The sequence below is a fragment of the Carettochelys insculpta genome, chromosome 16 (genome assembly GCF_033958435.1).
Source record: "Carettochelys insculpta isolate YL-2023 chromosome 16, ASM3395843v1, whole genome shotgun sequence".
Taxonomy (NCBI): Eukaryota; Metazoa; Chordata; order Testudines; family Carettochelyidae; genus Carettochelys; species Carettochelys insculpta.
In genome coordinates, this window is record NC_134152.1 from 16,094,241 (window position 1) to 16,666,113 (window position 571,873).

Genomic DNA, 571,873 nt, shown 5'->3' on the forward strand with positions numbered 1-571,873 from the left:
CTCATGGAGGTAAGAGAACCCACGGGGGGAAGGCAGGGCAGGGGAGGGAGGCCCGGGCAGAGGAGGGCAGGGGAGCGGAGGGGAGGGGAGGGCAGAGGAGGGCAGGGGAGGGCAGGGCCGGGCCACGCACACCCTGCTCACCCCTCATTGGTGCTGTCCCATGTGCTTTCCCTGCAGGTTGTGCGTGCTATCAATGCCATGCTCCTGCACAGGCTCATGAGGCTGGGGGACCCAGATGCCACCATCGTGGCCTTTGCCACCCTGGGCTTCCCCAATTGCTTTGGGGCTCTGGATGGGACTCACATCCCCATCCGTGCCCCGCATCACAGTGGAGGATGCTACATCAATCGCAAGGGCTACCATTCTGTGGTCCTCCAGGCCTTGGTGGACAGCCGGGGCCATTTCCAGGACATTTATGTGGGCTGGCCTGGCAGCACCCACGACGCCTGGGTATTCCGGAACTCGGGCCTGTGCCGCCGGCTGGAGGCGGGGACCTACATCCCCCAGCGGGAGATCCCTGTGGGGGACACCACCATGCCACTCTGCATCATCGCAGATGCGGCATATCCCCTCCGGCCCTGGCTCATGCACCCGTACATGGGCCATCTCTCCGCTAGCCAGGAGCGCTTCAACCAGCGCCTGAACCATGCGCGCCAGGTGGTGGAGCGCTCATTTGGCCGCCTGAAAGGACGCTGGAGATGTCTCCTGACCCGCATGGATGCGGGCCCCAACAACATCCCCCTGATTGTGGGTGCCTGCTGCGCCCTGCACAATTTGGTGGAGAGCAAGGGGGAGGCCTTTTTCCAGGGCTGGACTGTGGAGGCCGGCAGGGCCGACGTGCAGCCACCCGCTGCCCTCAGTCGGCAGGTGGACCCTGAAGGGACCCGGGTCTGGGGGACCCTGTGGGCCCACTTCAATGATGAGGCCACGGGGTGAACTCTGCCAGGCCCCCCACTGCCCACCCCTTCCTCCACAACACTCCCTGCCCCAATGCCCACACCATGGAGCACCCAACCGTACCCGCCTCACACTTTTCCTGGACAAATGACAGCACGCACTTGTGGCTGAACTTAAACTGCTTTTTCTTTTAGAACTTTTTTTTTTAAACTATAAATAAAACAAGAACAAACTATATACAACGTGTGGAACAAAAGTAATGTGTACAAATAAAATAATAGTAATAAAAAAGTTTGTTCAGTAATAAAAAGAAAACCAGGGATGATAAAGGGGAGAACTATTTACATGGGGGGGGAACGGGGCAAATGGGGGGGCACAAATTAATAAGTCCCAACTATATACAAGGGGGGGGCCACGTCCCGGGCCCCTCGCCCCTAAAGTCCGGTACTGGGCGTGGGTGGCCGGGAGCCCCGCCGTGGCCGCAGCCCTGTCCGGGGCTGGCTGGGAGTGGGGCGGACCGGAAGATATGCCCAGCGAGTCTCAGGTGGCTCCGGGGGTCCCTCGGTGCTCCGGCCCTCGGTGATGGGTGGCGGGGTGACGGCGGACGGGACAGCGACGGGCGGAGCAGCTGGTGGTGCGGCGGGTGGAGCAGGCAGGGTGGGCGATGCGGCGGCCGGCGCAGCATGGGGGGGCCAGGTAGTCCACCAGGCGGTTGAAAGTCTCCATGTAGGCCCCCCATGCCTCTTGGCGCCAGGCCAGCACCTGCTCCTGCAGGTGCAGGTAGTGTTGCTCCACCCGCAGGTGCTGCTCCGCGACCTCCAGCTGCCGACGGTGGATGGCCAGCAGCTGGGGGTCCGTCGCCGTCGGCTGGTGGTGGCGCAGGGTCCGCCATCTAGCCCGCCGTGGGGCCAGTTGGTCCTCGGCTGAGGGCCTTGCCTGGAGCAATGGCCCCGGAGGGGTCTCCGGGACCACTGATGCCTCGCCGGCGCTCTCTTCCGGTCCTTCCGATGGTGCAGGTGCGGGACACAGGAGAGGAGGGGGGAAGAAGAACGGAGACAGGCGTTAGTGTGGGCCCCGAGCCGTGGCCTTTGTCCCCCCAGCCCTGTGCTGCAGGTTCCCCATCCCCGTCCCTGGGAGATGCTGCTGTGATGGATGGGGTTCAGGGGTCCCCCTGCACTGCACCCCGTCCCCTGGTGGGAGCGACTCTCACTTCACTCCGCAGGGTCTGACAGGAGAGGTTTCTTAGGCCACAGATGCCCAGTTTCTCCCAGGAGTGACAGCACCAGCTGTCAGAAGAGACAGTCCTTCCAACCCGTCCTGGGGAGAAGACCCCAAGGGGTGCCCCTCTGGGATGCAGCTTTCCCCCTCCTCAGGCTGGCTGCCTTCCAGCTCTCCCTTCCCCTAGCCTCTACCTGTGGCCCCCGCCCTCCCGCCCCCAATTCCAAGCCAGCTCGGCTCCTTCCTCCTCTTTGTTCAGGGCAGAGGTGTCACCTGCCAGCTGTAGCCCCAGGATCCTCCTTTGCCCCTGGGAGCTATTCGGCTCTTGTTGCTCATATCCAGCCTGAGTCTCCCTTTTGCACTCCCCCCACTCCATCACATGCTGCTGCTGCTGCTGTTGCTGCTGCTGCTGCTGCAGGGTGTCCCACCCCCTCCTCCCGGGGGCCCCTCAAGTTTCCGCTCCCCCCTGCCCCAGGGATGGGGCATGGCACTGTCGTGCGGGGCGGGGGGGGCAGGGGCTGATGCACTGCTGTGAGGGACATGGCCCTGCAGTCCTTGGGGCCATGGCCATGTGAGCATGTGGGGGGCCCTGGACACATATCTATTACCCCCCGCCCCTCAAGCCCAGGGGTGTACACCAGAGGGGAGTACATACCTGTCGGTCCACTCCCACGGTCCGGAGATCCCCGGGGGGGCGGAGGCCTGGCTGCTGCTCTGGGATGGCAGGAGGAGGATCTGCAGCCCAGATTCTGCAGAGGAGGAGCCCCCCCCCCCCTCCTCCTGCCGCGATGGCCCGGGGGGGAGCTCCGGGGGGGGGGCCCCCGGGGTGCGGGGCTTACCTACGGGGCGGACTCCGGCTGAAGGGCCTGCTGGGGCTCGTCGGCCAAAGTATCAAGGGTGGCCGGAGGGGAGGAGGTGTGCCGGGGGCCCAGGATGTCCCTGAGCTCCCTGTAAAAGGGGCAAGTGACGGGGGCGGCCCCAGATCGGCCGGCCGCATCCCGGGCCCGGGCGTAACCCTGCCGCAGCTCCTTCACCTTACTCCTGACGTGGTCAGGAGTGCAGGCAGGGTGACCCCGGGCAGCCAGGCCGTTGGCCAACCGAGCGAATCCATCCGCATTCTGCCTCTTGCTCCCCATTACCTGGAGCACCTCCTCCTCGCTCCAGAGCCCCAGCAGGTCCCACAGCTCGGCCTCCGTCCAGGAGGGGCCACACTGCTGCTTGCCCGCCTGGCTGGGCTGGCTGCCCTGGCTCCCCTTGGGGGGGGTCCCCTGGGGGCGCTGGGGCGGCTGCCGGGCGGCCATTGATGGTCCTGTGGCTGCTGAGGGACGTGCAGGCTGGCCGCGTGTCTGGGCTGCTGCCTGCACATTCCCTCAGCTTCCTGCACAGGAACGGAGGGGGAGGGGACCTTTAAGGGGCCGCTCCACGTGGCCACCATTGAGCTGAGGGGATGCAGAGAGTGTCTCTCAACCCCTCAGCTGATGGCCGCCATGGAGGACCCCGCAATTTCGATGTTGCGGGACACGCAATGACTACATGGTCCCTACTTCGACGTTGAACGTTGAAGTAGGGCGCTATTCCTATCCCCTCATGGGGTTAGCGACTTCGACGTCTCGCCGCCTAACGTCGAAGTTAACTTCGAAATAGCGCCCGACGCGTGTAGCCGTGACGGGCGCTATTTCGAAGTTAGTGCCGCTACTTCGAAGTAGCGTGCACGTGTAGACACGGCTTTGGGGCTCTGCAGGGGTCTGTTTTGGGACTGGTTCTGTTCAATATCTTCATCAACGATTTAGATATTGACATAGAAAGTATGCTTATTAAGTTTGCAGATGATACCAAGCTGGGAGGGGTTGCAACTGCTTTGGAGGATAGGGTCATAATTCAAAATGATCTGGACAAATTGGAGAAATGGTCTGAGGTAAACAGGAGGAAGTTTAATAAGGACAAATGCAAAGTGCTCCACTTAGGAAGGAACAATCAGTTTCACACATACAGAATGGGAAGCGACTATCTAGGAACGAGTATGGCAGAAAGGGATCTAGGGGTTATAGTGGACCACAAGCTAAATATGAGTCAACAGTGTGATGCTGTTGCAAAAAAAAGCAAACATGATTCTGGGATTCATTAACAGGTGTGGTGTGAGCAAGACACGAGAAGTCATTCTTCCACTCTACTCTGCACTGGTTAGGCCTCAGTTGGAGTATTGTGTCCAGTTTTGGGCACCGCCTTTCAAGAAAGATCTGGAGAAATTGGAGAGGGTCCAACAAAGAGCAACAAGAATGATCAAAGGACTCAAGAATATGACCTATGAAGAAAGGCTGAAAGAACTGGGCTTGTTTAGTTTGGAAAAGAGAAGATTGAGGAGGGGACATGGTAGCAGTTTTCAGGTATCTAAAAGGGGGTCCTAAGGAGGAGGAAGAAAACTTGTTCTTCTTGGCCTCTGAGGATAGAACAAGAAGCAATGGGCTTAAACTGCAGCAAGGTTAGACATTAGGAAAAAGTTCCTAACTGTCAGGGTGGTCAAACACAGGAATAAATTGCGTAGGGAGGTTGTGGAATCTCCATCTCTGGAGATATTCAAGAACAGGTTAGAAAAATGTCTATCAGAGATGGTCTAGACCCTACTTTCTCCTGCCATCAGTGCAGGGGGCGGGACTCGATGACCTCTCGAGGTCCCTTTCAGTCCTAGTATTCTATGATTCTATTACTCGGCTGGCTCTCCACCCTCTTCCCCCAGCCAATCCCATGGCTTGGGCTGCAGAGGTGCCGGTACTCAATATCAGCAAGTACTGGCACAAAAAAGACATATAAAAAATATATGGTATGTGGCTTTTTATACTCTATTCACGGATATTTTGTGTTTTCAACTCTAACTTTCTTACCACCCCTGCAATAGAGCTTATTTCAAAATAGATCCATTAGACACACTATGGTCTGTTTTGAAATAGGCCGTATTCCCTGTCTACACAGACCCTTTTTTAAAATACCTATTTTGTAACTGGCACTATTCGTCATGGAGGCTGTGTTTACACATGTCCCCTCCTTTTAGAGGGGCCATGTTAATGAGGCAGTTCAGATGATTCTAATGAGGCACTGACATGAACATGCAGGGCCTCATTAGCATAACGGTTGCCGTGCATGATTCAAAAGTGCTACTTTCAGAACACATGCCACCTGTGTAGATGGGGGCCTTTTGAAAGGATCCCCAAACTTAAAAAACTCCTTCTTCCTAAAACCAAATAGGAAGAAGGGGTTTTGAAGTCAGGGGGTCCTTTCAAAAGGCCCCTATCTACTTGGTGGCGTGCTTTCTGAAAGTGGCACTTTCGAACCTCACATGGCTGCCATTATGCTAATGAGGTGCTGCATATTCTTATCAGTGCCTCATTAGCATCTTCTGAACTACCTCATTAACATTCGCCCTACAAAAGTAGGGAGCATGTGTAGACACAGCGGAATGAGGTTTAGCTATTTCAAACTATGGTAACCGGTATTTACAAATTATTTCAAAATAGCGGTTGTATTGTGTAGATGCTCACAAAATAACAGCTGTTAGTTAAAAATAACTTTGCTGTGTATTCATAGCCTAAATGATCAAAAGTTGTGCACTATTCAGGATTCAGTACCTCACATCATGTGTCTGGTACCATCTCTAAAGCATTTTTAATGGACCCCTAGTTTAGTCTATACATTTTCATCCAAATTCTTTGAGGAAAAGAGTGCTTACAATAACAATACACCTTTTATATGTCATAGACATCCTGCTCTATGGTGTACTTCTGCTTTGTCCCCTGGGAAGCTAATATGAAGGGAAAAGGAGGTCAGGAGAACTGGCAGTATTTTAAAGAGGTCTTATTGAAGACACGTGAACAAACCAGCCCGATGTACAGTAAGAAAAGCAAATATGGCAGGCAGCCAGCTTGGCTTACAAGATAAATCCTTGGCAAGCTTAAAATCAAAAAGGATGCATATAAGAAGTGGAGATTTGGACAGATGACTAAGGAGGTATATAAATATATCGCAGGAGAATGCTGGGAGGTAATCAGGAAAGCAAAAGCACAATTGGAATTGCAGCTAGCAAAGAATGTAAAGGGCAACAAGAAAGGTTTCTAAAGGCACATCAACAATAAGAGGGCTATTCGGGAGGGTATGGGGACATTACTGGATGAGGGGGGTAGCCTGGTGACAGATGATACAGGAAAGGCTGAAGTATGCAATTTGTTATTGCCTCAATCTTTATGAACAAGGTCGGCTCCCTGACTACAGCACTAGGGAATGCAGTATGGGAAGGAGGTGGGCTGCTCTTGGTGGGGAAAGAATGGGTTAAGAGCTATTTAGAAAAGCCAGAAACACACAAATCCATGGATCCAGATTTAATGCATCCAAGGGTACTGAGGGAATTGGCAGATGTCATTGCAGAGCCTTTGATATTATCTTTGAAAACTTGTGGAGATTGGGAGAGGTCCTGGATGATTGGAAAAAGGCAAATATAGTGCCCATGTTTAAAAAAGGAAAGGACAATCTAGGGAATTATAGACCAGTCAGCCTTACCTCAAACCCCAGAAAAATCGTGGAGGGAATCCTCAAGGAAGCTGTTTTGGAGCACTTTGAAGAGGGGAAAGTGATCAAGAGTAATGAACATGGATTCACCAAGGGCAAATTGTGCCTGACCAATCTGATTAGCTTCTATGATGAGGTAACTGGCTCTGTGGACATGGAGAGGTCAATGGATGTGATATACCTCAACTTTATCAAAGCTTTTGATACAGTCTCCCACAACATTCTTGCCCGTAAGTTAAGGAAGTATGGACTGGATATGTGAACTGTAAAATGGATAGAAAGCTGACTTGATGGACAGGTCCAATGGGTAGTGATGAACGGCTCAATGTCTGGTTGGTGGTTGGTTTCAAGTGGGGTGCTCCAAAGATCAGTTCTAGGGCCAGTACTGTTCAACATTTTTATCAATGGCCAAGATGAGGGTATGGACTCCACCTTCAGCAAATTTGCAGGTGACATTGAACTAGGGGAATAGTAACAGAGTCTGTTACACTGTTCTCCATGTTAGTCTGTACTCCAACAAAACAAAGCAGCAGAAATGTAGCACCTTAAAGTGCTACTAAACTGGGGGTTCAGGTAGATATATTAGAGGGTAGGGATCGGGTCCAGAGTGACCTAGTGAAATTGGAGGATTAGGCCAAAAGAAAGTTGATGAGGTTCAACAAATAGCAGTGCAAAGTCCTGCACTTAGGGTGGAAGAATCCTAAGCACGGTTACAGGCTGGGGACTGACCACCTAAGTAGCAGTGCCCCAGAAAAGGACTTGGGGATTACAGCAGATGAGAGGCTGGATATGAGTCAACAGCGTGCCCTTATAGCCAAGAAGACTAACAGCATATTGGGTGCATTAGGAGAAGCATTTCCAGCAGATCTAGAGAAGTTATTATTCCCCTTTACTCTCCACTGGTGAGGTCACATTTGGAGTATTGCATCCAGTTCTGGGCCCCTCAGTATAGAAAGGATGTGGATGCATTGGAGAGGGTTCAGCACAGAGCAACAAAAATGATTAAGGGTCTGGAGCATGTGACCTATGAGGAGAGGCTGAGACATCTGGGCTTATTTAGTTTGCAGAAGAGAAGACTGAAGGGCGATTTGATAGCAGCCTTCAACTACCTGAAAGGGGGGCTCTAAAGAGGATTGAGAGAGACTGTTCTCAGTGGTGACAGATGGCAGAACAACGAGCAATGGTCTGAAGTTGCAAAGGAAGAGGTGTGGGTTGGATATTAGGAAAAACTATTTCACAAGGAGGGGGTGAAGCACTGGAATACATTACCGAGCGAAGTGGTGAAATCTGCATCTCTAGAAGTTTTTGGCCAAGTCTACACATACCTCTCCCTTTTGGAAGGGGCATGATAATGAGGCACTTTGGAACAGGTTGATGAGGTGCTAACATGCATATTCAGCAATTCATTAGCATAATGGTGGCCAGTCATGCTTTGAAAGCGCTGCTTTTGAAACATAGACTGGCTGTACAGATGCAGGCACTTCTAAATAAACCCCACACTTCGAAATTTCCCTTTTCCCAATTCATTTTGGGAATAAGGGAATTTCGAAGCATAGGGTTTATTTCAAAGTGCCCGTATCTATACAGTCAGTCTTGTTTCGCAAGCAGCACTTTAGAAATGGGACTGGCTGCCATTATGCTAATGAGGCACTGAATATGCTTCTCAGCACCTCATTAACCTGTTCCGAAGTGCCTCATTAACATGCCACTCCCTTTTGGAAGGGGCATGTATAGACATGGCCTTTAAGTCCTGGCTTGACATAGTCGTGGCTGGGATGATTTAGTTTGGGTTGATCCTGCTTTAGGCAGGGGGCTGGACTAGATGACCTCCTTAGGTCCCTTCCAGACCTATGATTCAATGCTGCTTTTTCATAATACTGCCTTTTTTATGTTTATAAACAGCCGAACTGCATTTGTAACACTCACAGGAGATTCTAGAGCCATAAGCACAGCTTGTGATTTGAATCTGTGGTAAGCATTATGAAAAGTGTGGGTGGGACGCAAGTAATACCAAGGTTCATGATATGACATTGTGTTCATGTTGAGGCAAGTTAAAACCACTGACACAGGCAATCAGAGTCTACTGAGGAGTTAGTTTTGGAATGCTTTGATTCTGTTTGTCATAAACTTAGATCCTGATTACCAAAATGTAGAAGCACTACAGAATGGGTAAGCAGAGGACAATTCAAGTGTTTTATTGCTTGTCATTGTTAATAAGTTTACTTAGAGTAGAATGCTGGAACGTAGGATTCAAGGAATAAGTTTTAGTTGTCCCTCTAGGTCAAAAATCAAATAAATCCAAAAACAAGTGACAAAATTCACACTTTTCCTGATGTGTGTAGAATGGGCTGGGTTGAGCTGGGCTGAGCAGCTCCATATATACATGCCATTTCAGTTCCAATTGTTTCATAGTCAATATAGTTAAATGTGCATTTAAACAAATCTATGCACTAGTAGTATCAAATATATTCTTATGCTCTACTAAAAGGTATTACAGGTTGGACCTTTCTGGTTTGGCACCTTGAGGACCTGAGCCTTCCTGACTGAGGGAGTTTGCCAGACCAGGAGACATCAGGCCACTCTGTGAAACCCACTCCAGCCAGCGGGGCTCTTTGTTTTCTGGGCCACAAAAATTGCTGGACCAGAATGTTCTGCACAAGAGAGGTTCAACTTGTATTTTAAAGTTGTGTATATGTACAAAAGGTTCTTCAACTGATGCATTCCTAATATCACATGCAGTAATACAGAAAGAAAACCAAAAGCATAGAGCAAAGCAAGTTTAAACTCTGTAGCCTTTAGATTTTAATTGATATGAAAAAACCCACAATCCATAGGTCTGAGAATTAAGAACATACAATGAATCTAGATTCATTAGGTAAACCAGAACTAACAGAGAAATTGTGTGGTCAATATGCAAAACTGACTTATAGGAAGTAGACTAAATTATTTTAAAATTTGCACAGTGCCCTGCAAGAGCTAGACAGGGTTATTGTCCTGGCCTTCATGATCAGGAATATATCCAGATGTTATGGAATCCTGTCTGGATGAATAACTATTACAGACTTCTAAGACCCAATCCTTGATGTTGCACAGTCTAGGCCAGCAATGGGCAACCTAGGCTAGTGAGTGGACTGTATGAGTGGCCTTCCTTCATCTCACTGGGCTGCAAGGTCATTGTAACCAAGACAGTCTCCCAGGACAGAGTAGTTTAGCTAACTACACATATGTACCTAGAATTTCAGGGTGTGCTGAATAAACTGTAACACTGCTTTGACTAGTATCGGAGGGGTAGCCATGTTAGTCTGGATCTGTAACAGCAACGAAGGGTCCTGTGGCACCTTAGAGACTAACAGAAAAGTTTTGAGCATGAGCTTTCGTGAGCACAGAATCACTTCATCAGATGCTTCATCGTTGCTGTTACTGCTTGGACGGGATGCAGAGGGAGCACATACTTTTTGCGATCAGTGTTTTGTGCATTCAGCACACAAACTTCACATGCCTTTGCTTAATGTGCATTTTACTTTAGTAATGCCGATAGGAAAAAAAACTAACCAGATGGAAACCGGAAGAATCTTGCAACTCTGCCTGCAGGCAGCAGTAAACATAGACCACACCTAGAACACCAATGGACTACATGAGACTTGCTTTGACAGTTGAGAATCATGTGGCAATTGCTCTGTGGAAGTTTGCAATGTCGGGCCTCCACTGGTCAGTGGGAAATCAATTTGGAGTGGGCAAATCTAGAGAAAGGGCTGTTGCCCTGCAGGTAGCCAAGATGATCAAAAAACTTCTCCTGTGAAACTTAGTGACTCTAGAGAATGTGCAGGACACAGTGGATGGATTTGCTGCCATGGGGTTCCCTAACTTTGGTGGGTCCATAGATGGAATGTAAATCCCCATCCTGGCATGAAGCATGAATCTTTAGGCATTCTGGTCTCCTAGAAGGCTCCAGAATGGTACATTCTTCCCAGAACAGAAACTCAACATTGGGGGTGTGGAACGCCCATAGTGATTCTCATTGACCCTAAGCAGGGTTTCCCTTGCTCCCTTGGTTCACGAAGCCAAACAGAGGCACCCTGAACCCAGTAAGCAGATCTTCAACTACAGGCTGAGCAAGTGCAGAATGGTGGTAGAATGCTTTTGGCCATTTAAAACCCAGGTTTAGGTGCCTTCTGACCCACTTACACCTCAGTGAAGAAAACGTTACCCTTGTCATTGGGGCCTGCTGTATTCTTTATAACATCTGTGGGGGCAAAAGGGGACAATTTCATGCCACTGTGGGGGCAGGGGCAGGGGCAGAGGCAGATCTCCTGGCCAAAAATCATCAGCAATCAAACACATGGGCAAATAGGAGAACACAGAAAGAGGCAATCAAAATCAGAGATGCCCTGAAAACCAAGCTTATGAATGAGTGTGAAGGGCATTAAATAGCTTTCCTGCCTCATGTCCATGCTATTTCCTTGCCCTTTATGATACTACCCCCAACTGCGTGACAACCCTCATCACCACACCCAACCCTAAAACATGGACTCCAAAGCATGTTAGGTAATAGATGAAACTTTCCCTCTCTAACCTACAATGTTTTTATTTAGGGGGCCCTGATGGCAGAGTGTAGGGAAAACAAAAGGATAATAAACTCATAGTTCATATGTCAGCCTGCTGCTGATGGGTCATTCCCTGGGGGTGTAGAGTGCGGGGTTCTCTGTGACCTTTTCCCCACTAGTTCTGGGTCCCCAGTGAGAGGAAGGGGTGGAATGTGTGGTGGGAGAAGGTATGTAAGCAGGGGTATAGATTGGACAGAGGGGGATGCAGAGCCCCAAGCAGGGGAGGGGATGGATTGTGTGGAGGGAGGTCGGGGGGGCCTGGAGTGGCCAGGGGATACTGGGCCCCAGCTTGGGGAGGAGAAAGAACGTGGAAAGGATGGCATGTAATGAGGGTGCCCTGACCAGGTGAGGGTAATGAGTATGGATAAGGTGGCATGTAATGAGGCATGTATTGGACAGGGGGTGCAGAGTTCATTGAGTTTGATATCTGAAGCATTGCTCCCATGAGCTCCATGTGCCTGGTCATTACTGACAGAACTGAAGCATGCATTTCTACTTAATTGTCCACTATGTTTTTCCTTTACTCTCTTAGCTCCTCTTTTTCCTTTCCTGCCACTTCAAAATAATCTGCTATCATATCTTGACATGATTTCTTCCTGCTCCACATTTGTGGCCCCCTCATTTCAGTGGGCACTGGGGCGTCTCCTCCGGGTTGCAAGGTCATTTTCTGAAAAGACAAAAGTTGAAATATTAAGGGCATTGTCAACAGCAACATTTTTATCTTTACTCGGAATAACGAGCTTACTGACAGAATAAATGGCTGTCTGTCTCCATGGAAGGACATATTGCAACTATAGGGTCACTCTGTGGACTCTTGAGGCTGAAGAATGCACGATTCCTAGAAGAATGATTTAACCTCTTCTGTAGCTGACGTTTACCTTCAACACAGTGGTAAACTATCTTCCATTCACAGTAAAAAACTTTGCCACGTGTCCAATCATCTGCTGGCTCAGGGAGAGAGAAGGGGTTCCTGTATATCTGATTGGCTGCTGGCACAGCCGGGGGGCATGCTGGGGGGGGAGAGGCCTGCTACATGGGCTTCTTAGAACAGTGCCTGGATTTTAAAGCAGACTGCTCAAGGAGTTTAAAAATCATTAAAAGTCACTGGAGGTGCATACATGAACCAGGGCAGGGTCTGACTGCCCACAGGCCCAAAGGAGGGGCAGCTACTGTGTGTCCAAGCAGATGCTGGCCCTGGGGGGAGGAGGTGGCTGCAGCGTGGGCTTCTTAAAGGAGCACCTTGATTTTAAAGCTGCTCCATGACTTAAAAGCCAGTCAGGCTGCAGGAGTTTTGGTCTGTGCTGGGTGGGTCGCTGACCAAAAATCACTAGTGACTCACAAAACTTCCCATGTGTTCAGGGTTGCCAAAGGAGACATCAGCCTCCTCAGAATAAGAGAAAGGGATAAGGAAAGACTGTTAGTTCTGTCTGGGTACAATCCTGAAAAATTTGCGAAAACACTCTGAGGGGCAATGATTCCAATGACAGTCAGCTGGTCTTTTAGCCCAAACAGTACAGGTGTCTGCACTAAGCTTCAGAGGTCCCAGGTTTGAGGACCCCTCCACCCTGTGGGCAGTTACACAGAGGGCCTCATCCATGATTTCAAATGACTTTCAGCTTAGGCTTCTTTTAAGAAACTTTATTAAGTCTGATTTTCAAAAGTGAGAAGGAGCCATAGCTCCTACTGATTTCAGTGGGGGCTACAAATGCCAAAGTGTGTCTGAAAACTACTTGTCGTATTCATAATATCCTCTAACAATCAGTGCCAAAGACTGACCATGTGTTGTGTGAAAAAGTATTTCCTTTTGTTGTTTTAAACCTGCTGCATAATAGTTTCATTATGTGACCCAGGCTCTGGTGTTATGCAAAAGGATAAATCACACTTTCTTATTCATGTTCTCCACACCATTTATGATTTCATAGGCCAGTATCATATGTCCCCTTTGCCTTTGGTGAGTGCAGGGACAGTCTTACCCCTCCCCATAGCAACTTAGCTGGAGGAACAAAGTGGAGCTAAGTTGCTCCACTTCCCCTCCCACTGCCGCTGAGTGCTGAATGGGAGAGGAGACAGACCACTGTGGAGGGCACCAGGTCACCTGGCTAGTCTCTTTGCCAGCTTCTGACCAGTCCCATGCTCCTTCTGCCCACAGCATTAAGGGGCTCATAAACCCTCATGCCCCCATGTGTTGCCCCTGCTCATCCCTCATCTGTCCAACTTTTCACTTCTTGCAAACTTCTGGTTTTTGTTGAAGCTTACTGAAGATTTCTGTGTTAGGCCAAGCTGGCTGCCTGCCATATTTACTATGCTTTCCGCAAACTGGAAGGTTTTTTCCTCTGCCTTCAATACAACTCTTTTAAAATACAACCAGGTCTCCTGGACTCCATTCCCCATCACATCAGCCTCCCATGGGATCCTGCCCATCAGTTTCCCAAGAGAGTCAAAATCTGCTCTTCTGAAGTCCGGGGTCCATTTTTTCCTGCTTTTCTTTCTTCCAGTAGGTGAGTGACACTGGAGCCAGAGAGGGGCTTGGTTGATGGTGGGTGGAAAACACCCTCTAATTTTTCCCCATGGATGCTCCAACCTTGGAACACCCATGGAGTCAGGGCCTATGATTGTGTTAAGTATCTCTTCACAATTTACCCATTCAGTAAAAAAAAACCTGAAGCAAAATAGCATTAAACTCCTCATTCTTATTCCTATTGTACATTATTAGTGCTTCTTCCCTGCTAAGTAAAGGACCAACTTTCCCTTGTTTTTCTCTTCCTCCTAATGTATTTATAGAATGTCTCCTTGTTGCCTTTTATGTCCCTAGTTAAATGTAACTCATTTTGTACTTTAGCATTTATGGTTTTATCCCAAAACACGTGTTATTCTTTTGTACACTTCCTAAGCCATTTTAATTTGATTTGACCATAGATCATCTCCTCAATGATGTTGACTTGTCAGGTTGCTTTTCATAGCATTGCAAACAAGGAGTTAATTCCTTGTCACACTCAGCTAGGCACCTTTTCAAATGCTACTGGGAATGTGGAGAGAGGCAGCCAGCTGAGGCACTGGCTATAACCCAGCAGCTAAATCTGAATGGCCAGCAGGAGCTCCCCTAGGCATTGCTGACAGGCTGACAGACAGCAAGCTCCTTATTACAAAGGCAGGGAGTGCAGGAAGTGAATGGCAGGGAAGTTTCAAGAGTTTATGGCCCAGAACGCTATTCCCCAGTTTTATTCCCTTCAATGAGCAGGGTGGGAAATCTCATCACTGTGTTGTCTGCAATATAAATTTCATCCATTTTTACTGGGGAGTTTGGATTAGTAAACAGTTTTATTTGGGGGACTCAGTTGTGGCATATACCAGACTAGAAACCCAGCCATACAGATGCCTTTATATCCCAGCTTTATGTCCCTTCAGCTGCCTCAACACACCCATATGTGCAGATCCAAATTCAATGTCATGAGCCAGCTGGTTGACTTTTGTTCTTTCTAATAAAGAAAACCCACTCACAGCTCACTTGAGAACTGTTAGCAACTCCTGTGCAGTAGGTGTAGAATTAGTATGTTCCTGATGAGTCAATTGGAAGTGCTTGGTTCTGTATTTTTCATCTTTCTGTTGTCAGCTCTGTTTTAGTTTCCTGCTTAGTTTCCCCATAGAAATGTTCCGTGTGGCAGGGAAGATAGTCCTAGAGAAAAATAAAGCAAAGCACCTGGGAATTTATTTAGTCTTCAAGGATACATTTTTAAAACTGTTTTCTAGGCCATCCCAAAATTAATAAAAATGTGTTAAAATATAGTTTCTATATAAGTGGAAAGGAAATTGGTAAGTAAAATGAAAAATTACTCAGACTTTAAAATGACTAGCCACAGAAATATATAAAATAACATCCCTTTCTAGTTCTACAAAGACTGCATTTAAAATGATGTTAGTCACCGTAACACAATATTCCTCCAAATCTCCACCCCACATCTTTGAAAATAAAATTCACTCAAGTGGCCTGCAGCTATCACAAGACGGTTTAAATAACACAGTTCAAATGAAGCCTGGCAGAGAGTCAATGATTTGAATCACCTTGTTAAATAGCAACGCAAGCAGCTCAGTCTTTTTGAATACAGCAATTACTTCTTCTTTTAAAGATGCTTTTTTGTGCTTATTCATGTATATATATTCACTTTAATTGCCATATCCGTTCAGTTTTCAAAATTTTCCCTGTAACCGATACACAGATGACATCCCATTAGCTAATGGAACATGCAGACCCACGTCTGCTGATGATGATTGTGTCTCATGTTGCTCTTGAACATCTGTAGGAATTAAATTATCCTACAGAGATTTTTTTGCATCTGCTTAAAACCAAGGCAAAATGTTAAAGGAACAGGAACATTAGCAGGGTTCAAATACTGTTCCAGGAAAAGGTTGTGCAGGGCATTTAGCTTAATAGAATCCTGCAAAAAATTCAGAAAAAAGGTTTTCTGAGTAGAGATCAGAAATAGCACAATTCTGAGCTGGTAGTTGCTAGTCCTTAGCTCTTGTTTTCTTTCATTTAAAACTAAAGCTGTTAGGAACTCCATCTAGGGTCCACAGATAGACCTGCTTGGAGCACTTCGGAGAAGCAGGGCCCAAAATAAGAAACTCGAGTGCTCTTTTGGCTTTAAATGGTTTGTTTGTTATGTGCAACCAATGCATTAAGGAAGAATGAAGTAGCTGCTCTGAGTAACATGGGATGCTCAATTTTCTTGCTTTCAGAGTGCAAATTTCTGAGACAGGCTGTTGAAGAACAGAACCTGTTCTGGAAAGAAGGTTTGACATTGCATTTTAAAATGATGGATTTTGTAACCGCTGTCTAGGCTTACAACAACTCTTGTGCCAAGTGAGGTGTCTAATGAAAGCTGGTGATTCACTGACTCTGTTCTGCTTATATGTGTAATTTTTGTTACTCTCCTCTGTCCACATCTTTCCCTAAAGTGTGATGCCCAGAACTGGACACAGTACTCCAGCTGAGGCCTCATCAATAGTGAGGAGAGCTAGACAATTACCTTCAATGTGGTATATAAAATGCTTCTGCCACTATACCCTAGAACAGGGGACAACAAATTTGGGGGAGTGAAATGTCATGAGAGGGGTGCACAGCACAACCCATTTTTGGGTCTCAGGCTTACCCAACTATGTTGAAATATTTTATTGTTTTATGTATGTATGTTCACATTTATATACCAATTAATAAAGGTTTAAAATTCTACACACTTATTTTTTCACACATGCTGAAAATGTTTTTATATGAAAATAACTATAATTTCCATCAGTTTGTATTACATTAGACAGGTTGGGAGCAGACCCTGCTAATTGCGGGAACAAAAAGTGGGGCCCAATGTAAAAAGTTTGCTCACCCCTGCTGTAGAATGACATTAACCTTTTCCAGAAAAGCCTCACACTGTTGACTTATAGTCCATTTGTGATCCATTGTGACTCCCAGATCCTTTTCAATGGTACTACGGCCAAGTCAGCTATTTCTTCTTGTAGTTGTACATTTGATTTTAAATGTAATACTCTGGATATTATTAAAAACAACAAGAAGTCCTGTAGCACCTTATACATTAATAGATATTTTGTAGCATAAGCTTTTGTGGGCAAAGACCTGCTTTGTCAGATGTGTGAGTGGGGGGTTTCAGAGGAGGATTTAAAGAGGGAGTCTCAATCAAGGGGAGGGCCAGAACTGACAAGGTCTAGTCAGTCGGGGTGGATGTGGCCCATTATCAGCAGTTAATGTGGAGCAGTTGTGAGCATCAAGAGAGGAGGAATCAAGTCAGTTCAGTCTTGCCCATTGTCAGTTGCTAATGTGGAGGTGTGAACATCAAGGCTATGTCTACATCAGCCCCAAACTTCAAAATGGCCATGTAAATTAGCATGCGGGCGGCCGCGGCACTTCGAAATTGACGCGGCTCGCCGCAGCGCGTCTCATCCTGACAGGGCTCCTTTTCGAAAGGACCCCGCCTACTTCGAAGTCCCCTTATTCCTATGAGCAGATGGGAATAAGGGGATTTCAAAGTAGCCGGGGTCCTTTTGAAAAGGAGCCCCGTTGGGACGAGCCGTGCAGTGGCAAGCCGCGTCAATTTCGAAGTGCCGCCCGCATGCTAATGAGGCGCTGAATATGTATTTCAGCACTTCATTAGTAAACTTCGAAATGGCCATTTACATGGCCATTTTGAAGTTTGGGCCTAGTGTAGACACGGCCCAAGAGTGGAAAAACTGCTTTTGTAATGGACCAACTACTTCCAGTCTCTGTTCAATCCTTGGTTCATGGAGTCAAATTTGCAAATGAATCGCAGCTCTGAATTTTCTCTTTGCATTTTATTTTTGAAATTTTTTTGTTGTAGGACTGCTACTTTTACGTCTGTCACTTAGCGTGCAGGGAGATGGAAATGTTCTCCTACAGGCTTTTGTATGGACGTCAGGAATGGTAACGTACAAAAATCTGTAGGAGAGCACTTCAATCTCCCTGGACACTCACTAACAGATTTAAAAGTAGCAGCCCTACAACAAAAAAATTTCAAAAATAAAATGCAAAGAGAAACTGAAGAACTGCAATTCATTTGCAAATTTAACTCTGTCAACCAAGGATTGAACAGAGACGGGGAGTGGTTCGCCCATTACAAAAGCAGTTTTTCCGCTCTTGATGTTCACACCTCCACATTAGCAACTGACAATGGGCCACATCCCCCCTGACTCAACTGACTTGATTTCTCCTCTCCTGATGTTCACATCTCCACATTAACTGTCAATAATGGGCCATATCCACCCTGGCTGAATAGACCTTGTGAGCTCTGGCCCTCCCCTTGACTGAGACTCCCTCTGTAAATCCTCCTCTGACATGCCCTTCCCCATGTATCTGATGAAGTGGGGTCTTTGTCCACGACAGTTTATGCTCCAAAATATGTTAGTCTATAAGGTGCTACAGGACTTCTTGTTGTTTTTGAAGATACAGACTAATCAGCCACCCCTCTGATACTTGGATATTATTGAATTTTATGTTGATTTCAGAGCAATTCTCCACTTTGTGAAGTTTGTTTTGAATTGTCATCCCAGCCTCCAGTTTTGCAGTGTTTTGCAGCGCCTCCCAGTCAGATGCCATCCGTATATTTTATAAGCATATACTTTGCTCATTATACAAATCATGAATTAAAATATAGGACTGACCCCCCTCGCAGGACTCCATTAGATACATACTCCCTGCTCAGAAGCAAGCCATTTAGAACTACTTTTTTGAGTGCAGGCTTTCAGCCAGCTGTGCACCCATTTTATGCTAATTTAATCTAGACCACATTCTTCTATGTTTCAAAAGCATTAAAATCAAGACATATCCCATCTACTGCAGCCCACCTATTCAGTAGCCTCATAACCAATGTTCCCTCTAATCTCTTCTATCCATGTGTGGAATTTTTCCATCCACATGTGGAATAATTTTTATGTACACTGAGGCATGTGTGAATGTGCACTGCCAATAGAAACAAAAATTTAGCTGTGGGATCTGTGCTAGTCATCTGGGTGGTGCCTGAATCTCTCCCAAGTGGCTGCACAAGCACCAAGTTTACAGGGAACACTGCTAATAATCCATAATAATATTAATGAATCCTCATATCAATAACCCCACTGAATGGAGCATAGTTAAGGTTAATTGGGAGAGTCTTCACAGCGAGTTTCTTTGTGCTCAAGAATTTGCTATAATGTTCCTTTAATGGAATTACTTGTACGTACCATTTGTTTCTCTCTCTCTCTCTCTCTCCATTTCTTAATAGAGCATTTTATCGTTGAATACACAATGGTACACAAAATATATACAGATCTCAGCAGCACCTTCATAAACATGGAGGTTCAGCTACTTTAGAACTTCATTTTCGCAAGGTTGTAGCCTTCACAAGGCAGAAGAGGAGCATCTCCTATAAAGCTGAACCAAGGACTGGGTTCACAGGCACCCTAAGCCATGAACAGTTGCAAAAGAACTTGGCTTCATACGTGACTTCAGGCTGTGCAACATATCACTTTTGGTAAACTGGTCAGAAAATTGGAGCTGCATTGTGCAGAGATTGGTTCAGAAACTACTGGAATTAAATGTGGACTTGGTCTAACATCACACTGCACTGTTACACAACAGTGAAGGACAAGCAGTGAAGAAGAACTCTGCATGTAACTATAATTAGAAGAGGGATTAGGGTACGCTGAATGTAATTATCCAAGATGGCATTTGCCCAGACTCCAGGGATAACAAAGCTACTTTTGAAAAAGTTGTCAGGGGATCATATGACCAGAACTGTTTAGAATTTAGAGTTTATGGCTCGTATCAGAAATGCAAATTTCAGAGCACACTGAAAGTCTGCATCAGAAGAAAGAGCTAAAGAATCTTGTCCACTTTCTATCATCAGCTCCTTGCACTCAGTCCTTCTGGGCCTCTTGAAGCTGTTGCAGGATGAGGTCCTGCTTTGTTCTTTTCTTGCAGCACATCACAGTGAGCCTGTCACTCCCACTTGCACTACCTGTTGAAGACAGTCAAGGTCAAAATTTAGATACAATTTTTGAGTGTGACACTAGGCACAGAGCCACACAATGAATGGGTGTCTGTTTTACTATCACTACAACTTTTGTTTTACAAGGCCACTTTTGACTTCTTAAGGCTGACAATGAATCAGTCTCTGCAGAATAGAAGTTGTAACTTCTCCGGACCATTTCATTGCTGGCATGATAACATCCTGCCAGCTAAGGGGACAGGGAGACAGAACTCAGCAGTCATGTGGCAGGTGAGAGGGACTAATACTACCATCCACATGGTGGGCTGCAGTGCAGGGAAAGCTCTGTAAAATGTAAAGTTCAGAAAACAACTTTTTTGGTGTCTCCTCCTAAATCCTGTGCCGGGAAGAAGCCATTTAAAGCACAGAAAGCCCATGCTGGACATGCCATTGTTCAAAAGCAGGGTCCACATAGCCCAGCTACTGCATGATGTGGGGAAGAGGGTGAGCCCAATGGTTCCATTCTGGGTCTCTTTTGCGACCCTGAGAACTGGAACCCTGAGAACTCTGAGAACTCATGGCCACATGCGATCACTCCTGAGGTCTGCTAGCCATGCTGGCCAGAAGGAAATGAATTCAAATTCTTCGGCTTCCTGTTACCTAGTTCCTGCACACCTGGGCTGTGTCTACACGTGCCCCAAACTTCGAAATGGCCATGCAAATGGCCATTTCGAAGTTTACTAATGAAGCGCTGAAATGCATATTCAGCGCTTCATTAGCATGCGGGTGGCAGCCGCGCTTCGAAATTGACACTCCTTGCCGCCGCGCGGCGCATCCAGATGGGGCTCCTTTTCGAAAGGACGCCGCCTACTTCCCATGAGCTCATGGGAATAAGGGGACTTCGAAGTAGGCGGTGTCCTTTCGAAAAGGAGCCCCGTCTGGACGCGCCACGCGGCGGCAAGGAGCGTCAATTTCGAAGCGCGGCTGCCGCCCGCATGCTAATGAAGCGCTGAATATGCATTTCAGCGCTTCATTAGTAAACTTCGAAATGGCCATTTGCATGGCCATTTCGAAGTTTGGGGCACGTGTAGACACAGCCCTGGAGAGCAGCAGAGGTGAAAGTGTTCAGAACGGACACATTAGGGGCATTGTGGGATACCTCTGGAGGCCAGTAAAATCAGTTTATAATAATGCTGTTTCCATACTAGCATTAATTCAACTTATTAAATTCGAACTTGCAGTTCCTTCTCCTGAGAAGGCTGGGGGCTAAAAAGTTGACTTTAATGTCCCTTAAAAGCAACCTAATGATTTTGCAGTGAAGACGGTCACATTATAAAATCGAGTTAAGTCCCTTAAAATTGACTTTGTGCTCTAGTGTAGATATAACCTAGGTGCCTAGGGAGAAATCAGGTAGTGAATAGGATGTAAGGTGTAGAGATAGATTATTACCTCCAGCAACAGTGAGGAAAGTTAACAGAAAAGGTGCGTGGAACCAACTTTAGACCCAGTTCAGCAAAGTACCTTAGCACATATCTAAACTTCAGTGCTTAGCATTATGCATGTATTCTGAAGGTTTGCTGAATCCAGATTAGATCAAGTGTGTACTTAAAATTGAAAACATAGTTAAATGATTTGCCAAATTGGGATTTTCATGGGCCATTCACGGGCCCATTGTCACCTGGGAAGCCCCTGACAGTCAGTCTCCAAATTTGATGGGGTAACTCAAGTGTTTAAAGTTAAGCATGTGGAGGCTTGATGCAGATTATCATGGTGCTTTTTTAATTCTTTGCTGGAAAGTCATTCTTTTGGCGGACTGTATTTCCAGTTGCATTTATTCTGAACTATTTTGCTTTATTCTTTTCAGTCAACTTTTATTGACATTGGGAAGACTTTATTCAAGATTAAGTTTGGGTTGCTCTTTTTCATCTTCTTTGTCTTCTTACGTGTTCCTTTTCTATGGTTTATGTACGGAAGGAAATAATCTCACAATGAGGAATGAAAGACGGGAGGTCAGATTTAGGTCTGGTCTACATCAGGTAACAAAGTTAATCCCACATACGCAATTCCAGCTATGTCATTAGTATAGCTCGAATTGACATATCAGGATTGACTTTATTCCCTGGTGTAGACTGTGGCTCTTTGGCTCTTGCCAACATCCATTACTCCATGAGATAGTGTAGAGTACTAGGGCTGATGGCTGAGCCTAAAGAGATTGATTTTGCCTTGTCCTCGATCTCCGGATGATCAATCACTGCATGCCAAACGTTCCGTAAGTATATTCAGACCCTAAATTATCACAATGATCACTTTTGGCCTTGGAATCTATGTGTGAATGAAATACAAGAACAAATTAAATATGATAATATGAAGTTATGAATTCTGTGTCTGTCTGGGACTTTGGTGATTTCTGTAGAGGCTTGTGCAGCTGCCCTAGGGGCCATCTAAGCAGCACTCTGTGGGATTTCTCCCTACCCCATCTCCCCACACCCTTGCTCCAAGATTTAGTCAGGGGTATTTAGTACAAGTCATGTATAGATCATGGGCTGTGAATTTTTGGTTACTAGTGACCTATCTATGACATTTATAAAAATACCAGTAACTAAAATATAGCCCTAATAATAATGCTTAACCTGATCATCTAGTGCATGTAACACTTTCTAAACATGGTGATAATGTGTGAGGCTCTGCAAATACTAGTCAGTTAGCTTCCTCATCTAAATAATGCCAATACCCTAGGGAAAGTTCATGAGATATGAAGGATCTAAGTAGCATGGCTCTCCAGTGGTAAATATGGGATTTTTTTCCCCAGAGATATTAGAGGAGATACAGAATGGAGATGTGTGGGCCTTCCTAGCAGACTACATTCTTTGATTTAGGAACTGATAATAGTGAGACAAAAGGCATTGTGAAATAACTGTTTTGGCAAACTGTCAGTGTTTTAATGGATGCGTAAATTGCAGTAGATGAAGTATTCCAAAGAAGTGAATCACTGAAATCACAAACAGCAGAAGATGAGAATTAGAACATTAATGTAAACTCTTTCATCTTCAACAGCCCTGTTATCATAGGAAGATTTTAGTCACTCTTTTACTATTCAGGAAATTGCACCTCCCAGTTTATTAATCACTCACAGACGGTAAAGGAATCTGTCTCTAAGGAAATGATAATGTAATCTGACAGACAGAACACAGGCTGGGAGTATTGACCTCCTCATTCTAACCCTAGTTCTAACAGTGACTGTGGTCTTGGCCAAATCACCTGGCTTCAGTTCCTCAGTTTCTTCATTTCTACAGTTGGAATAATTCTACATACTTCCCCACCAACCAGGAGTGTTGTGATGATTTATTAGCTAATTGACAGTTTGTGAGACCTGCCTTTAGAAATATCTATGATGGTTAGAAATGTATATGAGTGAGCTGTGGGAAATCAGACCCTAATCCAGAAAGTAGTTTTATGCACATGCTTAACTTTAAGCAGGAGTATAATTGATTTTCATATGGTTATAGCTAAATGTACAGCTGGTCATATAATTGGAGATGCCTCTCCTAGAGCTTGAAGGAACCTTGGGAGGTTATGTAGTCCAGTCCCCTACCCTCTTGGTAGGATGAAGCACCATCCCTGACATCTTTTTGCCCAATCCCTAAATAGTCTCCTTAAGGATTGAACTGACAACCCTAGGTTTAGCACACCACTGCTGAAGCCTCTGAGCTACCCCTCCCCCAATGGCTACTGCTAAGCATGTGCTAAAGTGCTTTGCTGGATCAGGGCCTGAGTATAAAGGCATCTGCATTAAAATAAGGGCTCCAGCTTTCAGCACCTAACAAATTATTCTGTGGCCCAGTCTACATTTGCACATGCAAAGATCTGCCACACCAGTGCTTTAAAGTGAAAGTATGGACACGGCAGGAGTTCTGGATGAACTCTATGGACTCCACCTAAATGAGGGAAATCACTCCGAGCACTGGGAGCTCATTTACACCCTCATTTTAAAACTCTGTAATTTGCTGTGCCAAAGGGTGTGTTTTTTCACACCCCTCAGCAAGTAAGTTTCAGCACAATAAAGTGGCAGTGTAGGCATGGCCTAAGTTATGCCTTGAGTACTTTGATCTGGTGGATTTTCTGGGGCTGGTCTGTGGAGAAGCTCCTTGAAATGTTCTGCCCATCGGTTCAGTTGCTGCTCTGTCCCTATTATAACCTGTCCATTGTTGTCTTTGACTGGTCATTCACGTCTGCTGCATTTTCCTGAGAGTTTCTCTGTAGTGTCATACAGCTATTTCATGTTTCCAGTTCTCACTGCAGCTTCTGCTTCTTCTGCCAGATTCTCTGTGAAACTCTGCTTGTCCGTCTTCACACTCATCTTCACCTCCCTGTTGACTTTTGTGTATTCTTCCTATGCTTGCTGCCTTTGCTGTTATGGTGTGGCTGGTGTTAACTGCCCCTTTTTTGCACTTCCTCTCTTGTATCTTACACATTGTTTCTGCTGAGATCCATTCCTTTTGTTGGGGTTTTTGTGATCCGACAACTTCTTGGCAAGTTGCTGTTATTGTTTCTTTCACTTGTTGCCACCAGGTGTATAGATCTGGGTCTTTATCATACAGATCTGATAGAATCTGGAACTTGCTGGTCAATGTAAGTCAATACCGTATCTTGTATCTTTCAAGAACCTGATGTTGTATCTCTATCTTCTGGTTACTGTTTCTGACATGTTCTTCAGCTTCAGTTTCAGTTTGGAAACCAGTAGATCATGGTCTGATGCTACATTGGCTCTCCTGTTTACTTGTGCAGCATGTAGTGATCATCTGAATTTTTTTGGTACACAAAAGTGGCCAACCTGGTTCTCTGTAAAGTGATCTGGAGAGACCCATGTTGCTTTGTGAACACTTTTGTGAAGGAACAGACTACCTCTGGTGACCAGGCTGTTAAGGGCACAGATGTCTGAAAACCTTACTTCATTTTTGTTCACCTCTCCCAATTATGGGGATCCATCACCTCTTCAGAACTGGTGTTGTCCACTCCAATTTTGGCACTGAAGTCTCCCATCATGATTTTCACTTCTCTGTCATGTAGCTTGTCAAGTACATCTTGTCGATTGTGGAAGTCATCTTTGCTTCGTCACTGTGATCATTTGGTGGTGTGGAGCATGGGATGACTACCTCATGGTCCATTCCCTCTCATGGTGAGGTGGATTGTATGTCTCAAGGACCCAGAGAGCTATGCTAGCGGGAGCTACAGCTCCTGGAAAGGTCACCCAAACTGGACATAACAAAAGGTAGAGACCAGACAAATTTGGATCAACTCTCCCTGAGGTAAAAGGGATTGGCTTAGGGCTAACAACACTATCCATAAAAAAAACCAAAATTTACAGAAACATCCACAAAGAAACCCACAACTACACAAGTCTTGGGGAGGAGTTAACTATATGCTCAGATTGAGTAAGAAGAATGGCAGGGAAAGCCAAAAGGAAGCTGTCCTGCAGATAATTCTTCTCTCACACGTGACAGCCATCCTGTTTGGTATGTGGAATGTTCGACCATGTATCAAGTGGGGGAAGACAGCATAGATGGAAGTGGAGATGAAACAGTACAAGCTTGCGGTTTTGGGCTTGAGTAAGACAAGATGGACACAATCTGGGCAGCTACTCCTGGCAATAGGTGAAACCCTCATCTATTCAGAACCAGAAGGTGTGGGCTTTATTGTATCAAGAGAGGCATGTGGTGCTTTAATGGAGTGGACTGCAGTATCCTCACAAACAGATTCTACACAAAAGTGTGAAAGGTACTAATTGTGCAATGTTATGAACCAATCAATGAAGCAGCTGAGGAATATATGGAGTATAAAATGGATTAGAAAGCTGGCTTGATGGTCGGGCCCTACAGGTACTGGTCAATGGCTCAGTATCTGGATGGCGGTTGGTTTCAAGAGGAGCGCTTCAAGGCTCCATTCTAGGGCCGATGTTATTCACCATCTTTATTAATGACCTGGATGAGGGACTGGATTGCATTCTCAGCAAGTTTGCAGGTGACACAAAACTAGGGGGAGAGGTAGATATGTTGGAGGGTAGGGAGAAAATCCAGAGGGACCTGGATAAATTGGAGGATTGGGCCAAAAGAAATCTGATGCGGTTCAACAAGGAAAAGTGTAGAGTCCTGCACCTGGGGCGGAAGAATCCCAAGCATGGTTACAGGCTGGGGACCGACTGGCTCAGCAGCAGTATGAAGGAAAGAGACCTAGGGGTTATGGTGGATGAAAGGCTGGATATGAGTAAACAGGGTGCCTTGTAGCCAAGAAGGCTAACAGCATATTGGGTGCATTAGGAGGAGCACTTCGAGTACATCTGGAGAAGCAGTTATTCCCCTCTATTTGGCACTGGTGAGGCCACATCTTGAATATTGTGTCCAGTTTTGGGCCCCCAGGTATAAAAAGAATGTGGATTTGCTGGGGCAGGTTCAGTGGAGGGTAACAAAAATGATTAAGGGTCTGGAGCACAAGACCTATGAGGAGAAGCTGAGGGATTTGGGCTTGTTTAGTTTACAGAACAGAAGACTTAGGGGTGATTTAATAGCAGCCTTCAACTTCCTGAAGGGGAGCTCTAAAGAGGAGGGTGGGAAACTGTTCTCAGAGGTGTCAGATGGCAGAACAAGGAGTAATGGTCTGAAGTTGAAGAGGGAGAGGTGTAGGCTAGATATTAGGAAAAACTACTTCACCAGGAGGGTGGGTAAGCATTGGAATGTGTTGCCTAGAGAGGTGGTGGATTCTCCATCCTTCAAGGTTTTTGAGTCCCAGCTGGACAAGGTCCTAGGATTCTATGAAAAACATCCGGAATTCTCAGCAGATCAGAACTCAGACTAAGACCAGGTTATTTAACTCCAATGTCAAATCAGTCCTACTGTATGGAGCAGAAACGTGGAGAACAACAAAGAGGACTGTGAAAAAATGCAGATGTTTACAAATAACTGGCTCCGGAGCGACTGTCCATATACCATCAACAACCGAGATCTGTGGCAACTGACCCATCAACTTCCTGTCCAAGAAGATATGAGGAAGAGAAGATGGCAATGGATTGGACATACCCTTAGAAAACCAACCACTAGCATCACAAGGCAAACCTTAAGTTGGAACCCACAAGGAAAAATGAAAAGAGGGCACCCAATAAACACCTGGCATAAAGACCTGAAGGAAGACACTAAAAAGAAGGGATAATGTGGTCAGAACTGGAAAAGATCACCCGGGACAGGGGATCCTGGCAAAGGGTTGTCTATGGCCTATGCTACAAGATGTAGGAGTGGAAGAGGCTTACTACTACTACCCTAACCTAATAGAACCTCTGAACAGTTGTTGATACACAGTAATATTACCATAGGGAATCTCTTGAGCCCAACAAATCAAACATTGTGACTTTGGCACTAATCACTTTTCATCTAATATTTTAAGGGTTTCAAAACCAAAAGACTTGTTTCTCTGTAAGGGTCTTCTGATTCTTCTTCTCATTATTTTCCTTTGTTTTCTGGTTATTATTGTTCTGATTGTTGCTTAATGTGACACTTCCATTTACATAACATCATTTCTTTCAATACTCCACTCTGTAGCTGTTTTTATAAATGCAAATATCCCCATTCTGCTGTGTTATTCAACTATATGTAAAAAATAACGCAATAAAAACTGTTCTGAGACTGAGACTGGGGGAAGATCTTAGTCAACTCTATTACATTAAAACTCGAAATGCATGATTTCGAGTTGCGCTCAACTCACATTAATGCAAGTTAAGTGCAATGCAAAATTCTGCTCCCCCTGGCCCTGGCTCAAACCCCCTGGCCCTGCAGTGCCCTGGCTCAGCCCCCTCCAGCCCTGCTCACCACCTGTGTGTGTCTTTGGCTCAACCCCCTACCCCAATCCAACCCCCTGTGCACCTCCCGTTCAGCACACCCCACCCCCACTCCGGTTCTAACCCCCTGGTCCCAGTTCAAACCCTTTGCTGGCTCACCCTCCACTCCCACACCTGGCTACAGCTCAGCCTCCCCCCCACCCTGGTTCAAATCCCTCATGCATGGCTCCAGTTCCATCCTCCAGCCCTGGTTCAAATCCCCCGTGCACGGCTCCAGCTCACATCTCCGCCCTGGTTCAAACCCCCATGCGTGGCTCTAGTTCAATGCTCCCTTGTCCCATTTCAGCCCTGCTCCCAAGTGCGGCTCCGGTTCAACTCCGGCAGGTTCAAACCCTTGCGTGCAGCTCTGGTTCCATCCTTCCTCCCCAGTTCAACTCCCCTGGCCCTGCTTCAACCCACCCATGGCCCAGCCCACAACCTGAGCAGGGCTCCACTCTCCTGTGCCCCTGCAGCCCTACCCCACCCCAGGCTTAATCCCTCTACCCCATTCCCATGGCCCCAACCCACCACCAGGCTTAACCCTCCCCAGATGCCCCCCCCCCAGTCCCAGGACTTACCTTTCAAAAGGAGCTTTGGGTGCTCCTGCTGCTTCCCCAACTGCAGAACCTGTGTTCTGCCAGGGAAAAAGCTGTCCCCCACTTGTGCAAAATTCGGGTTACGCAAGGGTGCATGGGAATGCAAAGAAGACCAAAGTTCTGGGTAATGATGAGAGGATGGCAGTTTCATCTCCTGATACTATTGACAAACTTTTTTTATAACAACAAGCAGTCGTGTGGCACCTTATAGACTGACAGATATTTTGGAGCATAAGCTTTTGTGGGCAAAGACCCGCTTCATCAGATGCATGAGTTGGGGGGGTGGGTTTCAGAGGGGTGTTTAAAGACTGGGGTCCCAGTAAGAGGGAGGGCCAGAGTTGACAAGATCTATTCAACAAGGTGGAAATGGCCTAGTATCAACAGCACTTATCAAAAGAGGAAAAAACAAGTCAGATCAGGAAAGCTTGGAAAAGTTCCTCTAACTACAATACCCACCTAAGAAAGTGAGGAAACAGATTGATAGAGCCAGATGGGTCCCCATTTCAAAATCCCCATTTCGAAGTTGCCAGGGTCCTTTCGAAAAGGAGCCCTGTCTGGATGAGCCGCATGGCGGCGAGCTGTGTCAATTTCGAAGTGCCGTGGCTGCCGGCATTCTAGTGAGGCTCTGAATATGTATTTCAGCGCTTCATTAGTAAATTTCAAAGTTTTGGGCTAGTGTAGACACAGCCAAGGTGTAGAAAAATCATTGGGTCCAAATTCTTAAATTGTTCTGCATATAGAACTCCTGTTGCAATATAATATTGGGAGTTCTTCATATGGAGATATGGATTGCTATAGAATCAAGCCCTAAACCCTAGCAAGCGTTTCCATTCCTGCACCATTTCTCCCTTTCTCTCTCATTCTAGCTCACTCTCTGACTGTGTCTACACTTGCATTCCTCTTTTGAAAGAGGCATGCAAATAAGCGAATTGGAAAATGCAAATGAGGTGCAGATTTACATATCTGGCACCTCATTTACATATTCTTCTTTCGAAAGAAGAAAAGCAGTGTAGGCACAGCTCTTTCGAAAGTATACCCGCTCTTCAAAGAAACTCTTCCTCCCATGAAAAAAGGGAAGAAGGATTCTTTCGAAGATGGGTTTACTTTTGAAAGAGCAGCATCTACACTGGCTTTCCTCTTTTTAAATAAGCTCTTTTGAACTTAGAATATGCAAATGAAGTACCACACATGCAAATTTATGCCTCATTTGCATTTTAATGTGACTCATTTGCATAACTCTTTCAAAAGAGGAATGCAAGTGTAGACACACCCTCTCTCTCTCTCTCTCTCTGACATATGAATCTGCTAAAGCTGAATATGCTCCTGCTAGCTGGGTCACTCCCTGAGATGCTGTTCACATGACGTCAGGAGTCATCAGAAGGGTGAGCAATTTATTTATTTATTTCTTCAACTCTGATGTGTTTTTCTTAATGTACTTCAGAAACCTGCTTAAAAAAAAAGGGTGGTGGTGGGAGAAAAGCGTTCGTAGATCAGTAGATCCAGGCTGGGGTATCCTGTATTAGGCAGGGTTAGAACATCCTTCACCTTAACATTTATCAGTAAGAGCAAGCCTGTTTGGAATAGCATGTCTGCTGCAGCTTCTCCATCCCAAGTCTTCTAATCAGGTTCGCGTGCATCTGCACTAAAAAGAGCAGTGCTTTAGTGCCACCCCAGTCTCCCAACGTTAGCTGCATTTCCTCTCAGGCGAGATGAGGCAGAAAGGGAATGACGCCTCAGGAGAGGGGTGGGCTTCAGAACCTGAGCCACAACTGCCGAAGACTAGAGTTAGTATGAGCCCATTAGCCAAGTCTGTGGACTGAGGCTGGGAGGCTCTCTCCTGCTCATTCCAAAATGTGGTGTAGAAATACCCAGGAGGGACTGCCAGCAGGCAGAAATATGATCAGTGTGTAATTTTGGTGAGCTTGCTTGTTTGTTTAAAACCACGCAGCCAAGTTCCTCACGATTCACAGGGAAGAAATATCTGGCATGTGCTTGTGTGTTTTGAAAAGTTTTATAGTGGGAGTGAGCACAAGAATTGCACGGATAGGCAAAAAAAGGCTGGCATGCCCCTGCCTGTGCAGCTGAGAAGGCTCTTGTACTGTACAGACAAATGCTAAGGGGAAGCTGGAGTAAGATCTCTTCATACCAGCATATTCAAGCCTGAAACTCATCACAAATAACAGCACATCTTTTGAATAATAATTTCAGTAGAGTTTTATTTGAGGAGATCTTCAACTGAAGTCACTTTTACAGAATGATTTGAAGGAAAACATTTCTCCCCTCCACACATTTCCCGCTCCATTGCACCATCTCAAGTTTACTTTCACACTCTATTCATATCTTGTTGGTAATCCTGCTGAGTTTCAGTGAGAAAAAAAATACTAATAATGAAAATATAAAGAGTGCACGTACTCCATACAGTAAGTCCCATCAGTGCTGCCAGAGCTTCTCTAAATGAGAGAGAAATTGACAGTTTTTATAACTCATTACATCTTAAGTCATCTGCTCTGACTTAATTTTTGTGGCATTTAGGGGAAGTGAGTAAGATTTTTTAGAAAATAGCAACTATGTGAATAAATATTAAACTTCAGATTTAATAACTGCAGATTTTTCTTGAATTTCAGTAGCGCAAGGTCCTTTGGCAACAACTGAAACTGACTCTTGCCTTCTGGCATTTCTTTTTGTGTCCACCTTGGCGTGAAGAGGTTGGTGAGCTGACTTAGGCCTCCCAAAATAAATCCTGCTGTGCTGGGACTGTGGCTGGGAATGGAGCCAGAGCACGCTGTGGCTTCTGACCAAACAAAATGGTCACTTAGTTATCTTTAGGGATTCTTCTGTCTGTAATCCCTAGTCAGTAGTTTAGACATTTCAATTTCTTAGGATCACGAACTATAAAAGCCGGAAAGCAACACAGACCTGGTAGGGACTCCAGAAATGTTCTTGGGTTCCTTAATCTTTTATGTTTTAACTAGTAGTCTTTAAGTACAGTGCAATCTGACAGTATTTCTTATGGGTGAGATTTTAAAAGGCAAAAAGGACAGAAACGAAACTATCACTGACAGTTAACAAGAGTCAATGGTTATTAGCCAAGATGGAGGAGAATGGTGTCTCTAGTCTTTGTCAAAAGAGGGAATGGGCAACAGAGGATGGATCATTTAATGATTATCTGTTCTGTTCATTCCCTCAAGGGCACCTGGCCTTCGACACTTTCAGAGGACAAAATGCAGGGGTAAGATACACCTTTGGTCTGACCGAGTATTGCCATTCTTAGGTTCCCATGTAACTTGGGTACCTATGTGCCTTTGCAAATCTCCTCTACCCAGCCAAATTTTGGTTAACACGTTTGCTAAATGTTTTGTGACTATCAAATAAATAACAAAAGAGTCATATACATTAATAAACAGAAAAGACCTATTCATTGTTACAGGCTGTTCCCTAGGCCAGTGCAAGATTGTTTCTTACAGTGTATTAAGGAAATGTTGTTTTAAAAGGTGACAAACGAGAAACCAGGCAATTTTTGGGACAAGAAGTAATAGGAAATACTGTTAAAAGATTAAAGTATAATCTGAAACAATATATTCTGGTTTGAACCTCTCCGATTTTCTGTACAGAAATATCAATGAGCATTTCATGTATAAATTGAAGGTTATTTTGTTTTAAATGTAGACATTTCCCAAAAAGAAATCATCTTTTAACCTAGGCACTTCCAATCCATATTCTATTGTTCATTAATTATGTTATAAAGCAGATCTGAGCTTTTTTAAAAAGCATACTACAATTGATCCTCTTTAATCCAGCAACCTAGGGAAGCAGTCTAAAATGGATTATGCAATTTTTCAGGCCATGCGTGTTCAACACAATTAAAGTAAACAAAGACTATTACTAAAGCTTTTACAAACCACCATAGAATACTACACATATATAACATCATAAGATAAATCCTTAATGCATTGTATGTAACTTAATTTTGTTTTTATTATCATATGTGGGTTACTAAGCAGAAAACTACTAATTCTACCGTACATTGCTCTGCCATTTCTCATGTTCACAAGTTAAATTTGTGCTAAACAGTAAAGCATATATTTTATATGTATGCTTTTAATTTTGTTGCACTATATTTAAACATATTTTGTTTGTATTCTCATTATGGCACTCCACCCATGTGAGGGGGGGTGTCCCCAAACTACCAGTGTTCCCAGATCATGGACATCTGGATTAAGGAGATTCATCTGGGTGTGTGTAGGCAGGGTGGTCCTTGCTAGCAGGTTCCAAGCCTGGCAGATGGGTCACCCATCTTCTCAATGTCCTCCTGGCCTTTTTCAGTTCTCCAGCACCAGGCTCCAGCCTTGGGGTTCCTTGCTCTGTAGTATCAGGATCTAAGGATCGACCAGTGATGGCAAATTATAGAAAAGCAGCAGAGGGTTTCCTCTGACTTCCACCATTTTCAGAGCTTTCAAACTCAATATCTAAAATCTGCTCTAAAATCTGAATAGTTACTCTGACTGCTTGGAAATCTGCCACCTGGGGATGCAGAGAGCACTAGTGATCCACACATCAGGTCATTTGACTAAGCCTCAGTTACAGACTACTCCCCAAAACAGTTTCCTTCTGGCCTGTTAAGAAGAGAATAAAGTATTAAGTATGTTTTAGATGAATTGCAGACCAATTTAATTTACACGAATGGTGTGAATTCACCTGACCATCAGTTAACATAACTAAGGACAAGCCAATCCCAACCCTGTTAGACAAAAGGAGTTTTGGAATAGGTGCCTATAAGGTGCAACAATTTGAGAGTTATGGGTGGCAGTTTGATTTTGATGAAACTGTAAGCAATTTGTGAGAAGGGCAGGCAGAAATAGGCATGTGAATGCTTCCAAGGCAGGGGTTCCTATTAGGAATCAGAGGAGTGGAGAAACTAAAGGAGACTGGTGTGGAGCAAGGGGATTGTGGGGAGGGGGCTAAGTGGGGATGGCTGGTAGGGGAGGGGAGAAAGACTGGAGGTTCAGGTGAGGAAGCCATAGTCCCATCCAGGTCTTCCAGTGCACCCCACTGCACTCCTCCAGGAAGGCAGATTTCAGAACATTAGCAGCATGACATGGATCATGATCAGGGAGGTTTTCTTGTTATGTGAGCTTCAATATAACTATAAAAGAGAATTACAATATAACATCATTATAATTATGCAAATGGGAGTTATCAGTATTTAACAAGCAGCCAGGAGCTGCCCTGGAAATTCACTGTAACCAGATGTCACCTATATTAAAAATGTAATGGGGGGGTGTCACACATGTGACTTTCCCCAGGCCCTGCACCACCCTAGGGATGGCCCTGAACAAAGATACTATATTTCACACTGAGTAACAACTGTGTCCAGTTCTGATGCCCAGAATACAAAAAGTGTTTGATAAAGTGGAGAGAGTTCAGAGAAGAGCCACAAGTCTGATTAAAAGATTAGAGATGTGCCTTATAGCCATAGACTCAAGAGCTCAATCTATTTCGCTCAACAAAGAGAAACTTAAGTGATGACTTCATTACATTTTATAAGTATCTACAGTGAAGAACAAATCTTTAATAATTGGCTGTGAAATCTAGCAGACAAAGGTATACCATGATCCAGTAGCTGAAAGCTGAATCTTGGCAAATTCTGATTGGAAGTATACTATACATTTTAAGTGAAGATAATTCAGTACTGGAACAAGTTACCAGAGCTCATAGTGTGGGTGCTCCAACTCTCCAAGTTTCGAAATCAAGATTGGATGTTTTGCCAAAAATTGACTCTATGAATTATTGGGGAAAAATGCTATGACCTGTATTATACAGGTGATGATCGTAAGAGTCCCTTCTGGCTTTGGAATCTATGAATCTATCACTGAATGGGATGTGCACAGTAAACTATTTATTAGTAGAAAGGGTGGAAAGGTACATATCGGGCTTGGGTCAGTGTCCTGTGAGAAAGCTTGCCCTGCTGTTGCCAGCACTGTAGCTACTCCATAGATATACAAAGAGATGACTGACTGGGCACCTCTCACTCATTTAGTATAACCTTCTCATCAATTTGTTTTAAAACTACTGAAGTTTGCAAGCTAGAATACAAACTCAAGGGTCTCTGTACAGAGCTCAAAAATAACATGGATGAGTGCCGTTTAAATTTATACATAGCCAGATCCATAGATCCACAGTAGTTGCTGTTGCTTCTCTTTTTGTGTGAAAATTAATATTCAGGCAAGTACTAGGGTGACATTTAGAGCCCTGCAAATCTGCAATCATGCTTCCACATGGAAGCAGATATCTGCGGCTCATTTTTGTGGATATGGATGTGGATTTTCCATCTAGAATCCACAAATGTATATATATTTGCTTTATATCCATGGGGATCTGCATCTGTGGGCGTGGATAGCCATGGATCATTTTTATGGACGCAGATAATTTTGTAGCTGCACAGGATTCTATTGATATAAGTGTAAAGTACAAACCAGAGTGCAAACAGACACTGATTAATCCCCGATGCAACTTGGCCAATGCATTTAGTACTGACTTACAAACTTTCAAACTATTCCAGCCACAGGAGTCATTTTAAAGAGAAAGAAAAACTCGGCTGAAATGGTCTAAACCAGTGTGGTGTTTTGCTGGTGGGCTGGAGTATGTTGCAACTTCCAAACTTTATTTTCTCTTAAGTCTGTGCTCTGTAAAAGGTAAATGCCATTAGCTGACTTGTGTTCAGTCACTTACCCTTTAGGAGAAGCAGTTTATTCCACTCCTTTAGAAGAGTCTATCAACGTGAGTGAGATGTTCGAGAAATTAAACTGAGGCAATGCAAAAACCCAGAGAGAACATGCCTCTGCTTCTTCTGAATTCTCTCCTACCTATCTTTTTAAAAAACACAGCACACACATGAGTATTCCAGCAGCCTTGTTATAAGACATAAAAAGACATGAAGACAGCAAAGTTGTGTACTTTCAAAGAGCGAATCTTGGTCCTGGATGATGCTAGATTGAACAGTGCTGTATCAGCTGAAGCAGCAGGCAAGCAAAGGTGTTTCCCATCCCCCAGATGTGCATCCAGAACAAACAAATGTGCAATATGATTGCAATCTGGTTTGGAAGCTAAGAAAGAAAACATTCCCAATGTTAATTTTAAATTAATGTTTTTACATTTGTGAAGCCACACAAGTAAACTATAAATATGCAAAGCTATTTCAAATGTGCTATCCATAGTTCCTTTACCTAATGTTTGTTAACGGGAAGATAATGGGATAGCCAGTACATGCGAAGAAGCTCATTCAGCACTTTTCAGCTAATTTGGTGCATCTCTTGATTTTTTCATACTAGAAATAGCACTACATTAATAAACATCAGCAAACTGTAACGACAGCTTCTTTTGCACTGAACATTATTTCATTACTATAGCCCTTATGACATTATGGCTGTGTCTACACGTGCCCCAACCTTCGAAATGGCCATGCAAATGGCCATTTCGAAGTCTACTAATGAAGCGCTGAAATGCATATTCAGCGCTTCATTAGCATGCGGGCGGCAGCCGCGCTTCGAAATTGACGCTCCTTGCCGCCGTGCGGCGCGTCCAGACGGGGCTCCTTTTCGAAAGGACGCCGCCTACTTCGAAGTCCCCTTATTCCCATGAGCTCATGGGAATAAGGGGACTTCGAAGTAGGCGGCGTCCTTTCGAAAAGGAGCCCCGTCTGGACACGCCACGCGGCGGCAAGGAGCGTCAATTTCGAAGCGCGGCTGCCGCCCGCATGCTAATGAAGCGCTGAATATGCATTTCAGCGCTTCATTAGTAGACTTCGAAATGGCCATTTGCATGGCCATTTCGAAGTTTGGGGCACGTGTAGACACAGCCTATGTGTGTATTTGCTACTAGATTTTACTTCTCATGCTTTCAACTCTATTATTAACTAATGGACTCTGACTTAGTAACTGAGAGTACCCCTTTAAGTCACAGTGAATTCAGGACCCCACTCCTGCACCAGACAGAGTAGATCCTACTATATTTGATCAGACTGAGTAACCGTTCTTAAGCTCATATATGAAAATCAGTCAGTGCTGGTAAAATGCCTGACAAATGTTAGTTTCTAGTGGATACTTAACCCCTCTTGTAATTTTAACCTGACACATGTGACATGGACATTCCTACTGGACATATACTACCTCAATTTTCTACATCATATTCAAATAATGCGTATTGATTGCATAATATTTTTACATTAATAAATCTGTTAAGCAAAGTTACCATCTAAGAATAATTTTGAAATGTTAGATATAACACATTTCTACTTCTGGTTTTACTCAACAGAAAAGAAATGTGAGCCGCCAATAAACCCCCAGTCTTGTAAGATGTTGCATGCCTGCCTTTTCCTGCATCTACATACAGCCCGCTAGACTTCATTGTATTCTGCGTGAGTGCAGGAGTATGTCCTTTTAGATTCAGTTACAAAATCAAGGGTACAATTTGCAGAAGAGAGAGAAATATGTTATATAAGTTAAAATATTCAGACTCCTGCCCTTAAAGCTTGCTACTCAAACTCAAATTTTAGATTCCACAGAGTAAACAAAACAAGGACTCTTCTGTATTTATACAAAAAGTTGACTCTGTGGGCGAAGTGCCCAGTGGGTATGGAGGTGATGAGTACAAGTTCACAAATTTAAAATACATAGTGAAAAGCTCGAGCTCTGACCACAGCGTCTGACATATCAGATATACAGAAAAGAGTGAGAAAACAATGCACAGAAATACAGTAAGCTAGAAAACTGCTTGGCTCTCTTTAGGAGCCAATATAATTTAAATTCGTGCTATGGGCTGGACCTGCAAGCAAGAAGCTATATATTGCTAGGACTAAGGCTTTGTCTACACTACACTAGGCCATCTCAATAAAAGTTGGGCAGCGTAAATGCTGTTTGCCATAACTGTAACATAACTTTAAATAGAGGTTTGGGGTTAAATGCATTAAGGATGATTAAATGCATTAAGATAATTGGTTTTCTTTAGGAAAAAATGGTAAATTTAGTGCATAACTTGACATTTATTAACATCTACATACAAAATCTCAACAGATGTAATGGATATTTCATTAAGTTTTCCAACACGCAAATAAATTATGTGCAGTATAACTAATGTTTAGCTTGTAATACAAATCAACAAAATCAAAGTATTTTAAGTTAAGGGCTGACTTCTTAAACAAAATTTTTCTATATAAGTCAGAAGAGCTACATGATGGATAAATTTGGTCCCTTGTCAACTTCCTTTATATATTCTCATTCTAAGTGCATAAGAGTTGTGATGTTACGTAAATATATGCTTATGTTTTGGGGTTTTAATCTTCTTCCATATACCTCCCAAGTCAATAGCTACATTTTTCAGCCATCTAATTGCTGCACCATTGAGGTAGAGAGAAGTTTCAGTACACCCTACAATCTTCCAATTGTGCACTTCTACACCACATGTTTGACCATCTGCATTTGATCTAAGTGGTGACCACATCTGCATGAATATAACAAGGCAGAATATGGTCCTTCAGTGGTCTGTTTCAGCCTACATCAGACTTTGTTTTTAGCTATATCAACATGAAATCAGGATTAAATGAGGAAATATTAACATATCTTTAACTGTCACTATTAGCTGGCATAGCTGTAACATACTACTTAAAATCAGATATATAATTAAAAATAAAGCCACTATCATATGATAGAGGTTTTCTGTTGTTAAATAAATGCAGAAAGATTTATCGAAAATAAACATCAAAATGGTGATTTTGTTTGTAAAGTGGGAGGCACTTATCCCATGGTATATTTTACACCCTGAGGCTTAATTCAGTCATGCAAAGTGAATGGTGGCGTGCCATTGTTGTCTTTTTAAAGTATTACTCTTTTATGTGATGATGAAATTGAGGCTATGTCTACACTAGAGAGTTTTGTCAACAAAACCCAGGGAGAGTCCAGATTCTCAAGTTGTTCTGTTAACATAAAATTGACAGAATGCAGCACTTTTGTCGGGTAGTCTTATCCCATGCCCCACACCTCTGCCAACAGAGATCTGTTGAAAGAAAGCCAGTCTGGATGTTCCAGAGGGCCTTCTTGCGCTAGACAGGGTTTCCAGGACACTAGGCAGCTGTCTACTGTGCTTCTGGTTGGCCATTGGCTCTTGCGATCTGCTTGGCAGTTTGGTTGCAATCTGTCAACAGAAGTTTTGTTGGAAGATATTGTCTGATAAAAACTTCTATCAACAAATCACTGTAATCTAGACATAACCTGAGGCTATGTCTACACTCTGAGATAAATTTGAATTTATTAACGTTGATTTTGTAATGCTGGATGTTATAAATTTGAATTTGACTATCCTCACCTCCCTACATGCTCCTCACATAGTCAACTTTTTTCTTCTACACTCAATCAGCAAACATCAACCATTGCAGCAGTGCATTGTGGGAACCTATCCCACAGTTCCCTCATTCCAGCAGCTTTCTGGTTATGTTCGCTGGTCTTTGACATTATCTTTGCACATGGCATGTACTCATTCCCCTTCTGTGGTAAGCAAACATCCATTTTTCCAGTTGGATGGAAGGAAAAGTAGGGCATTAACAAAGATTGCAAATTTAACAGAAATCTTCTTCTTCTGTAACTGAATTACCAAAGATTTCATAAAAATCAGCAAGTGTGTGTCTTCTCAACTGGCCAGCCACTGACTGTCTCCCCTGCCATATGTGCATCCGATCCCTGAAAATAACACAGGGACCCTGAAATGCATGGAGAAAGAGTTGATAATAAAGTTTTTAAAAAAAGAGAGTTGCTGAGGGAAGGGTATTTGGCTTCCCAGTTCACTATACAGCTTCTGTACACAGTCTGTGTTCTCATCTGTCCCTCCCCACCCACTCTCCCATGTGTGAAGGGGTCCAAAGTTAGAAGAAAGAGGATAGAAAAGGCTAGGAAAAAGGATTTTTGTCTTCCCTCTTCATTACACAGAAATTGCCATCACAAGTGACATCAGCAACACCCCGAAAATCTTAGCTGCCAGGAGAGACTTCCTCCTCCTGGCAGCTAGCCCCCCCGGTCCTTGATGGGGTGGAGGGCATAGGGAGGTTCAGTGGGGGGGACAGTTGAAGTAGTCCCCTCAGGCAGCAGAAAGGCCCTGAAAATCTTAGCCACCAAGGGAGACTGCAAGCCCCCAAAATTCTTTCCTGCCCTTGAAGCCCTAACCATGCTCAAGCCAGGACGTGGTGCTGCCTGGCAGAATGGTCAGCGCAGAACAGCAGGCATGTCCTTTTATTGGGTTGGGGGCTACCCACATGATGTGGGTGAGCATGAGAAAGACCCCGACTGCATGGTGCCTGTGGGGGAGGAAGGAGGTTCAAGCACAAATGTAGACCATTGAAAAGAAGTTTCTCAGCCTCTTATGCAAGCATAACCTCCACAACAGTGCATAAAACATACCAAGTATAGAGACAGAACCACAAACTCCATGCTGGGGCTATTTCTAATGGGTGGAAGTGCTCACAGCACTAACAGCAAAGAAAGAAAGACAATTCTCAGGCTCGCATACAAACATAAGCCCACAGCCACAGGCTTCCCGGTCCCAATTTGAAATTCACGGTCTTCTTGCTACCTAATTCCTGTGCCCCTGGAGAGCAGAGGCCAGAGCGGAGCACTGTGGGGCATTGTGGGTTACATACAGGGCACCTCTGAAGGCTAATAAATTTGAATTTAACACATGGCACTTTCACGCTGGCCTTTATTCAAACTTTTAAATTCAAACTTGATGCTACACCCAGCAGGTTCTGACTATATTATGATATTGATATTAGTGCTCACTAAATCGACCTAATGGTGTTTACAGTGAGGCAGTCATATGGTAATATTGAGCTAACTGCCTTAAATTTTGACTTATCTCGGAGTGTAGACACAGCCTGAGGGGTTAATACGATTCACTATAGTAAAATGTAGCAGAGGTGGGTTCTATGCAAGCTTTCCTCTTAGGCCTCCAGATGATCTCAAGTCCTGACATCCCATAGGATACATCTACCCAAGCATCATCTGTCAACAGAAGTGACTGTTGGAAGGGATTTCCTGGCAAACCTTCTGTTGACACGGAAAAGGAGATCAAAAGAACAATCTGCTCTGTCGACAGAGAGCAGCCAGGCTGCCCAGCCCGCTCTCGACAGAATGACTGACTGGAAGCTCTACAAACAGGGCTGCCCAGTGAACTGAAAGTCTTGGCTGCTGATAAAAGGGCCCCAGAGCATCTACGTGGCTGTTTTGTTGGCAGGAAACTGTCAAAAGCGGCGTTATACCTGAACCTGGAGAGGTATAATGCTGCCGGTGGATCTGTTGAGTTTTGTCAACAGACCGTCAAAAAAGTACATTTTGCATGTAGACGCTCCACAGTTTTTTCTGACAAAAAGCACAGTTTTGCTGGGAAAAACCCTGTTGTGTAGATGTAGCCAGAGAGTCTCTTTGTCCAGCCCTGATCCATACTAAGGATTCTGGCCTTGTAACTGGCAAGTTACAGAAGCAGTAAATCATCTTCCAGTCCTGTAATTCCTGATGTGCCCACACTGGCAAGGCATTTAGCGTGCACTAACTCCCCAGTTGCTGGTGCACCATACAGCAGGCAATCTCCTTCTTGTAGCAATGTTGAGGTGCTGGACCTCATCAGTGTTTGGGGGAAGAGGAGGTTGTTCATTCCCAGCTGTGCTCCAGCCATAGGAATACCAATTGGCTGAGGTCAAGATGGATGGCTGAAAGGACCAGTGACCAGGATGCCCTGCAGTGCAGCATCAAAGTGAAGGAGTGGTGTGGGAGGAACACTGCTGCACTGGTGCTGCATGCACAACCTGTTGGTTCTACAAAGAGCTCGATGATCCCACCTCTACTCTGAAGCCCCCCATGGACACCACAGGGGTCATCCTAGACTGAACTGCGCCAGGGGGAGGAGACTGTGGACAGAGGCTGAGGGAGATGGGTCCAAGAGACAGAGGATGACTCTGCATCCACAGACTCATACAGTCAGGAGCTATTTTCTACCCGGGATGAGGCTATCTAGGTACAGCAGTCCTGTCAAGTGGCTTTGATTTTTGGAAGCACAGAAGCGAGTTTTGGGGGTGGGACAAGCTGCATAAGGGCCAGGACAGAAGCTGCAATCTCACAGAAGACCCTCCCTTGCTTCCTTCTCGTCGTCAAGCAGCAAAATATCTTCCAGGAAGAACACGGCCTGTGGAGAATGCATGGACGTTATTGACTATAGGAATCCCTGTAGTGGTGGCTCTCCCAAAGACATACATGCCCAGGCTACAATAAGACTCAGCATCAATGAATTTCCCTGCCCCAGTGGTCAACTCGCCATTTTGTGGGTCTTATGTCTTATGTGCATTTGTCCTGAACAGCCAGTTTGTGACAGGTATATGAACAGAATTTGTCTTTAAACTGGGTCATGGCCGTGCTCTGTCTAGTGTTAACAATGGTCACTCTGTAAGATGTTGCATTTTGGTTTCACAGATTTACCCTGGGGTTCCCAGCCTCCCCAGCTTTCACCAGCTCAATGGCTGCACTGGGCAAAGAAGTGGCCTCGGACAAGTGGAGAGGACCATTGTGTGACATTGTGCTGCAGGCTGCAACTGAAAAGGAGGACCTGAAGGAGTGTTGGGAGCAGTGGAGGGAGTGGCAGGAGAATACTGTGCCGGAATGAAGCCACAGACTGGCTCTTGGACATTACAAAGCACCCAGCTGGCACTCTCCAGGCACTGCAAGGACTACAAACAGAGTAGCTCTGCGATGGCTCCCCCTGCAACTGGTGTTCCAAAACTGTTTTCCATGCACCTCATCATCACTGCATTTTGACCACGATCTGGTTCCATTGGCATCCACTGTGTTTCACACCTGCCCCATCACCACAGACTCCCAAAGGCACCCAATGCACCCATCCCCCATGCCAGCCAGTTTAGCCCTGCCGAACTGTAGCTTCCATTGCACTGCACACCCAACAGCAGGAACACATTCAAATCTGCAAACGTGCTGGGGCCTCATGTTTTTCCCCCTCGCCCCTCTTCCCCAGGATGCAGATGTGTCATGCTGTGTGGGTGTTCTGTATCTGTGGTTTTCTGGGTTTGAAAACAGTCCTTACTCCATCACATGCAAACAGGTAAATGCACCCAGCAATCAAAAGGCATTTTTCTACTAAGTGCATCTCACAGCGCAATCAGAGTCCCCCACTAGCAATGCAGCCATGGCACTCCTTTGCGTGGCAATAAATATTGCTGACTTTCAGCATTCAATTGCCGCCTCAAGGCATCCTAGATCCTTGTGGCCCTGCACTGTGCTCCTCTAACAGTCCTGGTCAATCTCAGCCTCCAGACACTGAGCCTCAGCGAACCTTTCACCTTTCCCATCACTAATGGTATGGAGGTTACAGCATACATCTCTAAGTATAGTGTTGTTATTGTCCAGGTCCACCTTCCCATACAAACTTCACCAGCCACCTTTTAAATGGCCAAAAACTCACTCCATAGTCATTCTGCACCTGCTCAGCCTGTTGCTGAACCACTTCTTGCCACTGTCAAGGCTCCCAGTGTACAGCTTCAAGAGCCACAGCATTCTGAGGTAGGTGGCATCTCCCATGATCACAATGGGCATTTTGACTTCCTCTACAGTGATCTTCTGGTCCTGGGAGAAAGTCTTCGCTTGCAGCTTCAAAGATAGGCCAGTGTTCTGAAAGGTGTGTGTCATGAACCCTTCCACGCTGGCCTGCATTAATATCCATGAAACACCCCGGTGATCCATAAGTGCTTTGAGAACCATGGAGAAATACCCTTTCCAATTAATATACTTTAAAGCTAAGTGGTGCGGTGCCAGAACCGGAACATGTACGACATCTCTATGGCCCCTCCGCAGGTGGGGAAGCCCATCGGTGGAAACCCATTCACAATTTCACAAATGTTGCCCAGACTCACAGGCTTTAAGAGCAGAAAATAATAATGGCCCTGCATGCTTCCATTAATACAAGTCCAACAGTCAACCTTCCCGGGCCACATTGATTGGTGGCCTACTGGTAATTATCTGGAGTAGTCAGTTTCCACAGTGCAATTGCCACGTGCTTCTCCACTGGCAGGGCAGCTTGAGCCCTTGCGTTGCAGAGTAGTGGGGTGAGCTCATTACACAGTCCCATGAAATTGGTTTTCCTCATCCAGAAGTTCTGCAGCCACAGTTCATCATCCCAGACTTACATGACAATTGATCCCATCGTTCACTGCTTGTGTCCCTAGCCCAGAAGTGGCCTTCAACTATGGTCAGCACCTCCGCGAATGCCACAAGACAGCTTGGGTTGTAACTAATCAAGATTAGCATCTGACTCCTCATTGTCACTGAAGGAATAATTCAGCTGCCACTCATGACGTGTTCCTGGGAGCTGTCAACATTTTCTTCAACAGATCAGGATCCATTTCTGCAAACCAAGGAGGCAGAGAACGGAGCACAAAAGCTGTTGGGAGATGGTGCCAAATGTGAAAGGAAGCACAGGCGTTGCTGGCATGCGAAGTGATGCACTGCTGGGCATTCTAGGCTGTTTAAAAGCCTACTGGCAATGTCTGTACAAGAAGCAGGACCTGGATGAGGCATCACAGGGGTTGTTGGGATGGAAAGTGGTGCACCACAGGAAGAAGACCCAAGATTCCCCCATGACACACCTTCCTCCTTCCCACAAGCCTCAGCAGCAGAAGAGGAAGAGGTGCTCTGGGGGGGGAGGGGGGGCTGTAGATTCGCAGAGCACACCGCTCTGAATAACGCTGTAAGTGCCACTAGTCTGGGCAGGCTGCTGCGCTGGCAGCTGACATGATGCACGCACAACAGCCGCGATCTGCTGGTCTAGGAAGAGCTCAACGAGCAGCACTGTAACTACCAGCACTTTGCATCTTCCCAGGAAGACAAAGCCACACTCGCCACTGAAATCAATGTCAGGAACAAATTCTCGAGCGGTTTTATCTATCACGTAAGTATGACAGTTTGGATCACGGGAATGCCCTTTGGGCTGTCCCCCAGTGTGCTCATTCAGCCATTGATACCCACTTCCCTGCCCTCTGGGGCATCCCCCATGCCCTGTTGTGCTGGGTTAGAAGCTGTGGTCGCCTACAGCTGAGGCACAAAGTCAGGGTTACTTCTCTCCCCACTGTGGAGCAACGCAGGGCTCAGCTATAAGGCTGCTGACAGAAATCCAACCCCCCAAAGGTACCAAAATTCCAAATAAATCCATCTTACCCCAGGTAAATGTTTGACCCAGAGAAATCTCATAAAGATGTCTGCCCCCTTTATTAATGAAAGGGAGAGATGCTCACTGGTTGCCCCAGCCTCAGACAACAATTATTTACATGGGGCTTCATGATATAAAAATAGAATAATATACTGATGAAATATAAAAAGTAGGAATTAAGGGTTTGAAAATGAAAACAGACAGACCAAATCAAGTTACTAAGTTAAAATAAACAAAAGATGCCAGCCATTCCTAATACACTAAGAAACTTGTTACATGCAAATTCTTACCCTATGCGGTTGTTCTTAGCTCAGGCCATAGTTGACCTGACCTAAGCTCAGCAGCTTTGTCTTCACACTTTAACTACAGATTTTTTGCTTCCATGTCTCTTTATGTGTATCCTGTTAGGCCTGGTCTACATCAGGGAGCAAAGTTGATCCCAGATACGCAATTCTAGCTATGCCATAAGCTTGTGCTGACTTCCCTTACACCATGCAGGATCAATGGCTGAGCTCAAAGAGATTGATTTTGCTGCTTTTTCACAGAGGATCTCCAGAGAATCGATCGTGGTATGTCAAATGTGCAGCAAGTATAGACATACCCTGAGGGTGGGGCAGCAATTTCAAAAGACATCTAAAGACAAGGACTTGATTGTTTTCCATTTGTTAAATAGATTTTCCCTCAGGGTGGGAACCCTTTTTTCAGCCGTACCATCCTCATGGAAAAGTACCAGATTCAAGATGGAGTCCAGCACCAAGTGGTATAGTCAAATGACTTTCTAGGACCAACCACAGTTTGGGCTTAGAGGAAGAAATAAAAAGCATTCACGGGTTGTTGTTTTGAGTACTGAGTCACTAAGTTCCTAAAGTATCACTAATGGACCTCATTAGCACATTTAGAATTAAACAGGTGCTCAATTAATATTCCAAACTTCACACACAAGAATGACACACAGCCTGGCTGTCAGAGGAGCAGGGAGGCAAAGGGACCAACTGTCCTGGGACCCTATGATTCAAAAGGGCCTAGGGCTTCTGGCCTCCACTGCCACTAGTGCAGCAGCAGTGGGTGCCCTGGGCCCTTTAAATGACCACTGAACACAGCACTGAGGGCTGCCTGGAAACTGGGAGGGGAATATGGTGTATCCGGATGGGGCTAAAGGCTAGCTGCCACCAGCCCCGCACCTTCTGCCTGAGGCCCCACCCCTTCCAGGAGCACAGAGCCTCCCATCCAGGAATCTGGCAAGACTATTGGCCTCCCTGATGATACGTGCACAAAAATAGGCTGTGCAGATTCAGCTGGTACTAACTTTAAAATATGTCACGTGACCTGTTTTGCATAAAGTAAGACATAGTCATAAACCTGTCTTCATAAAGGACAAGGGAGGTGACACTAATATTTCAATACTGGGTGACATTTCAAGCCTTTTAGGGTGAGATTTACAAAATATTTAGAAACCTACATGCAGACAGATGAGATTTAGGATCTAACTCGTAGAGGGGTGTAAATCCCACTTGGCATCTAGCTGCACCTTCAGATCTCAAACTAGCTTTGTAATTCTGGTCCCTAACTTTGTGTTCCTATTGGTACACTCTTTTTGCTGATGTTGGAAGCAATGTTCTAGTGATGTCAAGTCTAAATTCCTCACCTGGACTTGGGCATAGCAAAAGAAAACCTGCCTGAGAAAATCCATCAAAGAGTTTACACTGTGTTGAGTGTATGCTGCAGGAGCAGTTAGGGAGTTTAGTCAATGCAGCGTGCTTGGAAGTATTTCCTCTGAAGTGTGTGCATATGTAAATGCTTATTGTTTGAAGCAAGCTGACAAGGCTTTGCAGGAGAGCCTTAATCTGCCAAGTGAATTCCCCCGGCTGACCCTTTTTTGCTGACTAGTAAAAAAGAGTAACTATTTTTTCTGTTGTTAACTGACAGTAATTCACTTAAGTTAATGTTTAAAGTGGTTTGACTAAAAATGTCCCTACACTGTACACTTTAGTCAAGCAGCCCTTTAATCTGGTCCATCAGTTCAGCAGTATCTTCTATGTAAACATCCTGTGAAAAATTAAACCTCAACAGCAGAGCTCCATAGAGAAATTCCTGGGTGGCAGGAAAGTGTGGGGCTGTATTTTAATGGGGTGCTCTAGAGCAAAATATTTTCACAAGAGAGATTTCATGTCTCTGATGCACAGTGTTCAGTTAGTGCTTCAGTGTGTTAGAAATTGATGTAAATTTCAAGCAGCACTTACTTTGCTATGGAATATTTTGTTGACTGTTTTTTCAATTTCAAAATGTGCTGGAACTCAAACTACATAACTGAAATGTGTTTCTAGGCTAGTATATCAGAGGATCTCTAGATTCAGTTCACCCACAAGGGCTGAAGTAATACAGAAATAGCTCTCTAATGATCAGGAAACTGTTTTTTATACAGACAAGCATGCATTTCATAATGGACCTTTTGCTGTCTTAGGATATGTCTACACTTAGGGGAAGATTGACCTGCTGGTGGTCAATCTTCTGGGGTTTGATTTAGCATGCCTAGTGGGAAACGCGCAAAATCAAAATGTCATGATGCCGCTATCAACCACAGTTCTCCTGACAGTCACGAGGAGTAAGGGAAGTCAATATGAGATTTTCCCCCGACTCCAGCTATGCAATTCTTATAGCTGGATTTGCGTATCTAAAACCAATTTTATCCCCTAGTGTAGACCTGGCCAAAGTAACCACCATGCATTATAAACAGATTTAAGGTCCTTTACAGTTGGTTTTAGGATAATTCACCATGCATTCATGCAAGGCATGTGTGTATTAGCAAAGCAATACTAAATGCATCAAAGCATTTGTTAAAAAATATGTACTAAACTCATGGCTGTAGGTTTGCACCACCTTCCCCCAGAAAAAGAAGTGAAGCCTTCCAGTAAACATGAGCACAAAGGGCTCAGGTAGCAGTATTGTGGAAGGTCATCAGCCTTGTTTACTCATGGTGTGGATCAGCTATCAAAGTCTAGCTCTGTTTGGTAGAGATGCTCCTCCTGGAAGTGGGACTGCCCCTCTTTTATCACACACAATATTTATATTCTCTGTATTTAATCACTGGGCATTCATCAGAGGGAAAATCTCATGTGCTCCCTGCAGTAGAATGTCTTCTAGCTTCTGTGGGCAGTGCAAACACTTTTGGTGAGCCTAGCAATTTTGCCTGAGAAGGGTTAGCACAGATGTTTTCTTACTTTCATAACACATAGTTTCACACACCTTAGGGTTCAGAGAAAACCCCAAAACTCCAAAAGCTCTGAGTTTCACCCAGTTCCCGACACCAATCCTAATTTCTCATCATGCTAATGTGAAACCATAAATCAGCACGAATTCACTGGAATGTCTGTGAAGCTGGTCTGGATTTCCAGCTGACTTTAAAGAAAAACCTTGAAAGCAAGAGAGAGAAGAGAGAAAGAGTTGTCAGATTTTCTGCTGAGCAATCCTCACAAATCTACATGAGTCAGCAATTAGATAAGGAATTTTTATGGTGAAATGGAGATTTCTTAAAGCCCCTCAGCTAAATATTCCAAGAAGGGGAGATATGTTGGGGCACAGAGTTAAAGAAGAGAGCCACACATACAGAAACACTGAGAAAGAGCCAATCCTGCTCAAGAATAAAAAATTAGGATTTAAAGAAGGGAGAAATTGCTCAAGTCACACAAATTGAATGATCCATCATTTAGCAGTGTTTAAAGCCAGTATTGTTGGTTTCTTCCATTATAAACACAGGGCTGCTAACAAAGTTGAGGTCCAGCTTCATGTTTAGCTCAGATCACAGATACATATATGGAGCAGGATTCCATCTTTGTTTTTGTGTAAGGGCTTCTCCACACAAGAAAAGTTTACTGGCAGAATTACACTGTTGTAATTATATTTCTGTGTTTATACAGAGATCCCTATTTGGACACCCTTGTTTTGAGGTAAGACATGGGTGTTGGGGAGTTTGCACTGGTATGACTATTGCTGTATAATCATACCAATCTAATTTTGCTCATAAATGTTCCCATGGAGAGAAGCCATACACATAATTGTGCTTTAGGGAAGTCTGGGGTTTTAACCTCTCATTACTTTTCCATCTGTTATAGGCTTGTTTATGTGGTTTTTCATTTTTGTTGGTCTACTATTATTTACTAAAATAATTGTGCTTTGTAAATGTTCACTGTGTTCTTTTATACTTGTTTAGTTTTAAGTATTTATCATGTAAGGTGAACAGATGTAGGTTGCATAAATGTAACTGCATTGTTTATAAGGCAGTGTAATAGTAAGGACAGGCACCCATTGAGAAAATATGCAGGCCGCCCCTATTTTTGCTGTTTGTTCTTTCTGTCTTCCAGTGCAATAGTCAAAATGTCAAATGTTTGTGCATTTTTTACATCAAGTTAAGCAGTCACTTTACTCTTATTGATTTTTACTTAAACAAAGCCTGGGCTTCAGTCCTGCAGCATATGGTGTACAACGTCATTGCCAGGCCTACCCAGAACCTCACTGAAGTAAGAATTCTGTGCAGGGGCAGCATTTCACCAGACAAGATACTGCAGGATGAGGCAGTGCTGTCTCGGCGTAGCAGATCCCTGGATATTTAACGTGAAGGTCAGCAAGGCCTTTTCTTTGTTGTCATATGGAGGAAATTACACCTGCTAACACACTCCAAATGTCAATAACTTCTTATGCCTGTGTCTAAAAAGATATGATAGTTTCTTCCAATGTTTAAAAACTAAACCTATATTAAAGATATTGCAAATATTATTACAGTAGTTTCCAGTTAACTGGAAATGAATTTTTAAACTCCTTCCAAATTACCCATTTTTGTAGTTTTAGAACCATTGTCTTAATCCAGTTTGCAAACTGTGCACTGTGACCAGGTGCAATAGACCTGGTACTATCTAGCTCATATCACCATTGCAAACTCTGAGACAGCACAGAGCTGGCTTGCAGCAACAATCCAGGGCGCTGTGATAGAACCCATCCAACATCTCGGTGCTGAATTCATTCTACCAAACCAGGCTGCCATCTCTAGGGGGTGGGCTGGCAGTCCCATACTGCAGCTATGAAAAAATGGCTTCTATAATAAAGAATGTACTTCTTCTCCATCCGCTGAAGTGAAGCATAGGTTTATGTTGTACTCCTTATAAACAAGCTAGGGACATACAGTCTAACTCTAGTTGGAGCTACTGTAAGGAAAACCATTCCCAGAAAATAGTTATCAGTGGTTCACAGTCAGGCATAACAAGTTGGGTCCCTCAGGGATCAGTTCTGGGTCCAGTTCTTTTGAATATCATAGAATCACAGAATCATATAACAATAGAGCTGGAAGAGACCTAAAAAAGCCATCGAGTCCAACCCCCTGCCCTAGGCAGGACCAAACCCATCAGATCAGCCCAGCCAGGGCTTTGTCAAGGCGAGACTTAAACACCTCCAGGGATGGAGACTCCCCTATATCTTCATCAATGATTTAGGTAACAGCATAGAGAGAACCTGTATGAAGTTTGCAGATGATGCTAATTTGGCAGGGTTTGGAAGTTCTTTGAAAGTAGGATTATAAATCAAAATGACCTGGACAAATTGGAGAAATGGTCCAAAGTAGATGGGAAGAAATTCAAAAAGGACAATGGCTAAGTACTGCACGTAGGAAGGCACAATCAGCTGCAGACAGACTTCCCTGTAAGCTAAGTGCTTGGGTGAGCTGCCCAGGAGCAATTCAAATACCACTCACCTGATAAGCAGAGCTCCCACAGCTGGCAGCACCTGTTTCTGCTGCCAGTGCAGATCTGCAAATGCCTTGGTGCACATAGCAAAATATATTCCTCACAGGGAGGGCAAAAATTGAGGGAACATTGGTTGCAGACATACAAAGTTGGGGGAATGACTGCCTCGGAAATGGTACTGCAGAAGGGGATCTAGAGTTCAGAGTGGACCACATACTACATGTGATTCAACAGTGCAGCACTGTTACAAAAAAGAACCATACTGGGATGTATTAAAAGGAGTATTGTCAGCAAGAAATGAGAAGTAATTCTTCCTTTCTACTCTGAGCTGATTTGGTACTGTATCCATTTCTTGCAGGAGTGATAAAAATGTTCTTATTACCCTCTGAAGATAAGAGAGAAAGCAATGGCCTTAAATTGCAACACAGGTGGTTTAAGCTGCACATCGGGAAAAACTTCCTTTTGGGGTTTTTAAGCACTTAAATAAATTACCTAGGGTTGTTGTGGAATCTCCATCACTGGAGATTTTCAAGAGCAGTTTAGACAGAAAAAGTTGCAGGTATGGTCTATATTTAGTCCTGCCTTGAGAGAAGGGGATTGGACTAGAAGACCTCTCAAGATCCCTTCCAATTCTAGGTTTCTATGATTAGCAGCTCCTGCTTTTTAAGCTCTAACTGATTGTAATGTGGTAGAATCATGTTCAACCAGCTATATTTCCTGTGATTTGGAATATGTTCGTTGTTTTAGGCCCTTTTCTAAAATGCATCCCTGGAACAATGGGCAAATGTAAACAATTTAGATGTGGATCTGAAAATCCAGGAGGAAGTGGTGTTTCATATATGGAGAATAAAGTTTTGGCTATATCTTTCTACCTGGAATGAGTTACTGTTTGGATACAAGGTTAATTGGAAATCCTTCCACTCTTCTGACAAGCCCTGCTTTTTATTTTGCTTTCTGAAACTTTTAATAGAACAACACATAGTTGTTTTTCTGGATGTCCACAATACTTGTAAACTGAACGTAGATGTCACAATCATATAATTTTAAATACTGAGAAACTGAGCCATTTAATTATTTCTGATACATAAGGATTTGTTTCAAATGAAATCAGAGAAGTAGCTGTGTTAGTCTGTAGCTTCAAGAACAACAAGAAGGCTTGTGGCACCTTATAGACTAACAGATATCTAACTAACTGAAATACCTGTTAGTCTATAAGGTGCCACAAGACTTCCTGTTGTTCTCGAAACAATCCTGTAGTACGTTAAAGACTAACAAATTTATTTATGAGGTAATGGGAAAATCTGAAGAAGCAGGCCTTACCCACGAAAGCTCACTACCCAAATAAATTTGTTAGTCTTTAAGGTGCTACAGGGCTGCTTGTTTTTTCAAATGAACATTATACTCAAACTATTATGGAAAGGTCCTATAAGTTTTCATAGAGATTAAACAATAGGGGTGTATATAAGATTACCCTAGTCGATTTATATAATGTCTATAAATTTCTAAAGAAAGCACAGAATTCTCTGTTAAATGGCATAGTACTTTTCCATCGATATAGATGACTCTTACTTTCATTCTCCTCCTCTCTACATACCATTTGCGGCTTTACTAGGATTAACAAAGCATTCCAAATATTTTTATGGGGAAGTAATAAATTTGCAAATAAACCTCATAAAAATATTTATCTACAAATGACACCAGAAAACCTAAACTCCACAGTGCACTCTTTCAAATGATACAGCCTATTTACTGAGGCAGCCTGTACTTTACTGTGATACTGGTTCTGGTGCTGAGCTTGATTGCATGTGTTTAGAAAAAAAACTCTCACCTCACTGCCACTTTCTTGTGTCTCATTACTACAGAAATACATATCCTATTCTAGTCACACTGTCTAATGTGCCTCTGTCAGGGTGCAAATTATTTAAGGAAATCCCCTCTGTGCCCATAACAATGCCAATATGGAAATACCCTTCTTTAAAAATTAATAACTAAATAATATGTGGACTCCCATAGATTTAATAAAGCTGTAGACAATGTTAAGCAGCGCTTTTTAAACTAACTCTATTTCTTTGGAATGCTTAGCTATGGTACCAACTTAGCAAAAATCAGTTTGGGAGAACTCTTAATTTTTAACACAATTTAATCAAAACATCTATTTGCTATTCAGTAGATACTGTCTGTACCTAAATAATTACCATGGCTATTGGAACGCATGCATACTTGGCCAGACTGAACACCTATTTAAGCAGGGATCAGCAGTACAAATCAACAGGGCTAGACTGATATGTGCAGCACTCTCACCATGCACAGGGATTTACCTGGAGCAGTCTGAACTCCGTTCTGTACTGGCTTGCAAAGCTCCGTGGAAATACACACTCCTTACACTGTGCCCTGTAGACTCACCTATTTCACACCAGGACAGGCAGGGCTGTCCTGAAGGGGTGGCAGGGCCCAGAACAATCCCCACCATTGGCGACACCCTCCTCCCGCACCTCAGGCCCCACTTCTGCCACATTCCGTTCCCACCCTGTCCCTGACCTCTCCCACCAACCAGGCTGGGAATTAGCTGGGGAATAGCAGGAGCAGCAGCAGGTTTGCTTTCCCTCGCCCCTTTCCCTCAGCCACCACTGCATGGTGCAAGCTGCCGCCTGCTCTGCTCAGCTCTGCTGCGCCCTTCCAGCCTGCTGAGCCCTGCGTTTCCCTGGGTGTCAGGAAGCAGAGGCTGCTTCCTGGTGCCATGGAGAAGCAGGACTCAGTGGGCTGGGAGGCCACCTGGAACAGAACAGGCTGCTGCTCGTGCTGTGTGGTGAGCGTGGGGTGAGGGGAGGGGAGCAGACCCACTGCTGCTGCCACTGTCTACCCCTGCTGCCTGCTCCCTGCCCCAGGTGATCTTCCTCCCTTCCCATCCACAGGACAGCTGGGGTGGCTGCCATGGGGGTCCCCAAAGCGCTGGTCCTGGGGCAGCCACCCCACCTCATCTGACGGATGGGATGGGTCTGGGGGTAGGTTTCAAAGTTCCCTCCGAGAACCCCTGTCAGCCTTTTCTCTTTTAAAACAAGTGGCCTACAGCTCACTCACCTACGCACATCACAATTGCTGCAGGAGGGTTATGGTCGTCTACCAAGCCGTGGCGTAAATAGGACAGCAAAAATGGGTGAGGCCCAACTTTCAGGTGGGTGGTTAATGATGGGGGGTGGACAGGATGGGATGGAGAAGGACTTATTGGGTCAAGAAGGATCAGATGTGCAGGAGGGATCCAGTGCCATGGGAAGAGGCAGGAGGGATCAGGTGCAGGAGGAGGCTGGTTGGATGCGGACCTGTCTCCCCACACACACCCCTTACTGTTCAGCAGAAACCTGAGCACATAGTCTGTGGCATGCTCCTGGAGAAGATGGGACCCCACCAGGGCTTGAGCTCCATCTACTCCTCCCAACCCTACTTGATATTCACCAGCCCAGCTGCATCCCCCTTCTGCTGCTGCCATGTGATGATGCCCCAGTTTCCAACCCCAGCAATAGCACTGCCCAGGAGAACACCCCACACCACCTGTGGTGCTAGCAATGGCACTGGAGACATGGGCAGCAGTGTGCGTCATTGGCAGGAGAGCCATGTGGCCAGGCTGTTGGACATCCAACTGGGGTCAGGAGCCATAGCCTGTGGATTTGAGGGGCTCCGATTTGGGTGGACCTGGACACTAAGTGGGTGGATGTCAAGGTTGTTCCCCACTCTGACACTCTGAGTGCAGGACGGGTGGCGGGGGCTGCAAGAGAACTTAAAGGTACCTTGCCTCTATAGGCTTCCGCTTAAAACCTTCCCAAGGTCACAGATTCCCTGACCCTAGGAGGTAGCTGCCACCACCTGTGTGAGGAAAAGCTCCTCTTTAAAACCCAGGAAGACACACTTGGGATGTTTCCCTGTGGGCTAACCCCAAGCTCTTAATCCTACCTTAGGAGAGAGCTTGAAAACAGCTAACTAAGCTGCAATCTGATAAGAATCAGAAAGGTAGCCATGTTAGTCTGTATCTTCAAGAACAACAAGAAATCCTGTGGCACCTTATAGACTGACAGATATTTTGGAGCATAATTTTTCGTGGGCAAAGACCCACTTCATCAGATGCACAAGTGGGGGAGGGGAGGTTAGAGGTGTATTTAAAGAGGGATGAAGAAGGTCTTTGCCCATGAAAGCTTATGCTCCAAAATATCTCTTAGTCTATAATGTGCCACAGGACTTCCTGTTGTTCTGCAGTCTGATAGCTGAGCTTTCAGTCTTAGGCATGGATATACACAGACCCTTCTCTAGGACACAGGAATCAAACCATTGCCTTTAAAACAAAAAAGGTGATTTATTAGCAAAACAAAAGATTTATGTGATAAAGCATACTTGGTGGCTAAGTGTTAGAGAGCAGCTAACAAAAAAAAGGTAGGTTAAAGTGTAGAGAATTACTTCCCTGGGATTCAGTTTAAAAGTTACAGCGTACAGAGTGTACATCAGTCAGCCTGAGAAGCCCCTCACCAAACCCAAAATGAATAATAACCTGTTTGTACCTGATAAATATTCCCTTCCTACTCACATATCAGAATGCCCAGATTTCCTTGAGGCCTGGATTTTTACTGAATTCCTTAAGCTTGCATAGGCTTTAAAATTTCTGTCTCTCTCCTCTGGCCACACAAAAGAAAGACCCTTCAGCAGGTAACCGCTTCACCTCAAAAAAACCCCCCTCTCTCTTCCCACTGGCTCACCTGGCTGCTGTTCAATCCTTTACAGACTATATATGGGGGGGTGGATGAAATTCAGAGGCTTGCTGTGTGAAGGGGCTCACTCATACGAAAAGTTTGAAAACCACTGACGTAGACTGAACTGAGCTTCTCGTTTTTGAACACTCCCTCCACTTGCATGGCTTTCTGTGTGCAGAGCATCACCTCAACCCTTTCCTCATCAGTGTGGGGTTTATACACTCCATGACATAAACCTATAATCTCTGGCTGAGTTACTGAAGTCCTCAAATTATCAGGTAAAGACTTCATATTACAGAGAATCCATTATTTACTCCAGTTTAAACCTGCAAGTGATCCTGCTGCAGAAGCGTCTGCCAATCTGCCTCAGGGAAAAGCTCTTTTCCAACCTCAAATGGATGGTCAACTTACACTCAGCATGCCAGCAAGTCCCAACAGCCAGACACCTGGGAAGGAATTCTTGGTAGTAATTCAGAGTTCTGTCTGTTTAGTTTTCTATCCCCAGCCATTGGGGATATTTGTTACTAGCACTCTGAGAGGATTTAGAAATTAAATAGTATAGATCTTAAATGTTGCTGTTCTCCAAGTTTCATATTAATGCTTAAAGAAGTCAAAAAAATTACAAATGCACACTGTGTCTGTTTCCACACTACCCCTCCCTTTTGGAAGGGCCGTGAAAATTATGGCCATTCAAAAATGCAAATGAGGTGCTGCCATGCACATTTTTGTCTTTTTACAAGAAAATACTAATTTTCTTTTTAATATTTTTACATGGGGATGTATTTGCAATACACAATTCTATAGCAGGTGATGTATTGAGGGTGTAGTAAAATATGTTCAGTGTCCAAAAGTCCTTTTAATTAAAAGATAAATGCAAACCTCTTTCCAAATATCAGTAAACGTTATGTCCCTGATGAATACAAAATCATGTTGCAATATTCAGATTCTTTCAACACACCTGCCAGCCCAATATTTTAACAAACATGCGCGTGCACATAAAAATCCCCTACTTAAATGCCCCCAGAAAAGCAATCACACCAATTTAGCCAGAAATTGCTGTGATTGCTTTTCTGGGGGCATTTAAGTAGGGGATTTTTATGTGCACGTGCATGTTTGCTAAAATATTGGGCTGGCAGGTGTGTTGAAAGAATCTGAATATTGCAACATGATTTTGTATTCATCAGGGACATAACGTTTACTGATATTTGGAAAGAGGTTTGCATTTATCCTTTAATTAAAAGGACTTTTGGACACTGAGCGTATTTTACTACATCCTCAACATATCACCCGCTATAAAATTGTGTATAGCCATATGATATAATCAGACATATCTCAAAATGAAGACTCCGCCACTTTTGTACTTGCATTTTCCCATGTTTTGTTTTCACCATTATTGTGTAAAAACACAAAAGAGATAGATATACCCATCTTATAGAACTGGAAGGGACCTTGAGAGGTCATGGAATCTAGTCCTCTGCTCTCACAGCAGGAGCTACCACCATCCCTGACAGTTTTTTTTATTTTTTACCTATTTACCGCAGATCCCTAAATGACCCCCTCAAGGGCTGAGCTCACAGCCATGGGCTTAGGAAGCCAATGCTCAGACCACTGAGTTATCCTTCCCCCATAACTTGACTGCGCTTTAGAGTCAATGGAACTACACCTGAAAGTAAAGTTACATGCATGTTTAAGTGCTGGTGCCAACAGCATTGATTGTTCTCTGTTTCAATATTTAATAATTTTCAGATGGTGTGAGTGTTATGCATGGCTTTCAGACTGTTACCTAACTTCCATTTGGCTTCAGGATCTATTGTGAAACAAAAGCCAGAACAGTTTCTTGCAGAATTTAGAGTCACTGGAGTCAATTATCTACTCCTCTGAGTCCACCCTAGTCTTTTGTACCATTCTACCATTTTGATGTGGTGTCATTTCCACCATCTCACTTGATCACACAGTGAAATACAAATCAGCGACAGTTTGTAATGCATAGAGACATGACCTGCTTTTAAAAATTAAATATTAAATTGCAGCACAAGTAAAACTGAAATGCATAAATAGACCACGGCCTTTAATTTTTAAATTACGTATTAAAGCTGAGCAAAATCAAAATTGTTATATATCTTTTAGCCGACGGTCAGGTGAGATGCCACTGTGCCCTTGTATTAATATGAGATTTCAACTGCCAGGGCAGAGCTCACTAGTGACCAGGCTGAGAGCCGCTGAAAAGCAGCTAGGTTCTTTGTTTTGTGTTTGGTTTACACAGTAACAGGAGGAGTCAGGTTACCACATAATCAATTACTTTGTTCATTTATCTAACAAGTTAATCTCTTATTGTTACAATGTTGAAACAAAAAGCAGTCAAGTAGCACTTTAAAGACTAGCAAAATGGTTTATTAGGTGAGCTTTCGTGGAACAGACCCACTTCTTCAGACCAGAGCCAGACCAGAACAGACTCAATATTTAAGGCACAGAGAACCAAAAACAGTAAGCAAGGAGGACAAATCAGAAAAAGATAATCAAGGTGAGCAAATCTGAGAGTGGAGGGGTGGGGGGAAGGTCAAGAATTAGATTGAGCCAAGTATGCAGACGAGCCCCTATAGTGACTCAGAAAGTTCCCATCACGATTTAAACCATGTGTTAATGTGCCGAATTTGAATATAAAAGCCAGCTGGGCTGTTTCCCTTTCCAGAACGGTGCGGTGTTACAATGTTGCTTTGTTTGTTTACCTAGCAAGTTAAGCTCTTGTGGTTACAATTGTTACAAGGTTTATACTTTGATTACAAATAGCTAGCATACACTCTAATTCATAGATCTATGCTTGTTAAATTCATAGATCTATACTTGTTGAATGTGCGCAAAAGAAATGAAAAGTAAAATGCCTAGCAGGTCTTATTCTTACCTCTGCATCACCAATATTGCTTCGCCAATTTTTCTCCTCAATCCTTTGGGACGAAGTCCTTTGCCCTTTTTTTCCAGGAGTCGGGCGTCCCCAAGGACCTGGGGAGACCCCCACCCTCCTGTCCATCAGGAAAGATGATTGGAGCTCAAATAGGGGGTCTGCCGGACCCCTCTTTTATACCCATTGGGTCATGTAGGCTTCTTCCTTGGTTTTAAAAAAAATGCCAATTGAATTAGACTGTCTGATACTGGTTCTCACAGGGAATTCAAGGGCGTAGTTCACACCTGTGAGGTAGAGACAATTGAGGGCATTTGTGTCTTAATGGGCCGGAGATTTTTCCTAGTGTCTGGGACTAGTGTCCTGGCGAATCAACTGATGGTAATTAGCCAAGGGCAGTCTGAGGCCCAGCTGTTAATTAGCCCATTGTTCTTAGCTTTGCTCCGGAGCTTCAAAGGCCATGGCTAAGATAAGCCCATCTGTGCTCTCGGGCATTCCAGGACTGGGCTATTCCTTTTAACCCTTTCGTGCTCTGAAGCACCTAGGGAAGGCAAGATGAAGTAGAGCAAAAACGGGGAGGGGTTTCTGTCTGGCTACATTGTCATCCAGTTGTCTTTTTAAAAAAATCATTTTTAAAATCTTTTTGCATTTATTTCAGGTTGCCCCTCTCCTTGAAAAATGCTCAGGGAGATTAGGGAAGCTATCAAAATTAAAAAAAAAAAAAATAATGGGGGATTTCAACTATCCCCCTATAGACTGGGTACATGTCACCTCAGTACAGGAAGCAAGTAAAGTTTCTTGTCATTTTAAATGACTGCTTCTTGGAGCCACTAGTCCTGGAACCCACAAGAGGAGAGGCAATTCTTGATTTAGTCCTAAGTGGAGCACAGGAACTGATCCAGGAGGTGAATATTTCTGGACCGCTTGGTAATAGTGACCATAATATAATTAAATTTAACATTTCTGTGGCTGGGAAAATACTACAGAGGCCCAAGACAGTAGTATTTAATTTCAGAAAGGGGGAAGAAGTTAGTTAAATGGAAGTAAAAAGGTACAGTACCTAAAGTGAAATCCCTGCAAGCTGCATGGACACTTTCTAAAGACACCATAGTAGAGGCTCAACTTAAATGTATGCCCCAATTTAGGAAACATTGTAAGAGAACCAAGAAAGTGCCACCGTTGTTAAGCAATAAAGTAAAAGAGGCAGTGAGAGACGAAAAGGCATCCTTTAAAAAATGGAAGTTAAATCCTAGTGAGGAAAACAGAAAGGAACATCAACTCTGCCAAGTGAAGTGTAAAAATATAATTAGGAAGGCCAAAAAAGAATTTGAAGAACAGCTAGCCAGAGAATCAAAAAGTAATAGCAACACTTTTTTTAAGTACATCAGAAGCAGGAAGCCTGCTAAACAACCAGTAGGGCCACTGGATGATCAAGATGCTAAAGGAGCACTCAAGGATAATAAGGCCATTGCAGAGAAACTAAATGATTTCTTTGCATCGGTCTTCACAGCTGAGGATGTGAGGGACATTCCCAAACCTGAACAAATCTTTTCAGGTAACAAACCTGAAGAACTGACTCAAATTGAGGTGTCATTAGAGGAAGTATTGGAACAAATTGATAAACTAAATGGTAATAAGTCACCAGGACCAGATGGTATTCACCCAAGAGTTCTGAAGGAACTCAAAAGTGAAATTGCAGAACTACTAACTGTAGTTTGTAACCTGTCATTTATATCATTGTTGGTTCCAGATGACTGGAGGATAGCTAATGTGATGCCAATCTTTAAAAAGGGCTCCAGAAGTGATCCTGGCAACTACAGGCCAGTCAGTCTGACTTCAGTACTGGGAAAACTGGTTGAAATTCTAGTAAAGAACAGAATTGTCAGACACATTAATAAACATAATTTGTTGGGGAAGAGTCAACACGGCTTTTGTAAAAGGAAGTCGTGCCTCACCAAGCTATTAGAATTTTTTGAAAGGGTCAATAAGCATGTGGACAGGGGGATCCTGTGGATATATTATACTTATATTTTCAGAAAGCCTTTGACAAGGTGCCTCACTGAAGGCTCTTAGGCAAAGTTAATTGTCATGGGATAAGAGGGAAAGTTTTCTCTTGGACTGGTAGCTGGTTAAAAGATTGGAAACAGAGGGCAGGAATAAATGGTCGGTTTTCAGAATGGTGTCCCCCAGGGGTCTGTGCTGGGACCAGTCCTATTCAACATATTTATAAATGATCTGGAAAAAGGGATAAACAGTGAGGTGGCAAAGTTTGATGATACAAAACTACTCCAAATAGTTAAGTCCCCAGTAGACTGTGAAGAGCTTCAAAAGGATCTTAATAAATTGGGTGATTGGGCAATAAAATGGCAGATGAAATTCAATGTTGATAAATGCAAAGTAATGCACTTTGGAAAATATAATCCCAACTATACATATAAAATGATGGGGTCTGACTTAGCTGTTACCACTCAAGAAAGAGATCTTGGAGCCATTGTGGATAGTTCTCTGAAGACATCCACTCAGTGTGCAGCGGCAGTCAAAAAAGCTAACAGAATGTTGGGAATCATTAAGAAAGGAACAGATAATAAGACAGAAAAATGTCATATTACCTTTGTATAAATCCATGGTACGTCCACATCTTGAATACTGCGTACAGATGTGGTCGCCCCATCTCAAAAAATATATATTGGAATTGGAAAAGGTTCAGAAAAGGGTGACAAAAATGATTAGGGATATGGAGCGTCTGCCATATGAGGAGAGATTAATAAGGCTGGAACTTTTTAGCTTGGAAAACAGATGGTTAAGGGGGGATATGATAGAGGTATATAAAATCATGACTGGTGTGGAGAAAATAAATAAGGGATTTTAATTTACTCCTTCTCAACACAAGAACTAGGGGGTCACCAAATGAAATTAATAGGCAGCAGGTTTAAAACAAACAATAGGAAATATCTTTCACACAATGCACAGTTAACCTGTGGAACTCCTTTCCAGAGAATGTTGTGAAGACCAAGACTATAGGAGAGTTTAAAAAAGAACTAGATAAATTCATGGGGGATAGGTCTATCAATGACTATTAGCCTAGGATGGGCATGGATGGTGTCCCTAACCTCTGTTTACAAGAGGCTGGAAATGGGCAACAGGGAATTGATCACTTGATGATTACCTGTTCTGTTCATTCACTCTGGGGCACCTGGCATTGGCCACAGTCAGAAGACAGGATACTGGGCTTGATGGGCCTATGGTCTGACCCAGTATGGCTGTTCTTATGTTCTTATTCTATATGATGGAAAGATTTGTGTCTTCATACAAAATGTAGGCATAGAAAAAATACATCCCCATCTAAAAATATTTAAAAAGACAATGAGTATTTTCTTTAGAAAGACAAAAATAATAAAAATTACAAATTAATATCAACATTTATAACTAACTCAATACTTTAGAAAGTAAAGTATTTTAATAAGCATGCACTGATTTTATTTTCTTAATATTTTCTTAAAAATGAAATTTAGGGTTAAAATATCAAATGTAATTTATTCTGACCAACAAACACAAACGTTACTAGGCTCAACAACTATCCATCCACCTGCCTTATGTCTTGACAGTATAAGTGGGGGAGAAAAGATAGGGCTGTTTTCCTTCCCCAAACAACATAGTTTTCTGGCCAGGTCCTAAAAAGCTCAGGCTTATCTAGAGGAATTATCGGACTATCCATAAATGATTTTATGGTATTCATCTTCCAGAACAGTTTGGCTGTAAAAATCTTTGGCTGTAAACGTCTTTTAGATGCCCTTCTAGGATCTGGGACAATGTAAGACAGGTCTTCAGCTGAAGTAACTGATGTAGCTCCTTTGAAATCAGTTTTATCATGCTGATTTACATCAAGTGAAGAACTGAATCTTTGGGTTTTATGTTGGTTAAGTAGGGCCATGCTACAGAGCAAGCAGCTCCTCATCAAAAGGGATCTATGTCTTGTTTTCATTGCCCTCAATTAAAAGAGATATTTAATTTCCTTGAGGCCTAACTCAGTCCCTAAACAACTTTCCTTTTGCATGAAGGCCAGTGCTTTTTTTGGCTCTGGGACTTGCAGGTGCTGCCTACCAGCACGTTGACAGCCCCAGTTGTGGGATTGGTTGGGGCGGAGAGCAGGGAGGCAGATGAGTACCAGCGTCTAATTTTTAACAAAAGAGGCACTATGAATGACATTTCATACATTGGATCTCTCTGCTTGTTTCAGAAGAAATCATAACCAAAAACTGATCTGAAAAACACCTTTCTTAAATAAGCAGATCAGTTACTCTTTCCCAGTCTTTGTGCCAGCAGGGTTTGTATGATATCTGACCTCTGTTTTGTACCACACAATGTATCTACCTATCTATAAACCCATCAGAGAGTGTGAGACCAGTTTTCATCAGTCAATATACTTTTATACTGTCTAAAGAAGACAACAAATTATGTATGGTCTCTCCTAAAGCATTTAGGCTTTTGCACAAACCACAAAAAATATTCCTAGAGCTCACAATAGAAAGGTGAAAACAAAAAAGCAGTCAAGTAGCACTTTAAAGACTAACAAAATAATTTATTAGGTGAACTTTCGTGGGACAGACCCACTTCTTCAGACCATAGCCACACCAGAACAGACTCAATATTTAAGGCACAGAGAACCAAAAATATCAAAACAAAAAGCAGTCAAGTAGCACTTTAAAGACTAGCAAAATAGTTTATTAGGTGAGCTTTCGTGGGACAGACCCACAATATTTCTATTGTGAGCTCTAGGAATAGTTCACCTAATAAATTATTCTTCGAAGTGGGTCTGTCCCATGATAGTGTATAGTGTATAGACTAGTGCATAGACTAGCACGGCTTACTCTCTGTTGCTAGAACCAAAAATAGTAATCAAGGTGGACAAATCAGAAAAAAACATTGTCAAGGTGAGCAAATCAGAGTGTAGAGGGGCAGAAGCGGGGCGGGGGGAGAGTCAAGAATTAGATTAAGCCAAGTATGCAAATGAGCCCCTATAATGACCCAGAAAATTCCCATCCTGGTTCAAACCACGTGTTAATTTGTCAAATTTGAATGTAAAAGAGAGTTCAGCAGCCTCTCTTTCAAGAGCGTTGTGAAAATTCCTCCTCAGTAAGAGGCAAACTCTTAAGTCTTTAACAGAATGGCCCACTCCATTAAAATGCTGTCTGTCTGTTTTGTGCCCATTAACTCTTTGTTTAAGAGAGTTTGAAGTCTGTCCAATATACAAAGCATCTGGGCATTGCTGATACACGATGGCATATATGATAGTTGAGGAACATGAGAATGGGCCCAGGATTCTGTGACTAACCTGGTTAGGTCCAGTAATGGTATCTCCAGAACAGATATGTGGACAAAGCTGGCAGGGGGCTTTGTTGCAAGGAAAAGTTCCAGGACTGGTGTTCCTGCAGTATAGACTGTAGTTGTGGGTGAGAATCCTCATAAGGTTTGGAGGTCCTCTGTAGGAGAGAACAGGCCTGTCATCTAGGGCCTTCTGGAGTGTGACATCCTTATTTAGGATAGGTTGTAGGTCTTTAATAATGCGTTGCAGTGGTTTGAGTTGGGGGCTGTAGGTAATGACCAGTGGTGTTCTGTTCTTGGCTTTTTTGGGCCTATCTTGGAGTAGCTGGTCTCTGGGTATTCATCTGGCCCTGTAGATTTGTTTTTTTATTTCTCCTGGTGGGTAATTCAGGTTTATGAATATTTGGTAAAGATCTTGTAGTTTTTCGTCTCTGTCAGTAGGATCAGAGCAAATGCAATTGTACCCAACGGCTTGACTGTAAACAATGGATCTAATTATGTGTGCAGGATGGAAGCTAGCAGCATGTAGGTAAGTATAGCAATCAGTGGATTTCCGGTACAGTGTGGTACTGATCAGGCCATCTTTGATTTGTACTGTAGTGTCCAGGAAATGTATCTCTCGCGTGGAGTAATCGACGCATAAGTTGATGGTGGGGTGCAGATTGTTAAAGTCTCTGTGGAATTCTTCTAGAGTTTCTATACCATGGGTCCAAATCATAAAGATGTCATCAATGTACCTTAAGTAGAGTAGGGACAATAGGGGACGAGAGCTGAGGAATTGTTGTTCCAGGTCAGCCATAAATATATTAGCTTATTGTGGGGCCATGAGGGTGCCCATAGCAGTTCCACTAATCTGGAAGTATAAATTGTCCCCAAATCAGAAATAATTGTGGGTGAGAACAAAGTTACAGAGGTCAGACACCAGATTGGCTGTGTTGAGATCAGGAATGGTATTCCTGATTGCTTATAATCCGTCTTTGTCTGGAATATGAGCATACAGAGCCTCTACATCCATGGTGGCAAGGATGGCGTTGTCAGGAACTTTTCTGATGTTTTGTAATTTCCTCTGGAAGTCATTGGTATCTCGGCAATCGCTGGGAGTGTTGGTGGCATGGGGTTTGAGGAGGGACTCCACATAACTGGATAGTCGGTGGTAAAGGTGCCAATACCCGAAATGATATGGCTTGTGGGGTTTCCAGGTTTGTGGATTTTGGGAAGTAAATAGAATAATCCAGGCTGGGGTTCAGATGGTGTGTCTGAGTGAATAAGGTCCCAAATAGCAGCAGGGAGTTCCTTAAGTAGTTGTAATTTCCTTTGGAATTCCAGAGTGGGATCAGAGGAGAAAGGTTTGTAAAATGTGGTGTTGGAGAGTTGTCTGGCTGCCTCCTGTTCATAGTCTGACATTCATGATGACAACAGCACCCCCTTTGTCAGCTGGCTTGATTATAATGTCTGGGTTGTTTTTGAGACTCTGGACAGCATAGCGTTCAGCGTAGTTGAGATTGGGTCTCATCTGGCATTGTTTGCATATAAAGTGAGTGTGATAGATTTAACTCATTGTCATTACCTGCAACAAAACTGCAAGCATTTCAATGAATGTTAATTTATTCTTGAAATAGGGTGTTTCTCCTTCAGGCACACACCCAGCTAAATAGGCACATTTACATTTCGTATTTTTCTCCTCATAATTCATTATGCAGGTATATGTAAGTTCTGCTGCTCCACAGCAAGAAAATTTAAGGAAGGCTGGTGCATTAAAATCTATTTTTATCTGAAGTGGCTACATGCTGTACTGATTATAAGTAGAAAACTGATAGCATGAAATGATACACTTCAGAGCCAGGATGTCATGTATGTTTGTCTCATTGAGGAATAAGAAGCTATTGGGTCATAGAAGACTTAATAACTTGGCATAAACCTTCTAGGCCTCAGAGTCACAAGATATATTTTTACTCTGAACACTTTGAACCACAAAATACTTTTCTCCAGCTGAACTACCAAAAAATAGTATAGACATTCCATATCATACATAAAACAACTGGATTGCAATGTGCTTCTCTCTGATCCCATAAATCAAAATACATGGGCATCCCCACCACATTACTGGGACTTCACAAGGAGCCACACACATGGAATTTCTTGTAGGGTCACTATACTTTTCTGCTTAACCTTTAACATTCTGGAAATGACAGAAGACAGAAATGGCATAAATTGCCATTGATGGCATGAGTTATTTATTAAATTAGTTGAAAATACTGGAGTACAATGTGTCTTCACTGCCTTTTCTGTGCAGTCCTAAAAAATGATCACTACAGGGTGACTAGTGCTAATCTGAGCAGGGTCTATGCTATAGAGTTTTGTTGACAGAAGTTACTGTTGGGACATATTTCCTGACAGAGCCTCTGTCGACAGAACATATCCACACCTAACAGAGGCTCCCCCTGTCAACGCCCTTTGTCAACAGAGAGTAGCCAAACTGACCAGACTTCAGTTGACAGAACAGCCAACCAGAAGCTCTGCAAACAGGGCTGCCAGTGAAACAGAATCCCTCTTTGTTAGCAGAGGGTCCCCTGGGTTGTGTCTACACGTGCCCCAAACTTCGAAATGGCCATGCAAATGGCCATTTCGAAGTTTACTAATGAAGCGCTGAAATGCATATTCAGCGCTTCATTAGCATGCGGGCGGCAGCCGCGCTTCGAAATTAACGCTCCTTGCCGCCGCACGGCGCGTCCAGACGGGGCTCCTTTTCGAAAGGATGCCGCCTACTTCGAAGTCCCCTTATTCCCATGGGGAATTCCCATCCTTTCGAAAAGGAGCCCCGTCTGGACGCGCCGCGCGGCGGCAAGAGCGTCAATTTCGAAGCGCGGCTGCCGCCCGCATGCTAATGAAGCGCTGAATATGCATTTCAGCGCTTCATTAGTAAACTTCGAAATGGCCATGCAAATGGCCATTTCGAAGTTTGGGGCACGTGTAGACACAGCCCTGGAGTGTCTACACTATTTTGTTGACATAATCTGACATAATCTGTTGACAGTGGAGTTATGCTTTGTATGGGAGCAACTTAACTCTCTCAAGAAAACTGCTGCATTCTGTCAACAGTTTTGCGACAGAATGCATTTGCAGTGTGGATGCTCTGTGAGGTTTGTTGACAAAACCCCCATTTTGTTGACAAAACTCTGTAGTGTAGACATGGCTTTGATAAATATCTTGTGCTGTTACCATTAAAACTGCTTGTATGTTCAGGAAAGCCAACATAACTGCAAAAAACACAACTTAATTATTGCAACAGAATGCTATTCAGTGTCTCTGAGAATACATGGAAGATTTTGCTATTTCTCCTTCAGGACAGATACTGCTGGTATGTTTACTTTCATCAAGCCATCACATTTGTGTCATAGTCACTCATGAACATTCAGTTGTTGGAATAGTAACACTTTCTCATTCCTTTCAATAAACATCCTGTGTGTGTTTCTTCTCCTGTGGCTTGCAATGAATAAAGCAGAAGTCTTGAAAGTCCTCCAGTATATTCCCTCAGTAGGAATCCAAGGCAAAGGATACACTTTTTATATGAATAGTCAAAGGTATCCACATTCCACAGGGCCAAACAATCATCATATTTAAGGAGATTCATCAGTCCTCCTCTCTGTCCTTATCACAGGCTTCCAAAGGGGTCCTAGAATTCTTTGCAAAGAACTTAAAAATATTAGCCCTAATTATCTTATCTTAGTACAATTACACTTCATCCTACCTGTGTGTGTTTGCCTTTCATCCTGTTTCTAGAGACCAGGTGTGAAAATAACTTCAGAAACTCTTTGGGGAAAGATGTAACAATCTTTTTCAGACTAAGACTATCAAGTATGTGCACCGCGAGTATTTCTCAGGGTGAGGAAATAACATATGGGAAGCGGGCTAGACTCAATCAAATATCCCGGCTTTGCAGCTAGACTGAGGAGCTAGCACAGTTCAGTTGTTTTTATTGTTAGGTGTACTTCTAAATATGTGTGTGCTGCAAGCTTTTCTACCTTTTTGAGACCTTCATCTTCATCAGGCACACCAGGGACAAGGCTGGTCCTATGTGTCTTCATATCAGGTCTTCAGGAAAGGGCAAGAATATGCTAGGCTAAGTAATTCCTATTTTTTTATCTTAGTAATGTTACCAGAAGGAGTCCCAGAACTGTGCTATGTTCTGGTAACTTTATGCATTCTGGTGTTTGTTACTTTTTCATGTATTTCAATAAAGATTTTAATGAATTGGTATTGTCCTCAGTTCAAGTGCCTTTGCTGCATGCTCCGAACCTCCCTTTCCAAGATACAGCTCTCTGGTTTCTCTCTCGCCTTGTAATCTCAATTGGGACAAAAGCCAAACTATCTTCTTGTCAGATACAACCAGTGGTGAGCCATAGCTCATAGCACATAAAATCAGATCTGCAATATATGTTGAATGTATAGCATTCAATGTAGCATATACAGGTTGATGCAGTTACCACAATCAGAGAGATAGATTGGCAATGGTAATAAAAGCTCCAGTAAGAACAGCAAAAAATATTTTCCAGTAGGATATACTGGGCACTGCCCAATTATTTTTAATTTTTCAGCTATAGATCAAAACTCTTAAGCATATTTTCACCTTTTCTCAAATGACCTAATAAACACCAGATACAGCTCTAGTTAGTGCTTATCACTCTGCCACGCATGGTGGTATTCGTTAACTTGTAACAACAAATGTTTATCTTCTAGCTACACTGAAGACAAACAGCAGAAATGAAAGTTCTTGTGAAAAAAGCTGGCAAACGGCCTGCATCTTGAAGGGACTTTGTTTTGCTGTTTTATTTTTAATTCTTGTAGTTTTTCTCTCCAAGATTCTTTCCTCAGTGATATTTTTACTGCTCCAGTAACCAGTAACTACAGCCAGAAGTAGAAAAGGCATGACAAAATAAGAGAAGTATGTGGTACTCCACAGTAATGGTTCAAAAGTCTCTGGCTTACAATAGTGACACTGCAGTATTTTAGTGTTTTATCACAGAATATTTCAGTACCTTCTTTTCAGTGTCTTTGTTGGCAGTATTCAGTATTCCTCTATTCTGTGCTCTGATAAATGATTAAGTCTGGATGTACAAGTTGTTAATTTTGCATATTTCACATGCACTAAATTAATCCAAAATGGACAAATGCATAATCCTTTTTAGAGTCTAATTAATATTGGTACCTTAAATAAGGTATGTGTATGGGAGGGTGCTGGGGGGGAGCATTAACATGCTACAGAAGCTTCTCATGTTTTTAAGGTTTTTTTTTCTATGTATGTTATCTGTATTTATTTAGTAGGTTACCCATTGGGTTTTTTGTGTACGTTCTAGCTTGCTTTTGTGAAGCATTATTTCTTCTTTTTAAAAAACTACATGAAAAACATTTTAAGAACATTAGTGTGATGTACAAACACTAACAAAAAACTGGCAGGACCAAATGAAATGTAGTTTAAGGCTGATATTCTGATCTGTCATCATGCCCTTGATTGTCTTGTGCTCTCCAATCACTGTTATTTACCTTCAAAACGAGATCTTACCCTGCAGTCCTTCTTCAGACAAGACATCCCTGTGTAGACATACTCCCAATGGCATGCATGATCAGTACTCTGTCCCACCGTAGAGGCATCAGATAAGTGAGAAGGCGTCAGATTCAGGATTGAACGTGCCAGCTCTTGGTTCCCATCCCCACTGTACACTGTTTACAGTTAACCCATGTAAGCACTTTAAAGACTAACAAAATGATTTTTGTTGCAGTACAGACTAACGGGGCTACCTTACCACTCTGTTACTGTCAACCCATGTGTTATATCTCACTCAGCACCCAATTCTGCTATTTGACACAATGGCCATGTCTACAATAGCCCCAAACTTCGAAATGGCCACGCAAATGGCCATTTTGAAGTTTACTAATGAAGCGCTGAAATGCATATTGAGCGCTTCAGTAGCATGCGGGTGGCCGCGGCACTTCGAAATTGATGCGCCTCACCGCCGCGCGGCTCGTCCTGACAGGGCTCCTTTTCGAAAGGACCCCGCCTACTTCGAAGTCCCCTTATTCCCATCAGCTCATGGGAATAAGGGGACTTTGAAGTAGGCGGGATCCTTTCGAAAAGGAGCCGCGCGGCGGCGAGGCACGTCAATTTCAAAGTGCCGTGGCCACCTGCATGCTAATGAAGCGCTGAATACACATTTCAGTGCTTCATTAGTAAACTTCGAAATGGCCATTTGCGTGGCCATTTCGAAGTTTGGGGCTAGTGTAGACGTAGCCAATGTCAAATCACAATCTTTACTTCAATAGGTGCAGGATTTGGTTCTTGGAGCAAGGATCTGTCTTTGTTATATTTGGGTAAAACACCATTCACACATCCCTGCATAGATATTAATGTTCTTGCTTTGGTAGGTGTAAACCTATATTATGTGCTGCCCCACATAATGTAGTCAAGCACACGTGCAAACTGTTGGGACTGCCTGCAGACGCAGAAATCTGCATAGTGCAGGCTCAAAGCCTTAGGCTGCATCTATACTATTAGCAAAATTCAAATTTATTAATATTGATTTTGTAATTCTGGAATTTATAAGTTTAAATTTGACCATCCTCAGCTCCCCACGTGCTCCTCACAAAGTCAACATTGTTGCCACACTCAATTGGCAAACATTGACTCTTGCAGTAGTGCATGCTGGGAACCTATCCCACAGTTCCCTCATCCCTGTAGCATTCTGGGCACTCTACCTGGTCTGTGATATCATCTTCCCACATTGCATTTTCCTCATTCCCCTCCGATGGCAAGGATATGTCTGTTTTTCTTGCTGGAAGGAAGGAAAAGTAGGGCATCCACAGAGATGGCAAAAAGTTTACAGAAATGTCTTTCTTCTGTAGCTGAATTCTCAACTGGCCACCCACTGAGTGTCCCCGCTCCTGTGATTGCATCCGATACCTGAAACTAATGCAGGGACCTGCACTGTATTCTTGAAGTTAGAAGAAGGAGGATAGAAAAGTCTAGGAACAAAAAAATTTTTTGACTTCCCTGTTCACTACACAGACATTGCCAACACAAGTGATGGCAGTGAAATATCACACACTGAACTTAGAATGGAAACAGGAATCTAAACTGGCCCTCTCCCCGGTGTTTTTGGGGGTCAAAGCATGAAGACAGATAGGAAATGTTAGGGAAAAAATTATAACAGGAATATCAAACCAGCAGGTGTCTGCAATGGACAGCAAGCTCCAGAAAGTATTTTTGGTAGGTCGGGTGCTGTGGTCTGCGGCTCCAGAACCAATTAGAATGTTGACATAGCTGAAGTAGTCCCCCTGACTATCTTAGCCACCAGGGGACACTTCCCCCCAGTGGCTGCAAGTCCCCCTGAGTATCTTAGCTGCTGGGTAGACACTTCTTGGTGGCTGCAAGCACCACTGGTCCCCTGCTAGGAGCGTGGGGGCATTCAGTGGGGGGCTGGTTGAAATGTCCTCCCGAGTATCTTAGCCACCGGATAAAACTTCCCCCTGGCAGCTGCAAGCCCCCGAATACCTCAGTCACTGGGGAAGACTTTCCCCCCTGGCAGCAGCAAGTACCACTGGTCCCTTGCTAAGGGCATGGGGGGGTTCAGTGGGGGACCAATTGAAGTGGTATCTTCCACCCCCACTGGCTGCAAGCCCCTGAATATCTTAGTTGCCGGGGGAGACTTCCCCCCAGTGGCTGCAAGTCTCTGAAATTCTTTTCCGCCTTGGAGCCCTAAATGCATGCACACTAGGACATGGTGCTGCCTGGCAGCATGGTCAGCGCCAAACGGCAGGCACGTCCTTTTATTGGGTCGGAGGCTACCCACATGATGTGGCTGAGCACAGGAAAGACCCTGACTGAGTGGTGCCTGTGAGGGAGAAATGGGGCGGGGGCGGGTTGTATACAAATGAAGACATGTCTTGGCATTTTATGTAAACACAAACCCCACAACAGCCTTGTTGCCACATGGGGCGTTGGGGCACCAGCTGGCACCAGGCAGTGCAGAAAAAAATAACAAGTGTAGAGACAGAACCATGAACTCCCTGCAGGGCCTTATGGGTAGATGCACTCACAGTGCTAATAGCAAAGAAAGAAAGATATTTCTCAGGCTATCATACAAACTTGACCTCACAGCCACAAGCTTGCTGCTCCTGCTTCGAAATTCATGGTCTTCCAGCTACCTAATTCCAGCTCACCTGGAGAGCAGTGGTCAGAGCGGAGCACTGAGGGACATTGTGGATTACATACAGGACACCTCTGTAGGCTAATACATTAAGATATGGTGCTTCCACATGGGCCTTTAATTGAACTTTTGAATTCCAGCTTGATGCTATAGCCATCAGGTAACGACAATATTGCAATCTTGATATTAGTGCTCCCTAAATCGAGCTAATGGTATTTACAGTGAAGACAGTCACATGGCAATACTGAGCTAACTGCCTTGAAGTTGAATTTATCTTGTAGTGTAGACGTAGCTTTAGTCTGACATATCTGAGGTGTGTTTTGGGAAGAACTGAAGAATAATACAGCTTTAAAACTTATGAGTTAGCAGGATTCTCCTTGGCATGGAGCTCCACTATTTTTCCTGGGTCTTTGTTCCTCATGATTCCCTTTTATAATCAACTTAGCTGAGTTATACAGTAAACTCTTTCATATCCAGCAGCCTCAGGACTGGGAAGTTACTGGATTTTCAAATATTCTGGATGATAGAGAGGTAGACCTAGTAATGCATAACACTGAAAAAAAAAAGAGCTTGGATATCAAGAAACAAACAAAAATGTATTCAGAATACTTTGCTTACCAACAATAGTAGTATTGTACACAGGAAACTTATAAGTAACAGAGAGGGAGCTGTGTTAGTCTATATACTATCAAAACAAAAAGGAGTCAAGTAGCAGCACTTTAAAGACGAGCAAAATAATTTATTATACTGTATTTGCTATATTTATTTACTTTCACTATATAGTAAATATGGAAAAAGTAACAAAAATTTACTTATGGCTGAAATGCTGATTAGTTGAGAGTTCTGGATAATAGAATACTGGATATGAAAGATTTTACTGTATTTCAAAAGGAAAACTGAACTTTAGAGTACTGTAGTAATCGATTTTAAAATATGGGGGTGGGGGGGCAAATCATCATTTCTCTACACCAAGGGTTGGCAACCAAAATAGCAAGAAGAGCTAGTTCTTTCAGATTTGGTAAAAAACTCAGTAATTCAAGAGCTGCAATGTATGTGAATAAGACTTTATTAGCAACACAATCAAAACACAGATACAGTATCATATCCCACAATGCACTGAACATATTAAAGGGGGAGTTATCCAACATTTCGAGATCACAGATCGTTTGCTAGTTAGATATGAGTTGTTCATTGCTTTTAGTTGTTCAGCATTTATCAAAAATCATCAGGAGGATATTTGGTTTTTTTTAACTTGACAATCATAGCATTGGGAGCCGCCAAGAATTCCTTGAAGAGATGCAGTTAGCAGACCCCTGCCCTACACATTCTGAGCACGAAGTCTTTGAGTAAGTCAGGAAGAAAGGAAAAGTGTCCCCCCCACAATTTGCATCCATCATCTGCAGTCACAGCTCCAACCTCAAGGCTTCACTAACTCCGTTACAGTTTATACCTGACCCACTAACATGGGGGCACAGGCTGTTCAATGTGTAGAGGAACAGATCCACTATATGGGTCTCACTCTTCTGTGCCCTTCCCCAAAGCTTCTCTGAGGACTATTTTAAGAACCCACACACCTAGGTGCCGACGCACAGGGAGTTTGCACCTCTTGCCAGATTCGCAGCCTCCGCCAGGCTTTGTGTAGAGGAAGCCATTCTTGTTCTGCTGTGGACAGGCCACAGTCTTCATAGAGGAAGGAGAAGTGTTTGCACCTTTATAAACTTGTTACGTTTATTTGCCCACCAGTAAAGTTGTGCATAAGCCTAGTAAAAGAGAAAACAATGAACATACTTTGCTGCATTTCCATTTTAAAATGCAGGACTTATGTATTTTACCAAAAAGTGTTTCAGAAACTGGAATTTTACAGCAGAACTGTAACTAATATAAAATCACTATAGAATTAATGAAAGAAAAAAACCTGAAAAAGAATTGGCAGCAGAGTAATTATTGTGCATAGCATTTTATGATTATCTTTATAGCCGAGACAGGTAACACAGGCTTTCAAGAATTTTAGGAACAGATTAGGGGTACATATATTGATTTAAAATCTAAAGATAACTAACTGATGTTTTATAAGGGAATGATGTATTAGAGATGTACAGTAGGGAAGGGAGAATTAGAACATTCAACTTAGCTTTCTCCCCACAAGCCAATATACTTTTTTAATAAAGAGAGAAAAGAAACCATAGTCTTATCCTTTAAAATGTCTTCTTAATGCAACAGCATAATTTATAGGGGACAGGTCCTTATTTAAACTGTCTCACAGGCATCCTGACTTTTTTAAGAAAATGGGCAAATTGTCTTCTATTTTGCAGGGCTCCTGTTCCCTGGCGCACTGTGTCTTGGGGTAGCAGCCCTGTTCCCCATTGCTCTGCACCTTGTGGCAGCACCTCTTGCTGCAGGGAAGCTGCCCCATTCCCTGGCACCCCACAGTGGCAGCTCCTGCTGCCACCAAACTCCACAGTGGGGTGGCTGCCTCATTCTCTGATACCCTACACTTAGGGGAGGCAGGTCCCATTGCCAGGAAGCCCTTCCCTAGGTTGTCTGCCTTGTTCCCTGGCCTCCCACGCCTCAGGCAGGCAGCTCCTGCTTTAGTTCTTGGCTGTCCCCTGCCAGGAGGCTTTGGAACATCCTCACCCATCAGGAAGTTCTGAAGCCCCATTCTCCACTTCCCTTCCTTCTTGGTGCCTCCCCATTGAAGGCTGCAGAGCCCCCATCCCTGGTGCCTCACTCAGGAGTAGCAGCCCCCATCACCAAGGAGCCCTGATATGGGACAGCAGCCGCACCCCCATCCCCAGAGGCTGGTGTCCCATATTTGCCATAGGGCAGTGTGGTCACCCTAATAATTTATAAGATGGCTGTCTGAAATATGTCAGAAACCCATGCCACTAATATAATGCTGTTGTGTTTCTAGATTTTTATGCAATCTAAATCAACACTTGGGATAGTCAGTGGGCTAATAAAATACAGTGAGGTAGCATCTCTATGTAAATATTTTAAAAAGCATTCTTAAGAGCCTGTAGAGGATCTCTGCTCATTTCATGCATGTATTCAGGTATATTCTTTCCAAAACACCTTTTAAAACAAAGTATTAAAAAAATTACTATGCACTCTAAACAGATTCCCATTGTCGCAGCACAAACATCAGTCCTGTTTCTAGTAACCGTTAGATAAATTATTACTGTTCTTTCTTTAGGTGTGTAAAATTAACTCGTTTCCTTTTAAGAATAATATCACCACAAACAATTACAGTAAAAATCCATTAATTGAGAAATTGTGTGTCTTGCAACATTATACTGCAAGTAGAAGAATGAAAATAATACCAAACTAACAGGGATAAAAAAAACAAAACAAAAAACCCAACTCATCCATTTGGAGACAGCTAAATGACAAAACAGTTAGAACTCTGTAGCTGATCAACACCTTGCAATGCACCTATAAAGCAAATGTGATGCCTGTGCAGAGCATAGGTCTGAACTTCAGCCTGCCGGGGTACTTTAAAGGTAAAAAAGCCATGGATAATTGGGGCAAGTAAATTTGCAAATTTACCAAAAACTCAGAACATGGCCATTCTCTCCGGCTTCATTTACACCCAGTGGAAGCGAGGACTGATGACCTCTTAAAATGAAGTGGCCAAATGGAGCCAATTCACAGCAGTGGATAGAAAAACTGTATCTGACTTGGAGAAAAAATGTTGTGTGTACTGATGAGCATTCACTTTGGCTTTCTCATCAGATCAGGCACATCCCGAACAAGAGAGGAAAAGGGGGATTATTCTTATGGGGCTATGACTAAACAGAACGTGAATGAAAGAGCTCCAAATGGTGCACAACATTCATCTACAACTGAGCAGCTGGTGGAATTTTTCCATGTGCCCACCCAGTTTGTGGTGTTATCAGGAGGCAGAGCTATCAGGAAATTGCAGCCGTGGCTTAGTTTTTAATTTTTGGTATCCATGCATTTGAGGTCTTGGCAAGGAGCTACTGTTGGGTTTTAGACTTCTTAGAACTGCTTATTAACGGGACAATTTGCAAAGGAAAAGAGATGAACACAGCAGCTCCAGGAAGTCATTATGGTAAATGGCAGTCTACATGGAAGTGGATGTGGTGATCTTGCTTGTGAGTGAGAGTCAAATGAAGGGGTTTGTGCTGTCCTGTGAGTGGGCCCAATTTTATTTTATAGTCAAAGGTTCAATCCAAATAATGTTGAATTTCAGAATTCAGGCCTAGAGATCTTCCAAGGTACCTAACTCCCATCTGAGCTTCAGTTTCTAATCCCTGGATTTGAATCTGATCCTGTGCTTTTGGTTTGCAGGTCTGCTCTAAAACCAGAATGGGATTTATTTTCCTCTTTGTTCAGATGCAGCCAAAATCGTCAAGAACAAAACTGTAATTCGGATGGGATTTCGGTACAAATTAGAAAAAAACAATGTGAAAATAACTGATTTTACTAGGGTTCTCCAGTATTAGAGACCTGAACATAATCTAAATTCTACCCCAAAGTCAGCCTTTGACCCAAAGAACAGCCTGGATACATTCTAGATAAAGTCACCCCCTCTTCTACTGTCTCAAGTCTGTCTCAGGGGTCTGGAGTCACATATGGCTCCTTAAGGACTTCTTTGTGGCTCCCAACACTGTAATTGAAAGCAAAAAAACCAAAAACAATTGGAATGGTCTACCCAGGGAAGTAGTGGAGTCTCCATCCCTGGAGGAGTTTAAGTCTTGCCTTGACAAAGCCCTGGCTGGGCTGATCTGATGGGTTTGGTCCTGCCTAGGGCAGGGGGCTGGACTTGATGGCTTTTTTAGGTCTCTTCCAGGTCTATTGTTCTATGATTCTCTGAAAAACTAAAACAACCCTCCTGATTATTTTCAATAAACTGTGAACATCTATAAGCCCAACAATGAACAACTCATATCTAAATAGCAAATGATCTGTGATCTCGAAATGTTGCATAACTCCCCCTTTAATACGTGCAGTGCATTGTGGGATATGATACTGTACCTGCATTTTGATCGTGTTGCTAACAAAATCTTATCCACATGCATTGCGGCTCTTGAATTATTGATTTTCTTACCAAATTCAAAAAAATAAAAAAAATAGCTCTTGCTATTTTGGTTGCCCACCCCAGTCTAGCTATTTAGGTAGTTATATCACAGTAGAATCTGAAAATCAGAAAATAAACTTGTCAATGGAAATGGAAAGAAAAGGGTAAGAAGCTGCTGCTAGTCCCTGTTATGAATTTTATCTATAAAATTAACAAAACAGAAACCATTAACAAATCATATTGAGTAAAGATTTCAAGGATCCATTAAAGTATCTTTGCTATCTATCTGTCTTTGGTAATATTATCAACTACTAGATAAAGTCATCAGTTATGAATATCTGATTGCTGTTCTGTCTGTATCAAAGTAAAGTTTTGTCTGCAGCAATCATGCAGAATAATTTAATTCATATCATGAAATGATCTTAAATTTTAATTTATACCTTGTCTGTGGTACAGACTTAAACATCTACTATAAGTCACTGCATCTTCAGAAATGTTTGATTCTGAAATGCATATTTCCTTGAAATTGTCCGAGATATTTACAGGGACTCCAGATATTTCCTTAATTCTCACACATGCAAAAGTGGCAAAACTTCACCCAGCTATAATTAAGGTATTGCACCACTATTATTCATAATATTCATATTATGAATTATAATTATGAATTATATGATATTATGAATTATTATATTATTCATATAGTTTGCTGTAGTTTATAACATGACAGTAAAAATTCACTTCAGCAAGAATCTTGGCACTGAAGGCATAAGCCTGGGAATAAATTTGTTTATACACATTTACAATATAAACACAGCCTCTCCCCCTGCCCCACAACCTATTAACTGTTTTTAAAGTTCTGTGAGTGAAAAATAAATAAATACAGGAAGTCAGCAGCAGTTTGGTCCAATGACTGACCCTTTATTTATAGAAGCTTATTGATTTTGTTATGAATTTGTTTCCTTAACTGAGTAACAAATTCAGTTAAAGAAAAGAAGTCAGATTCTTCAGACTCACAGGACATCACAGTTAGGAAACCAACCTTTTCAGAAGTCAAAAGCAAGACATATGCGAGAGCCCTACCAGCCTCCGTGACATCTGCCCTGGCCTTCCTCTTCCACACAGGACTCTGCCTGTTGATCCGCCTCTTCTCCCCAGGACTCACCCCAATTCTCCTTTTCTCCACAAGGTCCCACCCCTGGCCAGAGGGGAAGCTGGAGCCGGACATGGCAAGAGCTGCCCAGGGAATCTTGGGGCACTATAGGGAGCCTCAGAGAAGTCACTTGCCCCGACCCATATCTATGTCTTCTGAGATGTGCCACCGAGGACAGATGGAAGGTCCAGGGCTCCCCACAGCAGCCCAGACTACCTGAGCAGCTTTTGTCAATTCCTGGCTATGGATTCTGGCCTGCCCAGGTGGCACAGCCTCAGTGGGAATAGAAGGAGCAAGGAGCAGGGCCACCTCAGGCCCCTCACCATTGGGAGGAGGCTGGCACCACCTGTGTGCCTTGGGCAGAAGTGGAGCAATGCCACAGGGAATCCCAACAAAATCTGTGCCAGAACCATGCAGCCTGGGACCAGGACTTGAATTTTTCATTTCAGGACTGTGCCACTCAGTTCCAGACAGGTGGTCACCCTATTCACAGAACGTACCCTGCTGCCCTTGCCCGTGGATATGTTTTGGTCCCCTGTGCAGAACACCAGTGCAGCCTCTCTGCACAATGTGCACACGTGGAGTGTGACAGTGTCCACTGTACCCAGGAGAATTTTGGCTACTGGATCCATACTGGTGCTGACCACTCCCTACCTCATGCTTCACTCTGCTATAGCATGTGTGGCTACGTAGCAGATAGTGGATCTAGAACCCTTCAGCACAGACACTTTGCAGGCCTGTGTTGCGCTGGGGGTGCCAGCCCTCCCGGATTGACCAGGAGCCTCCCAGAACTGGGCTTGATCTCCAGGACACTACTGAGGCCAATCAAGGAGATTTTAGGCTGCTAAAAGTCCAGTTGGCGTTGCAGTGTGGCTAAGCAGGCTCCCTGCCTGCCCTGACTCTATGTGGATCCAAGAAGCAACCAGTATATCCTGCTCCTAGGTACAGGGGCTGGGGTCTCTGCATGCTGCCCTCCACCATGAGCACTAGCTCTGGAACTGCCAGTGGCTATGAACTACATCCAGTGGGAGCTGTGGGGTTGTGCCTGCAGGTAGGGGCTGTCCCTGAGCTTAGCAGCCTGACGCTTGTGGGAGCTCCCCATGGTAAGTGCTCCCTGGTCAGAGCCCGAACCCCTCACCCCCGCTCTGAGCCCCCGTCCTGAAAACTAATTCCCACAGCCCACATCCTGGATCCTTCCTTCACCCCAACCTCCTGCCCCAGCCCTGAGACTACTCGTGCACACAAACTCTCTTCCAGATCCTGCACCCCAAAGCTCTTCCTGAACTCAAACCCCTGCCCCACCCCCGACCCCCTCCCACATTCCTACTCCATACCAGAGCCTGCACCGCAATAACCCCCTCCCTCAGCCTGCTGGGGCCAGCAAGTGGTGGAAGGCGGGGACTGGACTGAGAGGGCAGCACAGCTTTGGAGGAGGGGCAGGGCAGGGGCAAGGCCTTGGGAGAAGCACAAGGTTTATGTCACTAGGCAGTTGGCAACCCTAGTCCCCCATTGCCTTCTGCACTACTCTTCTGGTTCAAGTTCTACTGCTTTCAGGACCTTATGTTCAGCACAGTTCTGGTCAAGGGGTCTAGGATTTGGCTCACCTTCCTCAGGCAAAGCTAATACTGACTTCACTGAGTGAAGGACTGAACCCAATTAAACTCCAGTGCTGTAGATATGTAAAATAAATAGTGATTTTTAATTTGATGAGTCAAGTGTCACATAGGCAATAACATTTTAAATATCCAGATAGATGTAGATCCTCAGTCAGTGCTCATAATGGATCAAGTCAGTAATGCCTCTTGAAAAACCAAAGTGATATTTTTATTTAATTATATTTATAGGTTCCATTTTGTGGCTGATCTGTGTTGTTTGTTCACATATATAGTCAAAAACTTTGTAAATGAGAGGTATGTAATTTTGAACACTTCTCATATTTTGTAAAAGAATAGATATATATCTGTATTTCTTTTTTGTTGGGAAAATAATAACTTTTCCACAGTAGAAATTCAACTGAAAATGCTCAGTGGATTCTTTTTGGTTCTAGTTAGCCAACTAATTTTTGGACTAATCAGTGTCAAAGCAGATCAGTTAAATGCACAAAACTATTAAGCTCACCTTCAAATACTTATGGTGACTAAGGTAACTCCAAAAGACAATAGCCACAAACCCCCCTGCAAACAAAACCAAATTATTAGTTGAACTATTGTCTCCAATAGCAAAGAAATACACATCACCATGGCTCTAAGAAAACTTCTCTGATCTTTCTTTAATTAGTGCACTGCTCTCCAACAGCGTACGAATACACCCACCTTTAAATATATTCTCAGCTTGATGTCGGGTCTTTAATCAAGAGTCCTATTCAGCATTAGCAGGCTTGCTGAGCACAGCACACTCCAAAATGACAAACTTTATTAATAACATTAACAAGCTAATTAAAGCTCTAACAATCTATAAAAATCCTTACAGTTTTAAATTCTGTATGGGCCTCAGTCCAATCCCTAGTCATGTGTTTGTAGTTCATATCACAAGGTCCACAGCACTCTCATATGACCTATAGTACTGTGTCATGCCAGTTTTGCAATCCCTGTGCCTGATGGTGGGGAAATAATGGCCTTGTAGTTGTACTACAAGCCTGGTATTCAGGAGTGCTGTGCTGTGCTTTCCACCTTTGGATTTCTGCGTGAATTTGAGGAAATGATTCAGCTTTTTGTTATTCATTTCCTTATCTGTAAAATGGAGGTAATTATATTTCCCTACTACAACTGGCCAGAAAATTTCCTTTGCGGTGAAATTTTAGAGCAAATTTTTGGGAAAAAAAATATTAAAACTCTCTGCTCTTTCATCAGCTTTTTTTCTTATATCACAGGGACGTAGCGAGAATTAATTCATGATTTTTTAAAAAACTCGTTGACATCCTCAAATAAAAGGGATGTTATTCTTCCTAATCTGATGTCTGAATTAAAGAATACATTTACTATTAACCATTTACTGATGCACAAATGGGCACAGCAGCTGAATTTGCTGTCACTAGAGTTTCTCAAGGCAAGCTGATGATATACTATGCCGTAATAGCCAGACAAATTTAGATACATTTTAGGTTTTAGGCGGAAAACAGCTACTCCTTCAAAGAAATACATAAAGGTGCAGTTATTCAGAAAACTTTTCTCTCTAGCAGGAAGGTGTCAGTAGTCTGTAGACTGTGGGCTTCTCCCCACTATGGGGTAGATTGGTGCTGTGGCAATCCATCCACTGGGAGTCGATTTAGTAGGTCTAATGAAGACCCATTAAACTGACCACCAATCACTCTCCTGTTGAGCTGGTACTCCACCAGAATGAGATGAGAAAAGGAGATGTGATGAGTGTCTGTTCTGTTTACTCAGTGTAGTGCAGATCCACAATAATTAGATCTAAGACCTACTGTTATGCTACTAAAGTAACTCAAAACGCACAGCTTAGATGGGCCTGATCCCAGGGTACAGATCTGCCCTCAGTAAGAGATAAGGTCTCCCAATTCTGCAAATCCAGTTCACACAGATGGGCATATGCAGGGTTCATCCAGCATAGATCATGGCACTTCCAAGAGCCTCTGCTGTACACCCTGGCTACGTCTACACGTGAAGCCTACTTCGAAGTAGCTTATTTCGATGTAGCGACATTGAAATAGACTATTTTGATGAATAACGTCTACACGTCCTCCAGGGCTGGCAACGTCGATGTTCAACTTCGACGTTGCGCAGCACCACATCGAAATAGGCGCAGCGAGGGAACGTCTACACGCCAAAGTAGCACACATCGAAATAAGGGTGCCAGGCACAGCTGCAGACAGGGTCACAGGGCAGACTCAACAGCAAGCCGCTCCCTTAAAGGGCTCCTCCCAGACACAGTTGCACTAAACAACACAAGATCCACAGAGCCGACAACTGGTTGCAGACCCTGTGTATGCAGCATGGATCCCCAGCTGCGGCAGCAGCAGCCAGAAGCCCTGGGCTAAGGGCTGCTGCACACGATGACCATAGAGCCCTGCAGGGGCTGGAGAGAGAGCGTCTCTCAACCCCTCAGCTGATGGCCACCATGGCGGACCCCGCAATTTCAATGTTGCGGGACGCGCAACGACTACATGGTCCCTACTTCGACGTTGAACGTCGAAGTAGGGCGCTATTCCTATCCCCTCATGGGGTTAGCGGCTTCGACGTCTCACCTCCTAACGTCAATGTTAACTTCGAAATAGCGCCCGACACGTGCAGCCGTGACGGGCGCTATTTTGAAGTTAGTGCCGCTACTTCGAAGTAGTGTGCACGTGTAGACACGGCTCCTGTCTCAGAAGCAAAGCTCCAGCAGAAGTGCCTCGGTGCTGCCAAGGAATAATCTGCAGGATAAGGTGGTAATAGCAATACACAGATGTTACTTTTCCCTGGCGAAATTTCAACCATGTCATGGAGGTAGCACCTGGCTACATGATTAATGGGAGTTCTGCCCATGCAGTGTGCCCTTCCATGGTATAGGTGATGACCTGGGATGTAATTGCAGAGTTCAACCCTAAATTTCTTGGCTGATTTTGGCATTGTGTGAGGCCCTCAATTTTAAGTTCAGAATAGATTTTGATGGGTTTAATAGAGGAACCATGAGGGGGAAGGTCTGTTGGGTAAATTGCATCAAGTATACTCTTGTCAGCAAAAGATTAAAGCTTTTTGTGAGTGGGATCAAATATAGCAAAGTAATTCAAGAATGGACTTACTAAATTACAGAGAAATATCTGTGTCAGAGAGTTAATGATGCTAGAGTTATTCAAAACAAAAAGCAGTCAAATAGCACAGTGTGAGTTCTCATATTAAATGAATGTAAAATTAGCCTTGTCAAACAAGTTAAGCTTCTTTTTAAACCCCCTTCTAACGGTGAAATTTATTTTTCCTAAATACCACCTAAGTATCAGCATGTCCCTTGAATTTATGACATTATATTTGTTTATCAACAGGTCTTTGCACATCTTGCTATTTATATTTTAAGCATCAGTAAACACAATAAAAATAAAAATAAAATAAACAAATTAAAACTCAGTGTTTTTAAAGTGGTTAAACTAGGTCTTCAGGTAGTTCGCACCAGGCCCAGCAATATAGAAGAATGCTGCAAGAGTAATAAGGATTTTTAGGGGCATTATGATAGTGTAATGGAAACACATCTGCCCCCAAAAGTCCCTCATTTTCCCTGCGGTAATGAGCCATGCAGGAAGTGGTGAATGCTGACTGAAACTAAAAGGAAAAAAATTAAAAAGTTAGAACAAACATTTTTCCATCCACAGTTCATCCTTTCACAGTGTCTCGTTAGGCCACTCTGCAGGAAACTGATATGTATAAATTTCTAATGTGCCAAACATTTAATTCACATTCCTGTAATTCATACATTCAGTGGTTCTGTTCATTCAGAGAAGTGACTTCTAAATTGGGAAACCAAAACTAGGTAACATTTTTGGAGAAATGAAAATATGCTCTAAAAAGTGCAGCTATTCAAGACAATTTCTGATTATTCTTTCACGTATAACAAAGGTACAAAATAGAACAGAACAGTCCCCAATAACAACTCATCAACTACCCTGTTGTTTGAGAAGTGATATTAAATGCATCTTGATAGTGAAATAATAACGTGAGCTATACAGTATCAAGTAAATAATACACTACATTTATATCCTTTTTATGTTCAGAAGCCTTTTATGAACAACAGTCTGTATAATTCTGCAGCTCAGCATCTCTCCCCAATTCTAATGTGTCTGGGCTGCTCCTCTCCATTCTGCAGCTGCCAAAGACACCTTAAAGTTGCTGCATCACATATGCCGGCCACACCCCCTGCTCCTACTGCTCATCAGGGCTACGTCTACACGTGCACCCAACTTCGAAATAGCTTATTTCGATGTTGCGACATCGAAATAGGCTATTTCGATGAATAACGTCTACACGTCCTCCAGGGCTGGCAACGTCGATGTTCAACTTCGACGTTGCTCAGCCCAACATCGAAATAGGCACAGCGAGGGAACGTCTACACGCCAAAGTAGCACACATCGAAATAAGGGAGCCAGGCACAGCTGCAGACAGGGTCACGGGGCGGACTCAACAGCAAGTCGCTCCCTTAAAGGGCCCCTCCCAGACACACTTTCATTAAACAGTGCAAGATACACAGAGCCAACAACTAGTTGCAGACCCTGTATATGCAGCACAGACCCCCAGCTGCAGCAGCAGCAGCCAGAAGCCCTGGGCTAAGGGCTGCTGCCCACGGTGACCACAGAGCCCCGCAAGGGCTGGAGAGAGAGTATCTCTCAACCCCCCAGCTGATGGCCGCCATGGAGGACCCCGCTATTTCGATGTTGCGGGACGCGGATCGTCTACACGTCCCTACTTCGATGTTGAACGTCGAAGTAGGGCGCTATTCCCATCCCCTCATGGGGTTAGCGACTTCGACGTCTCGCCGCCTAACGTCGATTTCAACTTCGAAATAGCGCCCAACACGTGTAGACGTGACGGGCGCTATTTCGAAGTTACTGCCGCTACTTCGAAGTAGCGTGCACGTGTAGACGCAGCTCAGATGTTTTGCTTCTGAAGCCATGGTCAGTTATCAGCTTACGTAGCTCCTGTCTTATTGCCTCCTTTCTTGGTCCCTGAAGGCATCTCAGCAGTGTAACTAGTTTTGTGTCTGTTTCCCTGCTAACTCCTTTCCCTGTCTGTAAGCATGGTGTGGCAGCCATGGAAGCTCCAGGCAAAGTCCAAATGCTGCTCTGTTGGGCCAGCCTTGCCTCACAATTCATATGGTGAATTACGTCAAGCCAGCTCTCAGCTGGCTGAGCCTATCTCTGTTAGGACATGGGGCTTTGAGTTGGTCAGGCTTGTGGAGGCTCCCGATCAACCAAGTAGTCATGACTCCACAGAGGGAAAATCCAACCAGCAGACCCAATGCAGAGCCAGGACAGGCTCGAGAGCAGGAAGGACCCCATTCAGCTGGCCCAGGGGTAAGTGCAGAGGTAATCCTATATCGCAAAGGCAAGAGACTTGCAGTACTGCAGGTTCCCCTCACCCCAAGTCTCAAAGTGGCTCCTGTGTGCACTGGGTAATGACGCCCTTCCAATGTAAGCAGGAGAGCTCTGCCAGCAAGAGTCCATCATTCACCCCCATGCCGCAAACAGGCCACAACAGGGCACCCAGGCTCAAAAAACATGCTAAAAAATTATCAAGAAGGGGACAAAAGAGCAGCAAATGTACAAGGCATTCATCCTGACTTCCTTTCCTCACCCTCTTCTACCAAAGAAAGGCAAGTTTCTGACTCTGAATCCAAGCAGGACCAGGGGCAAGCACAACAAAGATTCCTCCTCTCACCACACCCCCCAGGAAGTTTGTGGCCACGTTCAAAAAGGGGGTGTACCTGTACAGCTCCAATTGGAACAGTCTGAGGAGGGCAAGTTTTAGAGTACATGTCACTGGTTAGAATCATCCCTCTAATTCACAATTTCCATTTAAAGAAGTGGGTCAGTCCCATGAAAGCTCATCACCTAATAAATTATTTTGTTCTTCTTTAAAGTTCTACATGGCTGGTTTTTTGTTTTGTGAAGATACAGACTAACATGACTACCTCCCTATGACTGTCCTTTGACCAAGTTATCAGGGAAGCCTCGCCTGATGAGGCCAAACACATTAACAAACTAATTTCAGCCTCTATGAACTGGAAGATTGCTGAAATCTCAAATGTTTCACAGATTCTAAGGCCAAGGGTGATGATTGTTATAGTAAAGTCTGACACCCAATCTAACACAGGCCATAGAACATCCCCAAGATAGTTCATAGAGCAGATCTCTTAGACCAACATCCAATTTTGATTTACTAATTGTTGGTGATGGAGAATCTGGTAAATTGTTTCAGTGGTTCATTATGCACACAGCTAAAAATGTCATTATTTACAGTTTGAATGGGTCTATCTTTAACTTCCAGCCATAGAATTATGTCCTACCTTCTGCTAGACTGAAGAGCTTCTTATTTATTCCCCACATAGATAGTTATGCTACATCTACGCTATTGCCTGGATCGACACTCTGAGATCAATCCACCAGCAGCCAATGTATCAAGTCTAGTAAAGACCCTGCCAAAATGACTGCAGATCGCTTTCCCATTTACCCTGTTACTCTACCCTGGAAGAGAAGAGTAAGGGAAGCTAACTCCTGTGGATCTCATATGTTGTAGAGCCCATTGTAACTCGATTTAAGGTATGTCAACTCCAGCTACATTACTCATGTAGCTGGAGTTGTGTAGCTTAAATAGACTTTCCACTGTAGTGTAGATGTAGCCTTACAGCTGGTAATCAAATTACCCTTTAACCTTGTTAAGATAAATAGATTGGAATCTTTGACTCTAACACTGTAAGGCATGTTATCTAATCATGTAAGCATTATCATGGCTCTTCTCTGAATCTTTCCAATTTATCAACAACCTTCTAGAGAGGGACCTAGCGTCAGTGCTAGTGAGACACCTAGCTTCAGAGCCAGCTTAAGAGCTAGCAGGAGACCTAGCTTCAAGTGCAAGTGAGAAACCTATCTCCAGAACTAGTGACACTAGATTTAGACCTAGTTTCCAAGTTATCTTCAGTGCTAGCAAGAGACCTGAGGATTAGGTCTTTGAGAACCTTTCTGCTGAGGAAACACTTTCTATTGGTCCTATATCCAGAAAATGAAAAATCTCATTCTGAACCAGCTTGTGCTTTATGGAATTGCTGGACATAGAGGAAGAAAAGATGGGTTGGTGCCTTAAGCTTGAGGGAGTATCTCTGTCTCATGGTCTACTTGTCTCAGTTATCTGTGGTCTGCGTATATCATCCTCTATGAAATGGGAAATTCTGCCATTCTGCCTAGATTCAATTCTAGACAGAAGTGGACTTGCTCATTGTCTAGAAGTGATTTTGCAGGTTGCAGAACCCCTGTGGGGCTTTCTGCCTGAACCTTAGTTCCAGGACTTTCCTTAGAAGACTCTCCTGCCCTTTCATTGATACTTCTGCGCAGAGAAGGGATGAAAGGAATATGTCTGGCTGAAAGTGGGTTTATATTCCCTCCTCAGAGCTCTTAGTGGACATGAAAGGGACTATTTGGATTTCATAGCACTATCCAATTCCTAGGGCTTAGCGTGAAACTTCTTGTGGGTTTGCAAGATCTTTTATCAGTGAAAAAGCCTTACACGGTAATACCCTTACTCTCTACTAACAGTTACCCAGGAAGCAGAATACACATGCTAAGCCTACAATGCCATGCTCGCCAATCCTGATCAAGGCAGCTGAACTTCCCCTGGTGGCTAGGAAAGATCATTCTTGTCTGAATTGTGCCCGCTGCACATCCAAGACATGCAGCGGATTCATGGAAGCTCTGATCTCAGGCGTGTCTTGGAGGTGAGTTCTCCTTCCACATCTTGCTTTCCTTCCTTTTCCTGTTGGTCTCTTTCTTGGACTCCAGTTTGTATAATGAAACTTGAGTCCCTCTTAGCTATACCTTAATCAATTTTTTTACTAAAAATTTACTAACCAGTCCTAACATATTGCAACTTAATTCCTTCATCAATTATATCTCACCACCTTAACTGATTTACAAACTAGCAAAATTAATTTTACAGCACACAGAAACAATTAAAAAACAGACAGACATCATATAGGTAAACAATAGGAAAGAGGGGAGCATAATAAGAGACTGGGGATTTCACAACCCCAACCACTGAGTTTCTTCCCAGATGAAATGCTACTGTGTTCTTTGACCATCTGGAGATCTGTTTCTTTATCTGGTGATATTGGTTGCCATTAGGACAGTGTCTCCTTCCTAACAGCTTGGTATTGCACTGTTTTAATGCACTTTAGATGGAATGTGACTTCCGGCTTTTCAGCAAATGGCTGCTGGTCTTTCAACTGGGCTGTAGATCAGAGCCTTAGGCCTTCCAATAAGGCCACAGGCTTTCCAATAGGGCTACAGAAAAAAGGCCTTATCCTTTCACCTGGGACTTTAGAGATATTGATGGTGTTCACAGCCAGATTCAGATCACCTACACCAGTGGTTTTCAAACTTTTTTCATTTTCACATCCCTATGCATTTTCAGCTGAGTTATGAACCCCTTCAGCAATCATAAACATCATTTGCATACCCCAAAGGTCCATGAGCCATAGGATGAAATCCTCTGTTCTATGACAATGACAACTTCTCATGGATGCCTTAGATACACTCTGTGGATACTCACAGGTCTGTGGACCACATATGCAAAAACCACTGACCTTGATAACTTCTTGAACAGAATCCTCTCCCCTGCTGCATCTCATGGCAGCATGACTTAGACTCAAGAGTTTGTGCAGACATACAGCTTTATCAACAACCTCAAGAAAAATTCTCTGATTCCATCATCAAGAATATCTCGCCTGGAAATGGACATACACAAGTTGATAGCAAAAATCTATCCATCACCTAATAGGTTCCAGAAGATCAAGGATCTTCTTTCTTTGCTATGCAGCTGCATGAGTCCTATCACTGTGCTGTGTCTTTTCCCTCTGGACCTTCTGGTGTTTTGTATAGGTATTACTACACAAGTAACATGACACTTCAGGGTCTCCGAGCTTTTTTCCCTAAGTCTGGGACCACTCTGATATGGAACAAGTGCAAGTCTCAAACTGGGTGTTCAGATTCCTGCATAGTTGGGCAGAGCCAAAGAATATCCACAAACACCTCCCTAGATGCCTCCCAAGCCCCAGAGTCTTCACAAACACCTCACTAAACAAACCTGGAGGAAAATGCCTACAATGTAAATCTTATGGAGCTTAGAGTGACCAAGATAACTCTGTACAGGTTCCCAACTCACTTTGAAGGAAGTCATATTCTAATTTAGTCAGGTAACAGAGCTATGATTGTATATATAACAAATAAGGGACAAGGAAGAAGCACGCAGATGCAAAGAAAATAATGCAATGGGAAGCGAAATCTCTCCTTTCCCTCAAACTGATTCCCACATGAGGGGCCTTTAACAAGAAGGCAGACTGGCTCAGCAGGTGCAATTTCAACAGCTTGAAGTGGTGCCTAAACAGGAGGTCTTTGGTCTGATCCCACAGTCTTACTGAAAGTTCTAACAAATCATTCCTTTGAACCTGACTTCACTTTCAACTTTCTTCCTGACCAACAAAACCTGTTTTCTGGTTGCCACTATGTCTTCATGGCAAGTCTCAGAGCTGGAAACCTTATTAATCTAGGCATCTTATTGTCTTCCATTCTGACTAAGTGGTGCTGACACCTCTGGAATTATTTCTCCATAAAGTAAGCTCAAGTGCACAGAATCTAGGGGAAAGTCAGGTGTCCTGTTCTGATCCTTCCATCCAAAATGCCAAGAGTGCAGGGTTTCTAAGCCATCCATCACTAGTGAGAGTACTCTATGCACTGCTGAGGCCTACAAGGCCTCAGATTTCCCTGGTCCATAAGAAATCAAGGTAAACACAACAAGATCCCTGGAAACCTCATGGGCAGAACAAATGACGTCCATGTCAGAAATCTCAATAGTTGATGACCACATTATCAGCCAACACCTTTATCAACTATTGTGAAACTGACTTTCTGTCATCTGCAGAATCCTTCTTTGGCAGAAAAGTGCTGCAATCGGTAACCCAGATATTTTCTTTCTTTTTTCGTTCTTTCTTTCTCATATTTTTTCTACAAGTTTACATAAATTTAGGATGTCTCATTTGGTAGTAAGAAAGAGTAGGCTGGATTTGGCCAATGTATGTGGTATGGCAACTTGGTAACTTTGAACAACTTCTAAGAGCTTCAAAGTGTGTGTGGAGACCCAGCCCAGATGTAGTAGAATTGTGCAAGATTCTGTTAACAAAATGGAATATTACCAGGTAAAAAATTACTGTAACATAACATAAATGGACAGAAAATAAAATTTTTGTGAGCACGTGATCTATCTTCTAATTTATAAATCTTGCCAAAAAAGCAGGCATTACTTTTGATGCAGTTAGTGCTGAATATTAAATAGATACCTCAGATACAAAGATTAAAAAGATAAAATAATCAATTACAAATACTACATAATAGGCAGATTTTTCTCTGGATTATTGTGCAGTAGCCTGTAAAGAATAGTCATTTTGCTGACTATGATAACTAAGGCCAGGTCCACATTAAAGAGGAAGGTCGAATTAGGATATGCAACCATGTTAAGTATGCTTGAGTTGATGTACTTTAATTTGAACTTCTGCACTGTCTCCACTGTGGGAGGCTGATATGAGTGAATGTGCCCATCAACCTCCCTTAGTCCTAGGGAAGGGAAGGAGTACCAGCACTGACGGGGCACCCTCTGTGTTCAATTTAGCAAATCCCTACAAGGTGCACTATATAAAACTCAGGAAGGTCGTCTGCAACGGTGTCAATCTTCCCAGTTGTGAAGACACACCCTAAGGTTGCAAGTCTGTCACATAGGTCATGGATTCCTTGACTTTCTGGGACATCCATGACTTCTGCACTGGCTGCTGATAGGGCAGTCTGGCCCTCTTGCAACAATGAGGGTTCCAGGCTGTTCACTACCATGCACCCCTGTCAAGCAGCAGCAGACATCCCAAGCCATGTGCCAATGCCTGCCTCTCCCCTTGCTGCAACCATGGTCCCAGACCACAGACCATCCCTACCCCACTCAGCAGCAATGGGGGTCCTGGGCTGAATGCTGCTCCTACTCGCAAACATCTGCAGAACATCCCCCCAAGGCTGCCTCCCTAGGACACCTGCAGTGCCCCACCCCAGACAACCCAAAATTTAGTCAGGGGTATATAGTACAAATCATGCACAAGTCATGGAACTATGAATTTTCATGTACTGCCCACAACCTGTCCATGACTTTTACTAAAAATACCCCTAATTAAAACATAGCCATAATGATAATGATCAGTTCATTCATTTCTTACTAAATGTAAGGTACTACACACTGCCTATGCTCTTCGCTTATTCCTATCTTAAAATATAATACATTCTAGAAAATAAGTCTAACCCTGCCCTAAGATACATGGGATTTTATTATGACCTGACACTGGTTTTATGCTAGTATAACCTCAGTTACTTCAGTGCAGTTACTCTTGATTTAAACTATCATAAACACAACAGGTGTCAGGCATACAGGCCTCTCTGGGATTTGTACCCAAGTGTCTGAGGGTGGCACTAAGCAGTGTGATGTTACAAAAGTTTAGCGAATAGAGAAGTTTAATTACTAAAGAAAGGGAAGTTTTGTAATACTAACAAAGAAAGCAAAAACCAAAACTAAACACTAAAAACCCAGCTACCGACCACAACCAACCCAAAATATTATGCTAACTTTTCAAGTAATATAAAGCAACAAGTTCAAATAATAACAGCAAGTATAAATAAAAAATATATCACCACTAGCAGCTGCAGTGTTTCTTTCTGTCATTCTTCCTGTATGACCCATGTGGGCCTACCATGAAACCTGCCAGAGATTTTATTCTCCCTGTGTTAAGCCTGTTTAAATTTGGCCTGTCATAGATGACAAGACATATTGTTTGTTTCTAAAATTCTCCTTCCTAACCTACAGAATGGAAAGAAAAATATTACCAGCAGAAGACAGATATCTGGCTGTTATTTTATACCAATACATTTAAACAGGCCCTGAATCCATTCGAGAGACTCTGACCTCCTGAGCCCAAGGAGATAGAAGCTCAAAGATAACTGACTTACTGAAGGTTAAATGCATAAATATTAAATTATACTGGTGAATTGTAACTTCTCCATTCCCTTGCTGACAGCCAAATTAAAATATACCAGTACTGATTTAAAACCTAGAAACAGATTTGTTTAACAGTAATAACATGTATAAATGATATAAGCTTTCAAATTATAAGGAAATCACATATGACTGCTACAACAATTTTAAGGCCTCTTTTTGAGCTCATCAGTTTCAAGCACAATAAGTAAAAATATACCCTTTTAAGAGGCTAGAGATTGTCTCCAGGGAGGTGTGAGTCCATTCTTGAATGCACATGATAACCAAAACGGGAGTACCTTAAGAAGGCTGAATTTTAAATCTGTTTTATCACAGAGATTCAGAAGTCACTGACAACCTTCTTAAATGCCACAATTCTTGATATGTTGTCATACTTGGCATGTACACAATGAAAGTTACCTAAACAATACAAGATAGGTTATTACCCTGTCTTTCTGGTCACAGCATGCTCCAGGAATGTCATGAAACCTCCCCCTTCTCTCAACCCAACAATGCGAGCATATGTACACACACCTCTGGCCTATGTAAACACTGCCCTTGCACCAAATCCTTAGTAAGCAGGACCTAGCTGGACATGCTGGCAATACACACACACACACAAACTGATTCCTTTTTTTTTTGCCATGACTGTGCTTTTTTCCACAATCCCTAACTATCTGCATTGTTTGACTGAGAAAAATATAAACACTGCACACAAGTGGTTTGCATAACTATTAATTGACCTGCACTCTCTATATGACAAATCATGACTTAAATAAGCTAAATTTGCTAGGACCTTTACATCCTCAGATGGCACAATCTGAAATGGAGTTGGTACCTGCCCAATGCAACTACTTGGGCAGGTCCACACTGCAAAAGAAATGCAACACAAGATACGCAACTATCTATGAGAATTACGTAGTTGGAGCTGACGTCCCCTACATTGAATTTCCAACATGGCTGCACAGTGGAAAGAAACTCTCCCATTGACTGTCCTTACTTCTCACGACAGCGAGAAGTACTGCAGTCGACAGGGACACCCTGAGTGTTCTATTTAATGCATTCCTACTAGGCGTGCTAAATCGAACCACAGATGATAAGACCATGGTAGCGTCGATCTTTTGCTTTGTGCAACAAACCCTTCTACATTATCTTCCACTGTGTGTGCAGGTTCCTGGTCAGATGGTCAGGTCAGCTCTTTTTTAAAATCTTCATAGAACACTGTAAAGGTCACCAACAAGCTCTGAGAATAAAAATGTTTCTCCTGGCATAACCTGCCAAAACATGGAAATAGATATAGTTTTATAAAGGCACCATAAAGATGACTGGTGTTTTCCATATATTCATAAATATTTTTCTGTACTCGAATGTAAAAAAGCTTTCGGCTATATTCATGAGAGTAGTTCAGCGGAAAGCAATTAATCTACTCACATGAGTATAATGAGCATATAAAAGATAACGTTTCCTTGACCTGAAAGACCACAATAGGTAGCAGCATAGGAAGATGCTCATCTTTCAGACTTTACTCAGGCAAGAATTCCATTTGCTCCAGGGTAGTCGTCCTCAAACTGTAGGCCAAACCTATTCCCCTTAATTACAACTAAATGGGAGGGGAATCCTGAAACTTTTCTGCTGTCAGGTGGGATCACAATATGTAAAAATGTGAAAATTAGTGCTCCAGAGACTTGGGGGTACCAAACAATTTGCAGGGTCAGGACTATGATGATAGAACAAGTCGTGTCATTGCATTCTGATGGTGGTCACAGGCCTGATCTATTTCCACTGACCTTGATGCGAGTTTCCACATTGATTCAATAAGAACAGGACTGGGCCTGTTCTCACCCTTTCACTGTTTCTCAAAGGTTTATATATTCTTTTAAAGTTTACTTCGAAAATGCTCAAGCCGTGCTTTTTTTTTTAATTGGCTATAACTTGGGGAGGGACAGCTCAGTGCTTAGGACATTAGCCTTGTAAATCTAAGGCTGTGAGTTTAGCCTTTGCAGGGGCCTTTCAAGGGTCTGGGGTAAGTTAGATTAAAAAAAAATGTGTCCGGGATGGTAATAGGTACTGCTGTTAAGTGTAGGGGACTGGACTCAATTAACTCTCAAGGTCCCTTCCATCTGTATAAGATATGTATATCTCCATGTTTCAAGTTATTAAAGTAAAATAAAGAATTTTTACTGGGACTGATGAATTTTTTAACTTCAACAATTCCAAACAGTTTTGATTTTATATCCATTATTTTTTATTACAAACTAATTTTGAAGCATATAAGATATATTTTATCTTCCATAAAATATATTTTCTCATTTTAAACAACAAAATAAATAAATAAATAAATAGTCCCTTGATCTATATATTTTAAAGCTAGGAGTACAAAATAAGTCCTAGGAAATTGAGACTGTAGATAGATATACCATCCTTCACTTGGTCTTTATAGGATAAAAAGTCAAAGTTGCATTTTACAACAAACATTATCATTGTGTCCATAACTGTATTACCTGCACCTCACTGGTTTGGGTACAAACTTTACATTAAAATAGAGATTTTCTGTTTAGTATATTTGTTTGACAATAGAATCTATCATTTTATACACACTGGAAACAAACAAGCTTTGAATCCTTAGTCCTTCCTAATGGAAAAAATTAAATCAATCAGAGTTTTGTATAAGGAATGCTTTCAGAATTAGTCTCATATTCTTTACACTTGTTGAAGTCTTAGAATTTAAGCATACTCATCAACACAACCTACTTTCACATTTATCTGAATGTTTCTAGGAAGATTATGCATGTAATCTGCATGCTATCATGAAAATCTAAATCTGTTTAAAAATTGCAAAAATGTAGGTGAATAACAAAATATTATGGATAAGAATGGAAACATTTTACTGAGTGCATTCAGCATTACAAAGCTAAATATCTTAATTTTCAGAGCTTTTAAACAAAAGCTGGATTGCCCAGTGTGGCAATAAATTACTGATAAATGTTATAAGAAAAGAGTTGGTTCTTAATGTTCTTTGGAGCACCTCTCTACATTTCGTTCTTGTTTCCCACTTTATAAGAGCAAGAGCCTCTAGTAGACTAACTTTCCCTCCCAACTTCATAATTCTCTAGTCCTCACTTCTTAAAGTATTTCCCAGGAAGCAATGGGAGGTCCATCAAGCACAGACACAGAAAGAATTTTGACTGTAATGTATTCGCTAGTATAATTTTAAATACTTTAATGGAAAACTACTTCAATACATTTATCTACAGTTACACATATGAGACATGAAAAATCAAGTGTTATCATAAATGCTACCATTAAACAGCAAAAGCTTTCATATTAAGTAACAGCTAAAAGGCATCCAATAATGAAAAATTCGGTCCTATGTCTTTTAATAATCCTTTCAGTCTTAAAATAAATTGATCCATTTATTATATATGGAGTGGGGATATCTTTTATAATTCACTTACACATATGTATGGAATATATAGCTATCCACTTCTCCACTTCATATTAGTGTAATTTTTCCATTTAGCATAATATTCTATTGACTGAGTATGCAGATCTTAGCTATAATTAAATAATATACACATATTAACAGCTTTATCTTAACGATATATCACTATGCAAATATTGGTTGAACAGGCCTTCTTGAAGGATTTTCAGCTTTTCTACTTGCAACTCATAAGTGGCAAATATAAAAGCAGCAGCTGAAATAAATAACTTGGACTACAGCATCTGACAACACATAAACACATAAATCTTTTATGTACAGTATGAGACAGATCCTCAGCTGACATAAAAATGAAGCTATGACTATTTATACCAGCTGAGGATTGTCCTCTGTGTGTGTTCTGTACATATATGGCATATATGTACAATCTTCCATAAACTTAGATCATTTAACACCCATTTCTTTGCATCTTGAATCTATGTGCTGTATATTTAAGGATTCAAAAAACACAACTTTTCTATTAATGAATCATAAAGGTTTATTTGACTCACCATTTAAAATTGCAAGTAGATACTTGTCTAGTAAAAACTATACTAATTTTTTAAAGGGTCTCCCTGTCAAAGTGTAAGTAGCAGAATGGATTTGGGAGTTTTTACAAATTGTAAATGTATAATATATTACCATTAAAATATGTATTACAGCTAATGTCATTTTATACTGAACCCTCTGTAAAGTTTTAGAAATACACAAAGCACATTTAGGCTGCTTCAAGATATAATTTGAGAGAGGTGCATAAAACCCCGAAGTATTCTGTGAGCAAGATAAAGACAGTGGAAACATTAATAACTGCTGTATTTTAAAACAGTTTTAACCTGGCATTGTTAGTTTTCAGTGAATAACTTTTCCTTTAGTCAAAATTCCCTAGTATTAAATTGTAATTTTTTGAGTCACATTAACTGAGTGACAACTTGGAATGTTTTTCTACAGGCTTTTACAAACCTCATCAACAACTGAACATTTCTGTCTAATTAGCAAAAAGAAGAAGCATTTTCTACTCACTTATTGCACAGATGACAATAATGAAGTTAAAATATTGTTATTTATTTACCATGTGTAGTATTCATGTCCTAAGTGCAGCAATAGTATAATAGTGTAGCATTAGTTTACTGTTCTTTGTAAGAGCCATAAAGCACAGGTTTCTTTTGCAGAACAAAGTGACCACCAAAAGCGGGACTTTGTGGGCCAGTTGGATAAAACATAAGCTCATCTTGCCCCCAAAACCCCGACTCTGGAACCACAACCTTCAGAAGGTCAATTTTTAAATAAATTCTCTTTGCAAGATATGCCCATTCTACTGAATCGTTATTCACTATAAATGACTAAGTTTTCTGACAGCTAAAACAGGACAGCATAACCAAGTTACAATCTTTGCTTAATGAAAAACAGAAAGGGCAACCATACTCTTTCTGTTTCATGACTGTTTTACTACACAGTAAAGCAGTATTTTCTAATTTCTTTTATAGTGCAGCTAAACAACTCTGAATCCACACAGAATAATATAGTACATTATTAGACCCAACCTAAATTATATCTATTAGCAAAGATGACTTCCTGAAGTGAATAAGTTTTGTGTGTGTACCATTTATTTCATGTAAAAGTTGAAATATTTTAGTTGTCTCCCATGACTGTCAGAATTTGCTAAATGCTTAATTTGGCAAAAATTATAATACCTTATTAAAATAATAGAAAAATTGGGTCTCTATCTGAGATGATAGTTCCTGAAACTTGAACTGTATTAATCCTGCAAAAGTTCTAGTAAACTCGGTTATTCAAACACATTACTGGTCACCATAGTTAGACTAATGAAGCAGCTCACTATGTACGCTATTTTAAAAGAGGTATTTTTGCTCATGCATATTAAAAGTGAAAATAATGTGCATGTCAAACACACTCTATTTGATATGTTGAAACATTAAAATTAACAACTTTTCTGCTCTTACAGAAAATAATTGTATTAAACTGCGCCCATTTTTATTTGTATTTGTTTTTAAAAAACTGGCTTTCTGATAGTATGCATCTTATTAACTACCGCAAGTAATACATCTGCAGTTCAGAATGTACCCATAGAATCACAGAATAATTTACACATTTATACATAACTTATTTGCCTTTATGGTATTTATATTTGTTAAGATCCTTCTGTGACAGTTTTCAAAAATGCCTGAAGCCAGGCACGGGAATCCACATTTGGATACCTGAATGGGTGGCGTGATGTTCCGACATACTAAGCTCAAGTAGGTCCTGCAGGGGCTCGGCAGCGCTTTTATTTACGACTCTAGAAATGGGTCTGGGCTGCAACCCTAGATACCCACGTGTGAGAATTTCGGCCTCCCCAGCCCAGACCAAACCCCAGATCCGCACTCGCAGGAGGGGTAATTGACTTCGCGACGCTCTAGCTCCACACCACTGAACGGAACAATCTCCCTGGAACAAGCCGCACAGGAGCAATCCCACCCGCCCGCCTGGCTGCCGGGACACAGCAGCACACCCCAGGGCGGGGGCCGGGGGATGCCTGGAGTCACAGTCTCCGAGGAGCCCCGCCAGCAGACGAGACATTTGCTGTTTACACTTCTGCATGTTGTGTCTGGGGGGGAACAAAGGCGCAGCCCGTGCGGCTGTGCGGTGTGCTATGGCAGGCGCCGCCGGACCGCCGGCACCCCGTGCGCACGGACGGGGACACACACCCACCGCCAGCGCGCAGCGGGCCACCACCTACCGCCTTCCCAGCGGATGGCTTAGGGCACAGTTCAGCGCGAGCTGGGGCGGAGGAGCCTGCAGCGGGCCGCCCAGGAGGGAGGCGAGTTCGGGGGAGGCAGCCGGGCTGCTGCCGCTGAATCTCAGACACTGTCTAGCGCGTGGTCCCCAGAGAGCTCTGTCTGGGGCGTCCCCCTCCTTCCCTGCCCCCCACGCCCCCGGGGCGGGTGATGGCCGCGTGGGCAAACGCAACGGCACAGACCCTCCCGTCTCCGAGCAGCAGCCCCCTCCCGCATCGAGACAGACACAACCTCCAGCAGCACCCCCCCACCGGCGGTGTGCTCCGGCGGACCCCCCACCTGCTGATCAGGGAACGGAGAGAGACGTGCATGAGCACACGCCGCTCGCCAGGCGTGGGAATCGCTGTCTGGTAGCGAGGTGGGGGCGGGGGGGTATGACAAGGCCAGGAGGTGGTCAAAAGAAAACACAACTTACCAGTTGTCATCCGGTAAGGGGGCGTGGGGGGGGGGGCAGGAAAAAGGATCCTGAGGAAAAGGTGCAGCTCGCCTGCCCGCTTTCCTCTCGGAAGGAGACGAACACTCAATCCTCACCCCCTGCTCCTTCCCTTGGCAAAATCCTGACTCATTACATAAAAAGATCACACTGCCAGGCTCCCAGGAACATTTCTTCATCGTGGTCACGCCATAAGCTAAACAAGAGGCCACATCAAGGGGGAGGGGTGGCAGGGTAAAAAGGAGAAAAAAACCAGGAGGGTTTAATAATAATTTTAAAACCATCGTCTTCCTGTCAATGAAAAAAAAAAGTGCAGGGGGAGAACCCAGCAGCCAGCCAGAGAAGATCCACTCATTGTTGCCACAGACACCTCTCTCTCCTTCCGTTCCCGCTCCACACTCACTTCTGCAACATTGCTACAAAGGCGTGCAGCGCTGTCACTGGAGTTGCTGGTCCCAGTCACCTGGTTTCTAAACTCCTTTGGGGCGCTTGTCAGAGAACCTTAGAAGTGGGTCCTTCTCCAGGTGTGGTGAGTCCAAGACTGTCTGAAAATTATTTTTTTCCTAGAAGCCACCTCCAAATGTAGTACAAGGAAGGGGCATTCCTAGAAATTCGGGAGACGTCAGAAAGGGAAGATTTGTGAAATTCAGCTTCACTTCCTGCAGAGGGCTCCTAGCCCAGAGTGGGGTGGGAATCAAGTGAGCAATAAAGTGCTTTTCATGCTTCTCTGATCAGATAATGGTTTTTTTAGAAAAAGAATTGCAAAGCACTTAACTCACATTTTTTAGATAAGATGTAGGAGTGTCATGTGTGAAGGAGAGCTAATCAGTAAACCTCTTTCCTCATTTTCTAATCATGTTTGTGGCTGTCTGTCTCTTGTGTTTACTCCTTCCCCCCAGGTGATCTTGCATCATTCCCAGATGCGCATATATGTGTGTGTGCATATATATATATATATATATATATATATATATATATATATATTTCTGATTTCAGTGCTTATAATATGTACTTACAGGATACAGTGGTGCATTTCTACCCTGCACTGTGTGTGACATCTTACAAACCCTTATTCACTTCAACACTGAAGCTACTGTTGTATATATGCAAAGCATTATTATTAATAATACTTATTATTCTCATGAAGAATAATTTGCATGATAAGGCCCAGTTATGCCAGGTTCTTACTTCCCATTGCCTTAAACAAAAGTTGAAGGTGCACAGTAATTCACAGGATCAGGCCGTAAGATCACTGTAAATCAATTCTCAGAACACCACTGCTTTTTGTGATGGAAACACATTTATAACATGCATTTCTCATAAATCTTTATCTTTACCTTGTATTTGCTTTGTGCATGTGTCTAATGTCTTTGAATCCAGTCCTTCAAAATTTGCACACATTAATCATCCCAATTTAGTATTAAAATATTTTGTCTACCTTTGTCTTAACAATAATAATAATAATAATAATGTAGAAATATGGTGGGCTTAATTTACATTTGAAAAGTATTTTATGTTTCTCACACATGAGGCATTAAAAAGATAAATGTATCATTACTATTATTTATTACTAATTAAATAAGGATTTCAGTGCATTCCTGGTTTGGAAAACAATCTGTATTCCAACAATAACAGAGACAGCTGTAGAAAACCATGATGATCAGCTTTTCGAGAAGGAAGATAATAGGTTTAAATGTGTTTAACTTTTGTTGAGCAATTGGATTATCATAATTAATTTCCACTTGGCAGTGTGAAATTCTTCCTTTTGTTCCAATGTTCATTATGATTCAGGAAATCTCCCTAACTCCACCCCCCTAAAGTAAACACAGAACATGGTGTATTTTATATGTTTTTATATGGTTTTGGGGATTTAATACATTTAATACAAACATAATTACAAATATTTTCCTCATCTGAAGTTCTAAAAGAAACAGAGTATGAATAAAATGTATCTGAGCTATAATTCCCTTGAAGTTCTGTGATTTGAATAAACAATGATGTAAAACTACAGAATGCGCAATTTACTAGTTCATCTACACCAGGGATAGGGAACCTTTTTCACATCAAGGGCCACTGTCCTCTCGACAAATCAGTCAGGTGCCACAGAAGTGAGAAGCAAAATACCCCACCTCACTGACTGTGTGAAGGCCAGGGCTACTGAGTCTGGGCAAGGGAGGGGGGTGCAGGAGTGTGCTGGGGGTGGGTGATCTGGGCCAGAGTGCGGTGCAGGAGCTGGCTGTGGGTAGTGGATCTGGGCAGGAGAGGGGTGTAGGAGAAGGGTGAGGGTCTGGGCAGAAGCAGGTGCAACAGCAGGCTGGGGGGCATGGGTCTAGGTGACAGGAAAGTGCAGGAGGGTTTGGGGTGCAGAGTCTGAATGGTCAGGATGGGGTGAAAGGTCTGGGAGGGAAGAGTCAGGAGCAGGGCCTGGGTGGGGAGTCAGGGTCAGTCTGGATCAGAGGGAGCACAGGAGCTGTATGGGAGAGTGGGGTCTGAGCAACAGGGGTGCACTTACCTCTGCAGCACCTCTGAACCCCCATGGGTCTGCACCCTCTGCTCCCAGGCACCTCTGGAATTCAGGTCAGTCAGAGCAGGAGGAGGAAGCCTCCAGGTATTCTGCCCAGGCCACAGCTGCACCCCCTCCATCTGGGACTTACAGCAGCAACTGCCTCTGGAGCCCCTTTGTGCCCGCCAGCCTCTGACCCACACCCTGGCTGAGCCCATGGTCTGGATCCAGACTGCGGCTTGCCTGATCTGGCCCACAAGGATCAGTTCAGTCCACCAAACCCTGCAAACCATCGCAGGCCAGATTCTATGGAGAGCAGCCCTGAGTCTCAGGATCCAGATCCATACAAACTGCAGTCCAGATCCAAGGGCTTCCCATCCCTGAAATACAATTTCATTCATAATAGCACCTGTTTAAAGGGCATTTTTAAAATCCAAAACAGCATTATTGCGAATGGCAAAATGGGCCTTTTGAGTTACTCACACAATCTGAGACAGGCAACTGTTATCACTCAAATTCATTTCCTCAGGGAAATGTGGATGACAGTTGGAAGTTTAGAATCATTTGATAATTAAAAAGAAGTATTTGCTGTCCTCTGTTGGTCATACTGGTTGTCACATGTAAAATTAACTAACTTTTTAAAGCAAAGAGGTAGCAAAGCTAACAAAAGAAAGGAAACTGAGTTTAAAAACTGCTGGGCAGTCAGTCCTCTTTCGCCCTTGGGATTGGGTACTACGTGGAGTTTCAGCACAGAATGTATTTTACTTTTATTAAATGGACCAGTCAGAGATGCTAAAAGATAAAAGAAAGGGATATATTAGGAACACAACTCCCATTAATATCAATGTGTTCTGCCCTTAGGCGTGCACATATTACTTTGATTCTTCACTCTCTTATGCCCTGTTTGCATCATAAAAGGGCCAAGAGAACCCTGAAGCCCTGGACTCCTGAATTAACCCTGATGGAGTGGGAATGCCTGGCAGCTGCCAGGTTAATTCTCACCAACAGGTGCTCCAGGACAGGAAGCACATAAGGGGCATGTCAGAGGCCCGTGTCTGTGGTATTTCTAGGTTATGGCTAGTTCTGCTGCCAGAACAATTCATAGAGGTATTTGATGGAGCACTCACTCCACACAAAGCTTGAAAGGGTAAATTAGGCTGTTTAATCTTAAGCTATAATTGGTGGATGCCTAGGGAGTGCCAGGACCTTACTGCTCATGAAATGTAGCTTGAGTGTAAGAGTTGGGAAGTACCTATAAAGAAAGGAAGTTGGCAGAGTAGGGGAGGAAATGAGCTGTTGTATCCTCCTGCACGGTCCTCCTTCCTCCCTGCCAGCCCCCCCCGCACCCCCGCTACAAGAGGGAAGAGCAGGAAACTGTAAAGAGAACGTAGGGAAGGAGTGGCAATGCTTGGGAGAGTAAAAAACAGGAACTCCTGCACTGTGGATCCCTGGACTGGAACCTGTGTAGAAGACGTAGAAGATGGGCCTGGTGTAGAAGATGGGTCTGGGTTCCCTTTTCAGCCACAAGCAGTGGGGAGTTGAATGACTGGGATAGTTTGCCACAAAACAATTGCAGTATCTCAAAAGGGGAGAGAACGCCAATGGGACATGGCCTGAAGGCTAAGCTATAGAGTAAAGCCCTGCAGGTCCAAGAGGATGAGAGGGCCTGGAGTGAAGGAGTGGACTGATGGACTCAGTAACCACAGGAAGGGTGTCCAAGCAGCTGGTAGAGCTAATGCCCTATGAGAGCGATAAGCAGGGGCTGCCCATTTCCAAGTGCCCTCTGTCACAGGGCCATTATGCCCAAGGCGCATTAGAGGCTAGCACACTACCTCCTGTTAACTGTACTGAAGACTGAACCATCACAAGCTTTCAGAAAAGGGAGAGCCATTACCTTCTACTTGATCCCTGTGCTGGCCACATTACCACCACAGAAATAAATTTCCCTACCTCTTCCCCTGCCCACAGACCGTGTCTACACAACAATGCCCTTCTGAAAGGATGACTTTAGAAAACAAATGTCAAAAGACGTCCTTTCATAAAGGAGCACCCACACAGGCAAACAGGGACCAAAGGCCCAACCCATTGCTTCGAAAGGCCTCACCAAACTTTCAGAATAGAGTGTCCACATGCCCCAGGGCACTTTTTCGAAAGTGCAGGCCCAGGAAACTCTGTGGGCAGGGATGCATGGCGGCCAAACCCTTTAGGGGCCATCACAAGCCGCTCCTTTAAAGGCCCCCCCCACCGCAGGAGCCTCGGCCTGCACACGCTGAGGGCTGGCTACCTGTCCTCAGGCAGGGAGATGGGGAGCAACTGCAGGAGGCACCCCAGGCTAGCCCATGGATCCCGAGCAGCTTCCCCCCATCAAGGTCATGGCTAGCGTTCTAGTGTTGCAGCAGCTCCAGGTGGCCACCCTGGTGGTCCTCAGGGTGCAATGCCCCCACCTGGTCCCCCAGGCCATCTGCTGCTTGTGGGGCTACCCCATAAGCAGTGACTGGTGGGACTGGCTGCTGCTGGAGAACTGGGGCAACAACTGGTGGCTGCAGAACTTTAGGATGAGCAAGGGGTCATTCCTGGAGCTGTGCCACTGGCTTGCCCCATCCCTCCAGCACATGACACCCACCTGAGGCCAGTGCTCCCACTACAGAAAAAGGTGGTAATCGCCCTGTGGAAACTGGCCACTCCAGACAGCCACCAATCCATCGGCCACCAGTTCAGGGTGGGCAGGGCCACTGTCAGGGCCATCCTGAATGAGATAATCCATGGCCGGGTCACACTCCTGCCACAGGCAGGGTAGAGTGGGTCCCTCAACAAGGGGCACCGTCAGGAACTGGGGGGAGACAGCGCCCACCAAGGACAGGGGAGGGGACAGGGATGGGTGGGCACTCAGGGGGCAGCAGGAAGTCGACCCATGTAGGCACGCCCTGTAGAGGATGGGGTCGAGGACAGGGCAGTGGGGAGGGCTGGGCACGCTGCTCCCCACTCCATACTCACAAGTGCGTTCTCTCTCCATGCCCTGCAGGTCGTCTGGGCCATCAACAAGGTCCTCCTTCGGCAGCTGATCTGCCTCAAGGACCTCAATGCCACCATCCAGGGCTTCGATGAGCTGGGCTTCCCGAACTGCTTCAGGGTACTGGATGGAACACATCTCACCATCTGGGCCCCGGAGCACAAATTGCAAGGGCTACTACTTCATGGTGTTACAGGTGTTCATCGACACCAAGGGATGGTTCCACAACATCTGTGTGGGCTGATCCAGCCACGCCCATGATGCCCCGGTCTTCCAGAACTTGGGGCTGGGCTTCCGGATGGCCGAGGGGACCTACACCCCCACAGAGGGAGCTCCGCATCAGGGAACACCACAATGCTGCCCTGCATCATGGCGGATGCAGCCTACCCCCTGCAGGCCTGGCTCATGAGGCCGTACACGGGCATGGTTTTAACGAGTGGCTCAACTGGGCCTGGAACACTGTCAAGCAGGCATTCAGCCACTTGTAGAGGCACTTCCAATGGCTCCTTACCAGGTTGCAGGTGGACCTCCCCAGTGTCCTGGTATGCTACACCCTGCACAACCTGGTGGAGGCTAAGCAGGAGCCGTTCATGCAGGGGTGGGTTGCTGAGGCAGGCCGTGGGTATGAGCAGCTGCCTGCCACCCTGTGCCGCAAGGTCCAGCAGGATGGGGTGCGGGTAAGGGAGACCCTTTGCCAGGTCTTCTCCCGGGATCTACACTGACTCCCACAACACTCCCCCCCTCCATGCACACACACCCCCAACCACCACTCCCACACATGCAGAAGGGACACAGGGTTAAACACCAATAAACCGTTTACTTAGCACATTAAAACAATCTGTGCTTCTCCATAACCATGGAAACTATTTACAGGAGGGTTGGGGGAACTACAAACTGTGGGCTGTGGGAAACCATTAACTGGGGGGAACCATGATCTGGCAGGGGGTGAGGGAACTGGGAACCAGAGGCCTGGGGGAACTATTTACAGGGGTGGTGCAGGCCAGGGCAGTTGCACTCCAATTCCCCAGGAGGGCCAAGGGTTGGGGCGGAGGGGACCTTACCTCTCAATGGGGATCAAGGGACAGGAGCCCCATCGTCTGCATCCGCCCAGCCCCGTATGTGGGGGCCCTGTTAGGCTGGGCTAGGAGCACAGGGAGTTAGGGACATGGCTGGGTTGCAGCCCCCGCAGCCTTGCTGGGGGGTCTGCACAGGGGGAGTGGGGGTCCTGCCTCCTCATGGCTGGCCCTGGTGAGGAGCATGTGGCCCAGCTGCATGAGGCTGACTGGGGAGAGGTGGGCTGGGACAAGGGCAGTGAGGTTGGGCTCGGGGGGGGGGCAGTGGGGGAGGGAAACTTGGTAGGGGGGCTGGAGCTGGGGAGAGGTCCTAGGGGAGAGGGGACTGGAATGTGGGAAGGTAGAAGGGGGGAGGGTGATGGGGGACTGGAGTGGGTGGGAGGTCGGAGCGGGAAGATTAGAGGGGAGCCAGGTAATAGGTGGGGTCGGGGCCAGTGGGGGAGGGGCAGGCACATGGGAGTGGCTAGCAAGTGGGCGGCGGCCGGGGCCAGGTGGGCTGTCACGGGCTGAGTCAGGGCATCCAAGTTGCACAAGCTGGTCGCCACCTTGTCCCAGGCCTGCTGCTCCATGGCGAGCCACTCCCACAGCACACCCATGAGGTCCCGCAGGGCCACGGTGTGGGCAGAGTTCCCCCACTTCCTCCTCTCCGGCCTGGGGGTGCCAGCAGACAGCTCGGTGGCAGGCCCGTGCTGTTCCTGGTTGGGGTCTGGGCCGCTCCCACTCACCCTCAGAGGTTGGGCTCCCTGGCCCGTGGACAGGGCTCATTTGGCTGCCAAGTGCTGGAACTGTGGAGCCAGAAAGGGTCAGAGGAATGGGCTAGTAGCCCCATGCGATGGGCCCCCCCAACCCCGCCCCTCCCGTCCCCATTCTAGGGGCCCTGTGATGTCCACATCCTGGGGTTTCCCACATGGGAGGTGCGGGCACGGGCGTGGGCTCCCACCCCCTCCACAGCTGTATGGCCCGTGGTGCTGTCCCCGCTGCACGGTGCTGATTGCTGCACTCTGGCTCCCCAGGGCCTGGGAGCGTGTCCGTCCAGGTTCCACGTGCACCGAGACCAGCGGCCTTGTGGGTGGGCTACGGCCGCCCTGGGCAGGACCAAGCACCCCCTCCCCAGGCCCTGGGGCAACCAGCATGCTCGACACCTATCTAAGGGTCCCTCCCGGAACTTAGGCAAGGCACAGGTGGAGGGGACCTGGTTGGACGAGCCGGAAGGGACGTCGATAACTAGGGCCCCCCTCGCTTGAGTCCTCATCATTGCTGATGGTCTCCAGCCTCCATGGACACCGGGTGTCAGCTGCCAGTCCTGGGCGGTCCTCGCCCTCCATCCCCATCTTGGTCTTGGTCGCCGCAGTGTCAAGGACAACAGCCGGGGGGCTGGTCCCTCCTCTTTGGGGCCAAGGAGGTGGTCGACTTCTTTGAAGTAGGGGCAGCTGTCCAGCCGTATCCTGGGCCTTGCAGCATCCTGGGCCTTGCGGTAGCCCTGGAGGAGCTCCTTAACCTTGGACCTCACCTGGTCTGGGGTGTGGGTGGGGTGGCCCTGGACAGTGAGACCCTTTGAGAGCCACTCGAAGGCTGGGGCGTTGCGGTGCCAGACTCCCATCTGGTGGGGGACCTCCTCACCCTTCCATAGGGAGAGGAGGTCTCAGAGCTTGGCCCAATGCTTTGGGGCCTGGCTTGCCTCCTAGGAAGGCTCCCTGGTCTCCTTGAGGGACCCCTGGTGTGGGCGGAGTTCTGGCCAGCTAGCCATGGGGCCAGGGAGGGCGGCGGGCTGTTTGCACACTGCTTAGAAAATCTAAGTTAACTCTTAATGACCATTTTAACTTTTTACTTTTATTGTGCTGAATTCCTGTTGGAACTCAACGTATGTATATGCTAGCAAGAGATTAGTAAAAAAATGCAGGGTGCTAGGTGGCTGCCCAAATTCTTCCCCAGTGGAAAAATCACAGCTCTACAAATCCTTCATAAATTATAAAACAGCTGGAAAAGTCCTGATGTGGGGTGAGCCACGTTTATGAGCATATACAGATAAAGACACCCTGGCTAGGCAACCCAGTTGTACACATTCGTTCCTCATGCTCTGTGCAAATTAGTCCTACCCTCAGAGGAGTCTACAAAGAGACTGGGCACAGCCAAAGCACATTCCTGCTTGTGGGCATATTTTGCTAGTTTCAGGCAACTTTATTATATATATTATTGCCTAATACCTGGGTTATGCTGCACGCAGACTAGGATCCTGCTGTTTCAACTGAACTCTGCGAGTTCTATATTTAACGCTAATCAGATTCAGAGTTGTTATAATTATCTGTTCTATCAGGTAAAGAGATGACTAGAAAGCATATTCTGGACTGGAAATCCAGAAAAGGGTACACAGTAGCCAACTAAAATATAGGGGAAGAACTGTGTGGGTTGAAAACGTACTATATTGCCCAAAGAATGGACCAGATAATTCCTCCTACAATAAGCCTACAATTACTGAAAATCACTGACAACATCTCGTATAAAACCTTAATACTATGCTGATCTGTCAAACATTTTCTTCTATACATTCTTTTTCTTTCTTTAAGAGCAAAATACTTGGCTTTAAAGCGTGAACTATTCTTGGCCATTTTGCTTGGTGCCCTTCTCAGTGCTTAGGACAATTTCACAATTTCATTAGGCATCAGATATAAAGATCTATCAAATAAGGATCTATCTATTATTATTATTATTGCTATTATTTTACAGATAAATCAAATAAAAACTGGCAACATGCAAAAAAATAAAACAATTATCCATTTATTCATTCTGCATAACTGTTATGGAAAGTATAATGAATGATAATGGCATTCTCCTTCAATGTGAAAATGTGTGGAAGAGAACTATCATCTGCAGAGTGCATCATCTGCAGCTATGGAGCTCCATTCTTTTCCTCCCCATCTCACAGGATCAGTAGAGATGTAGTGCGGAAATAAAAACTACACTCCCTGTATGTTCTCCACAGAGTGCAATCTATCAATGGAAGCATGGTTGTGGACATACTGCTGTATTGGCTACCTGAACCCTTTCCATCTTTTGGGGGCTTGTGCAATGCAATATAACACACCATGGGTACGTCTACACTAGCCAAAAACTTCGAAATGGCCATTTACATGGCCATTTCGAAGTTTACTAATGAAGCGCTGAAATACATATTCAGCGCCTCATTAGAATGCCAGCAGCCACGGTATTTCAAAATTGCCGTGGCTCGCCACTGCACAGCTCGTCCAGACAGGGCTCCTTTTCGAAAGGACCCCAGCAACTTCCAAGTCCCCTTATTCCCATGAGCAGATAGGAACAAGGGGACTTTGAAGTTGCTGGTGTCCTTTCGAAAAGGAGCCCTGTCTGGATGAGCCATGCAGCAGCGAGTCACAGCAATTTCGAAGTACTGCAGCCGCCCGCATGCTAATGAGGCGCTGAATATGTATTTCAGAGCTTCATTAGTAAACTTTGAAATGGCCATTTGCATGGCCATTTTGAAGTTTTGGGCTAGTGTAGACACAGCCCATACGAAGGAAGAAACTATCTGAATACTATACTGGAGTATTGGTAAATATCTGCTTTAGTATAGGTTTGACCTAATGAAGTCAGTGACAAAACTCCTAAGTGATTTAAATTGGAGAAAGATTGAGTCCTTTTGTCTTAGGAATTTTTAAGTATTTCTCTTCTCAAGGACTGAAAATATCAGGTAAATAATACCAGACATGAAGATGATTATATCAGTAGACCTTCCCTAGTAGAATGGGAAGAAACAGTCTTTTGGGTATGATATGTAGAAAAATGATAGCATGATAAATTTTAAAGAAGTGCTCGGTCTGACATGATGTAAATTAATTCTGAATGTCACTGCTGTAAGTCTGGCATATTGTTTTCAAGCCACACGTCTTAACTAAAGTTGTAGTATTCCAGTTTGTATTCTACAATAGCTACATTTCTGCTATGATTTTAGCAGATCATCCTCCAATACAAAATCAATATGTAATTTCAAGTGAACAGCGACAGGACCTGCCCTTGCAGGTTTTACTCAGGCAAAATGCCCAATGTCTGCAGTTGGAGTTTGTGTAAGATTTTCAGATTTTTGCTCTGAATTTTTTAATATGATGTATCTAGGCTTCAAACCATCTTTATGATAGATATTTAATGGAACTGTAGGATGTCAAGTACCCTTTGTGATAGTCTTATGCAGGTGTTTTAAGGGAAAAAAACCCAAGTATTTAAATAAGCAATGTACCATACTGTGTTTTAGGTGGTAGCAAATGAAAAATGTGCTTTAGGGAATTAAAAGATGTATCTTGGATTTACGGATCTCATCATTCGTGGTTAATCTTTGAAAGTAGCTGTGGACATCATGCTCTAAAGGGAAGTGTAGGGACATTATGTCTGAACTTCTGACAGCTAACTTTAAAAATATTTGTAAAAAGGCAATCTACTGGAGAATATTTCAGTGTTGCAATTCCACTACTACTGAGATCAGATGTAGTGCAAGTAAGCTATTTGTATGCAATTGACATAGCTAACCCTTTTGGCCACATCTACCCAGAGCTATGCTAATGACAGTTCACTAAATTGCAAAGGGAGGATCACTTGCAAACTCACACGGCTAATTACTATAGCCACACAAGATTTTGCTGTCAGCAGAAGGGGCTGCCATCAGTACAGAGGCCCTGTGGATGTGCCTGTGCAGGTTATACATACATCTCATAGAGCTGGAAGGGACCTTAACAGGTCATTGAGTGCAGCCCCCTGCACTCACAAGCCCCGATGTTTCAATTTAGTGTGTCCCCCTAGGGGCGCTAAATGGAACCCCAGAAGATGGACTCTGAAGGAGTTGATCTTCTGATAAGCATAGACATATCCTAAGCGAACTTTTAACTGTCCAGTGTGGTTTTTCTGTTATAAGATTAGTCTAAACGTTTTATGTGAGAATCATTTTAATTCCATTTCACATGAAGAAAAATACAACAGTAAGGTGGCAACTATGCAAAATAATTCTTGCTTTCTTAATGTTTTAGCAAAATAATGCCACTATTTAGGTAAGGATTACATACAAATTAAATTTTCTCTGAAAAATTTGTATAGCAAAAAAAAAAATCACATTTTGGCTTGTGAAAATTTAATCTTGATAAAAAAGAGATATTTGTTTAATTTATATCATTAATTACATTCAGAGAGGCTACCAGGGGAACCATCATATCTCATTTGACTAGGTCTCACTTATTAAATATTAAAAAATCCATGCTGGCAATGATAACTCTGCTGATAATATATAAAAGTTAGACGGAGTGCAAAAGGGAACCCAGCATACTACATAACATAGATTATATATCACCATTCTATTTTGGTTTACTGCACCACACAGTAAAAGTATCATTGTAAAAAGAACCAAGTGTGAAATAAAAATCTGTTTTTTAAATGAAAGCACAGGATGCATTATTATTTTTGATCTACCAAACTCATTTACCAACTAAGTTAAAAATAAGCTTTAGAAGATCTATATTATCTATTATTTAAAGACTTGGGGAAATAACCCTAATTACCTGAGAAAAATTGTAATGTTCTGAATCCAGATGACAACATTGTAGAAATGCCTTAGAAGAAGAAAGTAAAACTGATTAAACCAAAAGTGAAACTGACCGGATAAGTTTAATTGTTCCCAGCGGGTGAAATGTAAACAAAGACAATGAATGGAGGACTGCAACTCTTTCCCTTCTAACTTTGTTGCTTTAATTAATACAGTTCAGAACACTTTAATTGCTTTTTATCCTGACCATGCAGTTGTAAACAAAATGCTTTTTTTACATTTTGCAGTGTGCAATAAAACCCTCTGATCACCAAACCTACTTACCAATAATGTGTATTTAGGGACACAAATAAATTCATCTCATCTGTGCTACACAAACAAGGCCAGGACCGACATACTTGAGGCGCATGGCCTGTAAAACCCAGAGTATAAATGACGCAGTAAGATCATTGTCCAGGGAACCAGGCACACGAGCTGCGGGAACTGCTCGCGCATGCACGGCAGCGTGCGCGTGGTGCTCCCGTCCCTTTTCATCCGCAGACCAATCTCCTGGTGGCATCGAGGGGCCCGTCACTTTCTGGCCGCTTGGGGACGTGCTGAGGCGGCGCACCCAGCTCGCCGGGAACCCGACGGAAGGGCCGCTCGGACACACCAGGCCCGGCGCTGGCGAGAGCGGGAAGGGAAGACGCCCCCCCGCCGGGAGCAGAGGCGCTATCCTCCGAGCAGCCGGAGAGGGCGCGGCGCGGCCTGAGCCGGCGAGTCCGAACAAGTAATAGAGACCAGGACAACCCAGCCGAGGTACAGACACGGACAGGTGCGAGCGACTTCCTAAACGGGCCCATGCAGGACTGAACTCTCCTGGAGCCCCCTAAAAATGGGCCCAGCAACTCCAGGCGGGAAGGCCCCTTGGCTAAGGCACGGACGGGGTTCGAACCCGTGATCTTCGGTTTACGAGACCGACGCCTTACCACTTGGCCACCGCGCCTGCGTTGAAGGCGTCCGTCGGACAGCTATGTACGCTGGCCCCCCTCCCCACACAGCGTCTGCTCCTCATGCATTGGCGGGCAGCGCCCGCCTCTCACGTTCAGCGGCCCGGATACGCATGCGCCCTGGCTGCGGCCGCAGCGTTCCAGCCTGACTGGAGCTTCGTGAGCCGCGCGCGCTGTTTTCGCAGGGGCCGGGATTGAGCGGGCCCATCCCCCCGCCCCTCTCCGCGGAGCCCGGGGCGCCTCTCTCTGATGGCGCGGTGGGGACGGCGAGCCAGGAGGGGGCGCGCTGCCCAGGCTGTGCGCGCGCCTGGGGGAGGGGGCAGTGGGCAGTTCCCTTTCTCGGCCGCGGGGAGGAGAGGGGAGGGACTGGCGGCTGCCGCCCGTGGGCGGGGAGAGGAGCGTTCTTGCTCTAGACCAAATGGGGCAGGTGTGAAATCCCACTCCCCGCAGTGGAGGGGGGCGGGTGAGAGGTGGTTAGAAACGCGCCTTCAGCAGCCGCTGTAAAGGGGTGTGGGCCCTGGGACAACCCACCCCCCCGCTTCTGCCCCAGAACCCTCCTGTGCCCATTGCACCCTTCCCCCAGTGTGATGCGACCTGAGGGATTACTGGGGGGTTGGCACTGGCAATATGAATGGTTGTTCCCCTCCTGCCCTCACGCTCATTGCAGCAGCCGGAAGTGAAGTGCCTGGCCCCCAACTGCTTTGTTCCCCTGAGAGCGTCGTCAGGGGATGGAGCAACCTATATGGGAGATAGCAGAGCAGGTGGGGATCTCTCTTCTCCCAGGGGCTCTTGCTGCTGAAGGTAGTGCTGGGCCCAGCTTCTGCTGCTGGCACCAGGCTCCCTGGGAATACCCCAAGCTACCCTCAGTCTTGCAGGGCCCCAAAAATGTGGAGTCTGAGACAGCTCCTCAAACTGTTCTGTAGTTGGATGGTTTCCTTTGTGTTGGACAAGAAGGATGGCTGTGTCGGTATAGGACTGAGGAGAAGTGGGAGAAAGGATTTGGGGTTGGGAAGGTCTATATTGAAGTATAGGAACTGGGGTGGTGATGTTGAGAGGCTTTCTACTTAACCTGCCTGGTGCTAAAGACAGTCAGGTTTCTGCAGGGGAGGTGGGACCTTCCTGACAAGCTATAGTCACAAGCTTTCTGTAAAGGAAGTCTTTCCCTGGATACACGAATGGGATGTTAAATATTGTTTGCCAGTAGATGTCACTCTTTATATTAGTATGTAAACACATACAGAGCACAAATCTGTTTATTGCCACTGGTCCATCAAGATGCCAAAGAAGCAGCACTCAAGGATAGTAAGGTCATTTTGAAGAAACTAGATGAATTCTTTGCAACGGTCTTCACAGCTGAGGATATGAGGGAGATTCCCAAACCTGAGCCATTCTCTATAGGTTACACATCTAAGAAACTGTCTCAGATTTAATGCGTCATTAGAGGAGGTTTGGGAACAAATTGATTTACCTGGGTCTGCTTTTGTACCAAATGACTAGAGGATAGCTAATGTGATACTAATTTTAAAAAATGGCCCCACAGGTGATCTTGGCAATTACAGGCTGGACGCCTGACTTTAGTAGTGGACAAACAAAAAGATTTGTCAGACAGGTAGATGAACGTTATTTTTTTGGGGAAGAGTCAACATGGTTTTTTTTTTTTTTTGTCAGTGCCTTTTTTGTTTAAAATAGAAAGAGTATTCAGCTGGCTCCCCACCCCCAGCCAATACCATGGTTGGGGCTGCCAAGGTGCCGGTACTCAGCACAGGCAAGTACGAAAAAAAAAAAAAAGAAAGAAAGAAAAAAGAAAAGCACTGCTTTTTGTAAAGGGAACTCATGCCTCACTGACCTAGACTTCTTTGAGGGGGTCAGCAAGTCTGTGGGTAATGTGGATCCTATTGTGCAGATTTTCTGAAAGCCTTAGATAAAGTTCTTCACCTGATTATATGTCTACTCAGCAGCTTTATTTTGAAATAAGCTATTCTGGAAGAGCTATTAGTTTATTTCAAAGTAAAACAGCCACACATAAAATTAATTTTGAAATAGCAGTTAGCTATTTTGAAATATAGCGTCTACACACATAAGCAGTGTCTACACGTGGACGCTACTTCGAAGTAGCAGTGCCAACTTCGAAATAGCGCCCATCACGGCTACACGTGTTGGGCGCTATTTCGAAGTTAACTTCGACGTTAGGCGGCGAGACGTCAAAGTCGCTAACCCCATGAGGGGATGGGAATAGCGCCCTACTTCGACGTTCGTAGGGAACGTGTAGACGATCCGCGTCCCGCAACATTGAAATAGCGGTGTCCTCCATGGTGGCCATCAGCTGAGGGGTTGAGAGATGCTCTCTCTCCAGCCCCTGTGGGGCTCTATGGTCACCGTGTGCAGCAGCCCTTAGCCCAGCGCTTCTGGCTGCTGCTGCTGCAGCTGGGGATCCATGCTGCATGCACAGGGTCTGCAACTAGTTGTCGGCTCTGTGTATCTTGTGCTGTTTAGTGCAAGTGTGTCTGGGAGGGGCCCGTTAAGGGAGTGGCTTGCTGTTGAGTCCACCCTGTGACCCTGTCTGCAGCTGTTCCTGGCACCCTTATTTCGATGTGTGCTACTTTGGTGTGTAGACGTTCCCTCGCAGCGCCTATTTCGATGTAGTGCTGCCCAACGTCGACGTTCAACGTTGACGTTGCCAGCCCTGGAGGACGTGTAGATGCTATTTCGATGTAGCGTGCACGTGTAGACGTAGCCATAGAGCCAATAGTCTTAACAGCACTTACTTTGAAATAGCTATTTCGAAATAGGCGCTCTTCCTCATAGAATGAGGTTTACCAATTTCAAAAGAAACCAACTGCTATTTCAGAATTTTTTTGAAATAGTGGTTGTGTTGTGTAAATGCTAGGATATTTATTTCTAAATATTGGCTGTTATTTTGAAGTAACTTTGTGTAGATATATGAAAGGCTCTTAAGCAAAGTAAGCTGTTATGGGATAAGAGGGAAGGCATGGCAATGGGATTAGTAACTGATTGAAAACTAGCAAACAAAGGATAGGTAAAAATGATCAGTTTTCAGAAATGGGAGCTAAACTGTGGTATCTTCCAGTAGTCTGTATTGGGATGAGTGCTAAGCCAAATATTAATAAATGATCCAGAAAAATGAGTAAAAATGGCAAAACTGGAGGTAGTACAAAACTATTCAATGTAGTAAGTCCCAAGCAGACTGTAAAGAACTTCCAGAGGATCTCACAAACCTGGTGGCTGGGCAACAAAATAGCAGATGAAATTCAGTGTTGATTAAATGCAAAGTAATGTACATTGGAAAACATAATCTCAACTGTACATAAAATAATGGGGAATAAATTAGCTGTTACTACTCAAGAAAGAGATCTTGGAGTCATTGTGGATAGTTCTTTCTGCTGTATAGATGGTGTTTTGATATTGTGTCTCAGGCTGGAGCTCAAGCTCTGAAAGTTTCCCCAACTTCAGAGCCAAATATTCAAGGTCTACAGAGCTATTTTCAGAGCACTAGCAAGGGCCCCATTACCACAGGCCCATGGACCTGAGCTTAGATCAGTGCAGGCAAGATACAGCCTGTGAGCTGAACCTGGCCCATCAAGTCTTTTAGTCCTGCCTGTTGCCAGCCCCTATGACTGCAGAGGAGGGAGAGTTTTGAGTGCTGCCCTCATCCCCAGCAAAATCTCTCCTTTCCCATTGCCTGTCTTCACACACTGCTCCCTCCCCCCCAGCAAAATCTCTCAGCTCCTATTGTCTGGATACTGGATTTTGCTGGAGGTCGGGGGAGCATGCAAAACCAGTCAATGACAGCTGACAGAGTTTGCTGTGGGCAGGGAGAGTGCAGCACAATTTCTCAGCTTCCATTGGCTGGTTTCTGGCCAATGGGCGCTGACAGACTTTTCTGGGGGCAGAGGCAATGTGTAGAACCAGCCAATGGGGATGGGAGCAGTACAACACAATTTCTAGGCTCCCACTGGCTGATTTCCAGCTAATAGGAACCAAGAGATTTTGTTGGAGGTGGGGCAGTGTTTACTGACGGAATGAATTTCTTCAAAATATTCTCAGAGACATTCTCTGTTACACCGAGAAGCCATGGCAGTTTTTCTGTGGCAAAATATGGGGGGAATATAGGAATCCCCACGTGTGTGCTGAATAATGTCTTCCCTTTTTCTTTCTGGTCCACTCCACTGTTTCTTTGCTACCTCCATCCTTTCCTATATATTGTCTCTGTAAGAGAGTGTCTTAACTAACTACTCTGCTGTGCTTGTCCAAGATCTACCTCCATATAAGCACAGAACAAACAAACAAACAAAAATGGTTAACACTGTAACTGTTAAAACAAAAAGCAGTCAAGTAGCACTTTAAAGACTAGCAAAATAGTTTATTAGGTGAGCTTTCGTGGGACAGACCCACTTCTTCAGACCATCGCCGGACCAGAACAGACTCAATATTTAAGGCACAGAGAACCAAAAACAGTAAGCAAGGAGGACAAATCAGAAAAAGATAATCAAGGTGAGCAAATCAGAGAGTGCGGGGGGGAAGGTCAAGAATTAGATTAAGCCAAGTACGCAGACGAGCCCCTATAGTGACTCAGAAAGTTCCTGTCCCGGTTTAAACCATGTGTTAATGTGCCGAATTTGAATATAAAAGCCAGCTCGGCTGCTTCCCTTTGAAGAATGGTGCGAAAATTCTTTTTCAGTAACACACATACCTTTAGGTCATTAATAGAATGCCCCATTCCATTAAAATGTTGACTAACTGGTTTGTGGATCTGGAGTGTTTTGATGTCTGTTTTGTGCCCATTAACCCTTTGTCTAAGGGAGTTAGAAGTTGTTTTTCAAGATGTGTTGTTTGTCTCCATTCCATGTAGGTTGTGCACACTTTGTTGGAAATTTTTCTCCTACCAGTACCCCTTGAGCTGATAGGGTGCCCCCTGGAGTGGTGCTGTGTATACCCCTGCTGGGGGGGGGAGCTGGAACCCGAGAGGCTGTAACATTCCTTAAAAGAGGATGAAACTCAGGAAGAAAGCCTCTGTGCTGATACCAGCTAACCCTTCATCTGCTCTGTGATGGCTACAAAGAGCTGAGGGGACTTATGAAAGGGCTTAGTTCTACCCAGCTAGATAAAAGGCCAAAGCCCTCCTTACATCCAAGGTATGGAGGGCCTGTTCCTTGCCTGATGCATGGGGCTTTTGGTGAAAGACGGACAAAAAAATGTCTTGGGATATATGAAAACTTGACACCACTTTAGGCAGGGAGGCTGGGTGGGGGCGTAGCCTGACTTTGTCCTTAAAGAAAATGGTATACAGGGGATCCGTAGTGAGGGCCTGAAGTTTGGGGACCTGCCTGGCCAAAGTAATGACCATCAATAGGGAGACCTTGTAGGACAGGTAGAGTAATGAACATGTCACCAGGGGTTCAAAGGGAGGACGCATGAGCTTAGAGAGGATCAGATTAAGATCCCACTGAGGGGCAGGCTGGTGCATATGCGGATAAAGCTTGACCAGACCCCTGAAGAACTTATTGTCCAGATGGTCTGCAAAAAGGGTTTTGCCCCCTGCTTCCGGGTGGAAAGTGGAAATAGCTGTCAGGTGGACCTTGATAGAGGAAGGGGACAATCCCTGAACCCTAAGGTCCAAAAGGTAGTCCACAACTAAGGGGACCGGGGCAGCCACAGGAGACACGCCCTGTGCAATAGTCCAGGTATGGAAGCACTTCCACTTGGCCAAATAGGTGGCCCTGGTGGAGAGTTTCCTGCTCCCCAGCAGCACCTCCTGAACCTGGACTGAGCACTAGCATTTCATTGCTGTCCACTGTGGAGCATCCACACAGTGAGGTGCAGAGACGGATGTTATGAGCTTGCATAGGGTTGGTGGGCAGCCAATCTTGGTTAATACCCTATATAGCCCTGATCCACTAACTGTGTCAAATGCCTTTGTTGAGTCCACAATGCTGTGAATTATGGCTTTCCTTGTTCTCTGCATTTTTCCTGTAGTTGGTGAAGTGAGAAGATCATGTCCATTGTTGACCTGCCAGTCCTAAAGCCACACTGTGTTTCTGGATAGATTCAATCTGCGAGTTTTTGCAGGCGTTTGAGAATGGCAAGGGCAAATGCTTTTCCTGGGCTGCTCAGTAAAGAGATGCCTCTGTAGTTGTTGCAGTCACCCTTGATGCCTTTGTTTTTATAGAGAGTGATGATGTTTTCATCCTTCATGTCATGTGGGACATCTTCCACTCTCCAACATTTTAGGAGTAAGTTGTAGAGGAAGGGGATTAGCACAGCCTTGTTTGCCTTCAGGACTTCAGCTGGGATTCTGTCGTTTCCTGATACTTCTCCATTAGAGAGAGCATCAAGAGCTTGAGAAAATTCCTCCTCCGTTGGCTCTGCATTTAGCTCTGACATTTCTGGAAGAGTTTGGGTCAGGTTGTCAAGTTCAGGTTGTATTGTACGATCACGGGAATAAAGACTTGAGTAGTGTTCCACCCATCTGGGCATCTGCAGCTTTTTCCCCTTTTCTAGTGCCTAAAAAGCCCCACTCCTACAGCCTTATAGTACTGGAGACCCAGAGTTCAGTCTGTAAGGAATTTCAGCAAGGATTGTCTGGTGTCAGCCTCCCTATATTCAAGTTCCAAAAGAATCTAAAGAAATGAATTGAATTAAATAACTTTATAAAATCTTATGAAGAAACAAATAATCTAATTCTTAAAACACAGCTATTTTATAGCCTAGAGATAATGTCCATAGTTACAGGAAACATGAGTAAAAAAAGAAAACAAAGTAAAATTTTAACAGTTCAGTCTGCACAACTCAGCAAGAAAAGACCGAGAGGTCCCAAAAGCTTAGATTTAGTTCACCAAAGCCTCAGTTTGTGCTGCTGATCATCAGATCTGCACCATATGCTGAGTCTTAGCCACCTCTCCACTTGCTTGTAGGGAATCCTCAGCTGAAGTCCAGGCATCTTGTTCCTCTGCTGTGGATCACTGTTAGGTAGCTGGCTCACTGATTATACTAGTCGGTTAACTCACAAGTGAACAGGCTTAAAGAAACCCTAATGCAACAAGAAAAAAAAAACAGAATAACAAAGGATTCTTTCCCCATTACTAACTTTAGAGAGGAACTGAAAAATCATGCTGAGAAAAGTCAATAAACAGTTTGGCTAAAATCAAACCAACATTTAAATCAGACAGTTAACACAGAAGAAGGTATTTTCCCTCTCAGGTTCTCCTTGCTCCTAGGTAGCATTGCCCATGTTCCCTGGTAGAGGCTTAACAACCTGCTGTAAAGTGCTGCAGGGTGAAGAACAGTCTGCTCTCTGCTGTGGCTCATTTACTCCCAGCTCACACAGGCCTTAGAAAAGCATCTGTCCTGCTGCTTGCTCATGAAATCTGAGCCCAAACTACTGGACCCAACGCCAGAAACTTCTGGGTGGAGTGGTAAATCTGCCCAGCAACAGTAACATTCTTACCTCCCCACCCCACCAGGGTTCTGTTAAAGAGATAGATCCCTATTAGGTACATGGGCTATGTATGCAACTGCTAGAGAACACCTGCTGAGAGCAAAAACACATTGCAACGTCCGTCATGGTGATAAGAAGGAACTGGAGGGGGGCGGAGCTGGTAGGGGTATATATAGGCTGATACCCTGCCACCACTCCAGGGGGCACCCTGCCAGTTCAATGGGTATGGCTGGGGGAAAAACTTCCGATGACACATGCACACACACCTATATGGAATGGACATGAGCAAGTATTTGAAGAACAGTCCTGTTGAGCCTGTGTTTTTCTTTACTCATGTTATTTTTTTCTCTGCTGAGAAACAGAAATTGAAAGCTCAGAACTCTCAAGAAGCAAGAGTTGGTAGTTAGGCTGGACAGGCTGGAGCCATTAATTAATTTTGATGGGACTGTAAATGTATGTGTAGCATGTTTGTAATGAGATTTAACTGTAACTGTTATTTTTAAATGAAAAAAATAATATTTTATTGATGATTTAAAAATAAATAATCCAATTTAAATAGAAAATTGATTTTTTGTATTGATTTTTTTTAAATCATTGATTTTTATCCACCCTGCGTATTGTGCGTTGATGAATGGGTTTATTTGAAAAGGTAAGTGTTTGTAGGAGTCCACATCCTGCTTTTATGATTCTCTCCCAGGAGAGATCCTCACCACATGTTTGGTTTGCTCAGTTAACTCATAAACTGAATTGTAGAGAGGAAATTTATTATCCTTTGTACAGCAAGGCAGGCCTCTGCAACATGTGCAAAGAGCGGGTGTTTAGGAGGGGCCCTTTAAGAGAGCACCTGGCTGGAGCTCCCAGAAGGGCTTGCCAGCCATGCGACCCTGTCTACAGTGTTTCCTGTCCCATTCTTTCGACAGACCTGTCGGGGCTGTGTGGCCACTCTCTACTGAAAGAGCAGATCGATTTTTCTATCTGCTTATTGTGTGATCTTTCAATAGACATTTTTCAGGAGAGATCTTCTGGAAGGTCTTCTTTCAAAGGATCGCTGTAGTGTGGATGTAGGCACTAATACTGAAACAAAAAAGAAAGCAACTCAAAAAGGAAGCATGCAATCACACCCTCATTTTCATTTATGTGAAAAAAAAACCCTATTCAAACAGAAGTTAAAATTTACTTGATGGTGTCAGCTGTTTTTCTAAGTTCTTCCTCAGAAATCTCCCGAAGTCTCAGTGTTGTATTTTCAGGGCTGCTTACACAAACGCTCATACCCCAGGGTTAAGACTTTAAGTGCTGCGTTGGTCCAGAGCTAAAGAGTTGAAAAAGTATGGTCGCCACTATTGGGATCGAGGTTGGTAGCATTCACAGAAATGGGGAGGTAGTCAATGGCAAAGGCAGCTTTCCTGAATTATCAACTGAAATGAGGGTGAAAAGAGAGAAGAAAAATCTCATTAGCAAAGGCTTAGCTATTTTCAGAACACAGTTTGAGTTCTAGAATTACAAGGGTGGGGGATACAGTTAGGCATTGTTTAAACTGGTTAATTAAAAGGCCAATCGGCTACATCTACACTAGCCCCTTCCTTTCAGAAGGGGCATGGTAATGAGCAAGTTGGGAAGATGCTAATGAGGTGCTGCTATGAATATGCAGCACCTCATTCGCATAACGGTGGCCACATGTGATTCAAAAGACCACATGTGTAGATGGGGGTTTTTGAAAGGATGCCCGCACCCCACCCCCGGACTTCAAAAACCCTAGTTGGTTTTAGGAAGAAGGGGCTTTCAAAGTCTGGGGGGGTCCTTTAGAAAAGCCCCCATCTACCCAGATGGTGTGCAGTTATGCTAATGAGGCACTGTATATTCATAGCAGCACCTCATTAGTATCTTCCCAACTTGCTCATTACCATGCCCCTTCCAAAAGGAAGGGGCTAGTGTAGACGTGTCCCTAGTGTGTCTACATCATTTTGACCATATGAAATGATTATTGTTGCAAAGTCGAGCACTACAATTTAGAAAGCGTCAGACGTAAGGGTGTCTGCACAACCCTAATTTGGTCTCAGGTGCATATAAATGATGAGACAGTCTTTATTTCCACGATGCCGTACTAGTTTTTCCACCCAGTTTCTTCCTGCTCACACTTCTCTCACAGGGCTTCTCAAGTGAAAAGGAAAAATGTTGCTAATGAAAGACGTGTATATGTATGTGGAAAGTGCTGGATGCTTGTGAGTGACTGACTGAAAGTTGCCTGGGTCATGCAATTGATAACAAACTGACTGAAACCAGTCTGATTTAGTACAGTTGCTGAAGAATGAGGTGATGCATTGCAAGAAAATGTCTCTCTTTCACTAAGATAAAGGTAGCTGTAATGTTATAGCCAATTAAATTGCTGTTGCTTAGTTTATGTAGTCACGGTTCAGCTGACCATGCATAATTAAAATTATAAAAGTAGCTGCAGACATTTTGTATACAAGGTCTTCCTTTAAGGCTTCCCATAGCTGTGTGTTAATAAAGTGTTTCTGTCTTGCCACACTGGGGTCTGTGTTTCCCTGACACAAGTAATTTCAGCTCTTCCCCTACGTCTCTTCCGTGACTCCCAGGTTCTCATCCCCCTTTTCTTATCCTGTTCCGCTTACAACACACACTTCTCTCTCAGTCAAGTTCTGCCCCCCTCCCCCAGCTTAAAATCAAGACTGCTTCTTCGTTTCTATATAGTTGGGACTGGAGGTAAGGCATCGAGAGCACAAAAAAATTCTCTGTGGTACTCTGACAAGTCTCTACTGTGTGTGAGATCTGAGATAATTCATAGACTTGTAGCTTTGTCGCTGTGGATCCAAGGCATACCATCTCCAGAAGTCTACCTGTGGGCAGTGTGGGTACCCTGCTAAGCGCAAGAGAAAGTATAACTGGAGTGCCAGGGATAAAAGACTCACTGGGACTGGTCGTATGAGGCACCTGAAAAACGTCTACCATCCATTCAGGAATGAATTCTGTGAAGAAACAACACCTAAGCCCTAGAGAGATGCTGTTGTGGCATCCAGCTCATCTTAAGGACTCCTATGTTTGTTAAAATAAATGGTCTGATTCAGAAAAAAAAATTGGGATTGCAAAAGCCACATTCTTGACAATAGGATGATCCCTTGCCAAATTTCAAGTCCTCCCTACAAAGAGTGGATGTGCTCAAGCTTGTTAACAGGAGGGCTGTACCTTTTTTTACACATGCTAAAAAAGCATATTTTTGTGCTAACATAACTATTAAAATGAGCAAAAGGTATTAACTGGAGTTAAAAAATTATATTAGTTCAGGGCAAACACCCAGTAAGGAAAATTGCAGCCCAAATGATGATTAAAGATTGTCAAAGTTATAAGCAACTGAACAATTTTTTATAACTTCTACTTTTCAGACCAGTCTAGTTTATACCTATGATCTTGTTCAGTTACCACCTGTGCCAACCCTTACCTTGTTTCCTGTAAGCATGGGTCATCAGCTCCTCATGAGCCAGGATAATATTCGGTGATGAAGGTGCTTTCTCTGTAGCATTATAGGCAACTCATCTTGCTTCTGCAAATCTAAGCACTGCTTGTTCACATATGGTGTGTCTTTATTTGTGGCAGTGCTGTTACTTCACTTTCTTTACCACTCAAATATCCATGTTAGCTGAAATGAATGTTTCTTCAGTAGCTGAGGGGAAGAAAGCCATGTCCCAGTGTCCCTGCAGGAGATCTAAGATGCCCACCTCTTTTCAGGAGCAGCTGAGCCGAAGGGGGATCATGCCAGAAAGAGATTAGCCCCCTAACTGATGTCCATTCTTTGGGGATTTAAAAAGCAAGCAGACCGATCTCCACAAGGACCTAAGGCTGATGGCCCATAAGTCTAACTGGACCAAAGCCACTAGTTATGTTTACACTGCAAAAAGAAAGAAAACCAAACCCCATCCAAACATGGCACTGAGTTTCAGCGTCCAGGTCAATTGACTCAGACTTGTGCTACAGGGATGAAGACAGCAGTGTTGACTGTACCATGTCCCCCCTGTGCCTGGTGTTAGGGATCTGACATGCACTTCCCTCCCTGACTCTTGTCAATGGCCACGGGAGCCTGAGTGAGTTGACCTGGGCTTGAGGTTGAGCCATGGCTCAAGCTTAACGCCCCCCCCCACCACTTATGCTAACTTGGGGCTCAGACCTAGGGTCTGAGTCCTATTGCTTTCTTGTGTGCACGCAGTCCCAATTTGGGGGTCCCAGAGGTCCTGAGTGCAGAGGAGCTGCACTGCAGACTGCCAGCACAGTACCCAGAAGTCCCATTACTGCCTGGCCAAACCCACTACACCTTCCTGCTTTGGCTCCTTCTTAGCGCTGCCCAGAGCTTGATTGAAGAGTGAAGCTGAGTGGTGGGAGGCAGTTCCCAACCACCAGGATGCTGGGGGTCATCCCTTCCTAGCTGTTCTCAGCCAAGAGCTCTGCTGCTGTTGTCCCCACTGTGCTTGCTTTACTTTCTGGCCTGTGCACCCAAACACCATACCCTCCCTGGGCTGTGTGTACACTGGGGTACCTGGGCAGCATGCACCGTGAGGGTGTTGAGGGCGAGCCAGCCCCAAAGCTTCCCTGTAGACTCTTGGGGTGTGGCAGGGGTAGGAAGATTCTGGAGCATACTGCAGCTCAAGTCGTGGGACTGCACTTCACCACTCTGCAGTCAGCAGCAACGTGTTTGTGTGTGTGTGTTTCCTCTGAACCCTAAATTTGCTGTGCAACTGCAAAACTGATAAAAATAACCAACCAACCAAACAAAAGCTCCTTCAATGAATATTCCATTTTAAAAATGAACAGTTGCTAAGTTTAATAGTTTGATAGTCCTGGAGACTGATGCCCTGAGACCAGGTGCATGTGGGCATTTTTCATGGCAATGTGACTCAGACTAGAGATGGAGAAACCCATTCTCGGATTAGGTGGTAGGTCAATAAAAAGTGGAAACTAGGTCAAAGTACAAAGGAGGAATATAAACAAATAGCACAGGAATATAGGGGCAAAATTAGAAAGGCAAAAGCACAAAATAAGCTCAATCTAGCTTGTGATATAAAGGACAACAAAAACATTCTACAAGTATCTTAGAAGCAAGAGGAAGACTAAGGACAGGGTAGACCTGTTGCTCAGTGTGGAGGGAGAAACAATAACAAAAACCAAAAATGACAGCAGGACTTAATGATTTCTTTGTTTCAGTTTTCACCAAGGTTGATGGACACCGCGATGCCTAACATAGGAAATGCTAGTGAAAATGGGGAAGGTCGTGAAGTTAAAATAGGGAAAGAAAAAGTTTAAAATTACTTACAAAGGTTATATGTCTTCCAGTCACCAGGACCTGACAAATTGCATCCTAGATACTCAAGGAGCTGATGAAGTAAGTGAACTGCTAGCTATGATCTTTGAAAAGTCATGGAAGTTGGGAAAGATTCCAGAAGACTGGAAAAGGGCAATATCGTGCCCATCTTTAACAAAGGAAACAAGGACAACCCAGGAATTTAAACACCAGATAGCTTAACTTCAGTGTCAAGAAAGATAATAGAGCAAATGATAAAGGATTCCATCTGCAAATATCTGGAAGGTAACAGCATGGATTAGTCAGAAACAAATCATGTCAAACTAACCTGATAGCTTTTTTTTTGATAGGATAACAACTGTTGCAGATAAAGGGGAAATAGACTTTAGTAAAGCAGTTAATACAGTATCATATGCCCTTATCAGTAGACTAGGGAAATGCTATCTAGATAGGGCTGCTATCTGATGAGTGCATAACTGGTTGGATAACCATTCAGAGAGAGTACTTATCAATGGTCCACAGTCAGGCTGGAAGGGAATAAGTGGGATTCCACAGGTGTCAGTTTTGGTGCCAGTTCTGTTCAACATCTTCATAAATGATTTAGATAATGACAGCGAGTATGCTTATCAAATTTGCAGATGATACGAAGCTGGGAGGAGTTGCGAGTGCTTTGGAGGATGGGGTCAGAATTCAAAATGATCTGGACAAACTGAGAAATGATCTGAGGCAATAGGATGAAGTTCAATAAGGACAAATGCAAAGTAATACACTTAGGGAGGAACAATCAGTTTCACAAGTACAAAATGGGAAGAGACTCCCTAGGAAGGAGTACTGCAGAAAAGGATCTGGGGGGGTCATTGTGGACCACAAGCTAAATATAAGTCAACAGTGTGACACTGTTGCAAAAAAAGCAAACATGATCTGGGATGTATTAACAGGAGTGTTGTGCGTAAGACACAAGAAGTCATTCTTCCGTTCTACTCTGGGCTGTTTAGGCCTCAGCTGGACTACTGTGTCCAGTTCTGGGCCCAACTTTTTAGGAAGGATGTGGAGAAACTGGAGAAGGTCCACAGAAGAACAACTAGACTAATTAAAGGTCTAGAAAATGTGACCTATGAGAGAAGATTAAAAGAATGGGGGTTGTTTAGTTTAGAAAAAGCTTTCAAGTACCTAAAAGGGTGTGATGAGGAGAAGGAAGAAAAATTATTCTCCTTAGCCTCTGAAAATAGCACAAGAAACAATGGGCTTAAATTGCACAAGGAAGGTTTAGATTTCATATTAGGAAACATTTCCTAACTGTTTGGGTGGTTAAGCATATAGAGTAGAACTTATGACATCACTTAAGACTAAGAGTGAATGAAACTTGGACTTTCCAGTGTGTGGGGAAGTTTTCCTCTTCTGAAAATTTGAAACCTTAACAAAAATGAGACTATATTAAAAAAACAAAGACCAAATACATAGTACTATTAGGCCCCTTCATTCCAATATTACTTACCTATATAAGTCTCTCCTTCACAAACCTACCATAAGCCATTGACAGAGTTAAAGCTGGTCTCCAAGCCCCTTCTGTATCAAATCCAACATTATATTGCTTGTACTTGTTTTTTAGGCCTATCACTGAAAAGCTGCTCCCTATATACCTTCTCACATTCGCTGTTGTGCTAGCCACTATTGCCTCTGATTGGCCTATAAGGCCATTTTCCTTTACCCACGTTAAGTTTTAATCTCATGCATTCTCCTTTGTTGCTCCTCATGGCTGGGAGGTGCTATACGTAAAGAAATGCAAAGCTATTTCATAATACATTTTTAAATCTCTTGTCAAAACTCTACTTTGCTGTTTGCCCCTTTGCCCCTGTTGGTAGCCTTCTCTTGCTTCTTATTTTATACATAGATTACAAGCTCTTTGGAATATGACCTGGCTTTTTGGTCATGGTCTAGCACAATGAGGTACACGACTGATGTTCCAGGTGCTTTGGGAATAAATGCAATAATACATGTAAGGAGCTAATCATACTGCTGAGTATAGCATCCTTCCCCTGCCACGAGTTCTTCAAACGCAAGATTTGCGTACACACAAATTTTCTTTGGTATACCCATTCCACAAACGAGGCAACTGCCTTCACAACTCAAAAATTCAGACTTTGCACATTCGCGTGGTTAGCTGCCATATTACCTTGCAGACTCTTGTGAAAATGGTTGATGGGATCTCTTAAATTCCTCTACCATGAATTCCCTTACTGTGGGGGTTTTCAGAACATTACCCTCACAGATGGGGAGGGTTGCTGTAGTTACAACATTGGAAAAGAAAAAAAAACATTTAAAAGACGAAGCATAGGTTGAGGATGTTGAAAGACTAGAAACTTCACCTCCATGATGGTATTTTAGGAAGAAAAAGTTTTGATAGGTCCAAAGGAGGACAAGAACTGTATCATGCTGAAAGGAAGACTGAAAAAAATCAACTAACCTCTGTAATTAGGATCTTGACACACTTACATTCTAATAAAATGCACACCAGCTAAATTGAAAAGTTAGGGATGCACTCAGTAGAACCCTGCAGATTGTAAAGATGCTGCCAAGCTAGTGGTCATGCTTGAACATGTTTTTATATTTTCACCATTTCATATGAAAATTAGGTTCTGGCTTCTGTAGCATAACTTCAGGCTACCTCAGGTTTATTGTTCTGGTGTAGACTTCATAACAGTAAATGTAAATGCTACTTTATCTTGTATAACTTTTTTTTGTAAAAGCTCTTTGGTAAAGGAACACATTCAGAATTACTATTCAAGACCAAACACACAATCTCATAAATTTGAACTATAGATCCTATAATATACAATGCATAATCCAAAAGATTGTGCTTTCTGGCACAAAAAATGCATATTTTCTTGTGTTTTTATGAAGTCTACAGTATGTAGTCTGGATAACTGTATATGGGTTCTGTATAGAGCAGTGACTTTTAAAATGTAGTTTTCAAGTTTATAGTGAAACATATTTACATGAGCATGGTGGGAAAGAGGAAGGAACAGGGGCTAGTAGTTTGCAGATTATTACAAGATATTTGTCAGTGGATAAGATGAGAGATTAGATTTTTGTTACTTTGAGCCCTATTCTTCAGTCATCCAAGTACTGGTGGTAGAATCTCCATCTGCAGAAGTTTCTAAGTCCCAGCTTAACAAAGTCCTGGTCGGATGACTTAGTTAGGGTTGAATAGTAACAGAGAGATAGACGTGTTAGTCTGTATTCTAACTAAACAAATCGATACTCATGTAGCACTTTAAAAGCTAACAAAATAATTTATTAGGTGATGAGCTTTCATGGGACAGACTCTCTTCTTCAGATCTATAGGATTTCCAGTACAGACTGTCAGTTATATAGCACAGAGGTCCCAAAAATGAAATAAAAACTTACAAATCAGGTACATGGAACTGAAGTGGGGGAGTGAGGGGGAGAGAAATAAGTGTCTTCCCTGAGATCATTACAAATAGCAAAGGAATGGAAACAGTCCTTGTAATGTATGAGATAATTGCTATCTCTATTGAGACCTAGTGTCAAATGTATCGAATTTGATCATGAACTCCAGTTCACACATCTCCCTTTGTAATCTGCTGTTAAAATCTCTTTGCGTAGAACGCATATTCTGAGGTCTTTAACAGAATGGCCCACTCCATTGAAATGTTCACAGACAGGTTTATGTGTATTAAGATTCCTAAATGATCTCTGGGAAGACAATGATATATATACACACACATATCTCAAAAGCTGGCAGGGACCTTGAGTGGTCATCAAGTCCAGTCCCTTATACTCACAGCAGGATTTACCACCATCCCAGATTATTTTTTTAAAGCTAACTTGCCCCAGGCCCTTAAAGGCCCCCTCATGGACTGAGCTCACAACCCTGAGTTTACAAGGCCAGAGCGCTAACGACTAAGCTTGTTCCTCTTTTTGTTACTCACTTTTCTTTCTGGAATCACTAATTACCCCATCCCACTCCCTAAGCACCAGATTTTTCTCTCATTTATCTCTCATTTTGCCTCATTTTCTTTATTATTTTCAACTCTAAGGCTCATCTACACTAGCCCCTTCCTTCAAAGGGGTCAAATAAATGAGCCCGCTCGGTGAATACCAATGAGGTGCTGCACTGCATATGCAGCATCTCATTAGCATAATTCTCGGTGCGTGAACTTCAAAGTTGCTAACTTTGAAGCGCGGCAAGCGGCGTGGCTGCAGGCACTTTGAAGTACAAATAGGGAGGAACTGGCTGAGAATTTGAAAGTGAGAGGCAGCTTGCGAGAAAGTGACCATGAAATCATAGAGTTAATGATTCTAAGGAAGGGTAGAAGGCAGAAGAGGAAACCAGAGAGAAGGGATTTCAGAAAGGCAGATTGGTAGGTAAGGTCCCATGGGAAGGGTAAAAATAACCAAAGAGACGTGGCAGTTTTTCAAAGGGACATTATTAAGGGCCCAAAAGCAAGCTATTCCACTGCATAGGAAGGACAGAAAGTATAGTAAAAAGCTGCCTTGGCTTAACCAGCTCTTCCATGATCTCAAAATAAAAATGAGTCCTATAAAAAGTGGAAGTTAGGAAAAATTACAAAGGATGAATATAAGCAAACAATGTATGCATACAGGGGCAAGATTAGAAAGGCAAAGGCACAAAATGAGCTCAAAGTCTCTAGGGAAATAAAGGGCAACAAGAAGACTGTAAATATATTAGAAGCAAGAGTAGGCACACTGCTCAGTGAGTAGAGAAAAACAGTATCAGGAAATGTAGAAATGGCAGTGGTATATAATGACTTCTTTGTTTGGTCTTTGCCAAGAAGTCTGATGACGAAGGAATGCCCAACACAGTGAATGCCAGTGGGAAGGGGGTAGGTTTAGAAGATAAAATAAAAAAAGAACAAGTTAAAAAGTTACTTAGAAGACATAGATATCTGTAAGTCACCAGGGCTTGATAAAATGCATTCTAGAATACTCAAGGAGCTGAGGTAGTATCTGATAATAAAATACGGAGGTGTTCCTACCTCACAGAGCGGGAAGGGACCTTCGGAGGTCATGGAATCCAGTCCCCTGACATCTCAGTAGACCAAGCACCATACCTGACATTTTTTTTTAAGTTTATGTGCCCCAGACCCCTGAGTGGTGTCCTTAAGGACTGAACTCACAGTCCTGGGTTTAGCACGGCAATACTCAGACCACTGAGCAATCCTTGCCCACGTTAACTGAACTATTAGCAATCATTTTTGAAAAGTCATGGAAGACTGGAAAAGGGCAAATATAACACCAATCTATAAAAGGGAACAAGAGCAACCTAGGAAATTATAGACCAGTCAGTTTAACCTCTGTGCCAGGAAAGATAATGGAGCAAGTAATTTAAGGAATTCTTCTGCAAACATCTGGAAAAAAAGCAGATGATGGATAACAGCCAGTATAGATTTGTAAAGAACAAATCATACCAAATGAATCTGAAACATATCTTTGAAAGGATAACAAGTCTTGTGGATGAGAAGAAGTGGATGTGGTATACCTAAACTTTAGTAAGGTGTTTGACACTATCTTGCATGATCTTCTTATCAATATATTAGGCAAATATAACTTAGACAGGGCTGCAATAAGGTGGGTGCATAACTGGCTGGAAAATCGTTCTCAGAGAGTAGTTTTTAGTGGTTTGCAGTCGTGCTGGAAGGGCATAGCAATTGGGATTCTGCAGGGTTCTGTTTTGGACCCAGTTCCATTCAACATCTTCATCAACGATTTAGATATTGGCAAGAGAGTATGACTATTAAGTTTGCAGATGATACCAAGCTGGGAGAGGTTGCAACTGATTCGAAAGATAGGGTCGTAATTCAAAATGATCTGGACAAACTGGAGAAATGGTCTGAGGTAAACAGGAAGTTTAATAGGGACAAATGCAGAGTACTCCACTTAGGAAGGAGCGTTCAGTTTTATACATACAGAATGGGAAGTGAAAGAGATCTAGGGATCATAGTGGACCATAAGCCAAATATGAGTCAACAGTGTGATGCTGTTGCAAAAAAAGCAAACATGATTCTAGAATGCATTCACAGGAGTGTTGTGAAAAAAACAAGTTATTCTTCTGCTCTACTCTGCACTGATTTGGCCTCAGTTGGAGTATTATGTCCAGTTCTGAGCACCACATTTTAAGAGAGACGGGGAGAAGCTGGAGAAGGTCCAGAGAAGAGCAACAAGAATAATTACAGGATTAGAGAACATGAGCTAAGAGGGAAGAATGAAAGAATTGGGCTTGCTTGGTTTAGGAAGATTGAGAGTGGATAGGATAGTGATTTTCAAGTACTTAAAAGAGTGTTAAAAGGAGGAAGGAGAAAAATTGTTCTCCTTGGCCTCTGAGGATAGGACAGGAAGGAATGGGCTTAAACTGCAGCAAGAGTTGAGCATTAGGAAAAACTTCCTCTCGGTAGTAAAACACTGGAATAAATTGCCTAGTGTTGTTGTGGAATCTCCATCACTGGAGATATTTAAGAGCAGGTTAGATAGACATCTATCAGGGATGATCTAGATGGTGCTTCACCCTGCTGTGAGGGCAGGGGACTGGACTTGACCTCTTGAGATCCCTTCCAGTTCTAGTGTTCTATGTTTCTATGAAATATGGTGCCTCCCTATTTAGTTACATTTTCCATTTAGACAATAACTAAATGGCCAGCATTGCCCATTTTCTTGCTAAGTGGCAAAGTTTGCTCTCATGCATGGTATTAATATCTAAATACTGTCTAACCTTTGCAGGAGAGTACTAGCTGATTTTCATTTTTTAGCCTAAAATTCCTGTGTCTGGCCAGATGATTTTCTATAGTTCTAGGTATAAATGTACCATGTAGAATATGGAACTTCAGTTCAATTTTTAGAATGAACTATGCAGCTGGTCTGGTATTCACTCCTTTACAAACATCCCTATTTTTTCAGAGTTTCATTTTCAGTTTGTCATACTATTGGGCTTTAAAAAATCCATTTTTCAGGGAATTTGTACCCTAGAAATTTTTATTTTCATTCCTTTTTGGTTTGTAGTGATGCAGGTATTACCATAGTATGGGTATGGGCTCAGGAGCTAAGAATATTCCTGACGGCATGCTTTTGCTGATTAAGATTTCAGATAGTATTTGTCAAGCATGAACAACAAATCTACAGAGTTTTGTTTTTTATTTGAGACACATAGCAAAAATGCTGATATCAAACATTTCCTCAGTAGCTACAATGTTGCCACTATGTACAAAATATTTGTTAAATGTACTACACATATAAAAATACAGTATGCATTACATATATACAGTACAATGTGCAAAACATATGGCATTCAAAGATATGGAATTCATCTCGGGGTGCAAACAGCAAATACAAAGGCATCATGGTTTCTGATAAGAAGGCAATACATAAATGAACACCCTGATTGCCTTAATTTTTATTTAATAAACTAGTGCTTAAATGAAGAGGGCTTTGCAGATTGATATCTCTTCTTTTTTCATAAAGTGAGATGCTAAGACATAATTGTGACTATGAAAATAAGAAGAGAAACACCTATCACACTAAGCATTATTTCTACCACAAGCAATACAATGAAGAAATAAGCCAGATATTACTTAATACAATTTCTCAAACAAAACAACAAATGTGTTCTGTTAACATCAAAACAACTTCAGAAATATCTATATACTTAATTTTTAAAAAGTATAACTAAGTGGATAATACCTTAGGGGACTGACTTTTTCCTTTAAAATACAAAATGCCTCCTTTGGCAATATAAATGGCAATGCTTTGGTTCCTATTATTTTATTTGAGGCTGTGCGTCTTCATCTGACTATCTAAACAGTAATTTTACCAAAAGATCACAGCTGTTACACTGTAACATAAAGATATACTTGTTCCTATTCTATGTTCTTTGCTGAAACACAGCCCTCAACCAGTTATCATGATGATTGCTAAAGCTACGTTTAAACACTGGATATTGCATTCCATCTCAGACACTGCATAAGGGAATAACAGTGTCCCCTCTTCTGGTGTAAAACTGCATGGAAGTATGAACATCAATGTTTGCTTCCAACTTGCTTTTACATTTAACAAATTGATGTAAAAAGGGGACTATTGCTTACATATACATGTTAATTAGATTTGAGAAGTGCGATAATGATTCTCTTGTGTATGTTTTCTATTTGTGGTGCTTCTCCTATTAACATTTTTTCATGTTCCACTTAGTCTCTTTACAACTATATTTATTTGACTGACAAGAAAGGAGATAAGAAAACATCTTTAAAATTGCCAGACTGCAATTTAAAAATTTAATGGTTCTATAACAGTAAAGTGTTTCAATATTTAAGGGTTCTTTATTCAGAATTCTGTGGCACTGTGTTCTAATTTTTGTTTTCCAGTTAAAAAAAAGTTTGGATGTAATCCAAATAAATGATTATGCAGTCAGATTTATAAGGTCCTTCCAGTTAAAGTATTCTGTGATTACAGGGATTCTTCTTGAGCAGTATGTTGTCTATCTGTTACAATTTTCACCCATACAAATGTACTTTGTATATTGGCAGATAGGCAAATACCAATAGAAAACACCCATACATTCTTTACTGTATAAGCCTGGTTACCGACCTTAAGGTTACCTATATTTTAACAACTATTTAAAAAGATTTTAGCATAGGAGTAGAAAGATCTGATTTACAAATGTTCACTGTTGCAAATTCAGATTTCAGATTTGGGTCCTAAAGTTCTGCATAGAACAATTGCCATAAATTCTGTCCTTCAAAAGCCTTTGAAATTTATGACAGAGATAATTGTTTAGTGTTTTTATGAAAAATGGCATGTAAGTTTATCTTCCAAAGTTACATGCCTAAATATAGACGGGGACTAGAAGTGCTGAAGAAATACTGTTTCTGTGGTAAATTTAGTGATAAAAATATATCCTTAATTTTAACTTTACCATCCACTAACCACGCATTTCACAGGAACCATGTTTTGTTAGTCTGTTTTTGAGCTAGCTTGGTGAATTTGGTATCAGTGCATTCTTTTTCAAGTGCAACTGTTCTCACAATGAGAGATACCACTATAGTGGAAGCAGTCACAAGTCTGTACATTGTCAAAGGTTTGTCTTTTTATATTACAAAAAATGATCATTTAAAACATGCATAAAAACATTTTTCCACAATGCCAGGTATGTATAAATATAGCAAATATTGTAGAGGTTCACAACATACACTCTAAAGCAAACATGCGTGCGTGCATAAGGTTTTACAATACAAGTAATTCTGAATTGTACAAAATCACATTTCTATTTCAAAAATCTTTTAATAATCCCTTAGTTTTATATGAATTGAACCAATATGAGTAGAAAGCAATTCCTTACTGGTATCAGCACATTTTAGGCATATGAGATTTTTCTTCTGCACGCAGATCCCTATGGCTTGCTTAATATTCTACATTGCCAGTAAGGGTATCTGTGTAGCAATGTATTATACAGTATTGCCAGTATGAAGCATATGTACATGCACATCAAAAATAATCTACTTTTTCCTCAAATAGAAAACAGATTTTAGTTAAAATCACCTTCATAACATTTAAACAGAAGGCAAAGACAAAAGGGGCCATTTTGTTACTATCATCTTTGGTCTGTCATCACATTTCACACTGCACATTTTTAGCATCATGATGTTTACTAACATGATGTTCTAACAATGTAAATTTTATACACAGGTCTAGCTACCAGACCAAGCATCTACTCCTCTAAGATGCTGAATGCCTTTAACTCTCATTTCTGTAAAATATGAGGACAATCAGGAGCTCAAAGGAGGCACTTAGCACCTCATAGGATCAGCCCCCGAGAAAGTGACCAAGTGGAATGGGTAAAGAGCAGAGCATGTGTTCATTTATTGTCTGAAGAATCCTATCCCATTCATCAGTACTAAAAGCAAAACACTACATATAAGTAACACCATATATAATACCAAAGCCAAGACAATCAAAATTTAAGGCCATATGTAACACTGTACCCAAGTGTTATATGTACAACTACTCCTGGCAGGATCTAGGCACAAAAGCGAGGAACAAGAATAGTATCCTATCCCTTAACTTTGAATTTATTTGTTTTTTGTTAATGACATACAATTTTGTAGAATGTGTATGGGTTAAAACAAAACCACATATGTGAGTTGGCATCTTCATAAGGGGAAGTAGTGAGAGAGGCATTGGACACCAATGGGCACTGAGCCCTTGGCTGTTGTTGATGATGATCTTCCTAACTGCGTCCTTTCATGAAGTGTTTGCAGACATTTTCATCTAGAGATATGCAATTAGTTTTAAAATGTTGATCTGCTCTACCCCAAATGGAACAGATGCTAATTTAGATCCCAAAATGTTCAATGTAATACATTAGTCTGAATTTTTCTTTTCGTCAGGAGAACTCTGGCCAAGCAGAATTAATGGCTCAGGCTTCAGGATTCATAATTTAGGAAGTTTTCAGAATTTGGATGATCATACTTAGAAGTACTAACAACTGTTTTGGTATGCTACCTAAAATGGTCACCCCGTAATTAACAGTAGCCACTTTCAGTTTGTTTCCAGCATTTCTCTGAGATCAGTGTTTGGCTCTCAAAATGGCATAAGCTTTCACACTGTTCTCTGCACATCCCTTGCTATATGTTATTTCTGAAACTGACAAAAACACAATTGTTTCTCAGCTGAGACCTATTTGTAATACAGAAACTGTTTCATTTTTTATCTTAATTTTGCAGCAACATGTATTACAGGTTGAACCTCTCCAGTCTGGAGCCCTCAGGACCTGGCCAGTGCCAAACAAGAGAATTTGCCAAATCATGAGAGGTCAATATTGTCTAGCAGTACTGCCAGTGCTTACCATTGTTTAGTGGGTTCTTCAAAGACGTTTAGTAGTAAACTAGAGCTAAATAACAGCACAGAGCCATGACTGAAGGCTGTAAACACACTTTATGGGACCTTCATGTAGATTTCTAAAAATATAGAAATTCTACAATGAGCAAATTAGTGAGTTGTCATTTGTTATCGCATGCCCATCCCCACCTATCGAGCATGCGCTCAGTAAGTACTGTTTTCTGCTGTAATCATCCATCCTAATTTCTAAAGCATCAGTCCTTAATATTGTTGTAGTTTACGTCCTGAAGCTTGTCTGTTTTTGTATTACTCTCAAACAACTTTTACCTAGGATGGTAGATGGGTGTGTTGCTATCTTAACAGATGAAAGCTGTCTATCCTATGTATTCTGACCCTGAACCCACAGTGGGTCTTATGTCCATAAATGTTTGAAAGATTGGGGACTAATAAAAATATTATATGGAACTCTTCTTGTATTGTCCTGTAAACATTTTAATATCCTGAAATGATTCTTTGAGATATTTGGTTACATGAATCTCTCTTGTAAATACTCACTGAAAAAATGGAAGTAAACTTGGATATTAAATATTCTTACAATGCTATAGTCTATTGGTTTGATGACCACTGCTACTCTACTGCCACAAAAATAAGCTATACAAGTCACAAAGGTAGAAATTATACAAGTAGCTATCCAATATACACATTAAAACTTATCTAATAAATCCAAAGTGTTGCTGTAGAAAATTCAGTGTTCTTAATATACCTGGCCTTGCTACAGTGGATTGTATGGAATTACACCTAAAATATCCCTTTGGATGCAGTTATGTTCATCTCTCAGGACTTAAAATTGAAACAGAGTAAGAGGAGTTTTCGAGAAGCCATAGAAAATAAAATTACAAAAACAACTTGAATACGTTTAAAGACTTTAGACACGCGAAATTTCACTGAACCAGCCAGTGCTTTTAGTTGCCTTTGCCCTCACAATGCCTCTTGGTCGTGGCTCAGGCTGTCCACAGGAACAATCAAGTGCAGTGGTATCTTACCTTCCCTCAAACAATGCTCACTCTTTTATCAGTACAGTAGATTGGAATCTGATTGCACTATTTTCCTTCCGTTTAAAGTTTAATCAAATGACCGCATATTTTGCAGTTCGTTTGAGCATTATGAAGGTATCTTAATGCTATTTCCTATTTACACTTTTTTCCTGCTTTCTTCTTGGTGGTACTTTTCATCAATAAATACAATCATTCTCTCTTGACCTGTGAAGTGTAACTCCCAGATGGCTCTGATCTGCATTATTGATAGAAGGGTAAAGAAACTTATATGTATACTTCAACATAAATGCAGAATTTAGCATCAAGCATTTCTCCTTCCCAAACATTCTGTGGTAATTTACCTTAATTGCAACCAGGACTGTGTTATAATGGACCTATACTGTAAACAAATAAAGTCAAGTTTTCATATGCTGCACCTCTATAGCTCAATCCCAGTGCAACTGTAGGTCTTGTGAATCTAGAAAGTCAGTGGAAAACATACTTGGGGCAGCAGAGCTCAGAGGAGTAAGCCCTGATGAGGAATTGGGCATGGTAATGTCTAACCATTCCATATTGTCTAAATTTGTGTCAGGAAGGTCAAGAGATAAACAGGAACTATTAGAAGTGAACTGTTGGTCAGCTGTTTCCATGGGTGAATGAGCGTGATCAAGCATGCTGGAGTGATTAAGCAGATCATTCTGAAGATCTTCAATAAGAGAAAATGATTCTCTATCCTCACTACTGCTTGTTAGTTGAGGAATTTCATTACCTGAAGGTAAAGTTCCATCCAAGAGAGCTTCAAGATGGTTCTCCAAACTTATAGACAAACTGCTTGTTGGTTCTAAAGACATAGGAGGTGCTATTTGGACTTGTGGGGGTGGGCGAGATACCACTGTGTTCACTGGCATAGTGGTGATACTGGCTGTAACTGGTCTCATTTTGGAAATGGGAGATGGTTCCTCTTTTATAGGGAGAGAAATCTCTGTATAAAGGAAAGTTGAAATAAGTTCATGAAAATAAAGAACGTACAGACTTGCAATATTTTGCATCTTCAAATATTCAACTACTAAATACTTTTAATAATGAGACAAGGCAGGTGAGATAATATCTTATAGCAGCAGTTCTCAAACTGTGGGTCACCCCAAAGTGGGTCACGACCCCATTTTCATGGGGTTGCCAGGGCTGGTGTTAGATTTTCTGGGGCTTGGGATTGAAGCCAAAGCCCAAGAGGTTTAGCCTGGGCAGCAAGGCTCAAATTAAGTCCCACTGCCCAGGGTAAAAAGCTCAAGCTTTGACTTCACATCCCTGCTGCCCTGGGCACAATGGGGTTTGGGCATTGGCCCTTCCACCTGCAGTCGTGTGGCTAGGGCTTGAGACCCTCTCCCTGGAGTTATGTAGTAATTTTTATTACCAGCAGAGGGTTGTAGTGCAATGAAGTTTGAGAAATGCTCTCTTATTGGACTGATTTCTGTTGAAGAGAGAGACAAGCTTTTGAATTTACACAGAACTCTTCTTCAGGTCATTAAAATACAGTGTCTAACCCACTGCTGTCTAATCCACTAATATCCTGAGACTAACATGGCAACAGTAACACTACAAATAATTCTAATGAGACAAACTCTTTTAAAGTGATGTCTACATCTCTTCTTTTCAGTAATACTTCAGCAAGTCAGAAGTATTTTTTTATTTGAGGAGGAAAGACCTGAGGCCCTCATCTTTCTAAACTGAAGTGCTATCTCCAATCGTATTTTACCAGTTATGCAGTTACTTCACTAACTTAATACCAAATATTACCTAAGAATAAGAACTCACTTACTGTTGTTCTTATTGAAAGGTCATTTCTATTTAAGCAGTAACAGCACAAGTCCTTGAGGTGGTTAATGGAACAATTTACTTAACTTTACAAGTAAATTACTAGCATGGTATTTTTGCTTAATTTTCTTGCAGATATTAAAGGACTTGGCAAATGACTCAAATGCTGCTCAAGTCATAATTTCTTTACTCTCTGCTACAAATATATTTGTGTATATATGAGTAAGCATAACAATGAGTTCTTCACCATTTCCTATAATTTACATAATCCTTTGGAAGTCAGAAGCATAAAATCCTTAGCATGAAGATAGTTCGGGCAGCATTAGAACCATTTCGTCACATAAAACAAGCTTGATTGTTCTGTGTTAAGATGTTTTAATTTTTTTGTTATAGTCTCTCAGTTGGTCATTTCAAAGGTTTTATATTGCGGTTAGTTTGTACAATCCACTGTTCTTCTTTCAGATTATACTATCCCTGTATTGTATAATTCAAGTTTATTCTTATCATGTTTCAATTAAATTTGACTAGCAGAAATAATGTGCATTTTAGGATGGAGCTGAAATTCCAGCTAATGCCAACAATCAGTTTTTTGTATATCGGCACTCACCAATATCCTTATGGAAGCAAAAGTAAATATTACACTGATTTGATTGCTAGCTATCAGAAGATTTCCCTCTGAAGATATTAATAATTTCTCAGCCGGCAATGAATGTTATGTATATTTTATGTCAAGGCTAGTTTGCAAAATTCTCTTGTTCAGAATTGCTTTTTGATCTTCAAATTTAGCTTAAATACTTGCTGGAATATTAATTATGCCACATTTAAATTTGCTTGATTAAATGGTAATACAGAGGGAGCCTTGTCAGTCTGTACTCCAACAAAATAAAATAGTGGAAATGTAGCACTTTAAAGAATAACAAAATGATTTATCCAGTGATGAGCTTTCATGGGACAGATCCACTTCATCAGATCAATTTAATTTCCAATAAAGACTGACATTTATAACTACAGAGGCCCAGTCTGTCCAATATACATAGTGTCAGGGAATGCCTTTACCTTGGGTCCAAATGATAGATGTCATCGATGTAGTGTAAGTAAAGGAGCGGTAGCAGGGGACAAGAGCTAAGGACTCGCTGTTCTAAGTCGGCCATAAAAATGTTACCCCTCCTTTATCTATGTTACATCGATGACATCTTTATCATTTGGACCCCAAGGTAAAGAGACTCTGGAAGAATTCCACAGAGACTTTAATAACCTGCATCAATCTCAGCCTTGACTATTCCACATGAGAAATACATTTCCTGGATGCCATAGTACAAATCACTGATGGCCACATTGATACCACTACCGGAAATGCACTGACTGCTACACTTACCTACATGCATCCAGCTTCCATCCAGCTCACACCACACCATCCATCATTTGCAGTCAAGCCCTTAGATACAATCGCATCTGCTGTGATCCTACTGACAGAGACTGAAAACTATAAGACCTCTCCCAAGCATTCATAAAACTGAACTACTCACTGGGAGAAGTAAAAAAAACAAATTGACAGGGCCAGATGAATACCCAGAAACCAGCTTCTTCAAGATAGACCCAAGAAGATCAACAACAGAAGACCACTTGTCATCACCTATGGCCCCCAACTCAAACCCCTGCAATGCATCATTTAAAATCTACAACCTATTCTGGATCAGGATACTACACTCCAGAAGATTCTAGGTGACAGGCCTGTTCTTTCCTATAGACAACCTCCTACCCTGAGAAAGATTCTCACCAGCAATCACAGGCTACACCACAGTAATAATAATCCTGGAACTTTTCCTTGCAACAAACCCCGCTGCCAACTTTGTCCACATATTTATTCTGGGGATACCATCACTGGCCCTAACCACGTTAGTTACAAGATCAAAGGCACATTCTCGTGCACTTCCAGCAACATTATATACGCTATTATGTGCCAACAATGCCCTGCCACTATGCACATAGGACAGACTGGGCAAAACCTTTGCCAAAGAATAAATGCACTCAGAGCAGACATCAAGAAACTCAATACACATAAGTCAGTCAGTGAACACTTCAATGTAGTGGGCCATTCTGTTAAAGATCTCAGAATTTGTGTACTGGAACAAAAAGAATTTAATAGACCTGAGTGAGAGATTTGTGAGATAAGAGTTCATATTCAAATTCGACACGTTAACATGCATGAACAGAGACATCAATTACCTCACACATTACAAGGACTGCTTCTCTTCCTTTAATGCTTGTAATTATCTCAAACAGGACAATTAACATCCCCCAACCCTTAACGCCTTCATTCAATCCAATTTGATTTGTCAGTTTTTATTGCAATTTTTTTTTTTTGGTCCTCTGTACTTATATAAGTCAGTCTGTATTGGAAATGCAACTGATCCAATGAAGTAGGTCTGTCCCACGAAAGCTCATCACCGAATAAATCATTTTGTTAGTTTTTAAAGTGCTACATTTCTGCTGCTTTGATCAAATGTGACAGGTTTCATGTTATTTTTGTACATTACACTTGAAAATATCAATGGAAACAAGCTTTATTTTGTATAAATTGTCTTTTCCAGATTCTGCTATGAAGTATTCTTTGTGTGCCTTCTTTTCTTTCCTTCTACAAAACATGATGTTATATTACTGTTAGCAGACATGATGAATGGTGAGCATTAGAGGGTAGATTTCCCACAGATGGCAGATGCAAAAACTCTGCAACTGTAATTGGCCTGTTGTAATAAATCAGTAATACACAGGATTTGCTTTGCCAGAGTTAGAATCACATCAAGGATCCTGAACCTGGAGATTATTATTGAGTCCTGTTAGAAAGGGGAAGCAACTAAAAGCTTTTGCTACTTATATAAATTATCCAAACAGAGAGACTGACAGTTTAGATACTGTAATCTGATTGAAATATTTTAATTCTTGTTTTAAATATACAAATGTACATCTTCTTCTTTTAGTGTTGCCTGCCTTGAAATGAGAGGAGAAACCTTAATAAATAGCTGTCTAGTTACAATGTACAGTTACTTGTACATTTTCAACTAACATATTTTGTGACAGTCAAAAGCTAATGTATCACAACTGACAGATTTCTACAGCAGCTTGGGGCATTGGGATGAATGATTATTTTCATCAGTGCTAATAGAACTTTGGCATTTGACGTATTTTGCCTTTATGTAGAGTGTTCTTAGAGTACTGAAGAGGAATAATAAATGCCATGGATGATAGCTAAACATCCACTTGCTCCAGTAGAGGAGATCTCTGTGATGTAAGTCATCACATTTTCTTCCTTACTGTTTTCTTCCCATCACTTCTGAACTTCTTTTAATTCCTGTCAGTTTTTAAAAGAGCTTTTTCTACACATTACACATAGGGTTAATCTACCTTACCTCCACTCTTAATCAGGATATCGAAGAGATCATCCATCTGCTGACTGTGTGCATTTGAAATCTGTAACAGAGAGGGTATTTCTTGTCATGCACATCTTAATCTAAGATGTGATTGATGCCAGTCTCCCTCAATAACACTACTAGCATTAGCTTATATTATGGCACTAGATAATTTTTTTTAAAAATGACTTTATGCTCACCAATAAAAGCTGGAATAATACCATGCATTTAAACAATACTTTGAATGATAATAGATGGTGGTTTCATATATGTTATAGTCTTGTCACTAAGGGAGTTAGCATAAAACAAATCAGGAAAATGCTGAAAGGCACGGAGACATGTATTTAAAAATAATATAACTAACATTGATGTATTTAAACACCAATGCTTTAGGGCAAGGGTGGGTAATAATTTTTGATGGAGGCCACATGAAGAATTTGGTAAATAGCCAAGGTCTGCACTCTTCCATGGTATTAATGAAGAAAGTGCAGGGACTGGGATGGAGGTTGGGTGTAGAAGAGAGCTCGGGGTAGGAGACTGGGCTGCAGGAGATGGTGTTGGCTCTGGAAGGGAGTTTGGGTGAAGGAGAGTGTAGTAACATTGGGCAGGGGAGGGGGGGGCATGGTCCCCAAGATGGTTTGCCTGTAGAAGAGGATTCTTACCTGGAGAAGTAAGGGTATAGGAGGAATGAAGGGTCTGGGAGGGGGTTGTGACCTGGGACATGGGTTTGCGTGCTGGGAGTGGGCATAGGTGCAGGAGTGGTTTCTGAGCTGGAGTAGAGGTATAAAAGAGGGTGCAGGGTCTGGGAGGAGGTTATGATCTGGGGGAGGTGTGGAGGAGGCAGGGGTATGATGTTGGGTGCCAGGTGCAGGGTCAGGCCAGGAAGCACTTATGCTAGGCATCTCCCAGCCAGCAGGCCAGCGGGACCCACAGGCAGGTTGATTGGCTGATGCATCCCCATATGCTGCTCAAAACAGTCAGCTGCGCTCCCTGGGGAGGGGACCCTGGGTGATCTTTCTGCGCTGCAACCATGGCCCAGGCAGCTCCCATTGGACAATTTCCAGAGAACTGGAGCTGCGATATTGTGCTGGGCGGCAGGGGCAGCCAGCTGCTTTGAGCAGTGTGGTGGGGTGCAGCAGGCAAGAAGCCTGCCTGACACTCATACTGGCTCATAGGATGGGATGGTGGTGAACCAAATACTTAGCAGCTTTTTAACCGATGGCAGTCTTTTATCAATAAGACATCAAACACTAGCCCTGATGCTGGAAATTAAACAATGGCTTTCTCTCTCATATAAGCACAAGCCAAGACTAGTGGGTGGGCTATTGGTTATAAGCTTTTTTTTTTTTTAAAACAGAGTTGTCTAAAGTAATTATTACAATGAAATACAAACAAAGGAGATAAGCATCTTGTCTTGCAACTGCTCTGAAGTCTCCATATTGCCAACATAAATAATGTTATGGTGCTATGTTAAGGACCACCTTCCAATATTCCTCATAATAAAACTGAAAACACTCATTAAAATGAGGGATTCTTTTTGCGTGGATCTGCTCATGTATCTTTTAAATATTACAGAAGAATTTGACACAGGAATACAAACAATGAAAAAACAATAAATTGCACACTTCTCAAATACAGCCCGGCCATTTTCAAGGTATTACGGGCTAGACAAATTCTTTAAGAACTGAAGACGTGCAATGTCATTTGAAGATTAATTCTTGCTAGATTGGTAAAAAGGTGTCAGATTTGATTTGAGTTGAGTAAGATTCTTCATATCACACTATTAATAATTTCCACACAGCTAACATAAAGGCAAATAACCAATATTTGTAGATTTGACATAAATTATATCTAAAGGATAAATTTTGTTCAAAGAATCATGAAAAACCAAGCTCTTGGAATGAAAATCACTTTATGTGCCCAAATATCAATAGGATAGGTCAAAACCATGGAGTACGTGCAAAGAAATCCTGGCACCCAGACCAACACACTCATTTCAATAATTCTATGTAAACAGGGAAAACATTATCTGATAGGTATTTTCCCTTATTTCGCCTACCTCTTGCTGACATGCCTGCATGTTGCGGGTCTGTTTTATGGCCTCTTCATAACGTGGAGGATCTTTTGTCTTGGTTACTGGATTGCTGAACAGAGAGTGTTGTATGATATATGGTTGGGACTCAGGTGGAGAGTCAGGCTGTGTGAAACAACAACATAATGAACAAATAAGTGTACCAGATTATTCTCCAGTCAGATAAATATCTAGCTAAAAGTAATCACACACAATAAGTTATTTTACAGCTAGATTAGACATTGTATGTATTCTATAGGGCAAATGGCCATTTAGAAGATTACTAATGAGGTGCTGACATGCATATTCAGCGCCTCATTAGCATGCCGCTGGCCACAGCTGTTTGAAATTGCTTCTTTTCGCTGCCGTTAGGGGGTCCTTTTCGAAAGGACCCCAGGAACTTTGAAATCCCCTTATTCCTATCTGCTGATAAGACGTAGCCTATGTAAAATATTCATATACACCCTGCATTAATTCTTCATGCTTACATTTTCTTAATAAAAAATGTAGCAGTAGCTTTGTGGAGAAGAAGTAGGCTAATCTTACCTTATCGGGTCCGTTTTGCACTGAGGGAACCTGGTTCTTTCCAGCATCAGGGCTAGTGTTTGACGCCTTATTGATAAAAGGCTGCTGTAGTGTTGTGACAGGTGGATTTTGATAGGGAAATATTGTATTTGATGTATTAGGTGGGAAAACCTGTAAAGAATTAATATTTTATGAATGCTAATGTTTTTATTTTCATGAAGATGGTTAAGAAACATTATTAAAATCTTTAGGCAAATTAACACCAATTATGCTTTTTTCCTTTTGTAATTGTTTGCTTAACTTCTACCCAGGAAAATGTTTTTTTTCTATAACTATAATAATAGTATTTTTCAGTGGATCAGGCAGATGAATCTGGAGCCATGGTTAGTCTTGGAGAGACACTGACACTGTGTGATGCAGACCCTTCACTCACCTGAAATTTATAGCACTGCTTCTGTTTGCCTGAAGAATCGGCAAATAACTTTGGCTGATAACTATACTTATACAAATCTGAACTGCTCTCATCTCTGATTTTCCATGAAGCTCATGTTCTCAGAGACAAATGCAAACAGAATAGTTCCTCTGATGGTGCAAAACAATTTAAAAGAACATTGCCACCTAGTGGCTAACCAATAAAGCACAATTGTACTAATTTCTGGCCTGATTTAATTTCATATTACTGTAGTTCTTATACAAAGATATTATAAAATCCTAGTGCATATCTATTTAAAATCCTAGTGCATATCTACTCAAAATACATGTCACATTAAGGGCTCCCTTTTGTAAATCAGGATTATCAAACCTACATTAAGAATTTGATGTCTCTCCCTTTAAGGTAAAAAAAAATCCTTACTTAAGTAGGTTAGCTGGTATTTGAGCACAAGCTAGAGAAATAAATAGAAAAATGGGAATACCATTTTCCTGATCAATACAGTGACACAGGCTGAATAACAAACAAAACAGCTACAACTGATATAGTAATTTTCTTTCACAATACCTACCATATTAAATTTAAGGCCCATGAGCCCCAGTTTTTTCACATTGGGAAAATATGGTGCACAGAGGTTAATGGCTAGATCCAGAAAGCTAGCTTAGACTCAGCAGTGCAGTTCTTAAAATTTAAGCACCCTCAGGTGAAGTGGAATCCTTGGACTCAAGTTATGTATCACAGAAAAGGACTCTCACAAGCTAGCACGCTGAGCTGGAAGCTGCCTAAACTAGGCAACAGAAAATGTTGGAAAAGAGATGTGGTTTAAGTCCTAGTCTTTAAAAAGGAATTTGGAACCTAATTGTGGGCTACAGGGAGGTGCTTGCCTCCACTTGAGATTCACAGCCCTGATCCTACCCCCAGCCTTAGGCAGATCTGGCTTTGGTGCCTTTCTAACACAAAAAGGAGGAAATTCATCCCTCTTATGTTTTTTACACCACAGGTTAGAGCACTCAGTGCTCATTCAAATCAGAATTTCCCATCTCTAAAGTGAGTGCCTTACCCACTAGGGTATAGAGTACTCTGGCACTGGTCTCTCTCAATTTCTCCCAAAGAAGCTGTTGAGCAGAGCCTGGAACCTGAGTTACCAGATGGGAACCCTAATTACTGGGCAAAAAAGAATCATATTTTCAGGTCCACTACTGGGTGTATATTTAAGTATCCAGTGGAAGGATATTTCCTAACAGAGCTCGATGGTAGCAAATGATAACAGTACACATTAAGTTTACATTTATTTCTCATCAGTAGTCACAAACCTTTCTGATCTGTTGGGCCTGACCAAGCACATACTGTGTGCGAGTATTTGCTTTTGCTGGTGGACCGTGTATCTGTGGTGCTGACTGAACTACACAAGAAGATGAAACAGGTGCAGATACTTGTGATGAAGCCTGAATTCCTGCTTGTGACTGAGCCTAAAGGCAAATGAAATTTACACAGTGACATTTAACATTTTAGCTATTTACGATGTAGTTAAAGAATAAAGACAAGTTACTCACCTGTGTAGTAACAATGGTTCTTCGAGATGTGTCCCCGTGGGTGCTCCACAGTAGGTGTTGGGCTCGCCCCAGCGCCGCAGCTCGGAAAATGTTCAGCAGTCTCCGTCGGGTCATGCATGCGCCGATGCGCGTCGGCTCTTCGCGCACTTACGGTCACGTACGCGATCCGGTCCCCGCCAGTTCCTGATCAACCGCTCCGGATGCCCCTGAAAACACACAAACAGAGCTCCGAAGTGGGGAGGAACGGGTGGGTAGTGGAGCACCCATAGGGACACATCTCGAAGAACCATCGTTACTACACAGGTGAGTAACTTCTCTTTCTTCTTCGAGTGGTCCCCATGGGTGCTCCACAGTAGGTGACTACCCAGCAGTAACTCCCCCCGAAAAAGGAGGTGGGTACCCGATTTATGCGCAGCTTGCCCGTGAAAGGACTGCTGTCGACAGGCGTGTATCCTCATCAAGCATCCTGTGCATGGTGTAGTGCTTGGCGAAGGTGTCCTAGGAAGACCACATCGCCGCTCTGCAGATATCTCTCAGCGCGAAGCCTTTGAAGAAGGCCGTTGATGCCGCCATCACCCTCGTAGAGTGGGCTCTTGGCAGAACTGGCAGAGGAGTCTTGCGAATCTCGTAACACAGTCTTATGCAAGACACAATGTGATTTGAAATCCTCTGCGAAGATAGCGCTTCTCCTTTTGACCTGGATGCAATGGACACCAGGAGTCTGTCCGTTTTCCGGAAAGATTTAGTTCTATCGATGTAGAAGGCCGGTGCCCTTCTTACGTCAAGTAAGTGCAACCGTGCCTCTTCATTTGAGTTGTGAGGCTTAGGATAGAATGAGGGCAGCACTATTGGTTCGTTGATATGAAAATCTGAAGAGACCTTCGGAACGAAGGCTGGGTGCAATCGTAAGACCACCGCTTCTTTTGAGAAGATCGTGCAGGGTGGTGTGGACATTATGGCCGCGAGCCCACTCTCTCTGTGAGCTGACGTGATTGCCAGGAGGAAAGCCGTTTTAATGGTAAGTAGTCGGGGGGGGACCGTAGCCAATGGTTCAAAGGGCGGTCCCGAGAGGGTATGTAGAACTAGGTCTAAACTCCATGACGGCGGTATTGGTTTCCAAGGGGGGTACAGGTTCACCAACCCCTTTAGGGAACGCGAGACAACAGGATGTGCAAATGTGGCTGATCCATCCTCTTTATGCCGAAACGCTGATATAGCCGCCAGATGCACCTTTATAGAGGATAGCGAAAGTCCGTTTTGTTTGAGTTGTAGCAAATAATCCAGAATCATAGGTATGGTGGTGTCCTGGGGTATTAGTTGCCTGGAGGAACACCATTCGGAAAAACGCGACCATTTGTGCTGATAAGTCTTTCTGGTGGAAGTTCTCCGACTATATTCAAGGACTTGTTGTACTCCCTCTGAGCATGTAGTCTCTAAGGCGCTTAGCCATGCTTGTAGCCGAAGTCTCTTTGGGTGCAGTATTGACCCCCCGAGCCTGAGAGAGAATGTCTGGTACTGTTGATAGGGGAAATGGCTGATGTTGAGCCATGCGCAAGAGCAATGGGAACCACTGTTGTCGGTCCCAGGTTGGGACTATGAGTATCATGCGTGCTTTCTCCCTTCTGGTCTTCTCCAAGACCTTGTGTATAAGTGTCGTGGGAGGGAATGCATAAAGTAGAGGGCCCTTCCATGGGATCATGAAGGCATCCCCCAAAGACCTGTGTCCCATGCCCGCTCTGGAGCAGTACTGGGGACATTTCTTGTTTTCTCGGGTGGCGAACAAGTCGATTTGGGGAAAACCCCATCTGCGGAACACTTGGTGGAGTAGGTCTGGATGGATCTGCCACTCGTGAGTGGGCGCAAAGTGTCTGCTGAGTTGGTCCGCCTTGACGTTGTGGACCCCCGGTAGGTATGAAGCCTTTAGGGTTATATTGTTGGCGATGCACCAGTTCCAGAGCTGGACCGCCTCCCGCAAAGAGTACGAGACCTGGCTCCCCCGTCGGTTTATATAAAACATGGTGGTGGTGTTGTCAGTATTCACGCCGACTATTTTTCCGTGCAGGTAATTGTGAAAATGCCTGCACGCATTGAACACTGCCCTGAGCTCTAATATGTTTATGTGCAGTGTCTTCTCCGCGGGGGACCATAATCCTTGAGTGGTTTTGTTGTCCATGTGAGCCCCCCATCCCATATGGGAGGCATCTGTTGTAATGAACACCGTGATTTGCGGTTGGCGGAAGGGCACCCCTGTTAGGAGATTCTTGGGGTTTCCCCACCATGTTAGCGAGCTTCATGCCTCTGTTGTAAGTGACACCCTCTTGTGGACAGTGTGGATTGAGGGTTTGTATACAGTTGCCAACCAATGCTGCAATCCTCGCATATGCAGCCTGGCATTTTGCACCACAAACGTGGTGGTTGCCATATGCCCCAACAGTTGTAAGCACGTGAGAACTGGAACAGTGGGGCTGTACGTTAGTAGTTGTACGAGAGATTCGATGGCACGAAAACGAGCCTCGGGTAAATACACCCTTGACGTGACTGAGTCTATCGGAGCCCCTATACTCTATATTTTGCATGGGGTCGGTCTTTGATTTTGAGAAATTGATGATGAGGCCCAGTGAGATAAATGTGTTTGTGGTGATGTGTATCATCCGTAATACCTCCTCCCGGGAAGTTCCCTTTAGCAGGCAATCGTCCAGGTACGGGAAAATGAAAACTCCCTGTCTGTGTAGGTATGCTGACACCACCGCTAAGGTCTTGGTGAAGACTCTGGGTGCTGAAGAGAGTCCGAATGGGAGGACTCTGTACTGGAAATGATGCGTACCCACAAGGAACCGGAGGAAAACGCCTGTGGGCTGGATGAATTGCGATATGAAAATACGCATCCTGTAAGTCGAGGGCTGCAAACCAATCGCCATGCTCAAGTGCCGTGATTATTGAAGCCATCGTAGTCATTTTGAAGCGCTGTTTGCGTAGGTACTGGTTCAGTGCGCGTAGATTCAAAATGGGTCTCCACCCTCCTGTCTCCTTCTCCGTCAGGAAATAGCTGGAGTAGAACCCTTTGCCTTGAAATTGTTCCAGTACTCTCTCCACCGCCCCTATGAATAGGAGGTGGTCCACCTCCCGCCTTAATTCCGGTAGGTGAGAGGGGTCTCTGAGCACGGGTGCGGTGGGAGGATTTGGTGGAGGTAAAGACTGGAAGGGGATCATGTATCCCGTGTTTACGATCTCCAATACCCACTTGTCCGACGTGATGCTTTTCCATTGTGGGTAAAATGGCTTGAGTCAGTGATGGAACATGTACTGAGATTGGCAAAGTCCGAAGTGTCGTTCTGGAATCTTTGCTGGAGTGTAGGACTGAGTCGGACAATTCAGCAAACAATTTTATTTTGTTGAAGGGGAGGTCTGCAATTTTGACCTGTAACTCCTTTGGAATGCCGGATGTGTGAAGCCATGACTTTCTCCGCATTACCACTGCAGTGGCCACGGCGCGGGTCACTGTATCCGCCACATCCAGTGCAATCTGCACGCCTGCTCGAGAAGCCGCGTAGCCCTCTTGCACAATTGCTTTAAGAATTGGCTTTTTTTCCTCCGGAAGGAAGTCCATGAGGGCAGTAAGCTTGGAATAACTGTTGAAATTGTGATTCGACAAATGAGCGGCATAGTTGGCCATGCGGAGCAACAGAGTAGAGGAGCAGTAGGCTTTTCTACCCAGAAGATCCAGCTTCTTTATGTCCTTGTCCAATCCCCCAGATTTGTACTGGGACGATTTGGACCTGTGTTGGGACGATTCAACCACTAGCGAGTTTGGCTGTGGATGACTAAATAGAAATTCCATACCTTTCGCAGGGACGAAGTACTTTTTGTCCGCTCTTTTGTTGGTAGGAGGAGCGGATGCTGGGGTCTGCCATATATTAGTGGCTGCCTCCATGATTGCATCGTCCAGAGGAATAGCAATTTTAGAAGAAGATGGAGGCCTGAGGTTTTTAAGGAGTCTGTGGTGTTTCTCCTGCACCTCCGCCACTTGAATATCTTGGGATTGAGCTACCCGTTTGAACAGCTCCTGGAACTGTTTCAGGTCATCTGGGGGAGAAATGTCTCCAGGGACCACGGCCTCGTCTGGCGAGGATGAGGAGGCATCACTATGGTATCTCTCCTCCAATTCCTCTGGATCCTGGCCGTATTGATGTGATTGCCTTTGTGGAATTTCGAGGTGGGGTTCAATGTCTTTAGACCCAGCCTCTGATTGGGGAACCCGTGGTGTTCCCCCAGGTGGAAGCAGAACACTGTGGCGTTGAGGAGTGGTCGACGGGGATCCATAGTGAGACGTCGACCTCCTATGATGACGCCCCGCATAATGATGGCGGTCGTAGCAACAGGGACAGGGGCCCAGCGATGGAGACCTGGACCATGACCCAAGGATGTAAGGGTGGTGCCTGGAATGTCGAGACCTCTGAGATGATACCGACGTACGAGGAGAGCCTCTGTGAGAAGACTCGTAGGGATCTCTGCTAGATGCTGGAGAAAAGCGTGCAGATCCCTGTGATGGGCTCCGAAGAAAAGGAGAAGGACGTCTGTGGCAGGCTGAAGGTGTTGCTGCCCGTCGAATCTCTGGTGGTGATCGTGGTGACAGAGGCAGCACAATTGCCTCAGGAGAGGGGCTGCGGTGCCTGGTCTTTGTTTTAGCCTTCACCCTCTCGGGTGGTCCTATTGGTGAACTTGGTACCGGAGCAGGTGTCATGCTGATTTCCACTGCTCCCGGTGCCGTTGTTGTCCGTGCTGTTGTTGCTGGTGCCGTCGATGCCGGTGCCATTGTCGCCGGTGCCGTGGATCCCGGTGCCGTCGTCTTCGGTGCCGTCATCCTCGGTGCCTCTGGGGAAGTCTCGATCAGTGCCGCAGTAGCCGGTGCCGAACTGATTAGTGCCCGCACGGCTCTCGGTGCCGTCTCCCCGGTAACTGCAGGGCCTTGAGTGGTTGCATGCACCGCGGCTTTACCAGTGGAGGAAGCCAGCATGCGCGGGCCCTTTGCTACACTCGTCCCGCTCCCAACAGTAAGGGGCAGGGATCGAGTAGGCGAGGCTCTTCTTTTCTTCTGCGCAGAGGAGGTCAAAGAGGCAGCCTTCCTCTTGTGCGGTCCTGAAGAGCCCTCCGCATGCGTTGCCTTCGATGAGGCAGGCTGAAGTGCTTTGTCAACTAACAGCATCTTCAGCCTCATTTCTCTATCTTTTGTAGCTCTATTAGTCAACTTGGAACAATGGGAACACTTCTGGGGAACGTGCGTCTCCCTAAGGCACCGTATGCATCTGCTATGGCCATCCGAAGCAGGCATGGCCTCCGGCAAGATTCACACTTCTTAAAGCCGGGGGATGGCATTGTTAAAACTTAATTCTGAGTCCTTAGGTGCTAATAGCACACTTAACAGTATGTTAGGTGATGTTAATAACCGTTGGCCTTTGAAGGCCGACAAACAAAAGCAGCGGGCCCGCCCAGAGGCGGCCGCTGCGGTTTTAAGATAGTCTTTAACTTTTAACAACTTTTAACAGAGTAACTAACTATAATAACTATAGGACTGCTAACTATGAACTGTTAAAAACTATTAACACGAGAAAAAATAAGACTTATCTGTCTCAGGCATTGGAGCCGGAGAGGATTCTGTCTGCAGCTGTTGGCGGTTGAGAAGGAACTGGCGGGGACCGGATCGCGCACGTGACCGTAAGCATGCGAAAAGCCGATGCGCATCGGCGCATGCATGACCCGACGGAGACTGCTGAACATTTTCCGAGCTGCGGCGCCGGGGCGAGCCCGACACCTACTGTGGAGCACCCACGGGGACCACTCGAAGAAGAATAAATAATCCGCAGTGGTAGTAATTTGCAATCACTCAGGAAGTTTAATTGTTTGAACATTGTTTCACTTTCAAATTCCAGAAAGCTTTACAGAGCCACAATTGAGTATGTGAATGTAGAATAGAAGTAGACGGGCAAACATAACAGATGGACTTTGGAGAAAAATCCCAATATGCAGGTTGCAAACAAGTGTACACATTTAGCAAACTACGGCATTTGGAGTCATATGCGCTGATCCAGCATATAATCAGAAAACCTGAATAGAATACTTTCTGTACAGTCTAGAAAAACCCCAGGAAATCCTTGTTGACAGCAAATTAAATAGCAATAGTATATGAAATATAGAGTAATTTTTAACACAATGTAGAAACCCCTTTTTAAACACCTATAAATGTATAGTAATGTTAATCCCTACCCTTGCCACACCCTCGCACCTCCCTCCCCAAAAAAGACATCAAGAACTTCTCTATGCCAAGGCTAATTCTCCCCCAATGCAATCTGAGCCGCCTCTACTTCCTAAACAAAGTGTATCATCACTGCAGACAGGTATGATAGGTAATACTTTCAGGCTGTGGCCACACTAGCCCCTCCTTTCAGAAGGGCTATGGTAACGTGGTACTTCAGAATATGCTAATGAGGCACTTCCACAAATATGCAGCACCTCATTAGCATAATGGCAGCTGTGTGCTTTGAAATTGCTGGTTTCAAAACACACACTTCTCATGAAGCCTTTTGAAAGAGCCCCCTGATTACAAATGTCCCTTCTTTCCTTCTGGTTTTGGGAAGAAGGGGCTTTCTAAATCAGCAGGGTCGTTTTGAAAGGCCCCTGGCTACATGGGTAGCACGCATTTCAAAACCAGCAGCTTTGAAACACACATGGTCATAATTATGCTAATGAGGTGTTGCATATGCATGGCAGCACCTCATTAGCATATTCCAAAGTGCCACACTACCATAGCCCGAAAGGAAGGGCTAGTGGGGCCACGGCTTAAGTCATCAGGTTTTTTTTGATTCGCCTGGAAGCCTGCTAAAACTAAGTGATGGCAGTACTACAAATCTAAATGAAAGGAAATACAGGAGCCTCCAAAGTTTCCATTTGCATTTCAGTATTTCAGAATGTGATGGACATCAGCTGCACTAGAATCATTTAACTGGTTTATATTGTGGAGAGTGCTGTTTGCTGCTGCACTTGAAGGTTAGGGGAGCAAGGGGCAGACTGGCCCATGTGGAGAAGAGTTACTTGCATATTCAAGAAGGCAGCAGAAGTTCCCAGCAAAGAAACAGGGCTTCCTAAGCTATCCCAGCAGTGGGGGGCCATGTGGTTGTTGAAGATCGAATTAACTGATTTTGGAAGAACCTAAAGGTGATTAATTGTTAGGTAAGTGGATGTCAGAATTCATTTTACATGAGGAGTGGGCATCAGAACTGATTTTATGTATCAGGAAAGAACTGATGACTCACGTGCTGGGAGAAAAATCAAGACCTGAGTGTGCCAACGGATAGAGGACTGCAGGTACTTCTCCCTTGGGCTACGAGGGTTAATCCTTGGGAGAGTAATTATTAAGGACATTTTTCAAAAGATCTTTGTTAGAATGCACAAAATGGACTCAAAATGCCTGAGTATGAGAGAAGAAGCTATGTGAAAAGGTTTGCTCTTGATAGTTTCTACTCAAGTCTAACACAATCATGCAATAAGTCAGTATTTTTACAATCACTAAGCATACAAACAGCACTTTTCTACTTTGTATATAAAACTGAGTAGCACTACTGACAGTCATAATGGGTAATTTAAATTATTAAAATTAGAGAAAACATTACATACCTGTAGCTTTATATTGCCCACTGGTAGTTGCACTGAAGTGGCTGAATTCGATCCCTGGATAGACAGTGGAAGTAGCAACTGTGTTCCGTGGGTAGTTAGTAAAGCCTGAGGCTGGGCAACAACTGCGGTTTGTGGCTGCCTCTGTGAACTCACATAGAATTGAGAGATTACACTCTGTGGCTCAGCTTTGGCCAAAGGTACCTCCTGCTTGATAATGATAGCCTTTTTAGCAACTAGGTTCTGACTACCAGTAGACACTGGCTGCCCTAATGAATGGCTGGCTCCAGACAGTGGTTGCCTTGGACTAGAGCAATCAGTGAGAGTGTTTTCATCTTTGATAGCAGCATTTAATTGCTTTTGATCCAAAGTAGTTACAGAGTTGGCAGGACATTGGGATTGCTGCTGCTGACCCCGTTTTTCAACCTCCAGTTGCATTTTCAGTACTTCCACAAGTTTCTGTTCTTGCTCTAGTTTCCGTTTGAGCTCTTCAATCTGCTTCTCTTTTTCTTGAAGCTTGCGGTCCTTTTCTGCTGCATCAAGCTCCATGCTTGAGATGCTTCCACTGGCATGAGTCAGACTGTCTTCATTAACAGGCACTCTTAGAGGTGAAGTACTTAAGAACTGGGAAGGCGACATCATTGCCATCATTTCTGTGAAAGTATCTGTCATGTTAGTGTCATCTGTGCTTAGACTTGATTGTTCTGAAGGAGATGGTGAAATGGGCAAAGGGGAGCTAATGTTTTCAGTTTGTGCTAACTTGAAGCCAGTTCCAGCAGACGATGTTTCTGAAGGAAAGCTCCCCCCTGATTTATTTAATGTGGTAACAGGGAGTGCCACAGTTACCTCCCCGGTGTTACTGGTGACACCACTAGAAGTGGTTACTGCAACCACATTATTAGTATTGACACCATTATTATTAAGATCTTGGTAGGGTTTCAAACGTTCAATAAGATCTGTTTTAGTTCCAGACACCGGCAATCCCCTTAACTTCAATTCCATCTTCAGTTCAGCCACCTGGGGAGAAAATAAGGCTTAGTACTAAAACAAAGCAGACAGCATGTTGGTTTATGTGCACTGCATTTTGCTAAAAAATTCCTTTTTAACATATTCACTATTAATTATACACTCATCTTTTGTGTGCAAGAGAGATTCTTCATAGCAACATTTATATAAAACATTATCTATATCAGTGGTTCCCAAACTTCGGCATCATGCCCCCCTTTTGATTTTTGAGAAACCCTCATGCCCCCTCCCTCTTCTTTACCATCATCCAACCCCGCTTTTAACAAAAAATTTAATTCATAACTTGAAATAAACACAAAAATTTGATATAAAATGTTATTTAAAAATAAAAACAAATACAAATAGTTTTCCTTGGTCCCTTGTGGGCCACCAGAGCTGACTGCAACATCCACCTGAGACCTGCGCTGCCAGAGACCCCTGCCCGAGCCCTGAACTGCCGGGGCCGGCCAGCCAGCCAGCCACCCAGCCGCTAGCCGCCCAGGCCAGCCGGCTGCCTGAGCCCTGCCTGGCTGGGACCAGCTGCCCACCTGCCACCTGCCCCAGCTGTGAGCCAGCTGCCTAAGCCGCCTACCCAATTCCCATGCTGCCAGGGCCAGCCGCCTGCCTGCCATCCCAAGCCTCACGCTGCTGGGGCCAGCCAGCCACCCGCCAGCCTGAGCGACACAAGCCCCGCACTGCCGGGGCCAGCCGCCAGCCCGAGCCACCTGAACCCTGAGATGCCAGGGCCAGCTGCCCAAGCCCTGTGAGTCCCACAAGACAGCCAGCTGCCTGAGCTCTGTGCGCAGCTTGTCTGAGCCCCTCCCATCCCACAAAGCCAGGCACCACCAGCTCCCCCACTCTTACCTCATCCCCCTCACCTGAGCCAGGCACCCCTAGCCTCTCATCTAATCCCAGCCTACTTCCCCCACTCCCACCCAACCCACACTCACTCAGCTTTGCAGGAGGCAGCTAGCTCCATGTGGGTCTTTGCTGGCTGCCTGCTTTTTATAGCGGCTGCACCAGGACACCATGTAAAATGGCAGGGGCTGAGAGCCAGAAGCAAAGGCCATCTCTTTCTTCAGCGGGGAGGAATCATGGGGGGGCTGGGTCACCTCGTGCCCCCCCCGGAATTTCTTTACACATCCCCAGGGAGGCACTCCCCCCAGTTTGGGAAACCATGATCTACATGAACACGTTCCTTACTTACAGTTTGGTGAAAAGCCAAAAATTCACTTTAATACTTTAAATTTACTTTAACATAGGTTGTATCTCCTAAAACTGGTATACTTTGGTTTGGCAGAACCAGGGATGTTCAGGGACCAGAGAGCTGGGCAGGAGTGCAAGATACATCCTATGTCCTCAGGCAGCCCTGGGGGGCTGGAACTGACATCACCAGCAGCCCCATGGCAGACAGCTGCACGGGCAGGAGCCCGCATTGCCCAGCAGCCCTTGGGGGAGGAGGGGTGCAGCCGCACATGGCCTGGGCCTAGGCCAGTGTCCACTGGCAGTGCTGTGGGGCTGGGGCTGGAACTGGCTTCCTGGCAGCCTCACAGGGTTGAAGCTGTCTTCTCCTGGCAGCCCTACTGGGCCAGAGTTGGCTTCTCCTGGCAGCCCTGGAGGACTAGGGGCAGCCGCAGAAGGCTGGAGATGCATCCCTGGCAGCCTTGTGGGGCAGGAGCTGGAGCTGAGGCTGGGGCTGGAAGCATCTGCATGAGGCCAGAGCCAGGGGCAGCCACGTGTGGCCAGAGCCACATCTCTGGCAGCCCTGCGAGGTCACAGGTGGTATCCCCAAGCAGCCCTAGCAGCAGCCCAGGCCAGGGCACCCACACAGTTCCGAATGGGTGAGCAGGCCAATGGGGTGGAGGGGGTTAGTGGCTTGGGGGTTGGAGAAGGAAATCTCCCCTGGTCTGGCAAATTCTCTTGTTCGGGATCGGTCAGATCCTGACCATGCCTAACAAGGGAGGTGCTATCTGTATGACAGTGTTATACGATGGACAAACATTTCAGATAACATTGTGAGCACTATGCATATTTCTTTACAAAAACAACATTCATCTGTGGAACAAGAAACTATAACATCTTTTTACTCTGACTGAATACTTCTGAAACAAATCTATAGTATCTGACAAATACTCACATTAAAGCACTGGATACACAAAATTTGGCATGCTGAGTCACTCCCTTATGCCAGCATTAGACAAGATTATTGGACCTATTGTATCAGAAATTTACCAGGAGGATTGGATGACTCAGTGCATTAGTCACCTTTAGTTAGAAATTGATTAAATATTACCACATGCTACCTGGGTTTCTTTCACAAGAATGTAAAGTACGATCAATTTGTCTAACTTCTGAGGGGACAGCCTGGATTTTTCCAGTCAAATTAATGCAATAAAATGCTCACTGGGGGTACATGATGGACAGAAAGTGTAAGTTATAGTTTATGTTTTACATAAAGTCTTTCCCCCCAACATTTTTATTTAAAAATAAATGCTTATTTACCCTATAGCAGATGTAGTTCTTTGAGGTGTTGTCCACATGATTTTACTCTTGGTATGCATGCAGCTCATGTGCAAAAGACTATTTTTTTGGCAAACAGTGTTTGTTAGGGCCACATCTTCAATCCTGTGTGCCACCCAATGAAAGCATACAGGACAAAGTAGGCCAACGTCAGTTCCTTCACCAGTGCCATGAGAGTAGAACTCTTCACTTAGAAGTAAGTATGATGGGGTGTGGAGTCTGCATGGACAGCACAACTCCAAGAACCAGATACTATAATTTAAATAACCATTCTTTTTGTGAGTGAGTGTGACCATAGACTCCTTTCTTGGTGACTAACAAGCAGTTGTCTGTTGCTTGAGGCTGGGTACTAGGTATTGAATCCCACTTAAATAATGACTTCAGGAGAACCCTAGAAAAACTGCCATCCAATTTCTGGAAGCGTGTGTTGAAGAATAGCCTCTTGTGAATGTGTGCAGTGAGCCCTGTGTAGCTGCTCAATATAGTTCAGATACAGGAATATTCCTCAAACAGGCAGAGGATGCTGCCTGAACTCAAATGCAATGGAGCTCTGATGTGACTTGGTGGATCTACTCTGGCTAGTTCATGGCATGGCCTTATACAGATAGAGACTGATTTCAATAACCTTTGTGAGGATACAGTTTGCCTCCTAATTCAGTCAGCAAAGGCCATCATTTGTGATGTTCCCGAATGATTTTGTTTTAAGTAAAAAGACAGTGTATCAAGTGTATTCAACCTAACTTCCCAAGGACTGAAAGAGATTTAAAAATGAAAACCAAGAAGTGAACAGACTGGTTTATATATAATCTAAAAGACCTTCTGATAGAAACTTGGAGTGACATCTAATAGTGTCCCTATTTTTATGAAATCCTCTGTATGGAGAATCTGTCATGAGGGCCTGAATCTGCTTTATCCTTCAAGCTGAAGTAATTGCCACCAGAAAGGCAATATTCATTGGCAGCTGGTATAGGCACCAGGTTACTAAGGGCTCAAGAGCAGGTTGAGGGATCTCATTAACCCTAATACTAAATAGAGGGCCCAAGACAAAGGATTAAGTGTGAAATCACGGTGGCTGTGTTCATACTGCCACCCCCACTTTCAAAAGGGGGATGCTAATGAGACACTTTGGGGTATGCTAATGAGGCACTGCAATGAATATGCAGTGCCGCATTAACATAATGGCAGCCACGGCACTTCGAAAGTGCCACTTTCGATCATGTGCGACTCGTCTACATGGGATCCTTTTTGAAAGGACCCTGCACATTTAGAAATCCCCTTATTCTTATTTGGTTACAGGAATAAGGGGATTTCAACACATGCGGGGTCCTTTCGAAAAGGACCCCGGAGAGATGAGCTGTGAGCAATCGAAAGCAGCACTTTTGAAGTTCCGTGGCTGCCATTATGCTAATGAGACGCAGCATATTCATTGAAGCACCTCATTAGTATATTCCGAAATGTCTCATTAGCATCCCCTTTCTGAAAGAGGGGTGCTAGTGTAGACACAGCCGCAATGAGATATTCAAGAATCTAGCCCATGTAGGATGGGGAAAAATTTCTCCCTGGGTTGACGGTTGATGAACAGATAACTGTTGCTCTGTGCATGCTTATGCAACCACCAGACATTACAGATTGTTTCAGGGCTAGCAAAAAGTCTAGCATTGCTGAAATTGGTGATGTTAAAAGGGACAACTGGTGTTGGCATGCTAAAGAGAAAACCCTCTTCCATTTAGCTTTGTGTTTAAGTATGGTTGAAGGTTTCTCTGCTCAGAAGCAGAGTATTCTGAAAGTCAACAGAGCAGCTTCTTTTGGTGGATGTCATCATGCCAATATTCAGGCTGTCAGGTGTAACAATGCCTGATCCAGGTGTAGGATCTGACTGTTCTGAGAGATACTGTTGGGCAAAGAAGATAAGGTGAGTGGTGGATATGTCAACAGGCTGATGAAGATCTGAGCACTACAGCTGCTTTGCTTATGCTCTGGTTACCACGTACTCCACATCCTCTCTTGGTTTCCTCAGAAACCTCGGCATTGCAGGTACCCACAAGTCCAACAGAAGAGGACATCTGTCTGGGAGCCTAGACTTGTGCCCCTTTCTGGAACAGAAGTTTGCTGATACTCATTCTGGTCCAAGGCAAATAGTTCTGGGAACCCCACTTATGAAAGGTGTTTTCTGACTGACCACTCATCTCTTTAGCATCCCAGCACCAGTTACCTCTTTTAACATCAGTTTCATAAGAAAAGCATTTCTTCAGGAACCATGCCTATCATATGTGGTGTCTGCTGTGTGCAGATACACAAATTTCAGACTTCTTTGAAAAGGAGCTTAGCTGAAGTCTGGCATGCTGTGAGATATGACTGCATGAGGCAATGTGTCCTAGGAGTATGAGATGTTATTTGGAATGTCTGGGGGAGGTCAGAAACTACACTTACTTTATAAACTATTCTATTATATAAAAGGTTAAGTAAATCACAAAGCGCACAGAAAAGCAGATACTGCAAGGGTGTTATGTGACTGCCATGGAAGGAACTTAGGAATTGCAGGGCCCACTCTACCCTTTACATGCTCAGGTGTGGGCTGCAGTGGCATTTCAGATTCAGAAAGGGCTCCAAAGGACACCGCTGACCAACAGGTGCCAATCTTGCACTCATGGGATGCATATACCACAAGAATGGAATCCATATGAATAAACAGTGAAATAAAAACTGTGCAGAGGACCTAACCACAACAGCCACACTATCAGGGGCTCTTTCACCTGCACATCCATATCAGGTGATGGTTAAGCACTGGCATAAATTGCCCAGGGAGGTTGTGGAATGTCAAACATTGGACATTTTTAAGAGCAGTTGCTTGTTCTTGCTATGAGTGCGGGGGACTGGACAATGAAGACTATCCATTTGCTTCCACAGACAATAGGAAAGCCAATCTTATTTGTGTACATAAGTTATTTCTTTGCAAAAATTACTGCAGTCACTTCTCTGAATGTCTCATCAGAGTTTCTGTTATATTTATAGTGCTTAAACTTGTGTAACAGAGTACAGGTTGAACCTCTCTAGTCTGGGACTCTTTCAACATCTGTGATCTGGCATGATTTTAGTTAGCTGGATGACCACTTATCATGGGTATGACTAAGTTTCCCGTGGTCCCAAATAATTTTGTTTTTACTGCCCCCAGTTCTGGTTCTCAATGTGCTACACTATTTCGCTATTATTTACCCCAAATGTCTTCTAACAGTCCAGTGAGCAGTGGAAGTGTTGGCAATGTTCTAGAAAATATTGTCCACTCGTGGTTCAAATTCTCTCATTCAGCACTGGCCAAGTCCCCAGGGTGCCAGATGAGAGGGGTTCAGCCTGTATTAAAACTCATTAGGCAACCATTAATTTAATGTGAAAATCACTTTGGGGTCAAAATTTAGTATACAGTCTGCTTCATTTAGATACTTTCTCTTTTGCATTCTCCCAGACAAGTCGTCACATACTGAACAGATTTATTTGCATACCTCATATTACCTTTTTATCTGAGATAGAGAGGATTGTAAGGATTAGACAAAATTTATAAAATGCTTTGGACAAAGAAAGAACTTCTCAGCAATTAGTTGGGGAGACAGGAGAAGGTGAGAAACTAAATAAAAGCAAAAAATCCAGGTTGGTAGTAGATGACAAAAACATTTCTATAAAATCTCAGAAGAAATGTAAAGTACAATTTTCACAGACAAATAAAATCCAGGATTACGCCAATCAGTAACATTTTGCAAATTATAACCTTTGCTGATATTTGCACTTGGACAAATCACTCTATATTTTTACCTTCAGGTCATCCAAGCTTGAAGGCAGTGGTCCTGGTTTCCTGCTGGGAATATTGCTATTCTGTCTTGGTGTGCATGCTACTGACAGCGGTGTGCTGTTGCTCAAAGTAGTCAGCTGTATATTCCCACTGTTGTTCTGTTTGTCACTGAGGGGTCTGCCAGTAAAAACACCATAAACATATTAGTGCTATTATGTTATTTATTTTTAAGAGGAGGTGCTACCGAATTTAATATTTATCCACTTAGTGGCAGAAAACTGACTTTTCCTCAGATGCATAATTAACACAGTTAGGCTGTGTCTACACTACCACCTTCCTACGAAGGAAGGATGGTAATTAGGGTGTTGGGAGTTTACTAATGAAGTGCTGCTGTGCATAGGCAGGACTTCATTAAGCAAATTTTCCTCCGCAACGTCGAAGTTTTAAACTTCGAAGTCCCCTTACTCCTCGTACCGGCACATGTTTAGCTGCGGCGCACCTGCTGGTACTTCCAAGTGCCGGGGCAACTTCGAAGTCCCCTTAATCCTCAGTTTTAAATTTCGAAGCACCGGCGGGTGCGCTGCGGCTGGACGCGTGCTGGTACTTCGAAGTTTAAAACTTTGATGTTGCCACGGGGGGGAATTTGCTTAATGAAGTGCTGCCATGCATAGGCAGCACTTCGTTAGTAAACTCCCAAATCCCTAATTACCATCCTTCCTCTGAAGGAAGGTGGTAGTGTAGACAAGCCCTTAGCTAGATTGATTAAATATTTTAGATAATTCTTGAATTGGTTCTAGAGGAAAAGTTTGCTGTGGAGAACATAGTGGTATTTTATGAAATGCACATATAATTGTACGAATGTATGCTTAATCAGTTTTATTACACTATCCAAGCATTAAGGAAATCTTGCCTCTAGAAGTCAATAGGATACAAGCAATTCAAGCTGTCTTTATTTCAAATATCCTAGTCTTTTTTCTATTAATGCAAGAAAACCACAATCAGATATCAAAAACACAAGAAGAAACAGCAACAAAGAGGAAGCCGTGCTAGTCTATACACTATCAAAACAAAAAGCAGTCAAGTAGCACTTTAAAGTCTAGCAAAATGGTTTATTAGGTGAGCTTTCGTGGGACAGACCCGCTTCTTCAGACCGAGTCTGTTCTGGTCTGGCTATGGTCTGAAGAAGTGGGTCTGTCCCACGAAAGCTCACCTAATAAACCATTTTGCTAGTCTTTAAAGTGCTACTTGACTGCTTTTTGTTTTGACAAGAAGAAACATTGTAACTAAGCAAACCTCTCCTGTTCAGTGCAATTGACTAGGTAAATAGGGTGACATATACTATTCTAAAAGCTTTCTTCATGTGCAGATCTACACATTTAGAATTAAAGAACCTTTGGAGTGTAAAAATTGTTTAAGAGCTATATCGGGGTGGGGACCCTTTTTTGGGCTGAGGCCACTGATCTACAGAAAAATCAGTCGGGGGCCATACAAGTGAGAGGCAAACTCCCCCTCCATCCCCCAAAAATGATAACCCTCATTGATGTGACCTCTAACTGATATACCTCACTACCCTGCCACTCCAGATGGGGTGGGGCTTGGGGGGGATGGTCAGCAGACGAGGCAGGGAGGACCAAGCTTGAGTGCTTCTCACAGGCCAGATGAACTCTTTTGGGCCCCAAGGTTAGTGATCCTGTGAGCCCCCAGGCTCTGGGGTGAGGCCAAAAATGAGGGAGGGGTTCAGTGTGCAGGAGGGGTTTCCAGAGAGTGGGATAGGGATGGGGTGAGGGTGGGGGTCTGGGAGTGGAGGTCTGGCTGGGAAAGAGGGTGCAGGAGTGGGCTGAGGGTGGGGTACTGGGAAGCATAGGAGGGTACAGGAGAGAGCTGTGGGATGGGCTGTGGTGTCTGGCCTGGGGCGGGGATGAAGGAGCAAGGGAGGTGCAGGAGTGGACTGGGGCAGGAGAGCTAGACAAGAGGAGGGTGCAAGAATGGGCTAAGGATGGGGGTCTGTGTAGGCGGGTGGTGCAGAAGCAGACCAGTGGTGGGAGAGCTGGGTGGGAGGGGGCATTGGCACAGAGCTGGAGAGAGAGCTAGCTGGGAGTGGGGTGCTGTGTGGGAGTGGGGTGCAGGACTGTGGTCTGAGCAGGAAGGGGGTACAGGACTGGATCGGTTGTGGGAGAGCTGGGCAGGAGGGGGTGAAGGAGAGGACTTGGGGGGGGGAGATTTGGGGAGCCATGGGAAAGGGATGAGGGAACAGGGGCTGGCCATGAGGGCAGCTGGGGGGATGCTTACATGGCTCTGTGCTCACTGCTGTTCCCAGATACTGCCCTCCCCTGCTCCCATTAGGAGACATCTGGTAGCAGTGGGGAACCCTCCCAGGAGTGGTTTCCAGCTCTGGGTTCCTCCAGCTGGCGGCGGGCGGGGGAACAGGATGCAGTGGTGCCATGCAGAGATACGTCCTGCCTCCTCGCCCCCAGATCCAGCCTCAGCTTGCCCGATCCAGCCCATAAGGCTCAGGGCTTCTCACCCTCATCTCATCACAGGCTGGATGCTGGGGAGGGGAGCCATGAGCCCGGGGGTCTGGATCCAGACAAGGTGCATTCCAGATCCAGATCCAGACTGTGGGCTGGGAGTTTCCCACCCCTGGACATCTGAACACATAGTGGGTCCACGGCGAAGAGTCTGCACCCCTATTAATCCGAGCGAATTGTACACTAACCGTGAAATCTCTTTCCTATCACTACAATCAAAGCTAATATTTTCAAACTGGATACCTAACATTAAGCACCTAAATCCATATACAGACACCTAAGTAAGAGTGGCTTAATTTACAGTGGAGCTGAAAAGGAACATTTCCGTGTGACTTTACTAGAAACTGTGCACACTCAATGCTTTTGAGGGGAAAAAAGACAGTTACCTCTTTCCGTAACTGGTGTTCTTTGAGATGTGTTGTTCATGTCCATTCCATTGCAGGTGTCCGTGCACGCACATGCCCAGTTGCCGGAAGTCTTTTTCCCCCAAGCCAGTAGCCATCGCGTCGAAGCGGTGACTTCTGGCAACTGGACATGCGCGTGCATGCAGACCTACATTGGAACGCACATGAGCAGGCAGTTGAGAAGAACACCTTTTTACTTATGTGCATAAATATGGGTTTAGGTGTGTAACTTTAGCTATACAGCACTGAAAGCTTTTGCCTACTTTTTTCATTTGCCAAACTGGTTTTGCTTTGCAAGACACATGGCCAGTCTTTCTCAGAAAACAAAATTTATTCACAGAATCACTGAACACTAGAACTGGAAGGGACCCTGAGAAGTCATCAGTTCCAATTTCCCGCCCTCTCAGCAGGGCCAAGCACCATATAGACCATCCCTGGTAGGATCTATATAACCTGCTCTTAAAAATCTCCAGTGATGGACATTCCACAACTTCCCTAGGTAATTTATTACAGTGTTTAACTGCCCCCACAGTTAGGAAGTTTTTCTTCATGTCTAATCTAACCCTCCCTTGCATCAGTTTAAGCCCATTGCTCCTTGTCCTATCCTCAGAGGCCAAGGAGAACAATTTTTCTCCCTCCTCCTGGGAACCCTCTTTTAGGTACTTGAAAACCGCTAACATGTTCCCTCTAAATCTTCTCTTTTCTAAACTAAACAACCCCAATTCTTTCAGTGGAGGGCCAACACAGGTGGCCCTTCCCTGGCAGCAGCAAGCCCCTTAGCTGCCAAGGGGACTTCCCCACAGCAGTAGCAAAACCTCCAGTATCTTCACTGCCCGGGGGAGACTTACCCACAGCAGCAACAAAGCCCATAATATCTTTCCCACCCTTGAAGCCCTAAACGCGCGACTGGCAGCATGGTCAGCAATGAATGGCAGGTACATCCTTTTATTGGGTTGGGTTGGGGGCTACCACGTGAGATGGCTGAGCACAGGAAAGACTCAGACTGTGTGGTGCCTGGGGCGGGAGGGAAGGGAGTTCACACAAATGTAAACTGCTGAGAAGAAGTTTCTCAGTATGTTATGCAAACACCATCCCCAGCACAGCCTTGCTGACATGTGGTACAACGGGGCATGGGCTGGCACCAGGCACCGCAGAAAAAAATAGCAAGTGCAGAGACAGACCTGCAGAGACAGACCCATGAACTCCCTGCAGGGGCTATCTGAAAGGGTAGATATGCTCACAGCACTAACAGAATAGAATAGAATAGAATAGAAAGAAAGAAAAGACATTTTTCAGTCTCTCATACTCACATGAGCCCACAGCTAAAGACTTGCTACTCCTGCTTGGAAACGCACAGACTTCCTGTTACTGGAGAGCACCTGCCAGAGCGGAGCACTGAGAGGGGCATTATGGGTTACATATGGGACACCTCTGGAGGCTAATAAATTTGCTTTTAAGACATGGTGCTTCCACACTGGCCTTTAATCGAACTTCTGAATTCGAGCTTGGTGCTATACCTGGCAAGTAACTGCAGTTTTGTAATCTCAAGTTTAGTGTACCCAAAATCTTTACAGTGAAGACAGTCACGTGGTAAAATCAAGCTAACAATTAAATTAGAATTCATCTCATAGTGTAGACACATCCTTAGTCTTGCTTCCCATTGGACCTTACCTACCAGCTCTCTGAGTTTACCAAAATTTGCTTTTCTGAAATCCATTGTCTCTATTTTGCTGTTCTCTCTTTCACTATTTCTTAGAATCGTGAACTCTACGATTTCATGGTCACTTTCTCCCAAGCTGCCTTCCACTTTCAAATTCTCGATCAGTTCCTCCCTATTTGTTAAAATCAAATCTAGAACTGCTTCCCCCCAGTAGCTTTTTCTGCCTTCTGAAATAAAAAATTGTCATCCATGCAGTCCAAGGGCTTTCTGGACAGTCTGCTCCTCGCAGACGTGTGTCGGGATAGCTGAAGTCCTCCATCATCACCAAATCCTGTTTTGGATGATTTTGTTGGTTGTTTAGAAAAAGACTCATCCACCTGTTACACCTGGCTAGGTGGTCTATAGTAGACCCCTAATATGACATCACCCTTGGTTTTTTACCCCTTTTCATCTAGCCCAGAGACCCTCAACATCTTTGTCTCCTGCATCCATCTCCACCTCCGTCTAGGTGTGCACATTTTGGATATATAAAGCAACACCTGCTCCCCGTTTACCATGCCTATCATTCCTAAGTTGCACCCTTCTATATCAATATTCCCATTATTTGCTTTATCCCAAGGCTCTGTAATACCAATTATGTCATAGTTGTGTTTATTAGGATTTCAGGTTCTTCCTGCTTATTGTCCATACTTCTTGCATTATTATATAGGCATGTAAGATACCAGTTTGCTTTTGCCTCCCAGTTCTTCCTAGTCCATCTTTCTTCTCCGCTATTATAGCCCATGATCACTCCCATTTCCAACCCAACTCTCAGGTCATCAGGTTTTGTATTTAACTGTGGGCTTTGGTCACCTGTCCCTGTTGAACCTAGTTTAAAGCCCTCCTCACTAGGTTAGCCAGTCTTGATCCAAATACATTCTTCCCATTCCTTGAAAGCTGAATTCCATTCCTGCTTAGAAGTCCTTCAATGGCATCCTGTGATTGAGGAAGCCAAAATGCTCCTGGCGACACCTTCCTTGCAGCCAGGCATTCACCTCCAGGATGCATCTGTCTCTTTCTGGGCCCCTATCTTTGACGGGAAGGATTGAGGAGAACACCACCTGTGACCCCAACTCCTCCACCCATACTCCCAGAGCCCTGTCATCATGCTTGATCTGCTCAAGGTTACAAACTGCAGTATCATTCATGCCGACATGGATGAGTAGCATGGGGCAGTAGAGGGTAGGCTGGATAATGCTGAACAACCCCAGCCCCATACCTCCCAGAATGACGTGTCAGGGCAACAAATGGTGCCTCCATCCCCCTCAGAAGAGAGTGTTCAACCACCACTACCCTATGTTTCTTCCTCATATTGGTGGCAGCAGACCTCCCAGCCTTGGGGATACAAGGCTTCTCTGCTTCTGCTGAAGGGGATGATTCCTTATCACCTATATCTCTTGTATCCAGCATGGAATAATGGTTTCCCAGTACCATGGTGGAAGAGTTGGAAGCAGGAGTGGAGCACTACCTGCTGCCAGAAGTGACCAGCTGCCAGTGTCCCCCTATGAGCCATCTCCTCCTCCACTGATGGTGTGTCAGTACTCGTCTGTGGTGGGACAGCTATCTCAGCCTCAGCTGTCTCCACTCGAATACTGTCCAGGAATTGCTCGTGGATACGGACACTCCTTAGCTCACACACCTCCTCCTGTAGCTCTCCCACCTGCTTCCTGAGAGATTGCATCAGAAGACACCTTCCACAAGGGATGGTCCCCCCAGCGTGGACTTCAGTAAGTGGGAATTGCAACTCACAGTCCCTGCAAAACCACACCAGTGTCTGGGTGGAGTCATCCCTGGTCAGAAGGTCTGTATGACTACAGCTGCAGGTATAGGAGACAGGAGCAGTGCTGGCAGAGGTGTTGCAAGTCTTCCTACCCATAGTGGATCCCCCTCTGTCACACTCCCTCTATCGAACTCCCCTTTAAAACTCCACTCTCTGCAGCCCCTTGTCCACTTTGCTCTCCTGGTCACTCTGACTCTGGCTTTTTAAGGCCTGCAAACCTAGATCAGGCCTTCCCTTCATTAGTTACACAGGGGAAGGCTGATCAAAGGCAATCAAGGGAACTAGGGATCGAACAAGGTTCCAACCCTCCTAATCACACAATCCCAACTGCCACAGTAACTGAAACTGAAATCACCTGCACTCAGAATTCAAAATTTAAACAGTCAAGCAAACTCACTCTCACCAAATCATAGAATCATAGAAGAGTAGGACCGGAAGGGACCTCGAGAGGCCATCGAGTCCAGCCCCCTGCCCTCATGGCAGGACCAAGCATTTACTAGACCATCCCTGAAAGCCATCTATCTAACCTCTTCTTAAATATCTCCAGTGATGGAGATTCTACCACCTCCCTTGGCAATTCGTTCCAGTGTTTGATCACCTTGACAGTTAGGAACTTTTTCCTAATGTCCAACCTGAACCTCCCCTGCTGCAATTTCAGTCCATTGCCTCTTGTTCTATCCTCAGAGGCAAGGAAGAACAAGTTCCCTCCCTCTGCCTTATGACACCCTTTTAGATACCTGAAAACTGCTATCATGTCCCCCCTCAATCTTCTCTTTTCCAAACTAAACAAGCCCAGTTCTTTCAGCCTTTCTTCATAGGTCGTGTTCTCTAGACCTTTGATCATTCTTGTTGCTCTCCTCTGGACCCTCTCCAATTTCTCCACATCCTTCCTGAACTGCGGTGCCCAGAACTGGACACAATACTCCAGCTGAGGCCTAACCAGCGCAGAGTAGAGCAGGAGAATGACTTCTCGGGTCTTGTTCACAACACACCTGTTAATGCATCCTAGAATCATGTTTGCCTTTTTCGCAACAGCATCACACTGTTGACTCATATTTAGCTTGTGGTCCACTATAACCCCCAGATCCCTTTCTGCTGTACTCATTCCCAGGCAGTCCTTTCCCATTCTGTATGTGTGACCCTGATTGTTTCTTCCTAAGTGGAGCACTTTGCATTTGTCCTTATTAAACTTCATCCTGTTTACCTCAGCCCATTTCTCCAGTTTATTCAGATCCTTTTGAATTATGACCCTATCCTCCAAAGAAGTTGCAACCCCTCCCAGCTTGGTGTCATCTGCAAACTTAATAAGTGTACTTTCTATGTCAATATCTAAATCGTTAGTGAAGATATTGAACAGAACCGGTCCTAAAACAGACCCCTGCGGAACCCCACTAGTTGCACTTTTCCAGCCGGATTGAAAACCATTAATAACTACCCTCTGGGTACGGTTATCCAGCCAGTTGTTCACCCACCTTACAGTAGCCCCATCTAAGTTGTATTTGCATAGTTTATTGATAAGTATATTATATGAGACGATGTCAAATGCTTTACTGAAGTCTAGGTATACCACATCCACCGCTTCTCCCTTATCCACAAGACTCGTTATTCTATCAAAGAAAGCTATTAGATTGGTTTGACATGATCTGTTTTTAACACAGCCATGCTGGCTGTTCCCTAGCACTTTACCACCTTCCAAATGCTTGCAGATGATTTCTTTAATTACCTGCTCCATTATCTTTCCTTGCACAGAAGTTAAGCTGACTGGCCTGTAGTTTCCCGGGTTATTCTTGTTCCCCTTTTTATAAATGGGTACTATATTTGCCCTTTTCCAATCTTCTGGAATCTCTCCTGTCTCCCACGATTTACCAAAAATGATTGCTACTTCACTCACTGGGCAGCCTCTTCAGTGACAGGATCTCCTTCTCTCCCTCTTAAAACTCCCCATCTGCAGTCCCCTGACTGTTTCGCTTTGCTCATGTTGGCCGCGTCTACACGTGCACGCTACTTCGAAGTAGCGGCGCCAACTTCGAAAGAGCGCCCATCATGGCTACATGTGTTAGGTGCTATTTCGAAGTTGAAATCGACGTTAGGCGGCGAGATGTCGAAGTCGCTAACCCCATGAGGGGATGGGAATAGCGCCCTACTTCGAAGTTGAACGTCGAAGTAGGGCACGTGTAGCCGATCCGCGTCCCGCAACATCGAAATAGCAGGGTCCGCCATGGCGGCCATTAGCTGAGGGGTTGAGAGACGCTCTCTCCCCAGCCCCTGTGGGGCTCTATGGTCACCGTGTGCAGCAGCCCTTAGTCCAGGGCTTCTGGCTGCTGCTGCGGCAGCTGGGGATCCATGCTGCATGCACAGGGTCTGCAACCAGTTGTCGGCTCTGTGTATCTTGTGTTGTTTAGTGCAACTGTGTCTGGGAGGGGCCCTTTAAGGGAGCGGCTTGCTGTTGAGTCCGCCCTGTGACCCTGTCTGCAGCTGTTCCTGGCACCCTTATTTCGATGTGTGCTACTTTGGTGCGTAGACGTTCCCTCGCAGCGCCTATTTCGATGTGGTGCTGCCCAGAGTCAAAGTTGAACGTCGACACTGCCAGCCCTGGAGGACGTGTAGACGTTATTTCGATGTCTCTACATCGAAATAAGCTATTTCGATGTAGCGTGCACGTGTAGACGTAGCCATTAGGTAATTGGTTGGATTTATTAATCAAAGCAACTGTACCATACGGCTGCAGAGCAAGTAAGTCTGCCTATTACTTGTACCCATGATTACAAATTCCATGGACAAACAATATCCTACCAGGAAAATTCATGCTTTGGTAGAGCTATTTGGACATACTTTTCAAATGCAAATTGTAACTTACTGACAGGGCAGAGTAGGTATTTTACAATAAATATCCAAAAGGTTATGCTAGGTTAATCTTTAATTTTATTATTTTGAAAAGAGATCAGAGAGTGGATCTTTGTGTAAAAAAAAAAAACAAAAAACCCTAGTATGTTTAGCAGTCACTGACCTTCCAGACTTTCACCTCATCTTTCTGAACAGCTGCACTTTTCCTTCCTGCTTTGTGTCATTATGCCCTTATTGGGGCATAACTTCCCAGGGAAGGGATCAGAAGAAACCCTCACTGACTAGAAGGCATGGGATGCCTAGTCCTAGGGATGGGGGTTCTACAACACTCCCCCAAGAGAAGAAGATGAGTGATGATGGTCAGGGACTCCCTCCTAAGAAGGATGGAGTCATCCATCTGATGTCCAGACCTGGAATCTCAGGAAGCATGCTGCTTACCAGGAGTTAGAATCCAGGATGTGACAGTCTTCCAAAACCACCAAACCTTTGTATTATTACCTCTTCCTACTTCTCCATGGAGGAACTAATGATACAGCCAAGAATTACCTTGAGCAGCTCACTGCAGACTATGTAGACCTGGGAAGGAAGATCAAGGAATATGTAGTGCATATGGTGTTCTTGTCCGTCCCCCTTGTTGAAGGAAGGGTCCAAGCAGGGATCATTGAATTGTGGAAGTAAATGCAACGTTGAGCGGCTGGTGTTGGAGAGAGGGCTTTGGTTTCTTTGACCATGGGATTCTGTTTTGGACACAAGGATTGCTAGGAAGAGATGGGATCTACCCAACAAAGAGAGGAAAGAGAATCTTTGTGGACAGGCTTGTGAATCTAGTGAGGAGGGCTTTAAATTAGATTCATTAGGGGCTGGCGACATAAGCCCTGAGGTAAGTGGGAAGGTGAGGTACCAGAAAGAAACACAAGGAGGAAGAAACAACAGAGGACCCTTGATTAGAAAGGAGAAGTTAGGCCCATCAGCTAATTTTCTAAGGTGTTCGTACATGAATTCAAGAAGCCTGGGAAACACACAGGAAGAATTAGAAGACCTGGCACAGTCTAAGTAAGAGGTGATTGGAATAATGGATGAATGGGATGACTCACATAACTGGAGCACTGTCATGGAAGGGTATAAACTGTTCAGGAAGGACAGACAGGGAGGAAAATGACCAAGAGTTGTGCTGCATGTAAGAAAGCAGTAGGATTGTTGAGAACTCCAGTACATAGGGGGAGAAAACCCCATTGAGAGTCTTTGGGTTAAGCTTAGAGGCAGCAGCAACAGAGATTATGTTGTGGTTGGTGTCTGCTATAGACCACCAGATCAGGTGGATGAGGTAGATGAGGCTTTCTTCAGACAACTAAGAGAAACTTCCAGATCACAGGCCCTGGTTCTCATGGGGGACTTTGATCACCTGACATCTGTCGGAAGACCAATGCAGCAGCACACAGACAATCCAGGAAGTTTTTGGAGAAGTTGGAGGTAACTTCCTGGTGCAACTGGTGAAGGAAGTGACCAGGGGCCATGTGCATCTTGACCTACTACTCACAAACAGGCAGGAACTACTAGGAGAAGCAGAGGGGTGTCAACCTAGGTTGCAGTGAGGCAGGGAGGGATAGCTCAGTGGTTTGCACATTGGCCTTTTAAACCCAGGATTGTGAGCTCAATCCTTAAGGAAGGCATTTAAGGGTCTGGGTCAAATAGATTTAAAAAAAATCTGACAGGGATCAAAGAGTGGTCCTGCTAAGAGGGCAGTGGACTGGACTTGATGACCATTCACAGTCCCTTACAGCTCTATGAGATATGTATACATGAGATGGCAGATTTCAGCATCCTGACAAAAGGAAGAAAGGTGAGCAGTAAAATACACACCCTAGATTTCAGAACAGCAGACTCTGACTCCCTCAGAGAACTGATGGGCAGGATCCCCTGAGAACCTAATATGTAGGGGAAAGAGGTCCAGGAGAACTGGCAGTGTTTTAAAGAAGCTTTATTGAAGGCACAGGAACAAACTATCCCCATGTGCAGTAAGAAAAGCAAATAAGGTAGGCAACCATCTTGTCTTACTAGGGAAATCTTTGGTGAGCTTAAACACAAAAAGGACGCATATAAGAAGTGGAAACTTGGTTGGATGACCAAGGAGGATTATAAATATATTGCTCAAGAATTCAGGGGAATAATCAGGAAGGCAAAAGCACAGCTGGAACTGCACCTAGCAGGGAATGTAAAGGGTAACAAGAAAGATTTCTACAGGCTTGTTAACAATAAGAGGAATCAGGACGGTAACAGGTGATGTGGGAAAAGCTGAAGTATTCAATGCTTTTTTTGCCTCTATCTTCACCAATAAGGTCAGTTCCCAGACTACTACACCAGGCAACACAGAATGGGAAGGAGGTGGGCAGTCCTCAGTGGAGACAGAACAGTTTAAGAGCAATTTAGAAAAGCAGGACATACACAAATCCATGGGGCTGGATTTAATGTAGTCGATGGTACTGAAGGAGTCGGCAGATGTCATTGCAGAGTCTTTGAGCATTATCTCTGCAAACTTGTGATGATCAGGGGAGGTCCAGGAGGATTCAAAAAAGGCAAATATAATGCCCATCTTTAAAAGGGAAGAAGGACAATTCAGTGAATGATGGACTGGTCAGCCTTACTTCACCCCTGGAAAAAAATCACCACAGAATCTGAGATCCACCAACTTGTGAACATGTCAGCAGGTTAAACCCTGCCAGGGCACTGGTCACTGACCTTATGGGCAAGCACTTGTAGACTGACCCTCTGGCTGTGCACAGCATGTCTCTGGGGCTGTGCAGGTCCTTACCTGAACAGCTCTTCCACTGGTAACCATGTGGGCACTACCATAGCATAGGCTTCTCCACTGCATGTGACAGCTTTGTCCCTGCTATCTGGGAAGCCATATCAGGAACTTGCTGAATCATGCTGCATCTCCAGTGATTGTTGGCAATCTGGTAATGATCTGGTAAGTGATGTCACCTCCTCTGGGCCCAGAGTGCAGGATCCAGTGACCAAGAGCAGGGACTGTTCATGGCATGGCAGAGACTGGCATCACAACTCTAGCACAATTGGGTTGTGGTGATTTGCAAGGCACCAAGGGCAGGGCTGGGACTCCTGAGAGCACCAAAGGGGCTCTGGTGAGTTCTGCTGAGGCACTGAGGAGCAGTGTCCACCTGACAACTGTCTCCAGGGACCAAAGGTGTGCCTCTGGGCCCCAATACCACAGATGTGGTGACTTGTGTTGGGACTTTGAAGATCAGTGCTGAGATTTGGGTGATCTGTGTTGGGAGCTCAGCTGGTCATGGGTCTGCTCCGGTATGTGGCTCCAGAGATTGCTGGCAGGCCCTGAAAAATGGGATAGGGTTGGGGTATGTTGTCTTTAAGGCAACTTGTATAGGGGCACCAAAAGAGGGTCTTCAAGATGTGTGCCCCTGTGGGTGCTCCACTCTGGGTGTCGGTGCATCCTCGTGCCGGCACTCAGAGATTCTTCTATAGCTGTGGTTTCCCACACCGTGCATGCACTGCAGTGCCTCCTCATGCTGTCTGGTGCATGCACAGTGCGGGACCCCTCCATTCCTTCCCTACCCAGCAAACAGAGCAGGACACTCCAAAGCATTGGAAAGAGGGAGGGAAGTGGAGCACCCATGGGAGGACACATCTTGAAGAACCATCACAAGGTGAGTAGCTTCCTCTTCTTCTTCGAGTAGTATCCCCGTGGGTGCTCCACTCTGGGTGACTATAAAGCAGTAAGTGCAGTTAGGAGGTGGGCTTGGAGCTTGGTAATCACCAGAACATACAACACCACTTGTCCCACTTGGATGGGGGAAGCAATGGAAGATGAGAGAGCATAGTGTCTTACAAATGTGCTTCTGGAAGACCACATCACAGGCTTGCATATAACCATAAGGGGTACATTCTTGAGAACGACAGTAGTGGAGGACATAGCCTGGGTAGAATAACTGGTGACAGCACCCGCAGCTGCCTTTGGTGAAGTGTAAGTGTGAATACAGGTGGAGATCCACTCGGACAGCTGTTGAGACAAAATGGGCAGGTCTTTGGACTGTTCTGCAAAGGAAAGGAAAAGTCTCAGGGATTTACGCCAAGGTTTTGTGTGGTTGATGTAAAAGGCCAGTGCCCAACTGACATCCAGGGCGTGGTATACCGAATGTGTAGGATCAGAGTGCAGCTTCAGGAAAAATGGCAGTAAGTGAATAGGCTCGTTAATGTGAAATGGAGAGGGAACCTTAGGAAGAAACTTGGGATGAGTGTGAAACATGATCCTATCCTTGGTAAACATGGTATAAGGAAGTTCAGCCATGACAGTGGCAAGCTCTCCCACTCTCCTGGTTGACACGATGGCAACTAAGAATGAGACCTTCATTGACAGATGAAGCCAGGAACATGTTGCCAGGGGTTCAAATGGCGGTTTCATGACGCATTTGAGTACATGAGTAAGGTCCCACGTAGGGACCAGAGGGCATACTGATGGGAAGGTGTTTTGTAGCCCTGTCAGAAAATGTTGGTGATAGGATGGGTGAGGAAGAAGATCCCATCATACCCTGGTGGAAAGCTGCCAGTGCTGTGACATGCACCTGGACAGTGCTGAGGGCCTTGCCTCACTTGCGGAGGTACGGCAGGAAGTCAAAGAGAACAGGAAGAGGTGTGGTATGAGGAGTCATAGGATGCTGGGAGCCCAACTGGTGAGAAAACCACTTCTATTTGTAGAGGTAGGACTAGCGCACGGACTCCTGTCTGCTGTTAACAAGAACCCTTTTAATTCTCTCAGATCATGCAATTTTGGCATTTTGGAACCATAAAGGAGCCATGTTTGAAATGCAACTTGAGCACACAAGGGTGAAGAGTGCAGCTGAAAGCCTGAGACAGAAGGTCGCAGCAAAGACAAAAGAGATAAGGAGCCACTACTGACATCTGATACAGGTAAGGACACCACACTGGGGCTATCAAGATGAAGTGGGCACGTTCCAGTCTGACCTCGACCAGAAACTTGTGAATCAAGGGAAGGGGAGGAAACACGTAGAGAAGGGAGGTGTCCCACTTGATGAAGAAGGCGTCCCCAAGGGAGTGTCTCCCTAGACCGACCCTGGAGCAATAGTGGCAACACTTCTTGTTGTCTTGGGTGACGAACAGGTCTATGCATGCTTGATCCCAAAGTCAAAACACGAGATTGAGGGCTGCTGTATTGACCTCCCACTTGTGGTAGTCATTGAATGAATGACTGAGGGCATTCACCGTGACATTTAGCACCTCAGGGAGGTATGCGACAGTAGGGATGATGTCATGCCAGAGGCACCAGGTCTACAGTTTTACGGCCTCTGCGCTCAGGGATGGGGATTGAACCCCACCCTGATGGTAGATACAATGCATGCCACCTGGGCTTTGCCTGAGCCTTGCCCTTATCTTCTTGGATGCCCAGGGAGTATTCCCTTCCCATGTCTTATGTCTTTTACTAGTACCAGTGACAGGAATCAGCATCAAGAGCTACTTGCAGTTCTTGTGCAGTTCTTGTTTATACCTGCAACACTTGGTGGACAAAGTAAGCATAGTTTCTGCTTGTTGGGTGATGCCATAGTGTTCTGAGATTATGTGCACTCTGGATCAGGTGGCAGCCCCACAGATACCTTGAACAGGTACATGAGCTTAAAAAAGAGCCACCGAAGAGGCGTAAGACCTTGTGGAATGAGCAGTCAGGTTTGGCAGAAGGGAAACCCCTGTGAGATCATATGCTGCCCGGATATATGATGTGACCCAAGATGAAATCCTCTGAGTAGAGATGGGGGAACCCCTTCATTCTCTTAGCTATCACTGTGAAAAGCTATGGTGATCTATGGAACAATATGATCTCCTGAATACAGAATGCCAGGGGCCATCTGACATCAAAGGAGCACTGATGTTGTTCTTCCCTATCCATGTATGGTTCAGGATAGAACAATGGGAGGCAAAACAGAATTGGGTGGAACTGAGAAACCACTTTCAGGAGCAAGTTTGGATGCAGGTGTAGCTGCCCTTTATCTTTGAAAAAGATTGTGTATGAGGATTCTGAGGTGAAGGTACAGACATTTGAAAGTCCCCTGGATTATATAATGGCCACCAAAAAGGCCACCTTCCAAAAGAGGTCCAACAAAAGACTATAGTTTCAACAGGACAAATTTAGTCAGGAGGGGGAGGAGGAGATGGAAATCAGTTCCTTTATCTGAGGGACTATCTTCTCCAGGCCTGGGAAAAACTGAATTATCATTTCATGTTAGAAAACTGACCTACTGTCAACCTCAGGAGTAAAGACTGAAATGGCCACCAGGTGGACCTTGACTGAAGACAAAGCTAGGCCTGGCTGCTTTAAAAGCAGAAGGTATTTCAAAATGAGCTGTGATGAGGACTGCACAGGTGGAGCACCACATTGGCAATCATTTCAACTTTGTCGGGTACATTGCCAAAGCAGAAGGTTTTCTACTGCCCAGTAGTACTCTTCTGTACCTGCTCCGACAAGTCTGCTCTTCAGGGTTCAGCCATGAGGGCTCCTGGCCATGAGCTGAAGAAAGCTGAGGTTTGAGTGGAGCATCTGGCCGTGGTCCCGTGTGATTATTTCCATGTCTGAGCAATGAGGGAAGTTTCAACAACCATTGTGGGTAGAAAGAAGGACATCAGAGCACAAACGTGACAAAACCCCTTATACCAGCTCTGTGAGCGCGTGACACAAACACCAGAGCCGAGCCAACAGATACTATTAAGGAAAAAATTCTGGAAACTATGCTCTGGGTACACATAACCTACATTGGAATGGACATGTGCACGCACTTGGAGAAGAACAAGCTGCTATTACAGCATGCAGGGCTAAGCTTTGGTGTTTTAATATCAGTTATAATGGTTTTAATTATAATCCCCTGCATGTTTCTTTGTAACCGAATGAATGGCTGAAATCACACAGCAGCATCGCTGTTTCCAAAGAAAGGATACACGGCAATTCTACAAATTACAGTTGTTTGTCTCAGATTATACTTTTTTAGTTATTTTCTATCTGTTGTTAAGGAAGGCTGCAAACAGAATACTACACTGCTGCAAGTCAGATTTTCAAAAAGTGAGGGCTACTGCCTAGTAAGTGTTAACTACAGGAACACTTCTAAGAGAGACAAAAAGTCTTTTGGTTAAGGGAATGAGACTTTGGAGTCAATGTCCAGCTCCTTCACAAACTTCCTGTAACACCTTGCATTTAATCTCTCTCTCACTCTGTCTATAAGTAGTCTCAGAGGGGTAGCTGTGTTAGTCTGTAGCTTCACAAAAAAGAAGGGAAAAAAAACCCCAAAACCCTACTCCCACAAAAAATCCCCAAGGAGTCCTATAGCACCTTAAAGACTAACAATTTTATTTATTAGATAATGAGCTTCTGTGGGTAAGACCCACTTCAACAGTCTAATGAAGTGGGTCTGACCCACAAAAGATCATTACCTAATAAATAAAATTGTTAGTCTTTATGGTGCTACAGGACTGCTTCTTTTTATCTATCTATAAAATTGAGGTAATAATATTTCTCTCTCTCATGGGGATATTGGGGATTAATTTTTATGAGTCATTCATGTACTATGGTGATGGGAGAAAAGGAGGCGCACATAAAGTACCTAGACAGGATTTCAGGCCCAAATTTTAATCTCCTCGCACAGTCTACAAAGCCCAACATTCCTTCTTATCCAAAAGTCTCTCAACCCCTCCAAAATACGGCCTGCAACACTGATATGTCCCAAACTGTAACAAAAACACTGGGAAAGCAATAGCAAAATGTGAATAGAGGTTGTATTCTGTCTCTGATCTGCTTGTTTGTGTCATAACTTGTGTGTAAGGAAGGTGTTGAAAGTTATAGCAGACAAATAAAAGGGTTGTGCCTTTATATGTTCGTAGACTCAAGTTAACCCAGTAGGTCCAGTTATAGGTTTATCAGATTTTTACTGTCCCTTCAATAAATCAGAACAACTATAGTTTCATCTATACTGCTAAGAGATGCAGAGAATTGTAGACTGAAAAGCAGGCAGTATAGCAGGTATGTGCATTGACATACCTTTAAGATGTAACCACCTCAAATCATGGGGTTGGTGCCTACCATGCACAATTCAACCTTTAGTAAGGAAAAATATATATCAAATGTAGAATCCCTTTAATGGAAAATGAAAAAGTCTCACATACTTGAGTGGTGCAGGTAGAATTGCCTGGTAGTTGTAGTGCTGTTGCTGTTGGCTCAAGATCTGCAGCTGCAAAAAAAGCTGCTGTTGCTGTAGCAAACGAGCATAATTGGAGTCCATCTGTGGCTCGTTCTTCTCACCTTTCTGATCAGGTGGGATATATTGATGGTACTTCAGCTTCTTTACTCTAGGCTTAGGTTCTTTACATTTCTTGCTCCGATGCTTGTCGTTTGGGTTCTTGAGGTGGCTTTGCTGTTTAGGGACAAAGATAGAAAAAAATTACATGTTAAAATAGCTATGACACAGACTTCTTTGTCAAGTATCTGCAATATTCATCTCATTTTGCATTTTACTTTGTACTTCCTGGCTTGGTATGCAGAATTTTGACAGGTCTACATACAGCATATGGATGGCTCATAAAGGATTTTCTAAAGCCTGCGAATTATGAATGGCAAATCTGACACAGTACGCCAGTTTTCAGGTGACTTTACTGAATATTCAGTTAAACACTGCAGGAAATTTTATACACCTAGATAAAAGCACTATGATATATTCATTTTCATAATGTACAGGATTAGAGAGAAGAGATTTAAAACAAAGACATCAAATGCCTTCATTAGAACCTACTTTTACCAAAGTCGGCCCAGGCTTTGCTGCAGATAGAGTATTTGTGGTAAGAGCAGTAGTAGCTGTAGAGAGTGTAGTGTGCTGTTCTGTGGTGGGGACGGGCTTTAGGAATTCTGGGCCTGGTGAGGTTAATAAGGGATATTGCTAAAAAACAAAGAAACATTCATTACACTCCAACACTTCCAGAATACATTGCAAAAACATGCACAAAATAAAATGAATTAAGACAAACCCACACACACATAAAGATCCTGGAAAAAAGATTAAATAGAGGCCATCTAGTCTTTCCCCTCAGCCAAAACAGGACTGTTGATATATTACATGTTCTAATTAATTCTGAGTTGTTTTATATCTCTAGTGATGGGGTTTTCTGCAGCTCCCCTTTAGTGAATATTCTACTGTTTTAAGACTTACTCCAGCTCTCAGGGAAAGTAACAGCAAAAGATTAAGCCTTTACACAGTGCCATAAATTTCACTGTCTGAAAGATTTTCCTGATACTTAACCTAAATTTTCATCCTCTTAGTTTCATCACATTCCCTTTGATTCACATCCTTTGTAACGTGATAAGTAATTATTTCTACTTTTTATACACCCCTTGACTCCCAGCTCTACAAAACACTATCCACCTGCCATAAGTAGTCTCTTTCAGCTCTGCTCCAGCAGCTTTTCTGGGAAATAGCGGGTTTGGGAGTGCAGCTTCCTTGGGGGAAGGAGGTGCTCAGTTTTCACAGGAAGGGAGATCAAGTGAGAATCAATGACAAACAGTATGCACAAGTGTCCCAAGAGAAGAGCAGATTGGCAGGAGGTGGGACCTCAGCAGGGACAGTTCACTTAGCAGACAGTGGTGAGTCAAAGGAATGCATTCCTCCAAAATCAGATCCTGAACCCTTATACAGGAGGTCCACGTCACAGATTCAGGCTCTGAGCTTGCAGAAACTGAAGGCCCAAGCCTCCCTAAAATGGATGAAGATGACAAGGAGTGAGTGAGTGGGCCTGGGCTCACTCCTATAACCTGCCAAAAATCCAGAAGGCACCCTTAAATGGGGTGGGGAGCTTCCCAGAGGTTCACAGATGCTGAGGGAAGGGACGATGAAGCCTGGTGGTCAGGCAAGGGTGGCAACTCAGATTCCACCCTCATGTGGACACCCATCCCCCCCGCAAATAGCTATGGTAGACTCTTTGGCATTAGTGGCCCATAAGTTGAGCAGCCTGCCTTACAAGAGTGAGCTATTTCCAGAGGAGAGTGTGACACTCACTAGTTTGGGGGCCACAATACCCCACAAAGGAAAACAGCGTAACTAGGGGTCTCCCTCCTACTCCAGGTAGCGTTATTCCCAATGAAATACAGGCAGCTGACACAGTAGTGAAAGCTCCTTAATCTCATGTGGAATCCAATCATCCACTCAGGAATCATCTGCCTAAAGGTCTTAAAGAAAAGCGAATCTAACTATCTTGCTCTTCAGAGAAGAACAGGCAGAAGAGGGGACAAATAGCATACAACAGTGAGGACAGGCTCTGCATGTCTCAGGTGACTCAAACTCTTGATCTGACTCCAGAAGCCTTCCACATTTACACATATACAATTTGTGTGAGGAGCCCTGAGAGATACCTCTCTTTTTCTCAAGTCTGAGGAGCTAATTGGCTTATGCTACATGTAATAGGGTAGCATAATTAAAGCAGGACAGAGAACTGAGACAGAGGGGAGCCTGATTTATCCTGAGATAAAACCTGCCAGACACTTTGGCTGAAGGTATTACTACCTGTAGCCTTACTCAGATGGCATTCATAGACACTGGTTTGACACTGCTAAAATCTCATTTTCAAAATTATAAAAGCCAATGTGCACTTTGCATTAATAGGAAATACTTTCACACCCCGGGCAGGTACAAACACTGCTGTAGGATGGCTGGAGATCAGCATGCACATTCTTCTGTTTTAGGGATAAAAGTATTGTTCAAACAGTTATAGGAAATGGGTTTTTCCAGGTCCCAGCACTTAAGGAGATGCTTCAGGGAGAGGTAGTAATAGCACAAGCAGCTTCCTAGTCGATGTACAGAACTATGGACCTTCTTACTGGACTGCCCCACGGGGAGGAAAAGATGTAGTTTATTTATTGAATGGATTTTAGGCTGATTATCACATTCCATGTGAGAACATGAGGTGCCACTTTTGGATATACAGCTTGAAGTTCACTGAAGGCACTGAGCACACAGAGAGGGCAGAGATCACCTTGGAGGTGGCAGCAGGGAGAGTGGCAGGTGTCTTTCCATACATTTCCAGGGCCAGGACTGCACATCTTCCCCAAGAACGGTACTGAAGCCAGCAAAGGAGGAGTACAGGCTTACCCACTGTATCGTACCCGCCAGGGCTAACAGACAAAATGATTATATTGACCCCAGCTGTGTCGTCGGATACTTGTTTGATGCTGAAGTAGTCATGATTACAGAGTATTGTCCTAGAGAGAATATGGTAAAATGTGACATCAAGTCTGCATTGTGATTGCTTCTAATGCGTCCAAAGGACTTCAGCTTGTTTGGATTTCAGTTTGAAGGCTTCTATCCTGATAAAGCCACACCCCATGGGACATTTGGTGTCACATGCCACTTTTGAAAGATGGAGCTCCATGTTGGAATGGACTGGACAGCAGTGTGTGGATGTGTGTGCAGCGACTGCAGGACCAGATGTTCTCCAGGCAGGTAAAGGAGAAGGCAAAACAGGATTCTTAAGTAAGAGGCTGTCTGGGTGAGTGTTGTGTTTGGGGCTTCTGGCTGTGGCTGTGGTGTTTTTCTGCTCTGTGGTGTGTGGTTGTTAGTTGTTTTTTTTCCCTGCCCCCCAACGCCCCCCCACGGAGGGTGGACTGGGACTGGCAGTTCGAATCTGTTGGCTTCTAAACAAGCTTGTTATCTAGAAGCCTCTGCTGATTGGCTGAGCCTCAGTAAGGGGAGGGATTTGAGGCAGTTCAGGACTTTATAAAGCAGTGACCTATCGAACAGGTGAGCTTGTGAACAGGGGACTGCAAACAGGGAGTTCAGAGTGGGTGTTTGGAAGGGAGTGGAAAGGGCCAGGGACCCCTGCCTTTCTTTTAAATCACTGTTCTAGGATGGCAGGCATGGATAGTGACAGGTCTTCTGCTGTTACCTGCTCGGGATGCACCATGTTTGTCTTCCTCCCTGAGGAAAGAAGGGATTTCATCTGCACTATGTGCCAGCTGGTCTCCATTTTAGAAGAAAAAATTAGAGGACTGAAGGCTCAAGTGTTGACCCTACGCTCAATCAGGGAGGATGAAGATTTCCTTGACAGAAGGGTGCATTTAATCTTGCAAGCACGGCAGGCGGAAGAACTGGGGAGGGCAGTAAGGGATGAAGCGGAGAACTGGCAGCATGTAACTTCTAGAAGAAAAAGAAAGCGGGTACATGAATCCCCCCATTGATATAAAGATAAGTAATTGCTCTCAGGCACTCTCCACTGGTTCTGCGGTGGGGAATGCTTTGGAAGCAGCCTCACAGGAAGAAAATCATAAGAGAACTGCTTCTAGTGCAGGACAGAGGATGTGTAGTCCTAGGGGTGGAGGTTCAATGACCACCACCCCCAGAAGAAAAAGACAGGTGGTGGTGGTAGGGGACTCCCTCCTAAGAGGGACTGAACCATCCATTTGCCGACCGGACCTGCAATCTTGTGAGGTGTGCTGTTTACCAGGAGCTCAAATTCAGGATGTGACTGAGAGCCTTACAAAAATGCATGGTTACACAGGTGGTGTCGGGGAGAGGGCTTTGGATTCTTTGATCATGGGACGCTGTTCTGGGCACAAGGATTATTGGGAAGAGATGGGGTCCACCTAACCAAGAGAAGAAAGAGCATTTTCACAAGTAGGCTTGCAAACTTAGTGAGGAGAGCTTTAAACTAGGTTCACTGGGGGATGGTGACTGAAACCCTGTGGGTAGAAAGGAACTTGGAGGCCAGGAAGAAATGCAAAGAAGAATGTACAACAAAAGTGGACCCTTGGTTCAAGTAGTGAGGGCGGGGAGATTGACTGGTTATCTAACGTGTTTGTACACCAATGACAGAAGCCTGGGTAACAAGCAGGAGGAATTAGAAGCACTGGCTCCGTCCAAGAACTATGACTTGATTGGAATGACAGAGACTTGGTGGGATGACTCGCATGACTGGAGCACTGCCATGAAAGGGTATAAACTGTTCAGGAAGAACAGGCAAGGGAGAAAAGGAGGAGGGGTTGCACTGTATATAAGAGAGCACTATGATTGCTTGGAACTCCAGTATATAGAGGGAGAAAAGTCTGTTGAGAATCTATGGGTCAAGCTTAGTGGTGTAGGCAGTGCTGGAGATGTGGCGGTTGGTGTCTGCTGCAGGCCGCCAAATCAAGTTGATGAGGTAGATGAGGCTTTTTTTGGACAACTGAGAGAAGTTTCCGGATTGCAGGCTCTCGTTATCGTGGGGGACTTCAATTACCCTGACATCTGTTGGGAGACCAATATGGCGGTACACAAGCAGTCCAGGAAATTTCTGGAGAATGTTGGGGATCACTTCTTGGTACAAGTGCTGAAGGACCCGACCAGAGGTCGTGTGCAGCTAGACCTGCTGCTTACAAACAGGGAGGAACTAATAGGGAGGGTAGAGGTGGGGGACAACCTGGGAAGCAGTGATCATGAGATGGTAGACTTCAGGATTCTGACCAAGGGAAGGAAAGAGAGCAGCAAATTACACACCTTGGACTTCAGAAAAGCAGACTTTGACTCTTTCAGGAACCTGATGGGCAGAATCCCCTGGGATGCTACCATGAAGGGAAAAGGAGTCCATGAAAATTGGCAGTATTTTAAGGAAGCCCTATTCGAGGCGCAGAAAGAAACTGTCCTGATGCGTAGCAAGAGAAGCATATATGGTAGTAGACCACACTGGCTTAATGGGGAAATCCCTGGAAAACTTAGGCACAGAAAGGGAGCTTACAAAAAGTGGAAACTGGTACAGATGTCTAGGGAGGGGTATAAATGTATAGCTCAAGAATGTAGGGCAGTTATCAGGAAGGTGAAAGTGCAACTGGAATTGCGACTCACACGGAATGTGAAGGATAAAAAGAAAAGTTTCTACAGGCATGTTAACAAGACAGGGCTCGGGGCCACTACTGGATGAGGGAGGTAACCCAGTGACAGGTGATGTTGGGAAAGCTGAAGTACTTAATGCTTTCTTTGCCTCTGTCTTCACGGACAAAGACAGCTCCCAGCCTAATGTGATAAGTGATGCATTGTGGGATGAAGGTGGACAGCCTTTGCTGGGGAAAGAACAGGTTAGGAGCTATCTAAAAAAGCTAAATGTACATAAATCCATGGGCCTGGACCTAATTCACCCGAGGGTTCTGAGGGAGTTGGCATATGTTGTTGACAAGCCCTTGGCCGTTATTTTTGAAAAGTTGTGGAGATCAGGAGAGATCCCGGATGATTGGAAAAAGGCAAATGTAGTGCCCATCTTTAAAAAAGGGAAGAAGGATGATCCAGGGAACTATAGGCCAGTCAGTCTTACATCAGTCCCTGGAAATATCATGGAAGGGCTCCTCAAGGAAGTCATTTTGAGGCACTTGGAGGAGGGGAGAGTGATCAGGAATAGTCAGCATGGATTCATGAAAGGCAAGTCATGCCTGACCAATCTGATTAGTTTCTACGATGAGATAACTGGCTCTGTGGATAGGGGAAAATCAATGGATGTCATTTATCTCGACTTTAGCAAAGCTTTTGATACAGTCTCCCACAATATTGTTGTCGGCAAGTTAAAGGAATGTGGATTGGATAAATGGACGGTAAGATGAATAGAAAGCTGGCTAGAAGGTCGGGCCCAGTGGGTAGCGATCAACGGCTCGATGTCAGGATGGCTGTTGGTTTCTAGCGGAGTGCCCCAAGGTTCGGTTCTGAGTCCTGTTCTGTTCAACATATTTATCAATGACCTGGATGAGGGGTTGGATTGCATGCTCAGCAGGTTTGCAGATGACACTAAGCTTGGGGGAGAGGTAGATATGCTGGAGGGTAGGGACAGGGTCCAGACTCACTTAGACAAATTGGAAGACTGGGCTGCAAGAAATCTGAGGAGGTTCAATAAGGGCAAGTGCAGAGTCCTACACTTCGGCTGGAAGAATCCCAAGCATTGTCACAGGCTGCGGTCTGACTGGCTCAGTAGTAGTTTTGCAGAAAAGGATCTGGGAGTTGTAGTGGACGAGAAGCTGGACATGCCATTGTAGCCAAGAAAGCTAATGGTATATTAGGTTGAATCAAGAGGAGTGTTGCCAGTAGATCGAGAATAGTGATTATTCCTCTTTATACGGCTTTGGTGAGGCCGCATCTGGAGTACTATGTCCAGTTCTGGGCCCCCATTTATAGGAAGGATGTAGATACACTGGAGAGGGTCCAGTGGAGGAAAACCAAAATAATTCGGGGGCTGGAGCATACGACTTATGAAGAAAGTTTGAGGGAATTGGGACTGTTTAGTCTGCAGAAGAGAAGACTGAGGGGGGACTTGTTAAGAGCCTTCAACTTACTGAAGGGAGGCTGCAAAGAGGCTGGAGAGAGGCTGTTCACAGTGGTCACGGATGGCAGAACACGGAACAATGGTCTCAAGTTGTGGTTAGAAAGGTCCAGGTTGAACATTAGGAAAAACTTTTTCACTAGGAGGGTGGTGAAACATTGGAATGGTCTACCCAGGGAAGTAGTGGAGTCTCCATCCCTGGAGGTGTTTAAGTCTCGCTTCGACAAAACCCTGGCGGGGCTGATCTGATGGGTTTGGTCCTGGTTAGACCAGGGGGCTGGACTCGATGGCTTTCTTTAGGTCTCTTCCAGCTCTATTGTTATATGATTCTATGATTCTGGAAGACTGGGGACATAGAACTGTCAGTATATGCTTCAGGCATTTCAAAGTGTAGCTGAATGCTTCAAGGTCCCCCTCACCACAGAGAAAACAGGAAGACCTGCCCAAGTTTAACATATCTGGATACTGTACTGGACTCAATTAACTGGTTTCTAGTTTATCTACTGAGAAGCTGAATTAGTCAGGCACTGATATGGGCTTTCTAAGGGGCAAAGAAAATTATTCTGAGGGAACTACAGGCACCAAAACGTGCCTGAGGATGATCCTCCTCATTGGGCATTTTGTGCCTTCTCTGGAGTGTGAAAACCCCACTACTTCACCAGACTGAAAAGGGAAAAGAAGCAAGACCTAGAAGTGTGAGAAAGATACTGAGATGAGTTAAATGGAGATTTCAGTATGGCATTGTGGCTGGTTGTTCCAGACTGCCAGCTGTAAGTACACTCTGGCTGCGTCTACACGTGCACGCTACTTCGAAGTAGCGGCAGTAACTTCGAAATAGCGCCCGTCACGTCTACACGTGTTGGGCGCTATTTCGAAGTTGAAATCGACGTTAGGCGGCGAGACGTCGAAGTCGCTAACCCCATGAGCGGATGGGAATAGCGCCCTACTTCGACGTTCAACATCGAAGTAGGGACGTGTAGACGATCCGCGTCCCGCAACATCGAAATAGCGGGGTCCTCCATGGCGGCCATCAGCTGGGGGGTTGAGAGATACTCTCTCTCCAGCCCTTGCGGGGCTCTGTGGTCACCGTGGGCAGCAGCCCTTAGCCCAGGGCTTCTGGCTGCTGCTGCTGCAGCTGGGGGTCCGTGCTGCATATACAGGGTCTGCAACTAGTTGTTGGCTCTGTGTATCTTGCACTGTTTAATGAAAGTGTGTCTGGGAGGGGCCCTTTAAGGGAGCGGCTTGCTGTTGAGTCCGCCCCGTGACCCTGTCTGCAGCTGTGCCTGGCTCCCTTATTTCGATGTGTGCTACTTTGCCGTGTAGACGTTCCCTCGTTGTGCCTATTTCGATGTTGGGCTGAGCAACGTCGAAGTTGAACATCGACGTTGCCAGCCCTGGAGGACGTGTAGACGTTATTCATCGAAATAGCCTATTTCGATGTCGCAACATCGAAATAAGCTATTTCGAAGTTGGGTGCACGTGTAGACGTAGCCTCTGACATCTTGGGAGACAAAGATGTTCGGTTTACTTTTGTTCTCTCTGCTTATGATACTCAAAAACAAGCCAGAAGAGTAGAGAGGCTAATGTAGAATCAAAGAAGTGCGTGGACAATCATTTGTGCCCAGTGAAAGGTGAAAAGAATATCACTTAGGAGCAGCAAACTGGGTTCCGCACATTCCAGTATAAAATCACTTTTACTTGAAGCATTTATGAAATAAGCTAGGTAAATAAGTGTCTCTAAATTCTGGTAAAAAGAATCCAGTATTTACAGATACTAGAATGCACTGAATCTGAGATGATTTAATTCATGATCAGTTTTAGACAACCCAGAGAGATTGAAAAAAACAGCATTAAAGATCGTGTTTTTCAGAGATTCATATATTTTTGTTTCTGATTTTCACTGGGCTTTCCTCTCTGAATTACGGTGGAAATGTGAAATACAATGAACTCTTTCATATCTGGCATTCTATCACCTGGAACTCTCAAATAACCAGCATTTAACCATAAGTAAGTTTTCCATAAGTACAGTATAGGGAATGTAAATACAAATAAATACAGCAAATACAGTATCACTACAGTTACATGAGAGGGTTTTTTCAACAAAACTCGTGGAGTGTTAATACATAAAATGGGCTTTGTTGACAAAACCCAGCACTTTTGCTGGCAGTGTTCTGCCTCAAAACTTTGAGGCATAATGCTGCCGACTGATTCCTGTCAACAAAACAGCTGTGCGAACACCCTCAAGGTGCCTCTCCCAACAGAACAGTCTCCCATGGCCACTGGCCAGCTGAAACCAGGAGGCTCTCTGTCCACATGAAATACAGCACTATGACTAGTGCATCCTGCAGCCTTTAAAGCTGCAGTGAGGTCAGGAAACCCTGTGAGAGAAAACAGAGGCTGTGCCAGAAGCAGTGTGGGGACTGCCCCATTGCATGCATCACAGCCAGGAGGAGCCATGTCAGATGCTCAGGCACACCGCAACCCTCCAGCACCCTCAGGGGGGCGGTCACAGGGCTCCCAAGATCAAGCCAGGGGCAGCAAATGCTGGGTGCCCTCCTGGACCAGGCCAGAGCTGGAGGACCTATTGAGCCTGTGGGTGGAGAAGGAGGTGCTCCTGGACCGTGCAGCTAAGAGGTGCAATGCCCCCAGGTATGCCCACCTTGCCGCAGCTTTGGCTGACTGAGGCCACCCTGCCTGCATCCTCAAGCAGGTGTGGGCAACAGTCAAGGAGCTGCGGCAAGGCTGCACATGCCTGGGATGCACACCGCAGGTCGGGGCAGGGACAGCCACCCGCCCCCACTACAGAGAACTCTACCAGCTCCTGGGGAGAGACAACAGTGCAGAATGTCCTGCACCCATCAACAGCATGGAGGAGGCTGTCCAATCACAGGACCTCGAGCAGCCAAGGTCGGGGACATTGGCATGCTCAGATTTGGACGACTCTGACCAGGGACCCTCACCACTGTCTTGGAGTCAGGCACCTCCACCGAGGCAACACCCCAGATGTCTGGTGAGTACCCCATGGGTCACGCAGGCCTGGGCCTAGGGGGCGGGCTCACATGGGGCATGTCACATATTCACCAGCATGGCCTGGGTTGGGTCCCAAGATGCAGGGCCAGTACGTGCAACTGTGCACCTGACAGCATATCCCCTCAAGCCCCAGCAGGCAGGCCCTGGCATGTCTGGCTGCGGTGAAGGGGCAGGGGGGCACTGCTCGCTGTTGGTGGGGGGCAGAACCTTGGGGCCACATGGCAGAGATGACTTGCCATCTCTTTCCATCCTCTTCTATACAGCTGCACCATCAGAAGGCCATGCCAGCACTGCATTATCACCTGGAGCTGCCAATCCCGGACCGGCACCCGCTGCAGCCGGCACCCCACCACCATGAGGGCGGGCATGCGTGTGACAGGCATGGTGTGCCATGGAGTGGGAGGCACTCCGCCTCTATGCGACTGCCCTGGCGCGCCAAAACGAGCTCTAGGAACAGATGTTGGACTTCAGGGAGCAATCACTGCGGCGGTGTGAACTGTTCCTGTAGCGGCACAAGTGGGCATGGGACTGGCTTCTATGGTCGAGGTCCACCACATGCTGACCAGCTGGAAGGCTGCGCTGGCCCAGGGATAACTATCCACTGCCCCACTCCCCCTCCCATGCCTGCCCCCTCCTTGGCTCCTCCTAAAGCCCCTGTCCCTGACCTTCCTGCTCCCTCGGCCCCTGGCCCTCATGGCCCCAGGCTTGAAGCCATGCTGCAAGCACTGCAGTGGTTGATGTCCATTGCCAGCACGAATGGCCCTCCAGCCACCCCTCAACCCCCTGCTGCCCCTGCCCCCCCGCAGGCACTGTACCTCCCCATGCTCCCAGCCCCAACAGGGATGCTGAACCCATGATGGGAGGGGCTGCTGTGGCCAACCCTGCTCACTATCCAGCTCCTCCTCAGGGTTGTGGCTCCCCACATTATCTCCATGGAGTGATGCTCCTCACCCCGAGGCATTAGGGGTTGGGTTTTGTGCATAGGTTTTGGTTTGTAAATTAATAGTTTGGAGCACATTTTTCTGTTTTTGAAGTAAAGTGTTTTATTGTTTCATCAAAACTGTGGCTGTCAGTCCTGGGGCGGCGGTTGTGGAGTGGAGAGTGGGTGAAGTGGGGGTTGTGCTGGGAATGGGGTAGGGATAGGGACCCGAGGACCACAGTGGGGGTTATCCAAGGGGGGGTGGTTACTGGGGACCATGGACAAATCTCTCCTGTAGGACCTCCCTGATGCAGACCTTGTCTGTGTCTGCCTGGAAGGCCAGGGCCATAGCCAGCTGCTCAAACTAATATTCTGCCTCAACCCCCATCCCGGATGAAGACCTCATCCTTTACCTCCACATCGTTGTGGAGGATGCAGCATGCGGCCACCACTTCAGGGATGTGGGTCGCACCCATGTCTAGGCATGCAAAGAGACAATGAAATCTCCCCTTCAAATGCCCAAAGGCGCACTCCACTTGGAGAAGTGCCCAGTTTGGGTACCCGTGAAAGAGTTCCTGGCTTGGGTCCAGCTGCCAGCATATGGCTGCATCAGTCACGGCCGGAGGCTATGCTTCATTCCCCATAATGCACAAGGGTATGTTGATGTCCCCTATGGCCATGTCACACTGGAAGACAAAAGTACCTTCCTCCATCCTACGACATAGGATGGCACAGGACCACCTGATGTAGATGTTAGTGAATTGCTGATGGTGGTCCACCAGGGCTTGCACGACCACCAAGTGGCAACCTTTGTGGTTTAGGTACCGCTGTGTGTTGTGATCTGGGGCATGGATTGGGATGTGAGTCCCATCTATCGCACCAAAACAGTTTGGGAACCCCAAGGCATATAAACTGGCCACTATTGCATCCAGGTCACTAAGTCGGATGAGCCTCCTCAGCAATATCCTGTTGATGGCACTCACGACCTGGCTGGTGGGGGAGACCAAATGCACATGAGGGGCTGTGCAAGGCAGCTTCTGATCCCTAGTGAGCTCCCCTACCCCCCCTCCCAAGGCCCCCCATGCTTCCCCTTACCCAGGGTGGCAGGTCTCTGAGAGGGTGGGATGGCATGACCCCACCACCCCCAGGGAAAGATACCCCTCCCCTCGGTCTGGGACTGCAGCCCAAAGGCGGCTTACCTGCATGAGGATGACTTCGACAGTGCACTTCCCCACCCCATATTGGTTCCCGACAGAACGGTAACTATCTGGGGTGACAAGCTTCCACAATACAATTGCCATTCGTTTCTTGACAGGGATGGCCAGCCACGTGGGTTGTCCTGTCTCTGTACAGATGCAGAGGTCCTGCAAGGTCTCCCTTTTCATGTGGAAGTTCTGGGTCCATTCTTGATTGTCCCACTCCCCCAGTACTATGCGATCATACCAGTCTGCACTGCTGTTGAATCACCAGACCTGCCTTGGCACCCAGGGGTACGAGGGCAGATGGGGCACAGGGGCAGCAGGGGCATCCTCAATGTTGTCTGAGTCTGGCAATTCCTCCCACAGGCGGGACAGCAGTAGGGTGCGCAGCAGCTGCAGCAGCAGCTGGGTGGTGAGGGGCCAGCCCAGGGGCTACTCACGGTCCATGGGTCCCTTGGGCTGGTGGGTCTGTCAAAGGCAGGATGGATTCCCTGCTCTAGGCTGCCTGTGCCTGGCATGGATAAGCAGGGCTCAGCGTGGCCAGGCACTGGCTGGGTGTGGGGGGAAAGAGCCTTTTCAGGCATGCCTGGCTGGAGCCCCCAGAAGGACTTACTGGCTGCATGATCCTGTTTAATTGACCTGGGGAGCCCTGTTCCACTGACAGAGCGGCTGGGTGTCTGGCCACTCTCTGTCAACAGAGCGATCAGCTTGTGTGTACACATGCTCTGTCGACAGAGTTTTTGTCAGGAAAACTCTCCCGACAGCGACTTCTGTCAACAGATTGCTGTAGTGTAACTGTAGCCTGTAAGTTTACAGTGTACAGTACTACTACGGTTGGTAAAAAAGTACTCTGCATACATTTTTGTTTGTTTCATAATATCTAATCTTGTTTTTCTTTAGAGTTATGCATTACTAGCTGTATCTTTTTATTATCCAAAATATTTGAATATCTGGCACTCTACTGGTCCCAGGGCTGCCGGATATGAAACAGTTTACTGTCTACGGGTAGCAAAGAAATGGTTACGTAATTATACTATATGAGAAATTTCCTGTTCCCTGCTTTTGTTAAGCACTTTGCGTAATTAAATAGGACAAATGCTTCCTGTATTTATTTAGCAAATAAAAGGAATGTTCACACAGATATTATAGTATACTGCTATGAAGTATACCTAAATTCATATGTGCCACAAACACATTACAATCATAACAGTTAAGAATGAAATATTTCAAGAACTGATCTGTTTTCTCCCTATTGTGTCAGTGAATGTTGCAACCTGCATTATTTTAAAGCACTTTCTGAATGTTTATCCATGATGATTGGATAAAGTTCCATGAATTTGGATCCCAGACTCAGGTTTCAGGATGATGCGATGTGAGAAGGGCCTTATTTCTCCCTGATTATTTGTTTAAAACAAAATAGCAGTCTGCAGGATTAGATTTAATATTTCATGGTTTCTGCTGTCACTATATTTTAACTATTTGTTCAATGTCCTAAGTACTACAGTGTAGATAGGGGGACAGCTATATAAAGTTATCACCGCTTTTAAGAGTGCAGAGGAAAGGTACTTGCAACAAAAAGAAAAATAAAATGCAATTGTATTATGGTGGGAGGCCACGTTAGAAAATATGAGCAAAGATTTCTTTAATACGCTGGCAGGTAGACAGGTTTTGCTGACTCCATCTGTTCCTCTAGTATGTTCCTATAGTGGGGAACGAAGAAGACCCACTAGTCCATTTCTGAGTAAATCAGATTTTAACCAGCACAATCAATTTAAAAGAATTATTTTTGACTTTTTGTTCGAGTTGAAGCCAGTTATTTTATCAAGATGAAAATTTTTAAGAGCTTGAATTAACCTGCTTTAATTTGGTTACTTGAAGTTGGGTTGCCTGGTACTGTGATGAGTGAAATCTGTTGTTAAAGAAGAGGAAGTATTAATGGGGTCATATATAGCATAGCAAGACAGATTGGTGGCCAATCGGAAAAGTATAATAAAATAGGAGGTAGAATTATAAATAGTAATGAAAAGTGAGAGAAATAAAGAAATCTGAGACTATAAATAGTGCTCTTTACTTGTTTCCTTCTCCCTAGTATCTTCTGGATACGTTCAGGGCCTTTAGTACCTCTTTTTGTCAAATATGTACCCAAACTTTGATCAACAGTTCCTAGAATGAGCACTGTTCACGGTAAATGTGTCTTTAACAGCACTCTCTTTACTGAAATACAATACATACGTTTGTGATTTGATTCTGACATTTATTAATTGTACCTGTGTAGTAGAAGTAGTGTTCGGTGTTGCCAATAATGGTGAGTCACTTGTTTTTGGCTCACCAGGAGATGCTGCTGAACCCTGGGATTCCTGGCTAGCAGGCTGCTCTGGAGATAAAGCGTCACTGCTGTCTTCATCAAATGAGTAATCCTCCAAAGTCTGGGGATAGTTCTCTTGTCCAACTGCTAGGATATTTACAAAAATGAACTCCTTAGTTATAAAAGTCAATATTTAACTAGCTAGAGAAACCAGGAAATGTTGGAAATCAACAAGCATACTATGTTGTAATTAAATCAGTGGTGGACAACCTGTGGCCCATAGTCCGCATGAGGCCAACCGAGGCTCCACCTGTGGCCCATGGATCCCCCCATCTGCCTCCCTCCCCCACGCACCTCTCACACACTGGAGAACTAGCACCTCACACTTTCTACTTCTCCCAGTCCTTCCTCGCGCTTTTGTAGCGCCATGAATTGCTTGATTTGCATTCAGTCCCTGCTCCTGCCCCTCTGTCCCAGAGGTGGAACACTGAATCAACTGTTTGTGGCAGTTCAAGCTCTGGGAGGGAGAGGGAAGAACAGGGACAGAATGTGAATCATGTGATTCATGGTGCTTTAAAAGTGCTGGGATGGAGGAAGAGGAGTAGGAAGTAAGGGGATCTAATGCCCCATACATGAGAGGCACATGGGGGAGGAGGTTAGACAGGGGCTTCGTGGGTTGAGGTGGAACCCCAGTGCATGGAAGGCTGCCAGACCCACTGAGATGAAGAAAGGCCACAGGCTCACTCCCTATTCTTGGTTGCCCATCACCGAGTTTAACATTTTTCTATGTATTATTTTTGATACAATAAAAGCCATCTTAAATGATATTCAAGATCCAAAAATTGGTTAGTTAGTGGAGATGGTCTTTTAAGAAAGGATGAAAAGAAGTACATTCAGTATATTTGAGGATATGTGGGATCATCCCATAAGATGGGAGGTGACTAAACAAGAGTCATTTATGTAGCTTCAATTAATTTTTAATCATTTTTAATAATTAAAAGATTTATCTGTGTTAGACAGACAGAGCTTTATCCTCCAATCCAGTAAAAACTGGAGTATGAATAAAACACTACCACTTTGCTCAATTTAGTGCTGGTAGGAGGTAACGACCATAGAAGCTGGCATACTATAGAGCTAATTAAACAAGGTCATTTTTTCAGCTGACTCTTACTTTAAAGTTAAGGTTTAAAGTACAGATTTTTCATATTGCCTTAGTGATAAGTGATCCAAGTTGTAGCTCTTCTACTTGCCTATAATTGCTTCTTTAACACTGGAGTCTACAGGAAGGATGTTCTTTTCCACCAGTTCCATAGGCCCAGGCCTCTGAGCAATCTTCTCATTCAGATCATCTGCTAACCGAGCTCTCTTCAGTTTCATCTGTGTTGCCTGCAAAGACGGTTCTGCAAATGTTTCTAAAAGAGATAAAGCTTTTAATGATTCTGTTAAGAATTGTCTCATTTTAAGATCAGCAAAATAGCATTTGATCTTCAAAAACATACTCAAGGCACGTCAAAATCATAAAAATACTGGTGAGTCATTTTGGCTCTTTGGTAGAATGTCATTTTGTTATAAAAATACCTTTATAGTACTAACCTATCCTCAAAATTAATATTAGGAAAGGAAAGTATTCTAAGATGGCTCTTGTTTATAATATCCTCCTACAATTAACTAAATATAGCACTTTTAAAACTTCTGAAGCCATCACAATAATGTGTGTTTGTAACATTTTTAATAAATGGCAAATATAAATTTTCTTAGCATCATGAATTGAAATTTAAAATTTAAATTGAAAACTTATTCCAGACAAGCCAAAATTGCACTTAATAATAATTACTTATTTTATTATTAAATTATGATCGTGCCTGAGAATCCCAAATCAGGACCCCATTTATTTAAGCACCCTGATCAAGGATTCTGCCCCGTAACCAATTTAGGATGCAATTTATAGCTACAGAAATTACACAACATAAAGAAGCAGTCAAGTAGCACTTTAAAGACTAACAAAATAATTTATTAGGCGAGGTTTCGTGGGACAGACCCACTTCTTCAGACCATAGCCATACCAGAACAGACTCAATATTTAAGGCACAGAGAACCGAAAACAGTAATCAAGGAGGACAAATCAGAAAAAAATTATTCTGATTTGTCCTCCTTGATTACTGTTTTCAGTTCTCTGTGCCTTAAATATTGAGTCTGTTCTGGTATGGCTATGGTCTGAAGAAGTGGGTCTGTCCCACGAAAGCTCACCGAATACATGATTTTGTTAGTCTTTAAAGTGCTACTTGATTGCCTTTTTGTTTTGATAGTATATAGACTAGCATGGCTCCCTCTCTGTTACTATTCAACATAAAGCAGGTGTGTAATATTTAGTGTACACTACAGGTCGCACCTCTTAAATCCAGTACTCTCTCATCCAGTAACATCCACAGGACCACAGATGTTCCAGGACCAGAGAGCCCCAGGGCCGGAAGTGGACTAGCACTCATGAGTCCGGAGTGCTGGGGTCAGAGTGGTGACCAGCAGCCAGGCTGGGGCCAGAGCCTTAGCCCCCACTTGCTCCATGGCAGCACTGAAGCCAGGGACCAGAGCCCCTGTTTGCCCTGCAACAGGGCAGTGGCCAGAGCCGCAGCCCCACCTGCCCAGCAGCAGCACAGGGATGGAACTAGAGCACTGTGGCTGCCCCAGGGAGCCTGGGTGGGGGCCAGGGTCCTAGGGGAGTGGAAAGCTGGGGATACCTGGGGAAGAAGCCCTGCACCTCCTCAGGTCTGGCAAATTATCTTGTTTGAGACCTGTCCATGCTGGGCCAGGGAGATGAAACCTGCACAACAGACAGATGGGATTCCAAAATGCTGTTTATTAGTACAAGCAACCTTATAAATGGTGACCTATTAGAGAGGCACCTTCACATCTTAAATGTGTTATTACAACAAAGTCCTCTTCCAAGTTACTGAAATAATTTAAATAACTTATATCACTTCACAATTCATGATACAGTATTGGTTACTTTTGAAAATCCAAGAGGATAAAGTTTATTTGCTTAAACCAGTTTTCCCAAATGCTGTTCCATGGAACTCTGGGGTTCTGTGAAGTGAAAACAAGGGTTTTTTGAGAAAATGAGTACGTTGCGCTAAGGAGTCATTTGAGGCTCTGGATGCTGCCGCTTCTGACTCCCCTGCGGCTCCCTGCACTGCCACCACTGAAACAGAAGAATTAAATTTAACTGGTTTAATGGCTGGTAGGTAGTGGGACAGATCCGGCCGTTAGATCAACTGAATTTAGTTCCATTATTTCAGCGGAGGCATGGCAAAGAGCCGCAGAGAGCCACTCAATCATGAAGTGGCTGGTGCACGCACAGTGGAGATGGAACAAGGTGAACCAATAGCTATCCAGAAGGGGAGCCAGATGGGTCCTGAGGTTCCTGCATTGCCTTCCCCTTTCATTGGCTGTGACTGGCCTCTCATGTTGCCATAAGGCAGCCAATGAAATCAGGCCCTCGGGACTAGAGTTGGAGAAGCAGCAGTGGCTAAGGTAGCTTTGTCTGCCATGTTGGGTGAGATAATAGGAGGAGCTAATTCAGGCAGAGTTTGTCCAGGCAGGGTTTGTTCAGGCAGGGGGCCTCTCTGGGTGGATGGGTTAGTCCGGGGGCCAATCTGGGGCTGAGGAGGGTAAAGCCATATATAAAACTATCTTGATTTTAAAAAAAGATTTCCATTATTAAATTATTCATTATTTGATTATTCAGAAAAACTTCTTCTGTGGTAAGAATATTTTACAAAGTTAAAATTTGAATAAATTTGACCTTAGAAATGCTCTTCAATTACTTTGGCCTAAATTAAGCAAGACATTTAAGCACACATCTAGCTTTAAGCACCTGAGTAGTTCCACTGAATTCATTTTAATATTATGCAATTGCTTACACACTTTGCCTAATCAGGATCTTTGTCACTCAGGTAAGACTACCAATTTATTCTGTGAGGCTCAATAAGTTGCCTGAATTGGAAAGAAGAAACCCATTGGGGATATTTTAAAGAATGCAGCATGTCTTGTTCATAATATAGGGTACCACATGTGTGAAAACTCACCAAAAGTATGACACAAAGAACTAGTATGATTCATGAATCTAAAAGCAGATCTTGTTAGTAAAAATTTATACATTATAAGAGCACACTTATAGTTAAAGACAAGCTGGCATTTCCATCACAAACCCCAATATTCAGAATGCAATGTCTTGGTTGTTTCCCAGTATACTGGGCAGAAACTTGATATGATTTTAGCCCTACTGACAGTTTTCCCAGAACAAGTATGAATAAAATCCATTAAGCTACTGTTTTTTTTTCCAAATGTGGCACTTCAAAGCAAATTATTTGGAACATGTCTTGACAAATGTTAACTATAAAATGCTTAATTTTAAAATGTAATTTTGAAGGTTCTTAGATTTTTGTTGTGTGCTAATTTTAATGACAAAATGCAGATGGCTGGTCTATATAAAGAATCCTGATCAGTCCACGTTCTGAAAACTAAAAACAGCAGACTAAGTTCACCAAATGGAAAACTGTTAATTGATTTTAGTTTTAATAATGCTGTTTGTACATATGACTGGGACTTCAATATTAAAACATGTTAATGCACTCCCATTCAAAAACTGATTTTATTATTTCTGAGTATTAAATTTACCCAAACAGCAAGGCAAGAAAATGCGTAAATCCACTATAATTAATGGTTAACCTGATGGCCAAAGCATCCCTTAAAATTGTAAGATTGTTTCAGTGATTCCTGGAGAGACTGCAACAATTTATATTGTATGCACATTCCTCTGGAGATAAATAAAACAGAAATTAACATTATATGATACAACACAATTTTTATTTAGAGAAAACTCTGGCTATAGAGGTATTCTTCTCACAGCTGAAAAGACAGTAGTGGCCTATGTCTTTTGCTGCCCAATGGGCTAAGAATGAAGATCCGTCCCCACTAGCTCAAGTCTCCATGAAGCTCCCGATTGCCAACTGTTTACACTACAGAAAGCCATGCATAACAGCCCTGCAGCGTAATAAGTACCTCATAGCAAAGCCTGATTCAACTATATAGCCCAAACGACAATAAACCCATAGCCTGAAAAATGGGATATACAGCTTCCTACCTTCCAGAATATGCATTCTGACCAATTCTGATCGATCTGGTCTGCTGCGAATCTTGTGCTTCAGAAAATTTTCAGTCTTTAAACAAAAAACAAACAAACAAAAACAAAATCACACCAGTGCCAATTAACTACAGAACAAGGCAATTTGTTCATTCACACTCACTTTTGCAAGAATTAGATTTATGAATATATTGCTGCTTAGATCATATTCCTGTAGTTGAGCATCACTGTTTAAGGTTGTTGGAGAGATTTGTTTTTTGTACCTAAACTACTTCTCTGTAAATAAAGCCAGTAGAATTTTTGCCAAGCTGTTGTATTAATACTTAGGCTTTGACTTTGTGTGTGTGATTATTAAAATATTTATAGCCCATGTCTACACAGGCACCTTCTGTCAACAGAATGGGGCTTCTGTTGACAAAACTTGCAGAGTGTCTACATGGCCAAGGTGCTCTGTCAAGAGTCTGTCGACAAATGTGAGCTCTTTAATCGGCAGAATAATATCTCTCCCCCATTCGGTATAACTTTTCCGTCGACAGTGTTTTATCGACAGAGTGACCATGTACACAGTTCTGTCTACAGAGAGGACTTCTGGTTGCCAGGCAGCCATTTGCAGAGCTGCCATTCAACCGTTCTGTCACCAGACGGCAGTGCAGCCTGGCAGTTCTCTGTTGACAGAGCAAGTTGTATGTGGCAGCAATCTGTTGATAGAGGTTCTGTCGATATTTCTCTGTCAACGGTGACTGCTGTCGATAGAAGCTGCCCATCAAGACATGGCCATATTGTATAATAAGTATAGTGGGCAATTCACTGTGTATAGGATAAAATTTGGACCCCACCCTCCCCGAACAGTTTATACACAACACGAAATCCCATAAAATGACCCACCTTCCATAGACTCTTTGTCTAACTCCACTCACTTCTCTTAACTAGGGCCCAAACACAGAGCAAGAAAGGAGATTGAAATTTATATCTGATAGGTGTGGCTGAACTGGGTTTTGGGAAAACAGCACTCTGTTACAGCCATTAAATGACTAGAGTAAGCAAGACAGAAATGGTCTTTCAGCTGCCTTTAAAACTCATTTTTTTGGTGTACTTGAAAGTTAGTGACATCCCTTCTTCAAAGCAGCAGGCACCAATAATGACCAAATTGCTTCCAGCCATTGTGGTGGCAAAGGGAGGGCCTTCTCTACACACATCAGCAGATCCAGTGTAAGGGCCAGAGACACCTGAAGTGTCTGAATCACAATCCCTGCCTAAGCAATCCACTATTCCATCAGGTAGGCCTATGCCATAATAGCACAATTCAGACCTTTGCAGGCCTGGTGACAGGGGGAGCAAAGCAGGCAACTGCCTCAGGGCCCAGTGATTCAAAGATCCTAAGCTCCAGCTGCTGCTGTGGCAGCAGTGGTGGCAGTCAGAGCCCAAGGAACTTTGTATCACCACCAGAACTATGGGATGAAGCACTGGGCCGCACGCTCCAAACGGTGATGAAGGGGTAGGGGACAGGGACACTGCACTCTGGGCAGAAAAGACAACCAGCTGCTGTTGGCCCTTATTAAAGTTCTAAAACTATATATCTATATCTATCTCTACATACCGATAGATAGATAGATAGATATAGATATACATAGATATATATAATTGCCCACTGCCCTACCTGTAGCTCTATTAGAAAGGATATTTTTAGGTGATGTCTATTTGTCCATTATCCTTCATAAAAGAATCAGAAGGTGGACTGTGCCAGTACTGTACATAGCAGCAGCCAGTAGCTCTAGCACTGGCCTCAGAAGTTTCTACATTATTTTAGATCATTATGAATGTGATCCAGATCAGTGGTGACCTCTTGAATCTGAAGACAGGCACACTGAAAATAGATCTACTCTGCATTCCACATCTGCAGAAGAATGTAAATGGAGTGGAATTGCCATGGTTTAGTATAGTGCATAGCAACTCAGGCACCAGTGAGCTCTTGTTCTTTGGTGTGTCTCCATGACAACCCATGAGAAGGGAAAATTACCAAGAGCTGGAGCAGGGGAATTGGACAGTACATTTTACAATGATCTCAAGCTGGATCAATCTACAGAGAAAGAAGGCAGATACCACAACTGTTATCGTAGTCCTAGAATGTGGAACGTCAGGATAGATAATACAGTAAACTCTTTCATATCTGGCAGCCGTGGGAGAAGGAAGTTGCCAGATATTCAAATGTTCTGGATAATACTGAGGTATACCTAGCAATGCATAACACTAAAGAAAAACAAGATTAGATATTAACAAACAAACAAAAATGTATTCAGAGTACGTTGCTTACCAACAACAGTAGTACTGTACACTGTAAACTTATACTGTATGTGCTGTGTTTACTCTCACTATACTGTATTTATGGAAAATGTAACTAAAATTTGCTCATGGTTAAAATGCCAGCTATTTGAAAGCTCTGGATAATAGAATGATGGATATGAAAGTGTTTACTGTATGATGGTGGAATTTTTTCCCCCTCTTGCTTACGGCTTGTCCACAATGTGGTTTTAGCTACCAGAGTATCTACATTGATACAGCTGGACTGGTGCCTAAATACTCCAGCACAGACAAGGCCTCTGTTTTCTTGCACAAAACGGGTCATTCCCCTCTGCTGTCATTTTAACAGTGCTCTTCTTGGACTGGGGGCCAGAGGAACATCATCACATCTTGCCCCTTACCTGTCTGGTATCTGTGAAGAATTAAGAATACTTCTACTCACCACAAGAGATGAACTACAAATACTGCATTTTAATTTTAGGGATTCTGCCGGAATACGATGATAAACTATTTGAAATTATAATAAAATGTCCCACGCAGTCTCAGCACTGACTACCCCACATTATTTTTGTTTTCGAAAGTAAAGTAGCTTTATTTTGCAGATATTTATAGTATGCTGATAGTTTTTAAAAAGCATAAACTAGATCCCTTACCCTGGCTCGTTCCAAGCTCTTCCTCTGCTCATGGAATGCAGCTGGGCTTTTCAAAGCTGTGAGAGGAAAGAAAGAGTTAAACTGACAGGGAATGCTTTCCAAATGAAATGCTCTGATCAGTGTATTAGTTAATAACAGGCATCTTGCACTCAACACTAGATCACACATGGAACTCCACTTCATTAGCTCAACATCTGACTCTATTTATCATTTGCTTGTGTTTACTGAAGGTTAAATTCATCCTGTGCAGGAAGCTGAAGTGGGACGGAAGTATTATGTGTTCTTTGTGCTGGCCCTTTGTGCAGGGAAGAGTTCTACCCCGAGATCCCCATGTCCAGGTTAAGGCTTTCTCATGTGGTGCATTATTGTAACTCATTGATATAACAGGTATAGATACTAAACTGGGATTTGTAGCTGCAGATCATGAAGAGAAAACAATCTCCACTTCTCTTGCATATGCAAAGCACATTAGAAGATTTTTAAGGTACACTGTGATGCCCTAATTAAATACAATTTTTAATGCTACCCATGTCCAGTGGTTTGGTTTTTTTTTTGTGCTGGTACTTGCCAGTACTGACTACTGGCACCTCAGCAGCACAAACTGTGGGATCTCTGTCCAGGTGACAGGTGACGTGGAACCCCTGTGGCAGCCCCAGACCCTGGAACCCTGGAGGGGAAGGGGAGAAGAGAGACAGGGAGCTGGCTGTGTACCGCCTCCTTTTTTTTTTTTAAAAAAAAGATCTCATGTCCCATGCTGGTGTCCTATTGCTACTTACCAATAAAATGCTCTACAGAAGAATTTTATCAGCCAGCTTTCAAAATACTGATGCTGTCTATCTGCCCTACTATATTACCCTTCACTTACAATTTATTTTCTCTCATAATAAATATAGGAAAGATCAATTTACAAAACATTCACCACAGTTAAAGAACCTGCCTTTTACTAAGAATGAATCAGTTTTTAAATCTTGCACAAACATAAAATATTCAAAGTAATGAACAGTTAAAATAGCATAGCACCATAATGTTGTATTTCACTTTGAAGCAATTTTCAAGAAAATATGAACAGCTAAGGGAAAAATTTCCAGACACATTTATATTTTTTAAAATGATATCTCCTCAGTTTCCTACTGAAGTCTGTTGATTTCAAGACAGAAAGAGAAAGGTGCCACCTGGGAGCCTATTCCACAGTGTCATAAGTTTGCAACATTGTAGCTGAAAGCCCAGCTGTGCTTGAGAGATAAAATACAGGTGAAGATCACTGCTAAGCCACTCCTACACTGAAAAGGTTAAGAGGATATGACAGTGAAGCAGCACCAGGTGAGTTGCATATCTGCAAACCTCCACAAAGAGATTAGTTTCAAGAAGTCATGCAATAAATTGTGACTTCGCCAGTGAAGACAAATATTATTTATAATAATTGTAACTAATCAATTTTTATAATTTTAAATAGACATATTTGTTTACTGAATAAAGTACATAATTCTTCATAATTCATTATTTTTTTCTAATATGGTCTGTAATCTATGGAGTCCAGTTTTCTTTAACTAGACATTGTCAACTTCCACTGATTCTAAAAGGGAACTGAGCTAAAGATGGTCAGATTGGGGCAGAGTAAAGTGTTCAGTGCAGTTAGGCATAATGGAGCCAAAGATGGCTTTAATAATCATAAGCTGCTTTATTTTTCTTCAGCTGCTTATAGTCCCAAAAGAATGTTATAGCAGTCAGGGATAACAAGGGCATAAACCTTCCATAACCAGAGCTCTCTTCTTTTTCATGGGAGATAGAGCGGTGGTGGTTTTGGAGCTGCAACAGCTGTTCTGTGTCACTTAAACACCCTTGTGGTATTGATTAAACTGACTTTCGATTACTCTTCTTCTGGTGAAACAGACAAAGATCTTAAATAAGCAAAGTCCAGGGGAAAAATGGACATTAGGACCAAATCTAGTTAGTTTACTCTAAGGAACGGAAAAAATTAGAAACGTATTTTAAACTACAATGTAGTTATTTCAGATATACAGTACTGTAAATACAAGTAAAGTAACTAAATTAACGGAGTTTTCAAATGTTAGCTGACCAATAAACAGCATCTAAATTATCTAAATATTCAGACTGTAACTAAATTAATAAACAGTAATTTTGTTTAAGATTGTATCATAGAATTAGAGATGGAAATGACTTCCAATCATCCATGTTGAATAGTAACAGAGAGGTAGCCGTGTTAGTCTGTACTCCAACAAAACAAAGCAGCAGAAATACAGCACTTTAAAGACTAACAAATTGATTTATTCGGTGATGAGCTTTCATGGGACAGATCCACTTCTTCAGATCCTGTCCCATGAAAGCTCATCACCGAATAAATCAATTTGTTAGTCTTTAAAGTGCTGTATTTCTGCTGCTTTGTTTTGTTCCAATCATCCAGCAAACCTTATTTTTCCATTTGCTTTCATTGGTTTAATTCAGTCATTTCCAGTGAAGTTACTTGGTTTAAAATGTAAAAAAGAATTAGGCCCAGTATTTTCTGTCATTTGTCTGCTATTATTGCAAAGGCCTCCAACCTTAGGGAGACACTACCACAATAGCTATTCCAGAGGTGGGAAACCATTTTTCAGTTGGGAGCCAGTGACCCACAGAAAAGTCAGTTGGGGTCACACACAAGTGACAGACAAACTCAGCCCCTCGTTGGTCTGACCCCTATGTGAAAAGGAGAAAAAATAACCCTCACAGATGTGGCCCCCTCCAACTGAGATGCATAAAAAAAGACACTATCCTCCACTCTCCTCAAGCTCCACCGCACAGAGTGGGGGGTTGGGGAGGGGGGTGCCAAGGCTGAAGGCTTACCCCCAGGGCTGGATTAACTCTTCTGGAGGCCCAATGTAATAGCTCCTAGGTGCTCGGGTGAGGCCAAAAATGAGGTGTCCACTGGGCAGGAAAGTGCTAGGAGTAGTGGTGTAGGGTCTGATTGGGAGGTACGGTGCAGGATCTGGCTGAGGGCACGGGGTCTGGAAGGGGGAGGTGCAGAAGTGTGCTGCGGGTGGTGGTGTGGGATCTGGGCAGGAGTTAGGGTTCAGGACTGCCCTAGAGGTCGATAGTGCAGGGTCTGGGCATGAAGTAGTGGTACAGGAGTATGCTTGGGTTAGTAGTGCGGGATCTAGGCAGGAGCAGGCTGCGAGTGATGGTGCAGGAGGCAGCGGGAGATTGGAGTTCTGACTTGACAAAGCTCCTGGGGGAGCAGCACTCATTGCAGGAACCACTCCCCCATTACTCCCACTGGCCACAATGCCTGGTCATTGGGAGTGGTGGTGGGGCAGTGCCTGCAGGGAGTGCTTTTCTGCAGTATGCAGAATCACTTCCTCCCACCAACCAGGCAGAGACTGCATCTTGCCTGATCAAGCCCATGTGGCTTGGAGTTCTGCCCCCCTCAGCAGGCAGCTGGCACTGGCACTCCAGACATGGTGCTCCCCTCCCCCCGCAATATCTGGAGCACCAGTACTGGCAGGGGGGGGAAATCCCAAGCCTCCTGAGCAGGCTCAAAGCAAATGATGGGATGGATCCATCCCACGGGCCACTCTGCAGATTAATTAGTTTACTGTCTTTATCTTGTATTTTAAATGCCTCTCATTTAAATAAGCTATAATTTTCCTGTAGTTCTTAAATGAGTATTATTAAATGACAAAGTTATAATGACTGCTTCCTTTAAAATGTTCATCTTCAATTATTTTATATGTCATGAAATATGATACCAGTTACTGTAAATAAAACTAGACTTACGTGGCATGATGCCCTGGTCCACCAGCTGTTCTCTTGTCCGTCTTTGCTGCAGCCTAAGCTGAAGTACTGGCAACAGAAAATAGGAATCATTAATTCACATGCTTTGATACTCTCCTCTACTTAAAGCTGAAGAAAAGAACAAAATAAATTCTAATTAAGGAGTCATGTATTTCAACTTTAGAAATATTAAGACTGTGTTCATTCAGTAACAGACACAGGATATTATATAACATATCAAGAGATTACATAAGAATGGCCATTACTGGGTCACACCAAAGGTCCATCTAGCCCACCATCCCGTCTGCAGTGGCCAGTGTAGTTGCCCCAGAGGGGGTGGACTAAAGACAATGATCAAACAACCTGTCTCCTGCCATCCATCTCCAGCCTCTGACAAACAGAGGCCAGGGACACCATTCCTACCTCCTGGCTAATAGCCTTTTGTGGACCTAATCTCCATGAATTTATCTAGCTCTTGCTTGGACTCTCTTATAGTCTCTTCACCGCCTCCTCCGGCAAGGAGTTCCACAGGTTGACTATGCGCTGTGTGAAAAAGAATTTTATTAGTTTTAAACCTGCTACCCTTTAATTTCATTTGGTGTCCCCTAGTTCTTATATTATGGGAACAAGAAAATATTTTTTCTTTATTCACCCCCACCAAACCACTCATGATTTTATATACCTCCCTCAGTCTCTTCTTTTCCAAACTGAAAAGTCCCAGTCTCTTTAACCTCTCATCATATGGGACTCATTCCAAAACTTTTCTAATGGCAAAATATCTTTAGGTGAGGATACCACATCTGTATGTAGTGTTCAAGATGTGAGCGTACCATAGTTTTATAAAGGAGCAGTATAATATTCTTTGTCTTATTTTCTATCCCTTTTTAAATAATTCCTAACATCCTATTTGCTTTTTTGACTGCCACTGCACATTGCGTGGATGTTTTCAGCGAACTATCCACGATAACCCCAAGATCTCTTTCCTAATTAGTTGCAGATAAATTAGCCCCTGTCATATTGTATGTATACTTGGGGATATTTTTTACAGCGTGCACTACTTTACACTTATCCACGTTAAATTTCATTTGCCATTTTGTTGCCCAGTCACTCAGTTTGGTGAGATCTTTTTGAAGTTCTCCACAGTCTGCTTTCTTCTTGACTATTTTGAACAGTTTAGTATCGTCCACAAACTCACTACTTACCCCTTTCTTTAGATCATGTATGAATAAGTTGAATAGGCTTGCTCCTAGAACTGACCCTTGGGGAACACCACTTGTTACCCTTCTCCATTCAGAAAATTTACCATTTATTCCTACCCTTTGTTTCCTGTCTTTAATCAGTTCTCAATCCATGAAAGGATCTTCCCTTTTATCCCATGAAAACCTAATTTACACAAGAGCCTGTGGTGAGGGACTTTGTCAAAGTCTTTCTGGAAATCTAAGTATACTGTATCTACTGGATCCCCGTTGTCTGCATGTTTGTTAATCCGTTCAAAGAATTCCAATAGATTAGTAACACTTGATTTCCCTTTACAGAAACCATGTTGATTTTTGCCCAACAAATTATGTTCTTCTATTTTTTACTTTTAAAAATCTTTCATAATATTACATCATCAGTAAAAACACATAGGTTATGGTTACACTGACCTGAACCGCTGGCAGCAGTATGCAAATGGGCAGTCTAGTCTTGAAATGCAAATAGTATTAATTTGCATATTTGCTCACTGACAGACAGTGCCATTGGCACAAAAACATGGTTCTGCCAGCAACGCCCACCATGTCAGCAGCCTCTTATGCCTGATTTTTTCTGGTGGTTCAGCTCAGTGTAACCATAGCCACAGTGAATATATGTCCTGCTCACATGTCTGAAACCCAAAATATATTGATATTCTATAGTGATACAATAATACTGTTAAGAATTCAAATTTTCATAGTGTATTTTAGGATTTTTTTTTTCACCAATGAGATTTTTTTAAATGATTTATGTGCGACATTCTAGATTCAAATTCAGATCCCAATACAGAAAGATATGAAATTTCAAATGAAAGAAGTCATATTACATTGATTTCCAATAATAAAATTATACTTTACATTTGTATAACATTTTGACATTTGCATCTCAGTATTTTGCAAAGGGCAATTTCCCCCAATTTTAAAATAGAAAACTGAAGAGATTGCTTCACTCATTAATGAGAGGTTTACCCCGGCTCAGTGGTCTAATTTAAAACCTGAATAAGTTCTTCATTTTGTAATTTGGAGAAAGTCCTGCCCAAAATGTGGCAGTAACTGTAACACTACACTCCATATTCTTCATAGTGGTATTATTATGATATGATTATGAAATAGTTATGATGTATTCATGCAAGACAAGTAATGTAAAATGTCATGGTTAAGAATTGCTGAATTGGATTATTCTATTTGCATGCATGTATTGCTGTCATATCTGGAGTTACAAATACTGACTATGTATCTGTATTTCACATGTAGTCACACTTGGGTAACATCCATTAGACAAGATGTCTCAGTCTGGATAGCTAGGGGGGGAAGGCCCTATTCAGGATAAGGAGTTATTATAAGAACACAACAGGCCTTTGGAGAAGCTTATCTCCCACCTGAGAAGCCTTCAAGTAATGGCTGCTATGACTCTATAAGGGCATGTGATGAAATGTCCCAAGCCTGCTCCACTGCGTGATGCAGCTCAAGGGACTAGCAGCGGGCCTAGTGCCGGCAGTGGGGGTTGGGCCCACGCTTGCATTCACCGGCGACTGCAGCAGGAAGTGTAGCGACTGGGCCTCAGCCTGCTCTACTCTGTTAGCTCAGAACTGCATCACTGTGCATCCCACCTCTGTTGAGTACGGGGGTGATCTCAGCCCTTCTCCCAAGCCCTTGCCCCCAAGTAACAGTCAGGAGATGTGGCTGGGGTAGGGTGTTGTACAGCTGCAGGACTGGGAGGAGCTGCCAGTGCAGGACACTGGTTCTTGAAAGCAGTGGCACTGCGCTCCTCTCCTTTTACCACAGAATCTCCCGGGAGTAGAGACATGCAGATCAGCGGATACCAATTCCTACCCACTGGTAAACATTTGTGTCTCTGCCGAGCTCTAAGCATCAGGGTTCAGAAACTGTACCAAGGAACTACCCCACCCACTATCCAACCCCTTACTCCCCGCCCCGTGACTGCCTTCCTCCAGATCCCATAAGTCCTATCCAAACTCCCTACCTTATAACTCTTTCCCCTTCCAACTCTCCACCTCTTATCCAACCTGCCCCCCCATCCCTCAATCTCTGACAGCCACCCATAATACTCTACCCCTATCCTACCCTCCTTGTCCCTACTCCGGACCACGCCATCTGGACCACTGGGTCTGACTGTGCTACTGCTGTGCTGCCTGGCTGGAACTGCAACTGTGGCACTCAGAGCATCAAGGCTGGCAGTGTAGCGAGCTGAGGCTATGGTGGTTCTGGGCAGGGAGAAGGAAGGGTGCTGGGGGAAGGAAGTGACACAGGGTCTTCCCCACAGTTCCCTATGGCTGGGAACAGGAGCAGCATGGGAAAAGGACTAGGTAATCAGTTGCGACCAGGACCACCACAGCCCTGAGCGCCCCCTCCAAATTCCTCCCTACATACACATGCTCCAACCCCCTCCCCAGAATCACCACACCTCCTAATCCCCCGCCATGATCCTGCAATCCCCACAACTCAATCCCTTGCCCTGGAGAGGCATCTGTCATCTGACACACTATGGATGCTGCTCTAGCAAAGTGTTTCCTAAGTGCAGAAAGGGGAAAAACATAGAAGAGTAAGGTTGAAAAAGACCTCAGGAGGTCATCCAGTCCAACCTCCTCCTCAAAGCAGGACTATCCTCAACTGAATCATTTCATCCAGGATTTTGTCAAGCCTCAATTTAAAAACCTTTAAAGAAGGAGGTTCCACCACCTCCCAAGGCAACCCATTCCCATGTTTCACCACTCTCCTAATGAAACAGTTTTTCCTAATATCCAACCTAGACCTCCCTTCCAGTAACTTGAGACCATTGCTCCTTGTTCCATCAGCTACCACCATTGACAATACTGTCTCTGTCTATTTGCAACCCCCCTTTAAATATTTGAATGCTGCTTTCAAATCCCCATGTAATTCTTCTCTTCTACAGACTAAATAAACCAAGTTCCATCAGCCTCTCCTCCTAAGTCATGTGCCCCAATCCCCTAATCATTTTTGATGCCCTCCACTGGACTCTCGCCAATTTGTCCCCATCCTTTCTGAAGTAGGGGTCCAGATGTTGCCCCACCACTGCCAAACAAAGAGGACTAATCACTTTCCTCGTTCTGCTGGCAATGCTTCTATTAATGCAGCCCAACATGCTGTTAGCCGTTTTGGCATCCAGGGCACACAGCTTACTCATATCCAGCTCCTTGTCTACTGTAATTCCCCAAGTCCTTTCCTACACAACTGCTGCTTTGCCAGTAGGTCCCCAGCCTGTAGCAGTGCATGGACTTCTCCTGTTTTAAGTGCAGGACTCTCCATTTCTTCTTGTTGAACCTCATCACATTTCTTTTGGCCCAATCCTCCAATTTGTCTAGGTCACTCTGGATTCTATCCCTACCGCCCAGCATATTTCCCCCATCTTAGTGTCAGACACAAACTCACTGAGAGTGCAATCCAGCCCCTCATCCAGATCATTAATGAAGATGTTGAACAAAACTGGCCCCAAAACTAAATGCTGGAACACAGTGCTTGATACCGGTCACTAACTAGACATTAACCTGTTGATCACTACCTGTTGAGCCCGATGATGTAGCTAGCTTCCTATCCATCTTAAAGTCCATTCATTTAAGCCATACTTCTTCAATTTGCTAGCAAGAATACTGCAGGAAACTATACGTAAAGCTTTGCTGAAGTTAAGGTATATCATATCCACTGCTTTTCTTATATCCACACAGCTAGTTATCTCATCATAGAAAGCAAATAGTTTGGTCAGGCATGACTTGCCCTTGGTGAATCCTTGTAGATTGTTTCCGATCAGCTTTCTCTCCTCTAAGTGCTTCAAAATGGATTCCTTGGGAACCTGCACTATGATTTTTCCAGGGACTGAGCTGAAGCTGACCAGTGTGTAGTTCCCCTGATTCTCCTTCTTCCGCCTTTTTAAAGATGAACTGCAGAGAATAATGTGATGGAGAAATGTCCAAGTTCCAGTGCCCAGTGCGACAATCTCATCCACTTGGTCAGCCTGGTCAAAGGCTTCCTACTTACCAGGAGGACCTGCTGAACCTCCTCCTAGTTTGTGTATTCCTCTAGGTTCAGCCACAAGGGGTGCAGAGATGTGAGGCTGGGGTGCAAAAGCCCCCCATGTGCCTGCAGCAGTAGGTCTGGTCAGTTGATGTGGGGCTGTTGAAAAATTCAAAAGCATGCCAAAATAATGATGGCTAGACCACACTGAGGTGATCGTTATCACATGTGCATTGTCCCTACTGATCTTTATCAGGACCTTGCTGAGGAAAGGAAGCGAAGGAAGCATCAGGGCCCTAACCATGACAGAAAGAAGGCACCAGAGACAGAATCTTTGTTGAGACCTCAAAGGGAGCAAAACCAGTGCTCTGCCTGGTCTTGAGTAGTTCTACTTGGGGAGTCCCCCACTTCTGCAAGATCATGCAGGCCACCTCTGGGTGGAGTGATCACACATGGTGAGAGGAAAAGTCTCCACTGAGATGATCTGATTCCTGACGTCAGAGAGGAGTCAGGCTTCCAGGTGCACAAATCCCAGAGATGGAGTTCCCCTTTACAAAGAGCAGATGAATGTGCTCCCTCTTTTCTGTTGATGTGTAATGTCAAGGTTGTGTTATCTGCAAGGAGTCTCACTGCTTTTCCCAACAGGTGAGGCAAGACCCAGCATGCCAAGCATACTACTCTGAGTTCCCTGACATTGTATGAAGCATCATCTACTCTGAGAACCACATACTCCCCGTCTGGAGACCTCCAGGGTGCATGCCCGCCACACCAAGATCTGAGGCATCTGACACTAGCTCAATGGAGAGAGGAAGGCTGATGAATGGAACTCCTTCTGGTACTTGTGATCTGTCCACCCTTGTAGCAAGGTAAATACCACTAGGGAATGGTGACAAGATTTTATAAGTGGTTCCTGGACTGGGAATAAGCTAATGACCACCACTGCCTGCAGTGGTTCAATGTGGAGTGTGGCACTACAGATTATGGATGTGCATGTTGCCACATGCCCTGATAGGTGCAGGCATGGTGTGGTCACTGCTGAGGAAAACCTGGAAACCTCCACGATCAGGTCTCCCAGGGTCTGAAATCCACAGAGTGGCAGGAATGCAATCTCTTGGCTTGAGATGAGCACCATTCTAATGAATTCAATTCTTTGAACTGGAACTAATGTGGGCTTTTTGCCATTGACCAGGAGGCCCAGGGAGCAGCACATAGTTTGCAGGAAAGTGACATATCATTGGATTTGCAGTCTGGAGCTGCCTTTGACCCATCAGTCTTTGGGGCAGATCTGTATACCCCAATGTCTCAGGTAAGCAGCAACCACTGCCATGCACTAGTAAACACCCTCATTGCAGTAGCCAGGTCAAATGGGAGCACTCCTTGGAGAGGTGGTCTGTGGTCTGGCCCGATTTGGAAAGATTTCTCCATCAAGGTCATTTTGAGCTTGAGATCCTAGTCATGCCAGGCTCTCGTTTTCAGATTGTTACAGTGGGTACATTTTTGTAAGATATGCACTTCTTCAAGACAACAGACATGCAGAGCATCCATCTGAAATGAGCAATGCTGTGTGGCAGGAGCCACATTACTTAAAGCCCAGGGGCCAGGCATCTTAACATCTCCTGTGCTGATAGGATAAAACTGGATAAAAGTAACCTGTTTTTTTCTAGGAAGGAGAAGGAGAGGGGGTTAATAAAAAACTAACACTAACTACAACTTTCTACATGACTAACTACTAACCCTTTTTTTCCCAGAAGTGTTGGAAGAGCACTGAACACTGTCCCAGAGCTCAGTTTTCAGCCAAGGATGGTTAAAAAATAAGTGAAGAATTTGGATCTTGCATGCACTAGACATGACACCAACAACACCGCAGGACACCTGCAGTGCACACAGACACTGTTACTGTAAATCTCCAATCAGTGGCACCAGGACTCATGGACACTTGAAGTGGAACACCCGTAGAACAGCAGCCGAAGAAAAATTAACACTATAATATTAACCTTAAGCATCCTGGTTTAGCGCTAATGATCTATTAATGTATTAGCATACAGCACTGAGGAATCTATTAAGTAGTGCCAGAGATTAAATAATACTATATATTTTCGTACTGGCGTCTATTAGCTGTGAACATGGAAACACCGAAAGCTCAGAATTAACATAAGACTAAATCGACAATAATTTTAAAAATCAAATGGGTCATACTTATACAGGATGGGTACGTGCACAACTATTCAAGCAATACAATTTAGAAGCAGCATGTCAAGACCACCTCTTTGCAAATTTTTCTCCAGGCAGACTGAGTTGTTTTCAACATTCAGTGGATCACAACTGTGCAAGCATAAACTGGCTTTCCCCAACTCTACTGGGTTTTACTTGTAAGCAGCAAAAGCCAGTGGAGTTCCTGTCCTGGCCAGAATAGAGCACAAACATCTACATCGTATTTAGACCAATTTTATTCCACCTTGGGCTTGTCTTCACTGAGAACTCAAACAACAGAAATGCAAACCCCATCCTAAGCTTCTCCCCAGTTGCAGTTGTGTCAAGGATTCCCTCGAAAAGACATCTCTATTCTACATGCAGGTTCTCTAAGCCTAATGAGTCATTCTGACACCTCTTACATGCAAGGTAGAGATAACAAACCAATAGGAAATGTACGGAATTCCAACACTTTCTAATGCAATCACCTGACATGAAAATGAATGCTAATACTATTACAATAGTAACAGAGAGGGAGCCGTGCTAGTCTATGTATTATCAAAACAAAAAAGCAGTCAAGTAGCACTTTAAAGACTAACAACATAAGAAGTGGTCTGAAGAAGTGGGTCTGTCCCATGAAAGCTCACCTAATAATTTATTTTATTAGTCTTTAAAGTGCTACTTGACTGCTTTTTTGGTTTGACTATTACAATAGGTATGAGGAATCCAGTCAGTCACCAATGGGATTCATCTACAGCCATCTTCATAATGGACAGTTCGCTTTGGCTATGTCTAGACTGCAGGCTTCTGTCGACAAAACTTCTGTTGACAGAAATTTTGTTGACAGAGCCTGCATCCAGACCTCAGATCCGTTGGCAGAGATCTGCTAGTTTGAAGCATTCTGTTGACATCTCTGTACATCTCATTCCACGAGGAAGAAGGACTGTTTCGGCATGAAGGGCTGATATGAACATTGCTCCCTCCTGCGTAAGAGCCTGTCCCCAGGCCCAGCATTTTCCTTGTCCTCATTTGCTCTCCAAGGCAGAGGTGAAAGTAACAAACTTTTTAACAGGTACAAATCCTTGTGTGCACATTAGTCTTAAAACAGAGGTTGCAAAAAGCATGGTTTGACGTGACGTCTTAAGGACCGTCTCGTTTTCACTGGCACTGCGGCTTTGGAAGGGTAGACTGTGTAACCGGATTTGACAAAATGGCTCTTCTCGCTCCTTTGGTTGCAGACCCCGTTCTAGAGTCCCCCCTTGAACTCCAGCAACAGAGGTGCAAAGCCGTTTGCTCTGCAGGTGCAAGCTCCTAAGCAGGGCTAGTTACACAGGCCCCCAGTTACAGCCACCAGACAGAGGGGTGTTTTCCAACATTTGGCCCTGTGTAGATGGGCCCACATGCCAGAAAAGCCTCTTCCAACAGAACTGTCAGCAAAAGATAGGCAAATGCATTGCACAATTTGCATATATCTTGCCAGCAGTTCTCGGCAATCTAGACATAGCCTTTGTGTAAAAGACGAGATTTGTGATGTTTCCAATTCCTACGAGGCTATTCATCTTGCTGCTTGGTTCTGTTGATTCTCAAAATCTTATAATGGTTCATTAACTTAGACCTAGAGAATCTAAAATCTGAAGGAGACATAATTACAATTTCATTTTATCAAACATTAATTATTGAAAAATTTCGAAGAAAAAAGTCCTGTAGGCTAGAACTTGGTGTACATGGTCTTAGTGAAGCAACACGTAGCTTTACCATATTTTATCAAATTGGTTTAGCAAGCAACTACATAAAGGGGGTAAAGGTTTACTAGCTTCAGATACTTGATTTTGCACTTGTACTTCTTACTTTCTCTCAAATTAGTTATGTCATTAGATAACTTATTTAATTAGTTAACTTATTTGTTAGTTATTAGGTCAGATTTTTCCCCACCAGATCGCCAGAGATAGTCTTCCTATTCTTGCATGGAGGGGACAAGACTATCACTAGGCATTGTGCTCCCTTCCCAAGACAAGATGCATGAGACTCTGTGGGACCAGGATCTGCAGTTAGAAAGAAAAAGGGAGAAGGGGAATGGAAAACCTCATATGGACTGGGGGCAGGGAGGAAAGGAAGAACATTCCCAATGGAGCTTACTTGGAAAAGGAGCACTAACAGAACTTATGTTAACTGTTTCATAATGAGGCTGGTGATGTCAGCAGCAGCCCTGGGAGAGCTGAATCCTGTCAGTACAGATGTATTAGAGCAGGGGACACAGGGCATCCTTTTGCATAGCAGTGACCTCTAAGAGACATATGGGGAGAAGAAACAAATCTTGCTCGAAAGGAGCAATATGCCACAGAATTATAGGAGATCAGGGTTGGAAGAGATCTCAGAATGTCATCTAGTCCAATCCGCTGCTCAAAACAAGACCAAGCCCAACTAAATCATCCCAGTAAAGACTTGTCAAGCCTGGCCCTCAAAACCTGGAAGGATGGAGATTTCACCACTTCCTTAAGTACTCCATTTGTGTTTCACCACTCTTTTAATGAAACAGTTTTTTGTAATACTTAACCTAGATCTGCCCCACTGCTACTTGAGATCATTGCTTCGTTTTCTGTCATCTGCCACCACTAAGAATAGCCTGACTCCATTCTCACTGGATAGTTAAAGGCTGCTATCAAATTTCCCCTCATTCATCTCTTCTGAAGAATAAATAAACCCACTTCCCTCAGTCTTTCCTCATAAGTCAAGTGCTGGAGCCCCCTAACAATTTTTACTGCCCTCTGCTGGACTTTTTCCAATTTGTCCACATCCTTTCTGTAGTGAGGAATCCAGCAATGGAATCATTTCTCAACCTTGCTCTGTCTCTTTCACCATCTTATGCGGGTTTTACCAGGACAGAAGGTGGTCCAGCCCACAGTTAGACATTTTGAAGTTATTTTTAATAGCGTGGATAACAAACCCTGAAAGAGTAGCTACAGTGCCAGTGCAAGAAGTAGTAATATATGAGAAAATTCATCTTAGTTCCTTATGCGAGGGCAAGATTACATCCAATTCTAATTCTGTGTTCTGCAAGAGTCGTATTGTTGGCTCTTCACTGAAGGACTCTTCACATGGTTCAAAACATTTCTGAGGCTACGCTAAGGACCATGGTCAGTGGAAGCTGACACCCTCACTAGTATAAATAGATCAGTCAAAACTGGCAATGAGAGGGGCTGATGAGCTATGCAGAATTAGACTTTTAATCAGTGGAAAGAAGATGCCTCTTGGGACACCGTTTCAAGGCAATTCTGTAACTCAACAGCAACGTCCTTTTCAGTTACTCACATATCAGAGTAAAATGGGAAATGTGAGGTAAGTGGATAATACAAAAGGGTATTATTCCATTTATATCTAGAGTGAATTGTGTGTTCTTTGAAGTGCCTAGCCTGAATTACTTTAGTCTCAATGTTTACAATTATGCTTGGCAAATAACATATAAAATATTTTATTTTAAAAGTGCCAATTTTCCCCATGACATCCATCTTTGCTATCACCAAGTATACAGATTATTTGTAGGGCAGTGGCTCCCAAACTTTTCAACATCACACCCCCTTTTTGATTTTTGACAAACCCTCATCCCCCAACCTCCTCTTTACCATCATCTAACCCTCCTTTTAACAAAAATTTCAATGAGTAATTTAAAATTTAAAACAAACACAAAAACTTGGTAAAAATTATTTGAAATTAAAAATAAGCACTAGGTTTTCTTGACCCAAAAAATTAATACAAATGTAATTTAACATCAGAAATAGTAGAAAGAAAACCAATTGAATGTGAAGGATGATACTGTATTTTCTTCATAAATTGGGAAATCCTAGGTTTGAAAGATGAAAGTGTGGAACACAAATTGTTTTCGACATCCAGTTTATTTCTTTGTTTCATTTTTAAGGTGACTAAACTTGACAAGCTTTTTTCACAGAGGTACTTTGACAAAAACGGAATAATAATACCTAATGGTGATTCTCCAACTTTCGAGTACATTGGGAAATATTTTATCCAAAATTCCCCCAAGCTTGAGTTTTCAAAATTATCTTTCACACTTGAATCGTATTTTATTTCGAGTGCTTGTTCTTGCAATACTTCTGGCAAAGAATTGACATCAATGTTGCATGGACTGCATGCTCATTTATGACTGTGGTTGCCAGAAAAGTTGTCTGGAAAATAGTGGATGAATTCATCAGCAAGGCAGTCCAGATGAAACACCATTTTGTTCTTCATACACTTTTTACAAAGTTCTTGGAAGCCTTCATTTTCAGCAAGTGATGAGAGTGTTGGAAAAGATGAAAAGTTAGGCATCTTAGCTTGTTTTCAACATTTCCAAAGCTGGATTTTTTCCAGAAACACCTTGATGGCATCATGGTGTGCTATGATACTTGCAGTTTTGTTTCCTTGCAGCTTCACATTGATATTATTCAAAGATTCAAAAATGTCCATGTGGTAGAATCATAGATTGCTAGGGATGGACAGGACCTTGAGAGGTCATTGAGTCCAGTCCCCTGCCCTCATGGCAGGACCAAGTACCATCTAGACCATCCCTGATAGACATTTATCTAGCCTGTTCTTAAATATCTCCAGAGATGGAGATTCCACAACCTCCCTAGGCAATTTATTCCAGTGTTTGAACACCCTGACGGTTAGGAACTTTTTCCTAATGTCCAACCCAAACCTCCCTTGCTGCAGTTTAAGCCCATTGCTTCTTGTTCTATCCTCAGAGGCCAAGAAGAAAAAGTTTTCTCCCGCCTCCTTATGACACCCTTTAGATACCTGAAAACCGCTATCATGTCCCCCCATTAATCTTCTTTCTTCCAAACTAAACAAGACCAATTCTTTCAGCCTTTCTTCATAGGTCATGTTATCTACTCCTTTGATCATTCTTGTTGCTCTTTTCTGGACCCCTTCCAATTTCTTCACTTCTTTCTTGAAATGCGGCACCCAGAACTGGACACAATACTCCAGCGCAGAGTAGAGAGGAAGAATGACTTCTCGTGTCTTGCTCACAACACGCCTGTTAATGCATCCCAGAATCGTGTTTGCTTTTTTTGCAACAGCATCACACTTTTGACTCACATTTAGCTTGTAGTCCACTATAACCCCCAGATCCCTTTCTGCCATACTCCTTTGTACACAATCGTTTCCCATTATGTATGTGTGAAACTGATTGTTCCTTCCTAAGTGGAGCACTTTACATTTATCTTTATTAAACTTTATCCTGTTTACCTCAGACCATTTCTCCAATTTGTTCAGATCATTTTGAATTTTGACCCTATCCTCCAACGCAGTTGCAACCCCTTCTAGCTTGGTATAATCTGCAAACTTAATAAGCATACTTTTTCTGCCAATATCTAAATCATTGATGGAGATATTGAAGAGAACTGGCCCCAAAACAGACCTCAAGGAATATATGTTTCTAGCAGGATTGAGAACCATTAATAAATACTCTCTGAGTATGGTTATCCAGTCAGTTTTGTACCCACCTTATAGTAGTCCCATCTAAGTTGTATTTGCCTAGTTTATTGATAAAATATCATTCCAGAACATATCAAATGTCTTCATAAAATCTAGGTAAACCACATCCACCGTTTCTCCCTTATCCACAAGGCTTGTTATCCTATCAAAGAAAGCTATCAGATTGGTTTGACATGATTTGTTCTTTACAAATCCATGCTGGCTCTTCCCTATCACCTTACCACCTTCCAAGTGTTTGCAGATGATTTCTTTAATTACCTGTTCCATTATCTTTCCTGGCACAGAAGTTAAACTGACCAGTCTGTAGTTTCCTGTGTTGATTTTATTCTCCTTTTTATAGATGGGCACTATATTTGCCTTTTTCCAGTCTTCTGGAATCTCTCCTGTCTCCCATGATTTTCCAAAGTGATAGCTAAAAGCTCAGATACCTCCTCTATCAGCTCCTTGAGTATTCTAGGGTACATTTCATCAGGCCCTGGTGACTTGCAGACATCTAATTTTTCTGAGTGATTTTTAACTTTTTTTTTGTTTATTTCAACTTCTAGTCCTACCCTTTCCCACTAGCATTCACTATGTTAGGCACTCCTTCAGACTTCTCAGTGAAGACCGAAACAGAGAAGTCATTAAACATTTCTGCCATTTCCAAGTTTCCCCTTACTGTTTCTCACTCCTCACTGAGCAATGAGCATACCCTGTCCTTGGTCTTCCTCTTGCTTTTAATATGTTTATAAAAAGTCTTCTTGTTTCCCTTTATGCCCGTAGCTAGTTTGAGCTCATTTTGTGCCTTTGCCTTTCTAATCTTGCCCCTGCATTCCTGTGTTGTTTGCCTATATTCATCCTTTGTAACTTGTCCTAGTTTCCATTTTTTGTATGATTCCTTTTTTATTTTGAGATCAAGCAACATCTCCTGGTTAAGCCAAGGCAGTCTTTTGCCATATTTTCTACCTTTCCTACACAGCAGACTAGCTTGCTTTTGGGCTCTTAATAATGTCCCTTTGAAAAACTGCCAACTCTCCTCCATTGTTTTTCCCCTCATTGCTTCCCATGGGACCTTACCTACCAGTTCTGAGTTTACCAAAATCTGCTTCCTGAAATCCATTGTCTCTATTTTGCTGTTCTCCCTTCTACCCTTCCTTAAAATTGTGAACTCTATGATCACTTTCACCCAAGCCGCCTTCCACTTTCAAATTCTCTATCAGTTCCTCCCTATTTGTTAAATTCAAATCTAGGACAGCTTCCCCCTGGTAGCTTTTTCAACCTTCTGAAATAAAAAGTTGTCTCCAATGCAGACCAAGAACTTATTGGACAGTCTGTGCCTCACTGTGTTAGTTTCCCAACATATATCTGGACAGCTGAAGTCCTCCATCATCACCAAATCCTGGGCCCTGGATGATTTTGTTAGTTGTTTAAAAAAAGCCTCATCCACCTCTTCCACCTGGGTAGGTGGCCTGTAGTAGACTCCTAACAGGACATCACCCTTGTTTTTTACCCCGTTTAGCCTAATCCAGAGACACTCAACACAACCATTTCCTACATCCATCTCCACCTCAGTCCAAGTGTGTACATTTTTAATATATAATGCAACACCTCCTTCCTTTTTCCCCTGTCTATCCTTTCTGAGCAAGCTGTACCCTTCCATGCCAACATTCCAATCGTATATTATCCCACCAGTGTATGTCAGTGAAAGTTGAAACGTTTGGTCCATAAATGCATGACATAACTCTTTTTTCTTCTGTTGCTTGAGGAAAATTTCCACTTTGTCTTTCAGTTAGAATAATCTCAAAAGCATGTTACCTTTGGAAAACCATCATATCTCCCTGTGAAACAAAAGAGTTTTATGATCCGCTCCCAAATCTGTGCAAAGAGCAGCAAAAAGTCTCAGATTTAAAGCACTGTTCTTCATAAAATTGACAATTTTGATGAATCATGTATGTCTTCTGGAAGAGTTTTAGCAGCCAATGCTTGTCTGTGTATGACACAGTGAGTTGTGGTTATGTCTGGATTTTTTTCTTTCACCAATATCACAAATCCAGAGTGACAGCCAAGCATTGCTGGAGCACCATCTGTGCATACACCAACTAGTTTTCCCCATGGAAGTCTATTTTCTTCAAAAAAGTCAAATAATTTCCATAACATCATAAGTCTTTGATGCGGTCATAAATTCCTTCAAACAAAAGCAGTTCTTCTATCACAGTTCCATTGTTAATGAATTGAACATAGACAAACAACTGCTAGCATTGTCCTACATCAGTAGTATTGTCTCACCGAATTGCAAAAATAGGAGAAGCCAACGCTACCTACACAACTTTAAGTTTAAGATTTTTTGCCAGGTCAGCATTGCAACCTTTCACGGAACTGTCGGAAAGCAAAATTTCCAATAGTTTTTCTTTTTCTTTCAACACCAAGCACAATATCAGCTGCTTTCAGCAAACAAGGCTTCACAAGACTTTCTATGACTGTGTGCGCTTTCTTGGCTTTAGCGATGAGCAATAACAGATCATAAGAGACTTCTACTGCTTGAGCCAACGCTTAATGAAAAGCTCCAGTAGTGCCCAGCTTCATGTACTTCAAATTTTGAAGTTCAGCAGTAAAAAACTCTTTTGGTTTGTCTGTTGAAGTGCTATGGTTCTTCATGAAGTGTCACTCAAGATGACTAGGTCTCAAGGTGTCATTGCTGAGAACTGTGTAGCATATTATGCATTGAAGATGACCAATCCCATTTTCTTCCACGACAGTGAAGCCATACTTAATGTAATTGTCTTTATCAGACTTCCTTTTCTTAATCACGTCAATAATATATTAATTTAAAAAAATCTATAAAAGTAATTTTCCTGATTTTGTGGGCGGGGGGGTCAGGCTACTCATTGGGGTCTGGGCGGGGGGCAGGGTACTTGTGGGTGTCTGGGCTAAGGAAGGGGACAGCTCAGCTGGTACCTGAGGTTCCTACAGCTGCACACCAGATCTGGAATCTCAGGAAAGAGAAGTTACTCACTGTAGTAACGGTGGTTCTTCAAGATGTGTCCCCGTGGGTGCTCCACGTTAGGTGTCGGGCTCGCCCCGGCGCCGCAGGTCGGATCTGCCGGACTGCACATGCGCCGGTGCGCACCGCTCCCTTGCGCGCTCCTGGCCACGTGCGCAATCCGGTCCCCAGCAGTTCCTTGACCAACCGCCTCGGATGCTCCTGAAAAACACTAAACAGAGATCCGAAGCGGGGAGGATGGGCGGGTGGTGGAGCACCCACGGGGACACATCTCGAAGAACCATCGTTACTACGGTGAGTAACTTCTCTTTCTTCTTTGAGTGTCCCCGTGGGTGCTCCACGTTAGGTGACTACCCAGCAGTAACCCAAAATAGGAGGTGGGTAATCGGTTTATGTGCAGCTTGTCCCCGAGAGGACCGCTGTCGAGAGACGGGTATCCTCTTGGAATACCCTGTGAAGGGCGTAGTGCTTGGCGAAGGTGTCATAGGATGACCAGGTCGCCGCTATGCAAATGTCTTTTAGCGCAACGTCCCCTGTTGATGCTGCCACCGCCCTAGTGGAGTGAGCCCTGGGCGTGGCCAGTAAAGGAGTCTTTTTTGAGTTCGTAGCACATTTTTATGCAAGATACGATGTGCTTTGAGATTCTCTGCAAAGAGAGACCTTCTCCTTTCGATTTGGGAGCGAGAGAGACTAGGAGTCTATCCATTTTCTGGAAGGACTTGGTCCTGTCTATATAGAAGGCTAGCGCCCTCCTCACGTCCAGGAGGTGTAGGCACGCCTCTTTGTTAGAGTTATGAGGCTTTGGATAAAACGAGGGTAAAACAATAGGTTCGTTAATATGAAACTCAGAAGAAACTTTAGGAACAAAGGCTGGATGCAGCCGTATGGTTACCACCTCCTTGGAAAATACTGTGCAGGGTGGTGTTGCCATAACTACCGCAAGCTCGCTCACCCTGTGAGCTGACGTGATTGCGAGAAGGAAGGTCGTCTTTATCGTAAGGAGGCAGAGGGAAACTGTGGCTAAAGGCTCGAACGGTGGTCCCATTAGCGTACTAAGCACCAGGTCCAAGTTCCACGAAGGTAGAAGTGGTTTCCGAGGCGGGTATAGGTTTACCAACCCTTTGAGGAACCTGGTAACCATGGGATGGGCGAACACCGTGTGCCCTTCCTCTTCGTGTCTGAACGCCGAAGTGGAGGCAAGGTGGACCTTTAACGAGGATAGTGAGAGTCCTCCTCTCTTGAGGTCCAGTAAATACTCTAATATTACAGGTATAGGCACAGCAAGGGGGGCTAACTGTTTGGTAGAACACCATGCAGTGAAGCGAGTCCACTTCTGCTTGTAGGTCTTCCTGGTGGAAGCCCTCCTGCTACTTTCTAGGACTTGTTGCACTTCCTTCGTACATGTGCTCTCTAGGGAGCTGAGCCATGGATTAACCACGCTTGTAGTCGCAGGCCTTGGGGGTGCGGATGCACTATGGACCCCTGGGCTTGCGTGAGCAGATCCGGCGCCACTGGGAGGGGCATTGGTGGACGGTCCGACATGTGCAGAAGTAGGGGGAACCATTGCTGTCGATCCCACATTGGGACTATCAGGATCATTCGGGCTCCTTCTCTCCTGGCTTTCTGCAAGACTTTGTGGATCAGCACTGTGGGAGGAAAAGCGTAAAGCAGGGGGCCCCTCCAGGAGATCGCGAATGCGTCCCCCAGGGACCCCCGTCCCAGTCCTGCCCTGGAGCAGTATCATGGGCACTTCTTGTTGTGTTGAGTGGCAAACAGGTCTATCTGGGGAAAGCCCCATGAGTGAAAAATCGGTGGTAGCAGATCGGGACGGATCTGCCACTCGTGCGTGAGTGCGAAATGCCTGCTCAGCTGGTCTGCCTTCACATTGTGAGCGCTGCTTTTGAACATGCGCGGCTACATGAGTGTCCTTTTTGAAAGGACCCCGCACATTTCAAAATCCCCTTATTCCTCTCAGGGATACAGGCTGACATTTGAAGAGATCACCAAGAAGCTGAAAAAGAAAGTGAATTTTAGGCTTTATGTACTCCAGAAACTGGCCAACACAAAATGCACAGCTGACCCCACAGTGTTCTGAGAAGACAGTCTCAACCTATATTACTCAGCAGCAGAGCACTATGCCCAGTATGGTCATGGTTGAACCATGCACACAAAATCGATACTGAATTTAGTCTAGTCTGTGGGATCACCATAGGGACTTTGACACTTGACTCCCCACACTGTTGCTATACTGCCTTGCAGGAATCACACTTACATTATATATACATGAGGTGGGATGTCTTCAGCAAAAATGAGAGACAAAGACGGAGCATAATCCAAAATTTCCACTGTATGGACATATTCCACTATTAAAGAAGCTGAGATACAGAAAGATAAATGACAATACTGTGTCTTGGCTGCAGTGCTGAAGGGATAAACAATAATGGTGATCACTTCCTGAATCAAGCACAGTTATCCATATAATATCACTCATATCACAGGGGAAAGTCAAGAATAACTATGTCTCAAAGGCCCTGGGCCAGAAACTCTGGCTGCATCTACACTAAGAGATAAATTTGAGCGTATTAATATCTATCTTGTAATTCTGGAATTTATAAGTTCAAATTTGATCATCCTCACCTCCCTACGTGCTCCTCACAAAGTCAACTTATTGCTGTGTGATAGACCCTGGCTTGCAGCAGGCTACAGCAGTCTCATGGAAGGTAGATATGTTGCCAGGTTGGTGTGTGCGTTTATGTTCCCTAGACACTGAGGCTTATCTGGAGTCAGCCAGCAGCAGTAGGCTAAACCAGCACCTGCTGTCATTTTAGCACTTGTGGCTAATTAAGACCTGTGGAACCCTTCAAAAGGGTTTCCTTCAGGTGAGCACAGGGGAAGGAGACAGAGGATGGATGAGGAGGAAGGCAGGAGCGTGGAAGGAGGACTCCCATGAAGAGAGGGCTGCAGCACCTGAGGAAGCATCTGGTGGAAGCGGCCCAGGGAGGCGTCTGGTGGAAGTGGCCCAGAGAGGCAGTTGCTGCACCAGCAGGGCCCACGGAGGGAAGCCCCTCCATCTGCAGCTGCCGATGGCTCCTGGGCTGGAACCCGGTATGTGTGGGAGGGGTCCAGGTTCTCCCTCCAGACCACCCCACACTCCAGGGGAACCCTAGAGAGCAGAAGACTGGGCACACCTAAGGGGATCTCCTCCACTAATGACTGTATTTCGGACTGTGCCCATGCTGAGAATGGCTCAATGATGCCATGACCCAGGTCTCTGTGAGAACAGGAGGCACAGCAGGAACACAGTGAGTCTCTGAGGCCACAACTAAACCACCACATAGTGCAGGACCCAAGGAAGACAAGCTTGGGGCTGTGTCACAGCTGCCGTACTCAATTGGCAATCTGGGATGCATTCTGGGAACCTCTCTCACAGTTCCCTCATCCCTGTAGCATTCTGGGTATTCTCGCTGGTCTTTGAGCTCATCCTCCCACACTGCATTTTCCTCAGTCCCCTCCTGTGGTAAACAAATGACCATTTTTCCCGTTGGAAGAAAGAAAAAGTAAGTTGTCCACAGAGATGGCAAAAAAGTTTACAGAAATGTCTTTCTTCTGTAGCTGAATTTCCAGTATCCCCCACTCCCATGATTGCAGCCAATCCCTGAAAGTAATATAGGGACCCTGAAAACCTCGAAGAAAGAGAAGATTGGAAAGTTTTTCCGAGAGAGTTGCTGAACAGAGAGTCTTTGGCTTTCTGGTGCACGATAAATCTGTGCACGGGCTGTTCTGTTCTCAACTGGCCACCCACTGAGTGTTCCTCCTCCCGTGATTGCAGCCGATCCCTGAATATAATACAGGGACCTGTACTGTAATCTCAAGTTAGAAGGAAAAAGATAGAAAAGTCTAGGAAAAAAGATTTTTGACTTCCCTCTTTATTACACAGACATTGCGAATGCAGGTGATGGCAGTGAAATATCCCTGAAAAGCTTGAGGAAAGAGAAGACAGGGAAGTTTTTTATAAAAATAGAGTTGCTGAGGGGAGAGTCTTTGGCTTTCCGGTGCACTATAAGGCTTCTGTGCACAGGCTGTGTTCTCAACTGGTCATCCACTGTGTGTCTCCCGTCCCATGATTGCATCTGATCCCTGACAATAATACAGGGACCCGGACTGTATTCTCAAAGTTAGAAGAAAAAGGATAGAAAACTCTAGGGGGCAAAAAAAAAAAAGACTTTCTTCTTCACTACACAGACATTGTCAACATGGGTGATGGTAGTGAAATATCATACACTGAACTTATAAAGGAAACAGGAATCTCAACTAGCCCCTCGCCACCCCGTGTTTCTGAGGGGGTCACAGCATGAAGACAAATAGGAAATGTTAGCAACAAGATTATAACAGAAAATATCAAACCAGCAGGTGTCTGCAATGGACAGCAAGCTCCAGAAAACATTTCTGGCAGGGTGTGTGTCAGGGGTGCTGTGTTCCGTGACTGCAAAGCTGCTTGGAATGTTGGAGTAGCTGAAGTAGTCCCTTCTGATTACCTTACCACTGGGGGAGACTTCCCCCTGACAGCTGCAAGCATCACAGGTCCCTGGCTAGGGCATGGGGGGTGTTCAGTGGGCGACAGCTGAAGTGGTTCCTCCTAACTATCTTGGCAACTGGAGGAGACTTCCCCCTGGCAGTAGCAAGCCCCTGAAATTCTTTCCTGCCCTTGGAGCCCTAAACACGCACAAGCCAGGACATGGTGCTGCCTGGCAGCTTGGTGAGCACAGAACAGCAGGCCCGTCCTTTCACTGGCTTGAGGGCGATGTGGCTCAACGCAGGAAAGACCCTGACTATGTGGTGCCTGTGGGAGAGAGAGCAGGGTTCATGCACAAATGTGAACCACTGAGAAGAAGTTTCTTGGCCTCTTATGCAAGCATGATCCCCACAACAGCCTTGTTGTCACGTGGTGTGACAAGGCAACAGCTGGTGCCAGGAACTGCAGAAGAAAACAACAAGTGTAGAGACAGAACCACAAACTCCCTGAAGGGGATATTTGTAATGTGTTGATGCACTCACAGTGCTTATAGCAAAGAAAGAAATACATTTGTCAGGTTCTAATACAAACATGAACCCACAGCCACAGGTTTGCTGCTCCCGCTTTGAAATTCATAGTCTTCCTGTTACCTAATTCTGGCTCCCCTGGAGAGCAGCAGCCAGAGTGGAGCACGGAGGGGCATTGTGGGTTACATATGGGACACCTCTAGAGGTTAATAAATTCGATTTTAAGACATTGCACTTCCATACTGGCCTTTAATCAAACTTTTGAATTCGAGTTTGATGGTATACCTGTTGGTGAATGGCGCTATTGTAATCTCGATATTAGTGCTCCCAAAACTGAGCTAACGGTATTTAAAGTGAAGACAGTCACATGATAATATTGAGCTAACTGCCTTAAATTCCAATTTATCTCATAGTGTAGATGCAGCCTCTGATTCATAGATTCTGAGATGAGAAAGACCATTGTGATCATCTAGAAGAGTGGTTCTCAGAGGTCCAGAGCAGGAGCTTTCCCATGCATGGCTGGTGTTAGACACATTTTTCCCTAGGGCATAAAGTTGAAGGCCCACTATGTGGGACTGAGTCCCAGAACTGGTGGGAACTTGAGGAACTTAGCTTCACAGTGTTCCTTACAGTGTGGAATCACAGAGAACCCATAATCCTGGTCCTGGTTTGTGTATGCTAAAAAAAAAAAACAGTTGTTTTGGCACAAATGGACGGTGGAGTTTTTAATAGCATATTATGGGAGGGAGAGTCTCAAAGAAAAAAGCTGAGAACTCCTGATCTAGTCTCACCACCTTCTCGATACAGACTACAAAAACCTCCCTAAAATAACTAAGTTATGGCTGTGTCTACAAGACAAGATGAAATCAATTTTAAATCAAGTAGCCCTATTTTTCCCAATGCCTGACTTCACTGTAAATTCCATTGGCTCGATATATGGACCACTAAAATCAACATGATATCAAAAACCTAAAATCATAGTGACCCGATGGGTGTAGCATTCAATTTGAATTTAAAAATCCGAATGAAGGGTAGTGAGGATGCGGCATGTCTTTAAATCGAATTCATTAGGCTCAAGAGATGTCCCACATATGCTCCACAATGCACCACAGTTCTCTGCTCTGTCCTCTTACCTCTCCACTGCTCTCAAGCGCGTAGGAATTAGGCAACAGGACCATTACAATTCAGCACCTGCAAGCCCATGGCTGCAGGGTCATGAAGGGCTGAAAAATCTTCTCTCTTTTTCTTTGGTAGGAGCACAGATGTGGGGTCTGTGCTTCTGGCCCCCCATACCATGTGTCACCGAGGCTGTGGGTGAGGGTCGTGCTTATCTGGTAGTAGGAGAAACTTCTTTTCAGCTGTTTACATGTTGTCCTGACCCTCACGTCCCCTTCCTTGTTTCCCCCCGGAGGTGCCTACACAGTCTGGAACACTCCCACGCCCAGCTGCATCATGTGGCTTGAACCCAAACCTATAAATAGATGTGCTGTGCAAGGTGCCAGGCAGATGGCGTGCGGTGAGGGTTATGATTTTTGGGTGCTGGCTGTAGCCAGGGCTCTTTTAGCTGCCCGGGGGATGTCTCCCTCATTGGTCATGATTTTGAGGGGCTGGCTGTACCTGGGGGGTCTCGTAACCACCCAGGGGATGTCTCCCTTGGTGGTCATGATTTTCGGGGCCTGGCTGTAGCTAGGGATCTTGTAGCCACCCCAGGGACTCCTCCCTTGGCGGTCACAATTCTTGGGGGCTGGCTGTGGCCAGGGGTCTTTTAGCTGCCCTGAGTCATACGTGTCTCAATGAAGGCAATGTATTAGCTATACAATTACCACAGTTGTTGAAGTAAGGCTTGCAGCAGAGAATATTAATGTCCTGAAGTTCTTATTTTCCATGTCCAATCCTGGCAGTAGTCTGGGGTCTTCTAGCCTTATGAATCATTCAAGTTTCAGAGCAACAACCATGTCTAATTGGACTTAAGGGTCTTCTTTCCCAGGTGGCCTAAATCCAGATTCATGTCCTGAAAGGGTCTCTGTGGGTGGTCATGATTTTCATGGCTGTCAACTGTGTACTGTCTTTTAGCCGCCTTGGCCCATTAGTGATGATTCATTTGCGTTTCAGTGTTACAACCGTGTCCACTTAAACATACTTAACATGGCAGGGGAAAGAGAGGAATGAAATGTGGGAAGATAGCATCATATAACCATGTCTACTTATGAGGCCAGAATGCAATGGGGCTTGTAGTAATGAGAGGCTTGGTGTAAGGCTGAAGGCCAAGGACAACAGTCAATGCTTTGTTAACACACAGCAAAGCTAAAGGCCTCAAGCCTGAACAACAGTAGGTTAAAGCGAAAACTGTGCTAGGTAGATTCTGCCCACAGAAATGCAGCAAGAGACAGAGTTGATAAGTCTCAGTGCCTAAAAGCACCCAGACCCAGGCACTAACTTATACCCATAAATACATCCTGCTTAGTACCATGCACTCCCCATCCCCTCCCCATAGATAACAGCCTAGCACCAGGTACATTCTGACCCAAGTTCAGGAACAGGTTGTAATGACAGCATGATCAATAGTGTTTTGATGGTACCAGCATTATCCCCCAAGTTAATGGTTAGATCTAGTTACATTAAGGGGTGTCAATGTATACAATGAGGGGGTTGTACCTGGATATGTAACTTGTTTATAACTGTGTATAAAAGTGTATGTAACAGGTGCTGTGTTGAGTAACCTAGGGGATGACAAAGCCCCCTTGCTGTCAACTGAGTCGCATCCATTATTACAGCATATGCATTGGTATGTAAACGGCATATGTAAAAGGTGCTCGGATGTCCAATCTGCTCCGTTTGATGTTAATCACTTTGGCCACGTGCGTGTGCTCTCTTTGCACAGCAGTGCAGACTCCGTGGTTAACCAACACTGCAGACCTCGGAGAGCCCCAAGAACCACAAATCAAGCGAGGTACGAAGGCACTGGATCCAGGTTTATTGTCGTTGACATATGGTCTCCAACGCCCTCATGAGTCTCCAATATGACTCAACCGTTTACACTGGTACATGCATATGCCGTGACAATGGACGTGACTCAGTTGATGGCAAGGGGACTCCGTCATCCCCTAGGTCCCTGAGGAAGGGGCTTATTGTAAGGTAGGGGTGGAGGGCCTTAAGCCACTATATGCCCGGACGCCTCTGGTTTGGGGTTCCCCACGGGGCTGGGATGGGGAGGACAGGGTGGTAGGGCTGGTGGGGCCACCTCAGCAGGGGGCGTGGCCTCGGCAGGTGGGCCAGGTTACGGGGGACAGCTGGAGAGGGCAGCCAAGCCAGAAAAATCAGAATGCTAGACCTTCAACAAGTACAAAAATCAGTGTAGGTCTGTCTATGGATTTCAGTGGTGCCGTGCAGATTTTCAGTGGGTGAGGACCTATTCCACAGAGATTAGATTTCCCACTATCAGTAAGTCATTTAGTGTTGGTATATCAGAAAATCTCTGCATCTGCAAAGGAACAGAAAAGATAATCTATAGGGAAGAAAAGGTTCTCTGGAAACAAATATATGACCGAATGTACCTTACTAGTCTGAGATATATTTAAATGTAGTGGACTACATAAAAGTAGTTAAATTGCTCTCCCTCTCCCAACAGTGAAAACTGTTAAGAGTTCACTTCCTGTAAGATTAAAGAGGAGCAAAAGGTTAAGAATGAACAGCAACAGTGGAAAAAGCCCCAGCACATCACTGAATGTCTTGCTGTTTGAGGTCATTCAAGCAAGCATATACAGAGAGGCAAATTCACAATCATCAATACATCACATTGCATTTTATGTATGGTCTACTAAGGAGTGATGAATTAATCTGTCTTATTTCTGGAATAATGATAAATATGTGAAAGGTAGAACTGGTGAAAATAAAATCGATGGGCCCGAACCTAATTCATCCTAGGGTTCTGAGGGAGTTGGCATACGTTGTTGACGAGCCCTTGGCCATTATCTTTGAAAAGTCGTGGTGATCGGGAAAGATCCCGGATGATTGGAAAAAGGCAAATGTAGTGCCCATCTTTAAAAAAGGGAAGAAGGATGATCCAGGGAACTATAGGCCGGTCAGTCTTATATCAGTCCCTGGAAAAATCACGGAAGGGCTCCTCAAGGAAGTCATTTTGAGGCACTTGGAGGAGGGGAGAGTGATCAGGAATAGTCAGCATGGATTCATGAAGGGCAAGTCATGCCTGACCAATCTGATTAATTTCTACGATGAGATAAATAGGGGAAAATCAATGGGTGTCATTTACCTTGACTTTAGCAAACCTTTTGATATGGTCTCCCACAATATTCTTGTCGGCAAGTTAAAGGAATGTGGATTGGATAAATGGACGGTAAGATGGATAGAAAGCTGGCTAGAAGGTTGGGCCCAGAAGGTAGTGATCAACGGCTCGATGTCGGGATGGCGGTTGGTTTCTAGTGGGGTGCCCCAAGGTTCAGTTCTGGGTCCTGTTCTGTTCAACATATTTATCAATGACCTGGATGAGGGTTGGATTGCACCCTCAGCAAGTGTGCAGATGACACTAAGCTTGGGGGAGAGGTAGATATGCTGGAGGGTAGGGACAGGATCCAGACTGACAGACAAATTGGAAGACTGGGCTGCAAGAAATCTGATAAGGTTCATTAAGGATAAGTGCAGAGTCCTGCACTTGGTCCAGAAAAATCCCAAGCACTGTTACAGGCTGGGGTCTGACTGGCTCGGTAGTAGTTTTGCAGAAAAGGACTTGGGAGTTGTAGTGGATGAGAAGCTGGACACGAGTCAACAGTGTGCCGTTGTAGCCAAGAAAGCTAATGGCATAGTAGGTTGCATCAAGAGGAGCATTGCCAGTAGATCCAGAGAAGTGATTATTCCTCTTTATTTGGCTTTGGTGAGGCTGCATCTGGAGTACTGTGTCCAGTTCTGGGCCCCCAATTATAGGAAGGATGTGGATACACTGGAGAAGGTCCAGCAGAGGGCGACCAAAATAATTCGGGGGCTGGAGCATATGACTTATGAAGAAAGGTTGAGGGAATTGGGACTGTTTAGTCTGCAGAAGAGAAGACTGAGAGGGGACTTGATAACAGCCTTCAACTTACTGAGGGGAGGCTGCAAAGAGGCTGGAGAGAGGCTGTTCACAGTGGTCACAGATGGCAGAACATGGAACAATTGTCTCAAGTTGCAGTTGGAAAGGTCCAGGTTGACCATTAGGAAAAAATTTTTCACTAGAAGGGTGGTGAAGCATTGGAATGGTCTACTCAGGGAAGTAGTGGAGTCTCCATCTCTGGAAGTGTTTAAGTCTCGCCTCGACAAAGCCCTGGCGGGGCTGATCTGATAGGTTTGGTCTTGGTTAGAGCAGGGGGTTGGACTCTATGGCTTTTTTAAGTCTCTTCCAGCTCTATTGTTCTACGATTCTATGATCAAACCATCCTAAAGTAGCTATACACTTATCAAAGTCGAGGTAAGTGATTTTTCAGCTACTATAGTATTCCTGGACTGAATTCGTACCATGCATGCTATGGAAAAGGTGTCTCCAAGCAGTCATACATAATCACAAAAACTGGAATGTAAAGAGGCCAAAAATAAATTGATAGCTGTCCTGTAGGAACCATGTTATCTATACTGACTGACAGGCTTTCATCACTGTTTCCTGTCTTGAAAAAAACCAGAGCTTCTAGTAATCCTACCATTAATTCAAAGTCCTCTGAATTTCAGATAGAATATACACTATTTTTTTAAAGTGTCAGGAATTGAGGCATCCAAATGGCTGTTGAAAGTTCAGACTGTTTAGGGGATTTGTTATAAACACTGTAAATCTATGTGGAGGAACTAGTAAAATAACGACTAGACCTTCTCAAATGATTACACCTGTGGAAAAAGGAAAAAATTAAATAGCGTAGCTAGAAAAACATGTTTTAAATGCTCTCTGTACAATTCTCTAACTATTTCTCTCAATGTTAAAACACTGCAACTATTAGCTGTTTAGATAAGAACATAGATGATGTCGGAAAATGGCATTTCCAGAATTCTGCCTTGGAAATTAACAAGAGTTCTGACAACTCTGCCGCTGGTTGCTGCTCTGGCTGCCATGGAAACACACAATAATGAAAACAGAACAGATTCCTTTAAACTAATTATTGCTCCACAAAAAGTCTATGGTACGTTTTATTTTATTTCATTTTGTGGAGTGTGGTAGTGTGTGTGTGTGTGTGTGTGTGTGTGTGTGTGTGTGTGTGTGTGTGTGTGTGAGAGAGAGAGAGAGAGAGAGAGAGAGAGAGAGAGAGAGAGTAACTGCATCAGGGTCTGGCATTTCATAGGGGCTTAGAGCTCCCAGCCATCAGTGCCACAGCAGCAGCAGCTAGGCCAGGAGTTCCAGGCCCCTTTGAAACACCGCAGGAGTGTCGCTCTGCCATGCTGCATGGCTTCTGGGGGCTGGGGTGTGGAGCATGGGGGACTACAGTACTGTACTCTGTTTGGTTCAGATTGCCCTTTGCCCCACTCCTTCCACCTGAGGCTCCATCCCCTTCAGGATGTGGAGCAGGGCCCCCATACACCTTGTCCAGTCCTGGCAGTGAATGTTGCCCCGCTGATTCTATCCCTTCAAATTAACAATAAACCTGTGATTGTTATCTGACATTGTAACTGAAATATAAGACACAATGAGAAAATAAAATTCCAATAAAGCAGCACATAATAGTATATCAAGAGCTAATTGAACTGTCTGACTAAATACTCTAAACATAAAATTTGGAATGGCTAGAATACTGGATCCACAGGTTCAAACCCCAGGAAGCTCAAATCTTTCCTAGTAACATAAAAGGAGAAACAGGTGGTTAATTCTACTGTGCCATCTTTTAATTATTTCTTTAAAAAAACCAAGATCCTGTTTGCTTTATAGGCAGTTTAAATATGACAGTATCCTGAACAGAATGGAATTATGCCAAAACGCTGTATCATATATAATTGTCATCCTTTATCTCCATGGAATATGCATGTTAGTGGTGTGGAACTATATTATAAAATACTTTTGAATTAAATATTATAACTGTTAGGAATTTCCAGGGAATATTTAATTGCTGGATACATTAAACTAAAAATTCAAACTTTATTAGGATGTTTAGAACAGTAGCTGTTCTTCCTCCTATTTATTATTCTGTATAGAGGCTTATGAAGGATTATGAAATATGTTGTTTCTCTCTCTGTATTACTCATTCCGTATGTTTCCAAAGTCACAAATTTGATGATCACATTTTGTTCTTTTGGTTTCCATAGCATTCACAAATTTCTTGTTAACACCATATTCTTCTGGTTTCCATTGCATAAAGAGTGAATCCATTATAACAGAAGTGGTAAGCTGCCTGTGATCTAGGGGAAGTGCCTAGAGATGAAGTGCAGAGTATCTCAGGCTACACTACATTGGCGTTTTGTCAAAAATACTCGCGGAGCCTCCACATTAAAAATGCGGTCTGTCGACAGTAAATCAACAGTGTGGCACTTCCATTGACAGCGTTCTGCTGTTCACCCCATAAGGCAAACACCTCTCTCGACAGATCTCTGTTGACAGAGTGGATCAAGAGTGATCCACTTTTTTGTATGGCTGCAATCTGTTGACAGAAGTTTTGTCAGACAATATCTTCCAACAGTAAAGTCTGTCAATGGATCACACTAGTGTAGACATAGCCTCACAGGCAAAACTGAAACATATTAGCATTTTTAGAATAACTTTATATCTTAAATGATAATTTAATATAATAACAATCACTAATTTAAAATGAAAAAAAGCTGCCATTTTAGTCTGATGACATTTTGTGACAAAGAAATCTCAGAGGGGTAGTCGTGTTAGACTGTAGCTTCACAAACAACAAGCCATCATGTAGCACCTAGACTAACACATTTATTAGGTAATGAGCTTCAATGGGTAATACCCACTTCTTCAGATAAATCATCTGAGTGGATCTTACCCACACAAACTCACTACCTAATAAATGTGTTAGTCTAGGTGCAACATGACTGTTGTTTGTGACAAAGAAAGTTCAGGTCAGCACACAAATACATTCATAACAGATTTCAAATCTGAGACTTTTGTGTGTGAAAGTAATTTAAACTATTTGAATCAGAGTTCTCAACAGGAGATCTTTATTATTAATTATTATTACTATTAAATTAATATATATGTTGTTATTGAATTTACAGAGAGTTCCTTTTCTGGCAAAGAATAGAACATATTTAAAAACCATCTGAAAATGCCTTTTATGCAATCATATTCTGAGGAACATTCCCTTTGTTCCTTTTAGTTTCAACAGCTAAAAAGTGCAAATCATTAAAATTTACACTGTTGACTGCTTTGCAGAGCTTGCAGGGTCTCTATGCATGGTACAATAGTTCCACATAAACTCGGCAGGATTCATGAAAACGACATACAGGATCCCATAAACTCCTACGAACTGTACAATGAGATTGCAGGCTTTTGTTTGTCAGCTATCACCATTTAAATATCTCCAGAAAAAGTGTTTCATTGCATGCAGGCAGAACAGGAAAGTACATTCGAAGGAAAATTAAAAGCAATTTTTCCAACATTTAAAAAAATATATAAAAAATATATAACCCAGAAGATTTACAGTGTAATTTATCAATAACTAAAGAGCAGGACAGTCTGTATGATTTATTACTGCTATGGAACATTTATTGCTTGGATACCAATTAGGATATAAATTTATCTTCAAATTTAGGTTGTTAGAATCTCTGTTACAAGGACTGTTCTAGATACAAAATCTTAACTTTCCATAATTTTTTCTAATTGTCTCTAATATAAAAATAATATCCATCTCACTTGAATGGGGAGATCGGAGAAATTAATGTTTACAAAATACCAAATGTTGTGTGAAAATTTGTGCAGTCATATAAGCAAAGCTAGTGTTTTCCAAATATCTGGGTATGTTCTAGCCATTTAATAAATAGTCTCCATGACTTTTTTTTTTAAATTCTTTTACACTTCCTCATATATCCTGATGGTCCAGAGGGGAAGGATGGTCTTCTAATAGTTATGACAGGGTGGATTGATCTAAAACAAGAGCAAACAGTGGAATAAATTGCCAAGGGAGGTTGTGGAATCTCCATCGCTGGAGATATGTAAGAATATGTTAGATAGATGTCTATCAGGGATGGTTTAGACAGTACTTGGTCCTGCCATTGGGGCAGGGGGCTGGACTCGATGGCCTCTTGAGGTCCCTTCCAGTCCTAATATTCTATGATGCTACGATTCTATAAGGTCATTTAAATCAAACAAAAACACTGATTTAAATCATCTTACTAAAACAGCTAAGACTCACTGGCCATGTCTACACTAGCCCAATTAATGAGGTGCTGAAATGCATATTCAGCGCCTTATTAGCATGCCACCAGCCGCGGCTCTTCGCAATTGCCGCTTTTCACTGCCTCGCAGCTCGTCCACACAGGGGTCCTTTTTGAAAGGACCCCACCAACTTCGAAATCTGCTGATAGGAATAAGGGGATTTCAAAGTTGGCGAGGTCCTTTCAAAAAGGACCCCTCTCTGGAAGAGACGTGCGGCCATGAAAAGTAGTAATTTCGAAGAGCCGTGGCCGGCAGCATGCTAATGAGGTGCTGAATATGCATTTCATTTTTGGGCTAGTGTAGACATAGCCACTGTGCTCAGAGTGCATTTAAATTTTGGAATAAGTGCCACTGAACTCACTGGCCCATCTGTTTTTTGAGAAAATAAGTACAAACTGGGGTTCCCTGGGAAAACTGAGGTATGCTTGAATAAAATAGGGAATAGATTTATGGCATCACCATTTTGGTCTGTGGTCATGATGCAACATCCAATACAGCAGGCAGCGTGGGAAGTTACTTGTCAAATCACACTTCCAGTAAAAGGCACAGACTCTTGAAAAATGACGTATAGCTAAGTGAATTATTTAAGTCTCAGAGGAGTAGCCATGTTAGTCTGTATCTGCAAAAACAAAGAGGAATCCTGTGGCACCTTAAAGATGCCACCAGACTCTACAGAACTTCTTTACTGATGATTTTTTAAAAACATAGTAACAACTGATTTAAATAAAAAATCCAATTTAAATAAAAAATCAGATTTTTTTATTTTTTTTCTTCAGATCATTAATTTTTTATCCACCCTGTATTTAGATACAGGACTGGAACTCATTAAACCTGGGCTCAACTTTCAAATCCACCACAGCCTCTCTCTGTGACTCTAAGACGTGACTGTGGCTTTAACCCTACGAAGATTTAGCAAAGAAGAAGTTACTCACTTTTGTGTGGTAACAGGAGTTCTCTCAGGTGTGTCCCTGCGGGTGCTCCACATAGGTGTCAGAGCGTCCCTGCACTGTAGATCAGAAGCTTTGCAGAGCAGTACCCTCTCTCTGCTCCCCACACCACCCGTGTGCTGCACATACACAGGAGCCAGCAGGCAATGGCACTGCACTGAGGAGAGAGCACACAGCACAGCTCTCCTCTATTCCTTTTCTACCTGAAATTCTTACAGACCCCAACTAGCGGGGAGGCAGGGAGGCTCATGGAATACCTGAAGAGACACATCTTGGAGAATCACTGTTACTGCATGGAAGTGAGAAACTTCTCCTTCTCCTGCGGGTGCTCCATGTAGGTGATTCCATTGCTGGAGGTGGGTATTAGAGTCTTTAAGTGGAGTGATGTAAAATGGCAACTGCGGTGGCAGGTGTCAGCCCTTTCTGCAGCACATAATGCTTTGCAAACGTAGGGTGTAAGGACCTTGTGGCCACTCTACATGTGTATACCAGAGGGACATGACTAAGGAAGGCAGCTATTGCAGCCATTAGCTCTCGTCAAGTGGGCTCTAATAGTCTGCAGCGGCTGCTTGTCTCCAAGTTGGTATGCAATATGAACAGAATCTGCACTCCACTTGGATAGGCATTGTGCTGAAACAGCTGTTCCCTCACGGGGACACGACTATCCTACAAAGAGTTTGTCAGATTTCCTATTTACTTTGGTTCCATCAAGCTAAAAAAGCAAGTGCATGTCTAACATTGAGCGTATGCAATACCACCTCCCTAGGAAAGGACTGAGGCTTAGGAAAATAAGTAGGTAAGTATATAAGTTAGTTTACATGAAAATCAGATATGACTTTGGGGAGAAACTTCATGTGATACTTAGGCCTCACCTGGTCTTTAGTGAAAATAGTAAAAGGTGGGTCAGCCATGAGTGCTGCAATCTCCCTGACCCTTCTGGCTGATGTTATGGCCACTAGGAGAGCCACCTTCATGGACACATACTGAAGGGATATCATGGCAAGAGGTTTGAATGTGGTCTTGTAAGTGTATCTAGGACCAAGCTCAAGTCTCATGGTGGGTGCAGATTTGGGCACACTTTTTGTAACCCCGTTAAGAAACATTCCACTATTGGGTGCCTGAACAGAGAAGAGCAGTTTATTGAGTCATGGAAAGCTGCAGCTGCAGCAAGAGGCACCCTGAGAGAGCTAAGAGAGAGGCCTGCATCACTGAGGTCCATAAAATCATTGAGCAAGGTACTTATAGAAGCAGAATCAGGATTCAGACTGCACATCATACACCACTGCTGGAAGCAATCCCATTTCCTGCTATAGGTATTTCCAGGGGAGGGGTGACCGGCTGTTTAGAAGGATATTTTTGACCCTGCTCAAACAGGAAAGTTCTTCATTTGGAACCATGCAGAAGCCATGCTGTGAGTTTCAGGGTTTTGACGTTCAGATGGCATGTGCTGCTGCAGCGCTGAGTGAGGAGATTCGCCACCATTAGAAGAGGGATTGGTCAATTGAGCAACAGGTAATGCAGGTAAGGAAACCAGTGGTGTCCGGACCAAACTGAGGCTATCACTATTACAGTTGCCCGATCCTCCCTGATTTTGTTAATCACTCTGGCAGTGAATGGAACTGGGGGAAAGGCATAGCAAAGCGGGGGCTGTCCAGCGAATCGTGAAGGCATTCCTCTGCAACCTCTTGCCTATTCCCAACCTGGAGCAAAACCTATGGCACTTGTGATTGTGAGGTGCCACAAAGAGGTCTGTTGTCAGGAAGCCCCACTAGTGGAAGACGGAAAGAAGTATGTTGGTATCAATCTGCCATTTGTGCTGGTCTGAGAAATACCTGCTCAGCTTGTCTGCCCTGGTATTCTGTTCTCCAGGTATGTATGTTGCTATCAGGGTTCCCCAGTTCTTTATGCACCAGTTCCAGAAAGTGACTGCCTTGGCACATAGAAAGTGTGACCAGGCCCCCTGCCCGCCAGTTGATAACAAAACAGTGGGTGTGTTTTTCGTAAGGACACGAATAGTTTTTCCCCATATTAGTGAGAGAAAATGAGTGCAAGCTCTTCAAATGGCCCTGAGCTCTAAGATATTGATAGGAAAACGTCTCTTGTGGTAGGCTCATATGCCGTGAATTGATGCCGTGTCACAGTGAGCCCCCCAGCCTATGAGAGATGCATCTGTGGAGTGGAAGGGTGTGCCCACAAGGAGGTTTGTAGGGGATGTCCACCAGTCTAGTGATTGTAGTACTAACAGAAGAAGAGTGAGGCTCTTTGATAATCAGTGGCAGGTTGGTATGCAATTGCAAGTGAGCCAATGTTGGAGCAACGCATATGTAGTCTTGTGAATGGGACTACGAATGTTATAGCAGCCATGTGCCCCATCTTGAACTTTGTGTTAAGAATGAATTTGTTCAGTTCCCTGAGATCTAAGATAGGCCTCCATCCCCGATTTCTTGGTTGTCAGGAAACAGTTGGAATAGAACCCCTTGCCACAGTGCTTGCTGGGGACGGGTTCTATTGTCCCCAAGGTAAGAAGCTTCTGTACTTCTGTCTGTAGGAGGGGCTTGTGAGATGGCTCCTTGAAGGGGGATGGTATCGGGGGATGGGTAGAGGGGATGTTCATGAAAGGAACTGTGTAGCCTTCTCTGATGATCTCTAAGGCCCATTTGTTGGATGTAATCTGGGTCTACTGATGGTAAAAGGGCCTCGGCTGATGGTGGAATGTGGGCCCAGGATGCACTAGACTTAAAGGGTAATCACACAGACCATTGACCTAACCATCAAATCTGATGCTTTTGGAAGTTAGGGTGCGCTGTAGATGACTGGTGCCCCCCTCCTATTAGATCTATATTTAGGCTTATTATCATATTTCCTATGCTGTTATATGTTGTAAGAATTATTATTCTCCCTAGACCTATGGAAGGGAGTGTACTTGTGCTTCTTGCTAGGAGAGGAATACACTCCCAGCATAGGCATTGTTGCTCTGGAGTCTTTCATGGAATGTAAAATATCATCAGTGGTGCTGGATTCCTATCAAAGGGGAGGTCTTCCACCTTTGACTGTATTTCACATGGAACGCCTGAAGATAAGAGCCATGCCACACTGTGCATAACTATCACAGTGGCTGTGGCTCTAGCAGTTGTGTCAGCCACGTCCATTGCTGCTTGAAGGGCAGTTTTAGTAATTGAGAGGGCCTCCTTAATGATAGGCTGCAGGATAGGGCAGTCGGTGTCTGGCAGGTCTTGCAACTTCTTAGTTTGTATGGTCAGAGTTGGCTAAAAGGGCAGTATAGTTTGCAATTTGGTACTTTAGTGTAGCCAAGGAGTACACCTTATGGCCAAAAAATCTAATCGCTTATGTTCTCTATCAGTGGGAGCAGAGTTGAACTGAGGGTTCTTACATCTCTGGTTTACCAAATCCCCAACTAAGGAATTGGGTTGTGGATGTGAAAAAAGAAAATCCACGCCCTGAGATGGAACAAAATATTTCCTATCCACCCTGTGACTGGTGGGCAAGTTAGAAGCTGGGGTTTTCTGGAGGACCTTGGAGAGTTCGAGGATTGCCTCATTAAGAGGTAGGGCTATTCTGGAGGGTGCAGATGGCTGCAGAATCGTCAGTAGCCTATACTGTTTATCTTGCACCTCCTGCAGGGTGATGTCCTGGGATTGAGCAACGCTTTTAAAAAGCTCCTGGAAGTGCTTTCGGGCTTCAGTAGGAGGAGAAGGGGAAATCCGAAAAACTGCCTCATCTCATATAGAGCTGGGAACCCTGGAAGAAGCCTCAGAGTCTGAGTGAGGCAACTCTTCCATAACATTAGAAGCCATCTGAGAAATAATACATAGCGGGTTAGCCAGTGATGAATGTGCCGACACTGTAGGAGGGCACTCAAGCATGTACTCACACTGAGGGGAAGTATGCCTAGAGTGGCAAGCGTATAATGAGCGTGGCCAATGTGTGTGCCAGGTATCCTATGGACCCCACTGCCATGGAAACTGGTGCATGGGGTATGGCCATGGCTGCTGTACCCAGAAAGGGTGAGGCTGATAGGGATGGTCTCTATATTAATGCCAGGATGGAGGCGAACAAGCTGATGAGCGTCTGCCTCTCTGTTTGCTCCTGCCTTCAGATTGAGATGAAGGTGAAGGCAAAGCTTCTGATCTACAGCTCAGGGATGCACTGACACCTATGCAGAGCACCTTCAGGGAGAACTCGAAGGAGAAGCACGATTAACGTTATGTACAGTAATCTTGCGTTAGCAAAATACTTAAACATGTGCTTATGTTTAAAATTAATGGGCGTTAACCATGTGCTTTAAATTACTTGTGTACTGAAGTAATTGCTGAATAAGAATAGTCTTATGTTCTTCAACTGCATTACTAACAGTGCATAAAATTAAGCATGCTCAGAAACGTTTGCCGGACAGGGGCTCTGATCTATGCTCCTGCTGCACCCTCAGGCTGGGCAGTGGGCAGCTGACCCCACAGTAGCCAGCCCTGGCCAGGACTCTGGCCCTGCAGCAGCTGGCTTTGTGACAGCCAGCCCTGGATGGGACACCAGCCCATGGCCAGCAGCCCCAGCTGGGCATGCTGGTGAACTAAATGTGCTGCTTACCTGAAAGCCAGATAACAGGGATTTTACGTATGATTAGATATGACAATATAATTCCATAAAGAGTTTTAAAAGATTTCTTATTTATTAACAGAGTGAAGACTTTGAGCCACATTTACACATAGCACTCAGGTCTTCAATTCTTTTAACTGAAAACAGATGGAAAATTGTCCTGCTTGAGGTTGTTTACAGGAAAGTAGGGTAGTTAGGATTTCCTCCCTCTGATCTGCCACAGGAAGCTATGAAATGTACCTTGCAAGGTGTTTATTACTGTAAGCAAAAAAAACAATTCACGACATAATCTAAACTCCTGATGCCCTTTATTTTATGCAGTAGTTTGTTTTTAAATTAGTGTGGTGTTCAAACTCATTTAAGTTTTAACATTTAGTAAAAGAAACATTTTCTTTTATAAAGGATAATTAATCAAAAAGGGAGATGTCAACAATAATCTTGATAAGAAGGAACTTAAATTTACTGTGTTGGGATTTTTATTTAGCTTACTTAAAGCACAACATATTAGGACCATGAAACTGTTGGTATAATATGGAATTACAATTCTAAAACAGATTAATAAAGTATAAATTTCCCGTCTTATTGTTCAGTAATTAATATCAAATTATGAAATAAAATTCATAAATATAGTAAAGAAAAATAACATTTTATAGAGTGCAATTCAAATGGCAAAAATTTGAAGGGGGAAGGAAGGCAAATATACAAGGATGCGAAAACAAATCTGGAAAAGGAAAGAATGGGGGAACCTCATTTTTCAACCACATTAATATTAAATAATTTAATCCCCAAGACATATTTAAATTTAGGCTACTGCAGGATTCAATACTTGTGGTCTGTCATCACTATGATGGAATTTACAGCCTTTTAATGTACAGCTGGAATACATTATTCAATTCTATATGTGTGTGTGTATATATATATATATATATATATATATATATATATATATATAGGCAATTTCTGATTTAGTCAGTTTTAAAATACTTAAGAAAGTATGTTAATTCCAGTTACTTACTAACCCATCCCACTATTCTGTTCATCTATTCTTTTAGTATTTTCTCTTCTTGTTATTCCCTTTATTTCCTCATGCTATTGCTCTCTTTTCTTCTCCATCTTTCTCTTACAACACATACTACTTCCCTACCCTTCTTCAAGTTTATCTGCCTTTTCTCCTTAATCCCTGCTTCCCCACTGCAGGTTTTCTACTTGTAATTCAGTTCAGAGTTGCAAAAAGCCTATAATTGGGACGATACACATAATGGAAAGAAAATTCAGTTAAAGCTATCTTTTTTATTACTTTTTAATATTGTCTATCTTCTACATTAGAAAGTGTGTTATGGTCTATATTATAGGTATTTACCCACACAAACACTGAGCACCTCTTTCTAGCCTGGTATTCTTTTACTGATCATGAAAATTAGGCTGTCTTTAAAAGCAACAAATAATCTAAAATATGTTTTCTCCTTGGTCATATCTAGAGCGAGTAGAAAACTTCCAAGATTTCTGTTTAGGAAAAGATGGCAAGAACATTCTGATGTGGTCCAGTAATAACCTCAATGAAACTCTCCCTTCTTAAAAAATACCAATATATTTAAGTTTCCTATGCTTACATTATTTCAATTTAGAAGACATAGCTTCCTGAGGAGACAAATATCAGTTCCACATCACAGGACCCAAGGAGAATACTTTGGTTCAACTACAGGGACATCCAGAGAACACAGTGATATAAGGAAGGCCAAAGTGAGAAGGAACATATGGGGAGAAGAAATTTTCTCCTCTTAAAATGGGATGGCTTTTTGGCTGCCTGGTAGGGTAAATAGTTTCAGGCTATGTCTAAACTGCAGGCTTCTGTCAGGAGCCCGGAAGTCTCGCAACAGAAGTCTGATGCTCTGAGAGTGTTCTGCTGACATCCGCGTCATCCTTGTTCCATGAAGAATGGACGTCTGGGCAGAGGGTGTTTTCACGACTTTTGGCCCCATGTGGATGGGTCAGGAAAATCTCTCCCAACAGAACTATGGGCAGGAGATACACAAATACATTGCATAATTTGCATATCTTTTGTCAACAGTTCTCGGCAAAGGAGACATAGCCTCACGTTAGTCTGCAGCTTGACAAAAAACAAGCCATCCTGAGCATCTTAAAGATTAACAATGTTATTTATTTGCATTATTATTTATCTGGTGAAGTGGGCACTACCCACAGAAGTCTTTAAGGTGCTCAGGACTGCTTGGTTTGGTTTTGTTTTTGGGTTGTTTTTTTTTTTGGTAGGGTTGGAGTCTCAATTGCGCACATCTGAAACTGAGGCACTGTGCTCTAGGTATTGGTGCTCTGTCAGCCTCCTTCTCCTTCTTCAGTATGATTCAGCTATCTCCAAGTGAATGATGGAACTGGGCACCAGCAGACTCCAGGAAAAATTTCTGCTACAGCCCAATGAATGATACAGTACCAAGAAAACCACTCAATACTTAGGAGTGGCAATTACAATAGCTTTAAGTACTGAACGATAACACTACATGCCTCAGTAGATTGCGGGACTGTTATAAGCTAATTCATGTTAATGTTGCTTTGCCAATTAACTGCACAGCAAGCATTATGGTTTAAAAGCAACACAAGCTTAAATTCACAATATGTAGCTGAAAGCCAAATTAAAAACAATTCTAAAACAGAAACTCTGTAAATAGGCAGCTGTAACAAGGAAACAACAATATCTCCTGCTAAAACTTCAGAAGACACACATCTCTGTTTAAAAATCCTTAGTCCTATTTTCTGTAAAGCAATCTGTGAAATCTTTTCTGAGCACATTTCAGCATGTGTCAAGAACTAAACTAATGCACTTGAGTATTGCTCTGAAAAGATCACCTAGTACATATTTCCCTTTAGAACTTAATGTTCAGTCAGTAGCACTTAATTGAAAGCTGCTTAAAAATAATAATGAACCTAGCCTTTGAAAAGATCTGCAAGGGGAACAGAATTTTTGCATGCAGTGTATGTGTGTGTGTGAGTGTCGATATACACACACACACACACACACACACACACACACACACACACACACACACACACACACACACACACACACACACACAGAGGGAGGGAGGGAGGGAGAGAGAGAGAGAGAGAGAGAGAATTTTAGAGTAGGCACTTACAGACTGAATCTATTGTGGCATATCTGCATTTTTTTTGCCCCCCAACCAGCAGGTAACTGACCTTCCTTGAGACTTTTCTGGCTGTTCACCTCAAGACATTCCTTTTCTTTCAATGCCTCAATGTCTTCAGTGGGTAAAATCTCTGGAAATCCCTGTTGCTGCTTCTTGGAGCTATCGATCATGATGAGACTCCTTTGAATGGCAACATCCAACATAAGAAAAGACCAATTTGCTACCCAGCAGTACACTGTTCTGGATATGCTGCTCCCCAGATTTTTCTCACAATAATCGAGCAATTATGTCCTTAAGCAGCTGAAAGCAGCCATCACTCCTTACTTCCCAGTCTGACCTACAAGTAGACTCAATCTGCTTGAAGCCCTTAACTCTTACCCAGACAGAGAAACAGGAGCTTCTGAAGCTAAACTCCCAAATCCCACCCCTTTCTCCAAACAACTACTCTCCCTTCCCCTTTAACTATCCTGGCTTCCTCCGTACTTTTATGTTTCAGTATGCAGCTTGATCATCAGAATCATCTGACAAACACTGAGTCAAGCAGTTAAAAATAAATCCAGCAGTTGCTGAAGGAACAGCCTTTGCTGATACCTAAGAAAAATAGTTGCTGTGATCTCTCAAAGCACTGCGGGAGGCAGAGGAAATACTTCACATTGGTTTGACAAGCATATGTATTACGCGTTAAGTTTAGTCAGTAAACAAACAGCTGTCTATAACAAAAATTATGTAAAGAATAAAGCAGGTCCTATTTTCCAGAGGCATAGCTACTCAGCATAGCTGCAAATCTTAAGAACAATTAAAGGGCAATTTGAAAGCAACTGATTCCTGTTCACACAATGTACTGCTTTTGCAGAGCTTACTCCTAAGGGAAAAAATAAAACAGCAAATTTCTACTTTTTGTTTTTCACTACACTCACAAGGCAGTAACATTTCCCTTTTTTCCAGAAGTCAATTGAGAGCATTTCCTTCTACACAATCTTTCTGATTGCCCATTCTCACCAGCACAAACCTTTCTGTCTATTGTATTAGTAACCAACATACCTTTCCAGTGTCAACCAGGAGGCTAGTATACTTTTTCTTCAGGCTACCTGGAATTCTTTGTGGTAAGAGCAAACTTATTTTGAAAAAATGCTATGATATTTTGCAGTAATCGTGTGCATTCTCCCTTTACTGTTGGCTCCAAAATTCCACAGAACTACACACCTCTTGTGGGTATGAGTTTGCATACAGTGCACATCCTTAACCAAATAGTAACAAAGAGGTAACCGTATTAGTCTGTATTCTAACAAAACAGCAGTCATGTAGCACTTTAAAGACTAACAAAATGATTTATTAGGTCTGTCCTGTGAAAGCTCATCACCCAATAAATCATTTTGTTAATCTGTAAAAGGCTATGTGACTGTTGTTTTGTTTTATCCTTAAGCAAAGTTAGATTTTACAACTGTGATTTTCAACACAAAGCAACAAGACAAGCACTTATTTAAAAAACAAACAAACAAAAACAAACAATGTGCCCGGGATCACTCAAGTTTTAAGAGGTTTAGTTGTAAACTGGAATACCTTGCAATATTTCCTAAACATACTATTAGTTTTAGGAACAACCGCTGTGTGTCACATTACAAAAAAGTATACAATTGAAGGAGTACTTGTATGTTCATACATAAGTTTAAGATTTTGTTATGGTTATTTTTAGTAAAAGTCATGGACAGGTCGTGGGCAATAAATAAAAATAACCAAGGGCAAGGCATGGGAGGGCCAGCTGTCTGGCTGAGGAGATCGAAGCATGAGCCCCACAGGGAGGAGTGAGGGGTCAGTGCTCCAGCCCCCATGGCAGCGGCTGCAACCAGTGTTCCCTCTGTTTTTTCCCCATCAACATGCAGAATGAATTTTGTTATGTGCCCCAAAATGGAGGTGACACGGGGCAAAGGGGAGTGTCGGAGGGGGCTCAGGGATGGAACTGAGTTGGTTTGCAAGTGCTCCAGCTGGGGGTACAAGGCCAGGTATAGTGCCAGGGATGAGAGACTCAGGAATGGGGCAGAGGGTTGGGGTATAAGATCTGGGGTGGGGCCTGAGGTGATGGGCTTAGGACTGAGGCAGAAGGCTGGGGTGTAAGGATGGGAGAGTTATGGCTGAGAGTGCAGGCATTGGGTGGGGCCAGTGATGAGAGGTTTGGGCTGTAAGAAGGTGCTCCAGGGCTGTGGTGGAGATAGAGGAATACCCAAAACTCTCTACCCCTGCAGCAGTACCTGGCCTGGGGGGGAGGAGGAAGAGGAGAGGCACCTCTCCCCAGTGCAGCAGCTCTAGGGCTAGGGCTGCAAGTTAGGAGCATCTCCCTGGCCAGTCTGGGACAGAGCTAGGTTCAGGCTGGGAATACTTCGGCAATCTGGGCGAGGAGGATGCAAAGAGGCTAAGGAAATTTTCTAACTAAGGTGAAAATTTGAAAGGATCTTAGATTAAAAATGTGGAACACATTTAACGAGCAGTTTGTGCTGGAGCTAAATTAACTAAAGCCACATGAAGAAAGAGAGTCTTCTTTTGCATCAAAGCATCTCTTCTGGTTAGCTCAAAGAAGCTCAAACTGTATCGAGACCCAGGGATCCCAACTTGTATCTAATGATGGAGCATGTCAGGCTGAAACTGCAAGAACTGTCTGCAATTGGACAGCACAATGATTTCACTCTTGTTTCTAGGCAAAAGGGTTGAACATTCTATAATGAACATACGATGAAGAGTTTTTGAAGAGAGTAGTAATCACCTTGAATTTTGAGAAAAAGCCACAAAGCAACAAAGCTGTAAGACACAAAGATGTGCAAACTCCTGACCCAAAGGATCTTTTTGGAGAGTAATCCAAAATAAGGAATCTAGGCTACGTCTACACGTGCACGCTACATCGATGAATAACGTCTACACGTCCTCCAGGGCTGGCAACGTCGACGTTCAACTTCGACGCTGGGCAGCACCACATCGAAATAGGTGCTGCGAGGGAACGTCTACATGCCAAAGTAGCACACATCGAAATAAGGGTGCCAGGAACAGCTGCAGACAGGGTCACAGGGCGGACTCAACAGCAAGCCGCTCCCTTAAAGGGCCCCTCCCAGACACAGTTGCACTAAACAACACAAGATCCACAGAGCCGACAACTGGTTGCAGACCCTGTGCATGCAGCATGGACCCCCAGCTGCGGCAGCAGCAGCCAGAAGCCCTGGGCTAAGGGCTGCTGCACATGATGACCATAGAGCCCCGCAGGGGCTGGAGAGAGAGCGTCTCTCAACCCCTCAGCTGAGGGCCGCCATGGCGGACCCCGCTATTTCAATGGTGCGGGACGCAGATCGTCTACACGTGTCCTACTTCGACGTTCAACTTTGAAGAAGGGCGCTATTCCCATCCCCTCATGGGGTTAGCGACTTCGACATCTTGCCACCTAACGTCGATTTCAACTTCGAAATAGCGCCCAACACGTGTAGCCGTGACGGGCGCTATTTCGAAGTTGGCACCGCTACTTCGAAGTAGCGTGCACGTGTAGACACGGCCCTACTGACATGGCTGGGATTTAATGAGTGAGTTTAGCACAATTAGGTTGACTAGGATATTCCTTTATTTCGCTATCTTCTTAAGTATTCTTCCTTATATAGGTAGGAGAGGGAAAATAAAGATCAGGTCAAAAATTCATACACGAGAGGATATAAACTTGCAGGGACATTAGGGCCGTGTCTACACTAGCCAAAAACTTCAAAATGGCCATGCAAATGGCCATTTCGAAGTTTACTAATGAAGCGCTGAAATACATATTCATGAAGGCAGTGAGCACACTACCAAGTTATTTCTAGATAACAGCTGTTATTTCAAAATAACTTTGTTGTTTATACTATGTACACACTACTTCAAAATAAATTCAACACAGTGGGTGCATTATTTTGAAATCAGTAAACTGCACTGAAGGTGGAATAGTGCCTATTTTGAAATAGGTGCTGTTAAGACATGGGACAGCACTTACTTCGAAATAGCTGTTTCGAAATAAGTGCAGTTCCTTGTCTTATCAGCGCCTATTTTGAAATGAGTGGTATGTGTACAGACTACGTATTTCGAAATAGCTAAGTGATATTTTGAAATACATGTATGTGTGTAGCAGCCCTATTTCAGAATAGCTTATTTTGAAATAGGGCTGTTGTGTAGATATAGTCAAGAGATCAAAAAAGTTGAACAGAACTAATGTAAATTAAGTTCCATATAATTTCTTTATTCTGTAAATATGCTTGAAACTGTCCTTTTTATTTCTTTTTCTAGGTCCTGTTGAATGGCATTCCATGCATCTTTAAAGCCCACTTCTGTATCTGTCATCTCTAGATTCCGAAGCAGAAAATTGGAAATCGTATGGCCCATTTTTCCATGAACCAATTTAAAATATTACATTATTTAACAATGTATAATAAATTTGATACTTGATACATTACAATCAAAAAAAATGACAAAAATAAATACTTGATACTCTCTCACCACTACCTTCCTGCAGGCCTACAAATGGTTTTCATTCTTCCATAACATGACCTGCAGAAATGTCATTACTAGAAAGTATCGGAGGGGTAGCCGTGTTAGTCTGGATCTGTAACAGCAACAAAGGGTCCTGTGGCACCTTATAGACTAACAGAAAAGTTGTGAGCATGAGCTTTCGTGAGTACAGACTCACTTCATCAGATGCTGGTCTTGGATATCTGCAGGGCCAGGTATAAATAAGCCAGAGCAAGCGTGAGGACAACAAGGTTAGCTCAGTCAGCAAGGGTGAGGCTTACTACCAGCAGTTGATCTGGCTGGCTAAATACAAAAGCAGCTTCCCCTCCCTTGGTGTTCACACCTGCAGATCTATAAGGTGCCACAGGACCCTTTGTTGCTGTTACTAGAAAGAGGAGAGACCTCTCAGAGGTTCTCCAGAAACACATTACATACAGAAAACAACAAAGCAACATAATCTTAGCAATGCATCCCAGTCTGGAAATAAGAGGACAGGTAATCTCAATTCTATGCATCTGAGAATGAAAGCATCCGTAAGTGGGAGCCATTTTACAGTTTCATTACAACAGGAGGTAAATGATTGAACTGTTCACCAAATTTATCCAGAATGTATCATATGGAATTCATTCCCCTTTCCCTGCACTCTAATTGTGCCAATAAAATAAAAACGAAAAAGAGAGCTATTACTCAACCCGGACAGAACACAAACAACTAAGGGTAGAATAAAAATGTATGTGCATTCCACTATATCAAGTTTGGATGAAAGAACTTTATTACTCAGGGTATGTCTATACTTACAGGGGGTTCAATGTGCCACAACTGATCTTCCGGAGATCAATTTTGTCATGTCAGTGAAGATGCAGCAAAATCAATCTCTCTGGGCTCTGCCACTGACCCTGGCATTCCACACTGCCGCGTGGAGTGAGGCACATCATGCGACCTTGAAGAGCCCCGATCTACAGCAGGGAACAAAGTCAATCCTGATACATCGATTCTAGCTATGTTAATGGTGTGGCCAGAATTGCATATCTCAGATCGACTTTGATCCATAGTGTAGACTAAGCCTTCTAGATGCATTGATTTATTTCATCTTGGCTTTTAATGTCCCAGAATTTGTTTATTAGGTAAATTCAGAAGCATGAATTCAATGCAAGAGTGATAAAGAAAGATTCCATGTAGTAGCTTCTTCACAGTCATAGTAAAATAGTACAAGTTTATTATTAGTGTACTAAATAGTATGCTTCTCACTCAGTCATGTAAACAACTGCACTTGATTTTCTACTTTGAATAATGAGGTATAATGGAAGATACTGTAACTTAAAATGTCTCCTTGGAAGAGTCATACACATTGTAGTGAAAGCAATGAGTTAAATTATCTAAGAATTTTGTTCAACTTCTTCTTTGTGTGTATATTGTTTATAAAGAAATTATTTAAGAAATTGAAAGACTATTAAATAAGAAAATCTTAACCAAGGCTTTTTATGTGTCTTCAAATATGTGCTGCAGATAATTAGATATTGTTTCAATTTTACAATTCTCCTGGTACTAGGATATTTGATGTTCAACCTCTCCATAGCTACGTCTATGCTACAGCGATCTGTCGATATAAGTTACTGTTGGAAGATATCTTCCGACAAAATGTATATCGATAGAGTGCAGCCACACAAAAGCAGATCGAAAAGCGATCCACTCTGTTGACAGAATGGCCAGACTGCCCAGTCCTCTCTTGACAGAACAGCAGACCAGAAGCACAGCAGACAGGGCTACCTGCTGACTTGCAAGCCCTGTCTGTTCACAACAGGCTGCCTGGAGCATCCACACAACTTTTTTGTTGACAGATTCTGTCAAGCAAGGTGTTCTGTCTCATGGGGGAGAGGCAGAACAATGCCAACAAAAGTGCCAAGTACTGTGATATTTTGACAAATTATGTAGAATTTTAAAATATTGTGTGCAGAATGTTTAGGGTTTGTTTTTTTTTTGGTCACAAAGTTCCCACAGAGGTATAGAAGACATCTGGGCGTAGGCTAGAGTTCAGGCTCTGGGTCTCTGAGTCAACTGACATGGCATAGGCATGCATGTTTTATTGCAATATAGATATACCCAGAGAGTCAAATCTAAATACAAGGTAGAACATATTGTTTAACTTAAGTAGTTAACACAAGTTTCAAGGGACCATTCAAAGTGAAATCGATAGTTTAGACCTCTTCAGTCATAGGTGGTAAGAGGGGAAGAGTGGAGAGAAATACAGGGAGGATAGTGGACTGAATTTTTTTGCAATGAGCCATAAATCCAGACTATGATTTTTAGTGTCTTGCAAAATTATGACTATAAGTTCCTAAGCTCTTATTCTGAAGGTGTTGTGAACATATTTCTTTGAGGATGAAACTTAGAAGTCAGGTGAGGAGTGAACACTTCAATTTTTATGTTTGCGTTCATTCAAGAGCATGTCTGGTTTCACCTAGATAGTTGTTATTGAAGAATTTGGTGACCAGGATGAGACATAACACATTGTGATAGACGTGTCGGACCCATACATCTTGAAAGATATGTGGTGGAGGCTGTTCACAATCACAGCAATAGCGAGGTTTTACATATGCTGTTCTTCCAGGGTCTAGTGTCACTTTGCAGTGATGAGTCCTGACAATGGTCCCTCTAATCTTTTCCATCCATGCACAAAATAAATTGTTATGTGCACCAAGGCATGAGTCTCTGCATCTACACTAACAAATTTCTTTTGAAAAACCCCACAGTTGCCAGGTCAGTGCTAGGCCATGGGACTGATGGATCATCCCCCTCCCCTTCTGTCCCTACAGCTCTGCTGTCCAAGGGGCAAGCAAGCCCCATCCAGGGGCTGGGAAGCCCTGAAGCAGCTGTAGAGTGGGCCAGGGCACCCCCACCTCCCACACCTAGGTGGGCCCATGCCAGGAGGCCATGCTGCTGCCACCATTATAAGGAGGCCACCACCCTCAAGCCGCCTGGGGAGAGAACACCATGATTCTGGGGGAGTGGCTGGTGCTGGCCGACATAGTCTCACAGTGGGAGGCCTGGGGCGAGGTGGCAGTGATTCTTCGAACCCCCACCCAGGCTGTGACTGACCAGCTGCCCCAGCCTTTTGCAGTACCCTCCTGAGGCCCCTCCTGAAGCCCCTGCCATCACTGCCCTGCTCCCGCCTGACCTCCCCCAGAAGCCATGCTGGAACTAAGCCACTGGCTCGTGGCCAGGGCAGGCCAAACCAAGCCAGTTCCCCTGCCTCACCCATGCCCTCCGCTGGGCCCAAGAGCGCTGCACCCATCCCATGCCCCTATCTCCGAGTGGGCCCAGCCCCTACGGGGACCCCAGACCAGGGGCGGTAGATGCTCCTGCAGTTCAGCACATGCTCCAGCACAGCTCATGACCCCCCACACACCCCAGCAGAAAACTAAGGACCCTCACCCCCATCCCAGGACCCACTTACAAGTTCTGGTGTCCCCACCCCTGCACTAGGACACACCTCCAAGTTGTGGTGTCCCCACCCCAGGACCCCACATTGTATATAGTTCCCCCACTCCATTCCGCACTGTATATAGTTTCTTGTGCAGTTTGTCTTATTCGCCGAGTTAGAGAAGTTACCCACCTGTAGTAACGATGGTTCTTCGAGATGTGTCCCCGTGGGTGCTCCACAGTAGGTGTCAGGCTCGCCTGGCGCCGCAGATCGGAATTCTTCTAGCAGTTTCCACTGGATCGCGCATGCGCCGGCGCGTGCCGCTCCCTTGCGCGCCCTTGGTCATGTGCGCGATCCGGTCCCCGCCAGTTCCTTGACCAACTGCCTTGGATGCTACTGAAAAACACCGGACAGAGATTCCGAAGCGGGGAGGATGGGCGGTTGGTGGAGCACCGACGGGGACACATCTTGAAGAACCATCGTTACTACAGGTGAGTAACTGCTCTTTCTTCTTCGAGTGGTCCCCGTGGGTGCTCCAAAATAGGTGACTACCCAGCAGTAACCCAAGTAAGGAGGTGGGTACTCGATTCATGTGCAGCTTGCCCCCAAGAGGACTGCTGTCGACAGACGGGTATCCTCATCAAACACCTGATGCAGGGTGTAATGCTTGGCAAAGGTGCCATAGGATGACCAAGTAGCTGCTCTACAAATGTCTTTCAACGTGATTCCCTTGAAGAAGGCCGTTGATGCCGCCACTGCTCTGGTGGAGTGAGCCCTAGGCTGGGCCAGCAAAGGGGTCTTTCGAAGCTCGTAGCACAGTTTTATACAGGATACAATGTGCTTTGAAATCCTCTGGGAAGAGAGGCGTTCCCCTTTTGACCTGGGAGCGAGAGACACCAGAAGCCTGTCCGTTTTCCTGAAGGACTTGGTTCTGTCTATGTAAAAGGCCAACGCCCTCCTCACATCTAGGAGATGCAGGCACGCCTCCTGGCTGGAGCTGTGAGGCTTCGGGTAAAACAAGGGTAAGACTATTGGTTCGTTAAGATGGAACTCCGAGGAAACTTTTGGAACGAAGGCTGGGTGTAACTGTAAGATCACCGCCTCCTTCGAGAATACTGTGCAGGACGGCGTTGCCATCACTGCTGAGAGCTTACTCACCCTGCGGGCTGACGTAAATTGCAAGAAGGAAGGTTGTTTTCACGGTAAGGAGTCAGAGGGGTACCGTGGCTAATGGTTCGAAGGGTGGTCCCGATAGCGTGTGGAGCACCAAGTCCAAACTCCACGACGGCGGTAGCGGTTTTCGAGGCGGGTACAGGTTTACCAGCCCCTTCAAAAACCTTGTGATGATAGGGTGGGCGAATACGGTGGGCCCTTCCTCTTTGTGCTGAAAAGCTGATATAGCTGCAAGGTGGACCTTTAGCGAGGATAGAGAGAGCCCATCTCGTTTGAGGTCCAATAGGTATTCTAGTATTACAGTTATAGGAACGTCAAGGGGAACTAACTGTTTGGCGGAGCACCAGGCTGTAAAGCGTGTCCATTTCTGTTCGTAAGTCCTCCTGGTGGAGGTCCTTCGGCTACGCTCTAAGACTTGTCGTACTCCCTCTGTACACGTGCTCTCTAAGGCGCTGAGCCATGGATTAACCATGCTTGTAGGCGTAGTCCCTGAGGGTGCGGGTGCACTATGGACCCCTGAGCCTGCGTGAGTAAGTCCGGCGCCACCGGTAGGGGGAGTGGTGGACGATCCAACATGCGCAGAAGCAAGGGAAACCATTGTTGCCGGTCCCAAGTTGGAACTATGAGTATCATGCAAGCTCTCTCCCTTCTGGCTTTCTGCAGAACCTTGTGGATAAGCGTTGTGGGGGGAAACGCGTACAGTAGAGGGCCCTTCCATGAGATCATGAATGCGTCCCCCAGGGACCCCCACCCTATTCCTGCTCTGGAGCAGTACTGGGGACACTTCTTGTTGTACTGGGTGGCAAACAAATCGACTTGGGGAAACCCCCAGGTACGAAATATGCGCCGTAGCAGGTCAGAGCGGATCTGCCATTCGTGCATGAGTGCGAAACGCCTGCTCAGTTGATCTGCCTTCATGTTGTGGGCGCCCAGCAAGTACAAGGCTTTCAACGTTATGTTGTTGGCAATGCACCAATTCCACAATCGGACTGCTTCCGCGCATAACGCACGGGATCGTGCCCCTCCTTGTCGATTGATGTAGAACATAGTGGAGGTATTGTCGATATTGATCCCGACTACTTTGCCGTGCAGGTATTTCCGAAAATGTCTGCACGCATTGAACATGGCTCTGAGCTCCAGTATGTTTATGTGCAGTGTCTGTTCCGCAGGAGACCATAGCCCTTAAGTCACCTTGCTGCCAATATGCGCTCCCCATCCTATGTGGGAGGCGTCAGTTGTAAGAAAAATAGAAATTTGTGGTTGGTGGAAGGGCACCCCCACTAGCAGGTTCTTGGGATTTTCCCACCACGATTGCGATCTCCGTACCTCCGTCATGGGCGACACTACCCTGTGGATGGTGTGGGATGCCGGTTTGTAAACACTCGCCAGCCAATGCTGCAGGCTTCACATGTGTAACCTGGTATTCTATACCACAAACGTAGCTGGCGCCATGTGCCCCAACAGTTGCAGGCATGTTAGGACCAGCTCTGCGGGGGTGTACATCATGACGTGGACCAAGGAGTTGATGGTGCAGAAGCGGGCATTGGGCAGGTATACTCTTGATGCGATAGAGTTTACGCGCGCCCCTATGAACTCTATATCTTGCGAGGGTTCGGTCTTTGACTTTGCGAGGTTGATGACTAGGCCCAGTGAAGTAAATGTGTTCACAGTGACGCGTATCATGCATAGGACCTCTGCCTTTGAGGCCCCTTTCAGTAGGCAGTCGTCCAGATATGGAAAAATAAACACACCCTGCCTGTGCAGGTAGGCTGATGCCACTGCCAGGGTGTTGGTAAAGACTCTGGGTGCCGAGGATAGGCCGAACGGAAGAACCCTGTATTGGAAATGTTCCCCACCGACCGTGAAGCGGAGGAAGCATCTGTGTGCTGGGTGGGTTGTTATATGAAAGTAAGCGTCTTGTAAGTCGAGGGCTGCAAACCAGTATCCATTGTCCAGTGCCGTAAGTATGGAGGCACCTGTAATCATCCAGAAGCGCTGCTTGCGCAAGTATCGGTTGAGGCCCCGTAGATCCAAAATCGGCCTCCAGCCTCCTGTTTTCTTCTCTGTTAGGAAGTAGCGTGAGTAAAAACCTTTCCCTTGGAATTGTTCCGGCACTCTTTCCACCGCCCCTATGAACATGAGGTGATCTACCTCCTGCTTCAGCCTCGCCTCGTGGACAGTGTCCCTGAGAGGAGGCCGGGTGGGAGGTTTCGTCGGTGGAAGTGACTGGAAGGGGATCGTGTAACCCGTGGCTATAATTTCTAGCACCCATTTGTCTGTTGTGATCTTTTGACATTGGGAGTGGAACGGTTTGAGGCGATGATGGAACATGAGGTGAGAATGGCATTGAGCAATGGTGTTGATAGTGCAGTCCTTGACATACCCATCAAACTTGCTGCCTCTGGGCTTGCCCCGAGGGTGTACGGCTTTGTTGAGAACGTCGCCTGGGGGCCCTGTACTGCTCCTGCTGCTGATGGTGCCCTTGGTCATAGCCTTGCTGATATTGTGCGCGCTGTGTTTGGTAAGCGTAGCGTCTTTGCTGAGGATAGAATTTCTTTTTCTTGTATGGGCGAGTATAGATACCCGAGGTCTTAAGTGTGGCCCTCGAGTCTTTGCTGGAGTGGAGGACCGAGTCAGTTGAGTCTGCAAACAGCTTTTGCTTATCAAAAGGAAAATCCACGATCTTCGCCTGTAGATCTCTGGGGATACCAGACGTCTGGAGCCAGGATTCCCTACACATTACCACTGCTGCGGCTGTTGAACGTGCCGCTGTGTCTGCCACGTCCAGGGCAATCTGAACTCCCGTTCACGATGCCGCGTAGCCCTCTTGGACAATCGCCTTTAACACTGACTTCTTGTCCTCCGGAAGTGAATCCATGAGAGGGGTGAGTCTAGAGTAATTGTCAAAGTTATGGTTTGATAGATGTGCCGCGTAGTTTGCCATTCTCCATAATAGGGTAGAGGAGGAGTAGACCTTCCTGCCAAACAGCTCTAGTTTCTTAGCATCTTTATCTGACCCCCTGATTTGTACTAAGATGTCTTCGACCTCTGCTGGGACGATTTGACCACCAAAGAATTGGGTTGTGGGTGGCTAAACAGGAACTCCATGCCCTTGGCTGGGACGAAGTACTTCTTATCTGCTCTTTTGTTCGTAGGCAGAATAGAGGCCAGAGTCTGCCGTATGTTAGTGGCTGACTCCCTAATGGCTTCGTCCAGTGGGATAGCGATTTTAGATGAAGCCGGGGGTCTCAAATTTTTCAGGAGTTTATGGTGCTTCTCCTGCACCTCTGCTATTTCAATGTCCTGCGTGAATGCTACTCTTTTGAACAGCTCCTGGAATTGTTTAAGGTCATCTGGAGGGGAGACATCCCTGGGGGCAATGGCCTCATCTGGGGAGGATGAGGAGGAACCGCTGGGGTAATCCTCCCCCAAGTCCTCTGGCTCCCGAGTTCGCTGGTATACTTGCTCCCTTGTGGGCTGTGAAGGGAAGTCTTGGGACTCTGGACCTAATTCCCCCTGGGACAACTGCGTTCCTGTCCCAGAGCGAGAGTGTACACGGGAGTATTGACGAGTAGTGGGAGAGGATCTGCCCCTGGATCTGGGCCTGCAATGTCGGTGTTCGGTATGATGAGGATGGCCATAGCAACATGGGCAAGGGCCCGGTGATGGAGACCTGGACCACGATCGGGGAGTGTACCCATGATGTCTGGGAGAGCGGGATCTCCGTGACGACATTGATAATGGTGAAGCTGGTTTGTGATAATACTCAAGGGGATCCATGCTCAAAAATGGTGAAGGTGGCTTGAGCCACGGCGAAAGTGGTTGGAGGAATGGAGAGGGAGGCCCGAAATAAGCCGGTGGAGTTGCCACCCGGCGATGCGGCATGTGTATCTCGGGAAGGGGGCTGGGTGATAAGGGCATCGCAGCCCTGCCTGGAGATGGACTGAGGTGCCGGGTTTTGGCTCTAGCCTTCCCCCTCCCCTGCAGGGTGGGCGCTGCCCCCTCCCGTGCCGGGGACCTAGGCCCCGTTGTCGGTGCCATGCAGGTAGCTTCCTCCAGCGCCGGTAGGCCCTGTGCTGGGTGCCCCTGCGCCGTCAGCGCTGCAGGAGCCGGTGCTGCGTGCGGCAGCACTGCTGATTCCGGCACTTACCGCGCTGGCGCTCGCGGCACCTTCTGTGCCAACTGCTGTATAGTCGGAGGCCCGGCCTCGGCCACGTGTGCTACTGCACTGCCGCTTTCATCAGCTCACGGCTGGGGGCTCTGCGTTCCACTCGTCCTGCTCACTGGGACCGCCAGCAAGAATCGAGCCGGGGAGAGTTTCTTCCTCTTCTGCACAGAGGGGGCCAAAGACGCTGCCTTCCTTTTATGTGACCCAGAGGGCCCTTCTGTGTGAGGCTTCTCCGGCGGCTCAGGCTGGAGGGCCTTAAACAAGATCATTTTGAGCCTCATTTCTCTGTCCTTCCTGGCCCTGGCTGTAAGCTTAGCGCAATGCGAACACTTCTGGGTAACATGAGACTCCCCCAGGCAATGAATGTACTCACTATGCCCATCAGAGGCCGGCATAGCCTCGCGGCATGACTCACACTTCTTAAACCGCGAGGAAGCCATCGCAGTGAGTCTTTACTGTTAATAGGGTACTTAGCCGCTCATCAGTGCTTTCTACAACCCAAATAACATTCACGGCCTTCAGGGCAGCAGAAGGCTTAACAGCCTTCTTTGTCCGCCCCTCTCTTCTCCGTTCCTCTTCTCTCCACTATTTTGTATGCTCTTCTTCTTCTTTTGTTTTTTTGTATAATAGTGAAAAACAACGAACAAACAAGTAAAACAACTATCTTATCTGTCTCAGGCTTTAGCCGGAGCGGATTCCGTCTGCAGCCGTTGGCGGTTGAGAAGGAACTGGCGGGAACCAGATCGCACACATGACCGAGGGCGCGCAAGGGAGCAGCGTGCATCGGCGCATGTGCGATCCAGTGGAAACTGCTAGAAGAATTCCGATCTGCGGTGCCAGGTGAGCCCGACACCTACTGTGGAGCACCTACAGGGACCACTCGAAGAAGAACCTATACTTCATTAGAGTTTTATTTTTCAACACCCCCATGTCCCTTGTGAATGATGGGAAAGTGGTGAGGGGTGGCTATGTGTGTTGGGCAGTTGTGGGGGTCATGCTCTGGGGAGGGGCATTGGGGCCCCTGAGCAAAGGCCTCCTGGAGGGCCTCCCTGGCCCATGCCCTGTCTCTGTGCACCTGGCAACATGGGGCATGGGCCGGCTGCTCATAGCGTGAACCAGCCTCGGCAGCCCACTCACGCATGGACAGCTTGTGCTTCCTCTCCTTGATATTGTGGAGAGTGCAGCATGTCCCCACAACAGCAGACACGTTGTGGAGGCTGACCTCTAGCCATGTCAGGAGGCACCTAAAACAGCTCTTCAGGCACCCAAACACACTCTCTACAGGGTTGTGGGCCTGGTTCAGCCTGGTATTAAAAAGGTCCTGGCTCGAATCCATTTGTCCAGTGAAGGGCTGCATAAGCCACAGGTGTAGCAGGTAGGTGACACAGACCGCCATGCAGAGGAACATGGTGACATCCGTGACTGGGAGGTCCCATGGCGGGGGGAGGGCGTAGTTCCCCTCCTCCATCCTCTGCCCAAGCCACAAGTTTTGGAAGACCCGGGTATCATGGGCACGGTCTGCCCAGCCCACAGACATGTCCCTAAAGGGTCCTTTCATGTCCACAAGGGCCTGGAGCATCACAGAGTGGTACCGCTTCCTATTGATAAAACATCCCATACTGTGGTCCAGGGCCTGGATGGCAATGTGGGTCCCATCCAGTGTGCCAGAACATTTGGGGAACCCCAGTGCAGCAAATCATATGACAGTGGCGTCACGGTCCCTGACACAGAGGACCCTCTGTAGGGATGGAGAGTGTATGTGATCATGCGTGCATGGTGGGGTGCTCCAGGTCCCTTCCCCCCTTCCCTCCAACCCCTCTCAACACCTCCCCTGATCCCTTCAGGGCCCCCTTTCCCTGTTCCCTCCAGGGCTCCTTGCCCCAGTGCCCCCTTCTCATGGCGGGTGTCTGACCTGACCATGCCTTACTTCCATGACGACAGTCCTAACAGTTGCTTTGCCCACCCCAAACTGGTGCCCCATGGACTGGGAGCTTTCCAGAGTGGCCAGACAGGATATAAAAGCAGCATCACAGGCATCTGAGAAAACAATTTTACTCTGTTTGTTGATATAGTGCAAATTTCCTTCCATACACCCTAACTATCCTTTTCTTTTAGGAAACAGCCAAATCATCACTTATGACACAACTGGTTTCCACTGTGGGTCTGATGGAAAAGACATCGTTAAAAGATGGAATTTAGTTTAGTCATTTTAAAAAATGAATCAAATCTCAAACAATGCTGTATTACAAATAAATCAGTAGTCGCGCTTTTGTCTGTCCAAAAGATCCTAAGCACTTCCCTTAATTTCATGTCAGATACAAGGTAAGCATCAATTAGTGACTATCCCCATGTAGATAAGACTTGTTTCTCTCAATATCACTTCCAAAGTTTTTTTTAAATAGAACTAAATTGAATTTAACGCTCCATTCATTTTCAGCTAAACATTTAGTTATCCATTTGGAATTTCTGGAAGCAAAAACCAAAATAAGACATTATGATCAAGAGATCTCTGAAGAAAAACATACTTTCCATATCTTCTATAATTACTTAAATGTCAAAATTTCTAGCATAGAGTTTTTTCATATATCCTAGATGCCTTAAACAGAGTCAGTTTTAAAACACATTTCCCATCTTAATCGCTTCACAATAAGCAGATAATAAAAAGAAAAAAAATCTATAAATCAGATTAAAATGACAGAGAGTTTGCTTAGAAGTTTACCAAATGGAATGACCCAGCTGGAATTCCTTCAAATAGCCTGTGAAAATGTCAGAATATATTCTCTTTAAGAGGTCATAGTCTCTAGAGAGCTCTGAGTTTTGGCCTGCCTGGCTTTTCACATGCTTTAATATTTGAAAATTGTTTCTTGTCCACGCTGACTGATACCCTGGGAATGCTAGGATTGTGGGAACTGGCAGTACCAATGACAAAGGCAGACTTAATGGGAAATCAGTACCTATTCAGTTTTTTTTCTCAGCTGTTAGCAGATAATATTAAATGCTTGGGGGACGGTGGAGGGAAGATTTCACAAGTTAGCAGTCATATGTTTTTCGACTAACACTATTTCTTCAAAACACTAAAAGTAACTTCAGAGATCCAAATATTATTATTATAATAATATAATATATAATATTATAAAATAATAATAATAATAATAATAATAATAATAATAATAATAATGCTTCCAACATGTTGCATTTCAACTAGGATTTAGGTTTAGGATTATAAATCATACAGCAAATTATTTTAAGAATTAAAGAAGAATGTTTTAATTTTAATTTCCAATAATGATTAAATTATAAAATTTTCCACATACTTTTGCAAACATAAGCACACTTTTAAAATCTGATTTAGATTTAAATTTTGTTTTTAAAACATTTGCCTAAAAGGCTAATATCACTATAAAATACAATCTTGAATTTTAAAAGAAATCATTCAACATATTGACTCACCATTTTGCACTGCATTTATACAGAAGGCAAATACCCTCACAGTAGTATTCACCACACATGTATTCCAGTTTTTTATTAAGAAGTCTAAGGCCAAATTAATAGAACAAACTATGGGAATAGAGAATATCTGTTAGCATTATCCAGATCTCATTGCTCTCAGTTTAGTGACTCTGGGACTACTAGCATCTGCAATTTGCAAAAACGATGAGAAGTCTTTATAGACTTAACAGATTTTTTAAACACAAGCTTTCATGGGCAAAGACCAGCTTCTTCACTCTGTCAACCTAGTGCTGTCTATACTGGAGGCTAGATCAGCTAAAGCATATTGCTCAGGAGATGATGCATCTGACAAAGTGAGTCTTGTTCATCTATATGGTGCCACAGGCCTTCTGATTCTTGCGATACAGACTAGCACAGCTACCCCTTTGATAGCTATAATTTGATAATTGATAATTTGTTACCAGGTTTTCTAGAATAAACTGTCTTCATCTGTTACCTGTTTACTGATTAGCACATATAGACTAGGGCTGCTTCTACACATGCCACCTCCCGTTGGAGATGGCATGGTAATGAGGCAATTTGAAGCAGGCTAATGAGGCGCTAACATGCATATTCAGTGCCTCATTAGCATAATGGCAGCCGTGCAAATTTCGAAGTGCAGACTTCAAATTGCAGATTGGCAGTGTATATGGGGGCAGCTTCGAAATAAGCACCCCACTTCAACATAATGTAGTAAGAAAAGCCAAAAAAGATTTTGAGGAACAGCTAGCCAAAAATTCAAAAAACGATAGTAAAATGTTTTTTAAATACATTAGAAGCAGGAAGCCCGCTAAAAAAGCAGTGGGGCCCTTGGACGATAAAGATATAAAAGGAGCGATCAAGGAAGACAGTGCCATTGCGGAGCGATTAAATGATTTCTTTGCTTCAGTCTTCACGGCTGAGGATGTTACAGAGGTTCCTAAATCTAAGCCAGCCTTTTTAGGTGACAAATCTGAGGAACTCACTCAGATTGAAGTGACATTAGAGGAGGTCTTGGAGTTCATTGATAAGCTGAATAGTAACAAGTCTCCAGGACCAGACGGTATTCACCCAAGGGTTCTGAAAGAACTCAAATGTGAAATTGCGGAGTTATTAACAGTGGTTTGTAACCTATCCTTTAAATCCACTTTGGTACCAAATGACTGGAAGACGGCCAATATAACGCCAATATTTAAAAAAGGCTCTAGAGGAGACCCTGGCAATTATAGACCGATAAGTTTAACATCAGTACCAGGCAAATTAGTAGAAACACTAGTAAAGAATAAAATTGCAAGGCACGTAGAAGAGCACGAATTGTTGGGCAAAAGTCAGCATGGTTTCTGCAGAGGGAAGTCGTGTCTAACTAATCTATTAGAATTCTTTGAAGGGGTTAATAAACATGCGGACAAGGGGCACCCAGTGGACATAATATACCTAGATTTCCAGAAAGCCTTTGACACGGTCCCACACCAAAGGCTTTTATGTAAATTAGGTGGTCATGGGATAGGAGGAAAGATCCTTTCATGGATCGGGAATTGGTTAAAAGACAGAAAACAAAGGGTGGGAATAAATGGTAAATTTTCACAATGGAGGAGGGTAACTAGTGGTGTTCCCCAGGGGTCAGTCCTGGGACCGATCCTGTTCAACTTGTTCATCAATGATCTAGAAAATGAGGTAAGCAGTGAGGTGGCAAAGTTTGCAGATGACACCAAGTTGTTCAGGACAGTCAAAACCAAAACAGATTGTGAAGAACTACAAAAAGATCTCAGCAAACTGAGTGATTGGGCAGCAAAATGGCAAATGAAATTTAATGTGGGTAAGTGTAAGGTAATGCATGTTGGAAAAAATAACCCAAATTACACGTACTACATGATGGGGTCAAATTTAGCTACGACAGATCAGGAAAGGGATCTTGGAGTTATAGTGGATAGTTCTCTGAAGACATCCACGCAGTGTGCAGCGGCAGTTAGTAAGGCAAATAGGATGTTAGGAATTATTAAAAAAGGGATCGATAATAAGACAAAAGATATCATACTTCCCCTATATAAAACTATGGTACGCCCACATCTTGAGTACTGCGTGCAGATGTGGTCTCCTCACCTCAAAAAAGATATATTGGCATTAGAACAGGTTCAGAAAAGGGTGACTAAGATGATTATGGGCTTGGAACGGGTCCCATATGGGGAGAGGCTAGAGAGACTGGGACTTTTCAGTTTGGAAAAGAGGCGATTGAGGGGCGATATGATAGAGGTATATAAAATCATGAATGGTGTGGAGAAAGTGAATATAGAAAAATTATTTACCTTTTCCCATAATACAAGAACTAGGGGACACCAAATGAAATTGATGGGTAGTAGGTTCAAAACTAATAAAAGGAAATTTTTCTTCACACAGTGCACAGTCAACCTGTGGAACTCCTTGCCCGAGGAGGCTGTGAAGGCCAGGACTCTATTAGGGTTTAAAAAAGAGCTTGATAAATTTTTGCAGGTTAGGTCCATAAATGGCTATTAGCCAGGGATAAAGTATGGTGCCCTGGCCTTCAGAACAAGGGCAGGAGATGGATGGCAGGAGATAAATCACTTGATCATTGTCTTCTGTTCTCCTTCTCTGGGGCACCTGGCATTGGCCACCGTCGGCAGATGGGATGCTGGGCTGGATGGACCTTTGGTCTGACCCAGTATGGCCATTCTTATGTTCTTAACATTCCCTTCCTGTTTATCCCCTTGTGCTCTCCATCTAGTAAGAACCTTTCACAGGTAACAATCCTATTAACTTCTCTGTACAGCAGTGACTCGATTTACACGAGGGTTCTGTTCCCAGGCACCCTCATCTAACTCAAAGTCTGCATAAGTTGGGAGCGACTTTCTCCCCAGCAGAATGCACGTTGTGCAGCTAAAGAAGCAGCACAAGCACCTGGAGCTCCTTTGGAAAGGTAAATCCTGGAGTTGGGGGGAGGTGGCAGTTGGGGAGAGTTGAGCCTGGTGATGGGTTGGGGCCGTGGGAGGGGGACAAAGGGATTAAGCCTGGGGTGGGTTAGGGCGGTGGGGAGGGGACGGGGGGAGCTGAGCTGGAGCTGCACCAGCAAAGTGGGGCGTTGAATCAGGGGCGGGGTTGAGCTAGAGCCATGTGAGGGGGTGGTGAGCCAAAGCCGTGCTCGGGTGGTGAACAAGGCCATGGGGGTCTAAACCAGGGCGGGGGGGGGGGTTGAACCAGAGCAGGGCAGGGGGAGGGTTGACCCAGAGCTGCGTGTGAGGGGTGGTGAGAAAGAGCCGGGTGTGGGGCTGGGGGTGAGCCAGAGCCACACAAGGGTGGGGTGAGCTGGAGCTGTGCTTGGGTGGTGAGCCGGCCAGGGATTGAACTGGGGAGGGGGGTTGAGCCAGAGCCACGCGTGAGGGGTGGTGAGTTGGAGCCAGAGCTGGGTGCAGGGATGGGGTGAGCCGGAGCTGTGTGCAGTGGTGAGCGAGGCTGGGGGGGTTTGAACAGGGCCGCGTGGGGCTGGAAGGGGGTTGAGCCAGGGCTGGGGGCAGCAAGATTCTGAGCTGCGCTTAACTCACTTTAATGCGAGTTAAGCACAACTTGAAATCACTCATTTAGGGGGTTTACTGTACAGGCATGCTCAGTATAATCCAGTGGTTCTCAGTCTGAGCCAAGACTCCAAATGTTCACAATGGCATCACCAAGGCTAGGGTCAGACTTACTGGGCCTGGGTTGAAGTCCAAGCCCAAGCCCACCATCGGGGGGCTGAAGCAGAAGTCCAAGGGTTTCAGCACTGGGCAGTGGGGCTCATGCTTCAGCTTTGTCCCTGAGTGGCGGAGCTCAAGTAACAGGCCCCTGCCCAGCTTTGGCCCCTCCACCTGGGGGAGCAAGGCTTGGACTTTGGTCCCCATACCCATTGTCCAGGCTGGAAGGGCTCAGGCAGGATCATGCTTCGGACCCTCCTCCAGAGGTTATGTAGTAATTTTGGTTGTCACAAGGGGGTTATGGTGCAATAAAGTCTGAGAACCCTGGTATAATCCACTGGATGGCCCAAGCACAAACAGTTTTATGAGCCTTAGAACAAGTGTACACTTGAAATGCTACAGCAGTGCAGCTGCACTGCTTTAGCAATTGTAAACAAGGACTTTAACAATGAGAAGGCTGTAACTAGGTTGAAATCTGTCAGCCTAATGCTGTCTATACTGCAGACTACGTCACCTTAACTATATTGCTCAGGAGGTGTCAATTTTACACACCCTCTGAATGACTTAATTAGGTTGATTTAATTACCGATCATAGACCAGATTGTAGCGTCCCCAACTAGCCAAACAAAATCTTTTTCTAATAAAGTTTCCATTTGATTTCCCCCAATATGCTGCAGGTAAAGGAGTTATTCTCCACATTCTCCACAACCCACTGCCTTGTGGGTTATCCTGGGAAGGAGAGAGGCTAAGGGAGTAAACCCTGACAGAAAATCCAGAGTGGAGTCCAAAGGCGGTTCAGTGTCAACTTCTGGCACTGTCCCGGCAACTACTGCAGCTGAGCTGGTACCAGATGTGGAGGTTATCCTCTCCTTTGGACTGTATCAGTAAAGCCGAGAGGGGGACACTGGTGTCCGGGCAGCCCAGAGTCTCCATAACAAACGCCCAGGCTCGCGCCCGGAGAGATACTCCGGCATCGCTGAACAGCGTTGCATCAACATGGAAGGCAACAGTTACCAATTATAAGCTCTTGCTCGATTGGCATAGAGAACGAGCGCCAGGGGTTGCCTTCAACAGTGGGAGGGATCCTCGCATCTCACTGGACAGTCACCGCCTGCCTCAAACTGGGCAGCCCCCAGCCAATAGGGTACTGTCCCGCCACAGTTCACCTGCCTCGTTGGGTGCGTGAGGCATAAGGTTCCTGAACCTGACAAGTGACTGAAATTTGGGCACCAGGCAAACCAATAAGAAAATCAACAAGAAATGAGAAACATCAACAATTCAAGCTTGCTTGCTGGAATGTGCGGACCATGCTGACCGGCTTGACTGAAGATCTTCAGGTCATCAGTGACACCCAAAAGATCGCTGTCATCAACGAGGAACTGAAGAGGCTCAGAGTTGATATCGCTGCACTGCAAGAGATGCGACTCGCAGATTCGGGATCTCTAAAGGAAAAGGACTACACCTTTTTCTGGCAGGGTAAAGCCCAAGTAGAACCCAGAGAGCATGGTGTTGGCTTTGCTGTCAGAAACACCCTTCTACAAATGGTTGATTTAGTCATGGGCGGATCAGAAAGACTTCTTTGGATCACGCTTCAAACTTGTGCCGGTCCTGTCCACCTGATCAGTGCTTATGCTCCAACCCTGTACGCCACACCAGAAGTAAAAGACAAGTTCTATGACATGCTTAGTGCTGCTGTAGCGCAAATACCTGCTCGTGAACAACTGTACATCTTGGGTGACTTCAATGCAAGAGTTGGAGCTGATTGGGCCTCATGGCCTTCCTGCTTAGGACACTTCGGTGTGGGAAAAATGAATGACAATGGACAGCGTCTCCTTGAACTGTGCACGTACCACAATCTGTGCATCACAAACACATTCTTCCAAACGAAGCCACAGCACAGAGTGTCGTGGAGACACCCACGCTCGAAGCACTGGCATCAACTAGATGTGGTCATCACTAGGCATAATAACCTCAAAAATGTCCTTCTGACACAAAGCTATCATAGTGCTGACTGTGACACAGATCACTCGCTAGTTTGCTCCAAGCTCAAGCTGAGACCCAAGAAGCTGTACCGCTCTAAACCTGCTGGAAGGCCCCGCATTGACACCAGAAAGACGGCAAACTCGGAGAAAGCTGAAAAGTTCAGAGAGACCCTCCAGGAAAATCTGCACAGCGGCCCTGGGGGCGTCGATGCGACATCCAAATGGCAACATCTGAGGGATACAGTTTATAACACGGCCTTGTCGGTGTTTGGAAGAAGAGCTAGAAACACGAATGACTGGTTCGAAGCTAACTCTGATGAGATGATTCCAGTCATTGAAAAGAAGCGCACTGCACTCCTGGAGTACAAACGCTCACCGAGCCAGAGTACCCAGCAAGCACTTAGAGAGGCCAGAAGAACAGTACAGCAGACAGCCAGGCGCTGTGCCAACAACCACTGGCTCCAGCTATGCAGCAGCATCCAGACCTGTGCCGACTTTGGTAATCTCAGAGGAATGTACGAGGGTATGAAGAAGGCATTAGGACCCACCCAGAACAAGATGGCACCTCTGAAATCCAAATCTGGTGAAGTCATCGCTGACAAAGCCAAACAGATGGAGCGCTGGGTTGAGCACTACTCCGAGCTGTACTCACGTGAGAACATTGTGGTTGACGCAGCCCTCGATGCCGTCGAGCTCCTACCAGTAATGGACGAACTGGATCAAGAACCGACTGTGGATGAACTGAAGACAGCCATCGACAGCATTGCAGCAGGAACGGCCCCTGGTCAGGATGGTATACCACCAGAGGTAATCAAATGTGCCGCGGACACACTCCTGGAACCCCTGCCTGAGCTACTGTGCCTGTGCTGGAAAGAGGGTGAGGTTCCACAGGATATGCGTGACGCTAACATTGTAACGTTGCATGAGAACAAAGGAGACAGAAGCGACTGCAACATCTACCGCGGAATCTCCCTCCTAAGCGTCACTGGTAAACTGTTCGCTCGCGTCATCCTTGGCAGACTCCAGAAGATTGCTGAGAGGGTATACCCCGAATCGCAGTGCGGATTCCGCGCAGAGAGGTCTACCGTTGACGTAGTCTTCTCTCTAAGGCAGCTGCAGGAGAAGTGCGGGGAGCAGAGAAAGCCACTCTACATAGCCTTCATCGACTTGACCAAGGCTTTTGACTTGGTCAGCAGGGATGGTCTGTTCAAACTGCTCCACAAGATAGGCTGTCCTCCACGGTTACTCAAGATGATCCAGTCATTCCACGAAAACATGAGAGGAACCATCCAATATGACGGCGCATTATCGGATGCTTTCAGAATCAGGAGCGGCGTCAAACAAGGATGCGTGCTTGCTCCGACGTTGTTTGGGATCTTCTTCGCACTCCTCCTGAAGCATGCCTTTGGATCTTCAACAGAGGGCATCTTGCTGCACACAAGATCTGATGGGAAACTGTTTAACCTTGCAAGGCTGAAAGCCAAGACTAAGGTGCGAGAAGTCCTCATCAGAGACATGCTGTTCGCAGACGATGCTGCTGTAGTGTCTCACACAGAAGACCAGCTTCAAAAACTGCTGGATCGGTTCTCCAAAGCGTGCAAGGACTTTGGGTTTACCATCAGCCTAAAGAAGACGAATGTACTCGGTCAGGATGTTGCTGAATCCCCATCAATCAGCATTGACAACTATACCTTAGAGGCTGTCCATGAGTTCGTTTACCTCGGGTCCACCATCACTGACACCCTGTCGTTGGACACTGAGCTAAATAGGAGGATCAGAAAAGCGGCCACTACTCTGTCCAGACTCAGCAAGAGAGTGTGGAATAACAACAAGCTGTACACTCACACCAAAATGCAAGTCTACAGAGCCTGCATCCTCAGCACCCTCCTTTATGGCAGTGAGACTTGGACCCTGTATGCCCCGTCAGGAAAAGAGACTGAACGTCTTCCACTTGCACTGCCTCAGGCGCATCCTTGGAATATCATGGAAGGACAGAGTGACCAACACTGCCGTCCTCGAGCAAGCTGGAATCCCAACCATGCACACCCTCCTCAGGCAGCGTCAACTCCGCTGGCTTGGCCACGTCCACAGGATGAATGATGGAAGGATTCCAAAAGACATCCTGTATGGTGAGCTAGCCTCTGGCAAAAGACCTCCCGGACGCCCCCAGTTGTGCTACAAAGATGTCTGCAAGAGGGACCTCAGAGAGGTAGACATCGAGCTGGACAACTGGGAAGAACTAGCAGACGACCGCAGCAGATGGAGGCAGGGGTTACACAAGGGCCTTCAGAAGGGCGAGTTGAACATCAGACAGCTAGCAGAGGAGAAGCGAGCGCACAGAAAGCACAATAAGGACTTGCCAGACACCCACTACATCTGCAAGAGATGCAGCAAGGACTGTCACTCTCGTGTGGGTCTTTATAGTCACAATAGACACTGTAAATGAAGTCCTCAATTGAAACTTTAAAGGGCGCGAGCCATAGTCTATGCAGACTGAAGGATGCCTACTAAAGGAGTTATACACTCTGATATGGGGTAAACCTTGTGTATCTGAGACTCAGTTGTACCCATCTGAGTCCTCATTTAATCTCCCTCTGGCAACTTCTACACTCGCCCAAAACTTCGAAATGGCCATGCAAATGGCCATTTCGAAGTTTACTAATGAAGCCCTGAAATACATATTCAGCACCTCATTAGAATGCCAGCAGCCATGGCACTTTGAAATTAATGCGGTTCGCCACCACGCGGCTTGTCAGGACGGGGTTCCTTATCTGCTGTTAGGAATAAGGAGATTTCGAAGTTGGCGGGGTCCTTTCGAAAAGGAGCCCCATCTGGACAAGCTGCACAGCAGCGAGCCACATCAATTTTGAAGTGCCACTCTGCCAGCATTCTCATGAGGCGCTGAATGTGTATTTCAGCGCTTCATTAGTAAACTTTGAAATGGTCAGTTGCATGGCCATTTTGAAGTTTTGGGCTAGTGTAGACACGGCCTCTGTGAGTAAAAATAAACTGACAGAATCCACCAATTTTAAGAAAAGTTTTTTCTCTCTTCCTGGGGATGGTATGTTGGAACCCCCTTGGCCAAATGGACCCAAATTAGGATCACTAACATAAACCCATGTCCTGTTGAGTCCAACTAACTGTGGGTGTCAAAGCACCTAGAAGAGCTGATCTTTAAAGAAAAGCTCATTTTAACCTGAACTAGAGAAGAGCTGTCTCTTTGCTAAAATACTTTATTCTCAACTTTAAGGGTTGATAAGTTAATATACTCTAGGTCATAGTAGAAGTTAGATATGGAAGTATGAGTTATAGAAATTTTCTGGGGCAGGAAAAACCATAGTTTTTTCACATACTGTAAAAAGTCAAACCTCTCAAGTCATTACTTTAAAACGGGGGTCTCCAACCCTTTTACACGGAAGATCACTTTTTTAAACGTAAGGACTTCCGAAGATATAAGCCACCCCTTCCACAAAGCCCTGCCTAACTCCACCCCTCTCTTCCAGTAATTCTCCCCTACCCTCACCCACTTTCATCTACGTGGGGCAGGAAAGGGCGAGGGTGCAGGCTCTGTGAGGGAGTTTAGGTACAGGAGAGGGACTGCATGCTGGAGCAGAGTTTTGGAGTGCAACAGCAAGGAGTGCGAACGGTGGGAGCCTCTTCCTGCACCCGAACTCACTGCCAGAACCCACACCACTCCTGTACCCCAATCAATTCCAATTATTAACAAAATGTTCTAAATATTAATGTGCAAATCCTTATTGATTTTGGTGAAAATTGGAAAAATGAAAAGAAATATTTAAGAACACATGGAGTCCTTGATACATATCTGGTTAGCACATCCAGCAACTTAGCTATTCTTGGGGTATAATTTATAGCAGCTATTAACACATTCCAGCATAAAAATACATGCCATCTCAGCTGATTATCTCAAGACAGTTTAAAAACACTGCACCATGAAAAACTTCTCTCCTAGCCCGAGGCTAGAGCCACAATACAGTGGAAGATGCACAAAACGATGCTCTCAGTGGGCAACATCAACAACTGTACTCCTTGCAAGAGATGAGTAATAAGGAAGGTCGACAGGAGAAACACTCCCATTGACCTTCCGCTGTGTGAACAGACATAAAAGTCAACCTTGGCTAAATTAATTTTACCTAAGCAATTGGCATAGCTAAAATAGCCTATCGGTGGTTGATTTCTATGTCTAGTATAGCCATAAAGAAATAAGACTGATAGGAGCAAGGGAGAAAGAATACCCATCTAGAAGGCTGCGAATTATAAATGTTGGCTGAATCTCTCCTTTTGTGAAAAATCTACCTTCAAAGGATGAATAAAGAAGCAAAAAATAAGAGTCCTAAACTTGTTTAACCAGCAGCATCAATTATCATAGTGAAAGACTTTATAACAAAAAAACAGATCAATCATAAGAGATGGAAATAACCTTCTTAGAGAAGACACCTGAGAGGAGGATCACAGGCCATAACTAAAATGGCAACACACAACAAAGATAATCCACCTTGACTGATCCACAAACTGTTCCTCTTTGCATTTAGCTGTGACTCTCAGAGTACCTTTCTCAGACCTCAAGAATTTTGTCTCTCCAAAATTCCTCTCTTTCACCAACAGAAGCTGACCCAATAAAATATATTTCTCTCTCTGCCTTGTCTAATGAAGACAAGAATGAGAACTACTGGGTCTTTGACAGGTTAGATCAAAGGAGAGAAAAAAATGCAGTCTACAGAAATTGAAGTCTTGGGCCTGTTCTACACAAAGGCCCTGTGTAACATAATTTGGTTGACCAACACAGCTAGGTCAGCAGAAAAGTACTTTCATGAACAGAGAGAGTGACAGGGTGAGGCCAGAAGCCTACAGAAGAATTGTCCTATTGTGGGGGGATATATTAACTCTAGATTAAATAAGTCCCTACTCACTGAATAAACTAGCAAGGGCTGATTCAGACCCAGCAGGAACCTGCCAGAAGCAGTCAGGGCAATAAGACCAATTAAAACACCTGGGTTCAATCAGGAGGCTTGTAAACTCAAGGAAGCCAGGGTAAGTAGGACAGCTAGAGCCAAAAAAGAACCATCTGAGACTGGCTATAAACAGGTTTCTCTGCTACTGGTTCAGGACTAGGTGAGAACTGCAGGAGATAATGAGCAGCAAGAGAGAATGAGAGGCGTAGATACCAGCGCGTAAGGAAAGTGCTGCGGACTGGTGTAGTGAAGTGACTTAGGGTGCGTCTACACTTCCAGATAAAATCAATTTTAAGTTAGTTAGCCCAATTTTTCCAAGTGCCTATCCTCAATGTAAATTCCATTATCTTGATTTATGGACCACTAAAATCGACATAATATCAAAATCCTAAAATCATAACAACCTGATGGGTATACTGTTCAGTTCAAATTTAAAATTCTGAATGAAGGGTAGTGAGGATGCACCATGTCTTTAAATCAAATTCATTAGCCTCTACAGATGTCCCGTATGTGCCCCACAATGCCCCACAGTTCTCCGCTCTGCTCTCTTACCTCTTCACTGCTCTCAGGTGTGGAGGCATTAGGCAATAGGAAGGCCGTTATAATTCAGCATCTGGAAGCCCATGGCTGTAGCGTCATGAGAAAGGCTGAAGAATCTTTTTCTTTGCTAGGAGTGCAGCTGTGGGGTCTGTGGTTCTGTGTATATCCCTGCTAGCTGCCTTTTCTTCCGCGCTGCCTGGCGCCAGACACTGGTCACTCATGCCATCTGTCAGTTAGGCTTTGGGTGGGGGTTGTGCTTGTCTGGTAGGATGAGAAACTTCTTTTCTGTCGTTTATATGTTGTCCTGGCCCCCGCATCCCCTCCCTTCCCTCGCCCTGGAGGTGCCACAGTCCGGAACATTCCTGTGCCCAGCCTCGTCACGTGGCTTGACCCCAAACCAATAAAAGGACACACTGAGCAAGATGCCAGGCAGCTTTTGTGTGGTGAGGGTCATGATTTTCAGGGGCTGGCTGTAGCTAGGGGTCTTTTAGCCGCCCGGGGGACATCTCCTGCTGCGGTCATGATTTTTGGAGATGGCTGTAGGCGGGGATCTTTTAGCCATCCAAGGGAAGTCTCCCTTGGCGGTCACAATTTTCGGGGTTGGCTGTAGCTGGGGGTCTTTTAGCCGCCTGGGGGACGTCGCCCTCAGCTGTTGCAATTTGTGGGGGCTGGATGCAGTCTGTGTTCTTTTAGGTGGCCATGAGAATCTCTCTCAGTGGGCAAGGTTTTCGGGACTGGTTGTAGCTGCCTTGAGTCATACATGTTTTTCATGAACAACAAGAAGTCTTGTGGCACCTTATAGACTAACAGATATTTTGGAGCGTAAGCTTTTGTGGGCAAAGACTCGCTTCATCAGATCTGTTAGTCTATAAGGTGCCACAAGACTTTTTGTTGTTCTCGAAGCTACAGACTAACACGGCTACCTCTCTGATACTTGTCACATGTTTTTTATAGTCTTTTTGTAATCTTTTAGCTGCCCCAAGCCATGCATGTTTCAATGAAGGCAGTGCATTAGCTCTACAATTACTACAGTTGTTGAAGTAAGGCTTGCAGCAGGGAATATTCTCCTAAGGGTCTTCTTTTCAAAGTACAAACCTGGCTACAGTCTGGGGTCTTTTAGTTTGATGAATCACTCAAATTTCAGCGTAGCAACTGTGTCTACTTAAATATAAGGGTCTTCTTTGGTAGGAACCCTAAATCCAGACTCAAGTTCCTAAAAGGGTCTCCATGGTTGGTGACAATTTTCATGGCTGTCAAAAGTCTACTGTATTCTAGCCACTCCAAGCCATTACTGATGACTCATTCAAGTTTCAGTGTACCACCCATGTCTACTAAAACACTTAACATGGCAGGGGAAAGAGGGGAATGAAATGTGAGAAGATGTCGTCATATACCCACAACTACTTATGGGGCCAGAATGAAACAGGGACCAGGGAACTGTGGGATAGGTTCCCACAATACACTGCAGCAGCACTTGATTTAAGCTCTATTTAAGCTACTTGTATGGGGCAGCAGTAAGTTGATTTTGTGGGGAGCACGTAGGAAGGTGAAGATGCTCAAAATTAGATGTATAAAACCCAGCATTAAAAATTGAATTTAATAAAATTGATTTGATCTCATATTGTACACACAGCCCTAGGGAATCATCATTGCCAAGCAGCTGGAACCTGAAACACTGTGGCAGCAGCTATGGCAGGGTCCCTGGACTGGGGCCCACCATAGAAGATGGGCCTCGGTTTCCACCATTTCCTCCATCCTCTATACAGCAGAGGAAAAAGATTGATCTGGTGGAGGGGGTTTGTCATGCCTAAATCACTTGGAGGAGCAGCAGAGATTAAGGAGCTTGGTTTTCTCTCTTTCCCTAAGCTGGGCAAAGATGAAAGTAGCTCACCAAAACAGCAAACTGTTGTCTAACCTGAGGGTTGCTGTGAGACTCTGAGGCAGAAGCTTTGTCACAATAGTTAAAGACTTCTATAGTTCATCCACTTCTCCATCAATGGAAAAATAACTTTTGCTCTCTGTACCTCACTGAAACAATAGCAACTGCATGATGTGATGTATACAAATGAAACAAGTTAAGTATGGTAGACTTTAAGTTTAATTAATGCAGAATAAACCAAGGGTACGTTTATATTACAGTGGCTAAAGAACTCAACTAGAGCACTGCAGCTACAAACAGATTAAAAACATTGTTTTAAATGTGAACATTCATGTCTTAAAATGTTATTTGGGATTTCACGTATACTGTCCCGAGATATGAAATAACCATTAACCATGGGAATAAAGGGTGCTGATCCTACTCTAGAGATTTGGTCAAAAGGGAAGTCCTCTCTCCTAAGGCATAACATTTTTAGTGACATGCCTATGACCACAGACAAAAAAAAAAGAGTACCAAACACCAATAGTGACACTACACTACCAACAGAATCATGCACACAGCAGAATAAACCCACATTTATTTCTGTAAAAGACCAATCAATGCAAGTGTTCGAGATCAAGGAAGTAAAGGTATTTATATTGTACCTGGGCTATATAATTTTCACATCAGGTAAGTATAACACAGACAACCCTTATGCTAAAAACAGCAGTGTGGATGCAGCAACATGGGAAGCAGCTTGAACTAGATTGCCCACGAACACTTCTTACTGAGGTCCTAGGACATTCCTGGGCAGATGGCCAGAGCCACTGGCCATGCTGCTGCGTCACACCGCTATCTTTAGTACACTAGTTCAAGCAGAGCGAGCACATGTAATTCCCATCTTAGGCAGGCATACATCTAGCTGCAGCATGCATATACCCCAGAAGATAAAGTGTCTGAATATTAGGTACCGGAGTCTCAATTTCAATGGCAAGATTATACTGGATTGTGTAATAGGTAAGTAGTGGGAAGTAGGATGGTTTGTAGAGAACCCACAGGAACACACATCTTAAAGAACCACAGTTACTGAACAAGGTAAGTAACTTCCTCTTCTTGGAGTAAGGTCCCTACAGATGCTCGCTCTACTGTAGGTGACTCCTGAGCATCGTCCCCCACGACTGCGGGACTACAGGTCTGGAACTGAGTCCGCCCTAGATGATTGCACCATGATATTGAATCTAGAGTCTGCAGCAGAGTCCCCAAGGATGCCATAATGTTATGTAAAACTAGATGGAGACAGAAATCTGCAGAGAAGTTATTTGGGTGGTGCAGGTTGCACCTCCCTCATCTGACACCCTGGGGACCTGACTGGTCCCGAACTGGGAATTTGCTGCATGAAGGAAGGTTCCCTGCCTCTGCCCATCCCCCAGCATAACCCTCCCTGCTGTTGGCTCCGCACCCCACTGGTCCCCATGCCTCCAGCCCCCGCACTTTGAGCCCCCCCGCAGCCCCTTTATCCTACTGGGATGCCAGCCAAGGCTGTTGGATGTGGCCCTGTGGACCCTGGCCCCAGTAAACAAGCCCCATCAGACTCCCCTCCTAACAGCCCCCCCAGCTCCAGACTCTCTGGTTCAGTAACATCCATAGTCCTGTGGGACCACAGATGTGGTTGGGCCAGAGAATCCTAGTTTTGAGAAGTACAACCTGTATAAGGATACCCTTGCAGAAGAGAATGGATGAGGAACTTGATTTTGTATAATGGGTACTAAATATGGGAGCTTTACACATGCAAAGCTAGATACCGTTTGAGGTGCATTTTGAGAGTCTTTGAGCTGAAACTGCTGTACATTTTGACCTATGTGTAACAGAGAGGAAGAATCTTAGAGACAAAGCTTTTGTCCTGTCTGAGCAAAGGTGAAGACTCTTTTCATGCAAACCATATTAAGGACAGTTCCCCTATTATCCTGTTGAAGTTTGGGATAAAAGGCTGGAAATTGAATATGTTGGTTCATATAAAATGCGGAAATCTCTGTGGGAGTGAACTTTGGATATGGCCTAAATGTGACTTTGTCAGGGAAGAACACTGAAGAGGGATATGTCATCTGAGCTACCACCTTCCCTCACTGAAGTCATAGTGGACTTCAAGGACCTCAAGGCTGAGTTCTGGGGCCGGTGCATTTAACATCTTTATTAATGACCTGGATGAGGGACTGGACTGCACCCTCAGCAAGTTTGCGGATGACAAAAAACTAGAGGGAGAGGTAAATTCATTGGAGGGTAGAGAGAGAATCCAGAATGACCTGGATAAATTGGAGGACTGGGCCAAAAGAAATCTGTATCTGGGGTGGAAGAATCCCAAGCATTATTAAAGGCTGGGGACTGACAGGCTCAGCAGCAGTACGATGGAAAGGGACCTAGGCATTATGGTGGATGAAAGGCTGGATATGAGTAAACAGTATGCCCTTGTAGCCAAGAAGGCTAACAGCACACTAGGGTGCATTTGGAGGAGCATTTCAAGCAGATCTAGAGAAGTAGTTATTCCCCTCTATTTGGCACTGGTGAGGCCACATCTGGAATATTGTGTCCAGTTTTGGGCCCCACAGTATAAAAAGGATGTGGATTTACTGGAGAAAGTTCAGCGGAGGGCAACAAAAATGATTAAGGGGCTGGAGCACAAGACCTATGAGGATATACTGAGGGATTTGGGCTTGTTTAGTTTACAGAAGAGAAGACTTAGAGGTGATTTAATAGCAGCCTTCAACTTACTGAAGGGGGCTCTAAAGAGGAGGGTGAGAAACTGTTCTCAGTGGTGTCACATGGCAGAAAAGGAGTAATGGTCTGAAGTTGAAGAGGGAGAGGTATAGGTTAGATATTAGGAAAAACTACTTCACCAGGAGGGTGGTGAAGCATTGCAATGCGTTGCCTGGAGAGGTGGTAGATTCTCCATCCCTTGAGGTTTTTAAGTCCTGGCTTGACAAGGTCCTGGCTGGGATGACTTAGATGGGGTTGATCCTGCGTGAAGCCGGGGGCTGGACTAGATTACCTCCTGAGGTTCCTTCCAGCCCTATGATTCTGTGATCAGGGACTCCATCTTCATGCTGCTTATGTGATCATCTTGAATTTCTGGGCTTTGATAAATTGTTTGGGGCTTTGAGGTATAGGGCAGGTCTCCAACCTCCCTTATTCTTCAGTATCAAGAACTAGCAAGAGTAGAAGCCCTTGCCTCTCAGCTCTGTGGGTACTGGCTCCTATTCTACAGAGATGGTTTATTTCTTGTCATAGTAGGCTTGTGAGGATGGTGCCTGAAGAGGAATGGGGAGAGGGTATTTGGGCAGGGGATGGTAAAATGTCTTGGATAATCTTCTGTACCTACTTGTCAGAGGGTATCTGTTCCCACATTTTGCAGAATTGGGGAGACAGCCTCAGAAGAGAGGGGACAGGTTGTGCAGCATGAGAGGATATTGAGGAGAATGATCTATAGGCACCTTGACCAACGTCTCAGAACAGTTGCTTTGAGGTGGAAGGTTGACAGGAAGTGGGCTGAGACCCAACTGTTTCTGTTTGGGGAACCGGGACATTTTTCTGAAGTTCATATAACCTCTGAGATGGATATTGTGATGACCAAAGTCTGAACGGTGGCTGAGAGTTATACTTTCTCTTATACCCAGAGGCATACATCCCAAAGGATTGCAGAGCAACCCTCTAAGTCTTTTAAGGTGTGGAGGGAGGTGTATGTCCTTCCTGCAAATAGTTTTGTCTCTGCAAAATGAAGGCCCACTACAGTGATGAAACTCCTTTGGGAAACTGGACAGTTGAAGCTAAAAAGGTCATCACAATGGCAACAGACAGAGTGTGCCACTGTGACAGTTACATCAAGCAAGGGCTTAGCCATCAGTTATTCATTGACTATGGCCTTGAATGTTTCCGTATGAAATTCAGTAAGCTCTTCATTTTCAGATAATTTTAGTAATTGTATTTGCCACTAAGGCTTGATAGTTCACAAAGCAGAACTGGAGGGTGGTTGGAGAATAGTCATAAACAGCAGTTTATTCTATCTCTGCTACACAACTTTGTACATATTTGATTCCTTTAACCAATTTGAACACTCACCTTTCTTTTTATAAATAAACTTTTAGACTTTAGATACTACAGGATTGGCAATAACATGATTCATGGGTAAGATCTGAGGTACAGATGGACTGCGTGTGCAGCTGGAACTTTGAGATCAGAAGAACCTATCACTTGATAAGACTGCTTTTAAGGAACCACTCAAGGTATGATCATAGCTTGTGATGTGACTCGATCACATCTTGTAGTGGTACAGGCTGAACCTCTCTAATCCAGAACTCTGTCAGGCAACATCTATAATTCAGCATGATTTTAATTAGCCAGACAACCACTCATCATGGGTGTGGCCAAGTTTTCTGCAGTCCCATGAAGTTAGTTTCCATCTACCAGTCTTGGCTCTCAGTGTTCTGTGCTATTATTTAGCTGTAATTTAAACCTAAATGTCTTATAAGAACCCAGTAAGCAGTGGAAGTGTTGGTAACACAGCTAGACAATATTGACCTCCTATAGTCCAGCAAATTTGCTCATCCAGCATTTGTTAGATCCCAAGGGTGCTGGATTAGAGGGGTTCAGCCTGTTTTTATAATATCTTGCCACCCACTATGCTGGGTCCTGGAACATTTTAAAGTCATCTGTTGTATACCCCAGAGGGGGCATCCCCATGCTCCGTGGTGGTGATGGTGAGCAATTGACTCAATAGGTAATTTCCTTTTCAATTTCAGCCTTTTGTTTCTCCCTTGCCTGTTCAGGGAGTTCAGATACTCTCGAAATAGCAGATGAAGGAGGATGTCTCTTTGATTGTTGATAAGTCACATTGGAACTATGGGGGTGAAGGCTATTGTTTCTAAGACTGCTAGAGATCCCAGGGCCCATTATGGTGGGAAATTAGTCCTGGTGATTGATAGCATGGCTGTCCAAGCTAGGCAGGCTGTGGACCAAAAGAATTATATGATTGAAGATTTGACATGGAAAATAGGTGGGTCAAATTTCAAGAAGCTTTGTGGATACTTTATTCAAATTCATAATATCAAGGTTAAATATTCAAATTTATTAAATATCGAATTTATCTCGTACAGTAGCCTTTGTCTCAGGAAAGCAAATGCAGAGCTTGCACAGCTGAATGTTGGAATAATTTGATGTTATAGGAATTTTTCAAGACTTTTTGAAGAGCTTTCATTATAGATGGTACCAAGAAAGTGATGCAACTCTCAAGCTGTACTGCATAGGCTGCTTAAGATGTATAGTTATAAACCGGTTTTGCTGCAGGTAATTTATAAAAGGACTTCAGTACAAATTGAGTCCAAGATAGTACATAGTAACAATTAATGTCTCAAAAGTTACATGTTTCTTTCTGAAGCATAAGGGAATTTTTTTAAAGGCTCATCCATCCAAAAGTAATTTAAAGCCAAAGTTTTAGACTCTTGAAGCAAAAGAACAGAACTGCAGTTACATTAAAAATTTCATGAACTGTATCTTAACTAGTTGATACATGTTTAAAATCTTCATGCCTGTGAATGAGAAAGTTATGCACGCATTTATAACTGGGCAAGGAAAGAATTCTTCCCAGCTGTACATAAGTTAAGTTTGTTGCAGAAAAAGGAAATGGTGGAAGTTTCTCACACCTAACTTTTCCTCGACTAAACCTGTACCCTCCCTGTAATGTTACACAACCTTGGTCATGGCACACAATGTTGTGAGATGTATATAAGCATTACACACGTACATTCCCTCTATTTGGAAATTAAGGCTGTGTCTGCACTTGTATTCCTCTTTCAAAAGAAGTATGCAAATGAGGTAAATCAAAAATGCAAATGAGGTTCAGATTTGCATACCTGGCACCTCATTTGCATAGTCTTATTTTGAAATAGCTTCTTTGTAAAGAAGAAAACCAGTGTAGACACTGCTCTTTCGAAAGTAAACCCCATCTTTGAAAGAATCCTTCCCATAAAAAAAAGTGAAGAAGGATTCTTTGGAAGATGGGGTTTACTTTCGAAAAAGCAACATCTACACTGGTTTTCTTCTTTCGAAAGAAGCTATTTTGAAATAAGAACATGCAAATGAGGTGTCAGATATGCAAATTTGTGCCTCATTTGCATTTTTGATTTACCTCATTTGCATGCCTCTTTCAAAAGAGGAATGCAAGTGGAGAGACAGCCTAAAAGTTTTCTGAAAATGAAAAGCACTCCAACCAATGGTGGAATAAGGAATATATATCTCCAGACTTGCTCCCATCTTTCTAACATGGACAGTCTGACATGGTGCAAAGCTTGAAAGTTTGTCTCCCTGCCACAGACAGAAATTGGTTCAATAAAAGATATGTCACCCATCTTGCCTCTCTAATTATGTCATGTCTGTGTCTTCCTCCTGATGTGTACATGCATTAAATCTATTTTACAGCTGAAAAGATATAGCACTTTTCTCCTTATGTTCTTTTATACCATACTTCTGAATAATAAATGTCTTCCTTGGGCATCTTCCATGATTAAAATTTAATATTCTAATTTGGAAACTGAATATTCCAAATATTCACCAATATGTAATGAAAACCAAGACAAATTTGCCAAGTAGAAAAATTTGATGAGCCACATATTTTGAAGGTCCAATATGCTATAAAATTATTATGACTCCATTTCATAATAAAAACTAACACACATCTTGATTCAAACTTAACTTCCTGTGCTTACTGTAGGAGTCATAACACTTTTCTACTAAGCTACCATGCCAACATAAACAATGAGAAAAGATACTGGAAACGTTCCTAAAATTTAAACCTCATTTTCGCTATAAAAGTCATCATTAAACTAGTCTGTGAAATAATCCTTTTACTTTAAAACCTCAAGTTTAAATACCTCTATTTTTCAACAAAAATATTTTTTTGAAATAAAAAATATCTTCAGTTGTTTGGTAATGTAACTATGTTCCCGAAGAAAAAAAACACACGTACTTTCACTTTGTCTTTGCTGAGGATTACAGCTTTCATTCCTGTGAACAAGAGTCATATTTTATGTGCATTGCCCAACATTTTTCAAGATCGTGTGTTTAAAGTTAGGCACATATTTCTTGCCACAGTAAGTGGAGTTGTTCAAGAAATGTTTCATAACAAACAAAAATAACATTCAGACATTAGTATGGCTGTCAGACACATAAATGGAGACCAACAAGTATTTCACTTGACGAAAGTAAGCAATGAAAAACATTACCACCTCCACTTATAAAAATACATTTTTTTGCATGACAGAGCAGGGACACTCTGCCTCTAACCTGTTTTGTACTCACCACTCTTTCGTTCCTTGAGGGGAGGTAAGTACTGGCTGGGCTGCAATGAGAGTTCCTGAAATTCATGAGCAACTGCTTCACTATGAGGACTAGGAGCAAGATGTGTTAATGATCCTGTATCCTCCTCAGTGTCTGCTGTCCCTAAGTGGTCCATTGTGTTCAGGCAACTGGCCTCTTAATTACAGCACGTTGATTAATCTGGTAAGGGGGAAAAAAGGAGGGAAATATAAAGATATCATGTAACTATTTGCAAACATTCAATAATCAGAACAATTTAGTGCTCAAGATTTGATTAGGCTTCAAGTATTTCACCACAAAGAACAAATATGAAGAGTTCCCTCATAAAACCTTCTTGATATCAAATGATTTTTTTTTAAAAAGAAGTGAATACAGTAGCCCCTCAAGTTATACCAGGGTTGCATTCCCATACACCCTCATGTCAAATTTTATGTAAGTCCGGGGCAGCTTTCTTCCCCAGTGGAACACATGCTCTGCAACTGGGGAAACATCAGGAGCACCTGGAGCTCCTTTTGAAAGGTAAATCCTGGGGTTGGGGGGGGCAGCTGGGGAGGGTTAAGCCTAGTGGTAGGTTGGGGCCATGGGAGGGGGGAGGGGCTTTAAGCCTGGGGTGGGCTAGGGCTGCAGCGGGGGGCGGGGGGGGAAGGTGAGCCAGGGCCATGCAGCCCTGTGGGGGTTAAGCCAGGGCCGCGTGAAGGGTGGTGAACCAGAGTTGGCCAGGGTGGGGGTGAACTGGGGCCACACAGGCCTGGGGATTTGAGCCAGGGCCAGGGAGAGCAGGATTTTGAGTTGTACTTAACTCGCGTTTATGTGAATTAAGTGCAACTTGAAACTGTGCATTTTGAGGGATTACTGTAGTTTCTTAATACAGAACTCTAAAACAACAGTTCTCAATTTATTTTCCTTGGATTAATGGTTGCCTGTGGAACACTTGCTACTGGTCTAAGAAAGTCGTAGGGAAATATGTTGATTGTTGCTAAATTTAAAAAATAAACGAACATAGTATTATACACACATACACACACTCTTTTTCCTAACATTACCACATGAACAATTTCTGTAGTTGCTACAGGAATGTCTTGCAAGCAAATACAAGATGAGAGACAGTCCACACAACACTCCATATTGAAGTCATGGTCCACTTTTTGAAAGATGTTGGCAATCCCTAATCTAAGATATTGCTGCTTACCCACCACACATTTTGTGACTGTAAAGATTTACTACATTGTCAATTATGCTTTGACCTTTTGTAAAGGAGACCTTCAAAGGCTTTTTAAAAAGTTGTTTAAAGTCCTATATACACACACATTTTTCCTGATGCTGCTTTATGACATATAAAATGTAGACTTTCTTTCCCCCACTTCTTATTTGACTTGGAACATGTCTACATCAGCAACTTGGTTAACACAAATTACATAAGTTTATAGCCTAAGTTTTTATACTACTCAGGCCCATGCACACTTGTGTCAGAACAATATACACTCACAAGCAGCAAGTGTGTCAATTCAAAGGGCAATACACCACAGTTGGTATCCTAGGTATGCCATGTGCCACCATCTGGCATAATGCTTTTTGGGAAATTTTCACAGTGTGTTTTGGGATAGGAATGCCTTGGCATGTGATCTCCAGGACCCAGGCAGCATGTAACATTCTCCATTTTATAATGCTGTTCTATCCCGATCATTTTTCTGCCTTTTTAAAACAAATCTTACAAACCTGAACAGCATTTTTGGTATCTCTGAGTTAACCACGTGGCCTGCAAAGCTCTACACCCATGGCGTCCAACCAGTACTGAAGCAGTAGCCACTATAGTAACAACTGCTATAGCAAACTGGCCACATTATTTTGAAAATATATTTGTTGTTCAAGCCAACTATCCGCACTCAGTGGCTAAACAATCAGATGTGGCTAGCAGCTGGCATATGGGAGACCATCGCTCTATTCTATTTTCAGTGGGGTTTTTTATGCCAGTACAGAGGACTTGAACCTTTTTTCAGAGTGCCCTCCTGGGGGGGCCCATGGCTAGGGCTGCTGGCGGAGCTCTGTGCCCCAGCTGGCTTTCTGCTATGGGACCACAGGGTCCCCATTCTCTCGGTCAGGGGATGAGTACCAGAAACTCTATTTTTTTTTTTTAAACAAAAAAAATAGTTCTGACTATTTTCATAAAATTTGAAAACGCAGGATATACAATTCTCCTGTGTTTGCAGATGTGCTATAAGTTGTGTTACAATGAGAGACATGATGATTTCTTCAAGGACTGTTTTCAAAGGTACACAAAGAAAATAATTCAAGGTGGTTGTTGGTATGTATGGAACAGTTACAGACCCTAAAGCATTACTTCTTGACCAAGAAACTAACAGTAACGGGTGGGATTACATCACAATGCAGATTTAAACTAAGTAGTGTCTGGAAAACCTTAGTTGGCTCTGTGGGCTGAGCATGCCCTAGCTCCTCAGCACAGGGACACACCAATATATGAGCTGTATTGACAGTAGCCACTAACTTATTCAAATCATTTTAGAATTGGAAAATATGCAGTGGGGGACAGTGTTGTGCAAATGTGTGGGGCCATTAATCATTTGCTATGCAGGACTGTCATTCTCAGCAATATACTGGACATAGTGAATGGATTTGCAGCAATCGGGCTGCTAAAGTAGGGTCGAGCAATACACAGCATACATATCCCTGTTTTGACACCACTCCATCTTGCCACCAAGTACATCAACAGAAAGGACTATTTTTCTATGGCTATGCAAACGTTGGTGGATCACTTGGGATGTTCCATCAATCTATGTGGAATGGTCAGGAAGGTCCCTGATGCTCTTTCCTTTAAGGACACAGGACTGTTCAACAAGCTGCTATCAGGAAACGGATAATACTAAAAAACCAACAGAGATCCTGGGGAACTCTGCACACTCCTTGCTTCCCTGGCTTATGAAGCCATGTAGTGGCCACATTGACAATAGCAAGGAAAGATTCAACTACCAGAACTTACGAATTGTGTTGATTGTTGTACCGTTTGCTTCGACTACTGCTATGTACTCTGCAATATTTGTTTTGAACTAATAATAACTAGATGTTCCAAAACAGAACTTTACTGAGTGGGAAAAACAGCACAGAAAAACAAAAATTCAAACTAGGTAATACACGTTTTTAACATAAACTAACAGAGTAGAACTTTGAAATAGGAAAGAGGGTGAATATTTTTGATCATTTGTATGTACAGTTATAGTCCGTTGGGCTGTGGTCCCCATAGGTCAATGTATGAAAATTCATGATTTTACCCGCAGTCCTTTGCCATGGCGTGTTAGGAATTAGGATGAGACCTTTAAAGCCATGTTGTGAACTCGGGTGTGCAGGAAACAGCAATCATAGAGTTTTCCAGAGACTGCAAGGTGGAGAGTCTTGGATTTTTGGACCTATAGGTCAACCAGGGTGTGAAGCATTTGGGTTTGTTGCCCAAGAAGACCTGATGCATTACTATGTCCTGATGTATTCGCCCCTTCCTTTTTCTACTGGAATTCCTGGCTCTGTCTCCTGGTCTCATTCTACTTCTCCATGCTCCAGGTCATAGTGGGGATTAAAGCCCTTTGCTCATGGTCCAGTGCATCACTGGTGTGCAGGATTTCACAGAACACATCCTCCCTAGTCTTCTTCCAACCCCTACTCATCAGGGCGAGGCATTCTGCAGGTGTAGAAAGTGTGTACCTCTCCGGGAAGTCATGCAGAAGCTGCTGATAAAAACAGACAGATGCGTCATTGGATTTACAGGCACCAAGGAAAGGGAACAATAAGCTTCAAAACTTCCGTACCTTATTCCCTCCAACACTTTTAATACGAAATGCTTATTGATATCACAGCTTTGGAGCACAATGGCACAGCACTGCTCTCTAACCCCAGCCAGCATATGACCTGCCAGGAACTACAGGAAGAAAACTGATCTGTTGCATGAAGCTGTAACATTTAACTCCTCATTCAATGAGTATGTGTATCAAACAATGACATTTACTAATGGCACTGTTTTCCAGAGGTGATGGTGGTTTTCACTGATATCTTAGTCCCAAGGATCAAAAAGATACAGAGAATACAGCTACTACTGGCATCACAAAGCTGCCCAGGGTTGGTAGACTATTTGCTTGTTTACTGCAATAGTTCCAGCTGAACTCACTGCAGTGTGGCATGAAAAAAGTTTCCTTCTGTGGAATAAGAAGCCACCCACAGAAACTTTTGGGAAAGGATTGCAAAGTATCTCCATTAGAGTTTCATCAAGATATTTCAGAAGAACTAAATGGATGTCCTATGTATAAATAGTAAGTGTACCACATGCTCCCTGTCAACCAACACAATAGAACAATGAAAAGTAGGTGCCAACTCTGTTTATTCTACCTCTACTTGTATGAGTAAAGCAATGAAAAAATTATAACTTTGTCTTATTAACTTTAGAGTAGAGCTAGGCACCAATTTAAACATTGAAAGGGAAAATGCATGCACACGCTTAACCCGTTTCTTTCCCCTTTATCAGGCTCATCCAACTTTACATGATGGAAATGGCGGGACTTTGGTGAGTTTCAAATGAGTCCTGCCTCATGGCATGGTGGAAACTTTATGTGGTTTCTCTCTGCCACCTTCATCGTTCTTCATTGTTCTCTCCATCTTCCCAGACACATTCACAGTGGTGTACAGGATGCTGGTGAGGTATCCATCAAGTATGGCACACAACTCACTGTAAAAGTGGAAAGTCTGCAGCTCAGCAGCAGATTTATTCTTTGCCTGTCTGGCTTTGTGCTATGCCTGGCAAATTTCCTTCACTTCACAATGCATGGCTCTTATCCATGATATATCCTTTGCCTGCATCCCTTCTGCAGTCTATTCATAAATAATCACATTTCTACAACTGGTCCATAACGGTGCTTCCTCTCAGGCTCAGAAGATCCAATATATTCTACCTATTCCAGGCAGGAAAGCATCTAGTGTGTGGCACTGGCATGGCTGGTTGGGCATTTGCACACAACAAGGGAGAGCTCTTAGATGTGCTTACCAAGGTGGACAACCAAGGACAACGAATTTCAAAAACACACAGGTTTTTAAAGGGGGTGCATGGGCGTTTTTAGTCTCTGTGAACTTCACAGTGGAGTTGACAACTGTGACCAGAACGGTCACTGTCATATGAAATGGGGCACTGAGGGACAGCTACTGGAGGACTATTGGGGTCAACACAGGCATAGATGCCAACTTCCTCTGGGCTCGGGGCATGGCAGTGCTCAACCCCCTTCTCTGGACCAGGCCCTGCCCCTACCTGATCCATTCCCCCAAATCTCCTCCATTGCCCTGCCTCTGCTTGCCCCATCCCATAGCCCTTATTCTTCCAAGTCCCAACCCCCTACCTCTTTCCATCTCCTCCCTGTGGGTTGTCCTCTGCCCCTACATTCACGAATGTCAGGAGGCTTCAAAAGCATGCCTGCAAGCAGGAAAAGGGACACTTCATGGGGGCGAGCGTGCAGGCCAGGCACCCATTGAAGAGCCCCTGGGAGGGCTCAGGGCACCCAGTGTAGGACCACATCAGCCATGGCAGCAGAGGGCAACCTAGGTCACCCACCACACACAGGGGCATGCTCACGTCCCTGACCACATGCTCACACTGTAGGATGAAGGTCCCGGCTTCCATCCTACAGTACAGACAAGAGGTCTGAAACACACATTTCATGGGCTGGTCCCGTACTGCCCACACAGATCTCCATAGAGCTGCCCCAATACAGCACAATGGAGTGATAACGTATGCAGTTCACGCAGCAGTTGGGGCCCCAGTACAGGGCATGGATGACAATGTGCATTGTGTGGAGCATTCCAAAGCAGTGTGGGAAGCCGAGGCCCACAAACCCCACGACCACCTCATCCAGGACCCCAATGTGCACCAGCTTCCGGAGGAGCATGTGGTTGATGGCTTGGACGACCTGCAGGGAACGGAGAGCGGGTGGGCTCGTGGGTGTGACCGAGGGTGCCTCTGCTCCCTCCAGGGCCCCCTCCCCAGGCCCTGTCCCCATGCCCCCTCCCCGACCCCCTGCCCCCTCTCAGATCCCTCCCCCCAGCCTCCTACCCATCCCCTCTCCCCCTCAGGATGGCCTCTCTGGCAGAGGGCCTTTGTGGGGGTGGGGCATCCCGATTCCCCTGGGGCTGGACCTCCCCACCCCCTCACACCCTCGGTCCTCCTTACCCGATGGCCCCACTCCTGCATCCCCATTCTAGGCAGGGGCACAGAGTGTGCCTTACCTGGAAGACAGCGACTTCGATGGTCACCTTGCTCACCCTGAACTGCTGCCAATGTGGTGGTAGCTGCCTGGGGTGATGAACTTCCACAAGGTGATGGCCAAGTGCTTCTCCATGGAGAGGGTAGGCTGCATGCAGGTGTCCCGGCATCAGAGGACGTGGGCGAGCCAGGTGCAGAGCTTTGTGAAAGCGTCCCTCCTCATCCAGAAGCTCCGCAGCCAGTGTGCATTGTCCCCCTTGGTCAGGACCACCTGATCCCACCAGTTGGTGCTGGCAGGGTGGGTCCAGACCTGCTGGATAGGCCTGGGAGGCCTTGGCAGGGTGAGAGGTTGGGACCCCAGAGCAGAGTCTCCAACCCTGCACATGGTGGAGGACCACCACCAAGAAGTTAGCCAGCAGGCATAGCTGGGTGATCCTGGGGGGGGGGCGGTTCATGGCTGCTGTGGGTCCATGTCTCTTGCAAGTGAGGGTCAGAACCAGGCACAGGCTCAGCGTCAGTGTAAACAGCTCAGCAGGCCTCAGCAGCATGTGCACAGAGGGGGTATATGGGTGTGGCCCTTTAAGGTCTCACGTGGCTGGCACTCTCAGAAGCGCTTTCCAGCCATGAGACCTTGTCTGGGGCGTTTCCTGGCCTGTTCTTTCGGAAGAGAGAACACCACTGTGTGGACGTGCTCGTGTGAAGTGACAGGTAGCTCTTTCGGGCCACATTTTAGATGTAGACTGTCTTCTGGAGGATTGCTGTAGTGTAGAATATGAATTAGGAAATGAATCCTCAGTAATTCTGTCTTACGGAAAAAGCTATGGGCATGAAAAACTACAAAATTAACAATTTTATGGCAATTGCAGCAGCCACTCTTTGCACAACAGTCTACAAATGCTAAACTTTAATCTGGAAAATAAATTAGGAATCCAATCCAGCAGAAAACTAAGATCCAATCCAGAAAATAAAAAACACCTGGACAGATCACCATGGTTATGACAAGCTCCCATGAAGTCAAAGGGCACTACAAAAGTATAGTAGCCTGCCCTAGTTTTCTTTTTTGCCAAGAAGCAACAATACGCAAGCAAACAGAATGAAACAAATGTTGGTATTCATCACAACTGTATTCATGCTGTTTACCTCAATGACGCATAAATGCTAAGTTCTATTCAACTACTTGTGTCATTTTAATGAAATTTTAAATGTGTTATTTCACATATTTGCAGTAAAACTAAACATAATCAAATTTTAATTTGAAACAAATGTGCCAGTTTAACACTGGTGAAAAGCAACCCAGTGAATGAAGCTTTCCGTTTATCTCCACAGCAAGCTTTCTCATACATTCTGCCAGCATGTCTCAATCTTAATCATGTAAACTGATTCTTGTAATAAGGATTATAGCTTATCATAGAACAAAGGCAATTTTCCCCCTTTCAAAATCTTAAAGAAAACTGAAATCATTACAGTACTTCATATTTTGAGACTCACTCCTGAAGGAAAAAGGGGCAACAAAGAGATAATGGGGCATATGAGAACAATGAGGAAAGCAGGCTCATCAGGAAATTGCGGCTAATAAGGAAAACAGTGACAAAAGCTAATTTGGGGAGAGGAGAGCCAAAGGCGGGCAAGTGGAAAACTCTTGATCTAATGTGGATAAATGGAACCAAGTACCTACAAGAGCCTTCAGGGAAGAGACTGGGGACAGATATAGAATTTGACTGGCTGCATAGATGTCACTAATAGGAAACAAGGAGAATGGAGAACTCAGTGCACCCTCCTCCCCACACTGAGGACAGGTCTACATGGACCTTAAAGTTGATCATAGATATATAATTCCAGCTATGGCAATTGCGTAGCTGGAATCAACACATCTACGATCGACTTCTCTGGCCATCCTCACTAACGAAGGTCAATGGAAGAAACTCTCACGTCAATCTCTCTCACTCCTCGTCAATCTCCCTTATTCCTCCTGCTTGTTTGATTTCGTGCGTCCCCAGTAGGCACACAAAATCAAGCCCTGGAAAATCAACCTTGACTGTGTAGATCTCTAAGGTAGTGTAGATGTACCCTGAGTTTACAAGATACCACACCCACAAGATCAACTGCCCATCGTGGTTTATATTAACTGACAGAATTAGCAGAGGCATCTAGATCATCATGGAATGTGGAAACTATCACAAAAAGTCCTCTTGCCTCTGTTCCTCTCCCATATTAACTTACTTTTAAAAGACTGGCAGCTTTTATTTAGATTTATATCAAAACAAAAGATTTGCTGATAAATTTAATTTCAGAGTCTGCAGTGCTTCTATGTCAGATCTAACATTACATAAGGGAAGCTCCAAAAACAGCTATACTCTAACAAGTTTATGATTACTTTGACAGCTTGTTTTTCACAGTTAGATTCCCTTTGGCCATTCTCTCTACTCTTTTTTTTTCTTTTTTTTTTTTTGCGGGGGCAGGTGGAAGGGAGAGAATTACTTATGTAAGATCCTGACCAACTAACTTCATTTGAATTCGTCTCATAAATTGTTCTTAACGTGCTTTTACATTTAACAACTGTCAATTTTAAACAGGCGGAATGCTTTTTGATTAAGGCATAAGATTGTGAACTGGAAGTCTGGGCTTATACTCCCAATTCTATCTTGGGTGTTTCTACATGGACACAAATCATCGAAATAGCCATGCTAATGGCCATATTGAAGATTACTAATGAGGCGCTGAATTGAATATTCAGTGCCTCATTAGCATTAGCATGCTTCCAGCCATGGTGCTTTGAAAGCGCCACTTTGGAAAGCGCGCAGCTCGGCGTGGCTATCTGGGGGTCCTTTTCGAAAGGACCCCGCACCTTCCGAAATCCCCTTATCCTGATCACTGATCAGAATAAGGGGATTTCGGAAGGTGCGGGTCCTTTCGAAAAGGACCCCCAGGTAGCTGCGCTAAGCTGCGCACTTTCCAAAGCGGCACTTTCGAAGCGCCGCAGCCGGAAGCGTCCTAATGCTAATGAGGCGCTGAATATTCAATTTAGTGCCTCATTAGTAATCTTCGAAATGCGGCTATTTCAAAGATATGTGCCCATGTAGACACAGCCCTTGTGACAATCTGGACAATCCCTTCGTTTATTTGCACCTCACTTACCCATCCATAAAACAGGGTGTGCAATTTACTTCACCAGGGAATTATGAGCAACTCACTAGTGCTTGTAAAATGCTACCTAATTATTCTATATAGACCTTTATCTGAACATTTTTCCATCTCCCTATGACAGGTACTTCAGAAGTGCTAAATATTACTATTACTAAAATAGTTACACAAATAATAATTTAGTATTCCTTAAGTACTAAGATGTCATACTACTCTGGTAAGTTTCTAAAACAAACTATTCTTAGCCACCAAATCCATGAATTTGTAAAAACAAAGAAAAAAACAGAAAAACCAATCCTCACATGTAAAAATGTTATTTGACAATTTATTAATTTAATTTTCTTGGCAAAAATGTGGGGGTGGGGTGTGGATGGGAAAAAGCAGAGAATTAACACCAGCATCTTTGTTATAATTGAACTGTGGGGAGACGCAAAAATTCATGCTGTACTTTCATACCACAACTTGTAAAGAAACATACAAAGGGAGTTTTACTTTTATGGACGAAAATTTCCTAGTGAAAGAAAATAACATGTCAGATATATGTAGGTTCCACCACCTTCGAAAGATTAAGTGGAGCTCTACTCCTTCTTACGTTAGTACATTTTTCCCACAAAAATGTTTAAAAACTCAGGAGCATTTCAAATTATATCTGTCACAGCCCATGTCTAAACTGCAGTGTTCTTTTGAAAGATGGTCTTCTGGAAGATGTTGTCCAGAAAATCTTCTTTCAAGAGATTGCGTCCAAACACAAAAAAAGCAGACTGAAATATCGATCCACTCTTTCAATAAAGAGTGTCCACACAGCCCCCATTCTTTCAAAAGAATGGGCCAGGGATTGAAAAATCAAGTGCCACAAGGACTGCTCTTTTGAAATAAGGTCCCGTGGAGTATCTACACATGCTTTCTTACAAAAGAAGCTTCCAAAAGGAGGAACTCTTCCTGATGTGGGAGCAGAAGAGGGCTTCCAGAAGAAGAGCCTCATTCTATTTCAGATTGAAAGAGCACATTTTCTGCGTAGATGCACCCCATGTTCTTTCAAAAAAGGGCCTGGTTTTCCGAAAGACCTTGCTAGTACAGACGTAGGCACAGGGTGGCATTGGCCCTTTAAGAAAGAAGTGGGTCTGTCCCACGAAAGCTCACCTAATAAACTATTTTGCTAGTCTTTAAAGTGTTACTTGACTGCTTTTTCTTCCAAAGAGAGCTACTCCATGTAGAACCTCTATAGTCCGGCACTCTCTGGTCCAGAAACATCTGTGGTCTGGCATGATTTTAGTTGGTCACATTGCTGATAAGTGGATATCAGGCTATGTTTCCTGCAGTCCTATAAATTTTGTTGAGAGCCATGAGTTTTGGCTCTCTGTGTTCCGTGCTGTTATTTAGCTCTAATTTAACTCTAAACATTTTCTAAACATGCCTCTAAAGCAGTGGAAGTATTGGTAATGCTGATAGTTACCATATTGGCCTCCCAAAGTTCAGCGAATTCTCTTGGCACTGCTCAGGTCCCAAGGATGCCAGATTAGAGACGTTTAACCTGTATAGACATTTCTGGAAGGAATCCACAGATGGTTTCTGAGGGAAGGCTGAAGGCAGGTGAGAAGCCAGAGGGGTTTAAGAGATGACTTCCCTAAGCCAGAGAGCCAGGGACAGAGGACTTAAGATAAGAGAACAATGAGATGTCTCCTGATGTCTGAACTGGCGAGCCAAAGCCATGGATTGGAGAGCGCCAAAGTATGTGAAGAAACAGAAGGCTTATCCACCAGCTGCATGCTGGAGAACTGGATCTACAGAAACAGTAAGTGGGCCTGAGGAATGCATTTCTCCCTTGCCAAGGATGATTTCCCAGTAGAGAGCTATGACGGCTCCTGTTGAGAAGAATGGGGTTACACACCAGTTGCCAGGTTGAGGTCCTGGCAGCAGGGTAGAAAAGGATTCATAAGGTGGAAGATGCCACAGTGTGTTTTGTTCTTTGTAAATGGATTGTGGCTTATGCAATTTTAAAGACTATACACACTATAGTGATAAATGGATTATTTTGGAGATTTTATGGACTATTTGCACGATATTTTTATAATAAACTGGCACCAAGGAGGATATTATTGAGTTCACAGAGAATGTTGTGGAGTCCTTGGAGTATTTGAGCAGGGGAACTGAGACAGGCGCATCAGTCATTCTGTGATCTGCCACCAGAAGGCACTCCAAGCAGAGCTGCCCAAAGAAAACAAAATGAACTCCATCTTCAAATTGCTCAACAATCCAAGCTAAAGGAAAGTCAAAAAGGGTTAAACATACAGGCTGTGTCCACACTTAGTAAAAACTTGAAAATGGCCATGTTAATGGACAAATCGAAGAATGCTAATGAGGCACTGAAATGCATATTCAGCGCCTCATTAGCATGCCAGCAGCTGAAGCACTTCAAAAGTGCCGTGATTTGCTCCCGTACAGCTCATCTACACTGGGGTCTTTTTCGAAAGGACTCCACCAACACTGAAATCCTCTTCTTCCTATGAGTTTGTGGGAATAAGGGGATTTCGATGTGAGTGGGGTCCTTTTGAAAAGGACCCTGGTGTAGATGAGCTGTGCAAGAGCAAACCGCGGCACTTCACCGGCATGCTAACGAGGCGCTGAATATGCATTTTGGTGCCTCATTAGTATTCTTCGATTTGGCCATTAGCATGGCCATCTGGAAGTTTTTACTAAGTGTAGATGTAGCCACAGTTTCATACTCAAAACTATGTGGAAATGGACTATTTTTCTAATTCAGCGAGTCCATGCTCATATTCTTGACTCTTTAAGGGTGCTTTATTTTTTACATGTACATTTATACTAATATATTTTATTTTACCCTGAATGGCTCTGTTATAAAAAAATGAAATATAACTCATTCTACAATACGTATCTAACAATAATGGGGCACCAAGTAATTAATATTAAAATCTTAGAAAGAGAAGTTACTCATTTTGTGCATTAACGATGGTTGAGATGTGTGTCCCTGTGTGTGCTCTACGGTAGGTGTTGGGCTCGCCCAGCTCCACATCACAGAGATTTTTCAAATGGCACTCAGTGGGGCTGCGCATGTGCGATCCCAGCACGTCATTTGCACCACTAGGGATCACACATGCAGGCCCGCTTTCTCCTCAGTTACTTTATTGATGCCCTAACTATGTATACTGCACTGAGTACAAGGGAGAAGGGCAGGACATGGAGCACCCATGGGGATACACATCTCGAAGAACCATCATTACTGCATGAAGTGAGTAACTTCTCTTTCTTCTTCAAGTGCTGTCCCTGAGGGTGTTCCAGGGTAGGTGACTGAAGAGCAATGTCCCCTAATTAGATGGTGGGTTTTGATTCAGTGCAACTACTGAAGACAGTACTGCTTAAGCTACTGCTATATCTGTCTGCACGAGACTGTAATGCACAGTGTGCCATGAATGTGTGGTTAGAGCACCACATGGCTGCACAACATATATCCTGTAACAGCACTCCCTTTAGAAAGACTGTCGATGTTGCTACTGATCTCATAGAATGTGCTCTCAGAGTTACCAGAAGGGGTTTATTTCAAATAGAATAGCATTGCACTTTGCATGCAGATATAAATCTTGATATACATGGGGATGACAGAGACAATCCCTCTAATCCTTCGGTGATGGATAAGAATAATTTTTGCGATTTTCTAAATGATCTTCTCCTGTCTATATAAATGGATATGGCCCTTTTGACATCTAGTGTGTGCAATTCGGCTTCCTTGTGGGAAGCGAGAAGCTTAGGATAAAAGTTAGAAAGGACTACAGGCTCACTGATGTGGAATTGAGAGCACACTTTTGGTAGAAAGGCGGGATGGGGTCGTAGGGACCACTGTGTTTGTGGAAAATTGTGTATGGTGGAGAGTCAGTCAAAGCAGCTATCTCGCTTACTCTTCAAGCTGATGTTATTGCCACTAGAAACAAGGTTTTCAACATTAGCACAGCTAATGCACATGTGGCCATTGACTCAAATGGTGGTCCCATTAAGGTATGAAGGACCAGTTCCAAATCCCAAGCCGGAGGTATAGGTTTGCATGGAGGCATAATATTTTGTAGACCTTTCCAGAATCTCTCTACAATTGGATGGGTAAATACCAAGAAACCTCCTACCATTCAATGAAAGCCTGTAATTGCTGATAGGTGGATTCAGAGTAAAGCCAGTGATAGGTAAGTATCTTTCAGGTAACAAATGTAGTTGATGATCATGTGCGACAGGGCTTTTGTGGGTTGTACACCACTTTCAGAACACCAGAACAAGAAGCAGTTCCACTTGTAGAGGTAAGTTTTACATGTTGTTTCTCATCTGCTTTGTAACAGCACATCTCTCGTTTGCTGGGAGTAGGGTGGGCGTCTTCTGGAAGCCGCACAGAAGAGACCAGACCATCCCATGTAGGATAAGCTGTCTGGGGTTAAGCATGGTACCCCATTCTGAAAGAGTAGTTCCAGACCGCTGGGAAGCAGGTAAGGAGGATGAGGAGACAGATCAGAAGAAAGGGAACCAGATTTACCTGGTCCATGCAGGAGCTATGAGGGTGATCTGTGCTCCATCTGTCTGGGTTTTCCTCAGGACTCTAGTGATCAGAGGAATGCGTGGGAAGGCACATAGGAGGTGAGTGCTCCAAGAGAGGAGAAAGGCATCCCCCAGAAACTTGTGTCCCTTGCCTGTTCTTGAACAATACCAAGTGCTCTTGGAGTTCTCCAGTGTTGCGAAGAGATCTACAGCTGGGTGACCCCACATCTGAAAAACGTGTTGGGTCACTTTGTGGTGGAGCTTCCATTCCTGTTCTAGGGAGAAATGGTGACTGAGGGAGTCTGCAAGTGTATTGTTCATGCCTGGCAGTATGATGCTCGGAGGACGATGTTGTGCGCAATACATTAGTTTCATAATTTTATGGCCTCTGAACAAAGCAATTGTGACTGGTCTCCTTCCTAATGATTGATATAAAACATTGTTGTGGTATTGTCTGTAAGGATTCAGATGGTCGTGTCTTGGATGTGTGAGAGAAAGTGCTTGCAAGCATTGAAGACAGCCCATAGCTCGAGAAGACTGATGTGTAGTCTTTTCATCCTTGGTCCATCAACCTTGAACATGATACTGCTGGCAATGCAATCCCCAACCAAGCAGCAATGCATCTGTTGTAATTTGGTGAGCTGACTGAGAGCGGTGAAATGAGACCCCTACCAAAATGTTTCATTCTTGGGTCCATCGGTGCAGAGGCTTGGTTACCTTCCTAGGTACTGTCACCTGTTTATGTACGTGATGTCTGGGGTGGGTATATACTGATGCTAGCCAATGCTGACAGCAGTGAAAACGTAGCCAAGCATTTGGGACAACATAAGTAGAGGCTGCCATGTAGCCAAGGAGGCAAACGCATATAACAACAGGAACCACAGGGCTGACAGCAAGTTGTGAGATAAGGTTTTTTATAGCCTCACAGCATTGCGTGGGGTCGAGCTCCTATGAAGTCGATATGTATGGTAGGTTCCAGGGTTGACCTGGCAATGTTGATGAGGAAATATAGAGATTGTAGGAGCTGTCTCATGGATTGTATCATGGCTTTTACGGAGTCTTGTGAAAGGCCTCGACAGAGACAATCGTCAAGATATGGAAATATGGTGATACCTTCCCATCTGAGGTGCACAGGTGCTGGTGCCAGAATCTTGGTGAATACCCTGGGGGCAGTTGAGAGCCCAAAGAGGAGGACTCCGTATTGGTAATGTTGTGATCCAAGAGCAAAGTGCAAGAAACGTCTGTGAGCAGGGTAAATGGTGATGTGGAATTCTGTGAGCATCTTGAAGGTTGAGGGCTGAGAACCAGTCCCCATCATCCAGTGCAGGAATTACAGATGACAGTGTAGTCATTCTGAAATGCTGCCTGCAAATACATTTGTTCAGCCACTGTAGCTCTAGGATGGGTCTCCAACTCCCTGTTTTCTTCTCTGTTAGGAAGTAGTTTGAATAAAATCCTTACCCTTGATGTTGTTTTGGAACTTGTTCTATCGCTCCAATTTGTAAGGGGTGCTGTGCTGTACCTAGAGATGCACTAAGGTCCCGTGGAAATGATCCCTGAAAAGGGAAGGGTGAGTGGGGAGATGCTGGAGGGATAGACATTATCACTCAGGGATATACTAAAACCCATCTGTCCATGATTATTGGCATCCATTGGTAGTAAAAGGGTGGTGCACTGGAGGATGTGGGAGGTTCGACGAGCCCTTCACCAAATTTTCTAGCCTACTGCTTGGAGGCAGATTGGTGCAGTTGAACAATTATTTGGGGCTCTATGCCTCTGATTTCATGGTCTATTTGTGTTGTATTGATATAGCCTGTAAGACTGTCTAGGGAAATATTGGTCTTTAAATCTGTGATATGCAGTGTATCTCCTTTCGTGGAATGGAGGAGTGAAATCCCAAAGGGCGCAAAATTGTGAATGTATCTTTGCTGGAGTGCAAAATCTCAGCAGTATTCGTGGCAAAAAGTCTGATTTTATCAAATGGTAAATCCTCCACCTTTGCCTGGAGGCCTTTTTGAATGCCTGCTGCTTGCAGCCATGATGTTCTTCTGTGGACTATGGCAGTAGCTATAGATCTGGATGCCACATTGGCCACATCTAATGCCATTTGCAAGGCTGTTTTAGATGTTGTATAACCTTCTTGAACTGTGGATTTTAGGATAGGTCTTTTATCCGCAGGGAGAAAACTGAATCAGATGAGTGAGTTTTGAATAGTTATCGAAATCAGGATTAGCTAGGAGTGCCATGTAGTTGGCTCTACATAATTGGAGTGTGGAAGAAGAGTATAGCTCTTTTCCAAATAAGTCTGAATGCTTGTGCTCCTTAATCGGGGAGATTGTTTTTATACTGTTGTGGTTTTGCCCTTTGGATGGCTGCATCTACCATAAGAGAATTGGACTGCAGATTTTGAAATAAAAGGGATGAAATACTTTGCGGGGATGAAATACTTTCAATTGGCCAACCCAATTTGTAGGCGTAGTCATGGCTGGATTCTGTCAGACTTCACCTGCTGCCTCCATTATAGCTTTGTCAAGTGGTAAAGCCACTCTAGCAAAAGCAAATAGTTTTAGATTTTTTAAAAGTTTGTATTGCTTCTCTGGCATTTTTGATAGCATGATCTCTTGGCTACTAGATATCCTCTTAAAGAGTTCTTGAAATTGTTTTAGGTCTTCAGGAGAAGGATGTTCTAGGAAGTTGGTTGCTTTGGATTGAGAGACTGAAGATTTAACCATGGGCAAATCTAGAGGTGGCTACATCTCAAGATCATCTGAAATGTAGTCTAAGCAGGGCAGTCCTGTGGTCCATTCAGGGATCTGACCCCATCCTAGGCGCTGGCTTGTATTCACCCAACTTGGAATGGACACAAGCAATCACTTGAAGAAGAAGAAGAAGAAGAAAAGACAGTTACCTGTTCTGTAACTGGTGTTCTTCGAGATGTGTTGCTCATGTTCATTCCAAAACCCTCTCGCCTTCCCCACTGTCAGAGTAGCTGTCAAGAAGGAACTGAGTGGGCCAGGGGGAGGAAGGGGTCGGGAGGTGCATATACTGGTCGCCATATCGGCACCACTCCAGGGGGTGCCACATCGACCCTATGGCTACTGGCTAAGGCAAAAAGTTTCCAGCGAGTGAGTGCGTGCCTGCATGCACCCAACTTGAAATGGACATGAGCAACACATTTCGAAAAAAACAGTTACAGGAAATGGACCTCTCATGTGGAATGGTCAAGGCTGAGACTGATGGTGGGGTGCAAGTTGTTGAAATCCTTGTTAAATTCTTCAAGGGTCTCTCTACCATGGGTCCAAATGATAAAGACATCATTGATGTGGCATAAGTAAAAGGAAGAGTAATAGGGGATAGGAGCTGAGGAAACGCTGTTCTAAGTCAGTCATAAAAATGTTATCATACTGTGGGGCCATGCAGGTGCCCATAGCAGTGCCGCTGATCTGGAGGCATAAATTGTCCCCAAACTGGAAACAGTTGTGGGTGAGGACAAAGTTACATAGGTCGGCCACCAGATGTGTCATGGTAATATCTGTGATAGTGTTCCTGATGGCTTGTAGTTCATCTTCATGTGCAATATTGGTGCAAAGACCTTCAACATCATGGTGGCAAGGATGGTATTTTCAGGAAGATTTTGTATATTCCATAATTTCCTCAGGAAGTCAGTGGTATCTTGGAGATAGCTGGGAGAGCTGATAGCATAGGGTTTGAGGAGGGAGTCCACCTAGCAGGACAATCCTGTAGTAAGGGTACCAATACCTGAACTGATAGGGTACCCAGGGTTTCCAGGTTTATGGATTTTGGGTAGCAAATAGCATAATCCTGGTCAGGGCTCCGAAAAAGCATCTGTGTGAATTTGGTTCAAGGTAAAGACAGGGAGTTTCTTAAGAGATGGTGTAGTTTCTTTTGGTATTCCTCTGTAGGATCAAAGGAACGATGTCTGTAACACGTGGTGCTGAAGAATTGTATAGCCACCTCCTTTTCATAGTCTGACTTATTCATGATGCCTACAGCATCCCTTTTGTCCCCTAGTTTGATTATAACATTAAGAGTTGTTTTTGAGCATTGGACAGCATTGTGTTCAACAAGGCTGAGATTATGTGTCACCTGATGTTTGCACACAATGTCAACCTGTGCACAGTTGCTGAAGCATTGAATATAGATGTCCAGGTTGTTATTACAACTGTCAGGGGGAGCCACATAGAATTCTTCTTTTAGTGTTGGTAGGGGAGGCGGGGGGAACTAGCAGGTCAGCCTAATGTTCACTGGTGTATTGGAAGTATGACCTCAGGTGTTCCATTGACTGCAACTACAATAATAGTTTACAAAGAGACAGGCTCCCTCTCTTTTTCTTAAGGTCTAATGGGAAAGTGACAAGTTAAGAACCAAAATCCACATTTGGAAGATTCTCTCCACTCTTGCAAAATCACAGCTGGGTTTGCCCACCATGAATGATCATCATTAGCAAAGTAGTTATCCACAGCCCTGGGCTACAAAGAAAGTATCCACAAGTCTTACCATTACAATCACTATGCCTTATTTACCTCTGAAAGTTGCTAGAAAAAAATCTAATGTTTAAATTGCAGTTAACTGTCTTGTGCCACATTTCTGATCAACATAATCAGGAAAGAAAGAAGGGAAGATAAATGGCAGATGATGGTTAAAAGGCAGGAGCAATAGAGGGAAGAGGCACTTAAATCACTTAATTCTGGTAAAATTGAGAGCCTCTGTTCCACAGAAAAAGTCCCAGAGCTAGAAAAGCAGAAAGATAATATAACATCATGACTTGTAGCATGGCTAGAGAAAAGGAAAATCTTGCACAGCACCTGTCTTCAATTTTGTTTGGCACAACTCAGTAGGTGGTCTTAATATTTTGAGGACACTAGTACAAAAATTCACTCAGGATAAAGAGAAATTCACACAAGAAAGAAGAAAAAAGGGGCAACCTGAGAAAGCAAAACAATACAGAAAAAAATAAATGAATAAGGAAGGAAAATGCTGAAGAGAAACAGATATTCAATTAAGCGGCACAAATTAAGAACTGAGCTACCAAACTCTGCATTAAAAATTCTAATCAGTATATTAATCTAAAGACAGGAGTGAATAATATTAAGCATAAAATCACAGGACAATATCCACCTAGGTATACAGTAACGTAATTATTTGCTAAAATAAACACTTTTACAGTATTTCACTTAGTATCCATAACTCCTTTGTTTGGAATTAATACACTTAACCAAATGTACAATGAAATTCTACATCATAAAATGTCTTTTGCCTTCAGATTTGATACTATTCCTCTGAAACAAGGTTTCTGCCTCCCACCTCCTACAGTGCACGACAGTATTATGTAAGATATTACATTATTATTTATTACTCATTATCTGTAATCTAATTCATTTTTAAATAGTACAGTACTAAACTTCTGAATTATGAGATTAAAGCTTCAAAAGTATTTTCTGGCCTCAAATTCAGTCCTATTAACAGCAAACTTGGATAATTTTTAAGTACCTCACTGGTGCTATACATTAGAACTGAGTTGGTTCCATTCTTCAGTTATGCTTTCTCACAACTAATACTTTCACACTGAAGTCTGATAAACCAGTGCACAGAAGTTAGACTGGTACAGATTCTCTCATTGTGGTATACAGGCACAGCAATTTCCTCAGCATGTGCTATAAACCATGACAATCCCCTCTCTCTTCCTGATGTAAGTAACAAACTGCTACAAGCTGAAAGAGAGTTTCATCTATCTGGGAAATTTATTCCTCAGTAAAAATGTAGTCCTATGATTTTTACTGCATGTTTTCATTTCTAGGTAAGCAGTACAAGAATGACAGAGAAATCGTTCTAATTTCTGTTATTCATTAGAACACTAACCTCATATTTACACTTACACTAGGACTTAAACATCTGTAAAAAGTCTTTGGAAAACATCTGTATTATCTCACCTGCATGTTATTTAGAGTCCATATTTTTAAGGGGGAAAAGGATAAACCCTTTGAAAAACCATAAGCATGGGCAGCCCATATCGTAGGCTGGGGGATGATGTGCCTCCCCAGACAGCTTCGCATGAGCCCACTCATGCTCTGCCCCTACGTCCCTTTCAGCTGTTCCCTCCACCATTCCTGCTACTCCCTAGCTCGAGCAGGCTGAAGTGGCTGTCATGCTGCTGGGACTCAGGATCACTGGCACTGGGCCATGATGCCTACTTGGCACTTGGGGCACTGTGACCACCAGAGGTGCTGTGGTGCACTTTTAGCTGGCATCCTCAGATGAGGGGAGGCAGAAGTGGAAGACAAGGGATGGGGGCTCATGAAAAATGAGAGGAGCTGAGGCCTCCCCTAAGAACTGGTTCACCTGCCACCCCTGGCAACAGCACATGTGGTACTTAAAGCCAAAGTAATGCACTTGAAGCATAGCAATAAAGAACAGAATTAAACAGTCAGTAGTTTACTGAAAAAGCTACCGAAGAAGCCAAATTAAGAAAAACTTAAGGAACAGCACGGTAGAAAAAAATTTATTGCCTCACACTTACAGAAACCAACCAACCCAGTTTATCATGTTGCACAGAACAAAATAATAAGCAAAAACATTTATTTCCCCTAGGACATTCAACAGACTGGCAGCTACTTGGAAGCTGAAAAATGTAGTTTAAACCAATAAAACTACATTGTAGGGATGATAATGGTTAACTAGTAAATCTCATCTTAAACAGATGAGGCTTACTGGTTATGGTTAACCGGTACGAGGTGGAGCAGCAGGTTGCTCCACCCCCGACCCCAGGGGAACAGAAAGGTAAGCTCCAGCCAGACCAGAGCAGCCCAGGTTTCCAGCGCACCGCGGATGGGGCCAATCCAGTCCAGCTGGGTCATCCCTGGTCCCCAGAGCATCATGGGTGGGGGCACTCCAGCCCAGCCAGAGCAACCCCAGTCCTCGGTTAACCAATTAAATGGGATTTTACATCCCTACTACATTGACCTTCAGTCTCAGACAAGCTCTTTTTAAAAGCACCTGGTTTTGCTTAACAACGTTGTTAATATCTATTAAAGTTGCATAGAAATATTTATCTGAGATTTGGCATATTTTGCTGAGCACTATCATTATTTGTATCATTGCTGCAAATGCAACCCACTGGGACTGAGACTTCATGGTGCCAGGCCCTATATAAATACATAATAAATGACAGTGATCGTTTTGTTCTTAATTTTTTTTAAATAGCCATTTCCCACCTCATGACCTTGACCCAGCTGAACATGCTGATGAAGCGGGTCTTTGCCCATGAAAGTTTATGCTCCAAAATATCTGTTAATCTATAAGATGCCACAAGACTTCTTGTTGTTCTCGAAGCTACAGACTAACATGGCTACCTCTCTGATGCTCTTACAGTGCTACTTACCACAGCACTATCAGTCACCAAAAAAATATTCATTTTGACAAAAAACATCTCGGTCAATACAACACAGTTAAAGGAAATAGTGAAACCCCCAAATGCAACAATAAAACAGAGAAGAGGACATAAGTTTACAGAAGGGGAAAAGTTAATAAAAGAAAGAAAATGGGACATGGGAATGAAAGAAATTGACTAGTAATTCTCAAATTCACATTTTCAAAAGAACCCAGACTCAAACACATGAAAGAGATCATATTAATCCTTGATCAGGTGTACAGCTCTCAAGAAAAATATGTATATTTGCGATGGCACCTCACAATATATACATACATAACTATATAATTTTTGATGGCACCTCAGTCATTGTCTTGCATGCTGTTCACCAGCAATGCCGAACTGTGTCCTAGTAGAACATGTCCATTCACATCAGCCTTTCTTTCTGAAGTATCCAAATCATCCCTCAACAAACTACGAGTGAGCCTTATGAACAAATTCAGATGTTATATAATTCCTCAAAATCTGTACTGGTGAGGCAAGGTGAAAAAAAAACACTTACTTATGACAGACTGTGTGGGCGTATCATTTAGAACGTTTTTCTTTTTGTACTCCTGTGATTCATCTATACCTGTCAGAATTTTTTTTCTCCTGCTCATTTTCTCTAGATTGCAGTCAAAATGTTCTTCCACTCCTTCCTAAATTGCCCACAATTCACCCATTACTATTACAATGATTCCAGAACCATATGCATCAAAGCAGGGTTTTATTCACCTTGTTATGTTGCATGAGTCACCTTGTGAACCTCAGTTTCCCGGAGTACTGCACCAAGGTCTAGATGGTGACGGAACTGGGTGTGACTTATTCTGAGGCCCTCGAGGCTGGTGATGCTGCCCAGGTGTTTGCACATAAACAGTGACTGACGCCCTTTATAACCTGAGCCTCAGGAGGGTGATGCAAACAGGTGACACTTTTTGCCTGGGAAGCAGGATAAAGGCCAGAGGAGCTCCAGCCATAGCTGGTGCCAGGCAGTTGGAGGGGGTCAGTTTTCAGCTAGCTTGGGCACATGGGGAGACAGAGGCAAAACCCAGAAGCAGAGGCAGAAGGCTGTCGGGTTATGTCAGTGGCCAGCAGCAGCCAGAAGGCATTTATCATCTTTTTGCACTGTGCAGGCTGGAAGAAACAAGAACTCCTTTCAAGCCACAGTGGGGAGGCGGGGATAGCTCTGCAAAGACATGGGCTGGGGCGGCTCTGTGTATGGCCAAGGGAATGAGCGTAGCAGCCCTCACTAGATGGTTTTGACGTTCTAGTGTGAACCTTGGAAGAAAACTGGGAGTGAGGAGAAGTTGCCACCTTGGATGCAGCAGGTCTTTGCCCATGAAAGCTTAGGGTCCAAAATATATTAGCCTCTACGGTGCCACAGGACTTCTTGCTGTTTTTGCAGATACAGACTTAACATGGCTACCCCTCTGATACAAGATCCCACAAATCTCCTAGATATCGCCACTGCTAACAAACAGTTGTCTGTATGCTTGGAGGTGGGGACTAGGACTCCTACTTGAAGAGTGACTCGGGGAAACTCTACTAAAGCAGCCATCTCACCTGTAAGTGTCCAGCAGAGAAGCGTCATAGAATCATGGGGCTGGAAGGAGGTCATTGAGCCCAAACACCTGCCTAAAGCAGGATCAATCCTAACTAAATCATCCTGGCCAGGACTTTGTCAAGCCGATACTTAGAAAATCTCTAAGGATGGAGATTCCACCACCTCTCTAGGTAACGTATTCCAGTGCTTCACCACTCTTCTGATGAAATAGTTTTTTCTAATATCCAACCTACACTTCTCCCTCTGTAACTTGAGACCATTGGTCCTTGTTCTGCCATCCATCATTACTGAGAACAGCCTCTCTCCATCCTTTTTGAGCCCACCTTCAGGAAACCAAAGGCTGATATCAAATCGTCCCTCACTCATCTCTTCTGCAAACTACAGAAGCCCAAATCTCTTAGCTTCTCCTCATAGCTCATGTGCTCCAGCCCACTAATCATTGGACTAGTCCATTGGACTCTCTCCATGGCATGTACATCCTTTCTGTACTGGAGGGCCCAGAATGGGATACAATATTCCAGATGTGGCCTGACCAGTGCCAAATAAAGGGGAATAATAACTTCTCTAGATCTGCAGGAAACGCTCCACCTAGTACACCTCAATATGTCAGTGTCCCTTTGTTGCCAAGAAGGCTAATGTTGACACATAACCAGACAGCCAACCAGACACTGAGCCATTGATCACTACTCATTGGGCCCAACCATCTAGCCAGCTTTATATCTACTGTACAGTCAATTTATCAAATCCATACTTCCTTAACTTATGGGCAAGAATATTGTGGGAGACTGTATGTAAAGCTTTGATAAAGTCAAAGTATATCACATCCATTGAGTTCCCCACGTCCACAGAGCTAGTTACCTCTTCAAAGACGCTAATGAGGATTGGTCAGAAATGACTTGCCCTTGGTGAATCCATGTTGATTACTCCTGACCATGTTCCCCTCTTCCAAGTGTTTCAAAATGGATTCTTTAAGGATCCACTCCATGATTTTTCTGGGGACTGAGATAAGTCTGACCAGTCTATAGTTCCCTGGATTGTCTTTCTTTCCTTTTTTAAAGATGGGCACTATATTTCTGCAATCATCCAGGACCTCTCCTGATCTCCACAAGTTTTCATAGACAATGGCCAATTCCTTTAGTACCCTTGGATGCATTAAATCTGGACCCATGGATTTACATATGTCGAGCTTTTCTAAGTAGCCCTTAACCTGTTCTTGCCCCACCAAGGCCTGCCCAACTCCTTCCCATACTGCATTGCCAAATACAGTAACCCAGGAGCTGACCTTGTCTGTGAAGACAGAGGCAAAAAAAATTGAGCACTCAGCTTTTCTCATGTCATCTGCCACAAGGTTACCTCCCTCATCCTGTAACATACCTGTAGAAACCCTTGTTAGACTTCATATTCTTCGCAAGCTGCAATTCCAATTGTGCTTTCACCTTCCTGTTTACTCCCTTGCATTCTCCAGCAACATATTTAAACTCCTTCATCATCTGCCCAAGTTTCCACTTCTTATACACATCCTTTTTGAGTTTAAGTTCACCAAGGATTTCCCTGGTAAACTAAGCTGGTTGCCTACCATATTTGCTTTTCTTACTGTGTATCAGGATGGTATGTTCCTGTGCCTTCAATCAGGCTTCTTTAAAATACTGCCAGTTCTCCTGAACTCTTTCACCTTCATATTAGCTTCCTATGCTAAAATATGTAAAAGCTGTTAACTGAACTTCATGCTGCTGCTCTACACATTTCAGAAATGGGGATGTTATTCTAACAGACAGAAGAAGCCACCTGCATTCCAGGGAAATGGACTATAATGTGGCTGTGTAACTTGGCCTGCTCATAGCATTTTTTTATGGTTACTAACAGTCTAGGCAGGTTCTTGAATAATTGTGCTGTGTTTACGGCACTTCCCTTACTACACTAACTGCATGAAGTTCAGTTTTCCCCGGCTCTGAAGCTTGGGGAAGAATACTGGGAAATGAATTAACTGATTCAAATACAGTTCTAGAAACAACTTTGGGTGTGAAACTCCTATTCCTATGGGACAGAAGAAGACAGCAGCCATGAAGGTTGCATCTCCCTTACCCTTCCAGCTGATATACTGCCTACTAAAAAGGCAATCTTCATTCACAACTGTTATAAAGAAATTAGGGACTCAGACTCTGAGTCCACTGGCTCAGAAAAAATTTTAAAAAAGTTTCTTTTTAAGCCAACATGCAAACTAAGGGCTAACTAATTATTCACTAACTGCAGCTGAATTGCAGAAAAGTAGATGGACCCTGTCTCACTTCCAGAGGTGGCAAAAAGTTGCTAAAAGGCATATAGACCAGCTCTACTCTTCATTGTCCTCATGTGATAACAAGGACTACTGAGGACTTGTGAGGTTTAGACAAAGTCACAAGGAAAGCTACTGGCCCAAAAGATCTGATCATGCTCACATGGGCTCATGTACACTAGGAGTGGTATCTATTTAGACAATCATTTTAAGAAGAAGTAATAGATCTTATATGCCCTGACACAATTACCTCAGTAAGAAAACATACAAAATGTTGTTCTCCCCTGACCCAAGAAAGAAAGAAAAGCCTTTAGCTCAGCTATCCACATATTCCATTCTGTTCCACAAGCCTCATAATTAGTTATTTGTGAAAGCACACTTTAAATCTTATCCAAGTGGTAACGAAAAAGTGTCTGCCAAAAGTTAGAAAAAGGACATGACTGAATGATATTTATCTCACCATTCGCTGTGTCAGTGTTTCCCAGAACGGGGTACACGTACCACCAGTGGTGAATGAAAGGATTTCAAGTAGTACACAGCAGAAAAGAAATTACTAAAGCTCAGGAGACAAACACTGGGACAGCACTGGGAGAGGGAGTATGCCAATAAGGCTAAAGTCCCAAAAGGGATATGTGAAAGTTTTAAGTTTGGGAAACGCTGCTATACATCCTTCAGTAATACAAATGCAGTGTCATAACCTACAGAATATCAGTAAAATGAGAATCAGAAAGTAGGAAAGACAATAACCAGAATATCTGCCAGAAAAAGTACCTTAGTCTGAACCTTTCCTTTCACATGTTCCCTCGACTAATAATAGAGACTCATGATTTCCCACATGAAGATAATTTATGCAATTTTACAACGAGGACTGAACCCACCCTTTGGTTCTATATGAGAAATGGGTTTTCTTAGGTCTGTTTTACATAGGTGTCTAAAGACATGGTCTGTGGTCCATGGCTACGTCTACACGTGCAGCCAACATCGAAATAGCTTATTTCGATGTTGCGACATCGAAATAGTCTATTTCGATGAATAACGTCTACACGTCCTCCAGGGCCGGCAACGTCGATGTTCAACTTCGACGTTGCTCAGCCCAACATCGAAATAGGCGCAGCGAGGGAACGTCTACACGTCAAAGTAGCACACATCGAAATAGGGATGCCAGGCACAGCTGCAGACAGGGTCACAGGGCGGACTCAACAGCAAGCCGCTCCCTTAAAGGGCCCCTCCCAGACACAGTTGCACTAAACACCACAAGATACACAGAGCTGACAACTGGTTGCAGACCCTGTGCCTGCAGCATAGATCCCCAGCTGCCGCAGAAGCAGCCAGAAGCCCTGGGCTAAGGGCTGCTGCCCACGGTGACCATAGAGCCCCGCAGGGGCTGGAGAGAGAGCATCTCTCAACCCCCCAGCTGATGGCCGCCATGGAGGACCCAGCAATTTCGACGTTGCGGGACGCGGATCGTCTACACGGTCCCTACTTCGACGTTGAACGTCGAAGTAGGGCGCTATTCCTATCTCCTCATGAGGTTAGCGACTTCGACGTCTCGCCGCCTAACGTCGAAGTTGGTGCCGCTACTTCGAAGTAGCGTGCACATGTAGACGCAGCTCATATGTCCTCAGTGGAAATGGAAAAAAGTTAGTCTTTAACTCATACATGGATGCCTGATCTTTACTGAGACAGTGACTGGAGTATTCATCTTATATTCCAGCTATGAATGGGAATAAATTCTACTGTGAACCATATATGAACAATAACGTGTAAGATGTTGTGGTGTTATGTTTGTCACCATGATATAAGGGAAAGCAGTGTTTCTCTCAATGGCAGCGTGGGAGACTAAAATGGAGTCGTAGTTCACTGGAGAGCAAGCCATCCTCTCAAGGACAGTATGGGCATGAGGCCAACTGCCAATAGTTAGATTGAGAAAGGAAGTTGGGAGAAAGAATATAATTTTAATACAGGTATTGACACATACTGACAGTAATTCAGCAAATATTTTCACGTTCACTTGATTTTAAGAGTATTCAAATGCTCAACGTTCTAAAGGAAATAGCTTCTCAAATTAGCTTGTGACCTTATCAAAATGTTTGTAAGCATTAGGTTGCTGTCGTGCTCTGTAAGACAATTAAACTATTTCTATGCTTTTCAGGATGTATATTTTAACTTTCAGAGGCAACACAAAGGATACATCTTATTATTTTATCATCAATCAACAACTGTGATCACCACAAATTACTTCAGTACAAGACAAGTCTTAAATTCCCCAGGGCATATTCCGTTTAAAACCCAGCTTTCTTAAGCCCCTTTTCACTGCAGAATTTCTCAACTTAACAGTTGAATTTCTTGGACTCCAACAAAATTACATGAACAGGGGACAACAAGCTGCTAATTACTTTAATGTGATTAAAAACAAAATATAGTTGTGAAATGACAACCCTAAACCTTATAAAGTAATGAGGGATTTAAAAAAAAAACAGCAGAAAAGAAACACTTTTCAAGCACTTATGTGATTTTCTGTCACCCCTTTTAAAATACTCTTACTGTGTTCTTCTCCCTCTGCTTAAAAATAAGGTTACAAGGAACTTATGGATGTATTTTTAAAATAACAGATACAATCATTATTAACCAGAGCTGGACACAGACCACCTTGCTTTTAATTTTAAAAAATGGTTCTGAATAGTATCAACACCATGAACACCTACGACAAATGTGAAAAACAGAACTTTTTTCATGTATCGTAAACTAATAGAGCCCTTCAGTATAAATAAAGAATAGCACTATGTATATAGAGTAGCAGTTGAAATAAAAACTAGTGTTCCCTATAAGCCGTGTACTTGTGTGGCCACTCAAGAGAGATACAGATGTCACCCAGCTGACTAGCAGAGCCCTCACAACTAGTTTTTTTTGTTTCTGCAGGTGGTGCACATACATGTGTAGACATAACAAAATATATTCTGCGCTTAGATAATAATTGACACAGAAAAGATTTGAGGGAACACTGGTAAAAACTGCTAAATTTCATTTAAAAACACTTCATGCCATACTTACGCTCATTGTGAAAACTATAAAAAACAAAAAAGTGTTTGCAAAAATACTATACTTTATATATAACAACAAGACAGTACTTATGCTGTTCCTTTTTTTTATTTGAAATCTCTTACATTCTGAAGAATTACTTAATATTTACCAGCTGCATTCACGTTTATCATCTGCCTGCTAACTTTCATCTGTTTAAACTTGAAATCGTATTAATATTCCAAACTCTCTCCTACTCAATACTGAGATATTGATATGTGGAAAACATATAAACATTTTGAATGTTTCTTTGCTGTTTTATAATACTTCTATTTGATTAATTCAGATGACAAGTTTGTTAAATGAGATATGTTACATTAGTAAGACGAGTTGTACTGAGTTACCACTTCAATGACTGGCTTTGTCTGGTTATATTTTTCTTTAATTTTTTGAGTCACCTAAAAATGTGCCAAGCTGCATAAAATGTTATTTTAAAAATTATGTATACAAAATGTTTAACATTTCTCTATTTAAAAATTTGAAATACACATTAATAAAAGTTAAGGCATATGGCATTTAAGATAAAGAATGTGTAGGCTCTATCAGCCTCCCCAAGAACAGGGATTTCCAGGTGCTCTTCCACACAATCAAACAAAATTGAGAGTAGTAAAATGGCAACTTGAACAAATAGCACCCATAGACTCCAAAATTACCATGAATGTTTCAGTTTTTAACTTCTACCAGCAAAGTTATTTTCCTCTTAAGCCATTCTGGAAATTCATCAAAAGCTTACATGTATATGGTTTTAATCTGACAATGGGACAGCAACAGTGGCTTAGTACTGACAAAGAAGCGATGTTCTGTATACCAAGGTTATGTAAGTGTTCTCATTGACTGAAGGTGGGGGTTCAATGTTGAAGACATGTACTCACTTTATTTTTAAACATGAACCTTTTATGCTCACAAGAAAAATACAACTTTCCTGGGCAACATACCAAAACAAAACAAAGAATACATCCTGTGCACTTGATATAATAAAATATAAGTACATGCACTGCAGAACTGCCAGTTAGCAGACAGCAAGCTAGGGTGCTGTAGATTCACAGTCTAGTTTACCACAAAGTCTTTATGTAGAAAAGCTGCTCTTAGTCAATGGCACTTTCTTCTCCTATTTTCAACAGTATTTCTGGATATACATATTGGAAAAATTCATTTATATTTCAGAGCAGTGCTCTGCAATAAGTGTGCCATGGCAAATATCCTCATCGATTGTTTTAGAATTAATTTAAATCAGAAAGTAACTTAGCATAGGAAACCAGTCAGTGTTCTTTTCCTCTATGAACAAGGTCCAAAATTCCAGTTTCCTTGTCAACAAAGAAATTTTCTCCATTACAGTAAAAATGGTCACATTCTTTCCTTGCAGTGACAAATTCACTTCTTATAATTTTGTACAAATAGCTGCAAGGTACGCAAGTCACAGCAGCTAAAAGGTACTTGGTTAAACATTCAGGCCATGTCTACACGAGCCCCAAACTTCGAAATGGCCACGCAAATGGCCATTTCGAAGTTTACTAATGAAGCGCTGAAATGCATATTCAGCGCTTCATTAGCATGCGGGCGGCCGCGGCACTTCGAAATTGACGCGCCTCGCCGCCGCACGGCTCGTCCCGACGGGGCTCCTTTTCAAAAGGACCCCGCCTACTTCGAAGTCCCCTTATTCCCTTCAGCTGATGGGAATAAGGGGAGTTCGAAGTAGGCGGGGTCCTTTCGAAAAGGAGCCCCGTCGGGACGAGCCGCGCGGCGGCGAGGCGCGTCAATTTTGAAGTGCCGCGGCCACCCGCATGCTAATGAAGCGCTGAATATGCATTTCGACGCTTCATTAGTAAACTTCGAAATGGCCATTTGCGTGGCCATTTCGAAGTTTGGGGCTCGTGTAGACGTAGCCTCAGACAGTCAAAACTTGGAATCCAAGAAAACCACAGACAATGACTGCTAGTGCTTTTTAGTGCCATACTTTTGATCCACATTACACCTCCCCCCATTTTCCCAGCCACTGCTCTTGGCACCATCACTATGAATATCAACATATTTTTCCCAACTAGTTTCATGCTTTTTCATATAGGTGTTCATGCAAGCGAATATTTCTTCACCAGTTCTGTTGCTTTGCAGGTTCTCTTCAGTATATTTATCAAACCTATAATGGACAAATACAAGCAGCACAGCAAGACCTCCTACATCAGTGGACTCATCAAGCTGCAATGAATACCCGTCACAGATTTTCAATTGGAAAACTACCTCTTCTCCTATTTCAGCAGCAAGATATTTAATAAGACATGCAACAGTATTGTTCAATAGCTGTACTGCATCAATTTTTCTACTGTACTTCTCGTTAAACATGCACAAGGCTTGATCAGTGTTTCTCCAAATGTATGTGCTTCTCCAGTGAGCGCTATACAGTAACTTACTTTGAAAGATACCTCTGTTGCATTTTTGTTGTCTGTTTTAGAAATTTTAAGCATCAAGAGTTTACAATTTTCAAGTGAGTCAAGATGTCGCTTGAAAAAAAACGTACATATTTGTCTTTGTATTCAGCATGGTTGGTTTCCAAATGTCTTCTAAGTTTAGCTGGCATGAGAGAACTGTTGGATAGTGTTTTGTTTCACACCACGCACTGCACATCAGGAACATCTTTATTTCCAATGCACGTAAATCCAAAAGACAAAATAACTCTCATTATACTTTCATTTTGGTATCTTACCACCTGCTGCTAATTTGGTGGGTTTTGGCAGAAATAGTTTCACCATGGAGAGCTCACTTCCCAAATTTTGAGCAACAGCAGGCTGCAACTGTCCATCCTCACTTTGAAGTGTCCTGAAATTTTGCTCTTTTTTTTAAAATGCACTTGTAGTACAAGAAGAAGCTGCTTTCTGTTTCAAAGTTCCTTCTTTGAGCCACAGATCCATAGGCGGAGAGTTTAATATCAATATCAAAACAACCTAAAACACACAAGTTCGCAAAGCAAACACCATTAGCACAATGTTGTGGGGCTGAGGCCTGTGCCAGCATCACGTGACCTGCTCCCATGTGCAACATAGGTTCCCTGTAGATCATCAGGTGACCTCTCTGAACACGGGGAAACAAGGCACATTTAGTTAATGGGCTTGCCCAACTTGGGATGCAGGCCGTATGTCGGTTACCCAAGAGGGCCAGCAGCCAGAGGGCCTGGTGTCCTTGCTGGGGCTAATAGCCATGGGGCGGGTATCCCCTCCAGGAGGCTGCTGTAAGAAGGTATTCTTGCCAAAGCTGCAAGCCTGTTTCCAGACAGGGTCAACAGCTGAGGTGTTGGTTTCCCGGCCAGGCCAGCAGCTGCATGGCTGGCAGCTGCGATGCCACTGTCCCGGCCAGGCCAGCTGCTGTAAGCCAGTTTCCCGGCCATGAACCCACCAAGGCCAGTAGCCACAGGGCCAATGTTCCCACTGCCCTTGCAGCCAGCATCCCATTTGGGCCGGCAGCCGGCGTCCCCATCAGCCTTGGAGCTGACGTCCTGTTGGGGCTGACAGCAGGGGATCAGCATCCCTGCCAGTGCCAGCAGCCACGGAGCCAGTGCAACGTCAGCGCCAGCATCCCAGCTGGGGCTGGCAGCTGTGGAGCTGGCAGCTTTGGTACCAGCATCCCCGCCAGGGTGGGCAGCTGCAGCACCAGTGTCCCCACTACAGCTGGTAGTTGCAGAGCCTGTGCCCCTGCCAGGGCCAGTAGCCACAGGGCCAGCAACTGCAGAGCTGGCATCCCCAGCAGGGCCAGCTGCTATGAACTGGTTTGCCAGCTGCTACGAGCTGGTTTTCCAGCTGGGGCTGGCTGCTGAGGAGCTGGTGTCTCCACCATGGCTGGCAGCTGCAGAGACACTGTCCTCCGCAGAGCACCTATTCATGCCCCATGGAACACAGTTTAGAAAATGCTGATCTGAGGTAAAGAGATGAAATCAATAAGGACAAGTGCAAAGCAGGAAGAAACAATAAGTTTCACACATACAAAATGGGAAATGACTGTTAAAGAAGGAGAACTGCAGAAAGGGATCTAGGAGTCACAGTGGATCACAAGCTAAGTATGAGTCAACAGTGCAATACTACTGCAGAAAAGCAAACATCATTTTGGGATTTATTAACAGAAGTGTTGTAAACAAGATGTGAGAAGTAATTCTTCCACTTTACTCTGTACAGATTAGGCCTCAGCTGGAGTATTGTGTCCAGTTCTGGGCACCAATTTCAGGAAAATTGTGGACAAACTGGAGAAGGTCTAGATAACAGCAAAAAAAATTATTCGCATTCAAGAAAACATGACCTATGAGCGAAGACTTGAAAGAGCTGCATTTGTTTAGACTGGGAAGAAAAGAGAGGGGACATGATAGCAATTTTCAAGTACCTAATGGTTATTACAAGGTGAGTGAGAAAAATTATCCTCTTTAACCATTAAGGGCAGGACAAAAAGCAATGGACTTAAATTGCAACAAGAAAGATTCAGGTTGGACATTAGGAAAAACTTCCTGTTAGGGTGGTTAAACACTGAAATAAATTGCCCAGGGAGGTTGTGGAATCTCCACCACTTGAGATTTTTAAGAACAAGTTAGACAAACACCTTTCAAGGGTGGTCTGTGTGATTCCTGTTCCTGACATGAGTGCAGGAGACTGGACTTGATGAACTCTTGAGGTTTCTTCCAGTTGTGATTCTATTATTATTTCTCAAAATGACTTTTCATTAAATATCTCCTTCCAAGCACCACTTTTAAAGAAAATACAAAATAAAAGAAGCTAGAGCTTCTGGCACAAAATAGTTTATATTTGCCAAAAACGTCTATACGATAAGGTCTAGAGTACATGAACCCAGAGTATGCGACCCTGCTCCTACGTGGCTGATGCCGATTCCTACACTAAACCCTGGAAATACTGAGTTGTGCTTAACTCGCTCCCACCGGGCCCCAGCTCAGCACCCCCCCACAGCTCCACTCACCACCCGCACTAAGCTCCTGCTCACTCCGCATCCCCGCCTCTGTCTCTAGCTCACCACCCCTCAAGCGCAGCTTCAACTCAACTTCCCAGGTCCCAGTTCAACCCCACACCAGTTCATCACCTGTGCACAGCTCTGGCTCACCCCTCATGCCCACCTCTGACTCCAGCTCAACTCCCACCATGCTCCAGTTCAAACCCCATACGTGCGGCCCTGGTTCAAACCCCCCGCAGCCCAGCTCAACTGAGCAGGGCTCTGGCTCACCACCCCCATGCACAGCTCTGGCTCAACTCCACCACTCGCTCCCTGCAGCCCTAACCCACCCCAGGCTTAGCCCCTTGTGCCCGCCTCTCATGGCCCCAACACATCACCAGGCTTAACCCTCCCCAACTGCCTCCCACCCCAGGATTTACCTTTCTGCTGCTTCCCTGGCTGCAGAATGTGTGTTCTGCCAGACAAAAAGCCAGACCCCCACTTATGTGAAATCTGGGTTATGCGAGGGCATGCAGAATGGAACCTTCACATACTCTGAGACCCTTACGGTAATGTACATTAAATAGAACTTGGCAGAATATAGGCTCGTTTGCTCTTAGAAAGGTTTCTGATAGAAAAACATAAGAATGGCCATACTGAATCAGACCAAAGGCCCAGTATCTTGTCTTCTGACAGAGGCCAATATCTGATGCCCCAGAGGGAGTGAACAGAACAGGTAATCACACAAGCGATCCTTCTCCTGACATCCATTTACAGCCTCTGACAAACAGAAGCTAGGGACACCATTCCTACCTATCCTGGCTAATATCCACTGAGGGACTACCCTCCATGAATTATCTAGCTCTTTTTTCAACCCTGTTAAAGTCTTGGTCTTCATATCCTCCTCTGGCAAGGAGTTCTTCAGGCTTACTATGTGCTGTGTGATGAAAATATTCAATTTTTTAAGTTTTAAATCTGCTACCCATTAATTTTATTTGGTGACCCATAGCTTTTGCTGTTGTTATTGGAAAAAGTAAATAACTTTTCCTTATTCACTTTTCCCACACCAGTCATGATTTTATTTACCTCTACCATATCCTACCTTTAGTCTCCTTTTTTCTAAGATGAGAAGTCGCATTCCTTTTAATCTTTCTTCATATGGCACCCGTTCCAAACGCCTAATCATTTTTATTGCCCTTTTCTGAACCTTTTCCAATACCAATGTATATTTTTTGAGATGAAGCAACCACTTCTCTGTACAATATTCAAGATGTGGGCATACCATGGATTTATATAGCGGCAATACAATATTCTGTCTGATTCTCTATCCCTTTTTTAATGATTCCTAGCATTCTGCTTGCCTTTTTAACTGCTGCAGCACACTGAGTGGATGTTTTCAGATAACCATCTACAATGACTCCAAAAATCTAATCTCGAGTGGTTATAGCTAAATTAGTCCCCATCATTTTGTATGCACAGTTGGGATTATTTTTTCCAATGTGCATTACTATCTGTTTAGCAACATTAAAATTCATTTGCCATTTTGTTGCCCAATCACTTAGTTTTGTGAGATCTTTTTGAAGCGCTTCACAGTCTGCTTTGCTCTTAACTATTTTGAACAGTTTAGTACCATCAAGAAATTTTGTCACCTCACTTTACCCCTTTTTTTCAGACCACTTATAAATAGCTTGAATAGGACTGGTCCTAGTACAGACCCTTGGTGGACACCACTAGTTACCTCTCTCCATTCTAAAAACTTACCAATTATTTCTACCCTTTGTTTCCTGTTTTTTAACAAGTTTTCTTCTTATCCCCTGACAACTTTATTTTACTTAGGAGCTTTTGGTGAGGGCCCTTATCAAAGGCATTCTGGAAATCTAAGCAAACTATATCCACTGGATCCCTCTTGCCCACATGCTTATTGACCACCTCAAAAATTCTAGTAGATCAGTAAGGCAAGATTTCCCCTTACAGAAACCATGTTGACTTTTCCCCAACAATTTATGTTCATCTACTTGTCTGACAATTTTATTTTTTACTATAATTTCAAATAATTTGCTCAGTACTGATGTTAGGCTTGCTGGTCTGTTATTGTCAGGATCAACTCTAGAGCCCTTTTTAAATATTGGAGTCACATTATCCATCTTCCAGTCAATAGGTACAGAAGTAGATTTAAAGGATAAATTACAATCTATAGTTAACAGTTCTGCAATTCACATTTGAGTTCTTTCAGAACTCTTGGGTGAATGCCATCTGGTCCTGGTGACTTGTTACTATTAAGTTTATCAATTTGTCCCAAAAATCAACCCTGACAATACCTCAATCTGGGACAACTCCTCAGATAAGTCACCAAAAAAGAATTTCACAGGTTTGGGAATCTCCGACACATCCTCAGCCATGAAGACTGAAGCAGATAATTAATTTAATTATTCCACAATGGGCGTAACATCTTTGACTGCTCCCTTAGCATATTGACCATCCACTGGGCCCACTGGTTGTATAGCAGGATTCCTGCTTCTGATGTGTACTTAAAATATATTCTGCTATTATTTTTTGAGTTTTTGACTACCTGTTTTTCAAACTTCTTTTTGGATTTAAACATTTTGGCTTTACACTTAACTTGAAAGTCTTTATGCTCCTTCCTATTTTCCTCACTGGGACTTAACTTCCACTTTTTAAACAATGCCTTTTTATCTTTCACTGCTTTTTTTAACCTGGCTGTTACACCACAGTGGCACTTTTTTGGCACTTTTACTGTGATTTTTAATTTGGGGTAGACACTTAAGTTGGGCCTCTATTATGGTATCTTTGAAAAGTTTCCATACAGTTTGCAGGGGTTTTACTTTCAGCACTGTACCTTTTAATTTTTAACAAAACAAAAACAGCAGTCATGTAGCACTTTAAAGACTAACAAAATAATATATTAGGTAATGAGTTTCGTGGTACAGATTCCCTTCTTCAGATCTATACCACGAGGGGGAAACTACTTCAGCTGGTATAGATGGTATAAATCTGAAGAAATTGGTCTATCCCACAAAAGCTTATGGCTACCTCTGTTACGTTTAATTTCTGTGTAACTAACCTAATTTTTGTGTAGTTCTTCTTTCTGAAATTAAATGCCACAGTGTTGGGTTGCTTTATCCACCACAGGGATGTTAAATTTTATTACATCATGGTCACTATTTCCAAGCTGACCAGTTACATTTACCTCTTGGACCTTAGGACTAAATTAAGAATTGAGTCTCCTTTTGTGGGCTTCAAAACCAGCTGCTCCAAGAAGCAGTAATTTAAGGTATCAAGAAATTTCTGCATCTTGTCCTGAGATGACATGTACTGACATGTACCCAGAACTGACATGTACCCCGTTAATACGGGGATAGTTGAAATCCCCTATTATTACTGAGTTTTTTTTATTTAGATAGCCTCCCTAATCTTCCTTAGCATTTCATAGTCAATATCACTAACCTGATCAGAAGACTGGTAATATATCCCTACTGCTACATTCTTATTATTAGAACACAAAATTACTGTCCATAGCAAGTCTATGGAACATTTTGGTTCATTTAAAATTTTTTACTTTGATTCTATATTTTCTTTTACATATATGCCACTCCCCCACCAGCATCACCTCTTCTGTCCTGATATATTTTGTACCCTGGTATGACTGTATCCCATTGATTGTCCTCATTCCACCAAGTTTCTGTGATGCCTATTACATCAATATCCTCCTTTAATACAATGCACTCTAGTTCACTCATCTTATTTAGACTTCTAGCATTTTTGTATAAGCACTATGAACAATCGTCACTATTTATCTGTCTGCCTTTTCCTGATGTATTAGATTCTTTTTCAATTAATTGTTTCTCATCTGATATCACCCACATTTTATCATCTTCAATCCTCCCCTCCTTAGTAGAACACAGAGAATCACTATGTATAGGCTCTCCCATAAGAGATGCCTCTGTTTGATCCATGTTTCATTCTTTCTGGATAGGCTCCCTTCCCCCCAAAAGTTTTCCCAGGTCCTAATGAATCTAAACCCCTCCTCCCTACACCATTCTCACAACCATGCACTGAGACCCTGCCTACCTGGCCCTGCATGTGGAACTGGAATAACTTCAGAGAACACTACTACAGAGGTCCTGGATTTCCATCTCTTTCCTAGCTGCCTAAGTTTAGTCTCCAGAACCTCTCTCTTACCCTTCCCTATGTCACTGGTACGTACATGAGCCACAACTGGAGGCTCCTCCCCAGCACTGCACATAAGTCTATCTAGATGTCTCAAGAGATCCAAAACCTTCTCAGCAGGCAAGCAAGTCACCATACGGTTCTACTGGTCATCACAAGCCCAGCTGTCTATGTGCCTAATGATCAAATCCCCACTACTAACACCTGCCTTTTCCTAATGACTGGAGTTCCCTTCCCCAAAGAGGTATCCTCAGTGTGAGAAGATACCACACCATCTGGAAGGTGGGTCCCAACTATGGGATGGTTTCCGTCTGCTCCCATTGAATGTTTTCCTTCCCTGAGACCTTCAGACTACTAAACAACACCAGGGCTGCCTGAATAGAGGCTGGACAGTTCTACAGTGCACCAGAAAGCCTCATCTATGTACCTCTGTGCCTCCCTTAATTCCTCCAATTCATCCTCCGTATAAGGTCTCTAAGATCCAGGAGCTCTTTGCATCAAATGTACACATATGCCACCTGTCCACAAGGCAGGTAATCATACATGTTATGTTGGATGCAATAAAAAGGATAACTCCCACTCAGCTGCTGGCCTTCTGAATGCATTTCCTCCTACAGAAAATTAGATTTTTGCTAGGGTTTTTATTTAAATCAGGTAGCTTTTGTTTTAGTTAAATTTAAAAGAGATTTTAAAGAATGCCAAATGTACCTAGCCCTCTTCAAAACTCCCCCTCTAAACTCCCACACGAAATTCTCTGTTAGCTGCTCCTGTTAACTCAGCTCCCAGAAAGCTCTACTAGCAGGCTTTGAATAGAATTATCTGTCTTGGCTGAAAACCAAAGTATTTCATTCTCTAATGTCTCCACCGTGCCCCATGGGGGCTGTAGTACGGAGTGCCTCATGCTACCATTCTTTATATGCCATGCTCCCTGGTCAGATTACATTTCTCATACTGCACAACAGCCTCACCTATAGTGAGTGGCAGTGGTAATTCATGGATAGCCCCATCTGACAGTGGTGACTCAGGCTGCATCTACACTACGAGATAAATTCGAATTTAAGGCAGTTAGTTCGATATTACCACATGACTGTCTTCACTGTAAATATCACAAGCTCAATTTAGCGAGCACTAATATGGATATCACAATATTGTTGATATATGATAGGTACAGCATCAAGCTTGATTTCAAAAGTTTGATTAAAGGCCAGTGTGGAAGTGCCACTCCTCATAATAAAATTTATTAGCCTCCAGAGGTGTCCCATATGTAACCCACTATGCCCCTCAGTGCTCCACTCCAGCCGCTGCTCTCCAGGTGCGCAACAATTAGGTAACAGGAAGACTGTGAATTTCAAATCAGGAGCAGGAAGCCAGTGACTGTGGAGTCATGTTTGTATGCAAGCCTGGGGAGGGAGCGATAGTTCAGTGGTTTGAGCACTGGCCTGCTAAACCCAGGGTTACGAGCTGAATCCCTGAGGAGACCATTTAGGGATTGGGGCAAATAGATGTCAGAGATGGTGCTTGGTCCTGCCAAGAGGGCAGGGGACTGGACTAGATGATCTCCCAAGGTCCCTTCCAGTTCTAGGAAATGTGTGCCTCCAATTATTACAAAAAAAAAAAAAAAAAGGGGTCTCTCTTTCTTTGCTATTAACACTATGAGTGCATCTACCCATTCAAATAGCCCCAGCATGGAGTTCATGATTCTGTCTCTACACTTGCATATTCTTCTGCACTGCCTGGCACCAGCTGCTGCCCCACTGCAACATATGGCAACAGGGCTGTTGTGGGGGTCATGCTTACATAAGAAGCCAAGAAACTTCTCTTCGGTTTACATTTGTACATGCCCCTCCCTCCCTACCCCACAGGCACCACGCAGTTGGGGTCTTTCTCGCATTCAACCACAACACGTGACTAGCCCCTGATCAAATAAAAGGACGTGCCTGCTGTTCAGTGCTGACCATGCTGCCTAACAGCACCATCACCTGGCTTGCACATGGTTAGAGCTCCAAGGATGGGATAGATTTTCAGGGGTGGAGGGGAAGGTGGGAGGGAGAAGTCTCCCCCAGCAGCTAAGATATTTGGATGGGACTACTTCAACTGGCCCTGCGCCAAAAATATTTTCAGGGCCTTTTTGCTGCCAGGTGGAAGTCTCCCCTGGTGGCTAAGATGGCAAACTTCAACTGGCCCCCTAATGAACACCCCCCATGCCCCTAGCAATAGACACATGGGACTTGCTGCCGCTGGGGGGAAGTCTCCCCCAATGGCTCAGATACTCAGGAGCTTGCTGCCATGCAGGCAAGTCTCTCTCAGTGGCTAAGATATTCAGGGTGACTACTTCAACTAGCTTCCCACACCCCTAGAAACAGACCCGTGGGGCTTGCTGCTGCCAGGAGAAAGCCTCCCCCAGCGGCTATGATATTCGGGGGGACCACTTTAACATTTCAACTAGGTCTGCAGCCGCAGAACACAGCCCCACCCCACCAAAATTTTTTCCTGCTACTTTGATATTTCTGTTATAAAATCTTTTTCCTAGCATTTCCCATCTTTATTCATGCTTTGACAGCCAAAAACACAGGGTGGAGGGTCAGTTGAGATTCCTATTTCCATCATAAGTTTGCTGTATGAGATTTCACTGCCATCCCCCGTGTTGGCAAGGTCTGTGTAGTGAAGAGGGAAGACAAAAATCTTTTTTCCTAGCCTTTTCTATCTTCTTTCTTCTAACTTTGGACCCCTTCACGTGGGGAAAGAGTGGGTGGAAGGCCAGTTGAGCATTCAGTCTGTCCCTGTGTTAATTTCAGGAATCGGATGCAATCACGGGAAGGGGGACAGTCAGTGGATGGACAGTTGAGAACACAGCCTGTACACAGAAGCCTTATAGTGCACGGGAAAGCCAAATAACCTCCCCTCAGCAACTCCCGTTTTTCAAAAACTTTCCTATAATCTCCTTCTCCTAGCTTTTCAGGGTCCCTGTATTATTTTCAAGGACTGGATACAAACAGAGGAGGGACAGTCAGTGGGTGGCCAGTTAAGAATTCAGTTACAGAAGAAAGATTTCTGTTAACTGTGCCATCTCTGTGGATGCCCTACTTTTCCTTCCTTCCACCTGGAAAAATGAACATTTGCCTAACACAGAAGGAGAATGAGGAAAATGCAATGTGGGAAGATGATGTAAAAGACCAGCAAGCATACTCAGAATGCCACAGGGATGAGGGAAAAAGAAGCTACTCACTTGGGTAGTCACGATGGTTCTTTGAGATGTGCCCCTTTGAGTGTTCCACATCAGGTGTTGGGCTCGCCCCAGCACCACAGTTCGGAGATTTCCAAACTCCTCTGAAGAAAGCTGTCGAAGCTGTCATTGCTCGGGCAGAATACACTTTAGGCAGAGCTGGTAAGGTGCCTTTACGCAACGAGCAGCACATTGTAATATGATATACAATAATATTTGAAATCCTTTATGACGATAATCCTTCACCCTTTGATCTCAGGGCAAGGGATGCTAGCAGTCTGTCCGTTTCACAGAAGAGTTTCATTCTGTCTGTATAAAAAGCCCCAGCCCTTCTTACGCCCAATGAATGGAGCCTCATCTCACGGTTTGAAACATGTTGTTTAGGATAGAAAGATGACAATACTGTCAGCTCACTTATGTGGAATTCTGAGGAGACCTTGGGAACAAAGGCAGGACCAATGATGATAGAATGGTCTCAGGCGATGATGAATACGAGAGAGGATAAAAAGTATTTTGTTACATCAAAAGGAATGGAATTCTTGTTTAACCATCCCCAACCAAACTCCTTAGTGGTGGAGTCATTCCAAGAGAGGTGAAAAACACCATAGTACAAATCTACAGTATCTGACGGAAGCAAAAAGGCTTGAAATATTCGGATGGAAAGTGTACTCTTCTTCCACCTTACTGCTACGCATGGCTAACTATGCAGCACACCTCTCTAACCATAACTTTGACAACTATACAAAACTGACAGCTCTGATGGACTATCTCCCAGACGATAAGAAGCCTATTCTGAAGATCAGGTATGGGTGCCTCCAAAGGGTTCAGCTGTTTGGAGGAACACCAGAAGAAAAGGTGATGGAGGCATTAGAGGCCGTTCAAGTATGGTTGACGCTGAAGGTGAGTTAGGAGATAATGATGATGTCATAATAACAGTCAGGAGAAGGCTACGGTGCCCATTTTACTTTGAGCCTTCCTGGGTTGTTGAGATGACTGATTGCCAGAGGCTAAGGAATATGGTGCCAGCTGGTCCAATGACGAGAAAGCTGACAGTGTACTCAGTGCCTCTGGCCTCGGTGCCGAATCCAGCGGTGCCACGGGTCTCAATGTTGGCTCTGTCAGTGCTGATCACGGTGCATCTACCTCGATGCAGGTTCTGTGAGTAACTAAGTTCATGGTGCCATAGGCCCCGGTTCCAACTCCATCTGGAAAAATGCAGATTTTACTGTTCTTGGTGCCGTGGATGACTGCTTCGGTACCGCAATATCAGGTGCCAGACTCTTCAAGACATGCAAGCTCCTCGGTTACAAGGCATGTTTGTGCATCGGGGTCAGAGCCGCCGATTTCTTCTCTTTGGGCTGTCTGTCCCCTTCAAACAAAGAAGGATCACTGCTTTTGGGCTCACTTGTCTTGCTCACAGATAGCACTAACAAAGATCAAGTTGGGGATGACTTCCTTTTCTTGTGGCTAGGTGAAGCCAATGAAGCTGCTTTGCGCTTCTGAGGCACTGTTGAACCCTCAGGGAGTGTAGGCTTGGAGGTGGAAAAGTGAAGAGCCTTATTGAAGAGGATCATCTTTAACCTCATCTCTCTGTCCTTCTGAGCCCTTGCAGTGAGTTTAGAACGACGGGAGACATTTTTGAGGCACATAAGCCTCCCCAGGCAATGAATGTATTTAGCATGGCCATCGGAGGCCAGCATTGCTTCACGGCATGACTCACATTTTTTAAAACCCACCGCAGGCATCTTCAATTAGAATGCTTAACAGTATTTAACAGCACTTAAGAGTAGTAAATAAAAGTTACTCACTTGTGTAGTAATGATGGCTCTTCCAGATGTGTCCCCATGGGTCCTCTATATTAGGTGTCAGGCTTGCCCCAGCACCACAGATCAGAAATTTCCAGTGGTATCTCGTTGGGTTGCACATGCGCCGATGCACGTTGATCCTTCGCACGCTTTTGGTCACGTGCGCGATCCAGTCCACGCCAGTTCCTTGATCAACTGCCCCAGATGCTCCTTAAAGACACAAAGCAGAACTCCGAAGTGGGGAGGAATGGGTGGGTAGTGGAGCATCCACGGGGACACATCTCGAAAAACCATCATTACTACACAAGTGAGTAACTTCTTTTTCTTCTTCAAGTGGCCCCCGTGGGTGCTCCACATTAGGTGACTACCCAGCAGTGACACCAAATATGGAGGTGGGTACCTGATTTATGTGCAGCTTGCCCTTGAAAGGACTGCTGTTGATAGATGCGTATCCTCATCCAACACCCGGTGCATCGCACAGTGCTTGGCGAAGGTGCTGTAGGATGACCAAGTCGCCACTCGGCAGATGTGTTTTAATACGATTCCTTTGAAGAAGGCTGTCGATGTCGCCATCGCTCTAGTGGAGTGAGCCCTGGGCGGAGCTAGCACAGGGGTCTTACAGAGCTCGTAACACAGTTTTATGCAGGGTACAATGCTGTTCAAAATTCTTTGTGAGGATAGGCCTTCCCCTTTTAATCTGGGTGCAAGAGACACCAGAAGTCTGTCCGTTTTCCAGAAGGGCTTAGTTCTGTCTATGAAAAAGGCCAACGGCCTCCTCACATATAATGTGGAACTCTGAGGCAATCTTTGGAATGAAGGCCAGGTGTAATCGTAAAATCACTGCTTCCTTTGAGAATATTGTGTAGGGTGGTGTTGCCATTATTGCTGCGAGTTCACTCAACCTGCGGGCTGATGTAATTGCGAGAAGAAAAGTGTTTTTTATGGTAAGCAACTGGAGGAGTACTGTGGCCACTGGTTCAAACGGTGGTCTAGACAGCGTGTCAAGGACCAAGTCCAAACTCCATGAAGGTAATAATGGTTTCTGTGGGGGGTATAGGTTTGCAAGCCCCTTTAGGAATCATGTGGTAATGGGATGGGCGAATATGGTTGGCCCTTCCTGTCTATGTTGGAACGCTGATATAGCTGCGAGGTGGACCTTTAATGAGGATAGAGAAAGTCCGCCTTGTTTCAGCTCCAGCAGGTACTCTAGAATTGTGGGAATAGAGACGTCTAGAGGAGCCAATTGCTTGGACGAGCACCAGGATATAAATTGTTTTCATTTATGTACGTAAGTCCTCCTGGTGGAGGCCCGTCGACTGCACTCCAGGACTTCTTTTACTCCTTCTGAGCATGTGCTCTCTAAGACGTTGAGCCATGGATTAGCCATGCTTGTAAGTGGAGCATTCGAGGATGTGGGTACACTATGGACCCTTGACTCTGCGTGAGAAGGTCCGGTACTACTGGGAGGGGGAGTGGCGGGCTGCATGGCATGCGTAGGAGCAAGGGAAACTATTGCTGTCAGTCCCACATTGGGGCTATAAGTATCATGCATGCCTCCTCCCTTCTGGCTTTCTCTAGAACCTTGTGAATGAGTGTTGTGGGAGGAAATCCATACAGCAAGGGACCCTTCCATGAAACTATGAAGGCGTCCCCCAAAGAACCCTGCCTGATGCCTGCTCTAGAGCAATACTGTGGACATTTCTTGTTGGTGTAGGTGGCAAACAAATTGATTCGGGGAAAACCCCATCTGTGACATACTTCACGGAGCAGATTGGAGCAGATTTGCCACTCATGCGTGAGAGCAAAGTGTATGTTTAGTTGGTCCGCTTTCACGTTGGACACCCGGCACGTACGAGGCTTTGAGCGTTATGTTGTTCGCAATGCACCAGTTCCACAATCTGACCGCCTGTGCACATAGCACACAAGATCTGGCCCTTCCTTGACGATTGATATAGAACATTGTGGAGGTGTTGTCGGTATTGACTCCGACCACTTTGCCCTGCAGGTATTTTCGAAAGCGCCTGCATGCACTGAACACTGCTCTGAGTTCCAGTATATTTATGTGCACTGCCATCTCTGCTGGGGACCATTGCCCCTGTGTCACTCTGTTGCCAATGTGCACTCCCCATCCTATGTGGGATGCGTCTGTTGTGAGAAAAACCACAATTTGCAGTTGGTGGAAAGGCACCCCTACTAGAAAGTTCTTGGGTCTACCCACCATGCCAGTGACTTTCGCACCTCCGTTGTGGGCGATACCGTCTTGTGGATGGTATGAATCATCAGCCTGTAAACACTCGCCAGCCAGTGCTGCAGGCCTCGCATGTGTAGCCTGGCATTCTGTACCACAAACGTGGTGGCCGCCATGTGCCCCAGAAGCTGTAGCATGTTAGGATTGGCACTGTGGGGCTGTACGCCATTACCTGCACCAGGGATGTGATGATGCGGAAACCAGCATCGGGCAGATATACTTTTGACATAGTAGAGTCTGAGTGCCCCTATGAACTCTATATTTCATGTGGGCTCCGTCGTCGATTTCAAGAGATTGATGACTAGGCCCAGTGAGGTGAAGGTCTTTGTAGTAATGTCTACCATGCGCAGGACATCTGCCCTTGAGACCCCTTTCAGTAAGCAGTCGTCCAGATATGGAAAAATGAACACGCCCTGCCCATTCAGGTAAGCTGATACTACCACAAGTGTTCTGGTAAAGACTCTGGGCGCCGAAGAAAGACCAAATGGGAGGACTCTGTATTGGAAGTGCTCCCTGCCCACTCTGAAGCGAAGAAAACGTCTGTGTGCCAGGTAGATTGTTATATGGAAATATGAGTCTTGTAAGTCGAGAGCTGAGAACCAAACTCCATCGTCCAGTGCCGTGATTATGGAGGCGATTGTTGTCATTCTGAGGTGCTGTTTGCGCAAGTACCGGTTAAGAGCCCTTAGGTCCAGGATTGGCCTCCAGCCTCCTGTTTTCTTCTCCATTAGAAAGTATCGGGAGAAAAAGCCTTTCCCTTGGAATTGTTCTGGGACTCTCTCCACTGCCCCTATAAATGTGAAATGGTCTACCTCTTGCTTCAACCTTGTCTCATGCGAGGGGTCCTGGAGAGGGACTGGGTAAGGGGTTTTGGTGGCAGTACTGATTGGAAAGGGATGGTATATCCCTTGGATATAATTTCCAGCACCCATTTGTCTGTTGTGATGCTTTGCCATTGAGGATAAAACGGTTTGAGTCGGTGGCAGAACATATGCTGTGATTGGCATTGAGGGACGTCTTGGTATTGCAGTCCTCGACATAACCGTCAAACTTCTTGTCTTGGAGTTTGCCCTGAAGGTGTACGCCCTTGCTGGGGACGCCGCCTGGGTGCCCTATACTGTTGTTGTTGATGGCACCCTTGATCGCAACCCCGCTAGTATTGCGAGCGCTGGGGTTGGTATGCATAGCGCCTTTGTTGAGGGTAAAATTTCTCTCTCTCTCCTGTACGGAGGGGTGTAGATGCCCAGTGTTCTGAGTGTGGTCCTCAAATCCTTGCTGGAATGTAGGACCGAATCAGTTGAGTCAGCAAATAATTTTTCTTTATTGCATGGGAGATCTACAATTTTTGTTTGCAGATCTTTGGGGATGCTGAACGTCTGGAGCCACGACTCTCTACGCATTACCACTGCTGTGGCTGCTACATCTAGTGCGGTCTGGACGCCCGTTCGTGAAGCCACATAGCCCTCCTGGACAATCGCCTTCAAGACCAGTTTCTTGTCATCCGGGAGGAAATCCATAAGAGAGGTAAGTCTAGAATAGTTACCAAAATTATGATTTGAGAGGTTGGCAGTGTAGTTAGCCATCCTCAGTAATAACGTGGAGCAGGAGTAAACCTTTCTTCCAAATAAGTCCAGTTTCCTCGCGTCCTTGTCAGACCCCCCGCCCAACTTGTATTGAGGTGTCTTAGACCCGTGTTGTGAGGATTCGACCACTAGGGAATTTGGCTGGGGGTGGTTAAACAGGAATTCCATACCTTTGGATGGAACAAAGTACTTCTTATCTGCCCTTTTGTTTGTAGGTGGGATGGAGGTAGGGGTCTGCCATATATTGGTGGCTGCTTCCATAATGGCTTCATCTGGTGGGATGGCTATTTTAGATGATGCTGGGGGTCTCAGACTCTTAAGGAGTTTCTGCTGTTTCTCCTGTACTTCTGCAATTTGTATGTCTTGAGTGTGTGCCACCCTCTTAAGAAGTTCTTGGAATTGTTTAAGGTCGTTCGGGGGAGAGATGTCCCCGGGGAAAACCACCTCATCAGGGGAGGGCAAAGAGGCATCACTGTGATAAATCTCCTCTGATTCCTCTGGTTCCTGAGCCCCCTCGTGTGGTCACTCCCTTAAGGGTTCTAGGGGGAGGTCCAAGGACTCTGGACCCGTCCTCGCTGGAGAGGCCTGGGTTCTCTTCAAAGGGGGAGGATGGATGTAGGGATGTACTGGAGGTTGAGGTGGGGATCTGCGCCTCGATCTTGAGCCCCTGTGTCGGTGTTCACCATGATATGAGCAGCCATAACAGCAGGGGCAGGGTCCCAGTGATGGGGATCTAGACCAAGACTGGTGTCTGTACGTGTAGTGCCTAGAGGAGCATGACCGCCTTGATGATGTTGAAATCGGCAGGGATGCTCTGTAGTAGTATTCATACGGTTCCGTACTGGAGACCGGTGAAGGATGCCTGAGCCAGGGAGACGGTGGCTGAAGAAAAGGAGATGGGGGTCTTAGAAAAACTGTTGGTGTCGCTGCCTGTTGTGACATATCCATCTCGGGAGGAGAGCTAGGAGACAGTGGCATTTCAATGATGTGCAGGGATTGGCTACATTGCCGGGTTTTGGATTTTGCTTTGCCCAGCCCATGCTTTTGAAAAGTCGGTGCCGCCATCTCCAGTGCCAGAGACCTCGGCGCAGTTGTCAGTGCCATGCCCAGTGCTGCTGTAGGCGGTTCTGTGCGGGTAGCTTCCTCTGGCACTGTCAGGTCCTGTGCCGGGTACCCCATTCTGGTGTCGTCGGTGCCGCAAGGCTTGGTGTCGTGGCCTCCGGTGCCTGCCATGTCGATGCCTGCAGTGCTCTCGGTGCCGATTGCTTACTGGTCGGAGCCCCAGGCACTGCTGCATGCTGTGCAGCCTTTCCGCTGCTTTGAGCAGCCAGCGGTTCACGACCTTGCGCCTCGCTCGTCCTGCTCACAGATACAACCGGCAAGGATCGAGCTGGGGAAAGCTTCTTTTTCTTATGCACAGAGGAGGTTAAGGAGGCAGCTCTCCTCTTATGCGGCCCTGAGGGCCCTTCCCTTCGGGGCCTCTCCTACACCTCAGGCTGGGGGGCCTTGTTGAACAGGATCATCTTTAATCTCATTTCCCTGTCCTTTCTTGCTCTGGCCATTAGTTTAGAGCAGTTAGGACATTTCTGGGGAACAAGGGCCTCCAAGGCAACGAATACATTTACTGTGGCCATCAGAGGCAGGCATGTCCTCGCAGAATGATTCACATTTTTTAAATCCTGGCGAAGACATCTCTGCCAGGGTGCTTAACTCCTTTCAATGTTAAATAAGGTAGTTAGCAGCTATTAACAGTCACAAAGGGATAAAGTTTACGGCCGTTAAGATAGCGAACTGCCTGAGGCAGCCACCTCCTTCCCTTGTCTTTCTTTCCTCCCCTTTCTTTTCTTCTTTTATGAACTATATATAAGAAAGAAACCAACTTTAACAGTCTTAGTAAACGAACGAATAACTATTAACTAGATTAAAACGAATTTATCTGTCTCAGGCGTTGGAGCTGGAGCGGATTCCATCTGCAGCCATTGGCGGCTGAGAGGAACTGGTGTGGACTGGATTGTGCACGTGACCGAAAGTGCGTGAAAGATCGACACGCCTCGGTGCACGCGCAACCCAACGAGATACCGCTGAAAATTTCCAATCAGCGGTGCTGGGGCGAGCCCGACACCTAACATGGAGCACCCACAGGGACCACTCGAAGACGAAACAGTATTCAACAGCAGATAAACTCCTAACTAATTCTTCAATATAATAAGTCTCTTCCCTTTTTTTTTTTTTTAACTATAAGTGAACAATGTACAGTATAAAAGTATTAAAATGTTCAAGAGTTAAAATTAAACTTATAATATGCAAAATTTTTCTTTTAGACGTGCTGTTGGAGCGCAAGTAAAGTCCATCTGCACCCACAGGCAGTTGAGAGGAACTGGCTCAAACTGGATCACGCATGTGACTAAAAGCGTGCAAAGGGCCCGGTACACTCCTGCACATGCACGGTCCAGCTAACTACAGCTTCGAAATCTCTGAACTGCAGAGCCTGACACATGATGTGGAGCACTCACGGGGACCTCTTGAAAAACAACTGTGTGATAGGTTCCCACAATACATTAATGCAAAAGTCGATGTTTGCCAATTGAGTGTGGCAGCAATAAGTCAACTTTGGAAGGAGCACATGGGGAGGAGAAGATAGCCAAACTCGAATTTATAAATTCTAGAGTTACAAAATTGATATTAATAAATTTGATTTTATCTCGTAGTGTAGATGCAGCCTCAGGGGTGAGGAGGTCTAGCTAAGGAGCCTGGCCCCAAAGAAGAGAACGGGAGTATGAGGCTTCTGAAATACAGCTTCTATGAAGCACCAGTGGCATTTCAAAATAAAAAATATATTGGGTGTGAGCTTTCTGTTTTTGACAAAAAAATATTTTCTGTGGAAAATGCACACTTTTCCCCCCAAAAGCTGTTTAACTAAAAAGTTTTCTGTTAGAGATTTGTATGTTGAAACTGTTTTTCCGCAGCCCAAGATATTTTCTATTGGATTCAGACCATGCCATTGTTATCCATGCATTTTTTACCTCAAGACTAGACTATTGCAAGGACGTCTACATGGGGTGACCCCTTAAAACCATGTGGACAGCGAATCTGGGGCGCACACAGCAGCTCTCAATGACCTATGAGCGGTCTCTCTCATCCCATCCCCAAACCACCCCCCAAAATGCCACACTCCAATAGATATGGTTAGCAGAGACACCTGTTATAAAAGAGAAGGGGCAAATGGCAGGATGTTCTTTGGCAGGACTCAGATTCTGGAACTTCCTCCTTGGTGCACGCAACTGTTCAAAAGGGGTTCTGGAGACAGGTGAAGGTATGCTTCCCACCAAGTTAAAGGTGGCATAATGGAGTTTCTTAGGCATCTGAGTGGTTAAATTACTGTTGAAATAATTCATTTCTATGTACAAATATATCAAGAAAAGGCACAAAGATTTTTTTTAACCAAGGGCAATTTCAATATTAAAGCAGTTTTAATGATGAATAGTCCAACTAATTATGATGCTTTACTGATGTACAGTAGACCTTCAAGTTACATGAGGGTTCCATTCTGTGCACCCCAACTAACCTGAATTTCACTTAAGTGGGGGTCCGGCTTTTTACCCAGTGGAACACACATTCTGCAGCCAGGGAAGCAGCAGAAAGGTAAGTCCTGGGGTGGGAGGGGGGCAGTTGGGGAGGGTTAAGCCTAGCGGTGGGTTGGGGCTGTAGGAGGCGAGTGGAGGGGGCTAAGCCTTGGGTAGATTAGGGCTGCAGGTGGGTGAGGGGTGGAATTGAGCCAGAATTGAGCTGGAGCCCTGCTCACATGGTGAGCTGGGCCACAGGGGGTTTGAACCAGGAATGCACATGGTGGGTTTGAACCAGGGCAGGAGGATGGAACTGGAGCCATGCGTAGGAGGTCTGAACCAGGGCGGGGGTGATGAACCAGAGCCATGCATGTGGGGGGCATGAACCAGAGCCATGTGCAGGGGCTTTAAACTGGGGGGGGGGGGGTTTGAGTCAGAGCTGCACATTAGTGGGAAGATGAGCTGGAGTCGTGCCTGAGGAGTGGTGAGCTACAGCCAGAGGCAGGGGTAGGTGCTTAGCAGGAGCTATGCGCAGGTGGTGAGCAGGGCTGGAGCGGGGGCCTGAGCCAGGGGGGTTGAGCCAGAACCGGGGGAAGTGAGTTAAGCGCAACTGGAAATCACATTTCCAGGGTTTACTGTAGGAATCGGGGGTCAACCGCATAAAAGTGGGGTCGCGTACTCTGGGTTCGTGTACTCTGACACCTTACTGTACTGTGTGTGTGTTTAAGGGAAAAAGATCATAATTATGCTTCTCTGATGGTGTCCTGCCAAATTCCTTTGGCTTCTCCTTTATCAAGATACATCATTAGGCTTGATGGCTCTTAATTTCTTTGGTGTTTGAAAGTACCACCTCATACCGCATAGTCCTCTGGGCATGGAACTGTTCCAGTCAGCTTCTCCAAATGCACAGGTCATCAGAAAGTAAAATCATTTCAAGATGTGCACAGATTTTTGTAACAAAATATACTATAACATTGCACCACACCTGAACATTTAATTTCTATTTTAAAAAGCTACAGTGTGGGCTGGGAGCAAAACATAGCTATGATCAGAATTGATGCAGAGATAACAAGTTCTTTGGAAAGAGGCCTGACCTCTCTTTTATACCCAATTACAGAGTGATCGCTAGGTTACCATTCATAATTGGCACATTTCCTGCTGACAGCAATTCTTCTGTGCTGCTTCTGGCAGAGGGATTGCCTTCAGAGACAGGCTTCTGGAAGGCAGCTACTGCTGTTCACCTGCCAGGCTCTGAAGGCAGTGTCACCGCAGGCACTAGCATGGAAGTAACAAGGGCAGTACCATACCCCACCCTTTCACGCACACAATCTTTTTCGATCAGGATGCCTACACCTACAACATGATGAAATTTCACATTTAAGTATTCAATGCTTTTTTTGCTTCCGTCCTCTTGGACAAGAACAGCTCCCAGGATTGTACAATGGGAAGCACAGTATGGGGAGGAGATTTGGTAACCCTCAGTGGAGAAAGACCAGGTTAAGAGCTCGTCAGAAAATCTGTATATACACAAATCCATGACGCTAGATCTAATGCATCTAAAGGTGCTAAGAGAGTTGACTGATGTGACTACAGACTCACTGGCCATTATCTTTGAAAACTTATTGCACTCAGGAGGGGTCCCAGGCAACAGGAAAAAAAAAAACCAAACACAGTGCCAAGTTTCTCTTTAAAAACAAGAGAAAGAAAATCCAGCGAATTACAGATAGGTCATCCTCACCTCCATCCCTGGAAAAATCATGCAGGGGATCCTCAAGGAATCCATTTGGAAGCATTCAGGAATAGTCAACATGGATTAATCAAGAGCAAGCCATGTCTGACCAACTTGACTGCCTTCTGTGATGAGGTAACCAGCACAGTGAACATGCGGAAGGCAGTGGGCCTGGCATACCTTGAATTTAGCAAATGTTTTGATATGGTCTCCAACACTATTCTTGCCAGCAAGTTAAAGAAGTATGGATTGGACAAATAAGGTGGATAGAAAGCTAGCTAGGTCATCAGGCTCAAAAGGATCAACAGCTCAATGTCTGCTGGCAGTCAGTATCAAGTGGAGTGTCCCAAAGGTCAGTTCTGGGGTTGATTTTATTCCATATATTTATTAAGGAACTGGATGAGGATGGATTGCACTCTCAGCAAGTTCACAGATGACACTACATTAGGGGCAGAGGTAGATAACCTGGAGGTTAGGGATAAGATCCAGAGTGACCTAGACAAACTGGAGGACTGGGATTAAAGAAATCCAATGAAGTTCAGCAAGGAGGTTTAAACTAGGTTCGATGGGGACAGGGGAGCGAAGCCCACCAGTAAGTAGAGAAGATGGAGACCTGGGAGATGGGTCGGAAATGGGATGGAGTGCGGACTATAATAATGGCAGAGAAAAAGGAGGATCAGGGCAAAACTGGGAGGCAAGATCAAAACAATATCTTAGATGCCTATATAAAAATGCAAGTAGTATGGGTAATAAGCAGGAAGAACTGGAAGTGCTAATAAAGAAATACAACTATGACATTGTTGGCATCACAGAACCTTAGTGGGATAATACACGATTGGAATGTTAGTATGGAAGGGTACAGTTTGCTCAGAAAGGATAGACAGGGAAAAAGGGAGGAGATTGTTGCCTTGTATATTAAAAATGTACACGCTTGGACTGAGGTGGAGATGGACATAGGAAACAGATGTGTTGAGAGCCTCTGGATTAAGCTAAAAGAGGTAAAAAACAAGGGTTATGTCCTGCTAGGAGTGTACTACAGGCCGCCTACCCATATGGAAGAGGTAGATGAGGCTTTTTTTGAACAACTAACAAAATCATCCAGGGGCCAGGATTTGGTGGCGATGGGGGACTTCAACTATCCAGATATATGTTGGGAAACTAACACAGTGACACACAGACTATCCAATAAGTTCTTAGACTGCATTGGAGACATCTTTTTATTTCAGAATGCTGAAAAACCTACTGGGGAGAAGCTGTCCTAGATTTGATTTTAACAAATAGGGAGGAACTGATTGAGAATCTGAAAGTGGTCGGCAGCTTGGGTGAAAGTGATCATGAAATCATAGAGTTCACAATTTTAAGGAAGGGTAGAAGGGAGAACAGCAAAACAGAGAGAATGGATTTCAGGAAGGCAGATTTTGGTACACTTGGAGAGCTGGCAGGTAGGGTCCTGTGGGAAGCAAGACTGTGGGGAAAAACAACGAATTTTTTCAAAGGGACATTATTAAGGGCCAAAAGCAAGCTAGTCATCTGTGTAGGAAAGAGAAAATATGGCAAAAGACTGCCTTGACTTAACCAGGAGATCTTGTGTTATCTCAAAATGAAAAAGGAAAAATATAAAAAATGGAAACTAAGACAAATTACTGAGGATGAATATAGGCAAGCAACACAGGAATGCAGGGGCAAGATTAGAAAGGCTAAGGCACAAAATAAGCTCAAATTAGCTACGGGCATAAAGGGAAACAAAAGACTTTCTACAAATACATTAAAAGGAAGAGGAAGACCAAGGATAGGGTAGACCCATTGCTCAATGAGGAGGGAGAAACAGTAATAGGAAACTTGGAAAAGGCAGAGATGCTTAATGACTTCTTTGGTTTGGTCTTCACTGAGAAGTCTTAAGAAGGAATGCCTAACACAATGAATGCTAGTGGGAAAGGGGTAGCTTTAGAAGATAAAATAAAAAAAAGAACAAGTTAAAAATCACTTAGGAAAGTTAGATGTCTGCAAGTCACCAGGGCCTGATGAAATGCATCCTAGAATCCTCAAGGAGCTGATGGTGGAAGTATCTGAGCCATTAGCTATCATCTTTGGAAAATCATGGGAGACAGCAGAGATTCCAGAAGACTGGAAAAAGGCAAATATAGTGCCCATATATAAAAAGCAGAATAAAAACAACACAGGACACTACAGACCGGTCAGTTTAACATCTGTGCCATGAAAGATTATGGAACAAGTAATTAAGGAAATCATCTGCAAACACTTGAAAGGCGGTAAGCTGATAGGGAACAGCCAGCTTGGATCTGCAAAGAACAAATTACATCAAACCAATCTGATAGCTTTCTTTGATAGGATAAAGAACCTTGTGGATAAGCGAGAAGCGGTGGATGTGGTATACTTAGATTTTAAGAAGGCAGTTGATACAGTCTCGCATGATATTCTTATCAATATACCAGGCAAATACAACTTAGCTGGGGCAACTATAAGGTGGGTGCAAAACCGGCTGGATAAACGTACTCAGAGAGTAGTTAATAATGGTTCTCAATCCTGCTGGAAAGGTCTAACAAGTGGGTTCCACAGGGATCTGTACTGGGTCCAGTTCTGTTCAATATCTTCATCAACGATTTAGATATTGGCACGGCCAGTTTGCTTATTAAGTTTGCAGATGACACCAAACTAAGAGGGGTTGCAACTGCTTTGGAGGATAGGGTCAAAATTCAAAATGATCTGGACAAATTAGAGAAACGGTCTGAGGTAAACAGGATGAAGTTTAATAAAGACAAATGCAAAGTGCTCCACTTAGGAAGGAACAATCAGTTTCACACATACAGAATGGGAAGCGACTGTCTAGGAACGAGTATGGCAGAAAGGGATCTAGGGGGTTATAGTGGATCACAAGTTAAATACAAGTGAACAGTGTGATGCTGTTGCAAAAAAAAAAGCAAACATGATTATGGGATGCATTAACAGGTGTGTTGTGAACAAGACATGAGAAGTCATTCTTCTGCTCTACTCTGCACTGGTTAGGCCTTAGTTGGAGTATTGTGTCCAGTTCCGGGTGCCACATTTCAAGAAAGATGTGGAGAAATTGGAAAGCGTCCATAAAAAAGCAACAAGAATGATCAAAGGTCTAGAGAACATGACTTATGAAGAAAGGCTGAAAGAACTGGGCTTGTTTAGTTTGGAAAAAAGAAGATTAAGGGGGTGGGGGGAGACACGGTAGCAGTTTTCAAGTATCTAAAAGGGTGTCATAAGGAGGAGGGAGAAAACTTGTTCTTCTTGGCCTCTGAGGATAGAACAAGAAGCAATGGACTTAAACTGCAGCAAGGGAGGTTTAGGGTGGACATTAGGAAAAAGTTCCTGTCACGGTGGTCAAATGCTGGAATAAATTGCCTAGGGAGGTTGTGGAATCTCCATCTCTGGAGATATTTAAGAACAGGTTAGATAAATGTCTATAAGGGCTGGTCTAGACAGTACTTGGTCCTGCCACGAGGGCAGGGGGCTGGACTCGATGACCTCTCAAGGTCCCTTCCAGTCCTAGCATTTTATGATTCTATAAGGACAAGTGCAGAGTCTTGCACTTCGAATTGAAGGATCCCAAACACTGCAACAGGCTGGAAACCAACTGGCTAAGCAGTAATTCTGCAGAAAAGGATCTTTGGATTACAATGGATGAAAAAGTGGATGAGAGTCAACAGGGTGCCCTTGTTGCCAAGAAGGCTGATGGCATATTGGGGTGCATTAGGAAGAGCATTTCCAGCAGTTCTAGAGAAGTGATTATTCCCCTTTATTCAAACACTTGGCCGTGCCTACACTACTGTGATCTTTGAAAAGATGGTCTTTCGGAAGATCTCTACTGGAAGGTCTTTCAAAAGAGCACATCCACACACAAAACAGCAGATTGAAAGATCGATCTGCTCTTTCAGTAGAAAGCATCAACACGGCCCCTTGCTGTTTGGAAAGAACGGGCCAGGGATTGAAAAATCCAGCATCATGAGGAATACTCTTTCGAAAAAAGGGCCCACAGAGGGTCTACACACACTTTTTTCTGAAAGATTCTTTCAGAAGAAGGTGCTCTTCCTCATCTGGGAGTGGAATAGGGCCTCTGGAAGAAGCGCCACATTCTTTAGAAAGGAATTCAAAAGAGCGCATTGTGTGTGTAGACACTCTGCATGTTATTTCAGAAAAGGTCTGCTTTTCCAAAAGAACTTGCTAGTGTGGATGCAGCCTGGAGTATTCTGTCTAATTTGGGGGCACCCCATTACTGAAAGAACATGCACCCATTTTAGAGAGTGAGGGGGAAAAGCAACAAAAAACGATAAGGGGCCTGGAGCACATGACTGATGAGGAGAGGCTGAGGGATTTGGGCTTAAATAGTCTACAGAAGAGAAGAGTGACAGCGTACTTGACAGAGCCTGAACAGGAGTTCCAAAGACGATGGAGAGAGGCTGTGCTCAGTGGTGACACACGACAGAAAAAGAAACAATGATTGCAAGTTGCAGTGGGGTAAATCCAGGTTGGCTATTAGGAAAAACTATTTCACTAGGAAGGCAGTAAAGCACTGGAATGGGTTACCTAGGGAGGAGATGCAATCTCCATCCCTAGAGGTTTTTAAGTCCTGGCTTGTCAAAGCCATGGCTGGGATGATTTAGTTGGGAATCGCCCTGCTTTTACAGGGTGGTTCGACTCAATGACCTAAGAGCACTTCCAACCCTATGATCCTATGAAGTAGCTGAAATCATGAAATTTATTATTTTTAAAATCCTATGACCATGAAATTGATTGAAACTCACCAAGAATTTGGTAGAGCCAAAGTCATGACAGAAAGGACATCATATTCTGTAACAAAAGGAGGCATAAGAAGCACGTGTAAGGATGCAAAAGTCATGGGACAATATTGACAAAAAGAGAAAAGCAGCTTGGGAAAAAATCAGCCTAGAAAGAGCCTCCTGATTCAGAGCAAGAGCTGGAATCCAGAAGTTTATTCCACAGCAAGAAACGTCTGATGATCTGGGTAGAACAGAGGCTTGAAACTAAAAGACAATCAAGTATTTCACACGTCAAAGATTTTGTTTGTTTTTGTTTTGGGAGTTTTAGTATTCAAGGAATAATCTACTTTAATAAATGTGCATCTGTCTGTCCATCTATAAATTTATTTGTTCAAGAACTGCTCCTAAACCATAAGAGCTGAACAATTTTGGTAAGCAATTTCCTCTAATCCTAACTTAAATGTAAGGGTTTGGTTGTGCCAGGACAATAAATGTGCCTGGAATCTGATTGTTTCTCATTAAACGGAAAGGGAGGAGTCTGACAACAGGGACAGTTATGCTCTGCAATGACCAGGGGAGGGCAGCAAGTACAAGAGACAGATATACTGCAGAGTGACCAGAGGGTGACTGCCGCACTAGTAAGAAAGTGCTCAGCTGGGGCTCTGCCACATTGGAAGGCCGGTAGCCACATTGAAAGGCCCAAAGCCTAAGGCCTTCATCTGCAGCCAGACTGAAGGGGCAGCAGCCATTAGCTGTAAAGCAGGGGCCACACACACATAGTCCATCTAAATTACATTGAAACAGCATAATACTAGGTTTTTAAAGAAACCTGCCTTGACAGCACCCACCATCACCAGATAAAGAAACAGCTCTCAAGATTGCTACAGAAAACTTAGTTTGACAGAATTTCATCTGGCAAGAAACTCCTTTTCAATACTTGTGGAATCATCATTCTGTGACTATTGTCCTCATTTTCTTATTGTTTGTTTGTAGGATCTCTGTCGGGTTTTTAATTGTTACTGTCTACTATCAAACTAATTTTGCTAGACATAAATCAATTAAGGTGGTGGGGTATGATTGGTTAGGCAATTTTTCGACAGTATGTTTTGGCTGTTATGGCATAGCTGTGCAGGACTCAAGTTTCACTACATAAACTGGGGTCCAAGAAGGAGACCAACAGGAAAAGGAAAGAGAGGAAGACCTAGAAGAACTCACCTCCAAGACATATCCTAAGACCAAAGCCGCCAATATTCCCCTGCACAAGCTTGATGTGCAGTGATCAGAATCCAGACAAGACTGAATTTGCCTTACCAATAAGGAAAGTTTACCTGCCTTGATTAGGATTGGTGAACATTGCACTGTATGCTTATCATATCTGTTCTGCTTGCGTGGTAACTGATAATAAATAGAGAACAAGGATATTACAGCGTAAGGCTCTTTCATTGGCCCTGAAACCCATAAATGGTCTATAAAACTAAAAGCCACGAATATTATCAAGTTCACATTTGATATGCTCAGATAGGGAATCTCTTTCATGTCAAGTAGATCAGGGTCTCCTGCTTTTAAACAGAATTGAATAGACCTCAGCTTACTATTCATAATCCAAGTGTTCCAGGAAGTCAGGTTGTTGGCCTGAGCAACTCTGAGCCTGGATGGAGATAGCCACCTTTTACCAGAGGCAATGGAGTAAGTAGTTTTGAAAACAGGCTTTTATCAATATTAACATCTTACTTATAATATTAAGCATCAGAATTTACAGTCTTTTTCTATAGCTATTGACAACAACTTGGTACCAACTAGACCAACATTTTAAAGCTCTATCAATACACAAGAATCAGGAGCAACAGGTAGAAGCTAGTGCAGGGAAGGCATGCAATACTGATGTTAGAAATAGTTTATCTTTAAATCAGAATCATATACAATCCTACTGATCCTGCAGAGAAAAAGCCAAGCAATTTTACCCCACTTGTGGAAAAGAAAGAACACAAGACTGAGCTCTCAACAAGAGCTGAGTGAAAAAATAAGCTCAAAAAGGACATTAATGCATTCATTTTCCTTGGTGGGTAGGAGCTTTGATCCATCCATTGAGAACACTGAATTTTAAGAATAGGAAGTTTTCCTCACTCAAATGGGTGGAGGAAAGAAAAAGCTCTCTTTGGTAGACTGCAGTGTATCAAAGTTTAAATAGATTCAAATTTCATGAATCACAGAATCATAGAACTGGAAGGGCCCACAAGAGGTCATCGAGTCCAGTCCCCTGACATGAAAGGGAAACAAGTCTTGCAGATTACAGGAAAAGCTCTCTGCTCCAGCAGCTTTATGTGGAGCCACACTTTCCACAGAGATAGCTACCATGGAAACAGATGGAGATCAAGACAGAGCATCTTTTCCAATCTCCAGAACTATTACTGCTGATGGCAGCAAGGTGATAATGGAATTTCCTGGAGGGCATGATTTTCCCCTATCACAGAAAATAGACATTGGAAAAGTAAGTAGCTTAGGTATTCCTGTAACAGCAACAAAGGGTCCTGTGACACCTTATAGGCTAACAGAAAAGTTTTGAGCATGAGCTTTCTTGAGCACAGACTCACTTCATCAGATGCTGGTCTTGGAAATCTGTGGGGCCAGGTATAAATGAGCCAGAGCAAGGGTGGGGATAACAAGGTTAGCTCAGTCAGCAAGGGTGAGGCTTACTACCAGCAGTTGATCTGGAGGTGTGAACACCAAGGAGGGGAAGCTGCTTTTGTATTTAGCCAGCCATTCACAGTCTTTGTTTAAGCCTGAGCTGACGGCATCGAATTTGCAGATGAATTGTAGCTCAGAAATTTCTCTTTGGAGTCTGGTCCTGAAATTTTTCTGCTGTAGGATAGCTACTTTTAAGTCTGCTACTGTGTGGCCTGGGAGATTGAAGTGCTCCCCTACAGGTTTTTGTATATTGCCATTTCTGATATCTGATTTGTGTGCGTTTATTCTTTTACGTAGAGACTGTCCAGTTTGTCCTATGTATATAACAGAGGGGCATTGCTGGCACATGATGGCATAAATTATATTTGTAGATGTGCAGCTACCAATTTAGGTATTTCTGGTGTCAGAAAAGGTGCTAGTGTCATGGAGGGCTCTGCTAAGACTCCAGACATCGTCTGCTGTTAAAGTAATAGCATAACCGCATCAGTAAAACATTTGTTCACTGCAACACAGTTTACAAGTCTAGAATACAACACTGGTTTAGTCACCCCACATTTTCTAATAAGTGGATATGAATGAATCCTTTTTCATACATATTATTAGCTAATAACTATCTTTATACTCTAGAGAAGGGGTCCTGAACTCATGGCCCAAGGACAGCCTGAGCTGTTCCACAGTCCAGCATGCATGCCACTGCCAGCACAAGTCCCAGCAGTCCAGAGGAGTGTGTCTACACCCCTTTCCCAAGCCTAGCTTTTGCCTTGCTCTCTTCCCCCAAGCCCCTACCCCCAACTGACACAGCCTCAGGAATTATCAGGAGGGCTTGGTGCAGGTGAGCACCAGGGATTGGTCCCCCCTGAACTCAAGGCAGTGGCGGGAGCCTTAGGAAGGCAGTGCGATGCAGCAGCCTCTGTTCCACTCCACCATCTCCTCCCAGGCCAGCCCAGTTACTCTGTGCACACTTCTCTCAGGCCACAAGATGCATCAGCATGGAGCTAACAGCTGGAAGCCATGCTCGGCTGCTGCTGGCGGGGGCTGCCAGAGCTTTTTAAGTCACCTAGGGGCAGCAGGCAGGGCTGGGCATCATGCAGGTGAGGAGGGGTATTGCTGTGAATGGGGACTGCTCTGACTGCAATGGAGTGCCCCCCACCCAGATTGGCACCATGGGCAGGGATGCTCCAGCCAGGCTGGAGTAGTCCCAGTCTACAGCCTACAATACCAGTCTCTACTGATGGAGTGGATCTGGTGTCTCAGTAGCAAGAAGACACTAAACTAGTGACTCTTAATAATCAAATGCATCAGATCCTTCAGCTGATTCCAGGTAATCAGATCCTTTCTTGACCATCATGCACATCAGTCCTTCATGTCTGACTGTTCAATCTGGATTCAGTTCCAGCACAGGATTCAATTTCAGACATAGGTTTGACTTGCGAGGGAGAGTATGGATCTATACTTGTAAGCTATTTGTCTGTATTTAGCTGTCAAATCCAAATCCCCCGACCACACCCCACTCTCTTTCAGCCTTGTTGTGCATCTGCATCGATAGCTTGGCTGCTCCAGATCTGGGCTTTGCAGATTCAGCACTTCTGGAAGTGGGATCCAATGGCCAGTGCCACTAAGGCACATAACCTAGGTCCTAGGTCCACCGACAGATGTAGGAACCTTAACAGCTACAGGATCCTCATGTTGCTGCTTGACTAAGGGGGAGAGACAGCTAGGGGGAGGGATAGTTCAGTGGTTCAAGCATTGGCCTGCTAAACACAGGATTGTGAGCTCAGCCGTTGAGGGGCCCATTCACGGATCTGGGGCAAACAGATTAAAAAAAAAAAAAAAGCGGGGCTGCTTTGGTCCTGCCAAGAGGGCAGGGGACTAGACTCAATGACCTCCCAAAGTCCCTTCCAGTTCTATGAGATGTGTATCTCCACACATATTATATATATATGGAGATAAATGGCAGTATAAGTTGCTGAGGCTCAGAAGTCTTCTCAGTCAAAAAGGATTTATGACTTGACCTATTCTGCTCCTTTGACTCCAGAAAGAACATGTGCTTGAAGGGCAATCTTCTCCTCTTAAAAAAGCTGACTAAAATTAACTACGAACAAAATTTCCCCTTAAAAGGCTGGGAGAAGGAAAAAAAGAGCAAAGAAATGAGATCTGATCTTTTACTTTCAACAGTCAGAATAAACAGAGAAGTCACAACCCTTGATTCTCAGGACCCTATATAATGTGAGGAAGAAGGGGCGAGTAGCCTCAAGAAACACAGTTTTCAGATGAGTTCAGAAGTTGGTGGACTATGTGTTCTGACCCCACAAACAAATATTAAAGCTACTCAAAAATCTGAATCTATATGCGGGATCAGCAACCTTTTGGAGACAGTGTGCTGAAATTTGACCTCTTAGCCTCTGCTTATGGTCCAAATACCAGTCATAACTTTCAAATTTCACAGAGGTAGCCGTGTCAGTCTGTGTCTTCAAGAACAAGAAGAAGTCCTGTGGCACCTTATAGACTAACAGATATTTTGGAGCATAAGCTTTTGTGGGCAAAAACCCGCTTCATCAAATGCATGAGTGGTGGGGGTTCAGAGAAGTATTTAAAGAGTGAGGTCCTAGTTAAAGGGAGAGCCAGAGCTGACAAGGTCTATTCACTCAGGGTAGAAATGGCCCATTATCAGTAGTATAGATCAAGAGAGGAGAAAAAACAAGTCAGATCACTCAGGGGTGATGCAACCCATTGTCAGATTCTAATGTGGAGGTGTGAACTTCCATCACAGAGAAGCTGCTTTTGTCAGGGGCCAGCCACTCCCAGGCTCTGTTTAATCTTTGGTTGATGGAGTCAAATTTGCAAATGAATTGCAGCTCAGAGATTTTTCTCTCCATTTGATTTTTGAAATATTTTTGTTGTAGGAATGCTACTTTCAAATCTGTTACTGAGTATCCAGGGAGATTGAAATGTTCTCCTAGAGGTTTCTGTATGGTGCCGGTCCTGATGTCTGATTTATGTCCATTAATTCTTTACATAGGGACTGCCCGGTTTGGCCAATGTAAATTGCAGTGGGGCATTGCTGGCACATGATGGACTATATTATATTAGTAAATGTGTAGGTAAAGGAGCCCTTGATGGTACGGTTGATGTTAGGTCCTGTGGTGATATCACTGGTGTAGATATGTGAGGAGAGTTGGCAACGAGGTTTGTTGCAGGGATTGGTTCCAGGTTTAGAGTTACTGTGTTGTGATGTATAGTTGATGGTGAGAATTTGTTTAAGGTTGGCAGGGTGTCTGTAGGTGAGGAGAGGCCTGCCTCCCAAGCTCTGTGAGAATGAAGGATCATTTTCCAGGATGGATTGCAGATCACTGATGATGAGTTGGAGAGGCCTTAGATGGGGTCTGTATGTGATGGCCAGTAGTATTCTCTTGTGTTCCTTGCAAGGCCTGTCTGGTAGCAGATGGCTTCTGGGTACCCGTCTGGCTCTGTCAATCTGTTTCTTCACTTCCATATGTGGGTATTGTAGTTTGAGGAAAGCTTGGTAAAGGGCTTGTAGATGTTTGTCTCTGTCTGAGGGATTGGAACAAATGTGGTTGTACCTTAGTGCCTGGCTGTATAAAATGGATTGTGTAGTGTGCCCTGGATGGAAGCTGGAGGCGTGTAGATAAGCATAGCGGTTCCAGGGATTTTTGGTATAGGGTGGTATTTATATGACCATCACTTATCTGCACAATAATGTCCAGGAAGTGGATCTCTTGTGTGGACTGGTCCAGCTAAGGTTGATGGTGGGGTGAAAACTGTTAAAGTCACCATGGAACACTCCAAGAGCCTCCTTCCCATAAGTCCAGATGATGAACATGTCATCAATGTAGTGCAAGTAGAGGAGGGGCGCTAGGGGACGAGAACTGAGGAAACGTTGTTCCAGGTCAGCCATAAAAATGTTGGCGTACTGTGGGGCCATGCGGGTGCCCAAAGCAATGTCACTGATTTGAAGGAACAGATTGTCCTCAAATCTGAAATAGTTGTGGGTGAGGACAAATTCAAAAAGCTCCACCACCATTTGTGCCTCAGTCTCATTGGGGATAATGTTCCTGGGGTCCATCTTCATGTGGGATATTGCTGTAAAGGGCCTCTATACACACGATGGCCAGGATGGTGTTTTCAGGAAGGTCACCAATGAACTGTAGTGTCCTGAGGAAGTTGGTGATATCTTGAAGAAAGCTAGGAGTGCTGGTAGCATGGGGTCTAAGCAGAGAGTCCACATATCTAGACAATCCTGTGGTGAGGGTGCCAATGACAGATGATAGGACGTCCGGGATTCCCAGGTTTATGGATCTTGGGTAGAAGGTAGAATAAACCTGGTCTGGGTTCAAGGGGTGTGTCTGTGTAGATCCGTTCCTGTGTTTTTATAGGGAGGGTCTTGAGCAGATGCTCTAGTTTCTTTGTGTATTCCTCAGTGGGATCCTGGGACAGAGGCTGGTAGAATGTGGTATTGGAGAGTTGCTTGGCAGCCTCCTTTCGGTAGTCTATCCTATTCATGATGTCAACAGCACCTCCTTTGCTGGCCTCCTGGATGACAATGTCAGAGTTGTTTCTGAGGCTGTTGATGACGTTGTGTTCTGCATGGCTGAGGTTATGAGGTAAGCAGTGCTGCTTTTTCCACATTTTTCTGCCTGTGCATGTCAGCGGAAGCTTTCTATCTATAGGTCCAGTTTGTCATTTTGACCGCCTGGGGGAGTCCATGAGGAATTCTTTTTCTTGTACTGTAGGTGGGAGGGTACCTGTGGGTCAGTGCACTGTGCAGCGTCGTTTGGAACTATTGCCTGGGTAAGAGACAGCGAAAGTAGGCTTCCCAACCGCCACAGAAATGTATCAAAGTCTGTAGGGGAGATGGGGCAGAAAGAGTCCCAGAGAAAGGGCAGATTCTTCTGCTGGGCTGAGTGTGTAGTTGAGTTGGATAGACTGACAATACTGATGGGTGAGTTAAGGGTACCCCTATAGTGGCCCCATGTGGAAAGCGGGAGTTTAGATCGTTTACAGCCCTTTTTCTTCTGTAGGGAAGAGAAATGTGCATTGTAAATATCCTGTCTTGTAAGTCCAGCCATGTGGAGGTTTGTGTGGAAGGTTGTTTTTTTTTTTTTTTATGAGGATCTCCAGATTTGAGAGCTCTGTTTTGATGTTTTCCTGTTTACTGTACCGGATGCTGATCAGGTGGTTCCTCAGTTTCTTAGAGAGTGTGTGACACAATCTCTCACTAATTTCCAAAGTCACTAAGGCTGGGTCTACACTAGAGAGTTTTGTTGACAGAATGAGCCTTCTGTTGACATAACACAGGGAGCCTCTACACACAAAGCGTTCTGTTGACAGCTTCTCGACAGAACTCTGCATTTGCCTCGACAGTATTATCCCTCGAAAAATTGAGGCATAATAATCTCTGGACAGAGTACTGTCGACAAAAGTGCAGTGTACACACTTCTGTCAAAACAGGAGACTTCTGGTTGCCAGACAATCCTCTTTGCAGAGCAGCCATTTTGCTTTCTGGCACCAGAGGGCTCTTCAGTCTGGCAGTTCTCTGTTGACAGAGCAAGTTGTGTGTAGATGCAAATCTGTCAACAGAGGTTCCATCAAGATTTCCCTGTCGACAGATGCTTCCAGTGTAGATGTGGCGTAACAGTCCTACTTACATCATCTTAATTAATAAACAAATTAAACTGCAGAGCTTCACTGTTTAGGTGGTGGTTGGTAGCATTAGCTGGTCTTTTGTAAATCCACAGGCAGACCTCCCTGGCTTCCTGCTGTCTTAAACAACCAATTTACATCTTTCACAAAACCTCGTCCCCATTACAAAGCCTGGCATTTTTGGAACAGCCCTAAAATGGTTGCTTGGTGTTTGGTAGTAGAAGTGGGTGAAAGTTCAGGTGAGACATCAAGGTCAAGATGATAGAGCTCCTAAAATCTGAACTCCAACTGAACTCTGTCCCTGAATCCCTGCATCCACTGTCCAGTCACTTGGGAGTTCTAGGGGTTGGGGCGGAGCTTGAAAGAAGCCTTGGGGAGCTAGGGACCCCATCTTCAAAGATATTTAGGCACTTAATGTCCTTTGAAACATAATGGGAGCTGGACACAGAACTCCTGTAGGTGCTTTTGAGAACCTCAGACATAGCTGCTCTGTGCCTCAGTTTCCATCTGCAGAAGCGGATAATTGGTTCTCTCACATTCCTTGCTAGGGAACTATGACAAATGATGGTCAGGACCTAATTTAGTAAACCACTTAAACATGTGCTGAACTTCCAGGCAATCTCCCTGAAGTCATGGGCACATAAGCAGGTGGTAGAAGTTAAGCTCATGGTTGAAGTGTTGGGCAGAATTGTGCCACTGTTCTGAGACTGTTGGGTGGGGGGAAATACTTTAATAGTAAGTAATAATTACAAATCACTAAGGGTTGAGGGTGGATTCATGTGTCACCAAGGAGAAGAGGCCACCTTCCAACTGGTGAGTCTGTCCCAAGTAAAAAGGCAGCTGAAAATAGGGCAGGCTGGGCACACACAATCAGGGAGCAGCTGGTGGGGGGCACCTACTAGCTTCCATAAAGTAAATGGTCCCAGGGAATGGGAGTCAGTCTAGGGGAATCTGCCTCTACTCGCCTCTCCCCATGAGAGCTAGGACAACAGAGTACCCAGTGTCCCACAGCAAGACTGGTGAACTTACTGTCCAACAGGTGCAGAGCAGCCTGGGTGCTGGCCAGGGATAAACTTCCATCCTCTGTGCCCACATATGGAACCACTGTAAGTGTTCCCCTGCCTGCAGCAGCCACTCCTCAGTCCCCCCCGACACCCTCAAACTCAGGCAGCAGCAGATCCCTACAATTTCTGCTAGGCTGTCCTGGTGCGCTCCACAACAAGCATCTATAGAATGGCTTTGAGCAAGCTCCTGCCTACACTGGGGAGGGGGAGTGGGGCTGAGCTCCCACCTCATGTGTCAATGAAAATCGGCTTGTGTGCCACTCTTGGCACGTGTGCCAGGGGTTGCCTACCCCGATCTCTACTATAGTGTTTCCCCAAAACAATTCAATTTATTTAACAACTGTCATAAATATTTAAAATGAGTTATAGGACTGTTAAAAATGTGTTAATATTTTCCTACCCATACAGAACATGTATGCATTTTAAATTATTCAGAATAACTTTTCTTATAAAGTTGTCTATTATTGTCTCTTAAAAGCAAATGCATTACCACAACAATCAATAAATTCTCATATTCCAATATAAGACATTTTATTTGTTACTAGAAATCAAAATGAGAGTTTAGATCTTGTATAGCATTTAAAATACTTCTGACAACTAAAGTATTAGACAAACGTTTGAACATATTGTAGAAACTAAAATATGAATAAGGAATAATGCTTTCAGCCTCTTAAATGCTGTAATAATATATGTCTCCAAACAGGACAAAAAATCCTTTGGCTGAGGCATCCATGACATTTAAAAATGACCAAGTTCCATTCACTTCTGTCAGAATACTAGACTACATGTTTGAAACCATTTCCTTTTATACGGTTTTTCTTTTTCCTACTGTAATAGTCCTTTAGCACTGATCTTCCTATAACCTTTACTTTTAAAATTACTGCTAGTAGAATTTCTGGAAGCACTTCTTAAAAGGTTAAATTATGTCATTATTTCATCTGTTGTCTTAGGCATTTCTAGATGTCCCCATTTATAATTAAACTGCAGGTGCAATCCTATTTATTTTAGTGCATATAAACTAAGCCACCAAATCAAACAAAGAGAGGAAAGCATTAGGATTCAAGTTAGGGAGGAAGGAACTGCAGGACTGTTTCCTGTAGAACATTCCACTTTTCATCTTTCTCCATAAATATAATACCATATTTCACACAGCTACACCTTTGAGACTGTAAACAAAATGAAATTTCACCCCCAAATACATTGACTTTACTTTTTTTGATTCCTTGATTCTTAGAAGAGTTAGCACCGTTTTAAATCTATTTTTAAAATTATATTTGGTGTCCCAAACTGGTTATACCACAAAATAATAAAAGTGTGATTTACTTCAGTGGGACCAGCATTTTACTTAATCTCCAAATCTCATAATAAACTGGATGCTAATTGAAAATAAAATTCAAAATAAAGCTCTTATCCAGAGAGAACTAGCCTGCATGTATTCAAAATGAAAATCGACTCAGAAGTAGAACTGGATTATTGGAAAGTGGAACTCCTGGCTTTCTGTCAACATTTAAATGGAGAGACTATATCCACTCAAGATGAGTACAGTAGAGTATCAGAGTAAAGAAGGGCACACAGGAACCAAGACAGGTTAATCCAGATGTAAAGAGGTACAGTGAGGGATCCAGCTGAATGACTGCCAACAATACAATAATTGCAACTGATCCACACAAATCTTAGACAAACTCATTGTGAAGGTAATTCTCTTCTAAGGAAAATGTCTTACTATGTCCTAAGATACCAAATAAATCACTTTGAAAATAGGATTAATGTATACAAAAGGCATTTCAAGAAGCACTAACTACAGAATGTGCAATCCCCATGCAGATAACCATCCCCTAGAAGGCAAAACCACACTAGAAACGGTGGAGCGTCATGTTTGGAAAGCCAACTTCATAACCGTAAGGGCCAGAAATGTATTTAAGCTTACATTTTGCAGAAGTTGATTGCATTATTGGGCACATGCTTTCTGTTTATATATGATAAAAGGATTTTTCATATTTGTCCAACTGAAGCTATGTTAGTTGACAAGGATGCAAAATATCAAAGGTAATCCACACAAACAAACAAACAAACAAACAAACAGGCATATCAAACAATTAAAATGGAAAATTTAGCAATGTATTTTATTAGTAATATTTAGGTCTACATTAATGATTGAAGAACAAAAGTTTTTAAAGAAAGTTTTTCAATAGTTAAAAGTAACTATAAAAGATTTGACTATGAGAAATCAGATAAAGTATAGCAAGATAGCACGAGCAACTAGAAATGTCCTGCTTGTAGACCGTAATTATTGCATTAATAATAATTTACAAATTATACAAAATGTCCTAGTTGTAGAATAAAATTAACAAAATTACCCACACTTCATCCATAAATTCAGAGCTTAAAGAATTTTCATGCAGGAAGGACCACACATGCACTAAGAAGAATTTATGCATGAATTCTGTAACAAACTAATTTGGGACTACATTATTATTTTCCACAACTTTACTATAAATTTAAGCCCCAAACCTACATAGGCATAAGCATATACTGAATTTTATACACTGTGAGCAGTCTCAGTCAGATGGATTGCTCACGGTGCATGAAATTAGACATGTACTTAAGTCTTGCAAGATAGGGCTTCAATATACAACGCAAAGTCAATAGTATACATCCAACAGAATATTTTCATTACCACACAAGTGCACAAAACAACACAAGGGTGAAGTAAGTGGAGTGCCATTGAACAATGGATTATATGACAGTTGAGAATTGGCTGGAACCCTATATCACTCGTGTTAATGCACTGGAGGTAAAGGAAGTCAAAACACTTTTGAGTGTTCAATGAACTCTCTTGAGACAAACTGACAACCTTAACTCTTCAAAACACAGTTTTCTCTTTCTGAATTTTTATTAGGTTTGATTATAAACACTGGACAAATTAATTACATGTTTTATTAAACTAACTTTTCAGCATCTGTTTCTCATTTCAGCCCTGACTGCAAAAAGATGTTTTCACTACTGAGGACTGTAAAAGCATAAAGGGTAAGAACATAAGAACATAAGAACATAAGAATGGCCATACTGGGTCAGACCAAAGGTCCATCAAGCCCAGCATCCCATCTGCCGACGGTGGCCAATGCCAGGTGCCCCAGAGAGGAGAACAGAAGACAAGTGATTTATCTCCTGCCATCCATCTCCTGCCCTTGTTATGAAGGCTAGGGCACCATACTTTATCCCTGGCTAATAGCCATTTATGGACCTGACCTGCAAAAATTTATCAAGCTCTTTTTTAAACCCTAATAGAGTCCTGGCCTTCACAGCCTCCTCGGGCAAGGAGTTCCACAGGTTGACTGTGCGCTGTGTGAAGAAAAATTTCCTTTTATTAGTTTTGAACCTACTACCCATCAATTTCATTTGGTGTCCCCTAGTTCTTGTATTATGGGAAAAGGTAAATAATTTTTCTATATTCACTTTCTCCACACCATTCATGATTTTATATACCTCTATCATATCGCCCCTCAATCGCCTCTTTTCCAAACTGAAAAGTCCCAGTCTCTCTAGCCTCTCCCCATATGGGACCCTTTCCAAGCCCCTAATCATCTTAGTCGCCCTTTTCTGAACCTTTTCTAATGCCAATATATCTTTTTTGAGGTGAGGAGACCACATCTGCACGCAGTACTCGAGATGTGGGCGTACCATAGTTTTATATAGGGGAAGTATGATATCTTTTGTCTTATTATCGATCCCTTTTTTAATAATTCCTAACATCCTATTTGCCTTACTAACTGCCGCTGCACACTGCGTGGATGTCTTCAGAGAACTATCCACTATAACTCCAAGATCCCTTTCCTGATCTGTCGTAGCTAAATTTGACCCCATCATGTAGTACGTGTAATTTGGGTTATTTTTTCCAACATGCATTACCTTACACTTACCCACATTAAATTTCATTTGCCATTTTGCTGCCCAATCACTCAGTTTGCTGAGATCTTTTTGTAGTTCTTCACAATCCCTTTTGCTTTTGACTGTCCTGAACAACTTGGTGTCATCTGCAAACTTTGCCACCTCACTGCTTACCTCATTTTCTAGATCATTGATGAACAAGTTGAACAGGATCGGTCCCAGGACTGAGCCCTGGGGAACACCACTAGTTACCCCCCTCCATTGTGAAAATTTACCATTTATTCCAACCCTTTGTTTTCTGTCTTTTAACCAATTCCCGATCCATGAAAGGACCTTTCCTCCTATCCCATGACCACCTAATTTACATAAAAGCCTTTGGTGTGGGACCGTGTCAAAGGCTTTCTGGAAATCTAGGTATATTATGTCCACTGGGTGCCCCTTGTCCGCATGTTTATTAACCCCTTCAAAGAATTCTAATAGATTAGACAGACACGACTTCCCTCTGCAGAAACCATGCTGACTTTTGCCCAACAATTCGTGCTCTTCTATGTGCCTTGCAATTTTACTCTTTACTAGTGTTTCTACTAATTTACCTGGTACTGATGTTAAACTTTTCGGTCTATAATTGCCAGGATCTCCTCTAGAGCCTTTTTTAAATATTGGTGTTATATTGGCCGTCTTCCAGTCATTTGGTACCAAAGTGGATTTAAAGGATAGGTTACAAACCACTGTTAATAACTCCGCAATTTCACATTTGAGTTCTTTCAGAACCCTTGGGTGAATGCCATCTGGTCCTGGAGACTTGTTACTATTCAGCTTATCAATTAATTCCAAAACCTCCTCTAATGTCACTTCAATCTGAGTGAGTTCCTCAGATTTGTCGCCTAAAAAGGCTGGCTCAGATTTAGGAACCTCTGTAACATCTTCAGCCGTGAAGACTGAAGCAAAGAAATCATTTAATCGCTCCGCAATGGCACTGTCTTCCTTGATCGCTCCTTTTATATCTTTATCATCCAAGGGCCCCACTGCTTTTTTAGCAGGCTTCCTGCTTCTAATGTATTTAAAAAACATTTTACTATTGTTTTTTGAATTTTTGGCTAGCTGTTCCTCAAACTCTTTTTTGGCTTTTCTTACTACATTATGACAGTTAATTTGGGAGTGTTTATGTTCCTTTCTATTTTCCTCACTAGGATTTGACTTCCACTTTTTAAAAGCTGCCCTTTTCTCTCTCACTGCCTTTTTAACATGGCTGTTTAGCCATGGTGGTTCTTTGTTAGGTCTCTTACTGTGTTTTTTTATTTGGGGTATACATTTAAGTTGGGCCTCTAGTATGGTGTCTTTAAACAGTTTCCATGCAGCTTCCAGGGATTTTAGTTTAATTACTCTACCTTTTAGTTTCTGTTTAACTAGCTTCCTCATTTTAGTGTAATTCCCCTTTTTGAAATTAAATGCCAGAGTGTTTGACCGCTGCGGTGTTCTTCCCAACACAGGAATATTAAAAGTTATTATATTGTGGTCACTATTTCCAAGCGGTCCAGTAACAGTTACCTCTTGGACCAGATCCTGCGTTCCAGTCAAGACTAGATCGAGAATCGACTCTCCCCTTGTGGGTTCCTGTACTAGCTGCTCCAAGAAGCAGTCATTTAAGGCATCAAGAAATTTAATCTCTGAATCCCGTCCTGAGGTGACATGCACCCAATCAATATGGGGATAATTGAAATCTCCTATTATTACTGTGTTTTTTATTTTGATAGCCTCTCTAATCTCCCTTAACATTTCAGCATCACTATCACTGTCCTGGTTAGGTGGTCGGTAATATATTCCTAATGCCATATTCATATTAGAGGAATGAATTGTTATCCATAATGATTCTATGGAACATTTTGATTCCTTTAGGATTTTTACTTCATTTGATTCTATATTATCCTTCACATATAGTACCACTCCTCCACCCGCACGACCTGTTCTGTCTTTCCGATATAATTTATATCCCGGTATGATAGTGTCCCACTGATTGTCCTCATTCCACCATGTTTCTGAGATGCCTATTATAAAACAACAAGGGTAGTTTCCCTATCCTTCTATTTGTCAGAAAACGGGAATGAGTGACTGGGAATAGATCGCTTGATGGTTATTTAGGCTATGTCTACACTAGACTAAGAAAGTTGACTGCAGATATGCAATTCTAGCAACACCAATTGCATAGCTAAAATCCACGTACGTCTGCTTGGCTAACTTGTCTGTCTACACAGGGAAAGGTCGATGGGAGAATTTCTCCCGTTGACATCCCCTACTCCACACATTTTGTGAGGAGTACAGGAGTTGACTGCGACCCTGAGAGGTCAATTTTGCATGTCCATAAAAGACATGCAGAATCGAACCCCAGAAGATCTACCCTGAGTGCGCTGATCTTCTGTGCGTAGTGTAGATGTAGACTTGTTCTGTTCATGCCAACAGGGGGGCAGCTGGCACTGGCCACTTTTGGAAGGCTATGTCTACACTAGAGCATAAAGTTAATTTTAAGGGAATTAGCTGATTTTATAATGTACCAGTCTTCACTATAAAGTATGGATTGGATACATGGACTGTAAGATGGATAGAAAACTGACTTGACAGACAGGCCCAATGGGTAGTGGTCAATGGCTCAGAGTCTGGTTGGCAGTCGGTTTCAAGTGGAGTGCCCTAAGGATCGGTTCTAGGGCCAGTACTGTTCAACATCTTTATTAATGACCTGGATGAGGGGATAGATTGCACCCTCAGCAAATTTGCAGATGACACTAACGTAGGGGGTCAGGTAGATACACTGGAAGGTAGGGATAGGGTCCAGAGTGACCTAGACAAATTGGAGGATTGGGCCAAAAGAAATTTGATGAGGTTCAACAAGGACAAGTGCAGAATCCTGCACTTGGGATGGAAGACTCCAAAGCATTGTTACAAGCTGAGGACCGACTGGCTAAGAGGCAGTGCAGCAAAAAAGGACCTGGAGATTACAACACAGGAGAGGCTTGATAGGAGTCAACAGTGTGCCCTTGTAGCCAAGAAGGCTAATGGCATATTAGGCTGCATTAAGAGAAGGATTTCTCGCAGATCTAGAGAAGTTATTATTCCCCTCTACTTGGCTCTAGTGAAGTCTCACCTGGAGTATTGCATTCAGTTCTGGGCCCCCCACTATAGAAAAGATGTGGATGCATTGGAGTGGGTTCAGCGGAAGGCAACAATAATTATTAGGGGTCTGGAACATATGACCGATGAGACGCTGAGAGGTTTGGGCTTATTTAGTTTGCAAAAGAGAAGACTGCGGGGTGATTTGATAACAAGTCTTCAACTTTCTGAAAGGGGGCTCTAAAGAGGATGGAGAGACAGTGTTCTCAATGGTGACAGATGACAGAACAAGGAGCAATGGTCTGAAGTTACAGAGGGAGAGGTTTAGGTTGGATATTGGGAAAAACTATTTCACCAGGAGGGTGGTGAAGGACTGGAATGTGTTACCAAGAGAGGTGGTAGAATCTCCATTCCCTAGAGATTTTTAAGTCCTGTCTTGACATAATCATGGCTGAGATGATTTAGATGGGAGCTGATCCTGCTTTAGGCAGGGGGCAGAACTAGATAACCTCCTGAGGTCCCTTGCAGCCCTAGAATTCTATGATTCTATGAAATACCAATAGATCAATTTTAAGGGGTCCTAAGCTTCACTTTTCTACTCCAGCTTCTTCACGAGGAGTAACACCAAATTCAAATTTACAAGGTCGACTTAATGCTAGTGGACACACAGCATTATTTAATTCAGTTTTAGAGGCCTCCAGAAGCATCCCACAATAACTACAATTTGTCCATTCTGACCATCACTTTCATCTCCACTGCTCTCCAGGTGAGCAGGAAGTGGGAAACAGCCCAGGTTCTCTAGCTGCCCTTCGCTCCACCCAATTCCCACCACGAGGCTGCCAGGCTCTCTGGCTGCCTTCCACACCATGTGGCTGATCCCAGCACCATGAGATGCCATCACCACCACGCAGCTGCCAGGCTCTCTGGGTGCCCCCCAACCCCCACCATGCAGCTGCTGGGTGAAAATGAAATAAATCAAAATAACGTTATCAAAATGAAGCATTTCAACCATAACAAAAACAATTTTTCAATAGCTCCAAATTTAAACTTTCCATATTTTTATTTCTGTATTTTACATTTCTGAGGACTGGTTCACTAGCCTTGTAACAGCATGTGCCGGAGTCAGGCTGTGGAAAGGTGGCACAAAAATGCATTTGGCAGTTTGTTTTCAACAGGAGCAGGGAGTGAGGGCAGTGCACTCTCGGCTGATGACAGCAGACACACACAACCACCTGGAGCACATTTTTTGCCCATAACACACTGACACACAAACTCAGAATGCAATGGGGGTGCAGGAACTGTGGGACAGGTACCCACAATGCACTGCTGACAAAGCAGAACTTAGCAAAGGTAATGGGGACACACTATGTCAACTTCCTAAACATGTGTGGACACCCATCATCTACTTTATGAAGTCTAGTGATATAAAGTCAGCTTTAACAAATTTGACTTTACTTCCTAGAATAGACATAGCAGAAGACAGAATACTGGGCTAGAGGGACATTTGGTGTGACCCAGTACAGCCATTCTTAAGAGAAAAGATACATATAAATGTAACATATATGGTGTTAGATGCACTGACACATACATTGCTAATGTATTCCTCACATTTAAAGCGTCATATTAATAACTCTTGCTATATCCAGTTACAGGATATGAGGTTTTGTGCATAACTAAGAAAACCTCAACTTCAATAAATGTGTATTCTATAACTATGTGGAATGCTGAAGCAAGACAACTTGCAGTGGGGCTGGTGCATTACTCCATTATGGAGATAGCTCAGTGGTTTGAGCACTGGCCTGCTAAACCCAGGGTTGTGTGGTCAGTCTTTGACAGGGTCACTTAAAGATCTGGGGCAAATAGATTAAAAAAAAAAATCTGTCAGGGATGGTGATAGGTCCTGCTGTGAGTGCAGGGAACTGGACTTGATGACCCGTGAAGGTCTCTTCCCTTCCAGCTCTGTGAGATAGATATACCTCCACATTTATTTCAGAAGGGAAGCCCTGAACCCGGCTGCAAGCTGGATCTGGTCCACGGGCTATAGGTTACCCACCCCTGTTGTAGGAAAAGAATCAACTAAGCTAATGTACTACTGGTGTCATCCAGCGTTGCTGAAACCACGCTGATCCCAAGAAAATAGAGAGACCAGGTTAGGGAAATATCATCATATATTGGACAAACTTCTGTTGGTGAGTGAAACAAATTTGAGCTCTGCGTGAGCAGGGTAGATGGATTTACATCACAAGTAATTCACCAAAAAAAGAAAAAATTAAATCAAGTTACCAAGGCAGCTAAGACGGACTGTGCTTAGAGGGCACTTAATTTTGGAGTAAGCACCATTGAACTCACAGGCACTTCTGTTTTTTGAGAAAACAAGTACAGAATAGAATAGCATACTATAGTTTTTGGAAAAGCTGAGTTATGCTAAAGTAAAACAGGGTATAGACTTACAGTACCACCTTTATGGTTGGAGGCCATGATGTTCCAAAATAAGGGACATGTGTTCTTCAGTACAAAGTCAGAAAATGGCAGTGGCAACTGGCAAACAACTTGGAAAGTTACTTGTCAAATCACACTTACATTAAAGGGCACAGAAAGAGTATTGAAGAATGATGCATTACAAAGTGAATTTAAGTTACTAACCAGTTGATCCACTCAGGCATACACATCATTTTCTCACGGGCAGTTTTCTTACGGGCTGCGTCTACACTAGCAAGTCCTTTCAAAATAATTTTTCAAAAGGAGGGCCTCTTTCGAAAGATCTTGTCAAGCGTCTACACACAGAACGCATATACTCTTTGTCCCCTGCATGGTTGACCAAGTAGAGTCAAAATTTAAGGAGCTGCAGCAGGCATACAGCCAGGCCTGGGATACAGCCAGCCAGTCAGGGCAGTGCCCACTGGTTGCCCCCACTACAGGGATCTGGATCAGAACCTGGGGCCAAAGGATGAAGCTAAGCTGAAGGCCATGCTCAACATGGCAGCACCCAAGGCAGAGGCCCAGCCTGAGCCCCAGAATGGCCATAGCCTCTGGCTCCTCAAGCCGAGCCCCCTCCAAATTCATCAATGGACCCTTAGGTAGGTACCAAGCATTCCGGACTCCCTGGCACATGGAGAGAGGGTGCTGCCCTCTGCCCCAGCTGGCATCTGACTACCCACATGGCCCCCAGCCCCAGTATAGATGCATCCTGGACGGCTGTACTGCCTGGGCCCCAGAGGGGGCCATGGACAGCACCACAGTCGCACACCAGGGGAGGGAAGGAGAGGGGTGTGACCGAACCCAGGGTGAGCCCCACCCAGGAAGGGGCACAGGGGCATGGCTCCCAGGGCCAGGTTGCAGGATTGATGGGCCATCCCTCTGTCCCTTTCTATCTCCACAGGCCAGGACATCCCCACCTCCCACACCCACAGGGGGCCGCCACTGGGGCATGTGCCAGCACCACCGGGAAAAGGAAGTCACCACCATCCACACAGCCACCCTGCAGGACACAACCTTCTTCCTGCAGGAGTGACTGGCAACAGAGTGGGAGGCCTGGGAGCAGGTGATGGGCACCCTTGATACCCAGGCTGTGACCAACTCCCTGACCCAGCCTCCTGCTCCCATGGCAGGCACTCTGACAGCTCCCACCAAAACCCTTCCTGTAATCCCTGACCTTGATGCCCTGCTCCTGTCCGACCACCTCCTAGCCACCCAGCTAGCACTTGGCTGGTGGTTGATGGCCAGTGCAGGCCAGGACAAGCTGGCCTCTCCTCCACCCTTCCCTGTAGCTCCTGCCGAGCCTGAGCCCACTGGACCCCTTCCACATCCACACTTGCCCGTGGTCCCCGCCCCAGCCCCAGCCCCAGCCGAGCTCCAACGGGTATCCCGGACCGGGCCAGTAGGGGCTCCCATGCCCAATATGGAGCCTGGCCCTCCACCTCTATGGAGGAGTAATTATTGCAATTATTTTTCAGAATACATCTAAAATAAAAATACTTAGAGTAGTCAAATAATTTACTTTTTTCTTGGGCTAATAATGCTGCAGTAAGAAAGTATGCTTCAAGCTAAAAAATTAATATATTAAAGACTTTACATATTTTAACACTTCTTCCCTCTAATGGAAAGATGGTCTTTTGACTATTATTAGTCCATTCCATCACCTATCCTGGGAACTCAGTGGTTCAGGAGCCAAAACAGTGATCAACATTACTCAAAAGAGCCAATAGTGTGAATTCATTATTTCTTATTACATATTCACATTTAAACCGGATGACAGGGAAAGTAACTCATGTATATATTATCAAAACAAAAAAAGCAGTCAAGTAGCACTTTAAAGACACAAAATAATTTATTAGGTGAGCTTTTGTGGGACAGACCCACAAATTAGGTGAGCTTTAGTGGGACAGACCCACAAAAGCTCACCTAATAAATTATTTTGTTAGTCTTTAAAGCTTTGTTTTGATAGTATATAGAGTCTTTGTTATGACAGTATATAGCCTAGCACGGCTTTCTCTCTGTTACTATTCATCATGTATACATTATCATCACAGCAAAATGACCAACTAAGTATTATGTCAACTACTTTTATTATTCAATAACATGGTAAAAGCATCCTGATTAGTTAATAATTAACTCACACCATGTTAACATCACTTGCTGCTAAGAGGTGTAGGAGACCCATTAAAGAGCCTTTTGCGAGCCACAATCTGAATATCATGGTAAATACTGTGTACTTTGGTGGGACACAATTACATTAACTGCATTGGAAAAGTGACCACTTAAAAGCAGCAGTGAGATTATATTTCTAGAAATGGTAATATCAGATTTAGACAAAAGATAAAAGATACGTTACTGCCTAAAATGGTCATTTTTATCTTCTGCTTGCCAGCTCCAGCACTCTTGTATTAATCAATATTCTTTGTATATTTGTAGCAGATAATGGATTAAAATGCAAATTACAATGCAATCCATGCTACTTGTGAAGTAAAACCTATCAACAAGGCTTGATGCTATGTCCTGAGGAGACTGATAAGACTATTTACTTGTTGTCTGTAATTTCATAGTTTTTAATACATGATGAAAATACAAACCTGTTTACCATTTCATTTGTGTTTCACAATTCAGTGTTAAGACTTAGAGGGCGCATAACTAGACTTCCCTCCTGTTGTGCTGTTTTTGGCATCACACCCAAATTTAATCCAGTTCTCAAAACAATGTTCAGTTAATGGCTTTAGTTACTAGTATGTAGCCAACTGCCCAAATATTACGTATGTTAAAACTCTATGTACGGAGTGCAATGATTATACATATTCTTTTTAGTGCATGAGTTCATAACTGATAATATTAAACACCTAGATTTAACTAGGTATCTGAAAACTATTTAATAAAGTCTATAACTTGTATTTGCTCTGGAGCTTAAGGATATTAAAAAAAAGCTTTATGATGGTGGTTAAAACTGAGCTTTAAGAAGCCCACAGAAAGATTTTATGGTTGTCAGAATCTCTTATCACAGAAAGAAATTTTCAAGGTTGTTCTGCACAATGAAAACCATGCTGTTTTCAGTTAGTCTCTGAAGAAGAACAGCTTCAGAACTAAAGCTAGAAAGTCTGATTCACTATGTTCAACTGAGCATGAAACTGTTTTATTTAGATGCCGAGAGATGAAAGGTTACCCGTGTCTGACAAGTGCAAATACAAATACGCTTAATTTGGATTATTTATCATTTTCTAAGCATGATGTTGCTTGCTGCCTGGCACACAGCAAATGAAGCAGCAGACACACTTGTTTCAGAGAAATAAAGATCACAGCTTTATTAAACCAACAGGAGAGACGCTCTACTTGGCCTTGTCAATTCTAAGCAAACCAGCTGTTCTCCAAACAGCTGGAAGGCACCACAGTCAGACTCCTTAGTTCAAGATAACTGCAGTATTTACCTCTAAACTTAACCCTGACTGTGCTCATATTTGGTTTGCTTTTTGCCTAACATTGGAGCTTTATGAAGACATGGAAGTAACTAGTGTAGGATAGAGACTACCCATCCAAAATGTGAAAACTTGATGGAACACGCAGTGATTCGGACAATCCCAGTAAAAAAGGGAAGGAGCACATATCAATGGGGGACACAGGAATGACCCGTCTCTTCACGAGGCTTCATCCTCTCATTGGCCAGGTGGGAAAGAAGAGATCTGACTGGTCTCCTTCACCTATTTAAATCCCAGCCCTGGCCACATGGAGCCTTTGTTTGCTCTATTTTGGCCCTAATCCTTGTGAAAGTAGGGTCAGAGCTGTGTCTTGCAGATAGAGTGAGCCCAAACAAACAGGAAATATTTTTTATTCTTTTTGGGGCCAACCTGGTGTAGGCATAGCAGCTTTTTCACTTTCCTCACAGCATCCTGCAAGTACAGGTAGTGGGCTTAATAGGAACTATATTTATTCATTCATGGTAGCACTTGGTAGCAATATTAGTATGTTGTAACTAGGGACCAGTTTTCAGATCATTTAAAAGGTTAAAAGAAATGACTACCAGAAATAAAAGACCGGGATTTTGATGTGCCTCATGACTATGGGATAGAAGACCTTGTGGCCTTCACAGGCAGAGTGTCCCATCTCCGACCCTCACACACACTGTAGTTCCCTTTACCTTGTTGATAGTCAGCAGCAGCAGCATTCAGAATAGCAAGCTGAATTCTAGCATTAGACTTGAGAAAGCCTGCCCCAAGTTATGGGTTATAGGGTGGGAGCTCTGTAACCCCCTCACTGGAACCACTTCAAATGCCAGGCATGAGAGATTATGGATGACAGGGTGCGTAGGCACCTCTTTGCATTAAATTTAATAAAGTTGTAGCTGCAACTTAGAATCCACCCCATGCCATGTGCAGCTCAAGTAGCTATTTTCCTCATCTTCCTTTTGATGAACAGCCATGGCACCACTGAGCAATTGGTTGCATATTATGTCCTCACTGGATTTAAAGGACCTGCCTTGAAAACACCTACTGCTAAACTGTAGCCAGACTATACCTGTCAGCTGCACACAAGCAATTGTGTAAGTCAAATACAAAATTACAGAACTACTAAAAAGGAGTGAACCATGAGGTGGCAATGCTAGCCATTGATAATATATTATTTCAGACAGTTAAATTCAAAGCTGACTGCAAAGAATTACATGGGTATCTACAAAACTGGGTGGGCTGGGCAACAAAATGGCAGATGAATTTGAATGTTGATATATGGTGTGGGAAGGGGTAAGAACAAGAAGGAAAAGCAGGGCAGGCAAACAGGCAGAGTGTGAGCAGCTGGGGAGGAAGCCACCCTAGGCCAACTGGTCCCACTTAAGTCTGCTTTTAAAAGAACCCTTGTCCAGTAGGCAGGTGGGAAGAGAGGAGAAGAGCAGAGCAAAAGGAGTTTTTCTAGAGGCACCAGAGGACTCTGCAGCCACAAGGGGCTAAGGCCCCCTGCCCAGGAGGCCCTGACATTTGGTGTAAGGCCAAGCAGGCTTATCACACAGGAGGAGCCAAACCAGGAGGGGCAACAGGCAGCAGCGGCTGCTGCCACTTCCACTACCTGGAGGAGGTACGGGGGGGAGGAATCGTCTGGGGAAGTGGCCCAGGGAAGGACTGTGGTGTTTAGAACGAGGGGAGCCCTCCCCCACCACTAGCAGCCACACAGGGTCCCTGGACTGGAACCCAGAATGAGTGGGTGGGGCCTAGGTTCCCCCCAGACCACCATCTTCCACACCCCCACCGTCTCAAGAAGGGCAACGGTATGCTGACTGTGGGGTTGTGGACTAAACAGAGGCCCAGAGCCCAGGAGCAAGGCTAGCCTTGCCACAAGGGATAGTCCTCCAAGAACACCTGCTCAATGTCCAGTAGCAGTCAAAAAAGCTAACAAGATTAGGAACAGTCAAGGATTGATAAGACAGAAAAAGATCAGAATGCCATTGCATAAATCCCTAGTACACCCACACCTTTAACACTGCCTCCTCTCAAAAGAAATATATTAAAATTGAAAAGGGTACAGAGAAAAGTGCAACAAAAATATAAATTATGGAATAGCTTCCACATGAGGAGAGATTAAGACAGACATTTAATATTAGAGAAGATACAGCCAAAGGTGGACATGATAGGACTCTACAGATTCATGCATGGTGCAGAGACATTAATAAAGAAATGTTATTTACTTCTTCCCATAACACAAGAGCCAGGGGCCAACCAATGAAATCAATAGGCAACAGACTTAAAACAGATATAATGAAGTACTTCTTCACACAATACACAGTGAACCTGTGGAGCTTACTGCCAAGAGATGTTGTGAAGGCGAAAATTATAACAGGATTCAAAGAAGTAGCTGCTACTTTCAGTTATTATGGTCTTATCCCAAATAGCTAGAGTGTTGGTCAAGTTTCTTACTGATTTATGTAGGAGTTAAAGGAGTCTCCAATCCTAAGCAGGATCAGAACTGACTCTACACATACCCTTGTTTTACAAGAGTATCTACTACTGCCTGGGTACTTGCAGCTCACATCTTTTAAATATGCATTAATATCTTGATACACATAGGCACTTTATCTGTTCTTCCTATCATTGCCATAACTAATGTCAACTTAGTTAATTAAAATATTACGTGCATAATGGATTTAACTTACTCCACAACACTTAACTGATCTGCAAGAGACTGGAAAAATCAAATTGACAGAAAAATATGTCAGTTTGGAAATAAATGTCTCGAGATAACAGTCTGGATATCATTTCAATTCAGACCAGTAATCTCTTAAAATGTTTATAAAATGATTGCAAAGAAACAAAATGTACCGAAAAAGCAAATTGGGTTCAATATCAAGAACATTCATAAATATGACTAAATTAATTAAATAATTCACGTTAAGCTTTAAAACTAAAATTTCATAAAAATAACTAGAGTTTGCAAGAGAGATTTTTTCCACAGGAGCATGAGATTCTCACATAAGTTCACTAAACCTTAATTTCATACTTAGGCACACAAAACAGGGATTTATTTGCTTAACAAAAATAAAACCAAAACAATGGAGTTATGTAGTTGGCATATAGAAAGCCCATTCTTGAATCATGTCTTCTAAGTATCAAGAAAGACCCTATGGATAAGTGGTTCTCAAAAAAGATGCGTGTACCCCTTGCGGTACTGAGAGATCTTCTGGGGGTACACCAACTCATCTAGATATTTTCCTATTTTTATAACAGGCTACATAAAAGCACTAGTGAAGTCTGTACAAACTAAAATTCCATACAGATAACTTATTAATGTATTAAATTAATTTATATTAGAAATTGAAAAGAGACGTTATTCACTTCGTGTTGTAATGATGGTCCCCATGGGTTCTCCAAGGAAGGTGTTGGGCTCACCCAGCACTTCAGCACAGAGACTTTTTGTAGCAGTACTGAATAGGATTGTGCATGTGCAATCCCAGCACGCACTGTTCATGCCACTAAGGTAACACATGCAGCCACGGTCTCTCCGCGGTTGCTTTATTGATGCCCTAGGCTACACTAAAATCCCTATTTACATGATTTTGACTTGCACATTACTTGGATTAATGTGAGTTGAAACTGTGAGTGGTGGGGAGCTGGGAACCAGGCTGCTATGTAGCTCCAGGCTCGCCTCCACTTGCAGGAGCCAGGAAACTATGACCAGTGCAGGAGTGCTCGACAGTTTCCCAGCTTCTGCAAGGAGTAGAGCCGGGAGCCAGGCTGCTGCCTGGTTAGCGGCTCACCACCAGTCCCAGGAGCTAGGAGCCAGGCTGATGCCTGATTCTTGGCTCCCAGCGAGTCCTGGGAACCAGGAAACTGACCAGTGCAAAATTCAACTTACCCATGGCTGCCCAGGAACGCAACCTATGCATAAGTCGGGGTTTTACTGTATAGCTATAGCACCGATTAGAGGGTAAGTGGGCAGGATGTAGAGCACCCACAGGGGGACACATCTCAAAAAACCATTGTTACAACACAAAGAGAAAAACTTTTCTTTCTTCTTTGAGCGCTGTCTCTGGGAGTCCTCCACGGTAGTTCTTCTGTGAGTCCCCGGCTGTCCCCAGGAGTGCCTCCCTAGTGGGATAGTGGGTTTTGATTCAGTGTCTCTACTGTGGACAGTACTACATGACCTACTGCCAGATCTCTGTCTGCATGGGACTGCAATGCATAGTGAGCCATGAACCTGTGGTTAGGAGACCACATGCCCACCCGACAAATGACCTGTAAGGGCACTCCATTTAGGAAGGCTGTGGATATTGCTACTATTATTGTTGAGCGTGCCCTCGAAAACAACCGTTTGTTTCGGATGAAATAGCAGTGCCCTATGCACGTAGATATGGGCCTTGATATACGTTGGGCTAACAGAGGCAATCCCTTTGATCTTTCTGCAATGGATAAGAATCATCTCTGTGATTTCCTGAACAATCATGTTCTATCTACATAGAAGGATATGGTCTAACATCCAGAGTGTGCAATTTGGCCTTCATATTAGAAGTATGCGGTTTAGGGTAAAAAATTGGTAAACTTATCAGTTTGTTTATATGGAATTAGGAGCACAGTTTTGGTAGAAATACTGGAGGAGGTCACAGTATCACTCTGTTTTTGTGGAAGGTTGTATATGGTGGGGAGTTGGTTAGGGCTGCTGTCTCACTCACTCTTCGAAGTGATGTTATCACCATTAAAAATAGCATTTTCATTGTTAACATGGCCAGAGAGCTTGTGGCCACTGACTGAAATGGTGGCCCCATGAGTGTGTGAAGGACTAGTTCCAAATCCCAAGTCAGAGGTATGGGTCTGCAAGGGGCCATGATGTTTTGTAGGCCTTTCCAGAATCTCCTTACAATCGGGTGAGTCAACACCGAGAAGCCTTCTACAGGTGGATGGAAGGCTGAGATCACCGAAAGGTGGATCCAGAGTGAAGACAGAAATAGATGAGCATCTTTTAGGTAAAGGATGTAGTCATGGAACATATGCAGCAGGGCTTCTGTGGGTTGTCTATCCCTTTCAGAGCAATGGGACAAGAAGCACTTCCACTTGGAAAGGTATGTTTTTCGAGCTGTTTCTCATCTCCTCTGTAAAAGCGCATCTCTCACATGCTGTTAGTAGTATCGTGTATGCCCTGGGATCCACGGAGAAACCAGGCCATCAGATGGAGGGTGCGTGGCCTGGGTTGTATCATGGAACCGTTGCTCTAAGAGAGCAGTTCTGGATGGCTAGGAACCAGATAAGGAGGATGACAAGACAGTTGAGAGAGTGAAGCAAACCAGATCTGTCTGGGCCAAGCTGGAGCAATGAGGATGGCTCATTCTCTATCTGGATTTCCCTGAGGACCCTGGCGATCAAAGGAATAGGTGGAAAGGCATACAGGAGGTGCGGACTCCAGGAGAGGAGAAAGGCATCCCCTAGAGACTTGTGCCCACTGCCTGCTCTTGAGCAGTATCAACTGCATTTGGAATTCTTCTGCGTTGCAAAAGATGTCTCTAGCCAGCTGGTCCCACCTCTGGAAGAGGTGTTGGGTCACTTCATGCTCCAGGGAAAAGTGGCGACTAAGAGCACCTGCGAGTGTGTTGCTCATGTTCGACAGGTATGATGCTGCAAGGACAATATTGTAACCGATACATCAATTCCAAAGCTTTATGGCTTCTGTGCAAAAGGAATGTGACCATGCCCCTCCCCGACGATTGATATGGAACATTGTCATGGTATTGTTTGTGAGGATCCTGATGGTCTTGTTTTGAACATGCAGCACAAAATGTCTGAAGGCACTGAAAACAGCACATAACTCAAGAAGGTTTATATGCAAACTCTGCCCTTCTCTGGACCATCAACCTTGGACATGTTGTTGGCAATGTGTTCCCCAGCCAAGAAGCGAGACATCCATTGTAATTTGATAGGCTGGATGGTCATGATCAAACAGGACCCCTACTAAGGTGTTCTGTTCCTGGGTCCACCAGTGTAATGAGTTGGTTAACTACTGATACTCGTCTGTGAATTTGATGTCTGTTGGAGGTATACACTGACACTAGCCAATGCTGCAGGCAGCAAAAATGTAGCTGAGCATTGGGGACAACATAAATAGTGGCCACCACGTGGCTGAGGAAAACATGTGTAAGCCTGGAAGCTGTGGGGCTGATGGCAAGATCTCATATCAAGCCCTTTACAGCCTCACAGCGCTGTGTAGAGAGATAAGCTCAAGCAGCTGCAGAGTCAAGCCATGCTCCTATAAATCTTATGCAGATAGTGGGTTCCAATGTCGACTTGGCAATGTTTATAAGGAATCCCAGAGACGGAAGTAAATGTTTCATAGACTGGACCATGGCTCTGGTGTGGTCACGAACTGGTCCCCGAATGAGGTATGCGAATATAGTGATGCCTTCCCCTCTGAGGTGCACCGCTACTGGAGCAAAGACCTTGGGGAATACCCTGGGGGCAACTGAAAGCCCAAAAGGCAGGTTTCTGTATTGGTAGTGTTTGCTCCAAAAGCAAAGGGCAGAAAGCATCTGAGCAGGGTGAATAGTGACAAGAAAATAAGTACCTCTGAGGTTGACGGCTGCAAACCAGTCCCCTTTGTCCAGTGCATGGATTATGCCAGATAGAGTGGCCATCTTGAATCGCTGTTTGTGTATGTATTTGTTCAACCGCTGTAGGTCTAGGATGGGTCTCCGGCCCCCTGTCTTCATTTGTGTTAGAAAGTAGTTTGAGTAGAAGCCCCTCTCTTGGTACCGTTGTGGAACTTCTTCTATGGCTTTATTTAAACGAGGTCTAACACTTCAAGCCACAGTAAGTTCTCATGGGAAGGGTCCCTGAAAAGGGACAGGTAAGGGAGCAATGTTGGGGGGATTGGAGAGAAGAGGAAGTGTATCCCTGGGTGATGATGTCCAGCACCCATCTGTCCATGCTTATTAACGTCCACTAATGGTAAAAGGGATGTAGGCAGTGGTGGAATATTTGATAATTGTGCACTGGAGAGTGTGGGGGGTTTGACAAGCACTTTAGCAAGACTTCAAAGCTGCTGTTTTGAGGCTGTTGGTTGGGCAGAAGTTGTATGTTGTATGGAGCTTTGAATTTCTGATTTCTTGGTTTGTTGTACTGATAAGGTTTATAGGAATGCCTCACAAATGACTGACCTTTGTACTGTTGATATGGCGTGTCTCTCTTCTTTAGAAATGGGAAAGAGTACATCCCCAAGGTGTACAATGTAGTTCTTGTATACCTGCTAGAATGTAAGGTGTCATCTGTATTCAGTGCAAATAATTTCACTTTGTGAGCTCTTGGAACACCTGCTGCCTGAAGCCATTGCAATCTCCACATAGTAATCACCCTGGCCATGGCTGTGGCTGCTGTATCAGCTGAATCCAATGCCATCTGCAATGATGTTTTTATTGATGTCTGTCCTTCCTGAACTAAAGATTTCAGGATAGATCATTTTTCCTCAGGAAGATGAGGTATCAACTGGGAGTGCTTGGAATATAATTATAAAAATCATGACTGGCTAGCAGTGCTGAGTAGTTACCTATATGCAGTTTGGGGGTAGCAGATGAATAAAAACCTCCTACTGAATAACTCCAGGCACTTTTGCTCCTTATCATCAAGGATGTTTTTGTACAATGAAGACTATGCTCTGTGATTGGCAGTGTCTATTATTAAAGAGTTAGGTTGCAGGTTTTGAAATAAAAAGTCCATGCTCTACACTGGAACAAAGTATTTCCTCTCAGCTCGTTTGTTGGTGGGCGTGACTGTGGCAGGGTTTTTCCCCAGACCTCATCTGTGGTCTCCAATATAGCCTCGTCAAGTGTAGGGCTACTTTTGCAGTGGTAGGGGTTTGTAAATTCTTTAAAAAGTTGTGTTGTTTTTCTGGTATTTCTGTCAACATAATTTCTTGGCTGACTGCCACTCTCCTAAACAGATCCTGGAATTCCTTCAAGTTAAATCATGGAATCTGCATCCCTAGAGGTTTTTAAGTCCTGGCTTGATAAAGTCCTGACTGGGATGATTTAGTTAGGGCTGATCCTACTTTATGCAGGGGGCTGGACTAGATGACCTCCTGAGGTCCCTTCCAGCTGTAGGATTCTATGATTCATCAAGAGAAGTCTGGCGAATGGGTAAAAGAGCTTCTGCATGGGAGGGGGAAGCTGTGACTCAGTATCGTCCAACAGGTGTCTATCATACAATTCCTTCTCTTTCACATTGTGTGATGAAGTCAATAAAACAGGAGATGGTTGGTCTTGTACAGTGGAGCGTGCTTGTGAATGACTCCTGGTGAGACTGTTGTCACGGCAGGACGATGGATGTAATCGGGACCTGGAGTAACACTGTTTGTGATGGTAATGATGATAATGACAGTCACAGTGGTAAAGTGCTGTTTGGTTAACACTCAGAGACAAATGTCATGTTGAAAAGGTGCTTCTACAATCAAAACATATATTCAGTCTAGAAGGACATGGTGATAAAAGGGCTTCACAAAATTGACCAGCCCTAGTAGATGAGCAGTCCCTATTTACTCCAGAGTCATAGAAAGAAAGTGAATGGTAATACCTCGATGACCCGCAGTTATGGTGATAGTCTCCCACATTGTGTCAGTGGTAAGGAGGACTGTGTTGTTATGGCCTCTTGGTGACTTAAAGATCTAGGGCTATAGTTCTCTGATGGAACTCTGCCTTAGCCCTTGGCGCCAGAGATGAACACTGCTGCAAACTATGTGTTTGTTCCCCAGTGCTGGGAGGGGGAGCACGGCACCACATATTGCTCAGGTACTGGTACCGGTTGTATCTCTAACTGTCTGCAGCTCACTCAGCACAGCAGCTCCCACTGAGTCCGGTAATGGCCACGGTGCTGCTTCAGGAGCAGCTGATGCCATGGGCACTGAAGCCACTTTTACAGAGGAGTGGCTTTTAGTTTTAGCAGTAGAAGCAGGCTTGGGCTTAGCTGGTGTGCCCAGAGTACCCAGTTTCTCCCATGCTCACCCTGGGCCAGCAGCGTAAGGGGATGGTTTTGAGTGAGACTTGGACCTGAATGGTGAAGTGGGAGCATCCCAGACAGAAAGGACTCTTCCTGATGGTGGCGGCTCTGAGAAGAGTGGAAGGGTTTTGTTGTTTGTGCAAAATGGAACATTAAACACAAATAAAACTTACTTTTCATCTCTAGGGAAATGCCCCATGCACCAGCAGACTTTTGTGGTTGATTAAGTACATTTTAAAGAAAAGTTGTGTTGATTATTCCTTTGATGCTGGCTATTGGAAACATTCATTGGACTTTGCCACAGTCAAGGATATTTGGCAAAAAGCATTCAACACTCACCTTTAAATCTAGAACTTGAAATATATCTAGGCATTTCTATAGCTGGTAAATGTCATCTGTCAGTGTGTTAAGTACAGTCTTGGTTCTTACGCATGCCAGATAACTTTTCCTGAATACAGACTATAAAACTGTAACATGGTTTAACACTATATTTCAATATTCCACATGAAATTCTTCTCTTTATCTTGCTAACTTGATCTATGACCATGTTCATCTCCATTTTCTCATCTTGTGCCCTGTACTCTATCAATGCTTCTCTTCCCCACACAGTCAAAGTAGTTCTTATCACGCTGCCATGTACATCTCAAAACATCCTTTTAGTGAACAATGACAAAGCACCATGTCTCTCTTCATTCAAAATACTAATGAAAAAATCTAAAACATCTCTTTTATTTTTAGTAACCATTTAACATCTGAAGCGTACACTTAAGATACTGATGACTTTTTAACAGCAATTATTCCCCGTTTCCTTGCTCTAATAAGTCATTCAACTACCTTGCATTTCCATGATTTGTTACAATAGTGTTTTGTCAATCGCACAATTTCATGCAATGCAATAGGTAACCCACAAGAAAAGATATTTCATTCTGTGCATGAGAAATTTTTTAAAAAGCATAAATATTTAGTGTCATTGTGGACATAACTAACTAACTGAAGCACTTTATTAAAACGCTTTCTAGCATTAATGAAATCGCACCACAGCTGTGTGTGTGTTAGATAAACATTCATGGAATCAAAGGGATGCAAGGGACCTCAGGAGGTGATTGAGTCCAACTCCCCATACCTGCCCTCTGGCCCCAAACACAGGACCTCTCCAACTAAGCCATCCCAATCAGGGCTTTGTCAAGCCAGGACTTAAAGACCTCTGCCACCTCACTAGGTAGGCCATCCCAGAGGTTCACCACTCTCCTAGTCAAATAGTTTTTCTTAATGTCCAACCTAGACCTGCACCACTGTAGCTTGAAATTATTGCTTCTCATTCTATCATCTGTCACCACTGAGAACAGCCTCCCTCCATCTTCTTTGGAACATCCCTTGAGGTAAGAGCATAAGAATGACCATGTTGGGTCAGACCAAAGGTCCATCCAGCCCAGTAGCCTCTGCCAGTGCCAGGTGCCCCAGAGGGGGTGGACCAAAGACAATGATCAAGTGATTTGTCTCCTGTCATCCCTCTCCAGCCTCTAACAATCAGAGGCCAGGGACACCATTCCTACCCTTGGCTAATAGCCTTTTATGGACCTAACCTCCATGAATTTATCTAGCTCTTTCTTAAATTCTGTTATAGTCCTAGCATTCACAGTCTCCTCTGGCAAGGAGTTACACAGGTTAACTATGTACTGAGTGAAGAAGAACTTTCTTTTGTTAATTTTAAACCTGCTACCCATTAATTTCATTTGGTGTCCTCTAGTTTTTGTATCATGGGCACAAGTAAGTAACTTCTCCTTATTCACCCTCTCCACACCTGTCATAATTTTATATACCTCTATCATGTCCCCCCTCAGCCTCCTCTTTTCTAAGCTGAAGAGTCCCAATCCATGAACGAATGCCATCTGGTGCCAGTGACTTGTTAACATTAAGTTTATCTCTTTGTTCCAAAACCTCCTCTAATGACACTTCAATCCAGGACAGTTCCTCAGTTTCATTTCCCACAAAAAATGGTGCAGATTTGGGAATCTCCCCAACATCCTCAGCCATGAAGACTGAAGCAAAGAAATAATTTAGTCTCTCCGCAATGGCTTTATCATCCTTGATTGCTCCTTTTGTATTTGTATCGTCTAGGGGACCCATCATTTTTTTAATCAGGCTTCCAGCTTCTAATGTATTTAAAAAACATTTTATCATCACTTTTTGAGCTTTTGGCTAGCTGTTCCTCAAAATCTTTTTTGGCTTTCCTTATTACAGTTAGTAGAAGACTTCAATCAAATCCTCCCCTTCCCACCCGCTTCCAACACACTCTTCTGTATACTAAACCAATCTAAATCCCTCAGCCTCTCCTCATAAGTCATGTGCTCCACTGGACTCTCTCCAGTGCATCCACATCCCTTCTGTAATGGAGGGCCCAGCATTGGATGCAATATTCCACCTGCAGCCTCACCAGTGCTGAATAAAGGGGAACAATTGCTTCCCTAGATCTGCTGGCAATGCTCCTACTGATGCACTGCAGTATGCTGTTAGCCTTCTTAGCTACCAGGGCACACTGTTGGACTCATATCCAGCTTCTCATCCCATTCTTAATGCAATGGATTTTTTAGATGACTTAATTCAGCATTATCTAACAAAGCTACCAGCATCTACATATAAACTACTGCTTTGCTTTTTCTCTCTCTCACACACACACACCTCCCTTCCCTCCATGGTGCAGAACTGAGCTCTTCCAGGCTACATGGCTTCTGGAGGCAAAGAAGCTTTTACATAGCTAAGCCCAATCCACTCATCAGTTGAGAGAATCTCAAAGGACTCCTCAGTGTCAAGAAAGAAAGCGGAGTGAAAGTTCCCAATATGGGTCTCAATGGACCGGTAGTAGGCCAGTACACTAGCTGGTAGTCCCAGGAGACTTGGGTGATCTCAAGCTGGTGGTTTTCCTTGTTTGCAGATGGTAAGTGCATGAAAAGCAAGAAGATACATTAAAATATTTACCTAATGTATTACTTCACAGTAGCAACAGCAATTACTTTTGCAGCAGAGAGGTTATTCTAATCACTAATGGGACAGGAGAAGTCCAGGATAAGATCATCCTATGAAGATACCTCTGGAGCTATAACATGCAAGAATAAAAGCAAACAGAACACTGTGAGCACCTAAAGGCAGGCCCACCGAGGGGGAGGAGAGGGACAAAGGAGGCAATTGTCCCCAGACCCAATAAATTAAAAAGACCTGGGGTACTGGCTGCTGCTGTCGTAGCAACAGCCCCCAAAGCCTCAAGCTCTTTACATCACCACCAGAGCACCACTGCAGCTCTCAGGGCTGCGTGGCATAGGGGGAAACACGCAGTACACTCCAGGTATGGCTGGGGTGGTGTGCCCCAGTTCAGAAAGTGCTGAAGACTGGCTGTTGTCAGCCTCACCCCTTCCAGACGCAAGGAACTGGGCCTCCCTTTCCGACACATGCCCCTTGCTCAAAGGCCAGGCATGACTGTTGACTCCCCTGCCTGAAGGGTAAATCAAACACTACAATAGAATTACAGTAAAATGCTGCTTAAGAAAAATGCAGTTTAAGAACAAAGTCGTTGGGCATTTGTTAATACTGTAGCAAGAGGTCATAACTTTCCCTCCCCTTTGCAAACCAAGATAAAATTATGTATCATTTTATTGTCCCTCTTTGACCCTTTTCCAGTTCTAATGCATCTTTTTTTAAATGGAGTAGGCAGAACTACATGCAGCCTTCAAAGTGTGGGCATAGCATGGAATTATATATGGGCATTACGTTTTTTTCTCTTTTATTACCTATCCCCGTCCAAATGTTTCCTAACATTGCTAGCTTTTTTGTCTGCTGCAGCACACCAATCAGATATTTTCAGAAAACTATCCCTAATGACTCCACAATCTCTCTCTTAAGTGGTAACAGCTAATTTAGACCCCTTCATTTTGCATGTATAGTTAAGATTATGTTGTCCAGTGTGCCTTATACTAGTTTTGAAGCACAAACCAAATACACGTATTTAACCATCATGGCCAAGTTACTGAGTTCTGAATAAACTCAGGAGTCCCAAGTCACAATCTCATGCATTTACAGGCAACATTACCTCTTAATAGAAAGCAAATGCAATTTGCCTAATACACAGTAATCTGTAGCAAAACCCCCCAGATATTTTGAATAAGCACTGCCAAATTTTATTTTTAATTATATTAAAATGTAGCTCTGAAAATATAACATATTTGGAAGTATGACATGTAATCAAACCAAGCAAAAGCACTTGACAATCACAGAATATTAGAACTGGATGGATCTCAAGAGGTCACCGCATCCACTCCTGTGCACTCACAGCAGGAACAAGCATCCCCATCTAACCTCCTTTTAAATATCTCCCATCATGGAGACTCCACAATGTCCCTATGCAATGTATTCCAGTGTTTAACCATCCTGACAGTTAGGAATTTTTTCCTACTATCTAGCCTAAACCTCCTGTGCTGCAATTTAAGACCACTGCTTCCTTTCCTATCCTGAGAGGTTAAGGAGAAATTTATGTCCCTTATCCTTGTAACAACCATTTAGTACTTGAAAGCTGTTATGTCCCTTCTCAGTCTTCTCTTTTCCAAACTAAACACATTTTTTTCAATCATCCCTCATAGGTCGTGTTTTCACAGAATCTCAGGGCTGGAAGGGATCATAGGAGGTCAAAGAGTTCAGGTCCCTGCCTAAAGCAGGATCAACCCTAAACTAAATCAGCCCAGCCAAGATTTTGTCAAGCGGGGTCTTATAAACCTCTAGGGATGGAGATTCCACCACCTCTCTAGGTAACACATTCCAGTGCTTCACCACTCTCCTGGTGAAATAGTTTTTCCTAATATCCTACCTACACTAACGTCGCCCCACACTGCAACTCGAGATCATTTTTCCTTGTTCTCCCATATGTCACTACTGAGAACAGCCTCTCTCCATCCTCTTTAGAGCCCTCTTCAGGAAGTTCAAGGCTGCTATCAAATCACTGCGCACTCTTCTCTTCTGCAAACTAAATAAGCCAAGAGCCCTCAGCCGCTCTTCATAGGTCATGTGCTCCAGACCCCTAATCATTTTCATTGCCCTCCGCTGGACCTGCTCCAATGCATTCACATACTTTCTATACTGGGGGCCCAGAACTGGACATAATACTCCAGATGTGGTCTTACCAGTCATGAATAGAGGGGAATAATAACTTCTCTAGATCTGCAGGAAATCCTTCTCCTAATGCACCCCGATATGCCATTAGCCTTCCTGGCTACAAGGGCACACTGTTGACCCATATCTAGCCTCTCATCTAATGTAAATCCCAGGTCCTTTTCTGCTGTACTGATACTTAACCAGTTGGTATCCAGCCTGTAACAATGTTTGGGATTATTCCATCCCAAGTACAGGACTCTGCACTTGTCCTTGTTGAACTTCACCAGATTACTTTTGGCCCAATCCTCCAATTTATCGAGGTCACTCTGCACCCTATCCCTACCCTCCAACGTATCTACCTGTCCCCCAACTTAAATGTTTTCTAGATCTTTAATCATTTTTACTGCTCTTCTCTTGACATTCTCCTAATCATTTCTGAAATGTGGTGCCCAAAGTTGGATGCAATAAAAATCTAGTTCAGACCTAATCAGTGCAGAATAGAGCAGAAAAATTACTTCTCACGTCTTGCTTACAATATTCCTCTTAATGCATCCCAGAATCATGTTTGCTTTTTTTGCAACAGTGTCATACTGTTAACTTGCATTTAGCTTGTGGTCCACTATGAATTGTAGATCCCTTTCTGCAGTACTCCTTCCTAGACAGTCGTTTCCCATTTTGCAGATGCGAAACTGATTGTTCTTCCCTAAGTGGAGTACTTTACACTTGTCCTTATTGAACTTCAAAGCACATGGGTTTTATAAGTACAATAGGAACAAAAGAGGACCCAAAAGTCCTCCGCAATTATTTCAAGGTACATATATAATACAGATACATAAATGATTAGATTAAAAGTCCAGAATGGACTAACGTAATTACCTAGTATGACGTCTTGTGTATCAGAGACCACAGGTTTCTTTATATTAACTCCTGCCTGAAGCAGATCCTATCTTGTAGAAAAACATCCAATCTTGAATTTAAAATAGACAAACAGGGAATCCAGCACATCTCCTAGGTAAATTGTTCCAATTGGTGAATGGCCTGACTGTTAAAAATGTGCATGCTATTTTTAATCAGAATCAGAGTGTGGCTAAAGGAGGACAGGATGCACCTCTCAAAACCACGATTCTCTGGTCCAGCAACATCTGTGGTTTGGCAGGACCATGAATGTCACTGGACCAGAGAGCCTCAGGCTGAGAGGGGAGCCCAATGAGAGCTGCTTCCAGTGCTGGTACCCCCTGGGCTGGGGACGCATCTGGCAGCCCAGCTGGAGCCAGCACCTCCACGGCCACATCCTGCAGCTCAGCCAGTGCTGGAGCCAGCCTCCTTGGCGCTGGCAGCTGGGGACATGTCCATCAGCCTGGCCAAAAGTAAGAGGGCTGCTGGGCCTGGAGGTAAGGGAGTCAGTGAGGTGTGGAACCAGCAGCACGGGGGGGGGGGGGTGCAAGCAGGCTAGGAGGGCCAGAGGCAGTGGACCTCCCTTCATCTGGCAAATTTCCCCCATTCAGGACTGGTCAGGTCCCGAACATGCAAGACGAGAGAGGTGCAACCTGTACAGACAAGTCAAATACTGACAACTCCTGAAATAGCCCCCCAGACTGCTGTTTTACAGTCTTAAAAAAAATACTGCTTTAGAGAAACAAAAAATGCAACCAAAACACAGAATATACATATTGATCACAAATCTTTAATTGTATACCATCAACAGGAAATTTAGTCAATTTCACAATTTAAACAATAGTTTCAGGCAGTACATTTGTGACAGTCCCCTCAACAATATTTTGTGGTTTAACAATCCTATTTCATAATTTTAAAAACTTCTCTTCCCCTACATGCCGCATTAAAAACTCAAGCAAGCAAAAAATGGAAGACTAACAGACTGTATACAGGAAACAACTGAAAGTAATCATCTACAAAATGCTGTCAAAAGCAAAAAATAGAATTCCACCTTTACAATCTATTCTGTTATACTAAACATAGGTATCACTTGGAAAAACAGTACAAAAAACACTTTCAGACAGTGATAAAATATTAGAATTTAAAGGGATACTACTTTATCTGCCAGGAATTATACCAAAGCACTGTTTGGAAAACTATACTGTGGAATAAAGAAAATTATTAAGCTTTTAAATGTAAAAGTTACCTATGTTAAACAGGACAACACTTACTACAAATATTTAAAATTATATCCCGGCTTTTATGTTCTCAGTTTCAACACATTTACAATGGATTTTACAATAGAACTAAAAATTAAATATCACAAATAATTCCACAAGAACTAATACTAAAATCTATGTATGTATTTAAAAATCAAGCAAAAAAGCAGTACAAATAAAAAACTAAGACCAAACTATTCAGAGCACGTGGATTTGAGCCACATTTTAGTTTCTTAGTTTTGTGATGTGAAAATCATAATGAATTACAAGTCTATATAGTAAAACACATTTCAATGCACTCAAATCTGATTCTCTGGCACCTTGAAACACATTTGTCATTTTAGTCAAATCTAACTAAAGAGACAAAGGCTGTGTCTACACTAGCTCCCAACTTCAAAGAGAGCATGGTAAGCAGGGTGTCGGGAGATTACTAATGGAGTGCTGCGGTGCATATGCAGCACTTCATTAAGCTAATTCTCCCCAACAACAACTTCGAAGTGTTAAACTTTTGAGGAGTAAAGGGACTGCAAAGTAGCTCAGGCACTTCGAAGTACTTGCGGGTTAGCCATGGCTCCAGGCAAGCTGGCACTTCGAAGTTGCCATGGGGGAGAATTAGCTTAATGAAGTGCTGCATATGCACCACAGCACTTCATTAGTACTCTCCTGACACCCCAGTTTCCATGCTCCCTTCGAAGTTGGGAGCTAGTGTAGACACAGCCCAAGTGTTTCTTTTTCTCCATAGCTACAGCATAACATGCAAGACTTCAAGTCTGACTGTGCTTTGAAATCTTGACTGAGAATCTGAATTCAGAATGTGCAGAGTTGGAACCTGAAACATTTGAAATGTAAGACTACTACTTTCTTTTATAATCAAAACATATTTAGGCAGCTGAGAGATTCCCTGTATGAATAATAAGAAAATTTATAGGAAAAAAGGGGAAGAGAAAAAAAAAACAGTTGAACTTTTGAAACTTTTGCTATGAAAACTGATAATAGCCTGAGTTTGTGACATTGGGAGGGACACACCTGGACACTTGGTATTAAATATTTCCTTTTTAGGTATCAGCCCGTACCTGATTGCATGGAGTTGGAATGTTTAAGGAACCTGTTCAATCTAGTAGGAACAACAGAATTCTTGCTGTAGAAATTTCTCAGAAGCTGGTATTTAAAAGGAAGAATGCTGGTGATTACACTCTGGCACTTTTGCTATGACAACTAGTGCAATGTGTGACTTAAAATATAATATACAGACACTAATAAGAATAGTTTACCTAAATCCTCTGGTTAGCTTTAAAAAAATCTCAATAATTAATTTTAGGAATACAGATGTGTGAAAAGTCCGAGATATAAATCTGTAAGTATCGCCCTACCAAATTCACTGCAATAAAAAATGCGTCACAGACCATGCAATGTTTTCTACCCTGTGAAATCTGCCAGGGAGTGGCAGAGCTGCAGGTGCCCCAGCCAGCACTCCTACCATGCATCCCTGGCTCTATCTGCGAGTCCTGGCAGGATAGGGAGGGACAGGATTTCCTCTTCTGCAAAGGCCACTCCTGGGGCTGGCTCATACCCACCTCTTACAACCTCCCTCAACTGCAACAAACTGCAACCCCATTCCACTTCCTGCCCCATTGCTCCTCAGCCATAGTGTGAAGGGAGAGGAAGGGTCACTGTACGGGATGCAGCCACAGAGCTTCTACAAAGGTTCTGGTGCCCTTTCCCCCAGCCCTGCTCCTCCCTGGCTCCAGGCCCTGCTTTCACGGGCTAAAGGAGCCTTGTGTTGACTGGAGGAGGAGGTACCACAGAGACCCATGACCCCAGGGATCTCCCAAAAAAGTGATACCCCCACCCATACACACACGCCATCCAACCCTCACATCTGTGCTGTCTGCTGCTCTCTGGTTGCCCACGTCTGAAGGCAGTGCCTCAGTCAGCAGAACAGCACAAAGTAAGGTGACAAAACTGTCACCAACTGCCTTGCAATACATGCACCTCTCTTTTAGGTTAGGACTCCCGTGGTTGTAACACCATGAAATTTCAGATGTAAATATCTGAAACTGTGAAACTGATAATTTTTAAAAGCCTATCACCATGAAATTCACCAAAATGGAACATGAATTTGATAGGGCCCTAATAAGATCACGCATTTGTTCTAGTCAGTGATGTATGAGTACATGTTTTTACAGTCGCATACATTTTTTAAAAAAAAATCTTTGTGAAAGTTAAAGTTTTTAAATTATTATTGTCCCTACAAGTGAAAGAAGTAGTAGATGTCTAAAGACACAAGGCTAAGAAAAGCGCAACAAAGATGGTAGTACATAGCCTTCAAAGGTTAGAAAAAGGAGCTGGAGAAGAGGGATGAGAATAGAGGTGTTAAATAGCAGAACATAACCTCTGCAGTACTATTTCCTCTCTCTATCCCCCAAACTATTAGAAAATCTACATTACAGTTTTCAAAATAAAGGTAACTTTCCTTTCCAAATGTTACAATGCAATGATCACTGAAATATTTTGCAAATTAAGATGTCTGATTTACTGAATATTTAACTCTACTAAATCCTAAATCAGGTTTGAACAGCAATACTAACATTACCTCTCTTATTCTTGCATCTATTAATTTAATAGAATTGTACAAACTAAATATGGAAAAGACCAATAATTTTAAAATCTCACGGCCACCATAAGGTAGCTTCTTCAAGGCTATTTCCTAGTGTTCTGTCCAGTCTAATTTTAAATGGCTAATTTCTTTAACTTTGCTCAGACATAGCCTGATTCCGAAAGGTAGAGCCCATCTCCTGCAAAGTACTGGACATCCTCAGTTCCCATATAGTTTATTATAAACTGATGTGAGAAACCATGCATTGATAATCTTAAGTTCTGAAAATAAACTATAACACACAGAAACACGTTATTTAGCAGAAGCCAAGTATTTAAGGATCAAGCAACTTCAAAACAGAACTAGACTGAAAACCAACATTAAAACAGAGCTTCATAGAGTGCCAAATACTGGTGTTGCAAAGGATGAGAAAGTAAATTTTATTAATTCAAAAGTTGGGCATTTTTGCATCCGAACAGGAAACCTATATAAGGTTAAGGAAGAGCAACAGCTCCCCTTAAATATAAACGTTAATGAAAATAAATACAGTACTTACAGTATTGAGTAATAAACATATAAACATTAATAAAAATACACAGTACGCATAATATTGAGTAAAATGTTTTAATATGACTGATATTTCTGTTTAAATATTTTACACATACTAATAAGAACACAGAAGATAACATATGATAATTTCAAAGTGTTTTACTGTTTATGAAAAGTCCAAGAATGGGTAGTTTCTCATATTTGCTTCATCATTCAACAAATTAAGTTTAGGATTTTTTATGCTGTATAGCTTGCTATTTATGCTGCATTGCTAATTGAGACTATTCACAAAAGTCACGTAATATAGTTTATCGTCAACGTTTGGATGACTAATTTGCACAGTTCGGTTTCTCAAGCACAAAGTAAATTCACTAAAAATGAACATACAAATTGCACAAGTACAGGCAAGTATGTGTAAGGCAAATTTGTTTAACAAATACACATGCAGGAATTTTTTGTAACATAAGTATTTATCCTGTTCCTTCTATGCCAAGAATCCTAAAATCTTTCACAAGTTTTAATCTGCTTTACACCTACATGCATATATGCCGCAAATACATTATTAATTTTTCATACAATCCTGATTAACCAAATCCCAGTTGCACGAAGTCCAAGCATCTCAAAGAACATCAGAAATAATTATTTCAGAAAACTCTGTGAAACAGGTAAGTACTATTAATCCTTTCATGAGTAAATAAGCTTACAGGAACAGTTATGAGAACCGATAATCAGGACAAGATGATCTTAAACAAGACAAACTTCTCTCTTCCATGCATGCATTTTAAGGTCAAATACACTCAATACAATGAACTAGTCTAGCTTCTTGTGTAGCATTCCTGAATCTAGCTCAGTGTTTTTCCAAACTTAAAACATTTGCGTACCCCTCTCAGGACTTAAGCCTTATTGATATTCCTGCTTATCCCAGTGCCATCTCAGTGCTTATCTCCTGGTTTTGTTTTTGGTTTTTTTTTAATTTATTTTCTGCTGAGTACCCTTTGAAATCGTTTCATGTACCACTGGTGGTATGTGTACCATACTTCAGTATACACTGATCTAGCCCAACATCTTATGGTCAAACTAGAGCAGGGGTGGCCAACCCACAGCTCTTGAGCCACATGTGGCTCTTTGATCAATGAAATGCAGCTCTTGCTCAGACCTGTGTACCCAAACTGCTCTGCACACATGCCCCAGCACCTGGAGGGACAAGCACAGGGCTGTGGCAGCTTGGGTAAATCCCAGGCACTGGGTTAGAGCGGGAGACGGCAGTTAGCAAAGGCGGATAGGATAAGAGTGAAGGGCTGGGAATGCCTGCCTGGGGGGTGGGGGGGCATTGAGCCACATATTAGATTGTATATATTTATTTTGCACTCTGTCCACAGCTATTCTGGCTCTTAGTCGCTAGCTGGTTGGCCACACCTTAACTAGAGTATAAAGGGCTTTTCTACGTGGGGAAATTTACTAGCACAATTTTAGCTGTATGATTATATCAGTAAAACACCCTACATAGACCCTTTTTTCTGGCTAAGAGTGCCACCTCTGAAGACTACATAAACTATACCAGAAAAAAACCCACTCATTGCAGAGGAAGCCTGGAGGGGGGGCGTAACTACAGCAACGCCGTCCTACCTCTATAATTATGCTAGTCGGCTTCCCTGCGTAGACAAGCCCTGTTCATTTTCTGTTCAAAAGCTGAGCTACAGGCACCCTGGGGGTCCTCTCACCTGGTGCCAGGCAGCCCAGAACCCAGAGAAGGGGGCTCCCCTTCCAGGGGCTCATCTGGGCCCCGCATCCTGGCACTTGCCCATGGCTGGGCCGCCTGGTGTGCTGCCCCCCGCACCACCGGCCTTTGCACGGGGTCACACGGCCTCCCACGACAAGGCAGCCGCCCCTGGCGGGAGTGGGGCAGCTCCCTCGCTGCCACCCTCAGTGCCAGTGCCAGTGCCAGTGCCAGTGCCTCAACCTGACCCCGGGCTAAGGCACGCCCCTGCCAGCGCTTAGCTCGGGGGAAGGGAATAAATACCCGCCCCCCGCCCTCAGCTACCGCACAGCCGGTCACGTGACGTGTCCTCCTCCGCGGACCCCACATGGAAGCACCCGGCAGCCACTGCCCGTCCGCCCCTCACTCACCCTCTGTCGCCGCAGCCGCGGACATGTCCTCTCGCGAGTTTTGCGGCCGAGACTTCTCTGGGGTGCGGGTTGCGCGCTCACTTCGCTGGCCCGCGGACAGAAGAGGCGGGGGAGTAGGTGCGCGCGCTCTGGTCTCCGGCCGCCTCGCACGTGAGGGTGGCGGAGAAGCGGTAAGGGCCTTCTCCATCCGGGTCTTTTCTTCCCTCTTGTCTCCCCGCCCCACCGTCCCGGAGCCTGCCCCTTCTCAGAGGGCGGCTTCGGCCTGGCGGGGGCGGGGAGCTGTGGGCGGGGCCAGACCTGGGGCTATTAGGCTTTGTGGGGCCAAAATCGGGTCCAAGCATGAAGGTTGAGTTGGGGAGCGGGGCTCTGGCCTGGGACTGGGGATGAGGGATGGGAGTGGGGGACTATAGGCCGGCGGGGCGGGGGACTGGGAGAGTAGGGGAGGGTACAGAGCAGGGTTGAAACAAAAAGCAGTCAAGTAGCACTTTAAAGACTAGCAAAATGGTTTATTAGGTGAGCTTTCGTGGGACAGACCCACTTCTTCAGACCGTAGCCAGACCAGAACAGACTCAATATTTAAGGCACAGGGAACCAAAACCAGTAAGCACGGAGGACAAATCAGTAAAAGATCATCAAGGTGAACAAATCAGAGGGTGGGGGGTGGAAGGTCAAGAATTAGATTGAGCCAAGTATGCAGACGAGCCCCTATCTAATTCTTGACCTTCCCCCCCACCCTCCACTCTCTGATTTGTTCACCTTGATTATCTTTTTCTGATTTGTCCTCCTTGCTTACTGTTTTTGGTTGCCTGTATTTGGCCTTAAATATTGAGTCTTCTGGTCTGGCTACGGTCTGAAGAAGTGGGTCTGTCCCACGAAAGCTCACCTAATAAACCATTTTGCTAGTCTTTAAAGTGCTACTTGACTGCTTTTTGTTTTGATAGTGTATAGACTAGCACGGCTTCCTCTTTCTTACTATTCAACAGAGCAGGGTTGGGGTGAGGTATGGGGGGGGGAGGGGAGGGCAGGGCAGGTCCCATTGGCGGAGGAAAATAGGTAGTTCCAAGTGGGCCAGTTGCTTGTAGGCACTGTCCCAGCTCCCATTAGCCATGAGTTACAGCCCAGGGGAGCTGTTGTGGGGGGGACTGCAACCACGGCTAGTGGAGGGACAGAACTTCCCTGTGCTGTGCTCACCGGAGCAATGTGCATCCCAGGGGCAGGGATTGCAGAGCTCTCTCTCCCCCACACCAGGCAGATCTAGCCCAGAACACAACACACAGGCTTGAGTAGCTGCAGCCCCTGAAGTCCTTTTTCTTAATCTGCACTGGCTGCATGTTGCACTCACGGCAGCTTTTCACTACCCAATTTGTCAACTCACCTCAGGGATGCAAGGGAGACCAGATCCTTGGTTTATACTCACTGCTGCTTCCCAACTGAGGGTGTCTCTTGCAATGTATGGCTTTTCCATGTCTCTGCTGCAACAGGTGCCAGGGACAGACTTATCCTTCGCCACTCCCACCCAGCGACACCATGATCATTACACACTTTAAACCAGGTCCACACCCAGACACCTTTCCTCTGCGATTGTGAGACTTGGATGCAGAAGACAATAGGGCCCAACCCAACAGCACAGATCCCCCAGTTCTTAACCCAAAATACAAAGCAAAGCACCATACGTGGTGGAACTGAGTATGTTAATGCACCTCATGACATGAAGCATTTTCCATCACCTGCAAGTTTTATGGTTTGGTTGAATGGCTCTCAGCATCACCACTGCATAGATTATTCCAGTACCTCTGCAAAATGCCAGCATATGATTCTGAGCCTGCACTATACTATACACATAGGCTTGCTCTTAAGCCTTAGCAACAAATCTGGACCGAACAACTGTGGAATAGAACCACATTACAAGCCCCCAAGAAAAAACAAATGCCGAATTCTACTCTGCTTTCACAAAAGATCAATGCACAGCTAAGACTGCTGAATTAGAACACTCTGGCTGTGTTTGTAGCAGGAAAAAAAAAACACGAGTGATATTCAGACTGCAAGTTTGAGTATTTCCTAATGAAAATGTTATGGTTTTCATTGGATGTGTGGAGACCAAACTGCTTCCACTATAGTGAAAACAGTATTCCAGCTGAAAGAGATGTTCTAGTAATGAAGAATCAGCACTGTTCTGTTTTGCACAGTCTGCATCACAGAAAACAAACCTATTACCTCTTGAATTCCCTTTTTTCCCCCCAAACCCACAAATTGGCATTCTATTAAATCACAAACTGCATCACTTATTTTTACTGTGATTGCACATCAGAGTCCCAGAAGTTGTGGATGGTCTAGGCCCCAGAGAGCTTACACTGAAGTTGCACCACTGATGCCATAGTACCACAAAACGGGTACATGCATGAAAGAAAGAAAAGTTTCAATCATTTAACTTGTTAAACATTTAAATGTTTAAAAATAAAGTGGGGAAAGTTAATTGTTTTGCATCTGTCTTTACATAGCAAGACAGATGTAAGGACAAAAACCATAAAACAGATTGAGAAATTTGGGATTACTAATTCATTAAGGCTAGTCAATTTTACAAATTAATATTAACCAAAGATTTGGTATAACAAGAAAAATGCATTTTGTTGAGCAACATGGAAGATTGCCTATACTTTGTAAGCTTTTATCCTAAATTGATTTGGATTCTATGCTTTCCTTGGGGCAGAAGGGAAGAAGAGAAAATAGGAAACAAAGTGCCTCCTGATTCCTAGTCCTGCAGAAGGTGAGGCGACAATGACAGCATTATGTACTCCCTACTTTCCTTAGACACCATAAAGATGTGAGGTAAAATCCTTAGATACATAATAGGGTAGATCTGAAGATTTAATCTCTAGGCATTCTCCCTTCATGACTATACAGATTTCCAAATTTAAAGTCCAAGACACAAAGTGTCACTTCTGTAATTTCTCTAGCGCAGCTACAATGCGGGGGCATAACATTGGCATACCAAAGCGGGTTTCCAGAAGTTAATGGATTCACAGAACAATGTGTAGACCCAGGGCACCACAAGGTTGCAAAAAGAGTTCCCTAAGGATCTACTGACTGCAAGTTTAATTTTAATTTTAAAATTTAATTTTATATCCCCAAAACATCCCCCCCAAGGGCACATTAAAAGGCAACTAAAGATAGCGTTGCTTACACAGTAAACAAGGTACTGTTGCCCCATTACCTACCACAGGTAGCAGCTATTACATTGGCCATTAGTTATATAGACCTGACAAAAGATAAGTGTTGAAAGTTGGTAAATAGTATTTTATAATGCTGATACTTGAAAACAGGCTAACACAATTAAAAGACAATTTACAATATATTTGGTTTACTTTAAGTGTGTAATCATCAAGGGAACTTCAAACCATTAGAAGAGAGAACAAGCATAATCTAGCCTAGTGTAAACCTCTGTACAGAAATTGACAGGATTTATCAAACCATGACTATGGCCACTACTTAAATTTGCACAGTTCTGAGAGTTAAACCGTTCCTTAGAAACTTCTTGAAAACATGCATGTCCTAACTTCATCTCTTACACTTTCTAATGTGTAGCTCTAATATCAGGTGTTTGAAGTAATGTTACCTGGAATACGATAACTTGAATATTATCACTCTAACAAAGACTAAATCTTCAGCGCTTTTCTCTGAAATAAGTAAAATGAACAAAATAAGTCTGCTGGAATAAAACTATGGTTTAAGGAGCTACAGCAATTGAACAGAAAAGCCCTCATTAATGAACTCTAAAATGCACCCAAAATGTATAAATTAACAGGAAACAATCTGATTTGCCATTCATTTGCTTCCAGCCCTAAGCATTTTGAATTTTAACTGTACTGAAGAGGCAAGGTCACATGGAACTGCCAAGGGAATTAAGTTATGACATGTCCTTTATTGCAAATTCATTGAATAATCAGGGTATTTGCTTTATTAAAACAAATGTTATCTCCACATGCATTTCATAGACATAATTTAGCGACTGGAGAGTAAAGGAGGGAGAATGACAATAATGTCTGTTTTCCTAAGAACTGGAAGGAGGACAAAGCACCTACATTAAGATATCTGCAAATACTCCTAAAATATTTACATACATTAAGATAAGTTGTGATGATAAGCTCTAATGGCTGGACTTGCAATTACTTTGCCAGGAAAAGATCACATGGACAAAATTCAGATTCAGAACCTATTTAAGTGTTAAATTAGGTGACCATGTATGTTTCAAGGAAAAAGAAACAACTACAACGAAAAAATGAAAATAAAAAAACATTTTCAACAAATAGCAGACAATATTTTAATTGTTCAAAATGGTGAATCTGAATAAGAGTATAAGATTATCTAAATAATTATTGCAGAAATACAGAAAAGTATCTCTGATGTTGCCTCTATATGAAACATGAGGCACCAAATAAAGGAGAACATAAAAATAAGATATGGATGGCTAACTGAAATTTGTCAGTAACCTATCTACAAAATCCAATGAGATCTAGATTACAGTTTATATTATACATCATAATTTGTGTACTAGGGTGTGATATTTAATTACTCCTAGACGCAACATAGCTGTGAAACATTGTACTTCAGCTTGCACCCTGGAATCACCATATTCACCATGGTGATACAATTATATGTTTTGTCCCAAATATACCTTTTCTCATTTTAAAAATCTCAACCTGTTGAACATTAATAGCTTGTTGATTGTATGTGCTATCATTATATGTCAGGTTATGAGGTATTGCCAAAAAAACATGATTTTGGGAACACCCATAGACAGACTTTCAGGTACAACAATGGAAAACCAAACAGTTTTAAATGGGGGAAATGGTCCCACTATTGAGGGGCACTCTCCTGGTTTCTACACTACCCGAGTGAAATGGGCCAGCAAAAGAATGTGAGTCCCTGCTCCCACTTCCTTTACCCAGAGGCTTCATTGACTCCAAGGGCTCCCCTTCCACTCTCCTGTGGGTCAGAGTCTACATATCCCCAACAAGGCTGGACCCAAGATGCCTGGGGTCTCAAACCCCAACCTTCTTGTGGTCACCTAGGGCAAAGGCTAGGGTGACCTCTCCTCATTTTGAATGCTTCCCTTACCCCAGCGATGATTACATACAGTTCAAAGCAAGTATAATTTTTAAACAAAATTAATTAAAAAGAGAACAGGAGAAAAATGGAAAAAGTTAAAGGGAAAACACATTACTCCATTTTTTGACAGAGACCTGAAGAACAGTGTGTTTGGAATATCAGGACAGGTCAAAGTCTTCCCTGCTGCTCACTGCACCCAGCCCCAGCATGCTCTTGCTCTACTCTCAGCTGTGCTGCCTCCAGCACCTGGGCTGCTTCCTTGGCTCCTCCGGCTTTGTGGGTGCAGCCCCACACCCTGCATGGGTCTGGTTTCCATGCTGTAGCTCAGGGTCTCTGACTGCAGCTCTCCCCACAGCATGGCTCTGCTCCTGCACTGTAACTCAGGCTCTGCTCTCTATATAGTTTCTTAAGATCTCTGGCTGCAGCTTTTCTCCCAGCATGGCTCTGCTGCGTCTGTCTCTAGCTGGCACGGCTCTGCTCCCAGCTCAGCTCAAGCACGTTTTCTCCTTAGCTGCACCCCACTTAGTATCACCCAGGCAGATTCAGCTCACAGGCAGGATGGGAATCCTTGGCCTCCTGATTCCCTCATTACCCTGTCTGCCCTTTTCAATCAAGCTGACCGGGGCATCAGCCTCTCCCCATTGTTCCTGGCATTGTCAGTTTCAGGTTCCTGATTTCTAATGAACCTTCCCCTTTCTTTTCACACTGGGGCTAGCCAGCCAGAAAGCCCACTGAGTTTTAGGAAGGGATTTACAGTGCACAAGGGGACTCCACCAGCCCTTATAGAGTACTCAAAGAAAGAATCCCCTATCCCAGGAACTGTGTACAAGTGTGACTGCTCAGAGAGAAACTGACGGTAATGGAGACTGCTTGCCAGGGAAGATTCTTCTCTCAGCAGAGACCTTTCCAACAAGCTGGAAGCAACTATAGAAGAGAGCAAGTGACATCATCACTTGGCCCCACTCTCTCTCCCATTGAGAATTAGCAAGATATCTCTGGAGGACAAAGATTTTGAGAACTGGGGATTGTGGTCCCAGGCCAGGAAAGAGTTCCAGGCTGTATAGTAAAGATCTTTGACTTTGTGTCATCTCTCAGGGCAAGACACTGCTTGATTCAAAATCTGTTTATTTTGTAGTCCTCACACTGCAAATGTATTTTCTTTCTTAAGTAACTAACTCTGATTTCTATGCCTGCTATGTATCCATCTATCATTAGCTAATACAGTTGTTTTATATTTTACCTAAAACAATGTGTTTTGGTTGAAATGCTTGGGAAGTCTCAGCTCAGTTTACAAAAGTTAATCTGTGTCCTCCACACATTGACAGAGCAGTGGACTGGGTAATGAACTTACACTGAACATGCTTTTGGTCAATGCTAGACAGTTCTGTTCTGGGGTGCAATGCTGAGAAGCAGAGGAATTGCTGGAACCTCCCTATTTCTGGTTCATGAATGGCTGAGAATTGGGCATGTCCCTGCCTGCAGACCTATAGGGATATACAGTGCCTGCCAGAGGTTTCTGCCTTGATACAGCATCACAGAAGGAGAGGGATACCCCAGTCTGGTAGAAAGCAGCGCTCAGTGGTTGACAATCTACCTTGCACCCTGGGAACTCCTGTCACAATAGTCTCCACAGTATTTTAGAAAACTGGAGGCAGAGAAATTTGCATTCCTGTAGAAAAGAGTATGTTTCCTCTAACTAAGATGATTTGGGAGGGAAGTGGAGAGAGGAGTAATGCAAATCACTTGTGAGAGACCAGGGAAAAGATTACTTTATCCATATGTAAAGCAACAAGAAGGCAGCACCAGAACTGATATTAATGGCTTAGAACTAGGGTACATATGATCCCGCCGTATTTGTTCCTTCTATTATCTGTTCTAGAGGAGGCAACAGCCTCTTCCACCCCATAAAAGATCAAGCAGAAAACAGTCTTTTTTTACAAAATGTCATGTTTACATAGGCTAACAACAAAGGGAATTAAGAAAGTTATGTGATAATCTTAATAAGCCAACAAAATATAAACCGCAGTAGAACTTCACTTATGAATCTCAGAATTATAAACTGACTGATGAACCTTGCACCTCATTTGGAACCAAAAGTATGCAATCAGGCAGCAGCAGAGACAAAACAAAAAAGCAATTTCAGTACAGTACTATGTTAAATGCAAGTTATTTTTAAAAAATGAAAGTCTAAAAAAATGAGAAAGGAACTGCTTATGTGCTTGTTTCATTTAAATTCAGATTACTAAAAGCAGCATTTTTCCCCTGCATAATAAAGTTTCAACATTCAGTCGTAAACTTTTGAAAAACAGCAATAACATTTGTGTTCAGAATTATGAACGTTACAGTATTATGAACAACTTCCCTTCCCAAGATGTTAGTAATTCTGATACTGTAGTCATGGCATTAAAATATTAAAACAACTGGCAAACAGAAAAAGAAAAATACAGAATAATCTGAAGCTATTAACTCCAGTACGAGCTAAATAAAATTACAAATCAAGAGAACATCTGTTTGAAATCATGTGAGAGAAAATTACAGATGATTGGATACTCATAATGAACGACAGATTGCAAGGCTGCAGCAAAAAAAGTCAACATGATGATTGGAATGTAAGATTAGAGAGGTAATAAACTGTCTAGCCTTATTCAAAGAATCTGTGTATGATTTCAAGCAGTTCATAAAAGGATAACTTCTCCACCATGAGCTCTCTTCACTAGAGGAGATGGTGTTGCCGTTTCATGAAGGCAATTCATTGCACTGTGATTTTGTGCAGCTCCATTGACTGTTTTGAGCTACGCTAATAGAGGACAGGAGAAGCCACATCTCCAGCATGCTTCCTCCTTCAAGTGAGGACAGCTTACTTTAAGGTGGAGAGTCACCTCTATGCCAGCTGAGAGTTCTTTGCACCACCTGATTAGTACAAAGAGAATGGAGCACAAACCAGAATCTGACCTACAGACCTGACAATTTTCTGAAGTATGAGGAAAAGTTAAAGGAATTTAATATTTATAAAACTACAGGCAACAGAAAGATAGTATAGTTCCAGACAAATGAATGAGAGGCAATATAGAAAAAAATGAAAAGTTATTCAGAAACTCAAATGGTTACAAGAAACAAAGGACAAGGGAACTGGTGAAGATGGCCAGATGGCAGAGAAGCACATATAGAAAAACAATGCAGCAAGAGGAACAGAACATATGGGAGGAGGAAAATAAATTCAGACAATAATTAGACTATATGAATAATTTCAGAAAGGACAAAAATCTAATTACCTTTGCTCTTGACTGGAAAATTGATGGAGGCAATGTCCGGGAAGCAAGCTCTCCACTGTATGCGTCACGGGGCTTCCCATGCTTTATGAAAATTGGCTTACAATTATCAATCTGCGTAACTCAAACACATTTTAGACAAAGTCTCATGCAACTTAACAAGGTTAATCTTGCAAGCAACTGAATCCGTATATCCTCTTTCTGTGCAAGTGTCATTCTTGTATGTTAAGTTAGAAATATGAAATATGGATCTGCTTATAAATTCTATATGTGCTGATGAGGGGCGTTACTGATACTCCAGAAATTGAATGGCTTGGTGATTAATGAACGACCTGTGAATAGTCTTGTTTATCTCATAAGTCCAACTTGTGGGTGGTCACAGAAAGACAGGTGGTCAAGCCACCTGATGCTGAAATCCATTTTGGATGTGGTACTTTTCCACTTGAGGTGAGAAAAGTGGAACTGAGCGTAAAGAATTCCCACCTTGGGCAAAAGCAATATAAGTGGGGAAACCAAACAAGAAATAGAGTTGCCAGATTCCAGGAGGCCCCCCACTTACTATCTTTTGTGCTTGCTGGAAACATCTAAGACTGAGCAGAGAGAAGGACTGGGCCCAAGCTAGAAGGCTGCCTACCTTGTGAAAGAGATATTTGGATCAACTGTTTAGGGTAGGAATTTGCATGAAACAAGTTTCTGAGTGGATTATGATTAGTTGCGTGTTTTGTTCATTTTACTTTAGCAGTTTGTGAGTCAAAACAGTCAGAGCAAGGTAATCACTTAAATCCTACTTTTTATGCTAAATAAAAACACATTTATTATCAGGGCCAATGCAAATAATTGTAATGTGTGGGAGGGGAGAAGCCACTGTGCATACCTCCAGCTCATTGATAAAGAGGGCTGATCTGATCTCATGAGTTTTTTCTCTGTGCATAATTTGTACACAGAGTAATATGGATTTATTTGGGGTTGTGATCTCCTTTGTGGGCTGGTTTCCTGGGTGCTGAGCCCTTAAACCTGAGTCTTCCCAGAGATGAACTGGTTCAGTATCTGTGTTGCTGTACGGGGAGCAGTTACTCCAGTTATACGCCATTGCTGGGGGAGACTAGAGCTTCTGAACCAACAGGATAGGGTGGTGGGGAGACCCACACAGCAGGAAGGCAGGGTTCACTCAGCACACCAGACAATCGCAATGTAATTTTTGTGATTCAACCCATCAAGTGATCAATGATCTAGAGATGCTGGAGATTCTTCTTGCAATAAATCACATATGAACATAAAATCTTTAGGAACAAAGATGTCTAGACTTTACAGTGCAATATTATACTCAAAGAAAAAAATGGATACCTACTTTTTTGTAACTGTTGTTCATCAAGGTGTATTGCTCATATCCATTCCAACAAGTATGTGCATGACAACATGCACAATCATCAGAGAATTTTTCTTTTAGCAGTACATTTGGGTTGGCCTTCAAGCCCACCAGTCTGGTGCCTTCAAGACCTGGTATATAAGACACTGCCAACTACCTACACTCTGTCCCTTGTCATTATTCTGCTGGAGGGGAAGTGGGTGGGATTTGGAATAAATCTCAGCAACACGTCTCAGAGAACAATTACAAAAAAGCAGGTAACTGTTCTTTTTGTTCTTGGAGTGATTGGTGATGTGCATTCTAATATTCAACAGTAGTTTCTCCCTTTTGAAAGCCACTTTATCTCATGCTTGCTGAGTGGTGGCATAGTAAGACATGAAGGTATGGATGGACAACCACTTGACTGCCCAACAGATGTCCTAGATAGGGACCTGTACAAAAAAATGCTCCAGAAGACTCCTGCACCCTTGTAAAATGGGCCATTATTGCCAGTGTTGGGACCTTAGCTAGGTAGTAACATACCTTAATGCAAGATGTGATCCATGACTAAAGGTGTTGGGCTATTTTGGGGAAGCCTTTCATCCTCTCCACTATTGGAAATAAGAGTTACGTTGACTTACAAAATGGTTTAGGGCATTCAAGGGAGGAGGTGGTTTGGGAGGACTACTAGTCTGTCCATGAACTGTCTGCTGGACCCATGGACCTCGGCTAGCCATGACTGCAGTAGGTGTAGCCGCATGCTGTCATGTTGAACCACATAGGTGCAGGCTGCCATGTGACCCAAGAGTCTCATGCAGGCATGTTGGGGTAGTAAGGAACTGCTGAAGGGAGCTGGTGGGGCCTGACATGGCCCAAAAGTGGCTCTCTGACAGGGAGGCCATTACCATTGTGAAGTTCAACAGAGTGACAATAAACTCTATTATTTGGTTGGGAAACAGGGTGGACTTGGAAGAGACCCAGGTCATCAGAGCTGGGCCTGGAATGGCAATGTGTGCTAGAATGTGTTTCCTGGACCTGCCCTGGTCAGTCATTCATCCAGATATGTGTGCATACGTACCCTGTGCTTCCTGCCATGTATTTGGTGAATATCCCAGGCCCATGGAGAGCCCAGATGGTGGTTCCACAAACTGATACTGATAGTCCTTTACCAGAAACCTGAGAAACCACCTGTGAGCAGGGATAATAGAAGTGCTCTTTTTCTAGAAAAAAAGGTGGCGGAACTCAAGCCCCAAGCTGCCCCTACCCAGCCCGAGGCTCAACATCCCACCTGACAGCTTAACTCCCCCTGGGTGGGGCCCAAACTACCCCCCCCTTGGTGGCTTAACCACCCCCTGGCAGGGTCTAAGCTGCCCCCCGGCCATTTAACCACCCGATGGTGGGGCACGTCACCCCCCCCGGTGGCTTAACCTCACCCCCAGCGGGGCCTGAGTCACTCCCGGTGATTTCGCTGTCCCCCAGTGGGGCCTGAGGTGCCCCCCGGTGACTTAACTATCTCCCAGCAGGGCCCAAGTCACCCCCTCATGGCTTAACAGCCCCCTGGCAGGCCCTGAGCTGCCTCCAGTTCGGGCCCAAGGCACTCCCCACAACAGCTTAACTGCCCCCCAGTGGGGCCTGAGATGCCCCCCGTGGGGCCCAAGCCATCCCCCAAAGGCTTAAACACCCCCTGGCAGGTCCCAAGTCACCCCCTAGTGGCTTAAATGCCCTCTAGCAGGGCCAAACCCACCCCCTCACAGGGTTTGAACTGCCCCTAGCGACTTAACTAACCCTCAACAGGGCCTGAATTGCCCTCCAAGGGCTTTACCACTCCCTGGCAGGGCCTGAGTCACCCCCCACCATGGGGTCCAAGCCACCCTGGTGGCTTTATCACTCCCCTGGCCTGGACCCCAAGCCAACTCCCCTCAAGGGCTTACCCACCACAGACTGCCCCAACCTGCACCCCTGCCAGTTTAACCACCCCACAGGGTGCCAGAGCTGCCCCCCAATTGCTTAAACCCCACTATGCAGCCCCAACCCACTCCCCTGTGGCTTAATGCCCTCACATGGGGCCTGAGCTGCCCGACTACGTGGCCTCTGGGCAACTCCCCACAGTGGCTTTACCCCCCACCGCATAGCCCCAAACCACCCCTGGTGGCTTAAACCCCACCCCTATGTGGCCACAGCCTGCCTACTGGCTTAAATCCTGTACTGCCCCAAGCCGCTTCCCCCGTCCCACCGCACCCCCTACCTTCTGTGCTTTGCCGCTGCCTCCTCCCCATGGCTACCCTCTGCCAGCATTTCAGTGCGGCAGGCAGGGCTGGGAGGGAGTGGAGGAGGAGTCAGCCAGAGGCGTCTGCACCCAGAGCTGCAAATGGCTCCTAAAGAGCCACATGTGGCTTGGATGGAGCTGCCCAGCTGGCTTTTGAAAAAAGGTGCTGGAACACTGCTCCCGGGCATTCTGGCAGAAAAAAGCTCCTGGATAACAGAGATATGGCATATGCATACTTCAAATCAAGGGTGGCGTACAAGTTCCCGAGATTGACGGAGGGTATGATGGCGGCTAGGGAGACCATGCAAAACTTAAGCATCTTGATAATTATGTTTAGGTTCCATAGGTCCAGAATGGGTCTGAGCCTGCCATGGACTTTGGCAATAAGGAAATATCAAGAGACAAATCCTTTGCCCCTGAACTCCCTGGCACCCAGTGTGAGAAGCGTGTTCATCTCCTTCATGCAAAGTTGCTTCAAAGAAGGGTCCCTGAAGAGGGACAGGGAAGTGGGATGGGAGAGCAGAAGGGAATGGAATTAGATAGAGTATCCTTCCTCCACTTTGCCCAAGACCCAACGGTCTGAGGTAATTCAGGCCCAAACACAGCAGAAGTGGGAAAAACAGTTGCCAAAGGATTCTGCATGGGACCTGGTGCTTTGTCCCCGTGTATAGCATCAGAAGTTGGGTTTTGAGCTCATGGTTTGCCTATGGGAGGTCTTGCAAGGTTGTCTGGACCTTCAGAGTAATGTCTTACATCTGCAGCCATGAGTCCCTTCTCATATTGAGGCTTTGGCCATCGTACAGGCAACTGAGTCTGCCAAGTCCAAGACCACTCAAGGGAAGTCCTGGTGACTAGCTTGTCTTCTTCAACCAGGGCAGCAAATTCTTGACGGGAGTCTGAAGGAAGGAGCTCCTGGCATTGAGCAAGCCCATCCCCAGGAACAAAACTATTATCACTTTAGTGGTTGATGCCCGTAAGTTGTAAATCCCCTGTGGACTACACCTTGTGCTCTAAATGGTCTAACTTTTTTTAGGCACAAGTCTGGGTTATCGCTGGTGCTCCTTGTGGTTTACAGTGTCCATCACAAGGGACCACGGCTGTGGATGTGTGAAGAAGTGCTCGTAGAAGTAACAGCATTCAGCCCCTTTAGCTGTACGGTTTATGGATGCCAGGGTGTTCAGTCTGGGTAGTTTTGATGAGCAGAAGAGCAATTCTGGAAGGACATCCAGGGGACAAAGATGTCCAACTAAGGGTCTGCATCCTCAGTAATATCTGCCTGTTGTCTGAAATTCTGAGCATGGTGGTTGAGGTACTGGCCACACTCCCTGCCCTGGACATCGGGGAGCACTTCTTCCTGAGGCTGAAGATGAGGAGGCCTGTAGGACAGGGACTTCCTGGGCCTCCAGCTCCCAAGAGAGAGAGTCTGGAGCCACTTGACTTTCTGAAATATCTGGTTCTGGTGCTGAGGTTGGTTCCAGAGTGAAGGTTTGTGCTGTGCACCATCGTGGGAGGGGACTTAATACCAGGCCTTGCACCCTCAAAGGGGACCTTGGTGCTGCATGAGCAGATGTGTACTCTGGCCAATGACATCTGTTGGGGTATGCAATGGCAGGGCTCACCGTGCTGACACCATCCACGTGGTCTTAAATCAGGGTCCCTAGGCTTGGGGTTAGTCCCTGGGGGTCCAAAATCGTGACTGGCAGTTGCCACTGATGTTGCCAGGGTGGCACCAGTGCTGGAAAGTCCCAAGGGCTGTGGTGCTGGTAACAGTGCTGGGAGTGGGAGCAGTGCCTGCTCCACCTTGATATCAAGGACTCCTGTCTTGAATCTGTTGGATCCTGACCATGGCTTTGCCGAGACTAGCTACACCAGAGAACAGGACTCGATCAGAGTAACTATCACACTGTATCAATCCATAGTGTGCCCATATCTTAAATAGTTGGTGCAAAAAACAAAACAAAACAAAACCCCAAAAACCTAGAAATGGAAGAGGTGTTTCTAAGCCTCCAACTGCCAGATGCTGTGACCAGACAACACTTGATGATTGTCCTCCTCTGCTTTCTTAGCATTGGCTGCTGCCAGAAGACAGGATACTTGTCTCGATGGACCATTGGTCTACCCTTTTGTATGTTCTCATGACATCTTGGTTCCCAGGTTCCATAAAGAAAAAGCAATATGAAAGAAGTAGTGTCTCAAGTCTGTTAGAGGTGGGCAGTAACCACAGCATCTATTGAAGCACTATTAATTAACTGAGACCTTTTTTATGCCACATGTTTTTTTCATCAAAAGCCAGATTTTGTCAACAAAACAGTGACCATGCACACATAACAATGCTCCTTCTGCTAACATAATGTTCCTGCTTTGCTGACAAAAGATGCAGAGCCTTTTGGACCAAAGTTATATCCACAAAGTGTCAGTGTAGACACCACATTTAGTTAATGTTACTGTAAATGGCCTCCCATCAGTTGTCCCACAATGCACTTCTTGATCATTCCAGTCAGCGTTTCAAACTCTGCTGCCTTTCACCCACATACACAGGAGTACACATACACACTTGCATGCCCACACGCCCTTTTAAAGGCCCAGGAATTTTTGAAATTCCATTTCCTACTTGATTGGCATGGACAGCTCACATCAGATCTCACTGTTTGACCACGGCGGCTCTACATAGCAAATGCTCTCTGCTAGAAGCACACCGGAATTGTTCAGTCCACTGGCGTGGTAGGGAGAGGCCATTGTGCAATCCCAGTTCTGCTTCAGCCTTATGAACGTTGATGCCTATGAGCAGAGTTTTCATGGCTTATTGGATAAGGGCTACAAATAGGACAGGCAGCAGTGCCACACACAGAGAGAGGAGCTGAGACAGGTGTACCAGAAGGGATGAGTGGCAAACCATCATGATGCTGCTGCACCAAAAGCCAGCCATTTTCTAAGGAGCTGGATGCCATCCTTGCCTCCAAGAACTCCATGGATATTTCAGCAGGGCTGAAGGAAACAGGAAGTGGGCCTAAGCTTGAATATGATCTTGTGGATGAGAGGAGTCTAGTTGGAGGATGATGTAGAACACACTGCAGTGTTGTCTGGTGATGCAGTGAGTCAGGACTTCTTTTCCTCTCTAGACAGGTCTCAGCAATCAATCTCTGGCACATATGTTGCACGTGAAGAGGGCTCTGGTAAATGATATTTTTCAGTTGATGCTGGTAGCGCTGCTCTTTTCTGTGTATATTCTAGAGCTGGGTGATGGGATAGATACGTACAAGACTTGCCATGTTTGAGCACGTGCTACATTTCCCTGGACAGTAAAGTCACGTAGTGAAACAATGTGTTACTGCACACTGAGATTTCACAGGCACCCCTGAGAGAGCTCTCTAGGAAACTTTCTGGGAGGTACTTACCAATACTCTGTCGAGGTTTCTTGACAAAACTGGTTTGTTCCCTCCTCCATTGTAGGAAAATTTCTCACTCTGATTGGCAATCACTTGCACAGGGACCAAAGTGACACGCTGAAACTGCATGCGTGCAGGCAATACACTCTTGTTTATCCTTAGACGTGAGGTAACGGCATCAGTGACCACTGCCTGTGGAAAATGGTGGCAGAACTTACAATATTGTTCCTACTCATTTACACTGATCCCCTTAAGAAACCCACCTAGACCCCCCTCTTGAATGCCCAACCAGCACCCAGGTCTCACTGTCTTTACGATGTTTTTCTGAGCTATGTCTTGCCGAGGGACAGTAAGAATGTGATTCGTATGTTAAAAGAAAAGCATTTTACTGTAATGGGTCAATGCTGCATGTGAACTAACAATCATGCTTCTGTTTCTTGTGCTTTTGCAGATGCGGCCCTCAGGAAAGCCCCTTAGACACTGGTGCTGCGCCTCAGCTGAGTAAGGAAGCAACGAGGCACAGCAAGGAGGACATGTTCCAAGAGGTGCTCCAAACTTCAGAGGCTGAAAAAAGGGAACTAAGGCTGGGTCCACACTCAGAGATAAATCTCATTTTTAATAAATTTGATTTTTAACCTAATTCTTATTAATTTGAATTTAAGTGTCCACAAAGCTTCTTGAAATTTGACCCACCTTTTTCTGTGTCGAGTTTCCATGTCCCCATTGCTCTATGCAAGTTCAACAGCATGAGCAGTGCATTGTGGGTACCAGTCCCACAGTGCCTTAGTCCCGTTGCTTGTGGGTGTTTCATGTTTGAATCCTAGAATGCAAAGCACTGTCCCAGAATTCAGAGCACCCAGTAACCGCGCGAAAACAAACTGGAGATGACTCCATTTCTTGCAGCATTTTCTCCTTGAGCACAAGCATGGATCCCCAAATGCTTCAACTCATAGTACACATCATTTTGGCAAACACACTGGCTATCATGCAATTTTGCCTTCTATTACAAAGCTCAGTGATGGTTCAGTATCATGCTGCTGCTGCTGGTTTTGAAGAGGAAATCTCACAACTGCTGTCGAAGAACTCAGAGCTGCTGGCTGCCCTGGATGAATTGGTGATAGTGAAGTGGGACCACGTTGTTTTGGAGTCCTGGGATGACCAGCAGTGGGTGCAGAAATTTCACATGTGCAAGTCCACTTTTGTGGAACTTTGTGATGCCCCTTCCCCCCCACCCCTCAAAGCACAGCAACACGAGAATGAGGCCAGCTGTAACAGTTCAGAAGTGAGTAGCAATTGCTCTGTGGAAGTTTACAATGACCAACAGTTACCAGTCAGTGGCAATTCAGGGTGTGCAGATCTACAGTGGGGTCTGTGGTGATGCAGGTGGCCCATGCAACCTGTCAGCATCTCCTCAAGAAGATTGTGATCCTGCAAGATGTACAGGCAATAGTGAATGGCTTTGCTGTCCAGGGGTTTCCTGATGCAGTGGGGGCAATAGATGGCATGCACATCCTCATCCTGGCCCCCAACCACTTGGTCTCTGATTATATACACTGAAAGAGGTACCTCTCTATGGTTTTGCAGGTACTTCTCCATGGTTGGTAAATCACAAAGGTCATTTCATCGACATTAATGTTGGCTGGTCAGGGAGGTTTCATGACGCACACATCTTTCAAAATTCTGGGCTGTACAGAGAGCTCCTGGATGGGACTTTTTACCAGACTGGAAAATCACGATTGGCAATGTGCAGATGCCTATTATTATATTGGGCGACCATGCTTACCCGCTGCTTCCTTCCCTTATGAAGCCCTGCACAGGAGCACTGGACCGCAGTAGGGAAAACTTTAATCACAGACTCAGCAAGTGCTGAATGGTGGTTGAATGCACTTTTGGCCATTTACAAGTGGAGTTCAGGTGCTTATTGGCCCATTTGGACCTTTCTGAAACTAATGTCCCAACTGTGATTACAGTGTGCGCTATTTTGCTCAGCATTTGAGAATCCAGGCAGGACACCTTCCTGTCCATTTGTAATTTTGAGGCTGAGGCCATAGGCAGGGCTTACTTGCAGATGCCTGCACAGCCATCCACCAGTAACCATGCTGAGGCAGCAGCAATAAGGGACATTTTAAAACATAGCTCCATGAATGATCTGTAATACGCATGCTACCAATATATTTCTCTGTTGTAGTGCCAATAAATCATACCGTGTCAATGAATGAATGTTATATAGGACAAAGCGGATACATAACAACTCATCTTTCTACACACATGGGCTGCAGCTATGCTACAGCAATCTGTGGAAAGAACTTCTTTTGAAAGAGTGCGTCCACACACAAAAAAGTGGATCAAATGATTGATCCCCTCTTTCGACAGAAGGAGTCCACACAGCCCTGGCTTTTTCTAAAGAACGGGCCAGGGATCGAAAAATCTGGTGCCATGAGGACTTCTCTTTTGGAAAAAGGGGCCACGGTGCATCTACGCATACTCTTTTTCTAGAAAAAGCACTCTTCCTAATCTGGGAGTCGAAGAGGGCTTCTGAAAGAAGAGCCACATTTTTTCAATTTTGGATCGAAAGAGTGCATTTTGTCTTTCAAAAAAGAGCCTGATTTTCCCAATGAACTTGCTAGTGTAGATGCAGCCTTGGATTTTCACCATTCTGAAAGCAGAGAAACAGCAAAGGAGAAAAAAAGCTGGTTAACAGTTATAATTAACACAATTAATGCTAGTGCCTTGTTTTAACAAAAGCACAGTGATACTAGCCAAGATATAACCAGGAAGCGAAATCATGAGCATATTTGAAAATGGAAGTAACTATTCAAAATCAGTTAATCCCACAAACTCGTTCCATGGAAACTGTCCAATCCAACACAATAGTGCTAATCTCCCAGGCAAAACCTTTCCTGCTTGGATATGAATTTATACAATATGTCTTTACTCTTAATATATCAAGAAAAAACCCCATATTTGTTTCCAAGAATAATAATTAACGCTATATGTTTTTACTTACAGTTGAAGTAAGAGAAAAAAGCAAAAGTAGAATGAACGCTATTGATAGGATTGTACTGTTTTCCAAAGAATATAGTCCTGCCTCTGCTTCTCACTTAGCAGCTTGCTGCTGATAACTGCTACAAGGAAAAAGAAGTCCAACTCAATGAAGAAATAAGTTTTTTTCAATCCTTTAAGTAAAAAGAGTAATCAAAATTAACCGAGAACTACTTATAAAACTGGAACAGTGCAAATACTAGTGTCTGGCACAGCACAGAATCAAATGCATTAGTTACATCACCGTCACTTACCCAAACACATCTCTTCTTGATAACAAAAGATTGAATAAATGCAGCGCAAACACTGAATGATTATGTGTGAAAACGATATAATGAAGGAGAGACAGCTGATGGGTCAGAGGCCCCGCTTTGGTGTCGTGTCCTATTATGTTTGAATTTGTAGTAGTAAGACATAAAAATATGGCTTATATTTAATGCTCCAAATATTCATCTTGCAAGTCATCTTTCCTCTTGGTATCCAAATAACTCTCATCTCCAAAGAGTGATTATGATCTATAACCAATACGCTTTGGCAAACAACCAAACACTATTTCGGGGAAGAGCATAGCTAAATTACAACATATGTGATTTTTAACAGAGAGGGAGCTGTGCTAGCCTATATAGTATCAAAACAAAAAAGCAGTCCAGTAGCACTTTAAAGACTGACAAAATAATTTATTAGGTGATGAGCTTTTGTGGGATGGACCCACTTCTTCAGCTCATAGCCATACCAGAATGGACTCAATATTTAAGGCTAGTATGGCTATGATCTGAAGAAGTGGGTCCATCCCACAAAAGCTCATCACCTAATAAATTATTTTGTTAGTCTTTAAAGTGCTACGGACTGCTTTTTTGTTGTGTGATTTTTGTTGCAAATACAGTATCATTCAGGAAACAGACGCTACTCAGCTATATTTCAGCCATATTATAGAGTCTGAGCTTGGTCCCTAAGGAATATTTCTCATGATTAGGTCCAGTCACAGGCAAATGCTAACATTTTATACCAGTAATTTTCAGTGAACTCTACAAACAAAATCTTAAAATAAAAAATGCATTTTAAATAGGTGCCCAGAAGTTAGCAACTCATTCACATAGTTTTGAGTACAATATTTCAAATTCACATCCAAATACCAATAAGAATAGCAAACTAAATTGCCTACATATTGAATTTACTGCCAGTAATAATGATCCCCATAAAAACTCCAGACACAGTCTCACACCTTAGAACTACCTCAATACTATCCAAAAAACTTTGTCCGTTCCTCAAACACTGGAGAAAAGACACGGAGTTTTTTACAATGTGTTTGATAAGTCCAGGCTCTGGATGGCTAAGAGAAGTATGTTGCAAAATCAAGAGAATTTCATAGAGAAAGACTTGCCATCACTCTATCCCACTGAAACTGAAAGCAATTCCACATAAAACTGGTTAGCTCCCACTGATCTCAGGTGCAGCAGTATCTCTTGGAAGCGCAATGCTATCATTTGGTAATCAACAATATCAAATACATTGACAGGTCCAGTGTAAGTATGGATCATATCTGAGGCCCTTCATTTTCAGTTTTTATTTTATTTAGTATTTTTCCCAGAAATGAATTTATCAGTGCTTATCGCCACCACAACAAAAACAGTTGAAAATCAGTGCAAAAACCTATTCGTTTTTCTGGATAAACATCAGGATTTATTTTGGTGCAGGGAAAGACGGGGGGAAAGTACTCTGTAGATTAATGCTTTGAATTTCATTCACCACTGTGGTTTGCTGAAGAGCAAAAGCAGAACTCAAAACACACTGCCACCTCTGACTGAAAGAAAACTGTATCTCTAATCTCCAAATAAAACTTTTCATTTGAATCAACAGTTTACTATTGTAGACTTACAACTATTAGCCTATAAATATAAATGTTTATAAAACTTATGTTTATAAATATAATTGAGCCAAATCATTTGCAGCACAGACATTCAACTCCATCTTCTTCTCTTGTTCTTTTAAAACTTCTGAATACTTCCTTGGGTTCTGAAACATGTTCTGAAAAGATTTGCATTGTCTTATCATTTTTCTGTGTCAAATCTTTAAATCATTTTCTTCTAAAAGCTTGAAATGTGTGCTTGGTGGATGTGAGATTCACCAGTACATTCACATGTGCGTGCACTTCAGAGCTTGTGTGCATGCTTGTTTCTTTACTGTGTGTATCTTCTATCAACTACTACATAGCCTTACTGCAACAGGCAGCTTTGCATACACACACACATTAAGGCATTATCCTGATACACATATCTCATGTAAAGCATTACATTTTCATAAGAAAAGTTATTTTATGATACTGTTCCGGGAAGTTTATTTGAATGACAGCAAAGACGGGGGATGCCAGAAAAAACTGAATAAATACTTTTTTTAAAATCTGGTGATTTTTCAGTTAAAATTGGTTTAAACTGAAAATGAAGGGGCTTTGTCATAACCTGTGTCTATGGTCAGGAAGCGAACACTGCTCAGTACAGAAAGTGCTGTCTCTTACTAAGTGTTGGTCTGAAAAGCATCCAAGGATACTAATGGTTGACAGGTTTTATGATTAGGTAACTGTTCCTATCAGCAGTGAAAACCTTCCTTGTGAACACAATTAGCCTACACTCCTCAAAGCACATAAAGCAGAGATGAGAATACCTTATTCTTTTCTAATTAATGCATCTTCCAAAAAAGAGAAAGGGATTAATTGGCAAAGGTTAATTAAATAGATCTACAGCTGGGTTTAGTTATGTTGCCAGTAAATAAATAGTAACAGAGTTACTAGTGTTAGTCTGTATTGTAACAAAACAAACCACCAGCCATGTGGCACTTTAAAGACTAACAAAATAATTTATTAGGTGATGAGTTTTCGTGGGGCAGACCCACTTCCTCAAATCTGGAGATATAACATTTCCAGAACAGAGCTGACAGTTTTATAATACAGAGATCCCCCCCCTCCCAGCTGCAAAAAAAATTGAAATAAAAACTGACAAATCAGATACATAGAACTGAAGGGGGGGAGCACATGAGAGGTGCGAAATACTAAGTGTCCTGCCTGAGATCATAAAGAATATCAAAGGCAGGAAATTGTCTTTGTAATGTGTGAGGTAATTGCTACTTCTGTTACGGGCAAGGTTCAATGTATCAAATTTAAGCATGAACTCCAGTTCACGCGTCTCCCTTTGAAATCTGCTGTTAACATCTCTTTCTTGTAGGACGCATATTCTCAGATCTTTAACAGAATGGCCCACTCCGCTGAAATGCTCACTGACAGGTTTACGCATATTCAGACTCCTAACGTCTGCTCCATGCCCATTCATTCTTGGCCAAAGTGTTTTTCCAGTTTGTCCGATATACATATCAGAGGGGCATTGCTGGCACATGTAGCATAACCACTAGATTCATTAGCAATGACAATTTAATATTAATACATTTATTATATCCATATGTTGCACACCCAAAACTGTTCCTGTCTAATTTTCCTTTTTTGTTCATGCCGGTATTTAATGGCTATGCCAGGGACACACTACAGTATCACCGCAGGAGTTTTTCCATTTATTAACTATACATTCCATATGAACTTTCACAATAAGGTGTAACATTAGAGAAAGCTTTTTAGAGTCCATTTTCAAGCTACTTTTCTTTTATTAAGGCCAATCTTCTGCCTGCTGTATTTGTGTTCTCAGGAAAGCGCATAAGATGTATTTTATCAAATGCAAATAACTGAAATACTTTACTCAAATCACACTGTCATTCATGTTGTTTCATGACATGGGTTCATCTCACTGGTTACCTAGTCAACCATAATTCGTATCCACTGGGTTACACTATCTCAATACAGATATACCTTTGTATAAATAGTAAGATAATGTATTTTGCTAGAAGAATCTCTTAAAGAAGCTGCAAAGGGTTTATGACTATTGTAGAACATAAACTGCCTAAATTCAAGCATGCATGAAAATGTACTCACAGCCATGACATGAATTTCTGCAGCTAAGGCTACAAAATCCAGAATTTGAGACTACTTTTGCAATTCTCTCTTCACTCAGGTACATTGCCTGGCTGTCTCTCAACAGAATGGCTGAACCGGAAGCGCTGCCTGGTGAACTGGAAGCCCTGTCTGTTGACAAAAGGGCTCCAGAGTGTCTACGTGTCTGTTCTGCCAACGGAACACTGTTGAGAGAGGCGTTATACCTGAATGGGGAGAGCTATAACGCTGCTGGCTGATGTGCTGGGTTTTGTTGACAAACTGTCAACAAAGGGCACGTTGCATGTAGACTCCGTGGTTTTTCCTGACAAAAGCCCAGTTTTGACAAGAACAGCCCCTCATGTAGATGTAGCTATACAGTGCCTCCGCCCCGTTCCACAATACATAGGGTATTAAAATCTCACTTGCCAAATCTGCGCTGCAGCTTACCATTTTACTAGTGCATGGTCTCTAGCCCTGACGTAGATTGATCTCCCATTGAGCTCAAAGACTTGTTAACTGAACTGAACTTTAGTAGGGTGCCCAGTGTGAGCCAATCCAATCTTAAGTTTTATTGTTATCTAATATAGACAGAAACATGGTCTACAGACTATGAGATAGCAACAGAGAATAGCCGCGTTAGTCTGTATTCTAACAAAACAAACCAGCAGTCATGTGGCACTTTAAAGACTAACAATGATGTATTAGGCGATGAGTTTTCCTGGGACAGATCCACGTCTTCAGATCTTCTTCAGACTATAAGTAGAAAAATATCGATAGCCTTCTGGTTCATGTAAAGAGCATAGCACCAACATTTCTGTGCATTTCACCTCCAGGAATGTAAGGGAATAATAGTACAATTTGTCCATAAGTGAGAAAGCCAGTTTGAAGTCAGGAAGGAAAATGACATAGAATGTCTTCCATTAGAGTTGCATATTTCTGCATATTAGTTACTCTATATTAATGCACTATAAAAACAGGAAAATTGGTTTACCCACAAGTAAACTGAGATATCTGATTACCTGTAAATAAATTGTGAGAAAAGGGGGATAGTGTTTTAAAGAACATGATAAAAAATTCTCCACTAAATCACTGGTTAAATTATCAATAGATAAGCTATATACAGGGTTATTTCCAATCTGCTCAGTTAAAAAACAACTGTTACAGAAAGAAAGGGTCAAAATAATCTCATGAGTAACTCTACTGAACTCCCTAGAGTTACACTTAGAATGAACTTTGCCACTGAGTGATCTTACTACAGGGACTTTATATCCTGAAATAGTTTGTAAAGAATTATCTTGTAAAAAACAGTTTCAGAATTTTCACTGCCAGCTTAGGTCATGCTGACCTGTTTCACATACTGCACATTGTATGTTATTAGTGACTTTTTATGGGTGTTTTTATGTGACATACTAACATAGTGAAAGAGTTTTGTCATATAGGACATGCAACAAGTATTTAAAGCAGTGTGCTTAGGTTTGGAATCAGTTTCTGTGGGAGGAAAACAAGTGGTACCAATAGATGCAAAAAATATTTCAGCAATAACTTCAAAAATAGAGAGTCTGTGATTTGTACTTTGCCCCTGGTTCAGTAAGAAATCAAAGCAGATGTTGTCTTAATACTTTTCCAGTACAATAGCCAAAAGAAAACACATATGGTTATGTTCAAAACAAAGATTACAAGGCATGATAAAATAAATGTTGCTTGTTACAAAATTAAGTAATAATACCGGTAATCACAGTAAAGTTAATCAAATTAACTACAACAGAAGAAATGCATTTTTAAGTTCAACCAAAAGTATTACAGGAAATATATTTTATTAATTAAGTTTAAATAGTGCATCTTCCATTTATTTTTGATGTTTGAATGTTAATGATGCTAAACGAAAGAGTTTCTCTGACACTTTTCAATGCTCCCCAGCGTGAAAAGAAAAGTTAAACTGAAGTTAAGACTTTTAAAATATACAAGAGGAAAATGGAATGTTTTAGTTTCAAACAAAACAATGAACAAAAAATGCCTATAGACATATAAACCCAGGAAACGTAGGCTATGGCTACACTAGCAAGTTTTTTGGACAAAACTGGAGTTTTGTCAACAAATCTCCCCACATATCCACACACAAAATACTTTTTGTCAACAGTCTGCCGATAAAACTCGGCATTTCCACCGACAACCTTCTGCCTTTCCTAGATGAGGAAGAGTGCCTTTGTCGACATGTTAACTCTGCAGTACAGCTGTCTCCATGGTCGTTCTGAATTGTAACAGTGACTCCCATCAAAACCTGCTTTTCCATGTTATGGATAACAATCTCATTCCAGGCACATCCCATTTTCCTGGCACAGCCAAACCATGACCTTTCTTTAAGTTAGAATAAGAGGAATGCATGTGTAAAGATTGAGGAAAAACTTGAGAACCTGAGAAAATTACTTTTGAAATTTAAAATATCAGTAATTTTTATGTATTCTTAAAGTACTAACATTAATGTATGTCTCTCTAACTGCACATACTGCTGGCCATGGGGGAATGATGAGACTGCCTAATGCTACTGACCGACAATGAGTGCCTCTTACAGACATTATCATAAAAGGGTATGTAGAACATTTTATCAGTATTGCAGATATATGATGCACAGATCTCAAGACTTTTGTATGGCATAGGCAGAGATATTAAGGCAGTGTTCTAATTGTTCAGAGATAAATCTGCATATCCATAATTTCCAGTGTATGTTTGCTTATTTGGCTGCAGTTCAAACCTCATGGCTACAGCTACACTAGAAGCATCTGTCAACAGACGTTTCTGTCAGAAGAGATTTTCCAAGGAAACATCTGTCGACAGAGTGCAGCCATACGTTCAAGTGGATCGAAAGAGCAATCCACTCTCAACAGAACAGCCAATTGGAAGCACAGCAGACAAGGCTGACCAGTGTCCTGGAAGCCCTGTCTGTTGACAGAAGGCTCCCCTCCAGAGCATCCACGCAGTTTTTTTTGTCAACAGCTGCATGGGGCAGCTGCACCACAGTGACCGGCTGGGATGGGGCTTTGCAGATTGCTGGCCATCTGACTAGGTAAGTGGCCCTCCTGCCACAAACCCCTCCCCCTGGTCCTAAGCCACAGTGCCATTGATCCTACCACTATGGTTCTTCCAGAAGAGAGGCTGGAGCTAGGAACCATGGTCCAACCTCCCCTGCCAGAGGAGACACCAGGGATAGGGAAGACTGTCCCACCCCTACCCTGGAGGAGATGCCAGGTTCAAGAACTGCTGACCCCTCTGGAGGAGAAGCTGGGATTGGGAACCTCTGCCCCACCCTCCCACCCCCAGAGACACTGGGGCCAGGAACTGCTGCCCTCCCTGGAGGAGTAGCCAGGACTGGCAACTGCTGCCCTACCCACCACAGAGCCTACAGCACAGCCCTGCCCCCTGGACCAGAGAGACCTTCACTGCCTCAGGCAGCCCCACTAAGCTCTGCAGACCTCCCAGGCTCCTGTCTTGCACCATCTGCCCTGTGTCCCCCATTCCCTGCCCTGATTCCTACACCTATCCCTGCCCTAAACCCTACTACATACTCAATCCCCTACCCTGCACCCCATGGTGACCCCAACCCTTGCCTTCACTCCTGTACCCCAATCTCCTACCATAAGCCCCAAACTCTGCCATCATTCTCACACCTCCAACCTTGCCCTGAGTCTTCCTCCCCAACCCCTGTCCTGAACACGCTCTCCCTCATTCTAGCACCCTCCAGCCCCAGCCCTGAGCCCCCCACCAACTTTGCCAATCCCTGACCTCACTCCTGCATCCCCACCACTGGCTTGAGCCCCCCCTACCCAACCCCTTGCCCTGAGCCCCCCAAATCCTACTCTGACTCCCAAAACTCATTCCCTCCACCATGAGCCCCCACAAAACTCAGTCCCCCTGCCCTATACAATCATTTGAAGACAGCATGTACATTTTAATTTTAATTAAGGAAACTCCCTCTGCCCAACTTCTGCAGTTAAGGACCTGAGCAATGCTGGGTCATCTGCTAGTTGTTTAATATGGGACATCATTCCACATCTTGAAAAGTACTGAAAACGAAACAGCTGCCAAATATGGCAGTAGCAAAAGTTTAGTTGCAATCTGCCATATCAAGTTCTGTATCTTTATTCCTAAATTCTTTCTGATCAATCACCTCTCAAATCCTAAAAGTAACTTTTTATATTTGTATAATGTCTCCCATTCAAGATGCTTTACAAACATCACAAGAGCGATGAAGTAATTTTGGTTAAAATTTTGAGCGGGAGTGGGCCACCCAAAAAGTGCCGCTATAGCTTAACATACAAGTAAAATGCAAATGCAGTGCAAAAATATAAGTAGAAAGGCCAAAAAAAAATTTGAAGAACAATACTCAAAAAGTAATAGCAAAAAAATTTTAAGTACATCAGAAGCAGAAAGCCTGCTAAACACCCAGTGGAGGCACTGGAAGTTGAGATGCTAAAGAAGCACTCAAGGACGATAAGGTAATTGCAAAGAAACTAAACAAATTCTTTGCATTGGTCTCATGGAGAATATGAGGGAGATTTACAAACCTAAGCCATTCTTCTTAGGTGTTAAATCTGAGGAACTGTCCCAGATTCAGGTGTCATGAGAGGAAGTTTTGGAACAAACTAATAAACTGGACAGTTATAAGTCACCAGGACCAGATGGCATTTACCCAAGAGTCCTGAAAGAACTCAAATATGAAATTACAGAGCTATGAACTGTGTTTTCTAACTTCTCCTTACATCAGCTTCTGTACCAAATGACTGAAGAATGACAACATTTTTAAAAGTGTTCCAGAGGCAATCCTGGCAATGACAGTCTGGTACATCTAAGTTCCATAACAGGCAAATTCCTTGAAACTACAGTAAAGAATAGAATTGTCAGACATGTGGAGGAACATAACTTGTTGCGGGGTTTGTAAAGGGAAATTACATCTCACCAATCTACTAGAATTCTTTGGGAGAGGGTCCAGGAGCATGTGGACAAGGGCAATCCAGCTGATATTGGCTACGTCTACACGTGCAGCCAACATCGAAATAGGCTATTTTGATGAATAACGTCTACACATCCTCCAGGGCCGGCAACGTCGATGTTCAACTTCGACGTTGCTCAGCCCAACATCGAAATAGGCGCAGCGAGGGAACGTCTACACGTCAAAGTAGCACACATCGAAATAGGGATGCCAGGCACAGCTGCAGACAGGGTCACAGGGCGGACTCAACAGCAAGCCGCTCCCTTAAAGGGCCCCTCCCAGACACAGTTGCACTAAACAACACAAGATACACAGAGCTGACAACTGGTTGCAGACCCTGTGCCTGCAGCATAGATCCCCAGCTGCCGCAGAAGCAGCCAGAAGCCCTGGGCTAAGGGCTGCTGCCCACGGTGACCATAGAGCCCCGCAGGGGCTGGAGAGAGAGCATCTCTCAACCCCCCAGCTGATGGCCGCCATGGAGGACCCAGCAATTTCGACGTTGCGGGACGCGGATCGTCTACACGGTCCCTACTTCGACGTTGAACGTCGAAGTAGGGCGCTATTCCTATCTCCTCATGAGGTTAGCGACTTCGACGTCTCGCCACCTAACGTCGAAGTTAACTTCGACATAGCGCCCGACGCGTGTAGACGCGACGGGCGCTATTTCGAAGTTGGTGCCGCTACTTCGAAGTAGCATGCACGTGTAGACGCAGCCATAGTGTTCCTAGATTTCCAGAAGCCTTTGACAGGCTCTGTCACTAAAGGCTCTTAAGTAAAGAAAGCTGTCATGGGACAAGAGGGAAGGTCCTCTGATGGACTGATAACGGGTTAAAAGAAAGGAAACAAAGGGTAAGAGTAAATGGTCAGTTCTTTTAATGGAAAGAGGTCACACAGGAATCTGTACTGAGACCTACCCTATTCAACATACTCATAAATGATCTAGAAAAAGGGAGTACATGTAGAAACATTTGCGAATGATATAAAGCTGCTCAAGATAGTGAAGTCCAAAGCAGACTGTTAAGATCTTCAAAAGGATCTCACAAAGCTAGGTGACTGTGCAATAACATGGGAGATTAATTTTAATATTGATATACGCAAAGTAATGCATATTGGAAAACATAATTCCAAATACGTGCACAAAATTATGGGGACTAAATTAGCTATTACCACTTAACAGAGAGATCTTGGAGTCATTTTGGACAGTTTTATGAAAACATACACTCAATGTGCAGCTGCAGTCAAGAATGGAAATAGAAAGTTGGCAATCAATTAAAAAAAGGATCTAGCACTGGAAAAAGTTCAGAAAAAGGCAACAAAAATGATTAGGCATTTGGAACAGCTGCCATATGAGGAGAGATTAATAAGACTGTGACTTTTCAACTTGGAAAAGAGATGGCTAAGGGGCTTTTAATAGAGGTCTGTAAAATCATGATTGGTTTGGAGAAAGTTAACAAAGAAGAGTTATTTAATCTTTCCAAATACACAAGGATTAAGGGCCACTAAATGAAATTAATACGTAGCAGGTTTAAAACAAGCAAAAGAAAGTACTTCTTCACACAATGCACAGTCCATCTGTGGAACTCCTTGCCAGGAGATGCTGTGAATGCCAAGACTACAATAGAGTTCAAAAAAGAGCTAGATAAATTAATGGAGGATTGGTCCATCAATGGCTATTAGCCAGCATGGGCAGGAATGCTGGCCCTAGGCTCTATTTGCCAGAACCTGGGAATGGGCAATGGGGGATGGATCATCTGCTCATTCCCTTTGAGGCACCTAACACCGGGCACTGTTGCAAAATAGAAGAGTGAGGTAGATGGAACTTTGGTCTGACCCAGCGTGGCTGTTCTTCTAGTCTTATAGTCTCTGCCCCTCCAGCTCCAAACTGTTTCAGGTTGAAGTTTTTCAAATTTTTCAGCAAGCTGAGAAGCTACCACCATTACTCTTGGTTAAATAAAATGTTTTGTTAATGTTTTGAGTGTTCAGTGTTTTTTGATTTTTTAAAAATATAATTACAAGAAATGCCAAAAGCTGACTCAAATAGAAGAAAAAATGCAACATTTAATTTCAAAATGTCAAAATAAAATTATTCAATTCTTTTACTTTCAGTTTTACCACCAACACAATTCACCCCTGTGCACTATAAACAGTTGCAGATTAAACATTGTGTTCACTTCCACTAGGAAATCAGAGTGCATTTCCACCCTTCCTTTAACTCTCCCTACCCCAGTTTTGCCTCTCCCTGCTTCAGAAAGTTTTCTAGACTTGTCCTCTGTTTCCTACAAATCCCTTTGTCTGCTCACACCCTTGTGAGGCTGTTCTTTATCTCAAAACTCATCCCCAAAAATCTCTGTCTCTTATTCCATTACTCTCCTCCAGTCTCTTCTCTCTCTCCAAAGTCATCTAATTTTCACCTGTTTTTCTCTCATCTGCAAAATATCTCTCGGCTCAGTACCTTTTACCTCACAAAAATCCTTCCAATTCTAAATTGTGCTCTAAGCTGCCCCATGATATTTGGGTCCCCCTCAAGGGGCCTTTTTTCATGATGTCCATCATGCTATATATTATGTAGTTCCATTGTGATATTTTATACAAACTACTTAATATAATTTACATGTAACCATACATTTCACCTTTTGGTCAATGCACAATGCCCAAAGTCAATGGTGAGTTTGGTACATATCTTCACAGAAAACTTAGTTGTGGCTTATGTTGGGGAACTGGGCAAATGGATGCTGGACGGTTGGGATTCTTGAAATGGGAGGAAGTTGTGTGTTTGCAAACTACTGAGATTGCTGGGGTGGGTTTATGCTCAGGTATCTGAATCCTGTCTAGCCGGTTGAAGGGTCAGGTTACCCAGGAAGTAGCTAGGGCTGTGGCCACACTAGCCCCTCCTTTTGGAGGGGCTATGGTAATGTGGCATTTTGGAATATGCTAATGAGGCACTGACATGAATATGCAGCACCTCATTTGCATAATATCAGCTGCATGTTTCGAAACTGCTGGTTTCAAACCGCATGCTGCCCGTGTAGCTGGGAGATTTTGAAACGGCCCCCTTTTTTTCAAAAGCACCTTCTTTTCATTTGGTTTTGAAAGGCCCCCAGCTACACAGGCGGTGTGCATTTTGAAACCAGAAGTTCTGAAGAGTGTTGCTGCCATTATACAAATGAGGCACTGCATATCCACGGGAGCACCTCATTAGCATATTCCAAAGTGCCACATTACCATAGCCCCTCCAAAAGGAGGGGCAAGTGTGGCCACAGCCTAGGAGAAAAACAAAAATTCCTGTGGCACCTTATAGACTAACAGATATTTTGGAGCATAAGCTGTCATGGGCAAAGACCCGCTTCACCAGATGCATGAGTTGGGGTGGTGGTTCAGAGGGGTATTTAAAGAGTGGGGTCCCAGTAAAAGGGAGGGCCAGAGCTGACAAGGTCTATTCAGTCAATGTGAAAATGGCCCATTATCAGTAGTATGTACCAAAAGAGGAAAAACAAGTCAGGGTGCAGCGGGGGAATGGCCCATTGTCAGAGTCTAATGTGGGGATATTAACGCCCAGGGCAGAGAAGCTGCTTTTGTAAGGGGCCAGCCACTCCCAGTCTTTGTGTAATCCTCGGTTGATGGAGTCAAATTTGCAAGTAACTTGCAGCTCAGAGATTTCTCTCCATTTGATTTTTTGAAATTTCCTTGTTTTAGGACTGCTACTTTTAAATCTGTTATTGAGTGTCCAGGGAGATTGAAGTGCTCTCCCACAGGTTTTTGTACATTACCATTCCTGATGTCTGATTTATGTCCATTTATTCTTTTATGTAGAGACTGTCCAGTTTGACCAATGTAAATTGAAGTGGGGCATTGCTGGCACATGTTGGCATGTATTATATTAGTGGATGTGCAGGTAAAGGAGCCCTGATGGTGCGGTTGATGTTAAATCCTGTAATGATATCACTGGTGTAGATATGTGAGCAGAGTTGGCAGCGAGGCTTGTTGCAGGGATTGGTTCCAGGTTTAGAGTTACTGTGTTGTGATGTATAGTTGATGGTGAGAATTTGTTTAAGGTTGGCAGGGTGTCTGTAGGTGAGGAGAGGCCTGCCTCCCAAGCTCTGTGAGAATGAAGGATCATTTTCCAGGATAGGTTGCAGATCACTGATGATGGGTTGGAGAGGCCTTAGATGGGGTCTGTATGTGATGGCCAGTGGTATTCTCTTGTGAGGCCTGTCTTGTAGCAGATGGCTTCTGGGTACCCATCTGGCTCTGTCAATCTGTTTCTTTACTTCCATATGTGGGTATTGTAGTTTGAAGAAAGGTTGGTAAAGGTCTTGTAGATATTTCTCTCTGTCTGAGGGATTGGAACAAGTGTGGTTGTACCTTAGTGCCTGGCTGTATAAAATGGATTGTGTAGTGTGCCCTGGATGGAAGCTGGAGGCGTGTAGATAAGCATAGCGGTCCATGGGATTTTTGGTATAAGGTGGTATTTATGTGATCATCGCTTATCTGCATAGTAATGTCCAGGAAGTGGATCTCTTGTGTGGACTGGTCCAGGCTAAGGTTGATGGTGGGGTGGAAACTGTTGAAATCAGTATGGAACTCTTCAAGAGCCTCATTCCCATGGGTCCAGATGATGAAGATGTCATCAGTGTAGTGCAGGTAGAGGAGGGGCACTAGTGGACGAGAGCAGAGGAAGCATTTATTCCAGGTCAGCCATAAAAATGTTGGCATACTGTGGGGCCATGCGGGTGCCCATAACAGTGCCACTGATTTGAAGGTATAAATTGTCCTCAAATCTGAAATAGTTGTAGGTGAGGACAAAATCACAAAGCTCTGCCACCATTTGTGCCTCAGTCCCATTGAGGAAAATCATCCTAACAGCTTGGAGTCCATCTTCTTGTGGGATATTGGTGTAAAGGGCCTCTATATCCCTAGTGGCAAGGATGGTGTTTTCAGGAAGGTCACCAATGGATTGTAATTTCCTGAGGAAGCTGGTGGTATCTTGAAGAAAGCTGGGAATGCTGGTAGTATAGAGCCTAAGTAGAGAGTCCACATATCCAGACAATCCTGTGCTGAGGGTGCCAATACCTGAGATGATGGGGCATCTGGGATTCCCAGATTTATGGATCTTGGGTAAAAGGTAGAATAAACATGGTTTCGGTTCAAGGGGTGTGTCTGTGTAGATTTGTTCCTATGTTTTTAAAGGGAGGGTCTTGAGCAGATGTTGTAGTTTCTTTGGCTGGGTCTACATGTGCCCCTTCCTTTTGAAAGGGGCACGTTAATGAACAGATTTGAAAGATGCTAATGAGGCACTGCAATGAATATCTGATGATTGGAAAAAGGGCTTTTGAAAACTGGGGGGTCCTTTTGAAAGGTCCTGTCTCCATGGACGGCACGCGATTCGACAAGCTGCACTTTCGAATTGCTGCAGCCGCCATTATGCTAATGAGACACTGCATATTCATTGCAGCAGCTCATTAGCATCTTTCAAACCCACTTATTAACATGCTCCTTTTGAAAGGAAGGGGCACTACATGTAGACACAGGGTTTGTGTATTCCTCAGTGGGATCCTGGGACAGAGGCTGGTAGATGTGGTATTGGAGAGTTACCTGGCAGCCTCCTTGCGGTAGTCTGTCCTATTCATGATGACAACAGCACCTCCTTTGTCGGCCTCTTGGATGACAATGTCAGAGTTGTTTCTGAGGCTGTTGATGGCGTTGCGTTCTGCACGGTTGAGGTTATGGGGTAAGCGATGCTGCTTTTCCACAATTTCTGCCCGTGCACGTCAGAAGAAGCTTTCTATGTATAGGTCCAGTTTGTCATTTTGACCATCCGGGGGAGTCCATGAGGAATTCTTTTTCTTGTACCACAGGTAACTGGGTTAGAAAGGCAGGTGCATGCTGTTTGGAAAGGTATCTAAGATCTTTAGGTTCATTTTAAAGAGCTGAGAGGAGGAGAGAAGGAGAGAGGTATTACTAGGGTTTGGCCGAGATACCCTGAAGCTAGATTTGAGTGTGCTTATCTGCTGCCACACCCAGCCCCTGCAGCTACTCTAATCAGCTTCTTCTCTGCTGTGAGCAGCAGGGAGAAACCCAGTCACCTTCCTGCAGATATCCTCAGCATGTTCCAGTGTCCCCATAAGGCAGAAAAGCAGAGGAGCATTCAAATGCCTTTTGCCTCCACCTTACACAGATAGATGTGTCAGGATCCAGATGTGATGAGACAACGTGGACTACCAACTGCAAGACATTTGGCAGTCCTAGGTAATTATTGCTATCTGCTGCATAGATGAAACTACTGAGGCACATAAAGGCTATTAATAGCAGAGCCAGGAAAAAGATCCTATATCTCTTTGGCCCAGACCCGTCACTATACCCATTAGATTTGCCTCCCCATTGTTCGGAGAGTTCTTTCCCTCAAACCGTAACAAATATTACTCCCTCGATTGTGCAGCCTTTCATAGAAGGCAAGCATGTCATTTGCTCACTAACTCTACAAGCCCCATGACTAAAGTTTCACTTAACTATGTCCAAGAGATAATGCGTTGTCAGATGCTTTCTACTTTAATGAGAGATTGTTTAAAGGAAACACCCCAAACACAACACAAGAAAGGAGCAGCTCAATATGATTAGCTAATGCTCTAAAATACTTACTCATTTGATATAACCTGCACCCCAAGGGACTACTATGATGAGTTTTAAATCTTGAGGGTATGTGAGAACTGAATGCAGTAATGTTTTCTGAGTGATATGTCAGATTAAGAATACAGCTTGGGAACTGTACTGTTGGTGCTACCAGTAAGTTCTGGGATGGACTCAGGGTGTTATTTTTAACCTCTGAGGCACTGTTTTGGACACAGATATTCCTATGTCCACCAGTTTCTCCAATCAGAAGAAACATTTGCAGTAAACAAGGAGAAATTTTATTAGGATCTTCAGCTCTAAATGAGTTCCCTCACTTGGTTGTCAAGAAACCAGATTTTTTAACTTGCTGCTCATGCTTCAAATTCATACTCTTTTCCAGGCATTTGAGGAAGGGGTGGTTTAAATGGGGAGTTTTTATTTAGCTTTGGAACATTGGCCGCTAGCTATTTACTTTTGATGGAATGAGCAGTCTAATTTGTTACATGGGACAACGATTTGAGATTGTTACTTTTACTTTTTGTCAGGGTGCCAGGACACAGGATGGGTGCCCAACAGTTAGAACATCTTTATTATAAATAGAAAGAATGAATACAATTAATTCACCATCACTCCAGGCAAAATGTTGAGGTTTTAGTCAGGCAAACTCACATCACTGTCCAATGGTCTAAATCAGATGTGCCATTGTTTTTTCCCTTGCGGGATGCAAGTTTAATTTCTCATATAAACTATTACCCTACAAATGCCAGAGTATTTATTTTAGACAAGAGTTGTGGGGCCCTCTGTGTCTTCTAGTTTCTTGTCCACACTCAGGCTGCCCTGCCTTACTATGCTCATGGTATTAGAGATTTCTTTGTTGTGGAGGATGCCAATATCCCAGTGCTTATCTTATTGTGCTGTAGAAGATTTTAAAAGACAAGTGCCACACAAGCCTGGCATAACAACTGTTTAAAATATAAAAATAGCAGAAGATGTGGAGGCTGCTATTTCTTTTGTAAGTCAAGCCCCGTGACTCAAGAGAGCTGCTTAGCAACAGATGGAGAAAATTAGAAGATGATTACATCATTTCTCCTGTTACGAATGAGGAGTTGCATTGTTCATTCCCAGTCTGCCCAGCTACCCCTCTAGGCACAGTTCCTTCCCTGCCCCCACTCCAACCTACACTCCTTATTCGAGGAGCATTGCACCAACCAGCTGGCCCAGTTACTTCCCCCAATGTCCACATTCACTCAGCTTAGCTGGCTGATAGCTGAGAGACTAGAGCCGAGGCTTCACCAGTTTGCTGATGCTGCTTCGTGCTTTTTTACCCTGGGTGTAGGGCCTGGAGGCAGACCACCTCTCTGACATGCTTATGGATAATGCTTTTAAAGGACATCATTCTGCTGTCTCCACCAAGGACAATCAACTCTTGCCTTAACTCCTCCCACACTAGTTCAGTGGTTTGAGTAATAAACTACAGATAAAACAATGTAATTCTTTAATTTACACTGCTAAACCCAGGGTTGTGAGTTCCATGCTTGAGGAGGCCATTTAGGGGCTCGGGGCAAATAGATATTAAAAAAAATCTGTCAGAGATGGTGATTGATCCTGCCATGAGGGCAGGGGACTGGACTTGATGACCTCCCAAGGTCCCCTCCAGCTCTGTGAGATGTGTAACTTCCTTTCAGAACTTTAGTACAAGAGATGGATCAGTACTGTTTTACTTCATATGTATTATTTCTCACCTCCAATGAGCCAAAGGTCGCTTTTGCTTTATAATTTGCTTTTACGTAACATATTATCAAAATCCAAAATTGAAATCCCATATTTCAGTAATACTAACAAATTATCCCCAGAATATGACATTTGGTAGAGTTGTATTGTACTAAAAAGTCTGTGCTTCAAATCACTCTGGCTGACTTAATTTAGAATATCTGAGATGGATGGGGCAGAGTATCATTGTAAATTAGTGACTGATGTCTAATTTGTTATTTGTAAATGCCATCCATGTGAACTTAGATTTGGTAACATCTGCAAATAATGTCAATCAAATTTCTAGGCTTGTATGAAGTGTATATACCTAATCATAACACTTATTTGCACAATTAGGTGAGGAAGCAGTGGTTTGTATTAATGTGTAAATGACACATGCCAATGTGGAAAAATTCACTTCAGCAGAAAATGCTCAAGGCACTTTGCACTATTCAGCTCAATGTAGACTGTGAGTCAGTCTTAAATGGGCTGGAGTCAGAAGCTGTGTCTACACTTACCTGGAAAGTCGACGGATCCTACGCACTTGTTGGCATGCCAATTGCATACCAAAAAACGACTTTGCAGCCATCGACTTCCGTGCCTGTCTTCACAGCAGAAGGTCGATGGGAGAGTTCCTCCTGTCAACCTTCTATAATACCATGCCATTCAAAAGAAGTACCGGGGTTGACATTCACCTTGAAATGTGTTCAATCTTCCGCAGTGAGTGTAGACCCAGTCTCTCTTCAGGGTGCTGAATTTTGGTTTTATAGTGTAAATTTAACATATCTAAACATCAAAATTACAAGTGTAAATTAGAGAATTACATTGTTTTAGCTGTAGTTTATGCTCAAAGCAAGACATTGGGCCAGGGACTCTATTTTTGTCACATTAAGAGTGACTGTAATGTCACTGAAAATTAGTTAAGATGCATGTTTATGTTATCAGTTAACACCAGATGATTCTAAAAAGGAACGACAGCATGCATTAATAATGCCAGAGGAAAACATTTGCATGAGAAAATCATCTTTAAATTCTTGTTACTCTGTGAATAAAAAACATTGTCTATAAAGCCTGTTTTCTCTGCAATTTATTACTCAGCTCAATGTCTCTGCAGCCTACAATTGCTTTGGAATAAACATATCTCTGCTCTACAAAAGGGAAAAATCTCTATATAAAAATGAAAAAGCATTTACTGATATGTGGGGAAAGAGGAATAGCAGTAATTAGTACGGGATTCGATGAAAGAATGCATGATTGAGTTTCAGTCTTTTGATTTGACTTGTGAGAGCTGCTGGCTCAAGGAGATGGATTCTGATTAAGCATATTCTTAATATGCTTCTTCAGTTTGTATTTGAATCCTCTACTCATAATCTTCCATGTTTGATGTTTCATTTCTAATAATCAGCCATAAGAAATAGTCTTGGAGGGATTGCTGTGGTCGTCTGTAGCTTCACAGAAAACAGGCAGTCCTATAGCACCTTAAAGACTAACAGATTTGTTTATTAGGTAATGAGCTTTCATGGGTAAGACCCACTTCTTCAGATTTTCAGACTAGAGTAGATTAGAAATCAGGATTAACATAGCAAGGGGTCGGGGGGTGAGGAAGGTGGGGAGAAAGAGTGTGAGTGTCACTTGTCACTAATGGGAGAAAGGGAGAGCATATGGGACGGCTCTGAGTATATTAGCGAGCTGGACTCAGTTGTGGAGAGGCACGCTCAGTACTTAGGTCTTGTCTTCACTACAAAATTTTATAATGTTAGAACCTGAGCTTGAAGAGTCACCTTCAACAAGATCCTAACTATTACTCTAAAGTCAATATAGACAAGGACAAGCGGTGTACAACATTGTGTCAGATAGTCACAGTTAAAACCTGGTCCCAACAGACAAGATAAGGCCTAAAGGGCAAATTCTGCTGTTGGATCCATGTGCGGGGCTCCCAAGAAATTTGTCCTTTAATCAGTGGCATGAGGCAATGTTTCTCCGTTGGAATTTAGACTAGCAATGAATTCAGAAAAATGTTTGCAGAATAGGAGAAACACAGGACAGCTGTGACCCATGGCTGGCTGCTACTCGGACAGGGAGTGGTTGTGAGTTATGGGTTGTGGGGGAATGTCTGACTGGGGAGTGGATTAGAGTCTTACAGGATCTCTGATGCCAGTGTGTGTCTTCTACACTGATGGGCAGGATTGCCTGGGAAGCTGATAAGAAGGGGAAAGGAGTCCAGGAAAACTGGCAGTATTTTAAAGCACCTTTATTGAAGGCACAGGAACAAACCATCCTGATGTGCAGTAAGAAAAGCAAATATGGTAGGCAACCAGCTTGGCTTAACAGGGAAATCCTTGGCAAGCTTAAACTCAAAAGGATGCTTATAAGAAGCGGAAACCGAATGGCTGACTGAGGAGGAGTATAAATATATTGCTCAAGAATGTAGGGGAGTAATCAGGAAGGCGAAAACATAATTGGAACTGCAGCTAGCAAAGAACATGAAGGGTTACAAGAAAGGTTTCCTCGGGCACATTAACAATAAGAGGGTGATCAGGGAGGGTGTGTGGCTATTACTTGATGAGGGAGGTTACCTGGTGACAGATGATGTGGGAAAAGCTGAAGTACTCAATTATTTTTTTGCCTCTTTCTTCATGGACAAGGTCAACTCCCGGACTACTACATTAGGCAATGCAGGATGGGAAGGTGGTGGGCAGCCTTCTTTGGGGAAAGAACAGATTAAGAGCTATTTAGAAGAGCTAGACATACATAAATCCATGGATCTGGCTTTAGTGCATCCAAGGGTACTGAGGAAATTGGCAAATGTCATTGTAGAGTATTTGGCAATTATCTCTGAAAACTTGTGGAGATCAGGAGAGGTCCCAGATGATTGGAAAAACGCAAATGTAGCACATTCTTTGATTTCTCCTACATGGCCATTGTACATTCTTGCTAAATAAACAAAATTACATAAAAAATACCTGAACCACCAATTTTAAGAGCCACCTTCAACTTCCTGAAGGGGAGCTCTAAAGAGGAGGGTGAGAAACTGTTCTCAGTGGTGTCAGATGGCAGAACAAGGAGTAATGGTCTGAAGTTGAAGAGGGAGAGGTGTAGGTTAGATATTAGGAAAAACTACTTCACCAGGAGGGTGGTGAAGCATTGGAATGCGTTGCCTAGAGAGGTGGTGGATTCTCCATCCCATGTGGTTTTTAAGTCCTGGCTTGACAAGGTCCTGACTGGGATGACTTAGGGAGGATTGATCCTGCTTGAAGCAGGGAGCTGGACTAGATGACCTACCGAGGTCCCTTCCAGCCCTATGATTCTATGAATTTTTCTTCCCAACTTGAATAACCTGCAATCCCTCAAAGCAAACACAACTCCACGTAATTTGCTGTCAAATACTCTTCCAAGGATCATCTGTCTTGTCTAGATTTCACTTCAGGCAACTCATCTTTTTGTCTCTGTTTTATTCAGCTTCTTAGAAAGTAGGTGAATATGTTATTTGGGTTGTGTAATTAAATTAATGATAGCACTGGAGGCTGAAACCTTTGGGCACCCAACAGTAAAGGTAACTACTTACATTTAAAATAGGCTAAAATTCTGGACCCAGCTGTCAAATATTCATACTTTTCATGGAAGGATAAAATGAGAATGGAGCAGAGATGGTAGGAGGCTCTGCTGAAAGAAGAAGCAGAGTTTTCCCACTGTTTTCTGTCTTTCACAAGCAGCTCTCTCCCACAGCGCCTCCTCATCCCTGCCTGGTGATGAGAGCTCCCACTCCTTCTTTTTTTTGTTAAGTTTAGTTTAACTCCTACTTAAAGGATATCCAGATTATTCATCTGGCATGTAGCTTAATTTAACAATCACTAATCATGTACCTACCTGCTGAGTATACAAATTAAGGGCTGCCATGTCCTGATGAAGCCCACCTAATTGAAAGTTCAGCACTACATATTAAAATGCCTGTGTTAGCTCTGGCAGCTTTTTATGATCAAAAACGATACTCAGAACTGCTGAGATGATTGAAGTCTCTCTTTGTCACCGTGCTAATTCTTTATGTGCTTGCCCATTTTAAAGACTTCCTTCATTGCAGCAAACCATCCATTGTAGTCAATGGGCATTTCAGGTAAAGACGGACTCAGAACTGACAGACTTGCTTTGGGATCTGACAGCTCACATGCTTACAGAGTCCTATTGATCTGAATGGCACTCCATAGGGATAACATGGTTACCCACCTTCTCGTCACTATTGTTCTGTGAGATGTTGCTCCTATCTATTCCAGTTAGGTGTGTGCATGCGCATGTCATATACACAGCTCTCGGAAGATTTTCCCTAGCAACTACCCATCAGTTTGGCTGCGGAGACCCCTGGAATGGTGCTCTATATGGCTATGTCTACACGTGAAGCCTACATCGAAACAGCTTATTTTGATGTAGCAACATCGAAATAGGCTATTTCGATGAATAACGTCTTCACGTCCTCCAGGGCTGGCAACGTTGATGTTCAACTTCGACGTTGCGCAGCACCACATCGAAATAGGCACTGCGAGGGAACGTCTACATGCCAAAGTAGCACACATCGAAATAAGGGTGCCAGGAACAGCTGCAGACAGGATCACAGGGCGGACTCAACAGCAAGCCGCTCCCTTAAAGGGCCCCTCCTAGACACAGTTGCGCTAAACAACACAAGATCCACAGAGCCGACAACTGGTTGCAGACCCTGTGCATGCAGCATGGATCCCCAGCTGCAGCAGCAACAGCCAGAAGCCCTGGGCTAAAGGCTGCTGCCCACGGTGACCATAGAGCCCCGCAGGGGCTGGAGAGAGAGCGTCTCTCAACCCCTCAGCTGATGGCCGCCATGGCAGACCCCGCTATTTCAAAGTTGCGGGATGCGCAATGACTACACGGTCCCTACTTCGACGTTGAACGTCGAAGTAGGGCACTATCCCCATCTCCTGATGAGGATAGTGACTTCGACGTCTCGCCGCCTAACATCGAAGTTAGTGCCGCTACTTTGAAGTAGCGTGAACGTGTAGACACGGCTAATATGACCCCACCAAGGTGACTCCCCTTCAATCCCTTCTTGCTGGCCACTCCAACAGGGGAAGGTGGGTGGGAACACACTAGATATGAGCAATACATCTCAAGAACAAGAGATAAGAATATAAGAAGGCAAGTAGCCATTCTTTAATACTTTGAGTGCTAGTTCATATCAATTCAAGTTAGGTTATTCCCAAGCCTTACCTAGGAACCTGACTCTGGCACTGCCCTACCAGAAGCCTGAGGAACATAGCATGGTGTGATGTAAACATGTGCACAGAAGACCAAATTGTTGCTCTACAGAGCTCCTGAAGTGAGCCTGAGCCAGAAACTCAGATGAAAAGGCCTGGGCCCTTGTGGTGTGCTGTGATGTTAGGTGTTAGAACATTGGCTAGATCATAACATGTGCAGATACAAGCAGTGATCCAAGAGGAAATGCACCATGAAGAGATCAGAAGCCCCTTCATGTGACCCAATACTGCAATGAACAGCTGTGTTGACTTTCTAAAAGGCTTTGTGCACTCGATGCGAAGGTGAGGGCTCTTCTGAGATCCAGGGAATGTAGCCACTACATGCACAAACTGCACTGACACTTTGGGTAAAAGATGGGAAGGAAGATGTCCTGACTTGTATGGAAGTGGGACCCCCTTAAGTGGGAAAGGCAGGTGAGGTCTAAGTTGAACTTTATCTTTATGGAAGACGTTGTAAGATGGCTCTGATGTTAAGGTCCACAGCTCTGACACCCATTGAGCTGAAGTGATAGCCACCAGAAAGGCCATGACAAGTAAAGGTGTGAGCAAGTCCCCAGGAATTCAAAAAGGGGAGGCCATGAGGTAGGAGAGGACCAGGCTAAGATCCCATGTCTTGGAGGGTTATTTGAGCCATGGGTGAAATCTTTAAGAAAGCGCCAGACAATAGGGCTGGCAAATATTGAACATTGGCAAATATTGATTTCGCCCAGTTGGAAAGCTAAAATGGCCACTAGGTGAACTTTTAATGATGATTTCGTGAGTCCCTGCTTTTTCAAGCACATGAGTTGCCTTAGAATGCAGGGAAGTTTGGAGTGGGTCCACCTGTCACTGAGTAAACCAGCACACAAATCTTTTCAATTTCATCAGGTACCTGGCCTTATTGGAGGGTTTGCGGCTGCTGAGGAATACAGACAGAGGATGCGGATGTTCCACCTTGATATAGAACATGGCAGTTGAGAACATAAGAATGGCCATACTGAGTCAGACAAAAGGTCCGTCTAACCCTGTATCCTGTCTTCTGACAGTGGCCAAATGCCAGGTGTCACAGAGGAATGAGCACAAGATGTAATCCTTGAGTGATCCCTCCCATCCATATATCTTTTGAGAAACATAGGCTGGGGACACCGTATCTACTCATCCTGTCTTGTTATGGACATGAATTTACTGAGCTTTTTAAAAATCCTATTAAAGTCCTGATTTTAACAAAATCATCTAGCTAGGAGTTCCAGAGGTTGACTGTGCATTACATGAAGAAATACTTTGATTTGTTTTAAACCTGCTGCCAAGTAGATCACTTTTCCTTATTTGCTATCTCAACACCAGTATTGATTTTATAGACCTCCACCATATCTCTCATTAGTCATCTCTTTTCCAAGATGAAAAGTCAGTCTTATTAATCTCTCCTCATATGGCAGCCACTCCATACCTCTAATAATTTGTTGCTCTTTTCTGAACTTTTTTTACAATGCCAAGATATACTTTTTGAGGTGAGGCAACCACATTGTATACAGTGGTCAAGATGTGGGCTTACCATGGATTTATATAGAGGCAATAAGATATTCTCTGTTTTAGTCTCTATCCCTTTTTAAATGATTCCAAACATTCTATTTGCTTTTTTGACTGCTGCTGCACATTGAATGGATGTTTTCAGAAAACTTTCCAAAATGACTCCAAGATCTCTCTCTTAAGTGGTAACAGCTAATTTAGTCCCCATAATTTTATGCATATATTTGGAATTATGTTTTCCAACATGCATTACTTTGCATTTATCAACATTAAAATTCATCTCCGATTTTGTGGCCCAGTAATCTAGTTTCGTGAGAGTTTTTGAAGCTCTTCACAATCTGTGTTGAGCAGTTTAGTATCATCTGCAGATTTTGCCACATTACTCTTTACCCTTCTTCCTGATCATTTATAAATATGTTGAATAGAATGGTTCCCAGTATGGACCCCGTAGGACAACACTAGTTCCCTCTATAATGAAATATAATGGACCCCCTTTGTTTCTTCTTTTAACTGTTATCAATCCATGAGAGGACCTTCCTTCTTATCCCATGACTGCTTACTTAAGAGTCTTTGGTTAAGAAGCTTGTAAAAAGTTTCTGGAAATCTAAGTACAGTATATCCACTGGATCCCCTTGTCTACATGCTTGTTGATGCCCCGTCATCCCTCAAAGAACCCTAGTAGATTAGTGAGGTACGATTTCCCTTTACAGAAACCGTGCTGACTTTCCCCACAACAAATTATGATCATATATATGTTTGACAATTCTGTTCTTTGATATTGTTTCAACTAATTTGTCCATTACTGATGCTAGATTTACAGGTCTGGAATTGCTGGATTACCGCTAAAACCACCACTGGCCGTTAGCTAGGACAGGCAGGGATTGTGTCCCTAGCCTCTGTTTGTCAGAAGCTGAGAATGGGTGACAGGGGATGGATCACTTGATGGTTACCTGATCTGTTCATTCTCTCTTGAATACCTGGCCTTGGCCACTGTCAGAAGACCAAATGCTGGGCTAGATGGACCTTTAGTCTGAGCTCAATATGGCCATATTATGCAGTGTTTCAGTGGAAGTCTATATTCAACTGATTAGGCATCAGAATCCCAACATTATTTTTAGAGTCACTGCTTTGTAGGATACAGCCCCACCCCAATAAGTATGGCCTACATTCTAATATAGGCAGTGGAAAGCTCTTTCTGGAGAACTGGCAGCAAAGGTGAGCTACACACCTTTTCAGGAGTTCATGCAACATATCTATCAGAACAGAGCAAATTAGAACAATATCAGTAGATGACTATTATCAAAGACTTACAGTAAACCCTCGATTTTACAGACCCCGATTTAATGGACTTTGGGAACAACTGATGTCCCCTGTTGTTCCTGAAGTCCGCTGGGGTCCATAAAATCCTAAATCCTCCCCCAGCCACTAAAAAAAAAGGGGAGAGACTAACCGCTGCTAAAGACTGCGCCCTGGTAGGAGGAGTGCACGGCGGCTCTGGCGGTGGTGGCAGCTCTGGTGGCTCCTGCAGGCCATGAGGTGGCCCCTCCAGTGGCACACAGTGGGCACCTTCATGCTTGGTGAGGCAGCTGCAGCCACATGCAGCAAGGTGCTATTAGCCACGCACAGTGGGTGCCTCAAGCCACTTGTGGTGAAGCCCCCGCAGCCACGCATGATGAGTTGCCTCCAGTCACATGCTGCAAGGCAGCTGCAGCTGTGCACAGCAGATGGCTCAAGCCGTGCTTGGCTAGGTACCTTTACCTGCATGCAGTGGTGCCTCAAGCCTTGTGTGGTGAAGTATCTCCAGCTGCACATGGTGAGGCAGCTGCAGCCACACAACAGAGCACCTCCAGGCACATAGCAGCAGGGTCCCCGGCATGTGGCAGGATCTGAGCCAGGGCAGGGTCCAGGGGCAGCTTTGGTGAGTGGCATTTTTTTTTTTTTAGTTTGTTTGTTATTTTATTTTTGGTGGGGGAGTGTTGGGTTTTTTCAGAGGGGTCTGGGCTGGGAGAGCTGGAGGAGGGGCAGTAAACCCTTGCATTTAATGGACTTTTGGGAATAATGGACACTTCTCCACATCATTAGCCCTTTAAATGGAAGGTTTACTGTAATTTCAAGTGAGAGTCTGTTCCTCTTCTAAATCAATATAAACTTTGGAGGGACAGGATTAAAAATATCAGCACAGGCTGACATTTGAGTTAGGTAACTGGCTGGCAATGTATGAGTTCAAAGTTAAGAAACTATGAGCTGGTGGTCCTTTGTCTCTGACGATGTGTCTACACTTGCCTTCCCCTTCAGAAAGAGGAAGGCAAGTGTAGACACACCCTGTGTGTCTCTATAATAAATGGATAATACCCAATCAAATTAGCATATGTTTTTACAGCAAGTAATGAATTTTGAGAGAAGGTTAAGTGGGAACAGTCACATACTCTCAGCCTGGCTATTTGAGTGATAGACACACTCTATGGTCTTACTGAAAGGATACATTTCTTCAGGCTTTCACATATTAGTATGGTGAGGTTGGGTTGGGGCTGACACTGGACCTGATTTAGCAAAGTACTTCCACATGTGCATTAAATCTGGAGTCTCGATTTCTGTAGGATTGAAATTCTGGCATGTAAGCATGCAAAGTGAATAGTGCCTTTCCACCTGAGGGGTCCTAATGAAGTCAGTAGGTCTATCAAAATCCAGTCCTGACGCCTATGCACTGTTGTGTGCCGGTCTAACTGTCCTTTAGGGAAATGACTGGTTTTTTTTAACTGATATATAGTTATACTGGTTCATCACCTAGGGTTGGCACAATTATACTGAAATAAAGATAATTTATACTGCAATAATTTATTCATTTGTGAGAATGGTAATAAACTAAATATATATAAGGAGGTACAACTGTGTCCACACTATTGTGGTTGGTGTGCTTCATGTATGCCAATGTCTACTAGCCACTCACGGCACAAAAAGGCAAAGCTGGAGGCCCCAGGTATGTTCCAGGTAGGGAACAACAAGTCCTGTGAAATCTTATAGACTAACAGATATTTTGGAGCATAAGCTTTCGTGGGCAAAGACCTGCTTCATTGATTCATGCATCTGATGAAGCAGGTCTTTGCCCACGAAAGGTTATGTTTAAAAATATCTGTTAGTCTATAAAGGTGCCATGGGACTTCTTGTTGTTTTTGAAGATAGAGACTAACATGGCTACCTCTCTGGTACTTGTTTCCAGGAAGAAGCAGCACATTGACTATCATGTTTACTGATAAAGAATGTACAGAATCCGGTCTCTCTGAATGCAGAAGGAACCAAGAATACAGACTCCTGCTTGGTTTTTTTTTTACCTTTTCTCCTTACCCTGTTCCTCTCTGTTATCCGTTTCTATGGGATCACTGTCTACATCTGCTCCACACACACGTGTCCAAAACAATAAGCCAAAGCTCCTGGCCAGTGTCACACACACACTTTATCTCTTATGTGGGGGCTCAGTGGCAACTGGTGATGGGGCTTCTGGGTGGTGTGAGTCCATGTGCCTCAACCCTGCTCTGCCCACGCTCCACCCCTAATCCATCCATGCCCTGCCCACACTCACCTCTTCCTCCAGGAAGTGCCCTGGCACTCTCTGGGAGGGGCAGGAGAGCCTCTGCGCTCACCAGAAGCAGCCTGGTGCTGACAGTGAGTGCAGGGGGAGCAGGCGTGGATGTGGGGGAAATGCTCATAGATTATGTTTTCTAGACTTTTAATCATTTTTGTTGCTCTTCTCTTGTCTTCTTCCAATTTGTCCATGTCTTTCCTCAAATGTGGCACCCAGGCCTGGACACAATGTTCCATTTGAGGCTTACTCAGTGTGAAGTAGAGCAGAAGAATTACTTACAGTGTCTCGCTCACTGCAATGGTGGGTAGATTCCCTTTACGAGTTACAGTATGATATTGTCTAGTAGCTTGAGCAAACAATTGGAAGCCATGTTCTCCTGAGTTCCAATGCTTGAGGAGTCCAGATGCTAACTCAGTGTGTTAGGAAAAACCACTTAGTATGACTAAGGGGTGGCAGATTTGGCTCCTAAATAGCCCCCAACTATGACAATTCATTTGAGCAGGGACTACTCACTGTACTAGTTGCAAAATAAGGATCTCAATACCTCTGCTTTAATTTCCCCATGTGTAAAATGCACATAATACTCACACCATCACATGCAATTGTGAGGATTAGTTAATGTTCATAAAATATATTGAAAGTTAAGTTCTACTTTCAGCAACAATTGAGTAATTTTGTTAAATAATATGGGTGTCACTGAGGGGATATATTGTCCCAATCACTGCAAAGTACCATTATTTAGTCTCTTAAAATTAATTTGTTTTGTCATCAGTACATTAGCAAACTCTCAATCAAATACCTACTACTACTACTACTACTACTACTACTACTACAGAGGGTTTGAGTGACCTACCCACTTCTGCTCTTCACTATAATTAGCTCATAAATCTCTCTGAGCAAAGTACAATCCTGATGACATCATCTATTTTGGCTGTACAGACCAAGACAAACAAAAAGGGAACCATATAAAATATCTCATGCATTAGATGGAAAATATAAAAGAGCAAAGTCGGGGGGGAAAGGACTTTTTATCATCAAACCTCTAATGGGCTATTGTAGGCAATGAAAAGTAAACAGAATAATTCTAAGTGACAAAAATGCGTTATCTGTGCCCAAATAAATATTTTGTCAGACTTACTATGTAAATAATGTCATGGCTTATCAGATTTCTAATTCAAATTAAGTCTCCAGTTCTAATTATAGTCACATAAAAGAAACATATGTACTGTATCTTGAAAAAAATCTGACTGCAGTTGCCACTAATTGATTGAGAATACCTGAAGGAAAGTATGTTTTTCTCTTCTTTATGGAAGGAGCTTTGTGTTCAATGTGCAATCCTGAATCCAGCCTTAGTATTTCAATATTAGCAAGGAAAGCATTTAGGAAGACCTTTATATGCACAGTGCTGTCCCTCATGCTTCTTCCTTGAAATACTATACTATTCCTAAACTTTCAGTCAGCTAAAGGCTGCTTAACATTGGACAATGAAACTACCTCTAAAGACACACAGGAAAACATGGCTCTGATTTGCAGGAACAGTCATCATATGACTGTTCTGGAATCGTCTTCAGAATTACTTCACTATTTATTCTTGGTGCAATCCGCAAATCAAACAGTTTCTATATATGAAATGGGGATGGGATTAGCTTACTGTATCAGGGAGTCATTTTCACAGAGACAGATGCCAGAATTAAACTAGCTCAAGTTATACAGTACAACTGATCATGCACTTGCATATGAACTGCTGTTGAGTTTTGGTAAAATAAAATAAAGTGAAGATTGTTGAAAAAGGGAAAGTTAAAAATCCTGCTGGATATGAGTTAGACAGAACTCACATGTCTGGGACAATTGCACATCTACTGTCAGGGCTGCAGACAGAATTGCTGGGCTCCTGGGCAAGATGGGGAGGGGGCACAACACCAGGTTCTAGAAGGGGTGGGGCTGAGGCTGGGGCTAGCCTCTCAAGAGGTCCCTTTAGTGCTGCCCTGCCTGGCGCTCTTTGGCAGCTGAATGCAATGCCAGGTTGCTGCTGTCCATGTCACTCACAGAGCCTTCTGCCAGCAACTGTTCTGCCTCTGTCAGTTGTTTAACAATAGCTCTGCTGCAATGCACGATGTCCTTGTGACACTGAACGCAATATAGGAGCAAAGTGTGGGCTTAACGATTTCTCACAGCAGATGCATAGTAAGGACTGGCAGTTTCAAAAATGGCATGAACAGGAGCTGGAAGCCCCCAGAAGGCTGGGAAACAGAGGTGTCTGAAAGGGTATATTTCATACTCCCAAATGCACTGCATATTGACACTTAAAATATCATAAAGCATCATTTCAATAAACGAAAGGAGCAGCTCCGACCTCACACTGGTATTGTTTCAAGTTCTGCAAATGTAAGCAGCTCTCACTGCATCACTTACAGTCACTTTACTCATTTTTGAGGGTATCTTGGCAAAAAAAAAACAAACAACTAGAGACTAATTTAAAACACAAAAATCCAATTGATTCTGGAGAACAAGGTGGCAGCACAACTAAAGTAATGCTTGTATGCTGTACATGCCAGCCCAGACAGAGTCCTAAAATAATTTTAATACAAATTTATAAAGGCATAAATAGTGCTACAGTACATTAAATGTGGAATAGATCCTCAGAATTTTGTTATACATAGATGAATGCTTTGAAGGTTTAATTATTTCCAGGGTTGTGAATATTTTATAGAAACACTTATTGTAATTCCATTATATCTAAGGTCAGTCTGGTTTCACAGTCTACTTTCAAAATGAAAACAAAAAAAATATCAGCTGTACAGCTTACAAGAACAGCCTGCTGTTCTGTGTTCTCTGCACGTCAATTTTCCCACTGTGATTAGGGCCCCATGACTATGAACTAAGTGAAAATTAAGCATAATACCTTTTTGGTCCATGCCTCGAATGTTTAACACTGGAGACAGCTCCACTGAGCTAACCTTGCGAGGAGCTGAACCCCTTCTGAGAGCGCTTTGCAGGAAGTAGTCTGCACTCTGCAAGATCAGCGTTTGCTGAATTTCTAAACACTCTTCTCTGATGGCTCCTTGGCTGCTTTAAGTATGAATTTATAATACTACCAACAGTGCAATCATGTGCACATGGAAGAAGGGAGAATTTGGGACAGTACCGTTTCCATGATACCTTTCCAAAAACCCTTTCAAGACTTTTCAGTGGAACCTTTATAGTTAAGCACTCAGCTCAGTGGCTGCTATTCCACTTTAAACATTTTACTCCTTCAGCACATGCTGAAACAGTGTTCTAGAGACGACAGCAATGCAGAAGCAGCCTCACTGAGGACAGACAACAGGACAAGGAAACAGGGCTTGGGTCAAGACCTAGCCCCCTCCTTCCCCACAAAAAAAAAAGGGGTTATGGTAATCAAGAGTAAAATGTAAGAAAAATTAAAGTTTAGGAAGAACATAATCAGAGGTCATGAGATATAAATGGAATTAGAGTCTGTGCCTTCTGCTTTCCAAAATTTACTTCACTGCTTTTGGAACTAATTCTTGATAAATACAACTGCTGAGTACTAAACAGAAGGGACATGTATCATTTTCATTTGAATCACTATCAACAGTAGTGGATGAACTATGACGATACCTGGGCTCACTATACAGACACCCATTTGTTTACCATGAGCCAGTGGAGCCATCTTTTTAAAGAAAAGTTTTCCAGAGTTGCAGAGTGCTTCCCTCTCCCTTCTGCCCCCTGTACATCTCCAGTGAACACACTTCCGCCAAATTCCCTGCCTCACATTTTCATTCTGCATTTGTGTATATTTAGCTCTGGGAGAAGAGGCTGCATTGCTGTGGTATGGTCCTTTCTGCAAAGCAAAGAGCAGTAGCAATGAGATTAGGAGGGGTCTTTTTCTCCTTGATAAGAAAGCTAGTAGGCGGTGTGCCTCAAAAGCTGAGGAAAAAGATGATATTCAGTGAGAGGACCTATAAAGGAAAACTTAACTTGCAAATCCAGATGGGTAACGCTTACTGATGGAACCACTGCCAAATGAATATAGGTCAAATTTGCAGGTAATAAAGATCTGTTAAATTAATAGTGGTGGGTGTTGAAGGGAAACTTTTGCCATATTTGAGTCACAGGAAAATTAACATACATTCTGCCTATTTTGACACACTGTAGCACCATTTTCTATTTAGACAATAACGAATCACCATAGCAGCACAGTAGCCCTGGTTACCGTAGGATCAGTAAAACGAAAGGACTTTCTTACTTGAGGATTGGCTGCCGAGCATTAGCTCTCAGTTTCCAAGACAACCCTACTGAATACAGGTTTTTTACCTCGGAAATTTATTACAGAGAAGCTTGTAAAATGCAGATCTAAACTGAAATGGAGATGGCTAGTCTGCTCACTAGCGCCAACTCAAATCAAGGACTGAACTCCTAATATTTTGTAACCGAAACAAAATACAGCTTTAAAATTGAATTTAATTGAAAATTCCCTCATACAATGAATGTCATATATGTTTTATTAGTGGCTTTTTCATTAACCAACTGCATTGGAGGGTAATGGGTACATTATCTAAGGCCACGTCTAGACCAGGGCGATCTGTCAAAAGAAGTTTCTGTCAGATCCACCCTGTTGACAGAGTGGTTAGGGTGCCCGGCTGCTCCCTCGACAGAACGGCCACCGGAATCTAATCAGAAAGGGTCATATGGCTGACAATCCCTTCCGGAAGCCGCAGAAAGGCACACCCATAAAAACCTTCCCTCCCCACTGACACCCATTCCCTGCCCATGCTGAGGCTTGCCCACCTCCATGAGGAATAGCACAGCTACTACTGCAGGGCTTCGGTGCTTGCTGAGAGGAACACAGTGCTTTCCAGCTAGCCATAGTGCAAGAGTAGCCTCCAGTCTTGCACTGGCCCCAACCAGAGGTGCTTCAGCATATGCTGAAATTCATCATAGCTTTCCTCCTCTTCCTCAGAGAGGGCGAGCTGGGCACCACCTTTGAGGAGCACGCCCACCTACACTTACCCCTCTCCCCAGGTGCACAGGCAGATCTGGTGGCACAGCACCAGTTCCCATTGGTGGCACTGGCTGGTCATGGGTCAGTGTGATGACCAGCAGTGGCTCCAGAACTTCTCCATGTGGAAGGATACCTTCCTGGAACTCTGAGCCTGGCTCTCCCTGGCTCTCCAGAGACAGGACACGTGGCTGTGGGCTGCCATCCCCATGGAAAAGTGAGTCACCACAGCTGTCATTACTACTCCTTGGGGAACCAGTTTGGTGTGGGGAAGTCCATCATCAAGGCCCCTCACATGGAAGTAAGGCACTCTTAGGCTGTAGACCCTGCATGGAGGGGGAAAAGTGTCCTACCCAAGGGGGACTCTTGTAGAGCAGGCCAGCAGTGCGAGAGGTGGGGTGTGGGTTGGGGGGAAGCCTCATCCTCAAGGGATCATGCTGTTCCACCCTCACACAGCCCTGCCAACAGGGGGGTGGCCTTAGGGGCACCCAGAGAGCTTGGGGGGGGGGCTGGGGACTCCTTCCCCCAATCCCTGATGTGTGTGTTTGGTCCCATCCCTCTGGAGGTCATGATGGCCATCATCATGCTCCTGCTGCGTAAGGTCGTCCATCTGGCAGTTGTGGATGCAGTCAGGGCTGGATTTGCCACCCTGGGGTTCCCCAGCTGCTTCAGGATCATTGACGGGACCCAAATCCCCATTCGTGCCCCGTATCACAGCACAGCAAAGTACATCAACTGCAAGGGATATTTGCCCATCATGATGCTGGCCCTGGTTGACCACAGTGGCCAGTTCATCAATATTTGTGTCAGGTGGTCAAGCCAGACACACAACACATGGGCATTCTGCAAATCTGAGCTGTGCCAGCGGGATGGGCTAGTGGACAATGGGGAGAATGTGTCTGTCCACAGATGGGTCCCTGCATGGGTGGCAGATGAACCAGGTGCAACCTAGCCCTCCCCAGGGCCCCCTCACATACATGCAGCATGCTCTGTGTTTGTCTCCCACACTCTGGGGTGTGCGATATGGGGGTACTTACTGGAGGGACCCTCACCCAGCTGTAGGGATGCCCTGGAGGTGGCAAATCCAGGGTGATGATGAGGGTGCTCCCACTTGCCTTGGACCCCGTGTCCACCTCAAGCAGAAATTGGGTCCTCGGGTGCTGCTCCTCCTCTTTGGGCTCCAGCTGCTGGGGGGCAGCTCCTACTTGGTGTAGAGAAGGGCAGACAGAGGGGTTGTGTCATCCAGCCCCAGGAGGTCATGCTGCTCCCTGTAGTACGGGCAGGTCATGGGTCCTTCCTCAGGTCTCCGCTTGGTGTCACAGGCCTGGGTGTAGCCTTGACAGAGTTCCTTTACCTTTACCCGCACCTGCTCCATGGTGCCAGTGGGGCGGTCCCATGCCACCAGGGCATGGCCAGCTGGGCACATGTGGGGGCATTCCTCCACTTCACTTTGGGGTCAAGGCGGGTCTCTTCTTCAGCCCAGAGGTCCAACAGGGACTGTACCTCAGCCCTGGTCCAGGAGGGGGCCTGAAGATTTGTGCCCCAGAGAGGCTCCTGTGATCTCTTAGGTTACTCCCTCAAAGGGCTGGGGGGGACACAAGGGGCCTGGCTTTCTTTCATCTGTGAAAGGTCTTGTGAATGGAGCGGCTCCAAGGGTGTGTGGATGACCAGTGTGCTCCTGGGCTGCTTCCATGCTCTCACCCTTCTGCCCCGGGGTTTCTGGGGCTCCCTGCACCTTTAAGAATGGCCAGAGGCAGGGACCACAGGGCGCTGTTTGCTGTGGACAGGGTGTCTCCCGTGCCACCTCCCTGGCATCCTGGAGGCCTTTTCTGTCAACAGAAGGCCACCTGGAACATCCAGCCTGTCTTTCTGTCCATAGATCTCTGTCAAGAGAGGCGTTCTGCCTCTTGGGGAATGGTGAATGCTGTTGATACAACTGCTGAAATCTGTCGATATACTGTTGACAGAAAGCCTTCGGAATGTGGATGCTCTGCAGGTTTTTCTCAACAAAACCTTCTAGGGTTGACGTAGCCTAAGTGTGTAACTTCAGTAACAGATGTTTGCAAAATGATTTTAGATCTAAGATAAAAGGTGTTGTACAATTACACATTATGAAAATGTGTTCCATATCTTGATAAGTGAGAATTTCAATGTGAAACAGACAGCTCACAGCTGTTTAATATCTAGACTTACAACAATGAAGTGATTTGATTAATTCAAGATCATGTTGGCAATCATCTAAATTATGACCATAAGTAGCTGAAAAGTATCAATGTGGCATAATTACCTCATCTTTTATACTGCAGCTTTCCAGAAGACATCATGGCTTCAGGACCTTGCAAAATTTTCTGAAGTTGAATAATGCAGAAACCATATTAATTGATTAAAATTGGGGGGAGAATATCAGGCCATCCAGCTTTTTATAACAGCATTTAACTGAATCGTTATAAAAGGGTAAATATTTTCATTACAAACTTTGTTATTAAGGATTTCACACTTTCCTGGAAAAAATGAAGACAGGCACTGACACATCAGAATGATCCTGCTGCTCGAACAGACATCTAGCCAAGTATCCTGTCATTTGACAGAGGCCAATGCCAGCAACTTCAGAGCAAATGAACAGAAAAACCAGTATTGAGTGAACCATCTCCTACCATCCACTTCCAACATCTGGCAAACAGCGGCTAGGGACACACAGAGCATAGTATTGCATCCTGGCCCATGCTATCTAATAATGATTGATGGACCTATCATCCAGGAACATACCTAGTTCTTTTATGAATCCTGTCACAGTTTTGGCCCTCACTGCATCCCTGGCAAATAATATCCATATATAGGCAAATTCTCAAACAATCCTCCATACTTTTACTTACACTGTGCTTTTGTTTGACAAATGCAGAATGTATTCTTTTAATATGCCTATTGCTTTAACAGATATTTGCTTTATGGCCAACTCTACAGTCAAAGAGCTGGAATCCTGCATGATTAAAGTAGTTTGTAGAGAAAAACACCTCTAAAAATGTACTTTGCTTTTGTTTATAGTACTATGATGCTTAAGACCAGATCTTGAGTCAGATAAAGGAGGATCTCTTTTATTTGAACTTCCTACTGTTTTGCTCTTTTGCAATGTCAGTCCCTTACTAGGTGACTGCAAATTGGTAACTAAAGGAAAAATGTTACGCAAATATTAAGATCTGCTCTAATGTTCTGTCAATACATTTATGTCAGATGGAAATTGGGGAGCAGGCAAGGGAAAATGACAGTTCTAGAGTCCCATGCAGATACAAAAATTGTATCTGCATCCTAGCCGAAACAATTATCTTCAGATGCAGATATAAAGTGGATATCTTCAGATTTTTAAGGTTCTAGATACAAAAATCTGCATCCACATCCGATCCACAATCTGCAAAAATGATCTACAGATATAAAGTGGATATCTGTGGATCTGGAGAGTTCTAGACACCTCTAACCAGCATGAGCCCTAGTGCAGACACAGCTATGCAGGGCAAAGAAAAGTCCTTTTGCCAGTATAGCTCTTTTAATTTGGAGAAATAGAATAAGTTATAGTGCAACCTCCTCAGCCTCAATGTGGTGGTCTTTGTTTAGACAGGAGAGAGAGCAGTGGCTCCTTTATGGACCCTGCTCTTATTTAGATATATAATGTGAGGCCTGGGAAGTTGGTAGAATGTACCACAGAGGGTGGGGGAGAAAAAAAGGGGTGGCTAAGTCATTGGCTTCTGCCTATCTGGGGACATTAGATAAACCTTAACCCTCAGTTTTACCTCTTCTAACATATATACCGACTGTGTACTTATCCCACAGGAGTTCTGGTTCCCTGATAAACTGCTTAAAGATGACAACTATGGAGAAGACAACCCTTAAAGACATTGCTGAACATAGGTTAAGGCTTCTTAACAGTGAAGAAATAATCCCCCTTTACCTTCATATGAGGGGAGCGTGGCAGGGTTACAGCAATGGGCTGGGAAACTACCTGTGGAGAGGCTGGTAGGAAGAAATAATTAAGGAATCATGAACAGCATGGTATGAATTATTGCCCGTAGTTGCTCAATGCGCTTAATTAATAAAGTTGCAGTGGAATTAAATCACAGCCCTTGCATCTTGTCTTTTTTCCTACATGGGCAGGACAATGGCAAAAAACCCTCAGCGGCATAAGCTGTGATTTCACTACAGGTTGAACCTCTCTAATCTGGCACCCTTGGGACCTGACGGTGCCAAACAAGAGAATTTGCAGGACCACGGGAGGTCAATATTGACTAGCACATTACCATTGTGTATGAGGCTCTTAGAAGACATTTAGGGGTAAATTACAGTTAATTAACAGCACAGAACACTGAGAGCCACGATTGGTGGCTGTAGATAAACTTTATGGTACCACAGGAAACTGGGCCACACCCATGGTAAGTGGGCATCTGGCTAATTAAAATCATGCCAGATTATGGATGTTGCCGGATAGAATTCTGGATTAGAGAGGTTCAACCAGAGAAGGATTTGCTAGTATAGCTCTACCATCAAAATCCCTTCTTACAGACAAATCCTAGAACAGACTGTAGAAGTAAGATTACATCAGCCAGTTACTAACTCATCTCCAACTAGCAATTATTTTAGAAACAAGTTATAGACTGTCACCACCGCTCAATGTATAATGGTCTTAAAAACATAGAGGGCCAGGGCAAAACTGAGAGGCAAGACCAAATCAATGTCTGAGATGCCTATATACAAATGCAAGAAGTATGGGAAATAAACAAGAAGAATTGGAAGTACTAATAATTGAATACAACTATGATATTGTTGGCATCACAGATACTTGGTGGGATAATACTCATGATTGGAATGTTGGAATTGAAGGGTACAGCCTGCTTAGGAAGGACAGACAGTGAAAGAAGGGAGGAGGTGTTGCCTTGTATATTAAAAATGTACACACTTGGACAGAGGTGGAGATGGACATAGGAGATGGACAGGTTGAAAGTCTCTGGGTTAGACTCAGAGGAGTGAAAAACAAGGATGAGGTCCTACTAGGCGTCTACTACAGGCCCCCTAGCCAGGTGGAAGAGGTGGATGAGGCTTTCTTTAAACAGCTAACAAAATCATCCAGGGCCCAGAATTTGGTGGTGATGGGGGACTTCAACTGTCCAGGTATATGTTGGGAAAATAATACAGCAGGGGACAGCCTGTCCAATAAATTCTTGGATTGCATTGCAGACAACTTTTTATTCCAAAAGGTTGAAAAAGCTACCAGGGGGGAACCTGTTCTAGATTTAATTTTAACAAATAGGGAAGAAATCTTTGAGAATTTGAAAGTGGAAGGATGCTTGGGTGAAAGTGATCATGAAATCATAAGAGTTCACAATTCTAAGGAAGGGTAGAAGGCAAAACAGTACAATAGAGATAATGGATTTCAGGAAGGCAGATTTTGGTAAACTCAGACAGCTGGTAGGTAAGGTCTCATGGGAAGCTAAACTGAAGGGAAAAACGGCTGAGGTGAGTTGGCAGTTTTTCAAAGCGACATTATTAGAGGCCCAAAAGCAAGCTATCCCGCTGCGTAGGAAAGATAGAAAACATGGCAAAAGACTGCCTTGGCTTAACCAGGAGATCTTGCATGATCTCAAACTAAAAAAGGAATCGTATAAGAAATGGAAACTAGGACAAATTACAAAGGATGAATATAGGCAAAAAACACGAGCATGCAGGAGCAAGATTAGAAAGGCTAAGGCACAAAATGAGCTCAAGCTAGCTACAAGCATAAAGGGAAACAAGAAGGCTTTTTACAAATACATTGGTAACAAGAGGAAGACCAAGGAGAGGGAAGGGCCATTGGTCAGTGACGAGGGAGAAACAGTAACAGGGAATTTGGAAACGGTGGAGATGTTTAATGATTTCTTTGTTTCGGTCTTCACTGAGAAACCTGAAGGAATGCCTGACATAGAGAATGCTTGTGAAAAAGGGGTAAGTTTAGAAGTTGAAATACGAAAAGAACAAATTAAAATTTACTTTGAAAAATTAGATGTCTGCAAATCACCAGGGCCTGATGAAATGCATCCTAGAATCCTCAAGGAGCTGATAGAAGAGGTATCTGAGCCTTTAGCAATCATTTTTGGAAAATCATGGGAGATGGGAGAGATTCCAGAAGACTGGAAAAGGGCAAATATAGTACCCATTTATAAAAAGGGGAACAAGAATAACCCGGGAAACTACAGGCCAGTCAGCTTAACTTCTGTGCCAGGAAAGATAATGGAGCAGGTCATTAAAGAAATCATCTGCAAGCAGTTGGAAGGTGGTAAGGCGATAGGGACCAGCCAGCATGGTTTTGTTAAAAACAGATCATGTCAAACCAATCTAATAGCTTTCTTTGATGGAATAACGAGCCTTGTGGATAAGGGAGAAGCGGTGGATGTGATATACCTAGACTTCAGTAAAGCATTTGACACGGTCTCACATAATATACTTATCAATAAACTATGCAAATACAACTTAGATGGGGCTACTATAAGGTGGGTGAACAACTGGCTGGATAACCGTACCCAGAGAGTAGTTATTAATGGTTTTCAGTCCTGCTGGAAAAGTATAACTAGTGGGGTTCTGCAGGGGTCTGTTTTAGGACCGGTTCTGTTCAATATCTTCGTTAACGATTTAGATATTGACATAGACAGTACACTTATTAAGTTTGCAGATGATACCAAGCTGGGAAGGGTTGCAACTTCTTTGGAGGATAGGGTCATAATTCAAAAGGATCTGGATAAACTGGAGAAGTGGGCTGAGGTAAACAGGATGAAGTTTAATAAGGACAAATGCAAAGTGCTCCACTTAGGAAGGAACAATCAGTATCACACATACAGAATGGGAAAGGACTGCCTAGGAATGAGTACAGCGGAAAGGGATCTAGGGGTTATAGTGGACCACAAGCTAAATATGAGTCAACAGTGTGATGCTGTTGCAAAAAAAGCAAACCTGATTCTGGGATGCATTAACAGGTGTGTTGTGAACAAGACACGAGAAGTCATTCTCCCGCTCTACTCTGCGCTGGTTAGGCCTCAGCTGGAGTATTGTGTCCAGTTCTGGGCACCGCAGTTCAGGAAGGATGTGGAGAAATTGGAGAGGGTCCAGAGGAGAGCAACGAGAATGATCAAAGGTCTAGAGAACATGACCTATGAAGAAAGGCTGAAAGAACTGGGCTTGTTCAGTTTGGAAAAGAGAAGATTGAGGGGGGACATGATAGCAGTTTTCAGGTATCTAAAAGGGTGTCATAAGGCAGAGGGAGGGAACTTGTTCTTCCTTGCCTCTGAGGATAGAACAAGAGGCAATGGACTTAAATTGCAGCAGGGGAGGTTCAGGTTGGACATTAGGAAAAAGTTCCTAACTGTCAGGGTGATCAAACACTGGAACTAATTGCCAAGGGAGGCGGTAGAATCTTCATCACTGGAGATATTTAAGAAGAGGTTAGATAGATGGCTTTCAGGGATGGTCTAGAAAGTGGTTGGTGCTGACATGAGGGCAGGGGGCTGGACTCGATGGCCTCTCAAGGTCCCTTCCAGTCCTACTCTTCTATGATTCTATAGAGAGTCAGAACTCAGAAATCTACAAATAACTGCACAACATAAAAAGAAAATCAGGCACTGGTAAAATAAATAAATAAATGGCACCAAATTATTTCCTTTAAAATAAAACTTTTAATTAATTTACAGGGAAATTGCACAATAAAATACCCAGGGCAAAGAACATGTCTTAAAGGTATGCCTGGAAACTAACACAGCTGGGTCCTGACTGTGGTCTTCAGGCATAATATATTACACATAAATAATGCTGCACCATTATCAAATGCTATTTTTCCTTCAAAAACACAAAAGTCCACAACAGTAATGGTAAATCCACTGTACAGAAACAAAAGCAACTAAAATATTTTGCAAATATTATAGTACTACTACTACTTAACCCTTGCACTCCATATGGAGCAGAGGTCATCTACAAGTCTCCTCCACTTCAATCTGTCTTGGGATAAAACTTCTAGCTGGTTCCAGGCATACCCCTGTTGTTGTCCTTCAGTCTCAGTAGACCTCCTCCAAATTGTCCGAGGTCTTCCTCTTTTGTGTTTTCCTTGTGGGTTCCATGTGAGGGCTTGACAGACTATGCTGGATGACAGTTTTCTGAGAGCGTGGCCTAGCCGTCATGTATTTGATTTATTTATACAACGGCTGTGAATTTCATTTACTGTATCACGATAAAAGTCACAGTTTCATGCCCTTCATTTTCACCATGTGCAATCTGGAGGAACATGAGGAACCTGATCCCGGTGATAGGCAGTATAACTGATCTGACTGTTCCTGTACTGGCTTAGCCATATGTGCACACAGAAGATATAAATGTGAATCCTGGTTTTGAAGCTTGTTCCACTGTTTACTTTTCTGATGGTGTCAGCAGTATAAACTTGCATGACAGTATAATATTTAAAAAAGAAGATTAATAGACAATTTTTCTTCTTTACTTACAATCACCTGTGTGATTTATGGAAATTAACAGTACATATTTATGATTAGTGGCCAAAGAGATTCGTGGCTATGAAGGAATACCTTTTATTACAAAGGAGGAAAGAGTTACACTGTTAGGGTTCTAAGAAACTGAAAAAAGGAAGAAAACTGAGAAACACATTCCACACTTTACAAAATCCTGCCGATGCCTGTCCTGTATTAGTCAAATGGAGTGACAGAAGCACAGCATTACAGCTGTAGCTGCAAAGCTTTCATTTTTGCTCTATTTTACCTAGAACCAAAACATATTTAATTGAATTTGATATTTGCAGAATAAAATTTTCCATGTGAAGGTCTGCAATGAATAGTTCACTTATATGCTTCACTGAATGAAGCATTTAATGATAAAACCACAGGTAATTTAAATGACTGCAAAATAAAAATCATGAGGCCAAAAATATCAAACTCAATAACAGCAAAGTTACATTTGTCTGTACTGTACTACACACAGGTTTCAAATCAGTGCATTGGTAAAATATGTACAACTTGATTGGTACAGAGTCAAGATTTTGTAAATGTCAAATGTTAGTGTACTAGTGCTTAGTGACTGGAAGCTGCATACACCCCTGCAAAAGCAGGCTTTGATATGCAACTTTCATTTTGAAGTTCTGCACAGAATGTGCCTCTTTAATAACAAGTGACACATAAATTACTCCAGAGAAATTAGATTTCTTTTCCTATTCTGTGCTACCTAAGAATGCTAAAAGTCAGCTTTCAGGTGAAAAGAAGCAGCTGAACTGAATTTATGTACATATTTATCTTTCACTCAAGGCACCCAAGTGCGAAGTATTAAGACATTTAATACATGGCAGATTTTAAAAACTATTCACTTTTCAAGAAAACCTTACTTTGGAACAATAATTTTATATGCTAGCAAAAAATATTTCATAGAACAGAAAAACCAACAAACCCAAGGGGGTGCCACTTTTATGTAGTCATATTTCTGACTGAAACAGAAACTCCTCATAGGAGTTTAAAACCTGAGGATTGTTAAATTAATCCATCCATCCATCCATCTTGAGCCATCCAAGTTATTTTTCCTTAAACAGAGGCACAGGATTACTAGTCGTCCCACTGTCAGTGGAAGAGCTGTAATTTAGAGAATTTATATCATATTGACAGAAAGTGTGGTTTATGGACATCAAGGGGAAAAGCAACATATTATGCAAAACGGCACATGTATTCCACCAGTCTGAAATTTAACACACCTTCATTTATATAAGACATAGCATAGATGTCTATAGCTTCTCTCTCGTTTTAAGAGATTCTTCTTCATCCTTTAGCACTCATGGTAGAGCCTAAGATAAACTTCATTTAAAGCTGTACTACTCTAGAGCAGGCAAAGACAGTAGGAGCATAAAATGATGCAATGATTAAGGCTGTGTAAAGACAATTCGACTTTAGTATACAAAGCTTGTTTTCAAAAATAAAGATCTCTGGAATGCTGACAGTTGGTAGAAAGGCATTAGCAGGACACAACTGCCTATACCATGAGAAAATGAATCTCTAATAAACTTTACCAAGGCACTATTTAACGGACAATATCAGTATGGCCTAATTCATCACTATCTTTTGTTTTTTCCTTGAGAAATGGCCTCTGCATAGGATAGATGAATGAAGTCATAAAGCTGCTTAGCATTGACAGAGTTGCCCAGAATTTCTGAGAGTCTGTCCTGTGACAGAGTTACCAGCTCTGAAATGCTCTTAACACGGTTCATTAAGACATGGCAATTTTTGGCATTTACACCAGGCATTTTTAATAAAAAGTCCTGTGGGCCAGAGTTAAACTTGTCTGACTCAGGAGAGGTTTCAGAATCTGTGGTGATAGCCATTGCTACTGCTGCATCAGGCTGTGGCCTGTTCTGTTTCAACTCCTCAAACAATTCAGCAGTGGCATGGGGAGATGGACACCATAAAATACGTACCCTTGGGAAATGAAGTGTAAGAAGGGTAAGTTTAGAAGTAATATCATTACTGCATATCTCATGGTGCAGAGAGCCTCGTGAAGCAAGACAGAAAGATTTGCTAGGGTCAAATTCTATCAGAAGAATTGGTCGCTTATAATAACGAGACATGGAAATGCACTGGGAATAAAGCCTCCCATTATTTAAGGAGCCAATCAAATCACTGATGCTCTTCCGCTCTATGCAGATATCAGGGGTGAGAATGTAATCTCCAACTTCCAGAGTAACAGGCTCTATGTCAATACCGCGACGATGAATCAGAGATGGAAGTTCGCTGCGAAATTCTCGCATATCCACTATTATAGTTTGTTGAATGATCTTCTGTTCCTGTCCACCTAATGAATAAACAATTTACAATGAATCTCTTTCCTATGGGTGACCTCTGATGAATATTATATCTATTTATCTACCCATCTGCCTCTAAACACACTGCTATATTTTATATAAGAAAACAGAATATTTCTGCAAATACCTTAATAAAATTTCCATGTTCATTGTTGCCATTTAATTAACAAATTAAAAAAATCCTACAATCCAATATGTAGTATAGTTTGAACATTTGTGTGTTCACATCATATCCAGAGGTTTGGGTACTTCTTTAAGCCTCAAATTGAAAAAAAAAAAAAAAAACCTTAGGATATTTTCACTGCTTTTCCAACTTTAGTATAGGATTTATGAGGCCATTAAATCAACCAATCGCTACTTAAAAAACCCTAGCCTACACCGACAAGACAAAGTTTTTAAAAAGCAGCTGCATTAAGCATAAAACATAATTTACTAAGAAGGTGTTGCAAAATTTGTGAGCCTTTGAGAGGAATTTAACCATATTAAATGGCTATCCAGTGATGAAAATTCAACCAGCTGATAAGAATTTTAGTTCCTCTGTAGACAAAAAAAAAATCTATTTAAACACTTTGGGCAAGTTTAGGAAAAAAAGTTGTACTTAAAAATAATGTTTGCTGTAAAATCTAAAAAGCAAGGAACTTTGATAATTTAGTATGAAGTTGCTCATTGTCACTCCCGGCCATCTGCCACCCAAACGGGATAGATTGCCATATTATAGATGTATCTGGGCCTTGACAAATTTGCAGGAGAACAAGATCCCATCCTTGAATATAAACAAGTTTGTGTCAAGACTTGATGTAACTGGGGTGACAGAAATGATAGAAAGAAGACTGAAAGCAGCAATTTTTAAGGAGGGATTTAAAAGAAAAAAAAAGTCATGTTATTTGTCATACAAACTTATGCTCCAGGTGTGGGTGGTCAGTATGAAAGAAAGTGAGAGAAGACAAATGAAGCATAATGGATAAACAGATTAGATAGCACATATGGGAAGAGGGAATGCTGAAGGAAATCAGAGCAAAGATGTAGGCAGGGGCAGAGCTGTGAAGATGATGGCAAGGGCAAAGATAAGAACAAGGCATGTGAATTTTTAAGAAAAGGTGAGGAAAAAAACATTTGAGAGACTGAAACAAGGAAAAGCATTGTCAGAGTGGCAGCAAAAGGAAGATTTTTTTCTTCTGCAATGTTTTGGATAGAATCTCCTTCCTTTTGCAAGTACTCTGACAATAATTGCCCCTTATATGAATCACTTCATTGGCTTCTTCTCTCCTTTGAAGAAACTATTTGTGGAACACCCAAAGTTAATGAATAAATTAGTTTTTGAGGATGACTACTAAATCTTAATCTTCCATCAATAGAGTTATTAGTTGGCTATATTTACACCTTAGGTATAGGCTAAATTCTGTTAACCGTAAGCCACTGCCCAAAAACATGTCTGAAAGGACCTTCATATTAATCTTTCTACATTCTAAGTATATTCTGTGTTCAGCCTGCAAATAAGGAGCATTCCAGAGAAGTTATTATTCCCCTCTATTCAGCACTGGTGAGGCCACATCTGGAGTACTGCATCCAGTTCTGGGTCTCCCACTATAGAAGGGATGGGGATGCATTGTAGCAGGTCCAGCAGAGGGCAACGGAAATTTAGGGGGCTGGAACACATGACATACGATGAGAGGCTGAGGGATTTGGTCTTATTTAATTTGCAGAAGAGTGAGGGGCAATTTGATAGCAGCCTTGAACTTCCTGAAGGGCGGGGGGGGGCCTCAAAGGTGGATGTAGAGTGGCTGTTCTCAGTAGTGACAGATGGCAGAACAAGGAACAATGGTCTCAAGTTGAAATGGTCGCAAGTTGCAGTCCGAGAAGTCTACGTTGGATATTAGCAAAAACTATTTCACCAGGAGAGTGGCAAAGCACTGGGATGTGTTACGAAGAGAGGGGGTGGAATCTCCATCCCTGGAGATTTTTACGTCCCAGCTTGACAAAGTCCTTGCTGAGATGATTTAGTTGGGGTTGATCCTGCTTTAGGCAGGGGGCTGGACAAGATGACCTCCTGAGGTCACTTCCAGCTCTAGGATTCTATGGCTGCATCTACACTATGAGATAAATTCGAATTTAAGGTAAGTAACTTGATATTGTCATGTGACTGTCTTCATTGTAAATACCATTGGCTCGATTTAAGGAGCACTACTATCGAGATTACAATATTGCATTTCCCTGATGGGTATAGCATCAGGCTAAAATTCAGAACTTTGATTAAAGGCCAGTGTGGAAATGCCACATCTTAAAATTGAATTTATAAGCCTCCAGAGGCGTGCCGTACGTAACCCACAGTGCTCTGCTCTGGCTGCTGCTCTCCAGGTAATTAGGTAACAGGAAGACTGTCAATATCATAACGGGAGCAGCAAGCGTTGGCTGTGGGCTCAGGTTTGTATGAGATCCTGAGAAATGTCTGTCCTTCTTTGCTATTAGTGCTGTGAGGGCATCTATCCATTACAAATAGCCCCAGCAGGGAGTTTGTGGTTCTGTCTCTACACTTGCTATTTTTTCCTGTGCTGCCTGGTGCCAGCTGCTGCCCCGCTGCACCACGTGGCAACAAGGCAGTTGGGGGTGGGGTTGTGCTTGCGTAAGAGACAGAGAAACTTCTCAGCAGTTTACATTTGTGCGCAAACCCCCTTGCCTCCCCCACAGGCGCCACGCAACTGGGGTTTGTCCCATGCTCAGCCGTATTGCGTGGGTAGCCCCAGACCCCATAAAAGGACGTGCCTGCCGCTGGGTGCTGACCATGCTGCCAGGCAGCGCCATGTCATAGACTGTGTGTGTCTGGACTCCAAGGGCTGGAAAGATATTTGGGGGCTTGCAGCCACTGGGGGTGGTGGGGGGAGGTCTCTCCTGGTGTCTAAGATACTCAGGGAGGACCACCTCAGTTGGTCCCCCAATGAACATCCCCATGCGCATAGCATGGGACCACTGGGTCTTGCTGCCACTGGGTGTGGGAAGTCTCCCTCAGCGACTAAGATACTCATAGAGAACCACCTCCACTACCTCCTCACTGAACACCCCCCAACACCCATAGCATGGGATCACTGGGACTTGTAGACAGTGGGTGGAAGTCTCTCTTAGCAGCTAAGATACTGGGGTGCCTGCTAAGATAGTCGGGGGGACTACTTCAGCTACATCAACATTCCAAGTGGCTTTGAAGCTGCAGACCACAGAACCCCCCCATCACACCCCACCAAAAATATTTTTGGGAGCTTGCTGTCCATTGCAGACACCTGCTGCTTTTATATTTTGGTTATACAATCTTTTTGCTAATATCTGCTATCTGTTTTCATGCCTTGTCCCCCTCAGAAACACAGTGGGGGGGCATGCCAGAATAAAAATATGCCAGAATTATCTGTCAAGCACAGTATTACCTAAAGCCGGGAGCTTCAGGAATTGCTACTCACCTGCTTTGCGTGTGTCGGTGGAAAGAGCTGCAGAAGTACAATCTCTTACTAGATCAAAGTTTGTTTCATCTCTGCCTTCTCTTTCCTCAGGGATAACCATGCTGGCCTTCTCTCTAAAGAATGATTAGCAGAGAAATAACAGCATTTGAAATTACTTGCATTATTTTGTAGCTATTTAGGTACAGATTTTTCAGGATAAAATATAACAAATACTGCAAAACATTTTCTTTCTGGCTAAACAGCAATACAGAACTGACATACTTTAGGATAGCCTGCAAATCTGATCAGAAATGCAATTTATTTGATCTCCCAAACCATTAAGGACCAGTTTCTGCTCTTATGATTAGTACTTGACTCTTTCAGGAGCCTCATCTGATTTGTGCAAGATTCCTACGGTAACAGTGGGATTAAATACCTATAACACTTCCATAGTCTAAACCTAAGCATCAGCACAAACGTTGAATTCTGTGGTAGTAATATACATCATCCCAAAATAATTTAATGCACTCTCTTCCCATAATATAACTGGACAAAGCCACAAAAACACCACAAATTGCTTGGTATCTGGCAAAACTTACTATTCTGAAAACTGAGAAAATAATTTAAAATAATCTCCCATACAGTACTGGTATATAGTTGTGAATATCACCCAAAAGACTACATGAGCCTGTCAATTTTCTGACTTTTTGGGCAACCAGGTATTTCAGAAGAGGACTATGGCATTAACACTATGGCGGTTCTTAAGGAACCGCTTGATAACCAAAGTTGAAAAAAGAAGCTTTACATAGATATTTTATGTAAATTAAAAAAACCCTATATATAAGAAGTGGACATTAAAAATTACATGAAACAACTAATGTACTAGAAAGCTATCAATCCCACTTTAAGTTACCGAATGAGTTTTTCAAAAGCTTCTTTTTCTTTCCTCAGCACAGTGAGATAGCGCTGCTCTTCTGTCGACCCTCCATATATAAGGAAATAAACCCTGTAGGTCAGGAAACAATGTACTTCAGATAAAAATCCTGCAATCAACATGAACATCAGTATTTGTGATAAGCAGTTTTAATTGACTGAACAATAAATATTTGACTAAAAATGTCAGAGAGGTAGCCGTGTTAGCGTGTATCTTCAAAAACAACAAGAAGTCCTGTGGCACCTTATAGACTAACCTATCTTTTAGTCTATAAGGTGCCACAGGACTTCTTGTTGTTTTTGACTAAAAATAGACTCCATTCGTTACACTTCCACTAAATTTAAACTGATAAAAATATATCTGTTAGAATTCTTCTATTCCAACATATCCTTATGTTCCAAAAGAAGGATAAGCAATAGATAAACTCTGGATTGCAGTTGGAGTGGAAGAGAGAGATCTGACTCACAGCAGGTTTACAAGACAAGCTAGTGCCTTTACAAAAAGCAAGGAGAAAATAAAAATGCAGAGATCACATCTTCCTTGTAGTTACATGCCATCTTTTCAGAAGAATGTTTGTAAATGAACAAGCAGGTGGGAATATTTTAAAGAAGGCACTATGAAAGAACATAAGCTATAAAAAAGCAACAACTGAGATTTAGTACAACTTCTCTGTACAAAAGAATCAATGGGTCCCTTCTTGTAGGCAAATGTCACATTCACCGCAGCCATTATGTGTTTTGCATAAACATAGACAAGTTTTTATTATCTAAACATGCACGTAATCAACTCACATGCATGCTACTGAGATTGAAATATTAATATAAATAAAACTATTAACAAATCTCTTCAGTATAACAGTGTTCAATTTGTGCTGCATCAAAATATCAGATAGTTATGCCAGTTGATATTCAACTGCACCTCTTCAAACCACAATACATGTGGGAAAAGCTATTGGTTCTTGCAGCCATGTGATATTTACTGCATCTGGCTTTCTTATCCTTTCCTGAATGATTGGGGTTGACATTATTTGACTGCATACAACTTCAGAAATGGATACAATTAATTGGATAATTAAAAATAAGATATATCAATTAATGGCCCAGTAGGTATGTATTTAAAATACCTCGTGAGCTCTCAATTTTTAGTTATACTTTTAACCTGACTACCCCCACTGGACCATAACTCAGTATGACATACACATTAATTTCTCATTAAAACTGTTAATCTGGGAAGTGTACACATATTTGTACATCTATTCTGATTTGACAATTACAAACTGCACTGCTAACTTTACAAGGTGAAAATTTAATTTTTATGTAGGTGGGAAAACAGGCTTATTAGCTAAGTATAGATTATAATAAATTAAACAGAATATTTACCATAGGACAAATTAATGGCCTCAGTGATAGCAATATATCAACAAAAATTAATGTAATTTAATTGTGATCCCCTATACAACCAGTGTATCATACAGTGACTGCTCCTAAACTTCTCTAGTATGTAATGTATATATAATGATGTAAGTGATGTATGCACTACAACACTTAAAACAATTCCTGTGACTCTAAGGGCTTGTCTACATGGGGAGTTCTGGTATACCTATTTTGATTAACTCTTCCTGATTAATTTGGAAGTGGGTTATGCTAATTTAGAATAAGCAACTGTAGAATAAGTGTGTCAGGCTAGGGCTACACTGTAGCCCTAGCCTGAAATAACTTACAGAATTTTCAGTGCACAAATTGCAGAAGTTATTTCAAGCTACCTTATTTGGAACTGGGTTTGAAATAAGGGGCTATTTCGAGCTTCCGGGAAAGAAACACCGTGTTTGAAATAGCCCTGCTATTTCAAGCACAGTGTTTGGCAGCATGTTTTCCATTTTGGGATATATTTGTACCCCAAAATAGAAACAATACTGTAGCCTTAGCCTCAAGGAGTTAAACCAAGAGTTAATCCTCTTTAAATTCATACCATACTTTATTGCAGATTAACTTTCAAGATTAGGTTAGGATTTACTGTATGTGTGAAGTCAAGCAGTTAAGCAAGTCAAGACAATTGCACTAGCTCTAGAGGGCACTGTGTCCACTTTTAACTTTTGCATTTCCTGGTATTTTTGCATCTAACGGTCACAATCTCTGTGTTACAATAGATGCACGTTTTCTACTTTATACTTTTTATCCAAAGTGTACAATTTACATAGCAATACTTCCATCACCTCTCTGCCTCTCCATGTTCAAGATATAGCCAGGTGCTATTTTCCTGATGACGTATTTGATGCATCACTAACACTAGAAAACTTGAAGCAGAATTATCTTAATTTCCTAAACGTGTTTTCCTATATCTGTCCCAACAATATGTCTCTGAATTATCTGCACAACAGCAGGATTAGGCTTCAGGAAAAATATAAAGAATAAATTTCACCCATAATATGGAAAAAGAATTGTTTTGTTGGGGAGAGAATTTATCTAACTCCCCTTGGATCTAACAGCCAATATGAGATGTTTTATACTAATGTTTTATATTAATCCTCCCCTACAGCACCCAAAAACAATATCCACAAGACTAAGTGAGAAGTCTCTAAAGCAGGATACAATATATGTAATTGAATACTGGTGTGCTGATAAATTGTAAAGGGGGTTGAAATCCATTGGAAAAATAAAATGTGTTATTTAAAAAAGGGTAAATTTAAAATACCAAAAAAAAAAAACCAAAAACCCAAACTAAAAAAGAGAGAGTAGGAATTAGCGAAAAACTAAAGCAAGCCATTAACTGACTTCCAGGGTTAATTGCCAAAAGACCTCAACATTGAACAATTTGTTTTTGGTTTTGTATTTTAAAGAGCTAAAATTAGTGCAACTGCATTCTGCTATTACCAGATCAACTTGCCTCAAGGGCTTCCCAGGCCTGCTTGCCTTGTATATTTCCAGCTGGCGAACAAAAGTTAGTTCTGCATCATACAGCACTACATATCTTGGTTCCACTTCATGTAACACCCGAGTCAGAGCATAAGGGTCACCACAACCCTGTAATGGATGAATAATAGTTAGGGGGGTTTTGAAGATACCATAATAAGCATCTGATGTTAAGTTCAGATGGAAAACTTCAGCTATGGCTTCCTCTACACTCATTTCTTGGCTGCTGTCTAATTCCTTATAGTCCTCCATCTCCTCTCCTGTGTTTTCCTCCTCTGTTTTTCCCATCATTTGGGTTAAAGTCCAGTCTTGTTTCTTCATTATTTTGTTTTGTTTTGAGGAGACTTTGTTTTTTTTGGCTTGAGGTCCTTTGTCTGATCTGGCATTTCCTTTGGACTTGACAGCTTTTCTATCCTTAATCCATGTTTCTCCAGCTCTTTCATCCTTTCCGAAAGTTTTGTTATAAAGCCTCATTAAAAGAGCCTCTGCTCCAGCAGTAATATACTCTCTGAGCTGTGCACATGTTCGGTCATCACTGGCACAAATAAGCACTTGCCCTGCAATCAAGAAATAATAATATGTTTATAGTTTGTTACACTGCACTTTTTAAATACCCAAATACAAGACTCTTTTAGGGCACAGATACAAATTGTTTTAAAATGATCTCAGGAGTATGCTTGCCAAATGCCTTCACACATTTTACTAGTAGTTGCTCTGGAATTTTGGGGACAGTCTCAGTTGCATGAGTTTTTGTTTTGAACTGAACAAACATTCAAGCACAGAAAGTCAATGAAAGTTCACTGTTCTTTACTCATAAGCTGTCAGAATCAGAAGTGTTTTTCTTCTGAACAATTGAAATGAAACAGATGTAGCACATATACTAACCTCTTTTATGCACCATGGAATGACATAAAAAGCAAAACACATTAAATGAGCCTGTTTTAATTTTCCACCTTTTCCATCTGCATTAATGAGCCTAGAACACACAAAAGCGCCTAATACTATTAACAAGTGAAGTCCCAATTTTACCCACAGTTTTTGCAGACTGAAGTATCCCTGCAAACTGGTTTAGTTGGAATCCCACTTCAGCAGGGGTAGGGCCCATAAGATGCACCAGTGGAAGGAAGAATAGAACTCTTGTACCCCCTTATTGTCTCCAAATAGAATTTGGTAGAGTCTGCGGAAAGACTACCTCCATAAATAGGTGAAACAGTAGAGGAGCTAGTCAGAAATTACTATGCCCCTTTCCCCCTGCAATACACACCGATAGCTACAGGAGGTTAGAGAGGTGTCAAGGAAGGTGCCATACTCTCAGAATGGTCCAAATTTCACAAGAGGGAATGGAATGAGCTCTGACTTAACTCTACCAGATTTTAAATCTGCTGCAAGATCCTGGTGTTCTTCCAAACCTGGAAAAGCAGCTACACTCCTTGGAAGTACAAGTGAGTTCAACTCTTATGTAGCTCCTCTGGGTTTGGAGGATTTCCTGAGGTGGACTCTACCTGTCCAAGTTTAAAGTATGGTGGGACTTCCTCTTCAGAGGGCTGGAGTATTTACAGCCACTAGAGGCTTCCAAATAAGGGCGATTGGGTGACTAACTGAGTACTGGCATCCTTCAAAATGCTTAAAGAAATATCTTAATCTAAGTAGATTATGGGTGGAATTTATAAAAGCACTTACATGATTTAGGAGCACAAGCCCAATGGACTTTTTGCTGCTGGGTCACATAGGCTATTTCTCCATGACAGACTTCTACCAACACTGTGGTCTCATTTAGGGTCTTAAGGAAGTGTGATCCCCTAAGCAGACTTCTGCCGGCACAGCTATGCTGTAGCACAGATGCAGTTATACCAGGAAAACTGCTTTTAACAGTAAAACTCCCCTCTCCCACACACTCTGCCAAGAGGTTATATTATATCAGTACAAACCACTGCTTTGCTGGTATAGCAGTATCCGAATTAGGATCTATATGGTGGTATAGTGCATCAGCTTTTCTACACCAGCAAAACACTCATACAGTAGGCACATCTGTAGACACTTCGCAGTGGTGACACCTGTAGAACCTAACTGGCTAGGAATATAGACTTGTAGCCTGTTTTACTTCACAGGTATCCCTAAGCAGAAACCATGATGGGGTGGGGGGCGGGGAGGAGAGAAGACAGTGATGGTAAAATTTTTAATGGTGTGCAGTATTTTATCCACTGGGCCACAACAATCTATGTTTGTAGGCTTAAGAGATTTACTTTTAAGGCTGGTATGCTCCCAACTTGTAGAAATATCCACAAGTTAGAGCCCTGATGTGTATTCTTAGTCTCCTCCAGGAGACACTGTACAGGGTTGCAGCTTAAAAGTACTGTGTGGCCAAAGGGAGTGAAAAAGGGTCTGACGAAGAGCAGAAAGTATTTCTACCAGGTCAAACAGAGGGGAAAGAGGACATTTTGGGGAAAGCCAACAGGGTTAGTTTGGCATGAGGACAAAAGGGAATATCAGAAAGGAAATTGGAATGAGAAAATGGACAGTGAAAATATAAGATGGTTGCAACTCTGGCATCAGAGAGTATGTATGGTGGTAGAGAACCAGGATGCCCAGGTTCCAATTATAAAGGAACAGTCAACACAAAATGTTGGTTGAAACAACAATTTTAAGTTAAGGACTTCAGTGTGTTTAAAGGCACACTTCAAGCTCATAGATTTATATTGCTTTCAAAAACACGTACCTTTTTGAATAGTAACAGAGAGATAGCCATGCTAGTCTATATACTATCAAAACAAAAAAGCAGCCCAGTAGCACTTTAAAGACAAACAAAATAATTTATTAGGTGATGAGCTTTCATGGGACAGACCCACTTCTTCAGATCATACTCATACCAAAATAGGTTCAATATTTAAGGTACAGAGAACCAAAAATAGTAATCAAGATTGAAAAAAATCAGAAAATCATCATCAAGGTGAGCAAATCAGAGAGTGGAGCAGCAGAAGGCTGGGGCAGGGTGGGCGTTGTCAAGAATTAGATAAAGCCAAGTATGCATAAGAGCTCCTATAATGACCGAGAAAATTCCCATCCTGATTCAAACTGTGTGTTAATGTGTCAAACTTGACTATAAAAGAGGTCAGCAGCCTCTCTTTCAAGACCCTTGTGAAAATTCCTCTTCAGTAAGACGCAAACTTTCAGGGCATTAACAGAATGGCCCACTCCACTGAAGTGCTGACTGACAGGTTTGTGAATCAGGAGTGTTTTTATGTCTGTTTTATGCCCATTAATTATTTGTCTAAGAGAGTTTGAAGTCTGTCCAATATACAAAGCATCTGGGCATTGTTCGTACATGATGGCATATATGATGTTAGTTGAGGAACATGACAATGTGCCCATGAGTCTGTGAATAACCTGGTTAGGTCCAGTGACGGTATCTCCAGAATAGATATGCGGACAAAGTTGGCAACGGGCCTTGTTGCAAGGAAAAGTTCCAGGACTGGTGTTCCAGCGGTATGGACTGTGGTTGTTGGTGAGAATCCTCAGAGCAAATGCGATTGTACCTAAGGGCTTGACTGTAAACAATGGATCTAGTCGTGTGTGCAGGATGGAAGCTAGATGTGTGTAGGTAAGTATAGCGATCAGTGGGTTTCTGGTAGAGTGTGGTACCTATCAGGCCATCCTTAATTTGTACTGTAGCGTCCAGGAAATGTATGTCTCTCCTGGAGTAGTAGAGGCATAAGCTGATGGTAGGGTGCAGATTGTTAAAGTCATATTTAGAAGGTTGGACTAATGCTAGCATGGAAACAGCATTTCTTTAAACCAATTTTATTGGCCTCCAGAGGTATCCTGCAATGCCCAGAAAGTGAACATTCTGTCCGCTTTCACCTCCCCTGCTCTCCAAGGCCATGTCTACACAACAGGGATCTTTCAAAAACTGGTCTTCCAGAAAACTGTCTTTTGAAAGATTGCATCCACATGTAAAAAGCGGATTGAAAGAGCGATCCATTCTTTTGAAAGACCATGTTCACACAGCCTCAGGCTCTCTTTCGAAAAAATGGGCTAGAAAACGCCACTGACGGGGTCACATGGGTGAAGCCCTTCCTAGAGTGCCAGCCACATGCTCCCTTAACGGGCCCCTCCCAAACACCCACTCCCTGAACATGCTGCTCAGGCCTGCCATGTAGCACACTGCCTCGCAGAGCTCATGCTTGGTCCTGAAGCTCAGCCTTTGGAGTCATGGACCTACAGCAGCTCCGGACCTGCAGGCTCGCCCTGGCTCACCTGCCAGCCACCCTCTTTGCAGCTGTCTCCCACCTGCTACAGGGGCCAGGACCACCACCGCTCCTGCCACACCCCCCACCTCTCCTGGGTCATTCACTGTGTGCGCAGCTACCTGGCGAGCTCTGGCTGGTGGGACCGGGTAGTCCTGGCCGAGTGGGATGATGTGCACTGGTTGCAGAATCTCCGCATGAAGGAGGACACTTCCTTGGAACTCTGCAGCCAGCTTGCCCTCATCCTCCAATGCCAGAACACCTGGATGTGGCCCACCCTCATGCAAGAGAAGCATGTGGCCATCACCGCTTGGAAGCTCACCACCCCAGACAGCTACGACTCCATCAGGCAGCAGTTTCGGGTAGGAAAGTCGACTGTTGGGGCCATTGTTCTCAACGTAAGGCACACCCAACCACAAGCCAGGCACGGGGAAAAGGGGGATGGGGGCAGTGGGGCACCCTTGGAAGCTGAGCTCAGGGGTGCGAGGGGATGGGACAGGGGAAGTGGGGAAGCCCAACTCCAGGAAACCGTTACAACCCACCCATAAATAGGCCTGCTGCCAGAGAGGCAGCCTGATGGGGAAGAAGGGGCACCCCGTTCATGTCCATGAGTATCCCCCACAGGTTGTACAGGCCATCAACTAGGTGCTGGTCTGGAGGCTCAAGTGCGTCAGGGACCTGGATGCTGCCACCACGGGATTCTCCACCCCCAGCTTCCCCCACTGCTTTGGGGCCACTGACAGTATGCACATTGCCATCTGTGCATGGGAACCCAGCACTGGCTGCTACATGAATCAGAAGGGGTACCATTCCATTGTGCTCCAGGAACTGGAGGATCATCAGGGCAGGGTTTATGGACTCGGACGTGGGCTGGCCAGGTCAGGTGCATGATGAGCACATCTCCTGAAACTCTGGCCCCTATCAGAGGCTGAGACATACACCTCCTTTCAAAAGAGAGCCCAGGCCTGTTTGCTGTATTTCTACCAGGGGGAAAAGTAGCTGAGAGACCTGTTGACATGATTCTCCCCCAACTTTTCCGCTTGTGATCTGGTTTTCACTCAGTATTATAACAAACAACTATGGCTTACGAAAAGGTGTTCTTTCACCAGTGGAAAACTAGTTGAGGTACCTGTTGACAGAGCACAGTCAGCTGGTGCTCCCAGAGCACAGTTGCAAAGGATGCTTCAGCTTCTGAAGCCCACCACCTGTTTGGCTTTCTTTCCCTTGGGATTCCCTACTTTCCTCGTCTGTGAATAATATAAAGGATTTCCCTATTTACATGGACCCAGATTTTTCCACTATTTGGTGTTCTTTCACCAGGGGAAAACTAGTTGACCAACCAGTTGACATGGTTTAGTCATGGTCTTCTTTCCCCTAGGATTCCCTACTTTTCCTTCTTTCCTTCTGAAAAATGGCTATCTGTTTTCAAAGGGAGGAGAATGAGGGAAGATGACATCGACATCACACACCCACAACCACTTGCAGGGCATTTTTTCCCATAATGCACCAGCAAAAAACCCCAGAATGCTATGGGGCTGAGGGAACTGTGAGATAGGTTCCCACAATGCACTGCAACAACAGCTGAACTTTGGCAACTAAACAGAGATGCACTAAGTCAACTTTGAGGGGATGTGTGGATACTCAGCTTCGACTTTATAAAACCCAATGTTACAAAGTCAACTTTAATAAATTTGACTTTATTTCATAGTGTAGACATAGCCTTCTCTCTCAACTTCATAACTCTTCCTCATCTACTACATTGGTAGGATACATTTCAGAAACATAATTGCAGTTCTGTTTTCTTGGTCTTAACCAAATGAAAAAAAGATAAGCTCTTCAAAATTTAGTATTCTCTCACCTGGCCCACCAAGACCCTCGCTGTTCTTGTTCTCAGTTTCAATCTCTTTCAGTACTTCACTTAGGGCCTCCCACTTTGGGTTGTTTTCTAAAACCAGTTCTCTCTTCAGTTCTGAAATATAACACATGAGAATTAATTTAATATACCAGCTTTCACAGTCAACATTCACAAGAACTTCAAAATAATGGGTTAGATGCTGATAATGTAATGTCTCTTGGCGAATTCAACAACAACCCATATATGCAACTTGTTATGATGGGGCTTGGAGGAAGAGAATAGCTATCATATACATCTCTGTTTATACATATGGATAAATACTATTTTGAAGCAAAGTTAAACATTCATATTTTGTTTAATTTAAAACATCTTTATTATAAGATTGTTTTCATAACTGTGACTAAACACACATTTAGTGAAAACAAAAATATCTGACATATTAAATTATACAATTTAGTGGCTCAAGAACAGTTCTACAGGACTACCACCAATGACTTGCTTTGAAACCTGTGCAAGTCACTTCACCTCTCTGTGCTTTTGACTCCTCTCCCATTCTTTCTCTTGCCTATTTTAAGATCTCTGCTGCTAAGATTATCTCTCTGTGTTAGTACAGCACCCAGCACAATGGGATCCTTATCTCAATGGAGTGTCTAGGAGATACTAGCTGCGTCTACACGTGCACGCTACTTCGAAGTAGCGGCACCAACTTCAAAATAGCGCCCGTCGCGTCTACATGCGTCGGGCGCTATTTCGAAGTTAACTTCGACGTTAGGCGGCGAGACGTCGAAGTCGCTAACCTCATGAGGAGATAGGAATAGCGCCCTACTTCGATGTTCAACGTCGAAGTAGGGACCGTGTAGACGATCCGCGTCCCGCAACGTCGAAATTGCTGGGTCCTCCATGGCGGCCATCAGCTGGGGGGTTGAGAGATGCTCTCTCTCCAGCCCCTGCGGGGCTCTATGGTCACCGTGGGCAGCAGCCCTTAGCCCAGGGCTTCTGGCTGCTTCTGCGGCAGCTGGGGATCTATGCTGCAGGCACAGGGTCTGCAACCAGTTGTCAGCTCTGTGGATCTTGTGTTGTTTAGTGCAACTGTGTCTGGGAGGGGCCCTTTAAGGGAGCGGCTTGCTGTTGAGTCCGCCTTGTGACCCTGTCTGCAGCTGTGCCTGGCATCCCTATTTCGATGTGTGCTACTTTGACGTGTAGACGTTCCCTCGCTGCGCCTATTTCGATGTTGGGCTGAGCAACGTCGAAGTTGAACATCGACGTTGCTGGCCCTGGAGGACGTGTAGACGTTATTCATCGAAATAGACTATTTCGATGTTGCAACATCGAAATAAGCTATTTCGATGTTGGCTGCACGTGTAGACGTAGCCACTGTGGTACAAATACACAGAACGTTAGACACAGCTTAGTTTTTTAAACTTAAATTAGAAACCAGTGAATTCATGACTTCCTTCTGAAGAAATTTAGGAATATGTCTTTTCATGTGTACCAGACTTTTGATTTACACCTTTGATTTATAATTAGCAAGAACAGATAGTCTTACATGGAATAAATTCCCTCTTCTATGTAGCTGGAGTGTATTTTGCCCTTACAAGTGTTCAAACTTTACCTAATACTTATGCAGTAATCCACTGAGATACGTGCATTCGATATATGCATATCTCGTATTTGTGCAATTGGGGCAGGGAACGCCCTGTGAAGGGGGAAGAGAGCTAGCAGAACACTTGGTTCTGCCAGCTCAGACCCAACAGCCACTGTGGGATGGGGGGCAGGACAGGGGATCTCACTGTTAAGGGGGAATCCCCCTGTTAAAGGGCTGCTGCTAACAGACCAGAGCTCTGCCAGCACAGCCCCAGCTGCTGTGGTGTAGGGGAGGAGAGTCCCCTCTCAAGGGGATCCTCTGCTCCCCCCATGGCAGCTGGTGGGGCTGAGCGGGTGCAGCTGAGTGACCTGCCAGCTCTCTTTCCCCTTTCACAGGGGGATCTGCCCCCAACCTGTTAAAGGGCTGATGCTGGCGGAGCAAATCTCCACCGGAGCATCCCCAGCCAATGCCGTGGAGGTAAGAGGGTGATGGGGGGCCGTAGACGGAAGCTGGCTGGGCACGGAGCCCTGCCAGCAGCCACAGGATCCCCAGATGGAAGTGGGTGGGGGACCCCACAGCCCCACGCTGGGAGCTGGCTGGGGAGCGGAGGCCAGCTGGCAGCCACGGCCATGGGATCCCTGGCAGGGGACGGGGTGGATCCCGCAGCCTCACGGCTGGGGCATCCAACCCAGCCCAGCCGTCAGCCCCAGCTGTATGATCCCCATCTGGTGGGCGGAGTGGATCCCATTACCTCACGGCTGGGGTGCCGAGCCCAGTTGACAGCCCCAGACAGGGGAACTGTGGCTCCCAGCCTGGGCTCCCAGCCCAGTCCCCCAGTGGCAGCCCCAGATGAGGCTGCTGCTTGGTTCCCAGCTCCCCTGCACCGGTGGGACTCGGGAAACTGACCAGTCATTTGGTCCCAACTTGAGCAAAATTTGAGTGATGCAGGGGTTGCAAGGAATGCAACCCCTGCATCACTCGGGGCTCTACTGTATAAGCCTTTTCTTTAGTAGATCACAAAATTCTTTACAAAAGTGGCAAAAGCACAGCTATCTCCATTTTACAGATGGGAATCTGACATTCCGAGATGAACTAATCTGGCCGAAGAAGATGTTTTTTTTTTGAAGGGATCTTTCACTAAATATATTTCATAATGAAAACAAATTAAATGAATTTGAGTTTTCAGTTCACAAAGAAATCAGCACTTGAAAGTCTCACGATACCTTTTTCCTCTTTTATATCCATTTTTTCAGATAATTTACTTTTCTTACTCATTTTGTCATCTGGAACACGATAAACTCTTGCTCGAGCATTTACAAACAACGAAGTACTAGAATCAAGAAACAGCCATCCTACAGGAGGAGACAGACAATATTAATAGTCATTTGCAACATGCCCACTTCAACCTCCTCAAAAATAGAAAGCTCAAAATCTTCCATCTGAAACAATTGCGCTACATGCTCATTATATAATTGCTGCCTTTACAAGACATAAAATGCAAATTTCTGATGTATTTCATACATTAAGTAACAGCAGTTAAGTGGGAGAGTGAAAGCATTAACTGTCAATAAAGCCTCCGTCCTTATGGCTAAATACATAAGCTTAATTGGAAACCTTAGCATGGCTAGCACAGATTTTTGATTTTTTTTTTTTTAAATCAAGGTTTTACTCATGTATTAACTTCTAGAATGTTGTTCACCTCATACCTGAATTCTGACCAAATGCTTTTTCAGTTGCTCTCAATGATTCCACAAGGTTAAGAAATGTGACACAGTCATACTGAGTTAGATATTGTAGCAAAGTACGTAATATCTTCAAATCCTGAACCAAAGATTTGGTCTTAGCTCCAAGCTGGTGCCAAAGAGGATCTAAATAGTGGCGAATTGTCTAGAAATATAAATTGGAAAGTATTGTAAATGCATACTGGAGCAATCTGCACAGAAATGAATCAGTACAGCCCCATAAAACTTTTTACAATAAAAAATATTTTTCATTGCCTCTAGCCTCCTGCAGAGGGGATTCACCTCCTTCCATCCTGGGGGTGAGTCGGGGGTCGGTGGCTCTGGGGCTGACGTTTGATTCCTGCTCTGGAGAGGCAGGGTAGGAGACCCTGGGGGTATGGGTGTTTGATTTTTGCCTATGTAGTGGAAGACCCTTGAGGTAGTGGCAGCAGAGCAAGCCTCCCACCTTGGAGCAGGGGCACCTGTGCTGTGGGGCCAGGGCTTGGCATCCTGCTCCATGAGTTGTTACCTGGAACATGGGGTACCAATCACACTCAAATTTGGCCTGACTACTGCTTGTCATGATGGTAGAAGGCTGGCCAGGCCAAATACAAGTGGTGCTCTGGACATGCATGCCAGATTGCAATGCCTGGAACAGCTCTGATTATGCCTCCAAGATAATTATTAATCTTTGTTTTGTGTTATTTCAGATCTGTGAAAAACACAGGAATTTACACAGCAACTCCTTTTCTTTGTAACAAATTTAGATCCTGAATCAACATCCATTGAATGTTTGATTGATTTTCAATAAGGTTATAGAATCATGGGATCAGAAGGGACCTCAAGAGTCATCAAGGCCAATCTCTGGCACTCATGATAGGACCAAACACTGTCTATTGTAGACCATTTCTGACAGATGTTTGTTTAACCCCCTTTTAAAAATCTCCAATGGTAGAAATTCCACAACCTGTCTTGGCAAATTATTCCAGAGATTAAATAAATACTCTGAGAGGAAGTTTTTCCTAAGGTCCAACTTCTCTTGCTGTGATTTAAACCCACTGCCTCTCGTTCTATCATCAGATGTTAAGGAGAAAAATTATTCTCCCTATAAAAATCTTTTAGGTATGTGACAACGGCTATGTCCCCTCTCAGTCTTCTTTTTCTAGGCTAAACAAACCCAATTTTTTTAGTAGTTTCTCATAGGTCATCTTTTCTAGACCTTTAATTTTTTTTTGTCTTTCCTGGATCTTCTCCAACCTGTCTACATCTTTCCTGAAATGTGGTACTCAGAACTGGACACAATACTCCAGTTGAGGCCTAATCAGTGCAGAATGGAGTGAAATAATTGTTTCTCATGTCTTCCAACACTTCTACTAACACATGCCAGAATTATGTTTGCCTTTTTTGCAACAGTACAGTACATGGTTGACTCATATTTAGCTTGTGATCCACTATGATTCTTATATTCCTTTCTGTAGTACTGCTTCCTTTTTCTATGTGTACACCTGCTTGTTCCTTCCTAAATAGAGTACTTTCTATTTGATCTTATTGAATTTCATTCTATCCATCTCAGCCCATTTCACCAGTTTGTCCGTGTGATTTTGGATTATAATTCTATCCTCCAAAGCACTTGCAATCCCTCTCAGCTCTTATCTGCAAACTTTGTAAGTATACTATGTGCCATTGTCCAAACCAATGATGAGGATATTGAACAGAACTGTACCCAGAACCAATCCCTGTGGAACTACATGTGTTATGCCCTTACAGCATGAGTGTGGAATCACTGATAACTACTCTCTGTGAACTACTACCCAGCCAGTAATGCACCAATTATTTTTCGCTCCACCAAGGGTGTATTTCCCTAGTTTCTTTATCAGATGGTCATGAAAGACTGTATGAAATGCCTTACTACACTCTTTACATATTGTATCTGCCACTTCCCTCACATCCATGTGTTACTCTCAACAAAAGTTGTATGTTGGTTTGACTCAATTTGTTCTCAATTACTTGTGACGAGTTACTTATCCCTTTATTATTTTCTAGAGAAGTTTGCAAATTGATTGCTTAATTACACTTATCCCTTGCTTTACGAGCACAATTGGTTCCCAGTTCTCTGCTCGTAGGCAGAAACTTGTAAGAGGGATGCTAAATTATCATTAAAATACACATAAAAGTCTCTGATTAGTTCCTAGGGCTCCCAGCTCCGGGAAGGAGTGGCAGCAAGTGGCACTACTTTTGAAAGGCGAGTGAACCTGGGGTTGGGGAGGGTTAAAGGCTGTGGGTAGTTTGGGGCTGTGAGCATGAGGGAGGGTTAAAATCTGGTGGCAGGTTGGGGGGTTCAGGCTGCCGCGGTTTGGGGCTGGCAGGAGGCGGGTGGAGCTGCAGGGCTGTGGGGGCAGGCAGAGGGGGGATCTGGCTGTCTGGCTGCAGGCTGGTATGGGGTCTGGCTGCCGTGGTGGTTACAGGAGGGGGTGGGGGGGTCAGGCCATAGGGGATACAAGCATCAGGCAGCAGCGGCGGGGAGGGTTTGGCCATGGGGGGGTACAGGCAGAGGCAGGGGGGGTCTGGCCACAGGAGTTACAGGCAGCAGGGGAGGGGTCTGGCTGCAGGGCATACAGGCAGCAGGGGGAGGGGGACTACCCACAGGGCCTCAGGCAGTACAGGCGTGCGGGGGGGTACAGGTGGCCATGGGGGACACAGACAGCTGTGGGAGGCACAAGCGGCAGCAGAGTCTGTCCACAGGGCCGTTAGGGGTGTTGGGATGCGGGGGGCTTACAGGCAGCTGTGGGAGGGTCTGGCTGTGGGGAGGGGGGCAAGTGGCTGCAGGGTTGGGCTGCAAGGGGTGTACAGGCAGCCGAGGGGGCGGGGTCTGGCCACAGGGCCAGCAGGGGTGTCGGGCTGTGGGTTGTACAGGCGGCCCTGGGGTCAGGCTGTGGGGCGCTCGGGGGTACAGGCAGCAGGGTGGGTGGTTCAGGGTGTGGCTGGTGCGGTTTAGGGCTGTGTGGGGGGTGGATCTGGCTGCAGGGTCAGTAGGGGTGTCAGGCTGCCCTGGTTTGGGACTGCTGGGCCACGGGGAGTACAGGTGGCAGTGGGGTCAGAAGGGGGTCAGGCTGCAGCACATTGTGGCTGTGGGGCTGGCAGAGGGGGGCAGACTGGGGGGGAGGAGGGTGAGGCTCATGAGCAGGGGAAGGTCACTCGTAGAGTGAACTAAGGTAGGTGTGTCCCTTGTTTAAGCGAGTACTCGTAAATGAAGTACTCATTTAACAAGGGGTGAGTGTATTTGCTGCATTATCTTTCCTTGTACAGTAGCTCACTGGTCTGTTATTTCCTGGGTTGTCCTTATTTCTCTTTTTATAGATGGGCAATAGACTTACCCTTTTCTAGCCTTCTGAAATCTGTTATCTTCCATGACTTTTACAAGATCATAGCTAATGGGTCAGACATCTCCTCAATAAGCACCTAAAGTATTCTAGAACGCATTTCATTAGGCCTTGGTGACTTGAAGACATCTAACTTATCTAAGTAACTTTTAACTTATTTTCCTATTTCAGTTTCTGATCATACCCCCTTTTCACTGTCATTCACTCTGTTAGGCATCCAATCACCACCAACCTTTTTGGTGAAATCTGAAACAAAAATATAATCAGGCACCTCAAGCATTTCCAGATATTCTGCTGTTCTTTTCCCCTCTTCACTGAGTAATGGTCCTACCCTGACCTGGGTCTTCCTCTTGCTTCTCATGTATTTGTAGAATGTTTTCTTGTTACCTTTTATGTCTCTAGCTAGTTTTATCTCATTTTGTGCCTTAGCCTAATTTTGCTCCTACACACTTCTGTTATTCATTTATATTCATCCTTTGTAATTTGACAGTTTCAGCTTTTCACAGAACTCTACTTTAAAATAATTGAAAATGTCTTGGGTAAGCTAGGGTGGTCTGTTACCATACTGCCTATCTTCCACACATAGTGCAATGGTTTGCTCTTATGCCTTTATGTCTCTGAAAAACTACTGTCTTCAATGGCTTTTCCTCTTAGACTTGCTTCCCATAGGATCTTACCTACCAACTCCCCAGGTTTCCTAAAGTCTGCCTTCTTGAAATCCACTGCCTTTATTTTGGTATTCTCCCTCCTACTGGGCCTTAGAATCATGTACTATCATTTCATGATCGCTTTCACCCAAGCTGCCTTTCACTTTCAAATTCTCAGCCAGTTTCTCCCTGTTTGTCAAAATCAAATCTAGAACAACCTCCCCCAGGAGTTTTCTCCCTCCTTCTAAAACAAAATGCCTCCAGTACATCCTGGGCTTGTCTACATTTGCCCCCAGCTTCGAAGAGGGCATTGTAATCAAGGCCACGGGAGATTACTAATAATGTGCTGTGGTGAATACGCAGCACTTTATTAGGCTAATTTTCCCCTGCAGCAGCTTCAAAACAGCAAACTTCGATGTGCTGGCATGCATGTAGCTGCAGGCACTTGGAAGTGCCCACGGCTACATGACACACTAGCACTTCAAAGTCTGACACTTCCAAGTGGCCGTGGGGGAAAATTAGCCTAATGAAGTGCTGCATATTGACTGCAGCGCTTCATTAGTAATCTCCCGAGGCCCTGACTACCATGCCCCCTTTGAAACTGGGGGCACGTGTAGACCCAGCCCCCATGAACTTGCCATATAATCTGTGACTTGCTTTGTTATTTTCCCAACAGATTTCTGGGGCAGTTAAATTCCCCATCTTTTATGTCATGGTCTTCAGTAGACCCCTACCATACATCACCTTTGGTTTTGTGCCCTTTTTATGGTTACCCAGAGACTTTCAACAAGTCTGTCTCTCACTCAGTCCAAGTATATATATACACACACATTTTTAATATACAAGGCCCCATATCTTCTTTTTTCTCCACCTGCGCTTCCCGATTAACCTCTACCCTTTTATACTAATATTCTTATGTGTATTATCACACCAAGTCTGTGATGCCAACTATGTCAATGTTGTATTTACTAGCATTTTGAGTTCTTCCTACTTATTCTCCTTACTTCTCGCATTAGTTTACAGACATCTAAGATACTCATTCAGTTCCTCCCCCAAGTTCTGTCTTGTTTCTACTTTATCCCTACTATTACAGGGGTTAAGCCATGTAGATACATAAAGTGTAACAAGAAAATATGCTATAAATACATTAGAAGCAAGTGGAAGGAGAGGGTAGGCCTGTTACTCAATAGTGGAGAAAGGGGAGAATCAGTAATAGAAAATGTGGACATGGCAGACGTGCTAAATGACATTTTTGTTTCTTTTTTCACCATAAAAGTATAGTAGCAATTGGGAATCTATGTTAAAAGAACCCCAGTGATGAGGTTAAAATAGGGAAATAAGTTTAACATTAATTAGAAAAGTTAGATGTTTTCAAGTCTCTCTGAAATACATCCTAGAATAGCGAAAGAGCTGACTGAGAAAATCTGAGCTATTAGCAATTATCTTTGAAAAGTAATGGAACACAGTGGGTGTCCAGAACACTGGAAAGGGGCCAGTATAGTGCCAATCAATAAAAGGGAAAAATAAGAACAACCTGGAGAATAACAGACCAGTTAGCTTAACTGCAAAATGCAGAAAGATAATGGAGCAAATATTTATGCAGTAATTTACACAGACCCACAAGATAATAAGGAGATTAGTAGTAGCCAGCTGAGATCTGTCAAGAACAAATCATGCCAAATCAACCTAATACCCTTTTTTATCACAGTAGCAAACCAAATAGACAGAGATGGAGAGATAGATGTGTTATACCTTGTTTTTAGTAAAGTTTTTGTTACTTGCAAGATCATCTTGTAAACAAAGTAGGCAAATATGAAATGGAGCTACTATAAAATGGGTGCACAGCTGTTTGGCAAACCCAGAGAGTAATTATCACAGTCAGACTGGTGGGTATATCAAATGGTGTCCCACAAAGATCAGTTCTGGGTCTGGTTTTATTCAGTATCTTCATTAATGATTTAGATAATGGCACAGAATATATTTGTATAACATTTGCAGACAATACAATACAGATACGTGGAAAGTACTCCACCTAAGAAGATGCAATCAGTTAAGGAAAATCTATACTAGGGAAATAAGTTGATTTCATATATGCAATTCTAGCTACAGCATTTGCATAGCTGGAATCAATGCATCAGAATTGACTTACTACCCTAGTGTAGTCCAAGTCTCTTTGGTTTTCCTTTGACATCCCTTACTCCATGCAATAGTGTGGAGCAGAGGGGTCAACGTCTGAGCCCAGGGAGGCTGACTTTGCTGCATCTTCACCAGATGCACAAACCCGAACTCTGGGAGATTGACAGCAGTGCTTCAATCTTCCAGTAAGTATAGACAAGCCCTTAGCTGCACACATACAAAATGGGAAATGACAGCTTGGGAAGGAATATGCTGGAAAGGGATCTGTGGGTCATAGTGGATCACAAGTTATCAACATTATAACACTGTTGCAAAACAAACAAACAAACAACATAATGTTTGGATGTATTAGCAGGAGTGTTGTAAGAAAGCCATGAAAAGTAATTCTACTCTACTTTGTGCTGATTAAGCTTCAGCTGGAATATTTTGTCTAATTCTAGCCACCACATTTCAGGAAAGATATGGACAAACTGGGGAAAATCTAGAGAAGAGCAACAAAAATGGCTGAAGATCTGGAAAACTTGACATAAGGGGAAAAGAAGATTGGGTTCGTTTACTCTGGGGAAAAAGAAGACTGGAGGGGGCTTGAAAACAGTTTTCAAGTACATAAAATATTGCTAAAAGGAAGAGGCGAGAGAAAAAAATGTTCTCACCTCTGAGAACAGGAGAAGCAGCAAAGGGCTTATGTTGCAGCTAGGGCATTTAGAAAAAAAACTTCCTTACCATCAGGGTAGTTAAGCACTGAAATAAACTGCCTAGGGAATGTGTGTAATCTCCACCACTGGAGATTTTTAAGACAAACACCTGCCAGGGATGGACTACATAAGTAGTTCCCAACCTTTCCACTAGTCTAATCACAGCCTCCCAACTGTTTGCAGGCCCCCAATCGCCCCCCTCAACCATTTGCTGACCCCCATCAAAGACAATTCTAGCTGCTATATAAACTTCGTTAAATGAAAAATGAAAACGCAACAGATTTTTGGACAGCAATTAATAACATTACTGGAAGATATTTAATTTAAAATAATGTGACAATTTCCCCTGTCAGGCTCTCTGGGTCCCTGCGCTTCCTGGCAGTTCTCTGTTGTGCCTCAGAGACCCACAGTGACTCCTTATCTGCCCAGGCCTTTCCAGAGGCAGGTGTCTCTGCTTAGGGAGCCATCCTCATCATAGGCAAGTCCAGAATGGGGAGGATAAAGCCAGTCCCCTTGCAGGCCCACAAATGCTCCAGTGGAGTAACTCTCTGGGGAAGGGTGGGGGGAGTCCGGACCCACCCTCTGGCCTAGGGTCCCTAAGAGGACAAGAGGCAGCTGGCAAGGCCTTCACCCCCTGCCCTGATGTAGCAACCTCACCCTAGGCCACTTTGCCCATTGCTTTCCTGTGGTACCTTCCCGTTCTTGCTCTGCTCTTGCTCTCCAGTGCACCTTCCAAAACCCTCCCCCATTCTACCAGGCAGAGAGCCTTTTATAGGGAGTGCCAGGCCTCAGCTGACCATGAGTGCTGATTAGACTCACCTGTGGCTGATTCCTAACGAGGACCCAGCTGCCTGCCCTATTTAGGCTCACTCAAGGAACAGGAGGGTACTAGCCCACCAGCCAGCAAACCTGCCTTCTAGCAAGCCCCTGCAGCCTACAGGCAGTGGTCTGCCACAATAACCATTGATTGTAACTTTCCAATTTAAAACTTATTTGCTATGATCATATTTATTTATCTTTTATATTTTCACAGACCCCCTTCAATACTCTCACAGATACCCAGGGGTCCACGGACCCCAGATAGGGAACCACTGGTCTAGATAATGCTTAGTCCTGCCTTGAATGTGGGAGGGACTAGACTGAAAGACCTCTCGAGGTCCCTTCCAGTCACGCAATTCTATGATTCTCTAAGCATTGTGTCAGGTCCACAGTCTCTAGATACAGGCATAATTACAAATGTTTTTATAAGAATTTTTATAACAAATACTCTATAGTTAACAAAACAGCAGTCATGTAGCATTTTAAAGAATAACAAAATGATTTATTAGGTGAGGAGCTTTCATGGGACTGACCGTCTTCAGATCTATGGATTAAAGAAGTGGTCTGTCCCACGAAAGCTCCTCACCTAATAAATCATTTTGTTAGTCTTTAAAGTGCTACATGACTGCTGTTTTGTTTTGTTATAATACACATTAACACAGCTACCTCTCTGTTACTTTACAGTTACTTTGCCAAAAGCATTCAAATAAGAACATATTTAATTGTTGCAATATTAAACCAGGATCTTGAAAATATACTTAAAGATGTGTGACTTTATCCGAAACATAACCGAACAACCTGCATCCTCTATTGCATTTAGTATAGATTTTCCACCAAACTACAGTGGCTGGGAAAGAGACAAACATACCTATATAACTTTTCTTGAGCTGCGCTCTCGCTTTAATATTCAGTACACTTTATTCAGCGAAAAAAGAAAGCACCATAATACCACAGCATTCTCAGAAGAGTTGAGCATGCTGGAGATGGGCAATTTCAATATTTTTATAAAACAAAAATCTTTTGTATGAAAAGTCAGAGAGCCTTGTATTAACATAAAAGCAGAGATAATGAATGCAAGTAAATTGTGTCACATAAGGGCTACGTCTACACGTGCACCCAACTTCGAAATAGCTTATTTCGATGTTGCGACATCGAAATAGGCTATTTCGATGAATAACGTCTACACGTCCTCCAGGGCTGGCAACGTCGATGTTCAACTTCGACGTTGCTCAGCCCAACATCGAAATAGGCACAGCGAGGGAACGTCTACACGGCAAAGTAGCACACATCGAAATAAGGGAGCCAGGCACAGCTGCAGACAGGGTCACGGGGCGGACTCAACAGCAAGCCGCTCCCTTAAAGGGCCCCTCCCAGACACACTTTCATTAAACAGTGCAAGATACACAGAGCCAACAACTAGTTGCAGACCCTGTATATGCAGCATGGACCCCCAGCTGCAGCAGCAGCAGCCAGAAGCCCTGGGCTAAGGGCTGCTGCCCACGGTGACCACAGAGCCCCGCAAGGGCTGGAGAGAGAGTATCTCTCAACCCCCCAGCTGATGGCCGCCATGGAGGACCCCGCTATTTCGATGTTGCGGGACGCGGATCGTCTACACGTCCCTACTTCGATGTTGAACGTCGAAGTAGGGCGCTATTCCCATCCGCTCATGGGGTTAGCGACTTCGACGTCTCGCCGCCTAACGTCGATTTCAACTTCGAAATAGCGCCCAACACGTGTAGACGTGACGGGCGCTATTTCGAAGTTACTGCCGCTACTTCGAAGTAGCGTGCACGTGTAGACGCAGCCAAGGAGTGTTAAACTGTGTGTCTGACCTCTGCAGAAGTACATCAACCAAGTTACAGCTTTACTATGTAACTGGATACAAAAACTAACAAACTAGGTTATCTGTTGCTATCCTTGCACAGGAAAAGATCTTATTAATAAGAATATGACCATGCTGTCAAGAAAGAAGTACTGTATACTTCATTATCTCTTACTTCGTATTAAGGTCCTATTCTGAGCAAAAATGTACAGCTACCTATTATGACATAGTAGGTAAGGTCATATATTTCTTTGAAGCAAATTCTGCTAGTAAAAGAGACAAGGTTTTGAGCTCTTCCTCCATTGTGTTTTTCTAACAGTACGGGACCATCACAACAACACTGCAAAGATTAGTTCACAGTGACGGATGGTAATTATTAACTTTATTTTCCCATTTTCCTATAGCAAACTTCAAATAATAAGGTATTACATACAATAAAGACTAAGTAGTTAAGTTACATGGAAATAATTTGGCCTTTAAAATGTTAAAAATTGTCCCATTATTATTATTAGTAGTATTACAATAGCTTGTATTATGGAGCAAGGTCTCTGTGTTCTAGCCACTGTACAAATGTAGATCAATAAGATGGTCCCCGCCCCAAAGATATTACGATCTAATGTTACAATGGCAACTACAGAAAATCAATGCCACAGATTAGTACAATTTTTTGATCAGCAGTGGCAATGAAAATCCTGAGGGTGAAGTGTTAAATTGCTTCTAATTATTTTTCAGAATTATAACAGTACATTATTGTAGAGAATATTAATTAATAAAATTACTTTCATTCTTTCCAGTTACATTATAGCAAACAAAAACTAAATTTACCTTGTCAAAAGGTTTTCCAATGGCATTTTCTAACGATAAGTCTTCTACTTCAAGAGCTGGGTTATAGCGTTTGAGTTCTCTCAGACACACATTCAGAATATCCAGTATAGAAGTCTGGACGGCGAGCATAGCAGGGGTCATTGATACATGTATTTCTACCACTTCAGGTTTGTGTCTCTCTAAAAATGAATTCACTGCTATATGAAACCTAGAGAGAAAATAGCTTATGAAGATTTATATGAGCAGTACAGAATCCTTACAGGCTTAATGCCACAATTATATAATAAATTCACATAAAAAGAGGTCCAGTGCAAGTTAAACCACCAAGCTAACTGAAAAATGCACTACGTTCTATGGAAGTGAGGGTAGTTGCTAATGTGTACAATCAGCCCCAAGAAACTATAGTCTGATCACACCTGTATTTATCCTCGTTGCCAAATATTAGAATAACAAAGCCTGAACCCATAAGGCAATGGAGAAATACTGTATTATACGACAGAACCCCAGTTATCTAGTCTAATGGGGCTACAACCAGATCACATAATCAAAACTCTGTATAAATTAGAGAATGGGAAAATCCAGTGCTGCAGCATCATCTATTGGCCACTGGAAAGATTGCCCACTTCTGGCTCTGAAGTCTGTTCTGTAAATAGAGAGAGATGGTTAAGGGTACATCAGACAAACTGGACTGCACAAACTACCAAAGAATAATTACAGGAGTGATACTCCATATCCTGCAGTCCAGTGGAAAGGAAAAATCCCTTGGAACAGGCAGAAAAAAAGGTCATCTAAATCTTGCGTATCTCAAGAATCTACCAATCAATCCTAAGAACCAAGACCACTTTATTTTGTACCTCTTGACTATTCTGTATCCCAGCACATACAAAAGAATTAATGTTTATAATGGATTCCATAATCTAGAAGTGAAAGGAGCACTGTGTGTGGCGATAGCTGCCCCATTTGAGCCCACTTCTGCTCTCTTCTACGACTAAAACAAAAGCTTTTACAGATATTACTTAAAGGCCGTGTCTACACTAGCCCAAATCTTCAAAATGGCCATGAAAATGGCCATTTCGAGGCACTGAAATACATATTCAGCGCCTCATTAGTATACCGGCGGCTGTGGCGCTTCGAAATTGATGCAGCTCACTGCCGCTTGGCTCGTCCAAACGGGGCTCCTTTTCAAAAGGACCCCACCAATTTCAAAATCCCCTTATTCCTATCTGCTGAATGTTTCAGTCTTTTAACCTTTTGCTACTTAGACAGAAAGAGGAGTTTATATCTTCTATCATATACTGCAAATATGAAATCATGGAGGGCCAGTCCAAACAATATTCCAGACCTCCAAAACGCCCCCTCCTCCTGAATGCTATAGCTGTCTTAATGACATAAGTGTTCAGACAAAAGACATTCCTATCTGCTGACAGGAATAAGGTGATTTCGAAGTTGGTGGGTTACTTTCGAAAAGGAGCCCTGCGTGGATGAGCCGTGGCTGCTGGCATACTAATGAGGCGCTGAATATGTATTTCAATGCCTCATTAGTAATCTTTGAAATGGCCATTTTCATGGCCATTTCGAAGATTTGGGCTAGTGTAGACTTAGCCATAGTGGAATGTAACAGAACAAAGCAGGAAAAGATGAGTGGATCTCTTGACAGAGTGGGCTAAAGAAACAGTAAAGTGGAGTACAACAGATGACTTTTCCATTCAATGGAAAAATTAATGTTCTCTGCATTTTCAACATTAATGGTCTTACCCGTTGTAAGAGAACAGATTTTGATTCTATTCTGGGCTTTGCCCTGATTCAACAGGAGACCTATTGTATAGCAAACTCTAGCTATGTCTACACTTGCCCCCAACTTCAAAGAGGGCATGGTAATCAGGGCGATGGGAGATTACTAATGAAGTGCTGCAATGAATATTCATTGCATATTCATTGCAGCACTTCATTAGGCAAATTCTTCCCCGTGGCAACTTCGAAGTGTCAAAGTTTGAAGTGCGGGCATGCTGTATAGCTGCAGGGACTTCAAAGTGTCTGTGCTACTTCAAAGTGCCTTTATTCCCCAAAATTTTCAGGAGCGAAAGCACTTTGAAGTAGCGTGGGCACTTCAGAGTGCCTCTGCCTACACAGCATGCCGGCACTTGGAAGTTGATGTGGGGAAGAATTTGCCTAATTAATTCATTAGTAATCTCCCATCACTCTGATTACCGTGCCCCCTTTGAAGTTGGGGACAAGTGTAGACATAGCCTCTGTGTTTCAGTCAACTTCAGATGTTCTAGATTGCGTCCACAACCCGGAGGATTGGGCCCAGGATGGGGCCCCAGACTCATCGGATGTCCCTGTGGACATCCGCCAAGCTGCCTCCTCAAAGCCTCTGGAACGGGCTTTGGATCAGTCCCTCAAGGCCTCCGTCTCCAGAGGCTCAGGCCCAAGATGTGACCCTGGACCTGCCAGACGTCCCTGCAGACGTCCTCCAAAGTCCCTTGTCAAAGTCCTTGGAAGGCTCTTTGGATTGGTCTCCCTTAGGTCTCAGTCCTTGGAGGTGAGGGTCCCGAAAAACCTGATCTCAGTAATCTCTGCAGACACATTGAAGACCCGGATGTGCAAAGCCCACCACCATTGGCAGGCAGGAATGCGGTCCAAGTCCATTTAAAGGAAAATCTTGGTGTTTGATTTAGAGCTGGAAGCTGAAAACGTAAACTTACGAAAAACTACTACAATCCAAAACTTAAGTTAATAAAAATACACTGTGAAGCAGCAAGGCATCTTACCTTGGCCACAGATAAAGTTTCCTTACAAAGAGATTTCTCATCACTCTTTCCACATGACAAAAGCCAGTATCAAAGGCAATGGCATTGTCTGTAAAAGCTTTGATGAAGCCTTTCTTGTTCTTCTGGCGATAGAGTCGCAAGATAAATGCTTCCTGACAAGACTCTATGATTCTGTGTGCTTTGTATACCAAAATACCTGGCAGAATAAGAGGTTTTCAGTTATACAAACGGAAAAAAAAGTTAAAATATTATGTTTATTTTTTCCACAAGAATGTTCTAGTCTTTTAACCTTTTGCCACTTAGACAGAAAGAGGAGTTTACATCTTCTATCATATACTGTAAATATGAAATCATGGAGGGCCAGTCCAAACAATATTCCAGACCTCCAAAACTCCCCTCCTCCTGAATGCTATAGCTGTCTTAATGACATTAGTGTTTAGACAAAAGACATTAATACTGAAAGGGCAACAAAAAGGAAAATACCAGGGCTTAATTTGGATTTGTAGAGTTACATAAGAAAATTATGGAAATTATCCTAAGAATAAATTTAAAATGAGGGCAAATTAGAAGTTATCACAGTATTATCCCATTACAATTTAGGCATTTTAAAGGTCACATTAATTTATTTACAAAATATTGTAACTTAAAGAACTGAAACACCTGATGACATTTTATTCAAGCTTGTCTCATAATCAAAGAATCATTCAAGACATTGCTTTATCATATTTTCTATTATTTTCATACCTTCATGGATTTTAATGGCAGAAGGAATCACGATGATTCTCGTCTGATTCCTTCAAAATACAGGGAACGGAATTTCACCATGGTAATGTGAATGCTACCCAAAACAGTGTATTTTTAAAAAGTGTTAAAATTCTATGGCAGGCAAGGCATACTGCACTTTTACCATGTGTTAGACAACTGAGGTAAGGCATACAAATGGGCCCAAATATTACTTCACTCAGCTAAGACCTGCTGAAAGTACAGCTTGCCTGGTTTATACCATGATTCTAATCCATTATTTAATACACATTAAAAAGTCTCTGTTCCTAGCAAAGACAATGCCAGATAAGCATCTTATTTCTAGTCCGAGTTTGACTAGCTTCAGCTTTCAACCATTGATCTCATCATGCATTTGCATAATTAGAATAAGTTTTCACTTCTTATTCTTCTACAGCTTACACCTCCCTTGCCTGGCACAGTCGGAACCTGACAGGTCCTGAACAAGAGAATTTGCCAAACGAGGGGATATCCCAAGGCTTCTGCCCACTGACAGCCCTGCACTTCTTTGGCTGCTGCAGTTCCAGCCACCAGACTTCCCTCTTCTGGGACTGTGGTCCCAGGCTGGGGTCCCTGGGGCTGCCATGGGACTCCAGCATCTGCCACCTGGCTCCTGGGGGACAGCCAGGTGACTCTGGCTCTGTCCCCTACCCCCACAGGGCAAGCAGGGGCTCCTCCTTCCACAAATTTGGGACAGACCAAAACAGCCTGGAGAGAAACCTTCAATAAGACACTGGGAAATAGGACAAGGCACCACAAAGAATGGATCACAGCAGAAACTCCAAGAGAAGTGAATGAACAAAAGGACAGAAAAGCAGCATCAACAACAGCAAAACAAGAGCAGCCTAGGTGGAAGCTCAGAGACTGTATTCAGAAGCCAACAAACAAGTTAAAAAGGCTGTAAAACATGACAAGAAAAACTTTGTGGAAAACCTTGCACAAGCCAAATAAGCCGCACAACAGAGAAATTTAAAAGAGCTCTCTAACATCACATGGAAGCTAGCTGGGTCACGGCGTACAGTGGATCAGCCAGCACAGGACAAGGAGGGGCATGTGCTAGCAAACCCAAGTGAGCAGCTCAGTAGGTAGAAGGAACATTCTGAAGAGCTACTGAACCACCCTGCCCACATGGAACCTCCCGATTTACCACCTGCAGATATACTGCTGCAAATTGACAGCTGCAGACCTACAAAAGAAAAAAAAAAATCAGAAAAGCCATTCCTCATCTGAAAGTGGAAAAGCACCTGGTTCAGACAACATCCCCACAGAAGCAATCAAGGCATGTAGTGAGACATCAGTCAATATGATGCATAATCTGTTTGAGAAAATTTGGGACACTGCAGAGATCCCACAAGACTGGAAACATGGCTACCTTATCAAGCTTCCAAAGAAAAGCAACCTGAAGGAATGCAAGAACTGGGGGGCATCACGTTACTGACTATACCACGAAAAGCATTCAATTGGATTCTCTTGGAGCCAAGGACGACAGGAATCGATAGGTAGCTCAGGGAAGAACAGGCTGGCTTCTGAAGCGAGAGCTCCTGTACTGACCAAACAGCAACTCTTAGAGTGATCATAAAGCAGTCACTTGAGTGGAACTCACCCTGTTGGGAGCGCGACAAAGGTGCCTATTGTCACCTTTCCTGTTCTTGACCACAATGGAGTGGATTATGAACAGGACAAAGATGGCCATCAAAGCGGCACTCAGTGAACATTTTTCGAACAGCTAGAGGACATTGCTTTTGCTGACGATGTCACCCTCCTTTCATACCACCATGAAACCATGAAAGAGAAGCTCAAAACACTAGACAAAACTGTCTCAATGACTAGACTGAGCATTAACAAAGGAAAGACCAAGACAAGGAGGCTTGATCAGTCCAACACCACCACTATCACACTGGGAGGGGATGACTTGGAAGATGTGGAGCAGTTCACCCACTTGGGGAGTATTATGGACATAGATGGAAAAACGTAAAGATATCTATGCCAGGATAGGGAAAGCAACAGCTGCATTCAAGACCCTCTGTCCCATATAGAGTTCATAAATAATATCTGCGAAGATGAAACTGCGGATCTTCAACACAAACGTGAAGAGTGTGCTCTTGTATGGATGCGAGCCTGGCATACTAGAAAGTCTTCAAATCACAAGCTGCAGACATTCATAAACAGATGCCTGAGGTACATCCTTCACATCAAATGGCAAGACTTTGTCACAAATGATGAGCTTTGGAACAAAGCAGGATGAGAACCAACTGCCATTGAAATCAAGAGAAGAAAGTGGGGATAGCTAGGCCACACTCTCAGAAAACCATCATTCAGCGTAGTCTGACAAGCTGTCACATGGAACCCACAAGGAAAACGCAAAAGAGGAACACCTCGGACAATGTGGAGAAGGTCTACTGAGACTGAAGGACAACAACTGGGCTATTCCTGGAACCAGCTAGAAGTATTGTCCCAAGATAGACTGAAGTGGAGGAGACTTATAGATGATCTATGCTCCACATGGAGTACAAGGGTTAAGTAGCAGTAGTAGCTGCACCACTAGTTATCAATTATTTTAGTTCATGCAGGGAACTCCTGTAACTCCCCCATGGGCCCAGAATAAATTCCAAGCCCTTCAAAATACATATAATATATACTGCTGATATAACAGTCTGAGTGTTTCATGCACGGGTAGTACATTTGCAGAAATTTTGGTGCCTAGAATGTCCAGAGCCCACACCTGTCCCCAACTCAAACCCTCTCCCACCACCTGGCCTAAGGCTCTGAGAGGGAATTTGGTTGAGGGAGGGGTGCAAGCACTAGCAGGGACTTTGGGTGCAGGCTTTGAGCTGACACAGGAAGGAGTGCTGCTCTGGGACGCAGTTTGGGTGAGGAGGGGTAGGGCTCTGAGGGGCTTGGGTGCAGGTCAGAGTATGAGGTGCGGGCTCTGGTACGGAGTCATGGCTTGGGGTGTAGGAGGACTGCAGGCTCTGGAAGGGAGTCTGGATGCAAGAGGAAATATGGGATGCAGGTTCTGCGATAGCGTCTGGGTGCTATCACTGGCCTGGAGTAGGGGATGTGGTCTTGGCACAGGGTCTGGGAGTTTGGGGGCTGGATGGTGGGGGAAAAGAGACTTTGGGGCCAGACGGAGGGTGAAGGGAGAGGGTGCAAGCTCTGGAGGGAGTAGGGGTACAAAAGAAGGTGTGGTGACAGGGGTGGAGTTGTCCCGCATACCTGCATCTGATGAAGTGGGTCTTTGCCCACAAAAGCTTATGCTCCAAAATATCTGTTAGTCTATAAGGTGCTACAGGATTTCTTGCTGTTCTCAAAGCTACAGACTAACATGGCTACCTTTTTAATTGGTTTAATGGCCACAGGGCAGCGAGAGGGATCTGGCCATTAAACCCACTGAATTTAGTTTTACTGTTTCAGCAGTGGCAGGGCAGGGAGCCACAGAGAGCCCCTCACTTGCAAAGAAGCCGTTGCGTGAGCAATAGGTGTGGAGCAGGGGGAGGCAGTGGTTATCCAGAAGGGGAGCCAGATGGGTCCTGCGTCGTCCTCGCTGTTCATTGCCTGCAACTGGGCTCTCGTGTTGCCATAGGACAGCCATTGAAATCGGGCCCTCAGGATTAGAATCAGAGAAGCAGCGGTGGCTAAGGTAGGTTTGTCTGCCATGTTGGGTGAAGTAACGGGAGGAGCTAACTTGGACAGAGTTTGTTCAGGCATGGTTAAGCTGGGGGCCTCTTTGGGTGGATGGGTTAGTACAGGGGCCGGTTTGGAGCTGAGGCAGGCTAATACTGGGGATGGGGGTTGGAGCAGAGAGGGATTAAGCCATATATAAGACTTATTAGGGGTTCTATAAAAACTCTTTCAAGTTTAAAAGGGTTCCATCGCCAAATAAAATTGGGGAACAGTCATAATCTATGATTAGATTATAAAATGTACAATTTTCTTCATATTAGATAAATAAAAAAGGAACAAGAATGTCATATACTTTCCCCCTAGATTTATTCCATTTTTTCTCTTATATCCAATACAGTTTCTACTATTCCAACTGATATGTGTAGCAAGAAATAAAAATATCATAGCTTTGGTCACAGTGACATCTAGTGGTAATGGCATAAGTAAAAGATCTGCAAAGGATTTTTAAAAAATTGGTGTACCTTTTTTCCCCTAATGGAAGTCCTAAACGATGGGAATTCTGGGGTTCTTATTGTAATTCAAACTAGAAATATAAAAAATGTCAAGATTCATCTACCCTAGTTCTGCTGTAGGACCTCTTAAAGTTTCTCACATAGTGGGAGCTCCCATCTATTTACTGAAGGAATGGAATACTGAATCCGTAAAAAAGACTCACCTTCTCATGAAATAATTATGTTAAATACAAACAAAATCAATAATGTTAGCGTCTGGGTAAAATTCTTTCCCTAGCAATTGTGGGGGTCTTGCAATTATTGAACTAGCTCTCCAATCACTAGTGTCTGTTCTAGGCTAGACCAGTTCTGAAATTCCAGTCTTAATAAAGGAAAAAACACAGCAAGTCTAATTGATAAAAATCAAAACAAAGGGCCACAAAGTTTCTCATGACCTTTAAGAGACATTTCATATTATTGGCCTTACTTTTATATGTAAAGTATTTCTCTAACATCCAAAAGGTTTAAAAACAAAAGTTATCATATAAAAAGTGTTTAGTAAGAGCACATAATGAATCAGGATTGTGAGCATGAAAATTTATTATTATATAAAGGTAAGTTTAATTAACCTATCAAAGATACTTCTAAAGAGTTACATGGAAAATAGTTCTCCACATTTAATTTATTTTCAATCTTAATTCTTATATTTCTTATATCAAGTGAATATTTTAACTATTAGACACGTTTTTGAAGAGTTTACATTGAAAAAACATAAGCACGAATCACCAAAGATTACAGTAATAATTAAAGTGAAACAGGTGCGTTTTTAGCAAGAAAATCCTTAAAGGTTGCCACAGCTATAACTTTTTCTGTTACAGCATATTTCACAAAAACCTCATTCTTCAGTATTTACACTCATCAGTTGGACTACCCATAAGCAAGGCTTGCAAAACGAAATCCCGTGTAGAGAGGTAGAGTAAAAGGAATATGAACAGAAAATTCTTAGCTTGCTTTCATTAAACTCTTACCAGTAATAAGATTTGAAGGAATTCTGTCTGTCAGGAAATCCACCACAAGAATTCGACTTGTTGCAAAGAGCACACCACCTTGTGTGTAAAATTCATATCTACAGATGCTTGTAATTTCATTGGTAACACGTCGAGGAAGATGAACAACTCCATCTGACCTCAGTTGATCAATAAAATACTCCTAAACCAATTACATGTTTAGAAAACAATATGTTATGAGGCAAATTGCTTTGATTAAACAAGTTAAAAAATTAGAGAGTTGTATTTTTTTTTAATGTAATGTAACATGAAAGATGGTAAAAAGAATATCATGCCTATTGCTATGTCGACACTACAGAGATGTTTTGAAAGAAGCCCTTCCAGAAGATCTCTTCTGAAAGAACTTCTTCTGAAAGAGTGCACCCACGCACAAAAAAGCAGATCAAAAGAGTGATCTGCTTTTTCGAAAGAGAGCGTTCACACAGACCCTACTCTTTCGAAAGAACAGGCCAGGGATCGAAAAATCAGGTACCATGAGGACTGCTCTTTTGAAAGAAAGGCCCTGAGAGCATCTACACGCAGAATCATAGTGTCCTAGGGCTGGAAGGGATTTCAGGAGGTCACTGAGTCCAGCCCCTGGCCTAAAGCAGGATCAACCTCAACTTTCAAAAGAACGTGTTCTTCCTGAAGTGGAAGAGCGCTTTTGAGGGGAGCCCTGCAATCTTTTGATGTACTTTAGAAAGAACGCTTTTTGGTGTAGAGGCTCTGTGAGATCTGTCGAAAGAGCCCTCTTCTTTTGAAAAAATCTTTTGAAAGCACTTACTAGTGTAGAAGCAGCCTAAGTTATTGGCAGGTCCAGCAACACAGCATCTACTATCACGCTGCTGAGGCTCGGGTTCAGTACCAAGTCCCCCATCCCCAGCACTAGTTCTAGGGGCTAAGAAGATTGAAACTTCAGGTCTGGGAATTGGCCACCACATGACGCGTCCAAGGCAGAAGAATGCACTTTGACTATAAGGACACGGGGGGCGGGAAGTCTGGGGGGACGGGGCGGGAAGTAAGGGGTGAGTGAGGGATTTCATTACATCCCAGCGCCAGAAAGGGGGCTTGGGGGCCTGTGTGCGGGGAGGAGCATATCCCGCTCCCCGGGGCCGGGGGATGTGGGGGGGCGCGGACCGCTTTCCCTGCCCAGTGAGAGGTGCAGGGAGCAGGTGGGAGAGCTGCCTGCCCCTCGCCGGGCGGCCCTCACCTCCTCGGCCGGGCTGGTGTTGAGCACTAGCACCAGGCTGGCCGGCTCGCAGTAGAGGCGGAGGAAGCGCAGCAGGATTCGGTCGATGCCCAGGCCGCGCGCGCAGATCACCAGCCCGTCCTGGTGGAAGAGATCCAGGAAAACCTGGTTCTCGTGCTCCAGCGGCGCCGCCATCGCCGGCCGGGCTGACAGGAGCAGCCGCCCGCAGCCCTTCCGCCTCCTAGTGCTCGGAGACTGGCGCATGCGCGTTAGCCGCAGTGACGCCACTGGCCCGGACGCCACTGGCAGGGGTCCTTCCCTAAGGCGGCTGCCGGCGCTACCTCGGAGCGGCCCAGTTCTCCCGCTCCGTGCGGGCTCATGGAGGCACCCTTCCCCCGCCTGCTCCTTAGGAGGAGGAGGTGGCGGGAACGCCGCAAGCCCATCGTGCGTAGGCAGGTGGAGCAGAACGGGCAGGAGGCGCCGCACCCCGCCGGCAGCCGTAGAGGGGAGTGACTCCCTGCCCCGCGCCTCCCTCGTGAGGGGGGAGGGGAGCCGACACCTTCCCGGTGCCCTTCCTGCGGCGCGGCCACCCCCGACGTTCGGGAGGCAGGCCCAGGGCATGGCTGCCCTACAGATGGAGTGCTGGGTTCGGGGATTTGAATCACCTACAGGCGGGGGATTCCTCCCAGCTTCTCTCCCGGGGAGAGGGAGAAGAGGGTGAACGGAGCCGCCCGTAACAAGGGGGCATGACAGCGAGCTGGAGCCTTGGAGCTCGTCTACACGAGGCAGAAGATCCAGGATGCCGCATTGGAGCTTCTGGGGTTCGATTTAGTGTGCTCAGTAGGAATGCGCTAAATCGAAGCTGAGGGTGCCCCTGTGGACTGCCCCACTCCTCATCGTCGCTGGCTGGTGCTGTGAGGTGGCTGTTGAGAGGAGTTAGGGAAGTTGAGGGAATTAGCTTCTCTGGTCAGCCTCCCACTGTGGAGCTGCACCAGAAGTTTGACTTCAGGTGTGTTGACTCCAGCTATGCAAATCTCGTAGCTGGAGTTAGGTATCTTAGGTCGAATTTCTTTTGTAGTGTAGACTTGCCTCGAGGTATGCACCAGGTATTTTGCTCCACCACCTCCCTGTCTTAGGGTGGCAACGTGTTGCAGAGTGTAATATGAATGAGGCAGTTCCCACCCCTTAAAGCTATTGTTTCAAGCTGTCTGTATACTCAGCCCAGGCATTTTGGATCATGTTTTCAAATTTTTCTTTGCATCTGTGGTGAGTGGAAGTATATTTTAATGAAGGCTGAGATTCTGCTTTTGTCATGTGACCCTAGTATATGGAGTCCTGAGTCAACGGTTCTTGTCCCCTAATCCAGCCCTGGCCTCAGTCTCTTGTCTAGGGAGAAACAACACGACTCTGGCCCTTCTGTTGGCTGGGACTCCCTCCTTTTTCATCAGCCTGTATGTTTAGACCGTCCTCTGGAACCCCACTCATGCATCTGGCAAAGTGGGTCTTTCCCAATGAAAACTTATGCCCAAAAATATTTTAGTTTATAAGGTGCCACAGGACTTGTTTTTGAAGATACAGACTAACTGGGCCACCCTTCTGATAGGGGTAAGAGAATACTCCCCCAGAACTGCTTTTAAGGGTGGGTGAGTGGGAAGGAGATATACCACAAAACTTAACACATTGAGGGACAACAGGAAGCAATAATCTTGTCTCCAATCTCCTGTGGTATGGCTGTGTGTACGCTGGAGACTTCTGTCGACGGAAGGCCCCTTGTGTCGACAGAACTCGGGGAGCATCTACACTCATAAAGCCTTCTGATGATAGAGTCTAGACAACTCTGCTCATGCCTTGGCAGAGTCGCTTCTCAGAAATTTGAGGCACAGCTCTCTGTCGATAAAGCACTGTCGACAGAAGTGCGGTGCAGATGCTTTTGTTGCCAGAGAGGACTTCCAGTTCCTGGGCAGCTCTGTTTGCAGAGCTGCCATTCCTTTTCCTGTCACTAGAAGGTAGTGCAGTCTGGCTGTTCTCTGTTGACAGAGCAAGTTGTGTGTAGCAGCAATCTGTGGACAGTCTGCTTTCTGATAGACAGCTAATGGACTTGCATGCATTTTCCACTCTCTTGTGATGCATGAACACTTAACATTTCCTGATAAAGGTGGGTCATACTTGCTAAGAAGCTCAAGTATACCAAGAAAGTTTCCGTGTGCAGGGCCACTGATGTATTAACTGGAACCAAACAAAGCCAATCCCTGTTCAGAAAGAAAAAGAATGACTTTCAGTATGCGTTCAAGGAGTTTTTTCCAGTTATCAGTTTCTGTGTTTATTTCATTCCAGAGTAAGTTTTCAAGTGAACTGTCAGCTAACGCTACTCTACTAGCTGATTTTCATGTAACATAATTATCTTTATGTCATACTGAAGTTTCATGTGCAGGTATTTGGTCTTTCAACTTCCTCCAACTTCTACTGATGCTCCAGCTGGATGGATCACACGGTACTGGTGCATATGAAGTATTACAGTTAAAAATGAAGCCCGCTTTTCCATACTCCAGCAGAGACAGCTTTTTGTGTAGATCTCTCCATTTGGAAGCGTTTTTCTCAGCAGATAAGAGGGAAAAAACATAATTTTCAGCATCTTTTGGTATATTACTTATAATCTGAAAACAACTAACTTTGAAAAATGTCTGCCTTTGAGAAACATCGTTCTAATCAAAAAGTTCAGTATCAGGTTGTGATTCCACTGTTGTTACTCTGTGCTAGTGTAAATTCTGGCATAAGTTCTCATGAGTTCTTGCTCTTGCTGCATTGCATCTCCGAGGCCCTCATTTTCTGCTTTTGGAGTCTTTAAATTGAGCATAGTTTCTGCATCTGTGGCTATTGTTGGAATGTTTGTGTCTTGATTAATGACCTAATTTTGAGCCAATAAACATAAGAACATAAGAATGGTCATACTGGGTCAGACCACAAGTCCATCCAGCCCAGTAGCCTGTCTGCTGACAGTGGCCAGTGCCACCTGCCCCAGAGGGCGTGGACTGAAGATGATGATCAAGCGATTTGCGTTCTGTCATCCATCTCCAGCCTCTGACAATCAGAGGCTAGGGACACCATTCCTACCCTTGCTAATAGCCTTTTATGGACCTAACCTCCATGAATTTATCTAGCTCTTTCTTAAACTGTGTTATAGTCCTACACTTCACAGTCTCCTCTGGGAAGGAGTTCCACGGGTTAACTATGCACTGAGTGAAGAACAACTTTCTTTTATTAGTTTTAAACCTGCTACCCATTAATTTCATTTGGTGTCCTCTAGTTCTTGTATTATGGGCACAAGTAAATAATGTCCTTATTCACCCTCTCCACACCTGTCATAATTTTATATACCTCTATCATGTCCCCCCTCAGCCTCCTCTTTTCTAAACTGAAAAGTCCCACACTTTTTAACCTCTCCTCATACTGGACCTGTTCCAAGCCTCTAATCATTCTAGTTGCCCTTTTCTGAACCTTTTCCAGTGCCAGGATATCTTTTTTTAGGTGTGGAGACCACATCAGTACACAGTATTCAAGATGCGGGCATACCATAGATTTATATAGGGGCAGTAAGATACTCCTTGTCTTATTTTCTATCCCTTTTTTGATAATACCTAACATCCTATTTGCCTTTTTGACTGCCTCTGCACACTGTGTGGATGTTTTCAAGGAACTATCCATGATAACTCCAAGATCTCTTTCCTGATTAGTTATAGCTAAATTAGCCCCCATCATATTGTAAGTATAGTTGGGGTTATTTTTTCCAATATGCATTACCTTACACTTATCCACATTAAATTTCATTTGCCATTTTGTTGCCCAGTCACTCAGTTTGATGAGAACTTTTTGACGTTCTTCACAGTCTGCCTTTGTCTTGACTATCTTGAACAGTTTAGTGTTGTCTGCAGACTTTGCCACCTCACTGCTCACCCCCGTCTCCAGATCATTTTTGAATAAATTGAACAGAATTGGTCCTAGGACTAACCCTTTGGGGACACCACTAGTTACCCCTCTCTATTTGGAAAATTTACCATTTATGCCTACCCTTTGTTTACTGTCTTTTAACTAGTTCTCAATCCATGAAAGGACCTTCCCTCTTATCCCGTGCCAACTTAATTTACATAAGAACCTTTGATGAGGTACCTTGTCAAAGGCTTTCTGGAAATCTAAGTATACTATATCCACTGGATTTCCCCTGTCTGCATGTTTGTTAACCCCTTCAAAGAACTCTAACAGATTAGTAAGACATGGTTTCCCCCTGCAGAAACCATGTTGACTTTTGCCCATCAAATCATGTTCTTCTATGTGCCTGCCAATTTTATTCTTTACTATTGTTTGCACTAGTTTGCCCAGAACTGACGTTAAACTTACCGGTCTGTAATTGTTAGGGTCACCTCTAGAGCCCTTTTTGAATGTTGATGTCACATTAGCTATCTTAAGTCATTAGGTATGGAAGCTGATCCAAAGGACAGGTTACAAACTAGTGTTAATAGCTCTGCAATTTCCCATTTGAGTTCTTTCAGAACCCTTGGATGAATGCCATCCAGTCCTGGTGATTTGTTAATGTTAAGTTTATCTACTTGTTCCAAGACCTCCTCTAATGACACTTCAGTCCGGGACAGTTCCTCAGTTTCATTTCCCACAAAAGGTGCAGGTTTGGGAATCTCCCCAACATGCTCAGCTGTGAAGACTGAAGCAAAGAAATCATTTAGTCTCTCTGCAATAGCTTTATCATCCTTGATTGCTCCTTTTGTATTTGTAGCCTCTAGGGGACCCACTTTTTTTTATGAGGCTTCCTGCTTCTAATGCATTTAAAAAACATTTGGTTATTACTTTTTGAGCGTTTGGCTAGCTGTTCCTCAAAATCTTTTTTGGCTTTCCTTATTACAGTTTTACATTTTATTTGGTAGTGTTTATGTTCCTTTCTATTTACCTCACTAGGATTTGCCTTCCACCTTTTGAAAGATGCCTTTTTATCCCTCAGTACTTGTTTTACATGGGAGTTAAGCCATCGTGGCTCTTTTTTCGGTTTCTTAGTATGTTTTTTAATTTGGAGTATACATTTCAGTTGGGCCTCTATTATAGTATCTTTGAGAAGCTTCATGCAGCTTGCAGGGTTTTTGTTCTAGTCACTCTGGCTTTTAATTTCTGTTTAACTAACCTCCTCATTTTTGCATAATTCCCCCTTTTGAAATTAAATTCCAGAGTGTTAGACTGCAGAGGTGTTCTTCCCACCACAGGAATATTAAATGTTATTACATTATGATCACTGTTCCGAAGCGGTCCTGTAATATTGACCTCATGGACCAGATCCTGCACTCCACTCAGTACTAAATTGAGAATTGCCCCTCCCCTTGTGGGTTCTCGTATCAGCTGCTCCAAGAAGCAGTCATTAACAGCATCATCATCATCATCATCAATAACCATGGGCTCAGTGCCCGTTGGTGTCTGATGCCTCTCTCAGTATTCCTTCCATCTTACCCTATCCACTGCAGAGTGGCTTAGTCTCTGTAGACCAGCTCTGCACCAATCTACTACATCATCTATCCATTCTCTGTGGGGTCTGCCTCTCCTATTTGAACCATCCATTATGCCGAATACTAGGGTCTTGATTTTTCGTTTGTCGTTCATTCTGCAAATATGTCCAAATAGTTGTAGCTTCCGTTTTATAACCTTCTGCAGCAGGTTCTCTTTCGGCTGTATCTTCCTATATAATTCCTCATTGGTGGCCTTGTGCATCCATCCTATTTTCAGAATCTTTCTATAACAATTCCTTTTGAATGCCAATATTCTTCTTTTCGAATCTTTCATTATCACCCGTCTCACATCTGTACAACATGTTGCTGAACACACGTTTTCAAGACGCCCAGCTTCGTTCTTAAGCTAATTGCTTTGCTTTTCCAGATCTTATCCATCGCCTTCAAACTCGTTCTTGCTTTCGCTAGTCTAGTTGCTATTTCCTTCTTACAGTCTAGAGCATACGTTATGTTGCTTCCCAGATATGTGAACGTCTCTACATTTTCTAGTTCAATACCATCCACACTGATCTTCCTTCGTATTTCCTTATCTCCAAATACCATTGTTTTTGTTTTATCAATATTGATAATCAGTCCGTACTGCTTCCCTTCTTCGTTTAACACCTGCACCGTTTTCGCTAGCTTCTCCTCATCTTCCTCAATGATAACTATATCATCCATGAACCTCAAGTTGTTAATTCTTTTCCCATGCACAGATATCCCTTCTGCCTCTTCCTTGATCTTGTCCATTGCTTTCTCCAGATTTGTGATTAATAGACTTGGTGATATTGGATCTCCTTGTCTTGTACCTCTACTTGTTTTGAACCAACTTCCCAACTCCCCGCATATTCTCACCGCTGTCTCCGCATTATCACTGGTGTCTTTCAACAACCGTATTAGTCTGCTATCCACTCCACATGACTCCAACACTGCCCAAGTCACTTTCTGATCTGTAATGTCAAATGCCTTCTGAAAATCAACGAAGCAAGTGTATATGTTTTTGTTCTTTCGTCGAGCTTTCTCCACTATCAGTCTTAGTGCCAATATCTGCTGTATGGTACTTCTATCTTTTCTGAACCCTGCTTGCTTGTCTGCTACATGTTCTTCTATCTGTGATCTTAATCTCTCAGTCAGTATCATCATCAGCACCTTACCTCGATGACTCATTAGGGCAATCGTTCTGTAGTTCTTGCAATGCAATGTACTTTCTTTCTTGGGTGTTGTCACTAGCACAGATCTTGCCCATTCCTTAGGTGCCTTCCCTTCTTTCCATGCTATATTACATAGTCTGTGTATTTCCTGAATCATGCTTTCTCCGTCATGTTTGATCATCTCTCCCGTGATCTTATCATTTCCAGGGCTCTTGTTGTTCTTTAGGCGTTTCGCTGCTTTTTCTGCTTCCTCCTTTGAAATATCGTTGATGCTCTCGATGCTTGGGGGAGATATCTCTTTCAATTCTTCAGTCAGTCTCCCTGAGACACTCGAGTCCAACTGTGCTTTGTATAGATCGGTGCAATATCTTGTCCATAGCTGCACAGTCTTCTCCCTGTTCATGAGCACTTCCTCGTTCTCATCGTTGATCACAATCTGCTTCGATTGCCATTTCCTATCAATATTCCTAATTGTCTTATACACCTCCCTGGTCTTACATTCACCGTAATACCTCTCTATCTTCACATTACTCCTCTAACCATTTCTCCTTATCCTTTCTGGCTGCATTCCTTACCTCATTGCGTTTCATTGTATATTGCTGTTCTGCCATCTCAGAAACATCTCTTCTGATCTTCAACGCTCTTTTCTCTTGAACCAACTTCAGTGTCTTCTGGGTAATCCACTTCTTACTGATCTTTTCTTCTTCTGGAACAGTCTGCTCAATTATCTCTTCTATAGCACTGGCTATCCCTGCAACTCTCTTATCTAGGTCTTTCTCTGTGGTGATATTCTTAATCTTCTCTTTTGAGTGCTGTTCTGTATGCATTCTCTGTTTCTTCCTCACATAGCCTCGCCCCATCTCTTCTATTCTTAAACTGCGTCTTACATTTTCTTTTGAGTTTTTATCTTGATGTTTGCGATCACTAGACTGTGGTCTGAGTCTATAGCCACTCCTTGGAAAGTTCGGCACTGCTGTACTGATTTTATCCATCTTCTTATCAAAATCATATCTATCATATTCTTGGACTTCCCGTCATTTGATCATCATGTCCACTTCCTATAGTCCTTTTGTTGGAATCTCGTGTTGCAAATCACCATCTCATGCTCTGTAGCAAACTCTAACAGTTTCTCACCTCATTTGTTTCTTTCTCTATATCCAAACCTTCCCATGACTCTCTCCCAACCTTCATTATCTGTTCCATCCTTTGCATTCTAATCTCCTCTGATGATCAACACATCTTTCTTTGGTATCTCCTCCACCATCTTTGTCAAGTCTTTATAAAATAGCTCAATCTCTTCCTCCATACCGTCCGACGTGGGTGCATACACCTGAATGACTGAGATGTTGAATGGGTTTTGCTTTGAATCATGTGATCATCATTCTTGCACTCTCCGGTTTGTATCCTAATAATGCTTTTCTAGCAGTTTTGCTAAGAAGGAATCCAACTCCTGCTTCATGCTTCGTTTTGTTTCCTGACCAAATGACTTCACAACTGCATATCTCTCCTGATCCCGTCCAACATACCTCTGCCAGTCCAAGTATATCACATCAATATCTCTCCATTTCCTTGTGAAGCAGCTCTGATTTTCCAGTTGCCCACAGTGTTCGGATGTTCCATGTTCCAATGGATAACATATGTGTAAGGTGTAATTTTCTTTCTGTAGCCAAGTTATCAACCCAACCCAGATTGCTCGATTGGTATCGCGGACCTTGTTTATCCGGGTGATGTCCGAGCTGGCATCTTTTAACACTTGGTTGTACTGGCATCAGATTTCATTCATATTATTGTTTGACGGTCAGCGCATTGACACACGTGACCAACCCTCCTCCTTCATCCAGGCTTGGGACTGGCATGGAGCTCTCAGTGGCTTCATGGCGGAGTTATTAATGGCATCGAGAAATCTTATTTCTGCATCTCGTCCTGATGTGACATGTCAATATGGGGATAATTGAAATCCCCCATTACTAGTGAGTGTTTTATTTTGGTAGCCTCTCTAATCTCCCTTAGCATTTCAACATCACTATCACTGTCCTGATCAAGCCATTGATAATTTATCCCTACTGCTATATTCTTAGTAAAGCTTGGAATTACTATCCATAGCGATTCTAGGGAGCATTTTGATTCATTTAAAATTCTTATTTTTTTTGATTCTACATTATCTACTGAGACTCTATGGGCCCTTTTTTTCGAAACAGTAGCCTTCATGGTGCCTTATATTTTTGATCCCTGGTCTGTTCTTTTGAAAGAGTGGGGGCTGTGTGGACGCTCTTTTGAAAGGGCAGATCAGTCTTTTGTTCTGGTTTTCGGTGTGTGGATGCACTCTTTCAAAAGAAGTTCTTTTGAAAGAGATCTTCTGGGAGGATTTTTTTCAAAAGATCACTGTAGTGTGAACATAGCCTGTCTGTATTAGAAATCAGATATTTTCCTAGGTGGCCTAGATACCATAGTGGACTAAATTAAAGGCAAGAGCATTTGCCTTGATCTGACCATATTAGATGTTACACATCCTCTCTCTATTAGCTCAAGTATAGCATTACAGTATGGTTTATTAGTACAGATAGTCCCCAGCTTACAAGCAGGTTGTGTTCCAAACACCTGGTCCTAACTTGATTTGATCGTAAGTCAGAAATACCCTTATACTGTAACCCATGCAGGTACATGAGGGTTGTGTGGAATGCAATCCTCATGTACCTTGAAGTTTGCTTCAGTCAGGGAGGACGTGGGTTGGGTCTCTGGGAGGGGGCAGGGTGGGTTAAGCCTGGGGTGGGTTAGGGCAGCTGTGGAGGTGGGAGGGTGCAGTTGAGGTGGGGCTTGCAGGTTGTTGGACCAGGGCAGCAGGGGGTTGGGACGGGGGTTGAGCCTGTCCAGGGGGTTGGAGCCGGGGCTGTGGGGGTGATGGGTAGTGGGGTTGGAGCCGGAGCCCCACGTGCAGGGGAATGTGAGCTGGGGCTGGGGGTGGTTGGGAGGGGGGTTAAATGGGGTGAACTGGGTTTGGGGGGTTAGCTGGAGGAGTAGAGCCTCATGTGCCTTCAGTGGCTGACAGCCCAGGCGGGGGTGGGTTGAGCTGGAAGGAGGGATAGAGGCCCTGAACATGCTGGCGGTGGCTGACAGCTGGAGACCCAAGCACAGGGCGGGGGGCTTGAGCTGGGGCCGTGGGAGGGAAGGGTTGAGCTGGGTGGGGAGGTTGAACGGGGTGCACCGGCAGCAGCGTACTTGAGTGGAGGGGAGCCAGAGCCCCAGGCACTGGTTGAAGTTGGAGCCCCATGCATGGGGGTGTGATCTGGGGCCACATGGGGGGTGTTGAATGGCAGTGCACTGGGGTGGGGTGCTTGGGGGGGCAGGTTGGAGCCCTGCATGTGCTGAGCCAGCTGCGGAGGGGGTGGTGATCTGGAGCCATATGGGGGTTGGGGGTATTGGGTCTAGGTCTGTTGGGGTTGGGGGTGTGTGTGTGGGGAGTCAAGGCCCGGGTGTGCAGGGGGATTGGGACAGAGGTGTTGGAGCTGGGCCTGCCAAAGTTGGAGGGGAGCCTCAGGTATACAGCTGGAGCCAGAGGTGAATTGGGGCGCGCGGGGTGTATGTGTGTATGTTAGCTGGAGGTTGGTTGTAAGTATGAATGGTCGTAAGTTGATGTACTCAAAAGTTAGGGACCGTCTGTATATTATGGTTTTGTATGCTCATACATGCATTTAACCACTAGAGGGCTGTAATTTGCCAGATTTGCTGGAGTAATAGGTAGGACTGTGTTCTGATTTTGTGTAATTATTTTAAATGAAATTAATTATATTAAAACTTTATATTTTTAAACCATAATGTATACTGTATAATTTAAGAAAAAGTAGTAGTAAGGAAACAGAACAGATAAAGTGGCAAGAGTGTTGTATTAGCTGTCATGTAAGTAAGGATTCAAAGACAAGGAAAAGACTGGCTAAGGGAATAAAGAGTTATATAATTCTTTATTTTTAACAAATGCTATATATGTCAAACACCAAAGGCTCTAAAGTAAAAGTCATTTTATATGCAGGCAGTAAACATTTTCATTAAAAGCTATTTTAGATTCATTCCATATAGAACTTGTTTGCAAAAATTATCTTTAATTTTTTTGAATTTCAGCTATAGAGTGGCAAAATATTTTGTCAGGTAGACAAATACAAGAGAAATATCAAGAAAAATACTTGCGTAATGGAATGTTAATTCATATTGCACATATATTATAGATGTATGTAAAAATAGCTGAACAGAGTTTCAGTACACTTTAGCTTTTATGCAGTTTTAACTACATAACAGAGGTGCCAAGGGGAATGACATACCTGAAGTTAAAGGCCTTAATCTTTTAAGTGCCAGGTCTTCTATTTCTTGTTAGCACTGAATTAATAGAATACTAGTAATGAGATTATATCTGACTGACTAACATGCCTCTAACACAAACCAGTTATTTAGGAGTTTTAAAATTAAAAACTTAGTCATGTTTTCACTTTAGTTTCAAAATTTCAGAGTCACTGTAAGGTGTCCCCCCTTTCATACTTCTCCTCCACAGGTCTGATTTACTTACATGACATTAGCACATATATCTATGCCTACTTTGTATTTTTCCATAGGGTCTTTAACATAGCGGTGATGTTTACAATCTTGTCATCAAGGGCCTGATTGAAAGCCCAGTAAAATTAGTGGGAGTCTTTCCACTGACTTCTGTGAGCTTTGGATCAGAAGTCAAATACTACAATCCCATTTTCGACGTGACAACAATTACCTATTTTGCATTGGCAGACAATTTGTCCGTGTAGAAGAGACTATATAGTCCCTGTAACTTTTTTCTGTATGACTCCAAACTCTCATCTTTTAGAAGATTTAATGTATGTTTGATGTTTGTGTTTACACATCAATTTAGATTTACATTTTTAATTATTTTTAAAATGCATTATTTGCTAATTGAGAAACATGGAGCATGTTAACTAGTTCTAATGTCATAAGTGAGATAGGCAGTGTAGTTCATTAGCAGGTGTACCAAGGCAGGCATCCACTTACTCAAGCAGCGGCACCTTAAAAACACATAAATAGCAGAATTTACCTCGTGACATAAAAATTCTGTGAAAATGAGATCACCTGCATAATAATGTGATACGAGTCAGTTGAAAATAGTCTTATTATCTGGATCAGTAATTACTGGGGAAAATCAAAGAAAATGCTTTTGACGACTAATTGTTTTGTATTTTTGACTTTTGACAAGTTATTAATCATTACAGGAGAGAAAAGAAGTAAGCAAGAATCTGAGTAAGTCAATTATCTACACTTCTGTGTAATGACAACAGTCTCTCATGAAAACTGATAACAGTTCTTATATATTATGCAATTAACCTTTTGTTACTGATTTGCAAAGAGCTGAGAAAGACCTCCAATAAGAATAATAGTACTTTAGTCATACAAGCTTTGCAGAACTTATTTCATATTCTTTTTAAATAAGTAGACATTTCTTTTTTATTTCCTTCCGCCTACTTATCTGGGGAAAATTCACTATCAGAGTTAACTACTTCCAGCAGAGAGAATGGTCTGAGTGCATAGAAGGCAGGAACAGCAGGCTGCTCAAACCAAGGAGGAGAACTGGAAGCATATTATCTCCAGGCGGAAAAAGACAATTCAGGTCTCTCCAGTTCCAGTGGAGTTAAATAACCACTTTCAGCCTCTCTGCACAGGTGATATGGTGGAGATAGCTGGGGCTGATACCTCACAAGGAATGGATCAGAAGGAGACCCCATGGTTCCTAAGGCATGGCATGCACAGTCCTAGGGATAGCAGCGAAGGGTCCTGTGGCACCTTATAGACTAACAGAAAAGTTTTGAGCATGAGCTTTCATGAGCACAGACTCGCTTCATCAGATGCTGGTCTTGGAAATCTGCAGGGCCAGGTATAAATAAGCCAGAGCAAGGGTGGGGATAACAAGGTTAGCTCAGTCAGCCAGGGTGAGGCTTACTACCAGCAGTTGATCTGGAGGTGTGAACACCAAGGGAGGGGAAGCTGCTTTTGTATTTAGCCAGCCATTCGCAGTCTTTGTTTAAGCCTGAGCTGAGGGCGTCGAATTTGCAGATGAATTGTAGCTCAGAAATTTCTCTTTGGAGTCTGGTCCTGAAATTTCTTTGCTGTAGGATAGCTACTTTTAAGTCTGCTACTGTGTGGCCTCGGAGATTGAAGTGCTCTCCTACGGGTTTTTGTATATTGCCATTTCTGATATCTGATTTGTGTGCGTTTATTCTTTTACATAGAGACCGTCCAGTTTGTCCGATGTATATAGCAGAGGGGCATTGCTGGCACATGATGGCATAAATTATATTGGTAGATGTGCAGCTGAATGAACCCACGATGGTGTGGCTGATCTGGTTAGGTCCTGTAACGGTGTTGCTGGTGTAGATACGTCGGTAGAGCTGGCAACGAGGTTTGTTGCATGGATGGGTCCCTGAGTTAGAGTGACTGTGGTGCAGTGTATAGTTGCTGGTTAGGATTTGCTTCAGGTTGGCAGGTTGTCTGTGGGCAAGGACTGGTCTGCCTCCCAAGGCCTGTGAGGGATGGGGTTCTATGACCACCACCCCTAAGAGGGACGGAATCATCCATCTGCCGTCCGGACCTAGAATGCCGGCAAGTTTACTGCTTGCTGGGAGCTAGAATCTGGGATGTTACAGAGTTTCTGCCAAAAATTGTTAAACCTGTAGACTATTACCTCTCCTGCTTCTCTATGTAGGAACCAATGATACAGCCAAGAGCGACCTTGATGACATCACAGCAGATTACATAACCTTCGGAAGGAAGATCAAGGAGTATGGAGCACGAGTGGTGTTCTCATCCATCCTCCCTGTGGAAGGAGGAGGTCCGGGTAGGGACTGTCAAATTGCAGAAGTAAATGTGTGGTTGCATAGGTGGTGTAGCAGAGAAGGATTCGGTTTCTTTGACCATGGGATTCTCTTTTGTGAGCAGGGATTGCTGGGAAGAGATGGGATCCACCTAACAAAGAGAGGAAAGGGCATCTTGATGAACAGACTTGCAAACCTACTGAGGAGGGTTTAAACTAGGTTCATCAGGGCATGGTGACACAAGCCCTGAGGTAAGTGGAGAAGGAGGAGGGAACAATCAAGTAGGTTTCCTGGGTGAAGAGGAGAAAGTGGGCCAATTGGCCACTGCTCTAAGATGCTTATACACAAATGCCAGAATCCTAGAGAACAAATGGGAAGAATTAGAGGCCCTGGCACAGTCAAAGAAGTATGAGGTGGTTGGAATAATGGAGACTTGGTGGGATGATTTGCATAACTGGAGCATGGTCATGGGAGGTTACAAACTGTTTAGGAAGGACAGATAGGGAAGAATAGGAGGAGGACTTGCACTCTATGGGAGCGAGCAGTATGATTGCTCAGAGCTCCAGTATAAGGGAGGAGAAAATCCAGTTGAGTGTTTTTGGGTTAAGCTTAGAGATGAAAATAACAGAGGTGATGTTGTAGTTGGTGTCTGCTGTAGACTGCCAGATCAGGGAGATGAGGTACATAAGAATGGCCATACTGGGTCAGACCAAAGGTCCATCTAGCCCAGTATCCTGTCTGCCAACAGTAGCCAATGCCAGGTACCCCAGAGGAGGTGAACCAACGACAATGATCAAGCGATTTGTCTCCTGTCACCCGTCTCCCGCCTTTGACAAAAGGCTAGGCACCATACCTTACCCCTTGCTAATAGCTATCTATGGACTTAACCTCCAAACATTTATCGAGCTCTTTTTCAAACTCTGTTAGAGTCCTGGCCTTCACAGCATCCTCCGGCAAGGAGTTCCACAGGTTGACCGTGTGCTGTGTGAAGAATAACTGATTAGTTTTGAACCTGCTACCCATTAATCTCAATTGGTGTCCTCTAGTTCTTATATTATGGGAACAAGTAAATAACTTTTCTGTATTCACTTTCTCCACACCATTCATGATTTTATATACCTCTATCATATCGCCCCTAAGTCTCCTCTTTTCTAGACTGAAAAGTCCCAGTCTCTCTAGCCTCTCCTCATATGGGACCTGTTCCAAAACCTTAATCATTTTAGTCGCCCTTTTCTGAACCTTTTCTGACGCCGATACCTCTTTTCTGAGGTGAGGAGACCACATCTGCATGCAGTACTCAAGGTGTGAGCGTACCATAGTTTTATACAGGGGAAGTAAGATATTCTTTGTCTTATTTTCTATCCCTTTTTTAATTATTCCTAACATCCAATTGGCTCTACTGACTGCTGCTGCACACTGTGTGGATGTTTTCAGAGAACTATCTACTATAATTCCAAGATCCCTTTCCTGATCTGTTGTAGCTAAATTTGCCCCCCTCATATTGTATGTATAATTGGGGTTATTTTTCCCAATGTGCATTACCTTATACTTACCCACATTAAATTTCATTTGCCACTTTGCTGCCCAATCACTCAGTTTGTCAAGATCTTTTTGAAGTGCTTCACAATCTGCTTTGGTTTTGACTATCCTGAACAGTTTGGTGACATCTGCAAACTTTGCCCCCTCACTGCTTACCCCTTTCTCTAGATCATTGATGAATAAGTTGAACAAGATTGGTCCCAGGACTGACCCTTGGTGAACGCCATAGGTTACCCCCTTCTATTGTGAAAATTTACCATTTATACCTACCCTTTGTTTCCTGTCTTTTAACCAGTTCCCAATCCATGAAAGGATCTTTCCTCCTATCCCATGACCACCTAATTTACATAAGAGCCTTTGGTGCGGGACCGTGTCAAAGGCTTTCTGGAAATCTAAGTATACTATGTCTACTGGATCCCCCCTGTCCGCATGCTTGTTAACCCCTTCAGAGAAGTCTAATAGATTAGTAAGACATGACTTCCCTTTACAGAAACTATGTTGACTTTTGCTCGACAAATCATGTTCTTCTACATGTCTGACAATTTTTATTCTTTACTATTGTTTTCTACTAATTTGCCCGGTACTGATGTTAGACTTACCTGTCTGTAATTGCTAGGGTCTCCTTTAGAGCCCTTTTTTAAATATTGGTGTTATATTAGCTGTCTTCCAATCATTGGGTACCGAAGCTGATTTAAAGGATAGGTTACAAACCACCGTTAATAGTTCCGCAATTTCACTTTGAGTTCTTTCAGAACCCTTGGGTGAATACCATCCGGTCCCGGAGACTTGTGACTGTTTAGCATATCAATTAGTTCCAAAACCTCCTCTAATGACACTTCAATCTGGGACAGTTCCTCAGATTTGTCACCTATAAAGGACGGCTCAGATTTGGGAATCTCAGCTGTGAAGACTGAAGCAAAGAAATCATTTAGTTTTGCACCCTCAGCAAGTTTGTGGATGACACAAAGCCTAGGGGGAGAGGTAGATTAGTTGGAGTGTAGAGATAGGATCCAGAGTGACTTGGATAAATTGAAGGATTGAGCCAAAAGAAATCTGATGCGGTTCAACAAGGAGAAGTGTAGAGTCCTGCACTTGGGATGGAAGAATCCTAAGCATTGTTATAGGCTGGGGACCAACTAGCTAAGCAGCAGTGCAGTGGAGAGGGATCTAGGGGTTATGGTGGATGAAAGGCTGGATATGAGTAAACAGTGTACCCTTGTAGCCAAGAAGGCTAATGGCATACTAGGGTGCATTAGGAGGCGCAGGTCATACAGATCTAGGGAAGTGGTTGTTCCCCTCTTTTTGGCCAGCTGGTGATGTAGGGCGTAATATTGTGTCCAGTTTTGGCCCCCCCCCAGTATAAAAGGGATGTGGATGTGCTGGAGCAGGTTCAGCGAAGGGCAACAAAAATGATTAAGGGACTGGAGCACATGACCTATGAGGAGAGGCAGAGGGATTTGGGTTTATTTCGTTTACAAAGGAGAAGACTGAAGGGTGATTTAATAGCAGCCTTCAACTTCCTGAAGTAGAGCTCTGAAGAAGATGGTGAGAAGCAGTTGTCAGTGGTGTCAGATAGTAGAACAAGAAGCAATTGTCTGAAGTTACAGAGGGAGAGGTGTATGTTGGATGTTAGGAAAAACTACTTCACCAGGTGGGTGGTGAAGCACTGAAGTGTGTTACCTAGAGAGGTGGTGGATTCTCCATCTCTAGAGGTTTTTTAAGTCCCAGCTTGACAACATCCTGGCAGGGATGACTTAGTTGTGATTGATCCTGCTTGAAGCAGAGGGCTGGACTAGGTGGCTTCCTGAGGTCCCTTCCAGCCCTATGATTTTATGGACTATCTTCGTGAAGCTACTAAAATATTTCTGTTTTCCTTTACAAAAACCACCTTTAAATGAGAAAACCCTAATAATCTAACAAGGGCCCTACCACGGTCCCGTTGAAATCAATGAGAGTTTTTCTGCTGGCTTCTGTAGTAGCTGCTCCAAACTAGAACCGAGATATTTCAGCACTGCCATCAGGTGTATACATATATCTGTTCCCAGGGCCAGCTTAAAACAAATGGTGCTCCAGGTGACGAGGGTGTTCTGCACCCTCGTATATTTGTTAAACTTCTGAATGTCTAATTTTTGTTGTATTTGTATAGCATTTCACCATTTACATGATTTATGGCTGTCATATAAGATGCTACGATCTGTAAATCTGTATTTATTCATGCCCTATATAAGCAAACAAAATTAATTTCCTCTAAGCTTACATTAACTTTTTAAGAATAACTGAAGTGTACTAACAACAAGAGATTGAACTTAGCACCAACATTGGATGGACAAATAGTGTTACAGTTGGTGCCAGCCTTATAATGTTAACCCTAGTCCTTCAGTTCAAAAAGTCATTTTTCTTACCTTTGCCCTTGCCAACTGAAGCACAGTGTCAGAGAAATCCAAAGACTGGCCAATGGTGTTTTCGAGCAACAATATAGCACGTGATGTCATCATTGGCTGTCATTGACTGAAGATGTGTTGTAATGAGCTGAGTTTGAAAAGCTGTGCTGCAGCTGGCAGTATGTGCAGAATCCTCAAAGCTATCCACACATTGGGACTAGTGTTCTTCAGCTGCGCATCATAAATGACTTGGAGAACTTGGAGCAGAGAATGCTTCCTGTATGGCAAAATATGATGGATGTTGTCACATTCAACAATAGAGATATTTATGCATCAGCATCAGCATCAGCATCTGGTTAAGGGCCATACAATTGTTCAAGATTGTTTTTCCTATTTGCCAGTATGTTACTAAGATCATACAAACTCCCCAGGTCTTTTGTGGTACTTAATTTGTTCAAAACTTTCTTCAGTTTCTTCCCTCTTGCATTTTTCACCTCCAGACTTGTAGCCAAACTGTCTCTTGTTCCATTGAATACTAGTTTCCGTAAAGACAAGCTCAACTGCTACATTTTCTTCATAACTCATCAAAGCAGTAGTGACTGATGTTTGTTGACTGAGTTTGTAATGCCTTGCTTACAATGTTTACTTGGAATAGCGTATTGTGACAAACCATAGTTGAGACCAGAAATTTGAAGTCAGTAACCTGATTTGCTAGGATCTGTGCCCTGGTTGGATTCCAGCCTCAACTTTGCTCAACTCCACCAGTTGCAGCAGAACATTGTAAACCTGCATCACTTGGTACCTCATTGGCCTTATGCTGTTAATGCAACTGTCCCAGTGAGTGTCACTTTGCAGCTTCATGATCTCATTTGTGATATTTTCCTGGATGGTCTTCCACTTGATAGTTGATACTGAAAATAGGGCATATTTTCTTTGAAGTACTCCCAAGACATAATGAATCTAAAGAAGATGATGTTGCGTCTGATTCAGCGAGGTTGAGGAATGGCAGCCTCAAAACACAGAGAAAGCTCTTGGATTCACACAAGGATCATTGCCTGGGTGGCACAGTTTCTTCCCTTCAAATTTGTGCTGTTCATGTAGCCTTGACCATGGCAGTCTTGAAGCTTCATTTTATTCTCATTCAGAATGTTTAGAGAATTATAGAATTATAGGGCTGGAAGGAACCTGAGGACGTCATCTAGTCCAGCCCCCTGCCTAAAGTAGGATCAGCCCTAACTAAATCATCCCAGCCATGACTTTGTCAAGCCAGGACCTAAAAGCCTTTAGGGATGGAGATTCCACCACCTCTGTAGTTAACACATTCCATTATGTTAGTGTTCCTAGTGAAATAGTTTTTCCTAATATCCAACGTAGACATCCCCTACTGTAACTTGAGATCATTATTCCCCTTTTTTGCTCTCTGTCACTACTGAGAACAGCCTTTTTCCATCTTCTTTAGAACCACCCCCATCAGGAAGTTGAAGGCTGCTATCAAATTGTCTGTCAGTCTTCTCTTTTGCAAACTAAATAAGCCCAAATCCCTCAGCCTTTCTTCAGAGGTCATGTGTTTCAGCCCCCTAATCAGTTTGGTTGCCTTGCACAGGACCCTCTCCAATGCATCCACATTCTTTCTATGCTGGGAGGTTCAGAATTGGACACAGTGCTCCAGATGTGGCCTCGCCAGTGCCAGATAAAGCTGTAAACAGTTCTGTTAGGCCTTTTTCACTACAGTTGTCCACAGACTGGAAACAAAGTGGCCCTTTATCTGGATAAAGCAATCCTTGTCAACAAATGTTAATGTAAATGTCAATCTGCTGTTACCCATTCTCAGGCCAGACTTGAGAGGGGCAGAGCAGTGGGGGCACCATTGCTAAGAACTTATCCCAGCTTAGACAACAGTGAATAACTAAATAGGTTCAAGCCTGCGTGCGTCTATCATCACGAGAGGGGAGGGGAAGCACTTAATTGATAAACTAAATATCCTTTATTGGAAACATTGCTTCAGAACACTTGAATTTCTAACAATTAAGTCTAAAGAAATCCTTCTGGTTCTCAATGACAAAACTTCCTTACAAACTATTTACAAACTTCCAGCCCCAAGTCCATTCAAACCTCAGGTATGCTTTCTCCTTGACTCAGTGGATGGAATCACTATTCAGACGACGATCTTGTCTCCCGCAGGAATCAATGTAGCTCTCTCCTCTTCTCTTCTTTCTTCAGATCTTCTGGTCTTCGTAATCTTCCCGGCATTGTCATGTATTCAGTATGCCTGAGAGAAATGGATCTTGCGTGCGGGTAAGCCTGTCTATGTCTGTATAACTAACTTTAGGTCTCAACACCTTGACAACCTACAAATCCTGTCTCTTGTATCTCTATAAGCAGGAGGTGTCACTTCCCCGACTTAGTGTTTGCTCTATCTTCACTAGCAGCTGCTAACATAACAGGGCTAGGAAGACAAGATGAAATGGAAAGCTAGAGGGGCGTCAGTTCCGTAGCGGGTGGCTAGACCCCCACCTCTGTGGCACTCCTAACTCGCTGAACCCTTCCCTCCTGAGGTAAGTTAAGCACCCTCCCTCTGGGGTGTGTATTGACTCTCCTACTGGAGTAAGTTCGATACTGCCTTAAATAGAATTTTCAGTGAGTCATGTGATTCAGGATTTTCCTGCCTTTTTCCGTCTGAGGTAAAACCCCTTGTTAGCATGACTCAGCACGTAGACCTCCATTTGAAATCAAAATGGAGTCCACATGTCAGCCATTTTAATAAATCCAAACTCTTAGACTCAAATAAAACCTGACCAAAAGAAAACCTCCCAACACTGCACCCTTCTTGCAAACCTTTCTCACTTCTCTGTAGTTTAGATCTGGTGCTGGACACATTATCTGGACCACCATTTGAACCTCTGGTGACTATTCCACTCCGTGTGCTTACCTGACAGACAGGCCGTGTCTACACTAGGCCCAAAACTTCAAAATGGCCATTTCGAAGTTTACTAATGAAGCTCTGAAATACATATTCAGCGCTTCATTAGCATGTGGGCAGCTGCGGCACTTCGAAATTGATGCAGCTCATCCAGACGGGGCTCCTTTTCAAAAGGACCCCGCCTACTTCGAAGTCCCCTTATTCCTATGCGCAGATGGGAATAAGGGGACTCGAAGTAGCCGGGGTCCTTTCGAAAAGGAGCCCCGTCGGGATGAGCCGCGTCAATTTCGAAGTGCCACGGCCACCCGCATGCTAATGAGGCGCTGAATATGTATTTCAGCGCTTCATTAGTAAACTTCGAGATGGCCATTTGCAGATCGGATCTTTCCAGCAGTTTCTGCCGGACCGCGCATGTGCCGGCGCGTGCCGCTTCCTTGTGCGCTCCCGGCCACGTGCGCGATCCGGTCCCCTCCAGTTCCTTCTTAACCGCCATCGGCTGCAGACGGAATCTGCTCAGGCTGCAGCCAGAGTCAGCGTATTTAGAGTTTTCAGAGTTTTTAGAGTTTCTTTTCAGAGTTCTTAGTTAGATTGTTTGTTTGTTTCTTTATTGCAAAAAAAAAATATATATAAGTAGAAAGTCTTAGTAAACGAGAAGGAGGAGCGGAGGCAACCCGGGGACGTGAAGGCCAGTAGGCCTCCTGCCGCGGCAGGCTGGGGTCCGTGAGAGGGGAACAGGCGCAGAGAAGGTGCTAAGTACCCTATTAACAGCTCAAAGACTCACCGCAATGTCCTCTTCAGGATTCAAGAAGTGTGAGTCGTGTCGCGAAGATATGCCGGCCTCTGATGGGCACAGTCAATGTATTAGGTGCCTGGGGGAATCACACGTCACCCAGAAATGCTCCTTTTGTGCAAAGCTCACGGCCAGAGCCAGAAAGGATAGAGAAATGTGGCTGAAAATGCTGCTGTTTGATAAGGCCCTCCAGCCAGACGTGCTGGAGAGGCCTCAACCGGAGGGACCCACAGGGCTCCATAAAAGGAAGGCGGTGTCCCTCACCCCCTTGGTGCAGAAACGGAGGAAGCACTCTCCAGTTCGATCCATGCTGGTGGCCACAGCAAGCGGGACGGGCGTAGCACACAGCCCCCAGCCGCAGTCACAAACAAGCGGCAGCGCAGCAGTGCACGTGGCGAGGCTGAGCCTCCGATTACTAAGCAGCCGGCCCATGCAGCGTTCAGAGCGGAGGCCAGGCAAGCGCCGGAACCGGCGGCACCGCTGCAAGTGGCACAGACCCCTGCAGCACCAACGGTGCAGGGCCAACAGGCACGCAGCCTGCAGGCACCAGAGGAGACCACCCGCGCGGCACCGCAGATAAGCGTGCTGAGCGCGCCGCCGACAGCGGGGCCGAGATCCCTGGCACGGGAAGGGGCGGAGCCAGCCCCGCAGGGGAGGGGAAAGGCAGCAGCGAAAACCCAGCACTGCAGCCCTTCTCTGGACAGGGCTGCAGGGCTGCTCTCAACAAGTCCTCCACTTATGCTGTGAACACCAACCAGGAGACATGGGTCTCCCCCAGCCTACCCAGAGCCTCCTTCTCCGTTCTTCCAACCAGCACACCATGGCTCGGGCCACCCTCGCCCTTTCTGGGATTTGACCCTTTGGAGTACTATCACAAACCAGTTTCACCATTGTCTCAGTCATCCAGACGATCTCGCTCCCCCAGACATAGGGGGTATGCACCTCGAGAGTGGTCCAGGTCTCCCCCAGGAACCATGCCTGTGCTGCCACGGTCGTCCTTATCACGCTGGGCATAGACACCACAGGCATACACCCAGGGGCAGGTCCCCCTCAACCATCCAGTACCCCCGCGGGCACTCACGGATGGGGACGGAAACACAGTTGTCTCAGGGGGAGTTGATTTTGGAACCCCGAGATTTTTCCCTAGCAAGCCTCCAGTGAGAGGGTGTACCACCGACAGCAGGACCCTGAGAGTTCAAGGGAGGTCTACCCTAGTGGTTCCTCCTTGTCCTCCCCCGATGAGGCTATGGCCCCCGGGGATGTTGCCCCCCCTGGACGACCTCAAACAGTTTCAGGACGTAGCGGACACGGCGGCATGCTCAACGGCTACGGCAGTGGTCATGCGCAGGGAATCCTGGCTCCAGACATCGGGTATCCCGAGGGATCTGCAGGCAAAAATTGTCGATCTCCCTTTCGACACGCAGAAGTTGTTTGCAGAGTCAACTGATTCGGTCCTTCATTCCAGTAAAGACTCAAGAGCTACACTCAGAACCCTGGGTATTTATACCCCTCCATACAGAAAGAAAAAGTATTACCCTCAACAAAGGTGATACCCGTACCAATCTCAGCGTGCTCAGTACCAACGGGGCTACGACCAAGGGCGGCATCAACAGCAACAACAGTATAGAACTCCTAGGCGACATTCCCAACAAGGCCGTGCATCCTCGGGGCAGGCCCAAAGGCAACAAGTTTGACGGACAGGTCGAGGGCTGCACTATTACTACCATCGCGCAATGTCATCCACAATTAATGTTCCATCATCGCCTCCGACCGTTCCACTCACAATGGCAAAAGATCACCACAGACAAATGGGTACTGGAGATCATAGCCACAGGTTACGTGATCCCCTTTCAGTCGCTCCCGCCACCAAGACCTCCACCCAGGCCTCATCTCAGGGATGCCTCCCACGAGGCGAAACTCAAGCATGAGGTGGACCACCTTATGTTTATAGGGGCGGTGGAAAGAGTGCCGGAGCGACTCCAGGGGAAAGGGTTTTGTTCACGATACTTCCTCACAGAGAAGAAAACAGGAGGCTGGAGGCCCATCTTAGATCTTCGAGGCCTCAACCGGTACTTGCACAAACAACGCTTTCGGATGATCACAGTCGCCTCTATAGTCACGGCACTGGACGATGGAGATTGGTTTGCAGCCCTCGACTTACAAGAAGCGTATTTTCATAAAACAGTCCACCCGGCTCACAGACGTTTTCTCCGGTTTGTGGTCGGCAAAGAACATTTCCAATACAAGGTTCTGCCGTTCGGCCTCTCCTTGCCCCCCAGAGTCTTTACCAAGACCCTGGCAGTGGTGTCAGCCTACCTGAACAGACGGGGTATTTATATTCCCATATCTGGACGACTGCCTACTGAAAGGGGCTTCGAAGGCAGAGGTACTACGCATGATACGCGTAACAGCAAACACGTTTTCTTCGCTGGGCCTGGTCATCAACCTTGTGAAGTCAAAGATCGACCCCACACAGGACATAGAATTCATAGGGGCACGCATAAATTCTATCACAGCAAGGGTTTATCTACCCGACGCTCGCTTTCGCGCCATCGGTTCCCTAGTACAAGTCATTACATACAGTCCCACGGTGCTGATTTTAACGTGCTTGCAGCTGCTAGGCCACATGGCAGTGGCAACGTTCGTGGTACAGAACGCCAGATTGCATATGCGCAACCTGCAACATTGGCTGGTGAGCGTCTACAAGCTGGCATCCCGCACCGTCCGCAGGGTGGTGTCGCCCACGACAGAGGTGCGCAGATCCTTGCAATGGTGGGTAAACCCCAAGAACATGCTAACAGGGGTACCCTTTCACCAACCACAAATCTCTGTTTTTCTCACCACTGACGCCTCCCACATAGGATGGGGAGCACACATTGGCGAAAAGGTGACGCAAGGACTGTGGTCCCCTACGGAACAGTCACTGCATATAAATATACTGGAGCTCAGAGCAGTGTTCAACACCTGCAAACACTTTCGAGACCACATACAAGGCAAGGTAGTCGGGATCAATACAGACAATACCTCCACCATGTTTTATATAAATTGACAAGGCGGAGCTCGATCCCGTGCCTTATGTGCGGAAGCAGTCCGGCTGTGGAACTGGTGCATCGCCAACAATATAACATTGAAAGCCTTGTACTTACCAGGCGCTCACAACGTGAAGGCGGACCAGCTGAGCAGGCGCTTTGCACTCACACACAAGTGGCAGATCCGCTCCGATCTGCTACGACCGATCTTTCATGCATGGGGATTTCTCCAGATAGACCTGTCTGCCACTCAGCACAACAAGAAGTGCCCCCAATACTGCTCCAGGGCAGGACTGGGGCGGGGGTCCTTGGGGGACGCGTTCGCAATTTCGTGGAAGGGCCCCCTGCTTTACGTGTTTCCCCCCCACAGTGCTCATCCACAAGGTCCTGCAGAAAGCCAGGAGGGAGAGAGCCCGCATGATCCTAGTGGTCCCAACATGGGATCGACAGCAATGGTTCCCCTTGCTTCTGCGCATATCGGATCGTCCGCTGCTTCCCCTTCCGGTGGCGCCGGACCGGCTCACGCAGGCCCAGGGGTCCATAGTGCATCCACACCCCCGAGGCCTACGCCTACAAGCATGGTTAATCCATGGCTCAGCTCCCTAGAAAGTACATGTACGGAGGGAGTACAACAAATCCTGGAAAGCAGCCGAAGGATCTCCACCAGGAAGACCTACAAGCAGAAATGGACTCGATTCACTGCATGGTGTTCCGCCAAGCAGTTAGCTCCCCTTGAGGTGCCTATACCTGTAATACTAGAGTATTTACTGGACCTCAAGAGAGGCGGGCTCTCCCTCTCCTCGTTGAAGGTCTATCTCGCCGCTATATCGGTGTTTCGGCATGAAGAGGAAGGGCCCACGGTGTTTGCCCATCCTATTGTTACCAGGTTCCTGAAGGGGCTGGTAAACCTGCACCCCCCTCGGAAACTGCTTCCACCATCGTGGAGCTTGGACCTGGTGCTCAGCGCGCTAACGGGACCACCGTTTGAACCCTTAGCCACAGTTTCCCTCCGTCTCCTTACGATAAAGACAACCTTCCTTCTTGCAATCACTTCAGCTCGCAGGGTGAGTGAGCTCGCAGCAGTTATGGCAACGCCGCCCTGCACAGTGTTCTCAAAGGAGGCGGTAACCTTATGGCTGCACCCAGCCTTTGTTCCGAAAGTTTCTTCAGAGTTCCATCTTAACGAACCTATAGTTTTACCCTCGTTTCACCCGAAGCCTCATAGCTCCAGCAAGGAGGCACGCCTGCACCTCCTGGACGTGAGGAGGGCGTTGGCCTTCTACATAGACAGGACTAAGTCCTTCCGGAAAACGGACAGACTCCTAGTCTCTCTCGCTCCCAGGTCAAAAGGAGAGGGTCTCTCTTCACAGAGAATCTCGAAGCACATTGTGTCCTGCATAAAGATGTGCTACGAACTTCGAAAAACTCCTTTACTGGCCCCGCCTACGGCTCACTCCACCAGGGCGGTGGCGGCATCAACAGCCTTTTTCAAGGGCATCGTGCTAAAAGACATCTGCAGAGCGGCGACCTGGTCATCCTATGACACCTTTGCCAAGCATTATGCCCTACACGGGGTATTCCAAGAGGATACCCGCCTCTCGACAGCGGTCCTTTCGGGGGCAAGCTGCACATAAACCGATTACCCACCTCCTTTCTTGGGTTACTGCTGGGTAGTCACCTATCGTGGAGCATCCACGGGGACACTCGAGGAAGAAAGAGAAGTTACTCACCGTAGTAACGATGGTTCTTCGAGATGTGTCCCCGTGGGTGCTCCACCACCCGCCCATCCTCCCCGCTTCAGATCTCTGTTTGGTGTTTTTCAGGAGCATCCGAGGTGGTTGGTCAAGGAACTGGCGGGGACTGGGAAGATCCGATCCGATCTGTGGCGCCGGGGCGAGCCCGACACCTATTGTGGAGCATGTACAGGGACACATCTCGAAGAACCATCGTTACTACGGTGAGTAACTTCTCTTTCTCAGAAAGTCTGCAAAGTTCCATGAGTTTCTGCAAGAGTCCAGTTACATTATAGGCAGCTGGTGAAAAATGAATCCATGTTCAGAATACCTGAAATGTGGTGTTTCAAACATTCTGTTTTCCATTTTGGCAATAACAATGAACTTAAAGCCCAGTCCTGGCACCCAAGGCAGTCTCCTGCATCACCTGCCCCTAAATCAGACCCTGACGGTGCCTGACAACTGATACAGCCATTTCTCAGGCAGACCACATACAATCTGAAAGCGTTTTGAAAAAATTCGTATTTTAAAACTTAAAATTACAAGGTATATTTTAAAACGTGCTTTGTAAAATGCAGATGAATCAGCCAAATGTGACAGATGTTTCTTCTATGAATGCACTGTAAGCAAGTCTTGGTAGCCAGTCATGGATTCTCTTACACAAGTAGTCCTGACTCAGGCAAGTAGTCTCATGGACTTCCATGGACCCAGCCCATCAGCTTAATTTTTCCAATCACTTCCACCTGTCTCATAGACGTAAATGTCTCCTGTCCTGTTGGTAAGCAATTGTAAGTTACACATTTGAAATATTCAGTGCCCAATTTGTGGGAGTAGTCTCACTGATAACAGAGGGATTGTTCCTAGCAGAATTAAATACTTGAAGCAATGAGTGCTGCTTCATGTCTGTGGCACAATTATCTGCTTTTTTACTCCAGTGGGAACAGTATAAGCTCTTTTTGTTCTTTTTCTGATGATTGATGCGACTTTGCTTGTACTTTGACCTCCACTTCATTCTTCTTTGAAATAATTTATTTGTACTGATTACAGTTCAGACTCTGGTTGCTTATTTTGCTTATCTGTGGGCTCCTAATTCATTTTTTTGAGTCAACGAATAGTAATTTTTATTAAGAGTCAAAGATCTTATTTACTTTTTAATTCTGCTATTAACCCTCTCTGCCCATGGCATGGTTTGAGGCTAGGTTCATATTGCCAGTAGGAAGACAAAGAGCAGCGGAGCTCTGCTTTATTCTGCTGGTTAATAGGGACTGTAGGAACAAAGCCTGGACGCTGTGTAGAGTCAAGCAGGAGTGTTGATTATGCACAGCGCTGGCAGAGTGCCACCTTGCCTGTCAAGCTAGACTCAGTGAAATAGTGTCAAACAATAGGTTACAAGTGATTATATAGGATATTAATGGGTGGTGAGAAGCGATGGGGTAAGAGGTCCCAAGCCCCTGGATAGGTGCTGACAGCAAGAGCACAATAATCCAGCTATCTAAAAGGTTACACAATGACTCCACCTGTAATTTGCATGCAACAGTTTATACAATACATAGGTGGCTTTTCGTTAGTCATCTGTTTAAACAATATATACATTGATTCTAGTCCTGCTTATGTATCCATGGAAGTAATGATGCCTTTGTTTAATTGAGTGTGATCCATCGGTTTATATCTGAAGGAGTTAAAATAAAACAATGAGCGTACATAACAAACATTACGTATTTGTAACACATTGTTCTTGTAGCTGGGGCCCCGGGTTGGTGAGCTAAGGAAATGTCTTGTAGAGAGAGTACTGAAAGGGGAGGAGAGTATTTCATCCTTGGCAACTCAGGCATGCCTCAAAGCCTCTAGACTTGGCCTTGGAGCACAGTTGCTGTGGTTATTATCTCTCTCTCCAGACTATGAGAAAGCAATGGCATTGCATGTAAGTTCTTTTTAACACTAGCTGTATTTGTGAAACATGATATATGTTATGAGATAGTTAGCTCTTATAGCAGACTATGAAATTTGGGCGTAAAAGTGAGGTGCTCGACAGAAACCATAATATGCATTAAGAACTTGGGATTTTCACCCTACAGTGACAAATATTGTTCAGAGCCATCTGCAGCTTTCTGATCTTGCGGCCAATTGAGAGTTGATTTGTTTCAAGGATGTGCTATTTACAATTATCTACAATGGCTTCCGTGAGACTATTATGCCTTCTGGGACTGGCATATGCTAAACCCAACCTGGTTTCGTCCACAAACTGACAGATTGGAGGTGGGGAAGGCTCACACACATGAAATAACCCCATACCAGGGGAGTCTTCAATTGAAATCAGGAAAGGGATGTTGTGTCCTCTTGTTCCCCTTTGCCACACGGGATTTAATCAAAACTGTTAGAAGGACTTTATAAGTAATCTTGTGAAATGAAGGGAGCAGGGCACCAGTTTGTTGGCCTGCAAGCCTACAATGTTTGTTTAAGTAAATTAGATTTATAAGCCTCATAATGATCTTTAGATTATTTTTCTATTGTACAGCTCATGCTCCATTGTATATGACTTTCGAAATAATTATACCATATCTCATCTAAATTTTATTTGCATGTCCATTAAAAACAATCTTTCTTTGATCAAAGGTTTTTGTGAGGACTTGGATTTAGGAAGCAGAAATGTGTCAAATATTGTGTTACAAGTTCTTGAGCATCCTTAGAAAGTAATTTGAGATTAAAACCATCGCACAGCTTTAGTTGTGCAGGACAAAGCAGCCTTTACTGTTAAACTAAATTTTAGACACCAGTTATGTTACCTACATCTTTGTCTAATTTAACACATGGATAACAAATTTGTGGCCCATCTTGGAGCAATTGCCAGGGTGTTACGGGGGCTTGCCTCCTACCCGCAGAGGGCTCTCAAGAGCAAGGTAGTCTTGCTGAACCCCGAGAAGATACACGTGCAGCCTTCCTTCTGTTCAAGGATGGACACACAAACGGTAATTGTTTGAAGACAACAGAATTATTGAAAATTAAATAAAATTTAATTAAGGTATTAAAAATAAGTGGTTACTAAGTAATAAAGCAAGAAAGAATACATAGAGCATAGAAAAATGCAGTAGAATTTGCCTTGAAGGATTAACATGGTGCACCAAAATAAAGATGCAGAGTACATAGGATAGTTATTACATACAGAAGATATAGTGGTTTCAGTGTAATAAGCATCTAAAGCAGTGGTGGGCAACCTGTGACCCACTGGGGCTCCACCTGCAGCCTGTAGACCCCCTGGCTGTCCCCTCCCTATGCGCCTCTTGTGCGCTGGGGAACCAGAGCCCCACACAACCTACACCTACCCTTTCCTGCCAGGGCCACGAATAAGCTGACTTGTGGCATTCTGGCTGTGGGATGGAGGAGAGGAGCAGGGACAGAGCATGAATCAGACTATTTTCATGTTCTAAAAGTGCTGGGAGAGAGAGGAGCAGGTAAGTGCAGGGCTTTGGTGCCTTGGTATGCAAGAAGCATAGAGGAGGGAGGTGCCAGGGGGTGGGATGCAGGTGGAGCCCCAGTGGGCCCACCCACTGGTTGGGGTTGTTCATCTCTGATATAGATGTCTGTACAGGCAAAGCCATTTTATGGTTTAGCCCCATACATAATACAATGTGATGAATGCAGCCTCGTCTAAGCACATGTGACAAACTGTTACGGTATTGACAGATTAAAATACATGCCTAATGTTAATACTTAACAGTTAACATTTAATATTTAATATCCTGTAAGTACTGTAAAGGTGGTTATAAGACAGTGGAGATCTCATTGAAGAGGCAGCCTTTATTTATGGACAAATCCAATACGCTCTTAGGCTACGTCTACACTAAAGTGATCTGTCAACAGAAGTTACTGTTGGAAGATATCTTTCGACAAAACTTCTGTCAACAGGTTGTGGCCAGGCTGCAAAGCAGATCAAAAGAGCAATCCACTGTCAACAGAGAGGGGCCTGACTGCCCAGCCACTCTATTGAAAAAGACGACCAAGTGGAAGCACAACAGGCAGGGCTGCCCAGTGTCCCAGAAGTCCTGTCTTTCGACAAAGGGTCCCCCAGAACTTCAAGTCTGGCTTTCTCTCGACAGATTTCTGTTGACAAGCATTCTGCCTGAGGGGGGAGCAGCACAATGCTGTCAACGAAAGTGCTGTGTTCTGTCGATAGAATGCCTTGGGAATGTGGACGCTCCCCAGGCTTTGTTCACAAAGCACCGGTTGTCGACAAAACTTTCTAGTGTAGATATAGCCTTAGACGATAGATAAAAAGGAGCTCAGATTACACTCCTCCTTAAAATTTCCCTCTGATTTGTCAAGGGATCCTTTGTTCTGTCTGAAATCTTTAGGGAGCAGCTGCACCGCTGCTCCAGGTTGGTAGCAGTGATGATCGCTGTTGGTGGGTTGGGTGCTGGCAGGCTGTTGCCAAGGCAACCTTGGAATTCTGCTGCTGCTGTTCTTCCAGGTAGCTACTTTTCCAGGCTGTTCTATTTTTCTCTTGTAGTTCTGCTCATCTTAAAGACCCCAAACCCACTCCAGGTTCAGCCTGCTGGCTGTTGGCATTTTATGCACTGGTTCCTCTCTGTTCATTAGCATGTTTGCTCAGCCAGTCAAATTACTAAAATTAGCATAATCAGCATATTCCTAGAACGTCCCCCCTGTTTCTTGAAATTAACGTATTGTAATATGTACTAATATTTTTGCCTGTCATTCCCTTATGACATCATCTTTAAGCTCCTACTCCTGACACCACATTGTCTGCTAGAATTTTCTAACGATTATGTTTGATGTGCGTCATCCTCATCACTGCCATTTAAGTCGGCTACATTGGATTTTCTAGACTTGAACTATCATTAATTTCTATTTAATTAGAGCTTTATCTTAAAACTAATTAGTGTTACATGCAGTCCAAAATGTCCTTATAGTGTCACCGCTCTTTTTATTTCAGTTAAGATAAGTATAGTTTTATAATATTTAATCCTCTTGAAAGGGTTTTCTTCACGTTTCTATGGTGCTTCTAATGAGGTATCTCAGAGTATTTAAAGCAAAGTCTCTTGTTACATTACTGCTGCTGGTTCACAGTAGCTTTGCTGTCCTGCTGTGGCAAGTAGCTGCAGATATTGCCTCCAATTTTAAAGCAAACCATTATATAGTTCCAATTATGGCACTAGGAATGCAGTCTGTTATATATATGGATAAATATTAAAACTGAGTTCATTGAGTTCCTTAACATAGAACAGTTTATTCTCCTGATGACTCATATTTATTCAGTGGTACAGACTTAGAAGTAGTGCTGCTGCTGATTAACAAAGAGGCAGAGACTGTGTGAAGGTCTGTGTACAATACATTATCATGGTGCTCCATTTCCAAAGTGTTTGTAAAATAGTGCTCCTAGTGACTATGGAGAACACATTGTAGTGTGATGTGGCATCATGGTTTTATTGGTTTTGGGTTACCTACGTGACTTGCGACTTTTCCATTTTTGAGTAATATAATCATTCTGAATTCATGCGGATAAAACAATTGCACCATGCTAATGTGAATTTTCACTGCAGGTACATACATACTTTAAAGTTTAATGAGAGCAAGTTGGTTTGTACAGTACACAGATAGTGAATATTATTATTTGTATGTGCTTCAGGCTTTTCATCTTGTCTAACCCTATTTTTGAAAACTAATTTCCACAAGGCCAGCTGTATGTACTACTAGAAGATGTACCCAGGGTTGCTCAAGTCCTTAACTGAAAAGAAAATTACAGAAAAATGTACAGGTTCATTTAAATGGTGGCCTCATGCTTCATTTAAATGGTAGGGCTCAGGGGAGGGAGTGGGGGGTGGAGGAGGCAGGCTGTGGAGGGAACAGGATTAAGGGCAAAGAGTGGGGCAGACAGTAGGCGTGGAGGGTGCAGGGTTGGGTATGTGATGACACTTGGGGTAGGGGTCGGGGACATGGATCTGGGAGGCATGGGGGGCTTACTGAGGTCTTCTGAGGTGGCCTCAGGGAGGGAGGATAGGGAGTCCTAGGGGGGGCCTTCTGGCCCCTGAGCCTCAGTCCAGGGAGGAGGGATGTGTCAGGCCATGGCTCCTGGCATCCTCCCTGTCCTGCGGGAGGGGCAGCAGGTTGAGCCAAGGCTTCTGGGCTCCTACTTCCACTGCAGGGACGAGGTCAGACTGCAGCTCCCAGCCTCCCTGCCAGTCTCCAGGGGAAGGGGGTGGTCAGGTGAGGCTGTGACCTCCTGTCCATCTGCCTGTCCTGTGGAGGGGAGGCTGTCTGGGCCATGGTTCCCAGCCCCTTGGCCTGTACCGAGGGCAGGAACAGTTTGGGCTACACCTCCAGGCCCCCCTCATCTGTGAAGGGAGAAAGTGGTTTTGGCCAGGGTTCCCACTTCCAGATCTGAGGAATGGGGCATGGTGGGAATGTGAAGGCTGAGGCTAGTCCACAGCACTGGGTCTGGTCCCAAAGGGGCTACCATGGCCGCAGCCCCAGCACTAGTGGAGGATGGAGGACAGCATGGGAGCTGAGGCTGGGATGCAGCTAGCAGCCCTTCATCCTGTATCGGTGGGGAGGGAGAAGCTTGGGCAGCAGCTACCAGGCCCCGATCTGTCATGGGAAGGGGAGGCCGGTTCGGGCCATGGCTCCTAGCCCCCCTCCTGTCCCAGAGGAGACGGGCATCAAGCCATGGCTCCCAGCTGGGCCCCAGCTCTGGGGGAGGGGATCTGAGGGGGCCATAGGAGTTGGGTTGGGGGAGCCACAGCAGCCCCAACTTTTTGAGGGGAGGAACAGGGGCCATGGGAGCCAGGTGGGGTCCATGGGAGCCAGGTGGGGTCCATGGGAGCTCTGGGGCAGCCAATGCCCCAGCCACATCTCCGGTGGTGGTGGGTGGAATGGAGGCTAGGAATGGGCTGCAGTACTGGGCCTGGCCCTGGAGTGGGGGCCATCCCTGTCTCAGCTCTGGAGGGGGCTGGATCCCAGCCCCAGAGGGCCTCCACAGCCCAGGTGTTCCCTGCATTTGCTGCCACCAGTGACGAGTCTGATTTATGTTGTCCCTGCTGGAACAACCAAACCCTGACCTGGATTTAAGTTAGGGTAAGAGGAATCTGCATACCAAATTTTGTGGTTGTAGCTCTTACAGTTTAAGAGGAATTCTTGAGCAAATGTAGCACCAAGTGGCAGAAAGACAGATGCATTCTGAAAAAAAATTAGGAAGAAGGATGCTTTCGAAAGCAGGGTTTCCTTTCAAATAAACCCCATCTACCTGGCTGTTTTGGCTTTTGAAATCAGCTCTTCTGGAATCGAGATCCCATGTGAGTATGCAAATGAAGCATGACATATTTAAATCCACACCTCATTTGCATTTCCGATCGGCCGCATTTACATGGCCCTTCTGACATGCCTATTTTGAAATACGTCATAGCGTATCCAATGGCTCTATTTTGAAATCGGCTCTATGGCTATGGCTACAATGGCACCTCCCTTTTGGAAGGGTCATGCAAAAATGGCTGACCAAAGTGGTAAATAAGGGGCTAATTTGCATATTCAGTGCCCCATTTGCCTAACAGCAGCCAATCACCGTACCAGAAGAGCTGCTTTTGAAATGCAAAACAGCCATGTAGACAGGGTTCCTTCAAAAGGAAGACCCCCTTTTGAAAGCACCCTTCTTCCTGGAAAAAAAATTGGGAAGGAACCCTGTCTACACGGCTAGTTTGCATTTTTAAAGCAGCTCTTCCAGAAAACAAAAACAACAAGAAGTCCTGTGGCACCTTATAGACTAACAGATATTTTGGAGTATAAGCTTTCGTGGGCAAAGACCAGCTTTGTCAGATGAATGTCCGTTAGTCCAGGGTGCCACAGGACTACTTGTTATATTTGCAGATACAGACTAACACGGCTACCCCTCTGATACTTGTCTTCTGGAATGGCGAGTGGCCACTAATATGCAAATTAGCACATCATTTGCATTTTTATCTGCAGCATTTGCATGCCCCTTTCGAAAGGAGGGGCCAGTATAGATATAGCCTGTGTGTTTAGATGATGTATTTTGAAATAGCCAAATGCTATTTTGAAATGCATTTTTGTGTGTAGCACTGTTATTTTGAAATAAGATATTTCAGAAGAGCTATTCCAGAATAGCCAATTTTGGAAAAAGGCTGTTGTGTAGACATATCCTTATTTTGATGAGCTATCCCTAAATAGGTTTATCTTTTAACTATTAGCATATTAGCTTCTAAACTCATTAGAGGATGGTGCATAAGAAACTAGGAACTCTGAAGTCCTGCTATTAATACTATCACAATCATTTCATATGATTACAATGACAGAAATCTCTCTAATTAGTATGCTCCATCCACTAGAATTAATGAACTGTTGTTTCTCAGGGATTAGTATTTATTAAGGTAGACAAATTGTTACAAAGGAGGATAAAGATTATCAACAATTAAGGGTTAAGACTACAGTAGCAGCATGTTTACAATTTTAAATATAGCTATGAAAGTTCACTGTAAAAATAAGCTTTTATTAAATATTGAAAACATTTACTTTAAAAGCAACAGACTTAGAGGGTAGCTTATACAGCTCCATACAGTGTGACCTGGCATTTGTGGATCCCATATTTATACATTTAATTTGCTCCGTGCATTACAGGGAGCCTGGATGCCTAACTCATGGCTGTGGATTTAGCTAGGTGGTTAGACACCTGTACATTAGGCATTGCAATGTGCATCTAGCCTGTGACCATGTCTACAATACAAAAATAACTTCAAAGTTGTGCTTACTTGGAAGTACAACTTTGAAGTAACAGACTTCAAAGTTGAGTATCTACACACACCCTACTTTGAAGTTAAACTTCGAAGTAAGACACTACTTCCTTCCCAGGAATGGAGTAAGGACTTCGAAGTTGAGCTCCCTAGGGAAAATGTGTGTAGGTGCTCTGCAGGCTACTTCAAAGTAGCCCCTAACTTCAAAGTGAGTTCCTAGTGTAGATGCACCCCCTTCTGTGCATTTGTTTCCCCTCTAGGAATTACTTCAGTACAAATAATAGGCTACGTCTACATGTGCCCCAAACTTCGAAATGGCCATGCAAATGGCCATTTCGAAGTTTACTAATGAAGCGCTGAAATGCATATTCAGCGCTTCATTAGCATGTGGGCGGCAGCGGCGCTTCGAAATTGATGCGCCTTGCCGCCGTGCGGCGCGTCCAGACGGGGCTCCTTTTCGAAAGGGCCCCGCCTACTTCGAAGTCCCCTTATTCCTATGAGCTCATGGGAATAAGGGGACTTCGAAGAAGGTGGCGTCCTTTCGAAAAGGAGCCCCGTCTGGACGCGCCGCGCGGCGGCAAGGCGCGTCAATTTCGAAGCGCCGCTGCCGCCCGCATGCTAATGAAGCGCTGAATATATGCATTTCAGCGCTTCATTAGTAAACTTCGAAATGGCCATTTGCATGGCCATTTCGAAGTTTGGAGCACGTGTAGACACGGCCATAATGAGTGTACTCAGAACTTGCTGATGTTTTAAGCAGTTTAATGAAGTATTACCATCGATACAGTGACCGTCAGTTTTACTGGGCCTGTCTTTTGTTTAAGGGGAGGGATAGCTCACTGGTTTGAAAACTGGTCTGCTGAACCCAGGGTTGTGATATCAATCCTTGAGGAGACTATTTAGAAATCTGGGGCAAATAGATTAAAAAAAACCCTGAAGCCTGTGGAAGGAGAGGCAGCCTGTGTGTGACAGAGGGCTAGGGAATGTGTGGTGTGTGTCACCCCTCCCCATGTGCACCCCAACACAGCCTTTCTAAGCGGGGCGGGAGAGGGTGGAGTTTGCCAGCGTTTTCAGACTATGGAGCTGAAGTCCAGATCCTTGGTATCCCCCCTACCCTCCATTGAAGCTGGGAGCTGCGGAGCTGAATGCCCAAGTTGGTGACCACACTGGGCCAAAGACAGGAACTGAGAGCTAACACCCTGATCCCCAGTGTGCCATCCACCCCCCCAGCTGAAGTCCCATTCCCCAGCATGCTTCTTCCACCACAGGCTGAAGCCTTGGTCCCTGTTGTTCCCCCTCTTTCCTGCCAGTGAAGCTGGGAGCTACAGGGCTGAACGCCAAAGCCTTGGTGACCCCTGTGGGGCTGAAAGCAGGAGATTCCCCCCAAATTGAAGCAAGGATAGTCAGGGATGAATCCAGGGTCTCTGGTGGTCTGCATGGAGCAGAACTTGCTCTCCCATCCCAAATCCATGGCCTCCCCAAAAAATTAAGAAAAAGTGCAGGGCAGTCCCAGGGACAGACCCACTCCTCCTCTCTCCCTGCCCTTTGGCCAGTCTCAGCCCCCTTTTCTTACACAGCCAGTAAGAGCTGTGGGGTGGGGGGCCTGGGTCTGTAGGTGGCAGAGCCCTCAGAGAACAGGTTCTGTGTAGGAGCCCTCCTGGCACTCAGACTCTAGTTACCTCATCCCTGATGTGAAGCTATCTCCTGTGCACACACGGCCTCTAGCAGCTACCCTCTGCCTGTAAACAGCCCCTAGCTACCCCTCTCTGCACCATGAGCTATCCCCTGCTTGCACATGGCCCCAGCTGCCCCCAGCCTGCACCCTCAGCTACCCCTTGTTCGCACATTGCTTCTACCAACCTCCTGCCCACACCCTGAGCTACTCCCTGATTACAAACTGCTTCTAGCTGCCTTCACCCTGCATCCTGGCCACATAAAGCCCCAAGCTACTCTTTGCCTGCCCTGTTGGCTCTCTCTTGTCTGCATTCTAAGCTACCCCCTGCCCATACCTTGAGTTAGCTGACCATATGCACACAGCCCCAAGCCACTCCTCTTTCTAAACCCTGCACTACCCCTCTTTGCATCCTATGCTGTTTTCAAACATTTTGAGCTCAGCCTCCCTGACACCGCAGCCAAGCCAGGCTCGGCAGCCTGCTGTCGTGAACAGGGTGGCAGTGGCACTGCCTCCCTGGTCCTGCCATATGGAACTGGCTTGAGTACGCTGGGCCCTGCCTCAAAACAGAAGTCATACTACACTTATACCTGAGCTCCCTACCCCATCAGCCCAGACCCTCATGGCTTTCCTCCCATGCTGGGCCCTGGAGTTTTTAAATGAAGTTGGGGGCAGGGCATCTCACAGGTCCAGAGGGGCCCAGGCCACTCCCAGCTTTTGAGGCCCCTCATCATAATACAAATTAAAAAAGAAAGCTGATACATGAAAACAAAATCAGGTTCCAAAAAGAATGAGACAAAATTAAAATACATTTTTATTTAACAAATGCTTTTCTAGCCTATCAAATGCCAAAAGAGTAACAAGTGTCTAAATCTGAGGCCCCATTTGAGCTTGAGGTCTGATTACCTCTGAGCCTGACTGCATGGCAGTCTAAACTCAAAATAAGGCACACAGCTTATTTCCAGTCAATTTTGAAATTAGCTATTTCATCATGTGGCGCTACCTAAATGGTGCCACTTGTTGAAAGAAAGTGCTGTTTTGAAGCATCCCTTACTCTTCCTGCAATGAGGACTACAGGGGTGCCAAAATAGCATGCCTCTTATTTTGAAAAATATTCAAAAATATTTCAAAATAATGGGTGTGTTGCACAGACGTGGGGCAGCTATTTTGGGATACTGCAATATAAGCATAGCTTGATTGGCCCTGGTTGAGAGAGGTTATTGCATAGTTCTGATTGCCATTCAACTAACCTGAGTTTGAGCAATATTACCAGGGCTACGTCTACACGTGCAGCCAACATCGAAATAGTCTATTTCGATGAATAACGTCTACACGTCCTCCAGGGCCGGCAACGTCGATGTTCAACTTCGACGTTGCTCAGCCCAACATCGAAATAGGCGCAGCGAGTGAACGTCTACACGTCAAAGTAGCACACATCGAAATAGGGATGCCAGGCACAGCTGCAGACAGGGTCACAGGGCGGACTCAACAGCAAGCCGCTCCCTTAAAGGGCCCCTCCCAGACACAGTTGCACTAAACAACACAAGATACACAGAGCTGACAACTGGTTGCAGACCCTGTGCCTGCAGCATAGATCCCCAGCTGCCGCAGAAGCAGCCAGAAGCCCTGGGCTAAGGGCTGCTGCCCACGGTGACCATAGAGCCCTGCAGGGGCTGGAGAGAGAGCATCTCTCAACCCCCCAGCTGATGGCCGCCATGGAGGACCCAGCAATTTCGACATTGCGGGACGCGGATCGTCTACACAGTCCCTACTTCGACGTTGAACGTCGAAGTAGGGCGCTATTCCTATCTCCTCATGAGGTTAGCGACTTCGACGTCTCGCCGCCTAACGTCGATGTTAACTTCGAAATAGCGCCCGCCACGTGTAGCCGTGATGGGCGCTATTTCGAAGTTGGTGCCACTACTTCGAAGTAGCGTGCTCGTGTAGACGCGGCTCAGGTGTCCTGTATTCATCATAGGGAAATATGGTCACCTTACCTATAGGACATCACAGTTAACTTCAGGCTTTAGTTCTAAGGTGAAACTTCTGCTCCACTGATCATTAGGCTCCTTTAATGCCTCTGTACACTTCTCCCAGACCATTGCAGGGCTTGGACCACCAAATGGTTCTGGTTATTTACCAGCTCTTGAACACTTTTTTAAAAAAAAATTAAATTCCCAGACAAAAATTATTCATTAGCCAGAAATGAGAAGAAAACAGAGCGGTTGTAATTTTAATTTTAATTTCTTTCCCTCAGTTAGAATGCTATAAATCTAATAATGTTTAAATCTTTACAATATGGACATTCATAGTTAATGTACCCCAAAAATCTTCAGTTCTAACTAATTTTTCATCTACTCTGTAAATCTTCTATTAAAACGTATTATTTGTGCCTGTGGAAAGTATCTTTGCATCACAGGTATTTTCCAACCTCTTGGAAGTTTAACTAAGTTTTCTTTCTTTTAGAAATATATCAAACAGTTGAACATACAATGTCAAAAATGTGTACTGTGATGTTGCATCCCCATATTTTTATGGAAATATATTTTTGAATATGAATATGCCTAACTCAAATATGCTTTGTGTAAAATGTGTTTACCATATTATTGGAGAGCTTGTAATCCCCTGAATTTGTATATTCTACTTTTGTGCATGTATCATTCCTGGACTGGACATTTAGAAATATGAAGTATATCTAGACATACTAGTGAAAGCTATTAGTGGTACTTATGGAAATTAATGGTGTGGTGTTTGAGACAATGATCTTTGAATAGCCTCGTTTTTTCCTGGTTTATAGTTGGTCATTCCAAGACACGTGGCCAGGTCACCTTATGCTGGAATCCATTTTGGATGTGGTACTTATCTAGTAGGTGGGAAAGGGTTGAAGCTGAACGCAAAGGATTCCCACCTTGGACAAAATCCATATGCAGAGAACCAAACAATAAGGGGAGTTGGCAGTTGCACGACACCAACTACTTTCCACCAAGATGACTGCTGGAAACTTGTAAGATTAGCCAGGGGAAGGTTCAAGCAGGGAGGCTGTCTAGCTTGGGAGAAAGGTGGTTAAAAGTACGGTCAGTAAAAGAAATTACATGTAAGAAGTTTCTTAGAGTATTAAGCTTAGATGGCATATAGTGTTTTATTTTGCTTAATAACTTACTCTGAGCTGTTATCGTTTGCAATCACTTAAATCCTGCTATTTATATTTAATAAAATCCCTTTTGTTTATCATTAAACCAAGCGTAAATAATTGTTACTGTGGGTGGTGGTTGGGAGTTGTACATATCTTTCATTGGTAAAAGGGGCAAACAATTTATGAGCTTGCTCTGTGTAAAACTGTTATGCAGAGGAAGATGGATTTATCTAGGGTTCAGGTCCAATTGAGTTTGTGCACCTGTGCACTGTGTCACGTCTCTGACTGAGCATTCCCAGAGCTGATCTTCTCTTAGTCTCTGTCTTGCTTTGTTATGGGCTGTGATTTCCAAGTCTGTGTTTTGCTTAGGGAGATGGTGGGTAGGGTGCCCCAGAGGGTAGGCAAAACCAGTAGTTTGATCAGCCCATCAGGTGACAGTCTTAAGGGGATCTCTGTGATCCAACCTGTCACATATACTTTATGAAATATTATTCACAACATCACTGGACACAAATGGTAACAGCTGATCAGTTCAAGTCTATCACACATTTCCTAAGGGGAATGACCATGTCTGCTCAGAGTTATTCAACTGCTCATTTAAGAAGTAAGAATGCTATTTTGCAGATTCAGTACTTAAGAATTTCAGAATGGAAGCTTCCTGATACCATAGGAAAAGTGGAAGCACAAAAATATACCGTAGGTAGGTATGCATCCTTCAGTCTGCGTAGACTATGGATCGCACCCTTTAAAGTTTCAATTGAGGACTTCATTTACAGTGTCTATTGTGACTGTGAAGACCCACACGAGAGTGACAGTCCTTGCTGCATCTCTTGCAGATGTAGTGGGTGTCTGGCAAGTCCTTATTGTGCTTTCTGTGCACTCACTTCTCCTCTGCTAGCTGTCTGATCTTCATCTCGCCCTTCTGAAGGCCCTTGTGTAACCCCTGCCTCCATCTGCTGCGGTCGTCTGCTAGTTCTTCCCAGTTGTCCAGCTCGATGTCTACCTCTCTGAGGTCTCTCTTGCAGACATCTTTGTAGCGCAACTGGGGGCGTCCGGGAGGTCTTTTGCCAGAGGCTAGCTCACCATACAGGATGTCTTTTGGAATCCTTCCATCATTCATCGTGTGGACGTGGCCAAGCCAGCGGAGTCGACACTGCCTGAGGAGGGTGTGCATGGTTGGGATTCCAGCTTGCTCGAGGACGGCGGTGTTGGTCACTCTGTCCTTCCATGATATTCCAAGGATGCGCCTGAGGCAGCGCAAGTGGAAGACGTTCAGCCTCTTTTCCTGACGGGCATACAGGGTCCAAGTCTCGCTGCCATAAAGGAGGGTGCTGAGGATGCAGGCTCTGTAGACTTGCATTTTGGTGTGAGTGTACAGCTTGTTGTTATTCCACACTCTCTTGCTGAGTCTGGACAGAGTTGTGGCCGCTTTTCCGATCCTCCTATTTAGCTCAGTGTCCAACGACAGGGTGTCAGTGATGGTGGACCCGAGGTAAACGAACTCGTGGACGACCTCCAACGTATATTTGTCAATGCTGATTGATGGGGATTCAGCAACATCCTGACCGAGTACGTTTGTCTTCTTTAGGCTGATGGTAAGCCCAAAGTCCTTGCACACTTTGGAGAACTGATCCAGCAGTTTTTGAAGCTGGTCTTCTGTGTGAGACACTACAGCAGCATCGTCTGCGAACAGCATGTCTCTGATGAGGACTTCTCACACCTTAGACTTAGCTTTCAGCCTTGCAAGGTTAAACAGTTTCCCATCAGATCTTGTGTGCAGCAAGATGCCCTCTGTTGAAGATCCAAAGGAATGCTTCAGGAGGAGTGCGAAGAAGATCCCGAACAATGTCGGAGCAAGCACGCATCCTTGTTTGACGCCGCTCCTGATTCTGAAAGCATCCGATAATGTGCCATCATATTGGATGGTTCCTCTCATGTCTTTGTGGAACAACTGGATCATCTTGAGTAACCGTGGAGGACAGCCTATCTTGTGGAGCATTTTGAACAGACCATCCCTGCTGACCAAGTCAAAGGCCTTGGTCAGGTCAATGAAGGCTATATAGAGTGGCTTTCTCTGCTCCCCGCACTTCTCCTGCAGCTGCCTTAGAGAGAAGACCATGTCAACGGTAGACCTCTCTGCGCGGAATGCGCACTGTGATTTGGGGTACACCCTCTCAGCAATCTTCTGGAGTCTGCCAAGGATGACGCGAGCGAACATTTTACCAGTGACGCTTAGGAGGGAGATTCCACGATAGTTGTTGCAGTCGCTTCTGTCTCCTTTGTTCTTATACAACGTTACAATGTACAAAGTTGTTATAAAAATGAAACAGAATGTGTAGGGCAATGACTTATATGGGTTTTAGAGACCATACAGATAAAGTAGAAATGTTTTGAATTTTAGTAGAAGATTTAATATGTTTATGACCACTGGTGAAGAATTTTCAAAAACTTAAACTATTCCAGATGTCATTGCAAATATAGAATTGAATTATTTACTTTTATAACTAGTTTTCTCAAAGTTTAATAGAAACAAGGAACTTTGCAATTATGTAACTTTGCTCATTTTTATAGCAGTTGTACTGCAAGCACTGGTAACATTTATGCTCATATAGTTATAGGACATGGGAGAGAAAGCTTATTTACAGCTGTCCTTTCATGTTTTTCTGAGCAGCAGAACAGTTGCAAAATTTAAAAGTAATAGCTGTAGATTTATGAACTTATGAATACTTATACTCACAGACTGAGCTTGGCAAGTCTCTAGTAAAAATCTAAACTTCGTATAAAAGGTACATTGGTTTTCAAAACATCCTGCAGAAGGAAAAAATGAGGTTGATATTTAGAGATGTAAGAAATTGTATTTTTGATTGTGATTATCAAATATCCATTTAATTTCATGTTCAGAATTGGTGTACTTTTGTTTATGGATCATTCTTTGGCTGTGGCCACACTACCCCCTCCTTTTGGGGGGGCCATGGTAATGAGACTCTTTGACAGATGTTAATGAGGCACTGCTATGACTGTGCAGTGTCTCATTAGCATAATGGTGGCTGCATGCTTTGGAAGTGCCCAAATGGGAAGAAGGGGCTTTTGAAATCGGGGTGGGAGGGTCGTTTCAAAAGGCCTCTGGCTACACGGGCAGCATGCATTTAGAAACCAGCACTTTCAAAGTGCATGCAGCCACCATTATGCAAATGAGGTGCTGCATATTCATAACAGTGCCTCATTAGGATCTGCAGAAATGGCTTATTACCATGCCCCTCCGAAAGGAGTGGGTAGTGTGGCCACAACCTTTGGGGTAGAACAACTTACTTATTGCTTTTTAGACCTCTTCCTAGGATCAAACATCTGGTTCTGAGCTAAACAACCAACCAGCCACCAAAACCACACCTTTACACCAGGTATGAAAGAATGACCTTGAATTGTCAAAATAAGTGTTTAGGTTTTTTAAACAGTTCAGTTATATCAGAAGCGACAAACTGACATTCTGTTTAGCTTCGCTCCTAAAAGTCATTGCTCCTTTACTGTTTAGTATAACTCAACAGCCATACACAAGCTTTGTTAGTACTGTATTTTTTCCTGGAGCATATTATCAAATTTAATTCTCTCCAATAAGAGAGTAATTTTATTATGAAAGGCACTAACGGGACAATTAAAAACCTTTTCATATTAATTTGTAAGCTACTAATGTTAAATTATTGTACTGTATGATTTACTTGTCTAATTAGAGTGCTTGTTGTAGACTATTAGCAAAAAGGAATATTTCTGGCAGTATAGGATCGCATTGATAATAGGTTACTTAACACCATAATAGTTTAAGGTAATTGCAGTTTCTTTGAAATAATGTTCTGAATTTTGCAGCTAAGATAATTGATATGTCACTGATTTCACCTTCCCTTAACCCCCAAGAAAAATGTAACATCAATATTCATAAACATGCCAGAGAATTTCAGGAGCGTTGCTAGTTTAGCTACATGATACATTTAGGCTCCGTCTACACTAGACGCATATGTTGACAGAATTGTCTGTCGGGAGGAATTTCCTGACAAAACTTCTGTCGACAGATTGTGTCTACACATAAAAATGGATGGATCTGTCAAGCCACTCTGTTGACAGAAAGCAGCCACATGTTCCGGCCACTTTGTCGACAGAACTGGCCCTGAAACCCTGGAAGAGAGGGCTGCATGGACAGCAAGACCTTGCAGGACTTCTGGCCAGGCTTGCCCTTAAAGCCCGCCCTCACTCCCCCCCTGCCTGACCCTGTTCCCTGCCCATGTTGAGGCTTGCCTGCCTCCTTCAGGGAAAGCAAATTTGTTGCAGGGCTCCCTTGCTGTCTGGGAGGGACCCAGTTCTTTCCTGACCACAAGCATGGCAGACCAGCCCCTGGGCTCTCCCTGGACTGACGAGCAGCTGCTGCAGATGCTCTCAGTCATCCTGAGGCTGTCTTCCACCACATCGGGGGGGATGAGTCTGCCAGCTGGTCCACGGAGCACACCTGTGGTGCCCCAATGCCCTCTCCCACCCTCACCACCTCAGGTGCTCAGGTGAGTCTGGGATCAGGATGGAGCTGGCTGTACCTGGCAGCGTGGTGTGGCTGGCCCAGCCCTCGGACAGTGCATCCATAAGGAGAGGGGGGGAGACGGCGAGTCCTTCCCACAGCACAGCCTCCAAGGTCTCACCCCTCCACCCCCTGTGAGCAGCAGCCCCCAACCCTGGGCTGTGGGATGGGGCTGTTGCGCGAGCTCATGCCTGTTACCCCTACACATTGGGCCCTGCTGCTCGAGGACACTGTAGTGTCTCAGGGATTAGGCTGACCTCTGTGCCCACACCCCTTCCTGCCCGATGGGCTAGTGGTCCGGGGAGGGATGTCCACCCACAGAGCGGTCCCTGCCTGGATGGTGGGTGAGCCTGAGGCAGCCTGGCTCTCCCCAAGAGCCCCACACGTGTGTGGTCCGTGGCGCTGTCCATGGGGGTAGGTGCTGCTTGTTTCCTGTGGGCATGCACACGAGCCAAAGGCCACGCTCTTTGGTGGTGTGACTGGGATCAGGTCATTGCCTGTGTGACTGGCCTGCTCCCCGCCATGGCAGAGGCAGGCAGGCCCCTGCTCCAGGGCTCTGTGACTTGCGCGGCCCACTTGGGGCTGGCAGCTGGCGGGCACACAGTGTGGGCTGCTGCCCAAGCTGGCCTGGCAAGGCTCACAGCACACTTCATTTGCACCCCCCATTCCCTGGGGTTTGTGACTCCAGGATGCTCACCAGGCAGTCCCCTGAAGAGGTCTGGAGATGCCCTGAGAATTGCCTCATTTGAGGGGCCTATGTTTTTTCAGTTTGCTTATGCTGCTCCATTAAATAAGGGGATTTCACCCCGAGTGTGGAAGGCCAGTGCAAGGCCACAATCTGCATAGTGGAGACTAACCCTCCTAAATATTTTCTAGAGACAGTGGTTGCTGGATCCCAGAATGTTGAAAGAAAACTTAGTTTGATAACTTTCTGTCTGGAAAGAACTCACCTACCAATAGTTGTGGTTGTGAAACCCTCCTTTATTGTTTTGTTTTTATGGTCCCCTCTTTTTCTGTTGTTAATCTGTGTGGTTTCTGACTGATTCTTTAATTGTTTCTGTTTGATTTACAACCAGCAAAATTAATTATAAAGCAATCAAGGTGGTGAGCTATAATTGGTCAAGGAATTCTGGTAGAGTTTGTTAAGTTGGGTTAAGCTTAGAGGCAGAACTAACAGAGGTGATGTTGTGGTTGGTGTCTGCTATAGACCACCAGATCAGGGAGATGAGATAGATGAGGCTTTCTTCAGGCAGCTAAGTGAAGCTTCCAAATCACAGGCCCTGGGTCTCATGGGTGCTTTTAATCATCCAGACATTTGCTGGGAGACCAATACATCGGCACACAGGCAACGCAGGAAGTTTTTGGAGAACGTTGGGGATAACTTTTTGGTACAAGTGCTGAAGGAACTGACCAGGAGCCATGCACAACTTGACCTGCTGCTCACAAACAAGGAAGAACTAGTAGGAGAAATAGAAGGGAGTGGAAACCTGGGCTGCAGCGACCATGAGATCGTACATTTCAGGATCCGGACAAAAGGAAGAAAGGTGAGCAGTCACATAGAGACCCTTGATTTCAAAAGAGCAGACTTTGACTCCCTCATGAACTGATGAGCAGGATCCCTTGGGAAATGAAAATGAAGGGGAAAAGAGTTCAAGAGGACTGGCAGTATTTTAAAGAAGTCTTACTGAAGGCACAGGAACAAACCATTCCTCTGCATAGTAAGAAATGCAAACGGGAGGCAACCAGCTTGGCTTAACAGGGAAATCCTTAGTCAGCTTAAACTAAAAAAGGATGCATACAAGAAATGGAAAAGTGGACAGTTGACTAAGGAGGAGTATAAACATATGGCTGGAGAATGCAGGGCAGTAATCAGGAAAGCAAAAGCACAATTGGAACTGCAGCTGGCAAGAGATGTGAAGAGTAACAAGAAGGGTTTCTACAGGCATATTAACAATAAGCGGGTTATCACAGAAGGTGTGGGGCCGTTACTGGATGAGGGAGGTAACCTAGTGACAGATGATGTAGGAAAAGCTGAAGTATTCAGTGCTTTTTTTGCCTCGGTCTTCTCGGACAAAGTCAATTCCCACACTATGGTGCTAGACAAAGCAGTATGGAAAGGTGGAGGGCAGCCATCTGTGGGGAAGGAACAAGTTCTGAGCTATCTAGAAAAACTAGATGTACACAAATCCATGGGTCTGGATTTAATGCACCTGAGGGTACTGAGGGAATTGGCAGATGTCATTGCTGAACCTTTGGCCATTATCTTTGAAGACTCTTGGAGATTGTGGGAGATACCAGATGACTGGAAAAGGGCAAACATAGTGTCCATCTTTAAAAAAGGAAAGAAGGACAATCCAGGGAACTATAGACCGATCAGCCTTACCTCAATCCCTGGGAAAATAATGGAGGGGATCCTCAAGGAATCCATTTTGGAGCACTTGGAAGAGGGGAAAGTGATCAAAAGTAGCCAACATGGATTCACCAGGGGCAAGTCCTGCTTGACCAATCTGATTAGCTTTCATGACGAGGTAACAGGCTCTGTGGATGTGGGGAAGTCAGTGGATGTGATATACCTTAACTTCAGAAAAGCTTTTGCTACAGTCTCCCACAACATTTTAGTCCATAAGTTAAGGAAATATGGTTTGGATCCTTGGACTATGAAATGGACAGAAAGCTGGACTGAAGGTCAGGCCCAACAGGTAGTGGTCAATGGCTCAAAATCTGGATGGTGGTCAGTTTCAAGCAGAGTGCCACAAGGCTCAGTTCTGGTGCTGGTGTTGTTCAATATCTTTATTAATGACCTGGATGAGGGACTGGATTGCACCCTCAGCAAGTTAGTGGATGACACAAAACTAGGGGGAGAGGTAGATATGTTGGAGGGTAGAGAGAGAAGCCAGAGTGACCTGGATAAATTGGAGGACTGGGCCAAAAGAAATCTGATGCGGTTCAACAAGGAGAAGTGTAGAGTCCTGCACCTGGGGCGGAAGAATCCCAAGCATTATTATAGGCTGGGGATGGACTGGCTCAGCAGCAGTATGACGGAAAGGGACCTAGGGGTTATGGTGGATGAAAGGCTGGATATGAGTAAACCATGTGCCCTTGTAGCCAAGAAGGCTAACAGCACACTAGGGTGCATTAGAAGGAACATTTTGAGCAGATCTGGAGAAGTAGTTATTCCCCTCTATTCGGGACTGGTGGGGCCACATCTGGAATATTGTGTCCAGTTTTGGGCCCCCTGATATAAAAAGGATGTGGATGTGCTGGAGTAGGTTCAGTGGCAGGCAACAGAAATTATTAAGGGTCTGGAGCACAAGACCTATGAGGATAGGCTGAGGGATTTGGGCTTGTTTAGTTTACAGAAGAGAAGACTTAGAGGTGATTTAATAGCAGCCTTCAACTTCCTGAAGGGGTGCGCTAAAGAGGATGGTGAGAAATTGTTCTCAGTGGTGTCAGATGGCAGAACAAGGAGTAATGGTCTGAAGATGAAGAGGGAGAGGTGTAGGTTAGATATTAGGAAAAACTAGTTCACCAGGTGGGTGGTGAAGCATTGGAATGTGTTTGCTAGAGAGGTGGGGGATTCTCCATCCCTCAAGGTTTTTAAGTCCTGGCTTGACAAGGTCCTGGCTGGGATGACTTAGATGGGGTTGATCCTGCTTGAAGCAAGGGGCTGGACTAGATGACCTCCTGAGGTCCCTTCCAGCCCTATGATTCTGTGATCTGTGATTCGGTGAATTGGTTAGTAATATTTCAAGATAATGATTGGTTAAGGTATAGCTGAGAATATTACTATACTAGCAGATGTGCCTGCCATTGCTTGGCTCTTGAAGTGAAGTAATTTTTTGAAAATGAAAACTATATATACTCTAAAGAAAGACTGTATTTTTCAAATATGAAGAAAAACGAAGGCTAGAGTGAGGGTTCAGGAGTGAGAAAGGACAGAGGGAAGGTGCCTTAGGGCAAAAGGTTGGGGGCTCGAGGCAGGGAGTGACGGTGTAGAAGTTGAGGCAGGTGGGAGGTGCAGTAGTTAGGACAGGGAGCTGTGAGGTGGGTGGGGGTTTACTGCGGCCACTTGTGGTGGTAAAGATGACACTGCTATGTGGTAGCGCCTCCCAAGGGGCCAGGACAGTGCTACCCATCCAGATGCTCCTCCTGAGGCAGCCAGGGCCATCCTCCCCATCCAGTGACTCCTCCTGGGAGGGCGGGATCCGGGTGTGTGTGCTTGTTGGGTTGCGGGGTGGGCTCTGCAGGCTGTCCCTGGCCTCCAGCTTCCCCTGGCTTGCAACCTGTGATGGCAGTAGCACTCTTGGGGCAACCCCCGCAACTGCTGCTCCTCCCCAGGCCTGCAGCCACTCCAGAGGGTCTTTGCTTGGGGTCCTGCAGCCTGTTGGGGGTGGGACAGTAGTCTGTGGGCTGACATCAGCATCCAGCTGCACCCCCACCCCTGCACTGGTCTGTGGGGACAGTGCTTTGGGGGCTACCCCCAGCCTTCAGTGTCTCCCTTCACCCTGCTGCCTGCTTGGAGGCTTGCTCCAGGGACTGGCCAGGCTCTGGGGCTGCCCCTCCCTCCTGCAGACCTCCCCCCCATGGCCTGTAGGCTATTGCAGTGGGGGGCAAGCCTCCGGCAGGCTCCCCCTCCCCAACAACATGCAGGCTGTCGGCAGGGGGCAGGTTCTAAGGCCTCCCCCCTCCAAATACCCCGCTGTGGCCTGCAGGATGTCTGAGTAGGCGCCAGGATCCAGAGGCTGCTCCCCTCCAGGTGCCCCCTATGGCCAGCAGGCTTTCTGCCGAGGGAGCCAAGCTCTAGGGGGCTGCACCCTTCCAGCAGCCTCCCATGTTGTGCAGGTTGTCTGAGGAAGCCATGCTCTGAGGGGCTGCCTCCCCTCCAGATGCCCCCTTCCCCATGTTCTGCAGGCTGTCTGGTGGGCAGTCTTTGGTTTGCACCCCTTCAGCTTCCTCCTGTGGTCTGCATGCTGTCTGAGGGGTGAGGTTATGGTTGGTGCCACCCTTCCAAATTTCTCCTCCACCATCACTGCAGCCTCTAGGCTGGCTGCCTTGATACGGCCAAGTTCCTGGGGCTGCCTCAGGCCTCCAGTGCCCCCTCACATGGCCTTCAGGCTGTTGGGGGGGTCACCCCCCAGTTGTCCCCTCGTGGTCACAGGCTGTCTGGGTGTGGAGCCAGGCTCCAGGGAGCTGCCCCTTCTCCAGCTGCCTCCCATGGTCTGAAGGCTGTGAGGGGCTGCTCATCTGCAGCCTGTAGGCTGAATGTGGAGGGCCAGGCTCTGGGGGCTGCTCTCTCTCCAGCTGTCTCCCCTTCAGAAGGCCTTCCCCCCATGGTGTTGCGCCCCTCCACAAGCCCTCTCAGTAGCTTGTAGGCTGTTTAGGGGGGACAGGCTCTGGATTTGGAGGAGTGGAATTACTTACCTGGGCTATGGGGCATGCAGGATGGAGCCCCAGCCCTGCTGGCCTCTCTCTTGTGCTCCCCCAGTGGCCACTCTCAGTATTGTGCCCCTCCTGTCTGTACCCCCTCTTTTTAGCTTCCCTTCTCTTTCTGTCCCCTCTCTTTCAACATTCTGGGAAATCCTGGGGATTTCTAGCATTTCCCACTTTCCAGGCACAACCAAACCCTGACTTTGGCTTAAATTAGGGTAAGAGAAAGTTGCATGCCAAATGTATAGTCATGGCTCTTATGGATTAAGAGGAGTTCCTGAATAAACATAGCACCTACAGACAGACACATGCTAAGATAGATAGATAAATGGCAAACAGCAAATAACTTGGAAAGACAAGAAAAATTGGAATCATGCTTGCTGGAAGGTAATCCCAACACACATTGAATAGTCTGCAATTCAGACTTCTGGTTTTGTGTCTGCTTGAGAAGAACCAAGGAAGTGTGAAAGTGAAGGTAAAAGCTGCTGTTTGTTGGAGAAGTAGCATTTCTGATTGATATCACTAAATAAGCTTAATTCCTGTTGTGTTGGTATTCCATATTCTCTTTTTTATTTTTGAGACGATGGCTTGTTCTTATGTGTTTCTAAGGGAAAAATAGAGAAAACAATTGCAGATTGCAAGTTGTAGAGCTGACTTTTGCCTTCCACTTGGGCTCTTTTGTCTGAAGGATAGGGTTTCTGTTCGTTAGAAAGGACAAAATTCTAGATTTTCTCCTCTTTAGCACTTTTGGCCAAAATCTTTGATCAGGAAAGTGGGTCTGGGGGTACTGCTGAGTGATAGTCTCCAGAAAATCATATGATGAAAAAAAGTTAGGCATCTGTTTTCCCATTTAAGTAAATATGGGTTTTTGTTTTCATTCATTCTTATTGTTGTATTTCTTCTTTGCCCTCTCATGGGTGACAAGTAGACCTGGCGTGGGGTGTTTGGGGAAGTTCCAGAGAGAAGATAAAATCAAAGACTTTGGAATTTTTGGAGGAACTTTACTAGCTGTAAAAAGAACTCCTAGGTTTCCTGATAGCTGGCTTATTTTGGTTGGTTGTTTTACTATTGTGACATATTGAGGACAATTCAATAACAACTCCATAACTGGAAAATATTCAGTGCAAAAGTATTTTAATGTGAGAAACTAAGGGCACATTATACTTGGTTATTCTGCAGGTGTATAGCAAGCAATCCCTGAGAGGAGCCTGCATGCAGTATTTGCACTCAGTGGACTCTCTCTTCCTTTTATGCTGCATCTTAACCTAGGGAAAGGAGAAAAGAGATAATGGCACTGGGACACAACACCGGGAAGAGCAACAGCTCATACTCTTGGTGCAGAAAGGAAGTATGCAGTGCTTTCTGCGGGGATGGAGTAGTGTCAGCACTCCTGCAGTACTGGGGAGCTCTGAGAGGAATTGCCTTCCTGGGAAGTAGCTTGAGTTCTGTTGTAGATGATGCCAGAAAATCTGCATTTACTACCTTTCATGTGTATTTCAGGAAGAAGTATTTTTTAGTAATTTAAGATATAAGACAACACACACGAGAAGCTGCTGACCTCTAATTGTATGACAATGATGCTTCTGTGGCTTTTGGCAAGTTATTTAACTTGGCTACCTCAGCTTCAACATCTAAAGTAGGTTGATATAATACTTCACTTTGCAAAGATCCCAGAAGGGTTAATTAGCTAATGTTAGTAAAGTGCTTTGAGAATGAAAGTTGCTATAGACAAGTTTGTGACTTAGTCACGGATATTTTTAGTAAAAGCCCTGGACATGTCACGGGCAATAAACAAAAAGTCACAGCTTGTGACCTGTACATGGACTTGAACTATGAGTATTCAGAACGAAATCTTAGGTGATCTGTAGGTGGGGCTATCTTGCAGACACTGCTGCTCCTGGGGGGTGCAAACATGGGACTCTGCCACTTCTCATGGGAGGATGAGCTGGGGTTTCTCCACCACTGTTGTTACTCTGGGCTGCTAACAACCTAGGGCAAGCAGGAGAGTTTATTACACACAGCGCTGGTGGAGTGCCACTTCGCCCATCAGAGCTTAGTGAAGCACTGCCAGACAACAGGTTGCAATTGATTATATAGATTACAGATGGGTGGGGGAAACTACGGCATGGGTGTTACCCACGCCTGGATAGGTTCTAGCAGCAAGACAGAAATGAGCACAATTAGCTAATAATCTAAAAAGGTTGCAGAGTGTCCCCATCCATTGCTTATAAAACATCTTGGGTGTGTCTACACTAGCCGGCTACTTCGAAGTAGCTGGCACAATGTCGAAATAGCACGCGTTGTGTCTACACATGCCATGCGCTGTTTCGACATTGAAATTGATGTTAGGCTATCAGTAGTGATGTCGAGACGTCGAAATATCTATTCCTATCTGAAGATGGGAATAGCGCCCTACTTCAACATTCAACGTCGAAGTAGGGCATGTGTAGACAATCCGCTTCCTGCTACATCGAAATAGTGGGATCCTCCATGGCAGCCATCATCTGAGGGGTTGAGAGACACTCTGTCCAGCCCCTGCGGGGCTCTATGGTTGCCACATGCAGCCGCCCTTAGCCCAGGGCTTCTGGCGGCTGCTGCTGCTGCTGCAGCTGGGGCTTCATGCTGTGTGCACGGAGTCTGCAACTGGTTGTCGGCTCTGCGGACCTCATGCTGTGCAGGCCGAGTGTGTCTGGGAGGGGCTCTTCAAGGGAGCGGCTTGCTGTTGCCCCAGAAGGGCTAGTCCAGCCTGTGACCCTGTCTGTAGGCTTTGCTGGCCCCTTATTTCGACAGGGAGCATTTGTGTGTGTGGACGCTCCGCATTTCGTTCCGGGGTGGCTCCTTTCGACGTTCCCCGTCGCTACTTTGACGTTGAACGTCGAAGGCACTAGCCCTGGAGGGTGTGTAGACGAAATGTGTCGAAGTAGCCTATTTCAATGTTCTTACTTCGAAATAGGCTACTTCGACATAGTATGCTAGTGTAGACATAGCCCTTATCTCTAGTACAGGTTGTTTCCCTACATGTTACTGAAACAAAACAAATTTGCGATGACGGGTTTAGAGTTGATGAGGCGGTTGTAGGAGTAACGGTGGTGCCTCCATACTGGTACATTCAGGGGTGCTTATCTAGAAGACTGAAACAAAAGACATTACAGCATACAGCACTAACAATTGATTCTTTCTTACATACAGGACCTTTCCTTGGAATGTGGTAGCGGAGGCAACTATCTCTCTCTTCAGACTTCAAGGTCCTGCCTGTCTGATCTGAGATGTCTTTCTCTGAGTCTTGTGTGAGAGAGAGAGAGGTGAGGGAGGGGGGCCCAGTGAGGTATCTCTCTACTCAGGCTAACTGGGTTTCTGAACTATAGGATGATAGGCCTACTCCAGACTTTAGGATTCGCATAGGGTGTCTTTAGCACAAACCATGGCCTGCCTCAGGAATTTCACCCTTCAGTCCCTCCTCCTGGCCTTAGGGTTCATCAACCTGCCGGGTTAGATATAACAGTTTTAGTGTTCTAAACCTATTCTGGAATAGGTGGTATGACAGCAGTAGTATTAGGAAGGTTAAAATAGACATTTCTCACATAATCTGACAAAACACCACTCAAATCCATCCCCATGGGATGGCCTCACCTGTAAAGGTGCTGCCCATGATCGTTGTCTTGACCTTTACTGCCTGGTTGAGAGCTGTGGTGTATTTGGTTTCAGCTTGGCCCAAGGTTTCCCCTATCTGTGTGCACTCAGACAGCCAGTTCCAATATGCCTCTGGGTGTTGGCCACCAACTCCTTGATTTTCGCCTGCAAGGCTGTTAGGGCCTCCTCTAGGTACTTACTTCCACTGTGCCACTCAGGGTCCCAGGTTGTGTTACCCTTCATTGCTGGAGTACGGTGGAGCTGTGTCCCATCAATGGGCGGGGTTGCTTGATGAGGGACCGTTATGCACATAGAGGGATATGTGGAGGGACAGGACTTTCCATTCAGTTCGATGGAGTGGTCAGTCTGGGCAGTCAAACACCAGTAGGTACCTTTCATTTGGACCAGCTCTGCATGTGTTTGGTTTTTGGTGACAACTACTTCAAACCCAGACAGATTTGTCCAGACATTATGTGAGCAAGTACACAAAATCTCCTTATCAGAGTGGGTACAACATTCACGCGGGTACAGCGTGCCTCCTGTGTCCTCAGAGTAAGCAATGCCTTCTATTCTGATAATATGGCCTTTCCTCCTTACAGGCAAGGAAGTCACCATCCTAGCTTGCTGTGAGTGGGTAATGCCTAAAGGTACCAGAAGACTGAAGATTATACTTTGTCCTGTCCACACAGGCCATTAAATTCTCATTGATTCTCTATGCCCCCATTTCCCTTGGTGGGGTATTGGGAAGATAGGGGCTCACCACCTTCATGAGGGCTGAGTGAATCCAGCCATCCAGATGATCTGTGACAATACCTTGGGTGGTAATAGCTAAAGATTTTCCTATCCACCAGCAATTCCTTTCCAATATCTCTTTAGTACCATTTAATAATAGTGCAACTAACCTATGATCAAGGTAATCTGTGATATCCAGTGAGGTAGGTAAGGAATCTGATAGATCCTTAAGGCTATTTAGGATCAGCCTATTGGCATGTTTGGTGTCTAGTCCCCCACGGGCATTAGATATTACTGCATCTGCCAGCCTTGATTCAATAGGGTCCGTTTCCTCAGCCTTTTCTGCTATGACATAGGTGTTGCTGACAGAGTTTTCATTGCCAAACCAGGAATTTCACCCTTCAGTCAGAAAGTCATGGAATCTTTGACTTCCATGATCTCCGTGAAAGACTTGTAGCCTTAGCTGTAGACCGTGAATGCTATCTGTTATGAATATGAATTCCTTGCATTACATCTGCAGTATGAATATGAATTCCTTGCATTACATCTGCATCTGACCAAATGGTAGATAAATCCTTTTTATGGATTTTATGCACAGAGAAAAATATCTCAAAATAATCAGTCTCTAAAAAGCAGAATTTAGTTTTTCAGTTTTTGAGAATAATATGTCAGAATCAGTTAAAATTACCTCAAGTATTTTAAGGATGTCTTTGCTTGTTCTCTGAACTTCAAAAACATGATTTAGTTAGGGAAAATGACAGTTCTGATTCCCGTTTATTATCTACCGGATGTGTTTTAAAACTGTCTTACTGCTGGGCATTACCATAACATGAGAATGAATGTCTTTTGTGTTTGTTTTTTTGCTGCATTTCCCTTATGTCTTATTATGCTTTTGAAGCTCTGTGATATATAAGGTGTCAAGTAACTACAGTATTAGAAATTATTTTAGAGTTCCCTAATTTGAAAGGACTGTCTAGGAAGCACCAGTTCTTGGCTTCATCTTACATTTGGTTGCTCTTTTGAGAACAGATTTTGCACGTCTTTTCTCCTCACACTTTTGTCATCCGGTACTATGCTAGCTTTATAATTGAATGTCTAATAACTTGGCTTTTCTAATTGGTTGTAAGCAATTCCCTCCTCTTTACCTACTGAATATTATTTATTTTTACATACGCTACCTTATCTAATTTGTAAGGAGCTTCGCAGGCAATCTTGCAGACCATGATTTAGAAGTCTATCTAGCATATCTTTCTTTTACTTGGAGAAACTGTTTCTGTGAACAAAAAGCTCCCTTGCACCTCAGTTTCCTACCCGCTTATTAGCTTTGCTAAACTAACACCAGGTCATTTGGGCTATGTCTACACAGCAGAGTTATTTTGGAATAAGCTATTCTGGAAGAGATTTTCTGGACTAGCTTGTTCTGAAATAGCACATCTACAAAGACCATGGCTATGCTTGGAAGTTCCTTTGAAAATAATTTCAAAAGCAGAGCCTATTTTAAAATATCCTGGGAGCAGCTACATGGAAACAGTGCTCCTTTGCAATTACTTTTGAAGGAACGTGGCTCTCCTTTCGAAATCGCTCTTTCATTCGGGTGTTAGGAAAAGCACCTTCCTTTGAAAACAATTTAGAAAGAAAATGTATGTAGCCACTCTGTGTGGCTCTCTGTTGAAAGAGAGTCCTACATGGTGCTGGTGCATGGAGAAACCCTGGCCAGCCCCACAGGAGCTCTCTGCTCCCTACGTCTGGCAGTGTTCAAAGTTGCAGGGACCCAGAACCCCATGGCAGGAAGATGAGAGCATGCTGGGAGCAGGGACAGCATGAGCCTGCAGCGGCACACCCTCCAGCACAGGAACGAGAGGCCAGACAGCCAAGACATTCACGTCCAGCAGCCGGGAGTCCTGTGTCCCTTAGGGAGCCAACATCACCCTGGGGAAGGGCTTCCAGGACTCCAGCCAGGGCAGGAATAAAAGGGCCCCATCCTAGTCAGAGCCGGAGCTACGGGACCTCCATGGCCTATGGGGGACGAGGCGGTCCTGCTGCAGACCACAGGGCACCAACAGAATGCTCCAGCCTTTGGCCCCGTCTGCTGCACCCACCACTCAGGGCAAACCCCCATACCTCGGAGCAAGTGTAGTCAAAAGTTAGAGATGTGGCAGACCTATTGCAAAGCCAGGGACACTGTAGGTCACTCTGGGGCAGCACCTGAATGCTGTCCCTATTATGACGAGCTGGACCACCTCTTTGGGGTGAAGGAGGCAGCCCCCACCCCAGAAGAACCACTTGACACTGCAGTACTAGAGGAGGAAGCCCAGGAGGCTATGAGGAAGGGCTGGGACCCTTGAGCTTGCCCCCCTGCCTCAAGACCTGGAGTGCTAGGTGGAGCCGGACAGTGCCAAGGAATGGTCAAGTAATCAGTCCCTGGTGATTGCTATGCTATCCAGGTCCTCCAGCCAGGCCACCCAAGGCCTCCCCCAAATTCCTCGAGGCACCCTCAGGCGAGACCTGGGTGTTTTGGACACCTTGGGACGTGTGTGTGTTTACCAGCCACCGGGGAGTCTCACATATGGCCATCAGCACCCAATCCCGTGGACAGTACCACGGGGCACATGGCCTGGTCAGGAAGTTGGGGAATGGACCGTGGCCATAGTATGTCCCACCCGTGTTGGGATCCCTCTGTGCATGGGATGCCCCAGGCCAATGAACAATGGGCGGGGAGGGCTGGGTACCAGGGATGGGGGGGCACGTTCCCCTGTGGCCAGGTTGTGGGACTGATGGGTCATCTTTTTCTTCCCTTCTGTCTCCACAGCTCTGGCACTTGGGGGCTGTGCCAGTCCCGTCAACGTTCTGGGGAGCCCTGCAGCAGCCAATAAGAGGGGTGGGACACCCCCCATGATGAGGCACATGCTCTGTGGTGGGAGGACATGCTGCTGCCCCTGTGATGAGGAGGCCATCGCTGCCCAGACATCTGAGTGTTGGGAAGAAAGCCATATTCTGCGGGAGTGGCTGACAATGGAGTGAGCAGGCTGGGATCGGGTTATGGGTACCCTTGACACCCTCACCCAGGCTGTCACCACCTGCCTGGCCCAGGTGCCCACTCCAGTGCCAGCCCTTCCCTCATCTCCCTGCAACCTCCTCCCAGCTGCCCCCAGCCTTTCCACATCCTCCCACAGCCCCTACATTCACTGCCCTTCTCCTGCCCCACCTCTACCCAGCCACACGGCTGGAATTCGGGTGGTGGCTGATGGCCAGTGCAGCCATTGCTGAGACAGCCCCTCCAGATCCCCTCTCCCCACCACATTCTGCTGAGGCCTAGGTTGCTTCACCCCCACCATACAACTACTTCCCCGTGGTCCTGGCCCCATCCCAGCCGTGCTGGGGACTTCAGACCTGGGATGGTAGGGGGACCTGCAGTCACCACAGCTCATGGCCCCCCACCTTGGCAGAGCAGTGAGGCCCCCACCCCATCCCCAGTCTCCGTTGTATATAGTTCAAACCCCATCCGCAGTCCCCAGTCTAGTTAGTTACTTTACAAGTATTATATTAATTGTTGTTTCAGTAAAAGGTTTATTTGTCACCACCCCAGTGTCCTGTGAGAATAGTGGAGGAACAGTGAGGGGTGGGTTTGCAGGAGGGGGTGTCAGTGGGGGGAGTGGTAAAGGGTTGGGTATGCAAGACGGGGGGGCGGTGGAGGGTGTCTGGGGCAGGGTCACTGGAGACCCCAGGTGAAGGCCTCCCGGAGGGCCTCCCACATGCACACCTTGTCCTGGTCCAGCTGGTGGTAAGGGGCAGCAGCTGGCTGCTCGAAGCGAGGTAAGGCCTCAGCCAACTACTGCTGCACGAATACATCCTGCTTATTCTCCACAATATTGTGGAGAGTGCAACAGGCCCCCCCACAATGGTGGGCATGTTCTAGAGGCCGACCTCCAGCCACATCGAGGCACTGGAAGTGCCCCTTCAGTGGCCAAACGCCTGCTTAACAGTCTTGTGGGCCTGATAGAGGTGGGCGTTGAACTGGTCCTGACTGGATTGTGTGTGGCCTGTGTATGGCTGCATGAGCCACGGGTGCAGTGTGTAGGTGGCATTGGCCACTGTGCATGGGGCCATGGTCACATCCCTGATCAGGAGCTCCCATGGGGGGATGTAGGTCCCCGCCTCCATCCTGTGCCTCAGCCATGAGTTTCTGAAGATCCGGACATTGTGGGCCCAGCTCGACCAGCCCACAAAGACGTCCGTGAACTGCCTGTTTTGTTGACGAGGGTCTGGAGCACCACTGAGTGGTACCCCTTCCAGTTGCTATAGCTGCCCATGCTGTGTTGTGGGGATCAGATTGCTGTGTGGGTCTGATCCAGCGCACCAAAGCAGTTTGGAACCACAGCTCAGCAGATCCTGCGATGGCAGCATCAAGGCCCCCAACGCAGATGACAGGGCCCAGTAGGAGCCAGTTTATTAGCCTGATGACCTGCATGGGATGGAGGGCAAACACACCCCTGAGTATGTGGAGGGGTGCTCCAGAGCCCCTGACCCTTCCTGGGGGCCCCTTCCCTGTCCCCTCACAGGGGCCCCTCCCTGCTCCCTGTGGTGAGTGTGTGACCCAGGCAGGCTTACTTCCATGAGGACAACCCTGATGGCGGCCTTGCCCACCCCAAACTGGTGCCCAACCAAGTGGTTGCTGTCTGGGGTGGCCAGATTCCGCAGTGCAATCTCCACCCTTTTCTCCATGGAGAGTGCAGGCCACATCCTGGCGCTGGAGGGTGGGGGCCAGACAATGACACAGCTCCAGAAACCTGCCCTTTGTCATGTAGAAGTTCTGGAGCCAGCGATCATTATCCCAGTCCTCCATGACAAGCCAGTCCCACAGCTAGGTGCTGGGGTGGGGTACCTCCACAGGTGCCGTCTGACTCGGGGGAGGTGGCGCGCACCTTGCAACAGGAAGTGGGACATGCAGGAAGGTGGCTAGGAGACTGGCTGTCCGGAGCTACTGCAGGATGGCCATGAGCAGTGCAGCCGGCAGGCTGGTGACAGCATCCAGGAGTTCCCCATCGGGGAGCTGGTGAGGGGTCCATGTGGGTCTTTGCAGTGGCTCTGCTGTGCTCTGCTCTGTGCGTGTGGTGGGCTGTGCTGCAGACAGCCTGGCAGCCCTCAGCATGTGCACGGGGAGGGTGTTGGGGAGTGGCCCTTTAAGGGAACGGCTGGCTGCAGTCTCTGGAAGGGCTTGTTAGCCATGCAGCCCCATCCATGGTGTTTCCTGCTTTGCTCTTTCAAAAGAGAGCCTGGGGCTGTGTAGCCACTCACTTTTGAAAGGACAAAGGGCCCTTTCAAAAGGGTAGTTTGATGCCTCAATCCACTTTTTGTGTGTAGGCTTCTCTTTTGAAAGGCAAGCTTTTGGATGGTGGCTTTTGAAAGTTTGCCTTCCGAAATTTAGCTGTAGTGTGGCCACAGCCAAAATGCATTTTGAAATAGCGCTCAGCTATTTCAAAATAGAGCATCCAGACACAACAGAGCCTAGTTCAAAACAGAGCCCTTGGAAGCACTATAGCTTATTTTGAAATAGCCCATATTCTCTGTTTACACAGCCTCTATTTTGAAATAGGTGATATTCCTAGTGGAATGAGGTTCACCAAATTTGAAGTATGGCATCTGCTATTTCAAAATTATTCAAAAGAGTGGCTGCATTTTGTAGACGTTCACAAAGCTTTTTTGAAATAACAGCCATTATTCCAAAATAACTTTGCTGCATAGCCACACCCTTTGATGGATGAAATTCACAAGCTAGCTAGCCAATACTTAATACTGCAACTTAAGAATAGCGTCAGTTTCATAGCTATACAATGTTTGCCCCCTGTGGAGAGCTTAATCAGCACTTTTATCTAGCAGGATTGTGTTTCCTAGTGTACCTGACAGCACGATCACAGAATCATAGGTCTGGAAGGGACCTCAGGAGGTCATCTACTCCAGCCCCCTACCTAAAGCAGGATCAACCCGAACTAAAGCATCCCAGCCAGGACTTTGTCAAACTGATATTTTTGCCAGGGTAAGTTGGCCTTCAGAGATCCTCATGGAGGAGGAGGCTCAGGAACTAGGTAAGGTGTGGAGGTCTGCTTAGCCCTGCTATGGGTGACCACTCCCGCCCTCCAGGCTTGTTTCACTAGATCTTCTCCCAGCAACATAGAAATAGGATAGTCATCATAGACTGCAAAAGTCCAAGTTCCTGACCCGTACTTATATTTAGCTGGCAAATTAGCTGTAACTAGGTCAAAAGAGTTTGCCCTGAAGGGTAGAACTGTTACTTGAGCCTGTGGGTTAATAAGTTACGGGTCCTCTAGGGACTGGTGGATCACAGACACCTGTGCTCCAGTGTCTCTCCATGAAATAACCTTCTTCCTGCCCACACTCACAGTTTTCCTTTGCTCTGGGGGTATCTGTGAGGCATCTGGGCCTGAGAACTCTGGGTGTGACCCCTGCGCAATGAACTGCACTCTGCTGGTGTTCTTGGGACAGTTGGCCTTCACGTGCGCCAGCTCATTGCGTATTAAACAACGCCCAACTGGAAAATAATCGGAGTGGGGCTGGAGGATGGAGGGACAGGACGAGGCCTCCCTTGGGATGGTTAGGGTCCTTCCTTGTGAGGTAGGTTCCATGATTGCTCCCCTAAGCTGCTAGGAGCTTTGTTTTCGTGGTGCATTTCCACCCAGTTGGCACCAATCTTCCCTGCTTCATCTATGGATTTAGCAGTTTTGTCTAGGATGTGTATTTTGATCTCAGGAGGAACATGCTCTGAGAACTATTCCATTTTCACCAGGAAAAACAGCTCTTCCCAGGTGGTGGTAGCCTTTGCTCCTTTCACCCAGGCCTCTGTGGCTGTGTTGATATCATAGGCATATTGGGCAAAGGGCAGGTCTGCTCTTTACTTTAGGGCCATGAACCAGCGATGAGCCTCATTGGGGTTGAACCCCATTCGAATTTTGTCTTCCTGTTTAAAGAGAACATAATTGTTCATGCTTTTTATAGGCATTTTAGTGTCTACTTGCTTTAAGGGCTGAGTGATTTGGGCTCTTATCTCAAACATGTACTGCTCAGGGGGAATGTTGTACCCTTGACAGACTCTCTCAAAATTTATAAAAAATTCATCTGTATTATCTCCCACCACTGAGACAGCCATGTCATTTCTTAGCACAGACATCACACCGGGACCAAATGTTAGAGATTCAATGACACCACCTATTGAGAGTTTATGATTACCAGGCTTCTTGTTCACAAACGCCTTCCAAGGCATGAAAATGGGACTTTGCCATTAGTCCAGGGTCTGTTGATTTCCTGATTTGACAGCTGAGAATCAGATACATTACTGAGTTGCTGTGACAGCTCACCTTTCACCAGTGACCTAAGCCTACAATGGGGTGGGGGTGAGGGAATGATGGAGTGGGGCTTGGTCACCTTGTGCCCCCCCTGGAATTTCTTCATATTCCCCCCTCCCCCAGTTTGAGAAACCACGGTGTAGATGCTTCCTGAATTATGTCGACAGAAGGCCCCTCCTGTTGACAAAACTCTCTAGTATAGACACAGCCCTAGTGTAGACCAAGTCTGTGACTTAGTGAGTCTCCAGCTGTCAGAATTGTTTTTTTCTCTACTCTTTTGAGGGAAGTTGCAAAATAGTTGGATGCAATCAACTAAAAATGACATTTCAGATTTAATATTTTAGCTTACTGTTAAATAAGCTCAAGATTCCTATCACTAAAAGTGACTGGAGGGAGTAAAAATTCTCTTTTATAGTTTTATATTATGCATTTGAGAGTCTTCCTGTATTGCCAGTTTCACTATTTCTGTAATCTGTCAGTTTGAATGTTTTTTGGGTACAGTAAAACGCAAGACGAAAATGTTTAAAAAATAGGAGGGTGTGATTGTAAAGCCAGAAAATATGGTGAGCCACAGTTGGAGTCTCAGGTGGAAGAAAGTACTACTTCTTACTCGTTTTGGAAACTAATAAAATTTCAAGTTCAGGATGTTTCTTTAGTGGGAAAACAACAATGCTTTCTGATTGCTGCCAAATTACAAGTTTCGTTCTGAAACTACAAGAAAATAACTCCCCTCTAAAGAAAAGGCTCAGTAATGCTGTTCGGTCAGTCATCAATATCTGGACAAAATAAACAGTTTGTAAACATCACTGCTACCATTTCAGTGAGAGAAATCCTTAGGAACCAATATTTTAAACTTTAAATATGTTGGTTTTTGTTTTAATTCTGTTTATGATGTGCCCTAGATAGTATTTTCTTCACTTTATATCCCAGGGAAGAATTTGGATTTCCTTGCAGATATTAGGTGTCCCCTATCAAGGTATTGTGCAGCATTAGTGTATTTAAAAGAGATATAAAGACAAAAAAGGTGACTTGGATTTTTTAAAAGAAAACTAGGTAGGAAAATTTTAAAGCAGAATATCATATTATTCTTGCAGAAGTGGAGACAAAGTTATAAGATTTCTGGAATGTCCAGAAACTTGTAATGGTCTTAAGATTTTGGGGCCATTCTTCAAAAAGGAAATAATACTGTAGACTTATGTACTGAGCATGCAATTTTAGGATTGATATAATCTGAACATCTGTTTGGTTGCTGCTGTTGTTGTTATTGTTTTTCCCAAGCTGAAGGGAAATGACTTAGGGAAACTAATAGAATATGGAAGCAGCATTTTCCTCTGTACTGAATTGAAAAATGCTAGTTTTGTACTTTTGTACTCTCGGGAATCTCTGTTCTGAGCCTGAGTTTCCCCCACTCTCACTTGTTTTACAGTAATAATTTTTTGTGGGTAAGTGAAGTAATAAAGGTTCTGCGAATTACAGTGTGGGCTGGGAATACACTCATTTTCTTGGGTCAAAAAGTGCAAATCTTCAAGAATTATAGTCTTACATATCAGAATTCTTCCCTCAGTCCTTACCTCATCCTGATTGTCTGAACAATAGAACACAATGAAACTTGCTTCTAGTTATGTGATATGTGATCTATATGATTGCCATCCTCTATTCATTTAATTTTAATATTTCATTTGAACAGTTTTGCCCACGTTGAATAGTGTCAGGATGAGACAACTGAATGAATGTCTTGTTCCGTGAATAGATCTGTGGTGCATCTGACGAAGTGGGTCTTTGCTCATGCAAGCTTATGCTCCAAAATATCTGTTAGTCTATAAGGTGCCATAGGACTTATTGTTGTTTTTGGAGATGCAGACTAACTTGTCTACCACTCTGATCCTTGTTCTGTGAGTGTTTTTGGAATTATCACACATTTTAATGTGTGAGACTTTGACATTTTAACAGAAAAAAATCCAGAAATAATTTCTGCATCTTTGTTTTACTAATTCTCTTCATCCAGGGAAAAGGCCTGCAATTATTTATCATTTTAATCCCATTCAGAACCATTCATATGTTTTTCTTCTGGTTTAAAAGCTATAATTTGACATTTTGACTCTGGCAGTTAACTTTAGTAATTTATTAGAGGGTACAAAAGGGTATTGGAGGGCATAAACCTGATGGAGGTACCTGGACCTGGACCAAAATGGCTATAGTTTCATTTATGGGAAGAAGGGACACTGGGGAATGTGAATGGGCAGTACTGTCAGAAAATGGCTGTGGCCCGGGTAGCCTGGAGAGACTTGCAGCAGAGCCTCTGTGGAGTCTCAACAGGAATGAGAAGAAACTCAGCCTAGCAAAAATTTCTCAGAGAGGGAAGAGCAGTATAGGTCCTCAGAAGTAAATCTTCTCTGGGGTACAAGGCTATTTGCTTATGTGGGGAAGTTTAATTTATACCTTCCTGTACTGGGTTTTCCAAATGCACCCACTAATTATATGCAGATGCATCTGATGTTATAGCCATTACAGGTTACCCGTGCAACCTTCGTTAGTACTATTCTGGTGGGTAGGGGAGATGCTACCAGCTGTTAGGGATTCTAGTTCTCAAGTTCACTGTAATGGGATATACAGTAAACTCTTTTATATCTGGCAGCCCTGGGACCAGGAGGTTGATGGTTATGCAAATATTCTGGATAATAGAGATAACAATGCATAACACTAAAGAAAAGCAAGATTAGATATTCAGAAATATATATATATATATATATATATATATATGCAGAGTACTTTATTTATCAAGAATAGTAGTAAACTTGTAGGCTACGTCTACACATCTGTCAGCATATTGCTGCTACATCCAACTTGCTCTGTCAACAGAGGACTGCATTGCCCCCTGGTGACAGAAAGCAGAATGGCAGCTCTACAAACAGAACTGGCTGGCAAGCAGAAGCCCTCTTTGTCAACAGAAGTGTCTACACAACATTGTTACGGCAAATGCAGAGTTCTGTCGAGAATCTGTCCACAGAATGCTTTGTGTGTAGATGGTCCCTGAGTTATGTTGAGAGAAGGCCCCTTCTGTTGACAAAACTCTTTAGTGTAGACACAGCCATACTGTATTTGTTGTATTTATGTGTATTTACTTTCACCGCGCTGTACTTATGGAAAACATAACTAAAATTTACTCATGGTTAAAATGCTGGTTATTTGAGAGTTTTGGATGATAGAATGCCAGGTAGGAAAGAGTTTACTGTATGTTGTGGAACTTGGAATTCCTCAGTTCATCTCTTCCCATTTCTTAAAAACAAACAGACCAAGCAACTTGAGTACTGCGTGCAGATGTGGTCTCCTCACCTCAAAAAAGATATATTGGCATTAGAAAAGGTTCAGAAAAGGGCGACTAAGATGATTAGGGGCTTGGAACGGGTCCCATATGGGGAGAGGCTAGAGAGACTGGGACTTTTCAGTTTGGAAAAGAGGTGATTGAGGGGTGATATGATAGAGGTATATAAAATCATGAATGGTGTGGAGAAAGTGAATATAGAAAAATTATTTACCTTTTCCCATAATACAAGAACTAGGGGACACCAAATGAAATTGATGGGTAGTAGGTTCAAAACTAATAAAAGGAAATTTTTCTTCACACAGCGCACAGTCAACCTGTGGAACTCCTTGCCCGAGGAGGCTGTGAAGGCCAGGACTCTATTAGGGTTTAAAAAAGAGCTTGATAAATTTTTGCAGGTTAGGTCCATAAATGGCTATTAGCCAGGGATAAAGTATGGTGCTCTAGCCTTCATTACAAGGGCAGGAGCTGGATGGCAGGAGATAAATCACTTGATCATTGTCTTCTGTTCTCCTTCTCTGGGGCACCTGGCATTGGCCACCGTCGGCAGATGGGATGCTGGGCTGGATGGACCTTTGGTCTGACCCAGTATGGCCATTCTTATGTTCTTATGTAACCAAGCAACCACCTATAGATTATTGTTTTCCCAAAAATAAGGTTAATCTTAGCCACCATTTTTACATCCCTATCCTATAACTCTCACTTCTTGTGTTCAGCTGTTTGAATTTTCAGAGTTTTTTAGTTCATTTGTCTCTGTTCTATTTTTAGAGCAGGATTGTCAGGAGCACTGAGTTTAAAGTTACTTCCATTGCCTTCAAAGGGAACAAAGTTATGCCAGTGCTGGGTGCTTTTAATTTCTCTTATAGTGCATAGTGCAGTGAATCATCTGGTGGGAATCTGGTTAATTCTTTTATTTTTATTATTAAAAAAACCCTTGCTAATGTAATCTGTTTCAAAGGGACAAAACAGATTAGATGCTTTGAAACATTTAATAACCCGTCAAGGCTTTATCAATTTTTAATGATAAAAAGCCCTCTCGAGGAAAACAACTTTATTTTTGTACACTAGCATTCTGTCTAGTATGGTTAAATTCTCTGAGGGCCATTTTGTAACATCAAGCAGGCCTGATACGAGCAAAAAAATTTTAGAAATGTTGCATCTCTGTGTTTTCCATGAACACATGGTATACATGCATGAGTCACTTCAGACATACAAGTATCAGAGAGGTAACCGAGTTAGTCTGTATCTGCAAAAACAACAAGAAGCCCTGTGGCACCTTATAGACTAATAGATATTTTGGAACTTAAGCTTTCATGGGCAAAGACCTGCTTTGTCAGGACTTCTTGTTGTTTTTCATTCGTACAGGAGTGACTTCATGAACCAGAAAGTAGGGAGCAAGTGAGCAAGGCATAGGCAGTGAGAGAAGAAATGTTTGTGGGCCTGGCAGAAAGTAGGGCTGTCAACTGTCTAATAACACAAACCTAAACACTCTTGTTCTACCCCCTGCTTTAACCTTTTCCTGAAGCCACACCCCTGCCCTGTCCCTTCTCCTGGACCCTGCCCCGCTCATTCCATCCTCTCATCTTCCATTGCTCATTCTCCCCCACCTTCGCTCACTTTCACTGGATTGGGGCAAGGGTTAGAGGCATCGGAGGGGCTCTGGGCTGAGCATGGGGTGGGAGGTTGGTGTGCAGAAGTGGGTTCAGGTGTGGATTCTGGGAGGGAATTTGGATGTAGGAGGCAGCTGAGGCCTAGGGCAGGAGGTTGAGGTGCAGGAGATGTGGAGTGCTGGCTCTGGAAGGGGTGCAGGCTCTCTCTGCGAGGGCACTGAGGCAGGGGTTAGGTGTGGGAGAGGGTGTGAGGTGTGGGAGGCAGTTCAGGTCGGGAGTAGGGGTTTGGGATGCAGGCGAAGGAATTTTGTTCAGGGCTGAGGGTTTTGGTGGAGGAGGAGAACCTGAAATAGCCCCACTGTGCCATTGGACTGTTAGCCACCGATCTCCTAGTTTGGCTGAAAGAGGCCAAAAAGAAAGCTGGTTTTGGGCAGAGTACTCATAGGGAATGGGGAAGAGGTTTGGGTTTCAGAACAGAAAACAAAAATTCCTGTAGTTTCTGCTTTATTCAGGGAGACAAGATTTTGTGACATGTCTTTTTTGATCAATTTTTGGGTGTAATGGAAACAGTCAGGCAAGGCAAGGCCCTAAATATTGGCTTAACACGGCTATACTGGGCAACAATAACTTTCAGTTGCAGCTACCTTTTGTTAGGGAGAATTTGGGTAGAAATCAAAGCTATTAAAATATAGATGGTTCAGACCAGTATCAATTTCTTGGAATCTTTTATAATTAGTCAGCCACTGTAATGTTAGATGATAAACTGAGAAAGAAAATGGTTGAATAACTCTAATATTATCTCTGCTTTCTGATACAATATATGTCAGTCTCTAAGCATCCTAGTTTAAATGAGTTCTGTTTCTCAGAAACACTTCGGCAACATCTATATTAACATTCTTCTTTTGAAAGACAACAAGAAGTCCTGTGACACCTTATAGATTAACAGATATTTTGACACATAAGCTTTCGTGGGCAAAGAACCACTTCATCAGATGTATGAGTGTGTATGTGTGGGCGGGGGAGATGGGAGAGTTCAGAGGAGGATTTAAGGAGTGGGGGTCTCAGTAAAGGAGAGGGCAAGAGCTGACAAGGTCTATTCAGTCAGGATGGAAATGGCCCATTATCAGTAGCTAATGTGGAGTAGTTAATGTGGAGTAGTGAACATCAAGAGAGGAGAAAACAGGTCGGTTCATTGGGGAAATGTGGCCCTTTGTCGGATGCTAATGTGCAGGTGTGAACATCAAAAGCAGAGAAACTGCTCCTGTAATGGGCCAATCACTCCCAGTTTCTGTTTAATCCTTGGTTGATGGAGTCAAATTTGCAAATGAATTGCAGCTCAGAAATTTCTCTATTTTATTTATGAATTTTTGTGTTGTACGACTGCTACTTTTAAATCTGTTACTGAGTGTCCAGGGAGATTGACGTGTTCTCTTACAAGTTTTTGTATGTTACCATTCCTGATGTCTGATTTGTGTCCATTTATTCTTTTACATAGAGACTGTTCAGTTTGGCCAATGTAAATTGCAGTGGGGCATTGCTGGCATGTGATGGCATATATTGTATTAGTAGATGTGCAAGTGGAAGAGCCCTGATGGTATGGTTGATGTGGTTAGGTCCTGTGATGATATCGCTGGTATAGGTATGTGATTAGAGTTGGCAGCGACGTTTGTGGTAGGGATTGGTTCCAGGCTTAGAGTTGTGTTGTGGTCTATAGTTGCTGGTGAGAATTTATTTAGGGTTGACGGGCTGTCTGTAGGCAAGGACAGGCCTGCCTCCCAATGTCTGTGAGAGTGAAGGATCGTTGTCCAGGATGGGTTGCAGATCACTGATGATGTGCTGGAGAGGCTTTAGCTGGGGGCTGTATGTGATGGCCAGTGGTGTTCTCTTGTTTTCCTTGTGAGGCCTGTCTTGTAGCAGATGGCTCCTGGGTACACGTCTGGCTCTGTCAGTCGGTTTCTTTACTTCCTTAGGTGGGTATTGTAGTTTCAGAAAAGCTTGGTAAAAGTCTTGTAGATGTTTGTCTCTGTCTGATGAATTTGAGCAAATGCAGTTGTACCTTAGTGCTTGGCTATATACAATGGATCGTGTAGTGTGCCCTGGATGGAAGCTGGAGGCGTGTAGATAAACGTAGCAGTCAGTCGGTTTTCAGTATAGGGTGGTATTTATATGACCATCACTTATTTGCACAGAAGTGTCCAGGAAGTGGTCCATGGACTTCTGGTATAGGGTGGTGTTTATGTGACCATCTCTTATTTGCACAGTAGTGTGCAGGAAGCAAATATTTTGTATGGACTGGTCCAGGATGGGATTGATGGTAGGGTGAAACTGTTGAAATCACGGTGGAACTCTTCAAGAGCCTCCTTCCCATGGGTCCAGATGATGAAGATGTCATCAATGTCGCATAGGTAGAGGAGGGACACTAAGGGACAAGAACTGAGGAAGCATTGTTCCAAGTCAACCATAAAAATGTTGGCATAACTGTGAGACCGTGCGGTGCCCATAGCATTGCCATGGATTTGAAGGTATAAATTGTCCTCAAATCTGAAATAGTTGTGGGTGAGCACAAAGTCACAAAGCTCCACCATCATTTGCGCCTCGGTCTCACCAGGGATAATGTTCCTAACAACTTGAAGTCCATCTTCATGTGGGATTTTGGTGTAAAGGGCCTCTACATCCGTGGTGGTTAGGATGATGTTTTCAGGAAGGTCACCAATGAATTGTAGTTTCCTAATAAAGCTGGTGGTATCTTTCAAAAGAGGCATGGAAATGAGTGAAAATGAAATGCAAATAAGGCACAGATTTACATATCTAGCACCTCATTTGCATATTCCTCTTTCAAAAGAAGAAAAGCAGTGTAGACATGGCTCTTTTGAAAATCAACTCTTTTTTCAAAGGAACCCTTATTCCTATTTTTTTAAGGAGTAACCGTTCTTTCGAAAATGGGGTTTATTTTTGAAAGAACCACATCTACACTGCTTTTCTTCTTTTGAAAGAATATGCAAATGAGGTGTCAGATATGTAAATCTGTACCACATTTGCATTTTTGATTTCCCTCATTTGCATCCCTCTTTCAAAAGAGGAATGCTAGTGTTGACGTAGCCTTCATGAATACCAACACACTGGTCAGGATCTGAACCATCCTCTCGTTGGTGTTTGTGGGACTGTATGAACTTCCTAGAATTTATCTTGAAGTATAAAATGCAGCCTTGAAACATATAGTCTTACTTGAATTAATAATTAAATGGCTTTTACTTTCAACAACCTTAACTGTACCTGAGAAGGCAGGTGTGAGCCGAATTATGACTTCGTTGGTTTTCCTTTCAAGGAGCAGAACATTTTATATCTGTGAGATGTTCTGTTTTTTATGTTTTAAATTAGATTACATTGGGGAGTCAGTTATGAAGGAAAATATTAGCTTATGTCCATTAGATCCTCAAGGAAACCCTTCATCATTGTGCAATGGAAGTAGCCCTTCCATACAGTTGACTTCCTATACTAGTCATAATTTCCAAACCTGCCTTCCTCTCACCCCAAAGAAATCTTTGAAGTTTCACATGCCTTTTCTCATCACAGAGAGGAAATTTAATCTGAAACTTAGAAAATAATATCAAAAAAAGATTTTTGGAGTTAAGTGCTTAAAAAAGTCTGACATGAATATTTTCCCCAGGCTCATATCTTTTTAAAAAATAAACAAACAAAATACACCCCAAAACAGCAACAAAATACCCAGCTTGGCCTCTAAATATAAAAATATGTTGATTCTGTTCCTGCTGAGAAAGCTCCTTTACTATTTTTAGTGAGGGTTAGTGAAGAATTGCAAAAGAACTCTTGTGATGGGATTTTGCACATGCCACCTGTAGTTAGTCAGGAAGGAGATTAAATATCATGAAGGATGTGGAGAGCCATGGAAGTGGCCCTCAGAGGAAGAGGGAGTTCAAAGTAATTAAGTCCAGACACAGGGATAGGAAACGAGGAACAGCTGTGAAAGTGGCCATCTTGCTGATCCACTTTGATTTTCTGCTCAGGCTGATGCTCTTTTCAACTTTTCCCTTTCTTTAAAATTTTGCATAAGGCTGCAGGAAGCCCTAATCCTGATGCCCTATATCCTAGGCCAGACTAGAGAAATGCTCTGCACAGATGGGCGCAATGCATTATTTTGTTTTTCCTCTGTTACTCCCCCATGACACAGCTTTTTGGGTTCCTCATGGTCTTATCACATGCCCAACATTTAGTCCTAATCATGGTGCTTCTCAGTTTTTTTGAAGGGTGTGGAAGAGAAAACTCCTTCTTCTTCTGCAACAGTTTCCTGATATCCAAATGCTATATTTCATGAACACATTGACAACGAGAACGCTCAAACTGCACTCCACTGGTCCTCAGATTCATTCACTGTCCTCTGTATCCAGTCAATGTTCCATTTCTTATCTGAGGCTGTATCTTTTTCACTGGGCAAGCAGATTTGGTTTTCCAAAGCATCCATAATTTTCAGTAAACAATTACTCACCTTCCCCACATGCTCTGGTTTTCTCCCCTACTGATGATTGCTCATTATGCAGATAACCTTGTGCCTCACATTACATTAACACCATCCCTCCAGGTACCTTTCCATTCTTTTTCTTTATTGATAGCCAGCAAGCCATAGTTCCCCTTAACTCTAATCCCTATCAAATATGTATGGGAGGACAAGGCTCTCATTTGCTGGTTTGCTTCTTCGTCTGCTGTGACTCTGCACCAGGCAGTGCTTCAATCTGAGTTTTTAGTTTTTGCTCAAATACTGACTCAGAGTATCACTTCTTTCATTCAGAGACATCTGTATAGTTTTCCTTCTTAAGAAGTAGGTTTTGTTTAAATTTATTAATTTGTTTGGTATGAAAGTCTGTTTCCAATAATCATAGTAATCAGTCTGCGCTAGAGCTAAAACTTAAATTTTCTTTTCAGTACATTGGTCAAACAACAGTAGCACCCCATGTTCCAATTTTATGTGTATAATAGCTACACCAGTGATGAATTCAGATATTTGTAATTATAAGAAGGAATAATGTGATTCAACACCCATACTGTACTGCTACCTGCAACACAGGGTGTTTAGATGGTAATAATTCCTTTGCAAAAGTAGTTTTGAGTGCGACATATTATTTTGTTTTTCTGTGCATGAGTGTGTAGGTGGGGCCTAGCCATGTAGTCTAGAGCAGGGGCGAGCAAACTTTTTACATCAGGACCTACTTTTTGTCCCTGCAATGAGCAGGGCCTCTCCAATCTATCTAATGTAATCCAAACTGATGGAAATGTTGCTTATGTTCATATGACAAAAACAAAACAAAAGAAAAACCCTTTGCCCTGTGTGAGAAAATGTGTGTAGAATGTAAAAGCTTCATTAAAGAGTATATAAATGTGAATACACATACATTAAAATAGTAACATATCTCAACATTTTTAATGACATGGATGACCCTGACACTCAGTGTGCCCCCACTTATGAAATTTCATGCCCCCCTGCCACCCCACTTTGCACACCCTGGGCATAGAGTACTAGCAAAAGGGCAGGAACAAAGAGAAGAGAAGCAGGTCTCTTATCCTGTGCCTTTAAGGAATAAGCTTCTGCATGGAAAATTTCTCCATAGTACCAGAATACAGGGAATCAAGACAGGCACTTTCTTTGGAGTGACCCAGTAAGATAGCAAAATGCCAAACAAAGAAGACCCTGATTCAGTGAAGGAGAAGAGGCAAGGAGGGAGGAAAGGAAATACGTAGATTTAGGATAAAGGCCTAGATGCTCAGCACAGTCCGGGGGGCTGCAAGACAGCTGGTTATGTCACTTCTGCACTTGCTCTCAAGGGCCACATCTACACTAGCAAGATCTTTCAGAAAAGCCGAGGCTCTTTCAAAAGATCCCACAGCGCGTCTACATGCAAAACACATTCTTTCAAACGTAAATTGAAAGAACGCAGCGCTTCTTTTGGAGATGCTCTTCTGGTCCCAGATCAGGAAGAGTGCCTTCTTTCGAAAGACTCTTCTGAACGTAAATGTGTATAGACACTCCATGGGCTGATCTTCCAAAAGCAGAGTCCTCCATGGCATCACCAGCTGGCACACAGCGACGCCCTGGCCAGTGCTATCAGAGCTCTATGCTCCCTGCATCTAGCCACATTTAAAGATGCAGGGACCCAGAAGTCCCATGGCAGGAAGCTGAGAGAGTGGCTGGAGCAGAGACACGAGCTGCTCAAAGTCATGCCCTTTGAGCCATCCCCAGAGCTGACACTTACACTGCCACCCGACAATAGCCATCAGCCCTGGGACAAGCAGGGGTCCCCAAGGAATTGGCCAAGGGGTCACAGAAGCCCACTCAGGCCACCAAAAAGAGGGCCCCATGGTGAATGGAGCTGGAGCTGTGGGACCTCAGGAGGGATGACATGCTTTAGACTCACCACCAGGGGCAGCTAGCACAAGAAACAGCAATATGGCAGTGACCACTAGGAGCAGCCACACGAGGAACACAGTGGCGCCATAGAGACAGGGCTCTCCACCCTGTCAGAGGAGGTAAGTGTCCCTCTGTCCCAACCTCCACCTCTGCTGTTCAGTTACAGTGCCATGCAGTGGTTGCACTGCTGCTTCCCTGCAACTCTCCCACTCTGTAAGCTCCCCAGTCATTTGCATAAACTATATACTATTTCCTTTTATTTTTGACGCAGAAAGAAAAACTAATTTCACTTAAATACCCAAGCAAAGTTGGGTCAATTTGCCAGTATTGAAATAGCTAAAAGTTACTTGATTATCCTGCTTTGAATTTTGGTTATTTTTGTAAGCAACAGTTGAAATTACATGAACCACAATCTGGGTTATTATATCACATGCCTGCGAACTGTTAGCTGATCACTGAAGGGCTCATAAAGTAACAACCCATGAATATTTTCTCTGTGTGTGGTTGAGAAGAGAACCTGACTTTTCACAAATGTATAAAAACAGGCAAAGCTAGACAGCCTGCTTAAAAACACTCAATACAGAATTAGACTCAAATTAACATGATTTTGCAGCATTAGAGTTATGTTACTGGTCCTCATTCTGAAAGCAAGAAAACATTTCACAAAAATCCAAACATAATGACTAAGTGGACTTATACTTCCATGGGTCAAAATGAGATCTATGAAATAGTTATGCCACTGTCATCCATAACAAGTGCAACAGAAGGCATATATATATATACACACATATATATTAATGAAATCTGTTATTTTGCCCACATGGAATTATAAAAAAGGTTGAGTTTGCAAATAAGGTCATCTTTTTAAAATAAAAAAGCAAGCATAAAATGTTGTTTCTAAACAGGGGTATTAAAAAGCATACTAAATATGAGCTGGCAGTAAATCAAAGTGTTATCTTTGTATGTAAACTTTTGCATTATGACAGTTTAGTAGACAACGAGGCACTCAAAAATAAAAACAGGTGGCTAATGTTATTTGCAATGTTATTTCTGAAATAGTCCTTGAGGTTGCAGCCTTCTTGAAACTTAAAAGCTTTTGGTGTATTTTTTGTGGGGGTGGGCGTGGGGATAGGTTAAAAAATGCCAATTTGTCAAAGTTACATTACTTTGATGTAATCTCGCAGTGGTGATTATGTGCATAAACATGTCTGCTAAATGTATTCAGCTAACCTAAATCTTACAAATTTTAAATGAGTTACAAAGTAAAAATCTTCAAAATTCTTTGGATTTGTTGGGATTGGCTGCAATCAGCTGTAGTTCATCAGTAGCAGATTATTGGGAGGAAGCAAGAAATGCAACCAAAAATATTTGTGATTATTAAGTACTTTCCTGAAGTGCAAATAAAATTAATAGGAACTATTTTATTTATTTTGATGTAGAAGATATCAACATATGTAAGCCATACAGTATTCTTACTTAATTACCATTCATACATGTCGTAGAATTTTGTTACTTGTATCCTGTCAACATTAACAACTGTTACCGTTATTGATAAATTTGGAAGCTTCACCTTGCCTTCAAATACATGAACATCAATGTACCTGTGTCTTGGAAAATGAGTTAAATTGCTTATATTTTCATGAATATGTGCAGGTATTCCAAGATCTTCATCAATCAACATTTAAGAGGTTTAAAATATAGCCACTGTCCAAACAAAATAAGAAAATAGCACAACTGTCAGTTGTAACTGTAGTGGTTCTGCAAGTTTTGGTGCTTCTTAGGCACCTATTTGTTGAGAAAGTGATTCCCCAAGTCCCTTTGAAAGAAAAAGTCTGGAAAAAATAGCTTCTCTGACCTTTTTTAATTTTCCCATGATTTTATGAATTTCAAAGTGCATTAGGCAGTTTTGCATTTTTGTTCTGCCCTTATATTGTTGTCTTGCCTCTCTGATATTTTAAGTCAAAATGATATAGGCAAGATGAATTGATTGAAGTAGTTTTAACAGTAATTACAACTGCCTAAATGTACTTAAAGCTCCATTCTCCTCCTCCCATCTTTTTCTGTTATTTTTTAATTTAGTGGTTGTATGGTATAAGTTATAGATTTGTGTTTACTTCGGCATTTGGATAGAATTATAAAAACATAGGGCTGGAAAGGCCCCAAGAAGTCCACAAAACCAGTCACATGCCCTGAGGCAAGGCCAAGTAAACTTGGATCATCTCTGACAGATGTTTGTCCAACATATTCTTAAAATCCTTCTGTGATGGTGATTTCACAACCTCCCTTGGAAAGTAAATTCTAGGGCTTAACTGCTTGAATAATTAGAAAGGTTTTCCTACTATTTAAACTAAATCTCCCTCGCTGCAGCATAAGCCCACTACTTTCTTTTCTGCCTTCCTTGGAAAAGGAGAACAAGTGATCACAGTTCAAATTTATAACAGCCCTTAACAGACTTGAAAATTAATCAGGTCCTCCCTTGGGCTTCTTTCCTCAAGACTAACAACATCCAATTCTTTTTCATCTTTCCTCAAAGGTCACTTTTTCTAGACCTTTTGTCATTTTAATTGCTTTCATGTGGCATCTCCTCAATTTGTCCACATCTATCTTAAACATGGAACACTGTATACCAGCTGAGGCCTCAAGAGTGCTGAGTGTCTGACATATAGTCTTTGTGTTAATAAATCCCAGAATAAGAGTAGCCTTTTTTCTGCAATTGCATCACATTGTTTATTCACGCTTACTTGTGACCCACTGTAATGCCCAGCACTACCACCTAACCAGTTACTTCCCATTATGTATCGGAGGGGTAGCCGTGTTAGTCTGGATCTGTAACAGCAATGAAGGGTCCTGTGGCACCTTATAGACTAACAGAAAAGTTTTGAGCATGAGCTTTCATGAGCACAGACTCACTTCATCTGATGAAGTGAGCCTGTGCTCATGAAAGCTCTTGCTCAAAACTTCTGTTAGTCTGTCAGGTGCCACAGGACCCTTGATTGCTGTTCCCACTATGTAGTTATATATTTAATTTTTCCTTTCTCAGTGAACTATTTGAAGTACTTTAATGACTCTCAGGAAGCTGCAAGACTCCCATTGACTTCATTGAGCTTTGCATCATGCCCATAAAGGGAAGAATCATGAGTAGGACCCTACCAAATTCAAGGTTCATTTTGGTCAGTTTCACAGTCAGGATTTTAAAAATAGCAAATGTCATTATTTCAGCCATTTAAATCTGATTTTTTACACCATTGTAACTTAAGTAGTCCCAGTCCAAAAAGGAGTTGTAAGGGGGACATAGGGTTATTGTATGGGTGAGGTTGTGGTACTGCTAACCTTACTTCTTTGCTGCTACTGGCAGTGGCACTGCCTTTAGTATGACTTCCCTAAAATACTGTCAGTTCTGCTGAACTCCTTTCCCCTACATATTAGATTCCCATTGGATCCTGCCCCATCATTTCTCTCAGGGAGTCAAAGTCTGTTCTTCTGAAATCAAGGGTCTGTATTTTACTGCTCACCTTCCTTCCTTTTGTCTGGATCCTGAAATCTACTATCTCATGGTTGCTGCAGCCCAAGCTGCCACCCATTTCTATTTCTCCTACTAGGTTTCCCAGTTTGTGAGCAGCAAGTCAAGCTATGCCTGGCCCATGGTCAGTTCCTTCAGCACTTGTACCAAGAAGTTATCCCCAACATTCTCTAAAAACTTCCTGGATTGTCTATGCACTGCTGTATTGATCTCCCAACAAATGTCTGGGTGATTAAAGTCTCCCATGACAACAAGGTTCTGTGATTTGGAAGCTTTTCTTAGTTGTCTGGAGAAATCCTCATCTACCTGATCTGGTGGTCTGTAGCAGACACCAGCCACAACATCACCTGTGTTGCTTCTGCCGCTAAGCTTAACTTGAAGACTCTCAATTGGCTTTTCTCCCTCCATATACTGGAGCCCTGAGTAATCATACTGCTCTCTCACATACAGCACAACTCCTAATTTTTAACCCTTCCTTTCCTTCCTGAACAAATGTATACCCTGTGTGTGCTCCAGTTATGTGGGTCATCCCACTAGGTCTCTGTTATTCCAATCACCTCATACTCATTTGATTATGCCAGGGCCTCTAATTCTTCCTGTTTGTTACCCAGGCTTCTTGCATTTGTGTACAAACACCTTAGAGGGTTAGCTGATTGGCCTTTCTCCTTTCAAACCAGGGGTCCTTCTTTGTTGTTCCTTCCTCCTTCCCCACTTACCTCAGGGCTCGTGTCACCATGCCCCGATGAACTTAGTTTGAAGTCTTCCTCACTAGGTTTGTAAGGCTGCCTGCAAAGATGCTCTTTCCTTTCTTTGTAAGGTGGATCCCATCTCTCCCTAGCAAACTTGTTCGTGAAACAGAGTTGCGTGGTCGAAGAAACCAAATCCCTCCCTCTGATACCACCTGTTCAACCATGCATTTTCCTCCATGATTCGACAATCTCGACCTGGAACTCTTCATTCAACAGGGAGGATGGAGGAGAATACCACATGAGCTCCATATTCCTTGATCTTTCTTCCCAGAGACATATAATCTGCAATGATCTGCTCAAGGTCATTCTTGGCTGTGTCATTAATTCCTACTGAAATCACTAAGATATTAACTACAAGATCTAGTAAGTGCCATAAATATTGTTAAATTAGGAACGTTAGGGTGACCAAAGCTACTTCAATGAACACCAAGGCAGGGACTAAATATGAGCCATAATCATCCCTTAGGTAACTAAAATGAAGTCAATGGAGTTACACCAAACATGATTCAGTCCTAAGAATTAAGTACTTTTTTAAAATTTATTTATTCAGTATAAGTAACACTTGGATTCAAAACTCCAGATAAAAAAATCAAAAGTGGTTACTGTTCCACATTTATTTAAACTGACTTTGACTTAAACCTCTTATTAAAATATATACTTCATTTTTCCTTAAATCTTGACCATATATTTCCCCACAAATGTATTGCTTCCTAAATTCCATCAGGGAACAAACACAACATGCAAGTTCCTTTTAAACCATTTGTTACAGAAATAATTTGGTAGTAAATTAGCAGTGGTTCTCCTAGTTCTGTATTCACCTTCCACATTGTGTCTGGGAGGTAGCTTAGTGTGTGAAAGGGAGTCCCAGCTAGCTAGACAGCTTCTCCTAGTTCTCAAGACATCTACTGCTTTGCGTTTGGCCAATTTGAAAGAAACAGGCAGATTACATAAAGTGGTGTGGGAATTTCTGGCATTCTTCCTGCTCCCTGATGCAGAATCTGGTACAATATCACACACCCTGTATTACATTGTCACTACTTCCCTTCCAAGCTGTAGCACTTCTCCTGTAGTGGGCCTTCAGAGGGAAAATCAACAGAAGATACAGCCCCTGAAAAACTTTGCTGTCCTTACATATGTGTAAGAAGCGAGGCCTCTTGCCTCCTGAAAATACACCATAATTAAGGTTTAAGAGGAATAGCTGTGTTGGTCTGTATCTTCACAAACCAAAGAAAGCAGTCTTGTAGCACCTAAAAGACTAACAATGTTATTTATTAGGTAATGAGCTTTCATGGGTAAGACCCACTGTCGTGAGTATTGTTAGTAAAAGTCATGGACTGATTGTGGGCAATAAACATTCACAGAAACCTGTGACCTGTCCCTGACTTTTACTAAAAATATCCTGGGGGGCAGGGGAAAAAACAGAGCACTGCTGGGCCTTGCAACTATTCCAGCTACGCTGCTGCTCCTACAGCAGAACTGACTGCAGCTGCTACAGCTCCATAGGGGCTGACCCAACCCCATCTGCTGCTCCAGTGGCCTGTGTTCTGGTGGCCTCATGACCCTCATCAACTGATCCAGGGGCCCAGGGAATAACAGCTGCTCCAGCCCTGCCCAGAAGAAATCCCAGAAGTCCCAGAAAGTCACAGAATCCATGATATTCATGATACCTGTGACACATTGACAATAATCCCATACAGATCTTGTTGGGATTTGTGAGTTGAAGAAGCACACAATAGCTTTTTATATGGGGACAAATTCTATCCACTGCTGATGGAAGATGGATAAGAAACTGTGTAGCTATGTAGGGGAGGATGGGGCTCTAATTTTCCCCACAAACTGTTGGGTAGATTATTTAATAGCTTTGCTCTTGGTTTGGTTTTTGCACCAGTTATTGTTCATCTGGTGTCTAACTGATATTTATTACGGAATGATATCTTACTTTGTTCTGCTGTGACAGGTGTAAAATTCAGCCAGTTAACGATGGATGTGGGAAGAGGCAGGAAGAGATAGCTGGTGCCAAAATTAATTTTGAAAAAGTTTGTGACATTATACACCTTTAAACTTTTCTCTTCTGCCTCATCTTTCGTATGTCACATATTTGGTGCACACGTTTGCTCCAGGCGTATGCTGTTTTTACTCCCAAGTGTCCTACTTTACTGATGTTTCTGGATGTGCCTGGAATGCATGATTATATCCATTATATGCATCATTTTCTAAATAATGCTGGCATATACAGTGTAACAGTGAAGTATTGTGCACAGTTAAACTTACGTTACTTCTACAAAGAAAAGAAAGGAAAACAATCTGTTTAAATTAGTACTGAAGTCATTTCAACATTGTAGTTCATTGGGGAGTGCAGACAAGGACAAAGGGTGTGCACATTCTTTATGCCAATATAAAGATATTAGATAATTTATTTTGGTGTAATATGCTGTCTGGTACATTTCTCATATTCTTTCAAGTTAAGTCCAGAGCACTTTTTATTAGTTACTTTCTCCTGATATATCATCACAGCATGGTACTTAGAACCATATTCTTCATTTGTGGGTTTTCTTATCTTGCCCTCCCTTCCTTTGCAAATCACTAGCATCTCTGGTTTATTACCTCTGAGAAAAAGAAGCTATCGTGTGACTTTCTGGCAGAGAATAATTAAATTTAAGATTCTGTAACTGGTTCCACACTACATTCCTTGTGTTTGTGAAGCAAGAAAGTAGTTAGTTATCCATCTTAAAGGTGTAATGTTTTTTCTTTATTAACAACATATTTTCACAGCACAGAAGTGTTAATAAGAGCACAGGGTGGCAGCATGAATAGCATTTTAGTTTCTCTTGAAATTGTGTTTTTCTTTTGCAGAAAAGGAGCTCTGTTAGCTAGGTAATGTATCTGTTTTTTAAGAAATCAACTTCATTTCAACCAACTCTTTTCTTTAATAATTGTTGTGAGAGCTTTAGCAAATACCATTTATTTTGGAAGAATTCTATGAGCCCTTTTTTACCCTAGAGCCACATGTGAAGTTCTCACTGGTCTCATTCGCTGATTCCCAATGATGTGTACAAAAACTTGTTGCTAGGCTAGGCCAAATTCTCCACAGTAGATTCTTATTGCACTCAATGGACTCTGTGTGTGAATATTGGAGGGCAGAATTTCAAGCTAATAGTTTGGCCTTAAGCTTGTGAGGTCATTTTGGGAAAAGAGATCTCCAGACTGAGCAGATGTATAATTTTCTTATGCTCCTGAAAAGAAGGCTTCAGTATTTTAGTTTTGAGCCGCTTTGTGCAGGATCAAAGAGAACACAAGGACAAGAGATCAACAGTCAGGCACACGCATTGTAACAGAAAACACAAGAACTTTCAAGATCTCTTTATATGGTGAGACGTTATTGTGGAAATGTTTAAGCCTAACTATAAGAGAGAAAAGAGAAATCTCCCAAAACTGACTTGTAAGAAGCCAGTGAGGAAATACCAGTCCTGCTAACATTGAAGTTGATTAAAAATTAAATTGATTATTAATGCAGGATCAGGCCACAACATTTGAAGCAGCTACGGTTTTCTAAGAGTATTACTAAAATATAATTTTAAGAGTAAAGGTAAGGATAAAATCCAGAGTGTAACTAACTTGGGCCACGTCTACGCTTGCAAGTTCTTTCAAAAGTTCCTTCAAAAGATGGGGTTCTTTTGCAAGATCCCGAAGTGTGTCTACACACAAAATGTGTTCTTTTAAAAGTAAATTGAAAGATGTGCCACTTCTTTTGAAAGTGCTCTTCTGATCCCTTATCAGGAAGAGCTCTTCCCTTTGGGAGACTCTTTCAGAAAAAAAAAGGTATGTAGATGCTCTGCAGGCCACTTTTTCAAAAGAGGAATCCTCCCTGGTGCTGGCCAGCTGGTGTGTGGAGATGCCTGGCCAGAGTTAGCGGAGCTCTCTGCTCCCTGCATCCAGCTTCATTTAAAGCTGCAGGAACCCAGAAACCCCATGGCAGGAAACTGAGAACGTGCTGGCAGCAGAAAGGCATGAGCCTCCTGCAGCACGCCCTCGGAGCAGACCCAAGGTGGACAGTGCCACTCCATCATGGCAATGGCCATCAGCCAGGAGCCCCATGACCCCCCAGAAGTCCCCTATTGAGCTGGCGGAGGGCTCACAGGAGCCTGCCTGAGGCACCAAAAAGCGGGTATTTTAAAAGAGTGGCCCGGGCTGTTTGGCTGCTGTCTTTTGAATGAGCAGATCGATCTTTTGAAAGAGTGGATTGAAAGATGGATTGGCTTTTTGTGTGTGGAGGCGCTCTTTCGAAAGACTATCTTTCTGAAGATCATCTTTCAGAAGAGCGCTGTAGTGTAGATGTAGTCTTGCTATTTTATCTTCCTATTGGCAAGTAATGACTGCTAATTTGTATAACGCGTTCTGTGAGTGCAGCAGGGGATGAGAAGAATTATGGAATCATGGGGCTGGAAGAGACCTCAGGAAGTCATTGAGTTCACACCCTGTCCAAAGCCAGACCACCCCTAACTAAATCATCCCAGGGAGGACTGTGCCAAGCTGGGATTTAAAAACCTCTAGGGATGGAGATTATAACACCTCCCTAAGTAACCTATTCAGTGCTTCACCCACCTCCTAGTGAAATAGTTTTCCCTAATATCCAGCCTAGACCTCTCCCACTGCAACTTGAGACCATTTCTCTGAGGGTGTGCTGCAGTAGGCTCATTCTGTCATCTGTCACTATTGACAAACAGCCTCTCTCCATCCTCTCTGGAACCTCCTTTCAAGTAATTGCAGGCTGATATCAAATACCCCCTCACTCTTCTCTTCTGCAGACTAAACAAGCCCAAATTCCTCAGCCTCTCCTTGTAGGTCATGTGCTCCAGCTCCCTAATAATTTTTGTTGCTTTCCACTGGACCCTCTCCATTGCATCCACATTTTTTCTAAACTAGGGGGCCCAGAACTGGACTCAGTACTCCAGAGTCACTCATGAGTGCCGAAAAGCGGGGACAAATAACTTCTCTAGATCTGCTGGAAACTCTCTTCCTAATGCACCCCAATATGCCGTTAGCATTCTTGGCTGCAAAGGCACACTGTTGACCCATATCCAGCCTCTCATCCACTGTAATCCCCAACTCCTTTTCTGATGAACTGCTGCTTGTCATTCAGTTCCCAGCCTGTAACAATGCTTGGGATTTTTCTGTCCCAAGTTCAGGACTCTGCACTTCTTGTTGAACCTCATCAGATTTCTTTTGCCTTTTTCTTTTGGCTTTTGTGAAGGGGAGACTTGAAAGCTTAAAGGCCATTAGCACTTTTTTACCTATTTGTCTGATGATATTGCAGTTTCTGCTATGACATTTTAAAGCATTGCATCTCTAATTGTTAATCTCCATTCAATTAAGACATTATTTGGATTAAAGTAAAATAAAAAATCAGTGGTTCAGTGACCACACATAAATAGAAAAACAAACATCTCATGAAAACACAAGTGATATTATACTATCAGATTCTTTTATCCTGTAATTGCAAATAAACATAGAATAAAGTATATTAATATTATATCCATTTTTGTTATTACCATTGGGCATATTGAGAGAACTTTCACTTGCAATCTTTGTTCCTTTCTTGTAGTTTCCAGACTTAATTTTAACTCTTTTCTCTTTGTGTGACCCTTATAAGAAGACCTTGAAGTATATAAAACATGTATTTTTTATTATTAAAAACACCATAAATTGCCTAAAACATTGACAACATTTGATGAATTCTCATAATGCTTGAGTTCTCAGATTAATTATTAATATTTTTTTCCAGAAAACTCCTTTCTCCTCCTTCACTTGGAGTTCAGTCTGGCTTCTTTTAAGTGAAGAAGAATTCATGGTAATATGAACATTTATCAACTTCATTTGTGAGCTTATAAACTTCTCCTTTTAATCATTTATTATGGTGCTGAACAATTATGACCTCTCCAGAACAAGGAGGATTTTAGAAATGTTTATTCCTGGTGTAAAAGAAAAATTCTGAATTCTAACACACAAAAAGAAGCACATTCTAGATATGATAAATTCTACTTTTCCTGTACTGTATTTCTGCATTATTATCATTTCAAAGAGTAAACAAACAACATCCTTTTTCAGTTTTCACCACTAAGCTTTCAGCATAAAGCAAACACATTCAATTCCTTGGCCACAGAGGCTACCTTTATATATTATGAATTTCCAGACGTATTATTTATTATATAAAAACTAAATCCTACCAGCACTGACTGACTGAGACATTTATACTGAGATTTCTGAGGCCAGGTGCCTTCCCTCCAATCCAGAGGAAGATTCTGTGCCCAAGTGGGTGAAGCCAGACATGCCTCTTCTCTCCCAGCAGAAGTGGGCAATAGGAACAAGAGGTATAAAAGGCAGAGCCCCTAGCCTTGTTGGAGCCAAGATGGTGAAAGAGACAAACACGGTCTGCTTCCTGCAGCCTACTGACTCTACTGCCAAGCCCACAGATAATCTGTAGACCTGAGAACTGGCATCTACGGTGAACCTGCCAGTATTATTGATGATCACTTACCTGAAGGAGCCAGAAGAGCCCCATTGGTCCAGATAGCAAGGGGAGAGTTGGAAGTGGGCCAAAGACAGCCAACTTCCATCTGGCTATGGCATGGCTCAATGCATGGTCAGTGTGTTGCAGCTGAACTCCCCACTGACCCAGTCATGAAGTTCTCTGTCACTGTTAGGGTCCTAGTTCAGGGCCATCTGGAGTAGGGTGGGCCCCGAGCTGGCAACTTCCCATCTCCAAGTCCATCAAGAGGGACCTGCATTTGCTGGATGTCTGCCAAAACCAGGACGCTGCACTCTTGGGTTGTTGCTCTGCCTCTGCACCAAGGCTCAGAGCTTAATCGATTATGGGGTTTGTTCTGCCTCTGCACCAAAGGTTAACTGACTTCTGTGTCTGCCCTGCCCCTGGGTAGAGGACTCAGGCTATAGACTGTTGAAATGGCTCTATCTATGCTAAAAGGGGCCCAGAAATTACAGGCTTCTGGATTTGCCATGGCCCCTGCTTAAAGGGTTCAGGGGCCATAGCCTCTGGGATGTTCAGTCCCAGCCAAAGCACAAGGGCATATGGACTCTTGGTCAGGGGCCCAGCTCCTGTCAAAGAACTAGAACCTGTTGTCTGTTTGGGGGCTCAGACCTGTTGAACTGCTTGGGATGCTAATGCCTGATTTGCTAATCCCTCTCTTGTACTAGACAGCAATCCTGATGATATAGTGAGGTGATGTGGCCTCCCTCCAATCCACAAGGGAAGGATGGCCACTGCAGAGCCCTGTTTTTAAGCTTGAGACCCAAATGTGAGAGGCCAATTTCTCATTTAGGTGCTCAGATTTTCACTTAGGTTCTCAAATACTCATTCTAAACACCAAAAAGTCATGTGGCACCTTATAGACTAAGAGATATTTTGGAGCACAAGCTTTCGTGGGCAAAGACTGGCTTGATGCATCTGATGAAGCGGGTCTGTGCCCACGAAAGCTTGTGCTCCAAAATATCTGTTAGTCTATAAGGTGCCATAAGACTTTTTGTTGTTCTCGAAGCAACAGACTAACATGGTGACCTTTCTGATTGTAAACGCCAGTTTGCCATTTGAACACCTTTCTACAGAATTGGGCATCTCCACATAGCACCTCAGAAATTACTACTGCAAGGATTATAAAAGACTTCTTGGATGATTCAGTCCTGAGCTATTCTGCCTTTTTCTCCAGTGGAAAGTTCCAGTTTCCTCAGGGGCCAGCAATTCTTGCTTAATCAATGGATTGAAGCTGGACAATGTGGATCTCAAAGTGGTGTGTTAGGAAGGGAAGGGAAGGGAAGGCTGATCAGACCACTGATTCAGCCAATCCCAATCATGGGCATATTACATTTGCAAGATTTCCCCACGAGAGTGTAAAGCTGTACACTCTGTCTCATTGTGGTCTACTGAGATAAATCAAGCCATATTTTTAGCCCTTGAACACCAAATAACTTCATTTTGGGATTACTTACATGCAAAAAATAAATAATTACGTTGCTGTTTATAAAATTAGGCAAACAGGCTTTAGCTTCTTAACATTGGGGAAAAGCAGTGGGGATGTGTGATGGGGTGGACTAAGGCCCGGTGCCTGCTACAGGAGGCCAGTGGCCTTGCCACACCCCATCCCCGTGAGAGGAGCAGAAAAGAGGTCCTCCTAACAGGACAGAGTGGCTGTTTGTACGGCAGCCAATCAGGACCCAGTAAGGTGATATAAAAGAAGCTCTTGGGCTAGGGTCAGTCAGTTTCCCACAAGAGCTTGGCCAGACAGATGTACGTACTGCCTGGGAGACAAGCATCACTTTGGACAGTTCCAGTGCAGGCTGAGCCTAGTTCTGTGCAAGACCCAGACCTGGTGGCTGGACATGGGCCACAATGGTTTAGGAACTGACAGCACCCTGGAGAAGGGCTTGTCAGATCCTAGCCCCAGAATTTTGTCATGCAACCAGGCAAGACCATATGGGGCACCCCTTGGCCACAGAGGAGTGCTTGCAAGCAGGTGACCCTGTTACAGGAAGGAACAGTAAATGTCATAAAAGGGGAGGACCATGACTAAAAGGACATGTTCAGTGCCAGCACTTAAGGACTATGCCATTATCTGCAGGCAGGACTCCTGATTCTGAAATATTTTGAAGGACTTTTCACTTGATTGAACATGCTTAGCCTTTGAATCATAACTCAAGCTTTACTCAATCTGCGACATTGCAGAAATTGGCAAGTCTTCAGTAATAGGCTTCCACCTCAGTTTTGACAGTAGGAGCCACCCCTGTGTGGGTCTGAGAATGGGCACCCAGGGCTGCTGGCAGTGGAAGCCCCTGCTCTCAGTCCCAAATTCCTGATGTCTCAGGTTCCCCACTGTGCCCTAAGTGTAGGTGCTGGAATGCAGGGCACTAGGTGTGTGGCTGTGTCCCTGGCTTCAAATGGTTTCCATCATATGCAGGGTTTACAGCTGGGATCAATGGTCTCATCACCCACACTTTACAAATTGTTCCGGCACTCCTGGTCCTGAGTGGCACCAGCAGGAGTCCCCTCTCTCAGTCCTGGTCAAGGCTGGCTGGTGTTGGTGAAGCACTGTGTGAACCTTTAACTGCCATTGGCGTGAGTTGTGTCTGTTTTCCAAATAAACAAATGACTAGTTTCCAGGGCTGCCAGTGTGTTACCTTTCAGACACAAAAATACTAAAAGGTTTAAAAAAATTGAGAATTAATACCTTTTTCAAAGCTTCATATAGATATAGAATTTGTATGCAGTAAGCACAATATTTTTCTTGCAAAGTCATTGCTAGAGTTACTGCTCAGACTTGTATCTGGGAGGGGGCATTGCCAGAATGTATCTCAGCATGGGAGATGAAACAAGTGAAGTGAATCACTGATGAATAGTCTCGGTCAATTCCTCATAAACCAATGGAATGTTTAATGAGGGGTAAGAATCAAGAGACCATTCCAGAAACTATTCTGTCCTTCATTTGTAGGGAAGGAGGGGGAGAGTGTAGAAATCTTGATGTGCTAGATATAAAGAAACACTGATTTTTCATAGTCATATAAGCATTTTTCCACTTTACTGTGTATTTGGTTATGAACAGAGTTCCAGATATCTTTAAGTTTTGGGGGGCAGTGAAGGTAAGGTGGTAAAGAGAGTGATTACCAGCTGGCTTTTGTTCTGTTATCTCTTTTAAAGAACTCTGCTGTTACTTCAAGAACAACAAGAACTCCTGTGGCACCTTATAGACTAACAGATATTTTGGAGCATAAGCTTTCACGAGCAAAGACCCGCTTGATCAGACTTCAGATGATGAAGTGGGTCTTTGCCCATGAAAGCTTATGCTCCAAAATATCTGTTAGTCTATAAGGTGCCACAGGACTTCTGATTGTTCTCAAAGATACAGAGTAACTCGGCTACCTTTTTGCTGTTACTGACACCATAAATTTGCCTTGTTTTGGGGAATGATAAGGTGGTTGATTCAAATCAACATTCAGATCAGTCCTGTTCAAATAGACTTGCCTGTGAACCTGAACGTTGCCATGCATCATGTAGATTTGGTGCATGCCAGTGCCCACAGAAGCTCTAGTACATGCTGCCTTCCTCACTAACTTAAGGTTTGTGGCTCTCACATGGAGAATTAATTAAAACCTAACTTTAAAAAATTGTTGCAATCATTTATCATTTTATTCAATAAGAAGATTCGGGGAGAAATGTTTTTCGTTATCTGTGGCTACTCATGCTTCTCTATTTGTAAGTAATATGAACTATACTCCCATAGATACCTACAAATGCTCCTGTGAGTTATGCTGCTTGCTGCTTTTCAGCATACTTTTGTGATAATGGGCTAACCTAATCTTTTAGTCAGTGAAAACCTGTGAGACAGAACTTGGTAAAAAATGTGTTCTGCCCCATGTACACAGTACTGTTCCAGAAACTCCCCCTCACCCTATTAATGTGTCATAATGGATTATATGTTAATGGCCAGTGACCTTTTTTCCATTTAATAGGACTTCATTGATCATTGTATTTTTAGACACATTCTTCTCATGAGTAATTGAGGTAGTTAAAAATGATGTAAAAGGCCTCCAGATAGTTCAGTTAGGGATACCTTAGAAATCTCAGTTTGAATAGTGGTTCAGTGAATTCAGGGATCAGTTTCTGATTTTCTTAGTCGTTTTTGGTTAGTAGCATAGCTTATATTTAGAGCTGTAATTGGTTTTTTTTTGACCAAATAGTGTTTTTGGTCAAAATACGGATTCAGGTTGAACAAAATGTTTCACTAATTCATTCTAATTTTGGTGATAAAAAACCCCTAAAATACACCAAACCCAAAAGTCAGTATCATTTCAATATCTTCAAAATGAAACATTTCAACTTTTCCATTAAAAATAAGTTATGATTTTGAAATTACCTTTCATTTAAAAATTAAGAGAAAAGTCACAATTGGAACAAATATGGTGGTGAGTGGTGAGCTGTATACCCTGAATTGTGAAAAAAATCAAATGGCAAAACAGGGATTTCTGGCATTCCCTTTTCTAAAATAATCTTCAGAAGAAATAATGAGTTTGTCACTTTTTATTTATTTATGGTTTGTAGACAGTACCTGACAGATTTTTCCAATAAAACTTTTTCCTTCAGGGTTTTTTTTTTTGAGGGTGAGTTGTTTTCTGTTTTTACATTAGAAATTTTCTTTCTTTTCTCTTTCCTATTTTCAGCAAAGGGCTCTTTTTGGATGACCAAAGAGCTAGATGGTAATTACATCAGATATCAAAGTGGAAACATATTATTGTGAATAGAAGTGATTTGTTGTTCAGATTACATAGCGTTTTAAGATTTTTCTTTAGGAACTATGTAATTGTGAGGGTTATAAAATAGTAGTAAGAAAATAGCTTTAAGTTTTCCTTCAAATAAAGGTTGATAACTCTCCCCATCTCAGTCTTCTATCTAAGATCTCTCAGAGAAACAGGAATTCAACTTTCTTAAAGATTCTGGGATTTAAAATCTTCAGAAAAAATTCTTAAGCTTTTAAACTGTAAAATCTTGGCTTCAAGGACAGTTATTTACTTCATGTATGTACAGTGCCTAGTATGATGGAGCCCTGCTGTGGTTGGCCTCTAGGGACCGTGACAATACAAACATTAAATCACATCACAGACCTCTCCAGCCTTGCTTATCTGTATTTCAAAAAGAAGCAAAAAGGGCACAAATATCCTTTTCTTTTGCAAGTCACTTTTAAAATCACAGTTTGTACTCCGCAGAGCACCTTCTGTGAGGGATTTACCTGTTCCTGTTAATGGTAACAATACTACCTAACATGCCCTTGTGCAGTTGCATGAATCAGCATGAGAATACACGTGACCCCTTTTGCTCTAAGAAAGACTGTTGCCGTCTCCACACAGCCTCAAATGCAATAGTAAGGCAGATGCGTGGCCATGCCTCCTCTTACCTGTGAACTAGCAGTGGACCCAGCCTGGCATAATGAAATACATACTGTATCATGAAATCATAGAATATTAGAACTGGAAGGAATCGAGAGGTCGTTAAGTCCCTGTATTCATGGCAGGACCAAGCACAATCTATACCATCCTTGACCGGTGTTTATCTAACCTGCTTTTAGATATCTACAATGATGGAGATTTCACAACCTTTCTTGGCAATTTATTCCAGTGCTTCACCACCCTGACAGGAAGGTTTTTCCTACTGTTCAACCTAAACCCGCCTTGCTGCAATTTAAGCCCATTTAATTAAGCCTATTGCTTCTTGTCCTATCCTCAGAGATTAAGAACAATTTATCTCCATTCTCCTTGTAACAGTCATTTAGGAATTGAAAGCTGTTACATCCCTCCTCAGTGTTCTCTTTTCCAGACTAACCAAACCAATTCTTTCAGTCTTTCTTCATAGGTCATGTTTACTAGAACTTTAATAATTTTTGTTACTTTTATCTTGACTTTCTTCATTTTGTCCACGTAATTTCTGAAATATGTCACCCAGAACTGGGCACAATGCTTCATCTCAGACCCAATCAGCATAGAGTAAAATGGAAGAACTATTTCTTGTGTCTTGCTTACAACATGCTTGCTAACACTTCCCAGAATGAGGGGATTTTTTTTTCCAACAGTACCACACTGTTGACTCGTATTGCGCTTGTGGTCCACTATGACCCCTAGAGCCCTTTCTGCAGTACTCCTTCCTAAACAGTCATTCCCCATTTTGTATATGTAAAAGTGATTATTATTTCCTAAGTGGAGTACTTTGCATTTATCTTTGTTAAACTTCATCCTATGTACCTCAGACCATTTCTCCAGTTTGTCAAGGTCCTTTTGAATTTTAATCCTATCCTACAAAGCACTTGGAGTTCCTCCCAGTTTGGTATCATTCACAAATTTTATAAATGTATTTCCAGTATATATGGGGGTGATGTTTGAATTCCCTGAGTTGCTGTGCCTTCTGGAGCCTCTCTGTGATGCAGTGATGCTCTGCATATTCTGCAATGCACGAGAGTGGATTAAAGCCACAGTTGGTCCCAAAATCTGCAGTAGTGTCTTACAAGACACAGTGCTTGCTCCAGCAAGGAGCTAAGCATTTCATGTGCGATGCATTCTGACATACCTCATTGAGCTCAGTGGAAAGGATTCTCTGACTTACATGGAATGAATGAAACTCTGCTGCACTGTATTTGTACCCTCTAAATGGGACTGTGATTACTCACTGCTGAGAAGACCAACCAGGCTAATAATCTCTTCTTTCATTGCTGATACATGACAGGGGCTACGGGGGATGCTTCTTGAAGAAATTCAGTCATTTAGCCCAGAAAGAGAGGAGAGGGAAAGAAGACCGAACTGCTGGGACTTTGCATCATTCATGAAATATAAATTGTGAAAATATAGATTTGGTTGAGAGAAATTTATGTCAATATAAACTGGGACAGACAAATAAAAATGGAAAAAACCCAGACAAACTGCTTGCTGTACTCTCTGAAGGAGCATAATATACACACATCCTTGCTTTCTGGAAAAAAAAAATCTGCAGAAGGTAAAATTTTGGCTGATACACCTAAAAATTTCCTAGGACATAAGTCAGGTTTGGGATCTAAACTGAGCTGAATACATATAAACTTTATTTATCGTCCACAAGATGGAGCTGTATGATTTCTGCTTTTGGAATAAATTTAGTCCATGGCAAATGATCCTTTGGTTATTGTACAAGGACTGAGCAATCACTATGAGCCATCTTTCCTTTCTCACTCTTATGCTAACAAGTTGTTGAATTTTTTGTCTAGGCTATGTCTAGATTACAGCGATTTATTTACAGAAGTTTTTGCAGAAGATATCTTCTGACAAAATTTCTGTTGATGTATCGCAGCCAAATTGCCAAGTGGATCTCAAGCATGATCTGCTCTGTCAACAGAGAGTGGCCAGACTGCCCAGCCATGCTCCTGACTAAAGGGCCAACCAGAAGCACCGCAGACAGGGCTGCCCAGTGTCAACAGAGGATACCCCAGCATGTCCAGATAGGCTTTCTGTCAACAGATCTCTGTCGACAGAGGTGTTATGTCTCATGTGGAGTGGGAAAAGACTGTCAACAAAAGTGCTGCATTCTGTCGATTTACTGTTGACAGAACACCTTGGGAATCTGGATGCTCCTCGGGTTTTGTCGACAAAATGAGAGTTTTTTCAACAAAACCCTCTAGTGTAAACATAGCCTAAATGGTCAGATGATGAAAACTAAAAATATCATTTAATTTAACAAGATAGCATCTGAATCCTAAAAAGATAACTGTTTAAAGAGGAAAGGAAATGTATACAGCAGGTCAGCATGAATGACCTTGTGTGCGGTGTTTCCTCAATTGTCCTTTCTTTAAGTACTTTGGTGATGATTTTGCAATGGAGATTTCTTTGGAATGTAAGTCTTGTGTCTGGTATCAGAGTCATGAGGGATGCTGGGACCAAATAATAGAACTGAACAGCAAATTGTTTAGTTACTCACTGATATATATGCTTTCTGTTACATTAAATTGATGTTTCCAATTTGTGTTTAATATTTTGGTTAATTTAGCTGTACTTCCATCCATCAGTTTTGGACTTCTAGGGCTTGTCTCCCTGGAAACTGTTAATTCAAGTGACTTCACCTCAATTAATCTAGCTATAGTGAAAGGGCCACGGTGAGTATGTCTGCACAACAGCTGGGAGATGTGATTCACAGCGCCCACAGACCTACAGACACTAGGTCTATCCCAACTAAAAATAACAGTGTGGCCATGGTAGGAAGAGAGGGGGGTGGCTCAGACTAGCCACTCAAATGCAACTTTCCTGACCCTCTAGGCATGTACTCAGTCTAGTAGCCCAAGCTGCTGTCCATGTCTTCATGGCTGCACTGCTATTTTTAGCAGGTTAGCTCGAGCCGAGCTAGTAAATACATCTGTACTACAGGGAAGGTACATCTGCACTACAGGGAAGATTGACCCTGCTGCAGTTGATCTTCCCAAGTTCTATTTAATGTGCCTGATAGGAATGAGCTAAATTGAACTTAAAGGGTGCCCACCTCAGTGCCACTACTCCTGCCCCTCATTAGGAGTAAGGGAAGTCGACAGGCATGAACACACCTGTCGCCCTGTCTTAGTAGAGATGGTATGGAAACCTGAATTAAGGTATGTTGACTCCAGCTACATAATTAACGGAGCTAGAACTGCATACCTTAATTCAACATTCTGCTGTAGTGTAGACATGCCCTCAGTCTAGCAGTGCTGGGAATCGCACCTTCCAGCCACTGTGTAAGCATACGTACTATGAAACAATACTCAAGCCACAGAGTGATTGGAGTAGCTGTTAATGAATGGTGTTAGCTCAAACTGCAGTCTGCATCATTCCTGCATTATTAGCTTGAGTATCAACCAGAACCTCCTGATGGACCAGCTAGCTAGAGTTTAAAATACCACTTAATTCAAGCTAGAGATGTTTGTGAGTGGGTGGGAGTTGGATTAGAGATAGCATGTGATCTATACCTCAAGGTA

General features: G+C 43.9%; 2 protein-coding genes, 6 long non-coding RNA genes and 1 other non-coding gene across 14 annotated transcripts; 4 read left to right on the forward strand and 5 right to left on the reverse strand.

The window, feature by feature from the left end:
- Positions 1-8,774: 8,774 nt before the first annotated feature.
- LOC142021672 (uncharacterized) lies at positions 8,775-48,674 on the reverse strand. Of its 2 annotated transcripts, XR_012647740.1 has the most exons (4): positions 47,705-48,674; positions 34,946-35,319; positions 14,772-14,946; positions 8,775-11,940 (listed from the first exon to the last, which is right to left on the reverse strand). It is a non-coding gene; the product is annotated as an uncharacterized LOC142021672 (long non-coding RNA). The 2 variants fall into 2 exon arrangements; XR_012647739.1 differs by lacking the exon at positions 47,705-48,674 and having other exon boundaries at positions 8,777-11,940; positions 34,946-35,627.
- Positions 48,675-97,864: 49,190 nt separating this feature from the next.
- Positions 97,865-104,302, forward strand: LOC142021673 (uncharacterized). Its single transcript, XR_012647741.1, has 3 exons — positions 97,865-97,982; positions 98,299-98,516; positions 103,513-104,302. It is a non-coding gene; the product is annotated as an uncharacterized LOC142021673 (long non-coding RNA).
- Positions 104,303-111,022: 6,720 nt separating this feature from the next.
- TRNAT-CGU (transfer RNA threonine (anticodon CGU)) lies at positions 111,023-111,094 on the reverse strand. The gene has a single exon. It is a non-coding gene; the product is annotated as a tRNA-Thr (tRNA).
- Positions 111,095-117,085: 5,991 nt separating this feature from the next.
- On the reverse strand, positions 117,086-122,035 carry LOC142021748 (uncharacterized). Its single transcript, XR_012647766.1, has 3 exons — positions 122,009-122,035; positions 119,732-119,969; positions 117,086-118,146 (listed from the first exon to the last, which is right to left on the reverse strand). It is a non-coding gene; the product is annotated as an uncharacterized LOC142021748 (long non-coding RNA).
- Positions 122,036-131,014: 8,979 nt separating this feature from the next.
- Positions 131,015-380,824, reverse strand: MRTFB (myocardin related transcription factor B). 5 transcript variants are annotated; one of them, XM_075011145.1, is made up of 16 exons: positions 380,730-380,824; positions 280,538-280,735; positions 204,441-204,506; positions 200,670-200,725; positions 197,719-197,794; positions 193,829-193,990; positions 192,541-192,725; positions 178,600-178,743; positions 177,977-178,224; positions 160,552-160,705; positions 153,226-154,239; positions 145,318-145,473; positions 143,596-143,745; positions 143,038-143,175; positions 140,979-141,039; positions 131,015-136,741 (listed from the first exon to the last, which is right to left on the reverse strand). In XM_075011145.1, exons 2-16 carry the CDS (start codon positions 280,689-280,691, stop codon positions 136,206-136,208), a joined length of 3,300 nt encoding a protein of 1,099 aa, XP_074867246.1. In that variant the 5' UTR covers positions 280,692-280,735; positions 380,730-380,824; the 3' UTR covers positions 131,015-136,205. The 5 variants fall into 5 exon arrangements, with proteins under 5 accessions (XP_074867246.1, XP_074867250.1, XP_074867247.1 ...); XM_075011149.1 differs by lacking the exons at positions 280,538-280,735; positions 380,730-380,824 and adding an exon at positions 243,474-243,907 and having other exon boundaries at positions 131,015-136,015; positions 136,529-136,741; XM_075011146.1 differs by lacking the exons at positions 280,538-280,735; positions 380,730-380,824 and adding an exon at positions 243,474-243,910 and having other exon boundaries at positions 192,541-192,722.
- On the forward strand, positions 210,482-247,879 carry LOC142021887 (uncharacterized). The gene is made up of 3 exons (XR_012647809.1): positions 210,482-210,525; positions 210,849-210,965; positions 247,709-247,879. It is a non-coding gene; the product is annotated as an uncharacterized LOC142021887 (long non-coding RNA).
- On the forward strand, positions 274,069-311,218 carry LOC142021886 (uncharacterized). The gene is made up of 3 exons (XR_012647808.1): positions 274,069-274,210; positions 277,330-277,467; positions 310,923-311,218. It is a non-coding gene; the product is annotated as an uncharacterized LOC142021886 (long non-coding RNA).
- Positions 380,763-396,741, forward strand: LOC142021885 (uncharacterized). The gene is made up of 2 exons (XR_012647807.1): positions 380,763-380,899; positions 396,553-396,741. It is a non-coding gene; the product is annotated as an uncharacterized LOC142021885 (long non-coding RNA).
- A 42,753-nt stretch (positions 396,742-439,494) lies between these two features.
- Positions 439,495-479,929, reverse strand: ERCC4 (ERCC excision repair 4, endonuclease catalytic subunit). The gene is made up of 11 exons (XM_075010469.1): positions 479,579-479,929; positions 478,351-478,531; positions 472,428-472,623; positions 469,657-469,864; positions 459,318-459,498; positions 458,835-458,963; positions 456,030-456,140; positions 449,902-450,484; positions 446,998-447,090; positions 446,106-446,218; positions 439,495-442,652 (listed from the first exon to the last, which is right to left on the reverse strand). Exons 1-11 carry the CDS (start codon positions 479,819-479,821, stop codon positions 441,919-441,921), a joined length of 2,772 nt encoding a protein of 923 aa, XP_074866570.1. The 5' UTR covers positions 479,822-479,929; the 3' UTR covers positions 439,495-441,918.
- Positions 479,930-571,873: the final 91,944 nt, after the last annotated feature.

Excerpts from the sequence above, each read along its gene's own strand:
- MRTFB (XM_075011145.1), bottom strand. The coding sequence starts at position 280,691 with ATGGACCACTTAGGGACAGCAGACACTGAGGAGGATACAGGATCATTA. Across the intron at positions 160,706-177,976 it reads ATTCTACCTGCACCACTCAA|ACCCCTCAGTGACAAACAGA; the intron begins GTATGTGAGACT and ends TTTTACTGGCAG. Across the intron at positions 145,474-153,225 it reads TGGGCAATATAAAGCTACAG|GCTCAGTCACAAGCAGGAAT; the intron begins GTATGTAATGTT and ends ATTTGCCTTTAG.
- ERCC4 (XM_075010469.1), bottom strand. The coding sequence starts at position 479,821 with ATGCGCCAGTCTCCGAGCACTAGGAGGCGGAAGGGCTGCGGGCGGCTG. Across the intron at positions 459,499-469,656 it reads TTGGAAAACCTTTTGACAAG|ACAATTCGCCACTATTTAGA; the intron begins GTAAATTTAGTT and ends TTATATTTCTAG. Across the intron at positions 458,964-459,317 it reads AGCATTTGGTCAGAATTCAG|GATGGCTGTTTCTTGATTCT; the intron begins GTATGAGGTGAA and ends CTCCTCCTGTAG.